At 41.0% G+C, this 515,218-nt stretch overlaps 148 protein-coding genes across 175 annotated transcripts, besides 1 other annotated feature; 72 read left to right on the forward strand and 76 right to left on the reverse strand.

Moving 5' to 3' along the window:
• Positions 1-33,468: 33,468 nt before the first annotated feature.
• On the reverse strand, positions 33,469-39,036 carry BCIN_11g00730 (hypothetical protein). The gene is made up of 4 exons (XM_024695792.1): positions 38,265-39,036; positions 37,306-38,083; positions 36,288-37,116; positions 33,469-36,043 (listed from the first exon to the last, which is right to left on the reverse strand). The coding sequence occupies exon 4, from the start codon at positions 35,934-35,936 to the stop codon at positions 34,176-34,178; it is 1,761 nt and encodes a 586-aa protein (XP_024551586.1). The 5' UTR covers positions 35,937-36,043; positions 36,288-37,116; positions 37,306-38,083; positions 38,265-39,036; the 3' UTR covers positions 33,469-34,175.
• An 879-nt stretch (positions 39,037-39,915) lies between these two features.
• On the forward strand, positions 39,916-41,848 carry Bcsft2. Its single transcript, XM_024695793.1, has 4 exons — positions 39,916-40,791; positions 40,970-41,090; positions 41,345-41,495; positions 41,557-41,848. The coding sequence occupies exons 1-4, from the start codon at positions 40,566-40,568 to the stop codon at positions 41,707-41,709; spliced, it is 651 nt and encodes a 216-aa protein (XP_024551587.1). The 5' UTR covers positions 39,916-40,565; the 3' UTR covers positions 41,710-41,848.
• A 2,918-nt stretch (positions 41,849-44,766) lies between these two features.
• On the forward strand, positions 44,767-49,802 carry BCIN_11g00750 (hypothetical protein). Its single transcript, XM_024695794.1, has 3 exons — positions 44,767-45,052; positions 45,219-48,464; positions 48,529-49,802. The coding sequence occupies exons 2-3, from the start codon at positions 45,736-45,738 to the stop codon at positions 49,070-49,072; spliced, it is 3,273 nt and encodes a 1,090-aa protein (XP_024551588.1). The 5' UTR covers positions 44,767-45,052; positions 45,219-45,735; the 3' UTR covers positions 49,073-49,802.
• A 308-nt stretch (positions 49,803-50,110) lies between these two features.
• Positions 50,111-52,754, forward strand: BCIN_11g00760 (hypothetical protein). 2 transcript variants are annotated; one of them, XM_024695795.1, is made up of 4 exons: positions 50,111-50,887; positions 51,056-51,832; positions 51,945-52,125; positions 52,360-52,754. In XM_024695795.1, the coding sequence occupies exons 1-4, from the start codon at positions 50,615-50,617 to the stop codon at positions 52,611-52,613; spliced, it is 1,485 nt and encodes a 494-aa protein (XP_024551589.1). In that variant the 5' UTR covers positions 50,111-50,614; the 3' UTR covers positions 52,614-52,754. The 2 variants fall into 2 exon arrangements, with proteins under 2 accessions (XP_024551589.1, XP_024551590.1); XM_024695796.1 differs by having other exon boundaries at positions 51,945-52,754.
• Positions 52,755-54,257: 1,503 nt separating this feature from the next.
• On the reverse strand, positions 54,258-55,998 carry BCIN_11g00770 (hypothetical protein). Its single transcript, XM_001546892.2, has 2 exons — positions 55,145-55,998; positions 54,258-55,009 (listed from the first exon to the last, which is right to left on the reverse strand). The coding sequence occupies exons 1-2, from the start codon at positions 55,582-55,584 to the stop codon at positions 54,505-54,507; spliced, it is 945 nt and encodes a 314-aa protein (XP_001546942.1). The 5' UTR covers positions 55,585-55,998; the 3' UTR covers positions 54,258-54,504.
• Positions 55,999-57,179: 1,181 nt separating this feature from the next.
• BCIN_11g00780 (hypothetical protein) lies at positions 57,180-57,547 on the reverse strand. The gene has a single exon (XM_001546890.2). The coding sequence runs from the start codon at positions 57,450-57,452 to the stop codon at positions 57,273-57,275; it is 180 nt and encodes a 59-aa protein (XP_001546940.1). The 5' UTR covers positions 57,453-57,547; the 3' UTR covers positions 57,180-57,272.
• A 3,600-nt stretch (positions 57,548-61,147) lies between these two features.
• Bcckb1 lies at positions 61,148-63,220 on the reverse strand. Its single transcript, XM_001546888.2, has 2 exons — positions 62,552-63,220; positions 61,148-62,493 (listed from the first exon to the last, which is right to left on the reverse strand). The coding sequence occupies exons 1-2, from the start codon at positions 62,708-62,710 to the stop codon at positions 61,615-61,617; spliced, it is 1,038 nt and encodes a 345-aa protein (XP_001546938.1). The 5' UTR covers positions 62,711-63,220; the 3' UTR covers positions 61,148-61,614.
• A 306-nt stretch (positions 63,221-63,526) lies between these two features.
• BCIN_11g00800 (hypothetical protein) lies at positions 63,527-66,704 on the reverse strand. 2 transcript variants are annotated; one of them, XM_024695797.1, is made up of 4 exons: positions 66,374-66,704; positions 66,280-66,302; positions 64,891-66,132; positions 63,527-64,803 (listed from the first exon to the last, which is right to left on the reverse strand). In XM_024695797.1, the coding sequence occupies exons 1-4, from the start codon at positions 66,514-66,516 to the stop codon at positions 63,713-63,715; spliced, it is 2,499 nt and encodes an 832-aa protein (XP_024551592.1). In that variant the 5' UTR covers positions 66,517-66,704; the 3' UTR covers positions 63,527-63,712. The 2 variants fall into 2 exon arrangements, with proteins under 2 accessions (XP_024551592.1, XP_024551591.1); XM_024695798.1 differs by lacking the exon at positions 66,374-66,704 and having other exon boundaries at positions 64,891-66,340.
• A 2,222-nt stretch (positions 66,705-68,926) lies between these two features.
• On the forward strand, positions 68,927-69,755 carry BCIN_11g00810 (hypothetical protein). Its single transcript, XM_001546885.2, has 3 exons — positions 68,927-69,170; positions 69,225-69,307; positions 69,371-69,755. Exons 1-3 carry the CDS (start codon positions 68,992-68,994, stop codon positions 69,658-69,660), a joined length of 552 nt encoding a protein of 183 aa, XP_001546935.1. The 5' UTR covers positions 68,927-68,991; the 3' UTR covers positions 69,661-69,755.
• A 10-nt stretch (positions 69,756-69,765) lies between these two features.
• On the reverse strand, positions 69,766-70,934 carry BCIN_11g00820 (hypothetical protein). Its single transcript, XM_001546884.2, has one exon. The coding sequence runs from the start codon at positions 70,822-70,824 to the stop codon at positions 69,787-69,789; it is 1,038 nt and encodes a 345-aa protein (XP_001546934.2). The 5' UTR covers positions 70,825-70,934; the 3' UTR covers positions 69,766-69,786.
• A 395-nt stretch (positions 70,935-71,329) lies between these two features.
• On the forward strand, positions 71,330-73,679 carry BCIN_11g00830 (hypothetical protein). Of its 2 annotated transcripts, XM_024695799.1 has the most exons (4): positions 71,330-71,544; positions 71,621-71,826; positions 71,891-73,285; positions 73,334-73,679. In XM_024695799.1, the coding sequence occupies exons 1-4, from the start codon at positions 71,509-71,511 to the stop codon at positions 73,596-73,598; spliced, it is 1,902 nt and encodes a 633-aa protein (XP_024551593.1). In that variant the 5' UTR covers positions 71,330-71,508; the 3' UTR covers positions 73,599-73,679. The 2 variants fall into 2 exon arrangements, with proteins under 2 accessions (XP_024551593.1, XP_024551594.1); XM_024695800.1 differs by having other exon boundaries at positions 71,330-71,826.
• A 729-nt stretch (positions 73,680-74,408) lies between these two features.
• On the forward strand, positions 74,409-75,194 carry BCIN_11g00840 (hypothetical protein). Its single transcript, XM_001546882.2, has one exon. It carries the CDS (start codon positions 74,457-74,459, stop codon positions 75,135-75,137), a length of 681 nt encoding a protein of 226 aa, XP_001546932.2. The 5' UTR covers positions 74,409-74,456; the 3' UTR covers positions 75,138-75,194.
• Positions 75,195-76,142: 948 nt separating this feature from the next.
• Positions 76,143-76,944, forward strand: BCIN_11g00850 (hypothetical protein). The gene has a single exon (XM_001546881.2). It carries the CDS (start codon positions 76,254-76,256, stop codon positions 76,848-76,850), a length of 597 nt encoding a protein of 198 aa, XP_001546931.1. The 5' UTR covers positions 76,143-76,253; the 3' UTR covers positions 76,851-76,944.
• Positions 76,945-77,609: 665 nt separating this feature from the next.
• BCIN_11g00860 (hypothetical protein) lies at positions 77,610-80,005 on the forward strand. Its single transcript, XM_001546880.2, has one exon. It carries the CDS (start codon positions 77,662-77,664, stop codon positions 79,885-79,887), a length of 2,226 nt encoding a protein of 741 aa, XP_001546930.1. The 5' UTR covers positions 77,610-77,661; the 3' UTR covers positions 79,888-80,005.
• A 1,348-nt stretch (positions 80,006-81,353) lies between these two features.
• On the forward strand, positions 81,354-82,595 carry BCIN_11g00870 (hypothetical protein). The gene has a single exon (XM_024695801.1). The coding sequence runs from the start codon at positions 81,697-81,699 to the stop codon at positions 82,447-82,449; it is 753 nt and encodes a 250-aa protein (XP_024551595.1). The 5' UTR covers positions 81,354-81,696; the 3' UTR covers positions 82,450-82,595.
• A 556-nt stretch (positions 82,596-83,151) lies between these two features.
• On the forward strand, positions 83,152-84,104 carry BCIN_11g00880 (hypothetical protein). Its single transcript, XM_001546878.2, has one exon. The coding sequence runs from the start codon at positions 83,253-83,255 to the stop codon at positions 83,898-83,900; it is 648 nt and encodes a 215-aa protein (XP_001546928.1). The 5' UTR covers positions 83,152-83,252; the 3' UTR covers positions 83,901-84,104.
• Positions 84,105-85,465: 1,361 nt separating this feature from the next.
• On the forward strand, positions 85,466-86,263 carry BCIN_11g00890 (hypothetical protein). Its single transcript, XM_001546876.2, has one exon. The coding sequence runs from the start codon at positions 85,489-85,491 to the stop codon at positions 86,242-86,244; it is 756 nt and encodes a 251-aa protein (XP_001546926.2). The 5' UTR covers positions 85,466-85,488; the 3' UTR covers positions 86,245-86,263.
• Positions 86,264-87,581: 1,318 nt separating this feature from the next.
• On the forward strand, positions 87,582-88,332 carry BCIN_11g00900 (hypothetical protein). The gene has a single exon (XM_001546875.2). The coding sequence runs from the start codon at positions 87,607-87,609 to the stop codon at positions 88,285-88,287; it is 681 nt and encodes a 226-aa protein (XP_001546925.2). The 5' UTR covers positions 87,582-87,606; the 3' UTR covers positions 88,288-88,332.
• Positions 88,333-89,268: 936 nt separating this feature from the next.
• On the forward strand, positions 89,269-90,357 carry BCIN_11g00910 (hypothetical protein). The gene has a single exon (XM_001546874.2). The coding sequence runs from the start codon at positions 89,283-89,285 to the stop codon at positions 90,327-90,329; it is 1,047 nt and encodes a 348-aa protein (XP_001546924.1). The 5' UTR covers positions 89,269-89,282; the 3' UTR covers positions 90,330-90,357.
• A 1,483-nt stretch (positions 90,358-91,840) lies between these two features.
• Positions 91,841-94,100, forward strand: BCIN_11g00920 (hypothetical protein). Of its 2 annotated transcripts, XM_024695802.1 has the most exons (5): positions 91,841-91,985; positions 92,071-92,283; positions 92,353-92,433; positions 92,540-92,632; positions 92,926-94,100. In XM_024695802.1, the coding sequence occupies exons 2-5, from the start codon at positions 92,220-92,222 to the stop codon at positions 93,990-93,992; spliced, it is 1,305 nt and encodes a 434-aa protein (XP_024551596.1). In that variant the 5' UTR covers positions 91,841-91,985; positions 92,071-92,219; the 3' UTR covers positions 93,993-94,100. The 2 variants fall into 2 exon arrangements, with proteins under 2 accessions (XP_024551596.1, XP_024551597.1); XM_024695803.1 differs by having other exon boundaries at positions 91,841-92,283.
• A 1,217-nt stretch (positions 94,101-95,317) lies between these two features.
• On the reverse strand, positions 95,318-97,515 carry Bccir2. Its single transcript, XM_001546871.2, has 3 exons — positions 97,180-97,515; positions 95,616-97,134; positions 95,318-95,568 (listed from the first exon to the last, which is right to left on the reverse strand). Exons 1-3 carry the CDS (start codon positions 97,448-97,450, stop codon positions 95,469-95,471), a joined length of 1,890 nt encoding a protein of 629 aa, XP_001546921.2. The 5' UTR covers positions 97,451-97,515; the 3' UTR covers positions 95,318-95,468.
• A 1,825-nt stretch (positions 97,516-99,340) lies between these two features.
• BCIN_11g00940 (hypothetical protein) lies at positions 99,341-100,525 on the forward strand. Its single transcript, XM_024695804.1, has 5 exons — positions 99,341-99,384; positions 99,434-99,620; positions 99,669-99,773; positions 99,829-99,941; positions 99,995-100,525. Exons 2-5 carry the CDS (start codon positions 99,506-99,508, stop codon positions 100,445-100,447), a joined length of 786 nt encoding a protein of 261 aa, XP_024551598.1. The 5' UTR covers positions 99,341-99,384; positions 99,434-99,505; the 3' UTR covers positions 100,448-100,525.
• Positions 100,526-108,661: 8,136 nt separating this feature from the next.
• Positions 108,662-109,000, forward strand: BCIN_11g00950 (hypothetical protein; the record flags this gene model as incomplete). The annotated part of the gene is made up of 1 exon (XM_001546865.1): positions 108,662-109,000. The coding sequence occupies one exon, from the start codon at positions 108,662-108,664 to the stop codon at positions 108,998-109,000; it is 339 nt and encodes a 112-aa protein (XP_001546915.1).
• A 95-nt stretch (positions 109,001-109,095) lies between these two features.
• BCIN_11g00960 (hypothetical protein) lies at positions 109,096-109,891 on the forward strand. Its single transcript, XM_001546864.2, has 2 exons — positions 109,096-109,416; positions 109,649-109,891. The coding sequence occupies exons 1-2, from the start codon at positions 109,148-109,150 to the stop codon at positions 109,728-109,730; spliced, it is 351 nt and encodes a 116-aa protein (XP_001546914.1). The 5' UTR covers positions 109,096-109,147; the 3' UTR covers positions 109,731-109,891.
• A 295-nt stretch (positions 109,892-110,186) lies between these two features.
• On the reverse strand, positions 110,187-111,637 carry BCIN_11g00970 (hypothetical protein). The gene is made up of 2 exons (XM_024695805.1): positions 111,326-111,637; positions 110,187-111,275 (listed from the first exon to the last, which is right to left on the reverse strand). The coding sequence occupies exons 1-2, from the start codon at positions 111,546-111,548 to the stop codon at positions 110,263-110,265; spliced, it is 1,236 nt and encodes a 411-aa protein (XP_024551599.1). The 5' UTR covers positions 111,549-111,637; the 3' UTR covers positions 110,187-110,262.
• Positions 111,638-111,888: 251 nt separating this feature from the next.
• Positions 111,889-115,349, forward strand: Bcscy1. The gene is made up of 3 exons (XM_001546862.2): positions 111,889-112,724; positions 112,772-113,609; positions 113,656-115,349. Exons 1-3 carry the CDS (start codon positions 112,125-112,127, stop codon positions 115,131-115,133), a joined length of 2,916 nt encoding a protein of 971 aa, XP_001546912.1. The 5' UTR covers positions 111,889-112,124; the 3' UTR covers positions 115,134-115,349.
• A 93-nt stretch (positions 115,350-115,442) lies between these two features.
• Positions 115,443-116,931, reverse strand: BCIN_11g00990 (hypothetical protein). The gene is made up of 6 exons (XM_024695806.1): positions 116,894-116,931; positions 116,755-116,814; positions 116,605-116,698; positions 116,517-116,546; positions 116,368-116,448; positions 115,443-116,304 (listed from the first exon to the last, which is right to left on the reverse strand). Coding segments are annotated over exons 3-6 (828 nt in total). The 5' UTR covers positions 116,607-116,698; positions 116,755-116,814; positions 116,894-116,931; the 3' UTR covers positions 115,443-115,589.
• A 322-nt stretch (positions 116,932-117,253) lies between these two features.
• On the forward strand, positions 117,254-122,907 carry Bcdna2. Of its 2 annotated transcripts, XM_024695807.1 has the most exons (5): positions 117,254-117,379; positions 117,466-118,905; positions 118,963-119,058; positions 119,106-119,600; positions 119,651-122,907. In XM_024695807.1, exons 1-5 carry the CDS (start codon positions 117,326-117,328, stop codon positions 122,507-122,509), a joined length of 4,944 nt encoding a protein of 1,647 aa, XP_024551601.1. In that variant the 5' UTR covers positions 117,254-117,325; the 3' UTR covers positions 122,510-122,907. The 2 variants fall into 2 exon arrangements, with proteins under 2 accessions (XP_024551601.1, XP_024551602.1); XM_024695808.1 differs by having other exon boundaries at positions 117,466-119,058.
• Positions 122,908-123,382: 475 nt separating this feature from the next.
• BCIN_11g01010 (hypothetical protein) lies at positions 123,383-124,825 on the reverse strand. Of its 2 annotated transcripts, XM_024695809.1 has the most exons (3): positions 124,448-124,825; positions 124,165-124,388; positions 123,383-124,066 (listed from the first exon to the last, which is right to left on the reverse strand). In XM_024695809.1, the coding sequence occupies exons 1-3, from the start codon at positions 124,717-124,719 to the stop codon at positions 123,813-123,815; spliced, it is 750 nt and encodes a 249-aa protein (XP_024551603.1). In that variant the 5' UTR covers positions 124,720-124,825; the 3' UTR covers positions 123,383-123,812. The 2 variants fall into 2 exon arrangements, with proteins under 2 accessions (XP_024551603.1, XP_024551604.1); XM_024695810.1 differs by having other exon boundaries at positions 123,383-124,388.
• A 794-nt stretch (positions 124,826-125,619) lies between these two features.
• BCIN_11g01020 (hypothetical protein) lies at positions 125,620-127,235 on the reverse strand (the record flags this gene model as incomplete). Of its 2 annotated transcripts, XM_024695812.1 has the most annotated exons (3): positions 127,106-127,235; positions 126,539-127,035; positions 125,620-126,477 (listed from the first exon to the last, which is right to left on the reverse strand). In XM_024695812.1, the coding sequence occupies exons 2-3, from the start codon at positions 126,995-126,997 to the stop codon at positions 125,620-125,622; spliced, it is 1,317 nt and encodes a 438-aa protein (XP_024551605.1). In that variant the 5' UTR covers positions 126,998-127,035; positions 127,106-127,235. The 2 variants fall into 2 exon arrangements, with proteins under 2 accessions (XP_024551605.1, XP_024551606.1); XM_024695811.1 differs by having other exon boundaries at positions 126,539-127,235.
• A 337-nt stretch (positions 127,236-127,572) lies between these two features.
• Positions 127,573-132,464, reverse strand: BCIN_11g01030 (hypothetical protein). Its single transcript, XM_024695813.1, has 4 exons — positions 131,874-132,464; positions 130,742-131,633; positions 128,776-129,027; positions 127,573-128,729 (listed from the first exon to the last, which is right to left on the reverse strand). The coding sequence occupies exons 1-4, from the start codon at positions 132,131-132,133 to the stop codon at positions 127,746-127,748; spliced, it is 2,388 nt and encodes a 795-aa protein (XP_024551607.1). The 5' UTR covers positions 132,134-132,464; the 3' UTR covers positions 127,573-127,745.
• An 8,259-nt stretch (positions 132,465-140,723) lies between these two features.
• BCIN_11g01040 (hypothetical protein) lies at positions 140,724-142,337 on the reverse strand. The gene is made up of 4 exons (XM_024695814.1): positions 141,880-142,337; positions 141,715-141,766; positions 141,443-141,632; positions 140,724-141,299 (listed from the first exon to the last, which is right to left on the reverse strand). The coding sequence occupies exons 1-4, from the start codon at positions 142,067-142,069 to the stop codon at positions 141,147-141,149; spliced, it is 585 nt and encodes a 194-aa protein (XP_024551608.1). The 5' UTR covers positions 142,070-142,337; the 3' UTR covers positions 140,724-141,146.
• A 2,979-nt stretch (positions 142,338-145,316) lies between these two features.
• Positions 145,317-146,951, reverse strand: BCIN_11g01050 (hypothetical protein). The gene is made up of 2 exons (XM_024695815.1): positions 146,841-146,951; positions 145,317-146,791 (listed from the first exon to the last, which is right to left on the reverse strand). The coding sequence occupies exons 1-2, from the start codon at positions 146,906-146,908 to the stop codon at positions 145,399-145,401; spliced, it is 1,461 nt and encodes a 486-aa protein (XP_024551609.1). The 5' UTR covers positions 146,909-146,951; the 3' UTR covers positions 145,317-145,398.
• Positions 146,837-146,908: a sequence feature (Short protein (BCIN_11g01050, ATZ54767.1) was converted to a misc_feature.).
• A 546-nt stretch (positions 146,952-147,497) lies between the features above and the next one.
• On the forward strand, positions 147,498-149,603 carry BCIN_11g01060 (hypothetical protein). Its single transcript, XM_024695816.1, has 4 exons — positions 147,498-147,913; positions 147,967-148,600; positions 148,651-148,973; positions 149,027-149,603. Exons 1-4 carry the CDS (start codon positions 147,695-147,697, stop codon positions 149,402-149,404), a joined length of 1,554 nt encoding a protein of 517 aa, XP_024551610.1. The 5' UTR covers positions 147,498-147,694; the 3' UTR covers positions 149,405-149,603.
• Positions 149,604-152,290: 2,687 nt separating this feature from the next.
• Positions 152,291-153,647, reverse strand: BCIN_11g01070 (hypothetical protein). Its single transcript, XM_024695817.1, has 4 exons — positions 153,404-153,647; positions 153,156-153,260; positions 152,864-153,021; positions 152,291-152,666 (listed from the first exon to the last, which is right to left on the reverse strand). Exons 1-4 carry the CDS (start codon positions 153,528-153,530, stop codon positions 152,541-152,543), a joined length of 516 nt encoding a protein of 171 aa, XP_024551611.1. The 5' UTR covers positions 153,531-153,647; the 3' UTR covers positions 152,291-152,540.
• A 547-nt stretch (positions 153,648-154,194) lies between these two features.
• BCIN_11g01080 (hypothetical protein) lies at positions 154,195-157,490 on the reverse strand. Its single transcript, XM_024695818.1, has one exon. The coding sequence runs from the start codon at positions 157,312-157,314 to the stop codon at positions 154,402-154,404; it is 2,913 nt and encodes a 970-aa protein (XP_024551612.1). The 5' UTR covers positions 157,315-157,490; the 3' UTR covers positions 154,195-154,401.
• A 4,991-nt stretch (positions 157,491-162,481) lies between these two features.
• On the reverse strand, positions 162,482-166,069 carry BCIN_11g01090 (hypothetical protein). The gene is made up of 8 exons (XM_001556516.2): positions 165,646-166,069; positions 165,448-165,589; positions 165,214-165,289; positions 164,714-164,849; positions 164,283-164,545; positions 163,984-164,189; positions 163,540-163,918; positions 162,482-163,482 (listed from the first exon to the last, which is right to left on the reverse strand). Exons 1-8 carry the CDS (start codon positions 166,010-166,012, stop codon positions 162,565-162,567), a joined length of 2,487 nt encoding a protein of 828 aa, XP_001556566.1. The 5' UTR covers positions 166,013-166,069; the 3' UTR covers positions 162,482-162,564.
• Positions 166,070-167,352: 1,283 nt separating this feature from the next.
• Positions 167,353-168,825, forward strand: BCIN_11g01100 (hypothetical protein). Of its 4 annotated transcripts, XM_024695819.1 has the most exons (4): positions 167,353-167,759; positions 167,874-167,987; positions 168,038-168,213; positions 168,327-168,825. In XM_024695819.1, exons 1-4 carry the CDS (start codon positions 167,552-167,554, stop codon positions 168,696-168,698), a joined length of 870 nt encoding a protein of 289 aa, XP_024551616.1. In that variant the 5' UTR covers positions 167,353-167,551; the 3' UTR covers positions 168,699-168,825. The 4 variants fall into 4 exon arrangements, with proteins under 4 accessions (XP_024551616.1, XP_024551614.1, XP_024551613.1 ...); XM_024695820.1 differs by having other exon boundaries at positions 167,353-167,987; XM_024695821.1 differs by having other exon boundaries at positions 167,874-168,213.
• An 83-nt stretch (positions 168,826-168,908) lies between these two features.
• Positions 168,909-170,661, forward strand: BCIN_11g01110 (hypothetical protein). Of its 2 annotated transcripts, XM_024695823.1 has the most exons (5): positions 168,909-169,120; positions 169,200-169,290; positions 169,342-169,431; positions 169,489-170,125; positions 170,179-170,661. In XM_024695823.1, coding segments are annotated over exons 1-5 (894 nt in total). In that variant the 5' UTR covers positions 168,909-169,118; the 3' UTR covers positions 170,253-170,661. The 2 variants fall into 2 exon arrangements, with proteins under 2 accessions (XP_024551618.1, XP_024551617.1); XM_024695824.1 differs by having other exon boundaries at positions 169,200-169,431.
• Positions 170,662-173,245: 2,584 nt separating this feature from the next.
• BCIN_11g01120 (hypothetical protein) lies at positions 173,246-174,268 on the reverse strand. Its single transcript, XM_001556522.2, has one exon. It carries the CDS (start codon positions 174,096-174,098, stop codon positions 173,517-173,519), a length of 582 nt encoding a protein of 193 aa, XP_001556572.2. The 5' UTR covers positions 174,099-174,268; the 3' UTR covers positions 173,246-173,516.
• A 1,047-nt stretch (positions 174,269-175,315) lies between these two features.
• On the reverse strand, positions 175,316-175,966 carry BCIN_11g01130 (hypothetical protein; the record flags this gene model as incomplete). Its single annotated transcript, XM_001556523.1, has 1 exon — positions 175,316-175,966. One exon carries the CDS (start codon positions 175,964-175,966, stop codon positions 175,316-175,318), a length of 651 nt encoding a protein of 216 aa, XP_001556573.1.
• Positions 175,967-177,489: 1,523 nt separating this feature from the next.
• BCIN_11g01140 (hypothetical protein) lies at positions 177,490-178,032 on the reverse strand (the record flags this gene model as incomplete). Its single annotated transcript, XM_001556524.2, has 3 exons — positions 177,490-177,623; positions 177,689-177,784; positions 177,849-178,032. The coding sequence occupies 3 exons, from the start codon at positions 178,030-178,032 to the stop codon at positions 177,490-177,492; spliced, it is 414 nt and encodes a 137-aa protein (XP_001556574.2).
• A 1,557-nt stretch (positions 178,033-179,589) lies between these two features.
• Positions 179,590-180,603, reverse strand: BCIN_11g01150 (hypothetical protein; the record flags this gene model as incomplete). Its single annotated transcript, XM_024698306.1, has 1 exon — positions 179,590-180,603. One exon carries the CDS (start codon positions 180,601-180,603, stop codon positions 179,590-179,592), a length of 1,014 nt encoding a protein of 337 aa, XP_024551619.1.
• Positions 180,604-182,734: 2,131 nt separating this feature from the next.
• Positions 182,735-183,692, reverse strand: BCIN_11g01160 (hypothetical protein). The gene has a single exon (XM_001556526.2). It carries the CDS (start codon positions 183,592-183,594, stop codon positions 182,833-182,835), a length of 762 nt encoding a protein of 253 aa, XP_001556576.1. The 5' UTR covers positions 183,595-183,692; the 3' UTR covers positions 182,735-182,832.
• Positions 183,693-184,652: 960 nt separating this feature from the next.
• On the reverse strand, positions 184,653-185,099 carry BCIN_11g01170 (hypothetical protein; the record flags this gene model as incomplete). The annotated part of the gene is made up of 1 exon (XM_024698307.1): positions 184,653-185,099. The coding sequence occupies one exon, from the start codon at positions 185,097-185,099 to the stop codon at positions 184,653-184,655; it is 447 nt and encodes a 148-aa protein (XP_024551620.1).
• An 806-nt stretch (positions 185,100-185,905) lies between these two features.
• BCIN_11g01180 (hypothetical protein) lies at positions 185,906-187,093 on the reverse strand. Its single transcript, XM_001556527.2, has one exon. It carries the CDS (start codon positions 186,700-186,702, stop codon positions 186,283-186,285), a length of 420 nt encoding a protein of 139 aa, XP_001556577.1. The 5' UTR covers positions 186,703-187,093; the 3' UTR covers positions 185,906-186,282.
• A 407-nt stretch (positions 187,094-187,500) lies between these two features.
• On the reverse strand, positions 187,501-189,635 carry BCIN_11g01190 (hypothetical protein). Its single transcript, XM_001556528.2, has 3 exons — positions 188,782-189,635; positions 188,361-188,722; positions 187,501-188,305 (listed from the first exon to the last, which is right to left on the reverse strand). Exons 1-3 carry the CDS (start codon positions 189,415-189,417, stop codon positions 187,669-187,671), a joined length of 1,635 nt encoding a protein of 544 aa, XP_001556578.1. The 5' UTR covers positions 189,418-189,635; the 3' UTR covers positions 187,501-187,668.
• A 749-nt stretch (positions 189,636-190,384) lies between these two features.
• On the reverse strand, positions 190,385-194,344 carry BCIN_11g01200 (hypothetical protein). Its single transcript, XM_001556529.2, has 2 exons — positions 193,277-194,344; positions 190,385-193,220 (listed from the first exon to the last, which is right to left on the reverse strand). The coding sequence occupies exons 1-2, from the start codon at positions 193,735-193,737 to the stop codon at positions 190,460-190,462; spliced, it is 3,222 nt and encodes a 1,073-aa protein (XP_001556579.1). The 5' UTR covers positions 193,738-194,344; the 3' UTR covers positions 190,385-190,459.
• A 1,218-nt stretch (positions 194,345-195,562) lies between these two features.
• Positions 195,563-196,513, reverse strand: BCIN_11g01210 (hypothetical protein; the record flags this gene model as incomplete). The annotated part of the gene is made up of 1 exon (XM_001556530.2): positions 195,563-196,513. The coding sequence occupies one exon, from the start codon at positions 196,511-196,513 to the stop codon at positions 195,563-195,565; it is 951 nt and encodes a 316-aa protein (XP_001556580.2).
• A 2,846-nt stretch (positions 196,514-199,359) lies between these two features.
• Positions 199,360-201,729, reverse strand: BCIN_11g01220 (hypothetical protein). Its single transcript, XM_001556532.2, has one exon. It carries the CDS (start codon positions 201,073-201,075, stop codon positions 199,786-199,788), a length of 1,290 nt encoding a protein of 429 aa, XP_001556582.1. The 5' UTR covers positions 201,076-201,729; the 3' UTR covers positions 199,360-199,785.
• A 1,587-nt stretch (positions 201,730-203,316) lies between these two features.
• On the reverse strand, positions 203,317-204,608 carry BCIN_11g01230 (hypothetical protein). Its single transcript, XM_001556533.2, has 3 exons — positions 204,391-204,608; positions 204,050-204,153; positions 203,317-203,964 (listed from the first exon to the last, which is right to left on the reverse strand). The coding sequence occupies exons 1-3, from the start codon at positions 204,465-204,467 to the stop codon at positions 203,651-203,653; spliced, it is 495 nt and encodes a 164-aa protein (XP_001556583.1). The 5' UTR covers positions 204,468-204,608; the 3' UTR covers positions 203,317-203,650.
• Positions 204,609-207,686: 3,078 nt separating this feature from the next.
• BCIN_11g01240 (hypothetical protein) lies at positions 207,687-208,725 on the forward strand. The gene is made up of 3 exons (XM_024695825.1): positions 207,687-207,791; positions 208,018-208,503; positions 208,568-208,725. Exon 2 carries the CDS (start codon positions 208,139-208,141, stop codon positions 208,499-208,501), a length of 363 nt encoding a protein of 120 aa, XP_024551621.1. The 5' UTR covers positions 207,687-207,791; positions 208,018-208,138; the 3' UTR covers positions 208,502-208,503; positions 208,568-208,725.
• Positions 208,726-209,133: 408 nt separating this feature from the next.
• Positions 209,134-209,676, forward strand: BCIN_11g01250 (hypothetical protein; the record flags this gene model as incomplete). The annotated part of the gene is made up of 1 exon (XM_001556535.1): positions 209,134-209,676. The coding sequence occupies one exon, from the start codon at positions 209,134-209,136 to the stop codon at positions 209,674-209,676; it is 543 nt and encodes a 180-aa protein (XP_001556585.1).
• Positions 209,677-210,962: 1,286 nt separating this feature from the next.
• On the forward strand, positions 210,963-212,260 carry BCIN_11g01260 (hypothetical protein). The gene has a single exon (XM_024695826.1). It carries the CDS (start codon positions 211,151-211,153, stop codon positions 212,066-212,068), a length of 918 nt encoding a protein of 305 aa, XP_024551622.1. The 5' UTR covers positions 210,963-211,150; the 3' UTR covers positions 212,069-212,260.
• A 485-nt stretch (positions 212,261-212,745) lies between these two features.
• On the reverse strand, positions 212,746-214,261 carry BCIN_11g01270 (hypothetical protein). The gene has a single exon (XM_001556537.2). The coding sequence runs from the start codon at positions 214,207-214,209 to the stop codon at positions 213,004-213,006; it is 1,206 nt and encodes a 401-aa protein (XP_001556587.1). The 5' UTR covers positions 214,210-214,261; the 3' UTR covers positions 212,746-213,003.
• Positions 214,262-214,648: 387 nt separating this feature from the next.
• On the reverse strand, positions 214,649-215,684 carry Bccmd1. Its single transcript, XM_001556538.2, has 6 exons — positions 215,572-215,684; positions 215,421-215,471; positions 215,350-215,365; positions 215,158-215,283; positions 214,849-215,061; positions 214,649-214,775 (listed from the first exon to the last, which is right to left on the reverse strand). The coding sequence occupies exons 1-6, from the start codon at positions 215,593-215,595 to the stop codon at positions 214,738-214,740; spliced, it is 468 nt and encodes a 155-aa protein (XP_001556588.1). The 5' UTR covers positions 215,596-215,684; the 3' UTR covers positions 214,649-214,737.
• Positions 215,685-216,479: 795 nt separating this feature from the next.
• Positions 216,480-218,124, forward strand: BCIN_11g01290 (hypothetical protein). Its single transcript, XM_001556539.2, has 2 exons — positions 216,480-216,852; positions 216,909-218,124. The coding sequence occupies exons 1-2, from the start codon at positions 216,623-216,625 to the stop codon at positions 217,927-217,929; spliced, it is 1,251 nt and encodes a 416-aa protein (XP_001556589.1). The 5' UTR covers positions 216,480-216,622; the 3' UTR covers positions 217,930-218,124.
• A 435-nt stretch (positions 218,125-218,559) lies between these two features.
• BCIN_11g01300 (hypothetical protein) lies at positions 218,560-219,644 on the forward strand. Its single transcript, XM_001556540.2, has one exon. The coding sequence runs from the start codon at positions 218,745-218,747 to the stop codon at positions 219,537-219,539; it is 795 nt and encodes a 264-aa protein (XP_001556590.1). The 5' UTR covers positions 218,560-218,744; the 3' UTR covers positions 219,540-219,644.
• Positions 219,645-220,113: 469 nt separating this feature from the next.
• BCIN_11g01310 (hypothetical protein) lies at positions 220,114-221,867 on the forward strand. Its single transcript, XM_001556541.2, has one exon. The coding sequence runs from the start codon at positions 220,121-220,123 to the stop codon at positions 221,819-221,821; it is 1,701 nt and encodes a 566-aa protein (XP_001556591.1). The 5' UTR covers positions 220,114-220,120; the 3' UTR covers positions 221,822-221,867.
• A 692-nt stretch (positions 221,868-222,559) lies between these two features.
• Positions 222,560-223,203, forward strand: BCIN_11g01320 (hypothetical protein; the record flags this gene model as incomplete). Its single annotated transcript, XM_001556542.1, has 2 exons — positions 222,560-222,928; positions 223,021-223,203. 2 exons carry the CDS (start codon positions 222,560-222,562, stop codon positions 223,201-223,203), a joined length of 552 nt encoding a protein of 183 aa, XP_001556592.1.
• A 629-nt stretch (positions 223,204-223,832) lies between these two features.
• Bcrib5 lies at positions 223,833-224,661 on the reverse strand. Its single transcript, XM_024695827.1, has 2 exons — positions 224,603-224,661; positions 223,833-224,554 (listed from the first exon to the last, which is right to left on the reverse strand). Exons 1-2 carry the CDS (start codon positions 224,631-224,633, stop codon positions 223,896-223,898), a joined length of 690 nt encoding a protein of 229 aa, XP_024551623.1. The 5' UTR covers positions 224,634-224,661; the 3' UTR covers positions 223,833-223,895.
• Positions 224,662-226,088: 1,427 nt separating this feature from the next.
• On the forward strand, positions 226,089-226,651 carry BCIN_11g01340 (hypothetical protein). The gene is made up of 2 exons (XM_024695828.1): positions 226,089-226,291; positions 226,345-226,651. The coding sequence occupies exons 1-2, from the start codon at positions 226,177-226,179 to the stop codon at positions 226,488-226,490; spliced, it is 261 nt and encodes an 86-aa protein (XP_024551624.1). The 5' UTR covers positions 226,089-226,176; the 3' UTR covers positions 226,491-226,651.
• Bcbcs1 lies at positions 226,602-228,060 on the reverse strand (the record flags this gene model as incomplete). The annotated part of the gene is made up of 1 exon (XM_024695829.1): positions 226,602-228,060. One exon carries the CDS (start codon positions 228,058-228,060, stop codon positions 226,675-226,677), a length of 1,386 nt encoding a protein of 461 aa, XP_024551625.1. The 3' UTR covers positions 226,602-226,674.
• Positions 228,061-229,858: 1,798 nt separating this feature from the next.
• BCIN_11g01360 (hypothetical protein) lies at positions 229,859-232,367 on the forward strand. Its single transcript, XM_024695830.1, has 3 exons — positions 229,859-230,252; positions 230,301-230,899; positions 230,961-232,367. Exons 1-3 carry the CDS (start codon positions 229,919-229,921, stop codon positions 232,179-232,181), a joined length of 2,154 nt encoding a protein of 717 aa, XP_024551626.1. The 5' UTR covers positions 229,859-229,918; the 3' UTR covers positions 232,182-232,367.
• Positions 232,368-235,157: 2,790 nt separating this feature from the next.
• BCIN_11g01370 (hypothetical protein) lies at positions 235,158-238,135 on the forward strand. The gene is made up of 6 exons (XM_024695831.1): positions 235,158-235,485; positions 235,534-235,986; positions 236,036-237,245; positions 237,296-237,388; positions 237,439-237,632; positions 237,701-238,135. Exons 1-6 carry the CDS (start codon positions 235,185-235,187, stop codon positions 237,898-237,900), a joined length of 2,451 nt encoding a protein of 816 aa, XP_024551627.1. The 5' UTR covers positions 235,158-235,184; the 3' UTR covers positions 237,901-238,135.
• A 552-nt stretch (positions 238,136-238,687) lies between these two features.
• On the reverse strand, positions 238,688-240,282 carry BCIN_11g01380 (hypothetical protein). Of its 2 annotated transcripts, XM_024695832.1 has the most exons (2): positions 239,964-240,282; positions 238,688-239,911 (listed from the first exon to the last, which is right to left on the reverse strand). In XM_024695832.1, the coding sequence occupies exon 2, from the start codon at positions 239,828-239,830 to the stop codon at positions 239,030-239,032; it is 801 nt and encodes a 266-aa protein (XP_024551629.1). In that variant the 5' UTR covers positions 239,831-239,911; positions 239,964-240,282; the 3' UTR covers positions 238,688-239,029. The 2 variants fall into 2 exon arrangements, with proteins under 2 accessions (XP_024551629.1, XP_024551628.1); XM_024695833.1 differs by having other exon boundaries at positions 238,688-240,282.
• A 651-nt stretch (positions 240,283-240,933) lies between these two features.
• BCIN_11g01390 (hypothetical protein) lies at positions 240,934-244,505 on the reverse strand. The gene has a single exon (XM_001556550.2). The coding sequence runs from the start codon at positions 244,295-244,297 to the stop codon at positions 241,076-241,078; it is 3,222 nt and encodes a 1,073-aa protein (XP_001556600.1). The 5' UTR covers positions 244,298-244,505; the 3' UTR covers positions 240,934-241,075.
• An 861-nt stretch (positions 244,506-245,366) lies between these two features.
• BCIN_11g01400 (hypothetical protein) lies at positions 245,367-246,552 on the reverse strand. Its single transcript, XM_001556551.2, has 3 exons — positions 246,342-246,552; positions 246,208-246,284; positions 245,367-246,124 (listed from the first exon to the last, which is right to left on the reverse strand). Exons 1-3 carry the CDS (start codon positions 246,442-246,444, stop codon positions 245,729-245,731), a joined length of 576 nt encoding a protein of 191 aa, XP_001556601.1. The 5' UTR covers positions 246,445-246,552; the 3' UTR covers positions 245,367-245,728.
• A 4,691-nt stretch (positions 246,553-251,243) lies between these two features.
• Positions 251,244-253,939, forward strand: BCIN_11g01410 (hypothetical protein). Of its 4 annotated transcripts, XM_024695834.1 has the most exons (4): positions 251,244-251,911; positions 251,982-252,194; positions 252,285-252,518; positions 252,566-253,939. In XM_024695834.1, exons 1-4 carry the CDS (start codon positions 251,630-251,632, stop codon positions 253,460-253,462), a joined length of 1,626 nt encoding a protein of 541 aa, XP_024551631.1. In that variant the 5' UTR covers positions 251,244-251,629; the 3' UTR covers positions 253,463-253,939. The 4 variants fall into 4 exon arrangements, with proteins under 4 accessions (XP_024551631.1, XP_024551630.1, XP_024551633.1 ...); XM_024695835.1 differs by having other exon boundaries at positions 251,244-252,194; XM_024695836.1 differs by having other exon boundaries at positions 251,982-252,518.
• A 371-nt stretch (positions 253,940-254,310) lies between these two features.
• Positions 254,311-258,454, forward strand: BCIN_11g01420 (hypothetical protein). The gene is made up of 4 exons (XM_001556555.2): positions 254,311-255,282; positions 255,349-255,719; positions 255,773-255,806; positions 255,852-258,454. Exons 1-4 carry the CDS (start codon positions 254,941-254,943, stop codon positions 258,354-258,356), a joined length of 3,252 nt encoding a protein of 1,083 aa, XP_001556605.2. The 5' UTR covers positions 254,311-254,940; the 3' UTR covers positions 258,357-258,454.
• A 116-nt stretch (positions 258,455-258,570) lies between these two features.
• Positions 258,571-260,216, reverse strand: BCIN_11g01430 (hypothetical protein). The gene is made up of 2 exons (XM_001556556.2): positions 259,778-260,216; positions 258,571-259,721 (listed from the first exon to the last, which is right to left on the reverse strand). Exons 1-2 carry the CDS (start codon positions 259,843-259,845, stop codon positions 258,647-258,649), a joined length of 1,143 nt encoding a protein of 380 aa, XP_001556606.2. The 5' UTR covers positions 259,846-260,216; the 3' UTR covers positions 258,571-258,646.
• A 1,310-nt stretch (positions 260,217-261,526) lies between these two features.
• On the forward strand, positions 261,527-263,651 carry BCIN_11g01440 (hypothetical protein). Its single transcript, XM_024695838.1, has one exon. The coding sequence runs from the start codon at positions 262,018-262,020 to the stop codon at positions 263,548-263,550; it is 1,533 nt and encodes a 510-aa protein (XP_024551634.1). The 5' UTR covers positions 261,527-262,017; the 3' UTR covers positions 263,551-263,651.
• Positions 263,652-263,849: 198 nt separating this feature from the next.
• Positions 263,850-264,742, reverse strand: Bhp2. The gene is made up of 3 exons (XM_001556559.2): positions 264,388-264,742; positions 264,249-264,334; positions 263,850-264,197 (listed from the first exon to the last, which is right to left on the reverse strand). The coding sequence occupies exons 1-3, from the start codon at positions 264,554-264,556 to the stop codon at positions 264,156-264,158; spliced, it is 297 nt and encodes a 98-aa protein (XP_001556609.2). The 5' UTR covers positions 264,557-264,742; the 3' UTR covers positions 263,850-264,155.
• Positions 264,743-268,276: 3,534 nt separating this feature from the next.
• On the reverse strand, positions 268,277-269,126 carry BCIN_11g01460 (hypothetical protein). 2 transcript variants are annotated; one of them, XM_024695839.1, is made up of 3 exons: positions 268,902-269,126; positions 268,419-268,834; positions 268,277-268,339 (listed from the first exon to the last, which is right to left on the reverse strand). In XM_024695839.1, the coding sequence occupies exons 1-2, from the start codon at positions 269,016-269,018 to the stop codon at positions 268,460-268,462; spliced, it is 492 nt and encodes a 163-aa protein (XP_024551635.1). In that variant the 5' UTR covers positions 269,019-269,126; the 3' UTR covers positions 268,277-268,339; positions 268,419-268,459. The 2 variants fall into 2 exon arrangements, with proteins under 2 accessions (XP_024551635.1, XP_024551636.1); XM_024695840.1 differs by having other exon boundaries at positions 268,419-269,126.
• Positions 269,127-269,274: 148 nt separating this feature from the next.
• Positions 269,275-269,977, reverse strand: BCIN_11g01470 (hypothetical protein). The gene is made up of 3 exons (XM_024695841.1): positions 269,848-269,977; positions 269,376-269,770; positions 269,275-269,298 (listed from the first exon to the last, which is right to left on the reverse strand). The coding sequence occupies exons 1-2, from the start codon at positions 269,911-269,913 to the stop codon at positions 269,393-269,395; spliced, it is 444 nt and encodes a 147-aa protein (XP_024551637.1). The 5' UTR covers positions 269,914-269,977; the 3' UTR covers positions 269,275-269,298; positions 269,376-269,392.
• Positions 269,978-270,322: 345 nt separating this feature from the next.
• Positions 270,323-271,027, reverse strand: BCIN_11g01480 (hypothetical protein). The gene is made up of 2 exons (XM_024695842.1): positions 270,849-271,027; positions 270,323-270,793 (listed from the first exon to the last, which is right to left on the reverse strand). The coding sequence occupies exons 1-2, from the start codon at positions 270,936-270,938 to the stop codon at positions 270,353-270,355; spliced, it is 531 nt and encodes a 176-aa protein (XP_024551638.1). The 5' UTR covers positions 270,939-271,027; the 3' UTR covers positions 270,323-270,352.
• Positions 271,028-271,167: 140 nt separating this feature from the next.
• On the reverse strand, positions 271,168-271,965 carry BCIN_11g01490 (hypothetical protein). Its single transcript, XM_024695843.1, has 3 exons — positions 271,843-271,965; positions 271,425-271,753; positions 271,168-271,333 (listed from the first exon to the last, which is right to left on the reverse strand). Exons 1-2 carry the CDS (start codon positions 271,894-271,896, stop codon positions 271,427-271,429), a joined length of 381 nt encoding a protein of 126 aa, XP_024551639.1. The 5' UTR covers positions 271,897-271,965; the 3' UTR covers positions 271,168-271,333; positions 271,425-271,426.
• A 132-nt stretch (positions 271,966-272,097) lies between these two features.
• BCIN_11g01500 (hypothetical protein) lies at positions 272,098-272,834 on the reverse strand. Its single transcript, XM_001556564.2, has 2 exons — positions 272,548-272,834; positions 272,098-272,477 (listed from the first exon to the last, which is right to left on the reverse strand). Exons 1-2 carry the CDS (start codon positions 272,599-272,601, stop codon positions 272,148-272,150), a joined length of 384 nt encoding a protein of 127 aa, XP_001556614.1. The 5' UTR covers positions 272,602-272,834; the 3' UTR covers positions 272,098-272,147.
• Positions 272,835-274,557: 1,723 nt separating this feature from the next.
• BCIN_11g01510 (hypothetical protein) lies at positions 274,558-275,399 on the reverse strand. The gene is made up of 3 exons (XM_024695844.1): positions 275,209-275,399; positions 274,835-275,127; positions 274,558-274,769 (listed from the first exon to the last, which is right to left on the reverse strand). The coding sequence occupies exons 1-2, from the start codon at positions 275,254-275,256 to the stop codon at positions 274,933-274,935; spliced, it is 243 nt and encodes an 80-aa protein (XP_024551640.1). The 5' UTR covers positions 275,257-275,399; the 3' UTR covers positions 274,558-274,769; positions 274,835-274,932.
• Positions 275,400-275,600: 201 nt separating this feature from the next.
• Positions 275,601-276,219, reverse strand: BCIN_11g01520 (hypothetical protein). The gene is made up of 3 exons (XM_024695845.1): positions 276,109-276,219; positions 275,775-276,045; positions 275,601-275,682 (listed from the first exon to the last, which is right to left on the reverse strand). Exons 1-3 carry the CDS (start codon positions 276,148-276,150, stop codon positions 275,672-275,674), a joined length of 324 nt encoding a protein of 107 aa, XP_024551641.1. The 5' UTR covers positions 276,151-276,219; the 3' UTR covers positions 275,601-275,671.
• An 882-nt stretch (positions 276,220-277,101) lies between these two features.
• BCIN_11g01530 (hypothetical protein) lies at positions 277,102-278,087 on the reverse strand. 2 transcript variants are annotated; one of them, XM_024695846.1, is made up of 4 exons: positions 277,977-278,087; positions 277,636-277,904; positions 277,463-277,513; positions 277,102-277,353 (listed from the first exon to the last, which is right to left on the reverse strand). In XM_024695846.1, the coding sequence occupies exons 2-4, from the start codon at positions 277,808-277,810 to the stop codon at positions 277,271-277,273; spliced, it is 309 nt and encodes a 102-aa protein (XP_024551642.1). In that variant the 5' UTR covers positions 277,811-277,904; positions 277,977-278,087; the 3' UTR covers positions 277,102-277,270. The 2 variants fall into 2 exon arrangements, with proteins under 2 accessions (XP_024551642.1, XP_024551643.1); XM_024695847.1 differs by having other exon boundaries at positions 277,463-277,904.
• A 105-nt stretch (positions 278,088-278,192) lies between these two features.
• BCIN_11g01540 (hypothetical protein) lies at positions 278,193-279,749 on the reverse strand. Of its 2 annotated transcripts, XM_024695848.1 has the most exons (5): positions 279,579-279,749; positions 279,351-279,462; positions 278,728-279,270; positions 278,501-278,624; positions 278,193-278,439 (listed from the first exon to the last, which is right to left on the reverse strand). In XM_024695848.1, exons 2-4 carry the CDS (start codon positions 279,444-279,446, stop codon positions 278,610-278,612), a joined length of 654 nt encoding a protein of 217 aa, XP_024551644.1. In that variant the 5' UTR covers positions 279,447-279,462; positions 279,579-279,749; the 3' UTR covers positions 278,193-278,439; positions 278,501-278,609. The 2 variants fall into 2 exon arrangements, with proteins under 2 accessions (XP_024551644.1, XP_024551645.1); XM_024695849.1 differs by having other exon boundaries at positions 278,501-279,270.
• A 1,127-nt stretch (positions 279,750-280,876) lies between these two features.
• BCIN_11g01550 (hypothetical protein) lies at positions 280,877-281,963 on the reverse strand. Of its 2 annotated transcripts, XM_001556569.2 has the most exons (3): positions 281,851-281,963; positions 281,448-281,798; positions 280,877-281,336 (listed from the first exon to the last, which is right to left on the reverse strand). In XM_001556569.2, the coding sequence occupies exons 1-3, from the start codon at positions 281,902-281,904 to the stop codon at positions 281,043-281,045; spliced, it is 699 nt and encodes a 232-aa protein (XP_001556619.1). In that variant the 5' UTR covers positions 281,905-281,963; the 3' UTR covers positions 280,877-281,042. The 2 variants fall into 2 exon arrangements, with proteins under 2 accessions (XP_001556619.1, XP_024551646.1); XM_024695850.1 differs by having other exon boundaries at positions 280,877-281,798.
• A 1,041-nt stretch (positions 281,964-283,004) lies between these two features.
• BCIN_11g01560 (hypothetical protein) lies at positions 283,005-284,640 on the forward strand. The gene is made up of 3 exons (XM_024695851.1): positions 283,005-283,274; positions 283,325-283,414; positions 283,477-284,640. The coding sequence occupies exons 1-3, from the start codon at positions 283,028-283,030 to the stop codon at positions 284,475-284,477; spliced, it is 1,338 nt and encodes a 445-aa protein (XP_024551647.1). The 5' UTR covers positions 283,005-283,027; the 3' UTR covers positions 284,478-284,640.
• Positions 284,641-284,954: 314 nt separating this feature from the next.
• Positions 284,955-287,394, reverse strand: Bcpuf6. Its single transcript, XM_001556571.2, has 2 exons — positions 287,039-287,394; positions 284,955-286,985 (listed from the first exon to the last, which is right to left on the reverse strand). The coding sequence occupies exons 1-2, from the start codon at positions 287,340-287,342 to the stop codon at positions 285,139-285,141; spliced, it is 2,151 nt and encodes a 716-aa protein (XP_001556621.1). The 5' UTR covers positions 287,343-287,394; the 3' UTR covers positions 284,955-285,138.
• A 93-nt stretch (positions 287,395-287,487) lies between these two features.
• On the forward strand, positions 287,488-288,497 carry BCIN_11g01580 (hypothetical protein). The gene is made up of 2 exons (XM_024695852.1): positions 287,488-287,607; positions 287,693-288,497. Exons 1-2 carry the CDS (start codon positions 287,541-287,543, stop codon positions 288,322-288,324), a joined length of 699 nt encoding a protein of 232 aa, XP_024551648.1. The 5' UTR covers positions 287,488-287,540; the 3' UTR covers positions 288,325-288,497.
• Positions 288,493-289,898, reverse strand: BCIN_11g01590 (hypothetical protein). The gene has a single exon (XM_001556573.2). The coding sequence runs from the start codon at positions 289,836-289,838 to the stop codon at positions 288,633-288,635; it is 1,206 nt and encodes a 401-aa protein (XP_001556623.1). The 5' UTR covers positions 289,839-289,898; the 3' UTR covers positions 288,493-288,632.
• A 382-nt stretch (positions 289,899-290,280) lies between these two features.
• BCIN_11g01600 (hypothetical protein) lies at positions 290,281-291,745 on the reverse strand. Of its 2 annotated transcripts, XM_001556574.2 has the most exons (4): positions 291,183-291,745; positions 291,078-291,106; positions 290,880-291,026; positions 290,281-290,825 (listed from the first exon to the last, which is right to left on the reverse strand). In XM_001556574.2, the coding sequence occupies exons 1-4, from the start codon at positions 291,358-291,360 to the stop codon at positions 290,472-290,474; spliced, it is 708 nt and encodes a 235-aa protein (XP_001556624.1). In that variant the 5' UTR covers positions 291,361-291,745; the 3' UTR covers positions 290,281-290,471. The 2 variants fall into 2 exon arrangements, with proteins under 2 accessions (XP_001556624.1, XP_024551649.1); XM_024695853.1 differs by having other exon boundaries at positions 291,078-291,745.
• A 2,166-nt stretch (positions 291,746-293,911) lies between these two features.
• BCIN_11g01610 (hypothetical protein) lies at positions 293,912-295,647 on the forward strand. Its single transcript, XM_001556575.2, has 2 exons — positions 293,912-294,087; positions 294,140-295,647. Exons 1-2 carry the CDS (start codon positions 294,037-294,039, stop codon positions 295,361-295,363), a joined length of 1,275 nt encoding a protein of 424 aa, XP_001556625.1. The 5' UTR covers positions 293,912-294,036; the 3' UTR covers positions 295,364-295,647.
• Positions 295,648-296,801: 1,154 nt separating this feature from the next.
• Bcrad51 lies at positions 296,802-298,317 on the forward strand. Its single transcript, XM_001556576.2, has 3 exons — positions 296,802-297,008; positions 297,060-297,207; positions 297,263-298,317. Exons 1-3 carry the CDS (start codon positions 296,919-296,921, stop codon positions 298,072-298,074), a joined length of 1,050 nt encoding a protein of 349 aa, XP_001556626.1. The 5' UTR covers positions 296,802-296,918; the 3' UTR covers positions 298,075-298,317.
• Positions 298,318-298,476: 159 nt separating this feature from the next.
• On the forward strand, positions 298,477-302,485 carry BCIN_11g01630 (hypothetical protein). The gene is made up of 3 exons (XM_001556577.2): positions 298,477-299,164; positions 299,218-301,260; positions 301,320-302,485. Exons 1-3 carry the CDS (start codon positions 298,492-298,494, stop codon positions 302,225-302,227), a joined length of 3,624 nt encoding a protein of 1,207 aa, XP_001556627.2. The 5' UTR covers positions 298,477-298,491; the 3' UTR covers positions 302,228-302,485.
• A 174-nt stretch (positions 302,486-302,659) lies between these two features.
• On the reverse strand, positions 302,660-304,807 carry Bcpep8. Its single transcript, XM_024695854.1, has 3 exons — positions 303,973-304,807; positions 303,288-303,902; positions 302,660-303,231 (listed from the first exon to the last, which is right to left on the reverse strand). The coding sequence occupies exons 1-3, from the start codon at positions 304,184-304,186 to the stop codon at positions 303,086-303,088; spliced, it is 975 nt and encodes a 324-aa protein (XP_024551650.1). The 5' UTR covers positions 304,187-304,807; the 3' UTR covers positions 302,660-303,085.
• A 198-nt stretch (positions 304,808-305,005) lies between these two features.
• BCIN_11g01650 (hypothetical protein) lies at positions 305,006-306,068 on the forward strand. Of its 2 annotated transcripts, XM_001556579.2 has the most exons (3): positions 305,006-305,168; positions 305,299-305,375; positions 305,501-306,068. In XM_001556579.2, the coding sequence occupies exons 1-3, from the start codon at positions 305,144-305,146 to the stop codon at positions 305,693-305,695; spliced, it is 297 nt and encodes a 98-aa protein (XP_001556629.1). In that variant the 5' UTR covers positions 305,006-305,143; the 3' UTR covers positions 305,696-306,068. The 2 variants fall into 2 exon arrangements, with proteins under 2 accessions (XP_001556629.1, XP_024551651.1); XM_024695855.1 differs by having other exon boundaries at positions 305,006-305,375; positions 305,501-306,067.
• BCIN_11g01660 (hypothetical protein) lies at positions 306,054-308,027 on the reverse strand. The gene is made up of 5 exons (XM_024695856.1): positions 307,777-308,027; positions 307,613-307,715; positions 307,384-307,553; positions 307,296-307,330; positions 306,054-307,228 (listed from the first exon to the last, which is right to left on the reverse strand). Exons 1-5 carry the CDS (start codon positions 307,811-307,813, stop codon positions 306,197-306,199), a joined length of 1,377 nt encoding a protein of 458 aa, XP_024551652.1. The 5' UTR covers positions 307,814-308,027; the 3' UTR covers positions 306,054-306,196.
• Positions 308,028-308,533: 506 nt separating this feature from the next.
• Positions 308,534-310,596, forward strand: BCIN_11g01670 (hypothetical protein). Its single transcript, XM_001556581.2, has one exon. The coding sequence runs from the start codon at positions 308,820-308,822 to the stop codon at positions 310,104-310,106; it is 1,287 nt and encodes a 428-aa protein (XP_001556631.1). The 5' UTR covers positions 308,534-308,819; the 3' UTR covers positions 310,107-310,596.
• A 656-nt stretch (positions 310,597-311,252) lies between these two features.
• On the forward strand, positions 311,253-313,487 carry BCIN_11g01680 (hypothetical protein). Its single transcript, XM_024695857.1, has 2 exons — positions 311,253-312,506; positions 312,562-313,487. The coding sequence occupies exons 1-2, from the start codon at positions 311,504-311,506 to the stop codon at positions 313,281-313,283; spliced, it is 1,725 nt and encodes a 574-aa protein (XP_024551653.1). The 5' UTR covers positions 311,253-311,503; the 3' UTR covers positions 313,284-313,487.
• A 69-nt stretch (positions 313,488-313,556) lies between these two features.
• BCIN_11g01690 (hypothetical protein) lies at positions 313,557-315,379 on the reverse strand. Its single transcript, XM_024695858.1, has 2 exons — positions 314,365-315,379; positions 313,557-314,216 (listed from the first exon to the last, which is right to left on the reverse strand). The coding sequence occupies exons 1-2, from the start codon at positions 315,132-315,134 to the stop codon at positions 313,727-313,729; spliced, it is 1,260 nt and encodes a 419-aa protein (XP_024551654.1). The 5' UTR covers positions 315,135-315,379; the 3' UTR covers positions 313,557-313,726.
• A 1,117-nt stretch (positions 315,380-316,496) lies between these two features.
• On the forward strand, positions 316,497-319,710 carry BCIN_11g01700 (hypothetical protein). Its single transcript, XM_024695859.1, has 5 exons — positions 316,497-317,025; positions 317,076-317,722; positions 317,799-317,894; positions 317,944-318,490; positions 318,544-319,710. Exons 1-5 carry the CDS (start codon positions 316,857-316,859, stop codon positions 319,578-319,580), a joined length of 2,496 nt encoding a protein of 831 aa, XP_024551655.1. The 5' UTR covers positions 316,497-316,856; the 3' UTR covers positions 319,581-319,710.
• A 701-nt stretch (positions 319,711-320,411) lies between these two features.
• Positions 320,412-322,778, reverse strand: BCIN_11g01710 (hypothetical protein; the record flags this gene model as incomplete). Its single annotated transcript, XM_024698308.1, has 4 exons — positions 320,412-321,079; positions 321,490-322,159; positions 322,208-322,612; positions 322,683-322,778. The coding sequence occupies 4 exons, from the start codon at positions 322,776-322,778 to the stop codon at positions 320,412-320,414; spliced, it is 1,839 nt and encodes a 612-aa protein (XP_024551656.1).
• A 1,496-nt stretch (positions 322,779-324,274) lies between these two features.
• Positions 324,275-327,007, reverse strand: Bcltf3. The gene has a single exon (XM_001556587.2). It carries the CDS (start codon positions 326,375-326,377, stop codon positions 325,319-325,321), a length of 1,059 nt encoding a protein of 352 aa, XP_001556637.1. The 5' UTR covers positions 326,378-327,007; the 3' UTR covers positions 324,275-325,318.
• A 4,467-nt stretch (positions 327,008-331,474) lies between these two features.
• Positions 331,475-332,587, forward strand: BCIN_11g01730 (hypothetical protein). Its single transcript, XM_024695860.1, has one exon. It carries the CDS (start codon positions 331,933-331,935, stop codon positions 332,308-332,310), a length of 378 nt encoding a protein of 125 aa, XP_024551657.1. The 5' UTR covers positions 331,475-331,932; the 3' UTR covers positions 332,311-332,587.
• Positions 332,588-340,616: 8,029 nt separating this feature from the next.
• Positions 340,617-341,412, forward strand: BCIN_11g01740 (hypothetical protein; the record flags this gene model as incomplete). The annotated part of the gene is made up of 3 exons (XM_001556593.2): positions 340,617-340,633; positions 340,735-340,776; positions 340,908-341,412. 3 exons carry the CDS (start codon positions 340,617-340,619, stop codon positions 341,410-341,412), a joined length of 564 nt encoding a protein of 187 aa, XP_001556643.2.
• Positions 341,413-342,650: 1,238 nt separating this feature from the next.
• Bcprp31 lies at positions 342,651-344,908 on the reverse strand. The gene is made up of 2 exons (XM_001556596.2): positions 344,514-344,908; positions 342,651-344,415 (listed from the first exon to the last, which is right to left on the reverse strand). The coding sequence occupies exons 1-2, from the start codon at positions 344,850-344,852 to the stop codon at positions 342,913-342,915; spliced, it is 1,842 nt and encodes a 613-aa protein (XP_001556646.2). The 5' UTR covers positions 344,853-344,908; the 3' UTR covers positions 342,651-342,912.
• Positions 344,909-344,995: 87 nt separating this feature from the next.
• Bcclf1 lies at positions 344,996-347,293 on the forward strand. Its single transcript, XM_001556597.2, has 2 exons — positions 344,996-346,855; positions 346,910-347,293. The coding sequence occupies exons 1-2, from the start codon at positions 345,059-345,061 to the stop codon at positions 347,159-347,161; spliced, it is 2,049 nt and encodes a 682-aa protein (XP_001556647.1). The 5' UTR covers positions 344,996-345,058; the 3' UTR covers positions 347,162-347,293.
• Positions 347,294-347,805: 512 nt separating this feature from the next.
• BCIN_11g01770 (hypothetical protein) lies at positions 347,806-349,698 on the reverse strand. Its single transcript, XM_001556598.2, has one exon. It carries the CDS (start codon positions 349,350-349,352, stop codon positions 347,871-347,873), a length of 1,482 nt encoding a protein of 493 aa, XP_001556648.1. The 5' UTR covers positions 349,353-349,698; the 3' UTR covers positions 347,806-347,870.
• Positions 349,699-350,250: 552 nt separating this feature from the next.
• On the reverse strand, positions 350,251-352,626 carry BCIN_11g01780 (hypothetical protein). The gene is made up of 3 exons (XM_024698309.1): positions 352,108-352,626; positions 350,707-351,927; positions 350,251-350,611 (listed from the first exon to the last, which is right to left on the reverse strand). Exons 1-3 carry the CDS (start codon positions 352,605-352,607, stop codon positions 350,347-350,349), a joined length of 1,986 nt encoding a protein of 661 aa, XP_024551658.1. The 5' UTR covers positions 352,608-352,626; the 3' UTR covers positions 350,251-350,346.
• Positions 352,627-359,158: 6,532 nt separating this feature from the next.
• Positions 359,159-360,763, reverse strand: BCIN_11g01790 (hypothetical protein). 2 transcript variants are annotated; one of them, XM_001556603.2, is made up of 2 exons: positions 360,542-360,763; positions 359,159-360,486 (listed from the first exon to the last, which is right to left on the reverse strand). In XM_001556603.2, exons 1-2 carry the CDS (start codon positions 360,640-360,642, stop codon positions 359,691-359,693), a joined length of 897 nt encoding a protein of 298 aa, XP_001556653.1. In that variant the 5' UTR covers positions 360,643-360,763; the 3' UTR covers positions 359,159-359,690. The 2 variants fall into 2 exon arrangements, with proteins under 2 accessions (XP_001556653.1, XP_024551659.1); XM_024695861.1 differs by having other exon boundaries at positions 359,159-360,763.
• Positions 360,764-360,840: 77 nt separating this feature from the next.
• On the forward strand, positions 360,841-362,292 carry BCIN_11g01800 (hypothetical protein). Its single transcript, XM_001556604.2, has 3 exons — positions 360,841-361,507; positions 361,563-361,796; positions 361,845-362,292. The coding sequence occupies exons 1-3, from the start codon at positions 360,965-360,967 to the stop codon at positions 362,001-362,003; spliced, it is 936 nt and encodes a 311-aa protein (XP_001556654.1). The 5' UTR covers positions 360,841-360,964; the 3' UTR covers positions 362,004-362,292.
• Positions 362,293-362,464: 172 nt separating this feature from the next.
• BCIN_11g01810 (hypothetical protein) lies at positions 362,465-363,515 on the forward strand. The gene is made up of 2 exons (XM_001556605.2): positions 362,465-362,664; positions 362,729-363,515. The coding sequence occupies exons 1-2, from the start codon at positions 362,499-362,501 to the stop codon at positions 363,427-363,429; spliced, it is 867 nt and encodes a 288-aa protein (XP_001556655.1). The 5' UTR covers positions 362,465-362,498; the 3' UTR covers positions 363,430-363,515.
• An 870-nt stretch (positions 363,516-364,385) lies between these two features.
• Positions 364,386-365,109, reverse strand: BCIN_11g01820 (hypothetical protein; the record flags this gene model as incomplete). The annotated part of the gene is made up of 2 exons (XM_024698310.1): positions 364,386-364,681; positions 364,728-365,109. The coding sequence occupies 2 exons, from the start codon at positions 365,107-365,109 to the stop codon at positions 364,386-364,388; spliced, it is 678 nt and encodes a 225-aa protein (XP_024551660.1).
• A 1,589-nt stretch (positions 365,110-366,698) lies between these two features.
• Positions 366,699-367,761, forward strand: Bcdpm1. Its single transcript, XM_001556607.2, has 2 exons — positions 366,699-366,909; positions 366,980-367,761. The coding sequence occupies exons 1-2, from the start codon at positions 366,800-366,802 to the stop codon at positions 367,608-367,610; spliced, it is 741 nt and encodes a 246-aa protein (XP_001556657.2). The 5' UTR covers positions 366,699-366,799; the 3' UTR covers positions 367,611-367,761.
• A 116-nt stretch (positions 367,762-367,877) lies between these two features.
• BCIN_11g01840 (hypothetical protein) lies at positions 367,878-369,917 on the reverse strand. The gene is made up of 3 exons (XM_001556608.2): positions 369,709-369,917; positions 368,788-369,660; positions 367,878-368,740 (listed from the first exon to the last, which is right to left on the reverse strand). Exons 1-3 carry the CDS (start codon positions 369,833-369,835, stop codon positions 367,905-367,907), a joined length of 1,836 nt encoding a protein of 611 aa, XP_001556658.1. The 5' UTR covers positions 369,836-369,917; the 3' UTR covers positions 367,878-367,904.
• A 1,962-nt stretch (positions 369,918-371,879) lies between these two features.
• BCIN_11g01850 (hypothetical protein) lies at positions 371,880-373,653 on the reverse strand. The gene has a single exon (XM_001556612.2). The coding sequence runs from the start codon at positions 373,395-373,397 to the stop codon at positions 372,378-372,380; it is 1,020 nt and encodes a 339-aa protein (XP_001556662.2). The 5' UTR covers positions 373,398-373,653; the 3' UTR covers positions 371,880-372,377.
• A 2,844-nt stretch (positions 373,654-376,497) lies between these two features.
• BCIN_11g01860 (hypothetical protein) lies at positions 376,498-377,662 on the reverse strand. Its single transcript, XM_024695862.1, has one exon. The coding sequence runs from the start codon at positions 377,276-377,278 to the stop codon at positions 376,694-376,696; it is 585 nt and encodes a 194-aa protein (XP_024551661.1). The 5' UTR covers positions 377,279-377,662; the 3' UTR covers positions 376,498-376,693.
• A 992-nt stretch (positions 377,663-378,654) lies between these two features.
• On the forward strand, positions 378,655-382,094 carry BCIN_11g01870 (hypothetical protein). The gene is made up of 3 exons (XM_001556615.2): positions 378,655-379,701; positions 379,868-380,056; positions 380,210-382,094. Exons 1-3 carry the CDS (start codon positions 379,481-379,483, stop codon positions 381,762-381,764), a joined length of 1,965 nt encoding a protein of 654 aa, XP_001556665.1. The 5' UTR covers positions 378,655-379,480; the 3' UTR covers positions 381,765-382,094.
• A 367-nt stretch (positions 382,095-382,461) lies between these two features.
• Positions 382,462-383,719, forward strand: Bcdap1. The gene is made up of 3 exons (XM_001556616.2): positions 382,462-382,753; positions 382,910-382,937; positions 383,023-383,719. Exons 1-3 carry the CDS (start codon positions 382,723-382,725, stop codon positions 383,504-383,506), a joined length of 543 nt encoding a protein of 180 aa, XP_001556666.1. The 5' UTR covers positions 382,462-382,722; the 3' UTR covers positions 383,507-383,719.
• A 1,330-nt stretch (positions 383,720-385,049) lies between these two features.
• On the reverse strand, positions 385,050-386,161 carry BCIN_11g01890 (hypothetical protein). The gene has a single exon (XM_001556619.2). The coding sequence runs from the start codon at positions 386,108-386,110 to the stop codon at positions 385,145-385,147; it is 966 nt and encodes a 321-aa protein (XP_001556669.2). The 5' UTR covers positions 386,111-386,161; the 3' UTR covers positions 385,050-385,144.
• A 536-nt stretch (positions 386,162-386,697) lies between these two features.
• Positions 386,698-388,442, reverse strand: BCIN_11g01900 (hypothetical protein). Its single transcript, XM_024695863.1, has one exon. It carries the CDS (start codon positions 387,786-387,788, stop codon positions 387,006-387,008), a length of 783 nt encoding a protein of 260 aa, XP_024551662.1. The 5' UTR covers positions 387,789-388,442; the 3' UTR covers positions 386,698-387,005.
• Positions 388,443-388,781: 339 nt separating this feature from the next.
• On the forward strand, positions 388,782-390,473 carry BCIN_11g01910 (hypothetical protein). The gene has a single exon (XM_024695864.1). The coding sequence runs from the start codon at positions 389,139-389,141 to the stop codon at positions 390,093-390,095; it is 957 nt and encodes a 318-aa protein (XP_024551663.1). The 5' UTR covers positions 388,782-389,138; the 3' UTR covers positions 390,096-390,473.
• Positions 390,474-390,782: 309 nt separating this feature from the next.
• Bcvps35 lies at positions 390,783-394,153 on the forward strand. Its single transcript, XM_001556623.2, has 4 exons — positions 390,783-391,064; positions 391,177-393,400; positions 393,453-393,599; positions 393,655-394,153. The coding sequence occupies exons 1-4, from the start codon at positions 390,928-390,930 to the stop codon at positions 393,817-393,819; spliced, it is 2,673 nt and encodes an 890-aa protein (XP_001556673.1). The 5' UTR covers positions 390,783-390,927; the 3' UTR covers positions 393,820-394,153.
• Positions 394,154-394,493: 340 nt separating this feature from the next.
• On the forward strand, positions 394,494-398,060 carry BCIN_11g01930 (hypothetical protein). Its single transcript, XM_001556624.2, has 2 exons — positions 394,494-397,248; positions 397,371-398,060. The coding sequence occupies exons 1-2, from the start codon at positions 394,819-394,821 to the stop codon at positions 397,557-397,559; spliced, it is 2,619 nt and encodes an 872-aa protein (XP_001556674.1). The 5' UTR covers positions 394,494-394,818; the 3' UTR covers positions 397,560-398,060.
• Positions 398,061-398,485: 425 nt separating this feature from the next.
• Positions 398,486-401,644, reverse strand: BCIN_11g01940 (hypothetical protein). Its single transcript, XM_024695865.1, has one exon. The coding sequence runs from the start codon at positions 400,725-400,727 to the stop codon at positions 399,390-399,392; it is 1,338 nt and encodes a 445-aa protein (XP_024551664.1). The 5' UTR covers positions 400,728-401,644; the 3' UTR covers positions 398,486-399,389.
• A 6,493-nt stretch (positions 401,645-408,137) lies between these two features.
• Positions 408,138-411,773, forward strand: BCIN_11g01950 (hypothetical protein). The gene is made up of 9 exons (XM_001556629.2): positions 408,138-409,409; positions 409,458-409,619; positions 409,675-409,744; positions 409,795-409,930; positions 409,980-410,098; positions 410,145-410,228; positions 410,279-410,419; positions 410,469-410,547; positions 410,605-411,773. The coding sequence occupies exons 1-9, from the start codon at positions 408,448-408,450 to the stop codon at positions 411,465-411,467; spliced, it is 2,616 nt and encodes an 871-aa protein (XP_001556679.1). The 5' UTR covers positions 408,138-408,447; the 3' UTR covers positions 411,468-411,773.
• Positions 411,774-411,885: 112 nt separating this feature from the next.
• Positions 411,886-413,676, reverse strand: BCIN_11g01960 (hypothetical protein). Its single transcript, XM_001556630.2, has 2 exons — positions 413,277-413,676; positions 411,886-413,186 (listed from the first exon to the last, which is right to left on the reverse strand). The coding sequence occupies exons 1-2, from the start codon at positions 413,471-413,473 to the stop codon at positions 412,733-412,735; spliced, it is 651 nt and encodes a 216-aa protein (XP_001556680.1). The 5' UTR covers positions 413,474-413,676; the 3' UTR covers positions 411,886-412,732.
• Positions 413,677-413,849: 173 nt separating this feature from the next.
• Positions 413,850-416,001, forward strand: BCIN_11g01970 (hypothetical protein). Its single transcript, XM_001556631.2, has one exon. It carries the CDS (start codon positions 413,890-413,892, stop codon positions 415,684-415,686), a length of 1,797 nt encoding a protein of 598 aa, XP_001556681.2. The 5' UTR covers positions 413,850-413,889; the 3' UTR covers positions 415,687-416,001.
• A 2,121-nt stretch (positions 416,002-418,122) lies between these two features.
• On the forward strand, positions 418,123-428,690 carry BCIN_11g01980 (hypothetical protein). Its single transcript, XM_024695866.1, has 10 exons — positions 418,123-418,506; positions 418,572-420,135; positions 420,216-420,374; positions 420,446-420,543; positions 420,607-422,028; positions 422,081-424,083; positions 424,167-426,539; positions 426,590-427,233; positions 427,411-427,557; positions 427,738-428,690. Exons 1-10 carry the CDS (start codon positions 418,178-418,180, stop codon positions 428,533-428,535), a joined length of 9,537 nt encoding a protein of 3,178 aa, XP_024551665.1. The 5' UTR covers positions 418,123-418,177; the 3' UTR covers positions 428,536-428,690.
• BCIN_11g01990 (hypothetical protein) lies at positions 428,678-430,118 on the reverse strand. The gene is made up of 2 exons (XM_001556634.2): positions 429,588-430,118; positions 428,678-429,451 (listed from the first exon to the last, which is right to left on the reverse strand). The coding sequence occupies exons 1-2, from the start codon at positions 429,763-429,765 to the stop codon at positions 428,859-428,861; spliced, it is 771 nt and encodes a 256-aa protein (XP_001556684.1). The 5' UTR covers positions 429,766-430,118; the 3' UTR covers positions 428,678-428,858.
• A 210-nt stretch (positions 430,119-430,328) lies between these two features.
• BCIN_11g02000 (hypothetical protein) lies at positions 430,329-433,217 on the reverse strand. Its single transcript, XM_024695867.1, has 5 exons — positions 431,978-433,217; positions 431,823-431,927; positions 431,504-431,731; positions 431,311-431,453; positions 430,329-431,256 (listed from the first exon to the last, which is right to left on the reverse strand). The coding sequence occupies exons 1-5, from the start codon at positions 432,251-432,253 to the stop codon at positions 430,494-430,496; spliced, it is 1,515 nt and encodes a 504-aa protein (XP_024551666.1). The 5' UTR covers positions 432,254-433,217; the 3' UTR covers positions 430,329-430,493.
• A 216-nt stretch (positions 433,218-433,433) lies between these two features.
• BCIN_11g02010 (hypothetical protein) lies at positions 433,434-436,244 on the forward strand. Of its 2 annotated transcripts, XM_024695868.1 has the most exons (8): positions 433,434-433,929; positions 433,977-434,093; positions 434,161-434,228; positions 434,280-434,740; positions 434,804-435,153; positions 435,209-435,362; positions 435,760-436,096; positions 436,167-436,244. In XM_024695868.1, the coding sequence occupies exons 1-7, from the start codon at positions 433,792-433,794 to the stop codon at positions 436,056-436,058; spliced, it is 1,587 nt and encodes a 528-aa protein (XP_024551668.1). In that variant the 5' UTR covers positions 433,434-433,791; the 3' UTR covers positions 436,059-436,096; positions 436,167-436,244. The 2 variants fall into 2 exon arrangements, with proteins under 2 accessions (XP_024551668.1, XP_024551667.1); XM_024695869.1 differs by having other exon boundaries at positions 435,760-436,244.
• A 985-nt stretch (positions 436,245-437,229) lies between these two features.
• On the forward strand, positions 437,230-438,248 carry BCIN_11g02020 (hypothetical protein). 3 transcript variants are annotated; one of them, XM_001556638.2, is made up of 3 exons: positions 437,230-437,521; positions 437,644-437,823; positions 437,913-438,248. In XM_001556638.2, the coding sequence occupies exons 1-3, from the start codon at positions 437,245-437,247 to the stop codon at positions 438,203-438,205; spliced, it is 750 nt and encodes a 249-aa protein (XP_001556688.1). In that variant the 5' UTR covers positions 437,230-437,244; the 3' UTR covers positions 438,206-438,248. The 3 variants fall into 3 exon arrangements, with proteins under 3 accessions (XP_001556688.1, XP_024551669.1, XP_024551670.1); XM_024695871.1 differs by having other exon boundaries at positions 437,230-437,823; XM_024695870.1 differs by having other exon boundaries at positions 437,644-438,248.
• Positions 438,249-444,785: 6,537 nt separating this feature from the next.
• On the forward strand, positions 444,786-445,519 carry BCIN_11g02030 (hypothetical protein). The gene is made up of 2 exons (XM_001556640.2): positions 444,786-445,016; positions 445,092-445,519. Exons 1-2 carry the CDS (start codon positions 444,857-444,859, stop codon positions 445,244-445,246), a joined length of 315 nt encoding a protein of 104 aa, XP_001556690.1. The 5' UTR covers positions 444,786-444,856; the 3' UTR covers positions 445,247-445,519.
• A 3,690-nt stretch (positions 445,520-449,209) lies between these two features.
• On the reverse strand, positions 449,210-451,478 carry Bcuga2. Its single transcript, XM_001556641.2, has 9 exons — positions 451,414-451,478; positions 451,251-451,338; positions 450,882-451,180; positions 450,638-450,726; positions 450,364-450,592; positions 450,188-450,311; positions 449,679-450,088; positions 449,519-449,612; positions 449,210-449,447 (listed from the first exon to the last, which is right to left on the reverse strand). The coding sequence occupies exons 1-9, from the start codon at positions 451,438-451,440 to the stop codon at positions 449,311-449,313; spliced, it is 1,497 nt and encodes a 498-aa protein (XP_001556691.1). The 5' UTR covers positions 451,441-451,478; the 3' UTR covers positions 449,210-449,310.
• A 478-nt stretch (positions 451,479-451,956) lies between these two features.
• Positions 451,957-453,584, forward strand: BCIN_11g02050 (hypothetical protein). Its single transcript, XM_001556642.2, has 3 exons — positions 451,957-452,448; positions 452,507-452,900; positions 452,966-453,584. Exons 1-3 carry the CDS (start codon positions 452,082-452,084, stop codon positions 453,270-453,272), a joined length of 1,068 nt encoding a protein of 355 aa, XP_001556692.1. The 5' UTR covers positions 451,957-452,081; the 3' UTR covers positions 453,273-453,584.
• A 3,247-nt stretch (positions 453,585-456,831) lies between these two features.
• On the forward strand, positions 456,832-459,539 carry BCIN_11g02060 (hypothetical protein). Its single transcript, XM_024695872.1, has 2 exons — positions 456,832-458,501; positions 458,588-459,539. The coding sequence occupies exons 1-2, from the start codon at positions 457,339-457,341 to the stop codon at positions 459,009-459,011; spliced, it is 1,587 nt and encodes a 528-aa protein (XP_024551671.1). The 5' UTR covers positions 456,832-457,338; the 3' UTR covers positions 459,012-459,539.
• A 613-nt stretch (positions 459,540-460,152) lies between these two features.
• On the reverse strand, positions 460,153-461,647 carry BCIN_11g02070 (hypothetical protein). Its single transcript, XM_001556645.2, has one exon. It carries the CDS (start codon positions 461,547-461,549, stop codon positions 460,296-460,298), a length of 1,254 nt encoding a protein of 417 aa, XP_001556695.2. The 5' UTR covers positions 461,550-461,647; the 3' UTR covers positions 460,153-460,295.
• Positions 461,648-465,926: 4,279 nt separating this feature from the next.
• On the forward strand, positions 465,927-466,298 carry BCIN_11g02080 (hypothetical protein; the record flags this gene model as incomplete). Its single annotated transcript, XM_001556647.2, has 1 exon — positions 465,927-466,298. The coding sequence occupies one exon, from the start codon at positions 465,927-465,929 to the stop codon at positions 466,296-466,298; it is 372 nt and encodes a 123-aa protein (XP_001556697.2).
• An 855-nt stretch (positions 466,299-467,153) lies between these two features.
• BCIN_11g02090 (hypothetical protein) lies at positions 467,154-468,236 on the reverse strand (the record flags this gene model as incomplete). The annotated part of the gene is made up of 3 exons (XM_024698311.1): positions 467,154-467,412; positions 467,465-467,642; positions 467,693-468,236. The coding sequence occupies 3 exons, from the start codon at positions 468,234-468,236 to the stop codon at positions 467,154-467,156; spliced, it is 981 nt and encodes a 326-aa protein (XP_024551672.1).
• A 958-nt stretch (positions 468,237-469,194) lies between these two features.
• On the forward strand, positions 469,195-471,413 carry Bcmus81. The gene has a single exon (XM_001556649.2). It carries the CDS (start codon positions 469,369-469,371, stop codon positions 471,208-471,210), a length of 1,842 nt encoding a protein of 613 aa, XP_001556699.1. The 5' UTR covers positions 469,195-469,368; the 3' UTR covers positions 471,211-471,413.
• Positions 471,414-471,714: 301 nt separating this feature from the next.
• On the reverse strand, positions 471,715-473,453 carry Bchmt1. Its single transcript, XM_001556650.2, has 6 exons — positions 473,314-473,453; positions 473,235-473,248; positions 473,161-473,180; positions 472,980-473,089; positions 472,594-472,925; positions 471,715-472,515 (listed from the first exon to the last, which is right to left on the reverse strand). Exons 1-6 carry the CDS (start codon positions 473,367-473,369, stop codon positions 472,037-472,039), a joined length of 1,011 nt encoding a protein of 336 aa, XP_001556700.1. The 5' UTR covers positions 473,370-473,453; the 3' UTR covers positions 471,715-472,036.
• Positions 473,454-474,336: 883 nt separating this feature from the next.
• Positions 474,337-477,178, forward strand: Bcbrf1. The gene is made up of 3 exons (XM_001556651.2): positions 474,337-474,978; positions 475,031-475,239; positions 475,290-477,178. The coding sequence occupies exons 1-3, from the start codon at positions 474,612-474,614 to the stop codon at positions 476,892-476,894; spliced, it is 2,181 nt and encodes a 726-aa protein (XP_001556701.1). The 5' UTR covers positions 474,337-474,611; the 3' UTR covers positions 476,895-477,178.
• Positions 477,179-477,514: 336 nt separating this feature from the next.
• Bcpcm1 lies at positions 477,515-479,565 on the forward strand. Its single transcript, XM_024695873.1, has 2 exons — positions 477,515-478,470; positions 478,524-479,565. Exons 1-2 carry the CDS (start codon positions 477,721-477,723, stop codon positions 479,388-479,390), a joined length of 1,617 nt encoding a protein of 538 aa, XP_024551673.1. The 5' UTR covers positions 477,515-477,720; the 3' UTR covers positions 479,391-479,565.
• A 545-nt stretch (positions 479,566-480,110) lies between these two features.
• On the forward strand, positions 480,111-481,340 carry BCIN_11g02140 (hypothetical protein). The gene is made up of 3 exons (XM_024695874.1): positions 480,111-480,523; positions 480,617-480,961; positions 481,037-481,340. The coding sequence occupies exons 1-3, from the start codon at positions 480,275-480,277 to the stop codon at positions 481,109-481,111; spliced, it is 669 nt and encodes a 222-aa protein (XP_024551674.1). The 5' UTR covers positions 480,111-480,274; the 3' UTR covers positions 481,112-481,340.
• Positions 481,341-481,479: 139 nt separating this feature from the next.
• BCIN_11g02150 (hypothetical protein) lies at positions 481,480-482,366 on the reverse strand. Of its 2 annotated transcripts, XM_024695875.1 has the most exons (2): positions 482,171-482,366; positions 481,480-482,053 (listed from the first exon to the last, which is right to left on the reverse strand). In XM_024695875.1, the coding sequence occupies exons 1-2, from the start codon at positions 482,325-482,327 to the stop codon at positions 481,575-481,577; spliced, it is 636 nt and encodes a 211-aa protein (XP_024551675.1). In that variant the 5' UTR covers positions 482,328-482,366; the 3' UTR covers positions 481,480-481,574. The 2 variants fall into 2 exon arrangements, with proteins under 2 accessions (XP_024551675.1, XP_001556704.1); XM_001556654.2 differs by having other exon boundaries at positions 481,480-482,366.
• Positions 482,367-484,154: 1,788 nt separating this feature from the next.
• On the forward strand, positions 484,155-487,570 carry BCIN_11g02160 (hypothetical protein). Its single transcript, XM_001556655.2, has one exon. It carries the CDS (start codon positions 484,203-484,205, stop codon positions 487,491-487,493), a length of 3,291 nt encoding a protein of 1,096 aa, XP_001556705.1. The 5' UTR covers positions 484,155-484,202; the 3' UTR covers positions 487,494-487,570.
• A 2,387-nt stretch (positions 487,571-489,957) lies between these two features.
• On the forward strand, positions 489,958-492,282 carry BCIN_11g02170 (hypothetical protein). The gene is made up of 7 exons (XM_024695876.1): positions 489,958-490,270; positions 490,328-490,713; positions 490,761-490,916; positions 490,996-491,050; positions 491,107-491,164; positions 491,281-491,453; positions 491,504-492,282. The coding sequence occupies exons 1-7, from the start codon at positions 490,006-490,008 to the stop codon at positions 492,163-492,165; spliced, it is 1,755 nt and encodes a 584-aa protein (XP_024551676.1). The 5' UTR covers positions 489,958-490,005; the 3' UTR covers positions 492,166-492,282.
• Positions 492,283-493,250: 968 nt separating this feature from the next.
• On the forward strand, positions 493,251-496,922 carry BCIN_11g02180 (hypothetical protein). Its single transcript, XM_024695877.1, has 5 exons — positions 493,251-493,402; positions 493,462-494,255; positions 494,305-494,413; positions 494,470-496,258; positions 496,378-496,922. Exons 1-5 carry the CDS (start codon positions 493,277-493,279, stop codon positions 496,590-496,592), a joined length of 3,033 nt encoding a protein of 1,010 aa, XP_024551677.1. The 5' UTR covers positions 493,251-493,276; the 3' UTR covers positions 496,593-496,922.
• Positions 496,923-505,439: 8,517 nt separating this feature from the next.
• Positions 505,440-509,162, forward strand: Bchox3. Of its 2 annotated transcripts, XM_024695879.1 has the most exons (3): positions 505,440-505,709; positions 505,817-506,641; positions 506,695-509,162. In XM_024695879.1, exons 2-3 carry the CDS (start codon positions 506,345-506,347, stop codon positions 508,366-508,368), a joined length of 1,971 nt encoding a protein of 656 aa, XP_024551679.1. In that variant the 5' UTR covers positions 505,440-505,709; positions 505,817-506,344; the 3' UTR covers positions 508,369-509,162. The 2 variants fall into 2 exon arrangements, with proteins under 2 accessions (XP_024551679.1, XP_024551678.1); XM_024695878.1 differs by having other exon boundaries at positions 505,440-506,641.
• A 721-nt stretch (positions 509,163-509,883) lies between these two features.
• On the reverse strand, positions 509,884-511,278 carry Bcper1. The gene is made up of 4 exons (XM_024695880.1): positions 511,153-511,278; positions 511,035-511,086; positions 510,206-510,965; positions 509,884-510,135 (listed from the first exon to the last, which is right to left on the reverse strand). The coding sequence occupies exons 1-4, from the start codon at positions 511,264-511,266 to the stop codon at positions 510,081-510,083; spliced, it is 981 nt and encodes a 326-aa protein (XP_024551680.1). The 5' UTR covers positions 511,267-511,278; the 3' UTR covers positions 509,884-510,080.
• Positions 511,279-515,218: the final 3,940 nt, after the last annotated feature.

Genomic DNA, 515,218 nt, shown 5'->3' on the forward strand with positions numbered 1-515,218 from the left:
ACTTTTACTTTACAACGAGTTATCGGGAAATATATTTTTCAGACTATTAAATTGAAACATTGCTTTTTTTGTTGATGACTAAGAATTTCTAAATCGTCTAAGTTCGTAGTTCTCGAATTCTTTATCTCGATAATTAATAATACTATTAATGATGTAGTTTATCACCAAGCGGATTATATCACTAAAAAGATTACTTCAAAATACATCAAAATTAGTTATTTTAAATGTTCATTTTTGAATAATTAATTATTATTTTTGAAAAGCAAAAGAATTTAAGATGATAATGAAAATTTAAATTTTTAAAAATCAAGTTTATATATAATTATCTCTATTATATTAAATTGAAATAGAAAATGTTACGATTTTCATTACCGGTAATACCTTTTATATTAATTCGAATTTTTAATAAATAATTAGAGATTCTTATCATTTATAAAAACAATATATTAATAAATAAATAAAGTGCATAGTTATATACAAACAAATTTTGTATATAAATTGAATGATTCACTTGGTGATATGATCTGCTCAATGATGAACTATGTTATATATAAGATTACAATATAATATAATATATAAAAGCTAATCTCAAAGCCTCTAGGTCTTGCTGTACTCGAATTTAAAATATTAAATTGATAATTTGATAGATTAATAGAATTAGTTTTAATATTTTTTCTCTGTTTTTATTCTTATTTGTATAGTCTGTAGATACAGTGTTATATTTAGAAATTTTTACAAGCAAATTTTAATCTAAAATCAAAACGTCAAAAATTAAGTCTTGTCTTCAATACGATTTTCTGATAATTTAAATCATTCAGAAGTGTTAAATACGGGATACGATTATTAAAAAATCGAACTCGCTTTATTAACTAATTGTGAAGGATTCTTGTAGAAATTTTGAAATTTAAGTTGAATTATATAATTAAATTTAACCTTAAGTTCAATCATTACAATGAATTAAAGAGATATGATCTAATTTGTTAAGTTTATTAGATTTATAATGTTTGCTAAATCTGTTAGATTTATTGAACTTTTTAGATTGATTAAATTTATAAGCTTTATAAACTTGAAGTTTAATAATGTAATATAACTAATATAGTAACTTCAAAGCAAAATAATCTGTTTTTTAATAATAATAACAAGAAGGATTTTTAACGTTTAATAAGCTGACAAAAAATCAATTTTGAAAAACGATTGAGATTCTAAAAAAAATATAAATTTGTAGATTTATTTGATACCACTTAGAGATCCAGATACAAGAATTCTAGAACTTCTTTTTTGACTAAAAATGAATCGATATGAATTTTAAGATTTAGAAGAAATCAAGCATGATTTACTAGAAATGAATAAATATACAAATTATGAGAGAGAATACTTATAAAAAATAATTAAACATTAATATATATATAAATGTAAGTAAAACATTGTTACGTTACATTTTAAATACATCTGAATCTAAAATCTTATAGAATGTTAATAGTCGGCTCTTATAAGCAGCCTTTTAGTTCCTACCTAGGTAGTTGGGGAAAGCGGTTGTTCTTTGAGACTTTTTTATGAGTAACTTCTTCAATTCTTAAAATAGAGCTATAAACTTAATATTATTGAATTGTTATAATTTTACTGAATTTAATAATACAATTTGTTTGCAAATAGTATAATATTTCTTGAATAGGAATAGGTGCTTTTTAGGGATAATCGCTTTCTTTAGTTAGGAACTAGAAGGTTGCTTATAAGAGCCGACTATTAATAATAATAATAAGAGTAATAATGTTTATTAATACAAATCGAGCCAGTATAAAATTAACCCTTACAAATATTCCTAGAGATGGAAAAATATATTGAATGATGAGTTTGTCGAAATACTACAAAGAGCAATTTTATGTATAAAAAGTGAAATAATTCCTTGAATAACTCTTGTACTAATTGAAATGAAAATATTTTATTCAAAGATTTTGAAAAAGTAGATGTAGTTGGTATTTGAAGTATTATTGAAATTCTTTAGAAAAGGATATTTGTGCTATTCATAATGAACTCTATAACGTGGTTTACTAGTATACAGATGACTTATTTTATATACAAAATTCGTCTGTGTATAACCATACACTTTCTTTATTTATCAATAGGATTTTCTGGAAATTCAAAACATGAAACTTGAATATATATAGATCTAAAGAAATCTAATTAGTTTTAAAAGGTTCGAATTAATAAAGTATTTATTATAGAGATACCTAGGTAGTCTTTTTGTAATGAAAATCAGTACGATTTCCATTTTCTTTTTAGAATATAATAGAAATACTCACCTAGGTATATAAAAACTAAATTTCTAGAGAACTAAATTTTTGTTGTTATTTAGAGCTCTTTTATTCATGAAAAGCAATGATTGAGTACTGAAATATAAATAAACTTGGAATTTAAAAAGCTTAATTTAGATGATTTTCAAAATGACTCGTATACTGATAAACTACGTTAGTAGACTTGGTATTTTGGATAGATGTTTAATAAGCTTGTTTTCTATAACTTGAATACGTTTGAATAACTGATAGATTTTAATATCAAAGTTTGATATGTAGGTATTCTAATAAAAATGAAAAGTCCATCAGGAAAAATCTAATGTATTGTTAATATAAATCACAAAAACTATTGGATGAATAAAAGATTTTGACTAAACATTTAAGATTTATGTCATTGCTAGACACTTTTATATGAAAATGCATAATTTTTTGAATGAAATCTATGTTTGTTACTGATTGTGTCTTGTCTTGATATATTATGTTTTTATAATTGACGAAGTTTCATGTATTTTCAAATTATCATGATTGTTCTAATGGTTTAAAATTTTAGATTAAACAAAACTTCAATTGTTATTTTTTATTAATATTGTACAAACAATTCATTTCAAGTTTTAGCGGGGAAAGTTAAATATTACAATATATAGCCAATTTTATAAAGAGAAATTTTTTAAAATATCAAATATTTATTTCAAGATGTTATTTTTCATTAATATTTCCTTTGTAAAAGTTAAATATGTAATATAATAAATATTGATTATTTAAACCATAAACCAAAGTTGAATATTATTGAATATAATCAAGAAAATACTTAAACCCTTTGAATGAATAAATGATAATAGAAATAATCTTTCACACGTAATAAATTTATGATTATAGAGGCAGAAATTTGTCTCAATATTTTAGAACATAAATTTATATCAAGTTAAGCAATGAAATTTTTGTTTATTAAATAGAAATTTTTTATATGTATTTATAGAAAGAAAATGATATCCATGATAATGATCTTACACAATACTAAATTTTAAGACTATTATTATCATAAAATTATGAATTATAAATGTTATTATTTAAATCTTGACTATCTTTTTTTGATCAAATCAATCATTTTATTTTTTTACATTTTATTCGAATATATATTTCATGTTATTTACCAAAAAAAATTGTTTAAATTTAAATACTAAATGTTTTCAGTAGTAATACTAGTTATAATAATAGCATTGATTTATATCTAAAGAAATCTTTCAAAAGAAATTGAGATATACTAAATCAAGGAATTATGATAATATATTATTTAATGAAGGATTTAAAAACTATAAAAGAAAAAAGCAATTTTTTAATAAATGATTCTGAATTACTGATCCTATAGTATTGCAATTCTATTATTTATTTTGGAAAGTATTTTGGATTTAACATGTATGACTTCACAATCACTTATTATGAATAGCTATAATTATTATTTATATATTCCTTTTATTTTATTTAAAATGGAAATATATTAATTTAAATAATAAAAGACTTTAAATACTTTTAATCTTTCTTAAATAAATCTTATATCCCTACTTTAACATTTCTACAAACTATAATTCCGAAAAATCCAAAAGATCCCTTTTTCATATTTAAGAAATTCCTTTCTATTCTTTTTCTGGCATTCCTTTCTTTCTACTATACATTTCCCACTTCTTCCTTAATAAAATCAATTTTATATTATATAAAAATATCAAAAAAACTAACAAAAGAGTAATCGGATCTTTGGAAAATGATAATTCGAAGAAAAAGGATTATACGATTTATAAATTGTTTGAAATATTAATGATTCAATCTAAGTTTCATAGATTCTGATAAAAGAACTATAGATTTATAAAAGGCACCATATATAAATATTGAATTTTCACCTTCCGCCGAATAATTTCATATAAATAGAAATTAATGATATAATTAAAACTAATTATTATATCATACAAAACGAATTATATAAAATATAAAGAAAAAAATGATTCTTAGAAGATTGAATATTTAATCTGATAATGGAATGAATAGAAAGGAATTCTTGACTCAATTTATATGAATTTATTAATGCGATCTTTCTGTAAATTTAAACTAAAATTAAAACCAATTTTATTAGATTATCCTTTTTGATAATCATTGATTTAACAATGTGTTTAACATATTTTAACATATTTTAAATATAATAATTTCCATCTATAAAAATGGTAATTTCAATATCATGAACCAAAGAAATTTTTATGTTTATAATAACTTTTTTAATAGACGTTTTTTGTGTTAAAAATCAGGAACATCTCTAATTAATATAGTTGGAGTTAAGAAAATAAATTATTATTCTCCATAAACTTATTAACCAAGAGAACCTTGGAAATGAGCAAGTTTGATCAATTTTGAAATGTAATTAGGTAAAAGCTGAATTTGTTACCTAGGTATTAAACTTAAGTAATATGATAATCTTAATAAACTTATAAATTTGAATCTTTTTGGGAATGAAATTACATTCAACTTCTTCTAAGAGTTGTGGCCATTGCTAGTAGCACCCTCAGCGAAAATACACCAAAAACTATCATTTATTCAACTTTTCAATCCCCTGGAAATTTGATATAATCTAAAGTAATTTTTGTTAAAACTAATTTAAAATCATTAAAATCATTTAAAAGAATGAATTAAATTTTTTGGAAATTTTTTCAATTGAGATACAAAGTTTTCAGAAAAATTGATTATTTTGTATGATAAAAACATTATATATTAGAATATTCTGAAAATTTCAATTTCGAGGTTTTGTATTTCAATTATCAAAATCATTAAAGAAATTTTATTCATTTTTTCTGAACTATTATTTAGCAAATCAAATTATATTAAAATTTTTAATTTTTAATATAATGATTGAAAAATTTATGTAATATTTAGTTTTGTATAATAAAACACCATTTTTGTAGGAATTTTATTACAAATTGATAAAGGGTATTATAGACTATAACAATAACTTTTATAAGAAAATAATTTATTAAATATTTTTTTATCAAAGTACTATCAAGGATTCATAAAAAAAAAATTAGATTGTAACTTATACTAATTAATAACCTTATAAGACCTTATTTCATTTCTAATCCTATTCATCAAATTCTCAAATAATCGTATTTTATTTGAAATACATTGTGCAGGGGTATAAAAACAAAGAAATGAAAAGTTAGATTATAATTATTATATGAATTCTCACAACTTGTACAATTAATTTTGTTTTCAGAATTTTACAATGACATCGTCTTGATAAAATCAAGTTTTATCTTAAGATAGAAATCACTTCTATTTTTTATCATATGATTTAAAACACGCGTTATAATTGAAAGCTGATTAATCAAAAGTAAATACAGATACCTCATATTATGAATCTATAATTCCCTAGTAGGATTAGAACTGTCAAATTGAGATAGATTGAAAAATGGGTATCGAAATGATAAAAAGAATGTGTGAAATGAAATCAAAATATCTTGAAATATTTATTACAGTGAAAGTCTTTTATTAGTATTTTTCTGTGGTTTTATATGGAATGATTATCTTTTTATTTGTTATTTGTTAAATTTTCGAAAAAGAAAGATAGAATTAAATGATTATTATATTTCTAATTGATTGAAAGACGTTTTAGGCTTAACAATATTATTCAAACTAGAATTGAAAATAAAAGGAAAGCTTTATTATATCACCTACCTATGTAGATTTTGATTAAGATATAGAGTTTAGAAACTCTAATTGTTGTCAATGGTGAATACCTAAGATATTACTTTTGTTATTTCAATCCAAGTAATATGAAAAAGGGGCTACTTTAGTCTCAAATTTCTCTTTTTTAACAAAAGAGAAATTGAACCAATTAATAATTCAAATTTGGAAAATAAAGCTTTTATTTTGATTACTTTGAATGTTGAACTTCTATAGAATTAATAAAATCAATATTTCAAGAAATCCGTAGAGAAATTTAAAGTTCTCAGATTTGTATGAAAAAAAAGGGTTAGATTCAATTATCATTTTTGATAATCTCTTGAATTAAAAAATTAAAAGTGATATTTAAAAAAAAATGCTAATTTTGAGATTTTGAGTGTCTAGGTACTAGAACACAAAAAAGTATTACTTTACAAATTTATCTCAATTTAAATTTTATAGTTTTAAAATTTAAGTGAAGGCTCAAATGAAAGTATCAAATAAGAACATTATTTATATTACAAAAATTTCATAACAACCTTTATCAAAGATTATACTTGAAGCTGGATTAGGATACATATTAGGATTTAAATACTAATATTTGAATGGTTTTAAGTTGAAGGATATTTTCGATGTTATCTTCATTTTAGTCTAATAAATAAAAGATATAAAGTCACATTAATAATTGTATTTATATATTGAAATTTAAATTGAAATTCAGATTCATATTTAGATTATAAAAGAATACAAAAGCTTATACAACTCGAGTTCGAATAAAAAGTGACTGAAAACTTTTTAACCTTTTCATTCTTGAAAATTTTATAAGATATAATAGAAGTATAAATTTAGATTCTGAGGACAGAAAAAATAAATATAAAAATTATTACAGAATTTGTTATTACCTAGGTACTTATGATTGTGAAGATTTAACAAAAATCTTGCATTTTATAATTTGAGTTGATATATAAATCATTTTTAATAATAACATTAATAAATGATAAGTTTGAGAACACTAAATCAATCACATAACTGGCTATATTAATAAAAGTCTTATATCTACTCACAAAACTTACCTAGCTAGGTATATTACTATCATTAAATTGATAAAGAGAATTTAGTTCTCTGTATTTAGTTTTTTATTTCGAAGTTCAATATGTTATACTACATATCAAAATTAACCTAATAGAAATGGAAAATTAAATTAATCTTTGTGTACATAGAAATGTTTTTGTTTCCTAGGTAGTATTAAGTTGATAGATTTCAAAATTGTATCATTGGATTCAACAAATATAGATTTTATGACAGATTACTCTCATACCCCGTAAGAGCAATTTAATTACTCTTATGCTCTTAAAATATTTTATCAATTCTATATAGATTCAAGTCTTTCAAGGCTGTATTCCACATTCTCGCCTCTCCACCCACTCTATAATAGAATCTACCTATTCATTTATATAAAAATGATTTAACAGTATGTCACCTATAAGAGTATATCCTGGATGTTGACTTCTATTCCATTGTAAGAACCAATTAGCTGTGTATCTAGGTACGAAAATTAAACTAATCTTTTGTAAATAAAAATATTTACTACATCATACACTTTCCTATCATAGAATCTGCACATTCCACTATTGATATTATTTAGATCTCATATGAAATCTATGCAAACTTTAGAGAGTGTAAGAGTAAGCTGTTTTTCAATTTCACAGCATAAAAACAATCAAATAATATTTCGGGATATGAGAATAATTTGCTATATTAGATTGATACACCTAAATGAGAGCTTCAGATTTATTAAATTTGTTAAAACAATCAATGTTCAAATGCAAAATAAAGGATTTATCAAGTGAACTATAGAGATTCAAATTGAATATTAAATCTATTCTAATAACATAAAATTAATTATACTTGTTGAAATCTATAACTACGGTTAGATTAAAATCTCTATAATATTTAGATTTAAAATGAAGAATTTAGTTAATTCAAATACTATAATAATGTTATAATCTTAGCGTACTTCCCTTATATTTTTTAAAAGAAACAAAATGATTGAAAAAATGCTTTGTACTTTTAACTAAATAATTTTAATTATATGATTCATTTTTTCTAATTTGATTCTTATGATTTTATAGTTAATTTTCATTCTGTTTTAATAAGAAACATGATTATATTATTGTTTTATTGTAGAGTAGAACGTTTCTTATATTTGATTTTGAGTGGATTATGATAATTCATATATTTGAATGAAATAATGTAATTGATATTAAGAAGTTTATTATACTTTGATTTCTATAATGTGATAAATATAAAATGAAGAGTAAATACCTATCTTTCGTGGAAAAAAATTATTATTATTAAAGAGTATACACTGTTCGATTATTTTCATAAGCGGAACAGTTTTTGTTATTTATTTTGTTAATATAATTATTAATTAGGATTTGTAGATTTGGGCTTTAAAATTATTGTAGATGGATATCAAATTAAATTTAAATTTAAATTTTTTATTGATTTTATTGATATTCTAAATATAGATGATAAGTATTCAAAAAGAACTGTTATAATTGAATTAATCAAATTTGAAATATAACAAATGAAAACTTCGATTTTCATTCTAAATTTTTGAAACTTGTATTGAACGACTTTTTGTGCTTTAATAATTAGGTAATCGTACAGTTTTCCTTTTTTTAAAAAGAAATCCTTGAGATTGTATATTAGATTGAAAGATCGCGTAGTATTATAATTACCAGTTGAGATTGAAGATGGTAATAGTAGTGGTAGTAGTAACAGTATCAATTTTTATTTAGTGAAGACAGATTTAAAATCTACATTCTATAATATCTTAAACAAAAATAAAGATGTATTAAATTAAATGTCTCAAAATTATAATAATTAAATAACCGTTGAAAATGTATCTAATTTATAATTTTATAAAACCATTCAAATAGAACTCTTTCATTTTATTTAAAGTAAGTATATATTGATTCAACGTAATATTGATTTTTGTTACAAAAACGCGATAATCAAAAGACTTACTTTAAAATCATTAATGGATTAAAAAACAATGAAATAATCATTTTTGATTAGAAATATAGATTTTACATGAAATAAGTAAGTCAAAGGAAAAAGTCTATTTAAGTAGTCAGTATATTAGTATAAAAGTTAATGAGAATAAAGAGTTTGATAATTTTAAATGATCTTTTTAATAATGATAAAAAACACTTGGTTTGACTTATAATTATAATTAAGAGATTTTTTTGAATATCTATTATTCAAAACATCTTTAAAATTTAACATAATAAAAAAATATACAAAGAAGCCTTATTTTACTTTTAAAAGTACTCAAAATTAATACTTTAATAACTCAATTCTTATAATATCAGATGAAACCTTTATAAAAGAAATTAATAAACACCATATAAACTCGAATTTAAAAAAAAGGTAGAAAAAGCTCAATTTTGTATTAAAAATTATATTTTTAGTAATTAATTAAAGATTTTAGTTTTTATTTGAATTATTCCATTTGTTAAATTTTATAAGAATACTTTTTAATATTTATTTCATATTATTAATAATAAATCATAAGTCAAATGTAAAATTACATATATTAAATAATATCAAACATTGACTAAAATAATTATAATATATCAGACTATGAAGGTTTTATTCGGATATAATTAGACATATCTTGATTTAATATTTATTGATATTTTGATTATACATGGAAGGATTTATTATATATTAATAATTTTCTTGCTGAAAAATTGAGGAACTATATTAATGAGTTTTGAAGAGTATATCATTTGCTTTTTATTTTAATTTATAATATAATATGTCCAACGTATTACTTTAATTTGTTTATGAAGACTATAATTTTATTATTAAAAAATACCCTTTAAAGTTTTTTGAAATCTTTTGTAATAATTTCTTTATTGAATTCTAGTATAAATTTGATATAATTTTTTTTTTAAATAGAATATAATAATCGAAGTTTGAATTTGAAACTTATAAAAAAGAGATTATTAAATTATTGAATTTTGATTTCAGAGATTTATTAATCTTCTATTTTTTAATTCTTGATAGTAATTAGGGAAGGATATATTTAATTAAAAAATATATAATATTACCTAGGTATTAGTATTAATATAATTTAAGAACTATAACTAAATATCTCTTAAAATAGCCTTCTTCGAAAATTTTTTATAAGAAAAACTGTAATTAGAAGGATCATTCAAGCTGATAGTATTTCTTATATTATGACAATTAAGATTTTATTACCTAATAAATTCAACATATTATTTAATTTTGATATTGATTATTATACTTTTGCTTATGTGGCTTAGTTTAGAAGGTTAAATTCTTCTTATACATTATATTTCAATATTATAAAGTGGAAAAGAAACTATATAAATAATAGTAATCCTACATAGTAATATATTATTAATAATTTTGATAAGGTTTTACATATGGAATGTAATGTTTTACGTTTTTATAGCTTTTTTTGAATAGTATATCTAAGAAAACTATTTTCTCATCAATTTATATTTTAAATCATTATATAATTAGCTATAAGCTAACCTTATTTGCCATAATAGAAAATAAATAACATATTTGAGATTAAAATCATTATATTTCTTGAATAAATAAATCATTTTGAGCTGTTATAATATAAAATACTTTTTTTCTTTCAATTTAACTCATTACTTTTAACTTTCGTAATGAAAGCAATAATATTATTCTCAAACAAACCAAAGGCTCTATTTATAAGAATTATCAATACGATTGAAATATAATTGAGAATCTTCCATCTAGGTATAAAGAGTCTAGTTAAATATCAAGCTACTACTGCTACTACAGTTTGAAAGTCTATAATTAATTAATTGAATATTAATTAATACTCTAGCTTTTTTACAAATTCAACCCTTATTAATTAAACCATGTTAATTACTGAGATTTGTAAAATCTATTAAAATATTAATAATTACATAATTATCTTAAATTTTCAAAAATTTGAGAGAATTTATCTCAAGGACTTGTTTTATTATACCTAGGTATTTATATTCTTTTAAAGAGGGGATGAAAAGATTATAAATAACAACCTTGGAATATGGATAAGATTCATTACTTAGTTTCATATATGATTATTGGATTTGTAAAATTTCAATCATTTAGTAATGTAAATTCTAGAAATTGATTAATTCAAATATATTTATAAAAAGCATTATTTTAATAATTTTCCATATAATTATATATATAATATTCTTAATTTCAATATAGTATAATGTTATCGATAATAATAGCCTTTTTAGAACAAATAACATATAATTCTATATTTTGAGGATTCTCTTAAAATAAGATATAATAAAGTTATCAATAAGTTATATTAAAATTAATCTTACCTAGGTATATTGTAAACATTATTGGTTTTGTATTTATTTTAATTTCAAACTAGTTGATAATGAAGATTTCTTTATTACTAAGGTGAGTATATTTCTATTGATTATACTTTTTATCCACTTATTGTTTTTTAAAGTAGTATTAATTTATTAATGACTAAAGTTTTTAAGACTTTTAAAATTTCATCAATTAAATTTTAAATTTAAGAGAATATCTTAGGATATATTTAATATCACTAATCAATATTATCATAAAAATAATGAAAGTAAAATACTGTAGAGATAAGGAAAGTATTAAGATATTATTAATTAGAGATTTATTATATCGACCCTGAGCGAGATCGCAAATAGCAATTCGTATAACAGATGAGATGTACCTATATAGAATAATAATTTATGAGGTTATTACTGTTAGTTTTTTATTAAAAGAATCGAATATTAATTAGTCATTATTTAACCCAATTAACCCTTTAAACGTTTTGAAATCATCAACAGATTAAATACAAACATCAAAAGAAATAATGATGTACTTATGTATCTATGAGGATATAAACACAATAATAAATATAATACTGATCGCAATGTTGATAAATTCTCTTATAAATTGTACACTGACATTCTTTATACAAGAAGACATGATTAAAAATTTATTAGAATTAGGAAATTTATAATAATAACATACATGTTGTTAGTACTATAATGAAGATAGTCAATATTGGGAAAACTTAATATTTAAATATCTATTGCTTTTTTGATTATATGTTTCTTGTTAGAATGAAAAATTATCGTAATTCTATTGAATACTTGAGCTTTAGACTCCATGATTGTAATGAATATTTCAAAACAGTAAATATATCCCCTAAGATACTAATAGAGGATATCTCACTTATACATGGATCATACTAACCAATCGGATTTTCAGGACATTGGGCCTTCTCATCAATTTAGAGATATATCTCATGACAATTAATAAAATGTTTTCTATTATGATATAAAGAAATATCATATTCTTTATATCCATATAAATCTAGGAACCTACTTATACATTTGAGCCCTTTTTATTAAAGTTTATTTGATATTTCCTTTAAAATTGGGTACTGTTTTTGAATCTAAAGATTGATTTTTATATATAGTAAAATCTCTCTTACAGTCACCTACCTAGGTAATGTATATCAATTAATGATTTATAAAGAAGGTAGAATCCTTAATTGAATCCTTCGCAACTCGTTGTGTATTTTTACAATAGTATTTAAATCCAAATCCAAAATGAATCCCCCATAAACAGATTTTCGAAAATCGCTATATTATCTTTTAAAACAATCTTTTTGTATAATAACTAACAGTTAACTAAAACAACAATGAATGATTATTATTCTATAGCAAAATAGCTTTTATAGTATTACTAATCTGATAGTATAGTATATGATTAATTATTCATATTCATATAATAGTTATAATTATTAATAAAGTCCAAAATAGATAGGTAGTTATTTTTTTTAAATAATTTTCGAATGATCCATTAACTATTTTGACTTTTGAAGGAATAATTCGTAGTTATTCATACATTTTAATGATATTAGTTTTCCTATTATATATTATAGATAGAATCAGAACCAATGAATTATTTTTTTATACTATATAATATATATTATATGAGAGTACTATCATTGGAATGAAATGTTTTTCATAGGATGGTATTACCTTTTTCTTTTTTCAATAAAAAAATAAAAAACACTAAAAGTCAATTTATATATTTCTGCTGTTATATATTCTACCTATATCTTATATGTAATTTAAGAAGATGTTGAAAACAAATAGATTTTAAGAATAAATACGATGTAAAGCTTTAGTTAACTTTCTTATTAAATATAAAACTATAACTAGAGTTTAATTTATAAAATTCTTTTTTTCTATGGAGTCTAAAATAAAGAATATAATTATATTTACAGCTTATTTTTTATTAGTTTTGTATTGCCTAATTTTATTTGACAAAAAAATCCCGATTTATTATCATCTATATTTTAAGTATTATAGATATAGATCTACTTAAATATAAGTAAATTAGTATAGAGAATTTGATTTGATGTCTTGATTTTTTTAAAAAATATTGTTTATTTGGGAAATAATAATGTGGTCTATCAGTATGCAGGTCATATCATCATATAGGCCATCTCGTTTTATACACAAGATTCGTTTGTATATAACCGTGCACTTTCCTCATTTAATAATATAATTTTAAAAAATCTAAAAGTATGAAATTTAATTATATGATTATTATAAAAATCTAATTGTTTATTAGAAATTCGAATCATTAAAGTAGTTATTAAAACAATAATTTTTTTGTAACGAAAATCGTAACAATTTCCACTTTTTTTTACAATATAATAAGAATATTTATATAAAAACTAGATTTTTTAAAAGCTGAATTTTTATTATTATTTAATGCTCTTTTTTTTCGAAAATAATTATTAGTTATTAAAATGATAATATTGAAAAAGGCCTAATTTTGGTGTATTTTCAAATAGCCCACATGCTGATAAACCACATTAGTATAATATCTCATATGAAATTTTTAAAATCTATCCCTTCTTATAAATCATAAAGAAGAATATTTATCTAATTATATTATCCTTATATCTTTAATAGATTTGGATTTTGTATTTAGAATAAATAGATATAAATATAAAACTCTATATATAAATAAATCTTATTTATTATTGTAGAATATTTTAAAAAAATTATCATAAGTTTAATAATTATTTATCTTTTAATGTTTCTATATATAAATTCCTGTATTTTATAATCGATTTTGGTATTTCAATAGAAAAATAAAAGTAGATTAGATTAAATATAATTATTACAACTTTTAATATTAATTGATAAAAGGTTTTTTCGATTAAAATCAATAAATTTTATATTTAGGTAGATATGAAGTATTTGTGTATTTTGAAAGTTGAAGGAGTATTTGGATATAGTATTCTTATATCAATTGAATCAAATTGTATATCGATTGAAGGTATATTGATTGAATTGTTGTATTTAGTGTATTTGTTGTTTTATTGAATAGGTATTAGTATTATAAATTATATTATTTATTGATGATTATGTTTGTATATGGATTATTCAAGGGGTTTTAAGTTAGAGTATTAGGGGATAATTCAAAAATATTATATTGATGGTATTCAAAATGAATAGAAAAGTTTAATATGAAATAGGTAATGATTTTGAAAAATCAGATTCAAAGGTATAAAGATATTTGGAATTGAGAATATTGTATTGATGTGAGTATTTATAAATCGTATTTGAATATAATCAAGTTTTCAATTTAATTTAAATATATTTTTAATTATAGAACAATTTATGGATTTCGAAAGAAATGAATGTTAATTTTATTTGATAATTTTATTCAGTGATTATTATTTTAGGATTATATCAAAATAATGAGAATGATAGTGATAGTATTTATTAATATTTAATAAATCGAAATAAGATTTATTCGAAAGATCTATTTGAAATATAGAAAAATATTAAGGTATAGATTTATTTGAATATTATAAAAGGATCTTGAATATCTATTTGAATAATCTCTTTATATTAATTAATACATTTAGATTTTTAAATTCTTTTTTAAAATATCTATTAGAAAAACAATATATATATATATGTTTTTTTGAATGTATATATATCTAATTTAGATTATATATATAAAAACGATCTTTTTCAAAAGGGATATTTGTTTTGTTTAGATTATATTCTAAAATAGATTTATAATATTTAAGATTAATAGATTTATTAATATTTTTGTTTTCTTCAATTCTGATATAGCTAGAGAATTATTAAACCTGCACATTCAATATCTTTTAAAAGGCAATCAACAACTAATATGCCATTAATTTTATCAGTCCAAAACAAATTATCATTTAACTTCTATTTCAATATGTTACGTATTTAAATTGCATACCGAGGTAACTTCTCATTTATCGATAAACTATTGATCCGGAAAGATAATAATACTAATTTTTCAACTAATGGTATTTATTGAATTCATTATATGTTACAAAACATATATATATAAATATATATCTATGAATCTAATTACACACAAATAGACTCTTTTTCAATATTGAAAGTTTGTTTAAAGATTTAATATTTAAGAATTGTCCTGTCTCCTACAATAAACAGAAATATATATTAATAAATCATAAAATAGGAAGTGCCTTTTCTTTGATTAGATATACTTACGTAGGTAGGTGGATAAGAAAATAGAATTTGGTATTATGAAATATAATGTCTAATAGACTATTTCCGTATTTATTTTTAAGATTAAAATACCTTATTTGATCAATGTTATAGTTTATGATTTCAAGTTTTACTTACTTTGTTACTTAGGGACATAATTTCTTTCGGTGAATGAACGAGTGAATGATATGAATAATAAATGGTACTTCTCTGCAATACTAAAACCAATGAACTATTACTCATTTTCATTAAATCATAAATATTACATATAATAACTAGAATTTCAATAACCTTTCTTATAACACATATATCTTTCAAGAATTAAATATCAATTGTATGACCTAGGTATATACTAAATTTTTTGACGACAAATTATATGTTTTTTGGAATGATAATTATTAAGGAGACAACAAGTTTTCTATTAGTAATACAATGAAAAAAACTATTTATTTTATTCATGTTTCTTAAAGATTAGGAAAATATGATTTTCTACATTACACTTAGGTATGAATAATTTCTATAATCTTTACTGAAATGAAGATATTGAAGTTTAGAGCCAAATAATTTAATTTAAATATAAATTAAGAGTTATTTGTTACAAAATAGATTTTGTTATAAAGAACAAATCTTTTTCTAGTGAATCTTACATATTATCTTAAGATCAAATCTGATCAGGTTTCTTAATCCAAAAATGGGTCATTCGTTTCCAAAAAAAAAACTAGAAGCTAATTTTTTAAAAGAAAACGGTCTTGATAATACTATTTTATAACGGTAGTCAAGTTATTCTCAACATTTATAATAATTACGAAAGTTTGAGATCTCCTAAGAGAAATGCGATAAATAAAACGGTTAATCAAATTGACAGTATTTTAAGATTTTGATTCCATTTTTACACAACTTAAAATATACTCATAAGAACAATTTTAAAAGAGGGACTAGCTAGATTATACTTATGTATAATCGATCGTTAGACAGGAGATCATAATTCTATAATCAACAATATCATTAAATATAACAGTGAGTTAGGTACTGTAATACTCCTAAATATTAAAATGTAAATCTTATACTATTGAAATTGATTTTCTTTTTTCTTATACTGTTCAGATTTTAGTTTCAATAAACTTTGTTCTACAATAATTTCTAACATTCAATTGTAAATTTTTTAATAGGTTTTAAATCTTAGATTCTAAGTTTTATTCTAAATTCTATGTTATTGTATAGGTTTGTAGGGCGAGGGGAAATCCTAGAATCTCATTTAGATTTTAAAATCTCAATAATTGTTTTTTCAAAAGATTCGAATCATAATCTTACAATTGAGATTCTAGATTGTAACTCAATATTATAGATCCTAGTAACTATCAAACAATTTAAGTGATATGAAAAGAATTTAGATCAACTTTAAAGGCAGGTATGAAAGTAATTAGGTTCATTTTTAATGATCTCAGAATAATTTACCATACTTAGCTGTAAGAAATTTCATTCTTATAATAAACAAGAGTATCCATTCTATTTTATTGATTGATTTATTCAAACTAATACAAGGTCATAAATTCAAAACGACTGTATATTTATGATTTTGATTTTGTTATGAAAGATCTTGAGCTTTTATTGAGTTCAGTTATTACTTTCATAATATCATTTAGTAAAAGTAGATCTAAAAGTTATGTATTCAATAGATTTTAATCTCTTTTGAATTTCAAAGAATAGTATTTTTTAATGAAATAGAAATTATATTTAATTCTCTCTAACATTTGAGGATGTTTTGTTTTAGTCATATTGAGAATACTGAAAAAAGGTTTCGATCTGATATACAATCTGAAATAGATTAGGTAATATAATAATCAGAAAAGTAATGGTTATATCAAAATACGGCAAATTACTCTCATACCCCTTAAATGTTATTTAATTATTTTCCTACCCTAAAATTTGAAAAAAAATTAGTTTCATAACCCTTAGATTCTATAATAAAATCTATTATAGAATTTAGCCTAAAATTATAGAATCTAGCCATTTTAGATTAGATTCTAAAAGCGTAGATTTTATAATAGATGATAGAAGGGTAGATTCTATGATTAAAAGTATGGATTCTATAGTAGGCAATAGAACGGTAGATTTCATGATAGGCGACAATAGGGTAGATTCTATAATAAAGTAGTTTATAATTTTTATCTTTTTCAAATATAGAATCTAACCTCAAAAGGTTAGAATCTATTCATTTGATTATAGAATCTATCATAGATTTTATTATAGAATCTAAAGAGCATAATAGTAAAAATTTTTCTGAATTTTAAGGCATGAAAGTAATTAAATGACATTTGAAGGGTATGAGAGTAATTTGCCGATCAAAATAACTAAATGTCGTTTAAATAATGTTAAATATTAATTTTAGTTTTATTTCAATCTGAATCTTTTTTTTTTTCAAAAATAATAGAATCAATTTTTTTGACCATAATATCGATAAATTATAGATGTCTATGTAAAATTCAATTAATAATCTTTATCTTACATTTGAGTATTCAACAGATAATATATTTATGATCTTTGTCAATATTAATATATAATACTAACTTTTGTATATACAACAAATTTCGTAATTTCAAAGTTTATTAAAACAATATTATATATATGTATTCAGAAACTATACAGAATTATCAATACATAAACAAAAAATTACGGAAATCAAATAAATTTTGAATCATAATTTATTCACAAAATCTATTGGTTTTTACATGTAATAGTGATTTATCATTCATTTTAAATGATCATATTAAGTTATATTAATGATAATATTACACTTGACTTATATCATCAATTGAATATAGAGTAAACAATGAATTATGAATTTTTTTAAAAAAGAATTACTTCAATGATAATAATATACCTAGGTGAAGTCCTTACACATTTTAATGCATATAAATAAGAACATAAAATACACTTTTAATTTCGTTTTTTTTTCGATTTAGCTTATTAACATTACTTTCAAAAGTATTACATAGATTTATTTAAATCATTAAACGTATAAATGATTACTGTTGTTAAATGTAATTTGATTTTATTCAAACAAAGTCGTTCTAGAACTTTGAATATAAATTTAAATAAATATTTATAATCAAAAGAAGAAGTAGAAAAATGTTTTTTTCCTTTCTACCTTGGTATTTTCTTTCATAAAGATATGATTGAAACATCAATAGTTAATTTTGTTATGAATATGAATAACTTCATTTTTGTAATTTATAATTATAGTATTTAAGTATAATAGAAAAGTATAAAATATTAAGCCTTAAAATAAAAAATAAAAAATAAAAAATTCTTATATAAATTAAAGTCGTTTTATTATTGAGAAAGACTTTTCATATTTTGATTTATTAAATGAGAATAGAAATGATTGAATCCATATTAAATCGGTTATTAGCATAAAATAAATTTTGATTCAAAACGCTTTTTGTTAATTATTAATAATACTTTGATTAAAAACATTATAAACAAAGCTGAAAAAGACTCCTTAATATGTTTAATATCAATATTAATAGAGAGAAAAATGCCTACAAAAATTGAAATAAATTAAGTAATTTAAAACAATTTAATTTTGTTTCATACAAAACGATCGATTATGTAATATTATTGAATGTTTTAATACCTAGGTACTTTGTTTCTAATTCATTCTACATATTTAAAACTTTCTCGAGATTATTTATTATATCATTCAAGATTAGGTAAGATATAAATTTGATTTACTGTTTATTTTAAAAGTTGATTATATTCATTTATTATATTTTAAGAAGTTTAAGAAAAATCATGACCTGTTATTTAATCTGAATTATATAAGTTAAAATGATTATGACTGCAAAAAAATTCACGAGAGCGAATTTTTGATTTTGTTAAAACTGGTATGCTCTTTGCTTAATAAATATATTCGAATTCAATTCAAAAGAAATTAATCATTCTAAAATTTGCTTTTTGTCTCAAATATCGAAATATAAAATTAATAAGTAACAACTTTATTAATATGTTTGATATTATGATTTTGAAAAGCAATAAGCCATTTATTTAGTATTTTATTTTCAAAAAATCAAAATACCTAGGTAATGAACTTATCGATCAAAAGAGTTAGCTAATGTTGTAAATGTAATTTCTGACTTTAATTTAAAACTCATGATTTAACTCGAATTATAGTAGATTTTAATTGTGACAAAAATAACGGGAAAAAAAGAGATATTGAAAGCCACAGCCCCAGACCAGCAACAAACACAACACAAACAAAAAACAAACAAAAAAGAGGAAAACAATTACAAATACTCAAAATGCCATGAAATTAATTGAAATATTATTTAAATTCTTTATGAATTCTTTATAAATTCTTTACTAAAGATATTTATTCATGTAGCATATTATATTGAGTTTAAATAAATCTATAATAATTACAAAATTACTTATAATGCTATATTGGAAAGCAATAGACTTTTTTTTAACGATACTCAATACAATCAAAATAATTTGAATGCACATTTTCCACATTATTAGAAAGAAAATCAATTATTTTCATACTTTCTAAACTAATCCAAATTTAGTTTTATACTATTTATATTGTAAAATCCATAATTGATTTTTTTAAAAAAATCCTAAATTCAAATTTTCAATTATAGATTCCATAACATATTTTAGATTCTAGCTTTGAAATTTAAAGTCTGATTTAATTATATAATATTTTTCTTTGGAAGATCCAATAACATTTTTTAGAAAAAATATAGAAATGATAACTTTATAATCATAATTCTAAACTATAGTCTTGAGAAACTACAAATTTTAGCTATTATTGAATTTATAGTAATAATATCATATAGTATTATTTCATGTATCAATACCTAGGTATCTTGTTTATCGGTATATAAATTAAAATTCAATTTAAATTAATGTTTGTAATATCGTAGTCTCTCCTTTTTTTTTGTAAAAAAAATGCTGTCACTTGACCCGTTTAAAAATATTCAAATGGAATTTTCAAACGTATAACTTTCAAACGTAGAACTTTTTAAAAAGAATAATTGAAAAAGATTTGAAAAAAATAGTGAGGTTCGAAAAAAGAAAATCTAGAATCTACTCTTTAAAAAGACAATGAGAATCTGAAAAAACTGAAGGACAATTGACCACCATATTAATTCAGATTTTATATCTATTCTTCTTTCCCTAAAACTCAGGAAGTAATATCTAAGAAAAATAAAAACATCTGAACTAAGAAGAAATTCGATATTTAGATAATTTTCAAAAAAAATAAAACTGCTTAGTTAAATATTATTACAATACCTAGATCAGCAAATCACTCTCATACCCTAAGATTTGAAAAAGAATTATTCTCATACCCCTTAAATTTATAATAGAATCTATAATAGATTCTATATTTGAAAAAAATACAAAAATTGCAAATTACTTTACTGTAGAACCTATTCTAAGATTAGAATTACAAAAGAATAGATTTTATAATGAACAATAGAAGGATAGATTGTATAATTAAAAATATAAATTCTATAATTAAAAGTATAGATTTTATAATAAATAATAGAAGAATAGATTCTATAACTAAAAATATAGATTTTATAATAAAGAACAAAAGAATAGATTTTATAGCTAGGTAAAAGTATAGATTCTATAGTAGGCAATAGTAAGATAGATTCTATAATAGAATCTAGAAGGCATGAGAGTAAATTATTTCTGAATTTTAGGGTATAAAAGTAATTAAATGACATTTGAGGGGTATGAGAGTAATTTGCCGTACCTAAATAATATATTCCACATCATATAATTAGTATCAAATAATAAGAGAATCGATTCAAATCATCAACTGAACAAATTGATTCAATTTGTTGACTCAACAAAGAAACCCAAAATCTAGATAAAAAGAATAGGATTCTGTGATAATATAGAGTTTCGTACTCAGAAGCAATCATTGATTCTATATTTAAATTGCACATACTACAAGTGGCTCTGATCATTTCGGATTTCTATTCAAAATTTAATTTCAAGCACCTCAAAAATTTTCTTAACATTTCAATTTCAAACAAGCAAGATCAATATTGAAAGATATTATAAGATTTTGAAGATATGTAGAAACAATTAAATGAAATGAGATTATTGTTACAAAGTATTTCAATTAAAAATCAAGTTAAAATTCAAAAGAATTACTGAAAATTATAATTCAAATAATCCAACTCAAGATTTCACTGAATCTAAATAATTATTCGTCCTGATATTGAGAAAAATTAGAAATGATATAAAAACTAGAAAACCTAAAGGTAAAACTATTACTATATAAGTATAAGAATAGATTATAATACAATTTATGGAGATATAAAAATCTCATGAAACTGAATATTATATTATATATTAATAGACACAATAATTTGAGATAAAGAGAAACCCTCAAAGAGTTATACTTTGATTATTAAGAAATTAAATATTGGCTAATGGAATATTAAAACAAAAAAGAAAAGAAAAGAAATAACCTTTAAAATAAATTCACTCAAAAACAATCTAATATAAATTTTTAATTACGATTTTATATTACGATTTTATATAGTCTTTAAATTACAAGAAACCTTAAAAAGAATACAGATTTCTTATAAATAAATAAGATTTGAAAATACAATTAAAGAATTTACGAATAAGTATTTAATGCAGTAAATATAGAAGAAAGCAAATTTATGATGTTTAATATCTCAACTACTATTGAACTCTATAATATAAAGTTGTTGTTGATTTATTTTCTACTGAAAACATCGATAAAAGACACTTTAAATAAATATCTAAATTAAAGCAAAATATACCTATATTTAAGGTTCAATACATAACTTATCAATCGTTTATTATATGATTAAATAATAATGAAAACAAATACTTTTATTTATTGGAATTATCGAAAAAGACAAAAAGCTTTTGATTCGAAAAACTGTTAAATTATATAATATTATATGTATGATATTTTTTCGAAAAATAAATAGAATAACTCTCATAATTAAATTTCAATTAATATAGTTTATCAACGAGCAGATTATATCATTAAACGGATTACTCAATTTATATACAAAATTCGTTTATATATAATTATATACTTTTTTTATTTATTGATAGAATTTTTTCAAAATTAAATTTATAAAATCGAATTATAAAGTTGTTATGAATCTTTCTTTTTTTATTGAAAATTCGAATTAATATGAGAATTATTATAGAAATGGTTTTTTGTAATGAAAAATACAACATTTTCAATTCTTTATTCAATAGAATAAAAACATTTATATAAAGGCTATATTTCTAAAAATCTAAATTTTTATATTATTTTTAGTCCTTTTTTTCTTCAAAAATAATGATTAATTATTAAATTAAGAATATTTAAAGATAGCTAGTTCTAATATATTTTCAAATGATCCGCTTGCTGATAAACTACGTTACAAAATCTAAAACTTATTAAAATAGAAAAGCAAATAATCACTGTATATATTCTTAATTTAAGGTTAAAAAGTTTGCTTTTGAAAATTTAAAAAAATAAAAGATATAATGAATTATATTTTTGAATTAAAAAAAGAAAAATCTATTGAAAATTTTTGAAGAAATTGATTTGTAAAATATTATAAAAGATTAGAAATATATTTTAATTATGTTCATAATTTTCAAAAAACTTTTTATAAGAATTCTAAATGTATTGAAAAATGATTTTGATCAATTGTAAATATATAGATAAATCCGATATTTTGAATGAAGATTTTTATAATTTTAATAAAACAGATTTCATGATAAGAATGATATATATAATATTAGTTATTATTGATATTAAAAAATATAATAAAATTAAATGATTGAGAATAAACTATAGCAATAATATATAGAATAGAAAAAATGAAATTTTTTTTTCATTGTTAATAATTAAAGAATAGATCCATTTTGTTGATTAATATATCAAGATTAAATATTCTATAAATTAGATTATTGAATCTGTATCTAATAAATAAATAAATAATGAAATGAATTTAAGATAATTGAATTACTTTATTTAATAAGTATATTAAAAGTCAAAAAAAAAGAGAAAATATTAAATATTAACATTCAATCAATATAAAAGCTATAAATTAATAGCGGCTCAAATATATTATAAAGAAAATAATATTATATATTTATATTTATAATTGTATTCAAATTCCTTTATTTAATTATATGGAATTAATTGTTTTAATAATATAATATTTATATAATAATCAAACTAATAAATCTATTAAAATATACGTCAATTATATTTCAAAGATTGCATTCTTTACAATTTTTAAATCTATATATAAAAAATCAATTACCTTTTAGAATATAAAATCAAAATTCCAAAGAATAAATCTATTACTATATTTTTTTATTTGAATTAATAAATCTTTCAACTTTTTTGCAATCTAATTAAAACTCTTTCTTAATAAATATTAATTAAATACCAAGTAAAGTTTTATCAATCAAGCTCCTTTATATCTATGTTTAAAACCATATTAAGTTTAATCAAAATTATAAAACAATTAGTTAAAAGAAACGTACCTAGGTACTTTTGAATAGAAAGATTTATACATTTCAAATAACGAATGAATTATTAAACAGATATTGATATATATAAAAAAACCTAATTATATTGAAAAGAAATTTAGTAGATAAAAGGCTGTTAATATACTATTTTAATAAAAGATCAATATTCAAATTTGATATAATAAATATTAAGAAAAAAGGAAAAGCCAATAGAAAAACGGTTTCTATTTAATATTATAATAAATATGGAGAAATAGGTTATAATACAAAAATCCATCAAAATAATATGATAAATTCTAGATTATTAGATTTTGAATACATCTAATCAATCGATTCAATTATTGTTGAATAATATAGGTTTGAAAGTGTAAATTGTGGTAAAAGTGATATATGCATTGATATGGTGTACGCACTGATAAAGTACGTGATTGCTTTTTATATCAGTGTAAAAGAGTGCTTACAATGAGTAAAATCTTATTATACCTGACTTATAAAACTTGTAGTATTCGTCACGTAAATTATAATCTTGAATTAATTGAATTCTTCAACGCTTACAAATTCTTTTATTTTATAGTACTATCAGTAGAACTTCTTAGTATATCGAGCATTTATCTCAATTAAAAGATCAATATTTCGATAGAGAGTAAAAATTATTTTACAGTCGATTTTTGGGAGACTAAATATCAAAGTCGTAGTATTTTGTAACAAATATTATTAAAAAATCAATCACGTTGAACGTAACAATAAACTTACATGTAATGTAATAAGACGTTTTCATTTTCAATACAAAAAAGAACAACTCATTTGAAACATAAATAAATTCATGATCAAATGTTAGTTTATAGAAAACAATCTCTTGATTTATTTGAAAATGAGAAGTTTCGAATATTGAAAAATCTATTAACTTTGATTCTTTAGCAATCTTCTGCGTCCATTAAAAAATTTTATATCAAGAAACTACACAAGGACTGTTCAAACGAAATTAATTGAAGTAATAGAATTTACTGTAATTCCTTTATGTAGTGTTGCTCCATGTGTTAGTATTTCATTTGTTTTGCAGACTAATATCTTAGATTTTAATTGATAAAATCTAAATGTTTCGAGTATTCATAATAAAAGAACAGTATTACTATGCTTTTTAATAATAGTTTACTTGAGGTTCTTTATAAAATTAAAGGGGGCCGATACAAAATAATCGACAAAATTAATAAAATCATCGAAATAAATATATTACACATCCCTCTGATCATGTTACTCTTTTTGGAATTTATATTTAATATTTTAATTATTATACTTAATATAATCAGTATATTTCATAAAGAAATTAATTTTCTTAGTGTAGTGTTAATTATTTGGGTATTGATCTAGATTTACGTTTAGATTTTCATAATAATATTTCAATTAATCATTCTTTTGAAGTTGTTATAACATTTGTTCTAAACTTAAGTTTTTGATAGATTCTTTATTTCATGTTTCAACATTCATTAATTTAATTAACTTAGTATCTAATATGTTCAAGAAGTTTATTAACATTATTATAATATTACAGATCCTGTACTAAAGTTTACTTCCAATTGATTTAATAAGACAAGTTTTGAATGTATCAAATTAATATTAACAGCAGAAAGTATGTTTGCATAGGCAGGTATATAATGTTTCGTATATATTAATAATTTAGTTTAACTTATAGTAAGGACTTTCTTTAAATGACTTTAAGTAACTCACTTGTATTCAACTTATACTACTGACTACATACAAATAAACCGATAAATTATAAGCTGCAATTTACTTCTCTTTTTTTTGTTAAACTGAAAGAAATTTCAGTATTTGCCTGGGCAATATAAAATATAAAGAGGGTGAGTTTGTTTATTGATTTGATAACAATAGTATAGATCTTATAGATATACTGAGTATTGCCATCTATAGAAATAGATACAATATTATTTTGATTCTTTTAAGTATCTCTTGGTTAATATTACTGCCTAGGTGTTAAGGAGAATATGTCTAACAACAACTTAAATCATACAATACAAGCAATCATTACTTCAAAATAAAACATAACTTTATTACAATCGTAGATCCTATTACGTATTAAATATATCGAGAATAAAAATAAGAGCTATATATTATATGATATCTTTCAACATAAAAGTATTTATTTATACAACTTTTATAAATACTGTACTATACATTAAGTTTACCCGAATGGCCTTTTTACACCAAAACTCATATTGTCTAAAATATAATGAAAAATAAACCTATTGTTTTAATGATGTGAAAACTTCAAAATTAAAAAATATTTATCATAATAACAATAACGTGATTTATCATCGAGCGGATCACTTTGAATATATACAAAATTCGTTTATACACAACTGCGCACTTTCTTTCTTTATTTATATAATTTAATTTTTTTATTAAAAAAAAAGTTATAATTATTTATGTAAATAATAAGAATTTCTAATTAATTCTTAAAAATTTAATTTTAGATGATAGTTATTAAAAAAAAATTTGTAACGAAAATCGTAATAATTTCACTTCTTCTGATATAATAAGAAATATAAGAACAAAAACCACATTGTGAGTATTTAAAATCTTTTCATTATTAATTACATTTTTATTTTCAAGAAATACTTACTGGTCATTAAAATATGAATATTGAAAAAAAAAGGGTATTTTGATATGATTTTGAAGTAACTCATATAATGATATAACTCATATGCTAATAAGTTATGTTATAAAGATTAAATTAATAAAAAGCTAATTTTTCATTGATGTTTAATATTCTTTTTATTTTAAAAAATGATGATTGATTATTAAAATATAAATATTAGCAAAGGCTAATTTTTAGTGTATTTTGAAAGTGATTCACTGGATGATATGGTCCGCTCAATAATAAATCATGTTAAAAAATAAATAGATTATTTTTATGAATTTTTATCTCAATAGAAAAAGACTTTGAAATCAAAAATATCAAAAGTTGCAAAATTCGTTTAATTTTGACATAGATATTGATTTTAAAGAAACATTTTATTTCAATTCTATATATAATATTAACTGGGGAATCTAAAACTATAAGATTATTATATAATTAAATTTAATTGATTTTAATTTTATAAATATAAAACTTATTAAAAAATATTTAATGTAACGTAGTTTATCAGCGAGCGAATTACATCATCGAGCGGATCATTTGAAAATACACCAAAATTAGCCATTTCTAAATATTCTTATTTTAATAATCAGTCATTATTTTCGGAAAATAAAAAGATTGAAAATAATACTAAAATTTAGTTTTTTTAAGAAATTTAATTTTTATATAAACATTTCTATTATTTTGAATAAAAAATTGAAAATGTTACGATTTTCGTTACAAAAAACTATTTCCAAAATCATTCCTATATTAATTTGAATTTTCAATAAAAAATTAGATCTTTAAAATAGCTTTATAATTCAATTTTATAAATTCAATTTTGAAAAAATTCTATCAACAAATAAAGAAAGTGCACAGTTATATATAAACGAATTTTATATATAAATTGAGTGATTCGCTTGGTGATATAATCCGCTTGCTGATAAACTACATTATGAAAATTAGTATTCAATTAAAATCAAAATATTGATTTCTTTATTTCATAACATAACTCATGATAACTTTATTTAAAACTATCTTTTTATTATAAATACATTTTGATTATATAATATAATAAATTATTTGTAGGAATATTAAGCTTTGAAAGAGATATATTGAAATAATAGTTTATAATCATTTATGAAAGTTGTTGAGTTTATTCGAAGAATCAATTTCGCGCGAATTTTATTGAGCTTACTGTATAATATCTTGGATATAACGAAGTTATCATTTATAGTAATTCCCATATTATACGATATGAAGTAATGTATAGTTATCAAAATAGAATTTCAAACAAACTAAGTTCTGTTTTGAAATTAATTTTATTCGATTTCAATCATATGTTAATGTAAATGTTATAAAATAAAGGAATATTCAGTTATTTTATATCAATAATAATCTAATGAACGTTTTTTTTATATGATTAAAGTGAACTAAATATTCTAGGATAATTTTAATTTATTTTCTTCAGAAAAGTGAATATAATATCACTGGGAATGTAAATATTTTATACAAGACAGATCACATAATAATTTAATTCTATAAAGTAAACAAAGTTAAAAAAACATTCTTCTTTTGCCTCGTATAATCAATATTTAATTTCTAGCTTTCTTTTATAAATTCAATACCTCATTAAAACTTTTACGTTATATACAATCAATTAAAAAGAACCCGATATTTATCATCTAAAAATATGTATTATATTATTTGCGCTAAGCTATATTAATTACAAACATTTGAGTTAAATTATATCAATTATAGATATTTGATTCAGAATATTGAAAGAAATATCTTCTCTACAAATACACTACTACAAGCCTAGTAATTTACTTTGTTGATAATACAAAATCTATTTAATTTTATTTTTAAATATTCAAGATTGTCATGATTTTCATAAACACGTAAAACATTCTGTTAATAGAGTTTTTAAAATACATAATTATTTCATAATAATATAATATCTTAATCGAAAATAAAAAATTCAGTTGGATTTTGTTTGAAAGAATTTTTGAGAAAGTATTTATAAGCAATGGTATCAATGCCTAAGATAAATTCAATGGAAACATGTTTCGATTTTCAATCATTTTACTAAATCAAAATTTTAATCTTAATCTAAATTAACAAAAAGCTGAGTTAGAAATTGAGTTTGATCAAAAAATCTAAGTGGATTCTAGATAACGAGAATTTAAAATACAAATTTAAATAATAAGATATATAATAAAAAATCGCAATAAAAAGTGCATAATTGAAAACGTGACACAGTTCTAGCATTCAAACATAAAATTACTTAACTATTCAACTTCTACATTATAAAACTGAGTACAGAGAATTACGACAAAAAGAAAGAAATAATAATTGACACTCAAGCGTAACAAGGATCGTAGGTTTAAAAACTAGCCCTCATAGATTTTATATGAATTGAGTATATTTATGTGTATACTAATAATATCAAAAATTATAGAAAATAGATTTAAAATCTAAAAGTTCAAAGGATCTCAGAATTAATAATAATCAACAATAATGACAACATTCTGCAAATGTGCAAACAGAAAATTATTTTCCCCCGATGGTCAGTATATTTTAGAAATAATAAGTGTCGGAGAAGGTTCAATTAGTGTTCAATGTCGTTAAAATTGATAGATTTGCTTTTTAATAAAAAGTCTGTCCAAACCTAATCTGAATAGAAAATCTTATCATATTTAATCATAAAGCAATATATAAGATTTTCAAAAGCTGTCTTTTTCCCATAATATACTACAGAATCTGGTTTATAAATTTTCAAATTTTATAATCATGATATCGATAATCTATTCGTTCCTATATCGAATTATCAAATCCCTCAACTATAGTTTTCTCAATTTAATAAAAAATACGAAAATAAATGTTAAATAAAACATGCGAAACAAAACTACTTTTATCTTTAAAACCATGAAATTTCTTTATTTAATCAGAAGAATAATTGCATTTTCAAACATATCAGCAATTATGGATTATAAGGTTATTGTTATATTAACCACTAACATCTGAAAGAGCATATAGTTAATCTCAAAATTATTGAATATTCAACTTAATTGATATTTTACCCCTGAGAAATATATTACTATAAAAAATTGTTAAAACTCAAACTATTATATGTTACATTTATGATTGAATCAAAAAGTTAATAGTTCTCCAATAGCATTGCTATATGAAATTATTATCATTCACATTATCCCTTTTTTCAATATAGAAAAACAGTATTATCTTAGTATTTAAATTATAACTTTTTATCAATTTTTATGTAAAGTGTTATTTTGAATTATTTGACAGACCTTCATTTCTGTAATCAATTTTAATTTAGTTGAAAGGAATTGAAATCTTATGATTAATCTTTCGAAAAATTGAAGCTCGAGAGTTAATATTTTGATTTTTTGACTGAAATAACATCAACAAATTAAAATTGAAACCATCCTTACAAATTTGAATTGTAATATCAATGGACTTTATAATTGAATTAAAATTGTAATATTCTAAAGACTAAAATGATTCATATTAATATATATCGCATACTAAGTAGACAAGAAGCTTACCACAAATAATAAAAATACAATTATTCTAAGAAAACTAATCATCACAACATTGATAAAATATTTAACACAAAAATACTGATGTATATAAGTATTCACGTCATGTTTTTATCTGTTGATTATACAAATATTTTACTAATCTTCAGTGGAGATTATAAACATATTAGATATACAAATTCAGAGGTTTTGAATTATGAAAGGTAACTCAAAATTTCAAATTCATTAGTATGAAAATGAAAATCGATTTCTATAAAAACTATTCAGAAAGAAATAGAAAGCGATTGTAATATAGTAAAAATCAAGATTATCAAGTTTTTTCAAAACAGGGATATTACATCGATGTAAAGGTCAAATACTTAATATTACTACTATTGACATGCATATATAGTGTTAAAAATATCGAACTTTTGATAAACTTGAAAATTTTCCAAAAAGCTATTCTAGCGGTGTAATAATCATCGACAAAACTTTGTATAAATCCTTCAAATTATGCAATAAATGTATTATCATTATTAAAAGAAATTCAAAGTATTTCGTCGGATACACAATTTTCCATAGTTGGCTTAAAACTAAAAACAATTATTTAAAGATTATTTGACAAAAATCAATATCTGAAAGTACCGAGAAAGCTTTATTGTTTGAAAAATTCAAAAATCCAAACTATGATCACACATTCATATTGATTTGACAAAAAATTTATTGAAACGATTAGGGGTTCGAATAAAATCATAATTCAGTTATTACAGAGTATTTATATAAAAGTGAAATAAAAAAACTTTATTACATAAATGTAGTTGAAATGAGGTTCAAATTATTGTTCATTTATAGAGTTGTATAAATCAAAAATTAAGATGCAAAATTTTCTCTTCATTACATGACTAAAAAAGTCTCTGAAATAAATTATCTATAAACTAGTATAGAGCTGATTTTGTTTTTCTCAAATCAAGTTCAAAATGTAAAAATGAAATATTCATTAAACTTTTTTATCTTTAATTTTGTCATTATATTTTATCTATTACTAAAAAAAGTCATTTATTATAAAACTTCTTTTTTTCCGTTCAATTATTATTGATTTTGAAACCTTTGGAATTTATAATCTTACAATTCTTTCCCGTGAACAACTAGTATACTCATTGTATATATATATATATTATGTCATTTATATTACATGATATATATAAAAGCCAGCCCTCAAGCTTCCAGCTATCATTGCACTCGATTTAACAATGAATAATTATATATTAGTCTTATATATGTTATCAATCTTTTATTGATTCTTATATATTGTACTTGTTCGTTATAATTTCTTACTCTTGATAGATTTCATAGATTTACTTGTTTTGAATTTAATAATTTTCTTCTATATTTTGGTTCAAACCATATATAATAGACAGACAAGATTATACATTGTGAATATATGACATTTAGAACTAAGTCTTTTAGTTATTAAAAGATTCTCTCATTTATTTAGGTTAATATACAAGCTAATCATCCCCCCCAAGAAATAGATCTTTTAATACTGTTATATTTTTATATTTAAAAGGATACAATTGTATAAATCTTTTGCGAATTCTACTACTTCAAAAATTATATATTACAAAAATAGTTATTGAATGTGAAGAATATTGAATTTATAAACTTTAGTAATGAAAATATCTTCATTTATTTTTTTTTGGTTCTGATATCAGAATCTTAAAAGACCAATTATTCCCCTCTCTCCCCCCAGAAATATTAGACTACAATTTTATAATTTATTTTCTTTTCTTTGAGTATTATAACAGCCTTGGTGTAGTAATCGCGTAAAACTTTTGTTATTCCAATTTACATTTTAATTTAGATTATAGTATATTCAACGAAACTATAATTTATAAAATCGTTCACGATTATATATAACTTACAAATTTCTACTCTCGCTTAAAAACATATCTTTAAATATATTTTAGATGATTATTTCAGTTCAATTGATTAATTTTATCATAGTTATAATATTTCCCCTAAAAGTAATCACGAATGTTTAGGACTCTTAATCACTTCAATTTCGTCATCAATTTTTCGATTGTTTTGCTAATTCATTTAAGATAAGATATCGAATTGAAATGGACTCATTCTTAGGTAAAACAACTTGACTTTCTAGCATCAGTATACTAATTGTAATCTATTAGAAATCTATACAATGGTTTATAATCAATTTAAATCGATTTCATGAACCTATAAGTATAAGAATGACCTAATTAGAAACATATAACTACATAAAATCACAGAAAGAAAAGATATACTTTATAATTGATTTTACTATAAAACTTGTTATTAATCAACAATACAATAAGATAAAGATCAATAGTATTCAAGCTATTTCATCCAAAACTATATTCAAGTCGTTAATTTACTATTATTTGAGAATCACAGGGAGTATCACATCTATCTTATTATAACGTACATTGACTCTACTCCCATTTAATCAACTATTTCTCTCTCTCACCCTAATCTACATCCACTTTCCCTTGCCTTCAAACTTTACCAACACCGACAAAGGAGAAGACTTAGTAAAGCCAATTTGTACGTTTCAATCCCAAGTCATAGAAGCCACCATAGCTCAATCAGCATAAATTCCATATTCCCCATCTAACTTTCACCGGGAACTGAAATCCCATCAAAAGCATGCACAGATTTCACCCCTCCCCCACCAACTGAACTTCCCATACTACCCCAGTAATCCCATTCAATCCCTACCGGCAGTTTTCACATGTACATACCTACATGCATTTAAACCTCGGGCTTGAGATTCTCCACTCATCCACTAACTCATCAACCTTGGGACCATTTGCCTAAATCCGATACCCAATATGAATACAATCCGCCCCCGCTTTCCTGGCTCTCCATTAGAACCCACCCTTGAAAGAGATCTCTTGCATACCATGGGTCCATTCGATAGTTGGAGAGTGGTCTGAAAGTGCATACATACATACACGCTTATCCAACATGCACTTCGCGCATCTCTTAGTACCCCAAATTCAAGAGGTGGGCCCTCGGAAAACTAGGGGTTAAAGAAGTGACGGACAAGAAAGTATGTAATTGCGCACAAAGAATCATGAAGGAACTCCTTGAAGTGGGGTGCATTTCGTGTATTCCATTCGTTGATAAGCAACTTGTGAATGCCTTTTGAAATCCAATCTACCAGAAGGGCAGAACAGATGACAAGTACTAACTAAGCTAGCTAAGGTATTGTGCGGGGGTTAAAAGAAAATAGGTAGCAAATCAAATGCTGGAAAAAGAGCCCCATTCAATCCTGACGATCCAGTCCATTTACTCGTAAACCCGTTTAGTCGTGAATCCATCCAGTCGTCAAGTAACATAGGAAAAACAACAGGCAAACATCGGTATTCCGATGCACAGGTATCATGTGAAGGAGCCCAAACCGCAAAGATAGATGCAAGTAGATAGTGAAAAACCAAAACCGAATAAAAAAAGTGATGCATGCAAGTAAAACCAATATCCATCTCCAACAAATTATAAATTCCAACCCATATCGTCAAAGCCATTATCGTCAAGCCATTAATATCCATATTCCATCCACATGATTGACTCGCCTTCTGCGAGCAATGTTCAAACCGCAAGCAACACCAAGCCAAATCAAGCCCCATAACTACCATTAAATGCAAAGATGAAAAAACACCATTTAATTAAAAACACAAATGCGAAGCGAAAAGTGCATGCAAACTGGTAACCAATGCCTTGTTGCTTTGCCTTAAAAATCGTAAGAAAAATCCCTCACGGGTGAACAACTAATTGCTCATAGAACAACAGTATAGATTCCTCATTGTCCGAGATCCATGTTGTATTCATCCTCTTCCTTGAAACCACCAATAGAGCCAGGACCGCTACCTCCACTATTGTGACCGCTCCAGTATTGTCCTGGGCCACCCATACCAGTTTGACCAACATCTGTACTGCTATGGTTGTCAGGACTTAGAGAGTTGTCAAGTTGAGAAAAGTTGGAGCCACGGTCTGGTTCACCTCTATAGTCGGTGTGTTTGGGTACCCTTAAACCTGTACCTGGACGTCGGGTGTATTCGAAACTAGCCTCGCCATTCTTCGTCATAGCATCCATCAATTCGGTATGCATGCGCTTCTCATCTTCAGTTTTCTCGTATGGCCATGTTCCTCCCAATTCAGCGATGAGATTGGCTAGATCTTCCATTTGTTGAGCCTGATGATGACACATCCACATGAGATCTCGAGTCCAGCTTACAGCTCCATTAAGAATGTCACCCTTATTTGGACCCTTGTCTTTTTCCTCGATTGGAATACCGGTAGTGATATTGCCTGTGGCTCTCCTGGCACCAGGACCGGCAAGACCCGAAGTAGCTTGAGGAGGGCTTATTCCATTTGGTGGTTGTGATACAGCCGTGAGACTTGGAGACAAAGGAGAGTTGTTCATAATGGCTTTGCGTACTTTCTCATCCTCAAGTCGATGCAAGGGAACAAGATGGCTCAATTCTTGAATGCGCTCATTGATGTTGTCTCGCCTTCTTCTTTCAACAAGATTGTGTGACTCCCGTCGGCGTCTTCTCTTCATTTCTTGGGATTGCAAACCAGGTGCATTCGCTGCTCCGTGTCCATTGTTGAGTTTGGTTGGCATCGAAGTACCCTTAAGAATGTCGGAGATTTGAGGGTTTGGATGAACTCCTTGGATAGGAGAACCGAACTCGGAACCTGGGAAGGAACCAAGGCTATTCGGTGGCTGATCCCATTGATTGGACGAAGTTTTTTGGTGTCGGTGGGCATGGTTGGTGCGAATTGGCTGAGTGGGAAAGCTTGAGTGATCCGTTGATCCAATGTTGAGAGATGATATCACCGGAGTTTTCGGTGTCAGTGGGCTTCTAGTGCTCGATTGTCTTCTTCCGGATCCCACTTGACTCAATCTTGGCCGTTGTTGCTTGGTGAAGCTGCTGTCTCCAGCTCCATTGTGCAAGTCCGCACCACTTAATGGCGAGCCTGCGTATGAAGCAGGGGACTGCAGCGACGAGCTAAAGTTGTGTTGGGTTTGCATATGTCTAAATTGCGCATGGTTGAAATTGTGAACAAAGGGACTCTGGATAGGATCGCCATCTGGAGTATTTGAATAGCCATTCATGTTTGGGTCAACAGCCAAGCCATTTCCATTATTGCTTGCATAGATGTTGTGTCCGTTGTTGAAGTCGAATTCCATGCCAAAGTCTTGACCACCGTTTTGCATACCGCCATGGGTATTCAAGGTGTCTAGACTATCTAGCAGTTCGTCATCGCCAAAGGTCGAGATGCCCTTTGAGAAGCTTGCGCTTGGGTTCGATGGCTGAGTCGTGAAGTTGTTTTGGAAGGAGGTACCGTATCCACTGTTTGGAATAGACATGGCATTGCTGGCAACATTCAAATCATTAGGATTGATGCTGCCTCCATGTGAGCCGAATTGATTGAAGTGTGTCTGCGTGAGACCGAAACTTTGTGGGTTCGACATGAACCTTTGGTTGTGAGAGGAGAAGAATTGGTCATCCGGCTCGTCCTTGATAAATGGGCTTAATGCACCCGCGCCAGCCATTTTGTGTATTTTGACGCCTGACTATAAGGTCTTTGAGGAAGTTATATGTCTTGTACGTGGTTGTTGGTTTGTATTTGCACCTCTTTTGAACAAAAGGTGATCGTTATCTATGTGTGTGACAAACGTTAGCCATTGTCAAAGGTTCAGAAAAGCCAATTTCGATTGAGAAACAAGCATGTCCCCGGGATTGCCACGGAATTGACACTATGCATATAATTACCTGACAAGATGGCAAAATATTTGTTCGCATAACCAATGATCATGCTATATGACCACAATGCAGAGCAATATATTTGCCAAGTCGTCATAGGGGGGGGGACATGCATATATGGAAAAAGGATGCGCACTTACATGCGGGCAGACGGCTGTCGAGTTTCGAAGATGTAAGCGGGAATGAAGCTGATGCTGACTCCTGCGTAAATGAATCCTATCGATCGTCTTGCAATCCTTTGAGCTTCGGCGTTGGATAAATAAGGGCCACGACGGTTATGTGGTCTTTGATTCGGCTGATAAGGCAGGCAGGGCGAAGTGATAAATTTATTATCGCGAGGGGGCCTTGTCGGAGAGATGGTCAGTATTCAGTCTTTCTTCTTTCTTTGACGAGTCCGAGCAGAGTAAAAAAAGATGGGAGAAGAATGAAGGAAGAATGATTGAGTTGTCAACCCAAGAGGGGAAGGAAGGTTACCTTTTCTAGAGTGCGCTAGAAAAAGGCGGAGAAGTTATGATTGGGGAGAGGAATTTCCCAAAAATGTGTGCCAAAACAGCCGTTGTGTGGGATAACTCACGATATTTCGTTGAAAGGCGGTGGGGGGGAGGGAGGGATAACCTTTTCTTTTTAACTCTCGGTAGCGATGGCCGAGGGTTGCACCGGGTGATTTCTATTGACTGGCTGATTCGACAAGTGCAGTAAGGTGCAGAACATTTAACTTTTTGGTCTGTGAATGTGAATATTTGTGTGTGATGCCACCACGAACCGACAGGAAAGAAGCTCGTTCTGGTGAGAGGTTCGATGGAGGAAGAGGACGAGGGCGAGGAGGATTGAGTGTGACTGTCCGAGGGATGAGGCTATTTTACTGAGTGAAATCTTTTTAGCGCGACGCAACGCAACGCTGTGTGAGAGAAAAAAGACTACGAGTGAATAATTGTTTAGAGTTTTTTTTCCCTGAAATTTCCCTCAATGCTAAATAAAGTGCAAAGGTTAGAATTGAACAGTGCTCGGTGGAGGTGGAGGTTGCGGCGTAAATGGATTGCGAAATTGGATGTGCAGTGGAGTGCAGTGCAGTTGGAGGCAGGGAGCGACGGAAGGAGGGAGCGAGGGAGCGAGGGTGGGAGGAAGGGGAGGTGACAGGACTGGGGGAATTTTCTTTACCTGGGTATGATGTCGTCTTCGAATCCTTTTCTTTTTCCCTCTTCTGAATGGATGGATTGGCTCGGATTCTGCAATGTCGAGCGAGACGAGATTTTCCTTCCTCTCTTGCCCTGGTGCTGTGGAAATCCGGGGTGGATGGTCGGCCACTTCGGGACTTGGCGCAATGTAATGACGAATGAACCGCGTCTAGCGATGTCAAATATGGAAGTGGAAGAATTGTTCGGTGATTTTATTATCGAGTGAAAAAGGGCATGCACGCTGCCGGGTAGTTATCGGACAACGATCGGATTGGAGTTTGATTCGATCGCCTTGATGTGGCAGTGGGAGCGTTGTATGGATGTATATGTGTGTGTGTGTGTAGACAATGGTGGGAGGGTGGTGTTGCTATAGGTAAGGGTATGGGTATGTGTATATGTTGTAGATGTGACTACACGAGTCAAGCAGGTATTGATAGGTCAAGAGGAAGTTGATCGGGTCGGGTCCCAAGCTTCTTCTTTATAAGATGCCTGGCAGAGCGAATGGAGGGGCGATTGCGGTGGAACGAATTAATGGCATAAAATTCCTAACTCGATGTGGAATAGATGCCAGATGCCAGCCTTATTATTACCTGTCAGATAGCAGCGAAGAAGCGAATACACTCTTCGTCTTTATTCTGTGCTGTGCTGTGCTGTGCGGTGCTGTGCTTCCGTCAACTTTGTGACGATTATCGACGTACCAGAGCGATGGAAGGCTCGCGTGTAGTAATTTGACCGACCGAGAGTGAGAGATGGAGGACAATCTTTCGGTCAATTAGTTTTCTGATTGGGTCAAGACGAGAGACGGTTTCTGTATTAATTCTGGTCCAACGTTGCACGGGTGGGTTTTTGCTTTTGCCAATTCGACGAATGGATAGCTGAGAAGCTCAGGGGCCAAAGAAGGCAAGCAAGCAAGGGGAATGGAATTGGGAGTCAAGGACGTACCGTATTTTCCAAGAACATGGAGCTCTCTGCGAATCAAAATGGCAAAGCAGGAATGCAATTTATTATTATTCCGTCGCCAAAAGGCTTCCCAGGGAGCTTATTTCGAATGGCGGGGTAGATAATTGATAAGGATTAGATAGAGAGATAGATACCCAGTCGAGAGATAGACCGATAAATCAAGAAAGGAATAAAGCAGAGAATCTTCCACAAAACAAGTTCGTAGCGGAAGAAAAAGGTTCGAAGGATCTAGGTAGCAACGGAAGCCAAATCTTGATCGGTAGAAAAAAGGCAGTGTTCGCTCCCTGGCTTCCTTGTTTCCGTGAAAGAGTAGGCGTAAGATCCAGAAAATCCAATAGTCTGATATGTCGCCGACAAGACCGACACGACCGGCAAGACGTGTATTAGAATCGAGTTCAGCCTGTCCGGTGAAACGGGTGCAAGCTTCCACTTTCGAAAACCTTGAGGAATGCGGCCGTTGATACAAGCAAGTAAGATGAGATGGTACAACCGACAGTCTTACACGATTGGGTAAGACGGGATAAAATAGGTAGGTAGTCCAATCCAATATCGAAGAGAGGCGTGAGGTGAAGGCCGATAGTATGTATGTCGCTTGTAGCTTGTAGGACCAAGACCTCGGCTTGACAGGTAGCGAGAGAGGGTTGATATCAAAGTTGAGTTTGAGGTTATTGATCTTGTAGCTGTTTGTGCAAGTGTACACAGATGTTATGCAGTCGGCGTAAAGGACTTCAGGCTGAATACCTAGGTCGTAGACAGGGAGAAGAAGTAGACGGTGGCTCAAACTTCGGTAATTTGGTTGGAAGAAGTTGAGAGGTTCAGGAGGCGAGGATATCCTTTTATGTTCTTCACTCGTGCATACAACCTCAAGTCACTTGACTTTGAAAGAACGGCTTGAAAGTAGTCTCTACCAGGTTTTCCAAGATTTTAATAAAAGGTTGGGGAGGTTTCACTCAATAATCAGAAGTAAATGGTATTGAAGACTCATACTTTCCCATCCCCTCGAACCTAGCGAACCACCATCCACACCTTTTCATGCCTCACACCCTCTCGCTTCTCCATTTGCATCTTTACAACCTTAATCAGATCTATTGATCCATGTCCGGTATTTACTACCTTGCCCCAAAAGACTGCAATGGAGGGTTGAATGTCTCAAAGTTGAACCACACGCTAACACGCACGCTCGATAAGGTATGGGAGGGAGGGAATCATACAAGAATTGCGGGATTCCTAGGCCTCGAAGAGGGATAGGCTGCTATGCATTGCACTGTATGTAGGTAGATATCTACTCTGCGACTGTGCCACAATACTATTTTCGGACACAGGTATTTCGTACTCCTCCTGCGCGTAAACGTATAATACAATGCAGTGGCGTCTTTGCTCTTAGCTCTAGCTCCATGGATTCAGATTTCACGAGATCCGACTACACTACACACTGCATACGACTAGGTGAATTAAATACTGTGTGACCTGACGATAGCAGTTAAATCGTGCTTGTCACTCGTTAACTGGCCTGGCTGGTTCGTCAAGGCGTCTGTGTACCGGTACATTTCCCAACTCCCTACGACTAGCGGCATATTATGTGAGATATTTTAGCGTCAAAGCAACAACTCCCCATCATCATAAGCTTTCCCATGATTGCCTATCAACAATACCACCTACACCCAAACTTGACTCTTCCACCACCACCAGCGATAAAAGGAACCCACCTTAATCATTCGAAAAACAAATCAAAAGCGATTATCGCATACCACTTGAGCCCAAAGCTAAAAGAGCGCTTACTGCTCTTCATTCCGATCAATCCTTAGCAGCGACACCACCACACCCCATTCCTGCTGACTGCGGCAAACTGTCCTCAGATCCCACCTTCACCACACATCCATTATTCGATTTCATCATCAAGAGCCTCTAGGGTGATCACGAGGAGATCTTGCACTGCATACAGATATTCCATTCAGCCAAAACCCTGTCCGTTGAATAGGTCATTGGACACCCCTTTTCAACATTTGCAAAGAAACCAGTCGCATTCTTTCCACGAGGTCGATTAACGCACGACATACCTGCAGCCAAATCATACTGAGTCGGACACCAACGGCCGTATTTTCTTCAGCGAAATCCCCCGAATCGATCGCATCTCTTCGGCCCATATCTAAACTAGGTTCTTGAACTCGGATCAATTGCCTGCCTTATCTTGAACATTCACGGCAGCTGCGAAAGAAATGCCAGGGGCGGGAAAACAATATCAGTACCACGTATAGCTATAACTACCGAAAGATCGCCGCGAACATGGCTTCCTCCTCTTTCAGAGATTCCATGAATTCCTTGGGCTGGTCGCGTCGCGACCCGGACCTACCCGTAAACACTGCTCAGCAGACCGGTGGCCTATTATCCTCGATCAAGTCGCTGAATCCGTTCGGAGATAGTGGCTATGTTCGACTGCCTACCACAGAGGGTGCGGGTGCGCCTCTGCCTGGCCGAAATCGTCGCGAAGAAGAAGAAGGATGGTTTGCCTGTAAGTCAACCTCCCCAACTTCCTCATTTCCCCACACGTTGCACTGTCCCTGCATCCGCCGCCACCAGGTGCGACGTACAGTGGCGTCTTTTGCTAGTGTGGCTTGACTGTCTTTCTGTGTTCCTCCCAAAAATTGCTTATCTGAAGGCTGACTGACTATCGATTTTCTTATATTCAGTGAGTAGGTGGGATCGACTTCTGCTATTTGCTGGGTTTAACATCGGCGCATTGGCTTGTTTTGTTATATGTTTCGTCTTATTCCCGTACCTGATCGTTCTTCCAACCAAGTTTGCGATTCTGTAAGTCTCACTTCCCTTGCCATCTGAAACACATGTCCTGCAAGTTTCGTCAAATACGAGTTGCAGTACTCCAAACCTTGAGCAATATCGCGTCCATGCAACTACGCGTCGGACTTGCGTACGGAGCTTAAAGTTTGTCGATCAGTCATGATGCTACTCAAGGATCAATGAATGGTTTACGACTCTGAAGGATTACGAAGTTCAGATATATACATCTACACCCTCAAAACTAACTTGGAGCGTGTGACATCTAGATGGACCCTAGGTTCAATGTTATTCCTCGCATCATGGGCCGCGATGATGGGCCCGTGGACGTACATGAACCACCTGATATCAGCGCCACGCCTTCCGTTTACCGCGACTTATTTCGGATCCATCGCGTTGACTCTATATTTCAGTCTGGGCGTAAGTGTCTACATCGACAAACCCTTCCCACCATCTTCTAATAATCTAATCTTGTGTGTAGCTTCGAAGCAAGCCGTTGACCTTGATCTCGGCAATTATTCAAATAATCTGCTTGACTTGGTACCTGGTTAGCTATTTCCCAATGGGCTCTAGTGGTCTTCGACTGGCGACAAACTTTGGGGTTAATAGAGCAGCTGCATGGATGTCAGGATGAAGCTGCGGAATCAAATCAGGTAATCCTTTGAAGCGACACTTTTGTAGATCTAGCACATACCCATTTTCATGCCATAGTAATTATCTCGACGTCTCTCTCTAGGAGGTTTGTATCAGTGTATCAATCAATGTACGTATCAAATGACGTGGATATGTCGGAAGTTATCCGTGAACGAGGAGAAGCTTTTGTAACCTTTCACTTGCATGCAGCATCTCACTTGAAGGACGTGACTTAATAAGTTCTCTCGAGTTATGTAGTGGCACCGAGCTTCTCTCTGCGTATATGCAGGAAGAAGAGTGGTTGCAGACGATGGTGACACAAGATCTTCCGAATGCTTGCAAGTGTAATGCGAGTCGACCGAAAGGACATCTATCGCCAGAGCGGAGGTTACATTTGAGGCAAAGCCCTCGTTAACATAGGGATCTCGGATGTCGTCATTTGCAGATTAGATAGTTGGCTTCACGAAAACGGGAATGAGAGATATCGTGAAGAAAGTGTGGGGTTCGGTAACCCGGTGATTGGGATTTGCGCTTCATGAATGAATATCTCGGAGCGGGCTCATTCGTCTGAAGATTTTGCTGAATTGCGGTCTGGATTGTGGTAATGTGATGTTCCTTCATGATAGGTAGGTAGCTAAGGTAAGATAACTTTAAAGTTTGAACCACAAAGCACGGATGGATATAAATATCATCATCGTGGAGATGTTACTTCACATTAAATGGGATGGCTTGACATGTTTGAATCAGAAAGAAATGAGATGGCTTTGGGAGTCTGAATCATAAAGGCCAAATATAAATGTAGTCATCATAGGTGTGCGTACCGTGGCTATCGTATAAGTTCAAGAAAATGCTACAGCCTCAAGGATCGACTCGCAATCCTTTTCCACATAGATCTACCTACATTCACCGCTTGTATCGTGTGCAGCGTATATTTCTTTCCATAGGGCTGCTGAACTCTCTTGGTAAGACCGTCAGATGCAGCGATAGATGATCACAGTTGGACAGCATGAATTTTTCACACTGGTACAAATGGCCAGAATGAGGGCGGCGGGCGTGGGGATGATGATTGCCAGATACGATCAACGATACGGTGGCGATGACCAGGTGGATACGATACCATTATCTAGATAATGGAGGGGTAGTTTTTGGGTGTGGATACACTCACTGACTGACTTCTTGCGCCCACACACACCTTTCTTTCCTCCATCTTGTGGGTGCAAGGTTTCTTTTTTGTTGTAGGCGCGAGATCCCGCGTTGGTGATGACAATATCGTCATGTCGATACCGAATTCCAGGTCCAAATCCTCCGTGCTGTACTGTACTGTACTGTACGTATGTAAGTAAGTAAGTATGGAGCAAGGACGCATGTATGTAAGACTTACCTTGGTTTCAGATTCCTCGGGAAGGGATGTACGGCATGTGTATGTGTTTTTTGTGGGGGAATGAAGAATGAGAGACGGTAAGTGGAAGTTCCTCCGCGTGAGGTGAAGAGAGAAATGGGAAGGTTTGGAGAGTCACCAAACCTCTCCAATGGCGAGGCGGGAAGGCAGATCCACTTTGTATGCGGGCAAGAGAAATAGGAAATCACCTAGGTTGACATTGACAAATTTGAATGAAGATTTTCAACCCCTCATTATTACATCGTGGCTGGATTTGAAAATGGGGATGAGGCGAGGCGAGGCGAGGCGAGGGATAAGAAGGGAAGCTCGGAAGGAGGGATTTACAGTACTGTAGTTATCTTCGGCTGCCGACGCAAGTATTGCCAAAGAAAGAGATGCAGGCGTTTCAAGTGTTTATACTCGTAGTCGTCGTACCGTGATAAACGCATGTCATGTTTGATAGATACCTACGAGTGCTGGGTTTGCAGCCCTGATGACTGCAGTGCCTAGATAGGCACATAGGCTCTGCGGTGGGCATATCGTCGATTAGATAAGGAGGACGAGGGGAGCCGAGATGGACGGGTGTATTGTTTGAAGTCTGCAAGGCTCCCCTCTCTGGGTGCCAGTGATGTTGGGTCTGACGGGTGAAAAGAGGAATGAATCACGTATCGCGAGCAGCATAAAAATAAATGGTTGACGAGCGGTGCCGACCTAGCTCGAGCCTACCTAGGTACAATGCACAACCGGGGATACATATAAGGCACTGTACCTAGGCACTGTACCTAGGTGATGTAATGGATGGAGTGGAATGATATGATATGGTTGATGGCTGATCCATACTTCGCCCAAAGACCGAGGTCTGCATGTGTACCCGGTTATTTGTATATATACAATGTGCCTCGACAATACCCAGATCTGATGGATCGGTACATGGCAGTTATTTCTGGATGAATGCACCGTTGCCCGTTGCTCAATTATCCAGCATGTTGTGGTGCACACTAGACTCGACACTCTGAACGAACAACCGACACACGAAACCCACCAACATCGAGCCTCTCTTCAAAACACTGTTACTTGAAAATTGAATGGTAATTCGCAAAGATGTTATAAGTTGCATGAAACAGAGATGTATGATAGTTAACTGTAAGCTTTCATCTCTGGACTTTCATTTAAAATCCAGGACCCTGATTGCTGCTTCCAAAAAGAATTTTGAAAGTGGTGCTATGCTATTTCGTGGTACGTCGGTTTTCCGTTCAGAGGGCAACTGACATGGAGGAGAATCCGAAATATCTGCAGGAGTCATTGGATTTCAATTCGAGCAGAAATCACAACCATAATAGATGGCATATTTAATTAAATTCATAAACATCCATCCGCCCCTTTGACTCGATATACCAAGCATCTCTTCTCTTGCTTGCAGTACGTATACATATCTGTTGTTCCCCTCCAAAACCCAAAATCACACCAACGGAACTTTCAATCGAGGACCTTCCGTGAAGTCGTCTAGTTCCAGCCTTCATCAATGACTTATTAGCACGTAAAGTTCTCAGCCGAGAAAAGAAAAATCCACTAAATACTGAATCTAACAAAAAAATATTCCCTTCCATTTCAACCCTAAAGATTCTGCCTTCACAAATTTAATCTCCATTTTTTTTTTCTTCCCTCAACCTCTTCCCTCCCGACCCCATTTGGTACTTCTTCCCATAAAAGTGGTGAAAAGAAGAAAACGTCTTTACTCATTTGAATACTTCCTCCTCGATTCCAAAGAGAAAATCTCGACTTTTTGTTTGGAACGACAACCCCCCCCCCAAAGAAGATTCAGAGGCAAAGAAGACAGGAACGGACTGTAATACATTGTCAAACACTGGGTATTTCACACCACTACTGGCTCATTTTCTCTGGATTTGAATAGTAAGAGACCTCTCACACAGGATTGATCTTCTGCTATTTCTATTCTCTTCGAAAGGTGCGTTGGGGAATTTCCATGTTCCATTTATGACATTTACTTTTGTGCGGCTTGACATCTGCGCCATTACAGATCAGACTACTCGAAGAAGCTGCGTCCAATGTCATAGTGATTCACAGAATTGGCCATATCATGTTGGAATCACACAGCTAATGTCCTATAATAGATCATAGTTTCCATTCAGTTGTTCGAGCTTACTTTCGCGTTGCCGCCAGCACCACCTGTGCCATCAAACAAATCTTCCGCTTCGTTCCACGAATTACTCCCTGCAGTTCATAAAACGTCGAAATCACTTAAACCATCGGTCCTTGATTTCCTTCTTACATCTCCAAGTAATTTCTTGGACTTCGATATTTTGCGAAACTTGCGCGACGAAACAAGTCCTCAAATTCCAGCAGTTACCCCTCATATCCACCACAAACAAAGTTCCCGCAGCGATCCCACCAATCTCCATTCTCGCGGGCTGTACTGAGTCGCTTCGATATTTCTTGAGACGCGATATCTGATCAGCGCATCAGGATAGTAGTGCGGAGAGGTCGAGTCAACCTCTCCGGACGTCCATACTGAGGGTGAAATTTTAGTCACCTCTCTGTATCTGCCTCAAGAATTACAGGTACCCATTCGCAAGAATTGGACTTGCTTGATTGAGCGAAAGAGTCATACTTTGTGTGATACAATTCATAATGTCATCGGCAACACCGAAATCCGACGGCACCCCTACCCCGCCTACATTTTCATATGCGATGGCCGCAAAAGGTCGCGTAACTTCAACTGCGAATTCCGCTATGCAATCAAGCCAGGCATCAGCTTCTGGTGTCAGCACACCTGCTAAGGAATCGAATTCCGTATCGAATACACCTTCAGCGTCGGTGAACGGGGCAGCAGGATCTGAAAACGGAGATAGAAATACCAATGGTTCCACCGAAGTTCCAATTAAGAGCGATCCGCTAGGAGTCGGATCAAACACAGATGCAAATCCAACATCACAAGTAAGCGCAGGCTCGATTCCAGAATCACCAAGTGTGGCTGCTACTCCAAATGCAACAATACCAAAGGAGGAGGAGCTCGCTTTGAATGTAGCTGCGGATGATTCCGAGCAAGGATGGGAGAAAGCTGGGCGAAATAGAGAAGAAAAGCCTTCCCCGGAGGCGATTGAGGGAAGAAAATCCAAGAAGTCCAAGAAGCAAAAGAAGGACGACAAGGAGGCGGAAAAGGAGAAGGAGAAAGAGAAAGATAAGGAAGAAGTGAAAGTGCCAGAGATTCCTCTAGTACCAGCTCCGCCCCCGGCTGTAAATTTCTGGGAGCAGCGCAAGGAGGCACAAGCCGCAAAGACAAAGTCGAGCCCATCAATATCTCAAACAGCAAACTCCTCGGGCGAAACCTCAAGTTCCACTCCAACCTCAAAAGGTATCGAATCTAGACGAAAGGGAAAGGCTTCTGTTGAAGATGAAAAGGCATCGCAGACTGGCAAAGATACTGCCTCAAAGCAGGGCCAAAAGAAAGGTCCAGATAGTCTGACCAAGGGAAAGGAGGATTCAACCAAACGACCTGCAAGAGGCAGTAGGAGCACTGAAGACAAAGACAGGAGTTCTACCAGTTCCTTACCCCCTCCAGTCGAGGACTCTTTGGCATGGCCAACACCGGAAACTGCACTGGAAGAGGAGAAGCGGAAGCTCCAAGAGGAAGACAAAGTAAAGAAGGATGAGAAGGATGACAACCCATCCAACAAACCAAGGACGAAGGAGAAGTGGGTCCCAGTACCATACACTCCATCAGTCACATTCAATACCCCGCTACCTGTTCGAGGTGGTCGGGGACGAGGTGGTGCTCGTGTAGGTCGTGAGGGTGGACGTACCAGTCATGTACCAAATGGTGCTGCTGGAGAGAAGTTGCCAGGAAGTGCGACTAAGCCTGCCGAGTCTGGCGAAGAAACCGAAAAACGTGGAGTCAGATCATCATCACTTCCACCAAACTCGTCCAAGAGACTTTCAAGTGAAGACGAAGTCAGTCGTGATGCACGCAAGCATGCACCAAATGCAGACAAACCAAAAGGAGGTGTCAACAAGAATGAACCTGGATCGCCAACTGACACTGGGCGAACTTTAAATTCTACGCAAGCTGATAAGGATAACCAAATCAGTCAGAAAGGACAAGGTGTTGGCGAAGGACAATTCCCAGCAAGATCTGGCTTTGGCGACCGCAGAAATGATGGCTCCGGAAGTTCTGATTTCAAAAATGGAAGCAAGGATCAGAGAGCTGAGGGTAGAGCAGAGCGAGGCCGTGGAGGTTATCGTGGCAGAGGCTCTCACAATACTTTTGCCAATGGCCATGTTTTTGCCAACGGTCACAACACGATTCCTTCTTACCAAGGGCGTCAAAACTCCACACCATACAGTCCCCCACCTCAAGGACCGTTCAGCCACCAATACGCACAAACTTCTTCCCGTGGCCGCGGCAGCTCGAGATCACAATCTATTCCAAATGTTGCCATGTATCCAAGAGGTGGCTATACGAATGGCAATCAACAGATGCCAGCTCTTCAAACCATGTACGACTATGCACCAATGCAAACCATGAGCGCTATGCCATATGGTCCTTTCGACGGCCAGTCCGCTACTGTTTTGTCAATGGTAAAAATGCAATTAGAGTATTATTTCTCGATAGACAATCTTTGCAAAGATGTCTTCTTACGGAAACACATGGACTCTCAAGGATTCGTCTTCCTACACTTTGTGGCTGGGTTCAAGAGAATCCAGTCTCTTACATCGGATATTGATATGTTGAGATACGCTTGTCAACAGTCTACCGAGATTGAGATAGTCAAGGGTGAGGATGGTGTAGATAGAATTAGAAGACGCGATGGTTGGGACCAGTGGGTTATGCCATCTGAGGAGAGAGAAGAGTCAATGAAGCACAATGATGGGCCAACTACACTTATTCGCGATAACCATGGACCACCAAGCCACATGGGTCAAATGATGATGCCAGGTCAAGAGGTAGGCTCGCCAGCCTTCAGCCCCGGTGGAAATGACTTTATGAGATATGGAAATGGAGCTACCCAAGCGCCTTTGGTCAATGGCAACAATAACCACTATCACGAAGAAACACCACTTTCAGCTGCCGTCCCCAACTTTACTCCTGGTCTGTTACCATTAAACGGAGACACCGTCCCTTCGCCCGACCCTTTAGCACCAGAAACCACGTTCACTGATGAACAGATCGAGGATCTTAATTTGGTTTTTGCACAATCTTCCCGCAAGACGAGCGATCAAAAACCCGCCAGACACCCATACCACAACTCATCCTCAAGAACTTTTTCCAATGGGTCAATTGATGGTAGGTCCATTAACGAGGAGTTGTCTGAAGAGCGCCAAGGCCGACCCTTGGTCAATGGGTCAAATCCACAAGAGAGGTAAATAATTACATGCCACCCTGACTTCTACGTTGATTTGTCATACTGACTCGTGTCATTTTAGCTCTTTAGAAGGCAGCTTGAGGGCAATTTCTCCCCATTCAAACTACAGCAATGCCCCAACAGTCATGTGGGTCAAGGATCAAAGACGACAAGCAGCGATCTCCGAATCCAACACCATTGAAAAATATGCCATCTTCCGTGAGAGAGCAACCAGACTCCGAGAAGCCAGCCAGCCTGGTGAAACTCACACTGACATGGAGCTTCTTTACAAATTCTGGGCCCACTTTTTGTGCAGAAATTTCAACCCAGGCATGTACTACGAGTTCCGCAAATTGGCACTTGAGGATAGCCATAACAACGCCTCTACCGGAATGGAACAATTGATTCTTTATTACGATGAAACTCTCAACAACAAAAAGAAAACTATCAATGAGGTTTTAGCCGGACACTATGTTGATGTTGTCAAGGGCGATGATTCTCCAATCCAGCAATCTGCATTTGCAAAACTTCGAACTTCCTTGCGAAACGGTGCTCTCGATTTGAAGAGCCGAAAGAGAATCGACAATCTACTCGATGCTAAGTTGAAAGAACTACTCGAGCAATAAATTCCTTTCCTAATCTTCTCGGTTTCTGTCTCGATACCCCCCGTAGCTTGAAGTCATGCTTGGCCACTGACTTCGAAGTTACACGCGCGGTCTGACATCTATGTTCTACCTATATTACCTTTTACCAATTAGCCCCATTTCTTCTGAATCGCTTTAACGTGGCACGACTGTTCATCGCTCCAATTCTGCAACGTTGGCTTTCGCTCGTATGACATGTAGCGATACAGATATTATGATCTGAACAACTTACGTTGACTGTATTTACGAGTTTTGACATGTGGTTTCTACGGCGTTTAATAGGAGCTATCAGAGGATTGGAGATCTCTGGGCAACTACAACTTGAGCTACGAAGCTTCAACCTTCCTTTTTTTCTCGGCAGAGTATTGGGTGGGTATGACGAATGATATGGCTTTCTCCTTCATTCATGTTTTGCTTTTTACATGTTCATATTCTGGCATAGCCACGGCATACTTTTTAGTTTCATCACCACCAAAAGTCTTCGACAGACACGTTGTCAGTCGGGCGTATTTGCTTTTTACGAGAAAAATTTGGGTTTTTATGCACGCGATTAATGGTTACAGAAAATGGCTTTTACACTTTTGGCATGCGCATTCCGCAAATACAAATGACATGTTGCATCCTCTTCTTTTGAATGATAGGAGTGAGGTAATCAACCCATTGTTTGTTACATAAGATAGAAAAACACAAAATTTGCTGCTACTTTGTACCATAGAAAATTTGACAGTAGCTCTATCTGATTTTTTGATTGAAGTGCTTGTGGTGTGATTTTAGCGTACTAAGGGTTTAAGAATCCAAGGCTTGTATGTTCTTGTGATGTGATGTAATGTGATGTGTTGAACACCCAAAGTGGCAGCAGCAATGGTGCAAGGAGGTTGGTAAGTTGGTAAGTTTGTAAGTTGGTAAGTTGTTAATGTGCCTTCCACATCTGTCAAGTCTTGGAGGGAAAGTTTCTGGGAACTTTGTTTGATCTCTGTGTAATACATCTACTATCGATCTCTCCCCTCCCTCATCAATAACGGCACAAGAACAATCAATTCTTGCAAGTTATCCCTTACTACCTCACTTAAGTCCATAGGTTGACAGCACCATCACGTTGGATGCTCACTACCCTTTCAACAGCAATCTCGAGTGGTGTTTCCTCTCTTTTTACATATTCTCACCAATTCAACTTCATGATACAAAAACCTTATACTTCTGATATGATTCCAGAAGAGAAGAAGACTGTATCCGGATAAAGCCATCCAACTTTCAGTAACGTCCCCCCCTCGAACTTTCACTTTCCTCTCGTTTAATTGGGTTTATTTGGTCAATGAGAAGACAAACCAAAACAAATCAAAACAAACAAGTCTTTGGCATTAAAACAGGAGTACCTTGAGGGCCAGCTTGTTCCCTTGTATAATCCTATTTTCAATTTTCAAACTCATTTTTTATTTTCCAAACGTTAACGCCCTTTCGAATTTCTTATCTCACCAGCGAAAACTAGGCCAATTGTTGATATCTACCAACAACTGCCTTTCAATCATGGACCCTTTGACCAACAATGGCTCTCTCCTTTCAGGTGAGCTTGATAGCTTCATGAACAAATTGGCTACTCTGAAGGACAATGGTAAAAATCTGAACATCGAAGACCTTGCAAGAGAGCTATTCGGTCTTACCCTGGAAGACGCTTCAAGTGATCTGGGCATTCGTGATGGTCCTAATGGAGAAAGACCCACGAAGGCATCACAAATGTTGAAAGTTTATTTGATTTTGTCGGATGAGCATTGCAGGAGAGTTGTGGAGCTCCGCAGCAGGGTAAGATCTATTTCGATATCCCTCTAAAGTTTATTGCTTCACCATTATCTTGTGCCGTGTCAACTACAAACACACGTTGACTCACAGGCCACTGTCTTGAGCCTTTCCGCCATTATTCTACACCTCATTGGATCGAGTTAATGTGCGGCCACTAATTAGCGCATATAGGGATGGCATGACAATAAAGAAGACGGCGATGCGCACTTCAAGCAACAACGAGAACGTGCCGACTCAACCACATCAGAGGGTGAACGTGGCTTTTACAGGATGATGCAACAAATCGGAGAAGAAATGCACAACGCTCACAGTATCTTCAACATACCCTTCGTCCCAGATGGTCAGGTCAACATACTCGATCTCTGCATGGCCCCTGGAGGTTACACTGCAGCAGCTCTCGACCACCGCAATAGCTTCAAAGCATATGCCATCACATTGGCCCATGAATCTGGTGGGCACAATGTTATAATCGATAGGAATCGCCTCCAGGGTCTTAGATTTCATGATATTACAATGTTCAAGGAGTTCTGCCCAAATGGTAAAGACATTCCCGAAGATTTCAAGTCGAAATTCAGTGATATCAAGCCCTTCAAGTACATTAAGTATCATCTTGTTTTTGCCGACGGCAAGACTCTTCGTACTCATGATCGCATCAAGGACACCTACAACGCCAACCTTAATAAGGAAACAGTGCGATTACAAACTTCGCAACTGATTCTTGCCATGAACAGAATGCACAATGGAGGTACTTTGGTGATGTTATTACATAAGATTGATACATGGCATTCAGCATACATGTTGTATACATTCTCGAAATTCGCTAAGGTTGAAGTCTTCAAGCCTGTTAAGAAGCATGCTGCAAGAAGTAGTTTCTACATGATTGCGAAAGATATTAAAGTCAATCATCCAGAGACAATCAAGGCTATTGATGAATGGAAGGAAGATTGGGTAAGTTCATTGACGTCTTGGCTATCATACTATGTTATCTTGCCCATAACTCCTCGAGATAGCTCTTTGTGGAATCTTTATTCTACTAACACGGCTAACTCAATACCCGTAGTATTATGCCACATTCGGAGGTCCAGATAACATGGGTCTAGCCAAGGAGGAGCCAACAAATGAAATAGTTCAAGAATTACTGACTGAATTTGGACCAACGTTGATCAAATTGGGACACGAGGCTTGGATGATCCAGGCGAATGCATTGAGTCATACAAGTTACGCAGGCTCAACGACTGATGGTAAGCTTGAGAGTGTTTCTGGTGAAATTAGTGAGATAAATGAGAAGCTCAAGCCGAAATTGAAGATCGAGGAGATCACCGCGGGCTTTGAGAATTGATGGATACTGAAAGCTCAGAGAGACTTGGGAGATTGGTTGATTGGTTGATTGAACTTAGTCGGTTTAGCAATGCTTTTACGTCGCTTCTTTTTTTATCCCTGGAATATTTACTAAGATTACTTTGCGGTTTCTTTAGGAGTCAAACAAGGGTTAAGAAAGCGAATTTGGTGTGGAATAAAGGATGTTTTTAGGGATCATCATGAGGGATTCAAAATGGAGCGTGGTGTGGGATATGCTCCGATCGGTGGCAGGGGAGCTGGCTGCTGGTCAGTAGCTAGCGATGGCCAAGTTATTTCTGGTGAGCAAGCAAGAATCGATGAAAAGGTTACTACTCGTTGCAAAATCGGTACTAAGGGGGACAGTCGAGCCATTTTTATGATTGGGGCTTAGTGCGTTGCTATAGTTGTGATCGACTGACTTGTTCGTGGGTGGTTGAATATGTTGTCTGAGCGTCAGGATGACTCGGATCATATTAGGAAGGACGCATAGTTGGTAGTAATCTGTTCAAATGGTGTGAACATCAATCTCTCATTTACGCTCGAGCAATACTGTTAACTTATATGAGACTGCCGGATGGTGAAAGCTATGCTATGTTGCTTTGTATACTAGTAAGCCCAACTCAAATGTATGATGTAACTGCACTTCTATCTCAATCACAGTAAGGCATTCATTCTCTGAAATTTCATGATGGCTGGAAACTACACTTTAAAATACACAATAACATCAGAATGTATCACTCATCTCATCCTACAGGAAGGCTATCACTGAGTAATTTCGTCTTTGTAGGACTGAAGAGCATTCAAGCAATCTGTTCTCTGCTAATTCACTTTGATCTGCATGTAATTAGATACCAAAATTGGGCACGAAATTGACATAAGTGTAGCAGATGTTCTGTTCTTTTAGGAATATTCTGGCTTTTGCGAAAAGTACTCGTTAGTTATCATCACTGACTACCGCTACATCAGATTACAGTCATGGCAGGGCGACACCGTACCTTACTTCACATCGGTTGTCCAACAGGGTGGTGATTTTTCCAAGATCCATGAACTTCCTTCTCCCCAATGCTCGTATGTAATGGAATTGCAGGAGAGAGATGTGAAGATGATATGGTCCATTCTCCGACCGGGTTAGTAAGTGCTTATCCTATGAGCTATGCGAATCTTACTTTGAGCGAATACAATCCCTCTCTCAACGACAGCATAGACTTTGCGAAGAAGTATACTTTTACGGCTACGAATAAAGGCAGCGAAGTGGAAATATGCTTGTTCACTAGAGATCTTGGTATTAGCGTCCATGACTTGAAGTCACTATCGATGAGGTGATAGTTTTGATTACCTTTACTCCGTAGATTGACAGCTGGTAAGTACTCTAGCGCTATCATCACACTACCACGCATTTTCTTCTCTCTCTCCTCGAGCGAATCGACGAAGATTTCCTCTCTCTATTACAATATCGCCTGATTTCATCACCATCCATATCCCTATCTCTAGCAGGATCATGAAGATCACCTTTTCCGCCAGCTCGGACGGGGTGGAATCTATCTGCAATATTGTTCCCAGCGTCGCATCTATCGGCCCGCTATACCTATACCTATACCCCTCTGTCAACTTGGGAAATTCAATAAATACCAACTGACATATCCGCATATTTCACGGACCGTAGGGCTGAGAAAGAGGGATGGATAGGTGTTCGAGGGTGGGAAGCGAGAAGTTTGGACTACAGTTCAACGAATTTCTAGATGCGATCAGAACAGAACAGGAAAGAATGATGTGTTGACAGGATTTTATGTCCTTTACTGAATTACAGTGAAAGACATGGTGGTTTGAGCCGTTCTCTCAATTATTGAGAACCATTGAATGGTACACTCGTACAAATTGAATTTCTCGTTCTTGGCAGAGTGGATATGCATATGTCAAGTTAAGCGAAGCGAAAAGGAACAAAAGTCCTTATTCAAGCTGATGGCAAGACTTTCTCATAGGCAAACATCACATGGTCATAATAGATTGTTCAAGATTATCTGATTCAATGTTCCTTTGTGAAATCCCAATGCTATTGGACAGCTATCCTATTTTATGAACAGATACAGAGAGGAATAAAACAACTCGATCGATATTCTCGATGGTGTATTTTCCTTGAACGCCGCCGTCCAAACCCATTTTATTTCCATAATGAATTACCGGACCCATCTCCATTGAACGCCATCATCAATTCATAAATTCGTTCGAGCATATCCCAGTCGCCTATCCATCATTTCAACCGAATCGACAACTCCTTCTAGAATCTACACTCCAGGTTGAAATAATGTCACTAATCCCATCGCAGCAGCCGCCGCTACACCCCCAATGAGAACCATTTCCGCAGCACCCCAACAATTGCCTCCTATACATTTTGCTTGGAACCCTGTTATCATACCCGTCTTGACATATCCAAAGATAAACAGTGTTATCACCATAACCCCGACTGAGATATACAATCCCTCGGCAACCGTGGCTACGAATAGGTAAGGCAATAAAGGTAGGAGACCACCGAGGAAATATCCCATCGAGATTGTAAGAGCAGATGTAAAGGCGCGAGATGTAGCGGGTTCTTCTTCACAATGTTGGAATTGCATTATGTAGTCGGTGAGAAGCTCCGGGTGCATCTGAGCAAGATGAGTCGATTGACCGGTGATGACTTCTTTGGGAAACTCGTATGGTTCGTATTCTTCCATGAGATCGTTTAAGACGCCCTGAAGATCGGTTTCTATTCGTTCCAGGGTCTTTTCTCGTGTAGCATGATATGATGCACTGATGTATTTATTAGTCATTTTGATCTCAAATTCGATGACACTCCGTTGGCCCTCCGGGGGCCACTGCCGTGGAGGCAGACTCAACGATGATAACTTCATTCTTTTGCTGGATGTAATTGCGGGGTAAACTCACAGTTCGCTCTTAGCAGCAAGATATCCACCCAATCCCATAGAAATGGCCCCTGCAATCAACTCGGCCATCCCTCCCCCTATAACGATTTTCGAATCGTTAAAAGCCGATAATCCAGCTGTCAATGCAAATGGTACTGTCAACCCATCACTTAAACCAATTGTTGCATCCGAAATAACTCTCGCATCGATTCTCCATCCCTTCTTCTTTGAAGACTTCTCTGATCGGGAATCTTGAGATTCTAAATCCAAAGTGCTTTCGTCATCATCGTGAGGTTCGTCGACTGATTCCGAGTTGTGGGTTGTGTTGGTATTCGGTGGCAAGAGAGGTTGTCTCGATGCAATGAAATCGATTTTTGGTACTCCTCGTTCTCGATTTGATTTGGGCGATTTGGGAGTGACGGATTGATAGAAAAAGATGTTTTTCAGGACGGCTAAAACCATGGTTTTGGTTGGTGGTGGTGTGTGGCTTTACGTGACGTTGGGTTTCTTCTTAGGAGACGTTGTACTTGACTTGTGATGTCATCCAACGACGATACGTGGTAATTATCTGCTACAATTGTACTTTCAAAGGAAGCGAGGCTGGATGGTTTAGATATCAAGATAGAGAATAGAATTGAGGCTATTCTGATTCTCGACCTTCAACTGTTTTGATAGCTTCGTATCTTGAGTTGAGTACGTGTGTATGCTTTGACTGATTTTCTGGTTAAGTTTTGGCTTATGAGTTAGAGATGAATCGAGAGGACTTCTTGGATCTTTATATGTGTTGGATGGTATGGTGGTAGTTGTGAGCTAGATGTCATTCCCTACCTATGTGGAAACTACTGGACACTTGGGACAAGCTCTCCATTTATATACAAGGATTATCTCTATTGCAGTTGGCTTGATCGAGAGTCTAGTTAACCACGGGCGTGATTCAAAGGTTTCCAAGCTTGTTTGAACATTTTAGAATTTTGCTGACCATTAATTACCTTGATTTTGATTCGTCCAACGTGGGGAATGTCTCGCTCATGATTGGCCGGCGGGGCGATGGACTGTTTGAATATCGACATTCATTTGATGGGGTTAGATTGTTGGTTAGTCTTATTATAAGTTAGTCTCTTCTTCGCACTTGCTTGTTCGTTTCTTTGTGCATGGAGTATTTCCGTCTCGTTGCGCTTGTCCTAAAGGAGATAAGAGATGAGAGCATGCAATCTTCCAAAAGCGGGAAATTCGGCGACGGCGATAGCGATACGGATATTGCACAGTCGGCCTGTACATCAAAAGGTAGATATGGAGGTGGCGTGGAAAGCTTCAATGGGGAATCGTAACACCTCCTGTTTCTCTTTGGGGCGACTGAGAATCGGAACGGGATTTGATATGCTTTTCTGCCCTCCATGCTGATTCAAACCTTTTCCATCACGTATGCAATCGGCCATTTCTATTCAAACTTTTGCTGCGCTGGTTCCTTGACTCCATGGTTCATGGTCTAAGATACTACACCACCAGTGTCCACCATAACACAAACGCTTTGATCAGCCCGGAGCTTCAATTCAAAGTACAAACTTCAGGGTTTTCAGATGTCTCGCAGCTAGCTTCTCTGACACCCCGTCCTGGTTGCTAATGTCCGTGGTTTCATTGGCCGCTGCAACGGCTTTATTACAATATCGGTGACTGGATTGGTTGAGAACATTCACGCATACACCCTCAAGCTTTCTATGTCGTAAATAAGGAGGGGACGGGCTCGAAAAATGGCCGAGAAGGCTGACATATCCGTGCATTCCAGAACATTTTTATTATGAATTGACTTTTCCACATCCTTACCGCTGCAATGCGATGGCAAGACTAGCTACGGTCCCGAGATAGATGCTAGGGGTGTCATTCCGTAACTCCGAAAGGCCGGAGATCATGAGGGTATACAGTCGTTCGGATTTCACTTGCAAGATGACGGAGATGCATAAGAGAGAGAGAGAGAGAGAGGGATGATATCATTAATGCTATATGTATGGTGCATGCAAGATCCTCCTAGACATCTTACTCCTCCAATGTCGTTGCTTGCGTGTCGATAGTTCCCAGGTGCCACTTCATTCCTGATTTGCCACCAGAGAAACGTGGCAGAGAAGTCTCTCCATGTCAATGTCTTGCTATTCATCCTAAGCACCACCTTCTCTCTTAGCATACTCCTCCTCAATTCTTTCCTCGTACAGTCTGTCGGCCTCTAGTTGAGCCTCGGTCTTCTGTACTGTCTCTGTAGATTGATTTGAGGTGTCGGCCGAAGTGGTGTTTGGGGCCGCATTGGCTGTGGTTGAGGGGGTTTCGGTGAAGGATGGCATTTTGTGTGAGGGGTTGTGAATGATTGAGAGTGTTTTTTCTGTCTCTTCTGTCTGGTAACGTTCTCTTGTGATATTAGAGAATAAATGAAGTGGCCGTATGATAGATCACGATCTTGAATTCTTCATGAAGAGCACTTCTTATGTGTTAAGTGTGGCGGTGGCTGTGCACTGTGGCACGGAAATCATTATGTAATAACGAATTATATTTTCATTCCACGTGCTTCTTTTCGAGTGAAATAGACAGTCTCGCCCTCCATGAGTCCCCGATTTCCCCCGCTGAAATCATATGATGGTGCATTAGTTTACTTCATTTGATCTTGTTGCCTATAGCCATCAGATTTATGTTGAATAAAACTCATACACGTACCGATCGCAGGCAAAAGATGAGGAAAGCCATCGTGGTTTATATCCTGCAAGAGGAATTTTTATTATATGTACCCAAGCTTCTACCATGGACAGCCATATAACGCTAAAAACACGATACTATATGTACAAATGGATGTCAATCATCGTGCTATCATTCTTGCTCTCACCCTGATATTAGCCTGAAGTGTTATCTTTGCGTATCTTTCCCTTCCCTCCATTCGATGCTGAGTAGTAACCTCTCCACCATGTACATGATTGACTTGACTCATCCTGCCCAGGCCTGTTTAGTGTTTGCTCGTCGTGCAGTTCTTGTCACCCTGATTTGGAAGTGGCATAGCTGAGGCGTCCCCCATCTCGTGGTAAATCTTCAAGAGCTTCTTGTAGAAGTAACTTCGCCTTGATGTCACTCTCAGGACCAGAGATCAGGCTAAATGTCAGCCGATGCTGTGGAGACAGTGAGTGGTATCTCTTTTTCTGGAGCGTGAGGGTCTCTTCGATATTGTAACCTTTTCGCACAGCCTTCAGTATTGAATTCCCCCTTTTTTTAGTCCACCTAATCGAGCTGATACAATCCGGCTGTCAAAATCGGGATATCCTTTGCCTACAATATAACATAAAAATGTTGAATAATATTGAGATCGATTCCGTACCGTCGAATATACAAGATACCGCCGTCAAACTATGGCGGATCTCTTCGGGTGTGCGAATCCAATACAGAATCCGATACTGTCGATACAAGATGTGAACACAATAAGCTGCAAGCGAGAAATATAGACCTGGAATTGTACTCTTCCTCGCATGATATGGGAAGCCTCAGAAAACACATGTAAAACCGACTCATTACCGCTTGGTTAGACAGTAGAGCGGGGTGGCAGAATCCAGTTTCCTTCCCAATAGGATCTGTGCAGTAGGTTCTCAACAGTGGCAATACGCCTTGGCATGAATATTTCATTATGAGATTCGCTTTCGAGGATTTCACGTCAGCCCATTTCGTGGTCACACTTGGAGAGACTTATCTAATAGTATCTCTTGAGGCGAAGTTATGATGTATTAGGTATTGTGGAAGAAAGAGATTTCTGGTTGATTGTGACGGAACTTGTTGTATTCTGACTTTTCCAGAATTATTAAGTGCGGTTTAATAATGAGCCAAATAGAAAAGAACGAGAGAGAGAGAGAGAGAGAGAGAGAGAGAGAGAGAGAGAGAGAGAGAGAGAGAGAGAGAGAGAGAGAGAGAGAGAGAGAGAGAGAGAGAGAGAGAGAGAGAGAGAGAGAGAGAGAGAGATTTGTAGGCTTATCACAAGTTTGATGAGATTACTCCGGAGTATAGAAAGTGAGGTGATAGCATACCCTCCTATCTACAAAGTTCTAATTCTCTGGTGTAACAGCTCATTATATCGTCTATGCCACTGCAAACAAAGAGCGCTGTGCAACAGCAAGTCTAGAAAATAGTCCTAAACCCTAAATATTGCAGCTAATTGCCAAAAGTAGGAGCCAAATTTTATCTGGGCATGGATTGGTAACTTGATGTAGTCTCCAGATTACTGATATCTAATTTTAGACTTAAAGCCTACGAGGAGCCGACTTACTGATCATTGGCATCGTTGTATCGAGGATGATAAAGGGTATTGGGAAGTCATGACCATGACTGAGATTTATACATTTGGAACCCGATAAAAAGAAAATATTATTCCTTGGCCAGTAGCTTTTCCTGCATATTGAAAAGTGCCTTGCCGTGAGGTTGCATTTCTAAATTCCTCGTCGTTGAGCTTAAGGGCTGCCTTCCGTTCGATTTGTGACGGATGACGTTTGCGTGTTTGTAGCCTGTAGAAAATATCCTAGGTTTCTATGACCTATTTTATTCTAATCGCATGAGGTCTAGCTTTAGTCGTGTAACCCTTTGAACGCATTCTATGTATCGATTTACATGGCCAAAGCTAGGTAGGTGTAGAAATACGAATCAGATCATTCGATCATGAGATCTGAATTTGCTGGTCAGGTAGAGCGCATAGCCACTGAGAGGTGACTAGTGGATGGAAAGGGGCAATGTTACAGCTGGCAGATTGCAATCAACAAAGAGGACCGAGAACCTTCGTAGTTATTGGGTTAGGGAGTTGAGCGTGTCTGAAAATCTCAAAGGTTTACGATATATCGTAGGGAGAAGGTGGTCAAATGAAAACCAGCTATCAGAAACCGTTTTTCTTGAGAGATATACCACGCACTGCATAGATGGCTGGAAAAGAGTCTCATCCCGTCCTTGGTATCCCAGGATGAGAGACCACAAGGATAAATGTATGCATACGAACAGCCCTGATACAACAAGAACTGCCATAACTACAAGCCTTAACCACTCTCTGTTAGTAGAACTGCTAAAGTGTATACTCAATGACTGTTTGCCGACTTGATAATTCTCTGATATCGGGATGGTGTTTATTCCCCAATGGAAATGATAGAGAGACCCACCTATCAGCTAGCTGTTAAATCTCCCCTTTCCATCTCCAGACCAAAAAAAAAAAAGCGCAATATATTCATACCGATTCTGGCATATCACATCCATCAGCCCATATCTGGTATGCATGGTCTTCCTACACCTCCTCAGCATTCTCTATATAATTTTCTTGAAGCATTTTGACTTCTTACTATATTTTCCTGCCAACTCCTCGAATGCCAAACATGTCATAAGAAATTGCCACACTTGAACCTCGCCCAATGACCACACCCTTCACATATTATCAGATCCTGCACTGCACTGCACTGCTCCCCTCAATCATCATATAATCACAATTGATAAAAATATAAGAGACAGACTCGTTCTACCCCAACCGAAGAGCACGCTTTCTATTCGCATCTAGTCTTGACAATACACCAGAACATCACAATAGAAAAGAGCATTTCTAGCCATACTGGCATCACACCCCTCCGAGAAACATACTAAACCCCGACCTTTCTTCAACCAACCGCAAAGAACTGGGAGGAAATCACACTTACAAATTGCAGAGAAATTCGTCCGGTTCTTGACCATCACTTGATATTACCAGCATGGCAAAGATGGCTTCCAACGACGGTTCAGTGACAATCTAAGAACCTGTACTACCATGTCTCTCCCCTGTCTCTTACACTTTGTGACACTACTGTCCGCAGTACCTGTGTCTACTTAAGCTCTCCCAATACGATTGCAATGACCAATGACATAATTGACGAACTACACATTCCCCAGTTTGTACTCATAGTTCACCAACTTCCAAGTGAGCAAAGTGAGCAGGACGAATCACAAGCGAGGCAAGAGATGCAAGAAATCACAACGGCATCCCAAGCACGAGATAAAATCATCATGACTATCAACTATTTATCTGGTCTCATCTTTAGCTTCTTAAACTAGGTACAACCATACCATTTCATTCCTATAGCAAATATACTCTCTCATTCCTTGCAGTTCTTGTATCTGTTCCCTCCACTTCAAACCCCCTCCGAACACCCGACCACAATACTCTCCAGTAGCCACCACCCAAATTATGACTCACAATCAACCATTCCACCAAATCAGAGTAAACCACCCACATGCAAAAGCAAATGCATTCTTCTCACACTCGCTCATCACAAAGGTAATAAACAATTAAGCAAGCAATCGCATGCGCTCGAATCCGCCAATATATGTATGTGAGTTGATTTGCAAACACAAGCCATATGATAATCATAAAAGCCAAACCATCTACTGTATCATCCATCCATGGCCGCGACGATAAAAAGCACCTGAACGCCCCTCCGTCCACCCCTCAGTCTTTTCGTTCAAAGAGTCATGCTACGAAAAAATCTCTCCGTTGGCTTCCACGCTCATAGGGCTACCTCCGTTATTCGCCACCGCTCTTACATTCCTCCTCCGTGGCTTGAGTCTAGCACTCGCACTGGCGCTACCAGGTGCAACATCAATACCCTCATCACTATCCTCGGCATGCTCTAGCGCATATGCGGTCGCTTCATCCAACTCTCTAACCTCTTCTGGTCGTTTTCTCAACCAGCCCATTCGAGGACCACTTCGCGCTCTCTCCGAGACCTTGAAGCCATAAATTTTAGGTTCATAGACTTTGCCCTTGCCGAGACCAGGTGCAAGATTTGATGCATTCATGCCGTTGATCTTTTCCTTTTCTTCATCGTTGGAATGTTGTAAACCTCTGCCTCCATGCCCACTTAATGCTTCTAATCCCTTCTTGCTAATATCGTAATCGGGGAATGTGAGGAGAAAGAGCGCCCCAAAAGTTCGTCCAAAGTAGGCACCATCGACCGTTTGGAACCGAGAATTTGGAGGAACGTATACATCGAGACAGGAGGGACAGAATAATTTGACGGTATCCTCGCCTGGTACATCAGATAATCCTACGGGTAAAGTGCGGACTTGTTCGCAGTGTGTTCGTGGACATACACCAAAATGGGCAAGGTCGTACTTCTCGGACATTTGTTGTATACCAGCTCGAGAACAGATAAATCGCTGATGGATAAGACCATAAAGCGTTTCTGCGGAGGATTCTATAATCGACAGATCGCTTGCCATTCGTTGATGTCTTCTTTCGGCTGCAGCTTTACGTCCTGATCGATCCTCGCCCTCAATAGATGCGTCCTCATCCTCATCCTCATCCTCGTCATCTTCATCCTCATCTTCTTCTGGCTCGACATCTAAAATCATCTAAAAGTAGTTTCACGTTAGCATGTTGTTAAAACACATGAGTCATGTATTGCATTACCTCGAGTGCTTCCTTATACATAGCTACTTGTGTTTGCAAACCTGTCAAATTGAAGTCATCTTCTATGAATTCCTCCGATATCTCTGCAAAGTATTCATGTCCCAATAATGCGCAGAAAGAAGAGATCCAGGATTCTGGAGTGCCAGAGGAGGAAGACATCTTGTGGGGGTAGCTGGGTAACCTCGAATAAGTTAGGTTCAAGTTGCAAACCCAACCTGATGTTGCGTGTTTCTTGATAAACCGTGGCAAATAGTATCAAGATTGACACAGCAGGCTTGCCAGTTGAGTGAAACTGAAAAATATGTGACGCGAAGCCTATGATCGCTCCAATATACCAAAGCTCGAATGCTGCGTTGGAATGGCACTCTCTATACCGCACTCAAATGTATCGCACTTCCTATGTTGATCCAGAGAACAGTCGTGTATACTGACAAAGAGACTATCCAGTAGGAGGTATCAACGTGGAGCTGTGGGTGTATGAGTTGCAGATTACTTGGTACTTTAATTAGATATCCCACTCGAGAGTATTCGCTGTATTGCGCTGGTCCGTCTTTGCGCACGGTATGTTGAACTGGTTTGATAGGGGGTAAATGCTATGTATTCTGATGATAGAATTTCTTCAAATTACTTTCGATCACAATTTGAAGATTCGTTGTTTGATGTGGTTGCGAGGGAAGGTCCTTTCAGCTTGTATCTTCCAAAGTGGAATTTAACTTTCGACCGCTGTTGACCTTTTTATCAAAAGCCTCGTCTTCGAGATTAAACTTCCACTTCAGGCATCAACAACCCCGCTAGGCAATAATTTCTGAGCGTTTCCAAGCCGAGGTCACCCCGATCACGTGATTCGATTTGAACATGATGTGCATCTGAGAACATTCTTTGGAGGGCATTCTCTTCCTTAGGAGCTTTTTGATCTGATTTCAATCACTTCAATAGGTAGCTAATCATTACAAGTTTGGATTATAGTAGTCTGATTGTATCTAGATATAATTTTGCGTATTTGAACGTTAAAAACTATTTTTATATGGAGTCTTCATATTCCCAAACTCCATCCTTTCATGCCACTTTTGCAACGCTAGAACTCCAAGACAATGCTTTAAAGGCTTCGTACTCACAATTTTCAACGATACGGCATTTCAATTAGGGTGTAGTTATTATAGCTCACCAAGCGATAATGGATTCTCTTTCCTCTCTTGTACCATCTTTGCTCTGTAAGGATCTCTTACACTTAACCATAATATAACGATCCGGCATATGAAAATCCACAACTACCAATTGAAAGCGTTTATCCTCTGGTACCATCCAGACTCTTTCTTGTCGAGGCATTGAAAAGTGTTCTCTGATGGGTGGTGTACGAGCTTGGGTGTATGGCGAAGGAATTCGCGGTACTGGACTTTGCCTTTGTGATAAATAGGGTGCAAAGTTTTCCTGGATCAAATCTCTATCCCTAGTTGTTTCGCCATTGATCCAGTACCCTGGCGATAGAACATCCTCGTACAATTGTACTGGTTCCCCACATTGGGAATTCTGGTTGCGGTGGTCTGGCTGTGTGTTGGGAGATTCGAGTATTCCGGACACATCCAATCCATCTTCTTCGCAGCTCATTATCCACCGGCCTATTCTAGCACTTAATACACCATCCCACATTCCCTCCTGCCTTGGACTTCTGAAAAGCAGATCAATTGCTTTTCTTCTGATGTTTGGCTCCCTACATTTGGTGGCTACTACGTGTAAGGGTGGAACAATTCCAATATCAAAGCTGAATCGTGACGAATTGATAGCAGAGGGATTTTCCTCACATATCGTAACGAGCTTTTCCGCAGCTCGGACTATGTATCGAAATTCATTAAGAAAAGAGTCATAAATCATTTCTGAGGTAGACGTCACAGCCGAGAGTGTTATGGCTGTGGCTTTGAGATGTGTGATAAGGACAATAGCAGCTTGATTAAGCACCTTTCCCTCAGGGGATATAGACAAGCTCAATATAGGTTGGAAGGCTTGCTCGAATTCATCTAGTCCGGTGACATAATCTGTATATTGGCGTGCTATTTCGCTAGGGGTGTCACTTTTGGCACTAGCAAATTTCCTGTCGAAAAGCGTTCTTCGATAGTATTGAAGTGTCCGGTCCATTAAAAAGTCCCAACAATGCTGAGCTTCAGAAAAGCTTGTGAACACTTTTGGAATGGGGATGTGATGTGCAGAATGAATGTCCCAAAGTAGAGGAGGAATACCCGGTGTCATACCGAAGAATACTACAATAAAAAGATAGTTAGCATATGACAAAGTACATAAGAGAAACTGAAATCTAGAAAAATATTAGGAAAGCGAAGCACACTTACACCCTTGACCATCCAGGCGGACGAATGCCTGTATGATATTCTCCTCTAGCGTAAAGTCATTGCTTAAAATAGGAGGAGTAGGACTTCTTGATTGAAGAGGTCGCTTTCGAGGATTCATGAGCGCAGGTGGGGACTGCGAAGATCTATAGGTAGTAGGCGGTGGTGTATTGCCCATCGAAGGGGGAGTATGAAGTGACTCTGGAGTACGGATACTGGAAATGGAATGATCGGATGCCGGCCTTCTGCCAGTGATTGCAATTGGCATCGCAATGTTGGGCTTTTGTTGTTCGTTCGGGGATATATATTCACCAGGGGTATGGTACGCACTGGGATAATCTTGAACCGGTGTACCTGATAATGAGCGTTGCTGCTCCAATGTTAGGTTTGACTTGTAATGTGATGGAATGGTCATGGCATCAAGTCGTGGACTATAATCCCTCTGTGGTGGCGTAGGTGTCCTATCTATCGTGGGGGTATGCGCAGATTCAAGTGGCGGCTTTTCAGTTTCCAGATACTCTTCGATATGTGATGAGATAGTTGCTGATTTGGAGGAACTATCCATACCTGGCCGACTGTGAACTTTAGCTATTACTTTATCAGTTTGGAGGTTCGTATTGAACCCCGCTGAGATCCGCCGCGGAATCCAAGGTTTCGATCCAGGCTTTCCAGCATAATAACTCCTCAATAGCTTCAAGCCTCCATAAGTTTGCTGCACCGACGAAGCATAGCTCCCTTGGATGGTTTCAAAGCAAACAAAAAGCAAACATGCCATAAGGGCTGTTCTCAACTGAGGACCATTGGAGCTAGATATGTATTGGTTCAAGGCTTGAATGGCCTTGAGATGTTGTAGGACGGCAAACTCCAGATGTTTTTTGTTTATATCTTGGATGACGTTAACTTTCAAATGTGGTCCAGGTGCTTCTTCAATGGCTTTGTTAAGAGCTGCAATAGCGATTACTGCATGCCGAATTGGAGTGACATTGTGACTCTCTCGAAGGATAATGTGATTCCAAAAGGAGGAATCAAAGAAACCAGGCAATTGATACGCCGTTCGATCACAGAAATATTGGAAGTACCGGCCTTCCTGCTCTGTTGCTGCAAGAGAGATACTAGGGGTATAAATATCTGCTGTTGGAATTCTAGGCTGGATTGGCATCATGTTTCCTCGTGATCGCACCTCGTGAGCGTATCCATCGCATGTTCGTCCGAACTTTTGACATCGAAGACATTGTGGTTTCGTTTCTGTTGATCATTCGGATGGATTAGACGTATACTATGCAAATTGCTAGTAGCTTAGAAGAAGAAAAAAATTAAGATGCTGCTCAATTCTGGTACCTTGGAGGAAATTATGAAAGGTGCATTGCATTTATGAGTTGCGACACAACTTACCGTCACATTTAACACGACGAGCCCTGGAATAATAATGTCAGATATCTGCGAATTTATGGCCAAGAAGTGGAAATGTAGAACAGAAAATACTCACTTGCATGTAATGCAGCCCGACTTGACTTTAGGTTTGCTTGCTCTGGCTCTTTTGGATGGCCGTGATCCGTCATCCCAAGCCAATTGTCGTTCAAAGCCGTCGGGGTTGGTATCCATGAATGAGATATTAGAGTTCCGTTTCATTGAAACCGGCAAAACCGAAGATCTAGAAAGCGCCGTCACAACGCAAAAACCAGTCGGGCGTGATGTGTCTGATGGGATGTCTAATTGGATGTAGGCGAGAAAGTGACATTGGATTTGAGCACTGAACACACATGGAATAATTCTGGATGTTTCTTGTCGTAGCCTCTCTATCTTCCATGACGATATTCATGAATGAATATAAGGAAGAAACGATGTCGATGACGGGCTGTTGGGGTCCTAATTTGATGCATCCGAAGAGTCGCTAGTTCGTCGGGCCCACCGATAATCTAGTGCAGAACTGACCACTGAAGAGCAAGATCGAAAGCCCTGTAATGATCGTTAGCAGACCCGAATTTCAGGCCGAGCATAGACCACAACGTGGAAAATGCAAACAAGCCCCGCGCTCCAGACTGCCGAACGTCACCCTACAGATGCACGATCCGGGCGGAGCAATGCTTTCTGTGGCTGGGCGAAGTAGTTCTCACGCTTTTGCAAGGCTTCTATGGCACAGAGGGAGAGCTCATCATCAGCCCTGTGGGATAGTAATCGTCTTCTGTGGCTTTGAAAGCTACTAAGGCAGTCACAAAGGAGGCACATGTGTAACATTCATGGGGTCTGGAATCACGCAGCTTATCTCGAACGAAGCATCGAAGAACCAACCTGGGACTTGTGCCGGCCATCATAACTGGTTTATGGGTTTCATAACATCGCCAATATTGGGAATGAGCTTCCCCGCTCGACCATACCCTGTTACTAGCAAATAAACGTACTGATATCGAAATCGAGCACGCTCTGATTGGCCCTGTATACGGCATCGCACGATTATTCGTGGAAAAGGGGTGCCCCGGCAATTTAATCACCCTATCATGCTTCGCACCTGCCCTTGTTAGATCCGAAGAATAGTTGCCAAAGTTGAGCCGCAGGGTGATTGTCATGATACTGTAATAACGCTCGATATCATGCTGATGTCTGAGAGTTCGTTTACCTTCCAATCCAAAGCGTCCATACCCGATGGTGATATTTCTGAAAAGTTAAATCGAAACCACTTTTTGCGTAAAGTTGCCAATCATAGCGCTGACATCAGATTTATTGTACATGAATGTGCGGTGATACCTATGCCCGATGCTGTGCAAGCCTCTTGATCGGTATAAATCAGCCACAAGCGGGTGACCACCATCACATATAAGGACTCAAGGCCGAAGTTTCAAAAGCCAGGGATAGCGATTGGTAAGGCTGATGATATCTCGGGGGTGATCGAAAGTTTCGAGAGAGAAAATGGCTCCTATTGGCAGATATGACGGAAACGGCTTCCAGAATTGTGTCAGACCTCCGCGTTTCATCACCACATTTTACCCCAAGGAGAGGTATTGAAATTTGAAAATGGGATGCCTATGAATCCTCCATGCACGTCGTTCTGAAATCCGACATTCATTGCCCAAGAACGAAGAAAACCGGGTAAGCTGTAAGGATATCTTGAATCAAAATAGTATAGTACACCTCTTCAAGAGACATCGAAAACCTTGATTATCATGCGTTTCGACTGAAGGATAGGAACTCCCAACTTTGCAGTGCAATTTCAATTAACAATTGGAACTATCGAAGACCCACGTCAATGCAAATGGCGAATCGGGGACCAGCCAGCACGGGCTCAGCCGTTGTATGGTATGTCCAAGCCCTTGATCATCAATATAGCTATGTGGAGTCGTGGTTCCATTCAAGTCAACAACGAACAGGCCTTGAAATGTCACATTCATTGATAAGGTACCAATGCTTCAGGATTGCAGGAAGACAAAATCGTCCGGCTACAGTTTCCTCAAGGCAACGTTCTCAAACCTTTGGAGAGACGACGAATGCCGGGATCGTTTGCAGATTCATGGCAAGTCTTTCCCCCCCCCAGAAAGATGTTAGATCGAGTAATTGAGGAACACTCTTCTCCTGAATACAGAATGCCAGTAGTATCACGAGGGATACGCGCAAGTAGCAAGGTTAGTTTCAAGGCTTGAGCAGTATATACATCGTCCCGAGAAGGTTCTGACGCAGATGTGACGAAGACAAGTGTCTCGTTCCCGAAAAGCGGAAATGCTTTGTTTAAGAATCTCCGGATATGTAAGCAGAGGTCAATTGATACTTTTGAGAAGCCAAATTGACTTGCAAATTCTAGTGTTGGCAATCTCAGACCATGAATGATGCGAGGGAGCAGAGAGTGAAGAATCTTTCCAATGATTGGTGATTGATTACCTAACTCTTCTACCGGCTGACATATCATAATTGGTCACCAAACTTGCACCATTTTTGTGGGACCACTGCCCCTCCATTAAAGGTATATAATTATAGCCTCATCGTCTGTCTAGTCTGATTTTGAAGAAGTATATCCTCTGCATTTACCAGCAATTCAATAATCTTTTCACACGTTGTCTTTAGAGAACAACAGTTTATCAAATTCTACACTCAAACCGTCACAAAAAGCTCGTAATCATGGCTGACCCCTCTCTCTACACCTATCCTTCACCTCTTCAAGGCTACGAGAACTTAGCTCCTCTTGGAACTGAGGTATCACCTGATGGAAAAAGCCTTCTAAATCCGGAGACTGGAATCAAGAGCAAGAGCTATGAGAAGTTCACAGAGCCTTTGGATAGTGGAATACGGGGTGCGTTGTAGGTTTTCGCTAGTGACCATGCGCATTAGAAACAAAGGCTAAGAGAATCTAGTGATGTACATATCTATCATTTCCAGAAGAATAAAGAGCAAGCCAAGTTTGCTAGAGAATTATGGGAGAGGATTAGAAGAGAATGTAGGATTCCGTTTCTATAGTCAGTCCTATAAATTGTTGCGTTCGTACTGACTGGGGATATAGTTCCGGAGCTTCGCATCTACAGATTCTGGGAAGAACCAATTGGACCTCATCCTGTTGCCATGTTCGAAGTGAACCTCTTCACCCCGGAACAATTTGGCGCTTTCATACCTTGGCTAGTGATTAACAGAGGTCCGTTGAGCGCATTAGTCCATCCCAACACAGTTGATGAGAAAGGAGAGTTATTGGATGAAGAGAGAGACCATACGCAGAGAGCGATTTGGATGGGAGAACAACTTCCACTAGATTTGAGTTTGTTTAAGAGGTTGAAGCAGCAGAAAGCTGCACAATAGAAAAATGTTGTTGATCAGAGGTAATGGATAACGGGGAAACCCTGTGCAAATGAAGGTTAATGTGCAAAAGGGAAATGCAAAAAGCATTAGTGACAGAAAGGAAAATGTATTTGGATATTATGTACTTCACCTGAACCACCAGTTTACCGATGCATTGATTCCACTCTCTGAACTTTTTATGCTATGCCACCATCCTTTTGGTATGAATAACGCATCCCCGGGACCAACCTCGACCTCGAAACCCTGGTCTATAATTTTTTCTCCCCAGACACGATCCTCAAGGAGAGATCTTTCTGGACCTTCCATCATCTCCTCACCTCTCATGCTGGCAATTCCCGATGCACCAATACTTTGTTGTACATGATGATACATCCCTACACCAACAGCTGGTGGAAATAATCGGACCCTTTTCTTGCTCACTAGTTGTATGAAGAGATTCGGATTCGGATCTTTGTGTAACGGTGTATAACTTGTTGATATGCCCATCCATATATTGGCATCGTAAATATCGCCTTTCCCAGTTTCTTTTACCACTTTTGGTGTAGGCAAGTCCCGTTGTAATTCCGCCGGCAGATCTGCTATTTGAGCCTGTGCAATGTAGAGCGGGAGAGAGCATGCCGGATCAGTGGCTGATAGAAAGAGAGAAAATGGTGCGTAGAAATGATAGAAAGACTTTTTGGAATCGTAAGGCTCTAGTGATTGGCGTAGTTGCTCCGAGAACATCGTGTGGCATTGATTGCTGGGCTGCATAAGCCACTCGAGTCGCTTTCTCAAGGCGTCAGAGTCGATTGTCAATTCGTAAGGAAGGATAGTGCCTGCGAAGCTATGGAGATATTGCGATGGTAGAAGAGTGCTAATCTTAGTAGGTGGAAGCGTATTTGCAAATTGTGTTGAAGAAACGTGCTTGAACCATTTTTCGATTACATCTATAGACTTTTCTCTCCCTAAACCCGTCGATGCTTTGTCTTCCACGGATTTCATGAGTATAGGCTTCATAGGAATGAAGGCTTCTTGTCTGAATTCATCGAGGTTGACATGGTCAAAAGAGTAGTTGATGGTTTGAACAGACGGTAGACTGTGGTATTTGCGCGTAGCAATCGATGAAGAGGGTCCTCCCTTGCATTTTGTTGTTTGACATATTGTACTGGCCAGACGCAATCGCATGTTGTGTGTTTGATGGTCTAATTGTTACAATGCAGTTGAAGATTGCCATTTTATCTGCAGGGATGACCTTAGCACGGCACTGCAAGTTTGCAGCAAATGCTCAAGCTAACTGACGGACAGCACAGACCATGTGGTTTAGCATAGCACAATTAGTTAGGTTAGGTTGAGTCAGTAGCAATTAATAAGTCTGCTTCCTATCAAAATATAAATCTCTCTTCCTACCTATGTGATTCGAATCCTGCCATTGTTAGTCATCAGGAAATGAAGTTTTGTACAATACACACACATATATACCAAACGGCTTCTGCTTCGCCGAAGTGACGGTATTGCACACATGGTTTTGAAGTATCACATATGCATGCATGCGGTGTTGACACCTCGGCCCGAACACTAAGCAGAGACAGTGGCTGGCTGAATGATGAAGCTTTCTCGCAGAGCCCGCGTGAGGAGTCTTTCTTTCAGTTTCCTATTTTACCTTTAAATTAAAACGGTTCTTCGTTATTGTGTCAATTTGTACCTTCCACAAGCTCAGTTCCCGCTTCTCAAAATATCAACCAACATCGGGAGACTGCCCAATCTACTTGCGTCATTGGGATCCTCCGTCTAATCTTCATGAAAGCTCTGTAAGAGCCATTCACCAAGCTTTCGGAAGTAAGCCCAATTCACACGGGTATTTAGGTCGAAATGTCTACTCGAACCAAAGGAAACGTTGGCCCCGTCGTAATGACCCTGTCTATTTTCTTTTTGCCAACGTTGAAATAGAATTATAACTAACCTATATTGCATCCATATATAGTATGGGAATATTGTTCGAAAAAATAATGAAGCCTACGAGTATACATATTACCCCATTGCCATCATCGGTGCCGGCGAATCAGGCATTGCTATGGGATGTCGTTTGAAGGAAGTTCTAGGATTTGATCAGTTTCGCATATTTGACAGGCAATCGGGAATTGGGGGGACATGGTGGATCAATCGCTACCCCGGAGTTGCTTGTGATATGTCAGTTGCTCTCTCTCAGTGAGACCATATCTGACAACAGTTTCATGCTTACACTTTATTCTAGACCCTCAATATTCTATTCCTTCTCGTTCTGCCCAAAGTACGATTGGTCATGTTTTCATCCAGGAGGTGCAGAGATGGCCGAATATCTCCAGACTGTTTGCGCAAAGTATGCAATTGTGGATAAAATACAAGTCAATACCGACGCCAAAGAAGCACGCTGGCTTGAGGACGAACAAGTTTGGGAAGTAACATTACAACACTTGATGGTTGGTGCTGGAGATTTGAGTGAAGAAGATCGAGTACTGAAGGTTAAAGAGCAAGGCCACAGCGCCGTTTACACCTATGAGGAGAAGATTCGGTGCAAAATCTTAATAAGTGCTGTTGGAGGTCTCGTTCAACCAAAATCTTGGCCCGAGAATATCCCCGGGAAAGATGATTTCAAAGGGGAAATCTTTCACTCCGCTCGTTGGCGATTTGACGTCAATCTTAAGGACAAGAATGTGGTAGTTGTAGGAACTGGTTGCAGTGCAGCACAGTTCGTACCGAAACTCGTGACTGAGTATGGTGCGAAGTCTGTTACTCAATTAATGCAATCTCCACCATGGGTTGAACCCAAAGTCATTCCGCCACTAGGAGAGAATTGGTGGAATAAATGGTCACCGACGTTGAACACATACATACCTGGCTTCAATAAAGCCATGCGTTATTCATTAGCCACAGTACTTGAATATGACTTTCGATTATTTCGACCCGGCTCTTTCGGCGAGAGGGAACGTAGAAAGGCGGAGGCTGATTGTTTGGCTTACATGAAAAGTAAAGCGCCTGAAAAGTATCACGAGATTCTGACTCCAAACTACGGGATTGGTTGTAAGAGGAGGATTTGGGATCCGAATTGGTACGCGTCTCTGAATGACCCGAAAATTCATCTGACAACGCTTCCACTGAAGAGCCTTGAAGAAGATACTGTGACTTTAGGACCTGGTCGTAACTACCCACCTGAGAACGTAACAAGTTCCACGTCAACTGACAAAATTACCATTCCTGCTGATGTTATCGTTCTTGCAAATGGGTTCCAAACAACGCAATGGTTCCATCCATTTAAAGTCCACGGCAAGGGAGGACAAACATTGCAAGATGTGTTTGAAGAACGGGGTGGACCTCAAATGTACATGGGGACTGCCATGGATGGATTCCCAAACTTCTTCACTTTGACCGGCCCGAATTGCTTCACTGGTCATACATCCGTTATTTATACGACGGAAAGTATGGTAACTCAAACTCTTAAATTTGTCAAGCCTTTGCTCAATGGTGATATTACCAAGATAGAGGTCAAACAAGAGGCTCAAATGAAATGGACTACTCAAATTCAGTCTGCCTTGAGAAAGATGGTGTGGGCAGATACTCGTACGAAGAATTGGTACCTCCGTGATGACGGATGGAATTCGAACACTTACCCGTATGAATCCTCTTTTACTACTCCTACCCATGAACTAATCGGTTACAGTTACACTCAACTCGATTTTCTCTATCGCTGTTCGTTTCCAACTTGGAGACACTGGAACATTGCGTATACGCAGAAAGGTTTCCTCAAGAAATGGACAAAGAGGACATTTGTTCTTCTGGCTTGGACGGTAGCTTTTATAGATATTTACAAGAAAAGAACGTCAGGAGGTGGGTTGGGATTGAATGGCTTACTAAACAGATGGTTCAAGAAAGGCCTCCTGGTGACAGCGTCTACGCTGACAAAATTAGCAAAGAATATACAGTAGTAGGCTGTATTAAATTCTTTCACGCATCGTGGAAGTATTTATTTCAAACGCTTAAAGCATATGTCAAATTAAATTCCACCAAGATGAGCCTAGTCAGTTGATGAACGTGAGATATATATTTACATCGCTACCACCTTAATCCCTATACGTTCTTATTTTTATAACTTCTGACTGATTTGATCCATGGAGCGCGAAACCTTTCTTGTGGAAATAAAATCCACCAGTGCCTATGGTTGTCCCTGAGCATCTAAACTTTTCGTTACTACTTCTTCTCACTGAATGGATCGTAGAGAAATCCTCGATATGATACTCTAGAAAATGGATACGTATAGGCCACCGGATGTGAATCGTCGTTATTATCAAAATATTGAAGAAATTCATCTACATAGATAGCCGCTCAATTTTCCCTCTTCGGGTAAAGGATTACTTCGGCACCTATGTATCTCGAAATGTACTTCTCATCGATAGCTTAATCGTGAACACTCAACGAATGCTTACGCCAGGACGTGAATCGAACCGTAAAAATCATCAGTGAATGATTGATTTGCATCATTTTAAGTCGCAGTTTCAGTTTGCATGGCCTCTACGGCTCAATTTGAACGTTAGGTTTCTTGAAATGCGACAAGTCACGATCATCATGTACCGAACTGTTTATTCTTAATCTTTTAAGTATTTAAAAACTGTCTGAGATTGCTTGTCCTTCATATTTATTTTGAACAATACCTTGATTGAGAATTTCACCTGCAATTTAAGCCACCATCTTTACCGAACTCAAAGATCTAATCGCAAAAAGATATTTCTACACTAGAAGAGGATCTTTCTTCTACTCTCTCGAACATTGAACATTGGCTAGTTAATATGTCAGATATTGAACGCCTCAGTGAGGCCATGCAACGCTTGGATAATCTACGAAGGAGCAACCGACCTAATCAGCGGCGAGTTCATAATTTAAGACAAAATTCTGAAGCTCGCGACGTTACCATATCCTCGCGCGCAACCACCGCTCCCAGAGCTAGAGGATCCTCTCTCACTCCCACCAATGAAAGTCAATGGATCCGCGAAGGTCGAATAGTGCGTGAGGTTGTGTATTATAGAACACAAAAGCTACTCCGCAAAGAATTAGCGACAATGCAACGAGACTTATTAGCCTCAGAAAAGCGACAGCGTCTTACTGGTCAGGTTGAGATGCATGAATCAGATGCCGCTGCAAATGGCGAGCCTGGCTCTCCTCCCGGGGATCGGGAAAGCCTAGGTTCTGATACAGGTCAGGATACTCGTATCAAAAGTTTAGAATGGTATTTTCGCAAAGCTTTCGTCGATGCGTCTCTTCGTCCTACTCAGAAACCTTTAAAGGAAATCGACCCGTGCTTTTGCAGTGATCCATACGCGATTGGAACCGCCGATGGAGAATGCCACGAAGCTGTCAAAATGCCAAGGTGCGCGCATGTCTTTGGGCGCTCTTGTATTGCAATGTGGCTACAGGAGAAGGATACTTGTCCGATGTGTAGGCATAAGATTGTGATAATAAGTTTGGAATGACATCCTTGCAATTGATTGAGCACTGGGTATCAAAAGGGGTCTTGAATCTTGACGTCAGTTGCTCTAAGAGAAGGAAGAACGAATAAAAAATTGAGATTGGGCCTTGTACAGGTTTACATGGAAAATTGGGACTGTAGCATTAAGTCAAATGTCGAGGATTGGATCCTCGAAATCATACTTAACAGTGAGTAGAGCAAGGTGGTCTAATACCTACTGGGGTTTTCATATTGGTGAATGTTTAGATGTTACCAGGTATAGGGAACTAAGAAACATATATCGTTTATTCAGGATGCTATATTCAGGAAATTCTAGATGCTGGCTATCTACTAATCAGCATGGAAATATTAAATGAGAAGATTCATAGAACTCCGAAATTGGCCTGAGAGTGTGAAAATGAATTGACATGAGAGACTAGTGATAATTTACATAATGGGGGAGGCTAAATCCTGATAATCATCAACTACTTCTTCTAATGGAGCCTCATTCACGAACCTGAAAATTTTCCTTCTTGTACGTTTCTTCTTGTGGACTTCTCTTGGTTGTTGGCTACTAAGTTATATAACAAAATGGATCTGATTCCACATTTAATCAAAAAATGGTTGCTATCTGGCTTTCATTGTGAAATCTCTGAGCATTTGAACTAGTGATGAAAGAGTGAAGTTGGATATAAAAGCATCACATCCGTCATTTCTCGTGACACAAATGGTACGGTGATTAAATGGTTATTTTTACGCTTAAAATTTGGTGACTTAAGTTGCGTGGATGATGCCGCACCTCGATCCACCGTATTGCAAAACTGCCGTAGTGGTGAGTGAGGTGCTGATTCGATTCATAGCGTTTATATTATTAATATACATATATATCATTCTCTCGCTCATCATATCCCACTTGATAAGAACGGAACAAACTATTCGAAGGAACTCGACATCATAAACATCACGAATATTTCCATAGTTTTGACAATCCAAAACGCCATCAACATCACCTACGAAGATCTACCATCTCGACCGCAACAGCTTTGTAAAAGTTCAGTGGTGTATTTGTTACTTGCCCGAAACACGAGGTCCAGCACAGAGAAATTCCCAAGACCGAACCCCCCTATATTATCTTGATATAATGCCACCAATGAATGCACATGACGCAACACAAGCGGAAGGCACAGATCCAATCGTCTTCATCGCAGAAACAGAAGAAGGAAATGGAGCAGTCTTTTTGGATCAACATTATCTTCTTGGTGATGATATGCGAATGCAATTGTCAAATACAGGACCGCTGCCATACGACATCTCGAATCCTTCTCTACAAGCAGGCGCAGGTAATACTTTCCTGCAATTCTACCGAGATATCCGCTCCCAGTTTATCACATCCGCCCAGGAGGAGAGAAGACTTGGAGAAACGCTTCTGGAGGAGAAGAAGGAGGCAATTAGAGCACTCCTAAAGCCAGTCCAGAATAGCACGCATGAATTAAGCCCCTGCTTCTGCAACGAACCATACGCAGACACAACAGCGAAGATCGATAATAATTCGCATGAACCAGTCAAGATGCCAGAATGTCAACATGTCTTCGGGAAATGTTGTATCGTGCAATGGTTGGGCGATAACACTCCATCGACTTGCCCAATGTGCAGGAGAGTAGTTCCTTTACCGAGAGATGAACCGGTAACCCAAAATGAAACTGAGGATGGCTATAGTATCATTGACTATCATTACTGAAGAAGCTATGATGGACAGAATTTTAGAGTAGATAGCCAAGGCATGAGCTAGATAGATTGATGAAGTGGCGGATTGTATCAAATTTGAGTCAGCAGGTGAAGGAGGTTTCAATTATTCAATTTTAAATAATCAAAAACATGTCTACCATAATACTTGATAAACTCTAGTGAAGATCTCTCTTATGCTATTATTATGATTACATGATTGCGATCCTTGATACCGTGCAATTTGTGCCATTAGATCTGTTAGGAAACGCGTCTAGATTTCTTGGCATTATTGATGACACTACTCGTTACGCCCCTCACAAATGATAAGCGAGCAACGGCGATAAACAGCTAGCACAGAGACTTTCACAATTTACGCCGGGAAGCAGAACACAATCAAACTATAGGTACGGTCATTATACGTCAAAAGGAAATCATGGATGCGGCTATGATACGCCAAAAGAAAATTTTGCACCGTAGAAATTCCCGACAGCTACGCTGTACGAACAGTACCATGAGCAGTACTGCATTGGAGGATTTTAGAACGACTTTGACGCTAGCACACTAGTACTGGCTGTCATAGAGCTCCATTTAATATATAGGGAACAGAATGTTCCCCCCAAAAACATCCATTCTCTTTCCCTATCTTCTTCTACAGATTAACATCTACAATAAGATCTTGACCACCTCCATTTACCTGGCTTCGACTTATTTAAGAAACTGTTGATCTTTAGATAACTTCAAAACATTACTACTTTAAATTTTTCAATCAAACGACTTTCTACAACCAACATTTACAACCAACTTTCACAAACAACTCGTTCACCATGACTAAATTCTCGAATTTCTTTCGCGAGGTCGGTGGATCCATCACTGGCGCTTTCCACAAGAGAGCCAGACACAACCGCAAGATTCGCCAAGATAATCGCCCAGACACCCCTCCAAGTTACGAAGATCTTTTCGGACAACCAGCACAGCTTACAGCAGGCTTGGATGAAGCTGCAGAGCATGAAGCCTTCTTGATGAGAATGGCCCGTGATCCATCAATCCTTGCCCACAGTTCAACCTCGGATGAAGATGTACAACCAGACACATCTTTGGACGGAACGGCACCTGGCTCATCAACTAGTGCAGGCTCCAACCAAACCACAGACAATGTCCCCGTTGTTTCTGGTATTTATTCAATGTCACCACAGGTGACTATTCCTCTTTCACAAGCCGAGGTAGAGCCACGCGTGGCTACTCGTCCAGGATATCGATATGATAATTTGGACATTCCAGAACCAGAGGATGATACTGCAGAACCATTTCTTCATCTTGTGGAGGAAGCTATCGCAGCTCAATCTCTCCAACCAGGCGCAGTCACTCATGAGCTAGAAGCCACTCATGAGTTAGAAGCCACTCCTGTGCAAGAAGTCACTCCACAGGAAATCACCATTGCCGCCAATTCTGGCCACCAATCAAGGGTAGATACTCACCCTTCATCACAAGGCCGCTCTATGAGATCGAATGTCTCCGAGGATATTCAATTACCTCCAAGAATTGTCAGCAACCCTGAGCCCCGTGCCACAGTATCCAGACTTCCAGCTGCAGCTAGATCCACTTCGTTGGAGGGAAGATCCCCCATTCCTAGTCAGCCCAGCTCGCGACCAGAACTTTCTGGCTCACGCCGAGTTGGAGGCCAATTAGCTGCCCGTGAAAATAACGAGCCATCTCTGGTACAGCCAAGAACTGTCACTGCTCCCCAGCCAGCTGCACAACCATCTACTCCAGTTGCTGTTAGGAGTTCTTCAGCACATCCAAGAAGTACCAGTGGTTATAGAGACATCGTTCAACGCCATGCACGTGTGTCGGATCATCATGCTAGCTTGATGAGACCGACAGAAACTGCAGCACAACTTACAGTGCCTAGACAGCGACGACATCCTGTTGGTGATCAAGATGAGTCGGATGAGTTAACAGGAGAAGAGAACCCTGTTGATATTCAATATTTCCTCGCTCGAAATCGGTTGAACACGAGAAATGAACACAATCAAGGTGCTTCATCCTCAGGAGATATCAATACCCTGAGATCGCAACATGCAACTCGTCGGGACATTTCATCCGGTGCTCAGACAGTTCATAATAGATCTGCACAGAGCAATGAAGCCATCTCAAGAACTCAAGCCGGCAATAGATCGTCAAATAGACGCCAAGATGATCACAATGATGGTTCTGACAGATTACGATCTGGATCTTCTGAGACTTCTGGATCCCTACCTGAACATCGTGATCCTGTTCACCCAGGTATTACATCTCCTCTATTGATCGCAGAACTTCACCATGGTAGAGCTCACGGCGCAACTAGGCCACCAGTCATTGGGCAGCATCTTGCTGAGCGACTTGACGCCGCACGAAGTGAACGTGGTCTACCTAGATCACCACGTATATGGGCTATCCCCACACCAAGCGATGAAGTCAACACTCCCATTCATCCGGCTGACTTCCGCGAAGATGGATATCGTCCAGCTAATAGGGACCCAGGCTCACGCACAGAGCGCCCACCAGCTAGGGCAAACAGAACAGCTCATAGCAACAGCAGCCAATACAATGCGGGACGTCAAGGCGCTGTTGATAGTATGCGTAGTCGAGAAGCATTGGCGCGCGAAGAGGAGCTCCAAGAGATCCGCGAAAACGAGAGACAGAGAGCCATCAGAGAGGTTGATGAGCGACGACGAGAGGAAAGAGTGAGAAGACTCACCGAGAGAGAGAGGAGAGACAGAGAGATAAGAGAGCAAGCGCACAGAGAAAGACAGGGATTGGAGAAGAAGCGAGAAGAGGTTGTCGACAGCATTCTTCAACCAATCCATATCGATCTCTGTTTCTGTCTTCAGGAATTCGGAGATGGTGGTGATCCCCACGAGCGTGTAAAGTTGGCTCATTGTACACACGTCTTTGGGAGAAGTTGCATCAAGAAGTGGCTGATGATGAGTGACACCTGCCCAAAATGCATGGGTGCACATGCTGCTCTGCGTGCTTTATCGCAAAAGGCACGAGAATTGAGAGCCCATTAAGGGGACTCAAAAAGGCCGGACGAGGAACATCCGACGGATGCAGTAGGGGCGGGGTGGATGGCGCTGATGTTTTGAGAAGGTAGCTTGCGATGGTTACCCTTGAATGGTTCTCTGTTGAAGAAGCGCTTGCTAGAAAACTGGGGCTACCAATTTATCCACAATGGGAAAATTGTGATAGGGGAGGATTATGATCCACAGTTAAGCAATGTGGGAATAAGATCGACGAAAGATCTTATTAGAGATATGGGCATTGAGTTCTGTTATTATAGATTGTCGGGATATGGACCACGGAAGTGAAAATCGGGATGGACATTGACACCGATTCATGTGGTTTCACTTGGCCTGCAACAGTTTCTTTCCACTAGTTTCATTTTTACTTAGGATAATATAAAACCAACTATACAAAAACACCTGTATGTATGTGAATTAGACACAGTGACTTCTTAGGAATGCAAAGCCGTGTTTGTGAAATTGTAAATTGTAATTGGTTCCCTGACCTCCCTTGTCGAATCAATAAAGGAAGTGAATACATCCTGTCATAAGGGAGTGCATTATGATGAATTTATAGAGTTAAAAACTTTTAATTAGGGAAACTCATAGTGTAAGGACATGGTAGAAAACAACGTGAAGAAACTGATGTGAATTTGCGCACACCAGATTAGGATTGGCGAGGCAACAATTGGATTGGGGAGTCAGAGACAATAATTCTTATTCAAAGTATACAACATACTCTGGGTACAAATAATTTACATCGGCTGAGAATAATGGAATTATATTGTTGAACGTATTTCGTGAAGTACATAGAAAACTCATCACTCGAACTGCATGACTGATATCTTTCGTATCTGTTCTTTGGGGCGTCGGAACTGAGACCTTCGGTGGTTTATATAGCGTGACCATGCCTTCTTCTTATTCTCATCGTAGGGTACTCAAAATAATGTCGGTTCAATATCATCCGAGCATATTGTGATATTAGAAGTGAGGTCTAGGGCATTATGTGCTTACCCAGGCAGCTACATATATAGTAAAACAATTCCAGAGGTTGTTTCCTCGAGGAGTCAAGTCTGCCATGATAATATTCGGCTCTTCAAGCGGCCGACTAGTTCCTACCCAAGTAGCTTTATAAGTGGTTGATCGGCAACTAGGAGTCTTTGAGATGCTCAATTTTGTACAAATACCTACATGATGATTTCAAGCTTCGAGCAGTAAGTTAAGTCCAGCTTCATATATATTTATGAGCCATTTTCAAATATTTGATCACAGATAACGGGCTGAAAGTGACGGAAGATTCCGATTACTAATACGTGTACAATGATGTACAATAGATAGAGTTGACTATGTAAATCGTTTTGATTACCTAATACAACTAATGCTCTCATTGTGCTTTCTATAATTGATTGTTGATCTCCAAGCTTCCTTCTCAAACGTTGTCCTTCATATATATATTCATTCTATCAACAACAAATGTGAATCCCTCCATATACTTCTTTCAAACATCAAAATCATCCCAGTATACGTATCCCATTACACGGTATCAGAGCTTTAGCAGACGCTGTTCATCCAATTCTTTCTACGACAGTTAAAGATATTTTCTATCTGCGAAGCTCTGAATTTCATTTCCTTTACAAACATCTTTCATAACAACATCATCTCCGACTTCAAGTATTTCAACTACCGACTGAACACCTCAGACTCTGCGAAAAGCCCAGGGAACGTTCAAGATACATTAGCCCCGAAATAAAATCTGAAAACTAAACCTTTTCTTACTTTTCCGCTTTCGACATTCCACACACAGAAAACTCCATCATCATGTCTACTGAAGAGAGAAACATATCGGCCACTGAAGAGCTTCCAGATGTCCTTACCGATGACGAGGATTCATATGCTTCTTCACAAAGTAATGTGGAACAAGATTATAATTCTGAGTACATTCAGTCTATGAATGCTGAGATCCGGTCCAGGAATGCTGAGATCCGGTCCCAATTTGCTCAATATCTTCAAACCAAATTCGCAGAAGACCTCACGGATCGTCAACATGTAACTGAAGCTTGGATGTTCTACATACGATACATGATGAATATAAACGACGAGTGTTCAATTTCGATGAATGAAGCTGGCGATGAAGTCAGCCTCTATTATTCTCCAAGAGCAGCGGATGCATTCAAAGTTTTCTATACGAGCATTGGGCTACGCCGTTCTCAAGCAGAGAGTCACCGAAACCAGGCTATCAACGAGCTTTTGATTCCAGTCCTCAATGAAACGCAGATAAAGTCGGCAAAATGCCCAATCTGCACTGAAAAATATGACTCAAGTACAGATGATGCTGCTTCTCATGGCGCTTGCATGTTGCCGGACTGTAAGCATGTGTTTGGGAGGAAATGTATCAACAAGTGGATTGGGGAGGAGGAAAAGAGCACTTGTCCAGTGTGCCGCAGTCAAATCGACATTCCCGTTGAGTCTCCGGAGATTTACGATGATTTATTTGAATGTGTATTTGAGCCTAAAGATAAAGAACTGCATTGGGATGGACCATCGGAGACGACAGCTCGCTCCCAAAATTGACAAGGATTGTAATCTTAGTGGTCACTTGAAGCATTCTGGCGGGACGGAAGCGAAAGTTATTCCTTCACATACATGATTGAGCGGTTGAGCGAATACTCTTTAAGATAGATAAATGAGTAGACAATAAAAACAAGCGATATGAGACAGACTTGATTTCCAAATGACTTGTCAAATTGCAATTTTGGCGACCTTAAAAAGTTAAATCATTAGATGACCGCTTGCCCGAAAATTTGGCGTCAAACACTTCCATGATATACTAAGAAGGGGTATGAGACCCCATTGTACTAAACAAGTGCATGCCACTAGTAGTCTATATAGTCACCAAGATACGAATAGAGAATCTCCATGGGACTCAAAATTAGAATGAGATCAACATAAATCACTACCTAAATTTATGGTAGAATAAGCATAATACTTTGTATCATTTTGGAACATCACACAAAATGCCGAAAGCCAAAGCAGCTTCCTGATATCGTTTACAATTCAATTGTATAAATTGAGTGTGTTTCATTGAAACGAAAAAATCTATGAGATTTGATCGCTTCCGAACTTCTTTGGGATGAGCATGTACACCCACTAAGCTTTAAGCAGCAAGTAGATTGCCCTAGTGCCAAGTCATTAGCGTAAGCTACACTTGCCATTTTTGTATATAAAAAGATGAAGTACTTTCTAAAACTTCTCACAAAATCAATACAGACCAAAGAACCTCAAAGTATATTCATTACTATTTCTAGTTCAGAAAGAACTCCGCAGAAAATGTAATCGATTCAATCACGAGTATTATTTAACCACATACAACAATTATGCCAGATTATCCATCCCCGGAAACTCAGTCACAGCCGGACGCCCAACAAGACGCATTTTTTGACCAGTCTGAAACAGAGTATCACCTCACACAATTAAATTATGCCGCTGGTAATCCCAGTCCCGTCAACGAAGATGTTACTGGCGTAACTCGAAGACGAACGTTGGGGTCTACAGAGTCGAGAGTATCTCTAGAAGCACGACAGCCATCTGAAAATCACGCGGCAATGGCAGAGGGCTTACAAGTCGATGGTGGAGAAGCCCAACCTCCGGAGCTTGGGGATCTCCCCGTACCTCCACCCTCGACCCACGACGATGACACGATAGCCGAACACAGTTGTTATGTCGATTCAAAACTTGAATGGATTGAGAGTTATCTTATTCCTGTATCGTCCAAAGAATCAGACTGCTGTCCTATTTGCCGGGAGAAATACAACATAACCTTAGACGATCCTGCTGTGGAAAACAAAACAAGATATTGCATGGATTGCGAAAGATACTTTACTATGACGCACAAGATCGACAAATTTCACAAGGCTTGTGTAATACCACAATGCTCGCACGTATTTGGCAGATACTGTATTACTCAGTGGTTGAAGAACAACTCTACCTGCCCCCTGTGTAGGGAATGGATAGAAATAATGTAATAGAGAGATTTTGTCCATGGAGATTTTGGGATATTTGGAATAAGTCAGTTTCATGCAAAGTCGCAGCATCGAGTCGGCGTTTGGCTGGTGCATTTGGCTGGTGCATTTGGTGATGGCTTGTTCAGCGATTACACAGGATATTATCGAAGGATATTTAGTAAATAGTGCAGTAAGGCACGTCTAGATGACAAAGTGAATGCTACAGCACACTACAGTACACTAAAGCACACTACAGCGTCAAAACAACCAAGTCATAGCATCTTATTGGATAGCTTCAACTTTCGTAGAAATAAAAATCAAATTCTTTACATTTTCAATACGCTTTTAGCCCTTTATCTCGTATGTATCAAAATGACATTTCTTACTCTTAAGAGACTCTATAAATATGGCTCGTTTACGGCTGGGGATTGGGTGGCTAATGGTTGTTAACATTATCCGATGTGAGAAGACTCTCGTTCTCGTTCTTGTGCGAGGAAAAATCATAATTACTGGTACAAATATGTTAATGAAACTAAGTACTTCACGAGCTATCAATGAGAACACGCCAAAATAGCAACTAGTAATTTGAGATGTAGGGCTGAATGAATCAATTGTCGTTTGAAACTTTGAAGCCGGAGCTCTCTGGCTCTTGGTATATCTGAAAAACACTCCGATTTCACAAAGACTAAATAAAACCCACGTGACGAAGCGTATATGTAATTCCTCATGATCAGTTTATTAGATGTTCCAGACTGTTAGAGAAATTAATTGATTTCAATTACATAGTTTGTTTATGTTATTTGAGATTTTCAATCAGCCGGACTATCATCCAGCTTGTCTAAATTGTTGAACTTTCATAATATATGTTAAATTCTAATTTTCGGTATTCTCTATTTAACGAGGAATCCCAATCAAAGCTTTTTATTATATGTTAATCTTTAATAGTCTGAAGATTCAGATCATAATACAGACTTTTTGAGATTTCCCTAATAGTTTATGTAGTCCCATAGAATTTCTGTTAATCCGTACGGCTCGCGGTCCGGATGGAGTATTGGCAGATTACTGGTTACAATGCTCGTGATCCGACTTGGTTTCGACGTGAGTGACCCAAAAAGCGGGTATTCGAAAGTAACAGATTTCTCTTGACGACCTCGCCAATTTTCAATCTTACTGCTTCAAAGTGGAAGACGACTTGACCTTGCTTTGTACCAAAATAGGTATTAGAAATCATGTTTTATCTCCTGAGGTTGATGTACAGCATAGTGGATCGTATTTGGGCTTATTATTTGCTACGTTGTAGAGACCGTATTGTTGATAGATACGTGTCAGAACTAGATTCAGATAAACTGCAGTATCATAGTAAAACCGTATGAAAACAATTCTCTGGTTATAAGCAAGTTATGTAACTGAGTTCTCCTTGTTATTCTCTTCCTATTAGTTCATTATAAACAAGTAACATTATTTTTCTACCTCGCAACACTTTCTTGACATTGGATCCTAGAACATCACATTGTAGATCTTTTTTCGAAACAAAAACACTCACCCAATAACAATTTACAAGAAATATACAACGGATATAATCTCCAGCGTCTAACAAACCGGAACCATCATGCCTGATCGAAGCCTTGATTCGCGCCCGCACGTCATCTCACCACATGATCTCGAAGAGTCTGAAAGCTCAAGAAGATCGCAGCCACAGATTACATTTGTCGACCCCATTATATCAACTATGGTTGCAACACATGGAATCACAATCGAAATCATTTCGCCTAATGGCGACATGAGCCGCACAAATCCAGAGTTCGAGAACATTGTAAGAGCCACCGTTGATATTGCAGATAGTCACGAACCGAGGCTATCTACTGGTGACCTTCTCGTTAACGGTCATTTGGATGAACAAACACTATTTACCGCAGCTCTACGCTATGAAGATGGGAGAACGAGATCCCTGATTGTGAAGGCCCGAATCGATTTCAAGTACCGTATTAAGGTTATCAATGGAATGCTTGGGTCGGTGGACGTTGAAACTCTTGATTCTGAGAATTGTGGCATTTGCATTGAGCCATATACCACGGCTGCCACTTTAAGCGAGCTCGAAACAGCGGTAACTACTTCAGAGGAGTCTGGTGCTTTGGACATCACAAACGGTTTCGAAGATTCGATCATTACCTCAAACGGCACCGAGGATTCGATCATTGCTCCAAACATACCACATCACGATGCAGTGGAAATGAAGAGATGTGGGCATGTCTTCGGTAGGGGTTGTATTGTTCAATGGATGAAGGAGAACAGTACATGCCCAATGTGCCGTAGTAAGGTGCCACTACTACCTATCCCATGCCATCTACAGGTCTGGGTAGTTTAGGATTTAAAAATGGCGAGCATGAGAAATATCAGATCAGGGACCGATAAGGATGACTTTTGACAAGTTAAAAATAGCTTATGTACAGAGGATGAAGAGCCCAAATCTCAGCATGGTTAGTAGGGAGCAGAGACTGAATGAATGGAATTGTCTTCTGGAGCATGAGTTACAGATTATTTCAGTTCATTTTGCCAGCTTATGTATGAAGTTGTTATGAATAGCCAAGCTCAGTTAGTTTAGTTAGGGCTTTAATTTTGATTACAATTAATTTCAATATGTATCAATAAACTTGAAGAGGTTTCTTGAGAGTATCGAACGGTGAAAGACTAACGTAGCTACATATCTCAAATGGATAGCTTATAAGAATGATTCGTAGTTATGGCCTGTGAGGATCGATTTTTCAATTTGTTCTCAATATAGGATTCAGGGTACAAATTGAGACTAAATTTAGGAGTCCTAAATAATTTAAAGCTATATTTGTGAATCTAGATTAGTATTATATTATTAAATAATAATTGAAACTTTATATAAATATAGATCTATTATATAGATTTTAAAATTTTTTGTAGCAATATATTGTATTCATTAAATCACTTTTCTTTAATTTTTATTATCAATATACTATTTAAAATTATATTAGTATTCGTTAAATTCTTATTTAGGTCTATTTTAATAACAAATTCAGCTCTACATCGCTTAAAATTTCAATCCGAATGGGCCCTCATAGGCGAGTGAAGACACTTGCGAATGGCCATGGAAACCGATGTTTACATGAATATCAAAGCTTTTATTACAGCTCTTTAACCGGTATCTTCGTCGATGTTCGACGTCCTGAAAATGAATCATAAATCTCCACTTGACATTCAAGGAATCTATATCATAATACTTCAATGTACTATACTAAATTAATGCTAACTCTGACGCTAAGTCTGTACAGAAAATAATACAAATTAGTTTTTAATTTCCGACTCATTCTTACGGTAGGGTTATCGTCGCTTTTCACGAGAGTTAATCGATAAAATCAATGAGAATGATCATAGGAAACCCCAGAGACAACATGAAAGGCCGTAATAGAAAACATATGTTGAAACGTAGCAGCCGTAACATTTCCAAGATCATGTTTTAACGACAGTAATAAAGCTTTGTCATAATGTATTCAAATGTTGCCGTACGAATGATATCTTTGGCTTATAAGGAACATCTGTGCCAGCTAATAATACTATCTATCTTTCTATAGATTCATCACAACAACTACCTTCATCTACTCAGTTCAAGAAGTTGACGGATACCAATTTTCAGAACAGTAACCTACCAAACTCATCAAACTTTCAAAGTAGCACGAGTTATCAACAAAGCCAACTCACTATGTCTTTAATGGGAAGCATGCTTTCACGATTCCGCAACATTCGCTCTTCGATGTCGGAGGAAAACACCTTCTCACAAGAAATATTCAATCATCTCAACGCTACAAGACCACGAAGACACATGGATTGGCTCAATCTTTCTGCACAATACGAGGAGGCGGGTATGACACTCGATATTGTGTATACTAGGAATGTACCATTCACGGGGCAAGATTTTGAAAATCTTGAGAGTTTAGAGAATCTTGATCCGGAGGCAGTTACATTACTATCAACTGAAGAACTTCGAACAAATCCTAATTTGGATGGACAAAAGCGATATGCTGTTCTAGTCGGATCAAATGAAATCACAAAGTTCATTGTTGTTGAAATTAGGAAGTGCTACCGCGATCGAACTAGAGCTATCAAGGATGTACTGCCACCAGTCGACGTTGCGACATTAGACTTTCAACAATGCGGCATCTGTATTGAGCCATACGCTGAGGCTACTATTCCCCTTGAGCCAAATCATGAGCCTTCAAAGATGCCAAAATGTGGACATGTATTTGGTCGAGATTGTATCATTGAATGGCTGAAGAGGCATGATACATGCCCCATGTGTCGGGATGAGTTGAGGCTTCCACTTGCATATAGGCTACGAGTAAAAATGAATCAGAATCGAGAACAGGCTAGAATCAATGCTTGATGTTTCTGAAGCCTATATTTCGAGGAAGAAATGGGCCGCTTTCGATTACTCATGCATCTAGGCGCAAGGACCAAAGAGTTTCAGATCAACGGGGGCACACAGCAACTTGAACTTTCAAGGAGAACCAACTGAGGACATTTTTAGTCCTTTTAGCAAGTTAGTTTTATGAGGCAGTGTAAAGCACAGGATATATCCACTCGTTGCAACTTTCCTAGAAGGAGATCTGAATTGTAGTATGAGAACATAAATAAAGGGGCTAAACGCAGTACCTAGCTATACACAAATAATTTTGCAACATCATCATGACATATCTTTGTGATCCTACCCTGATTAACATATGAAAAGTACCTCTTGAATCCTTTGAAATCGATATGTGAAAATAAGAGATCCATATTTAACCGTAGATTAGATGATAATGTAGCTAGCTCCCCCCTAAGCATGAAAAACGTCTAGTGATATACTCAAGAATACAATTTTAAACTAAGATACAAACAGGAAACAACGCTGCACTCAATTGAGAAGCTTTAGAGATATCGGATATATCTTATTTGGCTATCAACACAAAGACTAATATGCAACTGCAATCCTAGACCCTCCGATTCGACTTCTACAGCATGAATATCTGGCTTCAACGAATTTTCTACACAACACAATAGCCTCCTTGCATAAATTGCTTCATGTCAATATTCATAAATGCAGAATGTTACGGCTTGTATGTTACCATTTACACTGTGCCGTGTAGAAAAAGTTTGCTGCTTACAAATTAGTGTTGACCGTACGCATTGTATCATGTTGACAATGTCCCTTGCTTGAAAACGAGTGCTGATGCGATTAAAAAGCCGTATCATAATTTCTTGTACTATTTAATAGCAAGGGATTATCCTGGAGCTTAATCACTTCCAAAATAAGGAATCTTGCACAAAATCATTGCAGACGCTTTCTCAATAACATCTCCATCAAAAAATTTACCAAAAAATTCAAGAATCACTATCAGTATGCCTTTACTAGATCGTCTTCGAAATAGTCTCAGAACTCGGGTTGGGCATAAGCGTCACGCTCTCAATGAATGTAACATCTTTGAAGACATGGAGGAGCCTTCCACAGAAGGAGTCCAAGAAACATCTCTCACTCTTTTCAAAAACTCTAGACTATTCAAGGCACGCGCATCCGATGATACGTCTACCATCTCCGCCAACTGTAGCGATTTCTCTCGTCACAACCATAGTGGAAACAACAAAACCAAAGAGCAGTGTGAATCTAGTTTCGCCTTAACTTCGACAATGACTGATGGTCAAATAAACAACTTCCGTAAGCTAAACCTCATGGAATATCTTGACCCATATCAATATGAAACATTAAATGATGTCAGAGATGATGTCAACGATGATGTTGACGATGATGGCTGTGGAGCAGAGAATTGTTTTACTGATTCATCACCGGAAAATTCTGTAGCCCATTATTCTTTAAATGTCATACCCCCTGGTTGTTCAACCGCCTTATCCCCTCGTCTGGAATCTCGAAGTCATCGTATTCAACAGGAAACTGCGCTTAGTGACCAATGCTTGAGCGACTCCCAGCAAGGTAATGATCGCATCCGATTAGACAGCGTCGGCAATAGCTCGGCAGAAGACCTAGAAATTTTTGGTTACCCTCTACAAAGAGTTAAAGCTAGAAGCTCTTACTCAAGCTCAGGGTGGGGAATGCAAGATCAGATCAATCACCACATGGGAGAAGATGCCGAGAAGTCCACCCCTGGATCAGGGAATCCACATTCTGAAGATCTCCTTGCTACTAGAGATTTTGCTACACCGAATGATCTAACATCGCTCTTTACATTACAAGAAGGTCAGTTGCCATACCGAAAACAAAAAGATGAGCCTACGATGACAACCCGATTTCGGAATCTTTCATCTGAAAATCCTCATCGTCGAGTCCGTGTCTGTAATGGCATATTCTTCAATCAATTTTCTACCAATCTCAACCTCAAAGACAATGTTCAAGATGGTACAATGAAGGGAAATATAGCGGACGAATATCTTTGAGAGACCCTAGAAATATAGGATCGGATTAAGCGAGCTTTTATTCCACCAGCCGCCACGGACAACACATCAGGTGTTACACACCAAGATCATTGCAGCATGGAAAAATACTGCATCACGAAGTGTCCGATGTTTCGGAATGTTGTTAAGATTGCATTTGTTTAAATGACGTGATCTTGTCACGCTCAGGACAAAAATGCAGGGTTTGGGTAGCTGGATCAGAGGGAAATGATTGGAGCAGACGGGAAGAAATATGTTGTAGAGAAATCCATAAACTTTTGCCAATTAAACTTTCATGACATTGAGAGGATAGTATCGTAAGATAAATAAAGTAAGATCACTAAAGTGAATTGCATGCTGTATATTTGCATGGGGTTTTATTGGCATGTAGATGGTTTCCTAAATATCGGATTTGAAATCTTATTATAATTTAGGGACTCGCTAGTATTTCATACAATGTATAAAGAGCGATATGTTTTAGGAAGACAAGATCGTTTCTGTAATGCACCATCAATTTTATGTCAAACATGCAAGTGATGAAGGCTATTTCTATAAGTGATCTTATAGTAGTCGTAAGCTTTTATTGTGTATCTAGTAACATTGCTCGTGAGCAACCTGGAATTTAATTTGTTACTATTCTCCCCCAAAATATGAAATTATTATCAATTACTTTATGCTTCCTTAACTCCATGGATATTCAAATGAAATCACTATTTTGGAGACCCCATCCTTCAACTTAACATGTTTTTGTACTACAAGTATTGTTCGAAGTAATCATTCTGGTATAGATTCAAAGCGATTCAGAGAGCGAAATATCAGGCTCATCAATAATTGTTGAAAGAGACCGTGAAGGGATGTCAAAATCACGTCAAAAGATAGGATAACACGTAAGTAGCAACTGAAGTGATGCAAAGTGAAAAGAAAGAGTGAGCAGTGCAACAAATCGTTTCTAGAACGTGTTCTGCCGCTTCGTTGGCAGAAAATGATCACTCGAATATTCTCAGCCGTAGCCAGATCGAAAGAAGAAGAATTGCATCTATACAAGGTGACCTGGCATTTAATACGGCTGAGAGAGCTTTCCATGATTAGTAATAAGGTTCGCGTGGTCCGCAGAAGCTCAATTCCCACTAGAGCGTTTGAAAATGCTTAAAATTGAAGCCGTAAACTTTAAATTAAACGAGAAGCGATTGTAGATATTGGTGGCTGTGGATGCAAATATCAAGTTACGGTCATTATAAATTAGAAGATCTATCACCGTATGAGCACTTAAGATATCTGATCATTACATCTTAGAGAGCAGTGAATTGCTTGATACTTATCGAGAATCATGGCGCTAATTTATTATTATATTCTGAATGGTTCTCCTAGAAGTCTGTTCCATGGACTCGGATTGCAAGTCACGTTGTTCGGTTCCGCCTGGATAGACCTTTCCTAATACATACAGATAAACGACCAATATTTCAAGGATGATTTGAACGTAGATATTTTTGGTACGTTACTGGCCCGCCAACAATGAATGTGTCGATACTATCACCCGATCACTAAAATCCAGCAGCGAGTTTCAGTTCAGCAGCGAGATACGGTTCAGTCGTATTGGACGCGTACTGAACAGAAAATCAATCATTCTACCTTAAGCGATGCAGAGAACCACACCACTCAGTAAGTACTTAAGCTATCACCTTTCCAATATCCTCAACTTCCATCTTTCATTTGCAATAACCCTTCCTACAAACTTACTTCAAAGTCAAGATCAAGAAAAACTCAAATCTCGACATTCGAATTCCAACCACAACTGCAACCAAATCAATTCTTAAACCACAAGAACCTCAATCTTCGTTCCTACAACGATCAATCTTCAAACGTCAAAGCTAGTTTTCTTCAACAAACTTAATCATGCCACGAATGCTCGATTTACCAGTTCATTACACTGACGCCCAATGGCGCGCATTGAAATCTAGTAGGTTCAACATACTCCAATTTCTAATTCTCAAGACCCAGTGAAGCAGTTTAACTAACGTGAAGTTAGAAGCCAGAAACAACCATCCATCTATCACACCTAGAAATGCGGAAATTATCAAGGAAACCATTAGAGTCTACGATGCTATTTGTATGTTACTTTGCCAATTCTTTTGTCGCATATCTGTCGCAGCCTCTTTTCGTCGTGGGCAGAAATAAAATTGCCAGCCAGAACTAACTTTTGTGCCAAATTCTAGTGAAAGACAAGGATCCGACACCTCTTCCTGAATTTGCAGATTCTATCACATATGACAAGAGACAAGTCAACAAGTTTATACTCTATGATAGACGTATGTATTTCTTTTCTTTTACTCAATTTCGCCTACAGCTTAACATGATTCCTTGCCCTGTTCTTTCAACCAGTCAGGATATCCAATAGTTTGGATTGGCAGACTGAATACGATTTCTCAGTGTTTAAAAAGAGCACATCATTCGAAAGAATCCAGTGTTTCGAACTTCCAACAATAATATTGGACTGAGAAGCTTTTCATCATCGAACTGTTATCTACACTATCGGAGGTTCTGCCTCTAGCTTAGATTGATCTCGCATTTATTCTCTAGCCTCCTACTAACTTACTAATAGACACAAAACACCGTCATATCACAGTTATGAGCCCTTGCTATCTTCCCAAGCGTCGCCCCGAAGCTCGCGTTGGCAAAGTTCAGAAGCAGGTAGACACGATCATCAAACCAACAAGAGATCCTAGAGGACCCACATATGGCTTCATTAGAGGACCCGAAGTTGCTGCAGTCGAAGACGAAGTTGAAGCAGAGAATTTGACTGTAGTGGAAAATAAAACCGTGGGTGGGAAAAAGGCTTCGACTAAGAAGAACGGCCCGGCCGGGAAGAAGACTCTTGCTGAAAAGAAGAGAAGTGCACGTTCGAAGTCGAAATTGGGCGGCAGCGATGATTTCGTTAGAAGAAGCTCGAGAAGAATCGGTGGCGCTGCCCCAGTGAGTGCTGGTATCTTTATCAATGAGGGTACCCCTGAATCTGATATTATGAATCGGGAATTGAGCAAGCTTGCGGACTATAACTCTCCGGGGTCGAAAGAAGGTTCCCACGAGGCCGATGAGATGGATGTCGACTTCAATTTTCTAAACGGCCCTCCTATCCCATACAACCATACTAATCTCACCTACAAATCTCCATACGCAGATATCCCAGACGCTGATGAAAGCTTTCCAAGTGGCCAAACCACTATCTCAGCCCCAAGTACAGTTATTCCAGACGATGAAGATAATTTTCCCAGTCGTCAAACCACTATCTCAGCTCCACGTACAATCATTGAAGATACGGAAGATAGGTTTCCAAGCCGACAAACCACCCTATCAGCTCCACGCTCAGTCGTTCCAGACGCCGACGATATGTTCCAAAGTCACCGACCCACCATCTCCATCTTAGCTCCACGATCCGTCATCTCAGACGCCGATAACACATTCCAAATCTACCGAGCCACGCTCTCAGCTCCAAGTAGAATCGTTTCAGACATCGATGACATGTTCCTAAGTCATCAACCCACCATCTCAGCTCCACGCACCGTCATCTCAGACGCCGATGACAGTCTTCCAAGTGGCCAAACCACCATCTCGTGTCCCAATAGTGTTAGTTCATATGAATTTAGAATGGCGATGGGAGACCAGTCCTAGATATTTAGGCAGCTGAAGTTTAGAGAAACGATCGGTTCTTCCTAGGTTTGATGAAAGATCAGCCACTTTACATAATTGCCGGATCTCGAGTTCATAAGGTATCCTGCAGAAGCTCGAGTCAAGTCTCAAGTAGATACTATGCCAACTGTTATTAGATAGCTAAGCATCACTAACTAATATATAATTTAAATATCAATTACTAAAATCTTGATTTATCTTGAAGAACTCAAAAATGAACTGCCTCACCTCCCTTCTCTGTTGATCTCCACAATTTGTGATTCGCGTGTTGATTCTTATTTTACCTCTCTATTTAGCGCGACTAAGGGATTGCCCAACACCCTTCTTTAGCAGATTTCCACATTCCACCTGAAGAGAATTTGTTAGGGGAGCAATGGCCAAAAGAAAATAGGACCACCACTTTTCCTAAACAAACGTCTCTAAATTGCTATCAGAAACTCGGAAGGACTCACATTGATATATGTATATTCCTATGTCTGCATAAAATGACAATAACAAAAATATTCGAGAAATAGCGGCCTCGAGATAGTAATGGCTAGGAAAGATGACTCGACAGTTAAAAAAATCAAATCTCTAGCACGAAAAAAATCTATCAAGACTAAGATCTCACGCAAAATACCGTCGAACTTCGCAAGTGAACGAGCACGCAATTCCAGTATTTTCGTGTACTCTAGAACTTAACATTGAGCCTTTATATACCTGCAGTTGAGATATAGTAAGAAAGCGAGATATCTACACAAAAGCCTTGTAACATACATCCAGCCAACCAATATCTGAAGAACGCATGTACCAACCAACCAACCAACCACGTCAAAACAGATACAATACCACGTGTAATTAATCATCTCAAGAATCTCATTCATTTCATTATTTAAACATCCCATGCGGATGGATTACTACACTACACTGTAAACAAAGCCAAAAGTTTTCAAGAGCCACATGTAGGTTCGTACTGCGCCAAATATCCATCTGAAAACTAGCCATGCCTTTCTAGACACATGACTCGATATCTTCTCGAGGGTCGAGGTATTGGGAAATCGAACAATGATAAAGTCATTTTGAAATTCAATATGACAATGAGGAATTTGCTGAAGTGGTGAGCAGACACCTATCGAATCAAGGTATGACGAAAAGAGCACAGCGACAGCGAGAAATGAAGCCAAGCGAGAAAAATTACCGTGGGGCCCTGGCAGACTATTCCTGAAATGTCTAGATGAGACGGATTTAACGCCGGGTAACTGAAAGGGACGTTGAACCATCAGATGTATGCTCGATTGTTTGATTTAGTTCGTAGCTATGGAGGATTCTGAAAGAAATGTGTCGTGTATTTATACGAGAGCTCAAAATCGAGCTATTCGTGGAAAAGCGGTATGTCACCAAGCCGAACTCGGCATCACATCAAAGCCATCTGTATATAGTGTAAATAGGTGTACATATTGTTTTTCATGCACTTGATATCTAAGTCATGTAATATTTTGGTCCCCCTGAACCTTCCGGGACACTCCAATTGATATCCTGATCCGGCACCTTAATATCACATGTTTTACAATGAATGCAACTGAGAGGGATTAGTATCATTGCAACCTGTTGAGGCGAGAAACTTACTTTTGCGAATTGATTTGAAACCTCACTCCAAGATCCTTTGTCGAATCTTCAACATACTCGTACACACCAGCCGGGCAGAATCTGTTTTCAATGCCCTTGTATTTTGGGTATTCCATCTCCGCATGCTTATCCCAATCCTTGACCTGCAAATGAACTGGTTGATCTTCCTCGTGATTTGTGCCGGTACGACTAACACTTGTCAAGATATCAAACGAGATTTTACCATCGGGTTTCTCATATTCAATCTTTGTACACTGGTCGGCAAGCTTGGTAGCTGCAGCATCAGTGGACTTATGCTTCAATGTCCAGGGAACTTTGCCCTTGAGAACATATGCTTCGAGTCCAGAGTACATAATACCACCATATAGCTTTAGCGGTGAATGGAATGAAGGCCGCATATTTCGCACCTCTTTCAACTCTTTCCAGATATACGACTTGCGCAACGAATCCTCATAATCATACAAGAAAACTGAACCCTCGTCGTTTTTCTCCAATGCAGTCCATGTTGCCTCTGCAGCAAGCATTCCAGATTTCATAGCGGTGTGGGTACCCTTGATTTTTGGAACGTTGAGGAAGCCTGCAGTGTCACCAATCAAGGCGCCACCAGGAAATGCGCATTTCGGTATCGATTGGAAACCTCCCTCATTAAGGGCACGAGCTCCATATGATATGCATTTGCCACCTTCCAAAACATCTTTGTAAAGAGGATGGTGCTTCATCTTTTGGAATTCTTGATATGGTGACATCCAAGGATTTGGATAATCGAGTCCTACTACAAGCCCAATACTCACTAGATTGTCGCCAAAATGATACATCCAACCACCACCATAGGTATCTGCTGGGAGGGGATAACCCATAGAGTGAACAACTTGGCCTTTCTTGAACTTTTCAGGCTGGATTTCCCAGACCTCCTTTATACCAAGGCCATAAGTTTGTGGTTGACTATCTCTACGGAGATCAAATTTCTTAATGACCTGCTTTGTAAGACTTCCATGGCAACCTTCCGCAAAAAGAGTTATTCTTGAGTGGAATTCCATCCCCCTCTCAAAATTATCCTTGGGCTTTCCACTTCTCGAAATACCTAGATCATTGGTAGCGACACCTTTGACAGATCCATCCGGCTTGTATAAAACTTCCGCTCCTGCAAACCCAGGATACACTTCAACTCCAACCTCTTCTGCTCGATCTCCAAGCCATTTTGTGAATTGGTTAAGACTGACGATATAATTGCCATGATTGTTCATCTGCGGAGGGGCGGGGATAGGAATCGTGCTACCTTTTGTAAGGAAACGCATCTTGTCACCCGAGACGGGAGTAACATTTTCGAATCTATTCTCATTGTCCTCCGCGAGCCAATCTGGGAATAATTCGTTGATAGCCGTAGGTTCGATGACCGCGCCAGAAAGGATATGTGCCCCAATTTCACCTGCCTTTTCCAACAGTACTACCCTAAAATCTTCATTCCCTGCTTCGTTTGCGAGTTGCTTCAATCGAATCGCAGCACTTAAACCAGAAGGACCTGTAAATGTTAATACAATTCCTTGGCATGTGATAGTATTCTTACCTCCTCCAACTATACATACATCGACCTCGTCCGACTCCCTCTCCACCGATTTTGGATCGAAACCATCTTCGACATCTGCCAATCGTCGAGGAACTGTAAGAGAGAAAGCGCGTCGCTGACCAGCAATTAATGACGAGGCAATGCGGGGTCGCGATGTGGGATGTATGAATGATTGTTGTAAAATTCGCGGACATTGAGTCGCAATCCTGGAAGCATTTTGTCGCGCGACGTTACGCTGCAGACATGCCGTGACAGCCCTTGAAGTAGACATAATTATTGTCACCTCATATCAATTGCCCTTTCTTATTTTAAAGTACAATTCATTTGCCTCTTGACTCACGAATGCGCTCAGAGTTCGAGTTCGGGTTCGGCGAAATTCTTCAAAGCATCTCGTTCTCGGCAATACAGCAAAGCTAGAACCTCGGACCAATCATGTGTCATCCGAATGAAAGCCATTTCAATCGTGTGCAGCCAATTGAAAGCAGTAAATTGACTCACCAACACCGAGATTGTCACGAAAGCGTAGGCGAAAGCGACAACGTTGCCGTCGTTGCAAGAGTCAGGAAAATGGCTATCATTACTATTCGGAGATTGGGTTCACGATACTCTGGTGGATGCGGAAAGAATGGAGTGCTATTTTTGGGAGCAGATGAATATACCGGCGCCTAGGTGTTCTCGGTCTTGTACTGTACTGTGTACTATCTCTGTCCTCTCTCTGTCCTGTATCCTCGGAAGCTGTCCAGCGGGGTCGCAGTCGGATCGGAACGAAACCCCCTCACAACTATGTGCCAGTTCTTCACGAATAGTATCGTCTCCTATGTCAGCATTGTTTACCGGTGGATGAGCTCTCCAAAGATCACCGCTCGATCCATCATGCACGGTTGTGCCAAGACCATAGAACTGTGGGTGTCTTTTGTGATCGTTATATTGTTTGCCCCGCGGTACTGATACATGTCGTGGAGAAGATCGTGACAAACAGAGTCCAAGCAAAGATGTCATCTAAGACTGAATCCTGTAGTCAACCGCCTATCTTTCATTTACCTTACTCAACCATAATACTAATGCTCTGGGAGAACTTGCGATGCGTGGCCAAATGGTCCATCGGCATAATGCCACAGACACGGAGAGATCCGTTTGAAGAACACATCAAGTAAACTTGGTCAATTTACCTTCCACGACTCCAGTGAACTTCTAGATTCTCTCTCGAACTGAACATGTCATGTCTTCTGGCAAGTCTTCTAGCAAGTCTTCTAGCAAGTCTTCTAGCAAGTCTTCTAGCAAGTCTTCTAGCAAGTCTTCCATTAACCTGAGAACTTGGCGAAATCGACCTGCCAAGGGGTGTTTCTCATATACAAGACTTGGGATGAGAGCTTTTCCATTATTCAGATGATACCAAGCAATTGAAGATGATACATACTACAGTTTACATCTCTTAAAATAGGACATTTGATACTGTGCTACCGTTACATTTTCGTTTTTTGGCACGGTATTCCACACATCCGATGATCTTTGCTGGGGCCCACCGTCTCGGAAGTATTTGACACCTCCTTATCGTTTGACGCTGTAGCCGAATTGGTTTAATCGACAGTTTGAAACCCCGGTTTCTACACTACCGAATTCAGAACTACCTCAATTTGGTACAATTGTCCACACTGATTCTCACTTCATTCTTACAAGAGATATTTAGATTTAGCTGCAAAGATACACCCCACTTGAGACGATTGATGCTTAAGAAGCTTATCTTTCGTCTTGAACTATATTCCTGACGAAACTAACACGAATTCTCTTGTAGATCAATCCCCATGGGCGTGGGCACTGGAGAATTGGTTTCTTATAGAATAAACTTTATATCATGCAGCATCTACTAGTTCCCACATTCTAATTATGGTGCCTTTCATGGTTCTTGCGTGAAAACCGATACCATATGGGGTGTTTAACAGCATTTGATCAACGAAATAAACTTTCAAGTAAAGTGAAGATCAGACGGGCTAATGATGAGCTGATCATCTTCCCTTTCTACGCCATCTCATGGTTTCAAGAAGTTCGAGATTCCATGGGAGTCCATATCAGCCATTGTTGTCAAACTGGAAGATAAAAGCCTCGAAAGCCTCATGATTATGTATCTTCATTCTACATCAACACTTCATCTCTTCATCTCTTTGTGTGTCTATTTCATTACCCTTTACATTTAAATTCCATCAAGAGGTAAGTCTTCCCATTTGATAGAGTATTGAACAATAGTAACAAGTTATAGCTGTGCTTTCTTGCTTTATTACTTTTTCCATAGACTCAACAGCTTGACGCTTATTATCATACATCTTTCATCATGAAGGGCTTCGGATCCATCTTAGCATTCATTGCTATCTCTGCCACACTTGTTTCTTCTCGAGCTTTGCCAGAGACCGAGACTGATCTCATTGCTAGAGCACCAGTTCCAAATGGTTAGCCAATAGTACCCCATGGGAAATGAACATAGCTAACAAAAACAGTATTTGAGTTCTATGCTCGATCACCAAAAAACAAGCAAAACAACGGTGACGATGACAATGACAATGATGACGACGATACCGAAGATAACGACGACAACAGTGCTGGTTAGTCAATTGGTTTCATCTTGTATCTTTCGTTTATACTAACTACCACTTCTAGCTAATGCAACAGCCAAAGCTTCCGCAAACAATCAAAAGGCAAAGGGTAGTGCCACTCTCGCTGTGAATGCTGCAGCTTCAACCGGAACTGGAAAGAAAGGCAAGGCAAGCAAGGTTTGTCCTACAACGTTCTTATCCCTCTATATCACAATGCTAACTTATCCCAGGGAAGCGCAAAAGCAACTGGTGGCGTAGCACAACCAAGTGGTGCGGCGAAAGCAAGTGGTGCAGGGAAAGCAAATGGTGCGGCGAAAGCAACTGGTGCAGCAAAGGGAAACGGCGCCGCAAAGGCAACCGGCGCACAAGCAGCATCAGCTACCTCTACCGCTAAGGCAAGCAAAGGTGATGCCGGCGCCGCTGCAGCTGGAGCTGACACTGGCGATCAATCGCTCGCCGGTGAGATCCAAAGCGAGCTCAGCTCAATTGGTCTCCGTGGCCTTCCTATCCTTGAATCAAGGAAAAAGAACAAGAACGGTACCGCTGCTGCCAGTGGGACTACGGGTGGCAAAAAAGCTGCTTCGACCGGCACCGGAGGAAAGAAGGCCAAAGCTTCCAAGGGGGCTGCTAAAGCTACGGGTGCTAATGTAGCTTCCAGTGCTGCTGCGTCTGCGACGAACTAGTGTTTATTTCATACTAGATTTTGGGGTGTTTGGAATGGATTTGGCAGGGTACGGTTGGAAATTAAAAAAATCGGATCAAATGGTTTGATACCAGTCAACTGGGTTGATGTCCACATTTTATACCTTAGACGATATGGAGTTCTGAGCTATAGACTGAATGAAAAGCAATTTTAATTAAAACGTGTTCTGTTTGTTGGGTGAAAAGTTGAAGTCTAGGGTTGTCTATTCTCCTCATCATATTGACCTCGATGTCTGTCCTAGTGGGGTTTAAGTTTGAGCTTAAATGGATTTATTGTGTGGTATCAGAAAATTTTCGTCTGCTTTCTACAGTCATGTCTGTTTCACCTTTTTGTAATGGGATGTACCCTTGTGCATTAATTCGTGTATCACAATTACTCTGTAGTACCGAGCCAATGTCATGATATGTCGGTATCATGAAAATTGGTTCCTCATCCGCCATACAAATCGTCATGGGCCACAAGCCATATTCACGGGGGGATATGAAATGACCCTTTGATCCAATCATCACACTCCCAAAAGATTTATGAATCGTGTACGGGAACTTTGAATTTGGATGGTTAGCTACGAGTTATACACACAGTCACATCGGCCGAATATCGCTCGAAATCCAGCGAGTGGAAAAGAATCGGTATTCACTCCCCAATTCTCTATTAGTCGCCGATGATATATATCATTATTCTCACTGCTAGTGGGATCCACCACTCTCAGCAGTTGCTAATTCTTACCAATTTACCGGGGGAGTATAGCTATTGACGCATATCAGAAATGGCCATACTCAGCGTATAAACCAAGCAATAAAATGTTCTCAATAGCACACCTACTTCTATTATATTCTTGATTAGAACAAGTTGTTGGATTTGTTCCCGAGCAATTTTCGGGAGGTTAGATGCTCATAGTTACTAGCGAGATTTAATCAGTACTCCTCTTAACTTTCCATCGGAGCTATAAGAGAGGTTGAGATTTTTTACTCTGGATATCTAACGTGGCTTCAGATTTCTGGAGAGATTTCATTTTTCTTTTCTTTCGTACAATGAATGAATGGGAGTAAAGCTATAAACCCGCCTCTTGATTATAAGGTTGTTGCATATTGTGACTACTGTCTTCATACTCGCGGCATCGTGCTCAAATAACACAAAATCCGAAAGAATATTTACAGCTTCAAACCGATATATTTTTACTGCCTCGCTATATGAAGTCCTATATCTGCTGCCTCTGATCTTGTCAACTGAACAGTGGCGATTCGTCAAATTGCTGTTTTATGTGGATTGAGTGGAAATAAAATATCTTCCAGTCGTAGATCGTCTGTCTGGTATGTAGTCAGAATCAGGCAGTGGTGGCTTGGTGCACAGCTTTTGTTCCTGTCCATCCACATTAATGTTGTCGTTTGAGTCAAAATTGCTGTCGCTACATTTCTACTTGTGTCTCCAAACTGTGATATCAAATGCCGAAGTTATTTTACATCATCACCACATAAACGCTATACCTGAATCTTCAACAGCAGATTCAAAAGACAACTTCAGAACTGAATTGCAAGTGGAAGCTCTCCGGAAACATGGAGCCGTGTTTGTCAGCTTAAATTTCTTTACTCCCCAAAAGCATGGGATCGTACTGTCTTTAAATAGTTGATACATGCCTAGTTTATTCTCGGCCTGTGGGCTGTTATTCTAGTACTTCATTATTTCCTACTCTGACCACTACCTATTTGTGGCTGGCTTGTTATTCACACTGCGTATTCGCCCAACTGCTTTGATTCAAAGCTCGTGTTATATAAGTTTTTTGACATCCTCATATACCAACCAGCAAGCATCTTCCCAAGTATCAGTCCTATTTAATATGGGCTTTCAGAATAAAACAACCCTATAAGCCATTGGTTGATAATCATGATACCTTGCTTGAAGAATAACGTGTATCGGGCGTGAGATACTGGAGGAAAATACTCGAGGGAAGCTATTGCCATAGGTGTCGAGCATCTTTCACCTATAGCAGGCATTACTGTCATCGGATTGGATGCTTGATTGATTCTCCGTTGCCAATGAATTCTTATCGATTTTAATTCATCACGAAGACTCTTGCCCAGCCGCCTTGCCCACAGTCACGGGTACCAGCTCTTACGTGAAGTAAAGGTAATGCTATGGTATAATATATTACTTTTCAATCAACCCAATTACCCATTTGCCTAGATTTAGCTGATTTGCCTTTCCGCTGTGTGTGCTAAGGAACTATTTGGCCGAGTATCACATACTTAAGTGAAAGAAATCAAAAAATTCATTGGTATCCACTTTATTGAAGAATATTCAATCATTGGCTACAAAATTGCCATGATTTGATCTTCAGCTCGCACGTGAAATTTGCACATTTCCAATTGGCATAGTTCATCTCTCTCAGGACTTCCAGTTGGTCTTTAGCTTTGTATAAAAGGGTCTCCGCGGTCAGTCCATCAACGCCAGAATTACTTGAGCGTAAGCACCGAGCAGATAAAGGTCTAGATGGATCCACTACCATTTGTATTATCTACCAATTCCGGAGAGAATTCTTGTCCAGATACGAAGTTGTTGTGGACTTTTTCTCTTTCATAATTTTTTCAAAACAGTGTATAAGTGGCAATGATCCCCGATTTGACAGTCAATTTCCTGAGAAATAGCTTCTTTCATTGTCATTGGCCGAGCAAGATTATCTCTCATGTAGAGATAGCTACACGATGACTGTATCGAAAGTTGGACCAAGATTGTTAGACTCAGATTGAATGATGGAGTGGAAGCATGCCGAGATGTTTCTCTTGTTGCATGGTAACCTATGGTCTGTAAATGAAGAAGCAAAGATGACTTAAATACGAGAGAGGATAACTTCATAAACTTGTGACGTTGGAAGTTGACCTGAAAGCCTCGTCTATTTCTAGAAATATGTCTGCTCTACTGCTAGGTCAAACCTGAATGAGGATACCATCCTTGCTTCATAATGATCGAATGAATTTCAATTCTTCGTAGAAAGATTCCACCTCCTCCTACAAAAGGACCATGTCTTGAGCCATCAATTCGATACCATAATGCCTCCAACCACTACTCACAACTTGTGCTTGGTTGTTCCACATTCACGTGCACGATATGATCTTTGTTCATCGGAAAATTTCGTCCGATGAAAACTCTCGTTATCGAAACCATCCATCACTGTCATTATAATCAATACAACCCCCGTATTATATCTTTCAACCATATCAGATTAAAATACCTGATACTGATATACAATCAAACAAGCGCTTCAAGATCACTTAAGATTCTCCTGTAACAAGCCTGTACTCTCATTTGTGTAAAACTTAGCTAATAAAACTATGGCCATCTTTGGAGTAGAATAGACCTCTTTATAAGAAACCCAGCTCCTATCGATCCCGCTCAAATATTGAATTATTCGTAACACCTAGCTTATTAGTGCTCACTACTTCCACTCCCGCTAGTCCTTGACGAAAATTTCTGACTTGACTATAAAAGCTCCACGAGGTTGATAAACTGAACCACTTCTCAAGCAAAGGAATACGGACGGCCGCCACTGCTTCACGAGGTAGTTGACCAATCTTCCACGAATCCTTGAGAAGACAATGGGCTCGTATTCATTTGTGTCTCATCAGTAATTTGCTATTTAATACCTTGTAGATCTACATCAATTTATTAAATGTGATCTTCTGGACTGTCGTCGCTGTGCGAAAATATATTGGCGCTGTCGTAAGACAGCATCGAAAAATAGATGAGTAGAAGATTTTAGAAAATACCTAATTGCTGTCAATATTACAACGACATAGTAGTAGATCATTAACAGCCATCTTCGAATCGCAAGATGGATTATACAGACTGGATGTATCCTCTAACATAGAACTGGGATAAATGGCAAGTTCTGACGAATTATTGCGTGTTGAATGGTTGCTTCTCCCCCTGTTCAGCCATCGCTAACTCTTACACATACTTACTGTTACTTGGAAGACCCAAAAGCTCCTTATATAACAAACAATAGAAGAAAGGTACTTGAGTTTTTTAGTAAAATTTTGCAATTCACCATATTCTACAAAAATAGAGGATAATCAAAGTATCCAATAATCCACACATCCACACCACTTAACGGTTTCAAGAAAATGCAATTGATGCACGTCACATCCCGGAATCCTAAATCCTGATATCAACTTCGGATATATAGATTGCTAACTTAAATAATTCTGCGAGATTCAGATAGGCCAAGAAAGCCGGCTGTACCAATCATGCCAAGGGTCATATAGTTTCTCTTGAGAGATTAAGTGCTATCCCAGAAAACCGGTATAAAAATGTTTTGAATAATCAATAATGTGAGCGAATTCCTCGATATACAACAGGGAAATAAGGGGGTTATTTCGCCCGGGATATGAGAATGACTGTTGAATTTCAGTATGGGGATATGGCAGCAATGAGAATGTCGAATTCGAGATAGAATAAGAACGCTATTTTATGGGACTCAGGGCGAATCTATTCTACTGTAAAATACATTGTGGAACTACTTGAATTTTCCTGCTCTACTCAGCGTTGCTGTCGATATTCACTGTCGCTGAAAGACACTTTCATCATCAAGTGCATCTTGATCGCATATTCTGAAACGGCCCCCGAATGCGTGCGTCAATCTTGAACACAAAAAATAGTGATTCTATCAGAGTAAGGTAGAGAAATACGTCCCATATTCCAATAAGATTTGACTCTGCTTTTAGTCGACTGGGTTATATCTAAAATCCCTATTACACCGGATCTGTAATCTTATATACCAGTTGGCTACGTAAAATTCCCGGTTCTTGGCTTTTCGATATCATCACTATGAATGGCCAATCCAGACAAAATAGTATCTTTACCCTTTCTATCTTTAGTGTCCACCACTGGTCTCATTCACATTATACCTCTGACACTATATCACAGATAATGCACTCAATGTTGTTGCACATCTAATACTATCAAAGCTATCCTCTATTCATCAAAAATAAAAATGTATTGCTGGATATTTCTAGCACTGAAGCCTGATAGAGAAAAAACGGGAACTAAGCCCGCCTGGCTTTTAAGCTAGCGAGTGGTAACCAATTGATTGCCCTTTACCCCTTATTATTTTGGGAGCCAAGAGATGTGATCATGAGGTATTCTCGTCGATTGAAGTTTTGTGTTGAAATTTACGTACGATCAAAACTTACATGGGAAACGAAACTTCTTGCTGTGATTACTTTCCCAAGCACCACCATTAAAGAATCGCATCCCACTTCATATATTACACCACACTAGGGAAGATATTTCGCCAAATCACATTCCGCAGATGACGTCGAAAGCTTTCGATAGCGGCACTCCGTTGACAATATCCTCAAAGAATTTTGAGACGATTCATTAAGTGTTCAAAATACGGAACGAGAATACCTGAAACGCATATTTCTATACCCAGTCACCGAGACCTAAACGACCTGCATCATGCAAGTTATTATTCACTCCCTCTTAGATTTACGCAATACACTATGACACTGAAAACTCCATTGAATTAATCTCATTAATTGACTCTCCTCGGTCTACAGGCCAATCAAAGTCACCTAAAGACCGTTGCAACCATATCCATCAATACAAATATTCTTCATTCCTAACCACCTTTTTTCCCTCCAAAGACCTTAGATGAACGTCGAAGTTTCTTGAAGCTCCTAGTCTTTTCAAGTAATCACCAGGAGATTAAAAGACTCGAAAATGTTACAAATTAAGTCATTATCTGATGGAAATATGACGTCCACCAGTTTCTTCAAAAAAATTTCATACTCGCCATCAATACTGATCTTGGTGGTCTTACTGTCCCATTCTCAATTATGACCCAAATTAGGCTTGACTGTCGTTTCTGCTGTAACTTTTATCACTGCCATCTTTGCTATTGTCAATTATCCTCAATGTAAAGCAAACTGGACCACTTCCAAAAAATTGAATCACCAAATGTGGTTAATTAGAAAATGAAAATTAAGGTGAGACGAAGGGACTACCGGTCTCTCACAAGCGACTCCACATTAAATAGTTCTTGAGATACTCATAACATTTAGAGAATATGTACAAAATAGCCACTGTATATGCCCAAATACGGCTAGATGATTCATAGCACAAAACATGACTTAAAATCTAACTGAAAATGTTCGATCAGCGCTGTATGATCCGGAGGTACGATCCTTGAACACAGCTTCGATTCATCGACATTCTATGTCCCAATGCAAGGCTTTACTCACAACGTCTTACATCTTCTAATTCTTTGCCCGTTTACAATATTATTTTATAGATCTTGATTATCTTCATGACTCGATCCATTGCGCCTCAAAATCAAACACGGAGACAATTAAAACACACAATTATTCATCCGCATCAAGAATACAAGCGCCTTGCTTTGCCACTCCGTTTTCCCCCGGATACTGTAAGTATTCCACCTCAGATTTTCTTGTAAGCGATAATTGATATAACCTTACGCAGAGGCTTAAGACCCACTGCATTGAAAGCCGACCAACTTTTAATTATCGGGAAACTATAGTTCTTACTTCCAAGAAAACCCCAACGCTCAAAAGCTAACACACTACCGCCATTCTCAGCTACGAGCACGAGATCATCCTGCCCCAAACAAAAAGGCAGATTCGTGAGACTCAGGTACTATCCAAGTCACCAGGGCAGGGCCAAAGAACAGAGATGCAGGTCATACTTTCTCGAGGGAGCAAAGCGTACCTTGTACTCTGCAGGCAAAATGCCCAGCACGCAGGAAGTCAATGTAACCAGTAACTCTACCTCCAAAAGCTAGAGTTCATGGGCTTGAAAGATAGTAAATCTTGAGTTGCTTCTCCTCAGGAATTCATCGGGAAAGTTGTTTCAACGAGAGATTGTAAACGTGAGGCGCGAGAAAGATGGCAATTCGTTGGAAGTCCAGCGAAGTCAGCCTATGTAATTTATGAGGCGGAAAAATGCAATGATTCTCAGACGCGTCTTTGACAACCTGTTAGGCCTGAATTCCGATACTTCCAGACTCCTTATTATAGTACTGCAGTTAAATGCTGGAACAATCACGATTTTGTCATCTGATTCATTGCCACCAAAAGAAAATTCGGTCACGAAGCGATGCCTTGGTATGAGCCCGAAGAAGGTAGCATTCAAGTGGCTTATGAACCAGATGCCCAAGTCATTTGGTAGGATCAATATGCTTACTAGCATTGATACGGGCTATAAATCGGAGCTTGATAAGGCCTTGAAGCTGGTGCACAGGAGTATCAGTAATGGCGCAAAACAATTAGAAACTCTGTGCAGCATGACTCGGGACATGTTGAATTGGACCAGCAAATCCTAAAAAGTTCTTAACACAAACCCGTTGATGCGCAATATTTTATGCAAATTTCAAACAATGAATGTTGTAGATGGTATAGCACTGGGGCCAATCAAACTACAATGGCACGAAAGCCCGATACCCATATCTTTGCCCATGGGAAGACCCAAAACCACGAGCTGCTAGAAAATCGGGCTGTCAGTGTAGAAATCATTTCAGACATTTTACCAATATCTATCTTGATGTCCACGAGGTAGCAATGCGAGAATTAATGACGAGAAGTAAAGATCTTGCGACTCCTGTAGAGCAACACAGGCCTTTTGTCGTACTCGAGACCAATCTGCAATGCAGAGAACTTCAGAGGAAACACGGGAAAAGTTCTGAAATTACCTGAGAAGACTGGATACCATAGAGGTATGTGTACGCTGAACAGCAGAAACATTGAAGGCGACATTTTGAAGTAGTTATGGTTCACAGAGAACTGAGTGAAACATGCGTTGAAGTATGCGACACATTCACTGAAATGCATCAGTTGCAAATCTAGCATTGTATCCAGCAATATCGTTGAGATAGTGTCTGACTTCAAAGGAAAGATATACTAGCAGAGAGGCCAGCATGGGTTGAAGACTGAAACTAATAAGATCATGGACAGTCGTCCTCGAGATCCATTCCCATATCACAGTCTATGAAAGTGATTCTCTCGGCGCGCCGAGAAGTACTAAGGTTCTCTCCCACAAATAAATTTCCAAATCAATTCCAGAATTGTTGTTCCAAAAACAATCTCAGATCAATAACTCTGAACGAACTCAATTAAACTCTTTTCACAACCACTTTTTGCAAATACCTCCCACCATATCAAAGAAGTCACGTTCACAGACCATCATGAGTGCTCCAAATGAAATCGTTTGGTTGGGCAAACTTTTCTTGTTCAGATTGAACAACAAAGTCGTCGATACCTTTGAATCTTCCAAGAAGAAGTTCTTGAAGTTTGAATCTTCCAAGAATAAGATCTTGAAGAAGTTCAAGAACAAGAAAGCAAAGAAGGTTGAAGTATTTGAAGTAGTTGAGGTGGTTGAGCAGGTTGAGGTTCAGCAGCCCACAAGAATCATTCATGTCAGAATGGAGATTACTAAGACATGTTGTCCAATTTGTGGAGATCGTTATGAAGTTGTGGCTCAATTTCGGGAGCGACTTCAAGCCGCTGGCGGAGCGGATATTTAGCGCCTTGGCTAAATATTACCGACCAACCCTCACTTTACAACCTCATCATCACCACCATCGCATCAACAATTCAACCAGCGCTCTCTCTTTTTCTCGCAAATCGTCACACCGCACTCCGTCTTTCCAATTATCGCGAGTTTTTCGAAAATGTCTTTCACACGCGCCATTCCTCGCGCTACCAGCACCATCGTCCGTACACAATCAGCCGTCCTCAACCAAGCACGAAATTTGTCTATTACCGCAGCCCGAAAGTCAGCAGACCATGGCGACCACTATGAGCCACCGAGCGGATGGTTATTTGGAGTGAAACCTGGAGAGAAGGCCGAGAAGGAGGGATGGGAAAATTTATGGGTGTATGGGTTTTTTGGAACTTGTGCTTTTGGGATTGTGGGATATGCGGTTAAGCCAGATACCTCGTAGGTTTTTTTTATTATTTCTTTGTTTCTGTCGAATTTTGGCATGGGTGAAGAGTTGAAGGTGAGGCGGTGGGTTTTGGGGAATCTCGGGATGGGCTGAACTGTCAGGAATTTTACGAAGAGGGGGTGGAGGGGTTGTGGCAAGAAAGGAGCAAGAAAAATTTGGACGGCGGCTTTCTAGAGCTACAGGATCAGACACAAAATACAAACGGCTGCTAACCTTCATTTACAGGATACAAACATGGGCATTAGAAGAAGCACGCAGAAGGTTAGAAGCCGAGGGGATCTTGAAGGAGCCAGAAAACAAATCATAAACCATTATACTATTGGGCAAACAAGTTACAATGGAGAATCTGGAACTGGATGGAACGCTCAAGGACGAAGACTGATGGAGCAGGGGAGTTGTACATACGAAGGATTGATGATGGAAGGCTATGAACATCTTGCGGCAGAATTCCAAGATGTACGGGTTGCACGGAATATTATGCGTGCTAATAGAGCGAAGGAATATTATTGAGTTTCTTTTCTTTTCTTTCTCAAGGAACTTGGTGCCAACATGAGCTTACTGTGAATTTCGTTCGGTATCTGGTGAATGAAACGTGAAAATTTTGGAACTTGATGTAGGACCCGCGTACCGCTTTTCAGAGCAGAATCGTCATCTGGTCATAATTGGATCTGATCATTCTTCAACTTTGATCGTGTGTCCGTTCATCCATTCGAATTCTGGTGCAAGATAGTATTTCACAAGACGAATTTGAAAGTTCAAAGTATGACTAATATATATCCCATTTTTCGCTTTTCCATTCATCCGGCTGGCTCTATGAATACATACACAAATATATCTCGCTAATTAGGTACAACATAACTCCACTCATGCTCTTCATCACCATATTGTCTAGCCTCGATCCATTCCTTCATCTTCAATGCGATCTCACCGGCTTCTTGATCTGGTCTCAATCCACACTCGACCAAATTGCCCTTCCATGAGATATTCCTCACTGGACTGACGACTGCCGCGGTTCCTGCTCCGAACGCCTCTAATAATCTACCTTCTTTTGATGCATCTGCTAACTCGCTCATAGTGTATTTACGTTCGGAAATGATCCATCCCTCCTTAGTAAGCTTCTCGCGAGCTAAAGATAGAACAGAGTCTCTTGTGACACCTTCCAGAATGGTACCGTCCAATGGAGCGGTAACCAATTCTTTTTGGCCTTCCTTGTTCTTAAGAGCCACAAACATGTTCATGGTTCCAACCTCGGTAACATACTCCTCCTCACCGAACAACCATAAGTTTTGGTGGAATCCCCTCTTGGCGGCCTCTAATTGTGGCAAGATACATGGGGCATAGTTCGCACCCAATTTCTTGTCTCCAACTCCTCCAGGCCATGCTCTTACGGCATAATCTGTAGCTTCTAAGGAGATAGCTTTGAATCCAGTAGGGTAATATGGCCCGACTGGAGAAGCAATAACATATAACAAAGCCGAACCTGGTGGTCCAACACCCAATGTTCTCTGTGTTCCAATCATAGTCGGTCTTAGGTATAATGAATATCCTCTTTCTTCTGGAATGAATCGTTTCTCCATAGCAACGAATTTGGAGATCAATTCAATCATAGCTGGCTGATTGAAAGTCGGCAGAGCAATACGAGCGGAAGATTTGTTCATTCGTTCCATATTCTTGGTAGGTCTAAAGAGCCGTACCTTTCCGCTTTTATCCTTGTATGCCTTCATTCCTTCGAAACACTCAAACGCATAGTGGAAAACGCAGGACGCGGGATCGAGAGAAAGGTTCTGGTAAGGTGTTATGCGTGCGGGTAACCATCCATCTGAGGCTGTCCACTCAATGCTAAGCATATGATCTATAGCCGGTCAGCAATTGACAATGTTGTGAGATCTCCGAGGAGCTTGCCTGTAAACGATCTTCCGAATACCAATTCATTGGGGGGGAGTAGCTCATTAGGAGTAGTGTTTTTCGTTATAGTCAGTTTGGTAGGGTCGATATCTTGTAGCTTTGTTGTGGAAGCAGCTTCTGCTTGTATACTGTATAATCTCGAAGAAGCCTCCCATCGCCTCAACACTCTGGAGCCTGGCTTTGCGAAAGCTGCCCCTCTTGGGAACAATTGACGAAGCATTTTGACTAATCTCAAAGAATCAGAAGTTGGAATGAACTTCAAAGTTTGAATTGGGAAACTTGAGCTTCTTAAATATGTAAGATCCCACCTGTGCTTTGAAATGGTCCTCGGAGTCAGTCATTCAACTCTCAAGGTCCAAAATAAATTTAGATGCTGTGACCACTTCCCGGCTCCGAATTGCGGAGTGTCAAGCATAATCTTGTCCCATCAGATTGCAAGGATTAAAAAGATAACATTTAAGTCTTATGCAGACTTATGTAAGCAGATTGTCCCTGAAATCACAAGCTCAACACTCGTTGTAAGAGGCCAAATTCCAGAGTCTATGTCCCTTTAGTATTTTGACAAGGCTTACAGTTTTTGTACATCCAGAGGGAGGGGACAACTGCGAAATCACAACAAAAACGTTCCATCATCTATGAAAAGTTTAGGGGGAAGCCATCAGCAATCACTTTCATGAGATCACATCCGTCAAAATAAGCTTCCTCACAATATAGTTATCAAGGGTTTAAGGTTTATGCGCCAGAAGTTCGGACAATCCTTTGATACTCGAGTGTTGGTGGGAGGAGAGTTGCGAAGATGTTCAGTTCCGCGTTGAAGTCCTTTACCTCGAATATCAACTCGAACTACTCAGTCTCGTCCACACCCAGTTCGTACTCAGGACCATGGAAGATCTACGATGCGAAGAAGAAGTCGACAGGAAAGACTGCTTCAGTCTTTGTCCTCGATCGCAAAGCCTTAGACGCACATGCAGGATCCTTGGGACGATCGAGTGCTTCGTCGATGAAACGTGCGACCGAGGAGGTAATTGAAAGATTGAAAAAAGAAGCTTCATCTTTGGCAAGGCTGCGGCATCCTAGTATTTTGGAACTGGTAGAGCCGGTAGAAGAACTGAGGGGCGGGGGGCTACAATTTGCGACAGAGACTGTAACGGCTTCGTTATCTGGCCTCCTACTGGAGAAAGACGAACAAGAAAGAGCTGGTGGGATTGGCGGACGCTCAAGTCGCTATGTCACCGAGGATTCAGAAGGTGGCAGAAGGAGAAAAGAGGTTGAAGTGGACGAACTGGAAATACAAAAGGGTCTTCTGCAGATCAGCAAGGCATTGGAGTTTTTACACGATAATGCTGGTCTTGTACATGGGAATCTAACTCCTGATGCTGTGTTCGTGAATGCTAAGGTGAGTTGTTCAAGCATGTTTATATTTACTGTGACTAATTATTGTAGTCTGATTGGAAACTTAGTGGACTCAGCTTTTGCAGTCCGCCAGACAATTCGACTAAAGCATCTTCAGTGCAACCCATTAATCTCTCTGAGGTTCTGAATATCGATCCTCGACTACCCCGTTCTGTTCAAATCAACCTTGACTACTGTTCCCCAGATTTTGTCCTAGACTCGAATCTGAATGTTTCAGCAGATATGTTCTCACTAGGTCTTCTCATTGTCGCTCTCTATAATTCGCCTCATACATCACCACTGGAGTCCAACAACAGCGTATCTGGTTACAAAAGACTATTCACCTCATCTTCCACCATTCCCTCATCTAGCAATAGCTTCTTGTGTAAAAAGCCATTGCCAAGAGATATGACTGGAGAGGTACTACCGCGATTGATTACTAGACGTCCAGCGCAACGTATGACCGCAAAAGAGTTTCAGGACAGCGCCTATTTTAACAACATTTTGATATCTACAATCAGATTCTTGGACTCTTTACCTGCTAAAACTCCTAGTGAGAAGGCTCAATTCATGCGTGGTTTGTCCAGGGTGTTACCATCATTCCCAAAAAGTGTCATGGAAAAAAAGGTTTTACCGGCTTTATTGGAGGAAATGAAGGACCGCGAACTGATATCATTAATTCTACAAAATGTTTTCAAAATCATCGAATTGTTACCCTCCGCAAGAAGGCCTTTTACCGAAAAGATCATGCCTAGGCTCAAGGAGATATTTTTGAATAACCCCAAACCTCCTACCGAGCGTGATGCTGCAAAGGAAGCTGGGTTGATGGTATTGTTGGAGCACATTCAAGTAATATCTGTCAATTGTTCGGGTAAAGAGTTTAAAGACGGTAAGATATTCGCCAAAGACTAGATGTATTGTGCTAATTGCCTTAGATATCTTGCCAATTGTAGCCATATCGATAGATTCACCAACGCATGCACTTGTAGACGCTGCTCTGCGAAGCTTAAATGTAGTTCTTCCTATCCTTGATTTCTCTACTATCAAGAATGAACTCTTCCCAGTCATCTCTTCGGTTTTCACAAAGACCAGTAGTCTAGGAATAAAGGTCCGAGGGTTAGAGGCTTTTGTGGTTCTTTGCGGTGGCTCAAATGATCCAGCCTCTAGCAATGATGGTCTCGATGGCATTGGGGGTGCTAAGAAAAACACATCTACCCCCCTAGACAAATATACCATGCAAGAGAAGATAGTACCTTTGATTAGAGCAATCAAGACGAAGGAACCTGCTGTTGCAGTTGCTGCTCTAAACGTTCTTAGACAAATAGGTAATATAGCTGACGCAGAATTCGTTGCCATGGATATTCTCCCCATATTATGGAACATGAGCTTGGGGCCACTTCTGAATTTACAGCAATTTCAATCTTTTATGGAACTCATTAAAAGCTTATCTGTTCGAGTCGAGTCTGAGCAAACAAAGAAGCTGCAAGAACTATCCGGTACTAATGGAGCAGGTGTGAGGGCAAATGGTACCGATGATTTCATGTCGTTCGGCGCAGCCTCGGCTTTCCCACCCGCCGTGGGATCAGATGATCCCGAAATGGATTTTGAACGACTTGTTAAGGGCGGAATTGGTGCACCTTCATCAAACAACGCCTTAGATGCCAGCTGGGATGCCAATCCCACAAGCCCCCATGCTCAACAACCACAGTCGGCTCAACCAAAACCGTCTTTTGCTTGGTCCACCCCATCGCCAACAGCGCCTACGTATCCTTCTAACTCTATCAATAATGTTCTCCGACCACAACAAGCGACATCACGAACAGTCACTCCAGACCTTTCAAGCTTTGGTGCTCTAACACCATCAGCTACCCAATTCTCGCAACCGCTTCAGCCGCAATCTAACTACTCAAATCCTATACAACCGCAATCTTCATTTTCTCAACCCCAACCCTCTTTCTCACAACCCCAATCCGCGTTTCCTCCACCCAAACCTTCAACCTCGACTCTGAACTGGAACAGTGCAGCTGCATCCTCAACCCCCAATCCATGGAGCTCTACACCTACAACCGCGACCTTATCGCCCATCTCACCACCCCCTTTGAATTCCTCCTTTTCTTCAATGAGCAACTCGATGTCTTCACTTTCTATGAATCAGATGAATCAAGCTAGACCCGCCTTGAACAGTTCGCAGAGCGCTTCGGGCGCGTTCTCAAGTTTTTCGTTACCTCCACCACCCAGTGCGGGGACTGGGGGCACAGGGAACTACAGTGCGTTTGGGAGTACTAGTGGAAGTGGGCTAGGAAGCGGCGGAATGGGAATTGGAATGGGACAACAAAGGCCGGTTGTGCAACAGCAGCAGCAGCAGCAACCACAGAAGAAGAGTGGATTGGATGCATATGAGAGTTTATTGTGAGGTGATGTGAGGTTAGAGCTGGAAATTATGGAGGCATAGGATCAAATAGGGATCTGGAATTAAAAGGCACACGTTGGGCATAGGATGCGACGTGGAATTGATTAATCAAGTGAAAATGGTTGATAGGAACTTTGGAAGCGCCTGGTATTTGGGTGCTGGTGGAGTTATGAGTGTAATAGTGCATATATACCTAGCGGGCAGGAAAATGGATAGACATCGAGCGAGCGTGAAGTTGCTTCGGCGAGGTATAGTCAAATATCTCACCTTTTTGAGTAACGTGGATCTTTGTGATAACTGGTTCGTTTGCATTGAATGATATCTCTTGAATTTTAAATTGTTTCTAATGCCCTCTAAATCTTTCCTGTGCTTCTATTCAAATGACATAGATATACAAGGATGAAATGACCCACTCATTTTTTCATTATCAATCCCACCTTCACAACCGGGTGAACAAATCTATAGTCCCTTCTCTGCGCGCATCTTTCTGAAAAAGTCTGTTACTCCGGTGAATACGACGAGTAAAATACCTCCACCAGGTCCCAATCTGAGGACCTTAGGTAAGAATCCCTTGTATAGTGCTGCGAAACCTTCCTCCTTCATCACTGTACCGAGAGCTGGCCATGCCCAGTTGTATTTTGGTGCTAATCCGGCAACCTTGGGACTATTTTGAATACGCGATTTGACGACATCCATTGGGGTGTTGAGGATTGTACCGGTGGTACCACCGATTGCTCCGGAAATCATGTTGACCATCATTTCTTGCTTCTTGTTTTCGGGCTTGGGCATCAATGCCTTGACTTGAAAGATACATCCAAAGTATCCGGCGTTCCATAAGACATGTCTCCACATTGTACTTTCCAGTCCGTTGTAGAGAGCTAGTGGACCTTCGGCCTTTACAATCTTGCTAACGCAATCAACCATTCCGCTATATTTTCCGGCAGAGGCGCGGTCTTGCAGACGGATCTTGACGAGTTCAAAGGGGACGACTACGAAAGACTCGGTAGCTCCGGCGGTAGCTCCGGTGAGAATGGAGAGGGATTGGTTCATTTTGGCGACACCGAATATATCACGGTAAAACTTTCCCCAAGATTCGTTGGCTGCAAATTTAGTGGCACGTTTAGGAGCTTCCATCAGAATTGGGGCTTCGATTCCGCGGTATAGTCGTGAGACACTTCGAATGGGATATCAGCAGCCTATTGGGATCAAAGGGGTAGAGTTATTGGGGAGTTCATACCCTTCGTTCTTAATGATCTTTCTAAAGCAATCCACCATGCCATTGTAGCCATCTGGCCCCGCAGAGCTGGTTTGCAGTTGTCTATCCTTCCGTCAACATCATGTCTGACATCTGCTCAATGTACTGGCGCAGAGGAACTCAAAACTCACACTCTAGTCTTTACGACATCCAACGGGTACCTGCATGAGTCAGTGTGATGCAGTAGCAAATGCTTGTCTTCAGTTGAGGGGCACTTACATAATAAGAATCTATTGCAATGGCACATAATTTAGCTCTATGGTCCTGGATATACAGCAGAAATAACGTACTTCAGACACACCGGCGATCGCACCTATAATGTCTTTGTGAGTCTCAATTCCATGATATGGGGTGAGGGGTCCAACGTACCAGCAGCGAACTGGTAAACGAAAGGAAGAGGCTTTTCAGTCGACATGATTGCGATTGGGGCTATGAAATGGTTAGATATGAATACAATATCCTCTGTAGAGAGTTGTCTTGAATCTGATGGGTTATTAGTCCAACGCACCTGAGTCTAACTACCTATTGTCTGGGCTGAGCTGTCGCTGTTGAGAAATTATTTTGATCTCGTGTGATCTGTGCGATGACAATCTTATCAACCCCAGGGGTTCTAAGCTCTTCCGCTGCTTCTCCACCTTTAGCCGATAGTCGGAGGATCAGAGATAATGGAATAAAGACAGGGGTAGAATGATTAAACGGTCCAAAACACGCGCTAGGATTAGTAATTTACACATAAAAATGGAGAGCGCGTCTCTAAATCGCGAAATCGCGTATTCTACTCCACAAAGTGCAAGAACTATCTATCAATACATATCCCAGCTGCATTTGTGAGCCCTTTACATATTGCTTTATGATTCAGATCCCTTTTGATATTGCTACATTTCCATAACATAACATCATCTCTCATGTACTTGACCAATTCATATTCTGTGAAGATATAATGCCTCTTCAAAAGTCCTTCTCCGAGACTAATCATTCAGGAAAAGAGAATCATGTATGTATACATTCTACTTATTGTGGAAGTACACGACATAAAAATGATCGTCTTAGGAACTAAACTGGAAACTAATTGCATCACAGTCTCGACAGCCATGGCAGAGGAATAAGAATTACCAGAACCAACAACAAAAGCCCAAAGTTCCCGCGAAACCATTAGCGGAGAAACCGCCGGTACCCGTTTCTACAACTACGAAGAATATCCTTAGCAACTTCCAATATCGAGAACAATCAGGAAAAGGAGACGATTCGAAAGAGATTATAAACTTGGTGTCATCGGAGACGGATAGTAGAATTGCCACGCCTTCGAAGATGCGGCGGCGGGGCTCATCAAAAGATGAGACAAGTTCTGTAGACGAAGATGTCTTTCTTGACGACTCTACTTCCGCAGATGTACCTTCAACGCCATCAATGGGGTTCGATCCCACACAGAACGCCGATTTCAAACGACCATTTAAAGCAGTATCACCTGACGATCGTATAATTTGGGATACAAATAAGGATAGTCAACAACTACCTGAATCAGAGAGCGGCAACCTGGGCAAGAGGAAGAGGGGCGATAATGACATTGGCAGAGCACAGAGTTCTTCACCCATACTAGCCCATTCTTCGCAAGCAGATTCTTTTCCTAGGCCGGGGCCAGAAGTTGAGGTTTGGATGAAATTGGGTCAGACTAAGGACATTAAACTCTCGCGAATTATGGAAAACGCATCTCCGCAATCATCGAAGGACGGGAATACGCCTAGAGGATTGACCAGATCAAGAAGTCTTGGAAATCCATTGAATCTTAAAAGACACCAACCGAGTAGGATAGGAAATAGCAGAAATATCGATACGCCGGGTTTGATGAGGCGATTGCAGGAGGACTACAAGCCAAACGAGGTTTCTAGTGGTCCTTCAAGCTCATCACCTCTCCCTGATAAAGTTCAATTTCAATTTGAAGGACCAAGTTCTCCATTAGGTCGAAAAGGAAGTGAGAAGAGGACATCGCCCTTAAAAAGGAGACTTGAGCCGCCATCTTCACCAAGTACGAATATCGAGTCACATGTTGCTTTACCGAGTCCAAAAAGACCTTCCACTGCCGAGTCGGATTATGGTTCCGATGATGGTCTAGACGAAATTGGTGGAATGATACTCACGGCTATCGAATCACAATCGCAAGTTCCTGCAGCTTCAATGTCACGACCACTACCAAAAATTTATGAGTCGCCAATTAAGCCCAGAGCGTACTCTACACATAAACCACAGAGCTTATCTAAAAGCCCCGACCCTCCGAAAGCATTGGAAGACGATAGTAGCGACGAATTTGGTGAAGGTTTGGACGATGATGATTTTGATGCCGCATTTGCAGGATCAGTTCCGGCAGATGATGTGGAGCTTCCGCCGTCAAGGCCTAGAGGTGCAGCAACTAAAAAGGAGGAGTCCGATGATGAATATGGTGACGATATAGACGATTCAGATTTTGCGGCTGCAGAGATAGCAGCAACGCAGTCACTAAAACAATCAACAAATAGCTTAATGCCTGTACGTCCGAGAAATCCATAGCAATATATTATTAAATCAACGCTAAGAAATGTCTAGTCTATGGAAAAAGCTCGCGCAATTCAAAGATATCTTGTCACCATGATAGATAATAATCAGTATGCAGGTGTTAATGGTAAATTGCAACCAGAAAAGGTAGATTCTCATGAGCTCTTGCCTTGATTTAGCTAACCATTCACGAGATACTCTATCTTCAACCTGAACGCTCAAAAATCAAAAGAATGGTGTATCTTAGAGGCACCTGGATTGATACTCCTGTCACCACAAAGGCTTTTGTTCACATCATTGGCAAGTTTGATGCACAGGGAATTTGTGTCATAGACGATAACTCTGGCTTGATCATTCTTCACCCGGACCATCTTATCTCTGCGCTCGTAGTAGCGGATTCTTTCGGGTGTACTCGTCGTGCAGTTCTTCAAGATAGGGTCAAGGCTACTGGTGAAGCATCTCCAGCTATGCTTTATGGAACGATTCTTCATGAGATATTTCAAGCTGCAATGCTTGTTAATCGCTGGGATAGGATGTTTCTTGGCGAGCTTATTGATAAGCTTGCTCAAAGACATCTTGAAGACTTGTATGTTATCAAGGTTGAAATACCCCAGGCTGTAGAATATCTACATAGTAAAATGGGAGAGTTACAAGCATGGGCCGAATTGTTTGTCTCATCTCAACCAAAGGTATGTGAAAGAATCTATTTTCCGTTTCAAATACTAACCTTTTTTGTTAGCCTGGAGCTCTAGTAAAAGCTGGAAATGGCGATACTGTTGCTATGTGTGTCAGTAATCTTCTCGATGTTGAGGAACACGTTTGGTCTCCAATGTATGGCCTGAAAGGTAACATTGATGCTACGGTACAAATCACAATGAGAGATGAAAAAGGGCAAAGAACTCTCACTGCACCCTTTGAGGTCAAGACCGGCAAGAATCCCAGTGTTGCCAACCGTGCACAAACAGCGCTTTACAATCTTCTGATTTCTGATCGATATGATGTTGAGATTGCTTATGGAATTCTGTACTACATGGAAACCTCTGAGACCATTAGAATTCCTGCCATTCGTCACGAACTTCGCCATATGATCATGCAGCGGAATGAGCTCGCGTGTTATGTCCGAGAGAAAAATGCTCAACTTCCACCCATGCTCAAAAAGGAGAACATGTGTGGAAGATGTTATGCGAAGAATACCTGTTTCATTTATCACAAGCTAGCTGATGATGGAAACGGAGAGACAAGCGGTATGAAGGAGAAGTTTGACGAAGTGGTCAAGCATCTTACTCCAAAGCATAAAGAGTTCTTCCTCAAATGGGATGATCTTCTTACGAAAGAAGAGAAAGACTCTTTGAAGTTTCGTCGAGAACTATGGACCATGTTGAGCTCAGAGCGGGAAAAACTTGGTCGATGTTTCTCGAACGTTATAATCGAGGAAGGATCTGCCTACGAAGATCAGAATAATGAGAAGATCAATCGATATCGATACACCATGATTAAACCGAAAAATACCGCAGCTCCAGGGTTTTCCTTCATGGACTCTCAGATTATAGTAGGAGAACCAATTGTTATCTCAGATGAAAAAGGCCATTTCGCTCTCGCCAAAGGCTATGTCACGAACGTACGCAAGAACAGGATTACAGTCGCTGTTGATCGACGTTTGCATAATGCTCGCATCAGACAACCCGGATTCGATGAAACTAATAACCAGGTCTTTGCTAGTATCATGGAAGTCGCTGCAGAAGGATCTACACCAGCTGACTCTATTGGTAAAATTAGAGAGGATCCCATTCTGTACAGGCTCGATAAAGATGAATTCAGTAACGGTCTTGCGACTGTTCGGAACAATCTCATCCAAATTATGACCGAAGGCCCATTTGGATCACGCGAAATTCGAAGTCTAGTCGTTGATCTTAATCCTCCTCGTTTTAAGCCACATTCCACTCAGTACACACTCAAAGATCGATCTTGTATCAACGTGGATCAACGCCGTGCTATCGAAAAAGTCATGTCCGCACAGGATTATGCTTTAGTACTTGGTATGCCTGGTACTGGAAAGACTACAACTATTGCTCACATTATCCGAGCTCTTGTTTCGCAAGGGAAATCTGTTCTCCTCACCTCTTACACTCATACAGCCGTGGACAATATCCTCCTGAAACTTCGAGATGACTCAATTCCAATCTTACGCCTAGGCACTAAAGCTAAGATCCACCCCGACGTTCAAGAATTTGCCAAACTCGCTGTCGATCCTAAAGAAACCATGGAAGAAATCCGAAGTGTCTGGCATGATACACCAATCATTGCCACTAGTTGCCTCGGTATCAACCATCCCATTTTCAACGAACGTACATTTGACTACTGCATAGTAGACGAAGCTTCTCAAATTACACTACCCGTCTGTGTTGGTCCCATTCGTCTCGCTCGCACATTCATCCTTGTCGGAGATCACAATCAACTTCCCCCCTTAGTCAAAGATGAAGAAGCCCGAAAAGGAGGTCTAGATATCTCTCTCTTCAAATATCTCTCAGACGCCCATCCTCAAAGCGTCGTCTACCTCGAACATCAATATCGCATGAATGCCGACGTAATGGCTCTTTCCAATACACTCATTTACAATGGACGTCTCAAATGCGGTAGCACTTCTGTCGCTAATCGTAAGATCATTATTCCCGATATGGACGCTTTGAAAGCAAATCATCATACACCAAGTAGTGTCCTACACAGTACACAGAAGTCTATTTGTCTGGAACCGAAGAAGGGAAGATGCTGGTTGCGAGATCTCTTGGATCCGGATGTCACCGTAGCATTTGTAGATACTGATAGCCTTGGCGATATGGCACGAGAAAGCGAGAAAGGGAATCGAACTGTAAATGATGTGGAAGCTAGAATCGTAACGCAACTCGTTACCTCTCTCATAGCAGTTGGTGTAGATCCTACGGAAATAGGAGTCATGACACATTACCGCTCCCAATTAGCTTTGCTCAAAGACAGTCTCCATAATGCTAAAGGTGTGGAAATGCATACTGCAGATAGGTTTCAAGGGAGAGATAAGGAAGTTATTGTACTGAGCTTGGTAAGAAGTAATGAGGGTGGAAGTATTGGGGAATTATTGAAGGATTGGAGGAGGATTAATGTGGCGTTCACGAGGGCGAAGACGAAGCTGTTGGTTGTGGGGAGTAGGGGGACACTGAAAGGGAAGGTAGATAACGATGGAGACAGGAAGGAAGAAATGGTAAGTAGATTTGTGAGGTTGATGGAGGAAAAGAAGTGGGTTTATGAGTTGAAGGAGGAACAGTTAATGGGGCATTGGTGGGAAATGGCGGGGACTGCGACTCAGGGGAGTGTTGGATTGTCGCAGTGGGTCAAGGTGGAGAAAGAAGTGGTGAAGAGGAAAAACTCTGATTTGATGGATATCGAAGGAGACGAAGTTGGAGACAAGGAAAACGTGCGAATGACACCCACTAAGCAAGAACCGACGGCTATGAAGAGCGGCAAAGGGAAACATCAACCTAAGAGGATTAAAGGAGGTTTAGCGGCGAATAATGGGAATATAAGGCAAGGAAGCGTTTTGATGGATTTGGTTAACGATATGTCATGATTCATTGCAATTGGGAATAGGAATGTGTAGGATCATTATGATTAGGTGTTTTAAAATGGGGCTGGGCTTACATGTTATTGTTAACGTTTTTGTCTTGGCAATAGCGTTGAGATGGAAAATGAGTTTTAGTATACTTTTTTGTATGGATAGGGATGATGTGTTTAGGTTATGCATTGATGATTGCGCAGGAGATAGTACTGTGGTGTTTGGGTATCTATAGGGTAGAAGAGAGAGCGAATAGTGCCTCTTTCACAGCATGTACGAGATGGCGTTCTTGGTGTTTGGTCAATATGATACCTTTTCTCTTTGCAAATAGAATTGAAAGGAAAGATAGTGACAAATGATCGATATGGAAATCATGTATGAAAATCTAGAAATCAAAACTTCCCGATTGCGAATCGTGAGTAATCCACGCTATTCCACTGCTTGTTACTTCTATTAATTTACGCATTGGATTTGTGGATGTTACATGTGAAGTGCTAGGGAAATGAGATGGAAGTATATTGAGGAAATCGAGCTTTGGGTACACAGCGCTGGACTGTTGCTAGTTGTGGATAACTCGCAGGGTTGAAAAGTTAAAAATCGTCCTTGGATTTTCAATGCGTAGCTTCTTTCTAACTTACTTCTTTACTTTTGGCAGGTATTGGATGACGGATCGAGGGTGTGGATTTGTTTCATGGGGAGAATGTAATAATAATTCGTTGGGTCGAGTGAGGGTTTGTTTTTTGTTTTTTTTTAGTTTATCTTGGATAGAAGAGGATGGGAAGTTTAAAGTCGTGTGCATTGCTTTGGATAGATAACGTGTTTTGCTCAGGGGATGGAAAAGCTGGATGGGATGAGATGGAGTGAATGGGAATCGTGAGGTAGATGAAATGAAGTTCGAGGATATTTATTTCACATGAATGGATTGTGCATTGGAGGATGGCGATCTGGCATTGCTTGCTTTTGTTCTTTCTTTCCAGAAGAATTTTGAGTCTGCGTATTGTAAGATCTGTATCTTGGTGGCTTTTCCTGTAGTGGAGTAGGCACGAGCGAACGTAAGAGAGAGAGAAAGAGAGAGAGAGAGAGAGAAAGAAAGAAAGAAAGAAAGGTAAGACTTGCAATCTACCCACCCATCCAATAAGCGAACCCCTATTCTCCATCAACGCCCTCAATGCCCTTGAATATATCCACACTCTTCTCCTCAACAAGATAGAAACATCTAACACTCAACCCACGCCCCAAACCTTATTTATCATACACGCCTTATCTAAAATGAACACAATCCCACCACCCTCCCCCCTCACCTCATCAAACAACAACCTCAAGATTCCAACCCGATGCATCCGATACAAACAAGCCGGGCTCGCACACAAGTAATCATCATTTCCACTGCCATACCAAGTTCTGCTTCTTCATCACCGTAGATATCGATATCCCCCTCTCTATTTTCCCTCGTATTCGTTTCGAGTTTGTGCTCAGAGGGAAAGGACGAAGTGATAGGTTTAGAATTCATCCCCGGTGCGATTTCTGAATCTGCTGTTGTTGATGCGCTGGGGGTTTTGAGACTTAGTCCGGCTATCATGTACATATATACATGTTAATTTTACTCTCTTCCACAATCGGGAATTGAATGACAGGTATCGAGAAATACAAAGGGATTTCAGAATACGTACCACCCGCAATCAAAGAGTGTCGACGAACGCGAGCGATTCCGCGGTTCCATCTTTCAATTACTCTCGGGAGCGCAATGGAATCTCGTCGTCTCTGGGGTGTGAGATGATGAAGTATCACTGTTGAAATTTTGGGTGTGGTGGGAAGAGGCTTTTCTTTTGGTGAGGAAGTTTCGGGATGTTGTTTGGAGGGATGGCTGGTTGAGTGGGTGGCTCGATGGCTTTTTCTTTGAGGGGGTTAGTTGGTGTATTTGTATTTTCAGAACGAAGGGTATATATAACTTACGACCTCCTGAGATCCACGGGAGATATCGATAGTCTGAAAGACATCTTTGATAGTGAGTAGTTATGCACTGTGCTATCTGTCTCGAGTTTCTCGAGTTTTTGGGTGAAGAGTCGGGGGTAAAAAGAAAAAGAGAGAACAATCGAATACATTAAAATTTGATGAGCGAAGGAAGAAGAAGAAAATCTCAATTCGTTTGGGGTATATGAGGGACGAGTAGTGAATTGTGAAAAGAGATAAGCAGTTGAACGTGTCGGATGAGAGCAATGATACATGAGTAGAATTACATGAATGGTATCTTGAGAGATTGTGAATATATTCCCTTCATCAGTAAATTACTCGTATCAAGTAGACAGTACCGACTAAGCAACACTAAAAACCGAGCATAAAGAAGATTGACAACAAGGAGTTCTTGATTACAGTTGATCATATAGAAAATTTAATCCTCTCGCTGTCAATTCCTACAGGATAACCGTAACCTGCCGGCCAGCGCAATATGAGACGAATCCCCTCCAAACATGTAATCGAATCTGCACATATTCTTACAAATTCGACTCCGAAAACCCAAAATGATAGGTGTAAGCTTCTCTAAGAATCACATCCAAGTAATACCTTCGTCCTTGGTGTAGACATCGTATTCTCTGGTTAAGCTGGCCCGAGAAACCATATTCATAAATCCCCTCATTCTCCCGAGGCTGCACCATCCAAGAGTTTTCTTTATCATTCCGATCTCCTCTCCTTACTCTACAAGTAACAGCAAGCGTTGAGATTTTCTTCCAGTCCAGCCCCGTACAAACTCATAATACTGACCTATATTGTGCTTCTATTGATGTGCCGAACAAGAAGCTGGACCATCTGGATGACGGATATTATCACCACCATACCCCTAATATCATAATTTGTCAAGTCAACACACCTGGCCAATGTAGCGTCACCAGATGATTTAGCCATGTTGACGCGATGAATCACGTCTTCCAAACATACCCCAGCAGCAGCGGACGATAATCAAACATGAGGTAAAGAGAGAAAATAGTCTGAAGTTGGGTGCTGGAAATAATAAGCACGACGGAGGCCGAACCCTTTAGATAAGAGCGTTCCTGTGGTTCAGCAATGTTGATATTGTATTTACTCGACATAACATCCCAATCTCCCAAACCTCACTCCATATACCCTCCCTAATAAACAACCGCACTAATCACCTTCCCCCTACACTCACCAAAACCCACCCTTCCACCCTCTTCTTCGCCACAAGTACCCCTCAGCGTAATCTCGTCACCATCCTTCAAAAACTTCCTCGTCTCCATCCCCACCAACCAAATATCCTTACTTCCACCCCACGTCATCTCCAACAAACTACCCATTTCCTGCTCGCCTTCCCCAGTAATCGTGCCACTCCCCAAAAGATCCCCCGTTCTCATATTACACCCCCCACTACTATGATGCGCAAGCATTTGCTCAAAACTCCATATCAAATTCTTCGCGTTCACTTTCCCAATCGTAGTTGTACTTCCATCTGGAGTCGTCAGGTCAATCTCTAAATTAATATCGAGGCCCGTATTATCTCTCTCTTCTTTCAGATAATCCAATAATTCTCCCGATTTCGAGGCCTCCGTCTCCAATTTAGCGGTTCGGAAAGGCGCAATCGCGTCTTGGAGGACCACCCACGGACTAATAGTCGTAGAGAAATTCTTCCCATTAAAGGGACCCAATGGGACATATTCCCAGTTTTGAATATCTCTTGCAGACCAATCATTCATGAGAACATATCCAAAGATATTTTCTCCCGCCTTATTGACCTTGATAGGTTCTCCGAGTTCATTTCCCGTGCATAGGAAACATCCTAGCTCAAGCTCAATATCGAGCCTTCTAGAAGGTCCAAAAACAGGTTTCTTAGGGCCAGGAGCCTTTGGATCGAGGATTATTTGACCATTAGGACGTGTGACTTGAGTTCCAGAGACGACGACCGAGGAAGCCCGACCATGGTATCCAATTGGAACATGTGTATAATTTGGTTGTAATGCATTTTCCGCTCCCTGGAAATATCTATTAGAATCCCGCATCCAAACTACTCAGATACACCACAGGTAAACTCACTCTAAACATCGTCCCCGCATTCCTAGCATGATTGATTCCCGCAAAAAAATCCGTATAATCTCCGATCCTCATTGGCAGATGATTCTTCCACTCTCCCTCCTTCAGCAAACACTCTTTTTGCACTTCTTCATTATCCTTCAATAATTCCGGGTATGGGGTATCCTCCTTAAAAACCTCTTGTATGTATCTCCTGACTTCCCGATGAACGGGTTGACCCAAAGCTGCGAATGCATTTAGCGTTGGCTCCTCGAAAACCGAGAGATGCTCTTTAAATGAAGGGAGTTTCTGGAATCCGGCAGATCTAGAAAAGGCGAGGAGATCCAAGACATGGTCGCCAATACGAATAGCTGGACGGTGAGTAACCTGCGAATGGCGAGAGGTGATAATACCGAAGGGGATATTGAGAATGGAGAAATCGCTATGAGGGGGGATTCGAAGCCAAGACTTGAGAGGAGGCATTTTGACAGTAGCGAGCGAGGAATATGTATACTGAAGAACTTAATGTGAGGTCAGAAATAAGAAATATCAATGAACGTAAAGAAGGGGGCGGGGAATAGCTGTAATTACGTTCACACTTTCTTCAATTCGAATTCAGCAACATCAACCGAAGCCGATAAATCCACAAGCCGACGTCAAGCTCAAGCTATTTCGAATGGAGGGGTAGTGAGTGCAAAGCTTCCACATTGTGGGGTCATTCATACATGGTCTTCGCGGAACGAACCTTTTGTGGAGCTGAAAGTAGTCACTCTACCGCACGGTATTAATTCCGTCTTGAACCCCTCCACAGAATTTGGAGCATTTCCGCTGTTAGACATTAATGCTGGTCAAACATCATGGCAGCGGTGTATCAGATATGGTTCAATCTGTATCATATGGCGTAATCAATGATTGACGAAATGCAATTCTGGACGTCAACCTCGGAGAAACTGATTTACCTGTCAGTGGGCTTTTGACATCTAGTCCCAGACTATGATTTAAAGGTCACTTTCTTCACAGTGCTTGCACTCTTACTTATAAGCTAGAATAGACTATCGTGTTCGATTACTCACGTAAAGAGGATATGTAACCCTGCGGGTTTTCAGCCCTATGCTCAGCCCTATATTCAGACCAGCTGATATCAACCATCCGTAGAAAATATTTTGTCGCTCCAATATACACAACAATACAGGCTCCTTATATTACAAACACCACCGTGAACTGATCACCCTTAAAACAAATCCCTTAACTGCCTAAACAATTCATCACCTTCTCCAAAAGCCGGACCAACACCTCCCACATCATCTCCCACTCCTGGTGTCCCATCCATTCCATTCCCAACTCCATATCCATTATGCCCACTTCCCATTCCCAACGCCGCCTCGAACAGATGCGTCATCTCATAACTCATTTGATTGCCTGTCATCGGGCTACTTCCCGATCCTGTACTTATTCCTTGTCCATGTCCATTTGTATCGTATCCTCCCCCCATGCCCGTAATTTCATGGCCTGCCAATCCTGCCATTGCAAGTGCCGCACTACTATGTGCATCATCCGCTCCCAATGCACCGTTATGATGATTATTTGAAGTGGGGGATAACCCAAGTTTTGGTGCTACTTGTTTTAGACCTTTAATTGTTTTCCAAAGACGTTTCGATACGAAAGATTTATTCGAAAAACCCTTCACTAAATCGAGTGCCATGTAGAATTCATCGCGACAAATCGAGCTGAAAGTAACTGGAGCATGACAACTTGCTAGAAAAATGACTGCCAATGCTGAAATGAGGAAGTAATTGAAGCAAACTTGTTGTACGCGGTAAATATCCGTGGTTTGATTAAGATGTGTGAGGGCGCGAATTGTATCTTTCGCAAATTCGACAACAGTAGACGCGTGTTGAATATGTTCTTGTATAGACGACGCGGAGTGTAACACAGGGCGATAAATCAGAATACGCATTTGATTGGCACGAAGGTAGAGGAGTATTTGCAATCGATGGGTTGCGCGAGAGGAGGCTTGAGGGGCAGCAGCAGTTGGAAGTTGTAGATGAGGTGGTATCGTTTTTTGCCATTGTGTGATCTGGAAGTCTAGATAACTCAACTCTTCGGTGATTATATTTGTTGAGGGTGTCGGGGAGAAGGAGCAGATTGATTTCCAAACTTTAGAACCTATTCTTGAATATGATATCATAACGTGTAGATAAGGGACGGAATTATCCTGAGAGAATTAGCGGAGTCGTTAGGGAAAGTAGAAAATTACATACTGGTTCTGGTAAAGAAGGATCGATATCTGAATCTTGTATAGCAAAAGGCATTCCCGTACCAAAACTCCATCTTCGATCAAGTACATATATTGACCAGAAAAGTTTGGTAATAGCAATTCGTTCTCGTTCATCAGTCACAACTTTGAAAAAAGAATCGCGTCTATGCAGACCTAACTCAATGGACATTCGTGCGACTTGACCGATTATGCGCCATGCCAATGCTTCTTCGTCACAATGGAAATGGAAAATTGCCTAAGGGTTATGTTAGTTTGTTGCCGAAATGTAAATCTGTCTCAGTTCGCAGAGAACAAAAAAGAAAGGGAACATATTAGAGCTTGAAGGCGGAAACGGGACACGAAATGTTTTGCGAAAGATTGATGAAGAAATTGTTTGAAACCCAGGAATATAACACAGTGTAAACTTTGATGCAGAAAATGAAAAGTGCAATTGTAACCTGAGTAATTGATTTGAGAGAGCTAAGGGACAAAACGTCGAACCACGGCTCTAACGCAAAATATGTACACCAATCAGAGGATTTTCAAGTAGAGACGGAAAGAAACAAGATTTCGAATAAGTCATCTCCACCAACAAAAACAAAAGGGCCTTTGGTGTAATTGGTTAACACACTGTGTAACTTCCCAGTGAAGCATTCCAGAGAAGCGGGATCAAAACCTGCGAGGTCCAAATCATTTTTTGGGAATTTCTTTTGCATTCTTCCTCGCCCATGATGCAAGGCCCGTCTCTTCCTTAAGTTGGAATTCGATTTTGATTCCGTGGACATCCGAACAGATAGCACATCCTTTAATGAGGTGGATTTTTTGTGGTTCTTCGCTTATCCTCGATAGTGAAGAACCACAACCACAAACGTGATGGAATCTATAAGGGATGAGAACTCATGACAGAGTCGCATATCTTGAATCCATAACGGTCGGCATCAAAGCGACTATAGTATGCATAGCATAATACCCAACGATAGGATAAATCAGATAGAGCTTGTGACTCAACGTTGGAGTCGCAACGTTCCAAGTGGAAATGGCATTGTGTGAGCTGATTCCTTCTCAGTAGCAAGCATTATTCTAACGTTGATTACTTGAGCCATGAGGATTTGTCGATTGGGTATCATTAATTATTCCGACCCCTAATCCAACCAAGCACAGCAAGATATCATTGTTGCGGCCCTGTGGATCTGCAATACCAGTAACTGGTCGCATGTCTTTGTAGCCAATGGAAAATGCAAAAGTGGCCCATAAGTGATGGAGGTCTTGCTAGTGAATGATACAACAAAATATCCTCATCGTTCATATGAGATGTAGAGAGATGTAGAAGTAGTTTCAGTCCCTTACGAGGTAAATAATCGTTTTGAGATTTTCTCCTGAGCCGACGTGTAAAGGCCTTACAGTTTATCCCATCCTTCGTGAACTCCTCAACTGAGTGATAGGTAGGTTTTCTGTGCTTCAGCCGTCATATGATCTATAATCGGATTTCTAATATGATAATCGTACTAGAGCAACAATAAATCATATAGGCCTTGTAGTTTAATGGTAAAACATGTTACGCCCTTCATTGAGCGGAAGGAAGAAGGTTGTTCGATTCCTCCCAACGCCAACTCTATTTTTTTCAAAATTTTACTCCTTCAGGATCATTGTGGTGGCCTTCCTCTCCAGATATCCCTTTACAGCTTTATATCTTTTTTATGCCATATAAAGTTGAAGGCGTCCGGAGTTTGCTTTGCATAAGTCCCACTTGGCCAAATGCAACATTGTGAGTTAAGTTTATTTCCACCTACTCAACATAACAGCAACTCATGAGTCTCGAAACGACCACCATCAAACTTGGGGAAACAAGACACACTTGTCTCAGATCCTGACTCACTAGAGATTGTGACTTCCTTTATCCTCCACAATATCAAAGCAGACATAATATAAAAAAGTAAATAAGGGGCAAGAAACAAAATTCCGTAACTCACCACGAGTACCAAGAAAGGTAAGCATTTAACATCCACAAATTCATCATGCAATGCACGATCCGCAGGCTCTCTAACACTTTCAAACAATCGGTAGGCCAAGTCACTCTGTCCACTTCCCTCCACGATCATTGAAATAGCCATGATAGTCTTCAGACTACAAGAATTGATATCATTAATACCTTGAGGATTATTGGATGTGGCAAGGCCATTCCTCACTGCGGCATCAATGAATTCAAAAATGTTAGAACCATGAGTGATTAACTCCTCTATATCCACCACAGGATACATCAGACCCATTTCTTCTTCATATACCCTACACAATCGAGTCATTTCTTCTCGATTTACACTTCTCAATGGATCTGGAGCTCGCACACCGTTCATATTGATGGATGGTAATGCTCTCGGGCGTATTGGTGGTGGCGATGGTACCGGTGTAGGATCCTGAGTCGTGATGCCTTCATCTGCCAATGATTGATATCCCATGTTATGAAGTGTGTTCTTGGCCACATCTAAACCGAAAGCGGAACTGGTCGGTCCACGAAATGAAGGATGCCTGGGTATAGGTTTGTGATGAAAACTCAAGGGAGAAAGGGCTTGTACGGCAGATTGTTGTGATATTGACAATGATCTTTCTGACGATGGGCCATAGGATATGCTACCATCACCACTTCCACTGCCGCCACCATGGCGCATGGCATTTAGACTCGAATTGAGATTATTCACTTGCTCTTGTAATGAAGCAAGTTGTAAATTCATTCGACGAAACTCCTCCGACTCCTTGAAGCCATTGGTACAACAATTCGGAGCATATTGGCATTCGAGGTTGAGATTTCCGCATCTTTGACATGGTGTATTCCCATTACATTTAATTTTCCTCCGTTTGCATTCGTTGCTATATCAAGATATGAATTAGTATCAGTCAAAAGAAATTTCGTCCTCAACGTAGCCAATGTGCAAGATTGTGTGCAGATAGAGTCGGGTTCTGACCCTTCTTCGGAGTTCCTCGGGCGCATTGCCATCAGATCAACCAAAAAGCAATTGAGCATCAACCAGGGTTCCAAGCAGCCACATCAAGACACACATGCACACAAAGAGAAAAAGAAAGAAAGGAAGAGAGGAAGTGTTAACGGACCAAGCAATCGATATATATCTATTTCTCTTTGCCCTTGTATGTGGAGTGCCTTCCTTATTTCCATGCGACGTCGAATCGCCCCCTTCGCCGGAATCATTTTTTCTCTTCTTTCCGCTCTGAGCCCCAGTATCCGCGGGCGATTCCGAAGACTGTGGTTGCGGTTGCTGCTGTTGACCATTCATGGTATCAAAGACCGGGATAGCAATGGGAGACTCTGCGATGTAATTTAGATCATTGACTTGTGATTCCAGTATGTTCATGATCACATTGGAAGTCGGAAGGACGAAGAGATGTCTTTGCGCATCTGGCCGGAGATGTTGGAAGTAGTTTTTGTTAAGTGCAAGTTGAGTCGACGAGGGTTTTTTCTAGAAAGGCTATTTGACTCGAACTTGATAGAATATGGTAATCCGGTCCAGTCGATTTGCACTTTCTGACAAATGAGAGGTGACGGATTGCCCTTGACCGGAATTTTTGATTGTATGCGGGGAAATTTAGTGGGAAGAGGTGTAAGAAGTGCGTGAACCAACAAGACCAAACGGACAAGGATGCTTTTGGGAGCATGAACATGATGAACATGAGGCAGGTAAGGTCGTAAGGAGAGGAAAGAGAAGGGAATCGACCATTATTCGACACGTGATGTGGGAAGATGGTAATCATTGAGGCCTCTTTACATCATACATGTGCCGTCAATCCAATTATGAGCCCATGTCAAATGATATACAAATGATATACATCTAGATGGATGTAGATGTAGATCTAGATCTACACATACATGTATATTTCCACCCCCATCCACAGGTCCATCTCACGGTCAAATATATGCCATGCCAATTGATATCGGCATGGCATTGGCATTAGCATTAGCATTAGCATTAGCATTAGCAACAGCGCCAGCATCAACTCCCTCTCCCTTTCTCCCGTCACAGAGTTGCATCAAAGCTACTACTCACGATCGCGATAGCACAAGACCATAAAAACACACACGGTAGCTCTCAAACAAAGGCAAGATCCGGAGAACGCCTCGTCGCTTTACTTTGTGTGAATACCGAGGCATTTGATATTGTCTAGGCCCGTTGTACAACCACCGATATTTCATCTGCCGGTCCTTCACGTATCCGTACTCATCTACCGGTCCTTCATGCATCTATCTATGCTCCATCTACCACTCCTGCACGTATCCATCTGTACGCATCCCATCCCATCTGCCGATTGATCAATCCAATACTTGACAAGCGACGCTATGTCCGTTCTATCGTTCTATCGAAGGATCGCCCATCATTTGATCCCTCAGACGCCTCAGAAAATACCCATCCGCCGTGATATTATCAGAAGCGGTGAACATTGCGAGTGGGAGTGGGCTGAGAGCAGAGCGTGGGTGGATACTTATCATCGCTACTAATGGTTTATTTTCAGCTCCCCGAGTTTCCTTCACAACCAACCCACAATTAAGATATACACAGGACATTAAAGTTATGATGATCGTTGTACAAGCATTGTCTTAATTAATACTGAATTCCCTACAAGATCTTCTCTAAGCTTTCAATAGCTTCATTGTAGATGTCCAAAAACTCATCGTCTAATTTAACAAGAACGTCAAAGCATTCACACTGATCATATTTACGTACTCATGGCAATTCGGACCACAAGTTATCAACAAAGAACCCAAAATCCAACCAACAATCACCAACCACCAACTCCATTAACCACATCAAAGATAGATGAATATCAAGAAATTCCATCCATCCGGCCATCCTGAACATTCCAAATTCAATAAATCCAATCCCTACCTATACTTCGTGTAATACACTCCTTGCTCATTTCTTCCCTATCACTCTCACTCTCACTCTCACTCTCACTCTCACTCTCACTCTCACTCTCACTCTCACTCTCACTCTCACTCTCACTCTCACTCTCACTCTCACTCTCACTCTCACTCTCACTCTCACTCTCACTCTCACTCTCACCCTCACTCACCCCTTCCAAGTACAGATAGATATCACTCTGTACTATGAATTTCAATAAATAGTAAATATATCCCTCAATCCTCAATCCTCGCAACGAGCACGGAGTGCAGACACACCAGTACACTCGGTCCGTACGTATCATTCATTACAGTGGATTTCCACAAACTGGCCGACAGACCCACCCACTAGTCCGAGAATGAACCCCCTTTATATGGGTTTTATCCGTGTTCTAACTTATCTATTTTTCTAATTCTCCGTTCAGAATTCCAAGTATATATATAATATTCATATGATATAGACTTACTTGTGAGAATAATCACACCTATGCTATGTACCCACTCATATAGATATAGAATTTTTAAGGATCTCATATCATGTATATTCATATAGATATAGATTGAAAGATCTAGAATTCTCCACCTGGTTACTCTTAATAACCTATCTCATGTTTTTGAGCACTCGATGATTAATTGATATAAATACATATTGAGACACGATGAGGATGAGATGAATAGCGAGCGAGTGGGAAAAAGTAATAGGATTTGTTTTCTTTTATATATCATATTATTGTTATTCTGATACGAAATCGCTTTACTGAAATGAGAATGAAGGTAGTATATAAATTCCTTCAACTATTTATTATTTATATATATATATCTCTACAAATCATGATTATGTACCTCTTCATCTCTTACACGATGATAGATAGATATAATAAATGAATTAAAAGAAGAGTATAAGTTCAGTGCCCTACTTTTGAACCACCCCTCTTTTGGGCCACCCTTTTACACCAAAATTAGCCATTTTGATATATTGATATTTTTATTAAAATTAAATATATTTTAATAAAATTTTATATAAATGATCTTTATATAAATATTAATCAATTTTAGAAGTTTTAGATTTTCTATAATTCTTTTAATTGAAATTTAAAATATTGAAATATTGATTTTCGAATTTGTATAGGAATCACATATAAATTTAAAAATTTATTAAAAATAATAATAACTTTTCAACAAAAATAATTAAAAATATATTATAAAATTTTATAATAGATTTCAAATATTTTTAATAATAAGATTTAAAAAAATAATATAAAAATAAATGAATATCGATTTATAAAGAAATCACTGATTTTTAATCCCTATAAATTTTAAATTTTCAAACAAAATCTTAATATAGATTGATAAAATTTTAAAACTTAAATTTCTATATATAATTATATATAATAATATAATTAAATTTTGTAGTTTATTTTTAATAATTTTTATTGAAAAGTTATTAATGTTTTTAATAAAATTTCAAATTTATATATAATTCCCATATAAATTCGAAAATCAATATTTCAATTATTTATATTTTATTACAAAAAATTACTAAAAATCTGAAAATCTCAAAATTAACTTATATTTATATAAATAATTTATGATTTCAATTTCAGTTAATAATATTAATAAATAAAGAAATTAAAAATCATGATTTTCGTTATTTTTGATGTGAAAAATGGCCCAAAAGAGGGGTGGCTCAAAAGTAGGGCACTGAACTTAATTCCCTACTTATATATCTTACTCTATCTTCTTACTTTCTTTCTCTTCTTACACTCCTCCGAGAACGAGAATGAAGATGGGAAAAAATGAAAATGTCAAGGTACGGATAAAGACTTATATTTTACCATAAGGGTAGAAGAGCTATAGAAGAGTGAGGCCCTACTTATAGGAAGTAGGGCACGCTAGTAGTCCGTACCTAAGGCACAAAAGTAACTACAGAACATGTAGTTGGCGCCGTGACAGAAAAAGAGGAGAGGAAACTCGAAAACAAATATATATACCTCCTCATCCCCATCATCATCCTCATCTACTTCTACTTCCTCTCAAAATCTAAAATCTATACATTAGTAAAATCTACAATAGGAAAGTAGTAAAGAGAGCACGCAAAAGCATCTCAAAATTCCACAGTATTAGATATCAAGTCAAAGAAAATATGAGATTTCTATTCAAACTCTATATAATAACATCTCGATCTCTATTAAGATATTATATCACTCTATTTCTTCTCGCTTCTTAATATCCGATCTAAGCTTTGTTTTCTCTCGCTTTTTTCTCTCTCCTCCTCGTGAGTTGGGTTTCAATAGGTGTATAAATGTATGCGTATATATATATATATAAATGTGATTTGATTGAACTAGATTGATATATAAATTTATAAGAAAGCTATTAGTATGAATTTAAATACTAGTAAGATGATATCAAATTGAATACTCAAATCAAATCCAAGAAGAAATCATCAATGTGATATTAAATCAAAGGCTTCTCAAACTTCTAGACATCTAGCTCGCTATCTATTTTCTAATTATAACGACTAGTAATCTAGAATTCAGATTCAGATTCAGATTCCAATTCCAATTCTAACTTTGATTCAAATTCAAACCCTATTAAAAAGAAATACAAGTAATTCTTCTCAAAGTCTATCTATAAAGTAGATAATATAACATCTCAGATCTATATGTTTTCCTACTAACAAAGATCTATCATCAAGATTTCTAGGAATATCTATATCTATATCTATATTTATATTACAGACTTGTACGTGTATTTCACTACGAGTTTCATCCTTTAAATATACTCTATTCTATACAAGAATAAATTAGATAAATATCCAGACTAGAATCTCGAGTCGTCATGTCACTATAATGAAAATATACAAATATGTATAAGTTATCCCATCTTTACAACTTCTCTATCTATTAACATGGTGATGGATTGAGGAAGAAACTTTTAGGGATAGGTGGGCAAGCAAAGCGAGAGATGAGACTTTTTTCTTGTCGTGCTTGATAAGTCTTGATGAAAGGTTATGGGAAAGCTTGAGCGGGGAGGAAAAGTATTGAGGAGAGTGAAGAGGAAGTTTATGAATAGTTTCTTCTCTTGTACATGTTCGTCTTCGCGTAATTAATTACTCACCCCTCGTTCCTCATCTATAACATATAATACTCACTCAAACCCCTCTCACTCTCTGATTTCTTATCTCTCATCCTCTTATGTTCTATCTCTCCCTCTTCCTTATACCTCATAACTCAGATATCTAATTCTCTTCTCTTCCCTTCTCTTCTCTACTCTACTCTGGTTTCGATATCTTTCCACATTAAAATAAATACTAAATATTTTCACTCAAGTTATAACATCTCATCATCTACACGTACAATTTCTCCATTTCCTCAGTATACGTCAACTCTTTCTCGAAAACGAATTTCCCCTTTTTACATAAACAATTACCATCCAACCCTATTTTTATTCTCGCCATCTTTCCTCTGTCTTGTAATCTATTTATACTTCGAGTTCCAATTTCAATCTTTCAATACACTCACCTCTTTCCCCTTCTCCAATCGATCCCTCGCGTAATTACCTATTCATTACTCAGAAGAATAGAGAAGAATAGAGAATATACCTCTCATCTCCGAAACCTAACACAATCGATCCTCTAATCTCCATCCTAGGCTGATTGATATCTATTATCAAAATTATACTATTTGTTTTACTCATTATCGATTCTTTATCTCAATAAGCTTGTAGTTCTTTAATTATCCACTCTCCCCTCTCTATTATTCAAATCCAAATCCAAATCTGCATTTAAATTTCCAAGCCAGCATCTTCTACCTCTCACCACTAGCAATCTCAAATCATTCACCCTTCTCACTCACTCTCTTTTATCTATATCTCCTCTTCCACCTCTTCCTTTCCTTTCTATACCATACCATATACATCCACACCCTTTTCAACTCTCCAACTCTCCAACTCTCCATACCCATCCCCATCCCCAAGCTTTCCATGCACCAAAATCCACTTAATCCATTCCCTCATATCTCACATCCCAATTCAAACCCATTCACCTCCGCCTCCGCCTCCGCCTGCACCTTTCCATCTATTCTTTCTTTCCCTTTTTAATATTCTATTCCATTCTTTCCTCTCCACCCCATCAAAACCCCTACACCAAAACTACACTCACCCCCTTCTCTATTTGACACTCCTCTTCTCTCCCTTCTATCCCTCTCTCTAAACCGTAAACCACAAACCCTCATCCCCAAATCTCATCCACCTCCCCAACTAAAAACCATCACTCTCCCAAGTCCCAGAAATATTTCATTTTTCTTCTACCATATCCACCCTATTCATAATATCTCATTCAATTTCCAAAATCCAATTTAACTCAATCCAACCCTATAGCTCAATTTTATAATCCATATATCAATCCACACATCAATCCATACATAAATCCCATCCCATCCCTCTCCACCTCACCCCTCTATCCGTCATAAAATTCCCCATTAATATCAAATATCAAATACTAGCCGTCGGGGAAAACGAATTTTTCAGACCGTGGATTCGCAGAATTCTTTTCTTTTCTTCTTTTTTTCTTTTTTTCAAGATATATAACATTTTCTTTTTATTTCTTTAATCTTTATGGGGGCCAGCCCCCAAGCCCCCGATCCTCGCTACGCTCGAGATTTAATAATAATAATAATAATAATAATAATAATAATAATAATAATAATAATAATAATAATAATAATAATAATAATAATAATAATAATAATAATAATAATAATAATAATAATAATAATAGTTAATGAACTTTACTAATCTCTTACTTCTAGTTTATATAAAGATATTAGAAATGTAATTAAACTTTAAAATCTTAAAATCATATAATTCCCTTTTCTTTTCTAATTCTCTTCTTTTATTCTCTTCTCTCATTTTCTTCTTTTATTCTCTTTCTAATTCTCTCTTTTATTCTCTTCTTTTATTCTCTTCTTTTATTCTCTTCTTTTATTCTCTTCTTTTATTTTCTTCTTTTATTCTCTTCTTTTATTTTCTTCTTTTATTCTCTTCTTTTATTCTCTTCTTTTATTCTCTTCTTTTATTTTCTTCTTTTATTCTCTTCTTTTATTTTCTTCTTTTATTCTCTTTCTAATTCTCTTCTTTTATTCTCTTTTTAATTCTCTTTTCAATTCTTTTCTCTTATTCTCTTCTTTTATTTTCTTTCTAATTCTCTCTTTTATTCTCTTCTTTTATTCTCTTCTTTTATTCTCTTCTTTTATTTTCTTCTTTTATTCTCTTCTTTTATTCTCTTCTTTTATTCTCTTTCTAATTCTCTTCTTTTATTCTCTTTTTAATTCTCTTTTCAATTCTTTTCTCTTATTCTCTTCTTTTATTTTCTTTCTAATTCTCTTTTTTAAACTTTTCTATAAATTCCAATTCAAATTCTAATATTGAAAAACGTTTAAAACAATTATACCTCAAATATTATATATTTACTTACTAATACATCTTTAAATCCATCTTTATCAATCGATTCTTTCAATTCAATTAATTAATTCTATTACTATTATAAAACTTACCCTAAAACCAATTAAATTATTAAAAAGCTTTTAATGACTTTAATTTCATTACTTCTTTTTCAATCGAATTTTCTTTCCTTTTAAAATTATATACTAGATTGAAATAGTTTCGTGTAATTTTTCCCCCTATTCGGTCAGAAAAACTAAATTTCAATTAATAGAAAGTTTGGTATATTACTTATAATCAATCAAAAAGGATTTTATAATTACACATTATGAAAATGACCTAGTTATAAAGATAATTCTGCCTATTTAATATAATACAAATCGGTCTTTATTAATTCTGCAATCACAATACAAAATACCATTCCCATATATATCCATTTCCTCTTCCCTCTTCCCTCTTCCCCTACTCTTTTATAAAAAATTTCTCATCTACTTTCCTCTTTTTTATATTTCAATTTACACTTAAAGTTCTATTCCCCAATCTCACTTATTTGCTCTCTTCCTTATTCATTTTCTTTTTAAATCCATATCCTCATCTCATTCTATTCATCTACTTCCCTCCTTTCTTTCTTCCTTTCTTTTCTCCTTAAATCCATATTCTCATCCTATCCCATCCCATCCCATCCGTCCCATCCATCCCACCCCTTTCCATTCACACACACACACCCCCCTCATCCTTCTCCACCCCCTCACAAAACTCTTTAAAATCACAAACCAATTCATCACATCACTATACATTATATCTATATAATCAAACTTTCCCTCTAAAATTCCCAAATTCCCAATTCCCAATTCCCCACTCCATATATAAACCAATCAATCTCCTAAATCTGCATTTCCCTCCTACTCCTCTTCCTCTTCCTCCCCTCCACCCCTCTCTTTCCACTCTATTTCCCCAATTCAAGATTCAAAAATCATTTATCAATATCAAATCTGACAATCAATCCCCAATCCCCAATCCCCAATCCTAAAACCTCAAATCCCCAATCTCAATCTCAAATCCGATCTCCATCCCCATCCTCATCTCCATTCCCACCCCTCCATAATCCAACATCCAAAATCCAAAATCCATAATCCATTTTCATCTCTTCCAATTCCCTCAAAACATTATATTTACTTCCCCTACTTCCAAATTTCCCTACTCTCATCCATTCAATTCAATCCAATCCAATCCAAGCAATCTAATCTGATCTGATCTGATCTATCCACTAACTAGTTAACTACTCACCTCATCTCACCTCATAGCCCAGACAAGCTAGTTAGCTAGACATATATATATATCTATATCTAGCTATAAACTTATGACTTACTAACCCCACCAGACCAGACCAGACCAGACCAGACCAAGCGAAAAGTACCCCACCACGACACAACTTCAAGAATCAAAGAGAAGTAAATTTACAGATCCAGATTAATACATATTTTTTCACCTCCCTCGATATGAGGAAAGATTAATTATTGCACATCACACATCACACTATACACCACATACCACACACCAAAAATCAACCGGTTCAAAAAAAAGACACAGCCAAAAAAAAATAGGAGTGAAAAGTATTGATTCCTATCAGAACATCCTCAACTAATGCCTAACTAGTATACATATCTACTAGCCAGTCTACAGCTTCTAGACGACTCTGATGACCTCCGAAAAAATCTCATGATAGCAAAGCGTAGCATGCCAGCTAGCTAGCTCAATAAATATCACGTCATGTGTTGTAAAGCCATGATTGGCGAGAGAGAGAAGATAATCATGGTAACCACCTAGTACCATATCCGAACCCATCCATCCATCCCTCCATCCATATCCCACGCAAAAAAATTCATCAATTCCCTAAGTGATAAAAAGAAGCAAGAAAAGCAAAATCCATCCATAATCACGCACGCCATCAATGCTCTATTCGAACAACAAGTGTAGTCTACGAGTAGTGCAGAAAGGGAGGGGTAAGTGGAAAGTGTAGTGTGGGGAAACTACAATTCTTCTCCTTCTTTACCGGCCTTCTTACTCTTCTTCTTGGGTTGTGGTGCTCCTTCTTTCTTGCAGTGAACGACGAGTCGAGTCCACGATTCATCTTTATCCCATTCGAATCCTGCGAGGACTGGAGTTTCTAATTCATCATCGGCCTGATGGTGAAGATTGTTAGTATGTTGATGAGAGGATGGCATATGAAGAGTATGAGGTGGGGATGAGATGATAGAGGGGGATGAGATGATGGAGAGGTATAAGATGATGGAGGGGGTGTGAAGAATGCAAAGGGGTCACATACCTTCTTACGGAATTGCTTGTAAATAGCATCTACTGCATCTTTAATCGTAACTCCCTTCATATTTCTCGCAGTGACTTCCAATCCCAGTGGGAAATGTAAATCAATCTTCTTGACTGGTGGTGTAGTGAGAGATTTCTTCAGGAAACTCTTTTCCGGATCCTCAAGAGTCATGGGTGACTTATTTATACGCCTACGTGACAACCAGATCATCAGCCATGATTCAGAAAGAAGAATGTAGATATGATTGATGAGGTGGGGCAAAGAGTACATACCAGTTCAGCTTTTGAGTTTCTTTCGCAATCTCTAGTTCCTTTCCCTCCTTCTCTGTTTGGGGTGTCAGCATGTTTACAGTGTATCAAGCAAGACTGTATATCGTATATCACGCAAGGCAGAGTGTGAGATCCATGAACAGAAACATCACCCAAGAGAAGACATACCCAAGTCATTAATATTCCATACTCCAGGAGCACTAGAGCTTGTTCTCCGATGACCAATGGTCTTCTTTTCCTCAGTAGGACTACTTGATAATCCTTGAACCGCAGAATCAACCTTGGTTAAAGGGATTGGGTCAGCATCTTTACCAGCATTTGCTGTATTGATGGGTTGAGTTGCTGTCTCGGCAGACATGATGGGAAGGTGGTTTGTTTGTTTGTTTTACTTGGTGGAGTAAAAGTGTAGCTGATACGATATCTCACGATCTTGATCGAGAGACAAAGACAATGTTGGGATGTTTGGGATCAAATAACTCGGAAAGTTACTTGGAAGTTGGATGTGGTGAAGAGAGACTTTCTTGGATGGATCGCTTGATGATCGAGAAAGATGAAGTGATGGATTCAGGTACGAACAAGTTGATGTAGAGATGGGAATGTGAATGGGTTGAAAGTGTGCGTGAGATCTGATTTTGAATTTGATGGTGAATGAAGAACAAAGGAGGGGGGAGGAAGGGGGAGGTCATTCGATTTTGCAAATGAGGGGAAATAGACAAGATGTCACACCACAGACAGGTGATTGGTTCTGGATATCCGAATCAAAAGAGGTAATAATTATAATTATAATTATAATTATATTTAGAAATTAACTCAAAGAGAATTCCTGGCACCTCGGATATGATTTAGGTATCTTGTTAATTTCTATTTGTCAAGATGGCTCTTGATACTTTTATCACTCCAATCACACTTCAATTGACATTCAATTGACGTTTGAATCATTCTTCCCGTCACACGTAGAATCATACCTCACTCAGATCACACTCAAATCACACTCAAATCATACTCCACAATATACCTCACCTCATACCTCACTCGCATCACACCTCACTTCATCCATCAATCCACACATCCATTCATCCCAAACATCAATTAAATACGCACAATCAATCCTCTGAGGACTCCATTCCATATCAATTCCTCCCCTCAAAATGTCCACACGTCAATCCATGCCCCATGCAGTATCATAAGGTTCCAAATCTCACACCCAAAGAAGTCTAGTCTGCTCAAGTGCTCCCTTGTCCGGCAAAGCGAAGTTCCGACCCTCTACCCTCAAAACCGGGGAAGTGGGTCATACCCCAGGTTTCGCCCATGGCATCTGCTGACTCTTATCACGTCATGTATGTTTTGGCACATCAGTTCATGTCTTGGTCGTGTGGTGGTGATGGACTTTCTCGATCCTGCAGTCGCTCGATGGGAATGGGAAGGAGAAGAAAAGGGCCTCTGTGAGTAGGAATTGAGGATATACGTGATTCAATGGGAAAGAAGAGAACGGCATCGTCGATAGATTAGATTGATTGCAGGACAGGAAAGGACATGAGGCATCCATGGAGTCGAATTGAGTCGAATTGAGTTGAATCCAATCCAATCCAATCCCATCCAATCCAGTCCAGTCCAGTCCAATCCAAGCTCAAACCCAAATACAAATCACAATCACTCCATCAATTACCTTTGGTCAAAAGAGGGGTTGTACAATCATTCGATTGGTCTCTTCCGTGAGGGGTAAAATGACACTAGAGAGGTAGGTACGTAGGTATCATGTCCATCCATCCTTATTAGCCCATCACTCTCACCACAGCACCACACCACATACATACATACATACAACACAACACAACACACCACACCACACCACACCACACCACACCACCCCATCCATCAATTCCACATCTAGAGATCCAACCTCAGGAAAACATTCCACATTCCACATTCCATCCATCCATTCATTCATCCATTCATTCATTCATTCTTCCATTCTTCTCCTCATTCGTATTTAAACTTTCTCTCCATCCCAGCCAGTCCTGCTTCACCAAGTAACCTAGCATGATAAGGTAACACGCGCCCCCGCAGGTAAAACCAGAAGTCGATCTATTCTCGTGCTAATCTAGTTATAGAAATCAACGCAACGCAACGCAACGCAATACAATGCATGGAATGTCAATTGAGGCATTTATTTTGTTTTGTTTCGTTTCTTGTTCATGGGAGATGATGATGATGATGATGATGATGATGATGACGATGAAAGTATAATCACCTCAGGGATTGAGGACAGGAGGGAGAGGAGGTAATGTAGCTAGATATGTGCGATTGACCAAGTATATCGATCGATATCGTGCATATCAATAATGTCCACTTATCTATCCATCTCAGTCTCTCCCTTGATCCTAAACAAAAGCAAAAACATACAACAGATCAAATCAAATCAAATCAAATCATGATAATCCCCTCTCTCCCTCTCTCTCTACTACGAACAACCCAACCACTACCTACACCATCTATTCATTCCCCTTCCCCTCTTCTCCCCCCTCCCTCTCAAACTCACACCTCCTCCCCACCCCAACTTCTCAATTACCAGTACTAGATACTCAAAAATCACAAGATTTTCATTAACTATACTTATATATCCATACTTATATACATACATACATACATATATACATACCCACCTACACACATACACATACACCTATTTATATCAAGTATATACTCAGACAACCTTATTATCTATTAATCGATCGATCAATAGATCAATTGATATCATATCATATTATTACACTATATTACATTATGCTATAATATACAACACTATATTCATCACATACCTATATAGTTATCGAAACAATACATTTAATAAACATTACATAGGTACAGAATAGTTAATTATACATACTCACACACAATTAAATCTCCATCTCCATCTCCATCTCCATCTCCACCCAAACCATCCAAAACCATCCTATAACATAACACAACACAACACAACACAACACAAAATAATTTCAAACCTAAAAATAACTTATAATATAATATAATATAATATATATCCATGCCTATCCCTCCCCCTCCTCAAAACTCCATTTCCGAATCTTCCGATCCGAGCGAGTGATTGGATACAATACAAATACAAAACAATAAAACACAATTATAAATAATAATAAAAAAAAAAAAAAAAAATAATAAAAAAACGAAAAAAATAGTTATCTATTGCAATAGGCAATAGACCACGAATAGGAACAAAAATGATCTATTGAGATTTTATCGATTCAGAATCGGAATCAGTATAGGTACAGGATAGGTATATGAGATGAGGTGAGGTGAGGTGAGGTGACGTAACGTGATGTGAGATGAGATGAGATGATATGAAATGAGGGGATATCAAATGACAGGAATGATAATATATTATTAGATCGGTTTCATATCACGAGATTTAGAGTCTAGGTAGACTGTGTTGGTTCTGTAGAACTGGTGTTGTTATCTAGATGGAATGGGATGGTTTTGAGGATGATTTTGTTTGGCTGAGTGAGGAGTGAGAGAGGGAGTGATGATATGGTATGGATCGTATGATATAATGATATGATATGATGATGATATGATAATAAGTAATAACATGATATTGGTATATTCATAACTCATAACAAAACGCACATAAAAATGTCTTGAAATCCACCAACACCTATTTACCCCTCACGCTTAAGTATAATGTGGCAATGCCCCTTCATTAATTTCCTTCTTTGCTCCCTCACCACCAACACTCTTTCCAATATCAAGAACACCCTCAATCTCCCCCGAAACCAAATGACTAATTCTCTTGACTCCATCTGGAATCTTAAAATGAGCCGGCAATGGAGTCCAGCTCTCTTCATTATAATTTTCCTGAACCTTTCTACATTGTTTCAATCCCCACTCCGTAACCCCCACCATCAAACAACTCTCAAACATAAACGCCATACTTCCCTCTCCAACCTTGGCCGGTTTGAGTGGGGCATTCGACGCTTTATCGTGAGTACCTGCGTCAGGTCCATGAGCTGACATGATATTGTGTAGAGAAGCGCCTGCGGGTTGGAAACCTCCTCCCGTCTTGGCATCATATTCGCCGCCGATGAGACCCATGAATTCGGACATGGTGTTACGATGATACCAAGGGGGTCGGAAAGTATCTTCGCCTACGAGCCAGCGTGGAGGAAAGATGACGAAATCCGCAATCGCGGTACCGACATGATCGGAGGGAGCAGTGAGCACAGTAAAGATACTGGGATCGGGATGATCGAATGATATACTGCCGATGGTGTTGAATCGACCGAGATCATATTTGTAGGGGTAGTAGAGTCCATGCCAAGCTACAACGTCAAATGGTGTGTGTGTTTGAGTAGCTTCGAAGAGATGTCCGTTGAATTTTGACAAGATCTTAAATTCGCCATTGGTGTTTTGTTCAAAATTAGCAACGGGAGCTTGGAAATCCCTCGCATTGGCCAAACAGTTGGAACCAATTGGTCCCAATTCTGGAAGCTGGAAATGCCCCGAATATAATTCCAAGATGTATCCTCGAACAGGCCCTTCTGGAAGTTCAACTCGATATCGAATTCCTCGCGGAATAACGCAAATTTCATTTGGTCGAACGAGTAGATTCCCGAGCTCGGTCTGGATGTCTAGAACTCCATGTTGTGCTACGATCAAGAAGTCTCCATCGGCACTGTAAAATGCTTGGTTCTTGTCCATACTCTTTCCCGCAGCGAAAATAAAGATTCCAATTCCATGTTTCAATGTTGGATCGCCGGCTCCAGCTACTAGTTTTAGACTGTGTACCCAATCCACCGTCTCATCCAAATCGAATGGATCCCACCTCAATTGATTTGGTATCTGATGTAATTTGTTTCCTTCTGGATTTGTGTTGTAGGAAGCGGCTTCGCGAGGAGTGAAAGGTTGATGTGATGCTGCTGGTAGAATTCGGTAGAGCCACGATTGTTGATTTTCGTGTCGTGGTGCTGTGAATGCTGTACCGGACAGCTTTTCGGCATACAGACCATAAGGAGGCTTTTGGGGAGAATTGGCTCCTATGGGAAGAGCACCGGCGACAGCTTCGGATCTGCAAAAGTGTTAAATAAGAAATGAAGGGGCTGTGAACAAAAGCTTACTCGTGATATGAGCCGAAACCATTTTGATATTTATACTTCTCCGGTGTATTAAACTTCGTAACAGGCATTTTGAAATATCGAGTGATGATGTATGGAATTATGTCAACGCACCAAATTGCTTGATAGGGTTGAGAAGACGTGAGAAATATTAAATTTGAAATTGACTTTGCGAAATCCCTCAGGAATATTTATCCATCTCGCACTTCATTCATGGACGGCTATACCGCCCACGACGAAGTTATTTTCCCCGCGTACAACCGGTCGGATATTGGAGATCGGGACCCTTCACCATATCATCTCATTCCGCATGCGGGGGTGGATGTGAACAGACAAGATTAGTCATCGCATCTCATCATTTTCTTCAACGGAATTTATTCCGTCATGAGCAAATGCGCCCAAGTTGCAGGATGAAGTCAATTCAAGATAATTTTCGACTAATTCGATCTTCACTCCATACAAACTTCATGATTCATCATTATGCTTTAAATCCTTTCTTCACTTGTCATTTCATCTCCATATTTTCAGGCACGGAAGGGAACCCGCGCGGAATATTGAAGTCTGGGGCTGTTCGATCGGGTCCCATCTCTCCACACATTCTCACTTGGAACCAATCATCGTCTGTCATTTTCAAACTCGAAGATGCTTTCACGATTTCCCGATGGGCTAATATCTCACATCTCGTACAGAGAAGTCTGGAAAGATGGATGCACTGATGAGACATGGCAGAGAATCTCATCACTTGGAGCTGATTATATATCGGCTCGCTTCCCTTCGATCTTGCCTCCATCCAAATTAACCTTCTTACTTCACTCTTCCTCCTCCTCCTCTTCATCAACATCACCTACATTGTCACAATGACTCCTGAAACCCTGGGCATTGCGATTGTCGCCACGCTCTTCTTCATCGTTCGATATCTAAATCGTACAGATACCCCAAAGATTCAAAATTTACCGGAAATTCCTGGATATCCTCTCTTCGGAAGTCTTTTGGAATTTGGTGTCTCTCATGCATTGGTGGCCAAGAGATTGGCCGAGAAGTATGGTGCTGTCTTCCAAGTAAGATTAGGAAACAGGGTAAGACGCATAGATCACTATCTCCGCGGAAATCCCACGCTAATTGTAAACAGCGGATTGTATTCGTCAACACTTTTGACGCTGTCCGCCATTTCTGGGTCACCAACCAATCGGCTTTGATCTCTCGCCCTACTCTTCATACTTTCCATAGTGTGGTATCTACTTCTCAAGGGTTTACCATTGGTACTTCGCCGTGGGATGAATCTTGCAAACAACGAAGAAAGGCTGCCGCTACTGCTTTGAATCGTCCGGCTGTTCAAACTTATATGCCTATTATCGATCTCGAGTCTAAGGTTTCCATCAGAGAATTACTCAACGATAGTAAGAATGGCCAAGTTGATATCGATCCCATCTCTTACTTTCAAAGATTTGCTCTCAACACTTCTTTGACATTGAACTATGGATCAAGACTTCACGAAGTCAAGGATAGGGATTTACTGCAGGAAATTTGTGATGTGGAAAGAGCTGTTAGCAATTTCAGATCTACGAGCAACAACTGGCAGGATTATATTCCATTACTGAGGCTGTTGCCAAGTTCGAACACTGAGGCTATCCAATACCGAGAAAGAAGAGACAAGTACTTGAATTACTTGTTGAACAAACTTAAGAAACAAATCGACGAAGGAACAGACAATCCTTGCATTACTGGAAACATTATCAAGGATCCTGATGCGAAGTTGAATGAGAGTAAGTTTATTGAGATTCTGTCAATGATATGATATACTAATCCACTTTAGATGAACTCAAATCTATTTGTCTAACAATGGTTTCTGCTGGTCTCGATACCGTTCCTGGTAACTTGATCATGGGTATCGCATATCTTTCCTCTGAACACGGTCAAGAAATCCAAAAACGAGCATATGAAGAAATCATGAAAGTTTACCCCGATGGAGAGGCATGGGAACGTTGTCTCGTTGAAGAAAAGGTTCCATATGTTACTGCTTTTGTCCGCGAAGTACTTCGATTCTTTACTGTTATTCCCATTTGTCTTCCAAGAACCAGTATCAAAGATATTGAATACAACGGGGCTACTGTTCCGGCTGGTACTACTTTTTACATGGTAAGTTCCCTTTTCACTTCAAAGACCTCAGAATCGTGCTAACAATTATCTAGAATGCATGGGCCGCTGATTACGATTCCAACCACTTCAAATCTCCCGATACCTTTTCCGTTGAACGTTACCTGGACAATCTCGAAGGAGGCGGAACACCTCACTACGCTTACGGTGCCGGCTCTCGCATGTGTGCAGGTTCACATCTCGCGAATAGAGAACTCTTCACTGCTTTTATCAGATTGTTCACAGCCTTCCAAATTGTGGCCCCGAAAGATCCAAAGGATAGACCAATCCTAGATGCTTTGGAATGTAATGCGGTTAAAACTAGTTTGACAACAGATCCCTATCCATTCAAGGTCGGTTTCAAGGTTAGGGATCAAGGAAAGCTGGAGAGATGGATGAGTGAAGCAGAGGAGAGAACGAAGGATCTTCATTGAGAAGAAAGATGTGGTAATGGATCTAGGAGAGATAAGGCGAGAGGCAACTCATAATTCACTGGGTTGTGGTGGGAAAATTATATCATGATTCATGACACGGAATGAAGCATCATAGATATTAGCATGGCGTGGTCTTTTGTATTGCGTACTGCATAGCGAGTTTTACTTTTTTTTCCCTGCTACCAATTTTAAAAAATCAAGAGATGAAATAAAAATATGAAATATATTATTGAGCTTTTTCATGCGCAAGTGATATGATGTATATGTCTATACTCATCGGATTATATTTGTCAAAATATGAATTCTTACTACTTGATATGAAAACCGGGGAAATCTTCTATCTTTATACCAAATTCTCCCCTTTGAATTGGAATATCAACTGATATTGATGGGAATGTTTGGGGGATCGTAGAAGTTTGATGATGGGTGGTGGGTGGTCATTGGTGAGAATTGATGGGATGGGATGGGATGGGGTTGGATGTTGAGGGGAAGGAGTAAGGAGTAAGGAGTAGAGAGATAAGAAATTGGGATGATGTATGATATATAATATATAATATGTGATGGGATAGCGGGATTGAGAATATAAAATTATAAGGAATTGCTGGGGTAGATGTTGTGGAATCTAGGTAGAGATAGAAGGAGATTGAGATGGAATTGTGTATTTTGAGAATTTAGATGTAATTTTGTGAGTAGTGTTTTAGTGATGGAATGGAATTTCTTTGTGTATGTGTGTGGAATTATAGAGCATTAAAAGGGATCGAGAGTTAGAAATAAATATGTGGAAGATGATTGTACGGGTAGGTAGATAGGTAGGTAGATAGATAGATAGATGGATTGTATTTTCTAGACGCCTATATATGTATGTATATGTATATGTATATGTATATGAGGTGAAGGATATAACCATACGGGATTAGGAATCACGATCACGAGGTTAGGTGATAGCTTGTTCTTTGAGATATTGTTATTTTGATATTGAGAATGAGTGGTTTGCGCAGGTTGATGTACTCTCGAGTTTGAGTTTGAGTTTGGGGAAGGCTGCGTGGTGATGAGGTGGAGAGGATTGGAGTGGGGTGGGGGAGACGAAGAGGTGAGGTGTGGGGGGGGGGGGGGGGGGCGGGGGCAGGGGGAGTGAAGTGTATTTTGTATCTATTAATGATATTGATGAGACGAGATTTGGCTTTCTCATACGGCTTTTGGGGCTGGTTTGGAGGTTTCCTTTAACAAAATAAAATTAAATAAAATAAATTTGTAGTGGGAATAGCGAGGTCAGGAGTGGGATAATTAATTGTTGATGATTTACTTATTATTTGCTTATCTGTATTTGTGGTGGAAGTATGGATTGGTCCAGTAGATGTAGGATAACCAAGCAGAACTTTTAGCTCACCTCGTCGTCAAATCAAATCATGATTCATGTGGAATTCCTTTCCTATGTGTACTGTAGATGGGTATATATATCCCGGAACTAGCATTCTAGCCCCTTGTATAGAATTTAGCGACCGGGAAGTTGTTAAGCAAGATGGGGATATGTATGTGAGAAGCGAGATGTGGGGAAGCTTATGGTGATGGTGAAAGGAACTGGAAGGCGATGGCGATGGTAATGGTAATGGGACATCTGAGATTGGTCTTGCGAGATATGAGGGCGAAGAATAGAAGGATTTGTTGTGCTGGATGTAAGAAGTATGTGGACTCGACTATTCCTGGATGTCATTTTCTCCGTTGCAAACATGAGAGGCTCCTGGAATCATGAGAGTATATTCGGAATTAGAAATTTAAAACTACTACGTACGTATTAATGCATATCTTTAGTTGGAGTAACTTCTTGTCATGGTCATTTTCAATAGTCGCCGTCGATTATAGCCCATGTCGAATGTCGCTATTGATGGGGAAATCCCATTTCCACTAACTATTCTTATATTTTATCGAGAAGCTTCGGTTCTGTATCTCAGACGATCATATCGTCTTATTGATATTCAATGTATTTTTTTGGTCTTACAAATGAGGTGCTTCAAATCACAAAAAGGCCCTGAGAGGCTGGGTTAACGTCATGGATTTGTGATGGATATAAAAACCTGAGCAAAAAAAAAAAAAAAAAACGATATTTATACCCTTCCGAGGTGATTATATTGGAGAACCGATAGAAAATGAGGGGCTGTAGGACAGACTCACTATTGACTTGGGTATTGGAAATAACTGGTGATCTGTAAGTCACTCTACACGGAAGGTGTGTGGGAAGGAAGTGAAGGTATGGAGACTTAACCGAATAAATAACCAAGTATAAAACTGGATGGACCTCTCAAAACTTCAGAGCTCCCATGGCAGTAAGTAAGGAGACATCGAAAACAATCAAGGAAATTGAGATGGAAGTTTTAGTGATTGGTACGGTAACTACCTCCTGACTAGACTCTCGCGTTAACAATCTGGAATATGGCACATCCAAATACTTTATCAAATTATGCCTTCATTCATACCGAGCTATTAACAGCAAAAATACCACGGCGGTAATTTTTGACGAGTGGCTTTGATGGCGACAGCGAATGTTCACCCTCAAGTATCTTGCATCCTCTTTGACGACAACCATGATCATCATGGTACGCACAGGAAATTATCTCTGGATATCAAATCTCAATCCCCATGACTTCTCGATGTTTGGCTTCCAGTTGAATTTTTTCACATAAAGGTCTCATTCCATTCTTGAAAGTAAAGTATTCTTGTGGCTGGAATGGGATTGGATTTCGATTTATGTAACATAAGTCGAGGTATGCATCTGTGCTAGATGTATTGTGAGTGAATATCCTGGGTAAAGTCTTATATACATGCTTATAGATATTTGAATAACTATATCGTGAATCATACAATGAGTTATTTTTGTTTAGATGAGGAACGTGAGAGCAATATATATTGATTCTATTACCGCCACTACATGGGATGTAAAGAAGTTAGAAATATAAGAAATCTGAATGTGTATGAGAGTTGATTCTCTTGAATCTGCGATTTTCTCTTGATGCTGGTTATTGATAATACCTCAAATTCCCTCGACATCATCTTCAATTTCACCACACGATAGCTACTCCACAATCACAGACCAGAATCCCCAGAATCTACATCTTCAAAACGTACAACTAAAAACATCATTTCAGTTTCGTCTTGGCACGGGAATCGTGGCATAATAAGCCATAGCTGCCAGGTTAATCTCTGGGGTCAGCTCTTTTCCTTCTTCCATCATCTTAGCCAGGAGTTTGAAATAATGGATGTAGAATGCCTGGGATTTTGTTAGCTGAATTTTCCACCCATGTAATTCCCGTCTTTCTCTTCTGTCTCCTCACGAATTCTACATCCGTTTCTTTCTCTCTCTCTTTAACCCTACAATCATTCTCCATCATGCTCTTCCAGTCGAGTCCTTTCGCAGATCGAGAATCGCAGGTGACGATAAATCCAAGTGAAAAATATCAAACATACCGGAGTAAAAGTATTGACAAATTTTGCCTCCTCATCCGTCTCATTGCTAAATGTATGAGGAGCTCTAGTGGGTACAACCACATAATCACCTACCCCTGCATCGATTCTCTTCTCGGACTCGCCTGTTGAGGGATTGGCGGGGACCCAGAAGGATATTACTTAGAAGTGTTAGTAGATTCAAAGTGAAAGCAGTAGATTGTAGAGAGGTGATGATAGGATAAAAAAAGTTGTAGTAAGGAGGGTAGAACAAAAGAAGAAGAACATCAGTGAGCAAGGAAACACAAGACCCTACCGCCTTTCGTGACCAGGAAACATTCATCATGCATCTCGTGCCAGTGAGCAGGTGGCCCTTTCAGACCCGCAGGAAGAGTTCCCTCAACAGTTGAAATCCGATTATCTATCATTTCTGTTATTCTCTTATGATAATAGCATCACTCTATTGATCATTCCCTATCGTCTCCCATACCAGTTCCCTCGAAATCAAATACGAGGAGGAACTTTCAGGGAGTCCAAGAGGGAGGAAAAAGAAGAAATACATACCAGTCCTACTCCCGTCCTCTAAAACTCTCAATTTGACATTTCCTAGTGTGATTACTTCCCCTGTCTCTGCTTTGACATAGTGGACTGGAACATTCGGTTGAGGGGCAATTGGTGCAGGAGGAATCATTTTTGGCAGCGAAAGTGTATTTTGACGGTATTTGAGAGAATAAATGCAGTATCTGTTGATTTGAGTGCGGTTGAGGTGTCCAACCAGTGAGAAGTTCGGATTACTATATAAATGATCAAAGTATGAGTGAGTTATGAAGTGAAGTGCAATGAAAAAAAAAATGCGAATAGACACTGGAACTACATCTTTATATCTTCAAGCTCGACACCGACCTCTTCTAAAGGATTCATCGTCAAATACCACAATCACACAATGATGAACCCTAAATCGGATAACTTCTCTCCAAGTTTGCCGAGCTTCTGAACCTCATAGTTTGATGTGATTGGTTCGCTCGCATCAACGGGAATCAACGAACATCTTTCAAGATTTCGGAGTAAGCAGAGGACCGAAGTGCGGTTAAGGATTCTTTGCTTATTAATGCTGCAGCATGCGGACTCTGACAGTTGTTGAATATGCCGGATACTAAGTCCGTGGTATTGAATGGTTTATTGTGTGACAATTGTGATGTCCTCTTGTACAACGGAGATAATAGATGGGAGTGGATACGGGTGTATGAGCGGGAATATTCGCTGGGAGACATGTAGTATCCTTGAAGTTTTTATAAATCAATGAAATAACATATAAAATCTCACTCAACTAACTATAATCGAAGTTCCCAAATGGTTGTTCAAATTAGATTGATAGGTATCCAATTTCTGGTCAAAATTAATAGCAACGCACTCCACCTCCTTCAAACTCTTTTGTCAATTTAGTTTTCGATCCTTTTGCCCTTCCGAAACCCGCTAGGTAAATTAATCATCATTCAAACATGCAAAGAAATGTCCATTAAATCACTTCCAATCAATTTTCCATCGATCTTCTCATTTCTGCATCAACCCTGCCATTGAACCTTTCCACTTCTTACCAAATTAACCATCCCGGTGGGCAACAAACCCTTATCCACAACAGCCAATCCACCAAATCTCTCTTTCATTTCTTCCCCATAAAGCTTCACAACCCATTTCCAATATCCCATGTCCATTCCCTCAAATGCCGAGGAAATTCCACCTTCGATTGCCTTTGCTAGAATGTTATCATACTCGTCCCAATCCGCGGATTCTTTGCTTGGTTGCTTGAGTAAATTCTCAAAGACCTCAAGTAAAGTTCCTTGCCCAAAACCACGAGTTCTTTCCCTGTATCGGGTGAACTCTTCAAAAGACATAAATTCTTGCAAATCACGAGGATTGGAATTTTCCGATTGCCACCGACGCGCCGCTCGAATATTGTATTGAGAAGCTCTCTTTTCGAAATTATCCTTCGCTACTCTATACGATTCAATCTCTGCCTCAAGTAAATTATCCATCAATGCTTCTGGGTTTTCATACACCCCATCTCGTAATTGCAGAAGTCCAATGAAGGGATTGTGCAACTCAAGACCGCCAAGACTAGTTGGGAAGTAAAGGTATCCATCAGGTACATCTTTGATACCAAATCTCTCTCTCAAAGTATCTTTGAGGTATGAAACCAGGTTTGTATTGGCAAAGATGAGATTTTGAATATGTCGGAAACTTGATAGCATGGCGTCAACATGTGCACGCCCAAAAGAATTTGACGGCTTTCCGAAGTTCGAAGTAAAGAAGCGGCCAGCATAAGTGTTCCACGCTTGGATCCATGAAAAGACACTTTTCTTATCTCGAAGTTGAGATTGAAGTTCTGAGACGTGTTGGTCGACCATAGGTTGATCTATGGTAAAATGACCGGTGGTAGGATCTAGTTTGAGAAAACCCCAGCGAATGTCTCCGGGAGGAAGAGAGGAGTCCATAGGTTGCTTAGATCCACTAGATGTGATGCGTTTAGATCCAGATTTACCTTTGTTAAGCTTAACTCCCATGACTTCTGAGAATTGGAGAATTGAGTTCCATCCTTTGACAACAGATTGATGAGCAGGCGACCAAATCCAAAAGTCATCATGCATTCTGTAGAGTTGAACTCCGTCTGTGCTTTGATTCACGGCGTAATCGAGACAGAAAAGAATGGTTTCTTCGCAAACAGCAGATAAGGCGTGAGCTTCGGGAACACCACGCTTCCGAATGCGAGCTTCTGAGGATATATCATCATCGACAAATTTCAGTGGAACTTCAAGAAACTTTTGAAAGAATCTCGACCATTTTGCTGACAAACCAAAAAACCCAAGAACACAGAAGATAGTGGAATGGGGTAATGATGGACCAAATGACTCAAATTCGGAGCGAGCACAGCTTATCTCGCCATGAAGCTTTGTATTAATGATAATCTCAGTCGACAGTAAATGGAGTATGAATTGCTTGATCTCCATAGGTGTTTTGGGCAACTTATCGGAATACCCTTCATCAGCGTTCAAAAAAGTATCAAAATCAAAATCTTTAAGTGAATCTGCAGCAAAGCGAAGTTCCTGTGCGTGTCCATTTGTCCTTGCCGTATTTAACTTGGGCCGAGGAGGTGGAGCTCGCTGTGGTTGCATGTAGTTACGCTGAGACATAGCTGGTCCCTGACTCAGGGACAACTCCTGTGTTATCTGCTGTCGGGAAAACTCAGGAATAGCATAATTGGCTTCTTCAACTCCGTCCTGATCTGCTTGCCCATCATCTTCCGAATCGGGAAGCTGAGACATGAAGTATATGGACTTGTAAAGTTCCTCCCGCTTCTCCATAACACTTCCCCGATGGTTGTATGATGGTCCTAGATAGAAGTCTATTCTCTCCTGATCAGTTGGGGGAATAGGTTTATTCAGTTTTGACCATGCTCCATCGAAATTGGAGAAATCTCTAAAGGCTTTCTTGAAGAAAACAGACCATTTAACACCAATATATTGAAGGAAAAGTGCCTCTAGGAGATCTTCGTCGATGAACATATGATATGTACCATTGAGGTGTCGTCTTTGCTCAACAGGAATGTCCCTATTCCATTCCCACATATCTATGGATGCAAGACGCATGTTCAAAACATCTGCAACTTCTGTAAGAATGACGGGACTAGCAAGAAAATCCTTCAGCGCCGCACGCTTTTCCTCCGATAGAAGACCGGAAGATATAAGGCCATTGATAGTCCAACGCAAAACAGTAGGATTAAATTGATCTGGTGCAGACAAGGTAATTCCGAATGTCTCAACCTGTTTTCGTAAAGCATTTAAGGCTTTCCTGGCTTGTCCATTCTCCCCATTTATTCCAAACAGGTTAGTCAAGTATGTCGTAATTGCTTTATGATCGGTTTCGAATGGTTGGAAGACCAGATTTTCCCAATTTGTTCGTCCCTCAGTCCTAGCAACACTCTCCTTCTTGACTTTGTGAAACTCTTCATCGATTTCTGAAGTGTCATTGACAACTTCAACGGCTTTCTGTTGTTGCTCTGCTGAAAGCCATTCTGTAACCAACTCACCATACAAAGTTGCATACTGGTGTTTTGATGATTGCACATTAATATGGCGTACCAAATATTTTTCCCATTGCTCTAGAGTCTTATCAGAGATGGATGGATCATATTCAGCTTGTGCGATAAACTTCTCGAGATTCTTGACAAGCAGTTCAAGCGGAGATAACTTTGTGACATTGCCATGACTGCGCTTTTCCGTAATTGGCGTCGTGATTGCAAAGCTTTGCTTCACACCTTCCAATAACAGCTTTAGTCTTTTTCGTTGATCGAGCTCGTTGCTCAGGTTATGAAAGAGAGCATCCTTTTGGCTTTCGAAATGATGACGCTTTTTGGAAATCTCAGTAAGCTTTGTAGTAGTGATGGACTGGAGCGTCTCGGAAAAGACCCCTCCAGACATGATGAAGGTGGGAAGTTATGGAAGACGAGATATTTTATGAAGGGTAGGAGAGTATGGAGGGTCTGAGGGTGCGGCTTGGGAAATTCAAAGTTGGGGAATTTTCTGTAGGATGAATAAAATTGAAGTGAATGATAAATTCCAATATATTGGGGGATCATGCAGTAATATTTATAATCGAGAGGAGAAGGCAAAGAGGCAGTGCAGGCAGCAGTGCAAACCACTCACCCCACGTCACGTGCTTAACGTTACAACGAAAACATAATACGTGCACAAAGAGAACTTCAAATCAACCATACCATGAAACAGTGTAGGAAATCTTGACGGCCGTGACAATCCAATGAGAAAGCAAAAATAGAACCAGAATCGCATCAAGCAAGGTGCGAATAACATGCATCGAATCCAAAGGACATCTTTGCATGTGCCATTTTTATATACATCTGCAAGGAGTTAGTCCAATTGGGATAAGTAGACATCTTATTGGCTACGGAAAGGAAAGTCAGACATAAAAGCATCAAATCAAGCTGCGAAGAATATGTAAGTTAGAAAGGAAAACAAATCTTTGGGAAGAGGCGAAGACCTCACAGGAATGAAAAATTGTACCAGCGAGTTGATAGAGGGCCACTTGGTGCGAAATTGCCTGGTTAAGAAGATTATTTAACTATTTCTAATCCTTTATTAGACAATTGAATGAACTTATTAGGATGGTCTGTAGGACAAGGTACAGGAGAAGTTCAAGCAACCATCATTGTCTTCCGGGCTTACACGCAAAACCCACCCACGTTGTATGGACCTCAAAAGTCAAAGACTAACAATGCGATATAAGCTGTCCATAATCTAGGAGATAATGCTGGAGGTATCAGAAAGGAAAGTCGCACAAAATATCGATGCAAACACCAGCATACATGAAGATATCAAGAGTCTTTATACATCGAATATACTTTGAAGAAAGAAGCTGCAGCTAGAAAAGACCACTACTTAGAAGTCCGACTATTTATATATATAGAAACGATGCTTAAATTGGTAACGGTAGTAAAGTACTCAAAACTACCACAATTCATCACGCTTGCTGATGGCATTTGTACGAAAAGAAACACAGTGACATGAAAAAGTGGTTTTTTCACAGCAGGAATGCTTTTAAATCTTGGAAAATACACAAGAAGTAGCTTGGAGGAGAGTGTATGATATTGGGCTCCTTATGAGTTTTCGGGGAGTGGCCGTGGTACTTGAGCTTAGAAAAATCGATTTGAATATTTTATTTTGTTGTATGTATGTGTGGTCAATCTCCAATGCAGATTCTCCATTAAGGTTGTGCCTTAGTCATCTTAATTCAATCACGAGATACTCGGTATAACTTCGGCAGCGAACAATTCATTTCGCTAAAACCAATCAACAATTAGTGTTTGAAGATTCTCGTGACCTGCTCTTTTGTTGCACATCTTATTTTGGGACACCTCTTGGTGTACAGACTCACGGGACAACGTGATATAGATAGATAGTAAAGCACAATTTCACACTCAAATTTATCAACTTTAAAATTCAATCAAAATTCAAGATTCAATTTAATATCATTCAAGTTGATACATTATATTTTTCGAGTCTTGAAGAATGATATGTATAAGATTTGTTCTATAAAATAAAAAAAATTTAAGCTCAAAAACTTAATAATTTATTTTCTTATCAAATATTGAAATAGAAAATTATATAATTAATTATAAAAGTTTGAATTTTCATTTTTCAGTTACTCTTTATATTGTACAGAACTCCTATATTCATGAATCTTTTATTCTAGTTTAAAAGAAATTGATTAGATTTTCGAATTTTAATTGAATTATCAAAGTCATTGTTTTTGGTGGACAATTGTGCTTTCTTCTTGAGTGTCCCGTGAGTCTGCAACCACTGGTGGGATTGAGGTAAAACTGCCTATTCACAATTGCAAGGCAAGAAGCAAAAGAAGCAACAGAAGCTCAAAGCAGGACTCTTTCGATAGACACGAAACTTTTTAAATGGTAACATTGGATCAAGCCATCTTCCCTGTTGTGGCAGAATCCGCGATTGACGAAGTGGCCGCTTTGTCAGCCCCAGAAAATATTCAATATTTTTATAATATATTGAAAAAAGCGTTTTTAAAGTATTGATTAGGGGGCTTTTTCTTTTGTAAATGATTAGAAATTTTTATTTTAAAGGAATTTAATGAAATTCTTGAATTCTAATTTGAATTTTAGTTTAAGATGATTAATATTTTATTTATATTAAATTTGATTAATAATTGAAGTAAATATGAATATATAGATTAGAGTTAGATAGACAATATATATAAATAGTATATTCTATATAGTATGGTATAGTGGTAAAACTTTTGATTGAAGAATAAATTGAAAGTGAAGTGAGTGATTTATTTTTTATTTTTTTTCTTTTTAAGTTTTCGGTTAATGTTTTTTATTTATATTATAGTTTTTATGTTTGCTTCCCTTTTCTTTTTAGTTTTTATGTTTATTTCCTTTTTATCTATTTTTTTTAGAATTCTAATATTTATCGATTCTGAAATCTTTAAGGCTTTTCAGGGCTTTTATTTTCTTTTTTTTTATTAAAAGTCAATACTAAATGAGTTTCATTTTATACCGATTTTATTTGTTATCAATGAATTGACTATATCGTTATTGATGAATTGAATATATTATAAATGTAATGTATATATAAAAATTTGTATGGGGATTTATATTGAATTTCTTTTCGTCGAAATTATTAACTTTGCTATTATAGGGCTTTGATTACTCAATCTAGTACCCAGAATGCAACAAGACATCCCAAAACTACAATTGAGTTGAAGCAGTATATATTGTATGGTTATTATTGCTGTAGTACTCAAGTCCCCCGAGCCTCTCTCAATTTGCACCTCTGAAAACTGAACCGCAAGCTAAGTCAAGCAATCATACATCGGATAACCTTAACTCATCATTTCGGCGATCCCATTGATGAAGCCTATTACAAATAAAGTACCGAAAAAGGTGCATACCCAAGTCAAAAAAGTCCAAAACCTTCCTGTTATTTTTTCACCTGGTGTAAGACCCCTCGAATATAAGTAGAACAACATTCCTATCTCATCCCCAAACATGCCTTTAAAGGTATCTAAATCAAACTGAAAGAAATCTGATGCCCGGCCATACACCCAGTAAGACGCGATCTCTTTCGCTCTTTCATCACTACACTGATGATTTTGAATAAGGATGCTGGCCAGGTACCAGCGGATCTGTGAAGGTGACATATTCTCGGACCTTCCACGACTAGTCAGTCCATTTTGCTTGCGAAATTTTGTATTTGGAAATGCATACAACAGAAGTGAAACGTTCTAGATAATGGGAACTAACTTTTTGAAATAGCCATCCGGCTTTGGTTGGCCCGGATACTGAAGTAACCCCGGCATGTTGAGGTCTGAGAATTGGTGGACTGTCTTTTACTCTGGATATTTCGGTCGAAGTGTTCCCTTGAATTTGATTCCGGTGGTTTTCTGACTAAATTCAATGATAAATGCTGAAATACTCATATATAAACAAGTTGAGAGGAGTGTCGAGATCGAAGACTTCTATTTCTTTCTCCAATCTTCAAAGAATTCGAGGTTGAAACATTCGCTAAAGTCGCCCGAAACGAACTTGCACCTTTGTCTTTACTTTTTTTCAATCATATATCTGAGCAGAATAAAGGTCTACACTAATTAGATAACTTTTTCAACAAGCAATTATGTCCTTCGAGGTCCGCTTGTCGAATCAGGCCGTGAAATCTTATGAGCAGTACAATTACTCTAAAGACCATCAAAGCCACAAGTTGGAGAATATGAGCATCTAGATATTTATGATTCTCTTTGCTTGAACATGCATTGAGTATTTGTCAAATCCTCACTGCATAGGAGCATCCAAAGTGACTGTCATCGAGTGAAAATACCACACCATTTGAGTGCCGAATGTTATCCGAATTGACTTCATTTTGCCTAATTTGAACTAACTCCATTATTCGGGATTCATTGTCCCCTATTAACCTCGGCGGATATATCTACCAAGACTAGTTCTCTTCCACTCCAAACCAATGAATTTGGATTCTATGAGTTTGTTGCACACCTAAAAATCCAATTTACAGGATTTATCCCGACAAGCGCCCATTAGCCGGAACAGATTACTGCTTTCATAGCTTTAGTACCTAGGACCTCGAAAGATAGAATGTGAATACTTGTTCGCATCACAGTTCTTATTGAATATTAAATAATATATGCTATCCAACGTCTACTTACGCTCGTTCTCAATCTTAGACCTTGAAATTACAGAAATACATACACTTTACGTATCTATCCGAGAAACTCATGAAAGTTCTCTAGTAGCACCTCTTCTTTCCAAGCTCACATGTTGTAAATGTTTCTATAGCGATAAAAAGCATTCAACTTCCTATAATATACCGTTGCTCTTGTAGACCCCCAGAAAAAAAGGTTTGGGATTCTTCCGAACCCCCTAAGCTTAGTAGTAACCAGACCCCGCATCCAATTCGCTAAAGATAGTACAGTACATATCGAATTACCCATTCACATCCAGCGCTTTTCTGTACTTCATTAAATTTCCGCTCTAGGATTATGCGGAGAAGTAGTGGGGCCCTAGATATTCTGGGGTGTATGCATGTATGTACCCAGCAATCCCGCTTTGATTTCTGCGGTTCTGTGTTTCATTGTCCGGTTTTGTCTTGTGATTGTTAGATTGATTTTGTACAATGTTGAGTTTGTTTTTTGAACTGATATTGATTGTTTTTTATACGAGGTTTATGAATTGCGATTATTCATTTTCTAGAATTTTGGTCATCTTCCTCTAATAGTTAACCACCTTCTGAAGGCATGGGCGAGTGCTTATAGGTTATCTCTACTAAGATTGTCTCCTAGTTCTAGATAAATTTTAAGCCGTTTTGTTGTCTGCTTACAATGCAGACGGGGAATAAACTTCGGATTTTTCGATCATATAAATGGTTCAGGAACATGTAGAGCCCCTAATCTACACCATTCATCACCTTAATCATTCCAGGAGTAATCTGATGAGACGCACTCTACAGCAATAAATTAAAAAAAATCATTTCAATAGGCATAACCAAAAATTATCATTAACCCTTTTCGATCTAGAGAATAAAAGTACCTCTAATTTGAATACATAATTTCACCATATCCTTCATTTCATAGCCCTCATAAAATATTACATATGCCATAGTGAGCATCAATCTATAGATTTAGGTCTCGCATGCATCATCATCAGCACCTTCATCGCTAGTGTTCCCTTCAACCGCTCTGTCTACCGCACTTGATTTCCCAGTCTCGATCGTGATGGCAGACTCGGAAGTAGTGCTCACAAAAACAACGCTGTTTGATGTGGAGGTGGCATTGCTCAATGCATAGCTGGCGGAAAGAGTAACCGTTGGCAGAGAATTTCCTGAACTGATACCGGTAGAGATCGTCGCAGTGGATGTTGATGGAATACTTGAGATAGTCTCAGATGCCTCATTGCCAGATGTGCCATTTGAATAAACAGCCGATTCGATAGCAGAAGGAAGAGCCGATCCAGAAGTAACTACACTACTTGTCGTCGTAACAGCTGTTTTTGAAAAGGAAGTAGTTTGGGTGTAATATCCAGTACCATTTGTCGCACTCGTTGGAACCCCACTAACAAACGCACTAGCAGTCGCAGTACTCGCTTTACTGACAATTGTTGAGTATGCGCCGGTCAAATTGAAGAAAGCGGATTTGGTAGGCAAGACATAAGTTGCTGTAGCATTAATCGCGACGGTTGCATTCGTGGTAATATTGCTACTCGTAGCAGGATCCAAGCAGCCGTTGTACAAACTATCACACATACTCACGAGAGATTCGTCTCCGGAACTGCGGCACGTATCGAGAATGACTGCGCAGTCGTTTTTACAGGTTGCATAGTCGGAGTTGCAGACGTTTGGAGCTTCGAGGCCAGCTAGTGAGCAGGCGTAGTATTTGGAAGAGCAATCTTGGCCGGCAGAAGTGGTTTCGTTGGAGGAGAAAGATACGAGACAAGAATCGTAGAGTCGAAGAGCTTGGGATGCAGTAATGGTTGAGTTGTCAGCGGAAGTACCGGTGATATCGTAAACGGAGCTGCACTTGTTTTTGCAACTGGCCATTTCCTATGATTATGTTAGTGACATTCCGTAACGTAGATTTCTCGCGAGACTTATGCTTACCGAAGAACAAGTATTGTCAGCCCCTCCATCATTTCTACATTCAGTAAAAGAAGCTACACAATCCTCTCCAATAGCAGCAGTAGCAGCAGTGAAAGAAACAAGGCAAGACTGATATTGTTTTTGACAACCTGCGGTAAGGGCGGAATCTCCAGAACTTTGACAGATATCGAGAGCCACGGAGCACGTGTTTTTGCAGCTGGCTGCATCGGCAGCGCAGGTGTTTGAAGCATCGTCGCAAAGAAGAAGACTTGAAGCACAATCGGGGGTCGTAGTGGCGGAATTGAAGTTGACAAGGCATGAGTTATATTGCATAAGACATGGCGCTTCGAGGGATTCGTCGCCGGAACTCAGACAGGTTGAGTAGCTTGTGGAGCACGCACTAAGGACCAGAGAGTCAGTAACCAGTGGTTTAAAATAAGATATTAAATAGTGGTTTAGACTTACGATTTGCATTGAGCTGCCTCAGCATTGCGAGCATTGTCCTCTCCGGTAGATGACATATACTTGGAAACACAATCCTGGCCAGTAGTGGTAGTGTTGGTTGTCCAGGTAAAAGTCACAAGACAGGTATTGTATTGTTCCATGCAAGGAGCGTAAAGAGCTGGGTCACCTGAACTGAGACAAGTGGAATATGATGTGGAACAATCGGTCTGCGTTGGGATTTTAGGGTCAGTAATAGCTTCGGTTTAGATTGAAGAATAGAAAGAATTTTCAAAGAGCAAAGGTTAAGGAGCTTTACTGACCTTGCAATCGGCGTTATTGCTTTGACATAAACTGTCTTCATTCCCGTCATTTTCACATTCGGTGAACCTAGAAACACAGTCGGTGTTACTCAACAAGGTGGTAGTGTTGAACTGGACGAGAGCTGAATCGTATTGTTCCAAGCATGCTGATTCATCAGCTTGACCGCTAGAAAGACATGTAGAATAGTTGATGCTGGCGTCGTTCTTGCAAGTTGCTGATTCAGAAGCACATGTATTCGATTCGCCGCCTTCATTTCGGCATGCTGTAAAATTGGGGTTAGCAATTGTCTATGTAAAAGAATTGTCTTGCTAGGGCAGGTGGCAAAAGTGTGCATTTGAAAGTAGAGTGAATATTTACGATATATTATCGATGCAATTCTCGAACCGGGTAATAGGTGAGTGCCATGGAAGTGATAAACGGTTAAGCTTACATGTGAAACTGCTAACACAATCTAGAGCAGTTGAAGCAGTGAAGGAGTCTAAGCAGTTGTTATACTGATTCATGCACAACGAGTCATCGGCGCTTCCACTGCTAAGGCAGATCCCATAAATCGCACTGCACTTGTCCTATACAACCGTGAAGTCAGTCATTGCCCATTAAAAATGAACAAGCAAGGGTGCGGTGGGTGTGGATGGAAAGGGTCATAGAACTGCTAAACTCCGACAGGTGCTCGAGACGAGAATGGAAGGGGCTTGGCTAATAGGACAGAAGGGATGAGGGGCGTGAGTCGGACAACTGATCTCTGCGATAACCAAGACCCTCAACGTCTTCACGTGATGTGACTCTTCAAATAGATTTTTGTACAGCAAAATGAGAGGACGGGAAGAAGATCAAGAATAAGAGTTCCGCAATGTGCGAGGATGCACAAGACTGAGGGAGAAAGGGAGTCCGCGGTGGATATCGCTCACGTGAAAAGAAAATGGTACTCACTTTACACTGTGCTGTGTAAGAATTACATGTGTTATCGGCGGTGCCATTGGCTCTGCAGGCCGAGAATTGAGATACACTATAAGATGAGAAAATTAGTATTTTCTCATTAGAAAAGAGATTTCGAGGAGCCAAGGGGCATGAGTTGCGCTGTAAGGTAGAACATGATCGGAAAGTTTGAAAAGGAAATTGAAGAAGCGAGGAGAATTGTATGACGTTCGATCTGATGACACTTACCAATCGAGATTCGATGAAGATTCTCTAGTAGAGAACACACTGAAAGAATCGAGACAGTTGTTGTATTGCGTGCTGGCTGCCGATGAGTCTGGAGATCCACTAGTGAGGGCCGTGGCATAAATTGTGCTGCATTTGTCCTTGCCTACTTTTGTTAGTCGCTTGTTCTAGCCGCAATCTTATCACATGAAGGCATCCTACATTGAGCTGCATAGCTATTGCAAGTATTATCTGCCTCTCCCGAGTCGTGACAAGCCGAGAAAAGAGATGCACAATCCTTTCCGGCCGAATCTTCTGGTGTGGTGAATATGGTGAAGTCGTCCAAGCAAAGATTATAGGTTTTCATGCATGATGATGTATCTGACGACGACGAAAGGCACGATCCATAGTTATCGGCGCATACATTTTTGCACTTTGCGTTGTCGGATTGGCATGTATTGTCGGCTCCGCCGTTATTCAAACACAGTTGGTAGGAGGAGACGCAAGATGTAGCAACGGAATTCGAGCTTTGAGCGGCAACCAGAGTCAAAAGACCCAGGTTGATAATGGAAGAAACAGAAGTTCTCATTTTGGCAAGAAATGCCTGATTATGTTAACGAAAGTAGTTGTTTTGGTTACAAAATTCGAGTGGAAACGACAGACTAGATAAGTTGGAAAGAGAAAAAGGATATAGACAGAACGATAAGAATGGACATGGGAATGCCAAATAGAAATAAGAAAATTGATAGCCTAACCACTTGGACAGACCATCGTTGACATCGTGTATACTTTGTTTGGTGGAGCTGGTGGATATACGATAAATTCTTAAAGTTATGGAGTAACCATGCAATACGATCATCCATAAATAGATAACCTATATGGCCCACAACAATCCAAACCCTTTCATGTCGCCCTCGATATTGGCTATGGAATTTGATTGAGATTCGAAGGACGATTCTATCACATTATCAGTTACGGTTTGAAAACGTCTTCAGTGCTTCGTCGCTCTTGAAGTTGCGGAGTTGTAAAGTCGTGATTAATGAACGATGTGGGTTCGAAGTTTCAACGGTTCATCCGATCTCTCCGCTCGTATCGTTCAATCTCCTTAATTTCCGACAACCGCCAAGATTCGCGTCCTCTTCGGCTTGGACAACCAATTTCGGAAAACTAAGCATAACAAGGTGCTCCCTGGGGGAAATCTCTAAGGAGAAGTGGATTCAAAATATACGAGGACAGCAAAGAAAACATGTGTTGTTGTGTGCATCAGTCCCGGGCTCGTTGCTGCTCCATTAAAACATGCCAAATATAGTTTTGATAGTGTACCTGCCATGGATTGTCAGTTACCGAACAGCAGTCGAATGACGATGAAAATCGACTTGGCTTCCGAGTCTCCAGGGTGCATGAAAAGCTTGTCAGGAATCTTCTGATAGGCCTAGACTTGGGCAGAGAATTTCTCACAGCCTCACTCACTATAGCATTTCCAATATACAAATTCCAAGAGGTGCGCGAGCTGGACATCTCTTTCCCGTACATATAACACTTGTGTGCGGACTCGAGGACTTTTGATGGAGCTTAGGTATCCAAGAAATCGCCCAAGTGAAGAACTGAGATTCTCGCATACGCTAGGATTTTCATCACATGAATATCACGTGAGACTGCCAATTAATCATTCTCAACACGGAAACTTGCTGGTATTGAAATATCTCTGCAGGGTGGATTTAATCTTTCACTCACACACCCCAATCAGAACTGGCATCTCAATTTTCACTAAGAGTTCGCGACCATTCCTGTCACCAAGGCTTTTGCCTCTGAACCAGACGTGTGTCAAGTAAGACGCTCTTATCATTTCGAGATTGTGATTAAGATTTAGAAATGCACGGGCCAGTTATCAACTGAATTTCTTGAGCTGAAGTATACATACGTCTCTTTGTGCTACGGTGAAATGATATGTGTCGACGATAGATGTCTTGATTTATATAAGATATAAGATATATTCACGCCAACTATCACGCCTTCATTATTCGACACTGTCGTCATTACATCCTGGAGCTCTAAACTTTAACTCAAAAAGCTTCTCATTGATTGACAGACGGGCATATCACTAGCTCACCTCGATATCCCCAACAAAATGTCTCTCTCGAAACTCACTGGCTTCGCATATTCACAATCTCTCATCTGCTTTCTGCTTTTTACTCTCACATTCTCCATTTTCTCTTTTTCGCAACAGTCTATTGTCCTTGGAGGGAGATTACGTCCTAGGTTTCCACTCGAGTCCATAGACTTTAGAGATGAGTTAATGAAGTTGGGGAAGGAAGTTCATCTGTGGAGTGTATTACGTATGCCTGATTAACAATATCTCTTTCTTCCATGATGCAGATTGTATAATATCGCTACAAATATTGCGGATGCAACGCGAAGATCAAAGTGATCGCAGCTAACATTGAATTTAGCTGCCGGAACCCTTCTCCCGCTTCAATTTCTTCCAATAGTGAGGAGGAAGTATTTGAAGTTGCATAGATATCTGGGGCGACTCTTGTTCTTGATGCTGCTTGTTGGCAACACATGTTAATAATACCTTACCCTTCTTTCCTACTTCTGCTAATCACATAAGAAGGTGCTTTGGGGATAGCTCATCATGCCTTCGGAGGGACTCTCGAGACAAGAATCTGGGTATATACTCTTGGGGTCATGGTATTTTTTGCATTGCTTAAATCCTGGATTGCAATTAGACAGAAAAGAATTACAGAGCATCGGGTTTGGGCTATCAGGACTTGGGGATGGACAGGCTGTGTAAGTCATGGCATTTATTCCCCTCTCTCCGCGCTTGTTTGTGTTTATGACCTGAAATTTAACCGGGTTCATATCTTTATCACTCTTATTGTCAGGAACTAAAAGTACTTCAGATTCTCACTATGCGCTTGTTCATGTACTTCCTTACCCGATTTGTTCTTTCGCCACATACCCGCGACTTTTATACCGTCACTACATGTTCTACTCTCTATGAATTATACACCACACATTCGCATCCCCTTTCGCTCATCTCACAAAACTACCCTATATGTGAAAATACATTGCTGGGGCTATCAACACACGAAATACAAATTCCAGTTCAACTCGGATACTATCCGCCAGAACGTATTGCGATGACCATCACTATGGTGTTTGGAACGTCGGGATGGCTAGCAATGGTACTGCATATGATTGGCGTCGAGTGGTGGTTGCACTGGAGTGCCAACGAGAGCAAGAAAGATACCATGAAGGTGAAGAAATTATGAAATGATGCCCAATGGAAGTTCAGTAGATTTGAAGTCTGATATGACCCTACTTTGACAAAACAACTTTCTTATAATTACCACAAATAATCGCCTGTTTGTGTCTGTCTGCTGATAAGTCCTGCCTTCAAAGGGTTGCTCAGTCAATTGTAACCTATGGCTGAAATAAAACGAGGAAGCAACGCTTTAATCGTAATGTTCTTTCTTTCCACAGTCAATAGGATATTACCATATCCAATTTTGTACATGAAAACCTCTTATCATGGATCACATCTCTTTCTCGACACCAATCTTAAGAAATCAACATAGATAAAACATTATTGCATTGTTCCAATTACAGCTACCAATTCATCCGTCAAGGACTAAAAATAGTAGCTCTACCAATCTCAAGACTATAGAATCAGACAAAGTGCTTGAATCAGAATGTAAGTCTTGATCACTTTAGCAGGGGAATATTTTCTGCTTAGCACACGACAGAGTCTGATTTGCTCACAACGTTCCCAGGCCTCATTTCACGTCCGACATTCTAGAGAAAATCCACTCTCAGGAAGGAGTCTCGAAAGCTGTGGTAGGACAGAAATCAGCTATCAAAAAGGTATGTGGACTCGCAACACTCTCAGTCAATATGCCAATACGCAGTTTCTAGAGAAAAAATAGCACGCACCTTGTTTTGGAGGATGAGCTGGATACTTCAATAAAATCCGCAAAGTTGAAAGTAGAAGAGAATGCGCAGAATGTAAGCGACCATTCCTTTATTTCGGAAAAGGACTTTCGACTGATTATTCTGGTACAGAATGAAAACACATCGATCGACTCCCAGCCACCAAAAATTGGCCTAGAATTGAATGAATCAGAATTTGGGCGTGATGGTTTTTCGAGCATAACACAGCAAGTCTCACCTGCCACAAGTCGCCACTCACCTGCAACACATTCTCGCTTTGAGGATCATGCAAACTTTATGGACTATCAGCTTAATGTCCCTCGCTTGCATAAAACGCAGTTCATTGATTTTGAATCAGAAATGGAGTGGCGTAACTCAGTGCTCGATAGTCACAATATGAGGTGGGGCGTAAATGAATTGAAAGTTGGACGAATCCCAGATGACCAGTTACAGGGTCAAGTTGGCATTACGTTTACGAAGAAATTTGAAACATTCAACCATTATGGCACTGTATTCTATTCGAACACATACGAAGAAGAAACGATGGCGGCATGTCTTACATTGATTGAATTGAGCCAACCTAATAAAGAGGAATATTTGAATGGGTCGACAGAAAATGATCGAGATTTGATCTTGTCGACGGAACAAGAGTTGGATGCATGCTTTACATTAATGGGATTAAAAAGGGAGCGCTGCTTCTTTGCATCAAATGGGATCGCAGTCCCATATCGTAGAGAGAGGAAATTGCGGGGACTTCAACGTGGATTTTGTAAGTTTATCTTTAGACGGATTTGTGGAATATAGTGACTTATAATTCCTTAGTCAACCATACATGCGAACAGCATTCTAAGTGTAGTATGCAAGCAAAGGATACCGTCATATCTAACACTCGGTAAATGACAAATGGTCGAGATGTCCGGAAAGAGGGCGAGAGAAAGAAAGGAAATATGGTTTGAGAAAGCAGTGGATCAATATACGCATGACGAACTCGTTTGGAAAACTGGAGCATGAGCTCAAGGGATTGAACGAAGATAAAACAAGCTTTTGGATGAATGGGAATTAGGAAGCTGAGCATGCGTATGACTCGCAGGATACTCAAAGTCCATTGATCATAGGCCAGACAGGAGGTGTTCTGATGACCTACATCTTTGGAAGTCCTGACTTCATTGGAAACATTGGATGTTTTTTTTATTAGAGATAACACGTGCATAACAATTATGATGTTTTTAAACGGCCCCTTGAATTTTACGGGATGTGATAATGATCGAATCTCTGAAAGAATGGATCGGCTTAACTTAAGATCCAATTGTGAATGCGGACAAGTCATAACGCCTTGGGGTTTTGCACGAGGAACACTCGACGATTGAAGAAATGAGTCTATGCTGCTACCCAAAATTCTCTGATAAACATCATATCCAACACAAAGAAATTTATGTTAATTTTGATTCGCCAGTGAAGATGTAGTAATGGTTTATTCATAATATTCCTATATTGATGTACCCTCAAGCGCCCAAATGAAGTATATGGCCGTTATTAACCAGTAGCTAAATGTAACCTAGAGACCGCGTATTCCATATTGACAAAGAAACCAAAATAGACCAGGGGGCCGTTGCTGTAACTCAAGGTGACACGCTGTCGAACGAAATCCCACTGCAAACAACTAGTAGAGTTTTCCACGCCATGTTACTCAACTATAGATCGGTGGCCTTTGACATCACCAAGATTGAGGACGGGTTTGAAAAGTCAGTTGAGAGTCTAGCTCGTGGAGGGTTGTGAGAAACACTTCGCCCTGCGCTCTTGTTCACCTGTTTTCCCTCAGTTGACCTGTTCGTCTCGATAGCTGTTACCATCTTTATCGTCTTCATCAACGTCATCATCAGGAAAGACAAATTCGGGATTGCAACTATCTTCTGCCATTAACAGCGTCTTTGCTAAAAACTTGTATTCTTCGAGAAGCAACGGTCATGAGGAATCTGTGAGGTTGGGCGCTGGAGTTTGGAGATTCGTTGGTGGTGGTATTCTTGGGAATGGTTATTCTTTGATTGGGTGATGTGGTAGGGCTCATTGTAGTTTTTATTTTGACTCTTGTCATTGTAGTGTTGGTTTCTCCTGGGAACTTTGATATTGTTTGCTTGGGGACCTAGATGGATGAGTTCCTTGCAGGATGGAGTTGGGTTGTAGAGCTTACTTTGGTATTCAGGGGTCGCTTAGAGAACCAATTAAAATCGGACTTATCTTAAAATTTTGTCTAGTTGGTTGCTAGCGAGTTGTTTCTAATAAACTTTCTTGTTCAAAAAGTAGCATATAAGCGGGGTATGATTTCGTTGATATGGTAGAAAGCATTCTTTCACGGGGAATAATAGTATATCAACGTCTGGAACTGTTTTTCACGCACCGATCATGTTAAAGATGTTGCTTTGGAACTATTCAATACACCCAGTAGTCGTTGGAAAGGATAGTGTAGCTAAAATCAGAATCATAAGTGAATTGATGGCATAATTCTTTTCACGAACCGAAACTACTCGCAATGCTCTAAGCTAAACGCCATGCCAACCCCCGAAACAACTTGACAACATGACATTGAGCTCTACCCAAATTATTAAACATTTAAGAACAATCTCAGAGTATTTGTAGTAAAATTCACTGCGCGCATGGAAATAGCTAAGTTGCATTGAATCATCCCCTACGAGAACTATGAATCCGCTATCACACACCATATCAGCTTAACATCGATGATTACAAGCAAGGCTTTACCATATTTCTTTTAGGCTGGAAGTTACATTGATGATATAATTGAAAGCTATGTTGTAAATCGACCCGGATCTATAAAACTTAGGTTTATAATCATAATTTACACATTTTTTGACCTCCATATGGAGATACGAGAGCAGAAGACGGAGCCTCAGCAGCACGGAATTCAGTAATGATGGCTTTGCATAGAGCAATGGCATTATTAGACTAACAAAAAGAGCTCTACGAGTGAATTCTTGAATAGTAATACCTTCAGCCACACCTCAGCAGTAATGTTGTCCATCCCGTTCAACTTTGCAATCACGTAAAATAATTGGTTAGCTTTGATCCCTTCAATGATTATCCGTGGCGTGTAAATAAAGCTACAAAATTTTGATGTGAACAATGGCTACTTACAATTGCTGGTCAATTTAAAGCACTTTTCATGATCGCTCAGATGCTTGATATCCTCGGGGTCGCAATTAATAGACGGGAACTTGATGCTGAGCTTATGAAGGTCAGATTTCAGCTCGAAGTCTCTGAAAATAATAGTGTAGAAATTGTTTTGATACGCTTATTGCTGTTTTTGATGTAAATATTCTTAGACATGGGTTTTTCACTCCGGCCTGGGAAGTCATCTTCTTTTTAAGTCCAGGATAAGAGATGCTGCTACTACCTGTGGCTTTTGTCTGCCTTTTTCCTTTATTCTTAGACATGATATTTATGAGTTGATGCTGTTCAGCGATTGACTTATTACTTATATTTCTGTAGATTTGCTGTGTTATTCAACTATTTTGTGGAGTAAGATGGAAAGGAGCTAACAGAAAATAGCTATGTCATTCAGGGGAGCCAAAGAACAACCCAACCGTAGTAATATAAGAAATGTCTCTTATTGGGTGCTAGAAAGAATGAAAAAAATTCTTTTGTTAAGATCAAAACAATCCAGAGAGCTTTTGGGATTCTCACTCCCTAAAATTCAAAAAGCAAAAATCAAAAAGTACCATTGTAGTAGAATGGTTAAGCAGGAGTCTTTCATTGTATTATCACAGAGCTTCTCACCATGAATAACTCTAATCTCTATTTCAAAATCCATCAAAGTCATGAAAATTGACAATTTGAATTTGACTACGAAGAAACATCTAATCTTAATCACCCATTCTGGTCACCTTGGCAAATGATAAATTGGATGGATAGCCCAGGCTGACACATAGTTGACCCATCTTCAAATATAATGCATTTTGTTAAGCAGCTTGCAAAAGCGCAGACCAAAGTCGTAGTGGTTTAGGTTTATTGTGCCAGTTTTGGCTCCGACGGAGTGAGATTGGCAGAAAACCCCATCTAGCAGACACGGTAGCCACTGAGAACGGTCATCTCCATGTCGATGACTTGACCCACCAAGGCTTCTCCAAGACCTTACACCCAGAACCGTTCTAAGCATCGCCCCATAATAGATCAATAAAGTTGATTTTCTTCACACTAGTGGCAGCAGGCGCTGCATTAGTCCCCGCGGTCAAAACAGTGTTTTCCTTTGTTTCAGACCTAGATTTCTCCTCTTTATATTCCTCATCACTCTTACGTAGTGCCTCCCGAATTCCTCGCTGATATTGCGTATTTGCGTGAGCAAAAAATGCGGCATCTTCTGCGTTCTCGTATGGATCAAGAATCCCTCTATACCGCCTCCGAGCTGGCTTGTATCGTTTCTGGAGAGGCTGAGCTGGAGCGTAGCTTTTCACAGGAGCTGTTTCCTGGGGCTCAATTCCAGAAGACGGGCGATAAATCGTAGTTTCGCCGGTGTGAGTCCCATCTGTGTAATAGTCGTCGCACATATATGTGTCTTCACTCTCGATGACATAGCTCCAGTTCTCATCAGACATAATCACATCGTCTTCAGACGAAGTTGTATCCTGTTCATCAAGAATATCTCGAGAACCTGACCCGTTTTTGTGCATTTTTTCTGAAGGTAAATATTTTTGATTGGAAATGCTTCTTGAATCGTGTTTTGGCAACTCCATTGAAGTGAAATAAGGAGCTTTGTAATGGATTGATGGTGAGTCGAAGCTGACTTATTGGGTATTGAAAGGTTCAGATCGAAGAGAAAGGAGGAATATTTGCGATATCTTTGTGAATGGGAAGCTTATTCTTTTCGCATAAGATGAAAAGAATCTTCCTGTGCTTTTGTAGCTGGAGAAGACCTAGATGGTATCAAGAACTTTGATGAAGACCGTACAAATAGAATTTTTCTATTTCTGTTTTAAGTCTATTATTTTTGGAAACCCGCTTTGCCTTTTGTTGAGGTTTGAGTGAATATGGTAAATGAATTTTGTAACTCGAAAGTGACAACGCGCTCTCCATCTGTCGCGTCGAAGCCATCTCACTTTATCATACGATAGACGTGAATTATTGCTTATATTCAATGACGATGACTTCGAAGATGCTCTAGAGACGTTTTCAGGTACACACATTTCTTTCGACATATTCACAACTTTTAGAAGTAGAATATTTATGAGTAGAGACAATCTATAATAGAGGCATTTCTACGCTGCTGATATCACCATTTCCTCAGACAGCTCTAATCGGTGTCATAAAACCTTGCGAGTAATATCTTAGAAGATAAGGTGAGTTGTAGTACTACAAGTTCAGAGGCTCGAACGCATAAGATTCACATTTTCTGAGTAAAAAATTTGATTGAATTTTTAGTGTGGAATATCCACTGCATATGACTGGAGTTCTATAGGTGTACAGAAACGACCATCATTCTACTACGTCAGACCAACAACATTGGGTCTCACTTTACTGATCCCTTGAAGAAAAACACAAAAACCGATCTTCATACTGAAATTCTGTCAATATCATAGAATATAGTAAGATCCCTAGAATTCCGCCCCACCCTACAGCACAATCCCATAAACAAAATCTACATACAAAAGAAACCCAAGCACACCAAAACTTTTATCTCTCACCAGCCTCAACAACCCAAAATGAAATCAGTGTCTTCTTTGATACAACATGCACGCATGCGTTCACAGATCAAAGTTTCGCCATCAAATGAAGTGAACATAATGCTCGGTAATATTGCGATTTCTCTGTTATTCAGTATGGCTGTGGCTGTGCTGTGGCTCCGAGGGGGATATGTCAATTCTCCCCACAAATATTTCTAGATGCTAATTCTCAAGTAAAGAAGATCTATCGTGACAGACTTGTATTGTACCAATTTCTTCACAGTCTTTGATTACTTTGACGACTTCTTAGAGAAGAATCTTTGCTCCATGTCACTGAAAGCCTTGGAAGAGTTTCCGAAATTTCCTGAATCAATTTCTTTGGATTTCTTCTCAGTAGTCTTGTTGCTTGATATTCTAGATGATTTATTCTCAGAAGCTTTCTCCTTATGCTCGGTTTCTGCGAGGGAGAGCATTCTCCGGAATCGCTTATTTATGTCATATGACCCAGAGGACTGTAAGTTATTGTCCATACCAGTACTTTGATAAACGGCGTTGGGTAGTAGAGGTCCTAATAGTGCTTCTCCCGCCGATAGTCTGCCAAACAGATGGTCCCTTGGTGGCGATCGGCTTCGGTATGCACGCCCAAGATCTCTTGGGGGTGACCGGGAACGTGAGTTTCTTCTGTAATTTCTGCGGCTTGGTGTTGAGTTGTGCAGTTCACTATCCAATCTATCGTCAAAGTTGTATTGAGTTCTAAAGGATTTGCTTGTTTGAGGGGTTACTTCTGGTCGAAGAAATCGGCGTTGCCGTGGAGCTCTCGGTGGAGATAGCATGCGTGTATTCGGTGGAGTTGAGGGTGCGCCATTTTGCGACATACTGTTGTTTGGGGCGGTCTTGGGAGAAGACATAGGACTTGGAGTTGAGAGACTTTGTGATTCCATGATTGCTAAATTTGTCTCCAGAAAGTCCCAATACTTTATTACTAATGTGGAGAAGTTCTCAACCTAGAAGCTCGATGTTGTTCAATTGATGAGAGTTTATCGGCGGAGAGATTTACTGATGAAAGTCTTGTGATGAAAATGCATGGGAGAAGAGGAGCTTCTCGTCGTTTAATATCTATCTAACATCTACCAATACGGTCACGGTTATGTGCGCGAGTTTATGAACGAGATCGATGAGAATCAGAACACCGTATTGGGGACTCTGTTATCTCATATCTTGTTGATACTCTACTATTTATATATGTTACGGTTGTTGTCATAAGTAAATTATGTGCTTTGGGAACAGATGGGCAGATAACACAATACGGCTCAAGTCTTGTGGCGAAGAGCAATCTCTGTGACCTCCCTTATTTTTATAACTTATACTTCACTTCTTCATGACGGAATTTCAGGAATTCTTTTGGAAAAAATCTTTAATGATGGTACAAATAGCTGGAAGCAGAAAGTTGACTAACAAGCATCTCCTTGAAATTTTCAATCCTCAGTAATCAGATAACTGGCATTCAAGAGCGTCAAATGTCAATGATGAAAGAAAGTTACACATTTTACAATCCAAACCACAATTCTTGCGGGTTGTTGTCTTACTGGCAAATCTGATCAGAGTCCCCAATTCGAGACTTTTTTTTGCCAAAAATTAAGCTGATCCTTATAATTTTTTTACTGACTTTGTAGAAGTTGTTGCCAATTTTTGAATGCACTGTTTTCATTATTTAGGAACAGCGGGACTTCACTATAGTGTCTTTCTGACTTTCTAATCACAGCCTCAATTTCCGAGAATGTAGAAATAAGCGAGATTATTACTCGCATAGGTAGTTCAACGCATTTCCTTCATTACTACTATTCATTTGACATACGAATGTTATTTTAAGCAAAATTATATATACACAAGATCTCTTAAATACCCGCCTTAAAAATAGTAATTCGCCTAATATTCTGATTCCCAACGAATTTCATTATACAGTGCATTTCAACTTTGTGAAGATTACAGAATTGGCACGATATAGGTCAGATATCAATAAGAGCAGGAATTTGATAATAAATTTCCTTTAGCTCACTATTAATTACATACAAATCATCTGAATGCAACATCAAATTGAGTTAAATGCCACCATTGTCACATGAACCAGGCACTTCACATAAATGACGTATGAACCATAGTAATGTTGATCTGTATTGCAAAGTGCTATAGTTTAGATATCAACTCTGATCTTAGATTTTGGGAACTAGAAGGGAAAAAGACTATCAATAAGTGCTGTATAAAATTCGATACCCACAGATCGTTTGATCTTCCATATGTACCCATCATTGGAATTTTTCTGCAATCGTCACCATGACTAGAAATTCTTTTCCCATTTCGTGCGACATACTTCCAGTATTTGAGTGTGAGCTTTGTCTCCTTACTAGTCTTCGCAACTAATCTTGCAACCAATTTTGCAAAATTGGCCAACAATTGTGGCCGCATTTTATGGAGAAGGGGAAAAGGTCGGTTGGACTTCAGACTCGGGAGGACGCAGCGGCTGGGATCCAGAACCAGATTTACCAAATTCTTCTTCTGAGATTGCATTCCTAAGGCCGTTGGTCTTTCTCATTTCGGTGTCTAAAAGATGGGTCTCTCATCAGTCTTTTTATTTCTCGCGCATTCGGATTTTTCAAGCTTCTTACTTACTCTGTTAAGAGAACGATTGCGACGAGAAGTGGCACGTATAGCCCAAAATCGTGCATTTGGATTCTCTGGTCCATAGATTAGGGCACTTCTGTCTGCATCAATCGTGTTAGACTATACAATATTAAAGAAATCCTCTTTACTCTGAGTATAGCTTACAATGGGCAATATCCTTTTCTAGCTGATCTTTTGCTAGCTTTTCCTTGTCCACAGCGCCAGACTGAGTAGTCTGTGGCGATTTTTGGTCTGCATTAGACGCGTTTGAGCAGCTGTCTGTGTCGGTTTTTACAGCCTGGGAAGCTTTCTGTTCCTCCTTAATATTGAAATCATTGGTGTCTGACATTTTAGATATCTTTGTGACTGAAAGTTTCAGAAGCACTGTAGTTGCTAAGTGGGTTTCGATGGAGAATAAAGTGAAGTAATGAAGATTAACTTTATGAATTGTTTGCGCTGTAACAGTTCTTGTGTAATATCTTGTAAGCTGAAAACCAATCTCATTTATAGCAAATTATCTTTCACTACGGCTACAATTGATACTACAAGATTTCGAGAATCATGAGGGGACCGAATAGGCATTGAAAAGTTCTCCAATCTTCTATTTTCTCTTCTATTTTATGATACCGTACCCAAAATTTAAACGAATGAGAGGCCCAACACTAGACTACTTGTAACCATATGGTGCTTAGTGGTTTAACGCAGTGGCGGGTATGCTACTAAAGCACTGAATGTCTCCATGGGAATTACCATCAAATTTTGGCAATGGGAAATGATCCGATTATTTCCCTGCCATCTGAATATGTTGTGGAAAGGACTCTAAGCCCACTATTTCCGAGTAGCTACCTATCAATGTCTGTCCCTGGAATTATGTGATACAGCCGACTCGGTCTCTGCGACAACTAAAATTTTCAATGTTTCAAAAGACGACTAAGTCAAAGTCTCTGGATACTTTATAAAATGGAAGTTGTCAATGCCAAAAAATAAAGTAATGGTTAATTTGGATCTTTGACAATATTAATTCTTGTGCGAACGCAGTGAATGACTTCAATTCAATGGCTACTGTAGTTAAGCCCTAAGCGAATGCGAAAGAGACTAACTCTTTCTAGTAGACCTTGTATGTAGACCTTATATAAGTTCTACTATCCCCTGTACATATATAGCTCTTTAGATAGAATACAATTAGACAATTAGAACCTACGCAATTCGTGGGTGCTACGTCTTCTGTATCTTTCTCATACAAACAATTCTGCTATAAAAGGAAGTCCTAGATAATATGAATCTGTTTGAGATAATCTAAAGTCAGTTTAATAGTCAGTGAGGTGTAAGTTGACCAGCTGCCAGATGGTACGGCTGGTTAATTCGGCGGTGGCTTTAATGGATCTTCACTTGGCAGAGAACAGAACTACATATCATTTAAAACGACCTTATTTGAATGGAATGATTGAGAGGAATTTATATATTTCGGCTGATGGAGGGTTGTTTCTTTATGAGACGTCAAAATTGCAACTTACTCTTTGCAGACAGTAGACAGTAGGCCGAGTGCTCATGAAGTACCACTGTCACTTCCCATCTGTTAGTTTGATCGATAATTATGTGAGAGTCTTCAGATCCATAGTGAGACCTCATTTTACCTCCCTGCATTAATTTCATTTTCACATTTGTATCATCACCATCAATCAAATTATTTTCTGGATATTCTGTTGCTATTCTTCTGTTTTATCATATGCCAATGAAATTAGACCCAACTCCAAACTAGGGAATCAAATCTATCATTAATTATTTGATGAGCACCAGTGCTTCTATCAAAATGTCTGCTGATTGTCAATACTCAAGGAAGGTGGAGAAGCGGAGTGAAATTGAAAGTAACTTAGCGCCGGGATCTTCTTATCTCATGTCGTAAATCTCAGTTCTCAAACTTCTTCATTAACCCTTTTACTCTCTCGCTGACTTTTCGGTTGACTTTGGGTGTAACTTTTTTCTCGAGAGGGGTAGCTTCTGTGTTTGCCTCAGCTATTGCGAGGATTCTCTCACGGGCTGTTGGTCTTCTTTGAATTTTTAGCGGTGAACTTTCAATCAATTCAAATACCAACGTACCGTCATTGTATTCTTCAAACGGATAAAAAATGTGAATCTTTCCGACTTGTTTCTTGCCCAATGTCTGAGCGTGGTCCGCGCATAATCTTCCAAATGGTCTCCCATTGTCGGTTCCCATCAACATCTTGAACTCAACACTCATCGATGGATCAACCGTGAATCTATGTTTCTGGCCTGCTGCAAGCTCAGGAACTTGCTGGGATGTGAGCACATCGCGGATTGTCCAGAGAGTTCCAAGGTTGACAATGGGACCGCAGACGATGTACTTGAGTTTTGCAAGTTGCGATTCATTCGTATTGCCGCTTGCCAACTGCGCAGCGCATGCATCGCGCCATGCTTGATAAAGGAGTTCGCTGTTATACAAACGCTGTGTATTGACGCCGGGCATATCAATATCAGACTCTGCTACTGAGAGCGTCATGAAGGCAGTTCCAGTTTTCGGAGAAATGAACATCTGTACAACACTATCATAATCTAACAAATCATTTATATCGTCTGCAGCATCAACACTCGCTCTGGAAAAGATCGTGTAAAAAGACCAATGGGCTCCGTCGCTTTCAATCCGCAACTGTGGATCTGAGAAAACTCGGTTGAATCCGTTGAGATCTGGAAGCGCTCGATTGTGAAACTTGTGAACATTTATGTAGCGGATATTCCAATCTGGATACGCAACGTCTCTGACTGGTCGAGTGTCGATTGCTGTTTGAATACCGTTTAGAATTATGGTACCGCGCTCGAGGTATCTTTCTGGGGAGAGAATTGAAATGTATCCAGGTTGGTTGTTTGTCGCTGCGAGGCGATCTGGTCGGTTAATTCTATCCATTCTTTAAGAATGGGAGCAAAAGACTTACTAGTTACAACAGTTTTACTTTAATTGATTGGCTTGGGATAGCGCAGGATCTAGTTAGAGTAAAGAATTGTTTGATGGTTTACTAATGCAAATGCAAGAGGATGAGGAATAAGAGAATTTACAAAAGCTTTGTGGATAGCTGCTTATAGCCGAATGTCTTCCTTGTTTTACCTTTGTTTGCCCACTACTCTGTGGTTATAAGGGATTCAGTCATTGTACTAATGATCTTTTTTAGAAATAACAAAGAAACTTTGGAACAAAATTGTTGGTACTCAAACGGTGGTGATTATGACGTATTTATAATGGGTATGGTTTAATGAATTGCATTTATCTAATATTCTAGGGTGGGAGTTACAAAAACTATATGCAACACGGGCATGCGTAATATATATTTAATTTTCAAGCATGGGAGTCTCGCAGAAAAGAAGAATCTTCATCACTAGTGCGTACATATACATACAAAATCTTGCAGTTTTGTATCAATTTAATGATGTAGAAAGTCAAGAGGTTAATCCAAATAAGGATACGAGCCTTAGTTGGCTGGCCATGGGGGGACTACCAAAAGGGTTTTATACTCACAAACTATCAACTAATATAAGAAAAACAAATTCGTCGACGCTAGCTTCATGACTATCATGTGATGAGTTATTGTTTGGCGACAAAACTTCTCTGAACAGCCTACTTTATTCTCGTAACAGCTATTTCATACAAAGGAAACTATGCCGTCCAGTTCGTAGTTCATTTTCTTGTGTGCTTTCACCCCACTAGTGCCAAGCCTCTTAGTCGCTATGGGATGATATACCTCAGATTTCATCAGCGCCAATCTCATTATGAAGCCAAATTAGTTAGTCCTTGCTGAAAATATCAATTGATTCATTGCCCGGAAGAACAAAAGATTTTGATATCTTGTCTTCTCGGAGGCGTGGCCGGCGTGATACGCCTGATTTGAAGGCTCCAAAAATATTGATTTCACCTGTGTGGTTGATTACGATAGCTATTTTATTTCATCTGATGGTTTGTTCTCAAAATGGTGACTGTTGATGACCGTCTTCGTATTTTATTTTGTAAAGGTTCGCACCAGTATTTGGAGAGAAAAATTGATGATATCGTAATGAGGTGAATAGGTGAATAGTTGGAAAATTTCTTTCACGCTACTACAACCAAATGTGCATGTTAAGCTTCATGGATAATATGTCAATTCTTGTGGTTGATTTGTGTTGCAATTTATGACGTTACTTGCCGCTTGCCATGTGGGATAAAAAGGAAATTATGTCAACATGAGGCCGAGTGGAATTTTTCTATCATTGTCGTGAATGTGTGACAATTTTACGCGTAGCACTCCAGACCTCAACCAAAATTCACATGGGGCATCAGAAACTAGGCTTTCCGTGCTAGTGAAGGTAGGGAATCAAGACGATAAAAGGAATGAAACAAAATTGAAGGGACGATCTGGGCCGTGATTAATCTCATAGATCAGCTCTTATAGAGCTGCAAAAATGATTGCAAGGCTTTCTTCACTTTCGTCATCCATTGATATGTCATCAGACATGATCTATTTGCTAGTCGCTACAAGTCAATATTGTCTCCGATAATCTAGCTTGCTTCGTTCCTTGTCTGGAATAATGAACGATAAGACCCTCAAAGGCTTGTTTGAAATTATGAAAACTTTAGATTAATATCATTGGTAGGTTAATTAAAAACTCAATGCATACATCATTGATCATATGCCACAAATCAATCTATACTTCGTTCGGACGTTTGAGCTGAAAGTTAACAATACACATTATAAGAAATCATATTACTTGAGCTCAAGCCAAGTTTTTCACACATGGAGTCATCATAAACCCGGAAATATGTATTTTATTATCTGAATTATCATTTAAAAGAAGTCAAAACTTGATTTCACAAGACCATCAAAATACCAACTCAATCTCTCTCATATGTAATCAAGCTATTATTTCCTTTCAAGAAATTTGGAGGAGACTATAGCCCGGATATTCCGGGTCTGAAAGCTTAGTTCACTGAAGCGTAAACAATTCTGCTTGTTGGGACAAGCCCAAACCCACAAATTGACGCACTCCCCTTTGAGACCCGTTATCTTCCCTGGTAATAGATTTTTTCAGGCCAAAACAACCTTATCGGACTCTATGCCGGTGCTAGCAGAGAACATAACACATGTACCTGCATTCTAGATTTTATCCCTTAATTTTGAGATTGAAAATGGTTGGCTTCAGTGGGAGACGTTTCATCGTCACTCTTGTAACATGTATCCCATTCCTCATTATCACCCCCGTCAATCCAGATTCTGGTCTCTAGCTGTATCATCCGATCGTAGAGTTGATTCTTGGTATTTTCCTGGTGGATTCTCATGTTACTAGGTGTTAATTTCAAAACGCTGTCTTGGAATTTAACCCGGCGTTGAACATCATGAGGGGCTTCAGCTTGTCCTGCAATGTTGGCCTCCTTCCACATCTTCGATTCCATTGCGACCATACGATGATAACATTCTTCTGTTTTAGACTTGTGCGTAGCCTCAGCGCTCTTACAAGGCGAGGTCTTGAGAGCGTCGTCGAATCTAATACGGTTCTGTGAACCTTGAGGTTCCCCATCCGATAACTCTGTCTCAACATTCGCACCTTGGCCAATTCTTTTTTCGATGGCTACCATGCGATGGTAGTATTCTTCATTTGCATGATGATTCTGATCAGTATCCCTCGTCTCTGGTTTGAATCGAATATGGTGTTGGGTTTCACAACGCTCTTGATCATGATTTGACATCTCCGACTCATTTTCTGACAACATATTCGATTTGATCCACATCTTCTTTTCGGCAAATACCATACGAAGGTAATAATCGTCATTGATAGGATTGCGGATATTATTTGGTCCATTGCAGGGAGACTTGGTGATGCTGGCATCAAAATGGACTCGACGTGAAGCGCAGAGCTGGGGGGAAATAGACATTTTGATGAAGGCTTCGTATGTTTGGAGGATATTATTGAAATCAAAGATTAGTCCTTGCAATGGATATGAGATAGCGTCTCTGACTGTCGATGTTCAAACTGATGGAGGAAGAATGTAGATTTTGAGTGGTAGGTTGAATGAGCTTATGTACAAATTATATGCGCTGCATTTGAGTTTCCATGGAAGTAAATACGGCAAATAGAGTACATTTCAATACTGCGTAGACGTATTGCATTGATAAGAACCGTAATGTTAAATGGTTACTTTGAAAATTAGCAGTCTTGAATGATACTGATGTGTGATCGAACAGTATTGAGATGAAGGTAGCCTGATACGGCAATGTACGACAAAAAAATTCAAATGTATAAATTCAAAACCGTACTATAAGCCTAGAGCTCTGGAGTATTCAACGACGCTTACTTGTTAGCCAAAACCCACACCAGCCAGATACCCGGATACGCAGGTTGAAAAAATAAAAAATGTAAGAAAACAAATACGCTTGTCATAGGTATGCCCAAGACACCATTTCATGCACTTGTGGCTAAATTAAAGAAATAATCGCATATAATGATAAAGTTGACTAAATTGTAGATTCAGTGGCTACCGAGAAACATTGGTAGCTGGCCCCTCAATTTCGATTTTCACATGTAACAAGACCGGGGATTAAAAATTGTACATCTAGAAAAGTACGATGTATCTCAATGATGATGATAAGATTTATATATCTATCCTAAAGTTAGATTACTCAGGTATTCCGACGATCATGGAATAAATGAATAGAAATCCCATCATACTCTCAAATAGTCCCTCCCCAGTTCCAAAAGATCTAGTTCCTTCGCTAAATCTGCTAATCGAAACAACTCTAAGACTCCCTCATAAAGATTTATAGGAGAACCTTTGACCCATTATTCCCGACTCGGTCACCAGATGACACATGATTTGATACATAAACTAAACAGTTTTCCTTCACACTTCCTCTGTACCACTAGCCAGGATGTCTGCTCTCCCGAGGGAGACATCTTCCAACCCTTGGTTTTTCCGTCTGACTGAGCAGATTCTCACTCATCAGGAGTGAGCGATCCAAAACACAAGGCTTTCTTTGCAACTGCAATTCCCTTGGCCACCTTGTCTTCGCTATCTCTCTTGACTGGAGAAATTGGACGTTTAAGGCCTTTATCTTTATTCTCAGATCTCTCTTGAATTGTCGCCTCGTGCCATTCGATATGGATCGAATCGGGGTCATCTTCGGAAGGCCCATCATATGTCTCATTGTTTCTTTTATTGCTCGCCTCCCATTTCAGCTTGTTCCATTGATTAGGATACTTTCGTTGGTATTGTTGAAAAGCACATTCAACCAGTTCGTGGCGTTCAATTTTTTCCATCTTTTGATCATCGTCAAGATTTCTGAAGAACCTGCTTCGACGCTGTGTATGAGGAGTCTTCTCGGTGGAAGAAGTGCTTTTCGAAGTGTTGAAAAGATCTCTGAGTAGATTTTTAGATGTCATTTTGGATGAAAAAGATGTCGTGGAAATATTAGATAGACAAGAAATTCAATTCTTGAAAATGTCTTTTCAGAGATGGATTCGGTTTGGTTCAAGTATTGAAGTCTCTAAGTCTCGATACTCGTGTGCAATTTTGATGAGTTTTTAGGATTGTAGACTGCAGAAAGATTCTCTTTTATGTCCCTGCTACTTCCCATCTTAAACATGAAACTCATGGTTATTAAAGTACTGGCCGTACTGTCAAAGATGCAGCCATAGTTTGTTGATAACTTTATCGACTATAGAAAGATGTCCCTATCGCGAGTGACTAGCAGCCGTACGCCATTATAGCTGGACGAATGTAGAGTCAAAATCTTGATTCTAGCGTTAAGCGTAGCATATCTATGTAAACTTTGAACACTAGACTGTCTGAATAAAGTTTCATAGAGGTAATTGTGTACAAGAGAGCTCTTTTTGGATCATAGTTCACAGTCTGTTACATTCAAAGTGAGAGAGAGGTTCATACCGGATTTCTTAGAGATTGTTTGATAATTAAAACTACACATTAGTAGCAGTATTTGTAAAAATTTGCAGCTTCTGCTCAGGTAGCTAGCACAGTATAGAGGCTTTCAAGTGTAGTAGATATAAGCCCAGACGATGATTAACTAATTTTCGATATGATCAGCCTACATAAATGTTATCTCTAATTGAATACCATCAAAAGTATCCCCGAACTATAATAATGTCATGTGAAATGCCCATAATATCATAAATCCATAATCTACAAGACAGAACCTAGCTCCAAGGCCAACTTGTGTACCCAAATCCCCTGCCCAATATATATTGGAGTATCAACGTGCAGCTCAATAGTGATGGAAATATCGCAATATTCGGCACCAACTCTATGAGTGATTTATATCTCAAATTTGAAGTTGTCAACTTCCAATAGAAATAAGATAATAATTAGGTCAAAATATTTAGTAGTTATCAAGACTAGCTTTGGAGGAGCGTAGTACGGTACCTGACAGAGTTCTCGCTTTTTCCATTTCCTAGTTTCCCGCCATCGGGCAAACCATTTTCCTCATTGAAAATTTCCAGAGAAGTGGAGCTCAATATCGTCTACCATCTTTACCTGCTATCTTAAACATCGGTACTTAATCTGGTTGCAATAGATCAGCAAAGTGGTAATTAACATAAGCAAACCAAATCAAGACCAAAACCTCTTCTCCGCTTCCTTCTCCGCCTCACTTGTCTCAACAAATCCATCATTAGACGCATGCCACTCCGCCGATTCATAGAATATCTGCCTTCTATCTGTAGTCAACTTCATACGTTGATTTTTGGGCTTGGAAGTAGCTGGAAGGACACCGACCAGTGTCTGGCTATCTGCCGAAACTGCAGTTTTTGAGTTTGGTTTCACGTTCAACCTGCTTCCAATCTTCTTTTCAAAGTCTTCCGCGATGAGAGTAATGATACCACCACGATAACGATCGTTGGATTCTCTGATGATTTGTTCCATTTCGAAAGAAGGTCGAATGGCATCTCGAAATTTGTTGGGGCGAGGCGCACTTGGTGGTGAGGGCGATGATCGAGGGGATGAAGAGACTGGAGTCGACGGAGGCGCCATTTTGTGTGAAGCGTATTATTTTTTAAGGTTGCGAAGGTGACAGATATTCTTGGCTGATCACGGAAGATTGTGAAATGAATTCTTGAGATTTTGACCGACTGGCCGCGATAATTCCTGTCTTCTCAATCACTGAATTTAGAGTATCATGTCGACTGAACTCTTGCGATTTCCGAACTCAACGACCCGCCTATATAGATAACTTGAGCGTCTTGATACAACTTCGCACTTGCAAATAAAACTAAGTGCCCATCTTACAGCATCTTCGCCGTACGTGAAAATTTGCAATACGTGATTGTATTCACCACCTTTTCAATACTGTTACGGACCATGATTCTCTGTGGGACATTCAACCATCAGTGCGGACTGTTGTTAAAAAGACAATCTTAACATCGGGAGCGATTGGAATCAAGCGATTGATGCTATGGGTAGTACCACTAGATTAAAAACCTGGAACGATTGAGCTATACTCCGATGTATCTCAGTAGGTATGACCAAGTGTCTCAGATTAGAAGAATAATGCCTGCCATGATCTTATATATCCGTATCGATTGAGCCTTTGTCGGCAGTTTCTATCTAGATGATGAAGTTTCCATCTTATGAAACTATAACATACTTATGTTGACCACCTGACGGAAATGTGAGCTTGTTGCATAAGAGCATGTGACATAGCAAGAAGAAAGAGAGTTGAAATGCAAACCTGAAAAAATATGTCACAATATCACGAGTTGCATGTAACCTAAAATCTCAGCTCATTTTTTCAGAAAATTCAGTATACATATTTCAATTGAGTAAAAAAGGTGTAATACAAAAAGGCCGTCCAAGATCGTCTAAACCAACATTTCCCTTGGGTCTTTCCTGCCCAGTCTATCCCAAAATCCTTCCTAATCCTTACATATCATCAATTCGCCACAAATGGGTATACTAACAGCATATAATCCAAAAACAATCCTCTAGTACCTCCCAAACCTAGGCGTTATTCTGCGTCAAACACTCACTCGAATTTACTTCCGATGAAGAAGCTTTGGTGCTCTTCGACTCGCGTGTGGATGTTGAAGCTACGCTCACACATTCCGAATCCAATTCATCGGCTCTTACAAGTCCCCAGCCTCTTTCTAGAAAGCTTTGTCTTTCTATAATTGATTCCTCGTCGGCGCGATCAAGCTTTCCATCACTGATATGCTGCGGTACCACGTTGGGCGATAATAATCCACCGACATCTCTCGTCTCACCTCTCGCGCCATAATGTTCTTTCTTCCTGCCTTTTGTTCCTTCAACCCACCCCAACGCGTTCTTCAACACTCGTTCTCTACAGTATTCTTTGAACTTGTTGTCTCCAAAGTATACAAGATTCTGAAGGAATGCACTTCTTTGTCGTTCCCGGTGGCGACGTTTGACATTTTCCACGGCAAAAGCTCGAAGGCCTGGTCGAAGCGCCACTGTGCCGACCAGCTTGCGCCTAGATTTATAAATACCCTCTGAAGTGAGCTGGATATTTTCGCCTTGTGATGTTGATGGTGGGGACACTGGAGGTGTAATTGTTTCGGCGAGAGAGACAGCATCAAGAAGAGCACAGTTTGCGCCCTTTCCTAAGGTCGTCATGATGCTTGAATCCAAGATTAGTCACATGTCTCTAATATCTGGAAGTAAAAAGTACTTACTTAAAAACTGCATCCCCAATTAATGTTACACTAGTTGAGTCCCATGGTTTTACAGAATCACACTTCTTTACCATATGCAGATACGCCGTGCTTGTCAGACACATCTCAGCCAATTGTAAGAAGTTTGGGTGTACATTTCGATCGGTTTTAGAACGAGCAATGATCTCCGTCTTCAGTTCCTCGGGAGTAAATTCCTCGGGCCGTTTTGTCTTGTTGATGAAGGCACTCGCGGGGCTGCCATAGCCATACATGATAAACGATTCAGAAGGTTCGATCTCATCCGCTGTATATTCTGTTGCCCAAGGCTTCATTGGATTCTGCCAAGAATGCACCAATATATTCTGATTTCCAGGACAAAAGGCCTGTATTCTAGTTAGTACTTTGTATTAAGGTGTTTTTCAGAGGCTTGGAAAGACTGTACCATTACTCCACTATGCGATCCTGCTAATTTGAATGTTTCCCTTGTCAACGGGATCTTGAAATATATGACTGTGACATCCGTGGGCCGTATCTTAGAGAGGGGAAACATTTGCTTTCTGACTTGAGAATTGATCCCGTCTGCACCAACTAATAAATCGCATTCGTCTATCGACCCATCCGTGAAATGTACTCTTACTACTCCGTTTGGTAACTTCTCATATCTGTCGAACTTCTTCCCGAAACGCGCAAAAGATTCGCTCCAATGCAAAAGTCCTTCTCTAAGGCGCCAGCGCGATACAGAAAATTGATCTTGTATTTCCTCTGGCAGCCACGTGAATATCGGATCGCCATTGCTTTTCACAAAATTCATCTCCTGTCCCCCTCCAGGTTGAATGCCAATACTAGGCGCAATTTCCTGCCACACATCATGCTGCAGTTTTCCTTTGAGATTTCGGAGAACAAACGAAGACAGCATAACACGATATCCAGAGAGCCTGTCGGTCGGGCCTCTGCTACGCTCATAGAGCGTGACTTTGATACTCGGCACATCTGTAAGAAGTTGTCCTAATGTTAAGCCACTCAGTCCACCACCGATGATAATGACTCTCAGTGGCGCGTTGTTTTCGGTTGTGGTCATTGTTGATGATTGAAGTGTAATTTAATCTTGCAAAATATGATTGAAACCAGAAGAAAAGGGAGCTTTAGTAGAGGAACATCTGGGGCAAATACGTAGCATGAATAAATATCAAACCATTGTAAATGCATCAATCACCTACTTCAATATGCACCGGCTCCACTGCCGAATGCCCCCTGTCGAACATCATACTACACACAGATACTTTAATATTGCATCACGGAAAGCTCAACAAAAGTAAAGCACAGCCAAAATAAAGTATGCATATGTAGATTCAGATATTCGAAATCGTATGGCATTCGTTGATTGTAAATTTGACGGAAATAAAAATGAGACGATAAATCACGCGATTTTTAAAACAGACGACCCATTCAGTGGACTGCCAAGATGTAAACGAATCAGACTAACGAAACGCAAAAACATGTGTCAGATTTCAATTCTTTGAACAAAAACTTCCGATAATTAACGGCATTTTTTTTCTTCAAGTCGGTAACGTCAACGTTGGTGATATAAAATTTCCATTCTGCAATGTTCATTCAGTGGACCTAAAATGAAGACTCTATGGGTCGTTTCCGGAGATGCCCGGTCGGCTGAATTGAAAATCCAGATAGTATGATAATGAAATTAAAAAACTTGCTTCATGTTGTCGGGTCCGAGTCCGAATACTTTTCATTTATTACGAGTCAGTAGTGCTAATGTGCGGAATGTCGGGTGGGCTGGAAATGGTTCTGCGTGATTTCCAAAAGACTAGTAGCACTAGCATTACGGGTCAATCATTCTAGAAGATATCATGACACCCATGCATACACCTCGGAATGCTTTGGCTTTTCTAGGTAAAGTCTGGTGGATCTCAAGGACATCCGCTCCTGAGTTTGCTATGCAGGGACCTACGTCAGACCTGTGTCTGTCTTAAATATGGCATGTGATAAAGTTACAGACATCATGTTTCATACCATGGGGAACGCTTTTCTGGGAAAAAGTATGTTATATTTAATTTCCTGCGAACGTTTGCAACATATCAATCCTATCAAAACAAAAATGTATCTTAGTCAGCGGACATTTCATAGAAGATTTGATGTGTACTTTCGGAGGGCAGTCCTGCCTCCGTTGTACTTTGATCAGACGCAAGGTATTGTTGTAGTTTCTGTATCTCCGCTTGCCTCTGTGCAATGAGCGCAGCGACATCTCTGGAAACTGTGAGTGGAGAGTAAGAGTTTTCCAAGGGAACTTGTGGGTTATTAACAAGAGCTTCGAGCTTAGGTGCAGTCGTATTTGCGAATTCGGCCACAAGTGGGGAACCTTGATGTCTGCTTCTTTCGGCATCTCCATCATCTTGGCGTGGAGAGAGAAGTGGGCCTGGCGAAAACTCAGAAGTATTCTGAAGTCGAGTATCGGTTCCACTTAGCTCAATAGGCCTGAGGCCCCTGAATACAGATCCCCCGAGCTCCTGTCGCGGAATCGATGAACTGCTCCTGTACACGGCATTCTTCTCCCCATGGCCGAGCTCTACTGCAGAACTTGATCTGTATTCGTTGCCTTTGCTATTCTCGCGCTCATGATAACGTCTCTCCATCTCATCAAGCAGCTTGCGAACGCGGGTTTTCCGGTCCTCTGATATATCTGTGCTGTCAGAAAATCCAATCGTTGCGGGCATCAATAAGAATCCCCAGCCATGCGAGTCTTCGCCTTCATCATAAAGCTCTGCGCCTGCTTCCATGAGTACCTCTAAAACTTCCGGGTGCCCATAGTAAGCAGCGTATCTTAAAGGTATATAACCGAACTCGTCGCGTTCTTTGACAGATGCACCCTTCTTCATGAGTAGTTTAACAAGATCGAGATGACCAGCTTTGGCAGCAATACACAAAGGCGAATCTTTATTTGGTCGATCTCTGAAACGCATTCTGAGAGGCTCGTTGTACGATAATAACTTCTCCACAATTTGGACATGCCCTTGACGACAAGCAATGCAGAGTGGTCGATCGCCACCAAAGTCCCGCTGATCAATCGCAATTCCTTTGCTATACAAAATTTCTACAATGCGCACTGATCCCTTAGCAGCCGCAATATGAATTGGCCTTCTACTCTCGCCCTCAGTCTCTTCTGCGGCATTTGCCCCAGCACTGAGAAGTAGACTCACAATGTCAGGGCTATCGGACCCGCATGCATAATGCAGCGGCGTTCGGCCTTCTCTGCATCGACGATCCAAGGTTGCTTTCTTTCGAAGTAGTAACTCAACAACGCCAAAATGCTGGCCAATGACAGCAAGATGAAGTGGTGTCAACCCATCAATATCACTTTCATGTATTGACAATTTCCACTCGAGCAGGTAGTTCACGACTTCAACATGGCCATTGCGAGAAGCATAGTGTAGAGAGTTAGCCCTCTTTTCATCAGTGCTCTTCGGATTAACCTTTCTCTTCGAGAGATATTCTACTACTTGTAATTGACCTGTTGCAGATGCGCAAAGAAGTGGGGTTTTAGAATTGTTGCCCAGGACTTCAATATTTGCGCCTTTTTGGAATAAGTAGTCAACCACATTTTGATGCCCATTTTCACAAGCATAATGTAATGCAGTCATGAATTGATTATCTCTGGCTTCCATGTCAGCGCCGTTACGAAGTAGTATTTCAACCATCTGCTTGTCTCCTTTCTTCGCTGCTGCATGCAAAGCCGTGCATTGGTCATTGGATCTTGAGTTGATCTTCGCACCTCTCTTTGCCAATAGCTCGACAGATTTGATATGTCCACCATTTGCAGCTGCCCACAAGGGAGACCATCCATCCTTGTTTCTCGATTCCATGTCAATGTCTTCATTGAGTAGTAATTGTAAAGTTGAGTAGTGATCTCGGGATGCTGCCAGATGTAATGGAGTGTCTAGATTGGCATCTCGAGTGGTCAAATTTGCATTGAATTGAAGAAGAAGATCAACTAATTCAGCATTGCCGCAATGGGAAGCGACTGCAAGAGCAGTTCTTTTAGTCCCATCATGACAGGCTTCTATATCATCTCCATTTGACAACAAAGCCTGGATTTCTACACTAGATCCTGCCTGGGCCGCTCGGACAATAGTAGGCGTTCGAAGTCCATTTGGAGAGCTAAAATCAATGCTTTGTTTGAAGTTCATGTCTTGCCCTCGCTTTAATCGATTAGCAGTAGGGAAACTCGGGCTGGCAGGCTTGACCCGATCGGGGCTTGATAATAAACTCGCAGCACTGAAAGTGTTAATCTTTCCAAGTCGACTAGGCCAGAACTTCTTCCTTCGAGAGCCAGCTAATCTATCTTCTTGCGGTAATGATTCTCCGGAAGAAGAAGATGAGGATAACCATCGTTTGACCATAGGCTCTGACTTGGCAGAATCCGACGCGACGCTGCGACTACGATATATGTTGAAATTATTGAAATCCGGTAAAAGATTTGTTTGACCAAGGTAGGGACGATTGTCCAAGCTGGGGCGATGGTTTGACGATGCTGGAGATCGTGGCTCAGACAGCGTGATTCCTGTTTCATAGCCTTCGTCAGTCGTCGCAGTAATATTTGTTTCTGGAAGCTGATTCTTTGTGTGTGCGACAGCTCGACTTCCCCTCGCCGAATCCGTATTATTGTATGGCCGAGAATCTTGTAGTGTACGATCAAATTCAAAAACGGTTCCACCAATACTACTCCCCAGTATAGATTGACGTGCACTTCTCGAAACCTGTGACCCGGCAGAACTCTCGCGTAGTGATTTTGTATCGTCGGCAACTTTTTGTATCAATCTTTGGTTCTCTTTGAGTGCCAATAGAGACTTTTGAGTTACTGCGTCACGACTATTATCATGACCGTATTAGCTAAAAATAAGAAATTTCGACAATCGGGGTCTTACCATTGTCCTGCCATGAGAAGAAGTTGTAATGCCTGGACTTGGCCATGTAATCTATCTTCATGAGCCTTCATGGTATCCTCGCTCCACAATGCTGCCAGCCTTCCTCTGACTCCAAGTGCAATTGGCATTCCATCATTATTTGAGTCTCTTGTAGCTACTGTAAGATCTTTGACTTCTTCAGAAAGTACATCAATTGCAGCCTGACATCCATCGAGTGCGACATGAAGTCCGTCCATGAACTGCCTTTCCTTTGGGGAATCATGCGAATTGAATTCGGCCCAATCTCTTATCTGAAAAACGGCAGCTTTTATGGTGGAAAGTTTACTGATTATGAGACGAATCGTTATATCTGCATCTTTGAACTTACCCCGCAGAGTGTGGAGGCCTTGAATCGTCGACCCAATGAATTGAGCAACCTGCAGGGCCGATGCCGCGACACCAAGAACAGTAACCGGATCCATTCAGTATAGGATAACTTATCGTGATGGCGAGTTTCAGGGAGAATGAAGACAATCATTGAATACTGCGACAACCAAACTTGTAGAGCATGCAGAGCATTAGGAGAAAGAGTGGTGGAGGTTGCACTGCATGCTTATTCTCTCGACATGCTCAGGAACACTGCAAGAAATACAAGCTGAGCCCCCAAGACCCATAAGATGGAATGGCGACGAGGATCGAACAAAACATATCCAATAACTTGTGAGATGTGTGCTGAAAGACCCTGCAGCTTACATATGAAATCGGCCGTAACCTCAAACTGCGCCCACCCTTGTGGAAAATCACGACAACGATGGCGACTATCTTACGAAGGCACTGAGATCAACAGAAAGAACCTTCATCGGCATCACTTTCCGCGTTGAATCTGTGTCGGTTGATAAACGCTTGGATGGAGGATTCTAACACGCCGGCCAGCTGTGTGGATTTGACATCCATTATCAAGGCAAGTTGTATGCCGTTCGCAATTGCTGTGTGCGGGGTTCCGTCAAGCCCCTTGAAACAATCATGGTTACTTCCCGTGTCGCCACGCCACTTACAATACGATATTTAGGTAAAACATCTCGTACTTCCAAAGAAAAGTAAAGAGCTGTCAGAGTATGAGTTTATGAAATATTTCGGTGACTTCAAAAAGTAAATTTAAACATTGGCGGGCTAGACCGAGCCCGGGCGCTAAAAATTGATAAGCTCACCGATACACCACACATCATCATGTTAGACACAACTCGATATATATAACGTCAAATATCACCGCAACCAGGTCCACCACAGCTTCAATGACGACTTTCAAAACACAACCTATGACATCGGATGAATGCCAGTGATATGCACGAATCGCCGTTGGTGATTGGATACTTTCCCTGCAAGGCAAATTTCAAATGTCTTCCCACCGAGCGGTGGAGGATTAGTATGATGCTCTTCTCATTATCTAGCCAAGCAAGTAATCCAGTTTGCTATCTAGCTCTCCCTCCTAGATGTTGAGCCATGAATTCGAATGAGCTGAGGAGATTTAGTATCTCAGCACTCGGGAGAAAACTGCGGTCGGATGAATATCAGATCGTCTCTACATTTTGACGGATGAACAAGATCGTTGTGGATGGAAATTTTAACTACATGCTTGATCATCTACATTTCAATCCTCAAAAAGAATCATTTCGATCTTCTTCCATGCGAAGGTGCCTCAAAGGCCAAAAGACTGAGAATCTCTTCAGTTCACACAGGGAGTAGTAGTATCTTCCCAGCTCGATCCCCTGTGATTTTCTAAACAAGACCAGACCAGTGCTTGAAGCCAGAACTGATCATTAAATGAGATCGCTATTAAGATTAACAACCGGGTACCTATTTTTCTGATCTACATGTCCTATATATTTCCTTCTGCAACGATTTGGCCCGGTAATGGATGTATAAAGTTATTGAATTGAAAAGAAATGCTTTGTCACTTAATTGTGGATGCGTACATCGTATTCCATTTGTCCTGGCGTGATATTCGACCTGCGATTTAAAGAGACTCCAGTATTTTCACCTGAATTGTTTCAGGGTCCTGTGCTATCTCTTCTCAGTGTAGCATCACGAGTATACATTAATATCGAATTCAATGAAGATACAGGACAACGTTCACCCTTCAGGGGCCATGCAAGTGATATAGACCTTTACAGTATATTACAAAAATCAGATGATCTAGTCAACGTGTTCGAGTCATTTATTTCTCATTCTTGTACGGTCATTTGTAGATAATCCACCGCAGTAAACAGTAATCGTATCCAAGTGTAGCTCCATCATCCTCCAAACTACTCAGCAATAGTATTCGTTTCTTGGTAACTCGACTACCCATTCAGTCTCCATCTCCTCTCTTGCCAAAATTTGCTCTGCCGGCTCTCTTTCAAGCCATTCAATCCCACCACCACAAGTGACTGCAAAATACACAGATTCGCCTAAATGCCCTTTATCCTCGAAAAATTCCTGCATCGCCTTGTTCCAGCAGGCTTTGGTTACACCGCCTGGCATCTCGAATCTTCCTAGGTAAACAATATCTTGACCATATATATTCTTGAAAAGCAAGCTTCCCATAATCTGTTCATAGAGCTTTGCCCAAAAGCCGTCAGTTCCTTCATCATCATCGTATATCCAAGAAAATATAAGAGCAGCAAGCAAATTGCTCACATCTCCAGTCCTTTCGTACATTATGTTGAGACAGCGTTGAATGTAGGGAATGGAGTTCTTGGTGTGTTTATAGTTCGGATTACTGCCAAAGAATTCGGGCCAAAAAACTGGATCCTGGGTAAGATCGAAGCATGGGTCGCGATGCGTCCAGGGTATTTGAAAGTCTAGATAGTATAAATTGTTGAATCTGATGGTGCAAAGGGTCATAGTATAGCTCTTGGGGTCCATCATGTTCTCCGTTTCAGCTGGTTCCTCGATCATGCTGAAATCGGTAGAGGTAGAGCTGAGTGTCGAAAGTGAAGAGGAGGCCGTTGATAGATCAAAAAAGTCAACCCCAGATGTATCATCAGGTGTATCATCAGGTGTATCATTAGGTGTATCATCGGTATATGTGATTATCGAAGAGAAGGCAACGCTCTCCATTGATTCGGGGGGCGGTGTGGGAGTTGGGGTAGGGACTGGCACGGGGGAATTGGGACTTGAGCCAGCATGCGATTTAGATTGTTTGGTCCTTAGAACTGTGAAATCCGCCCCCAACTCGGACCACACATCGTCAGTATCGATGAAGAGCCGTTTAACCATGGCGAGTATATCCCGCAATCTCGATCTTGTGTACATGTTTGTTAGAAAAAATCATCGATAACTTTGTGATGAGAGAATAGAGTGAACACTTACAGTAACAATTGAAAGGAGTGTCTGGAACTTGCTAGAACTGGGTGAATCTTGTTTTGATAGCCCAGATGCGTATTTATATCAGTTATGAGCCAACCAATGATCGAAAAATATATGGAAATGATTGTAAAGTGCGGGTAGCATGCGGAGCGTACTATCAAGCTCGAGAAGGGTGCAGAATTCTCTCTGAGCCCTTTGTGTTGTTGTTGTCGTTGTTGTTGTGAAATTTCGAAAATGGACAAATTATTATTGTGAGTTTTGGCTGGATGTCTTTATGTGCCATTATCCTTGATCTAAAAAATAGTCGTCATTAGTAGCGTATATTTATTAGTCTTTCATTCTAATGATGATAAGCGAGTTTCTAGAAGCAACTAAGATGAACTTTATGCCATACCATAGAATGTGACCACTCAAGAAGTCCGAAGAACTGATGATGCTAGAATTCTCGGTTCTTCTTGGGTCTAGCTTTCGAGCTAGCACTATTAGTTTCCACAGATTCTGTTACAACATCTTTCACGTGATCTTTGTCCTCTTTATTCACCAGCACTGGCTGTAAGCTGCCGTAGACAGATAATATCAGTATATATTATAGAAACCACTATGTGTAAGAGTGAATACAAATGCTTTAGTTCCTCCCATACTCCATAAATTAGATGGTGAATGACCCAGGAAACATTAAGGAGAAAGGTTTGTGTGCTATTACCCTTGATTTTTGCAGTGGACTTCACAAGTCCATGAGCTTTCCTCACTTTCCTTTTTTGTATGTTGACACAAGCATTCACTAGACTTTCAATACTATACCTCATGAGACTTTATTCGACTTAAGAGGGAAGGTCTATAGCACCTTAATACATCATCTGGTATACAAAGAGCTTTTCTTGTTACCTTGAAGATCTTTCATCTCATACTTGATACTAACGTTTTCTATTTCTTTTGTCATGATATCGTTGATCAAATCTATTCACCATTACCATTTTAACTCCTGCCAAAGTATTCAATGATAATAATAAGCTCCACTCCATGTGCTTCACTTAGAACAACAGCAAAAGGTCATTCATACATCACAATAATGACAGTAAAAATTCCTATCTCCTCCCCTCAAGATCTCTCCTCTTCAAGAACTTATTTCTCTACAAGATCAATTTCAGAGTGTGCCCCCAATGTGATGTAATATCTGCAGGGCATTCAATGGCTTCTTGTAGCCTGCCATACCGGTTTGTGTCTCCATAATGCTCATTAATACCGTTTATATACATTCTGCTTGTCGATTCTCTGGTGGGACTCGAGAAAGAATACATAGAGGGAGTAGGTATGCATGTGATGGTGAATATGAATATGGAACATGGAGGCAGTCCGTACTATGTGTAAGGTATGATTCAACAACAAGGTATAGTAACCTGACTTGATTGACTGGCCATCTTATTTTACTCCTCCTCTGTCTGAAAATAGGTCCATAAAATCCATTCACCACTCAACTCAATCTTCAAAAATTTCCACGCAAGAAATGCCCAATCAGAGATTTAACCCCAGAATGGAAAAATTTAGCATTCTTTCTGATACCAAAATAGAACTTTACTAAAGAACAAGTTGAATCCTAAAGACGATTATATGGAACTATCAGCTATCAACTATATTCTACTGTGTAAACAAGTGGTGCTGCTATCACTAGAGTTTTCACCGTCAACAGAAACTTAGTTTATCATCTGGTATGATTGGAAATCATATACCGTAATCTCAGACGACTTCCAGACATGACAGCACTTGACATCTTATCCTAAAGCTCATCTCATTAATTAGAGGCTCAAAGTCTAAATCAAAATCCGTTGTCTCATTCCTAAGTGTTGACAGTGCACTCGAACGTATCCTTTAAATATGCCCTCTGTGATTTACAAACCCTCTCTTCAAGTATTCAAATCCATTCAAATTACTAGTTGTAAGTATGTATCGACTGAGCAAAACACAGCAAGTTCATCCATTCGACTCCATGACGCTCACATTCATCAACCTAAAGTGTTGCGAAACGGAAAGTCCTTAAATCCAAATTACTCCCCCTGGCCTTCTTTGCTTCATCGCCCTCTGAGCATAAAACCACACCAATCAATCCTGTTCCTGCTCTCTATCAAACTGAGAGAACTGGCGCCGATATAACCCAAGGGAATTTTCACCTCTCTTCCTCCAAGACTTAACCCATGTCGAATGAGTAAATTCTGTATATCTAGCCTTGAATGTTGGCTTTTTTCTTGTTACAATTGTCTGAACAATATGTTTTTTCTCTATTCCTTTTCATGTTTCATTAAAAAATTCAGAATGGAGAGTAATAGCACATAAAAATGCCAACACGAACTCCTTCCATGCCCGAATATCTTCCCCGCTCAGCATCAATACAAGTCGTTAAGAATCACCAAATTTGCAAGAGAACAAGTGATTGATGCCAACTACCTACCAACGACAATACTCCGGAAACCCAAGAAAATAAAGATGTGTTCAAACCAAGAAGTTCATAGCGCCGGTAAAGCATCAGTTTTCTTATTTATCTATACGATGTAGCCAAGCCTTTCTATGTAGTGGAGAATGAGGGGGTGGAGAAAAACACATCACTTAATACGAGAAGTGGCTCCTGATCGGAACTCCACTTAGAGTATCAAGGATAACAGACCTGGGACACGAGAATGACGCAAAGCGAAATACTGTGAGCCCCTCCGTCTCATTGTCACAATGGTCTCGGATAATATTCTATTGTTGTTAAGTGGCTCGTTTGAATTTTCTAATATTTCCAATTCTATCCCATCCCTTCCGCTTCCAGCTTCTGCTACTCCCATATATGCAAAAATGCCATTGACTCGCCTCCTCGTATCTATATTGACCAATCCCAGTGATTCCACTCATTAAACTCCATGTCATTACCTAACCCATCCATAAATGTTCAAAGCTTTCTAAGCATGCGCCTGTTCCGTGTAACCAGGAGTACCTGCCTCATCCCTCTCGCCTATTTACTCTTCCCTGACGAGATCCTTCGCCAAAGACCTGTAGTATTTCGTGGTCTACTGACCTCCGAATATATGCGGTTATGTTGTCGGCCAGCAAGTGAAATGATAATTTTCATCCCCATTTGACTCGAAATCAACGCTCCAGATGTGTTGTTTGTCTGTCCCCCAATTTCCTCTTATTACAACTCATGCCATTTATTTGATCACCACTTTTTCGTATCCCGATCTTTCTAATCCTCCAACAGCCTTCTCAACCCTCTCATAAGCACCCCCGAGTTCGGTCACTCTTCCCTCTACAAATCCCACAAATCTCCTTAGACAAAGTCTCTCACTTCGACTTGGCAACCCCATCATTAATCTTTCATCCCCGCAACTCCCTACGATTCCCGCTCTGAGAACTTCATCTAACCTCCTTTGCATTCCAATATCATCTCTAAGAATTTGTAAAGCTTCTCTCATTTTAGCCTGGACTTCTAGTTTCGTTTGGGTCCTTAAAGTTCCGATGATTTCAGGGCTGAGGGCTGGCTCGCTTGTTTCCGGAGGAGTCTCCAAAGTGGTTTCCGAAGGGGTTTCTGAAGGGGTTTCCGCAGTTGGCGTCTCCGTCTCCACACCAGAATCTCGTCTTCGACTTGAGATAATCGCTTCCACAGCCTCTCCCAATACACTCCTACTTCTCCTCACTAATCCCATCTTGTGAACCATCGTTTTCCCAACCAATTCTCTCAACTTAGTCAATGTAATAATGATTAGTTCCTTGGTATCATCACTCAACTTTCTTGTCCGCCATATTGCCATTTCTTTCTTACCAAATAAGAAGGCCAAGTTCGTCGAGAAGCGTGTAGTCAACAATTCTTGATATTCGAGCAAGAGTATAGCTTTATTAATGCGGCGGATGAGATGTAAAGTCGGCGATGGAAGGGCAGGCGATAGAGAGGATGAAGAGACACAGCCTAGAGAAAAGTAACCGGAATCGGAACAATTGAGCTTTGGGTCGGTATTGAGAGATTTTCGAAGAGGCGATGCAAGATCGGGAAAAGGAAAAGGAAGGGAGGAAATCTGAATTCTGGTGTAATCTATTGGTTCATGGATGTCGAGAGGCGGGACGTCAGTTGTGGTTGTGAGAGCGGGTAAATTTGGTGGGGTTTCCACCATAAAGACATGGTGAACTTGCGATGAGTTACGAGATGCAGTTGTAGAGTCTTTAGGAAGTGTCTGAAAAGAGAATCTACGGAAGATCTTTCTTATCGTTTTTCGTCGAGGTCTTTTGGGTGAATGGGGTAGTTGCTCAACGGATACATGACTCGACTCTTTGTTGTTCTCGTTTTCCTCGGCAATCGTACTCGTAATAATGACTTCTTCCGATAAAGAAGGTGGTGAAGAAGTAGGCTTAAGAGAGTCGATGTCAACAGTATGCATATCTTTCCCAGGCAGCGGCAACGAAGGTGATGAGGAAAAGAATTGGGAAAGACGGCGTGTGAAAGGCATCTTCGGGAAGGATTCGGCCTTTCTTTTGACTCTTTAAATCAAATGGTGAGTGGGTATCCCTCCACAAACTTTGACAACAGGTTCGTATGAAAAAAAATGGGTGCCCAAAGGAACTCGTGATGGACAAACGACGAAAATAGAAGGTACGAAGAAGGTATCAATCAGTATAAATCATAAATATAAAAACACAAAAGAAAACAGCGTATAGAAAAACCTTGAAGCGAGAGTATCAAAAAGAGTCAGTGAGCGAGCGCAGCAAGCAAGTAAAAATAGAGAAACGGTCAACGATTGAGATAGATGATGTTCCAACAGTAAGTAAACAATAAGAGGAAAAAGCAACGATTAAGATCAACCCTATCCCGAAAGTAATGTGGCCAAGTCAAAGACTCGGTGAAAAAAGGGAGTGCGGGTCAAGGAGATAATAAAGCCCCTCTTAAAGTTATGTTTTCTTCAAACAACAACAAAGACAGGACAGCCAAACCGTGGAACACGGCAGGTGGGATTGTGGATCGAGGAATTGCCCTAAAACTGGGGACTATGAAGGAAGCACGAAAGAAGTGGTGACGTGAGCGATCGTTGTAAGAGGAAAAGAATGATGGAGAAGACAGGGAATGAATGAATGAATGTTAAGAATAACAACGTCTGCTAACCGCCAGGGTATATTTTGGCTGAAAGGAAGTAAAGATTGTCGTTGGAAAAGATTTTCTGAGGATTTCCTAAGCAAATAAAAAGTGTTTGGTTGGGTAGTGAAAGCACAGGTACATCGACAGATAGATAGAATTGGTGGATGTAGAGTCGTGGGGGGGCTGTTTCGACTAGGATTCGTTCTGACTGTCGATCTATATCTTAATCGTAGGGTTACAAACCCCTGTATCGATTGTGATAAACGAATTGATAGGCTTTTCGAATAGCTCAAGAGAAAGGAAAATAAATGATTGGAGATTCGCTGCGGTAATCATATGATGCGATACGATGTATTATTCCTTGAGCAGGTCGTAAGGAATTTTGATCGATAGATGGAAAAGACGGAAGGAAAAAAGATATACAGGCACCGACCCAAGTGAGGGAGAAACCAAAGCACGGAGTGGGAAAAAAAGAAATGATACCAGATGTATTCAGCCGTCTTGCATAAAAAAACGACGCCATTAGCACCCAGTAGGGACTTTCTCGATTACTAACATGGGGAAATTTGAAACAGATAGTCATCCATGATAGATCTGGTAGTCGCGGATGAAAATCTGTTCCTTTCGCATGCTCTTCTTAATCCAAGAGTGCAAATTGCGGTGGCTATCAGGTGTACGGAGTATCGTGAAGGAGTAATCAAGCTAGGGACTTAAACAGTTACCTCGCAATATAAATAACATAAGAAAAAAGGCACCAAACCATTTCATGCCGTGTCTTTAAAGTTTAGACACGCTTTGCACGCAGGCTACAACCCTATCAAACAGACACAAAACACAGTAGTAAAAGCTAAATTCTCCACTCGGGCGATAGTGGTGCAAATTTCCCATGTGCTTGGACGATGGTAGCGATAAATGAAATTGCTGGGTCGGTTCAAGTATGCATGTCCTGGCTGACCAATGGTGGAGTCTACTAATTATGATGATAACAGATCACTCGGGGAAACAAGAATATAATAAGAAGAGCATCATTAACTGAGATGATGAGATGAAATGAGGTGCAAGTTCAGATTTCGGTTAAGATGAAGGGGCCAAACAGGCTTCATGAAGCAGGGCGGAAACCTCGGGAGATCAAATCCCTCAAATAAAATTGTATATTGAACACATAAACATCTTATCTGTACTGTATGATGATGATACCCATTTCTGATTCGATATGGAATGTGGAAAAGAGAGTGTGTATTTGATGTCTCGGGGTTTCCATCCTGATTGACATAGGTTTCTTTTCTTGGGGCTCAATCATCGCCTGAAATAAATCGAAGAGACATTGTCATTAGATAGTTGACAATGTATGTCAACAATTACAAGTGCGGTCAAAATTAAGATTGCAATTAAGATACCGCTATTTCGAGTGGCTAGAAGTGCGACTTGGCTCCATAACTCTCTGTTCGTACTATCGGCGTTCTACCTAGTTGCGGCGGTAGGAACACGCCAACGATGCGCGGTGCTCGTACTCATTTACTCAAATATCACCGGCGCATGGACTTGACGTCAACGACAAAACATCGTGGTTTTGTGGGTAAGGATCACTGTTGGAAGACTAGAAATTCAACGAGGACATTGTGACGATTGGTGAGATTAAGAAGAGAATATATAGAAGTTCTAAAGAACCAGGTCGGCTTAGAACAAAAGAGCAAAGGAAACAACTACATCCACACAACAATTTTCAATTCACCCCTTTTTGTTCCCTATTACATCTATCCAAACCAGCCAGATTGCCAACTTCCTTTCCGTTGTTGTTCATCGGCTGCCCATAAATTACCGTCCAAGAATCCGTCACTCATCTCATCTCATCCCAACCATTCATTTCTTATTATTTCGCATGCCGCACGGTCTCCAACTCGAGGTGGATACACCGCGCATCGTAAAAATGATATGACGATAAGCAAGCTTATCTACTCATCATCTTCATCATCATCATCACCATCAGCAACCGCTTCTGGAACTTCCTCCAAATTGTCCTCTTCAGGAACAACTCCTCCCTTTATTTCAGCAGCTTTACTGGTGGGTCCAGAGCCGCCAACTGAATCCTCGGCAGCGGAATCTTCTTCTTCTTCCACTCCATCATCAGCTTCGGCTTCGGCTTCGACTTCGGCTTCGGCTTCGTTGTCATCGCTATCTTCGTTGTCGTCGACAGGAACAATCTCATTCTCATCGACAGATACATCGTTGGGGACGACTTTGCGCTTTTTAGATGGCGGTGCTGTTTCTATACAAGTATTCGTTAGTATGTTTGTAGGAGTCAAGGCTATGAAGGGATGAATTTTTGCAATTTATCGCATCGCGTCGCATACCTTGAACTTCCTCTTCATCTAATCCTTCTTCGTCCTCATCACTATCGTCTTCATCGGATGGAGCAGATACTGCTGCTGCGGCTTCGGCGTCGGAGTCTTCATACCTATCAAAATGCGACAATTAGTTGCGATTTCATCAACGAAAGAATGAGCAACCAAGTGTGTCCAGTCAAGCGATGTGATGATCAGTAAATCGATACCAAACGAAAAATGCAATGTCCAGAATATAACTTATGTATAATCCAATCAAATGACATCCAGCTGACATCTAGATATAATGGATAGAGCCCATTGAAATGTATACGGGGGATCAATGAATCAAGGAGAGGTGCAACACTTACTCCTCTTCCTCTTCGCTCTCATCCGAGGGAAGAGCAACGAGCTCCTCGTCTTCAGCCTTTCTCTTTCTTGTAGCCATATTGAAGTTGATATATTTCGATGCTTGTGGCAAAAATACTTTGATGAATATGTGGATGAGTGTACAAAGATATGGTGATTGTTTGATAGGTATATTATTGATAGAGATGAGATGGAAAGCGAATTGAAACCTGTAAGACTCGAACTTGGGGGAGCAGGAGCTTCAGCTGGGGAAAGAGGAGGCGCTTACTGGCTAAGACTACATTTACACTCGCCCCCAGAATTTCATATCACACTTGTTCTCTTGTTCCTGTAAGCAGGAAAGAAGCTTGGACTTGAGCTTCTCAGGACAAGCTTTTTGAGGAAAGTTACTGATTGGATGTTTACTCAAGAAGCCTTGAAACTAGTAGAAATAGGGATTAGATGTATGCACGTATCCATAGTCGGACTAAGATGATGCAAGGAATGCATACATAATTGGAAAGCAGGGGAAGAGGAGTGATTGGTGGAAGGGGAAATCCGATAGCACACATTGTATGTAAGGAAAAGAGTACATATCATCATTAAATCAATTGCGGCTGTTGAGAAATCAAGAAATACCAACATAGGGTTTGCCGTCAGAGAGTTGTGATATCTTACGTAAGCATGTGGAGACTAGACCTGAGTTGACAAGTTTCACTTCATTGTGTTATCAACATAGCTGTCGAACTTGAGATTTTACTAGCTAATGTCAAGAGATAGGAGCTTTTCAGATATTCGATGATCATTCAAAAGAAATTTCGCAACTATCAGCCTACTAACTAGACGTGGAATGACAACCTCCACTATCGTAAAACATTTACAAAACAGAGCAGTAATCGCAATTTCGATCTTTCCATCTTGTTACTGTTAATAGATATCATGTTCCGGTTCATAGGGGTCTTCTTCTTCTTAGTGTGTTTTTGTTGATCCCACAAATTGCATCTTGACTGACATCTACGCACACGACTTTTTTTTAGGAACTGACAGATTCACGAAATCTTCCAGAGAATGATTGTCATGGTAGTAAGAGCAGGCACAACAGCATCACTCCTTCTTTCGTTACATGTTGAAGAACTATTAGCATACCTCCTCGAATTGTTTTACACGCAGATTTCCCCTTCCATATGCATTCTGGAACGAATGTCCGATAGTTCGGGCCAAGATATTAGATGCGTGCTAGCAATTTCTAGAAACATTTCACCACTGTGATTGTTTTCACGAAGTTGAAGGATTTGATAGTTCTAGTGGGTTTCAAGAATGAAATATCCCTCGTTCTCGAACTAGACTATTGGAAATCCTAGTCTGAGACCATTAGCTTTAGATGTATCCTTCCGCGACGGTTCCCGCCTCCTTCATTTCCAATTCACACACGTATGTTATATTGGGATAGAACACAATCAACCATAAAATGAATCTAGCGGTATAGCAATGTTTAATTTTTACCGTGAATACATTTCATACCACATAGACCCTGGATATAGTTTATAGTTAACTATGTTCTGTAATTTACAATGCACTGGGTCGATCTTTTTTTTTTCTTCTATTACATCCCTCTATCTTCTCTCTCAATCGATGCTTACATTCGTTGCTAAGCTGTAACTTACAAACGAAAGTTCATTAGCCTGCAGTATCTCATGAGATAATTACTTAGATGGAATTAACAGTCTAGGGCTGGACTCTATGTTCTCCTCACGATGCAGTATTTGCAATCGTCTGTTTCTGCACGGGACCTATTTAACTACACAACGCAATCGTTAAATTCTTTGCGGATGACTTATTATTAGCTATACAAAGCAGAGCTGGATCAATGACGGCAGATGGTCCGCACTTCAGTGGCGATAAACAGAAATAGTCGACCATTCTACCTCCTTGTCTCGTTGCACTTTGGAATGGGTGCATATCCTTCACTCCTTCTGAGGAAGAATCTTGTCACTACTCATGGGGATACAGAGCCATAGGTAAACTCAATGTCACACACACAGCTAGGTATAGATAAATTGCAAGGAGGAAACAGTAAAATATACATCTTAACCAGAAATGGGGAGTTAGAGAAAGCATATAGATATCAAATCTCGCAGAACTTATGATTTAGAATATCTGTTAACTCTGTATGTTTATCTCTAATTTTAAACCTAAGTAAATTGATTCCCTTGAGATCCAAGGCAGACAACTGTGAAGTTTAATGCTATGACTTTATCTCTTTAGATTATAAATTGGGCACCAATCTCAGCAGAAGGGAATTTCGGGGCTAGCAGTATCTAGAACTTGTACAGGCGGTGGCAGAATTTCTAGACATGCAACATTGGAGTTCCTGAAACTTGCAATACTGAGCTAGGAAGGAAATTTTCGAAACACCCAGAAGCACTTAGAAAATCTGAAAAGATATTCAGTTCTAATGTTAAATTGATGAGGTTCAGGATAAACTAATCAACCTGTCCGGTAGCCCAACCCCAAATTTCAAGGCCACAACTTCAAATTCATTCGATCACTCAACATTTGCTACAGAAACACTTGTAGAAATTTGGCCCCATTTAATCATTAGATAATGTGTAATAACGTAGACAAATGATTCTCGGAGACTTTACGTAATCCGAAAGTAAAATATCGAATTATGCGTGAACAGAACTACTAATGTCCAGTGTCATACGGTTCATTGTATGCGCTAGATCAAAAAGTGATTCACTAGTGATATCATAGGCAGCTCTAGCACATGTTAAATGTACCCACATTACCCCGGATTTTCCCATTCCAGATAGAAAATAGGGGGAAATATGAAGATCAAATGAAGACTCGTTATCATGTAGATAGAACATTCATATTACAAGACCTACTGCCAGATTTTTTGATCTTTGATTGAGATATGAGAGAGCAAGAAAGAGATATAATAACTCGCTACTCGTTGACCACTTTAAGATCCCAATAACTACACCATAACTTTCTATTCATGGCACAAATCAATTGCCAGAAATGGTGGTTGCAGCACAAAGAAGCTAGTTCAAATTCACGTGTCCAGCCCTAAATGACGTTCATGGTATGACTTGGGCGTATAAATCCACACTCTTTTAAGTTAGTCAGTTTTCGAGTACAGCCAAGTGCTGCATTTCAAATCCATGGGACTGGTAAATGGCGTAATATTGGGGATGTAGGAATATTAGATGAAGAAATTAACATATCTAGCGTACCAAGCGTGCAATTGTTTAGCTTTTATGCCAGCTTTAAAGCATATAAAGTCTTCTCTCGCCTACCCCACTTTCTCAATGTTAAGACCAGAAATCTGTTGACCATCCCGATGCCTCGTTACCATTAAATTATCATAACTCAAATTTTCGAACAAGAATACATCAAAAACAATCTACAAGCAAAGGTACGCCACTTTCTAACATTCTACTCACTCAGATGATGTCGAGGTGACTTGAAGTATTTGGGTTGTTCAAAGTATTAGGAGTTTAGTATCAGAAGGTTTCAAATTTCAAGTGTAAGATGTTTTGGATGATTTCAGAGTCTCAGTCTTTTGAATATCATAGAATCTTTCCTTTTTGGACTGCAACCCAGATAGCCAGTAGAACGGATTTTGCTAAATGCTAATACAGACAAGACTGTCTTCACTATGGCTCATCAGCGATCGATCCTCGAGAGGAACAGAAAAGAACCGTTACGAGTGCACAAGTTCGAACCAACGACATTACAAAGACCACAGCAACCAAGCCAAAGATGAATAAAGCCGCAGAAGATTTAGTCAGACCAATGGAAGGATTGGTATTAGAGAAGACCGTCAACTCATCAGCAACAATGGAGACCACAAACACCAAGGCCGAATTAAAGGAGAAAGACATGAATGCAGTCGGCAACGATGTATCCTCCAACCTTCGCGGTCATTTTCAGAAAGCAGATATCGTCAAGCCTGACGTAAAGTCTAATTTTACAACAACTGCTGCTGAGAATGAACTTGCAAAGAAAATCACTGATCAGGATGAGGATGAGGATGCAGCCTACAATATGATCAAAGCTCATTTTCGTTCCATGAGCTCGGGAGGAAAGAAGGGAGGCGCTGGTAAATGGAGCTTCTTAATCTAATGGTATGCTAACATTTATGTATCCCTATTTCAATCCGTTATGGATATTTCTGAAAATAATTTCTAGTCAATAAGCTATGCTTAGAAGAAAATCCTCAAGTGTCACGATGGAAATGTCAATCGAGAAAGAGCACATCTGTAATATGTTTTAGAGGCATGTTACAGAGAAATTAGCAACGAGAGGTTATCACTAGGCATTAGATAAAATTCAAACAGCATTGTTCAATACACATATTTTGCCCAACATGACCAACTTTTCATGAACTGATAATACCCAAGTACCTCTTCCAAGGATTTCATTGAAAGATTTACGTATCTTAATTTACAATGTCAATGCTAAAGTTCTTCACCTTCAGCATAAGCCGCACCTACACTTTGTTCTGGAATCAGATTTTGTTCCGACTTTGTTCACCATTTTGACGAATAATTTTCGAAAAACTGTGCAACTCCTCTGTCAGTACAATATCGGAACAACATGTCTACTGGAAACCTAAATAGCTGAAGACTCTGCCCCCCTTGGAAGATTTCGTTATATTAAAACATCTTCCAGAAGCACTTTCCTACACCAATATCACATTTAGCCAGATAAAAGCTTTGAATACACACTTTGAAGCCTAATCAATCACCGCAAACATGTCAAGGAGATTAGCAAGACCAGCTCTCTGGTGCGATAGCGAAAAGGATTATCTTACCAGTATCACTATGTACACAGTCAACGGGAAAAAGTCGAGGATAGAACCTAGATCAGCAATGCATCTAATGACAATTGAGCAAGCAAAACATCTCCCTGGTGGTGTCGCGTTTGCGCGGGACCCATGGTTTTTCAGAATATACACCATTCCTGCCATCAGACAGCAGTGGATGAGAATTGCAAGAGCAAGTGAAGTAGCTAATCACCCTGTTGTCAAGAAACCCGCTCAGAAACTACAGCCGCAGCACATTCATCGATTTATCGTACCTTCCTTAGACTCAATAAAAGTGAATGATTTTGACACAGAAATCATGCCTGCAGAATGGCGACAAGAAGTCGAAGAAATGATGGCTCCATTGAAACAGAAATGGGCTGAAGAAGACCGCGCTAGGGCCTCCCGATACGATTTACAAGTAACGGCCGCGGACCAAATTCTGGGAGCTGATTTCTGGACTCACTTCCAGGAAGATGTTAACATGGAATGATCATCCTCGGATATGGTAATAGGGGATATGCACACACAGATATCAACATGAACCAGTGAGTAGGTACTAATAAAGTGAGATATAGTTCAAGGCTGACCCTCTCTATCCAAATTGACACGTACCTGCTAAATTACATCATAAATAAACCCCAAAAATAAATTCCCTAATTTTCTTTGTGACACTGTAAAAGACTTTGGGTGAACAGTGCCTTGTAATGACGAACAAAAAGCCCGTCTTTATTTCCCTACGAGAGACCCGAGCGGAGATGACTTTGTATAAAATGTGACAATGCGGACAAAGCATGGTAGACACAAATGACAAATGTCTTGTGAACCATTTCTCTTTTTCTGTCGCTCGTCTAATAACAACCGAACAAAGAGAAATATTTTTGGAGAAGGTTATCTTCAAACAATGTACTCAATGAGCAGCGGGCACGGGAACTGATTTGGATATCGACGTTTATTTTTTTATTTTTATTTTGAATAACTTCATGTCACGAACAATCATCCTGGCCAGTATCCTACTAACTTCCGTCTTAAATGCCATCCTCAACTCACTATCATCTATTAATAGACTAATTAAGAATCCCGCCTACCCATCAGAACCATCGTTTCACACTATCATAAAGCAGGTATCTCAACATCACAATGGATCTTCAATGCGTTTAGTCTCTCAATCAAGGAGGGACCGGAGGAAGAAGCCATCTACAAGAAAAGCAATGACATCAAGAATCATCCCACCTCAAGAACCTATCCGATGGACATAAGACTAGAAAGATAGTACATGCATACTTTCCACACAACTAATCTCTCGAAACTTATAAAGTTTTCATCTAAGCACGACGACTTAAAATCCAACTACCATATCATCTCAATCCCCTCCCCCCTTTTCATATTCCATAAAACACACAACAAATCTTTCAACCATCTACATCACACTCTGTATCCCAATACATCCCATAAAACCCTCTCTAAATCCCAAAGCAACAACCTGACCTCAAAACATCTACACACCCATACATCAAATCAAGTCCCTCCCTCCCCTGCACTTTCCCAAAAACCAAACTTATCAATACCTACCTCCACGCATATCTATTCTTTCCATATATCATCTAACCCTAACATCCAGAGAACCCAAGAAAGAGCCAGCCATCAAGAAAATTCCTATCCGTTCTTTCTACCACAGGATATGTTACATATTATAATCTCAACTCACGGCCATGTAATTTTGAAGTTCTTGAAGTTTGTCGAGAAATGAAGTGTGATGTTTTTGAGGACTTTTTTCTTGCAAATTATTATCATTAGAGTCGCTTTTCTTTCTATTACAACAATTCTCTTAATATTCCTCTGCGTTCGTGGTAATTAACCTCCGTTCAAGCACTGCTAGAGCTACCTCTACGGAACCAGATATTTTTTACTCCCAATTGTTCATAGATACAATTATCTATCTATCCATCCACAATCTCAAGCTCACCATGGGCCATATCCTAACCTACCACACCCACGGCCACACCCACAACTTCACCCTCCCACCCCCCATCTCCGACCCCCCCTTCTCCCCCCCTCCCTCTCCCTCCACTCAATCAAAAGAAACCCAAACCTACGCCGCCTACACAGCCCGCTATACACATATCTACCCAGAAAACAACACGGTGCACCTCGGGATACTCGCACCCAGCTCCCGCATTCCAGCCACTTCCTTCCGGGCCTCTCTCTCCAGTATAATCCTCGCGCAGCGCTCCGCCATCACGCGGTTTAAAACTCTCAAAGCTACGAATCGGGATGAAGATGTGTATTATCTGCCTGTGCATTCGGACGAAGAATTCCGGTCTGAGATTAATGCCGGCGTAGGATTTTATCTGGACATATATTGCGATGACGGGGATGTGGTTTCGCTTATCAATAAATGGCCATTTGATGATGCGACTAAGGGGCTTGTTCCTGATAAACTATTGCCGGATGTGGATTTGATTTTGCGGTTTGATCGGCTGAATGAGAAGTTGCATAAGTTGGGGAAGGAGAGCTTGGGGTATCATGTGAAGTATCATTATATTCCGAAGAGTAAGAATAGAGAGGTGGAATTAGATGTTATTGCAGAGTTGGATAGATATGCTGCTGAGATGAAGGAGCACCCGGATATGATGGTAGAAGACGTTGAGGAGGAGGAAGAGGAAGAGGAAGAGGAAGAGGAAGAGGAAGAATCGGAAGAAACTCCCATACCGAAAATAAGCCCAAGACCAAAAGCAACGCCGACATCGAAATCATCGCAAAACCCAACCCTAACCCCGGACTCAACCCCCGCGCAAAAGCCAATGCCAAAGCTAAAGATAAAGATAAATTTTGGAGGTTCAATTCTTAACCGAAACCCTCCACCAGAGTTTCCCGAATTATAATTATGATTTGCACATTCAAGGCTCCACAGATTCACAACACACTGCTCTCTTACCCATCCTTACTCATCCGCTCACGTTCCGACTCTGTATTCTGATATTTTATATACTCTATTCATACCATACACCCGAAACAAAATAAAGCAGCACAGCAAATTGACAGAAGAATACTTTTTGGGAGAAACTGGAAATACATCTAGAGTTGGACAATTGTGTGCTTCCAACTTTCAGCGTATGAGGGACTGATTTTCAGCTTTATAGAGTTATAGCTAGAGAGCTATCAGCAATTAAGAAAAATGACTACTATGTCTTTGTCGACTGTTCGATTGTGAAGTTGTGAGATATTCTATTCTTGTAAAGTGATCATGTGTCTTGCTTTCATGGCCGATGACCCTATACTGAACGGTGCGGTAACAGACAGAACTTCGAAGTATAGGATTTGGGACCTAGCCCATTATTCGCCAGATGTATTTAATACCATGGGTAAAGTCTACGCATTACATTTGATGTACCAGAAACTCCCCATCTCTATTTACATTTCCACACAGATTTTCTCACATGTCCACAAAACAAGTGTCATTTCACAATTGATTTAAAAATTTACTAAATTATTATATTATTCATTAGACGGTAGCAACGCAATGAACCCATCAACATAATATATATCAATGCGGCTTACCTGTGCTTCGCGGACGAAGCATTTAGAAGTGAAAAAAAAACCTTTGACTTACCTTTGATTCTATCAGGACTTACCCACAGAACTTACTCACTGCAAACCAGCAGTCAAACAGGAAAGAAAAAGGGCGAAGATTCACCTACCAACACCCAATCGTGAGAAATCTCATCAAACAATCAATTTCCCCAATTCTCAGAGTTCCCCCAAATCAGCAGCGCTGAGACGACAAACTTCCTATCGCATCACTCAAACCACCATAATTCTAAGCAGACTCTCCCTCAGAAAACTCAAAATCATCATCAGGAAAATCGCGCGCATGCTGCGCACGTCTCCTTCTCTCTTCCCACTTTTTCCTTTTCTGCGCCGCCACAACACGTTCCACCTGTTCCATACGATCATCTTCTTGTATGCGGTCTTTGAGGCCCTGCGGATCCGATATTAGAGGAGCACCATAATAATACGCCTGATCCGGACAATCTAGCCACATGAGAAAATCGACGGTACTGCAGTCCTCTTCACCAGTTCCAATTGGCTTTTCGACATCGCGTCTGAGGTGCAGGTAAAGTTCGTTTTCGTTCTTGATAAGACATGCTTTCTCGGTTACTTTGATGCAGAAGTGGACCCAATGGAAAATGGCCTCGGGATCTAGAGTTCCTGGATGGAGACGGAATTCGATGGTACGGTTTTCAGTTTCGTACGGGAGTTTCAAGTTGGCCAAATTGAATGCGAGTCGCCCTCCAGGGTTTGTGGTCATATCAGTCCAAAGTTGACCCCAGTTGTCTTGATTTTGGTACGAAAGAATGTGGTTGAGGAATTCGAGACGTGTGATATCTGGGACACTATTGCCAAAATTGCTCCTGGAAAATGGTCGGCAATGTATCTGTGAAGTCTGCACCCGGTCGGCAGAGACCATCAGCCGAATCTGCCGTTCATAAGTATACAAAATTGCAACTAGGTTACGAAATACTGGGAATGAGAATCCATCATACTCGTTGCCAACGTGAACGTGGAAGCCTGCACTATCATTAACTCTAACTAAATAGTTATCTCTTAATGTCCTCAAAACTACCGGAATAAGTTCTCGTGAAGCCTGGTCGTAATAGTAAGGTGGAGATGATATTTCCATACCAAATTCTCTGTAATCTGGGTGGATTCGCACTCTTGGGGCGACACTCGAGTCAGATTTAAGGTGCCATTTAGTTCTTAATTCTTCATCGCTCGGCGATATACTCGCGTTACTCCTCAAAGTGGTAGCTACTGATATCCCGTTAGCTTCAAGTTTTTTGCCTATTTCATAATTAGCTTTTTCGATGGTAGCTAATTTCTTTCCATCTTTCTCACGTGGGTCCTTTGGATGGGGAGCAGGATGAAAGGGATGAACAGTAGCCAGAAGGTATTCGAGCTCGATACCAAATGTGAGCCTAGTTTCAGACTTGACTGCCGTCTCTAGTGTCGAGCTAGGAGACATTTTGGCGAAAGATTAAAAATTGTGATTATGCTAAAGTGCTCGAAATGTGTTCAGGATGATCTGGGAAGGATTTCAGTTGCCCAGAGAATGCGTGAGCGGCATGAGCTAATGAAATACCTATATAAGCGCTACAATGCCATTGTTCCTTGATGATATATGTATGAAAGAATCAATCTTCTCTTTCAGAAGTTCAAAAGGCCTTTGAGCCAGAGCCATTCTTTGTCCTCGAATGAGAGATTGTTGGATTGTTGTCTAGAAAATAGAAACTCTACAAAAACGATACAACAAGTTTGAGAACCAATGCTAGAAGGGAAGATTCAGATAAAATAAATATGGAAATGCTGCGTTCGAGGTGATGCTGGTAACGCTCACTTGATCCATGTATATAGCATGAACGAAACTTTCATTCCCATTAAAAAGGACGGCTAGAACAAAATGGTGTATATTCCTATGGTATTTTATGTAAAGTCATATGAGATCCAAAATTTCTCCCAATTTCATAAATTTCCCCCAATTAGTGCTGATTCCTTATTTGTTGTCGCGAATGAATGAAACGAACTCCTCATCTAGAACGGAATCTCGTTAGTAATTGTGCAAGTCTGGAGAGGTTCGAAGAGAATTTTGAGAGAAGTATCATACAATCTATGCTTCCGTCACCGTTCTTGTCAACCTCCTTCACCATGCTCTTAATCTCCTCCTCTGACAAATTCTCTCCTAAAGATGCCATCAACTTGTAGATTTCTTCTGGGGAAATTGTGCCACTTCCATCAACATCGAATACTTGGAAAGCGCTGCGCATTTCTTGTTCAAAGTCAACACCCTTTGTTTCGGCAGTCATCATCTTGAGGAATTCTGTATTTCGAACATTATATGGTTAGCAGAGTTCGAATGAAAGTGTTGGCGACGTGAAGATGTGGGGTATTCGTGGTATATCGCGGTGTAACAAACCATCAAAATCGACTGTTCCAGACTGATCAACATCAACCTCATTAATCATGTCTTGGATTTCCGCATCAGATGGGTTTTGTCCCAAAGATTTCATGGCTTCTGCGAGCTCGGCGGTGGATATGGTTCCTGATTAAAGGTAGGATTGTTAGAAAAGGATCGCGAAGAGCAAGTGCGGGGTTGAATTGCGCATACCATCACCGTCTTTATCCTGCATTCAAGAGTAAGTATTTTGCGCGAACATTCGAATAAGGGGCTGGGCTCACGAAAATGGAGAAAGCATCTCTGTATGCTTGAATTTCCTCATTGCTGAGACCCTAGAACAGAGGAGTGGTCAGTACTGGTGAGCACGAGGTGCGCATGAAGTATGAGGTATGAAAGCAGTTATGGTGAAGCTTTCCACCTCTTGAAACTTACTGCGGCATTTTTTAACTCGGACATTCTGGTGTAGTATGGCGTGAATGCTTTGGATACTTGGCAGATGTGAATGCTTTGTCGCGGAGAATGAATGTCGAATTCAGATGAACGACTAAAAGGGGTCGAAGGGGATTGAGCGTTCGAGAGGGGTGATTGTGATATAAAGTGGCTCGCGATGTTTTTTCCTAGAAGCGTTTCATAAGGCGAGATCTTTATATTGGAGCCTTCCGCAACGCATCGAACAATTCAAGCCAATTGAGTGATTGAGTGACAGCTCAAAAATGTTCCACAAATGATAATCCCTTCCATTGGTAGAAAAAGAGTTTCGGTAAAAAGGGGCGACCACTGATAAGAGCTCCAGTCCCGTCCCGTTGCCATTCCCATTCCCACACCGGACGAGAAGGTGCAAAGTTTGACAAAGTCGATGCATGCTTCAATATCTTCTGCCAAAAGATTGAAACCAAGGGTCCTGTTTCATGGCCATGTTGATCTATTTTTGGAGCATGAAGGACTTCTCATTATAACTATGCCCAGAAGTTGGGGAACACCTATCTATCATGCATGGAAACCATGCCTTCCGTTGACGATGTCGTGGCTGTGCTGATCATTGAGTGGAACCGTATATTGCCATTCCGCCGCACTGCAATATAAGCAAGGTGAGGAAACAATGGATTGGATCAAGATTGGATCAAGATTGGATCAAGCTGGGCTCTTTTCTCTTTTGGGAAAACGTTACATGGTATGGAGCGTGAGATGCCAAGAACACACAAACACTCCAATTACTCATCATGAGATGAACGAGTTCACACTCCTACACTACCTTGCTAAGGCTAGTACAAGATATTGTGGCTGTGCAAAGCGAGGGTCATCCATAGGCAACAAACGACTTCTCACCTCCCTTCACAGCTGACATTAAGGAATACCGCATCACCTCAAATTCACAGGTTTTGTGCATTGGGGCCATAATCTCGCCGGTGAAATCTCAGAGGCTGAAAGAGATCGTCAATCGACTGCATCCGCGGCTCTATATTGAGCAAACCGAATCTGCATTATGGGGAAAGAAACGCCACAGCCCTACAAGGCTGGTGCCCAGAGAGATACATTCGAAGCTAGCAACGCTGCTTCATCTTCTGCAAGCTTTCTCAATAATATCGATCAAGCATACCCCGAAGAGGATCTTCCAACATATGAAGAAACGTCCTCGTCGGCACCTCTTCTTTCGCGAACCGACGGCCCATCGGCCAACGATTCTCAGCCTACCTCCGGTGCAGGGTGGTATATGTAGGTGTTAATTATCAAATGCGCCGTGAACTTTAAGCTAATTTACTTTGATCTAGCCCTCCCCCCGATCTTCCATTTTCTTCGCACGACTACAGTTCAGCTGATTTCTGGACGAGATTTCCAAATTATTCTACAGATCCTGATGCTCTTCGTCAAATGATCCTCGAACAAGCTCAATATGCTCCAACTTATCATGTGGAACTATCGGGGACCCACCGAGAAACTGAGCGTCGACACAAAAAAGACTCAACGGAAACTATTACGGATTTCCACGTACGTCTGAATTTAACACATCTGCTGACGACTGGAATCAGAGCTGGAGGAAAATTAGAGATCTTGCCAGATAACCAGAAGGGATATCGTGGAGGAATAATCAAGTCTCTCGAGCCCTCCCTTTCGAAATTTGACATTGAATCCGGTTCAACAGGGGATGAATTACAAGCCTGGTGTGAGAAATTCGTTTCCGATCCATCTAGCATGAAATGCTTCATATTTGAACGCAAGATCATAAATCACGACAGAAGTCATCTGGAGTATCTCTTACGACGTATTGTTACATCTACAAACTACCGTGGCCAAGTTCATGTCAACTTTCCCACGTCGCACAAACGAGTAATTGTTTATTCGCCACATGTAGTCAACGAGTGGCGAATGACTACTTGGATCCGTTGGTTCTTTTATCTTACATTCCTGTGGGTAGTTTCCTGGCCAATTCTATTCTTGGTCACTCGTCGCTATGAGGTTGTGAGGTGTATATATCAATATGCCGACAGGCGTGCGGGAGTCGGTGTTTCTCCCCGAAAACCAACTGTGCAAAGCGAGGATGAATTTGTCAATCTCTGGGAAGCTGCCTTGAGATCTGCAATTATGGGACGAATGATTCGACCGGATTCCTGTCTGGATGAGGATTATAGGGTACAGATATTGCAAGGGGAGATTGCCAGAGGCCAAGCCGCTGCACGTGCTCTACATGGTACGGGTAATGCTTTGGCGGATGGCGCTATTGGAGTTATCACAGCAGCGACAAACCTCGTGGGCGAATATAATGAAGCAAGAGGCTGGGGTTATGATTCTTGAAAACAATTTCCATATGGCTGCCAGGATAATACGCGTAGCCTGGAGTTTTGATCAATCTGTATGTTATGTACAGCGAGCCGATATACCAACTTAGCAACAGTGAGCGTTTATTGGGCAAGAATTGCAGCTGTTGCGAACGGAGACTTTTGTCCCTCTTAATCAACTAGTAATGAAAATACCAATTGGAGATTCCCAACTTCATCAAAAAGAGTTTATCGTTTGAGGAATCATGTCCAGGACTAATCATGTTACAGGAGACTAATACCATTTTGTGCCCCGAATTCTTATTTTCTTTCATGCCAGTTCAATTCTTTGAACCTCGAATTCTTTAGGAAATCTTTTTCCGTTTCTCTTCCGATGTCATTTTGCAACTTTATCGCAATGAGGTAGCTAAAAATAAGATTCTAGATACCTGCCTTATTCTGTGCCGCACAAACGTTGTTAGCGAGCTAACTTGATGGCTTCTGTGGTTTCTGGGTGTTTCAAAGCAATGATTGGTTCATACTTACATCACCCTTCGTCGTAATTGAGTCTGATTCTATAACCTTAATCACTTACCTACGTAATTGTCTATTTTGTTTTTGTTATATAATGTCTTCTTACTCCCCCCCTTTTACCTTCACTTTCAACGAACAATTTGCAAGTCGCCTGTGAAAGGAGTTACATACTGATAACCCATTCCATCATATTTTGACGAGAATTTTAACGCCATCCTGAAAGCTTTCTGTGCCCATAAAAGTTTTCAGACTGCTACCAAACTTCAACAGCAGTACTTGCATCATCGATAGCTTTGCTTCTCGAATTTCACGATCACGATGCAGGCAGGAACGGAGTTGAACCAGCGTCCGAAGCTCCATTTCTTTGACCTTGCCATTGAAATCCGACTCAAGATCTACAATGAACTACTCATTGCTTCGGACTCTGGATCTCTGGAAATAAAATCCTCTGAAACCAGTCCATCGCATTTGATCCTAAGCAAAAAATACCGTCTCTGTCCTGCAATTTTACGAATCAACAAACAAATCCACTTGGAAGCTTCTCCAATTCTCTACTCCAGCAACAAATTTGTGTTATGTCGTCTCCAATACTTCTATGTACCAGGTTACAAGATTATCACTGAGTTTCTAGCCCAGATCGGAGAGCGAAATGCTCTTTTTCTTCGTTATCTCGACATCTACTTCCCACTGTTTCCAAATTCGATTTTTGGACCTAGTCATCCCTGGCCCACTGGAAGAGATATTGAAGTTCTTGAATTCGTTATCGAGAAATTCAAAAATCTTGTGACGTTTAAGATATCTCCGTGGGACAATTTACGATTTGGTGGTGGCAGTATAAGACTGGCAGTTGATTCCTCGAGACACTCTGGGAGCCTTGATTCCTTTGAATCTATTGGTATGGGGTTGAACGTATTTGATGAAAGATTCAAAGCCATGCCAGCTTTGAAGGAGACCATGGTAGATTTCCATGTGTCAAATGCGTGGCCAGATGATTTAGTGGATAGATTTTTGAGGAAGAAGATACATGGTAGTAGATGGATGTGTCAAGTTACCAGAGAATACAGTCTGACTGAATCGGATAAAGTTGGCTGTTACTTTGGCTTATTCGCCTAGTCTCGAGTTAAAATCAAGGATTGAAGAATCGAAAAATAATTTCTTGTGAAAAGCTTGCGGGGACACAGCTCACTATGCTCAATTAAGGACAATCAAGAAATTGCAATATTGAATCCGTTCGAAAATTACCAGGAGATGATGTTTCGCGGGGCATGACAATAGAAAAATTCACAATCATATGGGTAAAGGCCGAGAACGAGCATAGATCTGGAGATTGCGATGCTTGAACACAATTGTTGGTCCAAGTCAAAATAAGGTTTCCCAAAAACCTTAAATATTCATACCGGCCACATCGAACCATATTTTACCCCTATGACCCTAGCTACACGAGAAATAGACTTCTTCAGATATTAAATCGAATTATAAATCAACCGCAGCGCATGGAAATCGAACCAAAGTACTGACAATTTTTCTGGATGCAAAGTCCGCATTTTGGCACCCCCTAACAATGGAGAAATTGCCAGGTGCAATTGTCCGATATAAATATTGGACAATGTAATGTATGGGAATCCTCTCGTAAGTAGAAGTTATCACTTTCATTGAACATTTGCTCTCCTACAAACTTCGCTCATTTGATCAGAATGCCTTCCATTAGCAGCATTCTAGTCGCCACTGTCAATTTGTCGGTCCTTGTGAATGGACTGACATGGACCTCATGTGGAACCGGCGTAGAATGCGCAACGCTTGAAGTTCCGCTCGAATATGGCGATGCAACGTCAACGGCAAAAGCCAGTGTTGCGCTTGCTCGTTATCCTGCCACTGTTGCCGCGAGCAAGAAGCTCGGGTCTCTCTTGATAAATCCCGGTGGACCCGGTGCCTCTGGTGTTGGCTTTGTGCAGTCTGGAGCCGGTGCCGCCGTCTCGACACTGAGTGGTGGATTGTACGATATCATCGGATGGGATCCACGTGGAACCGGTGCTTCGGCTCCTATTTTGGAATGTTTTGCAAATGCCAGTGCGGAGTATGATTTTAACAACGCGTTTCCATCTGCTCCGAATCTCTGGCTCGGACAATTTGCGAATGCCAGCGCAAATTCTGCTGTTAGCTCTGCTATCACATCCTTTGACACTTCTGTCGCTGCTCTTGCAAAAGCTTGCGTGGCTCAGAAATCTCCCGCTCTTTACACCTCAACAGCAGCATATGTTGCTCGAGACATGGCAGCGATAGTCGATGCATTGGATGGGACCTCTGCAAAACTTAACTACTGGGGTTTCTCATATGGAACTATTTTCCTAGCTGAGTTTATCCAAACTTTCCCAGGCCGCGTGGGAAGAGTTCTTGCCGATGGTGTTTTCGACGCAAAGGCAAATGCACTCACATACGTTAGCCAACTTCCCAACGATCAACTCAGTGTTCGTGCTTCGTTGAACGATTTTGCAGCTTTCTGCACCACCGCCGGTAGTAAAGGTTGCTCTTTTGCCACCGCCCCTACTGGAACCACAGGTACTGTTGCTACCAGACTGGACAACATAATGAAGGATATGTTCCTCAATCCTATTGTTGCTTCGGGCTTAAGCATCAGCTTAGATATCCTCAGTCCCCTTCTTGCATCTCTTCTTAGAGTTCCAACCACGTGGAAAACGCTTGCATCTGTCTTATCCGGTCTTGAAACTCGTGACGCAACTGCTCTTATTTCACTCCTTGGATCGCTAGCAGCGAGTGCACCAACCGACGGCTCTGCAGCAGGCGTTGGCACTCTTGCTACTTACCCACTTGGTTGTGTTGATAACGCTGCTTCAAATGGAGTTACCTTGGACACTGTCATTTCTCTCACCAAAAGCATCTCAATCTCCGAAGACACCCCAATACTAAATGCTGGACTTATCCCCATAACATTTTGTCGCAACTTCCCTTCCACGCGTCCGCTTGTTCCAAACGTAGGAGCAAGTTTGATGTCGAAGACCGATACTCTTCTCGCAACAGCCAAAACACCAATCCTCATTGTCTCGGCCGAGAATGATCCAACAACCCCTCTCAAGTCTGCAAAAGCACTCCGAAGCCTACTCCCTAGTTCATCCACCCTCGTATACCGCGGAGGAAGCGGACACACCACCATCTCACACGCATCTCTCGGAATGGCAAAAGCGATCTCTAATTTCTTTGTCAGCGGTACCATGCCCAAGGACGGAGCTCGATTTGCAGTGGACCAGAATATTTTCCCAACAGCTGCAGCGAGTGGTTTAGTTACACCAGCTGCTTTCAACGGAACCTATTCTACACAAGATCAAAGTTTCCTAACCGCAACATACAACATTGGCATTGCCTTCTTAGCAATCGCATAAAAAGCTCTCCATATCATAATAGACGATTAGATAATAATAGATCCCAGTCAAAAAAGCTCCCCATAAACCCCCCGTCCCATGAAATCGGGCCGTATGCGTGAATTATTTTTGTCAGTGACACCCAAGGGATCTTCAAGATAAAGCCAAGACCACCACATAATAAATATCATTCTTGCATACATGCATGCATGAGAATGTTTCACGGTCATAAAACCCCAGAATGCACCCCAGGAACCCCTGCACCAGGTCAGCGATCACAAGGCACGCCACGGGAATTTAACCGACTCGTCCCCCCCCCTTTATCCGACACGCATGTGGGTTCCACAAATTTTGTTTTCCGCAGTGATCGACGAACGGAATCTAGACGTCCTATCAGTAATTTTGGAGAGAGTAAGTATTCTTGGGTTCGCGTCCCGAATTCTGCCGTCGTCGCGGAAGAAGGTATGGGAGTGCCAAGATAAGCGACATTTCGTGATGAGTAGGAAGTGGGAAGGAATGATAGTATTCACAGATTAACATATAATTGATCCGAAGGAGTAAAAACGGATGATATGAGAGGTGGGACTGAGCTGGAGTGATGGGAATGAGAATTTAAAACATCGTGAGATCCGCGTGGGCATGTCTTTCTCGAAAGAATTCGCAGTTCAATAAAATGCTGTATTGGAGCATGAATCTTTGATCTACTAGTCGTGGGACTCCCGAAAAGTGATAAATCTCCACTCCAATTAAGACTGCGAAATGTTCAAACATTTTACTATACTCCCCATCTTCCTCGCACCAATCCTGGCGTTTCCAACTCCACTGCCTTTAACAGAAACCACCACATCTACTGATTACGAATCCCAAGGCTATCTCCTAGCCCTCAACGCATCAGCGCCTTATTTTGCAGGAGCCGGTCCTCTCGCCGGCTGCATGACCTCGAGTTTCACCTGGACACTCGACACTACCGCATGTGGTATTTTTGATGGTACTCGCACTGTATATGATAAAACTATTGGGATGTGGATGTATGCATTTGGAAGTGAAAAGGGTCCATGCGGTTTAGTTGAAGGTGGTCGAGTAACATGTTCGGAGACTGGAGTTGAGAACCAGGGAAAGTGGAGTGCGGTATGCTTGTTTTCTGTATGAATCAGATGTAATTCAGACAGAAAGTCGGTGGAAAGGAGAAGGGAAAGAAAGCTAACATGATATGCAAATAGCCCAACTCTACGATAACAGGCGTGCCGTTACACATGATGGGCTGGACAAATTGGCCAGTTCAAAGGTGGCCGAGCAGTGGAGTAGATGTCGATGTTTGGAATACCTTGGCTGATAACCCTGTACCGGGAGTCTACTTAAATGGATTTTCCAGATCCTTCAGTGTAAGATGGCAGGCTGCATGACCTTCTGAATAGTGAATATTTAGGATTGGCGTTGGCATTGACTGATCATGTTGGAGATAGAGCAGTTTGTATCTATACTTCACTTCGAGAAAGCAAAACTAGTCTTTTCTTTGAATGCATGAATTGTTTTTTTGTTCTCGGATACGGTAAAGAAAGAAAAGAAGGACTAGAAAAGGGTGGAGTAAAATGTATTCTTCACTGTATACACCATAGATTCAAGGAGTGCAAAACTTTTCGAAATTTCATAAACAATTCAGTACCAATTTGATTACGGCAAAAATATTGAAACTGACCGCAAGACTGTGTGAGCAAGGAAATCTAGTGAGCAAGGAAATCTAGTGATAGTACAAATCCCTAAACTGAAGGGCTTTTGTATGAAAGAGCAAGGAGAGTTCCTACCGAAATACATTGCCACTGACAGAACATTCACCGCTTGATCCAAGTCCCTGAGGTTCGCGTTGTGCATCTGAGTTGGGGTTATGTTCATTGAATGAAACACTGTAGACTTATCAGACCCTAGAATTCGAAGGTTTGTGCTTGTTCAGCACTTTGAGACCTTGAGTATTAACCGCAGATTAACCACCCACACAACAAGAAAAACTTTTTGAAATTTGAGATTATGTTCCGAGTGGCGAGAAATAGGTATAGCGCTTGTGTTATTTTTGGGTATGATACTGCACAAAGAGAAGACATTAGTTTCCTGGAAGCTTTGCCAGCTTTGCTTCCACAATACGCTCCACCATTTTTTCCAAGATGGCAATATCTCCACCAGTGCCTTGGGCGAAATAACCCTCAACAGCCCTCTCAACGTATTTGCCAATTTGATCCACCTCGACATTGATATATTCCCCCTCTTTCTTGAGAGCTGTGACTATTTTCGTTTGCGTATATGCGATCAACATAATCTCGAACCACTCTTCATCAACCTTGGTAATCGTCAAGCTGGCTCCGTCAAGCGTGACATATCCCTTCTCTACGATATATCTCATCACTTGTTTGTCCCTCGGCTTCAATCTCAAGGTCAAAGCCTCTCCATCCTCTTCTCTCTTGACCAACTCTGCGACAGTATCCACGTGTCCTTGTACGAAATGTCCTCCCATCCGTGTGTTCGCAGAAACGGCGCGTTCGAGATTGACTTCGGAATTGACTTGTAGAGAACCGACATTTGTACGACGAAGAGTTTCTGGTGCGCAACCAACTGTGAAACTGTCCTCCGTGAAGGAAGTGACTGTGAGGCAGATACCGTTTACAGCAATGCTATCGCCGAGTCCGCAGTCTCCGAGAATGGAGGAGGCGTTGCTGATGGTGAGAGTGGCACCATATTGACTGTCGAGTTTGATGTCGGAGACAACTGAAAATATTAGTGAAAAGACATTGATATCGTTGATCAATTACAAACCTCCTTTTATCTCAACAAGACCTGTAAACATCGCGACGGCTTTGAAAAACTTATTAATGCAATTGAAGGTTGAGCTAGGCTGATGGGATTGAATTACCCCGCCATGACCAATGACATCTGATATTGCATTGTGCTAAACTCATTTTGATACCTTACGTAATACACACCGATAAAGACGTTGATAACTTATTGATATCTTTCGAACCTCATCTCCAAACTTTGTATTCGAATTCGGAAAGTAGGAAAATGTGTTCTCCCACTTATAAAATGGCTACTGTTACTCTGGCTGGGTACCCAGCTGGAATAAGACTTCTCCATGATTGAATATCAACTATCTCATACCTCTCTTTCTTCTGCGAAGTATCTGGGGGCGTCCCATTGGGTTTCCAAGTAGTCCAGCGTCATTGCTTGATCGAAACTAATCTCTACGCCGTTAGACACCTCTGCTTTTCCCGTCGATGAGATCTGATCTCTAAAACTGCATGTCCAGCCGCTGGATCTGGAGACGGGAAACCATTAACGGGAGATGGTTCTGATGGACCCTCACAAACTGCCAGTTCGCTCATGTTTAGCATTCGACCCAATGCAATGCGTTACAGTTGAAGGCATGGAGTCATGGGCTGCTGATGCTCTAGTTTGTCTAATTGTTATCAAATCAGATTTCTTGTCACATGCCGGTCTCAATTCTCCAGAGATCATAGAAATGGAATGGCATATAAAATAATGATGGCAAGCTATCACTAAACCATCATGCCCCTATTGGGCGTGAATCTCGATTTTATCATGAGCAATATACCTTCTTTGTACTAGCTCCTTCTTCTATCATTTCAATGATACACTCCATAAAACCCAGAATGTGAATGCAGATAGCAAGACCTTTGCTGGAGTAGAGTGTAAGGTGTTATAAACGTCATGACAAGCAATTATACCTGGATATATCAGTCTAACAGGAGAATTGTTACTGCAAGGCGGTCTTAGCGATGCTCGATGCTAACAACGCCACGCTCTGGGCGGAAAAATCGGCACATCAAAAAACTGTATTGATTTCAAAATTCTTTTTTAAATCAATGATCAGCTTTTTGGGGATTTTGAATTGGACCCCGAGCATCAAAAACTTATAATTCGTGCTATATATTTTTTTTCGGTCAATTTAACATATATTTTCAAATTGTTATTCGATTTTAAAACAGTAGTGTTCTTAAAAAGAGTCTTGATTTTGGCGGATTTGGTATGCCGGTTTTCCGACCAAGGCGTGCGGGGGAAATTCATGATGTATCAATGTTTGAAATGGGGGTTCCAATGCTGGTGATTATTCAAGAGTATGGAAATACCTTGGAAAATACCAATGGTTTAAAAAAAAACTGGGGGGATTTATTACAAGATTATGATATCATCACTTGCTAGTCTCCTTTCTACATTCCGTCACACAGAGCTCATCTATCTCAAGCTATAGCTAAGATGAGTACAAGTAGAGCTTCCTCCCACAGATTACTTCTCAACAAACAAACAAACAAACAAACAAACAAACTCAAATCTCCGCAAAGAACCCAGTCCAGCAAATTACCAAATCCATCATGTCATCCTCAGGAATCCCCCAAGGAAACCCCACAGACAACGATTATGTCTCCCGCCCTGGCCACAAGCACGATCCAATTCAAGTTCAGAGTGACGGAGCTCCTATCGAAGGGGGTAAGTTTTATCCATACTCTTGAAGATTGACTTGAGCTAATAGAAGTGTGTAGAAACTGCCGACAATGTACCTGTCGCCAAAACTAATATTATCGATGATAAAACCAGACATGCTGCTAAGTCTGCTGAGACCTACCGAGAGCCTGGAGATAATGAGGGGTTGCCTCAGAATGATGGGAGGAGTGCCATCGCCCAGTAAATTGGTTGAATGTCATCAGGACAATCTGTGTGAAGGGGCGAATTAGATGTAATTTTGGGGGATCATGACAATGAAACCGATCTTGATGGAACCTTTCGCGGACGGATATATTGTTTGTGTTGACGTTATTCAAATGTATATACAATAATCATGCTGTAACACTACCTGGAATCTCCGTCGAAGCTCAAGCTGCTACCTTGATACCATTTTCGAGAGTGTGAGGTTCATATATTCTCGGTATTAACCCTTCAACCATATCAATGGCTCCTTCCATGCTGTCCTTGTTGAACACAAAGAGTCCTTGTATAGCAGCCATACTTGTATGGAGCTCTGGCTCAACAGTCTTACCTTCTTCATTAGCAACAAGCCCAAGACTTTCTAGCTTCGTCAAAAATCGCATTTTCCCATTTCCATCCTTGTCAATGTCGCCGTAGAATCTGTCCCACATCTCCGCAGCTTGGTGTCTCGTAGCTTCACCAATTCTCTCTATCATATCAACTCGTCCGGGACGTATCAGCGCAGCGTCAAGTCTGTCAATGTGATTTGTAGTGAGGAAAGCAATTCTTTCTTCCCCAGCTGCCACTCCGTCCAGTGCATTCAACAATCCCGAAAATGTTACTGTTGCGCCCGAGTATCCTTCGGAGTCAACCTGTTTCCTATTTACAAACGCAGCATCTGCATCTTCAAGCAGCACTAGGGTTCTCGGAGGCAACTTTGTGAGGAAATGTGCCAGTTTGTCATCTGTCATTCCTCGCTCGCTCAGATTTATCATTGCGACTCCAAAGTTAAGTTCTCCAGCCAAGGCCTGTATAAAAGAGGTTTTACCACTACCAGGCGGACCATATAGAAGATAACCTCTGCGATAAGGTATTCCTCTATCCACATACCATTGTTGCCGACCTAGAAAATCTGTCACATCATCCAGGATTCGTTCCTTAACTCCCTCGTCTAGTATTACAGAACTTAATGGTCTTTTTCGTCGCGCATCCCCGAATTGCCTCCATTCCATTCCAGAACTCTTGTAAACAACTGTTTTTCCTTCCCGCTGTGTCGCAGCCAGTTCATGTGCTTCTGCAAAGATATCTGCAAAGACATGTCGATGAGCGTATAATGTTCGCAGAGTAATTGTCTCGTGCGGTACACCAGTATTCATGTTATGACTACTTTGCTTCTCCCGCTGCACTAGAATAAAAGCATTCTTATGCTGGACAACGTGCCTACCATATCCCGGCTGCGCAAGAAATGTCGCAGATGATGGACCGCCCTCTAATTGTTCGCCCGTCGTCCGCATAGAATAGTCATGAACACGGGTAATTCTGGATGCAATGAATCCTCCTGGCGGCCGAGGAAGACATAGCCATGCTAAGATCCATTGATATGATGGATCCTCCTTACTGATTTCGAGATTCACCAAAAGACGTCTTTTGATGGTTGAAGCTCCCAGTATCATGAAACGTCGTCCGATGGCGGCAGAAGCCCCAAGACCTGCAAGACCGATGCCTCCGGCAAATACGGGATTGTTGAAGAGTGCATCGAGAGTGGTCAGTGATGTTGTTGACGGGTCAGGCATTTTTGGTGGTGGGAGCAATTTTGGGATTATCGAGTCGCCCAAAAAATGTTCAGAAATACCCGATAGTAACCGATGTTTGTGGGGGATAAGCTTATCGAGCTTATATCAACTCGACAAAAAGACTAAGGGAAAAAACATACACATTACTGTTTCGTACAACAAAACACTAACCATCTTATTATATTCTCATTCTAAATTGTCATCAACATATGAGATGCCATTGAGACAAAGAAATCCAGATCGCAATAATGTTGGCTTACAGCTACACAGCAGGTCCTTGATGGCTGGGGTATCTGGAGTGCCCAAATCTAGATTGCACTACAAGACGAAATCCTGATTAAGGAAGGCCTGAATTCTTCGATGCAAAATGATAATCCCTCAGGCAATAGTATTCATCGGGTTCTATCGATTTTGTTCTCCCGTTTATCGCTGTCTTGTTCATGACCTTGATACATGCCAACCGAGCTTCCTCTAATGGGCTAACCTTGCGTCGAGGCAGTCGAGTGAATGATCCACTTTGATTGTTGAGGGGAGGGATCATATCTATTCATTTCAGCTACATAGCCAGGGGAAAGTTGGCGCAGTTGCCGATGTTGTTTACAATATATTGTCAAATTCCTGCATCATTCCTCGCTTTCTACATGCGAGCAATTTTATATTCTCCCCATGATGGCCATGCAAAACTCAAAGTTGAGTATGTTTGTTGTACAGTTTTCCTGAAGTAATGGTAACCACACGTTTCACGAAGTCATCTATCTGCTTAATGGAACGCGACGATGACCCTGTGGGTTGCTTCGTGACATGGGACTATTAGACGGTAGTAACGTTCATTGTCTCTAGTCAGCAAAGCGAGATTTGTATGAGACTACAAAAAAGAAATACAGTGCGCAAATTAGGAGGCATTTAAGACTGGACAATACATACCAGAGTCAAATCTGACGGTCTACTTGGACTAAAAATATCCTTATCCAAAGCTGCATGGAATCTATAAGGCTATTCTTAAATCAGATCACGGATTTCGTTTGTTCACTTGATTGCGTCTGCATGGAATCATAAAACATCGGTAAAACCAGTGAAGCCTCCGTGCGAGTATCTACTGCAGAGGGCATTCCCAGGTTCACACGTGTTTCAATATTCCATGTACGCGTTTTTAGAACATCTGTTACCCCGGACTGAATTGCAAGCCCGTATTTCAATTATCCTCTGCCTGGTCATTTCTGTTTGTGAGGCCTAGTCAAGATGTTGAGGTCGTATCTGCGCCATTAAGCCACGCCAAGTGATGAAAGGCTGCTGCCGAATTCTTATCTTCATATAAGTACAACAGTCTCTATTCATTCTCAAAATTACCTGAACTCTACCAAAATGGCATTTTACAACAGTATTGCGGTTGTTCTGACGATGTATGGGATCTCTCAAATATATCTAAGGTCCTGGTTAAGAACTGCTACGCTCAGACTATTGTGGCCGTTTTTGAAACTCTAGTGCTACTTGGCAGATTTTTTGTTCTATAGTTGTTAAGGCGACCAATCATTTTCATTCAATGATGGTTTTCTTCTCTTACACCTATCTATTCTAGACTCTATCCAAGTTCGGTTGCTTGACCCAGCCATATTCTCCGTCCCGAAAGTCAAATTTTCACCAAATGACAAGATGATAACAAAACCAGCTGTGGATCTTGCCACACAATGCAATAATGTCCGAACCTCCTTGAACAGCTCTAATAAAACCTCATGGATTCCCATCATCATGATGTTATTCATGGTTTTGTTGTAAAAATTTGCGAGGCCGGTCCCCTCATGATTTACTTATTCAATTAAACTAAGCTCACCTTCCGCAGTGACTGCGGGCAGTCTAAACCATGGGAAAGATAGCAACAAAACTACGGGAGATCAAGGAAGGAATCAGAAACGATGAAAACTTAACTCGAGGAAGAAAGGGATTTGTTCGAGGAATAAAAGGGTTACCGTCATCAACAGGGAAATATTTGGTTCGGAAGATTCCTTTCGTACATTGGTTCCCGAACTATGCTCCAAGATGGCTTGTGGACGATATGATTGCTGGGGTAACAGTCGCATTGGTCTTGATTCCCCAGGCTCTGGCATCTGCAGCGCTAGCTGGCATACCATTGCAGCAAGGACTCTTTGCTAGCTGGCTACCATCGGTTATATACTTCTTCATGGGTACATCGAAAGGTAATATTTCTACATAAATTCAAGACTATTTAATGCTAAGAACTGTAGATATTGCTACAGGACCCACAACATCTTTGAGTCTACTTACCAATGCCGTTGTGTTATCGATTACTGCCGAAGGATTTCCAGTACCACCAGCTCTCATTGCCTCCGGTCTCTCTTTCTCGATAGGTACCTTTTCTCTATTATTCGGACTCCTGAACCTTGGATGGATCTTGAACTTCGTCACTGTTCCTATGCTAGTTGGGTTCCAAATGTCAGCCGCGTTGATCATTGTTCAAGGTCAGATTCCATTAATTTTAGGAGAATCGGGCGTGGGCCAAAACTTTACGCTACAAGGGATGCAAATACCCAAAAACATTGCAACTACTCAACCGTTGTCTTTGGCTGTTGGCGTAGCTTCAATAGTGATTATCATTTTATTGAAGCTCATGGGCAAAAAGTGGGGGCACAAGAGTAGCATCATCAGGATCTTATCAAATTTACGGAACGCTTTTGTGATTGCTATTTCCACTACGATATCCTTTATTATCAACAAAGATCTCGTCATTCCACAATTCCCCATTGCTGGGACGGTAGCATTAACCCTACAATCTCCACAACTTCCGACTAAACTTGTTCTACTTGTCGCCAAGAAATCCTTCCCCGTGAGTTAATCTAAGATCAATGCTCAACGAGTCGGATGCTAATCTTCTAATCTTTACTTAGGTTTTTATAGCTGCCATAGCTCAGCATTTGATATTCGCCAAGTCATTTGCTCGTGAGCACAACTATGAAATTGATGAATCGCAAGAACTTGTTTTTTTGGGTACCGCAAATATCGTGAATAGCTTTTTTGGTGGGATGCCAGTATCCGGATCTCTTTCTCTATCGGCAGTAAATTCAACAACTGGAGTGAGATCACCACTTAGTGGACTTTTCTCTGCCGGGTTTGTTTTTCTTGCCATCAATATGTTGACGGAAACATTCCAGTGGATACCAACTGCAGCAACCAGTGCGATTATACTAGTCGCTGTAGGAGAAACATTACCTCCAAACAGTATTCCACTCACATACTGGAAGGGATCATTTGCCGATTTCATAGGCTTTTTTGTTGTCATGAATGTGGCGTTAGTTACAAGTCTAGAGCTTGCTCTTGGACTTGGGATAGTCTACATAGCGCTCTACACTCTCCTACGCACATTGTTCTCCTCAATTAGTCCACTAAAGCCCCATGATATCGAAAACAGATACAGCTTTGAAAGTGTAAACAGAATGAGCATACCTCTTCAGGGAGGGCGCCTAGTACCCCAAGGCACGCAACTCATTACGTTAGAAACTCCCCTCATCTACTTGAACGCCGAGAGAGTTAAGAAAGATATCTTAGAAGCTATTTGGACCTATCATGAGCCAACTCCGTATGGGCCGACGGAACGAAATGGATGGAGCGACTACCGAGTTCGAAGAACTGCCGCTCTCCGTCGCAGGAGTAACATTAATACACCAACTAGATTCCTTCCAAGGCTTGAAGTTATCGTATTCAATTTCACACGAGTCACATTTATCGATACCACCGGACTCACCTATCTTCAAGATCTCAAAGACGAAATTATGGCATATAGTGGTGACGCTGTAGAGTTACGTTTCGTAGGTATGATTGACTCTGTACAGAAGAAATTCAAAAGAGTAGGATGGCCGTTGGGCACTTATCAAGAATCACAAATCGGCCTAGTCGCGGGAATTGATATTATATTCGAAGATCTACACGATGCAGTTGCAGCACCTCGAAGTGTAAGAGCATCTATGAATGGACTGGATTTTGGGTTTGCAAATCCAAGGAATGATATGGAACAATTTGGAGATGAGGAGGCTTTTGAAAAGGGCAGGATGAATGTCATAGTTACGAATGTTGTAACAAAGGATGGGAGGGCATATAAGGAGAAAATGTAAATATACCTTTGGGTGCTTTGGAGTATTTTGGGAGCGATCTTTGCTGTCTTTATTGGGAGAATAAGAATTGTACAAATATATATGCGGAGAATCAATGCGGGAGGATGCTTTCTTGGACTGCATAGTCAAAACGATGAAAGGCGTTGAGACAGTCACCATATCAACTCACAAATTCCAACCGAAACATGATTCTCCATTCTGATTTTCATGTGCTTTCAATGGAGCCAATTCATTCACTCGTATCATTGCCATTTTGGGGGGAAGTTGAGTGCATGGTCCGTGCGTAATCTCGATATCTTTCAATGATGGATTATGGCGAGGACTTTCCCCGCATATGAAGTTTCCAACAAACACAACGACAACTCCATACGAAGCAGCGCAAGACATCCATCTTTGCCCAACTGCCCGGTATGGCCACCTCAAAAATGCACACACATGCGATGGTTTAATCAATTGATCGGGCTGATTGATCGAAAGACTTTGTGCCAATTGTCGTGCCCATCATGACGAGTTTCTCCGCGACACGATTGCATGCTCGAGCAACTGTGCCAAATGACGGTTTCCTCACAAATGTATTAAATATGGCATTGCATGGTATGCAATATCTGCGCAATTATGCATGGACTGTTCGAGGCACAGTGGGGCAGCAATACCTCTACGCATGTTGGTCCTGCGATGTTAGGATGTTGTGATGAGGAAAATTACATCAGAACAACATGTTCCAGCGTTTTTGGCCTTTAAATTTTTGGCTGACGTCGGGCCGTTGATAAGAGACCCTGATTGGAAGTTGAAATCCGGCGATTTGACACATCCATTCAGTGTAGGTAAGTGTAGCCTCTCGGACACAATCCAGAGAATCAAAAGAATCCTTACCAGATTGGAACAATGTTCCTGGTTTCTTTTTGACAGCTTTGCCACTTCGGCACTTTCATCACACGAGCAAGGATTCGAACGGCCGAATTTTCACCACTGTTATTGTTACACTAGATGGTTTTACTGGGAGACTAAGTTGGCTAGATTTTAACGTCATGTCTGACATGCCACATTTCTTAGCTGTTGGTGCCTGGAAAGGGGCAGTACCCCAACTGTGCGCCATGTGAGCAATTACATGGTTCGAGAAAAGATTCAAGGAACATTGAAAGTGGGAGAAGAGCCGTCACTCCGCCAGTTATTTTTCTCGGGTCGTGTTGGACACAAAATGGACTCGCCTCTATGCTCACCTTTCATATCGTTACGTCAATTAGTAACAGAATGACAAGCTGGACATTAAGCGCTGAACCGAGCTTCATCTCATCTCGGCCATTTTGAGCTGAATGAACGGTGCACCACTACCTCATTGGGTTGCTTTGGGATCGGTCTTGACATCCCCGGCTGGGCTATAATTCACTCTGTTCTTACCCGTTCGATTAAAGACGATCTAAAATTTCAATATTCGAAAGGCCCGTCCCTTCGTATTGGGTGGTGTAACCAATTACATAACTTTCTGGATAGAGTACAACGCATGTTCTGTCGAATTGACTGGGAGGCTTTTTATGCAAGTATGAAGCAGCAAATGAAGAGATTCGTTCATCATTGTGCAAATGAACCTTCGGATCGTTTGCTCAGTTTGGGACATTTTCATTGATCTTTCTGGGGGTATTTCCTCCTGGGCTTGTGATAATTTCATTTAGCACGGCCTCGGTCTAAATGGAAGTATGTCTCGGAGCTCCCTTTAACTCTGCATATGCAGATGGTTTCCCACGGAAATTGTTAGATTCTTCGGCTCTTGAGGCTCCGATATACATACATCAATCGATTGTCAGTTTTCCATGTAATTTGGAGCCGAGGCCAAGTCATCAAACAAAAAAAAGGAAGAAAAAATCTTAGGAAGCTGCGCGTGGTGAAATGTGATCTAGCAGAATTCTCACGTTCTACCAAATTTATTTTCCTCAGGGATTGGAAACCAATGATTCTCAAATTCGGCAAAACTTAAATCCTAGTATACTGATGTTCTCAGGCTTCTATGGCTTTCAGGGCAGGCTGGAGAAGATTGGCGACATCTCACGAATCTTGTCAAACCTTGTAGCTGCATCTAGAACACTACTTTGGTTGTAACCCAATTACGGCACAGTTGTCATTTTGTGGTGATCACGAGCTTCCCCACAAGCCACCGTCCCCAACATCCCCAGATTCTTACCCCGCCGTAAAGAGCGTGCAGAATATGCAGAACTTGCAGAGTAAATATGCAGAGTTTACGGAATACATGCGAACTACAAGTTTAGCCAGGCCCGTGGTAATTTGTACGACTATAGGTCGGACCGGAGAACGGCCGTTACCAAATTCAGAAAATCTTTCTATGTGAGAATGTCCTTAAATTTATCTTGCACGTGGTAAATTTAAAATCTCCTTCCGTCTTTGTATGGGTTCGCTCGTGGCTTTTGCTGTCAGAGTTACTTTAGAATTATCTTGTCATGGCAAATCTTAAGATTTGGTTGTTTGAAATTGATTTTCTTCTTGGCTGAATTCTGCTCACAAGGCCATTTTTCGGCAGTGATTCGGAGCAGTTTATCCAGAATACCACGTCACTGGGCCCGCTTGTTGGATTATTCCGGTTCCCAGATTTTCTTAATCCGCATTAAGCACAAGCTAATATCAACTTCATCTCATGTTGAATGATCATGAGGCTGGAAAACCTCACATGTTACTAATGGGGTCCAAAATGGTACAGGATGCTTCCGTCGCACAGAAAGTCTTGTAAGGAAGTTCGTGATAATTTCCTACTGAGAAAGGCCGGGAATTACGAAGGACTGTCTCAATCATAGTCTATCTAATCCAGATTAAACTAAGTTCTTACTATCACAGCGGCATCATCTTCTCCTTTTGGACAAACCACAGAAATGGTGCATTTGGGTGTACGCAAGTACAATGAATGTTTTGTACATAAGTGATAGGCAATTCCCATTGATTGTCCTCTAAATCTTCTCTCCATCTCAATTTGCTTACTACACAATTCAAACCTTCATCATGGTTAACGTGATCAGAAGCGTAGTTTTACTTTCCCTGGTGCTTCACTCATCATGTATGCAATTCAAGATACCTGAGGTTGAGAAGGTAGTGACGAAGGTCATGAACAAGTTCGCGCCATATGTGCACAACAAAGGAAAGCACTCTGACACTGCAGTCATATCGGCAAAGGAAGACATGTCCCAGATCATTCCTCGTGCGACTCCTTATTGGTACGAACAAATTTCGCATCAAGGAAGATCCGCATGGGGTCCTTCAGGATATCAAGTTTATCGCAACGTGAAAGATTATGGAGCAAAAGGCAAGTCCATTCATTTACTGAGGGACCATCCTTGCTAACAATATCTAGGTGATGGTGTTACCGATGATACTGCAGCTATCAATGCGGCTATTAGTGCCGGTGGAAGATGTGGTCAAGGGTGTTCCTCGACGTCAACAACACCCGCAGTTGTCTATTTCCCATCTGGAACCTACTTGATATCGTCCTCAATAATAGACTACTACTTCACTCAAATCATCGGCAACCCAAACAGCTTACCGACTCTTAAAGCCACACCTAATTTTGTTGGTTTCGGTTTGATCGATGCAAATCCATACTACTCCCCTGTCCTTAATTGGGGTTCCACCAACGTATTTTTGAGGCAAATTCGCAACATAATCTTGGATATGACTAGCATTCCAGCTGAAACCACAGCCACAGGTCTGCATTGGCCAACTTCCCAAGCAACAAGTTTACAAAACGTTGTATTTCAAATGAGTTCTGCTCCAGGAACTCAACATACTGGCCTCTTCTGTGAAAGTGGTGAGTACAAACGGACATATAGGGAGTTCCATGCTAATAATAAAATAAGGTTCTGCTGGACTTTTGGTTGATGTTACCTTCAACGGCGGTCTTGTTGGTGCTGCCATTGGGAACCAGCAATTTACCATGCGAAATCTGGTTTTTAATAACTGTGTTACAGCAATTAGCATGTTCTGGGATTGGGGATGGCTGTTCCACGGCATTAGCATCAACAATTGTCAAAAAGGAATTGATATATCGGCAGGAGGTTCGAGTGCTCAAAATGTGGGATCTGTTATCTTGATCGACAGCTCAATCACCAACACTCCGATCGGAATTATAACTGCTTACACATCCAATGCAACACCAGACACAGCTGGTAGTCTGATACTTGAAAATTTGGTACTCAATAACGTTCCCAAGGCCGTTGCTTTGAGTGGTGGGTCGACGATATTGGCTGGTACAAGTGGAAGCACGACCATTGCTGGTTGGGGCCAAGGCCGCCAATATGTTCCTAGTGGTCACTCTGATTTCCAAGGTACCATCACTCCAAACAGTCGGCCTGCTTCTCTACTCAGCGGAAACAAATATTACACTCAATCAAAACCTCAGTACAGTGGCTTGTCAGTTTCATCATTTACGAGCGCAAGAACAAATGGTGCAGTTGGTGATGGTACGACCGATGATACCGTTGCGTTACAACGTGGAATCAACAATGCAGCAAGCGCCGGGAACGTGTTTTTCATAGATGCAGGTACTTACAAAGTAACAAGTACAATAACAATTCCTCCTGGTTCAAGAATTGTAGGCGAATCATATTCAACCATCTTGTCGAGTGGCAATTTCTTCAACAATATCAATAGTCCACAACCAGTCGTACGAGTTGGAACTGCTGGTCAAACGGGACATGTCGAATGGAGTGATTGTTTGGTTTCAACACAAGGTCAACAAGCTGGTGCAACGTTGATCGAATGGAACCTCGCAAATTCCGGTTCAACACCATCTGGAATGTGGGATGTACACACACGAATTGGTGGTTTCACAGGATCGAACCTACAAGTTGCTCAATGCGAGAAAAATCCAGCCACTGCAACGGTTAATACGAACTGCATTGCTGCTTATATGGGAATGCATATTACAGCAGGCGCCAGTGGCTTGTATATGGAAAATTCGTGGATTTGGACTGCTGATCATGATTTTGACGATCAAGCTTTGAGACAACTCGACATCTATGCAGGAAGAGGTCTGTATATCGAGAGTACCGCAGGACAAATCTGGCTGTAAGTTTATCTTTCTTAAATTTTCATGGAATCGTGCTAACATTTGGCAGTTGGGGTACTGGAGTTGAGCATTTCACTTTGTACCAATATCAATTCGCCAACACAAAGAACATATTTGCGGGTTTTCTCCAGACCGAAACACCGTAAGATGCTCAATCTATTTTTCTATATAATCTTGACTAATAATCCTTAGATACTACCAACCACAACCACTTTCCCCTACACCCTTCAGCGTTGTCCCATCTCTCAATGATCCTAACTTTAGTACTTCTTGCGCAGGTTATGCCGGCAACTGTGCTGCAGCTTGGGGGTTGAGAATCATCAATTCTCATGATATTCTTATATATGGAGCGGGACTTTACTCATTTTTTGATAACTATTCTACAAGTATGTCTTTTACTAAATTTTGTCTTCAACCCCCATGAGCCATAGAGATACATACTAAAACATCACAGCCTGTTCCAACGCCGGCGGCCCCGAGAATTGTCAAACCAATATCTTCAGTCTTGAAGGTACAATCTCAAATGTCAACATCTACACATTAGCTACTGTTGGCACCACGAATATGATTACGAGAAATGGACAGAGTCAAGCGGTGTATAGTGACAATATCAATGTTTACCCTACCTTGATTACATTGTATAAGTCTGGTTAAGGTATCTGGCATTTTCAATGAAGATTCTTTACGAGTTTTCAAGCGAAGATACAGATTGTATGGGTGTAGGTGATGGGGATTGGAATTTGAATTAACAGTTTGGGGTGAGTAGATTGCAGTTGGAGTCTGGCAATTGGGTGTGGGTTCGGAGGAAGCGATGTTTTATTCTTGATGCGAACTTTTGTCTATTCTTCTTTTATTGATAACATGAATACATATATTCCTTCCTTGAGCAATCGTTCATGGCTTATATGCATGCCATCGTGAAATTACTGAATGGGTGATTCGAATTCGTGAACAGATAATGCGTTTGTAGGAGTCATCATGAGTGTTTTAGTCAATCGGTCAATTGGCTTTCTCATCCAAATCTACATTCATCCAATGTGACAGTCCATTCAGAAAGAAATAATGTGTTACCCGTTCAAACTCTGGCTCGCGCTTCGTCTGTTGCTAGTCCATCATATGTGATTGAAATAACCTTAAATTCCATCATACGCAGATCCCTACCTTCAATTCAATCCCTGTCTCGCGAGTCTCCGTCATCCCTCATTTTGGAAATTGAACCTAGTCGTCGTGATGCGGGGATGCGGCACAGGCGGGGCTTGTAATCGATATGGATCATGTCGGGATCAGCACAGATAAGATATACGGGGATTGCACCGCCGAAAAGTTAAATGGCTATCTTTTCTTTACAGTTAACTTATGGAAAAAATAGGAAGGAATTTTGATTGGGAGTTACAACTTCTGATTTAAAGGGTAAAGATATATCTTGGGGTTTGGGGAGTAATGCAAGTAGTAAATTTAGATGTCTGCGATAGATATCAAAGTCCATTACTATGGTGCCCTGCTGGATAAACCGCGGGAGGAATGCTCTGGGCTGGATTTATCCCTCTCGTCATTTATCTCGCTCTCCACAGGACTCGAAATCAAGATTGTACAGTATTGAATACTGACCGTCTATCTAAACTTACATCTTGACTCTAAATCACTTCTTCTAGGCTGTTTGCAGAATCAACACGCACGCACACACACACAAAATTTCCGCTTTTGTAAACGGTCAAACTCTGCTCAAATACTGCTACTCATGGCTCTCTTCTCATGCCATCCATCACTTTCCTATAGTCTATGACTAGTCAAATGACCTATACTCAGTGAGACGAGGATCTCTATCATCTGAATCCGGCGTCTCTTCCATTGTAAGCTGAACCTCCCAACCACAATAACACATCATTTTTCTCATCCAATCCTCAAACTCAGCTCTTGACCACCAGTACAAGATACAAAAGTCGACGGCAATCTCTCTCAGCGAAGAAATCTTTTTCAGCTCCGCATCTATCATCTTCAAATCTTGCACGAGGGGGATGTTATCACTAGCCTCATCAAATCCAACTCTCCCGTAAGTTCCATCCAGATCAGGGCTATTCCACACCAGAATTTTCACCGTCGTCAGATCAGTACACTTATTGCGAATAGACTCCAGAGCTTCTTTCTTGATCAGATCGAGATCGGTTGTACATATTGGAAAATAGATACCCAGATGCCGAATCATGCCGGCATTGTAATCACCCACCCGGGTAAGGAATTTCACGATGCCGTGATTAGACGGCATCATGTAAACTCCAAAGTCGCGATGCAAACGTGATAGGTGAAAGCGATTCTTGCGATACAACAAAGGAGTAGCTTCGCGATGGATTTGTTGATTGACTCGCAATAGCTGGGGAGATGGGCAGGTGCTACCTTGTCTGATGATGATTGATTTTGTTCGGTCGCCTGGGCTTGAACTCAATATGAGTGATAGTGGTTCTGGAACGACTAGAAGTTCCTCGTATATTTTGAGCCGTATCTCAATGGAAAGGTCGAGAAAGTTGAGTTTAGAGTTTTGCGATTGGGGGATTGGTGATGAGAATCCGGGCTCATTTGCGATTTCCATCACACAGCTATTGATTGTAGAAGGTGGGAAAGATTCATATCACAACAAGAGACTTTGAGTGAATTTGCTGCGGGAGTAAAGCTTACAGTTTGTCAGTAATAAAATATCGTATGGAAGAGGCTTTTTAACATACAAACTACTTTTTGTGCAGACGAGTTGCTGTGAAATTTGTAGAGGGTGAAAAGGAAAGAATGTCAGACTCGATGGTTGGAGGCTGACTGACCTCATCCTTATTCCTACCCCTCATATCATGCATGATGCATGCTGACATAGAGATACGTTCTACTATCAAAACCATAATGAAGATGCTTAAATGAAAGCAGTCTTCTTCGCTATACTGTACAAGAGTAGAAGGTGGTAGAGGTCACACACGAAAAGCCTTCGCGTATACCATAAGGTTAATCAAGCTGGTAGCTATGCAAAGTGAATGGGGCGAATCACTACATAGCAGCAGTGAGGTGAGGAGACGCACCTGGGGCAAATGCACAAAGCCATAGAGGGTCCAATTATATAATAGAGTAGAAAATCAGTGTCTTCTTTAGTTTACAGGAGGAGGGACTACTGAAATAACAATGCCACGTGATTCTAGGGTCACGTTTTCCGCGCACAATACATACTGAGATCCTCATACCGTCGGTCATGTAGGTCAAGTGTTTTATTGACTTTTTCGACTTTTCAAATTTCCCATTTTGATTTAAAAGATTTGAATTCTAATTATTCAAAGTCAAAAACTTAAACGATTCACATATTAGCCCGGAATCTAGGTCCTTTATAGAATTCTACACATTCCTACCTACTTGAATCCTAATTTCGTCGACACACCTAACAAGCAATAATAAAAAAGCAACAAAGGGAAAAAGGAATAAAGTAATACAAATCACTCGCAAATATCTTGAATAGACTAATAAGTAAACTTAGAAATTTATATTTTGTTTATTAATAGATCATTCTTCACTACATCTGATCTAATACTCTACAAGAGAGCATTATATATACCATACAGCACATAATCATCATAGATACATACATACATACCAAAATTCGCATCTTCATTTACCAGTCATCTTCACGAAACCAAATATGGCAAGTACAAGGAAACAAATTGATTAATAGAAATTATTTATTATTGTGAGGGAATCGAGGGCAAGGAAATTAGATGAACAGATTTCGATGTAAAGAAATTCAAAGTACGGATAAACAGACAGACAGATAGACATAAGAAATAAACATACCTCTCTCACCTACCTAAACCGTCCCAAACCCTCCCTCATCATCCTTTTCCCAACTGTCCTGCGGCTCCGGTGCCACTATAGTCGAATCTTTCTCCTCCTCTTCTTCATCATCCTCCTCCTCTTCTTCATCCCCATTCTCCTCCTCGTCCTCCTCTTCCGTAGCCGCAGCCTCCTCTCTCGCCTTCAAAATCATCGCCATAGCAACTTCCATCCTCCTCTTCATCTCCGCCTCATATTTCTCCATCTCATCCTTCGCAGCCGCCTCCTCCGCCTCCTCCAATTCCCGCGTCGCTCGACATGCATCTTCCTGAACCTTCCTAAAATGATTTCTTTCCTCCGTGCGCGGATTTCGAGGTCCCGCAGGAACAGCAGAAGAAGCAGGAGTAGAATTATCAGGTCCCGGAACAGCAATAGGTGCATCGGCACCAGGACTTATATCCTCTTCGATCTGAGCCTGTGTTCTGGGGCCGCTCGCAAATGGATTCTGCACACCGACAGGTTGGTAGAAATATTGTTCGCCTCGGCGCATGGAGTCGAGTGTTTCGAGTGCATTGAGCGCAGCATTCTCATCGCTATCTGCAGCCTGGCGTTCCAATCTTACTATCTCCGATTCTGCGATTTGGCCGCGCCACCAGCGATCATCCGCCGCTTCGAATTGTGTGACGTTGTGGGCACGTGCGGGGAAAAGTTGATGTATCGAGCGGCCGTGAGAATGATGATTGATGATGAGATCGTTGTATGCTAGGAGGCGGGCTTTGATGGTGGGGGAAACTTCGTAAAGTTGGCGGCCGCGGAGCATGTGTTGGAGGCCGGCGGAACGAGTGCGGAGTCCGTGGTCCCAGATCCATTCTTCGCCGATGGTGCTGTTGAGTGCGTCCTCGAGCATGGTGATCCGACTTTCTTCGATGATGGGGACGGGGCCGGGGTAGGGCATTCGGCGGGGATTCATGCCGCTTCCTGATGGGGCGTGTTCGAGCCAGGGGGTGGAGGGTGCGCGGAATGCGCGGTGGAAGGGACGGCCGAGGAAATTGGAGGTGTTGGGGGCGAGGGCTTCGATTTCAGCGGGAGTAGTACCTTGAAGGAGATGCGAGTGTTGATTTGGGGCGCGATGGGTATATTTGACCGGGCCGGGGAGAGGCCGAAGAGGAGGATGACGAACAGCATGGAGGTAACCAATACCGGGTCTTAGATTGCGGATTCTTTCTTCGAGTTCTGCTTGTTCTTCGGAGAGTCTCTTGGCTTCTGCGAATACTTTCGTCTCTTCGCTTATCGCGTCTGAATCTGCTCCTTTCCATCCTTGAGGCTCCCATACGTCTTCTTCTTCTCTTGCTCCCGTGTCTGTAAACTCGACGGCTGAGGCTGATGCTGCGCTTCTTGTGCTCATGACTCGCTCGCTGCCGAGATCCATGCTGCTCTTCTTTCTATTTTTTTCTGTCTTTTCTTCAACTGCTTTTCCTCTCTTTGCTACCTCTTTCTCCGCCTCGTCTTTCTCTCTCTTCCGTTCTCCATCCCAGAATTTCGCTGCAATCGCGCGAGCCTTCACGGCTTCACGTTCGTAGTGAGATGAAGTGAGGGAAACTGATTTGGTGCTAGAATTGGTAGTTGAAGAGGAAGAAGAAGATGAAGGGACCTTGAATCCGGTACGCGGAGTTGGTTTAGGTTTAGTTTCTGGAGTATCGGGATATGGAACCGCGATATATGGCTTTACTGAGGGCTTGGGAGCACTTACCTTTTTGGTGGGCGAGGAGGAATGATCGGAGAATCCGGTATCGATATCCAAGTTCGTAAGATCAACAGGTGTTGTCTTCTCACCTTCTGGTTCCTCGACCGGGTTCCCAGGTGTGACCGGAATAGGATTAGGATTGAACGGATCGAAAAGACCAGATTCAGAATCCGAAGAAGGTTTTGAGGAAGGTGGTAAAGATTCATCATCATTGCTGGGTTCAGGGTCCTCGTGAATAGGCTGAACAACATACTCACTCGGAGCATGCTTATACCAATGATTGTAAACTCCGTTTTCCAACCACCTACCTTTCCTGCTTTCATAGTAGAGTGCCGGGCCATTGATTTTCAAAACTCTAAGTAAATCAACCAAGCCACACCACTCTTCTCCAAAAACAGGTCTATACATAACCCCACCAGGTTCATATCTTCCCTGACCCGTGACCCTCTGATCCCTCGCCCCCAATTCCCAGCTCTCCTCCCTCGCCCTCAAAAGCAACTCTCCAAAACCCCACGCATTAACGCTCCTCGTATACTCCACAACCCCCACCAAAGTCCTCACCCAATTCCCGACCGCCTCCGCATCCAACGACCCCTCATGCCCGCGAAACTCAATCGTATCCGGCACGTGCTCTGGGCGACGCTTACTCTCCGTACCCATGCGATCGAAATTCCACGCCGTCGTCTCTCCCACAAACGCATACGAACCCGTCGTCGCCTCACTCGCGACACACGTGCGAAAGGCATCTCTACTCTCATACGCCAGCAGCGTCGCGATCGTTTCCAACACGCGCGGAGCGCGTCCATGATCCTGTCGATACTGATACTGGAAATACGTATTCTGGCGGAACGAAACACAATGCGCGTTACGGGAATCGATACGGTGCTCGGGATGGATGGAATCGAATTGCGGCTCGAAGGCCTCGATGATGGCGCCCAGACGACGGAGATGCGGGAGGGTGAACCCCTGTGTTCCGTAGCCGATGTGGACGTGCAGACCGCATGATTCGTTGACGGTGACGAGATAGTTTTTGCGCATGATGGCGCAGAAGTCGGAGATGTCGCGGAGGGCATCTTCATTGTAGTAGTAGGCGGGAGTGCGGATTTCGATAGGCCAATAGGTGTAGGCTTGCCAATCGGCGTAGGCTTTTTTGTTGCGACGAGAAGGGGGTGCGGGGCCCTTGATAGAGCCGTCCGCAGTCACTTCCCACATGGCAAAGTTGGAATTGGCTTTTCTGGGTTCGGTGGGGAGACCGATGGAAGCGAGACTGCGTTTGATGTGTGCGTAGATGGACCATTCGTTGGCCCAGTCTTCTTTTCCGACGGGGATTTGAAAGTAGGATGGTGCGTTATCTTCGGGGGTGGAGGGGAAATAGACGGTTCGTGGATCGGAGGGGTTGGGGTTTTCGATGGAGGGTTTAGCGAGAACCGCGATGAGGAATTCGAATTCGACACCGAATGAGGGAATGTCGGGTGAGACCGGGGTCTTCTTGGGGACATGTTTGATATTCATTTTCGTGCTTTGTTTATATATATCTATATCTTTTTGTGTTGCGATCTAATATGGTTGTGAGTATTTGGACTAGAATGTGTACTTACCAGTATGGATTGTAAAATGTAGAATAGACCAGCTACTTTGATTTTAGTTACAGTGTCTAGATAGTTAATTGAATCGATATAAAGGTATAGTTGAATGACTTGTGTGAAGTGTTCTTGGATTCTTAAGTGAAGGAAGGGGGAGAGTGAGGGTTTAAGTACTTGAATGAAGATGATGAAAGACAATGAATTTGTGGAGAGAATGAAGAGATGAATGAAGGATGAAAGACAATATATTTGTGAAGAAATGGATAAAGAAAAGGATGAAAGAGAGAGGAAACAAGATGAAAGATGAATACCTTCCATTATCAATAAACAAAGATACTTATCAGCACGAAGGAACAATGCCATCCATCCATCACTTCTCCTCCAAAAAAAGGAAAGACGCGAAGAGAGAATCCCTCAGCAATCATTACCCGTCATCTGTCATTCCAATTATCAAACGATGCCACTATTCCAACAAACCCTCAGCTCTCTCCACAAACTCACCCACTCCCCTCACAACCTCACAAACCTCACAACCTCACAACCTCACAATCTTCCCCCAACCCCAAACTCAACCCTAACCCCTCCTCCCTCCAACATCAACCTCATCACACTATGCCATAATGCTATACCCCTAATCATACATCACACATCACACATCATCAATTGTGATTATACATCCCATCCATAAAGCACCCTTCCTTCCTTCCTCCCTTCCCCTTCTATAACAAGACATGAAATACAACAGTCTTAAAAGGATTGCGTGAATTCGATAAAGACAGAGACACCAATAGAAAGCGTATCTTGAAATCCTACTGGGATTTTTGCTGGACACTGCTGAACACTTGCTTATCGTTCTTATCAAAATACCAAACATAATCCCCCCTCCATAAATGAATCAAAACATAACCTCACTCACATCCAAAAGGTAATCAAAAGTTTCTGGCATGCACAATCGCATTATTGTATATACTATGCTATGCTACGCCAGTATATGAATATGGTATGTATTGAATTCGAGCTCCATCAGCTACCATTCTTCACTCTCATCTCAATCATTAATCATCCCCTTGACCGGTATTAAAATATCTGCTTTTATAAACCTAGCAGCACAGCCACTTCAGACATGCCTTCAAAGACATTGAATGGATATAGATCGATGCAGAAACGTGAAAACCACGAGCCATGAACACCAATGCTAATCAGAAAAGAAAAGACACGCGCTAAAAACAAAAACAATGGAGTGAAAGCGTCAAAATTATGCACACAATCATCATCGGATGATTCAAAAAAATCTCATGCTCTTTGTAAGGATACAAAGATCATGGTAATTATCCCCAAATCCATCGTCTGAAATCCCTTCTTAAAGCATCAAACCAAAGACCGCAGCAAAACCTGCGGCGAAGATACCAGTACCAAATTCGTGACCAATGTTCAAAGCTGAAGCGGCGGCAGAAGAGGTAGCAGCAGAGGCAGAAGCGCTAGTGGCGGATGCAGCGGAAGTACTAGTGGCGGTTGCGGAGGCAGTTGAACTTGCGGAAGTGGTAGCAGGAGCGGTGAACTTATCGGGATCCAATTGACCGCAGTTCTTCGCTTCGGTCTCCTTGCAAAGCTTTTGCGCGGCGGCATCGTTCTCACCGGCGGCAATGCAGTTTGCGTAAATGGTTTCGCAGATGTAGGTTGGCATGGTTTGTTTGTAGTATTGGAGACCTGGAGTGGATCCGTTGGAAGAACATGTGCAGGTGTAGTTCAAGGAACTCTGAAAAGAACGTGAAGTCAGTATGTGTATATGATGCAAGCGAATGTCAAGCAAGCACTGGAGTGGGGAAGGATTTTACTTACAGTGTCACAAGTATTGGCATCGATGGCACCGCTACATAAAGTGCCACAAGTGTTGATTTCGGCGGTACACCATTGGGCTGTGATATATCGTCAGCATACTTGATGATCAGTGGGACAGATTAAAGAAAACGTACATCTCATAACGGCGTCAACAGAGTTAGGATCGATGGTGTCGTTGGAGGATTGAGCTGCCACGAGAGCAACGATGCTAAGACCGACAATTGACTTGATAAACATCTTGGTGGAAGGTGGTGGGATTTTGTTGAGAGTAGACACGGTCGCAGAAGAATAGTTCTTGGAAAGGTTGCAGGTCGAGAGTGAAGTTATTCGGAGATCTTGTGATTCGACGGGTGGAAGAGAATATGGATTGATGGGATTTATTAGAAAAAGATGGAGGAGGAGGAGGAAGGGAATCCGGACGGGAAATGGAAATTATTATTTATTAATCAATTAGAGAAGGTGGTTGGGGTGCAGTATTTGAATTTATCGTGAGAAGGTATTGGCACTGGTGGTCTGGCACTGCTGCACTGGGCAAGTCCCAATGGCAAAATGCAAAGGTGAAAAAAAGGTACGAAAGAGGTTACCATCGGAGAATGCGAGGGATAAGATAGGTGGAAAGCGGGAAAGCCACGACCGCATTGGGCTTAGCGTGTGGATCCATGGGCAGGGTGCGAACGAATCAATAGATCTCGCCAGCCGGTCTAACGCAGACGGGGCTAGCTCGCCAATCTATCTGGATTCTCTCCACGGCCATCCTTGCTCGTGTGCTGCATTAGTTTCATTATATGCCTGTTCCGGCTAGCGCGCTCTCTGTGACTTGGATCCGTTTTGTCCCTGGCGCACCAGATATGTTGCCAAGCGTATCTACTGCTCATCTACCAGGTCCGGTCACAGGTTCTTCAACTTCGACCCAATCAGCCAACGGGAGATGAAACTCGGATTGTTGTCATTGTTGTCATTGTCGTTGTCGTTGTTGTCGCCTCTTTCGTCTGCATTTCAAGCTAACGCTCATCGTCGTCACCCCACCACGAATAATTATATCTTCCTCTTCTTTCTCGGTGCCGACCCATACCCATTCGATTATTATCTACCCGCCTACCCATCCACCATCCACCCATCCGCGTGCTAACTTAAATGAGTATTGCCTTCGGAGAAAAATCGTAAAATGGAGTCTTGATATCCGTGACCTGGTCCAAAATGAAATTGCGTTGCAACTTTTTCTTTCCTTTCTTCCGTTCACTTCATCCACCCTCCACCCTCCACGTCCTCTTCCTTTCCCTTCCTTCCCGTTCCTCCTTTCTTATCGGACTTTTATCACTCAAAATTCCCATCACAACCAAATCGTTCCTGATTTGAGACGCTAAAAAGCTTGTTCCCTTCATTAAACAGGGGCTGCATCGACCGACTAGTCCTATCTGGGTATTTAAAGTGGATTGGTTTGAACAAGCACAACGCAAGTCCGTCTAGTTTCTCCCTAATAACCTCAAGTCTTTGTTCCTTTCTTTCCTTTCCTTTCCTTTCTTATCGGAAATGATTAATCGCCCGCCCTAAAGAGCGTTTTGTCTTATCCCTCCCTCGATTGCCGTCGTTGGTGTTTGATGTTTGATGAATGTGAAATGCTAAGAGAATGATGAATCTGATGTATCTGATGTATCTGATGAATCTGATGAATCTGATGACGCTCCGCTGGGCCACTGCCGTGGAGGCTTCTTCGCTTCGCTCCGCTCTGATGATCTGATCTGATAGGATTTGTACTCTGTCCAATGTCCCAGGTGGTACTGTGATTGGCTCAAGTGTGAGTAGTACCTTGGTTGCATTTTCCCTCGACCAACCGGGGAGCTGCTCACGGCAATTATGGCTACTGGAGCTAGTATAGATGTGGTTAGATGGAAAATACCCACAGCTTCGCGACAGTTACACCTTTTGCTCTGCTCTGTTTACATCCGAGATCTCTCCAAGGTACAACAGAACACTCAAGTACGTGCAAAGGCAAAGTCACAAAGGGTTACAACAACAATGCACAAAGGGATGCAATGCCACCAAATATGACCCTTTCTTGTTAACTTAGTCTTTTGGATTACATCTACAGTATCAAATACATCGCATTCATTGTCCTCTACTGTCTTCGCTCTATTTTAAGCTACCCTAGTACCTATCTATACATTATGAATCGTCGCTTCTTGGAATTCCTTCCCTTTGAAGCTCCCGTTGCTCCACCCAAGCTTCACTTCCTCACCAAGATCATGCTTTCCCCCAATTCTAACCAATGCCCGTTTCTCCTTTTCCGTACGCTGTTAACTCAACGCTCACCAAATCTACACCGATCGTCAAACAATCTGCATAACAATCCCATTCATCTCAAACCATCCAAGCTAACCTAAGAAACGTCTTCAAGTTCACGGACTGCGATTTTCCTTTCCTTCGAATCAAGAAGCTCGTCCCAACCAACTAAAATGTTAGCTCAACGGACTATTTCCGTTAAGCTGGGTACCATCTTAGTTTCGTCGGGCCCTGGTGGGCTCTTCCTCAAGACTTGCAGTCACAGACTCACCACTGACCACTCTACTGTGTCTATCTCTATGAAGGAAAAACAATGGTAACGATTGAAAATTAGCGACATTTTGGGGGTTTTTTTTTTCAGGACCGGTAGCTCCGGATGTTCGGCGTAATCTTGGTTCATTCGCCAACGGTGAGTCAATAGTGTTGAACTTCTCGATAGAGGAGACAAACGAGTGCCAAGACCCACATGTGATCTACGAACACATGATTAAGAGGTTTTTGAATTTGAAATTGCATTTGGCGATGAGTGAAGCTTTTGGGTAGCATTTCAATTTTGAAAGTGTTTTGGAATTGGAGACTTTGTTCTTCTTATTCATCTTGACTTTCATTCAATTACACCTCGGGCTCGTGCGGACCTGAGTACGAGGTATTAATTTGAGTGAACTCAATTTCTAGCGAGGCCTCTTTCTTAGACAAGCTCAAGTATCAAGGGGGAGTCTCCTGAATTTCTTCAAATAATCTCATCGACTGACTTGAGGTCGTATATAAATGAGAACACCAAATTGAGAAGTTTCGCCTCGAATGACTCAAGCACAGGTCAGGGTCTCCTTAGTATCCGAAAAGTCATTCATTAGCCAAGGGCAATCAGTGATGAAGCCTCCTCAGAAATTGGTCTAAATAAGTTTATATATTCAGATTGCTTACTTTTACTCCTATTCGTTGCTTTCTCCTATCAGGTCGCATTTTCGGGATGCCTCCTATATTCGCAGTTTCTTGCCACACAGCTACACCCATACCATTCAAATTACAACACGACACCCTCCTGAATTCTGTCCCAACAGTCTCCAGCAAGATGGTGTTCCAAGAGATTCATCCGATTATTGTTAGAGCGACCTCGTCCTTGGCTGAATCATCTTATTTGATTCGCTGAATAATTCGACTTTGTGGTATTGATACCAACTCTTTTATCCACTGCTATACCAGTTTTGCTTTCGATATCATCTTAATGTTCTGTCAAAATCCTTTCTATCGTGCTGCCTGGAGATGGCGGTTGTATGGGTGGGTGTGAGGGTGGTTTTCAAACAATAGGAGATACAAAGAGAAGGTATTCGTAGAGGGATTTGCAAATGGACGATAAGCTGATTTTCGCAAGGGATGCGCGAATAATTGTTTAGATTTGCTCGCATCGACATCTGACGAAAGCTTGATTGAGACCGATGATGTACAGTTCACCTCTTTGATGTGATTGTTGTGGACGAGTGTTTCACTCTGCATCTCAACATCCATTGCCTTTGTGTTCGGAGTGTCTTGCATCTTATTGTCAATCATGGGACGATCATCCTTGATTTGTCGAGAGATGTTAAGATGCTCGATTGTGATATTCATTGAGTTTATCATGATTTGATCCTTCAAATCCGGCATTTCGATTCCTGCCTGGCAGTCCAAACCACAGCCCCTTTCGTCCGCCGCGATATAGTTATTTTCCATTAACACACAACCGTCGCTAGATTCAGATATTGTGTCATCGGTTCCCCTTCTGGCATCTATTCCGCAACTTCAAAGGCATCGTGTTTTTTGTTGGTAATGAAGTCTACCCGCTCGATATCAGATCAGACCAATGTTGCGATTGTTTCATAGTTCATGATGTTTTTCGAAGATGATGAATTGGAATTTTCTCTCAATCTGCGAAAGAAAAGTGCTTCTTGCCTTTTTGTCATAGTCTGGCGATAGGAAATTCATCGAATCAATATTTGTAGGGTAATCCTGCACATCATATATCATTTTTTGTCAATCGCAAATTCTCCACTTGCTTGGAAATTTTGCGATGATTTTCTTCAAGGCATGGAAAGGTTGGTCGGATTAGAATTAAGACCCAAGTTCATGAAAGAAGACTTCCACGTGTGCTATGAATCACAAGTTTATCTATTGTTGAGCCGCTATCTTACACTAGGTGAGGTTCCCCACACACTAACCTTCTTTCCCCAGATTGACATAACTGAAACATGTTTATATCATGCCGTGTGTGTACTAACCTTTTTGTTCTTAATGTATGAATGATCATGTTGTCTAAGGGGTGGTAGACAAGGTTGAGGAGGGGAAGAAGGGAGGGTGAGGAGATAGAGAATGACCAAGAGAAAAGCTCTGATTACAGTTTAACTGCCAAACTTTAAGTAGGTACTAGCAATAGCTATATTCACTTACAAGTTACCCACTTCGAACAAATTGACATTTTGACAGTTAGCCAATGACGATACTGTGGAGCAAACTTGCCATTACTCTCATGCTCTAGCGCGTGATATTTAGAGTATAGTTAGCAGGAGGTGGAGAAAAGGAGACGAAAATAGAAGGAGAGAACGGCGTTGGTGAAGGAGGGGTGTGATGCTTTTCATCAATTTCTCGGAAAAAAATAACTCCCCCCGAAGTTGAAAAAATTTCGAGGTACGTTCACTTCTATATTGCCCCTGCTTCAATAAAATCAACACTTTTGACAACTTCTAGCTGTTCATATGATTTGGCAATTTCTCTTCTGATTCACTGAAAAGTGTCGCTTCTGACCAGGGGGGTTCACAACCCATGATTTTCAAACGCTCAAGTGCATCTCGGAAGCCGACTTCCGCCTTTAATGCCAACCGCCAATGAAGATGTAAAAATTAAAGCTTAATTCATCGATCCATGCTCATCGTAGTTTTGCACCGATAATGCGGACGGACTTTACGATTTCTTCAGTACTCGTATCGAAACTCTACTTCATAACTAGACAGTGTTTCTTACTCTCATGAGCCCCTTCATACAAATGTTTCTACTGATGTCATTCGTCACCATTTCAATTGATAGGTTTTCAATATTATCAACGGGTAGCGCTATGAATATGATATAAATATCTTTTATCCATCGATCTTATCTTCATTTCCAAAAAGAAAACATGTTTCGGACCTCCGATCTCGTCATTGAACGGACCCCGCCATTACCACAAATGAACGATAATGAAAACGTGAAAGATGGGAAAGAAATAGATTGTTCTCAAGAATCCAATTCAATCAATTGCACGATTGATGAAGGAAAGAAACAGAGATTTTCTAAGATAAACGAGAATAGGATAATGAAGTTCTTTTGGGGTATGGTTACTTATACGCCGAAGAGATGTCGATATGATGTAGATGAACCGCCAAAATTCAGCTTGTGGATGAATTTGCTTTTTGCTTTTGTGGGTTTTACTTATTGACTTCTCAATGGGAGGTTCATTGCTGTATAATCTCGCTAATAAATATTTGTAGGCTTGTACTTTCACGGTGGCAAATCTTTATTACAGTCACCCTATTCTTAATATCTTAGCCGCAGAATTCAATGTCACCAATGAACGCGCATCAATTATTCCAACCGTAATGCAAGCAGGTTATGCATCTGGACTGTTGCTTCTATGTCCACTAGGAGATATCTTCAAGCGACGTACATTCGTATTGTCATTGGTATTCTTTACTGCGACTATGGTACGTTTACTTGGAAAGACTTTTATATACTGTTTTCATGATGAAACATTCGCAATGTGCTCTTGTATTGACTCAGGTTCATCTTAATAGTGGCTTGGTTTATGCCTCACAAACTCATTTTCTGTTTTTGTTGGAATATCTTTCATCACGGCACTTACTACGGTTACTCCACAACTCATGCTCCCTTTAGTAGGGGATTTAGCACCGCCAAATCGCAGAGCAACTTGCTTGGCTATTGTTTCCTCCGGTCTACTACTTGGTTTGCTGATCGCTCGTTTGCTTTCTGGTATTCTAACACAATACACTACTTGGCGAACAATCTACGTAGGTTTCTCCCCCCACGTCGCTTGCTGTATTCACTAATTTCTCAGTGGTTTTCCTTCGGTGTCCAATATCTTATCTTCATCCTTCTCTACTTTTTCATGCCCGACTACCCAAGCACCAATCCGGGATCTTTCAATTACTTCTTCCACCTACTCAGTATTATTCGTTTACTCTTCAAACATCCCCTTCTAGTTCAAGCATCTTTAATCGGCTTCTGCACCTCCACAATCTTCACCTCTTACTGGACAACCCTCACATTCCTCCTCTCCTCTCCTCCCTACTCCTTCTCCCCCGTCCCCATTGGTCTCTTCGCCCTCATCGGCATCGTCACCTTCATCCTCGGCCCCATCTACTCCCGTATCATCATCGATAAATTCATCCCCCTCTTCAGCGTCATCCTAGGCCTTCTCTACTGTTTCATCGGCGTCGTCATCGGTACCTATACTGGAGAATTCACCCTTGCGGGTCCAATTCTCCAAGCCATCTTCATGGACCTAGGCATCCAAACCGCGCAGATTGCGAATCGAAGCGCGATTTATGGGATCGATCCAAAAGCGAGGAATAGAGTTAATACGGCGTATATGTTGATGGTTTTTTCGGGGCAGCTCACAGGGACGGCGGTAGGAAATCGATTGTATGCCAGGGGAGGTTGGGTGGTGAGTGGGAGTGCTGGGGTGGGCTTTGTGGGGTTGGGGTTGGGGCTTTGTTTCTTGAGGGGGCCGTGGGAGAAGGGGTGGGTGGGGTGGGGTGGGGGATGGGGGATTAGGAGGAGGGATTTGAGGGTTGGGGGGGTGGTGGAGAAGAGGGGGGTAGGAGAGAGGGGAGGAGAGAATGTTCATGCTGGTGCTGGTGCTGGTAATAGGGTTTTGGAGATGGGGGATGGGGAAAGACATGGAGAAGTTGGAGTTGTACCTTGTCGTGTGAGTTCTATACGGGAATCGTAGATTGAGGGTTTGGGAAACGAGGGGGGTTGGGAAAATCAGATGGAAACTCGGTGTGATATCTTGAATGAGATTCTGCTATCTATGAAGATATTTGAGGGTCTGAAATTGATTATATGGATTATATTTATGATGTGATATGATATGATATTGATGAATGAGATGAAGATGAGGAAGAGGAAGAGGAAGAGGAAGAATGTGTATATTCGTGATATGGAGATATATATATATATTTATAGTTGAATAGCACTATAATCTCTTTCTTCCTATTATTGATGCAGAGAAGTTGGGTTTCTGTATAATCAGAAACGGATATAGATTTTGCTTGTTTTGAAGGATTTTCTGAGGTAGGAGGGAGGAGGGAGAAGGAAAAGATTTATGATTATGAGGATTAGATTGAGTTGAGCTGGGTTGGGTTGGATTGAAGGATTTGATTTGATTTGGGAATCCTTCTTTTGTGTTTGAGTCGTTTTTGTAGCAAAGTACTTTGAGGCTCTTGGGTTGCGCACAGACCTCATACTAACTCACCTCTACGTAAGCGTCATCCGAGGCCGGAATTGAGTACCACTATCTCATAAATTAATTAGAAATATTTGACACTTTGTAGAAATAGTTATACAAAATCTGAAATAATGAAACGAGGTTTCAGCTTTTAGTAGTTCGAAATCTTACATAAGATTATATTTCATATAACAGTTATAAATAATAAATGGATTATGAAAAATTATTGGAAATACTTATAGCTCCGACTCGATTTGTTATTTCGCTTATATAGAGCTAACCTATCATTTCTTCTCGGGACGTTGGAACCAATATCGATGTGAACAACACTTCATCCCTTCTTCATCAACGAATCACCAGCGATCGGTTTCGATAAATGATTTGTTGCGGGTTGAAAGAATGTATCGATGCAAGTCGATACTTGTCGAAGAATACGCCCGCCCACTATTGAGGATTATCGTCACTACGGAAATCTTACGTATACCCCACAACTCAACTTGTTGGTTCTGACAAAACACCTGTTAATCTAGCTCGTTTTGATGTATACCCACGAATAATGGTAATCCACAAATTAATACGTTGGTCGAGCCGGCTGATTTGAGCGGATTCCTGTGGTCGGCATTAAATTTCGTTGGTTGAAGAGTTGTCAGCATGGATACTGGAATTTTGTGCTCCATTCTCCGCGTCAGTCATGTAGGCCAGTGATTGTCTGGGAAATCGAACAATGTCCAGAAATGTCAGAAATTTTCTAACAAGTGTTGGTGATGTTCTTACGCATGTTGGAAATGCACGTTGGAGGCTGAGTAAAATGTGAGCAGTTTCCCCGCACTAGGGTTGGGGAGGTTCATCTGTTGAGATTGTTGTTTCTTCATCTCGTCTTTTGTTTCTTATTTAATTTGTCTCCAAGTCCCCAGACATGCTGGAGTTTGTTTACGTGCAACTATCTGCTGTATCATCTTCTTCATTTTTCAATCTTGTTTATGTATAAATATTCGTTTGAACCGACCATCATGGCAACATTTTTCAAGGGAGCAGAACCTACTACCTCTAGTACGAAAGAACTTTTACCCAATCTTGTCGATGCAATTGCTGCAACGGAACCTGAAGCTATCTTTGCCGAATATCCTGTTAATCCCGTCAGTTACGAAGCTGGCTATCAAAAGTTCTCATATGGATCTCTAGCAAATGCTGCTAATGGTGTAGCTTGGTGGCTTCAAGAAAAGCTAGGCCCTGGGGAAGACTTTCCTGCCTTGGCTTACATTGGTCCTAATGATATCACCGTCAATGCTTTCTTATTGGGAGCTGTCAAAACCGGATACAAGGTGTGTAATTTGATTATTTCAAGGACATGTTTTGAAAAAGCAATTAACACATGCTGACTTATCCAGGCCCTTCTTATATCACCAAGAAACAGTATACGTGCGCAAGAGAATCTACTTATTTTTACCAAATGCAAAACTCTGGTCACAACAAGCCCCCAATCAGCTCAACTACAACCCGTGATAGCTGCTCTTTCTTCAATGGGCGTTCAAATACTCGAACTACCTAACATTTTAAATCTGACCGAAAAATCTCACGAAAAATTCCCATTCAAGAAAACTTTTGAGGCTGCTAAAGATGAGCCTTTTGTGGTTCTACACACTTCTGGAACCACAGAATTACCGAAACCTATCGTGTGGACACATGATTACATAGCTACGGCCACACAGCGGAATGAAACCCCGGCCGGTTATGTTAATCAAATGGAATTATACACCGGGTATGTGATCGATGATAACTGGATTCTATGTTTTCAAGCTAATTTTGAGTTAGAGTTCGTATCTTTAATACATTTCCAAGTTTCCATGTAAGTCACTTTGAATTGATAGTCGATTGATGCTAATCGAGGTAGGCGGCCGGTGTCTTCTTTGGTTTAATCAACGGGATATCCAGACGGAGTGTTTCCATATATCCAATAGCTGGTCTCCCTTCGGCCAGTCTTTTGATTGATGGTCTCAAGCATAATAATGCTGATATCGCGGTTCTCGTACCGCCCTACGTTGTTGATCTTGCACAAAGTAAAGAGAGTCTAGACTTCGTTGCTGCAAATTTGAAACGGATTTTCTACCTAGGAGGTGCTATTCCACCAGCCGCTGGAGATGTTATCTCTTCAAAAATCGAACTTATCGGCCACGTAGGAGCTACAGAGACGGGATTTTATCCTTCCATGAAGCCAGTCAACACGCGATCAAACTTTTGGGGTCACCATCAATTTGATCCCAGTGCAAATATATCCTTCGAGCATCAGGCTGATGATCTTTATGAAGCTGTCTGGAATAGAAACCTTGATCTTGAAAAATTACAACCTATCTTCAAAACATTTCCAAAGCTTCAACAGTGGAGATCAAAAGATCTCTACTCGCCACATCCTACAGAACCAGATCTTTGGCTTTACCGTGGTCGAGGAGATGATATTATTGTCTTCCTCACAGGAGAAAAAACAAATCCCATTTCCATGGAACATCGACTCAATCAACACCAAGATATCCGTCAAGCAATGGTTATTGGTGCATTGAGATTTCAAGCCGCTCTTTTGATCGAGCTTGTCGACCAAAAGCCAATGACTGCGACAGAAAGGGCAGAAGTTATTGAACATATTTGGCCTGCTATAGAAGATGCTAACTTGACATGTCCAGCACATGCCAGAATTGCAAAATCTCACATTCTTTTCACCGAACCAGGACGTCCAATCTTAATGTCAGCGAAAGGAACTATACAGCGAAGTCCCACGTTGAGAGAATATGCTTCCGAGATAGAGAAGTTATATATTGATGCTGATAAAATGTCTGCATACAGCGCAGGTGAGAATGATGAAAATGAAGAGCACGTAGGTATTCATGATATCGAGGCAGTACATAAACTGTTACGTCAAACTGTTCTCAAAGTCACTAAATGGGACGAGGTCAAAGTACAGGATGAAGATAATCTTTTTGTTCAAGGTATGGATTCTCTGCAAGCGTTGCAACTCATTCGACATTTAAGAAAAGCTCTAAACAAGCCTGGTCTCGCTATCTCTATCTTATACACCAATCCTTCCATTGCTCAATTACTCAAATCAATCATCGCTATGTCTAAAGATGAGTCTAGTACAAATACAATGAATACATCGATTCGTCGTCGTCAGATTGAGGAAACTCTCCAACAATACATTCAACTCGTTGATGAAATCTCTAGTGAGCATGAGCTTGTGGAAAATTCTTCCCTGGTCGATGAACATGTAGTTGTCTTGACGGGATCGACTGGTTCTCTTGGATCATATATCCTAAGGAAATTGATGCAAGATAAATCTGTATCACATGTTTACTGTTTAGATCGAACATCCTCTGCTCATTCCCGCCATCTGGAAAAGAACAAGATGAACAACGAATCCACAGATTTCCCAACTTCTAAAGTCACATTCCTCAAGACAGATCTCTCTAAGCCCAACCTCGACCTCGATGACGAAACATACAAACGGATTCAAAATTCTGCAACAGATATCATCCACAGTGCTTGGCCGGTAAGCTTTAACCTCTCTCTCGAAACATTTAAGCCACAACTCGATGGGATAATCAATCTTCTCACTTTCTTCTCCGCAAGTCCAAATCATGTCTCTATTCTATTCGTATCATCCATCAGTTCAATTCTAGGTCTCGAATCAACATCCATACCCGAGAAAATCATTGAAGATACATTGGCACCTCTTCAAATGGGCTACGCAGAGAGTAAATTCATCTCCGAACGTATTCTTGACCACGCTGCTAAGAAATTGTCTGTCGATATAAAGATTGCTCGTGTGGGTCAAATCGCAGGTCCTGCTTACACATCCGGTGTATGGAATAAATCCGAATGGATGCCTAGTCTAGTAGTTACTTCTTTCAATATGGGCTTTGTACCAGAAACCCTTGGTGGCGATGAGATGAAACTCGATTGGGTGCCGATTGATATTCTTTCATCTTCACTAGTTGGCCTCTCATTCAACAGAGATCCTAGAACCTCTGAATTCGGTGCCAGGGTATTTCATCCGTTGAATCAGAGTCCTACAGCGTGGAATGCTCTACTCCCGATTATCTTGGATACGTTAAATTCTTTGAACCCCAACTTAACTATGACGTCAGTCCCATACACCATCTGGCTTAAAAAATTGAAAGATACGACACGAGAAAGTGCGTCTAGTACTACGGAGTTGGAAGGGATATTGGAAAGGTATCCCGCGATTAAATTGCTTGGATTTTTTGAGACGTTGCCCGAGACCAAGTGGTCAGATAAAGATGTGGGGAAGGCGATTGAAGCTAGTGTGCATTTGAAGGGATTGAAGGGGATCGAGGGGGTTTGGATGAAAAAATGGGTTGAGGGTTGGATTTCGGGTTCGTGTTGAGTGATGATAGGTGATGTGCTTTTGGTGGGAGACTTGTGAGGAAGTTAGATGGGTGTTTCGGATGTGATGGGTAGGGAAAAAATATAGGACATTTTACAAAGTTGTTGAGTTCATAAGTATCCCTTCCTCAATGGCCCTGAGGATTTGTTTGGAATATCTTGATTATACGATTACATGATGTAAAACCACCAATATCAAAAATCATTCTTACTTTTGATTTTATACGTTTCATCATTATTTATGAAAAGCCATTACATTAACCCGAGGTCCATTCCGAATAACTATCCCTTCTATTTAAACAATGCAACCGACTTTCTACTATAACCCACGGTAGTAGGCCACGCACTATAGTCTGGCGCGAATAAAATCGCATCATTGCAATCACTTCCCAAACTAGTATTATTCAACCACGCCGGTTCCCAATAGTGCACTCCTCTTCCCAATCCATGAGGTACATTTCTCACCACGCTAATCACATCTTCCGTCCACTCCAACTGTCCGGCAACCGTATACGGAATCTCCGGCTCGCTACTCTCAGGAATCGGATTATATTGGCCGTCGCAAATCGCCGGATAATCCGTCTCAGCCACATGAACGGGCTTGCGATACGTTTCAGCAACCCAATGCAACGTCGTGCGAAGATTCTCCAACGTCGCCGCGGTACCATAGAAAGGGTAGAACGAAAATCCAAAAACGTCCCAAGCGGATAGCGGCACCCCGTTCGCGGTCAATGCGTCGAACCAGCGTTGTTGCAGCGTCACGTTCCAGCCGTCGTCGATGTGGATCATAATCTGCGGTTTTTGCACTCCGGCCGCGAGCGCATCGTCGACGCCTGCGCGTGCGGATTTCCAGAGCGTGGCAAAGGATGTGAAGTTCTGATGCAGCGATTTGGTGGGTTGGATATCCACGTCTACGTAGCCGACGGGCCATAACATGCCATGACGGATTTCGTTTCCTAACGCTACGATATCGAGTTTGATGCCGGCTTTCTTGAAGGATATTAATGTGTCTTTGACATATGCTCTGAGGGTTTTGGAGAGAGCTTTTAATTCTGTGGGCCATGCGGCTGGAGGAGGCTGTTTATTTGGGTCGGCCCAGGAATCCGAAAAGTGGAAATCGAGATAGATTTTGTAGCCTTGTTTTTGCATGCGTTTGGCGAGGTTGAGATTGTATGCGAGTCCGTAGGTGCCGTCGACGGGGTCGACCCATTGACGGAGTCGCACGCTGTTCATGCCGCCGTCGCCGAGAATGGCTTCGGCGGGTCGTGTGGCGTTGTGTTTGAGGGTGTCTTTGAAGATGGAGCCGCCTTGTTCGAGCATGAGGAGAGAGGATAAATCATGTCCCTTGAAAAAATATGAGGAATCTCTGGAGTTTTTGTTAGTATTTAGTTGAGAAACAGAAATGGAGATTCGTATTCGTACCTTGAATGACTTTCTGGTCTTGCCATTGCAAATGGCAAGACTGTAGTTAAAAGACCCCAGAATCTCATGATTTCTGTTATACGTATGTCTTACACACAAATAAAAGATGTAGATACTTCGAACGAACGAATAAATAAAAGACTCACAAACATCGACCGACACTGTTCAATTTATACAAATCCCCATCTCTATCCGGACAAAACCCATCTCTCCAAAACCAGCACAACATCTGCAAACCCAGCCCAGTATAGACATCTCCCCACAAGTTACAGCCCACACCACACGGCACAGCTCCGACACGATCTCAGAACCCAGCCCCCGTTCTCCGAGATCCGAATCCATCTATCTCGGCGAGGGAATTTCCCACCATACACAGCACTGTTTTGCAAAAACACGATGTGGTCATTTCATCCATTTCATCCCATTCTCCATGTTCTCCGAACGAGAGATGAGTTGTGGGGTATGTTTAATCTGCGTTGAATCTGCACCCCTCATTTGGAGTCTAGCGGTCCAATCAGAAGATTGGATGAAATGGGTGGGGATGTCTTTCTGGGGAAGCGAGGACTGCGCCGATGCATGAGCGGAGGAATGGAGGGTTAGGGGCTTGGGTTGTGGGACCGGGGGGGGTTGGCTGGGAGTCACATGGTGTGGGAAAAAAATTAATGGTCTTATTATTGTTATTGTTGTTGCTATTGTTATCGTTCGGAGATTCTGGAAAGGAAGTTGGATGTTGTTTTGGTGTGGTGTAGTGTGGTGTGGTGTGGTGTGGCGGTCAGAGTAAAGTTGGCGGGGGAGGGGAGGGGCCGAATCTTCGGGCTTCTAGTGTGCTGGGTGGATAGTAAAACAAGCGTATTCTACCACCCACTCTTGGTAATCTTCATCATTGATTTCATATTTTTGAGCCGAGGTCATTTTCCAACCAGGATGTTTTCATAGATTTAAACTGTTCTGGAATTGCTTACTTACTTGCATCATTTAATACCGTCGCCTATCATTTTTGAAAATCCATGTTGGTGCTGCGGATACTGCTCATGAAGTATAATCTGGAACTAGGGAGCGAGGTCGCGGCTCCGTTTTCGTAGCCTGTTCTAGACCTCGTCCAGATCTTTGAAAATGTTGAAATATATTTTGTTGTTGATGTTGGTGTTGGTTTCTGCCTTGTGATAAGAGAGATATTACTGGACTTTTTTTTGGGTTCATTGAGACCTTCTAGAGTTTGGTTTGTTCTGATACATTGTTGGGTGTCATTTCATGCTACTCTGGTGGATTACGCTCTTTAGTATATGCTATATACTTACTTCTATTTATGAACACTAGGCTTTATATTGAGAGAAAGTGATTTTCACCGTGGAATTAATTTGGAAATTTGGCATGTTTCAAAGCAAATTTTCTACTATAGCTGGTGAGTTCTTTCAGTCTTGAAGAGGTTCTCGTTGAAGAGCAGTATTATGTACGAAGATATCTTTTACGCAAACGGTTAGAGAAGTTCACATAAGCCAGAGTAAGTGTTTCTTTTGGCAGCTCAAATGTGCTAATGTTTGGGCCTGTGGCGAAGTGCTAACTGATAAGATTTTTATAATTTAGGTAGATTCAAATTCAAATCCATAATGGATTGACAGTTCAAAACCTTCAACTATGGAAACCAGGCCAGGCCTGAACGCAAACGGATGCCTATACCTGTGTCAGGTCGGCGTGCCTGATCTCGAAATTCAATTTCTTGTACAAGTATAGATGCTCTCCTAGCTAATTGATCAATCATACAACAACCATCACATCTGAGAATCGTTGAAATCGCAAGGATACTACCGGATTAAACTGGAGAGAGCGACAACGAGCCGAATCATTGCTTCGTAGCAAACAATCTGTTTCACTAAAAACCTCAAAATTATCGCACAATGTCTCGGTATCAAGGAAAATTTGCTGGCAGTAGCAACCAAAATTCGTCATGGGCACATTGGTCGGATAAGGATATAGGAACCATCAAACGTTTGGTAATAGAACATCCCCAAAAAGATTGGGAGAAACTCCAAAAATTGTTGAGGGATAAACGTTACCAACTCACTGCAAGTTGTGAATTGCCAGAGATCAGGGCCGAAGTGAACACTACATAGCAGAAGATCGCCGATGAGACGGTATTTGACGAACAACAATGGAGAAACTTGTGTATAGAACGGGCTTCTAAAAATCCGACTCGATTTAGATACGATGCCATTTGTACAAAATATTTTCCAGGACTTCCGATGAAAAGTCTTGAGATAAAGTACAATGAATTGGATTATCAGAAAAAAAACAAATATAAGCAAAGAATTGAGGATAGTCAACCGGAAATTAGTTCAAATACGCCACCAGGGGGGTATTCTTTGAATATGATTCCAGAAAAGAATTCTGAATACGTCTATGCTACTTGGCTCGAAGGGAAAGAGAGGAAACTGATGAATGATGATCAATATATATACACATATTTTCTGAAGCACAATTTCAAGAATCTTAGAACAACAACCATAAAGAAATTCGTCACGGTATTGAAGAAAAAAAACGCACCGGTACCTAGTTCTATTCCTGCCCCTCCTACCCTGAAAGATATCTGGTGGAATCAAGAGAATCTCGATTATCTCAGGAATATCGGGGAAAACGAACTTGACAGCGTTTTTCACGGAGACTGGGAGAAGGTGAATCAATATCGCTTCGAAAGCTTGGCATACAATCATACTATGCTCTTACAGAAGTATGCTGCTCTACGGCTTGGTAGAGTCACGGCGAAAGTTGACGCGCCGGTAAATCTTGCAAATCTCGATCAGGGGAATCAGGGGAATCAGGGGAAACAGGGAAAACAGCGGAAACAGCGGAAGCAGGGGAAAGAGGAGAAACAGGGAAAACAGGAGAAACAGGACAAAGTTTTCAAACGGGCCCATGGGCTGAAAAACATTGTGTGGGATACTGCAAATGATAATTTTGCATTAGAATACTATACATATTGTAAGGGAAAGGGATCTAGAAGTGATGAAGGGGTAGACTGCGGCGCGTTTCTGAAAGCCCATGATTTTACAGATACTTTAGCGATGGTGTATGAGCGCGGCAGCAAACTTTACAAAAGCGGAACAAAGCAAAGCGAAGAAGAGATAGACCTAAGAGCCGGACCACCGGGACAATACTTGATGGATTTGGAGGATTGGGAATTTCATAAATTCCTCTGTGATACCTCGGATAATCATCCGGGGGAAATCACAGACCTGATGAAGAATCACATGCCGCGATGTGCGAATGATCCAGCTGAAATATACAATTTACGACTGCATTTTTGGAACACGACTGGACATGAACATGTAGAATTTCCATTGAAGATCCATCAGTCTTCCACAAAACCTGATTCTAAGCTCGAGAAATCTAGTGCGAAAAAGTCATCGGCCAAAAAAACAACCGCATCAGGTAGTGGAACATCAAAGCCATCCAGTGCAAATGCATCTGTAGTAAGTGATTTTGATGAAGGAAGATGGAGACCGCTACATGTTACAGATCAAAATCCCGAGCGGCGAAATCGTTCTCGATCAAGATCCGCAGGGCCAGATCCACGAAGAAGCACATCTCTTGCGCTTCGACAAGGTTCTCAATCTAGTTCAGATGGTCGCAATGGGCGTTCAAGATCTTCAAGTAGAAGGAGAGAGCCTGATCAAAGAGACCGACGAGATGGCCCTTCTAAGAGCACTACTCGTAAATCAGCGGGTAAACGACCTGCTATACCATCTGAAGGTGGAGATGGTAAGCGAAAGAGATAGAATTGACCCGCTAAGGGATTAAAGGAAGATAGGAATTGCATGGGATAACCCTTTTTCATAGCAGTCAAAATACACTCGATTTGTAAATCTAAGATACCGCATGATTTTTGAATTCAAATTGATGAATGAAAAAACAATGCTAGAATTACGCTATAAAGCACATTGAGTGACACTTTAGACTCTTCTTTGCTAAAACCATTGTAATCACTATCATTTGTATGCATTGATCAAATGCTGCTCCGCAAAAGTCACATTATGAGTTGAAAAGCTCGAACAATCTAGACTGCTCGTTCTGCACATGAGAAATAACAAATTGTATTTGCTAGTTGCTAAGCTGGTACTCCTTCCTGTGACACACTGAGTTCGCTCGCGTAATTTAAACACATCGTACATTGTGTGTCCAAAGTGGTCGAAACAAAGTCAAGAATACAGATAAAAGTAAAAATCAACAACCAACAATCCGTCTCCGCAACCCCATCATCTAAACTGTAATACATGAAAATTCAGGAGCAACTTAATCTTAGGATCAAGGATCTTTCAGATCTGTGAGATCCAAAAATCCTCAACATCCAGATTAAGCGCAAGCATAGAATTTCGCGAATCCTCTATGAATTATCTGGAGAACTGCAAATAAGACCTTGGCCCAACTATTCGAGAAATTAGTGTCCAGACCCCGTCAAAATATCAAGACAACTCACGACAGGAAGATCGCAGCACATGTTGATTTTTCCAACATCGGCGCAGACATCACTGAAAGATTTAATATCTGTGTATGCAGCTGGTGCTGTTTGGCATTGAGTTAGTGACTTGCTATGATTATGGGAAGGGAATACATACGAGCCTCGCAGTCTAGATCAGCTACACCAAGGACATCAACGTCGCAGCATTGGGGATTACCGCTGCTGCAGATAGCATCTTGTCGAGATGTAAGGGTTGTAGGCATTGCGAGGGCAGATGCGAATAGGGCAGTCATGCTGACTATGGTGCTAATTCTTGAGAAAAACATGTTGACGAAGGATTTTGTGTAATTATTTTGGTGAAAGAAAAAGTTGTTTTCTTGAAGTTTGTTGTGATGATGAGACTGAGAGTGAATTGATGATGATTCTGAAGAGGAAACTTCTTGCACTTTATAAGTTTTCCTGAACCCTTTCCTCTTACTCCCCTGATGGTCAATATAGCCCAGCTATGTCTCAGGACAGGTACATGATGTCAGCTCATGAATTTTCTTGTTATTCAACGCAATTGTTTAACACGAGGTGATGATAGCACATAGCATGCTATACCCTATTTTTGAGAATGATATCGATAAGCACAGCAAAAGTAATGATATCCAAGGAATTTACGTGGTGATCACTGGAGAACTCGGTTATGAGAAAAGAAATATAGACCTGGATGTGGATTACCAAAGACCAATCCCATGGACTGCCATCGGTTCCTGACATACACTGCCACCAAGTACGAGCCACTTTTCGGAATGCCGAGTTCAGCTTTCCATGGGCAGAGGGCAGGAGGGAAAGGTTTACCACCCGGCGATCAGCGACTTGCAGCATGATTTATTGGTAAATATGGCTCGGGCTGAACAAAATCATCTGCGCACCAAAATGAAATATCTTTTTAAAAATTCAATTTTTAATCAACCAACCAATATTGATATTCCACTATCGAATGGATCATTCCGAAGCTCATGATTGATTGGCTGTTTGAATTTTACGTGATTCCGAACATATCGGTAGCAATTGTGGCGTATATGTTTACATGTGTTTTTCGAAGATTCTCTCGAGATTCTCTATGGTGATGTGCCCCGTGCACAGAAGTTCGTTCAGCTCAAGGACGGGACGTAGCCGTTGTGGAGAATTTATAGTACTATAGCTGCTGATGTTCAGGGGTCCGCCGTCCCCATACCTCAAATCTTGGCGCGATCATCGTGATGCATTGCCGGGATTGAAGTGTCAATCTGTCAATTTTATATTGTTATGCGACGTCTATCTTAACGACGAATGTCGAGACAGCTATAGCCTCGTGGACGATTGGCGAATGATGATGCTCAACGACTCAATTTTGATCGTTCTCGGAATATGATCGTATGATAATGAGCAAGCTTCCTGTATTGGCATAACACATCATACCATAACAAGTATTGAAGGCCTACTAGAGCACCAATGATGTTGTGTGAAGGCTATTTCTGGTATGCAGATAGAGAACCGGTTTTGTCAGAATAGAAACCATGCCTGCTTTCAAGCAAGGAAAAATCCGAAATGAAGACTCAACCGTGTGGCAAACATGCAATAGCATGTTGAACTATGGTAAAGGTCCTCAAAATGCATTTGTTGGTCGATATGTGGCAAAGCTTTTGCTCCGGTATTTTCAATGCAGGCCACATAAGAACCGTAGCGATACCCCCGATTGGTCAATTGGTGCGAATTGAGCATTCAAAAAAGGCAACTCTGCCCGAAAGATCGACATTTTCTCCTTTCTTTCGCTTACCCAGATATAGAATTCTGGAAATGGATAGGATTTGTTGGTCCCAACTAAAATGAGATATATCGTCCGCGTTAATGGTTCGTCATAGATGACAAGGTTGTATGCTGGCAAGAAACATCTTGATAAGTCGAATTTTTTCATTCGACTTACATTTGTGTGGGAAATATGATATTTTAGAACAAGTAACGACGGCAGGTCAAAGATTCGTCGAGAAGCATTTGACGTCGACGCTAGTAGTTTCGCGTGCAGTGGGTAGCTTACTTGAAAAGTCACGCATAAATCACGTGCAATATGTATATTCTTTCCTATCCATGCTAATCACCATCGTAAGATTTTTTAAACTCCAATTATATCCCAAAGAAAACCCTAGATAAACTTGGCAAACTTTGATAGAATGCATACAAAAAATGCTTCGATGCTAATGTCTAGATTTACAGGCGCTTTTATGAACAACCCGGAACGGCTACGCCCTAACGTCACTTCATCCACTCAATATCATAGAGATCGAGGTCGAAAGCAGTATCTATTTCTTCTACCTAAAGCTTTCATCATTATTCAGTACTGTTAGATAAGTAAATCTATCCCAATACCTGCAATGAAATTGACAATGTTTGGCTGAATGAATTATAAACCCGATGACCATCTACATTCAAAAAGTCCAATGTTTGTCCCCCGTTTTTCCTGTCTAATCAATGTTCCACTCTTAGATATCCAATCGCAGAGTGTTTGATATGAGCGTCATATCTATCCCTAGTATTCCTTCGCATCCGACCAAGATATTGATTCTTATTCCCAGCTCTCGTCATCTGGGTAAAGAATGCAGAGATTAGTGATGAAGTTGGAAAGATATGCCAAGGTTTATACATGCATGAGAACCAAGGAAATTTTAAGACACCTACTGTTCGACACCGTGCAGGTACTTTCAGAATTATTCTTCATACAAAACTTTGTGTAGCAACATGTGCTTCGCCATTGTGTCCCTATTTTTCTTCTCATCGGCTTCGTGTTGCTTATTCTTCTTATCAACATCACAAAGCTCGCGCTGGATTTTTCCAACTTTAAAGATTGTTTGTTCCTTCAGCAAGGCTTGCTCCTCTTGCCATAGTGCTGCAATTTGTTGCACGTGTTTCTGAATCTTTATCTGGAAGTCTTCGATTTATTTTTGGTGTTCGCGAATTGTATGTTGAATTTCTGCGAGTGTGTTTTTGGATTGAGTGGGTTGTTGAGTGGCAGCTTTGAGGGCTCTGGAGTCAAACTGCAGAGTGGTATGCTAGTTAAAATCTGGGCTTTTATTGCAAGTGATGAGGAGGAAGAGAGTAAAACGCAAAGGGCGGTTTGCATAGTTGGATTGAGCTCACCACCTGTCCGGCATAGTTGCCTCCCACTTCGTTGTTGTTGAGCTTCATGGTTACTGCTTGAAAGTTCGAGTTGTAGTTGTAATCTAATGTACACGACTTTGAAAGTTACAAGAGACTTAAGATCAGACAAGCTTTTGACGTTGAAGGCGCATAGAACTAATAAGGTCGAGGAAGAATTTAAGGAGAATAGGTAGTAAGGAAGCAGGAAAACATTGAATTCATGATCGGTGAATGCCCCCCGTGTTAAAGATGTGAGTTGTATGTTCAAATTACCTGTTCCTTATTCAAAGTTTTCTTATCTGAATACTTGTTTGGTCTGGGTATCCAGAACCTACGCAGTGAATGATTCCCCAATTTTGCACCCAGCCACTGACCCACATTTTTCAAAATGTTGTTTAAGCGACGACAGTGAATGAAGCATGTATAAAGTGAAGATATACTCCCAAACCAATCACCAACAGACTCCACTCACTCACTCACGCATTCAAAAATTCACAACCACCACCAAAAGATGAATATTCTTCCTTTAAAAAACAAAACAAAAAGGTGGTTGTAACCGCATCATCCCCTGATTAAGAGACTCTTGATGATGAGGTCAGGCGTTCAGACTAATTGACGCTGGCCGAAGAGTGAGAACCATAGGCAGCCCACATCGTTAGAAACGCTTTTGTGAAGGCTCTTCGCGTAGTTGAATTATATATTAGAGTAACTTCACGCCGCTATATTAATGGATAGTGATGCCACAGGAAGGAAGTTGCCGTCACTGCACCAATGTGGGAAGAGATAGAATATTTTACGCAGATGAACTTCATTTAATGCTATCTTTTTCAAGATAAAAGACCATGAGACATTTCCATGACCCGACCAAACTGTACTATCCGTATTGATGGCCACTCCCGTGCTCTAGCATTAGTATCGCACATACTGACTTTTGTATTTGTTTCTGAGATCTGGATATGGGGTACTGTTAGTAGTGCTTGAGTGGAATTGGAGGCGGAAACGGAATAAATCTGATCAGAAGATACATACATCCATAAGCCATGGTCTGAGTTGTTTCCTTTTTGATAACCTCATGGATCTGCCTCGCGCTTTATCTGCAGCAATATATTTTGCTTCAGACACATCTGACTCTCGGTCTCCTGAAGCATAACCTCCATCTTATCCGCGAACTCCTTCTTTGCACTATCTAACAATTCTTTTTCGAGTTCCTCTCCTCGCTTTTTGGTAGCCTTGAGTACTCTGCCTTCTACTTCAGCGTTTCTAACAAATTCTCTCGCTTCTGCATGCTCATCTTCCAAATTGATATTCAGCTTTTTAAGTTCTTCAATTTTGTTTTGATATTCCTCGATCTTCAGCTGATTTCGTAGGATAGATTGTTCTGCTTTTTGAATGGCTTGATGCTTGTGTTTTACTATCTTCTCGTGGACTTCAATGGCATCTTTAATCTGTAATAGAATGATTCTGATTAGCTTGTTTCTGCATTTGTACAGAAGAAGCCTGATGGTAACCTACAAGGTCAAGAGGGTGAGCCTTGGTGTTTGCGGCATCTCCAGACATCTCGAAGAAGTTTCTTTTCGATGGCATAGTTGTAATCTGGGTAATATCGGGGTTTCTTTGGAATCTGATCATGCTGTAGAAATTGTGGGATCCTAAAAAATATCGAAGACTTGATGGAAGTTGGATTACTGAGGAAGATTGGGGAAGATAAACAGGAAGTGGGAAGAACTAGCGAATATCAAGAGAAGGCAAAGAAGACCCAGCCAGCAAAGCAAATTTGACCTTCTAAATTTGAAGTGTTTATTTCCGATTCAGTCAAATCTAGCTGATCAATTTAAAATTCTCCCACGTCCCACGACTTAGTTTCCCACTTCCCACGAATGACTTCTGACACTGCTGTTTATTTGGAGATCTATAAAAGAGATAGTGTCAGTATCTGTTCATGGAGGCAAGATAAATTGCGCATTGAGAAGAGAAATTGTGACTTACACCATCATAAATCGTCTTCAGTCTTCTTGCTTTCGATCTTCATCTTTCTTAGATGCCATTCCTTCCTCTACCCATGCCTCTTTGATACCCTGCTCTAATTCCCACTTTCCAGTCTCCAAAAGTGTCTTCAAAAACTCCGCTCCCCCATTTTGCACCGCTAGAAGAAATTTCTCCTTTTCTTTGAATTCACCAATTTGACCTCTAACTACTTGAGCTTTGTGCTCAGCCAATAGTATTTGTTCTCGTTTTCTCAAGATTCTCTCTTTGATTTGTCGGATTTCCTCCTCGTCTCTCTCAATTTCAGATTTAGTGGTTATGGCGTCCGATTCGAGGGATTTCAAGCTTCTTGTTTTGTTGCCAATAGTAGTTTGAAATTCTATGAGAGTTTGCGTGACCTAAGAAGTAATGCAGTGTCAGTGATGCCTTCAAAATGACTTGCGTATGAAAACGAAAAAACGTTGGCTTTACTGACCTTCTGGAGGGGGGCGTCTAGTCTAGTCTCACAGGCCATCTCAAGATCGTTTCTTTTTATGGGCATTTTGATAGTAGACAGAATACCAAAATTTGGGGTCAGAGTTGAGGATGTTCGAAATTTAAGTTTCTGTGAAGATGAAGGGGTTATGGATGTCGAACGAAGTAGTTTGTGAACAGAACCAGCCGATGAAATAATTTCTGGAGACTCGATTAAAGGCACGACGCTAACATTTATCTCACTATTCAAGATTGAAGTGAATAATGATGAAGTCTTTTATTATCATTGAATAAATCTGATGATATTAAAACTTCACTGCCATATCATTTCACTCTGATAATTGCAACCTTTTCATATATTACGAATCCTAGTCCCGGAGGCACCGATTTCTAATTTAAAGCTGGGCATCTTTTCGTAAAAGTGAATTAGTATTGATAGAAAATAAAACGAGTGATTAACGTAAATTGAAAGACATTGACTCACATTGCAGCGTTCTGTCCCATATCTATTTTTTTTTTATCATCTTCTTCTCCCCATCGGCGGCAACCTTCTCATCCTGAGCTTCCTCGCCCTCTTCCTCTAGCGACAAGCCCTCTTTCTCCAATTTTCCTTCCAAAAACTTCGTCATTTCCTCTTTCACGAATCTTTGCAACTCCTCTTCGCGAGCCTCCCCTTGCTTTTCAATTGCCAGAATCACTTCCTCTTCTTGTTTCAACTCCACAATTTCCTGTCTCTTCTTCTCAATGTCTTCCTTGTACCCTTTAATTGTTTTCTCGAGCTCCTGTATCGACTTCTGAGAGTTTGAGATGTTTTTTCCCCATATTTTGATCCAGTGTTTATGTCGTGCGATATCTAGATCATTGTGTCGGATGAGAATTTCAAATTCTTCAGTTTCTGCATTGCTGAAAGTGACTTTGTCTGCATTTTCTTTGAGCATATATTTTATCTGAACATTGCATAAGTAAACATAACCATGGAGATGTATGAATGTTGGAAAACACGGAATCTAGATTACTCGTTCTCTTGAGGGGACCATCCTCAGCATTGGCAGCGCTCCCCATCATCTTGGAGGCAGTTCTTTTTGGTTCCATGTTGAAATTGGGATATAATGATAAGTTTAGAATTTTGAGTGAGGTAAATCTCCTTACAGAGGTTGAATACTTCGAGGAGTAAGGTCTGCTTGAAGGTTGGAAAAGTTCAAGACTGGGGACTTTCTGAGAAGGAGATGGAGATGGAGAAAGATTGATTTTAAGTGGATGCAACCAGAGGTACGTAAAGGGAAAGAATTTATTTCACTTTTATGATCGAAGACAAACTGGATGGAAGTATTGATCTACATTCGAAGTAATCTAGTCAAGTACGTGGTCCTTGAGCGGCCATGCATAGTTGCTAACTTTAACCTCCCCTTTCTGCACTGCAATGACCATGATTTCCACCCGCAAGCTGAATCATTTGCCCCCACTTAAGATCTTTGGATCTGTCTGTTCTGTTTGAAACGAAGAAGCATTAGTAATTGATGCTAGAATTGAAGACAAATAAACCCAAGACCGAAGAGAAAATCGTTCCACACAACATACCCTCATGCATTTTGTCCCATCTCTCTCTCCAGCAAGCTCTTCAAATGCTTTCTCAACAACTCATCAATAGCAATGCCACGTTTTTCTGCCTTCTCAAGAACCTCTTGACGTTTCTTCAACTCCAGCAAGGCATTTTCGCCGTTTTTCAACAATCTACGGATCTCTGGCTCCATTTTCTGCCTTGATCTATGAGAAGATCGTTCATATCCGTCAACCCACAATCGAAGTTGCTCTTCGATATCGTAAATTAATTTCCTCGCTTTCGTTAAATCACTGGCAATTATATCGCTTTGTGCTTGGAAGGTTGACATTGCTTGACGTGTTTGGGCCTAAGATGCTTAAATTAGTAAGGCATTCTTATTACGCATGAAGAAAGTAGACGACCTAGATGGTAATATCGGCGTCTTTAATTACTCACGAGATCGAATTTTCTGAAATTTGCGACCAGCTCGGCGGGTTTCATTCCATCCATGTTTGTAGATGAAGTTCAAAGATGGAGTTTTGGGTAGAGGATTTGGAAAGTTTGGAGATATTTAAAAGCTTGATGCAAGGATTTATTAAAGCCACCAAATAAAAGATCATTTCGCGAAACATGTCACAAGTCTAATATTCACTAGAGATAAGATAACGTGGGTTGAAGACTTTTAACATCAAATTCACTTTGAAAAGCTACTGACATCCAGAAGACATAGAAATTTATTTCATCTTGCCAGAGAGGTATTTTCAAATATATCTTCCAGTCTCATCATTCGCCATCAACTCCTCAATTCGCTTGATGCATGCCCTCTCTATGCTAATAGACTCTGCAATAAACTCATGCAATTGCTTTTCACCATCCGCACGACAAACAACCAATCTATTGAGCATTTCCACCAAGGAGTCTAAAAGCTGCTTATGTTTTTCTTGTTGTTCTACAGGGAAGCGCTCATACAATGCAATTGTGGAGCGAGCTTCTTCTTCTGATCGGCGACCATATGCTGTAGATTCTAAGAGTGTATCGATGTATACTTGAATCTTTTCTTTTGCTACTGGTAGGAACTGGCGAAGATCGTCCTAAATAGATGGCGTGAATTAGATTTCATATATCCGAGGAAAACGATGAGGACTGCCTGATTCTACTTACCAGGGTGAGTGTTCCAATATCTGCGATCATTTCAGATGTCTCTTGTGATGCCATTTTGTGGTTTGCGAATGTAGATCAGAATCTGGGTGATGTCTTTGCAAAGTTGAAGAAGTCGAAGAAGGACTGATATGGAATGATAACCTCACTTCGGTATGTCGACAGTGTAAGGGTTGAGTCAGTCGTGACATGTCATAATCTCTAATTGCTAGAGAGACTGAAGAATATATAAGAAGGTTAAAACTTCCTACAGCTTGTGGATTATTTCATTTACACGAGTGAACTTGTGCGAGGTATAGTGAATTATGTTGAGAGGGGGTTAAGGTGAGCTACCTAGCTATACATGCTGGTTCTTCAGAGCATTTAATACTGATGCCATATAGTTCTGTTCTGATAGTAGAACATAGTGCAAAAAGTATGATAGATAAAATCACATAATGTTTTGATAATCTCTAGTTTGTGTAAAGATCTTTACAAAACACTTCATACTGTAAACCCCAAAACATGAAGAAATTAAGAATTCACTCAAAGAAATGTGGAGTCCACATACATGTAGATGATCTATCCTATAAAGCTACGTTCATTCAAAAGATAATCTAAACCCATCACTGCAACCTTCATGCCGATCTTGAAACTTCATGAAAAGGGCGTAGAATTAGTCTACCAACATCCTACTTCTTAGATAACTGAATATGCTACAAGTCCAATTGTTTATTTACTGTTTATCTACCTCCTATAGAGGTACATCATCCAAGAAGCCGTGAAGGACTATGAGTGAGCTGTAGTAACTTACAATGCAAAGCAATAGTCTAATAATTCACCTCGCTAGCTCCATCTCCACTAAACGGTGTTCTCCCTACCAGCCAGAGCTCTCTGTATTTCCCATCTCATTACATCCCCTTCAAACTCCCCTTCATATCCCACAAACCATGACTTTATCCAGTACATCACTCCCACTTTGAGGTTCAACAAGCATTCAAGCTAATCTCTATCTACCAGCCCAACATAAGCGAATTCTTGGCGCCCGAAGACCAGCGACTGAGGAGATGATCAGTACTTATCCATGCAGACTTGTCTTTAAGGGAATCTTGAAACACGACAAGGACCAATCCCATCCGTCTTGCAGAAGAATTTGAGAAAACTTGGCGTCAGTCTTGTCATTGGGAAATGGTAGTCTAGAGTGCAAGATGACTCTTTGATAGAGGTGTATGATTTGGCAAGCAAAAAAAGATCTAAAATGCTATTCATAACCTCCAGCGCCTATTGTTGATTCAGTACTTATACATCTACATCCCATGAATCTCTTGCGTGGAAGGCGGGCGGCTGTTCTACCTTGTTCTCTTCATCCGCCTCTTGTTTATTAACCAATTCTTTCTCTTGTGCTCATAATCTACCAAGCTGTTAATGGTTTGTAATTCAATGCAGCAGCTAGTGCGCAATCATGAAGTTTCCTGGATATCTAGAACTACCTACTCAAAATATTTATTAATCCCCACTAGTGTACTTAAGCGGAATAACCTTATCCACATCTAGAAGCAAGAGATCTATTTCCACTCCACCCAAACCGGTTTTAGTTTTTTCAAAGTTCTCAGACAATGATCATGCAACCTTATTCTATACCAGGTGTGCCGATCACTAACGTATTAGTAAAATTCCTCTTAGTCTAATAAATGATAAACATTCGCTCTGTGTGGCACGTGCTGGAAGACTTGACAGGTTTTTGTTGCATATCTGCTACAGACTGTTCGAGCCTGTAGACCCCTAGAACTTCCAGTAGCATGATACATCTGTTTTAGAACTCTTCTTCTTTTTTGCCTTCCATATCAAATTACATTGACAACTCCCGTCTTGCCTGTTATTTGTCATCCTATCCATGCACATACACAAGTGTATTTTCGGAAAGGGAGCTTTTCCTCACGTAAAACTAGAACATGTTAAGAAGAAATTGTTTCAAATGATAAGGACTATCTAGCACCAGTATTTTGAACCTGGCCTAGAGCCCAAGCCATGATTTGTTTCGCAGCCTCAGCAAATTCCCTATCTTCCCTTTCCTTCCAGCACTTCCCTAGTTCCCATCGCATTGCAGGATTGTCTCCTCAACAACACTTCGCAGATTCTCAAAAGCTAAACGTGCTCTCGTGATAGCCCTTCTTTGGCGCCAACGACGGACTGTCTCTTCTCCTTCAGATCCGAAGTTGTTCCCCGTCTTGTTCAAATTCCTCATGCTGTAGAAAGAAGCCAATCATCAGTTCTGAATGAGAAAATGGGAAGAATGCGAATTAAAACTTACTTGTTCTGCTAGCTCGGGCTCTTGCTGAAGGGGCAGCGATCGACCATACAGTAGAGCAATCCGAGCCAATTCACATTCTTCCCATCGATAACATCCCATCATTCCCCAGCTTCTCTGACGAGATTGCGCAAGTTCTCTAGAGCTCCGAATGCCGATATCAAAGCCAGTTCTCTCTCTATTTCTGCGACTCTTAGAACAATATCGCGTGCCATTTCTTCAACCTGTCTCATAAGCTCGATCAATGATTCATCAAGCGTTTCAGATGATCCTTGAAGATCTCTAACAGCTTGACGCTGGAGAGGAACTGTTAGGGTTATTTGTGATGTGGAAAGAGGGGGGGAGGGGGGAGGGGGGAAGATAAGGCTGAAGCTTACAAGTCTCATAAGTTGATCATTCAGTCTAGCAGTGTGGAGATAGGCCATTTTGCTTAGGAATGAGTTTTATTTAATTGAAGGCAGTGTTCGTAAACTTTGGATTGTAGAAGGTTGAGGCTACTTTTAAACATGAATGAGAGTTTGGTGAGATTGTGTGTCTTTCGAGGAATTGTGGGGTATAAACATTATCCATGAGTAGGAAGTTTAAAGTCACGTTCTATGCCAGAGGAAGCAGACAAGGTCATGTGTGTTCACTCTCAAAAATTGAATGTGTTTCCAGAGAACATTTCTAATTTGTATTACTAATCACCTATCATAGATCAGAACAAGCGTGAAGTTCTTCGAATATCAAATCTGTCATCCCAGAGCCAAATGACTGCAAGCTCAACGCATGTTGTGTCCCATTTTCTGTATATCCTTTCCCGCAACAGACGCCTCGAATTGACCTAACTTGCTCTGAAGTTTATATGGGTTCTATTAAAAAGTAGTATTAGTCACATTTATTCAAAATTCGTCTCACGTAGAAATCTGGCGAGCTAAGTCGAACAAGAAATGGAGTATATTACCTTGCATGCAAGCCCAAGCAGCTTGATGAAGCAAGTATGCCTTTCTCTCCGCCTCGATTCTCTCTTCATCACTGAGTCCTTCCGCGCACATGCACCACGATAAGTAATACTTATAAGAAGCCAATAGACTACTCGAAAATTTGATCATCCTTCTGCAAGTTCTGACTGTGAAGTCTTCTTCTTGAGTAATAACACCAGAGGCTAGGATTTGTTCGATTTGCAGTGCATTCTCTTTGATATTGTTTCTGGCAGGGTTGATTCTGAAAAGCAGCTGGGAGATAGGGTCAGAATGGCTTGGTATTGATCAGGGAGAATCTCGTATCGGCCAACTTACATCCATGATTTCGTATTTATTTTCTTCGATTCTGGAAGGCATTTCAAGGTTGTTGTATTAGGTTACGTTGAAAGAGAATTATGTCTTGATCTGAGAGGCTTGGTAAAGACCAAGTTGGGATTTGAGACTGGAGCTGAGAAAGTCAAGTATCTGGAACACTTCGAGACTTGATGAGCAATATAGCTCGCTAATTTAAGAGCTCACTTTATCAAAGGTACGACGAGCATGCAAAACTCTAGGAACAGATCTTAACGGAATATGGGAAGTGCTTGATACTTCTTTTCATTCTTCAGAAGAAGAACTAACGTTAGATCGATTGAAAATTTCTTGCTCGGTGATCTTTGGAGCCTCCTCCCTAGATGCAATTCTCATTGCTGTAATACATGGCATCTACGACCTATGGATAATGCTTAAATGATATTGATAACGACATTAATCTTAGCAAAACCCATTAAGCCTCGTAGGTTCCTGTCATCTCTGCATCTATCTTTTCCAAAACAAGAGCTTTGATATCCAGTCTGTTCTCTCGTAGACCTCGTTGAAAACTAGCGAGAAGTACAGCAAGCTCGTTACGGATCTGAGTATATCCAAAGTGCTGGTTTCTCTATTGGTATCTTATTAGCACAAAGGAAACAAAAAATATCCGAACTCCAACTCAAGACCACTTGAAGGAATGGTGGAGACACCCTTGATGCTTGGTAGCAGTTCAAAGTTCCTTGTGTAGAGGTTGGAAAGGGTTATCAATATTTTTGGGGCTTGGAGTCGAGCGATTTGTGGTTTGCAGATTTATGATTTATGATTTCTTCATAACAGGAAAACCAATAGAGAAAGATCACTGCCAAAGATCGGGCCAATACGTAGGGCAGTTGTATTTCGGTGAGATGATTTATAATTTACTGTTTGTTACCGGAAAGCAGCAACATTTTAGACCGTGTTGAATACCGGAATCGTGTAACAAAATTATGCTTCACGTTTGTGCATCTAAATCATGAATGATAAAGGTCTATCAGCGCTACGTTCAACCTCTTTGTGATTTTTCTCCTTTCTATAATCCCAGCATGATCATTGCCAATGTCTTTAGAATTTGCCTAAGCGCCTTTCGTCCCAAAAGTCCATTTCCACAGAGTTCCCATCAAGTCATATCGGATACGTAGGTCTGCCACTAGTTTCTTTCACTAGTACCTATATCCAGTCCTTGTGTTATATCGAATTTATTCTGTGACCCGACGATACTAAGTTTCATGACTTCGAGAAAGAGATATCAGCATTTGTCTTTACACGCAGCGGATAGTAACACGTGGAAGCAACTAGAAGACCTCTTTCACTGCGGGATTTGAAGACGATATGAACGAACATTTCTGGTTCTTGCGTGCAAGTTTTGTGTTGATTCCTGCGGGACGCCCAACTAGATCTAGGTCAGACCGTATAAGAGGTGAGTATAACGAACAAGAAGTTCGAGTTGAAGGTATCAGGAAGCTCACTCAAATGTGGCAAAACCACCGGTTAAAATTCAACGTGCCTACTTACTGACATCACAGCTCTCCAACCTGCCCATCTTTACTCTTATCTCCATTTCCATCCTCACGACCGGAGTCAGCCAAACCACAACAATCTTTGTGGTCAGCACCTGTCTCTTGTAACTTCTTTTTAATCTTCTCCAGCCGCTCTTGAATCCCCTCCAACTCTGCAATGTGCCCGTCATTCTTTTCCTTATGCCGCTGAAGCTCTTCTTGTGTGGCTTCGATTTGTTTGTTTAATTCGAGTGCGTTCTGGTCGAAAGCCGCGCACGACTTTTTCTTCATTGAAATTTTCAGTAAATTCTCAAGCAAGTGTGAAAGAGATAGAATAGATGTGAAAATTAAACTTACGAAGCCATCTTCAAGCTCTAGAGATTCAGTCATTTTTTCTTGATCCGTAGAATCAAGACTGGTCTGAGTTATGGAACTATCCCTGGGGTAGTTTATGTAAAAAAAAAATTCGAAAGGTTCGTGGGATGGCTTCAGGGTAGTGAGAAAGAGAAGTGAATAATTGATGGATGGCAAGTGTCGTTCATCCATAAAAGCCGTAGAAAAAATACTATTGCTTGGAACATTTAACATTGTAGTGTGGATCTGACAATGATATTCACAAAGAATATCAGAGAAAAAGCAAACTTTGAGGTCTTTAATATACATCTTGAGCTCCTAGTCTTCCAAACTTTTGCAAATCTTCTTCTGGAATATTATAACTACCTACCACCACATGTTTCCATCTATACTCCAAAGCTAAGAGTAGATACTGATCCATTAATGTGAGCTCTTTCTCCTATAAAGAGACAAGACGTTAAGACAACTATATTTTCAGACCACTAATAAGCCTTTTGCACTCTTTTCGGGCGGTCAATGCGGCGTACCTGGTTTCTAACCCTGGTCCAGTAATGTGGCACACGGCATTCGTGATATTTGCTGCATCAAAATCAGTGCGTATGAATACAGGTCCTCATTTGTCGAAATCTAGTCCACTCAAGGTTCCATTTTCTATCAAGACGTCCAAAATTTAGTGTTTGATCATATTCGTCTTGAATATGGATTTTGTGACTTGAATTGGGCCATAAACTCCATGAATATTGGAAGAACATACAATTTGAAGATCAGGCTTGCGGCCAATATCTCCATCAGGTCGAGTCTCTAGACCCAACAATTCAGTCAAAATCATCTGCTTAGCTTTCTGAATTAGGTTTGCCTCATGTAATGCAAGCTCCTCGCGCAGTTCGCGCTTCTGGTTTTCCATCAACATAGATTGATATAAAGCTAACTTGTCGTCCAACTTGCGTTCTTGGTCATTGCTTTTGATCATCTCCGACTTCAAGCTTTCTTTGAAATATTTCAACTGCTTGTGAACTCGATCCTTAAGAAAGTCGCCGTGATGCTTGATTAAAAATTCATGACGCTTGATCGTGACCATATCAGCCTCTCGGAATGTCCTGAGGTCTGCAATCTCCGTCTGAAGAGTTTTAATCTCTATGGCTTGACTATCAAGTTGTTGTTCCCGATTCCACAAGCGGCTTTCCAGACTTTGTATTCTGCTTGTTTGAGATGAAAGCTTCTTTTCTTGCTCCACGCGTCTTGTCTTCGCTCCGACGTTGGCCATTTCGAGATTTTTGATGCGATTGAAAAGTGCGGGCTACACAACAAACAAACAATAGATTAGTCATTTTCGCCGCCAAAATGATAGGCAGACAAGAATCTCAAAAGAAAACATACCGATACCTGTTGCCGATGAATCACAGTCACAGAATTTCCAGGTGCCATGGTAGCACCGAGAATTCCAGCTCTCTCCAGTTCCTGTTGAGCGTTCATTGCAGCGGTGGTAGATCTGGAAGGGGTTAGATATTTGAGTGTAAGATGGTCGATGATTTGGTATATGCTCTCATTTATGTACTTGAGTATATTGGCAGACAAGGAAATCGAGTTGATGCATGAAAGACTTACATTAATCACACAGATTGAAACCCGGAGCATGAGAATTGAAATTGAAAGGTCAGTATAAGATGGAAGTTGTATGTTTTCGTGCAGAGAATGAAGACAAATGAGACGAGATGAAATTATGATAATTGCAGAAGTGATTTGATGCGGGTTACACGAAACCCTTCTTGAAAAACCTTGAAGTGAGGAGAATTCAACCTCAGCTTAAATCGGAAGGATTACACAGAAGTCTCGCTTCTGATCGGCAGCTTCTGTCTATGCTGTTACCATCACGTGTCTAAAGTGATGTCGAAAGGGAAGGAACGATTGTGTCCACCTTACCATCAAGAATGACTTCAAAACTTTTACCAGCTGCTCAAAAAATTCATACTTCACTCCAACCAAGATAACCAATGGCCAGGGAAGCATCAAAATTCCTTTAAACAAAAGAATCAACATCCACGTTAGATTTTCCAAAAATGAACATAATCCTGTCCTATCCCATCTTCTCGCCAACCCACCATTCAGCTCAAGAAAGAATTGTTCTTTTGGTAGATTATCCAAACTGGTGCTTTTCAAGCGGCGAATTAGAGGTATAAACACCGCCTAGTACTGAATTCCTACAAGAACACATTATTAGCTTCTAATGGCTATATTTTCAGAGCAAAGTCATCAAATGATCATTGTATCGCCTTCTTTTATGGAGATTGAAGTTTCAGCGCTCGTAATGCTATAACGGTCAGAATAGCTCTAGAAAAGGTAAATCAACACTCAAAGCGCCAGTCAAGGCACATCCGCTGGTCTCAACTGTAGCGTCGATGATATTTACAAACAAAATCAAGGTTTGAACAGTGATCTCAACCACGGCTATGGCTTACCGGGATCAGATAGAGAGAGAGAGAGAGAGAGAGAGAGAGAGAGAGAGAGAGACAGAGAGAGATCCAAGCAATTACCAGCGACAGAGACACTGCAATGACCAAAATGATTCCACGTACAGCGTCAGTAACATATAGCTTATTTTCGGGAACAAAAAACTTCATGGTCACATTTTCGTAGCTTAGCGAAACGCCGTGGGCGGTGTCTTTGGGTCTTTCGTCCCGGTCCCCCCACCGTTAGAGTCCGCAGGATTCCTTAGCAATGAAACTAGTCTACAACATCCACGTGATAATCAGCATCATTCGTTATTTTTTGGGCTATATGACTCAATCGGCACCATTCTCAGTGTGTTCTTTAGGGGTCCTGTCAATATCAGCTATATCCATCTTGCCACTAGGGTCAGAGACGGGCTTCCACGGCTCAATACTAGCGATCCAAAGATTACCCAATGGATTACGACACCCACCATTAATTGACTTGAGAATCTGATAGACGTTCTAGCTAGCAATAGCCAGCCAAAGGAAAAGAAATAGGTACTCCAGGAATCATCCAACCTCATCCGATTCCGCAAGAATAGTGTTTTCAGTCTTCATAACCTGCTACTCCTATTGAACTTCAAAGACATGAGCCATTTCTGCCGTCGAGTCTTTCGTAAATGTGAATATTCGAACTTCGCAATTGTTGTAACCACAAACTATTGGTTATAAGACGATTTTCCAAGGAGGAAGTAAGAGACATGTGAGAAACCCCTTTCATCGGATCGCTGACTGTCCCATCCTCGGTTAAGTAATGAAGGAAACCTCCGTGTGTTACTAAAACAACGTGTTGTGCTTCAATCCCATAGAGCCATACTCGGAGAGCAGCAGCTCGTGCTTGGATGGCTTCAGGATCAGGCGCATAGAAACCTTTCTGGAAAAAAACACAGTATCAGTCATATCAAACCATTTTGAATTTGTAGAATCCTTCTGATGTCTTCCCAAGATTTTGATTTTCAAATGGTAGCAAGAATATTATGCCAACCTTCGAATTCCATTCATCCTTCACTAAACCAAAACCAATCTTCTCCGTGCCAAAGCTTAATCCCTCTTCCTTGAAAATTTCTGGAATCTCCACAGCCCTTAACACATATATTGAAACCCCTGTATCACAAGGCTTTGCGATAACTTCTTGAGCATTAGGTACTAGAAGATACGGATCCTCAAGTTGAGCGAGTGTATTGCTAAATGCAAAAAGGGTGATTTGAATGGCACGGCGACGGGGCAATGAGAGAATGAGGTCAATCTTGTTATGATGTGGAAATGTTTTGCGGAGATTCCGACATTCTGTATGACCTCTGGGAGTCAAGATTGGATCTGGAATATGGAATCGGTGCTGTCACGGGATCAGTATATGAAGTATCTATGGAGAGAGGAGCAAAACGAACCTTGATATTGTGCTCGGCCTTGGCGTGTCGAGAAATATAAAGAGTTGGTGGCATTTTGCGGATGATGAATCATTGTAGGTCGTGTTAAGATTGTAATTGATGCTGTAAAAAGCAAGTAGGAATGATGGCCAGGAATAGTGTATCATGCACGAAGAAATCTACGCAGAGCGCATTTTTCACTTCACACCTGTCCTTTGATTGACAACAATTAAACCCTACCTACGTTACAAGCTTCAACAGAGGTTTTGTCTGTTACTTAGAAGCTTCGTATGATCGGGGTCTGCTACCAACAACAACTAAGGTTACATATATCCTTGTATACATTTGCCCATTCTGACTGAACCCGAACTTTCGATAACGTTATGCATGATACAGCTTCGCTTGAAGGCGTACCAAAAGTATTTGCTCAGAGATATTTATCCAAAGGGAATCAATCTGGTGATTCATTTGAATACATCGAGTTAAAGGAGTCGGTATGTTCGAGAGAGGTACATGTGACGTGCAGCAAACGATGGTGGAAGATGTGGTGGGCACAGTCCACTTTACTGGTCTTACCACCCAAATCCCTTCTTCCTCATGATAATAATGCCTTTGCCCTTAGCGATGAACGTCTTCCATGAATAAGATGGATAATTATCGAGTACATGTGTATCCCAAGATGTTCCTCTCCTCGATACTGTACGGACACTTGATCCTACATTTTACCAAGGCTATCCTAATCGTCTAGTTCCCACACGCAACACGAGATACGAGATGAAATGACTAGCATGTATGCGAGGCATGCGAGGTATGCATGCCCTATTCCAGGAAACACTTCTTTTATACTATCAAAATGGCCAACCAATCCACCAAGATCTGTATCAGAAAGCTTGTTTCCAGTTGTTTTCATCAATTGAGAAGGACCTGCATAAATTGGACCTCCTCCTTCCCACAAATCTTACCAATTAGTTGGTGGGACCTTTGTGTCCCCTGTCGATATGACGTTATGCACATAGACAACGTTGACACCAAGATTTTACAACCGTGTGAGCTACGTCGGTTGGTTTGGAACGCGTATTGACACGACAGGTAAAAATATATCAGTTAAGTTGAATGCTTCTTATTTGTTGTCACAATTCCCTTATTATCCTTTCCTTTCCCTCACTCTTTTTCCCGATCCAAAAGCATCAGGAGAACTATGGGAAGTTCGGACTCTGCCACCGAGGGAATTCTCCCTGTCTTCCTAGGAGCCCTTCAAGCTTCATTAACAGTCCTCTTAACAATAAGTTATGGAGTTATTGCATCGAGATTCAATTTGTTGAAGGAGTCTTCCGCAAGAGATATTTCGAAAACGGCTGTTAGGTTGTTTCTACCTGCGCTTTTAATCACAAATGTTGGAGAGGAATTGAAATGGGATACTGCATATAGATATATACCAGTATTAAGTGAGTTTTGCCCAACTTTCTGTCTGTGTACAAAGCTGATGATCATGAAGTATGGGCTCTGATATATATTTTATCGTCAATGGCATTGGGGATGCTTCTCAAAAAAGCTTTTAAATTTCCCGCTTGGTGTGTACCAGCCTGTAAGCTACCCTTCCCCCCTCTTTCATTTTCCCTATTTATCAACCCACTAACTATTTACCAGTATGCTTCAATAACACTACCGCGCTTCCCCTGCTCTTGATTCAGGCTCTCGACACAGCTGGTATCTTCACCAACCTAACCATGTCCGACTCCGACACATCCTCCGCAGCCCTCAGCCGCGCAAAATCCTATTTCCTCGTCTCGTCCATGGTAGGAAATAGTCTTACCTTCACCCTCGGTCCCAGAATTCTAGATGACGAAGAAGTACCTGACGAGCCCGACGAAGACTCAAAACCAAGGTATACACACAGTCCAACTGAAAGCGACGAGGAATATGCCCATCCCACCAACTCCGCCGGACGAACCGCACAAGAAGAAGAAGAATACACAAACGAAACATCCACTCTTCTTCCCCGCACTGTTGCCCAAGGCAGAAACACTATCGCCAAAAAATCAAAGCAACAATGGAAGAAAATCCCTCGCAAGATTCGAAATGTGATGTCAACTCTTTATAGTTTCATCAATGCGCCTCTCCTCGGCGCTCTTGTCGGTGCTATCCTAGGCCTCACCCCACCTCTCCACCGCGTATTTTTCGCTCCCCCCTCATCCGGCGGTATCTTCAAAGCCTGGCTCACCACCTCCCTCAAAAACATCGGCGAGCTATTCGCCGCCCTCCAACTCGTCGTCGTAGGCGCCAAACTTTCCTCTTCCCTCATACGCATGAAGAAAGGTGAAGCCAGCGGCAAAGTCCCCTCACTCGTCGTCATCACCATCTGCTTCATCCGATTCATCTTATGGCCCATCATCAGCATCGGAGTTATCTATCTCATTGCTTCCCACACAGGATGGTTGGATAACGATCCCATATTATGGTTTGTGTTGATGTTGATGCCGACAGGACCACCGGCTACAAAACTCACAGCGCTGGCGGATGTGAGTGGTGCGGACGAGGAAGAAAAGATGGCGATTGCAAAGTTTATAACTGTGTCGTATGCGGTCAGTCCGTTGATTTGTTTTGCGGTCGTAGGGAGTTTGAAGGCGTCTTTGGCGATTAAGGGGTGAGAAGCGAGGAGGCACAATGGTGGGTGCTTTTCGTGTTGGATAAGATTAGATAGGGAAGTGATGTACAATACGAGGTGGAGTTAATTCGGATACATCGTCGACGTTGCAAAATATTGGATATACCTTGAGATTTTTTCGATAGATACAGAATTGAAATAAGACAAGTTAAAAGTCTGTTCACACAACAATGACCACCCCCTCACCAACACTTAAACCCAAAGTTCTGGTCCTTTATCCCCTCGCGATTTGCATGCACGATCATTTCATATTAAAGGTGTATGTATATAATATTGGTCCTTACTATTCCCATGCAAGAATTGCGATTTGACGTATTCTCCAATTACAACTCCCATTTGGCATCATTTGTACCGGTAGCTCAAGAAACCCCCGAGCGCTGCTTGAAATTTGCATCCATATTCCAACAACTCTCACATCCCAATTTGAATTCGATGATGAATAAATAAAAGTATTTTGTTATGCAACATTATATTGAGTACATTGGATACTAGTAAAGCATCCAGGTATCTATAGACTATGGATCACTTTTTAACACAACGCCGGGACTCCTACAATGCACTCGTTCTATACATCCGTGCACCTATCTGTCTTCAAATCCCCATTCCCTTCCCCATTTTCATCCACTTATTTCCATCTCGCATGCTCAGATCATGCTCAAAATCAAGCTCGATCCCATATTACCCACCGTCTTCTCCTTTCCGCCCTTTGCCTTCTTTGCAGCACCCTTTCCACTGGCTTTCTTTTCCTTCTCCTTTGCCTCAATCTCTTCCCTCTTACTCTTCTGTTCCGCCGTCTCCTCCTTTGCTGCCTTCTCCAACTTCTTCTTATTCTTAATCAAAACTTTCTTAACTTCGTCTTTCTCTCCAAAAGATTCGGATTCTAATAATGCAACTACGACGAAAGAACTGGATCCGGTTGCCCATTCAACAATGAAATCCTTGATATGGGGATACAAGATATCCGCAAAGTTCAATGCTGGTACGATTGACACAACGGACTTGGTAGCTGGGTCGTAGCGACCGCCTGCAATAAGAGCTTTAATCATCTTTCCTCCATAAGGTGTGCTTGCAATATGGGAAGGTGGTTCTGTACTCATTGCGCCTTCCTCGACAGGAGGTTGAATATATGTTGGGTCTCCGGATACAGCTTCGGCGAGTGCTTCAAGAGCTGCTGATTTATCTCCTTCGGCGCCGAAAAGAACCTCGGTTACGAATTGACAGCCGAAAGATGTGGCGATGAGTTCTCTAGCGGCAGAGGCGATAGCCTTGAGGAGGTAGGGGGAGAGAGACTTGACTAATTCTTGGCGACGAATTTCTGGGTCCTTTTTGGAGGTAGTAGTTTTGATTGTGTCAACTTCAGCGAGGATTTCGAGATCGGAGTTATGACTTGCTGGGAATAGGGATTTTGAGCGACCTTGGAAAAGGTAGAGAAGTGTAGTACGGGCGTTGAGATCATTGGCGGAGAATGCAATGTTCTCGACTTGCTTCTCTTCATCTTTGCTAAGCAATTCCGGGAAAATAGACTTCGCAGTCAAGACGGTATCATCAATGACTTCGTATGCGGTGAGGATGATAATGTGACCATTTGGATCTCCTGCCATGAGTTGTAATGTATCCTTGTACATCTTAAGGATATGTTTACGATCCTTGGCACCTCCATATGCTAAGGCAAGACAAACAACTCTTGCTCCGGACTTAGTGAATGCCAAGTTCTTCATCAAATCACCTTCCTCGTCTCCCTTCAATAACTCGATAAAGTCGGTGATCTCCTCAGTACCTGGCTTAGCATTGAGGAAATATTGCAGCATAGCATCGTGAAGAAGAGTGAAACCGTTAGTCTTCTTCTGTAGGAGATGGTTGATCATTTCTTGTAGGTATCGCATGATAGGTGCTCGCTTTCCAGGTTCAGCAGCCAAGATCTCTGAGAGCTCTCCAGTCAAGAATTTAGAGGTATCTCTCTCCATAACGGCGAATTCAGCGCCGTACCATTCTCGAAGAATAATAGCTCTCTGTTGCTTGGTAGCTACTCCACGATAGATATCATCGAGGATCCATCCAGCTTCAGGGTGCTTGATAAGTCGACGGACGTGTCCATAAAACTCAGGAACAATAAGATCTCTAATTTCATCATCTCCTTGAACCAACAATTTTCCGATCAAGAACTTTGCATATCTACTCTCGGCTAATTGACGATATGTTCCAGCAAGCTCCTTTGCGATCAATCGTTTTTGCTCTGGGTTTGAATATTTGATTGCGGTTTGGACAACTCTTACACTGTCATGTTTAAGAACAAAGTCCTTGATTCTGCCAGTGATGAGCTCGAAAAGCTCCTCGACCAATTGTTTTCTCTCCTCTTTTGGGACATGCGACTTTCGGCGTAAACGTTCCCAAATCTTCTTTGTGCGTGCCAATTGATCTGCTAATGGTTTTGCGGCCTTTCTCTCATTTGCCAATTGCTTTTGTTTCGCGTGTGCTTCTTTCGATGATTGACCTGGAATGTGTAAGTATGAAAACCATCTAATATAAAGCTAGGAGTGAGCTCACTGTTTGCGGCAACAGCCTTGACTCTGTCTGGATGTAGGCCTTCAATGTCTTTCATTTCCGTATCCCCATCCTCGCTATCTGCCGAAGCAGAGTCCAAATCAGCTCCTCCATCATCAGATTCTGAATCCTCTTCACTCTCAGATTCGACCTTCTTCACAGGCTTAGACTTAGATTTTGAGTCTTTTCCCTTTTTCCCCGAATCGATTTTTGCCTTTTTATTTTCCTTCACGTGAACATCTTTCGCAGGTGCCGACTTTCTCTTCATACCTGTCACCATTGTCTTCGATGTTGTTACTGGAGCCATTTTGGTACAATTGTTGATTTTATTTCCACGGATGGGCTGCCTCGTGGTTTACTTGGGGAACTTTTTTTTGTCTGATAAAAGATAAACTTTTTCAAATCGGCGCTAAGCTAATCTTGGGTAGCATAACTTTAACCCACCACCCCACGAAATACATCGAAGGCTTTTGTTGAAAGGGAAATAATAAAGCAATTGTTCAAGATGGGAAGAGAAGACCAAGTTGAGGAGAGGGAGGTTCTCGATAGTATTTTCCCAGAGGAAATTCATGGTATGTTTGTTCTGGCGACAAGTTTCAGCGCCGAGTTCCAAGTTCTGGGCCTCCCCGCCGTCACCTCTCCTAACACTCTTCACAGATATATCAGAGACGGAATATCGAGTGTCGATTCTACTCGACGTGGCAAACCAAGATGGCGACGAATCAGAACCTCCGACGATGCTTTTACAAGTCAAATACCCAGAAGAATATCCCGAAGAACCACCTATCCTAGACCTACTCCCAACTCCTAATGCGCCTATTCATCCATTTTTCAGTGTCGCAAATGATAAACAAATCCTTCTTGATGGGCTGGCCGAGACGATTGAGGAGAATATGGGAATGGCTATGATATTCACATTAGTCTCTACATTGAAAGAAAACGCAGAGCAACTTATTGCGCAAAGGCAGGAAGCAAAGGAAAAAGAACAAGAGCAGAAGTTGTTGGCGGTAGAGGCTGAAGAAAATAAGAAGTTCCATGGTGAGCCCGTCACGAGAGAGTCATTTATGAAGTGGAGAGAGGGGTTCCAAAAGGAGATGGAGGAAATCAAGGTCAAGGAAGAAGCAGAGGAAGAAGCGGCAGAGAAAAAGAAGAATAAGGGGAAGGAAGCTGTCATTGCGCTTACTGGAAGACAACTTTGGGAGAGAGGTATGGTTGGAAAGGTTGAGGAGGATGAGGACTATGATGATGTACCTATTGAAGGTGTGGATAAGTTGAAGGTTGAAGCATGATTATATAGATACATATTATTCCCAGGTATGGAGTTGCATTGCTGGCGTTGGTTTGGGGCAATCTACAAAGAGATTTTGTCCATAAAAGTAAATACAGCACGGAATGAAGTGAGAAGAGGACTAAAACATGTCCAAACTCGCCGTTTGTATTGGATACACAATGATCATTGGCATAAGTCTTTTCATTATCTATCATTCATCGCAGAACAGTTCATTCGTTGCGCGCTCGCCCTATACAAACGCCGTGATATACTTCCATATTCCTTTGGAATCAAACACTTTTCGACCCTTGTACCCAGATATCTATTTTATGATTCGGCCATTTCTTCGTCATCATCACTATCCTCCTCCCAACCCTCTCCATCGTCTCCAAGTTCAACTTTAGCGTTTGTGACCTCCTCTCCCAACTCAGCATTCAAAATTGAAATAAGCTCCTTGGCGTGAGCACCGAGGCGCTCATCTTCATAATCTTGTTGCTCAAAGAGTCGAAGACAATGGTTTAACCACTGTTGACTTGAAATCCAAGAGACCTTCCAACTCTCTCCATCGCCGTTACTCTCTTGTTGTTTGTTCTCTCCGTTCTTTTGTTTCTCTCCCATAATATATAATCCCCAACCGCCCAAATACCAAACCTCGACACTAGTATCATCCTCACCAACCAAGCGTTCTAGTACTTCGATGGCCTCTGTATCCATGTCCGCCTCCATCAACAATCTTGCGAGACTGACTTTCGTAGGGAAATCTGGGACGACATCATTCTCAGGAGGCAAATCTTTCCACAAATCTAAGCTCCTCTTCAATGCTGCTTGTGCATCTTCCATTCTTGTTTGTGATATCCTGACATTTGCCAATGTCTGCCATGGTTCAGGATAATTCGGTGCGACCATAGTAGCTTCTGTGACCAATGCCTCGCATTTCTGTTCCGCATCTTCTTCCCACGATAAATCCGTCATATAAACTTCGACAACACCGCAGAGCGCCACGGCCAGCTTCCTCCTCTTCTCCTCTAAAGTAGCGAGCCCAGCCTCATCCAGCTTATTCTTTTCCGCCTTCTCCAACAAAACTCCAATCTGTGCCTTCAGACTAATAGCTCCCTTTTCATACCATCCAACACTATCCTCTCCACCCTCCTCACTCAACTGTGCCAGCCACAAGAACTTCTCAGCTCCACCTCCAACTTCCTCACTCAATTCTCCATCCTCATCGATTCCAGCTGCTTGCATGAAATATTGTCTCGCCGAATCGACATCTCCCAATTCTACATGAATTTCTCCCAGCAAATTTAAAACTGGCAGTGCTTCAACTGCTTGAACATCCACCAATTCCAAAGCTTTCTTCGCAAAAGGCACAGCACCTTCAATGTCGCCTTCTTGCAAACGATTCGTTGCTTTCAGTATTAAATCCATTGGTTTTGCGGGCGGTGAAGAAGCTTTTGTAGATTTTGCGGAGGTGCGATTGAGGGCTGCTTTTTCGCTTTTGTTGTTTTTCTTATTTCCTGGCTTTGTCTTCGCCATCTGAAGAGTTATGAGACTGTAGAAAAAGGTTCGATGGTTGGAAGGGTGATTGATTGATGCGGAAAAAAAGTTTCTGGGGAATGGGCAGAAAACAACTTTTTTTCTGACGATAAGCTAGTCGATAACGCTAATCCTCGAACCTGCCCCGCCAAATTCCATCATAGGTACCTAGGATTTTCGACATTCTCGACAACCTGAAGATTGTGATTTTGGAGGGTTGGATTTGAAAATCATTCTTGATCTGTTACCATAGTCCAGAGTTTCTCTGTCTATAGTTGAGAAAGCATGAGACGATATAAAGTGATTATTTCATGTGATTCTGTCAATAGTACGTAAACCGATGTCTCCTAAGCAGGCTTGCCTTACCACACTACTAGTAGTGGCCATACTCTCTAGCTTCGATTATCACCAGTACTCTTTAGACGTCACAAAATAAGCCTTGTGCTATTAAAGTTTTACATTATCATTATACCAGCAGCTTTGCGGCATCTGGAATTGATGTACGGCCGTCGCCACGAAATTTCTAAGACCAGACCCAAGCGATTGTAGGTGTGCCGGTGCAGCATATACAAAGATTCATCCAAACGCCTATTAATTTCTCCTTTCCGGAAAATCCACACTCATCATCACGCCCTAGCGAACCTCATCTATCTCGACCTTTGGAGTGGTGTTGCTTGGCTTCGGGATATTCCCAAGCTCTTCTCCTGTACCACTTTGACCACGCTTTCTGCCTGGCATGTGGAATGATGGGAGTGCTTCATCGCCGAATTTCGAAAAAAACCCCTTCTTTTTGACTTGCTTGGCGGGGTCATTGGCCCCATCGTTTAGCCCTACATCTTCGAATCCTTCTTCGGCCGTTGGTGGCTGTCTATTGAATCGTCTATCACCAATTGCAGATCGCTGAATCCGAGGTAGTCTTGCTGAATCAAGACTTTGTCGTCCAGCGTGTCCGTCGATGGGGCTTATGGGCGATCTAGCTGAGATATCCTTGCAGAGATCAGAGACCTACTTGCGTCACGATGATGGGAAGTCTAAACTTACAAATGATCTTCTGTATGAATCAAACGATTCTCTTGAGATTGGGAAAGGATCAATCTCATCATTCGAGGTCGTTCGGGTATTAATTGAGGTTGCAGAAAGATTGCTCTTGCTGCGAGGCCAGAAGCTCTTCTTTTCCGGCGGGGAGGGCTTTGGGAATAGTTAGTTATATTGGCATGTCGTGAGTTTGCCCATACTTACAGGTAGATACACGCCACTATCATTTACAACTACAATTGTCCCGTTAGCCAAGGTTTACCATTGCTTCCGGGCGACCCTGGTTGCATCTAAGCAAAGGCATCATACCACTCATTTTATACTCTGGAGGTTCTTCGCTTTTCACCGTTTTGATACTCATCGATGATGCTCGAGAAGCTTGCGTGGAAACTCGTTCGAAGGAAGGGCGGGGAGAAACATTCTGGTCTTGAGATGGCTGCAACCCAGCATCCTGTTTCCTTGCAAATGGATTTCGAATAATCGGCATGTTTGGGTCTTGTGTAATGAATAACAGAATTGAGCGATTACGAGATATAAATCAATTGTCTTTGGAGCTCAGGCTTGGAAACGAAGTGGGCTGGGGAATCTGAACCATTCGAGGACTGAACTTTAATACTCGAGAGTTTAGCATTGACGTCTTCGTTGCAAGAATTGGTTGATTGGATGTTTATCTGGGAAACGATTTTTCCCTAAGCCACTCGGACGCTCAGTGCTCCGTTTTCTGGGCTGATCACGAGAGAGGGTCGGTCCCCATTGTTTGTATTGATCTCTTGTTGGCCGAACCGAGGTCGATCATTCCAAGGCATTGTCGATAATTTGGAATAATACCCTACCGTATATGACAAAGATTTGGGTGAAGAGAGTTGGGTTTCATTGTAGATAGATGTGGAAAGTTGGAATTATCTAAGGTTTTATCAAGATACCGACGACAGTATGACATTGACTACAAGGCGTATAAATGTATCTACTCGGGCCCTAACCTTCGGGATGAGATCTAAAATTGTATGACGTATCGCTAGCTGCCACCAACGATAATTTCAACGAGATTTCAAAAAGGCGATACAAATGGACATTGTACAACATGAATCGCACTTTTTGCTGCGATTCGCATATCCTCAACAGCTGAAACAGCATTCCATTTCAAATAAACCGGCAGTTATAATCGTGATTCCCCCCTTGCTTCTCGTACCGAGCCATGCAGCGGGAATGTCTTTGATAGATGAGTAGTTGACAGCAAAATTTCCTCGAGCAACTCTGTTGAACATATGACACGTATGGTCAAGGAAGCCGAGGAGCTGAAAGAATTTCAGTGTTTCCAGCACCAAGTCTTGAGTATCGTGACTCTTCTGATTTCTTCCCTCCTAGATCTTTTATGGTACCTGGCAGTCTGGAAACACTGATCTGCTGCGGTTGTCAGATCAAGGGTCCATAATTTCGAACACTTCTCGAAGCTCCCACTAAAATCAAGGACCCATCCTTCCGATTTTTTATTTTGTCAACAATCTTTCCTTCTCTCGCGATGGCACAAACTCCTTTCAATTGATCTGTTAAGAGTACTTGGCAAACGTTTGAGGCGCTCTCGGCATGACAAGCAATAAACAAAATGGAGGTTCAAATACAGACACGAACATCTAAAGTCGAAAGGGAAAAGCTTGTGCTTTAAGCTCAACTTCTCTCCATTTTGCCCGGCCTCCGAGTTGTGTGATGATCACCAACATGGAGATATATTCAACAGATCATGGCACCACTCCTATTGTGCTCCCTGTGTCACTGGACTACAGAAGCAAAAGCTAGCCAAACCTTTTGTCTAGAATAGCCTAATGGGCAAATTCTTTCAACGGCGACTTCTGATTGATGAGCATCAGGCCTGCCTACATGATATGCATCTAGTAGAAAGAAGCAAACAGATATCTCAGCCAACCCCGTCTTGCCGGTGTTATGCGCGTTTTCAATATGCATATCTCCCCCAAAATAAATTTTCTTTTTTGTTAGAGATGCTCCCAGTCACTGAGACCTGCAGGCACAGACAAGGTTTTGAGAAACTCAAAATGTGACGGTATTCATGTGTGCGTTCCATTGAACCTCGTATTTGTATATCAAGTTCCATCCTCATTCCAATTGTTGGAGACTTGTCTTCAAATGTTAGAAAAGTCTTCTGATCTATCCCTGAGAACCAAGGGGTTCCTCTCTCATCACTCGTTTTCGTGAATATTACTCTAAAATAAACACTTGGGTTGCTTTCCAGTTTCTGGAGTTGTACAGCTTTTCGAGGGTCCTTCGGAATAAGTTCTACCATTTCAAAGAGGTGTGTAGGTACGCATGCATGATTGTAGCACCACAAATTTCCGAATATTCAGATTGGATATACCACGTTGTTTCGAAGTCCCAAAGTGTGGTATAACCTGCAGGCTTCCGAAGAGCCAGCACACAAGGAAATCATATGTCAAAAGCTTTCCTGGTGTTCTTCTCACGGGTGAAAGAGTAGAAAACATTCACTTTTTCACCGACCTTCCCAAAGCGACTGCCTTTCTTTCTTGGAGTAACAACCACAACATCAACCACATGCAAAACAAATTACTTTGATCAACGTTGGACACTCACCTAAATCTGAATACTATATTCACTCCCTTTCACCAAACATTTATCCTATCGGTCGCAAGGTTTCCAAGCCTCTCCGTTTGAGTAGCACCAGCCATACTACGTTTGTTTCCATTTCCAACATTGGGAATTTGAAGAGAGGCTTAGCAGCGAGAACGAGAGGTACTGTTAAATTCACAATCGCGGCTAATCGCTTTGAATGATTAAAAGACTTTTGATACGACAATCATTTCGAGAGTACCTCTTGCTGGGAATACATCTCAAACGGTCAAGAACTTCTTGGATGGAAATCATTCTTGCCTAATCAGAGAAAACTTCATGAGATCGTGACTTCCAAATCTGGCGACAGCAAATTCACGGACATACAAAAATTTCTCAGCCGCCTCTTTTCATTTCCTCCAACTCATACTACGATATTCACCTTCCACACAGGCTTTTCAGAGTCGGCAAAAGCTCTCTGCTTGGAGGAAGCATTTGCTTTGGATCAAATTCGACAAGAAGACTTCCAAACGCCATTTGAGATTATTTTACAGAATTCAAATAAACCCAAAAAAACATTTTCAATATGGCAATATCATTCTTCGTTTCCTGGCAGTTGTGGGAAAAGATGACATTTGTAAGCTCTCTCCATCTCACCTGTGTGCGTATAATCCACTAATCTACATTAGGTTTTGGGGTGTGCTATTGTGGCAGTTTTTTGCGCGGGATATATCAAGTTATTATGGACAAACAGAATAGTTGCTAGACAAGAAATTATCGATGAGGAAAAGCGCATGAAGATTCAAGAATTACGACAAAGTGGTCAATTTGTCGAACCCATGAAGGGCGTCGATATCCCCTTTGGAGTTCGTGCCATTCAAAGTGGTATTCAAGTGGATGGAATATGGATATCTGGAGCCAACACTCCTGTGCCTAGCATCAAACTTCAGCGCCATTCATCTTTTGAACTTTCTTCTCCAAATTCAAACTCCAACGCACACGCATCTCCCGATAGTTACAATCATCCCACACCTCCCAAAGCCGGTCAACCAAACTTCCGATATAGCGAATCTGCAGTACTCTCAAGCCACAGAAGTATTAGTGATGATGATACTCTTATCACCGATCCTCGTAGTTCATCTCGCCAACGAGCAACCTACAAGCCAACAAAGTCGTCTCAATTACGTTTTGGGACAGTCGGAGAACATCAATATGATGAAGAAACACTTGGTCATCTCGTAGGAAATTCAGAAAATGGTAGAGTTTATACTCATAAACCTCGAGGAGGTCATCGATCAGATGCATCAATCTCACTATCACTCTCCGATGCTGCCGCCGCTGCTGATAATGAACGCTCATCTGGTACTTCTGATGATTCTGATGAAACTTTTTCTCGTGTTAGACATCCACAACCGAATCGACCTTTCAATTATCCTACCCGAACTCCTTCTCCAGAAGTCTTGACTCCCGCATTTCCATCATTCTCTCACCAACCAACAACTAAAGGCAAGGGTCAATATTCTTCAATTCCTCTTTTCACAGAGGACGATGAAATGGATCCATTTGCATCGCCTCATCTACGTGGTATGGATAGAGGACATGGACCTAACATTCAGCCGGTTGAAGATCAACGCTATACTGATAACACCATCGAGTCTCGGGCCCCGCTTCTTAAGAGTCGCTCTCCATCTTCGCAATTCATACCTGGAGAACTTCATCAGAATAAGACAATTAGGAAGGTCAACTCTGGTTTCGAGATTTTGCCTGCAGGCACCTTCGGTACTCAACCAGTTGTAGATATCAAAGGAAAAGGTGTTAATCGTCATGAGAGTTGGAATGTCAATCACTCTGATTCACTTGCACCACTACACCCAAACAAGCTACAGAAAAAGACAAGATTTTCAGTGGTTTGAATGGTGACCAAAAAAATAGAGTGAAGTAGTTGGAAGAGATGTTGATAAGATTTGACTCAAAGATTTCACGAATGAACGATAAGTAATGGAGTAATGGGCGTGCAGAGCAATTCAAGCATCATTGGCGTTAGATATTACTGGGATGGTGTTATATCAAATTTGGCTGGTGGGGATTAGAATCGCTTTCAACATTTCATAGCTGAAAATCAACGGTGTCTGAAGGGAATGGGGAAAATGGTGCATTTGATTTGTGAGGAGGGAAATTTGGAAAGGAAAATGAATCATATTGCTTAGGTAGTCTAGCTTAATGAGTAACGATGAGATGTATAACGATAGATGGTAACTACATATTCAAATCCTTTTTTCGTTCATGTGGGTTTGCAATTCTTCCCTACCGATCTCGAAATAGGGATTTTAGTGCTTGTATTTTATTCGAACCCTTACCCTCCCTTCTGCACTCCAGGTTCGAACAGGACCAAGCGAGCATAAACACGGTTCTATACAGCATAATCAACAGTCCTGTATTAGCACTCTCAACTTGAACAACTTTCTACCTCGCCAACAATAGCACTCTCTCCAAATCTTTACCCTCACTACACTCCTCGGGTGACGAATCAAAGGACTAGGACAATAACAATGATCTTTTTTCTATTCTTACTCGACTTACAATTGCAACACTGGAGTTTTCATATATGGATACTGCTGCTACGAGGTGTAACACAGATGTGTTGGATGTAGACGCCGAATGTTCGAACAATGATTCTTGGGCAAGTTTTTGTTATTAGAAAGGGGATAGGGTGTGATGTTGTTGAGTGTGTTTAGATTACATTAGATTGAGATGTTGAGATTTGAGAGGGGCTTCTCGTGCATATTTGAAGGGTACGGGGACTCGAAAAATTGAGTGCATAGAGCGCATTTGATGGGGAGTCGTAGGGGTTTGATAATTCGAATCGAGAGCTTGCGTTGAAGAGGGTCAGGATGCTAATTGTATTCAAGAATGTATATATTCAAGTTGCATTTCCGCTGGGGACTTTCATAGATACGAAGGATGCTTATTAGATGCTGAACTACATACTGCTATAGTAGCTGTGGAATAATTTTTCAAAAGTATATCGTCATTAATGTTAGTAATTTTCTTATTAGAGTCGATCTTCAAATTCAGAGATTTGATTCCGTGTTACTATCATGCAAACGGGATTCCTGAATGAAGGATTATATCTATTTTATAGGTAACTTGAGAAGAATTGTAAGGGCGGATCAACCTAGAGAGGCAGTTGGGTATGAGAATAAGGAGAACCTAACTTCAGAAGTTACCGAGAGGAGTCGAAGAGCTCATAACATCCAGAGTTAGCCGATGACTAATACAAATGTAATCATGTGAAATCGTGATTTTGGCTAATCTTCGGGTGCACGTCAACAACGCGTTCATTCCTTCCAAGAGTTAATCTTCACATTTTCAACAACATAAAATCACACTCGATACTTTCATTTCAATCCGTTCATTCTGGGAATTACCAAACTAATTTTATTGTACTTCAAACATCTCGCTCATAAAATGACTTCGGAAGAAATCGAAGCTTCTCAATCTGGGGACGATGGAGGAATGGGAGGTCCTGGTGCACCAACGCCACTCTCTGCCTTGGAGGTAAGCCATTTCTTCCCCTTCAGTTCGCACGTTTCCTAATTACCATGTCAGGGCGTCGCAGGTCTAACTAAGAGAGATATTCAAATGATCGTAGATGGTGGTTACAATACTGTAGAGTCTGTCGCATACACGCCGCGGCGAATTCTAGAACAAATCAAGGGTATCTCTGAGCAGAAGGCCACAAAGATTCTTACGGAAGGTCAGCTATACATGATGACTTGGAATTTCTTGCAGGCTTACTGACATCTCAATAGCATCGAAACTGGTCCCCATGGGTTTCACAACCGCCACTGAAATGCATCAACGAAGAAGCGAATTGATATCTATTACGACTGGTTCCAAGCAATTAGATACACTTCTGGCAGGAGGAGTGGAAACCGGATCTGTTACCGAAATATTTGGAGAGTTCCGTACTGGAAAGAGTCAAATTTGCCATACTCTAGCAGTTACCTGTCAACTGCCATTTGATATGGGTGGCGGAGAAGGCAAATGTCTGTATATCGATACGGAAGGCACGTTTCGTCCTGTGCGTTTACTTGCGGTAGCCAATCGATACGGTCTATCCGGAGAAGAAGTTTTGGACAATGTTGCATATGCAAGAGCCTACAACTCCGATCATCAGTTGCAACTTCTTAATCAAGCAGCACAAATGATGTGCGAAACCCGATTCTCCCTACTAATCGTTGACAGTGCCACTGCACTATACCGCACAGATTTCACAGGTAGAGGTGAATTATCCTCTCGTCAAATGCATCTAGCAAAATTCATGCGCATGCTTCAACGTCTAGCCGATGAATTTGGTATCGCTGTGGTAATCACAAATCAAGTTGTTGCACAAGTTGATGGAGGACCAAGTGCCATGTTCAATCCAGACCCCAAGAAACCTATCGGAGGTAATATTATTGCACATGCAAGTACCACTAGATTAAGTCTCAAGAAGGGTCGTGGAGAAACTAGAATTTGCAAGATCTATGATAGTCCTTGTTTACCAGAGAGCGATTGTCTTTTCGCTATCAATGAAGATGGTATCGGAGATCCAAGTCCAAAAGATCTTGAGAAGGATTAGAGGGGGGTTTTATTGGCGTAGATGCATCATGATTTTATGTGGTTCTCATGGTTATTTGATTTTCTTTGCGCTTTAGCTGGCATGGAGGGCATGGTAGCGGTCATGGGTGACAAATGGAGCTTATAGGGTGAACTTGGGAGGAATCATTTTCATTATTGTGAAACCTTTACAAATGGAATTGTTTGTATTTAGTAATTCAGTAGCACATAGCAATTTCTATAGTATACCTTCCGGGTAATAACATCTACTTTGATACGAAGTTTGCATGAAGTGAAAGCTTACAATAAAATATGTACAATAGCTGGGAAAGCGCGCTAGCGGCCGCCTACCTAAAAAGTGAAGCTCGCCGCGATCTCTGGAAAGAACCGCGTCAAAACAAAGCATGCGCCAACCTCTTAACACGCACCAAAACTCTTCATGAGACTAGCGATTGATGGGGATAAGATGGCTGATAAGGGACATTTCTATTCCTATAAGGAGATACGACTAAACCTCGATTCATCCATTCAAAATTCTACAATTGCGATTCGTTTACCTGCCCATGGCACTCCAGCCTCAAGAATAATACAAAAGCGACCTCATATTACAGAATCACCTATTGCAGAGGATGAAAAAACATTCAAACAAAAATACTTAGCAACTGCTGGATCTATCTACCATCGCACACAAGATGTCTTTCCTCGAAGTTATTTATGGAGAGTGTTGGAGGATGGAAAGGTGCTGTCAGTTCAAGCGGTCGATGTATCGAAACAGCAAAACACGACAGATGCACATCTTACCTTGAGATTACAATTTCCAAGTGCTATTAAGCCCGGGTGCATTGCTTTTGCAGATTGCAAGGAACACGACTATGTCAGCGCATTTGTTTTGACGGAAACACATCACCTTTATACTTTGAGACTTTGGCCAGATTTCTTCCGCAATCCTACGAGCACAGAGAACAATGTTGGAAATTGGTGCAAGTCATATATATCATCGGTATTCAGCTTCAAGAAGCCGCATAGGATGGTTGCGCTTAGTGCGAATGAGTTATTAATCTCTAATTTTGATGGGGGACTTCTAAAGTTAGACAGAAAATCTGGTGGAGATGGTATGTCGAAGCTACTTTCTGGAAATGATGTGGCTAACTGACAGGTAAAATAGGCTCCGAGTGGAAAGAACTACATTACAATCCAGGTGGATGGAGAGATGGGCTAAAGGCCTTGATGCCTTTCCAAGGAAGCAACACTATTCGATACGGAAACAGCAACATTGAATTATCCGCAGTTACTTCCATATCTTCACCATCAGTTAGCATCGATGGGCAATCATACGCTTTCACGGTATCTTTGGACCACAATCTTCGAATTTGGAACTTATCTACTGGACGAATCGCATACGTCGGTGATATTCTCGGCCAGGAAATAGATCCAAAAAACCCTAGAAAATCCGTGATCGACCCTTCATATTCACAATTGGTCAAGGTTTATGGCCATAACAATGAAAGCGCTCTATGCGTTACATACTCTCCAATTGGCGAAGGACAATTCAAATTTTGGCATGTTACTCCGGCCGCGCAAAGTGGAGATCTCGTCGTATCAGATTCTTTCCCCAATAACACCTTGGTCCCTCAAGCGCCTACTTTAGACCTCTGGACTATGGCAGATTTTTCGGTCATTCCGGATAGAACAAGAAACTCCTTGAGTTTGTGGACTTTGTGGAAAAACAATACAACATATCGAGTTCAAAAGCTTTACTTTGGAAGTGGTGGTGAAGAGGAAGTTGAACAATCTTGGGATGAGGGCTGGGAAGCTATGGTGAGCGAAAGTTTGTCTCAAATGCCCATACCTACCATCTACCCCGGCGATGCTTTAGATTCAACCGACAAATGGTTAGCGTACATACTATATCCTGGTAAATTCACCCATGCAACCATCGAGACCGGATTGGCCATCTATGAGAGAGGTCTAGGAGCATCGAGAGATACATCGCGGAGATTTGCACCTTTACCTGAACGTTTATGTTCAAGTATTGCAACTACTGCCACATTAGGTAGAGCATCAGACGGAGGCATCGACTTCGAACAATTTCGCCTTGCCACTGATGCACAATGGAGGCGATTCTATCGACTGCTCGTTGAGTTGGACAAACAAAGAGGTGAAGCCTTATCTTTAACTATTGACCCTATGGGAGAGATGCCTTGGGTTGTATCAGCGGATGGAATATCAGCAGTCCGAGGTTGTAGCGAGTTAGAACGGATATGGCATAACCCTGAACAAAACATTGCGGGAATGGAGTATGTATCCACTCTTCTCACAGCTGGATCTTTATTCGGCGAGGCTGTCCCAGACATTCTTTACCATGGCTTCCGCTCTGCCTTACTGGGTCAACTTTACGAGGAGCCAACTCTTCTCCCATCAGCGAGGATGAAGACTTTATATGATCATTGTGATTACTCGAATCAAATAGGTGATGAAGAGTATCATCAGCTAGTGACAAATTTGGGAGGTACATTCAGAGATGTCAATTCGCACGTGTACGAAGCTCTTCTTGAATCCATGATCACTTCTATTGGAAAGGACTCAAAGCATCCTTTACCTTTAGCCAACGCCGGTAACCGATTGATCGTTAGAGGGGTTCAAGAGACTATTGAGTTACACAAAAGCATTTGTATTGATCAACTTCTCTTGTTAGTACTTATTGAGGTTGAAATTAACCATGGAGAAGAAGGCATCCAATTTGAGACTGGCGCGGTCTTCAATCAACTTTTGATTTTGCTCAAAAGGCTCGAACTTGTTTCTTGGTTGGGCAAAACCAAGATCGATATACCTCTTCCTACTCGCGAAAGCTCGAAATCGTTGGATGACTCAACATCTAGTTTGTCTAGGATTCCAATATCTTATGAGACTGTCACTGTTCTAGAGGGTGTTCATAGACATCTATTCGGATTAGACAGAGCAGTATCGATGCCTACAGCCTTGACAGACTTTATTACTGAACTATGCAAACCTGATAGCAAATACGAATCTTCACCTGCTATCATTCAATGTTTCTTGTTGAAGCATAACCAGTCTGATTTAGCAATTGAATTTTCACATTTCACTGAGCATGATTCGTTCTCTACATATATTCAAGGAAGAGCGTATTTGGCTGCTAATGACCCACGTACAGCAGCATTGCACTTTAAGAAGGCTGCATTTGGGATGGGTAAGCTACAACTTCAGTTAATTATTTTTAGACCTTTCATAACTGACCATGATTTCTAGCATTTCCATTGTACGGCAAGCACGCAACACACAGTGCAGGCCTCCTAGACGAAACAGAAAAGAATCTTCTGAACGCAGGTCTTCCAGAATATTATTCCCATGTCGTTTCTCTATACGACAATCAGAAAATGTATTCTTTCGTTATCGATTTCTCTCGCCTAGCACTTCAATTTATCAAACCCAACCAACATGATCCTCAACTTAGTACCGAAATTCACAGTCGCCTCTTCCACGCTTCTCTACAAACCTCTCGCTACGCACTCGCCTACTCAGTCCTTTCCCTCTTCACCAATACCGCTCTACAGACATCCTCTCTCAGATTGCTCATTACCAAGATGTGTGAATCTTCCCACGCTACTCAACTTATTTCCTTCCCTTTCATAGGTCTCCAAGATCTCGTCGATGAAATTCTTTCGCAAAAATGCGCAAATATCGTAGAAGTCACAAATGGTGTTCCATACCATAAAATCCTTTACGCGTGGCGAATTTCACGTTCTGATTTCCGTGGTGCGGCAGCCATCTCTTTGGAGAGACTATATCGTCTTCAGGCATCTTCAGAAAGTGACAATAAAATAGGAAATGGAGAAGTAGGGGAGGAAGGCGAGACGCTGGTTACGAAACAATATGTCGCAGTTATTAATGCGTTGAGTTGTGTGGATCCGAAGCATGCGTGGATTTTATGTGAAGGTGGAAAGGGAAAAGAGGGGGGGAATGGAGGAAGAGGTGCTGGTAGGGGACTTTTGAAAGGGGCGAAAGAAGATGCCAATGGAGGTGTCAAGAGAAGAGTGGTTACATTGGCAGATGTTAGGAGAGGATACCAGGAAGAGTTGGATCGCGTAGCCGCGATCGAAAACGGGAGATTTAGTCTAGGTGGTGGGGGAGGTGGTGAAGATATGATGGAGATGTAAGATGGAACATGGAACATGACAATGGAGGAGTGAAGATGAGAGAAAGCCGCAATCACGTGGATAACATAAATAAGGAGTAATGTGAGCCTGCCTGGTGACGAATGAGATAAGCAGAACAAAGCGATGGGGCGTAAATTATCGGATTGGTTTTGATTTTGATAGGCATTTCTTTGATGGATCATGAATGAGATTGATCTCTTTCGAAGTATGGCTTTTTGGTATCTTTGAGGCAAATGTTGTAAGGATAGAAAATTTACATGAAATGATAAAAAGTTACCAAAAAGATGTGAAGCTTTTCTTAGCTCTGGCTCTGTAGTCTGATTCTGGTGCTAGTGCTGGTGCAATTATCTTTCGTCTGGCGTGCTTGTCCCAGAACGTGGAAGACGATGAATGACATATAAACGGGCACATAATTCCAAAGCATGAAAGTCATGATCTTAAATGTCTTTATTCATGATACGCAGACGCGATTCCCAATCCCCAGGCATTTTTGATCCTTACTCCCAAGAGGAAAAGTAACAGTATGCATGTGAGTAAAGGAGAACCCCGCCATATCTATCTATCTATCAAAGCCTCCCACCTTGAGACTTTTCTTCTACATCCATGAAAATGCCCCTCCCATAAGAAAGTTTTCTTGTCATCAGATAGGTATCTCCTCATGTCTTAATATGTTCACTGGACTGGCTTTTCCCCGCAAATAATCAGATTCATTGGTCTATCTGTCTTTGCCCATTATGTAAACCTCATGAAATACGCACACATAAAGAAAATAAGAAAAGGAAAGAGGAAAGGAAAACGGGCTGTTGGTATCAACGTAATAAGAAGGAAAAAAATTAGTTGAGAATCGACGTGAGATATCTATTGAGCAGAAAGTCGTTTCTGTGCCGCTGGACTAGGAGCAGAATGTGCACCAGCAATCTTAGTCTGCTGACCAAGTGCTAAAGCATCTTCTGGTTGTTGACGGTAAAGAACGATCTCGGACTGCTTGAAATAACGTCGGGCATCTGTTTAATTATTAGCTTAGTTTTGACAAAGAGTCAAAAAGGGAGAGGAAACCTACCCTCATCGATGAGAACCAAACTTAAATAGTAGCGGGTGGAGTATTTCTTATTGACCTCGCGGAAAGTAGGAGTCAAATCAAAGCCGCCTAAGAAAAGTCTGATAGGAATAGTTTCTCCTCTTGATGGTGAACCGTCCATAATCTCAAATCGTACCAAAGTTTCACTCTCATTATATTGGTTTGGAGGCGTTCCAGTAGTTTCGCGTCGAATGATAGAGAGTTCCATATGCTTAATCTTGAGACGAACGAGCAAAAAGTAGATGCGGCCGACAATAACATCTTTGAGGTGGTATTTCGATTTGGAGTATTCAAATTCGATATGCAAGCAATCCTCGATACCGACATCCATTTTGATAGAACTGTTCATCTCAGGGGGAATTCTGTAAGAAAATACCCAAAGGTCTTTTTCGCGGATCACATCTGCCATTCGCCTAGAAACGGTGACCTTGATAAAATAACGTAACTTGACATTAATGCCATTATAAGATTCGTATTGCTTTTCGACGTTTTTAAAGTTGAAGTCGTAAGCTTGTGGATGTTGTAAATCGCCAGGAGCAGCAAGCTCTTGTCCTAATGACAGAAATTCGTAGTGGTTGCCTCGATCATAAAACATCTCTGTAAGGTTGCGTGTTAGTAAGTTGAAGCGGAGATGTAGACCAAATCTGTCCTGGAAGATGAGACGTACCAATCATTCCAATAAATTGGACTTTAATACCCGTGTGCTCTAACCTTTTTCCATCCTTAGGTCTAATGGTGACAGCTCCTCTAACCGATTCGCCATCTTTGTATAGCGGTACCCTTTCCTTGCTACTCTTATTCTTAACCTCTACTGTCTCCCGGCTATCTCCATCTTCCAGAACGATATCAATATCGACTGGGGCAGAAAATAGGAACGACATATCAATAGATGTTGGATAGAAGGGCGTTGTAATGATCTTCGTCGAGCTGGGACTGGTGAATATCGCACACTTGTTTGAGCCAATTTTCCTCAAGCTCCCAACGATTGCGGCCTTCTTGTAAACAGTCTATGAAGAAATCGTCGGTAAGTTTGTCAATATTGGCTTTTCGAAAAAGACGACCGCTTTCTTCAAAGTTACTATCAAAGCCACGGCAGACCTTAATACCTAAGGAACGTCTTGTCTCTGAGAGACTAGGTGGGAATTGTCCAATTACAACTTGCTTGTCAGAGGCTTGGTAGATATGAGCAGCTTGTAAGGAACCGATGTAGGTGAGGTTATCGTGCTCTGTCTGCTCGTCGTCAAAACTTGTTCTGCTTGCTGCCAATTGATCTCTCTTCGATTTTCGATCGAGCTCATCAACAATCACTCCGTGGAAATTGGATTTGGCTGTTGCGACCGAATTGTAGGATTTAGTGCCTGGTGCGAATTCGGGATGGATGGGTGTGAATGGTGCGATGCGATCTTTTTTGAATTGGAGATTGCCAGAGACAGATCGTTCAGAGGCAGCTGTTTGCTCTGTCAGGTAATATTCGGTGCCGTAAGTTGGAGTATCTCTTGTGCAAGGAGTTCTGGTTGACTTGCCAGAATAGCTCTCGTGGAGCAACTCTGGGGGGTTCCTGACAGTTGATGGAGGACCGTGCTTCGGATCTTTGTTCTCCCGAAATCCGTCAAGCGGAATTCTGTATGCCATCACTTTTTGGTTATTGAGTTGTAAGTGTGGAATTGTTGAAGTTTCCATAACAATAACAACCTTTACCAGTCCAAATTGCAGACGCAGCAACCCTCTAATTCACCTTAACAAAAGTGAGCTGATTACATAAGCCGTAATTAAGCGCACCGTCAAATCTCGTGATATCATTTCTCACAGCAGAGTTGCACCTGCAGCTCCAGCTCAAAATGTCACTCTCTAGCTATGTAAACAGTAAGAGTTTACCCTTTTTCAACCCTCTTTCTACACCTTCCTCTTCGGATCGTTTATTTTATCACTCCTATCATACGCGCAAACTACAGAAACAAGCAAGACTTACAACCGCATCCTAACAGCTCCTTAGAGAAAGTTCTAATCTTAACTGCGGATTCAAGAACACTGGTTGGTACACTTTTGAGTTGTGATCAACAGACCAATTTGGTATTTATTCCTTTCCTATACCGTTTTCCCCAATTCCCCTTTCCCTTCTCCATCTTGCACTTGCTCTATCGGTTCCTCCCTGCTTACCACTTCTCTACCCCTCCAATTACTGACACAAACCACAGGTCCTATCCCAAACCATCGAGCGCATAATCCGTCCTCCAGAAGATATCGAAGCTTCTAGTGAAGTCCCACACGGTCTCTATCTAATCCGTGGTGATAATGTGGTTGTAGTTGGATTGGTGGATGAGGAATTGGATGATAGTATTAATTGGGTGGAGGTTAGGGGAGCTGTCATTGGAGGGACGAAGCATTCTTGATTGAATGTTTATAATCGAGTGCTCGCGATTATAGATCAGTGTCTACGGGCATGGTATTGGATGGATGGAATCGACGACTGGAAATGAAGGAGGTCAATGAGCCGAGGAAAGAAGGAGAATGCGCGGGGAGAGATACCGGAATTTGGCATTTACAAAAGTACGGACGAGCGTAGGTGCGTACAAGATGGGTGGAACGTTATTTATGCTGCATTATTTGGCGTTGAATGGAGTGCCATTAGATGGGTCTTTTTTATATCCATCCTTTTGATTTTGTGTTGGTTATGAAGATGGCTCAAGCGAATTCAGATATCGAGGGAAATCTACCAAAATTCGAGATCATATCATGGGATCAGTGAGATGTAATTAAAAAGCACGTCAAGGCAGTTTTCAGATAGCTCGAATTTCTATTTACCAAATTAAGCTTCTAAGTAGAACACATCTTTATCCAACGTGATGGTATGTACTGTAATCCAAAAGTACCATGTATTCAAACCATAAAGTTTATCCAAAAACTCTTTCCAAAAGGTAAGGTCCAAAAGCTTCCTCTCCAGGAGTACCAACAATTCTGTTGACTCTGTTGCCCTTATGAACACTGAGCCAGCCACCATTATCTCCAGGCTCCTCGGCTGTAACATCAACAGTATCGTTATTAATATGAACGACGGAAGCAATGCTTTCCATTGGATCTCTGATATCAATAGCTCCAGGGCTCTTGACTTGTTCAACTCCTGCCTTCTTTCTCATGCGTCTATCAACGATATGCATACCTCTAGTCCATTGACCAGATGTTTCAACTCGAATATCTTCTGGTCCTCTTGGGAAAGTCATCCAAGTAGGAGATGAACGTGTCAACATATACCAGATGCAAAGTGGATCATGTAACTCAAGGCCTGGGTTTGATGTTGCATTTCTACCAAGAGAGTTCATTTTCTCATAAGTCTTGTGTACAAATACAGAAACCCATTCTGCAAGAGGACTTCCAGCTTTGATGAGGGGTTTCAACTTCTCCTGGAAGTCTAATTTCATTAACTGATGTGGAGTTGTAATATCCAAGGGGAATAATGTTAAGTTAAGTTGCCTGGAGAGGTTCGTAGGATATGGTGGAAGAGTCGACTTATTCAAAGGTACCGGTGGCATGGTAGTAATTGGGTTTGGGCCTGTAAGGGCAAATACTCTGGCAGTTGCGACTGCATCTGCATAGGTATTGAATTCAGCGACAGGGGTAATGTTACCCTCTACATCGATCGCACCACCCATTACTACAACCTCCTTGACTCTTAAAAATGTTTCAGTATCTTCCGCAGCAGCCAAAGCAATGTTGGTCAAAGGTCCAACACAAACAATTGTAATTGTATCTTTAGGATTTTCTCGAAGTAAGCGAAGCATTTCCTTATGAGCAGGCACATGAGAAGCTGTGAACGATGGGGATGGAGAAGCGAGTAGGCGGGCTTCAGCAATTTCTTCAGCGGTAGCATTTTCGGGAGGAGGTTGGAAAAGTGTCTTCCAAGTATCGGCGGGAGATAGATGTGGGTGCTACAAAGAAATACGTTAGGTGGTAGTCCTAAGAAAAGCGAAAAATGAAGGGGCATGTTTCTCTTACACTAGTATGAACACCACCAAGACCATCAATGCCATCTATTGCTAGGATTAGTTGATACTTCATATGGACTTATTGATAAAGCTCTTACGAAAGTAATCTGCCATGAGCATTTCATCCTCAAGTGGGTGATCAGCGCCAACAGCCACGATAGGCTTTGACTTCTTCATTGCATCAAAGCCCTCAAGTTGGCCACGCTCCTTTCGCCATTTCAATTCTTGTTCAAGGACATGGAATAAAGCTACACAATTCTTCAAACAACTTTTCGTTTGGTCAGTAAAGTTAATGCTAACAGCATCGATATGATTTTCTAAACATACCTATCAACTTCAACATTTCCATAAGTTATAGAAATCATCATGACATCTAACTCTTCCGGCTTTGCAGCTAAAGCTAAGAGAATGGCGAGAGCGTCATCGATACCTTTGGGAAATTCCTAATTAGCTTTATGATATTTCAAGTAACAATGAATCAAAGATCTCACCAGGATCGGTATCAATAATGATACGATTAAGAGACATTTTGGTTGGGGTTGTAGTGTATTCTTGTTCTTCCTAAACTCTCTCTGATATTTCCCCTCTTAAGGAGACTTGATGATTGATTGTAGAGGCAGGGAGGAAATGTTAGAACGGAAGTAGAAAGAAAAGAATGATGAAGATAATAATAAGGACAAGGGGGTGATCTGGTAATCTAGATGGTCCAGTTGAGTGATGATTAGCTGGACTGATTGTTAACTAGATGGATTGTTTGTAGGGAGTTGGCATAGGTTCAAAGATATATATATACCTGTATGTATGTGATGTCCCAAAATGTATATGTATCTCTTATCCCTCAGTGGTTTATCACTCTGGTAGTCTAGCAGCCCACACAGTCTAGCAGTCAAGCAACCACCTCCGAAAGTATGTTTATGATTCAGACACCCCACCTTTTGCCATTATGTAATCCACTTGCACAGCTCGGTGGCTCACCAGTGGCTCATTCCAATTCACCACCCGAGCCACCTCAAGACCTCGAAAGCACCAGAGAAACCAATTAGTCATGTCGGTGATTCGGATCTAATTGATCCGATACGGCTCTTACCCAATTAGGTTCCCCTGCATACACTTGAGAATCCACGCTAGAAAACATGGGGAGCTCCAATAATGATTAGGATTTGATCCGAATACTTTTTTAGGGTCGACTTGGTCTGTACTTAATCTTAAAGGCCACATCTCGATACTGTTTCTCCTCAAAACTCATACGGGCGAAATAGGGTTTATAACCTCCCTTCTTGTTTTGCTCTCCTACTTACAAGGACTTCTCTTTTCTCTTTCCAACATCATAAATATTCAATTCCTTCTTCCAAAAATTGTCATCTCGACAATTAATTGAATATCACTTTGATTCAAGCCCACACGAAACAGAAAGCCTCTTCATCAGAACATCTCCTGATGTCCCAATAAGTCGATCGATTCCCCCAATTCGAGAGAGCTCTAGAGCTTGATTACGGCATCACTTTGATATTCTACTATCTGCGGTTCATTCATCATGAGTAGCACAAGTTTACTCACCACCGTTATCGGCTGGACTGTTGTCCTCGGTGCAGCAGGATACTACTACGTCAACAACAAATCCAAGGTCAAGGCTAAAGCTCAAACTGCCGTCAAACAAGCCACAAAGGTTGTTGAAGAGCGCAAGGAGCCAAAGTCCAAGAAGTCAAAGAAGGATGCCTTGAGCAGTGGTGAACAAGATAAAAAGTCATCTGCCAAAGCTGAAAAGAAGAAAACTCCCGCTCCTCAAAAAACCGAACCCAAACAAGAAACTGTTAAGCCTGTCGCCAATGATTCCGATGATGACAACGATGCGGAGAACAACCGTAAATTCGCTCTTCAATTCGCCAAAACTCAAGCTGGTACTCAATTCTCTGGTAACTCCTCTTCATCTACAAGTCGTCAAAAGTCTGTTAAACAATCTCGTGCACAAGAAAAGGAGATTAAGGACTCTGGAAACATGACTGCCGGCGATGCTGATGACGATCGATCTCTCACTGATTCTCCTGAAGTTGGCCCAACCAAGGGTGCTTCTCCTGTCGCAAGTGGTATCGCTGATATGCTTGAACCTGCCGCTCCTGGTCCATCCGTCTTGAAGGTTACTGAGCCTACCAACCCTAAGCCAGCCAAGAAAGAAAAGGCCAAGGCTGCTCCTCAACCTGCCGAAACCAAGAAGCAAAGACAAAACCGCGCCAAGATTGAAGCTGCCAAGGTTGCGAGAGAGCAAGAGGAAAAGGAACGTAAGGTCAAGGAAGAAAAGCAACGTCGTACCGCCAGAGAAGCTGAAGGTAGAGCTGCTAAGGATGGTAGTCAATTCATGGCCTCCCAAGCTGCTAACTCTGCTTGGACTGCCTCCTCTGCCAACACATCAAACGCTCCCGTCAACAAATACGATTTACTCGACACCGCCGAAAACAAGACAGATGAGAAGGTCAAGGTTGTTGTTCCAGCTGAAAACTTTTCCGAGAGCGAGGTTACTGGTACTCAATGGCAAGGATATGGTGACGACGATGAGCGTGTCAAGACCATCATTGAAGATTCTCGTGAATGGGAGCAAGTCTCCAGCAAGAAAAAGAGAGCAAAGAAGGACAAGAAGGAGATTATTGGTGCAGAGGGAGCTGGAACCACTAGTTCAACCGATGAGAAAGAGTACACCATTCCACCAAAGACTGAGAAAAGTCCTCCAGGACAAAAGTGGACATCTGACCTCACTTATGTCGACAGTGATTATAATGTTCATGATGTTCAAAAAGACCTCCAGGATTCTGAATGGGTTGTTTCATAATCATCATGACTTCTCGACATCAGTCTTCATCTCAAGATTAAACTTCTAGTCTTGATTTTTATCTGTCACCACCAAATTCGAATTTCCCATTCTTGTATTCTCATGGCGTTTGAGCCTTCCTTCACATGTACATTGTGATATTCGGGGAGGAAAGGTTACTTTTGACTGCATAGGATCTCAAATGACTTTTCTAAGAGTCTTTGCGTTGGTATCACGGATGGTGGGCATATTGCATAGGATGATGCACACGCTTTGATTGACGTTTTCGAATTCTTTTAATTTGATTGGCGTCTATGGTCAAACTTTATCTGATTCGTATGACAACTGGATGTCAGAACAAAATTTCAATTTGTTTACGTTTGCGGTTTTTTTTTTTAATTTATTTTCAAGATCACGATCATGATTATAAACAATGTACCATCAAATGACATTCATGTATTTGACACGATAGTTTTATGAAGTTAACAATTCATAGACCAAAAAATGATCATGATCTTAAATATTATTCTAATCTCTAATAAGTGATGGTGATGGTGATGTATGTGCAGATGATATGAACTCATGATATTTGTAAATTTAGATGGATGCATTTGTATCTAATCATCGTGCATCTTTGTAGACGACGTGAAAGGAAGGGAAGGGAAGGGAAGGGAAGGGAAGGGAAGGGAAGGGAAGGGAAGGGAAGGGAAGGGAAGGGAAGGGAAGGGAAGGGAAGGGAGGGGAAGGGAAGGATAAGAAATAGACGCATACTTATTATATTTACAAGATTGCTAAGGAAGGTCCCTTGATGTTCTCGTTGTTCATGATGAATTCTGACTAAATATTCGAGTATTAGTTCATAGTATTAGTTCACAGTGTTAGTTCACATTATTAGTTCACAGTATTAGTTCACATCCGTGCTTGCACTCCGCACTCAATGGGTTCGTCTCATCCCTCAAGTCCACTACATACTTCTCATACTTTTATGAACATCAGATGATATGATACTGAACTGGTATCGAAAACTTACACATCTCGAAAAATGATTTGATTTGAACCTCTCCCTTCAAGCTGAAATGCAGCACAGGGTATATTCGTGGCTCAGTGGCTTGGCAAGCAGCAAAACCATTAAGAACCCATGAATCCTTCAGCCTCACCCATTTCCATGCGTGATGCTCAAGGTTGGGGGCGCTCAGGTAAGTTTCGTGCTGCTGTTGATGATGTTGATGTTGTACGATATTAATAGACATTGTGTATATATATCTTGAGATCGCATCGTTTTCTTTCTAATTCTTTTCTGCGTGTTTTTTCAATTTGAGTGATGTTTTGAGCGATTTTGTTTTATATATCTACGAACCTGCCTGCGAATCGAAAGGAAATTTGAGAGAAGGAGAAGACGAGGCTGAGAGCCAAGAAATATGTCGACTTTGGACAACCTCAACCAAAATGTTTTTGGGCTCGTGGCATTGATTGTTGCGGTAATAGCACTTTTGACGACTTGTTTGCAGGTGGCGCAGCAATATTTCTCTAGTGCAGAGGGCTATAGACGATGTGCCGAGTCAGTGATGGGACTTTGGTCCGGGGGAACTCATCGACAGTTGAGGATACGCGAGTTTCGAGTCGAGGTTGTTTTTGAAGTTCCAGTCATATTTGTTGCGCCGCCCAGCAATCAAAGGGGTCCAATCATGAATAGACCAATTCATTATATCGATGGCACTCCCGAATCATACAAGAATACCAAAGTTCGCCAACCGGACGATCAAGAGAAGAAAGATAGAGAAACTATTCAACGGATTCACACGGCGGATGATGAACGGGCATCTTGGGTTACCTTACTATCCAGTCTACAACATGAAGAATCAGAATCACGAAAATGGGACGAGGAAACTCGATCGGAAAGACCACCAAGTGATGGACGTAAATCGATAGACGCTCCAAAGTACGAATTAGCTGTGGGTTTACAGGTCAAAACTCGGTCTTGGGATTTCGTCCCAGCTAGTATGACTAAACCGTATGCTACATCTGCTATATGTCACCTGGTGGAAATGATGGCATTCTTAGGAATGTATTGGAAGGTATTTGACCAAATACAATGGAATCTCAGAGCCGAAGGAAATGGTTTTATTCTTACCTCGACGTCGGTTCATGGTTTAGGTGTTATGGTTGTGTTTACTGTTACAGGGAAATCTACATTTGAGCAAGATCGTGTCATCCCATCAAATGATGTCAAGGCATTATGCTTTGGGACGGTCCCCAATATATTCGAGGAAAAGGAATACTTAGAAAAGGTGGATACGGAATCTCAAAGTTTAGAATTGAAATTTGGAAGTCAAGATGATGTGGACATGACATTGGAGTCACTTGGCTGTAAACCTCTAATACTGGAACGATATAGGAAAGATCACAGGCATATCTTCTCTGGTAAGTTCCACCTTTACTCTTGCAACTGCAAACGGATATCTAATTGTTTGCAAAGTATCTTTTGAAATCATCGGCATGCTCGGGAAGGTTACTCGAATTCGTGGAAGCAATTTCAAAATGATTCCCAACCCAACTCAAGATCCTTGGTTGAAAAAAGCCGGTTCAAAACCCGCTTGGAGAGTCTCCAAACTGATGACCATCTTTCAGAAGAAACTTTGCGACATTGTCGAAAAGGAAAGCAATATCTATGGACCTTCCAGACCTCATCCCTTCACCAAAGTTATCGAACGATGGCAGACTATCCTCCGATCTCTTAATCCGGGAAAAGAAATCGATGAATACAATCTCAGCATTGAAATGCGCGAAATGATCCACAATGCCATAGACGAAGAAACAAAATACCTCCTCCACGGTCTCAGACAAAAGGATGTTCTTCAAGTCGTCGTTGCTCATTTGGATAAAGTGACGGAAATTCTCGCACAGCCTAAATCCTCTTTAAACTCCATCGTTTCTGCCCAAAAGGAAGAACCTTTGCTGAATGAATATTTCGATAAGATTCTACCTGCAGTTTCAGCACCTGTTATTGATGGAGAGGAGCTGAGTCTCTCGGAAAAGGAAAAGGAAACGGAAAAGGAAAAGGAAAAGAGAGCTACCATCTGGGTCTCACTAATGTTCAGAATGTTGTGTTGGCTTTTGTTGCATGATTGGAATAAAGATGATAGATGCGGTGTTCCACCCGATTTGAAGGGAAGTAGAATGCCTGTTTTTATTGGATGATGCTGGGATGGACAATAGGAAGAGATGGATGATTTGGAGACAGGAGGACTGCGATGATGACATTCACAGATTGCTTTATATTCTTGCGAGTGCATGGCTTAGTGGCGCTGGAAACATATCATTATTATGGGGTTCTGGACGTTTATGGCGCTATGCAAAATAGAGGATCATAGTACTCTTGCTGTCTTTATGTAGATATACCCATGGAGCGTAGCGTAGCATGCATGGTATTTTAGTTAGTCTTTTTCTTTCTCAAAAAAATTGATTTTGTTTTGCTATCTACATTTCTTGCTTTCCTTTCTTTGATTGATACATTCATTCATTCATTCATTCTTCTCTGTTGGATATTGTATACCTTCATCACTTCACAATCCACTTTCCAATGTTCGCGGCGCACAACCATTCCACCCCTCTCATCTCCACTCCTCTAATCGCATCGCACCTCATTCCCCAAAAAGTCCCTCATCAACCACACAATGTCTCGCCATCTCAAACTGTTCATCCGTCTTACAAACCAACATGCGATGCTTTGCCCCCTCCTTCCCAATTTCCTGCACCGTCCCCTCAATCTCCCTCGCATTCCTCTCCTCATCAACCTCAAATCCCAAACACCTGATCTCCTCTCCCACCCTCCGTCTCAAAATCTCGCTCTTCTCGCCAATTCCCCCTGCAAAAACTAACGCATCGACATTCCCATGGAGAGAAACATAATAGTGTCCGATGTATGAGAGGATCCGATCGACGAAAATATCGAAAGCGAGTTTCATGGCGGGATCGGAGGAGGAGGAAGTAATGGTGCCGAAATCGGTGGTGCCGGTGAGGGATTTCCAGCCGGATTCTTTGTTGAGGATTTCTTCAGCGCGCGAGATGTGTAGGGAGGAGGTGGAGTTGGGAGAGAGTTTTCCGACGTTGGTGGCGTAGTGGAAGACGAGACTGTAGTTGGGGGAGGGGGTTAGCGAGTGAGCAAAGGGGGGAGGGTATGGGTATCGGTGTGGGTTTTGGTTGTTGGGAAGATGAGAAAAGGGGTTTTAGGGGGGAATATATGGAGGAATAATAGATAGATAGATAGAGAAATACATACCTAGGATCCAAACTCCCACTCCTCGTCGCCCCAGGCAATCCTGCCAACGGCGTCAATCCCATGCTCGTATCCCAACTCTTCCCATTCTTCACCACGCACGCGCTCGCTCCACTCCCCAAATGCAACGCAATAATATTCGTCTCTTCTTCCTTCTTCCCCAAAAACTCCGCTACACTCCTCGTAATAAACGCATAGGAAATCCCATGGAATCCATATTTTCTCAACCCATTCTTCTTCGCAATCTCCTGATCAATCGGATACGTACTGATATGTTCTGGAATCGAAGCGTGGAATTGCGAATCAAAGACGGCGATGTTGCGCGTAGATGGCAAATGGGTAATGCAGTGCTGGATAATGGCCAGTGCGGACGCGTTGTGCAGAGGCGCTAAATCCGTGAGCGTTTCGAGATGGTGGTAGGTTTCGCGGGTGATGAGTTGGCTGGTTTTGTAATCGCCGCCGTGCACGACGCGGTGGCTGGCCAGGGCGATGTCGGAGAGTTGGGAAATCTGGGGGAAGGATTCGTCGTTGATGAGGTGCGTGAGGATGTATTGGAATGCGGCGTTTTGGTCGGAGATCTGGTTGGAGAGGGCTTGGTCGTGGATTGTGGAGGTGTCGGAGCGTGAGTATTTGAAGGTTGGGGGGGGAGAGGTGAGGCCCGAGATTTGAGATGAGGCGAGGAGGGTGGGGGAGGAGTCGCCTTGCGAGGCGGAGAAGATGGAGATTTTGACGGAGGAGGATCCGGCGTTTATGGAGAGGATGATTTTGGTCATGGCGAGTGGTAGGTATTGTGTTGTTGTTGTATGTTGAGGTTTGAAGACCGCCAGTGGATGATTGAGATAGCAGATGAATATCTAGATAATTGTGTGAGTAGGTAGGTATCTACTAGAAATGTACGGGTCAAATCTCCAATCGTCGTCTTTCTTTGAATCTGGCACTGGCGCTGGCACTCAATCTTCGATATTGGTGAATCAGATCAGATGGAAATATCGATTCCAAAATATATCTAGATAGATGCAGATAGAGAGAGACCTAGGTAGTTAAAGCCAGCCCATCAACGCAGCAAAGCTAAAATCATGCCACAATCCAAGCCGTTGCATCTCTCGTCCCATACTCATATAATCGTATCATCATGCCAAAGCAGCAGCCCGCACACGCACAGATGACGTTCCAAGAGTTTCCCCGCCATATCGTGCGTGGATTTCTTATCGCGGCCGAGAATTGACACTTATCGATTGGCTCCCTCGTTGGTGAGTTAGCAGAGCGACAGGGGATCAAAGCATAAGAGCTCTCGAGAAGCTTTTCCGGATTGTCGGGAACGGAATGGCGGGAACTTACAGGGGGAGAAGCTTGGATGTGTAAATGTATTGTTACAGGGGAGGGGAAATCAGAAGCTTGGATTCTTGCTTGGATGGATGGTGGATTCTTCCCTCGTGCCATGAAATGCTGCTGCTGCTGTTGGTGTTGTTGTTGTTGTTGTTGTTGTTGATGGGTTGCTTTGGGTTGGGTTTGGGGGTTATTCGCCGTTTCATCCGGAAAGAGGAAATGGATTAGATGTATTCTTTCTTCCTTCTACCAAGTGACTGTTGCTGTGGTTGAGATGAGAGGATTGAACTGATATCGCCGTCTATAAAGACAGGCGGATCTCAATCCAATTCCAAACGCTGTACCTACTCCGTACTCGTAGGTAGCGAGCGATCTACACTATCCGTTCTCCACCCATTCGAAAGGGGTATGACGTTAACGTTAACACAAACGTCAAGCTTTCTTCCCTACCCGATACGAGACGTTCTAGCAAGTTTCTAGTATAAACTAATTACATCAAACAACATCAAAACTCGTCAAGAGCATAGGAATTTCGGTGTTTCCACAAAGTCCATGCCTTCTAGAACGTTTTAATGTTGGAAATAGACATCTAGTTGGGCCTTGGCTTTGGCTGTGGATGGTGGATGGTCGATGCATTTAAGTCTAGATGTAAGAATCGTATCGGATTTATCGGCATCGTTAGTTTGTTGCCATAGGTGTACCCAGTATGCATGACGGATGACGATGGATGATGATGGATGATGATGATGATGATGATGAATGAATGAATGAATGATAGATAGATGTGACGCAGTTGTCCCTTTGTTAAAGATGGAAGAAGTGGAGAGCTAGAGAGCTTGTTTTTGTCCGTGGAGAAATAGTAGGAGGGGTAATGTTATTTTGTTTATCTTTTCAATTGTTCTCTTCTCTGGATTCTACTCAAGTATATTCTATATTCGAAATAATCAATTATCTCTTCTTCTTCATCTCAATACCCCACTCGTCATTCCTCTATCTATTTGCTGTCGAAAATATCGGGATTGTCTGCTTGGTGTCAAGGTAAACAAACGGCATATATTGACGCAAATAACGAAATCAAAATACCACGACCACGAACACAAACACAACTACAATTACAACCACAATAACCTCACACCACCCCTCAAGACCAACTCACAGCAAACTCAAACATGCCTGGAGAAATCATAGATAGACCAAATCCTCAAGCGTTGAATTCTAATATACCTGGTTCTGCAACGGTCAATGATCTAGCAGTCAAGTTGGAAAAGTTGCAAATCCCCGATGATGATTTAAGAGGACTTGAGGAATTTCGTAGAGCTAGCAATTACATTGCTGCTGGTAGGTAATGCAAAATGAAGATCACCACACCCCGGCTAACATCTTCATAGCTATGATTTTCCTTTCCGATAATGCCTATTTGGAAAGAGATCTCACATTTGATGATATAAAACCAAGACTTTTAGGTCACTGGGGAACATGTCCTGGTCTTACTTTGGTTTATGCTCATTTGAATTATCTCACGAAGAAGAATGATCTTGATATGATATATGTTGTTGGACCTGGTCATGGAGCTCCGGCAATTCTTTCTTCTCTTTGGCTAGAAGGGACTTTGGCCAAATTCTATCCCAAATATTCCAACAATAAGCAAGGTCTTCATAACCTCATTACTGGTTTCAGTACACCATCTGGATTTCCTTCTCACATCAGTGCCGAAGTTCCAGGTTCCATCCATGAAGGTGGAGAACTTGGATATGCTCTTTCGGTAGCTTTTGGGGCTGTGATGGATAATCCAGATTTGGTGGTTGCTTGTGTAGTTGGTGATGGTGAAGCAGAATCGGGTCCAACAGCTACTGCATGGCATGCGGCCAAATATATTGATCCTGCGGAATCAGGTGCGGTTATTCCAATTGTTCATGTAAATGGTTTCAAGATTTCCGAAAGAACTATTTATGGTTGTATGGATGACAAGGAAATGGCATCTTTATTTACTGGATATGGATATCAATGCCGATTTGTTGAGGATTTGGAAGATATCGTAAGTCAATTGCTCGGAAGTTGGGAGAATTATGCTGTGAAGTCGTGTTGAGGAAATTATGCTAACAGTATATCAGGACCGTGATATGGCTACAAGTATGCAATGGGCTCTTGATGAAATCCGTAAGATTCAAAAGGCCGCCAGATCTGGAAAGCCAATTATGAAACCAAGAGTAGTTTCCCCCAATTCATAGATGAGGATCATGTACTAACACCAAATAGTGGCCAGTAATCATCATGAGAACTCCAAAAGGATGGAGTGGTCCTAAGATTGTTGATGGAGAATATGTTGAAGGATCATTCCATGCCCATCAAGTTCCTCTGATGGCCGTAAAATCCAACAAAGATCAACTCGCTGACCTCCAAAAATGGCTTTTATCATATGGCCCAGCTAAATTGTTTACAGAATCCGGTGATGTTGTGGATTCTGTCAAGGCAATCATCCCACCCGAACACAAAAAACTTGGTCAGAGACCAGAAACATACAAAAACCATGAAGTATTAAAAGTGCCAGATTGGAAAAATTATGGTGTTGAGAAAGGAACAGAAGTTTCTTGTATGAAAGCTATTGGCGATCTGATTGATCAAACTTTGGTTGATAACCCAAAATCCCTTCGTCTCTTCTCCCCAGATGAACTTGTCAGTAATAAACTTGACGCAGTATTCAAGAATACAGGGCGTGATTTCCAATGGGATGAATTTTCACATGCTCAAGGTGGAAGGGTTATTGAAATTCTTAGTGAACACACATGTCAAGGTTTCCTTCAAGGTATGAGATATTTCTCTCATCTTGTCTTGTGCATCCTTACTCACTATTTCTAGGATACACTCTCACCGGACGTACTGGAATCTTCCCATCTTATGAATCCTTCCTCGGTATAATTCACACCATGATGGTTCAATATAGTAAATTCAACAAAATGGCTCGAGAAACCCGTTTCAGAGCAGATCTCTCATCTCTCAATTATATCGAAACCAGTACATGGACTCGTCAAGAACATAATGGATTTTCTCATCAAAATCCTTCATTCATCGGTGCAGTGTTGAATCTCAAACCAACAGCCGCAAGAGTTTATCTCCCACCCGATGCAAATACTTTCCTCTCGACAATCTCTCACTGTCTCCAATCAACCAACTACATAAACCTAATGGTTGGATCCAAACAACCTCAGCCCGTCTTCCTCAGTCCCGAAGAAGCAAACAAGCATTGCCAAGCCGGTGCTTCGATTTGGAAATTCTGCAGCACAGACGATGGACTTGACCCCGATGTCGTCCTCGTAGGAATCGGTTCTGAACTCATGTTTGAAGTCGTGGTCGCCGCTGCCTTGCTCCGCAAAAAGTGTCCAGAATTGAGAATCAGAGTGGTCAACGTAACCGATTTGATGATTTTGGAAGCCGAAACTCTGCATCCGCATAGCTTGACACAGGAGGAATTTGATAGTTTGTTCACGCCTGATAAGCCGATTCATTTTAATTATCATGGGTATAGTAATGAGATTAAGGGGTTGCTGTTTGGAAGACCTCATTTGGAGAGAATGAGTATCGCGTGTTATAAGGAGGAGGGATCGACGACCACGCCGTTTGATATGATGTTGAGGAATGGGGTTAGTAGGTATCATGTTATGGAAGCGGCGATTAGGGGAGGGGCGAGGGGGAATAAAAAGGTGGCGTTGGAGATGACGGGGTGGTTGGGGGAGGTTAGAGGGAGTCAGAGTAGGGTGGGGAAATACATTTTGAGGGAGGGGAGGGATCCAGAGGGCACTTTTGATGTGCCGAGGTTTGAGGGGACGGTGTTTGGGAAGGATGTTGGGGGGGATGTGAAGGAGGGGGGGAAGGAGGATGGATTTTTTGTTAATTGAGGGTGGGAGGAATGGGATTTCTTTGGGGGGGGGGGGGCGGTACGGAAATGGTGAGATGGGGATGTGATGAGGATGATGAACGTGTGCTTAACACTGTATGTGATTCCATAATGCGGACATTGAAAATAAGAATTCTAATATCTTTTCTCTCGATCCATCATTTTCTCGTTTGAATATCCCGTCTCGTAATATACACACACTTCATATCAATTTCAATTTCAACTTCAACTTCAATTCCACAATACCATTTCTATCTCTTCAACGAATACAACACACGCGTAAGAACCCCCCCTTCCCGAACAACACCCCGCCACCGAAACGAGGAACTATTACCCACAGACACGAAGAAAGCTCTATGCATCCACCCTACCAGTCTCAAGCTCCCCTCCCCTATCCAGGAAACTAATTTGATTTAATCAAAAGCTGGCATCCCCTTCTCAAACAACCAGAGATCCGAGGAGTGGGGCGCGGGGGGGGGGAGGGAGGGGATTTCTATTTCCCTTCCTCGCTTCCTCCATATCCATTTCTGTCCTCGATCTGTATCAGTACCCCTTTTAGAAGTCCGCTACCTGCCGTTCTTCGGATTTTCGAATTATCAAAGATCGAAGACCCCTACCGAGTATTTAACCATTGGAATTTATTCTCAATCTGAATTTCAACGTATTTTACCTGCAATAGCCCACATCTCTCAATATTCGAACGTCTGTTGATGTGAATCATAATCGCTGAACATGGTTTATTGAAAAAGATTACTCAAGTCGGACCACCTTGATATTTCCCTGCCCGACCAATCTCTCGAAAAGACTCCTCGATAATTGAACACTAAACTCATTATTTCCAAAAAGATCTAACAGCCGGCACCACCAACTTCTGCCTCGAGTCTCCATACAAAATAATATGAGCTTGATCAAAGGTAAGCGGGATAATGCAATCGGGTTCTCTAGCAGAAGATACACCGTCGATCATAACGACTTGAGGTTTGAACCCCATTTCGCGAAGCGCCGCGGAATTGTTGCAAGTCGAAACGATGATTTCGGTACGAGCGTCCCTAACAACATTTTCTATTTCGTCGATTCCTTCTTTGACGAATCTTTCTGCTGGCACGGATTTTCCTTCCCGAAGCATCGCAAGCCAGTTGCGTCCCTTGTTGCGAATAGTGTTGCTCAACTCAGAATCGTTTGCTTTGCGATGAAAAGATTTTATGACGTGGTTCGAGATTCTGTATGCTTCGAGGGGATCATCTTCTTCGCCATCCTTCATCTCGTCGTCTCTCTTCATAAAGTCATCTTCTGTGGAAGCGTTGGCTGAAAGGTGGATAATGCGAAATTTCTCTTTTGATTCCTTGACCTCGGCCACAATCCCGGGCGCTGGATTTACTCCAGTTGTTTCATTATCAACAGCCTCAAATAGTTTCTGAGTTGCCTTGAATATCGATAACAATGCGGTTGCTGTAGCTGCATTAGTAGGTGCGGCATATAGACTTTTATAGCCAAGTTGTGCTATTCCAACACATGTAACAGCACAGTCAAGCTTCTAGCAGTTCTGGATTGGCCTTGAATAATTGTAGCTGGTAGAACATCCTCGATAACTGCATCGTATGCCTCTCGCTGCATAAGTTTAAGGGCACAATTTTCAAGCCACTGGTCGTATACCTTTTGGTTGAGAAGTGGTAGTTGGTTGTATGTGATTGCTTTCAGAGCTAGAAGGTGATCCTCGATATCATCTCTAACATCGGCCATACCTTCACCGAGTATAACTCTCTAGAGAATTCTTCCGTAGGCATCGTCTTTAGCTTTATCTTCCGCAACCATACCAATTGCTTTAAGTTGACGGATTGTATTAAGGTGATTGCTCAAGACCTTCAGTTGAATATTGACTTTTCTTCCTACATGAAATTTCCGTTTCTTACCTTTAGGCATATTAAAAGAAATGACGAATTGCCTGTTTTCCTTGGCTACGAGAACTTGAGCGGTCCATTCTATGTTATTCAAACCGACAATGACAACCTCTTGGGCGGATACCTCATCTTCGTTGGAATCATAGATGGCTTGCTCGCCTTCGTTCTTATCTATCACTTTAGTATCAAGATTTTCTTGGCTACTAGTGATGTTAGTGGCACCTGTAGTGGCTTCGTTCTCTTCTTCCTCTGGGACTATACCATTCTCAATCTTGTCTTCGTCATTCTCTAGCTCGGCATTAGGTTCTTCGGCTATTGTGAATCGCCCACATCCAACGAGAAATCGGGTCCCCCTACTGATTGAAGGGAAGGTCAATCCGCCACGGATATCAAATTCAAGTTGAACATGGTCCCTCTTCACGTACCTTACAATCGCTTCATAGGTTCGCTCCCAATTGTAGTATTGTTCGTTAAATTTGACTGAGGCTACGATATCATGGATAACGGCAGCGCTGAGTACGATTTCCCGCTCTTCCATTGATCCAAAATTGTTTCTTGCGTCGTGTGTAACATACCTTTGAATCTCGTCCTTTTCAGCTGAAGCCTCAGCCATCCAAGGTTCATGGGGAAGACATTTTGTTGGACTCGTGTACCAATCATTGAATCGGCGGCCTAAAGTCTCCTTTACATGGTCATTCTAGATAGCCCCTAATACTTCCTGCGCACATACTGCAACTCTGTGTGTCCAGTATGCAACTATCTCTTCGAGAAAGTTTCCGAATCTGCGTATCAAGGTGAAGTTAAATTGACCTTTTCTCAACATTCTTTGAAACTCCAAAGCACGAGGATCGTTAAAAGATCTGGCGTCAGGATTTATTTTTGGTGGCGAAATGCGGACCTTCACTGTGAAGTTAAGAGCACGGAAACCTCCTTTTTGCTTGGCTGCATCGTCACCTTTTGCTTGTGGGTCTCCTGCAAATGTGAGCAATTCTTCTGCCTGCTTCACAGCAAGTTCAGGTGTGTCCAAGTTATTGGCAAACATGGACAGAATTGCATCCACATTCAAGGCGGCATATCTTTCCCCAAGGTTGCATAGCTTGAAGATGCGATCTTCAATAGGATGAACAACAACATTCTTTAGAAGAAAAACTTTGCATGTTAAGAACAACCACATACCCATCAACTTCTAATCTTAAACTACGAACTTGCGATGCCAATTCAAGAGATGAAGCTAGGTAATCCAACATCTTGATTTCATCTGTACCATCAAATGAATCTTTGACAGGTTTTAATACCACCATGGCACCTTTCGACCTATTCTTTGCTCTTATTTCAGACCCAGATGGTTTATCTCTCCCATTTACTGGCCTAATTACATCATCCTTGCAGAGAGAAAGCTCAAGGAATGCTCTGTTCATGCGAGCTGCATCACTCTTTTTCTTCTTGCTGGCCTGATTGTGACTGCCATCGACCTTTCTCTTACTAGATCCTGGCACTTTAGGATCATGTTTTGATCCAACACTGGATCCAGATGGGGCAGAGCCTCCATTAGGTCTGGGAGCTCAAGGCTTTCCTTCCTTGCTACCCTTCTTAGGGGCCTGATTGTTCTTTAGGGGAACCATCTCAGAAGTGGGTGAGGGGAGGGGAGGTGTAAAATTTTATAGCTATACAGACAACTATAAGGGTGAGAAACTCAACAAAGAGAATCTCGGAAAAAAGAACTCAGTTAAGAGCTTCTCTTTCGAAGGTTTGTGGACTCGAAAGACCACGGCGAGACTACTACCGAAGTAGGTAGTCTCAAAAAAAAAAAAAAAAAAAAAAAAAAGGTATAGGATTTGTATACGTTCGAACGTAATCTCTCCACCGTCCATCATATTGGAGTAATATCTTCTCCCATCCCATCATTTCATTTCCCACAACGTGATATAAAATTGAGTCTCTTTCCAATCTCAACCCCTCCAGTCCCGACTTCCCATTCATCAAGAAACTCCAATCTCCCAACCCTGACACAATCTATCTTTCGCCTTTCCTTAGGTAATCTAAGAATTTGCAAGTTCGAATAGGCGAAGAGCCACCAAACCGCAGGATACCTAGATAGAACCCAAGACCGTAACGTAAATAGGAGCATGAATTTCTACTACACATCGATATAATAAGCCGATACATCATACCCGATGCTCTCTCCCTGAACATATCAGTATCTAATCATCGTGTTTATATGCAATAGCAAACACATAATCTCATCCAACCCTCAGCTTTCAACACCCCCCCCAAAAATCAAGAGGCCAACAGTTATTAGTCCCACGATAGAATACTCGGTCGCAAATGACGAGTGAGTATGCGAGAAGAAATCTCCCACGACAATGTAATGAATATAGTCGTGATGTGCTTTCTCCTTATTACTGCCTCTCCCATGCACCGTTCCACCACTCCAAAACCTCTCATGTAGTTACGTATCCGCCTACAAATAAATAAACCTTCACCTTTTATATAACGTCAATTTCAATCTCAATCTAATTCCTCTACTTTCTCCTCCCCTCTCTTCCATACTTCGAAATTTATAGTTAATTAGATAGTTAGTCAAATCACTTGCAATACACCCACTTCACTCAGTCACTCTCGCCCTCACACACTTCAAATCCAAACCTCACACAATCCAATCACAAAACGTCACAAAGCACCAAAACCCATTTCTTTTTTTATATTCATATTCATATTGATATTTATTTTTGTATTTCATAATCGATGACACCGATAACCGGTATCAACACAACTTCCCCCCCTTCCCTCACACAAGTGTTCATTCCACTCCACTCCACTCCATTCAATCTCCCCTCCCCATCCCAAACAGACAAGCTGATGCTCATGCTCATGTTCATATACATACACAACTTGTTTAACCTGGTATCATTGCCATTTGCCACGAGCGAGCAGGGTACAAAAAGTCCCTCTTTAAACAAAAACACCCCAAGAAACAAATGAAAACTGAATCAAAAAAAAGACCTCAACACCTTTATATCATATTTTTCCCTAATCCCCAGGCCAATCCATTCCATAAAATTTCCCTTTCCCATTCCCAATCCAGATCATCCAGCCTTGGTATAAAAATTTCTCTCTTGATTCTCCTTCCCGCCCACATCAAACAATTCACATAATTACTTCCATTCCGTCAACTCATCATCCAAGATGGATCGATCCAAATCAATCCACCAAATTAGAGTATTCATCTCCATCCCTCCAAGCCATGTAAACCCCCCCAAAAAAAAACAAAAAAAAACATTGTGACCCCGTATCATCATGGTATATACTGAGAGAAAAAAAAAGAACCTTTGTAAAAGAAATCCCTCCCACACACAGCCTCTAAAGAAAAAAGTTATATACTTGAAGGGAAAAAGTCAAGTAACTTTTGCATCACCATTTCATCCATCACCCACCCCGAATTACCCGATGATTATTGCAAGAATCGGAGAGGTATGTAGCCCGAGACCATCCGAAAAAAAAATGGTACCACCCACGGCATACAAATTAACCGACGGGGAAAAAACGCTAAACCGAAAACCAAATGCAGTTTCAACTGCATTCAATGTATATTTGCCGCTTTCTTCCCTTTCATCCAATGACAATAACTTTGAAGTGAAGAACTGCCAAAAGAATCGAGATACGATGAGATGTGGAGAAGCGTGCCATGCAGTATTCCAAAAACGTAATATAACCTGCATATGCGGAAAGGATATATTGGTGCGGGGGAGAAAATCGGTGATCCAAACGCAAAGTTATGGTTCTGTACAACTTTGGTTTGTTCTGAACATTTCATAACTGAAAAGGTATCAAGGATTACCAATTAATACATGTTTCCCGATGCCGCTTGAGCCAATATATCCAGACTACTGGGACTCTTGGGTCTGGTAGGTAGACTTTGGAAATCTGTTTGGGTGGGCGAAGGACCCGAGCCCATTGAAGGGTAAAAGTCTTGTTGGGGTTGGAATTGTTGCTGATCCTTCAAATCGAATGGAGGGATATCGGATGTCAAGATTCGAGATAGCATCTTAGGTCTTGGAGATTGCAAGTTGTTGATTGAAGGCGAAGCTTTCTTTTGTACTCTGGCAGGCATGGTGAGTGTTGACTTGCCATTCATTCTACCGCTCGACGATGCGCTACTCGATGCAGATCTAGGCTTGTCCTTGTAATGAGTATCAAGATGTTGCTTCATGTTGTCCGCTCGGGTAAATTTCTTCATACATCCAGTATATGTGCAGCACACCATTTTTTCGGCGGTATGAATCTTAGCATGCCGAGATGCATGACCGGAGGTGGTGAAGGTTTTGTTGCAGTTGTGGAGTTCCTTGTATCGACACGAGTAACGTTTTCCAGGTCCACGTTCGGCAACTCCTGGGTAAGAATCTTCGTGATAATATTGTTCTTCGGGATATTGTGGTGCGTTTGTTGATTGATAGGATTTTTGAGTGGAATGTGTAGAGTAAGGACGGTATTCGTCCATGGAATTACGCTCGTAAAATGGATTTTCCTTTCCATATTGCTCGGTGAAAGAATGATTTCTCCCATGAGCGTGTGGTGTAAAGGTGGGTGTAATTGGTGATCGGGCTTCATATGAATCGTAAGAATCGGAACGTAATAAACTGGGTACCGATGTAAGACTGGCAATTGATGCATTGGAATTCGTTCGGACCATGTGTGGAGAGCTTGGTGGGTAAGATTTTTGGGAGAATCTTTGCGATCCATACGAATCGTACGAAGGTTGTCTGAATGGCAATTGTGGTAATTGTGACAGTGGTTGTGATACAGGAGAGGGAGACATCTCCGTCGTGGAGGAATTTAATAGGGAAACTTCGCGACCCGAGGAATCTCTGCCCTTCATACTAGGTCTTCTTGACAGAGACATGGTGATTGATGTGGTTGAGTGTGGATTGGATTGGGAATTCGTGTTAGTTATGAGACGAATTACAGAAATTCTACTATTTATTAGAGAAGATCAAAGATTGAAGCTACTTTTATTGAACGCTGATATTCGAACTGGAAGTAGACAATCCCGAGCACATGTGAAAGTGGGAGGTAAGAGGATATCGATGATGGGTGTTCTCAATTACAAGCATGTAATATGATTGATGGATTGATGGGTTGATTGATTGACGAGTAGAGATATAGGATCGAGGAATTATATCTGTTTCGAAAGATGTTGATTGAAGAACTCTCCAATAGTGTGAGGAGAAGAAGTCTTATGAAGGGGTGGATAGATAGATAGATAGATAGATAGAGGGTGAAGTAGCGTAGCGAGGTAGCGACTATCAGCGACAATGGAACGGGAGCGTCGACAAGTACGACCGACAGGAGGTGATGAAAAGTCGAAATAATCTTCTGGCGGTAGATGGGTAGGATAGGTGTTGATCAAAAGTATATCTCTCTGGATCGCACGGAAAGAGGTGAAGAGATCTTTCGACGACTTCTAGTTCTGTGGTGTGAATGTTCGTTGGGACACGAAAGAGATACGTGAATTTCGCAGATATATATTTTCGGAATATAAAGAGGTGAAGGAGGGGGATGATGGTTGGGTCATTGATAAGATGGGATTCTTAAGAAAGATATGGGATTTGGCTTTAGGACGTATTACACATGGGTCCCTTTCCTTAGAGTCAAAGGTGCCTGAGCAGTAAAATATAAATTCTTTTTTATTTTTTTTGGCTTTAGTTGCTTTTGATTTTATTTTAAATTTTAATGTGGGTAGGTGGGAGTGGAAACTGGGATTAAAAGACCACTAGGGATGACTAGGGATGAAGACTGCGAGTGTGTAATGAAGGGTCAAATCAAAAAGGGTTCAAGGAAGGGGAAGGGTTCAAAGACCAAAAATCAGAAAAATGTTGGAAATATTGGTGGGGCGGGCAAATGGGCAAGTGGGAATCTGGTGAATATCCCCAAAGCATACAAGGGGAAAGGGAGGGATTGAGTTTTGGGTAAGTGTGCGTCTGCGTATGTGGTATTGTATGATATTGTATGATATTGTGATCTTGTGTGTTCTGGCATAGTGCGGTATGTGATATACGACGGGAGTTTGCTGAATACCGGCTCGATACCCAATCGATCCCTGGGTCCTCCATAATCCTCACCATATCCAAGTCCAAGTGTCGTGCACACTGTCCCAAGTCCAGTATCGTGTGTGCCGTATATTATCTGGCGACCGGGGTACTGGCAAAAGAAGAGTATACGGTACATATATGCCAATCTTTCCCCAAGCCGGCGGGTGAAGAATGCCAACCCGGCTGCTTTGGGTCTAATCACACATGAGATAGGCAGGTAAGTTCGATGAGTTGGATCTAAGCCCGATAGCCACTGCGATGCATCGGAAACCCTATTGTGGATGGGGGATGGGGGATGTAAGATACAGTATCGACTTTCAACCTGAGCCGTCAAACGAAGCCATCCAAACGCACCATGGTGCATGTTCTCCTGTACGAGTATATGGCGTTGGATGCACCAGAAGGAAGCTGCATGCTTTTCATTTTCCCATGCTACACATCACGATCCATTTACCCAGGCACTCAGTCACTCAGTCACTCAATCAGCCTTTGAGCACCCGGGCAGGCACAGACTGGCAGACTGGCTGGACGGAAGAAGTATATGGCAATCAAGCCGTCTAAATCCCGACCGACGATATTTTAATCCGAGCTACGGAGCTACTGAGCTACTTTGCCATCCATCTAGTCATCGTTGCAAATCATGCTAATCGAACTAGATGCGTTTGACACATCGTAACCACTGCTTTCCTTACACCTTTGCAACTCGATCCTCAACCTAAAACCTCTGCCCTTCTCTTCTCTTCTCCTCTCTTCCCAGTTCCAACTTTTCATCACCCATCCATCCACCCACCCAATCCCCAAACAGCTAAACGCACCACCCACCGAAACGAAAATTTAAATCCCAAGCACTTTTTTTAATCTTTTTGGTTCACAACACACACAATATACCACTCATTCCCTCACTACTTAGGTACACTATAATTCATTGGTCTCGTGCGCTCTCTCATCACAACACATTTAAACTCTCATCTAAGATCTCCCAAGTCAATAGTAGGAAAACTTAACTTTTGAACACAGTAGCCACAATCATAGTCACAATGATAATAAAAATCTTCCTTAGCAATATGCATCTAGTCTCTAGTCCATACAGTCCTCCCCGTTCAGCAAAAAAACAGCAAAAAACCGGGGTCGTATCCCAATTACAATGCCGAAATATCCACCACATCACATCACATCTTCTCCCCGAGATAGAAGGGCAATGTCCCACTCCACTTTGTTCCTCAAACATTGCGTCTGCGTCACACAAAGCACATGGTGCACAGCATCATGTTTTCTTCTTCCCCATCCGCGAAAGCATAATGCTTAGATTCATCGTATCTGAAGATCTGTCGATATATACATTTGATGTTTGGGTCTTCTCACGGCGTTTTGATAATACCTTACTTCGAATACCTAGGCACGCATACACACACGTATATGTCGCGATACTTTCATCACGACGCGCAATGGACGCTCTTCACGAGCGTCAGAAAGGATTAAGAAATAAGCCATAAAGAATGAAGTCATCGTGTTTCAGCGTACTGTCCCCGTCATAGATACATAATCCCATGGATGATGGCAAACCGAGGGATAAAAATAAGATATTTTGGCCTCGGAGAACCGACTAGTTGACTAATGAACTAATTGCCTCCCCACCCATCCATCCCTCCATCCATTCATCGACCAGAACAGATCTCTAGCACCGCCAACTTCTTCCCAAACCAGACCAGACTATCGGAAAGCGAATGATAATCAGAAGAATAAGAAGAATAATAAAAATCAAAAAGTCCATTAAGCAAGCCAACGTATTCGTATTATCTATCCACCAAGCAAGCAACCCAATCACACCACCCAGAACTACCTAGTTCGAACCCCCGCGCGCGCGGCGAGAAACTTTCCCATCTCAAATGCTTCGCTCGTCCATAGGTAATTGGCGGACTGGGGATGCGATATCTAAACTTTCCCACTACACCCCTCGCAGAGCATTTCGCAAAGATCCCACACGCTGACAAGGTCGATCTCCGTATTTCTCTCAGCCAGACCCCTAGATCTACGTCGCCAACCTACCGGTACACCATCCACCCCTAGGGAGACACGGTAGGTAGGTAGGTACCTAAGTAAGTCGGTCGGTGAAAATTTCTTTTCTCGCTCGCTCTCATGTATGTTCCTTCCTTTCTTCCTTTTCACCTGCTTCTACGATATCTTCTGCGCCTTCTGCGCCTTCGACGCCCCACTCCTCTTCCGTCGTCTTGCTGATCCGTGGTCTTTGCTTGCATTTGATTCGACATGCGTCCTCTCTCTCTCGCACCAATATCTCAGAAAGAGTTCTCTCTTCCTCCCTGGCTTCCTGGAACCGGGGACAAATGGTACGGTACGTCCTCACTCCTGTTCCCGATTGTCTATCAGATATCATATTTTTTTTCACTGGTGTCTGTCTCGTTTTCGTACAACCCTACTGCTTCATTCGCCTACATTCGATCTGTATGTACGACCTACGGCTATCTATCCATCTATCTACCCATCTATCTACCCATCTATCTACCCATCTATCCATCAGTCAAGATTATCTTCTCATCTCTTTTCCCGTCCCTTCCCTTTCTTCACTTACCCCTTATCCAAATTCCTCCGTGCGAGCGTACTATTCACGCTCTTAGCCCATTTCCTTTAGAGGGAAAAAAGACGGCAATCTGCATCCGTTTACCTACATATGCATACAGAACTCACCCTCTTTACCGTGGGCGGTCGCCAGCGAGCGGAGATATCTCCTTCGTCGCATCGTATTCAGTGCGACCTGTACTGCACAGGCTGGATGAAACTGTGAGGTTGGAAAATATCGGTTTGTGCAATGCTTTTGTTACACAGTATTTCCTTCTTCTTTTTGCCTCTCGTGACTCCGAGGATGCAGATGCCATGCGATGCTATGCTATGCTATGTTCTGCTTTCATTGCTTAATATTTGAGTGTGATATAGTTGATATCGGGTTGGATTTATCAGCAGCCTCGACTCCTCTTTTGGGGAGGTTTGGTTCTTAGAGATCTAGGCATCATGTGAAGTATGGATTGAATAAACAATTAACGTCGTTTACATCTATGAAAACCCCATATCAGGATCATTTTCTAAGAATCGATATCACCTCGTCGTCGCAAAAAAAAAAACAAAAAAAAAAAAACATCGTGACTTTGTCTTGCTACCTCCCTACGTGCATCTTGCGAATCTTGACGTTGGTGTTGATGTTTCTCACCCGCCTTCAGGTAAAAAAAACTCCGATAGGTAGATAGGAGCGACGGAGTCATCTCCGCCTCTACCCCACGCCCAAGAATCGCAGATTTGGATTCTTTCTGCAACTCGTACGTCGTACCACCACTTTTTTGCCAACTTTTTTTTTGATTTTCTTTAATTTTGGAAGGAAACTCTCTCTCGCCCAGCATATATGCGTTCCACGCTCACCTATGGTCACACAACATCACAGACTCTACCCTACCATCGGCATGTGAAGTTCTCTCCTCTATTTTTGGAGGCAATTTTCTAGGATGTAGATGTGAATGGCGGAGAGAATCCTCCGTGCGATGTGATCTCTCTTCCAAATGAATGTCGAGAAATTTCGTTGACATTGGAATTCGAGTGGTTGCCCCTTCAGCATTAATAAGCTTTCCAACCACTAATCCAATGCCTATAACAGCACAACCGCTACCTATGCCTATGTACCGCGTACACACCACACCTCTCAGAACAGAAACCCCAAATCCCGGTAGAAACCCCCCGAGCGGATAGATACTGACTGGGTTAACTCACAGTGTGACAACCCACTCACATGAGGAAGAGCCCAAGTAGGAAATATTACTCGATCCGGGATAGGAGCACCACGTTTATTCACGAGCGGATGACTGCCTATTCGATCATCCGCAGGTGGAGGACCCGTTGCTCCATCAGCCAGGAACAAGAAGCTTGGACTTTGAACATGGTATGGTATCTGCGGCGTCGATAGATAAACTAAGCCCGATGATGCCGAAACGCGCACGCACTCGTTAGCTTTAGCTTAGGGATGAGATTTCTGGGCAGCGGGACCCTTTATGGTTTTTATTTTTAATGAAAGAAGTGTGTGTGTGTGTGCATGTGTATGTGAGTGTGATGAGATTGTCTGTGTGTGAGCGTGTGAGTGTGTGAGTGAGTCTGTGTATATGTGTGTGTGTGTTGTTGTATGGTTTGTGGGTGTGTCTGTTTGTTAGTTTCTGCTCCCTCGAGTAGGTAGTCTTGAAATTGTATACTTCACACTTGGCTATTGCTATTGCTATTGCTATTCTCCAGGCGCCACCCAAGAACGGTAAATCATAGATCACTAAGTGCCGAAGATCTTGGGGGCTATGTGACGAGAATGATTTGAATCAAGATGAATCAAGATCAGAGTAATTTCCATAGATATTGGGCACGTCGCATGGAGATGAAAGTATCGAAGTTAAAATATTATGTAAGGAATGAAGTTATCCAGAGGACTCGAGAGTCAAGAGTCAAGTGGAAAAAGAGTCGAGACAGCAGAGTCACAATAATGTCTCTCATTATACCATGTCCTCTCCACCCCAAGGTCAAACCCAAGATGGAGGCACTCGTACCTGACCACCACGCCTGCGACCCAGCTTATTCAAACATGGGATTCTCTAATTCCCCTGACGTCACACAGGCAAAAGTCGATCGAGAAAACGGGTGTATCATCGTGGATATGGAGAAGCTTAACACACTCGCATACATACAGAGTACATATGAGGAATGAGCATGCATATGAGGGGTTTCGTTTTGAATCAGGATGCCAGGGTGTGCTCATGTTCCTAGTCGGGGTCCTCTGCGACCAGGGTGGGAAAGGCAAGAAAGGAAAGAAATGGCAACTGGGGCACTACTTATAGCTAGAATCCTGGAAACCCGGGAATCCTAGAGAGATATCCCTAACTTCCCTAGATTCGCTAGATTCCCTCACAAATTCCCTTTGGTTTTTGAAAGCGGATAGAAAGCGGATCATTGAGTGGAGCAGCCCTCCCCCCGGTCGCTCTGCATCCTGTAAATCCTCTAAACGTGATCTTGTGGAAAGCTGTGGAGAATTGGCCCTGGAGCCCCCCTAGTCGAGACATGGTATAGCCGATGTTTAAAGTTCGCATCCTAGTCAGAGTGCGTTCTAGATGATGATGAAGCTGACAGGGCAGAGCACGAGTTAAACCTAATCCAAACCTCATCGTCGATGCAGCTTGAAAATAAGGGTATGATGCACCAAAAGTCATCGAGATTCAGTGGGGTCAATTCAGTCAATATTGGCTTTACAACAAGATCTACCATTGATTTTCTGATCAAAAGAACATCTTTCAGAGGACCCAAGTACCATGTTTCTAACTCTGCTTGATAACGTGGCATAGTTGGAACTCTGAAGGAGATTCGGTGTGGGTTCTGGGTGGAAAAATTCGAGGGGATGAATTATTTTATATAGTGGAAAGATTTTTCTAGAAGCTTGTTTGGAGAAATCGAGATCCCCTATGACGATGATCTGAGTCAAAGTCGATTGAAAGGAAGGACCCGCTCGAGGAGAAAAAAAAATAATTAACAATCATGTAGTGAGCGGAACGGATGTTTCATATGATTTTTTCAATCATCGACGATAAGGAGGAGGACCACCTCCATGGCGTCGATGCGTCGATGTGTCGATGCGTCGATGAGATGGGGTCACATGCCTGATGAATAAGACATGACTAATACACCTTGCCTGACAGAAATCACCTCAGATATCGTATGATGAGTCTGACCAGTCTGACTGAGCCAATACATCTAAGTTCTACTGGATCTAATCAATACGAAGTTCTAACATCCATTAATCTCAACCGACCTGAGAGTATCCATGGCCCCAGTTGAACCGAGTACAATACTGGTACTCAAATATCACACAGATACGATGTCTAAGGTTAAAGTGACCGATCTTACTTATCAATCAAACATGTACGTACTGGATACCAACAACAAGGTATGTTTGTTTCATGCAGTATCGTTCCGTTCACTCTTTTAAAGCATTTTCACACAATCTCCACGGTGTGAGAATGAGATCCATTCTGCTCAACCAATCTACATACGGTTCTCAAACTCAGCGGTCAACAGTCGTATGCATTTCTGTCACATTTCCATCAATTCTTCTAACGTTTCCCATGTGTGACATTACGCTGCGGAAGTATCGTATCTCGGAGGAGATTTGATGAATGTATGGATGTTAAGTTTGGAGTCGCCATAAGCTTTACAGATGGTGTACGTGAGTGCTAGGTGAACAGACCCTTTATGTATGTATATTGGACCCTTGGAGGTTAAATGGGCGGGGTGATATGGGATGGGTGGTTTAATTTTATCAATAGGTCGGTCATTCATAAGTATGAATATCTAGGTTTGCAGATCTATCACCAGTCAAGCTTGCAATGTCTTTCTTATCGATATCACATTCCAAAAGTATCATGAAATCTAAACTCTCTCGAGCCTCTATCTTTCAATGGTTCAATGTCTCGGAAAAGAAAAGTTTCTTTCGCAATTTCCCAGCAGCTCTCTCTCTCTCTCTTCTTCTGTCAATCAAATTAAAAGGAAAAATAAAATTATCAATGAGAATACCAACTAGTGTTGGACAAGTAATACTACTCAATCCAACATAATTACCCCTCATTTATCCTATTACAACATCATCCTCCAAACAATTGGTTACATCACACAATCCTACAAATTTATTACGAAGCTACCATCTCCCGCCAATCTGAAGGGTCTTTTAGAGTGACTTGACTAAAGTTCCTTTCCGATCAAAATCGGTACCGAATCCCAGGGATTGTGATAGAATGTTATGCCGTTCAACATGAATTCACGAACGTGATGTCAAGAAGTTATGTTGCAACGTTGCAACAAGCGGAATGGAAAAATGCTTCCGTCAAAAATTGACATTAGGAGTTATGAACTTATGCGCGGCGATAAAAGGTTGTATGTCAAAGTTCTTGGAAACTTTACTTTTCGGGTTACAACATGAACAGAGTTTATGTGGTTTGAGCATTTTCTGGCTAAATTTTCTTGAAATCATTCAACGGCGTGAGCCGTTAAGTGTTAGAACGGTGGCGTACTTCATGATGTACATGACTTCGGATGTTGAACATCCAATCATTATTTTCTCATTGTAACGCTTGATATGTAGTCGTAAACAAGCCCGCGAAATTATTTTGACGCTGTGTATACACCAATTATCTCCATAAACTTGACCGGTCAACTCCGATTTCCAAGGGACTCGACTAACTAAACTCGAGGTCCCTTTCAATAGTTTGAACTGGTGGCCCGACCCGGGTTCAAGGTAGTTTCATCTATCCTGTTGCTCTTGTTAGGTGTACATTAGTTAATATTGTGCTAGTTGCTTTCATGCCTCAACATCATACTGCATGTTGTCTTGGACTTTGAATGTCTCTGGGCTTTCAATATCGATAAGATGGAGCGTTTAGACGTATGCCGAAAATTTATACGGAAGTTGTACTTTTCTTCAAGCGTTCTTGGCTTGCATTGGTATGCAAATTGAGCTTCGGATTCGGGAGAAAGTTTTGTGAGGGCCATCCATGTTCGCTTATCTTTTCTGGGGGGATGAATAGATATTCATTCTCCATTTGCAGGAGGCCATTAATTGATTGATTATTGCCAATTCAGAACACCTAACAACTAGTGCAAATGCAGATGGATTTCAGCTTTCATTCACCGAAGTTGATTTTGGTTTGCTTGGTTGCTTTTAGTATCACGTCATATTGCGCCGTGCAAAGAGATAGCCAAGGCAAATTTTCCACTCTTGAGAGTTTTGGAGGCATATTTGCTCAGTGTGCGTGCATTTACCAGAGTTTCCTTTCACACTCCCAGACTCCCAGTTATGTTTAAATCTTCGATGTGATTGTCAGGCCTCATTCACAAATTCATCAATGTTATTAAAGTGCCTGAAATAAACTTACACATCAAAGTAAAATGGGTTGATTAATTTGAAGTTCTGGTTCAATTTGTGATCAATGACTTCCCCCACAAAGGTTTGATCTCCAACTCTTGGCTTAAACTCTATTTTGTCCACTCTCCAACCTCCGATCACCAATCATCATCCATTAACCCACGATCCACACTATCAAACTTCAATTTATACTTTTTTTGATGTTTATTGACTTCTTATTTATCTTCATTTTATGTATTTTCGATTCGATGTCCGCACACGCCGTATCTTAGACTCCGATCTCACGGTCCATCCGACCAGTACAATACGTACATGAAACTAAAAAAATTAAGTCGTGTCGGGGCGCCTCTCTCTCTCTGACCTATTAATGGTGCGTGCGGTATGCATAGCATTGCATGAGTGTCACTGGACCAATCGTCTCGAGTCGGAGTCAGCGTCGGAGTTGAAGTCGGAGACTAAGAGATCTTGGCCTTGCAGGAAATTCTTAGCATCGTTAGCGGAGGTAAGTCTAGATGGTGCAGGGGCTGTGGGATTAAGCTTTCGGATATGCACGGATGAGGAGATTTTCGGGTGTTGAACTGGTGGTGGTGGTGGCGCGGAGGATGTCATGATGGGGTTTGGCTTGGAACTTGTGGGTAGGAGTTGCTGGTTTGGGGTTGTTGGGTGCTAGTGTTGGGGGTCTGAGCGGGTTGGGGGATGGGGGATGGGGGATGGGGGTGTGGATGCGTATGTGTATTTGGATGAGGATGGAGAGGGGGATAAATGGAGATGGAGGGGTAAAGATGGAGATTGAGAGTGAGAGGGCAGAAGAAGAAGAAGAAAAAGAAGAGAAAGAATGGGGAGAGGAAAACTTCTGGCAGTCCTCGAGGGTGAGAAGGGGAAGTGCCACATACATGCTACGTTACGGTGCTTAAGTGGAAGATCAACCAACTACCCCCCAACTAATTCTTTGACATTTCAAGTGATAGGTATGTGCTGCTTAGTGATTGATTACAAACTTACCTAAGGGAAGTAAGTACCGCATTTTCTCCACTTTTTTGAGGTGGTTTGCTTCGCGCGCTTTGGGAAATAAAGAAAATGTTTATGTCCGAGTTTTAGTTGGCCTTTTGAATCGTGTTGAGGTGATCGCGTCGTGTTTTGGAGTCATTAGGTTGGGTGTGGGTGAGATTTCGAGCTTTATGTCATTAGGTTGTTTTTTTAATGTTGGTAGGTTGGATTTTGTATTTACGTTTGTCGTATGTCTTACTTGTCTGTGGATGGATGATGGGAATTGGATTAGTGGTGAGTGGTCTGGGGTTGGAAGTTGGAAGTTGGAGGTATAACGAAAGAGGTATATTACTAGAATAGGAAGGTGAGAGATGGGTTGGATAGGATGGGTTGGGATAGGATGGATTCGTGAAGTTAGTTGAGGAAGTTAGCTGGTTAGCGGGCGGGATAGTCGATGATAGTTCATGATAGTTCATGATGGTTTGTAATCTTCATGGATATAATGGGGAATAGTGAGGGGGGAGGCAGATGCCGTGAAGAGGGAGGCGTCTGTGAGCGAGGAGTTGGATGGGGGAGTGGGTAGAATCGGGATAGTTGGGATGCGTGCGCGTTGGAGGTAGGTTGGATTGGGTTGGATAGGATAGGATAGGATAGGATAGGATGTGGGTGAGGTAAGATCTACGGGTTGTGGAGCTACTTTTGAGGAGGGGCGTGGGGGTGAGGAGAAGGAGAAGGAGAAGGGGGAAGGAGGAGAAGGGGGAAGGAGGAGAAGGGGGAAGGAGGAGCAGGTGGCGAGGAGGGGGAGAATGGGGGATGTGGCGAAGAGGAAGAAGATGAGTAGTTGGGGATTGGTGAGCTGAGCTCAGATATTACTTTGTTTAGGAATTGGGATGAAGGAATGTGTATGTATGTTTGTGATGTGTAGAGTGATGTACTCATTTCTGCGATGTTATATCATGTGATGTGATATGATATGATATTATGGTATAGTATGTTATGTTATGGCAAAACCTAGAAGTATCAAGTCTGAGGGAGTCTGAAACGAGTTTATACGCGAAGCTAGTGGCTGCGCAATGGAATATGGAATATGGAATTGCAAATATAAATGTAAATGGGACTGTAGTATCGAAGTAAAGATGGGAAGGAAATTGGTGATTCGTGGCTGCTTTTGAACATTTTAAGGAGTAGGTAGTGAGTGTATTATGTGGTTGTGTTTATTGTGGAGTTGATTGATGCGTGATACATGATGTATATATGATGAGAATGGATAGAGAGAGGATGTTTGCGCAAGAGAAGATGGGAAGACGGGAGATGTGATATGTGAGATAGGATAGTAATGTTGGTGCGGATGAGATCTTTCGAGTTGTTGCTGTTGCTGTTGCTGTTGCTGTTTGGGAAAACATGAAAGGAGGTGTGTGTGTGTGTGTGTGTGATGGAAGTATATGATGATATACTGCATACTGTATGCGTATCTAGTGACTGCGCAACTTATCTTTCTATTCTTGTTCGGAAGAGCCTGGGTGCTGGGCCTATGTATATGGGAGTGAGGTGTTTTGTGAGGTGTACTGAGCTAATTATAGTAGAGAAGTGAGAGGGGTGAGTGAGATGATTTGATTTGATTTTTCTTCCTTTCTTTTTTTTTCTGCGCATGATGCCATTCGAAGCCGCCATGTCTGGTTTCTGCAACAAAATTACATACTCAATAGTACTGCATCATTTTCAATATAGAAGTGAGTGAATGAAAGGTATTTCGAGCCCATCAAATTTCGACCCGCTTGCTACTTCCTCTGTATGGCTAGCTCAAAACAGTATGTAAGGCTTGTTCTTGGATTGATGATTATTGATTTCTTTTTCTAGAGCTCTGTAGTGTTTGTTAGTTTCGTCTTATCCTTCCTTTATCTTAATATTTATTTCGTTTCGTAATTCAGTAATGATATGGTATTATCTCAATTGGTATTAAAGAGTTTTGTTTCTATTTTTAAAAAAAAAACTGGTCACAATACAGAGAGAAGATATGAATAATTCTTAACTCATCACTATCGTCTCAAATATAGAAATAAAAAACGGGAAAGAAATGAACTCTTGTTTTGCTAATGACACGGAGTAATTGATACCTCTTGTTGTGCTCCTGGAGAGTATGATTACTTTAGTCGATCAAATTCAAGTCAAGTATTTATGATGATACCTTGTCTGCAAACTCATCATTTGTTCTTTGGTTTAATACCCACCGAAGAAAAAAAGGTGAATACCTTTGTGGAAAAATAAAAATAATGACATGGTAAACCTATCTGTTGTTGTAGGAAAATATTCAAGTTTGGTGGCAAGAAAAGATGTAGAATTATTCACATAAATGACCTTAAGTCTTACGATTACCATGAATCTAGCGAATTTATACTGTCAAAAATTTCTGCAATGGAGATGAATGATGGGCTATTATTCCCATCTTCATTATATCTTGCAAAGTCTAAGAAAAATTCCTCTCACCTCTACATCACTTATCAATTTTCTTTTTGGGATATGTGAAATGAGTACCCAGTTATAAAGTAGCATGACTTGAGAATAATGATATGTTGTAAGCGTAAGTGAATGACTTCAATATAATGAACACTGTATCATAGCCCTAATCGAATGCGAAAGAGACTAGCTCTTTGAGTAGTCATCGGTGTCCTTTTCATACAAACAGATATCTTCATCATCTGTTCGCTTAATAGGAGTCGATGAGTATGTTCGGCTTCCTAAGGGATACTCGCCTAAATTGCGGGGCTTCTCGAAACCTCTCCCTGTGTGTGTAGTTTTAGCACGAACGGCTTCCGGTTTTCATAGTAGGATCATGCAATTCTATCTTCAGTGAAGACTTTTATTCTAGTTAATTATGAATGATTAGTCTAATACTAATATATTCTTGTAACAGGACCTACAACATGCGAATGTTGATTAGCGAGTAGAATCTAAAATATCAGAAAGTACCCTGAAAGTAATCTAAAAATAAATAATTTTGCATAATATAAGCAAAATACAGACAGATGTCGAGAATTTGAGCCGCATTTAGTTGAAAAATATTATATATTCATAGTAATCATTGATGGTAAGTGAGAATCTCAAGTGTTGTCGTCTGAAGCTTAACATTCGTAGTAGACAGTTATGTCATAGTAGCTTAGTAGATACATTAACAATATCGTCTGAGGATGTAAAGATCTAAAACTAAGATTATTCAGTGGATTATGAATTTTTAGATACATCTTTTAGATCCCAATACAGACGAATAGCATCTTTTGGAATCAACTAAAAGACACCCCCAAGATCTCGGCTCATAAGATACAGCCTCGAGATAAAAGAACTTTTCTAAACTCTCAAAACCTGAAATGTTAAGAGATTATATCCATAGCTGAATGCTAACAGATTAAATTCAAATGTCAGCTTGTTGTAGAAGTTCTAATATCTTTCGTCGAAAGAAATGAAGTAATTCTTTAGCTGTTATGAAGTCATTCAAGACATTATGACTGAATTTTGAGCTATATAGGAGAACCTTTGTTTAGTTTTAAGCATGCCAAAGGCATAATAAGTAGTTTCATAAGATTAGAAGACGAATAGATCCATTGTTTGAGAAATTAGATATATCAATCAAAGCCATTAGATGAATACAACATCAAGTAACAAGATAGTCTAGAGACTTCAAACACAATTAGACAAGTACCATCTCAGACTCTCGAAACTAGATCATTCACAAACATCAAATCCTATTAGTTGTTTCTTAGTCACATGATTGACTCACAATCAACTTTATGTTCCAGCTTGATGTTCCCCCCTCGAATTGCAATTCAACTAAGCGACTAAGCAAAACCTCTTATTGGTGTAATAGTTGAATCAATCCAAAAACGTGCTAGTTCAACTTTCTTATTATCTTATTGCCTTCCTTGACCTCTTTTGAACTCTTTAGCAACCATAAAGATTCAAAAATTCGAGTATTTACTCGAAAAGTCGGCTTTCCTCCACGATATCTTTGGTTCTTGCGTTGCTGCCTCCTTTCTCTGTTTTTAACTTGCGCCTCTGCCATCTTCTTGCTTCTCCATCGCCGCATCACCTTCTTGGTTCTTTCGGTGCTTTGTCCCGCTGCCACAATGGCAGATATTCAATCGTAAGAGCAAATGCTTAATTTATACTATTTATGCAACGCTTTATACTACATTCAGAGTTTGATAATTACCTAGATACTGAACTAATTATTTAATTATCTAGTCAATCGTCTGCCAGTAGTGATGATGGTAGTTCTGATGCAGGGTACGTATTATATTCTACTTCTTCTCCTACAATGCGTGCCGTCTACTTGTCAAGTTCTACAAGCTAGACCTAATCCTTTCATTGATTTCGACCGACTCTACACAATTAAACTGACTAGTATCTCTTAATAGACCCTCCGCACCCCCCGCACCCCCCGCACCCATCGAGCCCACCCCAACCTGTGCGCGTTGCGTTATAAGACTCATCCTCGATCCTACCGAGAGATGTATCCTCCACCAACCCAACCAACGAGCCATTGCCATGGAGGCAGATACGAAGTGCACGTACTGCCAGGTCCAACGGGCAAGATGTTATAAGTGCCCTTCAGCTCTCAAGCCGGAGATTTTAGAGCTCCAACAACGAGCCCGGGACTACAATACCTGGGTAGATGGCCAGAATCTACTTTCGCCTGCTCTTCGTAGCACTTGGGTCTTGCCAACAACCGTCCCGGCTGTAAGCCCCGCCAATGCACCGAATGCCTACAAGGAGCTACTTAGGGCCCATAAGGTAGTTGCAATTGGGATCAACAGAGCCCAGAGGCGTATCTCTGGATGGCGGGGCTTGAGGGAAGTCCAGAGGAACTACCTCTTGAGACTGGATCCTGCGGTTAGGAATGGTGGCAGCCATGGTTACTGATGGTAATTAGGGGTAGATAAGGCTTGGGAACCTGTTTTAAAGTTACCTAAGGGGGTGGATAGAGTAGAGGCTTGGGAACCTGTTTGAAAGTTACCTAAAGGGGCGGGTAAAGAAGAGGCTTGGGAACCTGTAAGTTACCCAAGGGGACGGATGAGTGCAGTGGAGGTGGAATGGCTTGGGAACCATAAGTACCTGTAGGATAGATAGGGAGATGGATGGATGGATGGATATGGGCATCGTATGGATGCGGCGGAGGAGGCCAGCAAAGACGAATCTCTACCTGTACGTGGTGCTGGCTACGAACCTGAGTATGACTTACTTGTACTTACTGACTTTGTCTTCGGACTACTGTTGGTTGTATATACAGGAGGTTATTATTCAGAGCCAAAGAGATAGCATAAGGTAGTGTATATGGGTAAGATGAGACAAAGGAGAGGGATAAGTGATAGCATTTGTAAGGGATAGTGATTGAGTGAGCAGGTACGACGAGAACTTTCCCTGGGCCGATGATGGGCAGGTTGAAATAAGGAAAATATGGGAACACTTCGTCGCCCGAGTGTAATCTTTCCAACCGTAGATACGGATCATCGAGAAATAGTTTGGTATAAGCCGGTCAGGGACGGTACAGGTCACCTTCAAAAGAACAGTACTAAATCTACATCGCAAGACATTCAAGTCAACAAAGAAGAAAAGCAACTGAGTACGCAATGGAAGTCTGATAATATTTGCATTCCGCAGCATTGGCTTTCTATAATATCGTATAAACTCCACTTTTGTAAAAGCACAGCTCGCCTTTTACTCAATCGATATGGTGGCCAGGAGAAAGGTAATAAAGATGTAGATCCTTCAAATTCAGCTATCATTAAGAATGAGTATATGGTCTTTAGAGATCCAATTCGATAAATCCGGATTGGCGCCATGTCGTTGGATCGATCATCGCTGGCAGATGAACCAGATGAGCTTGCTAGCTCGTTGATGCAAGGCAAAACATAGGCATGAGACAAGATCTGTATTCAATGTTCATTTAATGGATAGACAACACTGCATAGGTTCCAGATGTTAAATGAGCCAGTGAAAAAGATCATGTGAGTGAGTTTGGAGATTGATTAGAACTCTTACTTGAAAACGGAATGAATGCTACGATAGAAACCTTTTGAAGAGCATTTCAACGTATTATTAGCAAATAAGCAGTATGAAGCTACATGGGATTGAGTATAGTCGTGGAGCAGACTTGGGATTGCAAGATAAATATTTGACCGAATAAGAAATGTGAACTGCCGTCAACATTTTCATTAGGTGATAAATACAGGATCAATCTATTGGGAAGTATTTGGTGATTTAAAGCAATCTTACATTCTTCAATCCTTGCCCAGACATTGGTTAAGCAAAAACTCTGCTTGTCATGGTATTGTAAAACACCTATCCGCCCTAAAAACGCCATGACGATGCTCCTTCCCCTCAAACTCCCTTTTCCATCTTACAAAACCTGACCCAAACTCTTCACGCTTTCTTCGGCAGAGAAGGTGGACCCATTTTACCAGCACCAGAATCTACCTTCTTGGGAGGAGGTCCCATACTGCTATCACCACCACCATTGCCAACTTGAGTAAAAGTTCCACCTTTGAACCATTTATCTTCTTCTGCTGCCCTCTTTCTCTTCATTTCTGCTACTCTCTTTGGATCTACCAATTCTAATCCTTGAACCGGCGTAAATGCCAAACTACTTGCAGTTCCTGCACTAGCTCCAGTACTGGTACTCAATCCTCCCACACCTGACGCTCTTAAGCCTTTACCCCGTAAATCTATATTGCCAGCTGATTGACCAAATCCTCGAAGTGAGGATGCGGAACCACTCATAGGAGTTGAAGTACCCCATCCTTTGTTCTTTGCGGAAAGTTTGGCCTTTGTACGTTGATCTATTTGAATATTTCGGATACGTCCGTCGTTGCCTTGTCCGATCATACCCATACCCTTAGTTCCATCACCAGTACCATAACCAACTTCTTTCTCTTCCTTTCCAAATGCCATTCTATTTTGTGCTTTTCTCAAATCAGTCATAGCAGTCGCTGCCTTGGCTAATCGAGCACGTCGACCACCACGTTTGCGTGCAGGTTTATCATCTGGAGCTGGCAATGCGCGAGCACCTTTATTTGGAGGGGGCTCAGTAAGTTTTTCGAGCCGGGTGATACATTGTTCTTTCAATTCTTCACCTGTAGATCCATCTGGGCTATTATGAACGCGGTCAACTCTTGCGGCTAGTACGACTTTAGCAGAGACAATACGCATAGCTTGTTTCTTGAGATCATTAGGAATGCCTTGAATGATAGGAGAATGGTAGAGGAACCCTTGTTGGCGAACTCCGACGTTAGTAGCGAAACCTGTTCCAGATGATTTATTGGATCCTAGAGGAGGAAGATTACATGCAGGCGTCTTTGCCAATCCTGTCAAACCCCCAGCGAAATTGAGTAGCTGTGCCGCTGTAAGAGATCCAATAAGGGCTGTAAGGTTGGGAGCGAATAAGTTCATGCGTGATTGAACATAATCAGTTAAAGTTTTTTTCGCTTTGTCCAATGCAATAGTCATATCACAAGCACGTAGTACTCTTTCAAGTTCATGTGGTGACATTTCTCGACCCTTTGTAGTGGTTGCCTCAACCGTAACAATCATAACAGATGGACCATCCAAAACGGATCTTAGTGTGACACCAAGTCGATTATCTTTCGATGTTTGAAGCGTCTTGATGTTTTCTGAGTCCATAGGTCCATTCCCAATAATAGTGACAACTTTGGCATAATCCAATGGATTGGTGACCAATGTTTCCAATTCTGGAAATCGAATTGAATAATGATCTCGTATAAACTTGTGTACTAGAATGATTTCACTATCGATAGATGTCGACAAGGTGTTTGCTTGTGTTAAGAGATGATATTCTGGGTTGTCTTCGACCGAGCCTACGAAGGATGTTTGTTTATCGGGAGGCAATGATTGAAAATGTGCGATTTTCTGTCAAATCGAGGAAAGAGTCAGGGCTAGGACACGAAAGAGTAGATGTAAACCATAGGTCTCCAAGTTGAGAAAGGGAAGAACAAAATACTACTGACCTCTAAGACTGGTTCTAACGTTTTCATCAAACCTGCTACACTGCGCACATCATCTACTCCACCAAGTTGCATCTTTTCAACTTTTGCTTTGGTCGCCTCCTCATCTTCTGTAGCATCGATAGCAGCACTGACCATTCCTGCCATCTCATCATCTTCATCAACTGCTTCTTCATCGCCATCGAGCTCCATTTCGCTTGCGCCTGAAAGTCCTGTTGCGTTACCATTCATGCTTAGGGCGACCTCGTCAGGGTCGGCAAAAAGGTGTGCATTATCCTCGCCTTCACCTTCGGATCCAGAGTCCTCAAAATCTTGCAATAATTCATCTGCGAGAGTCGACATCTTAATATAATGTTATTTGTTGTAGTTGGCGCGTGAAGGTATAGAAAATCGATTACAGAAGAGCTCAGGTCGGAAAAGCGGCCGCTAGCGTAAGCATAGCTTATATTACTAATCGATCTTTTTGACTATCGCGACACCTCCAAGTCTTGAACGCGAACCAGAATTACACCAAGTATTTCGTCAAGAAATTAAAGTCTACCGCCGCCATGGAGTCTGAATATGAGAAAGCTCGAGGGCCCCCAAAGGTCAAAAATAAGGCCGCCAGTGCCATCCAAATCTCAGCAGAACAACTTCTTCGAGAAGCTGTTGACCGTCAAGAACCAGGACTTCAAGCACCAACTCAGCGGTTTGCTGATCTCGAAGAGCTTCATGAATTCCAAGGGAGAAAAAGAAAAGAGTTTGAGGATTATGTGCGGAGGAATAGGATTAATATGAATAATTGGATGAGGTATGCGCAATGGGAATTGGAACAGAAAGAATTCAAACGAGCACGATCCGTTTTTGAACGAGCATTAGATGTCGACTCTACATCTGTCACATTATGGATTCGATATATCGAGGCGGAGATGAAATCGCGGAATATAAACCATGCTAGGAATTTGTTGGATCGCGCCGTCACTATTCTGCCTAGAATTGATAAATTGTGGTACAAGTATTGCTACATGGAGGAAATGCTTGGTAATATTCCGGGTACACGACAAGTTTTCGAAAGATGGATGTCTTGGGAACCTGATGAGGCAGCTTGGAGCAGTTATATTAAATTGGAGAAAAGATATGGCGAGTTTCAAAGAGCTAGGGAAATCTTCCAAAGATTTACTATGGTACATCCCGAACCAAGAAATTGGATCAAATGGGCCAGATTCGAGGAAGAGTATGGAACTAGTGACTTAGTCAGAGAGGTATTTGGCACAGCTGTTGAAGCACTGGGCGAAGACTTCATGGATGAGAGACTTTTCATTGCATATGCGAGATTTGAGGCGAAATTAAAGGAGTACGAACGTGCAAGAGCCATTTACAAATATGCCCTCGACCGCATGGCACGATCAAAGTCTATTTCCCTCCACAAAGCCTATACGACTTTCGAGAAACAATTCGGTGATCGTGAAGGTGTGGAAGATGTAATTATCTCGAAACGTCGAGTTCAATATGAGGAGCAGGTAAAGGAAAATCCCAAAAATTACGATGCGTGGTTCGACTATGCCAGATTAGAGGAAACTTCAGGGGATGTCGATCGAGTTCGAGATGTTTATGAGAGAGCCATTGCTCAAATTCCACCAACACAGGAGAAGAGGCATTGGAGGCGTTATATCTACTTGTGGATTTTCTATGCTATTTGGGAGGAAATGGAGTCAAAAGATGTTGAGCGAGCGAGGCAGATCTACCAAGAGTGTTTGAAGTTGATACCCCACAAAAAATTTACATTTGCCAAGATTTGGCTCATGAAGGCTCAATTCGAGATTCGACAACAGCAATTACAAGCCGCCAGAAAGACTTTAGGTCAAGCCATCGGAATGTGTCCTAAAGATAAGCTTTTCAAAGGTTACGTTGAGCTAGAGATCAAACTTTTCGAATTCGTGAGATGTCGTACCCTTTACGAGAAGCACATTGAATGGAATCCAGCTAATTGTCAAGCTTGGATTAAATTTGCTGAATTGGAAAGAGGTTTGGATGATCTGGAACGGACTCGTGCGATATTTGAGTTAGCAATCAGTCAACAAGTTCTTGATATGCCAGAATTATTATGGAAAGCCTATATTGACTTTGAGGAGGAAGAAGGCGAGTACGATCGCACTAGACACCTATACGAGCGATTGCTGGAGAAGACGGATCATGTAAAGGTCTGGATCAGTTATGCACATTTCGAAATCAATGTTCCAGATGATGATGAGGAAGAGACAGAGGAGGATGAGGAGAAACCAGTTAGTGAGGCTGCGAAAACACGTGCAAGGAAGATCTTCGAACGTGCCCTTAAGAGCATGAAAGACAAGGATCTTAAAGAAGAGGTATGTCACACACTTGATATAAATCTTTTAACACAGTATCTAACAAGTTCACAGCGTGTTTCTCTTCTCAATGCTCATCTTTCCTTTGAACGTACTCATGGTACAGAGGAAGATATCGAGAAAGTACAGAAACAAATGCCAAGAAAGACGAAGAGAAGAAGAAAGCTTGACGATGATAGCTATGAGGAATATGTTGATTACGTTTTCCCTGCCGATGATGAACAAACGAAAAAGTTATCGAATTTCTTGGCAATGGCTCAAAGTTGGAAACAAGCTGGTGGAACGATTGGTGGTGGCGGAGATTAGAATACAGATTAATGACGAGGTTGGAGGAATCGATAAAAATTGTGTATGTATACCTAGGCCGTCATCAAATCAACTGATGAGATTTAATTTATGGTACGTTTGAAAATATCACCCAGAACGGTTTCCGAATCAGTGTATGTTCCCACGGTTTCTGCTTGTTTGGATACTTTTAGTTTGATTTCTTCGAAGTCTTAGCATTATCTGTTTCGGGTTCAAGGTGAGTAAACATTCACGTTGGGTGGGCTGATTCGCATCATATATAACAGTCCTTTCGATATGTTAAAATCGACAGCATCTGGGCGAATTTTCAGAAACGATTCGGGTTTTTCTCTAAAGGTCAAAACGTCATGACTATTTTGATCGAACAGTAATAAGATCATTCAAGATTGCCATTATTGTTCAATAGCTCCCGAGAGCGAGATTCGGGCCATCAAAGAGTCGGTGTCATTTTGTAGGATAGAATTGGAGTATGTAGTGATGATTTTTGAAGGCACACGGAGAGAATGAATGAGTGATATTCGCCCGGATAGCTCAAACAATCTTTCAGTCTTTGTCGGGTTAAAAAGTGCGGTAAGTAATGCAAAAAATGGATCTACAACCTGAACGATTGTAATATATAACTATTTAAGTTCACATCTTGTTCTTGGTCTTGTTATTTCCCACATATCTCCATTTCCATAAAGCGTCGTAATCATTCTTCATTCACTTCTTAATAGCTCGACAAACCCTTCGCTCTTAATCTTGGGCCGTACCACCATATACCCAACGGCGCTGGTATACCAATGGCAATAGCAACAAACGCTAATGTGCTATTTCCCCACCCATGCCCCAACACTTGATACATCTTCGGCGCAAACAAAGGAAACCCAAAAGCAGTTAAGCTGCGCAGAAATTGTGACGCAGCAGATGCTGAACCCGTATGATCTGGATACGAATCGATAACGTATGCTTGCAATGCTTGTCCGCCAATTTGCATACCAAAACATAACACAAAAGCTCCAAGGTCGACAACGATCCAAGGTGCATGCTTTTGAGCTGCCCACCCATAAACTAAAAGTCCAAGTGGTATGAGGACGAATGATGGTATCATGATCGGGACCCGAAATTCCGGCATCTCAACACCATTTGCGCGTTGTTTCATTCTGCGGAAGACGAGATCTAATAATGGCCCTCCAATTTGCGCTCCAACTATTTCACCGAGGCACATGGCAAGATAGTGAAGACCGCTTTTGGAGATAGACTCGTGATATTCTAAAGTCCAGATATCAGAGTAGGTGGAAAGAGTAATATAGGTGATGCCATAATCGAAAGCCGAAAGACAAGCCTGGACCTGAATAATCGGATGGAATAGGAGTAATCGAATGGGTCTAGAGAAACTTCTCATCAATACCCAAGAAATTGATCTTCCTTTTCCAAGTGCCTCGTCCTCGGTGTAATAACGCGAATTCCCGGTACTACGTCTGAGTTCTTTAGCTTTATGCCGAAGAATTGTCGGACCATGTGTTTCTCTAAACAAAGGGATCGATATCACGATCATTATAGCCTGGAAAATTGATGTTGACCAAAACATCCATCTCCAGGTTGTATATTCCGTGATATAACCTCCGATAATAGGACCAGCAGCCGCACCAAACAGTGGTAGTAAAGAATATATCCCTAGCGATCTTCCTCTCTCATCGGATCTCCAAACATCCCCTAGAACTCCACTTCCTAACGCATAAATGGCACTAGCACCAAGACCAGCCATCAATCTTGCAGCAATCAATAATCCCTTTGTGTGTGCAAATCCACATACAATATTCCAAATCAGAAACCATACACTAGTAGTATGTAACACAACGCGTCGCCCATATAATTCGGATAGCGGACCAATAAGTAAGGGACCAAAGGCTGTTGCAAGTAGGTAAACGGACATGGCCATAACAGACTCAAGGGAAGTCATATGGAGCTCAGATGCGACCATGGGAAGTGCAGGTGCCATAATCGTGGATACAGCAATTCGGTTGAAGCCGGTGGATGAGAGGACGAGCGTAGTGCACCATTTCTGGTAGGTCGGCCAGCATTTTGGGTTGGTAGGATCTTGAGGGATGGTGAACGCTACGAGATATTCAGCTTCCGCCTCAGCGTAAGTCGTGGTAATAGGTGTGGAAGTCTTCTCGGAAGCTTTCTCGGGGTCATTCTCAGGGTCCATTGTCGAAAGCCCGTGTTGTGAAAATCGAGGCTATCCGTTGTGGCAAGCTTTAGTATGGCGTTTCTTGGAATTAATTGGATGTCAAGCTGATTGTTGTTCATTCATATAATGGTTCATCTCATGGCATATATGCATCTGACGATACCTTAGGAATAAGCTGCAGGGCCTACCTATTCCGTTATCTTGGATTCATGAGTCTTACGCCGGTCTCTGCAAGGGGATATGACAGCTAAGTTGGAGGAAGAGTTGCATGTTGACTTTTCATATCCTTGGAAAACTGTCTATGATGCACAAACCACCATGTCCATATTACCATAATTCTCATGGGAAAATCATTCATTTTCCCGAAGGAGTTTCCCAGCCAAAAAGCTCTCCTAGGAAACGCCATAAAATTCCATGTTTGGATCATAGATCTTAACGCGTTCAAGATACAAGCTTTAACTTAGGATCCAAATTTCAAGGGCAAATTGCACACCAAAAATTCTAAAAGAAATTTCGTGCTCATGCGTCGCGCTTTTGCTCACACGGAATAAGCGGAATAGCATATACGGAGTACGGAATAACAATCAGGCGCTAGGGTCCACACATGTATCACATCACGAGAAGGTTGCTGAATATGGCAAGCAAGATATCGATCACCGGTATTTAAGAAAAATGATTGGATCGTGATCCTCTGATTGATAAGATATGATTAGATTGTAAAATTATCTGATCTTTTCTTGCACTAACGCTAGGCAAACACGAAATAGCCGAGCCCCAGACTCAAATTTGACTACCAGCAGCCATGGCAACTTGTTTAATTGTGGAAATTTTCGAAAACAGAAAGATAATCATTGTCAAAATCTCATTATTGAAAGATATGTCAGGTTTCAACGTTTTTAGTTGGACTGATCCAAAAGCCGTTGGCCAATCCTGATGCAATGTACATTAGCTAGTGCTATCATAAGACATGTCGACTTGATCGAACTCACTAAAGATCGACTTCAAGCATGCATCATTCCCGGTAAGCTCGGAGTTTTCGGTATCTGATAAACCGCCTTTTCTGGGGCGGCGCGAGTGATGTACTTTCGTCAATCTGACCCTCTTCTCGTTGTCTTTTCAACTCCTCTTCCCGTTGTATTCTTAACTGCTCCTTTTGTTGCTCCTTGGCTTGCTGCTCCTTGGCTTGCTTCTCCCTGGCTAACTTCTCTTTGGCCAACTGGTCTTTGGCTAACTGGTCTTTGGCTAACTGGTCTTTGGCTAACTGGTCTTTGGCTAAGCTAACTGGTCTTTGGCTAACTGGTCTTTGGCTAACTGGTCTTTGGCTAACTGGTCTTTGGCTAACTGGTCTTTGGCTAACTTCTCTTTAGCTAACTGTTCTTTAGTTTTCTTTTCTCCAGATCCTGGAGTACCAGTTGGGTTCGAAGGTTGAACTCCTACTTCTGCTCCTGTGCCACCAACAGGTCCCCCTTCTCCTCCGGAAGGTTCATTGACTATCACATCGTCATCATCATCGTCATCATCATCGTCATCCTCACTTTCTTCAATCTCACTGAGCACAGATCCCCCTTCAATCTGTTCAAGATAGCCTTCGTCAAATTCTATCTGTAACTCCGGTCGTGCCCAAGGTTGCAAACGTCTATATGTCAAACGTATCATTTCTTCGGCTATTGGCTTTATATGTTTTAAGATTTGAGCTGCAGTCATTCTCTTGTTTTCGTCCATTTCTCTTGGCTTTTCAAGCTCTTTAGCCAAAACTTTAGAAAGATGTGGATCGCATATTCCCCATTTTGGCTCATCCTTGATATTTTCTTTTGTAAATCCTCCAGGTCTCAGTGGTCGTCTACCTGAGTGCGACATAACGTGTAATACTGCCCCGACACACCAAACGTCATATTTGGCGCTTAAATAAGGTTCCTCGGCCGCTCTGCACAACGCGTTTCCCGTGTCATGCCAGCGACTATCTCCATACGGCACATAGGTGGCCTCTCCAAAATCCCCAATTTTAACAGTTGGATACGTGTTTGGTTTCCCAGAGTCGTGCAAAAATATGTTATCCAACTTGATATCAAGGCAGATAACTTGATTGCGTTGGTGGAACTCTTGCTTCTTATTAAGTTCGTGATCACCATGAAGGAAACTAAGACCTTCCATTGTCTGCATGTAGACATGCCAAATAAACGCTTCTGGTATTGCTGCGTGCTTGTATATTGCTGGCATATTTTTTGGTTTGTGGCCCCATATAGAATTTTCAGGCTCTCCTGTGCCCCACCGTGGTGTATTATACTGCACCACAATGTGCTCCAAAGTCCCCCAGTCACAATACTCAAAAATATGACAGTGGCCGTTATCAAGTTCATCTTGATCTGGTAGTCGCAAGTCGAAAAAAGCTTCTAAGTTACAGATGGAAGGATGACTAGAACGTATGTATTGCAAATAGCATTTGGTTTCATTGAACCGTTTAGTCATTAAATGTCGTTCTTTCATTGCTTTCTCGGATCTTTTCGAAGCCTCGGAAGAAGGTGTGATGGGAGGAGTCGCGGCTCCCCTCCAAGCTGGGGGTGTCTTCGCCAGCCCATCTTCAACTCTCACAAGCCTGCAGGATTGGGGAGTCAGTGTTGCTTATGAATGCTAGGCTTTGGAGGGAAAACGAGGTATTGGCGTTGGGCAAATCAGTAGAAAAGGTGTACAAGATGAAACATAAATGTGTTATTTGGAATCGAAGAATAGAAGGATATAACAGAACCAAAGGGATTAGTGATTCCGTTAAGCTTACTGAGTCTTCATTGCATATTGACTCTTAGTCTCACCGTTCTCAATAAGGTATACTGCTCCAAAACTGCCTTCACCGATCTTGCCAAGGATTCTGATATTTTGGTTTGTGAACCCTGCGTTTGGCTTTCGCCATTTATTATGACGAAGAGGCATAGTTGTTTGGTGTATGGTACGCAAAATTTCCACTGCAGCGAGGATCATTCCATGATCCAATTTTCTCTGTTCTCTTTCCATCTGCCTTTCCTTCTTTTCGGCATTTTCTGCCTTCGCTTTCGCTTCCGCTCTCGCATCTGCTTCCTCTTCTTCCCTGGCTGCTTCATCCATCAACTGTTGATAGTTGTCTAATTTGTTTTCCGTCTCAATCTGTACATCTTTGTTGACCTCTATAAAAAGTTCCCGTAGTCTTTTTTTAACCGACTCGCTAGCAACACCTTGGCCTCCGATTATCTCCAAGACTTTGTCAGTATAATCGAACTTATTCGTAGAGTCTAGCGCTTGCATTTTGTACGATAGTTTGTTCTCTGCCACATATATAAGGGTTAAAATGGCCAGAACGAATCTTTAAGCAGTCTTCGAAGTGATTATAAATCGGGCACACAAAATAGAATATGCAATATCCGCTTTAGATTCGTTCACTGTAAAATGCCTACTTTGCAAGCCGAAATTTCGAGGAAATCACGTTCGGATTTTGATTCCTTGTTAGACCTTTGGTTGAATCCAGCAAGATAACAGGAATTCAATCTATGATTCAGCAGACATTCACGAAGTGGAACAAAGCCATAAAGGAAGATACATGACCTTCACCCAAAATCTTTAAGGGTCAGCTTCATTGTGCTTTTGTATGGTCTTTGTTATCCAAAAACAATTGATGCACATGGCATAGTGCCGTTGTTGAAGATTAATGTTTTCGCCAGTTTTGCAGTTGCGTGGAAAAACGAAAATGGTAAAGATGTTCAATTCCTAAGCCATAGAAACCAAGATAGTGCCAGTATCCAGAAATCTATGATTACCAAGGACTCATGCCGAATCGGTGCAAGTTTAGAGAGAGCAAGTTCTTGTATCTCCATCTCATTGTAAACCAATCGTTGTTCAATAATATTTATACTAAGCATTCAATCTTTCCAGTCCTCTGTCCTGTCAACAAATCAATCCAGTACCTCGAGATACGGGATACTTCTCAACGAACCTAATGTACTTCGGACCATAATTTGCACCCTACTCATCATTTATTCCCAACCAAACACGAAAACTCTTTCCGCAAATATGTAGGCTTTGTGCATTCTAGCAACCTGTGCGCGAGCTTTTCCACATTATTTGCCTGATCTATGCACATAGGGTCACACCATAGATAAACCTCATCTTGTTCCGATTGTAGTTGCAAGAGAGCTTCTCCAAGATTCTTTTGACTGAACCTTGTGTTGAAAGGTTACACAGCGCCCCAATCTTCCCCAAATCCCTCATTGGGCATGTATTGTATATAAATTTTGTGCACCGCATCCTCATCTTCCATTAGTTGGAACTTCCTTCACTTTCTAGTAGGGCGCTGGTAGATAAGAAGCAAAGAATTTGAGAGTCTCCTTCATCCTGCAGGATTTGTAAAGCTCGAAATTCCTAGTCGTGATTGATATCTTTGTATTCGTGCGCTCCAACTCTCTGTGCTACAATGAAGTCAAAGCCTAAAGCCCCGGATACAAATATTTACAAGTTGACTTCAACTATAGAAAGATTGTGAAATAAGCCAGATGGCCGTGTTCTTCGTCATAATGTATCTACATGATGCAGACCGAGCACATTCTTCCTCCGTCGCCGTGTGTAACGTGAATACTCAGCCTCAACTTCATGATTTTGACACATCAACCCATTCCAACAATGCCGTTCCTCTGCTTTCTTATATTTGCTTTCGTAAGAAGAAACCTCGATAATGCGATACAAGCTGATCATGCCTCCTTTTGACTCCGACACGGGGCGCTTTCCTCATACTTCGAAGGCAACTACAAGGCCAAATTGGGTCGATTTAGACAATGTATAAACGCTGTTCTTTCGTGTATGGAAGTCCCGAAGCAGATTTTGGATCATTTGAAATTAACCAACTGAACATAGAAGCAGATACAGACTCGAAATTCGAGGTGAACAACTTAAACGCAATTCCAAAAGGCAGAAGAGATCAGCACAGAAAGCCCTACTCGAGCGGTTCAATTCGAATAAGAGTTCAAAGGACCCTGATATGTATCAGACTGAGTAGCGAGGGCGCATTGCCATTTGCATCGTGGCAGAAAATTACAGGCGATGCACCATGTTCTCCGATATCAAGCACGCTGCGTGGGTTTTTTCAATAGTTATCTGAACTTAATCTTAGCAATTTCTTTGTCTTACATCCTAACGCTTTAATATATTTATAAGGAACATACTTCAAGCTCTTTACGAACTCGATAAAGCTTTATGTGAAGATTCAGATGCGATCGTGAAATGCGAGAGATAATTCCATGTTCTCACTTGACCGCACCGAGGGTCGAGAACAAATGGTGAGATTCGGCGAAAGTATTAAAACACCGTACATTAGACCATGAGATTGAGAGCCATGAAATCATCCATCAATCGTTTCCCCGAAATACGTTGCTCCATTGATAAAGTGGAAGAAGTGCTGTTAGAGTTAAAGGGAAACTTTGTAGATAATCTCAAGGAGGAAACTATTACTGTAAAGATGTGAGAAGAAGTTAATCAGGCGGTAAATTGGAGATTTGACGCGATTGAAAACACGTTGGAATTTTCTGACGAAGAGACAAAGAGAATAGGTGAGCTTATATTAGCGGCTAATTCGAACCTCGCTCCAAGATGCACATACACTAATAATGTGAAGTGAATTTCAAAGAGAACGTGCAGCATGAGAATGATAATGAAATTTCAGTATCCAAATATAAATTAGTCGCCGAGTCTCCATCCTCGTATATTGTCCAGAAGTCGTCGTGATTCCTTGAGAGATATCGGTAGGTTGGCAATACATCCATACACGAGTTCAGTTAAGATAATTATCGACTCACGTATCTCAGGTGGCGTCTTGATTGCTTTGCTTGCGATTTATTACACGAGGATTTCTAACCAATTCCTTGTCTTACGTTTCTTTTCCTTGTTTTTACCTAGGGTATACTGTATATCGTCTTGATTGGCGAAACGAAGTAAAGGGGTTGGGGGGGGGGGGGATACCACGTTGTCCGACAGGAGGCGTTATGGCATGTCTAACATTTGCAAAAGACAGATATCGGACTATTTTTTGTCTTGTACCTTTGTGTGTGTCTGTGTTCAAAGTCACATTTCTATTGTCTTACAGAATTTAGAATGGGACGCGCTGCCCACTTGTCTAATATATTCTCTTCGCCAATTTGTTTGATTCTGTAACACGACGGTGCCTTGACATCTCACTCGAACCACCCAGACGCGAAGTTTCAAAAAAGCGCTACACCTATTGATAGTCACTGGTGATTGTGTCCCCGTCCCCGTTCCCGCTCCTGCTCCCGGATCTCCATCCCAACACACAAGTGCCCCCGTCCACCGCAACATATCCGTATTTTGCTTGCCACAAATATTATTGATTTAGTACAAGTAGAATCTAGCAGTTCAGGAAGACCCAATTTTGTCTGACAGGTAATGGATTAGCCCTCAGAATTGGTTTCTTTGTTCGTATTCATCCCGCTCTCGTGTCCGCCATGGCGCGCTCGGAGAATGTTCTTCTAGCGCAGTGAAACCGTGTTCTTACTACTATACCAAGAAAGACATCTCACCTCCGTTTGACAAAACTCCCCTCACTTCTTTTTAATTTCTCCTTTTTCACAATTGGCAGCAGTCTCCCGGGTGAACAAAACAATCAGTCATGCGGTCCATCCCGTTCACGACATTCTCCTGGGCTACATTACTCGAGGAGACTACATCCTGGAGTCTCTCATATCCTCTAACGAATTGGCTTCGAATTCATGTCGCATTTTCCTACCCCTAGCTCCAAGACCATATGCAGAAGTGATGCACTTCGAATGAGACTAGTTTCTCAATCACAAGCATTCTCAGGGAATGAAAGAAATTAATCCTTTTCCGCCAACAATACTCATTTGCGATATCCCGATCAGATACCTAGACAAGAAAATACCGTTCATGTAGACCACCGCTGATACTGACACAAGCAAAACTCCGTAAAACGACCAATAAATACATGAAAACATTCGATTCGACTACAACTAGTCCGTCTTATCTACACCCCAGCGAGTCCGAAAATATGGCGTGAACAGGTAGCCATAGGTATAAACACGCTGCAGGTTGCTCATCTATATGTATGATGACCGGAGACAGGTTATACTGAAGATATTTGTATCGAGTGACACTTTGGATGATGGAATCGAGCAAAACAATCGTACACAACTTCCATGCAAACTTTTGCTTCAAAGCTAGGTACAGTTGTTGACGCTCTATGCTTTGATGATAGATGCCTTGTGCTACTCTGAGGGCTTCTTATTCCGCATGGGCATTTATAATGTATCATTCTGCTATAATTAGAACCCACTCATACAATGAAAGAAGGAGAGGGACCTCCGTTTGTGCGTGCCGATGTAAAGTTAGGTTTGAGGGGTACGAAGGTATCAGCCACCCTATCGCCCAAAGTGTTGCGACTCCCAAAAGAGTAATGATCAAAATTCAGACGTGCAACAACACAACAAAAATGCACCCTCAATCTCACTCATCAATCTCGCATACACTCGAATAGGAAATGATTGATTTTCAGAGACGCAACAAAATGGCAGTGTTACCTTAAATTTCGGGCCTAGACCTCCTCAGAATGGGAACACGGAAGGCCCGTGATCAAAATGGGTAATCTCCACAGCCGATCGATTTCAGAAGATCTGCAACAAACTTCAGTCGCAGCCGAGCACAGGCGACCCGTCCCGGAATTGGATTGAATAGAGAAGATCAAGCGATTAGACGTGCAACAAAGTTCAAAGGGTGGAGATTTAAGCAGCAATGATTTGATGGCTGTAAGCGAGCTGTGCAAATAAGGAAACAAACGATTGTGTTAATTGTATGGCCAGGGCGAGCTGTAGTAGCAGAAAGAGAATCTCCGGAGAAATCAAGCGATCAGATTTGCAACAAAGGAAGGAGTATACAAAGCTGAAGTATGCAGCTTGACTGGATTGGGCAACACGGAGAAGATCATGATTTTTTAGATGTGCAACAAAGGATTCGTACTCAATATTCAGACAATTCAGTATTGAAATCTTCGGAGTCAAATCCTGGTTGGCTTTGACCAAAAAGCGTTGCAAAATTGCAATAAAAATAGGCCTCTGTTTTAGACGATGAATCTCCGAGTGTATCTAGATTGGGACATTGGAAAAGACGATCTTAAGATTTCAGATGTGCAACAAAAATTTGCGTAGTATGTTTCTTCTTCGGAGGAGATCTAAATGAGGAGAGGGTTGAGGAATATCGAACCATCAGGTTGGCAACAAAATGATGTGTTGTGGAAACTCATTTCGGACACTGACCAAATCCGGCCATGTTAGAAGATGATCAAGATTTTTCAGACCTGCAACAAAAGCTTGAGAAATATCTTTTTCATACTTCACAGTAGTGATTGAAGAAAATGCCGTGGCGATCAACTTCAGACGTGCAACAAACATTCCAATTATTTGATTTCGGAGCTGGCTGTCGCGAGACTGTAAGAATTTTCTCCCTAAAAGGGAATTCAGGATAGACGATCGTACATTTCAGACATGCAACAAATGGGAATTTGTTGCTCTAGATTAGTAAACACCCTTTATACCAAGAAGTAATATAAACCAGAAAGAGAGATGAGTATCGTTGATCTTTCCGTAAGATGTGCAACAATGTCAAATTTGTGTTCCCTTCTTCTCTCGAGACGAAGGGTCTTTCCACTGCCGATCTCCACCCGAAGCCTACAGACATTGCACCCCCAGAGTTTTCCCATCCAAATAGGAAATAAATCATAGTTGATCACTTCATGAGATATGCAACATTAGTATTTTCTTGCTCGCCTGGCTTGAGATTTGTCCAAAATGGGAGTTTTCAATTAAAGCGTGGTTCCAATGATCTGCCAATGTGGCCTGATTTCTTGGACGAATGGGGAATACGAATTTCATGATTTAGACGAGTCTAGATCTCTCGCTAGCTCTTGCTTATTTTGTACATGAGGCGTCTGATCCCTTCTTTCGGATTCGTTTAAAAGTGGCTTGGTGCTGCACGTTCCTATGCCGTCGGGTTAACACCAATCAAACGTTGTGATTCTTGACCGAAAGCTGGTTTTCTAGTTCAATTATTAATTCTTGCCGATATGCAACAAATGTCATGCCCACTACCAAGAATGTCGAAACCCCATGCTTTAGGTCATTTGGAAGCTTTCATTCTTCTAGTGTGCACGTGTCAAGTTGTTTGATTTAAGCGCCTTTGACAACTGTACGGGTTGACCCATGGCCCACCGGCTGCGGCTCGTTTGAAACTAATATAGTCGCATTCACAATATTTGGAATTTGAAAGTATAAATCTAACTTCAATTAATCCGAAATTTCGAGTTGCTGATCACAACTTCCCTTGATTTCCTTCCCTCCGAGCCCTCCTTCATCGTGCGTTGCGCGCGTTGATCATTTGCCTCTTCATCACACCCGTGTTTGCCGAAGGATGTGCATTTTACAAAAAGAAAATTGATTGATCGGCGGAGACCCCGCCAAAGGATGTCAACTTCCGGATAATCGGATTAGAAGCACAGCCCTTTGCACGAGTGTGGCTAATTTGCATAACAGCCAATTAAATATAATATATTAGACATCAAACCCTCCAGCAAGGGTAGCTTTAGATGGAGCAATCATTCAGCCAGTTAGAGTGGATTAGACGTTGAAATTAGCATACGATGATGCTTTGTGACTACAGTGTCGGAATAGGACAGCTAAACGACTAATGATGGGATAAATTCATGTTGTCAATGTTCAACGACGATTTAGTACTATCTTTTGAAGGTTTGACATTCTTAGAATCAATATCAAAATTTCATTATCTAGTAGTGATAAGCCTCTCGCAAGTATTTATCGATCCCTCAAGGTTGATGTGATACTTCAGGTTAATTTCCTTCATCTTTCGGATGAGATGATCGAAAGGTTTCCTTCATAAAATCTCATGAAATAAGAACGCGATATATTCAACATACACGTCGTACCAGAATCGTGGATTCGTAGCCTACGATTAAAGGATAACTGACGAACACACGCATGTTGTTGTGGCGCCCGATTACGTTCATGTCGTACCGATTAGATTTCTGTGTTGCAACCACAAAAAGGTAATGGCAGTGTTCAAATCCAGTATGGTCTCTCTTGCGTACACCACGCGGAGATTCTAGAATCTCAAGTTCATGCTGATAATGACCATACATCATCAATAGTCATGATCGTGAACAAGATCAACTCTATGACCTGATGTGAATTGTCAGAGGTTGACCTATCGACGATGATCATTGCTAATCAACATACCTATAACATATAACCTCGTGTATTCCAGAAATCGAATGAAAGTAATGGCATCATAGGGATTTATATACTTTCAACGCGGCTTTGGTTTTCGAATTACAACCTTTGTCCCTTCTAATTGCCATCCCACGCTATATGCCTCAGTCAAAACGCTCCAACTAGAATCGGTAAGTTGCTCCAAAGAATCTAGATCGATACTGAGGTACGTTTTCCCAATCGACTTTAAAGCATGCAGCTTCATCTCCTCTCCCGCGAATTCCATGATCTTTGCCTTATAACCATCAACCTCCCTCTTTACCTTCCAAAATAGAAAGTAATTATCGTGAGCAATCGCTTTCAAAACTTCGTCGACTTTGGAGTCTCGCAACCCGAGTGCGAGTCTGATAGAGTATGCCTTTGCCAGATCCGATTGCCTACAAGCCAAATCTAGCACTTGGTATGCTGCAAATTCCTGAAGTTCGGTACTTGAAAGTGGATGTTTTGGGTGCATTACTTGAAGTAGATGGCGCATCGCTGGATGATACGATTCCCAATGTTTCAGCAATATTGACAGGCGTATGCAAAATATATATGCCTGGATGGAGAAATCATCTATTCTTTTCGATGCCACGATTCCTTCCCGAAGCTTTCTCATTCCCATTGTTATAGCGTCGAGTTCGTTTGTGTCGGGTTTGCCATCGATAAGGTCTGCGGGGTTTGGCACTGTTTGTGTTGTTGGAGCTGCATCGCGATTCGCATTGTCTTGTGCAATATTTAGACGTGTAAGTTTTCGGTTTAATTCGTCTCCTCTGCGAGCATCGGCTGCAAATATCAAGTACCGTTCGACTATCTTGTTGTAGAAACGTTCCTGGGTTTTGTAGTCAAGAAGCCTGGCGGGGCAGTAAGTAAATAAAGGCGGAAGATGAGATTGGCTCAAGGACGTACTGTCTATCTCCCTTGGATCTCAAGCCCATCTCCTCGAAAATATCCTGCTTGACGGGCTTTAGCCGACTCCATGATTGGTTACGCCCTCCTCTGGTCGACATCGAGGTGGAGAGCAAATATCGACAATGATGCTTCTTTGATGTGAGGTCTGTATCTCACATGCATGCACGAAAATGAGCACTCTCGGGTTTCGCTTCAATGCCCCTCGTCATCAATTGCTGCTTTAAGAAGGAACTCCCAACATTATTTTGGATGAATCTGATAAGAATTTCAGCAGTTATCATCCCATATTCATTCATGGAAACGATGTATTTATTCTGTCAGATTACTTGTTTGCTTCTTCAATTGTGAATTTACTTATAGGAATTGATCCAATTTCGTTCCAAGGTAATCGCAAGCACAAGCTCCCTCCCTGACATCAAGATGTCGGCCCGTCAACGAAGACCATCGACGACATCGACTACAGAACTTCTTTTCGAAACAGCCAAAAATATTGAAAGGAGAGTCGAAAGCTCTCTTACGGTACTTTGGGATGATCTTCCCTCATGGCAGCAAGACAATCATTACATCAAATCTGGTTATCGACCTGCAACAGCATCTTTCCAAAAGTCCTTCGCATCCCTGGGTTACATTCACAACGAATCAGTCAATATCTATTCCCACTTGGTTGGAGCCGTAGTATTTACACTTTCGGGATTCCTCTTATATGCAATCATCAAGCCTAGATATGCATCCGCTGAAATCGCTGATGTTCTAGCGTTTAGTTGCTTTTTTGCAGGAGCTGCATTATGTCTTGGGATGTCGGGGACTTATCATACCATCTCTAATCATTCTCCTACTGTTGCTAAGTTTGGCAATAAGTTAGATTACTTGGGGATCGTTTCTCTTATCACTGGGAGTGTTATACCTGGGATCTATTATGGTTTATATTGTCATCCACATCTATTCGAATTTTACTCTACAATTGTAAGTCGTTTCTACAAGATGCATTCGATTTTCGATTGGCTCATGATACATCTAGACGGGTGCACTTGGAGGTATATGTGCAGTTGTAGTCATGCTTGAAAGGTTCAGAACCCCTGCTTGGAGACCTTATCGAGCTGGTATTTTTGTAGCTCTGGCGCTTTGCGGGGCCGTTATTCCAATACTAAACGGGATACAACTTTATGGATTCCATGCAATGCGTGAGCGAGCGGGCTTGACATGGTTGTTACTCGAAGGATTTTTCTACATTCTTGGTGCTTCATTATATGCGGTAAGTATCCAAAGGTGTTTGAGGGAATGATTAACTGATGGCAACTAGGCTCGATGGCCTGAACGGACCTCGCCAGGCTCTTACGATATTTGGGGAAGTTCTCATCAGATATTTCATATGCTCGTTCTTGCGGCAGCTGCTTCACATTTGTACGGCTTGACTATAGGTTTCGATTATTATCACAACGGTCTTGGACTGAAATGCTGAATCTCGAAACATTGGTTGCGAGGTCTATGTGTTGGATGTTACGGACTATTTCATTCACCTGTCCAATGAACCCTTCTCCAAGTTGAACGTGTGGTAGGGATTTAGACGCGACAAAGGGTGTGAATGAGAGCTTCGGCATGTACAGAAAACGATTTAGCGCGATACCTTATATGGCCAAGAATTTAGCCGCATTGATAGAAGCAGATATTTATGTAGAATGGGACTAGAGAATTATACAACGCAAGATATCAAGATATTATAATCAAGTAGTTGAAATTGAAGACGGGCATTTCGAACGTTTGTGAGGACAAAACAGTTCAATGTCCAAAAATAGAAATTCATATGTGTAGCATACCTCGGTCCGGCAATCAAAAATCCGGGGAAGCTGTTGTTCCCCGCCTTGATCCATACCCTAGGAAATCTCACAAATACAAATGAATTCCACCCTTCTTGCTACCTCTGACTCCAATTTCCAATCAATCAGAGAACTGTAAAATGGCGTCTCGTATTGCTCAAATTGCTGGTCATCTCAATTATCCTAAGGGATTACTTGCAGGTCAAGTAGCTATAATCACCGGGTCTGGCCAAGGTATTGGTGCGGAAACTGCAAAACTCTTCGCAAATGAAGGAGCCAAAGTGATTATATCTGATATCGATAGCGGTTGGTACCTCTGAATTCGCCATTCATCTCAATGCCACCCATACTGACCCAATATCCCTCTTAGCCAAAGCCAAATCCGTCGCCGACGAAATCAATTCCACAGAAAGCGGCCGCGCAATCGCCGTGCCAGGCGACATGCTTGATGCCGAATATCTCAAGACACTTGTGAAGAAATCTGCAGAATTTGGCAACGGAAAAATCCATATAATAGTAAACAATGCGGGATATACATGGGATGGCGTGATCCACAAAATGACCGACAAACAATGGGAAAATATCTTGGCTCTTCACAACACCGCCCCTTTTAAACTCATTCGCGAAGCCGCGCCCTATTTTCGCGTCACAGATGGCGAACCCCGGTCTATAGTAAATATATCTTCTACATCCGGTGTTCATGGCAATGCCGGACAGGCCAATTACGGGGTTGCAAAATCGGGAATCAATGGGCTTACGAAAGTGATTGCGAAGGAATGGGGTCCAAAGTTTGGAGTAAGATGCAATAGTATAGCATTTGGACATATATTGACGAGATTGACTGCCGCGAAGGAAGAAGGGGCTTTTGTGACGACGCCGGATGGAGAGAAAATTGCGCTGGGGATACCGAAGGGTCAGGGGAGTCAGGGGAAAGATGCGAATTTGGATATTCCGTTGAGAAGAGCTGGTACGGCGGGGGAAGCGGCGAGGAGTATCTTGGCGGTCGCGAGTCCGTTGTTTGGATATGTGACGGGGCAGGTTATTATGGTTACTGGAGGGAGGAATATGTAGGTGTATTTATATATTGTAGACAACAGATTGTTTTGCTCCGGGGTATGGTTGCGTTGTTTACGTTTTTGTTAATGCTTGAGTGAACACACCTTTCAAAATTAGGTCATCATTTTTCGAATATTTCAAAGACCTTCCTATTAATTCCCACGAGTTTTCGATTTGATATTTTCCTTGATAGCTTTGAGAATTTCGAATGGAATCACGCACATCGGCAACTATCCATAGATTAACTTACGCGTTCTTCTTTGTGGTCAGATATATATTCTATGTGAGAGCTCAACTAAAAGCAGAGGATGTAAACAAAAGCTCTTGCATCATTCCCTAAAGAATTTCGTTGCACATTTGACACGGTAAAATTTGACGAAAGAGACTGCACACAAATCATGAAACAAAGCTATTGATATCCTATTCAACACTAAAGCACTACTACAAAACCATATTATTAGTATGACCCTGCGACCTCAAGTCCCATTCTCGCCAAACGTTCCATTACTCGAAAAGTTCAACATCAAATGTTCTTGATTGACCTCTGAAGATACCCCTTTATTAGTAAACAGTTTTCCTCGTCCTTCCATCCAGGTATTCATCTTTAGCTTTAGCGATTAAGGTCTAGCTACCGAGTGGTCCAGTAGTCGTTCCAGACCTCTGCAAACGGTTTTCTAATAAACTGTATATGTATTAGCTAATCTGGTAGCTTTTGGGTGAAGATTCGACTGCAATAGTATACCTCCGACTATTGATTAGAACCTGCCGTCGGACTGGAATGTGAATGTACGAGATCACCTTGGAGGAGAATACAGAGAACGATATCGTTTCTTAAATTCATCTAAATAGGCCTTGTTCAAGTTCCATGACAAGTAATACAGTGATCTATGTTCTATATTCATCAACTTGAGTCCTCCTCGAGGCACCAAAATACAACAAAGGTTGGGAAAAGGCAAAGCAAAGCGCAGAACTTAAGCTTGTTCGATTTGCGAGATATCCATAAGAACGTAAGAAACCCCAAGCCAATATTGAATCCTATATTTCAGTTCTCCGAGTTCAAAGAGAAAATACGCTTTTAAGTCTCGGATTAGGGGAAACAACCAGTCTATTGGACTTGATTCAATAAATTTAGTGTCCAGGTCAGTGAAATCGTTCCAGTTGGCGATAAGAGACTGTGTAACTGTATCTGTACTTTTTTGAATGGCTTCTTCTCGCAAGTTTATGATTGGGTCATACTCGCCCATCCACACGCGATGATATACGACCACTAAATATGTAAGAATCATGAAGTAGCATTCTCCAGATATACTGACCAGTTTTAAAATTCCCAGAGTCATTAATTATCCAGCGTAGGTCAGGTCTGGGCCTAGTAGACCGACTGCGACCAAAATCAAAACCGAGTTGTGATGCTCCCGGAGCCATGGTGCCAGACACTGAAGAACTCAAACCAAATTTGATATTGGTGTTGTATCTGGTTTCTAAAAGTTCGTTTGTCGTTGTGTGGACATCTGAGCTGAGGGTTGCTAACTCAAGAAGCCTATCCGATGCTCTGATTTTGGGACCTGAGCGGCGGGGCGCTGTCTTAACAGATCTATCCAATGCTCTAGTCCTTATAGGAGGAAGTATGAGACATAAAGCCCTAGTGCTGGTTTCGGATGGTATTATAGCTAGTTGCTCATTAAATAAAGAGGGCATTGGAACAAATTTAACTGAATCAGGGTAATCAACACAGCTCGGGTTAGAGTCTTGAGGCTGCCAATTGAATTTTTGGTAGGAGATAGATTTGGCCTTCGATCCTTGTACTAAGCTAATGTCGGCAATAAGAGTAACCAAGGGAATTTCACCGCTCTCCATGGATTATTCGAGTTCGGAAAGATGTCTCGTCTTGGTAAAATGGATGACCTGGAGGAAAAAGTTGTCCTGCTTTGTTTGACGTGAGATAAAAACGAAGGGGGGAGCTTTCTAATCTAGAATTCTTAGCACGGAGTGACATTATAAGTTTCCAACATATATCTGCAGATACTTCAGTAGATGTATGGAGTGTTTTGCGCGCTTAATGAATATCAATGTTCCACATAGAAATCCCTACGTGATCTGAATACCTAGCCGTCAGTTTGTTAGCTATGAAGCAATACAAGCCAACCGTTGATCATATTTTCATATTGTTTCACATCATTCGATCGATGAAGACGTGCATTTCTGAACGAGGTAAGCACGAAAGACTAACTCACGTCAGCTACAACGATGCCCGCATGGTATTAGTCGCCCAGTGAGGGGCGACGGCTGTAAACCAATAAAACCAATGTTATACTCTGGATTTGAATTTGACTTACTGGCCTTTCGATATGCCCTTGATTGTCTTTTGGTTTTCCAATGCGGACGCGACCTGAACAATTGTTCTTTAGAAGTTTCTATCAAATAGACAAGCGCTTAATGACCATTTTATCATGTCACTTTTACGATTTTGTCTACCACCTCCACTCAATTCGGCTACAAGAATCAAGAGTTGCCTCATTCATCAAGTATGTTTACCTGAGGTCTACTACGCCATGAGAATCAACAGTCTCGATATCATTTGTCCAAAAATAGACCTCCAATGCGCTACACTGTGTTATGAACAACATTTCACGGATGTAGTCCATAGTTAGGATAATAACCCCAACTTCAGTATTGCCGCAATATGAACCATCGTGAATAGTCAAGGGAAAATGCACGCGACTAAAGAGCAACTTTCGAGGATTTGCTTTACAACTAGAGAGCAAGTTGTACCCGTAACTTTAACAAATCAAAATCAGCATATTGACTTCCTGCGCCAGTACGGTCAAATGCAGACATTCCCTTAGGGAGAAAATCAAGATACTGGAGTAAACAAATGGCACTTGCCAAAAACTAGCCTTTCTCATTGTTTGAGACCTTATGAGCTTCAAAGAACAGAGACGTCCAGAATCAGCTGATATGGTTGACTCTATTGAGACCATCTCGAGGGAATGTCGTCGTTCCGATTTTGCTAACACGAAACCAGGAAAAGTCACAACCTCTTAAATCCAGTGCCTTAATCCTGTTGATCTCAGATAAAAAGTATTGTTCATTCACAAGATTGTAACCGTTAGGATTTGCAAAGGCTTGGGATAGATGCAATTGATAGCATGACCAACTTCCATCCATATGCATCAACTTGATGGCGACACGAGAACAACGCGGCCGGTGCGCTTACTAAGCGAGCCATGTCGGATTGTCAATTTTGTGGACACGGTGCACCTGAACCCCATCAAGCTTCACCAAAAGTCAACAACCACACTCCTTTAACACCTTACGCTTTTAATTGAATAGTCCCGATTGATTCTCGACATTTACCTTCCTTTACCTACAATAATAATCACTCAAAATGGCGCCAAAAGCAACCAAAGACAAATACTCCGTGATCCTTCCTACTTACAATGAACGTCGCAACCTTCCCATCATTACATGGCTTCTTAATCGCACATTCACCGAGCAGTAAGTTTGCGCCAATTACTCGCACTTTGCGCGCATTAATATTCTCAGACGGCAGCTAATTGAATTATAGAGGACTCGATTGGGAGCTCATCATCGTTGACGACGGTTCCCCAGATGGAACCCAAGTCGTAGCCAATCAACTTGCCAAAGCTTACTCCCCTCATGTTCTCCTCAAAGCTCGCGCCGGCAAGCTTGGTCTCGGAACGGCATATGTTCACGGTCTTCAGTTCGTCACCGGAAACTACGTTATTATCATGGACGCGGATTTCTCTCACCACCCCAAATTCATCTCTCAAATGATCGCGAAACAAAAGACGCTTTCTACAAACGGTGGATATGATATTGTTACTGGCACAAGATATGCCGGTGATGGAGGTGTATTTGGATGGGACTTGAAGAGAAAATTGGTTTCCAGGGGTGCCAATTTATTCGCCGATACCGTTTTGAGACCTGGGGTTAGCGATTTGACTGGAAGTTTCAGATTATACAAGAAAGCGGTTTTACAAAAGGTTATTGAAAGTACGGAAAGTAAGGGATATACTTTCCAGATGGAAATGATGGTTAGAGCTAAGGCTATGGGATGCACGGTGGCAGAAGTACCAATCAGTTTCGTGGACCGTGTTTATGGCGAGAGTAAATTGGGTGGTGATGAGATTGTGGAATATGCAAAGGGTGTCTTGAATTTGTGGATGAAGGTTTAGGTTAAAGGTGTACGTGGATATATTGTATGCATGCTGGAGTTGGTGGTTTTATTGGGATCTATAATGGTCGGATTCTAGTACTGGGAATTCGATGATGTATACTATCATATGGTTGGACTGGTGCAATTTTGACAATGAAACTTCCTTTTCACTCAGCAGTCGAGTGGTTGCATCTAATCCAAGTTTTGGAGTGACATTTCACTATTTTTGTCATCATTCATGAGTCTCCCCCGACCCCTTTCATTGCTAGTTTAGTATTGAACTGAATGGTAACATTGCGATAACCAAAATGAACTATTTCCAAGTCATTATGTCATCCGCAATTTTCTCGCCAATCATATAAACAGAAGCTTGGGGATGTCCAGGGAGCGCAAAAGGAAAGATTGAAGCATCGACGACTCTTAGACCCTCTACTCCAAATACCCTTCCCCTCGAATCTACAACCGCATTCACATCTCCAGGTTTACCCATTGCGCACGTAGCACTAGCATGCCACATTGGAGCTGAATTCTCTTGAATATACTTCAAAATTTCTTCATCTGTTTGTACCGCCACTCCTGGGAGAATCTCAGATCCTATCTTAATAGATTTAGCTGGGTCGCTGTCCCAGATTTGTCGAATACGTTTGAATATTGCTACTGCGACTTCGGAATCTGCAGGGTCACTAAACCAAGCAAGATCGATTACTGGCGGGTCTAACATGCTAGAGCTATTGATAGTGACATTGCCCCGAGAAAGAGGAGCTGTGAGTACTCCGCCAAAAACACCAATTGTAGAGAAATTGTCACCTCCAAAACCTGCTCCTACATATTCTGCTTCTGGCCAGTCAAATGGGAAGTATTTTAGTGATGATGTTGTTTGTTGCGAAAAATTCTCTCGTAATTCTTTCGGGATTCTTTCGAAAGATAGGTAACCGGCTGCCGAGCTGTACGGCCCATCAGCATTGTCGTAATATTGTTGCAATATCTCGGCAGACTTGTTCGGGTTTGCAACAATACTTCCAGCACTAGGTGTGTCTACTTGGTTGAGTACAGTGAATGAGACTTGATCCCATAGATTCTGCCCTACTCCTGGAAGCTCTGAAATCAATGGGACGTTTTGTTTCTCGAGTACGGGGCGCGGACCGATTCCTTCTCAAATTAGCACGTTGTTCTTGATTCTAAGGGTAGCCTCTTACCAGATACCATAAGTAGTTGTGGCGAATGGAAAACTCCTGCAGATATGATAACTTCTTTCTTTGCATGAATCGTGTACTGAAACCCCGATGTCGACACTTGAACCGCATTTGCTCTTTTCGGTGAACCAGAAGCGAAAAGGATCTTTAAGGCTTGAGTATAGGTATGCACCATGATATTCGTATTCTCAATAGCTTCTTCTAAGAAACTTGACTGCGAAGATGATCGTATAGCATTCTCGGGCTCGATGGTTGAAGGTACCCAAGCTCCCTGACCTGATAAAGAACCACTACTGAAGCCAGTTGAACTCACTGGAAGGCCAATGGACTGTACAGCTTTCGCAAGTGCATTTATCGTGGGGTCAACCCAATTATTCCAGGAAACTTGTAGCGGTCCTCCAAAAGAGTTATCAAAAGCTGTGGTGTCATACACTACAGTTGCAGATGTCGAGTTCCTTTTTACAACATCAGGCGGAGTCAAATGACAAGACTTCTTGTAATACGGAAGAAGATTCTCAAAAGTAAAACTCTCGTCTCCTGCAAGTTCAGCCCATTTCTGATACGTTCCAGAAGTAGCACGGTGGTATGATAACGCATTCAGTGCTGAAGATCCTCCCAGCGTTTTCCCTCGAGCATAGTGTATTCGCCGGTTCCCAGCATTCACCTGTGGTACAGAGAATAAATCCCAGTCAATAAGAGGTTGCTTAGGATAATCTTCAGATGAGTATACTAGGGGCATTTGCAGGCTTCCATATGGGACGGTGCTATAGTTTCCATTGTCTTGTTCGTAAAAACCACCTGCTTCAACCACGCCGACAGATGCTATTTTTGCGAGCCTTGATGCAATAACCAATCCTGCTGTTCCACCTCCAACCACTAAATCTGTTAGCTTGATTTCTTTAGGTACTCAATGATCTCACATACCAACATAATCATAAGTGGCATTTCCAGGAACAGCAAAAGCACTCGAGCGAAGCCGTTGTCGAGTTTGTGCAATACCAGCTACAGATTCTATGAGCGCAAGCAATATCGATATCCAAGCACAAAACATTGATTTTATTTGTCGTATTTGGAATGGTTTATCGGGTGTCCATCGCGAAATCCATGAGTTTATATGTTCATTTTGCTGTCTCAGGGGACACTTTGAACCAGGCAAATTCCCCACTGCCAAGTGTCAGCAGTACATCCGGATAATATCCTAGGACGAATCACGTCACCGATGAATTCTATAATACCACAGTGCTAAGATTATCTGAAGTATTAAGAACGGAGCTGCTCCACAGTTTATACTGTACACACGCGGCTTGCACGCCGTCCGCGATACATCAAATGTACCAATCATAATGTCAACCAACGAAACCTCACAAGATGACAAAATTCTTCTCACTGAATTCTTCTCTGGCCGCTAGCTCAATCACTTCTCTCTTCATGATATCATGGATACACGCATCACCTACGTATGATTAATGGTTTCCGCCTGTGCTTGGCCGTAGCACGAGCGGGATGTCAGATTGAAAACCAACAGCCATGATATCTCTTCGTCGAGCATTTTTGGCAGCGAAGTCTATGCACCCTCGGTCTGTGGTTATTAACCTTCGTTCAAAAGATACTACCATGGCTCGCATGAAAAGTCTTCAGGATGAGCCAAGTTTAAGTCGATCCAGTCTCCGTTAGGAAGACCGGTAGGCTCAACTATATCGTTTCCTTCCTGGCACTTTCGACAAGCATCAATCTCCACTAAAAGCTTGTAGTAAATTCATACTTTCATTATTCAATCTGTAATGAATCATCATAAGAAAATCTCAAAGTATCTAAACTGATATTTCAAGAGATATCGTCATGCCAATTTTCGTAGTGACCGTGCGCCCAATGATGGCCACTAGTGTATTTATCCTTAACCCCTTCTTTGGCCTCGACGTCCTTGAAGCTCGACATGATCATCCACTTCAAATCACATTCACAATCTACACTTTTTCAGTCTCTCGTTTTGAATATATGGTCATTCCAAGACAGATAGAACTTTCACTGTGGCTATACCAGGCTCGGATGAAATATCATATGGCATGTTCGCAAGTCAAGACATACATAAAGATGATATCATTATAGAGCGCAGCCCAGTCTTATCCATCTGTGGCTTACAACTAAGGAAGCATTTGGATTTGATAGATTCATTGTTCGGAGAAGCGAAGACTAATTCGAAATCTTGTACAAGCGACTGCTTCAATTATTATGAGCTCTTGAACAAATTTGGGCCAAAGCATAGCTTTCTCTTCTGTTCCCATCTCTACTTTTGTAGTAGAGACTGCAAGCATCTTGCAAAACAGTATTGTCACGACGCCTTATGTGGCGTTAATATACTGCCCATCTATTCTTTCTTGAATAACAAGAAGTGTTATGTACGTGGGCCAGAAATTTCTGGAATGGTATGGTTGCGGCTCTCAGCGATATACAAACAAGGGGGTGGACACCCACTTCAATATCCTCTTGTAGCCAATCTAACCAGTCAAGAAGCAGCTGCTGAAGACCCCGGGTCATTCAGCATCTAAGCACTCTGGAGATACTCGGTATAGATTTTTTCGCTAATCAATGGTGTGATACTTGAGTATTAGAAGCATTGTGGTACGTCCATGCTTTTCTCAGAATATCATTCAAACAATAATAACTGATGACACCTGCACAGGCAAACATTCAGAGTCAACTCGGCTAGAGGGTATAATGATGAGGACGAGTACGGGTGCCGGATCGGTAGCTTATACGAAATGTCTAACCATAGTGGTGAAAATCTGCAAATACTGGGTACGCATATCGTTGACACTGATCAGGAGGGCTCGAAACTTCAATACTGTGCTAAGAGAGAAATTAAAAAGGGGGAAAAGGTGTGTGTCACTTACATTGAAGTACTATCCCGATCAAAGATGGAAAGATGTCTCGCCCTTGCCAGATGACTCTCCGGTGATTGTAGGTGCAAGAGATGTTTGGCTGAATAGCATGTAATAGCCTTGTGGCTACCTAGACTTATCTTTCACAGCACTGAAACATTCGAAAAAACTCAAATCATGTCTTAATGATTTGAGCCTTGATATCTATGTCTTGTGTGTATTGCGAATAATTATCAAAATTAAAGCTATCAGTCGTTTCTACCACGAAGGCTCAAAAAAAGACACTTACTTCCTCCTCCTCCATATAAACTTCCAAACGGAAAGAGACAAAACCTCAATTTCTCTAGAGAAATAGAATAACAAGCTAGGAATCCGGCTTGAGAGTTCAAGACAATCCCTCTGATCAGCTCAATGGAGGCAAAGAGAGCCCAAAACCCCAGAGCTCGCACACCACCCGCATTAAACTAAAGGGGGAATATGCGTTTCTTTTTTCTCCGTGTTCAAGTAATCATCACCCCTCTAAACTCTTCCAGACCTTAAAACAAAAATTCTTTTCCCCTCAGAAGAACCGTATTTTGTCGCATGTGTCATCTTACGAATATGTTGAGTTTCCAAGTTTGCTGAATCGAGCATCAAAATGCTCACTAGATCCATGTGATACTACAGATCAGCGAGTCCACTTCATTACCCACTGACCAAACACTAAAGAGTGGATCATTTTTTAATCGATTCTCCAAATTCGATTAATGCCGTTCGGACATTGTCACACACTTCTCTGATTATTGGCTTTGCATCGAATTCCAAGTAATGTGTTACCGGAGTTGCGATTTCCATTTTATCGAATTCTTTGTTCCGTGGCAATTTCACCAGACTTTCAACGTATGTCGAGAGTGACTTCTGAAGTGTCTGGCGATGAAGAAACTCGTGTTGATTCCTAAATCGCGAGCTTTGAAGAACTATAAGATTGATTTGACCATTGGATATGTGTTCCTGATCGGGAAATATGCAAGCTGAATATGCCTCAGACCAAAACTTCTGGATTTGGATCGCAAGCCATACCCTAAATCTTCGTTCCAATGTATCAAATTTATATTCAAATGACTTGAGACCCCGGAAAGCAAATAACTCGCCAGTGACCTTGATTGGGATTCTGCAACGATAAGGCTCAGGAGAGTCCCCGGTAGGCTTTTCAGGCTTCCCAAAGAAACTCTCCGAGGACAGTAGCCGAAGATGCTCTAAGTTTGGACACTCTGCTCGAATTTGACGTAAGTACCTCTCCTCAGTCTCATCTCCCAGGCTATCAATCCATCGGAATGTTATAGATGCAATACCGGCTGTGTTGTATTTTCCAATGCGAGAAAAAAAGTCGACATCGCGCACATCAAAATGATTCGATTTGAAGACTAGTCTATTGCCAGCAACTATTCGATGGGTTTTTCGGCAAACCAGTGATAGACTTGTGAATGTAATCAACTCTGGGAGAGATTGGCACATGTCATATCTGTAGAAGTATAAATGATCAAGGCGGAGCAATAGGTTAATCTCGGTAACAAATCTTGTAGAAGTTTCATGCTTCTTGGCTACAATCAGAGGCTCGCTTCTGGTGATGCTAAACCTGTAGATCGACGATTGAATCTCTTCGGGTAAATCTAGAAGGAAGATTTGTGTCTTGGTATTGAAGGATTGAGATGGAATCTTTGACAGTGAAGTTTCTTCACATGACTGTGTAGGCATCTTGAGTGTCAATGTTGCGTACTATTGGAAATAGTCTTTGAGTTGCCAAGCGCTTTTGAATGTCCGCAGGTGATTCGATGATATGCATTAATTGAAGATATTAATTAGTTAGGAAAGATATACATGTAATGAATCTATAGACCAAGAGCCATCGGGTACTGGAATATCAGACGGAATTTCGTCAATTGTGTGATTGACCAAAATCAAAGTATTGGGTGAACGTTTAATGAAATATTGATGGTCTTTGATAAGACTCAGAAGGTGATGCTCTCTCTTTGGGCGAAGAAAAGTTGCTCTTTCAACTAACAAAACTCAATTAAATCGAATTGTTGACATGGGAAATGATCAACTCAAATTTCAGGCTTCATAGGCACCTTGATTCATTACTTTAGTATTGCTGGTTGTGAACCCAGAAAGAGGTACTGCACTAGTGGAAACAGAATACAGAAAGTCCGCACCCTACAGTGCAGAATTGGCCATAGGTTCTTTCCTGAAGAACAGCGAAAATGGTAGACACTTCCTCAGCGACTACTCTCGTGTGTTGATATATCTGCCCTTTAAGTGGCCAGATTGTTTTGGACATCTGCTCCTGAAAGAATGGACCCGATGAAGTTCAAAACTAGCGAGTCATCCATATGTAGTAAGAGACAATGGCGATGAGCATTGATTATTTTTCCGGCCGAGAAACACAATTAAACACTTGTCAGGGGGGGGGAATGCAACTGGAAAATAATTTTTAGATGAGATAAAGTTGATTGCTCGGCTGTAGATTGAGATTTGAAGATAATGCGTGGCCCTGACAGTTTTCAGGTTAGTTCCGTAACTCAACACTTATAGCCAGTATCAAACTGTCAGTACCATTATGACATAACGTAATTCTTGAATCTTCCATAACTATCCAAGTTGTCAATGACTCGAACTCTCGGGGTGCCGTCTAGAATAAGAAATGGTGCAGGAACAAACTCGATAGAGAATTTAAAGAAGTCACATCTGGTGTCCAACTCAAACGGTTTAGAGTGGGCATATACATTTCCCCTCATTTAACAGACATCTGCTACGAATTCAATATTCAAAAAAAAAACTCCTAGGGTAATTTCCCCTGACATTCCGTAGATCAGAAATAACAAATCTTGACCAAATCCGCCTCTCCAAACCAAGCCGCTTCCCAAAATCGCAGAACTAGCAAGAGAGATGAGACCCAGACAGTTCAGACTTCAAAGATAGAGGAGTATCCTCAATCCGCATATCAACCAAGCGAACACTCTCCTCTCCTTTTCCGAACAAACCTCCAATCCCCCTTCCAAATCTCGCAGAACAAGCGAGTCGAAGTCGTCAAATGATATATACACCAGCACATCCCCAACAGACAACATCAAAAAGCGCTTAGCAAATGGAAGATTCCCCAACCAACCGTATTTTTCTGTATCTTTCAAATAAGAAGATGAAGGAGAAGTGCGAAAGTTATATCCACGAAGAGGATACGAGAAGAACAACTTGCGTGTGGAGTTTCGGCGAAGAAGATTATTGACAGCAAGGCTCCAATCCAACACTATCAAGACCCCATAACAACTCAGCAACCATCCCTTATTCCAAACACACCAACACAAATCAAGATATCTCTCCTTCAAGCCGAATAATATCATCATATCAATAACGATACACAAGCTAACGCTTTGATGTCTTTAAGCACTGTATTGCGCTTATGAATTCACATTTGCATGTGCTCATTATTATCTACGATTTACAGATATACATAACTCGCATTAATTTCACACATACATCAAGTAATCAGAGCAATTTTTTGAATTTTTGTAACGGGAGTTTTCCTCATAAATAACCAAAGAATATCTTATATAGTAAAGACTGTAATACTGTGAAATGTCCCTAGGGGGTTAGGTGAATTCGCTTTCATAGCTTCTTTTCTCTTGACTCGGCAAGGAAAGAAGCGTCAGAACCATCAATATTCTCTTTCTTCATTTATTATCCTGGCTCTCGCTTTTATACTTCTCTCATATTCCATTCAAAACATATCGTCAGATATTCAAACAGCAAGCCGGACACTAATACCAATCACCTTGATCTTGAAGACCCATCGAGTAATGGTGCTGTCCCTATAATTCTTAGTTACATTACCTCACACAACACATCTAGGGGGTTTTCATCCGCATAATACTTCGCATACACTCTAAGAAATGATATACACAACCTCAACAATCGAGTCATAGAGTTCTCTACCAAGAGAAAGTACCAAAGCAATCATCAAGACCCCGCCACGAACCTTCGGGCTCAAAAGATAAAGTGAGTAATCATGTCCACTTTCCACGAAGACTACCTAGTGGCACCTATACTACTAGGTATACGCTACTCACGCTGCTTCAAACCAAGATATCCAAGTGCCGATTCAGTACCGATTCAGTACCGAAAGCTATTCTTGAGGCTGGTACCATGTGGCTGAAAATCAGACGTGCAACAAATTAGAATATAGAGCGCATCGATTCCGTTCGATTCCATTTGATGGAAGCGATAATTCTTCTAGAACGTTAAGCTTGTATTTAGAATACATGAGATTGTCCCTCTTCTCTAGCATGAATAAGTAATATTCAAAGCATTTGATAGTCGTGAGGATGGGAATTGAACCATTATCCCAACGCATGTATTGATATGTCTTCAATGCTTCCAACGCTTTGAATGACACGACATATTTCCGCGTGGAAAAGGGGTTGAGGAAATCCTTCGCGTGGTGTGCCCTCTGTCACTCCTTTCAACAGAAATAATCAACAAATAATGCCTTCTTGTGCTCAACGCAAGATGATCTGTTCCTCCACACTTGTGAAGAGAAGATTTTACTTTCAGAGAAACAAGGCAAGAATATGAAGTGGAGGTATTAAGTGAGTTTGTCAGAGAAAAATGACACAAATATCTAGAAAAATGATAAAACGACAACTCCACAGCTCGTCAACTTAGCAAAGCAAAACATGTTGAACATCAGACGGGCATGAACGTAGAGAACAAGAGGCATAAACGTAAAGACAATAGTTGTTTTTTCTTACAAACAGACAGAGAAATACATCCTTCGGCCAATAGAGCACAAAGTAGTAAGTGCGGCTAGTTATTCTATACAAAATCTCTCATCGCAACCATCGAACACTACCCTGTTCCCGACTTGTCCAAATGCTGCATACCATTCATACTTACTCCGTATCAAATGTCGTATACCTCTAGACCTGATGAATGTTGAATCCTCGAATCACCAGTATGGAGTCGAATTGTAGCTGGTGACGTGAAGACAGAAACGTTCACAGCTTTTCTCTCAGCTTTGTCCTATCCATTGTAATAAACAAAGCTTCCCCAATAGCCAGCACCAATCCATTCCCATCCTCGATCGTGGCTTTCCCAAATATCTTCCTTCCCGTTTGCTTGTCCACCCAACTTCTCCCCAACACAACCCCTGGTGTCGGGATTGGGTTTTTATACGTAATGTGTAAATACGCCGTCATGATAGTTTTATCCCTTGGCTTGGCGATTAACGCTGCACAACCTATCATATCATCTAAGATCACCCCCGTGAATCCGCCGTGCGCAGTATCAATATGGCCATTGACATGCGTACCCAAACTCAACAATGCCAGAACCTCGCCAAACGAACGCGAGGAGTCGGATGGAGAGTAGAAGAATTGAGAATGCGAGATAGTGTCTGGTGTCTGAAGGGTAATGGCCGTCAACGTATCACAATTATGCTCCTTGAGGAGTCGCGACGAGGGTAGAAAGGGGTGCAGAGAGTGGTCTTCGAGAATTGGTTTACACCATGGTGTCAAGGAGAAATGTTCGGCGGTTTTCTTTGGGATGGATGTCGATGGAAACAGACCCTCGGGAGAAGTCATGGTGGAAAATGAATGAGTGTGTCCATTGTGAGATGCAATTGAAGTTGTTGATGGCAGTACATGCGGTGTTGAACCTCAGACACATGTTAATCGGTGTGGATCTGATAAGTTGTTCTACTTTGGATGTGTGGTTAGGTTTGATAAGATAAGTGGATTCGGACTTCGGAACGGTGAGACTAAAGCGCTTGAAACATGAAACTAAAGAGGAAGAGGTGGAAGAGCTACTCGCAAGCTATTGGAGCTGTGACATGGGACCTTCGGAAGCTAGGTAGTTCAAGGGAAAGATGCAGGACTAGCCAGTTCACTGCCAGCAAAAAAATAGTAATACCGTCTGATGTTTGAGGAAGCTCTTAACGGTGTCTGAACATTAGACTTTTCGCGAGTGCACACATTCAGGAGACTCACGGAATCAAGGTTGATGATGGGATTGGGTTGTCGAATAGGGGAAAGGAGGAAGGGGGAAGGCGAAGGCTAAATGAAGCTTGGGAGGATTATTATTGATATTGATATTGATGTTGTATTGGTGATTGACACCGGAGGACTTGTTTGCGTCTATTCCAAAATTATTCACCCTGCTCACCCTTTATATATGAGCCATTCTTCATATGCATAAGTTAGATATCTATCCAGGTGGGTAGACATTTGGTATGTAGACATTTGATATGCCACCGCTGTAGAATATGCTCGTAGAATATGCTCGTAACATAAAATCACCGCAAGATCACAATCCACAATGCGGCAAGGTTAGATGAATGGACCGTCTCCTGGCTAAAAATAAGGCTGGTCAGTTCTAATTGCCTTGGCTGAGCATGCGAGCTTGCTTGTCTGCCCTCCCTCCTGCCCTCCTCCCTCCTCCCTCCTCCCTAGGTCACTGTGATGGTGAGATGCCGCTTGAACCCTTTGGCCCCCCATTGTCACAATCAATCTGGCACTTCTCTAATTACGACTCTGCATGCTTACCTAGTGCCGATTGATATGCTTGGAGTGGGAGGCCGGCCCTGCTGTGAAGTTGTGGTGCTTGTGCCTTTCGAATTATGAAACGAAACTTTGCTGATAACGTCGAATGCCCCCTCCACCCCCCTGAACACTGCAATTTTACCAAGATGACAATTGACCACTCACGACGAGAATGCCCGAGAGAGGTTTCTTTTGTGTACGAAGTAGCATCCAATGGAACGCTGTCTTTCATTAGCATTGGTCGATATTCCGAACGGTTTGTGGGCACGGGAGTAACACAATAACACAAGAATACAATAATACAAGAATACACAGGCCCGATTCTGGTCAAAACGCGCCCAGAATCATTTTTTATATATGCTCTGGACCTCTGCAACGAACGTGCGATCGGATCTCTGGTGTCGGTTCGATTTCTTCTCGTCCAAGTATTCCATTCCATTCCTTCCACCATCTCCTCGCTCTTTTCACGCTTCCCTTCATATTCGTCGTTGGGCTGGCCCTTCATTGGTTGTTGCAGCCGGTCGTCGATGTTGGGTCATGGATAGGTAGCCACTCACTCACCACACTCATCATCACACTGATCATCATCACGCTCACGCCTCGCTCACGCCTCACACTCCCTGCCAGTCCATTCAGTTCGTTCTGTCCGTTGCCAGTCGTTTGAAACTTCATGCGTTTGTTTGCGTCAACCACGAAATTCATTCCTTGAATCGCCCTTCACAGACCACCCATCGGTTTCTTCTATTCCATTGGTACCATTTCCCCAGAGTCACTCATAGCAGTACCATTCAGAGCGCCATCCACTCAGAGCGCCATCCATTCGCAGCACAACTATCTTGATGCGCCGTACCCATCTCCTCATTCTCGCGCCTCTTGTATTTACTTGTATAACAGCACAGTACACCCTTCCACTTCTTACACTTTGTCAATTAAACTCAACGACAATTAATAGATCCACCAACTTTGCACAGCCTTCGCCATCCTGTGACGATCCTTCCAATTATTTACGAGAACACGAGATACATATCAAAAAACTCGTGTGTGTGCAAGACACATGAAATTCTCCAGCTACAAAAGTCTAGAACCTTTCAAATAAGATAAAAAGTACAAAACGTTTGGATCTACACATTCAAAGGGTTCCCCTCCTGATCGTTTGACAGCTTGCGTCAAAGATCCTCCGAGAGCACCTTCGTACCCCACGATCCCTAGCGAAGATCATACAGGACTGGCACACAAGTGTACATCATGTGGAAACGTCTCAATGCCCCAAGGAGTAGTGGCACTACAGCTCGTCAATCATCGATCAGTGAACCTGTCCTTGTCGAGACAACTATTTTTGAGAAATCTTACGGAGCGGCTGGTGGTATAAATGTTGATATAAATATGCCATCTTCCGATAGAAATGCTCCTCGTCCGTCAAGACCGACGCGAGATACTATTCCAAAAGGATTACCACTTCTACCATTGTAGGTCACAATGTTTATCTGTTTACTCTGAGGGTGGGGGCGTGGACGTCCGAGGGAAATGATCACGAGGGATAATGGATGTTGGGCTTATGTTTCAGCTTAATGATATCGCTGTCAAATCTACATTCTCATGCAATCATCAAACATCTGCTAATGTTTATATTAGTGAAGCAGTTCCTCCCATGCATTCTCGCCAGAATTCCGATAATTTCAGACCTGTTTCTTCTGTCTATTCACAGCCTTCTCCAGGTCCTATGAGTGATCAATTTCCATATAATACATATGCGAAACCAATGACTCCAAGTTCAGCAGAGGTATCACCTCCAAGCTCTCCGGAGTTCGATGGAACGCGGCGGTAGGTCGAGTATTCTATTAGTTTTTGAATAGTTCTCTTTGGGCTGGTTCGATTTATAAAACTGGCAACGATCTGTGAATGTTTGGGAATGCTTAATGCTTCATTATTTATTGGCGCAACTATATCGATAGAAACTAATGAAAGTTCAAACAGAAACCCAAGTCAATATCAAGATCATGAAGTCTCTCCAATCGATGAAGTGCCCGATATTTCACAACTTGGTTTCGGGAAGTCGAAGGAAAGGACGGACTCCAGGTTGAAGCCACCATCGAGTAACATTCCTGTTATGCGACGAGAAAAGAGGCGAAATCAAGTCGCAGCAGCAGCAGCAAATTTACTAAATCGCAAAGATGTCGATGGACCAAAGGGTAGAAAAACGGCAGATGTCAAATGGGATCCATATTCTGGCGAACAAACTACAAGCGAAAAGGGGAAATCGCAATTCGTTAAACCAGGAGAATACTCACCACCTCAATCGCAAAATTTCAGACAAATGGGGAACACATCAATTATTAGCGCCGGTCCGCCGAAACCTCAAAATCAGATATCTTTTGGAGAGCGTGTTCGCAAATTGAAGAATAATGCGCCGGTAGAGAAACCAGAATGGAAAGGGGCAACAGGACGTTCAAAAATTGTACCCGCGCCGTCCGATAATTATAGCATACCTCCACTTAATATTCCAATTCCAGCGAGGAGCGAAAAACGCATTACATCAGGCACAAGCACCCCTGTATCTTCCATCCGAAGTGCAAATAGTGAAACGGCGGCGGCACCAAGCTTCATGGATCTACCCGACCCAGTATCTATCAACGCAGGACAATTGTTCAGCAGCCAAAACAGTCCACAAACCTATAACGAACCCTTAATTCAAAACCTCGAACCCATTCATGCGACTCACCTTACAAATTTCACCAATGATATCACTACAGAATCCCCTTCTGTATATTATCCTTCCCATTCTAAGAACGATTCCACAGGAACGATTGAACGAAATTTTCGAGAAGCTCTTAAGAATTCTTTTCCTTCCATCGATTCAAGCGAGCCATACGTCCAACCACCTTCGCGCTTCAGTGTCAGTACAAAAGCCACTTCAGAAGCTACCCAATCTACTAGAGCACCCTCACTTGATTTACAAAACGAGATGCATCCTCCACTCCCAATCCAATCCTATACCATGACAACTCAAGGACCTACTTCAATACTATCTCGAAAGCGCCCAAAGGTCATCGCTGATGATAGCGCATCTATTTATTCTGCGAAGAGCATTACTCGCAAAGCTATCAACTCAAACAGTCCAATAACAATCTCCATGACTTCTTCTCTGCCTCGCGAACATAATCCCCCACCGCGCTCTTCATCCACTGTCACGAAATCTCTCCCCAGTACTCCTGCCGAAAGTGCATCCTCAGATCCTATATCTACTCTGGAGGCACGTCTCGAAGCTCTTAAACATCGTAGACAGAATATTGAAAAATCAATCAAACAGATGACGGAGCTTATGCCAGCGGACCGAATGATTGTTACGGAAAAAGTGAGGAGGAAGAGGGAGGTGGAGAAGAAACAGATTGAGGTATTGAGAGAGGAGGAAGCGGAGATTAGGAAAGAGGAACATGAGTGTGGATTGAAATTACACAGGGCGTGGAAGAGGAAGGATAAGCAAGCGGGGTATGAGGAGACAGGATTATGGGTTAGGAGGGTTACTGGTTAGCATGTGGAGTTTTACTCAGCAGACAGATGGAAAATAGGATAAAGTGTTTTCACGGCGTAGAGAATACGCAATGGTAAAGCTGGTAAAGCAAGGCGGTTAGGAGTTCAGTAGGCGCATACGGAAGGAATTCTTTGAGGGGATGGATTGATTGGTTTGGAGTTAAGGAAAATTCCGCCCATTGCATTGGATTTACATGTCCAATAGGTTACATCATGTTTCAATTTATTTCATAATCGGATTTGGAGATGTAGATCTATTCAGCTGCTCGTTGATCTCGAGCTCTTGAGGGTCATCCATCTCGGAGTCTCGAATTTGTATTATAGAAGACCAAGTGATTTGGTTTATTCAAACTATCAATGAATTTTAATCTTTATGAAATCGAAATGCATATTCATTAATTTCCTGTCCTTTGCAATCGAAGAGGCTGTGTACTCTCTCTGTACATGGATTTGTATCAAGAAACACATCATTGCGTTCTTGGCACAGATCACTTACTCACACTGTCACAGAGTTACAGTTGCCCACTCGCCGCTAAACTACCGGTGAGCTTCCGCGGAGCTAGCTAGAGATTGCGTTTGCGTCTGATCTCTCACGTGATACACGGACGACCACCCATCGTGTTCCCCGCGGTTCCCGAGCTAAAGTACCGTACAGTACCGTAGTAAGCTCGAAGCTTCGACTTGCCAACATCCGATTTGAAATCATTATCTGAATTATCAACGTCGACATTCTGTTTTGTTGGTTTCACTCTTATCTTTGATCTTTGGTCTTTGACTTGATATTTCGAGGACGTTTTCTACTGAGTGCGAAATTTACAATTTGCTTTTTACGAGGATTTATTGCATTGCATTGGATTGTATTGCATTGCGGTGAGAGTGTGGAGATATACATATACGGCATAAAAGAATATCACGATTGCTGGTTTTTGAAGAGAGTAATAGGTTGTTAGAAGGTCATTATGGATTATGTTGAGAAGAGAATGGCTGCTGGTATGTACTTTATAGAGTTTATTTTGTCTGCTGTGCTGGGGAGAGGGGGAGTATGGGATGTCCCTTCATTGTTTGAGATTGGGTCGTATGATTAAAATGGATTGAATCATTTCATATCAGTATGGAATCAGGACGCTAATGATCATGTCAATCTAGAAGCCCAAAGACCTGCCGGTGCAGAAGTGTATGTTACTCCCCCCTCCTCTTAATTCCACCCCATCGAATCAACACTCCAAACCAAGCTCAAACCTTCACTAACACACCCCCAGCGCCAGCCTAGCCACGCCAATCAACCTCCTCCTCCTCAGTCTCCTCGCCCTCCTCACCTACACGACCTTCCGGCCCAAGAAAGTCGACCCCATCCCCAGCGCGCCCGCCCCTATCGTCTTCCGCACCTTCACACCCCCCGAGCTCGAGCCCTTCTCCGGCCGCAACAACACACCTGTATATCTCTCTGTGCGCGGCCGCGTCTTCGATGTTAGCAATGGAAGGAATTTCTACGGACCCGGCGGACCGTATGAGAATTTTGCAGGGAGAGATGCGAGTCGTGGGTTGGCGAAGGGTAGTTTTGATGCGGAGATGTTGACGGAGGATTTGCAGGCTGAGCTGGATGATTTGAAGGATTTGGATGCGGATGAGTTGGAGGCGTTGAAGGGCTGGGAGGAGAGGTTTGAGGAGAAGTATTTGGTGGTTGGGAGGTTGGTTAGTTGTAAGGAGAAGGAGAGGGAGGAGAAGGAGAAGGGGAAGGCTTAGGTTTGGGGTATGGGTGAGGAGTGGATATATGTGTTGAGGTTTGTGGTGGGAATGTGAAACGTGGATGTTTCTACAGAATGAATCTTCATGAAAGACTTCACTGGTCAACTGAACAATGTTGATCAAATGGTGGTTATGGATATCATTCATTCATTCAATACATACATGCCGGCGGGCGGTACACCTACCCATCGAAGCGAGAATGACAAGCCAGATTTTTATATTATGATTACTACATCTATTCATTCTTCTATCCATCTATCCATCTATTCATTTGTGATAGTGTATTATCCCTACATAGAGTATTTCAAACTCGATTATTCGTAGCTTGATCACTATATCACAACACGCAACACACAATCATCCAACCACACAACTAAGTGTATATCTCAACTGTCGACTCGTCAAATATCTAAGTACTAACTCGTCATCACCTCGTCTCACCAGTAGAATACAGTTTGTGATTTCTTATTTCTTTGCTTGCTTGTGGTTGTGGTTATAATTGGATTCGAGCTATAGCAGTAAATTTGAGCAGGGGGGTTTAAGTTTTATGGTATTATGTATGGGTGTTTTTTTTTTTTTTTTTTTTTGTTATATATGTAGGAGTTGGAGTGGGAGTTGGAAGAGGGGGGTTGTGAATGGGGAGAGAGGGGTAAATTGGAAGACGGGAAGATAGAGAAACGACACCACGAGTCAGTTAGTTAATTAGTCAGTCACTTACTCTCGAATCTGTGAACGATCTTTTTGGAAAAAGCGAGAGCTGGTCTTATTTTTATTTTTATTTTATTATTATTATTATTATTTTTTTTTTTTTTTTTTTTTTTTTTTTTATCTCGTCTTCTTGGTTTTGATTTTTGATTTTTGATTTTTGATTTTTGGTCTGATAAAGAAGGAAAGTGATAGACGGAGGGAGGGAGAGAGGAAGGAGCTTGGGTAGTCGGCGAGGGGAGTGAGTCGTTTTTTATTTGGGGTTGGGGTTGGATGTTGGGGTGGGATGTTGGATGAGTGAAAAGTGAAGAGTTTGTGAGGAGTGGAATGGGGGGAGGGAGGGGAAGGGAAGGGAAGGGAAGGGAAGGGAAGGGAAGGGAAGGGAAGGGAAGGGAAGGGAAGGGAAGGGAAGGGAAGGGAAGGGAAGGAGGGACGGACTTGTGAGATATACCTAACTTATAAGGAGGATTTGATTATGTGATTTTTTTAGTTCATGGAGAGTAAGTGAGGATTGAGGTTGGGATTGAACTTGGATTTGGATTTGGTATTGGAATTCGAGATATTATTGTGTTGGGCTTTTGTCTTTTGATGTCGTTTGGGTGGTTGGGTATCTGGGTGTTAATTTCTAATGTATTTGAAGTATTATCCACATGATATTGTGATAAATCTCGTTGGGAACTTCAGGTGATGATGATGGGGGTTTCCTAATCTTCGAGTACCTAGGTAGCTTTAGATATATATGTGGATAGGTATGAATATGAAAATCTAGAATGAGCTAGAAATGTTTCCAAAGAGAAATGAATCTCGAAAGATATGTAGCATGTAGCATGTAGTATGTGATACGATATTACATTATGTAGGACGATCTAATTACCTCAATCTTAAGCGAGACCTCAAACTTCACAATTCTCTACTCCTCACCTAACCACATCAAATCCCACCCCCATTCCAAACCACCACATCCTGAACCACCTCCCCCTCCCTAACCATCTCCTCCGTCAACGACCGACTCTCCAACATCCACTTCGCCCACGAACTCTTAACCCCCTCTCTAAACCCCCAACACGTCACCGTTGCACTCCTCAACCCTTCATGCGAGAGTAATTCCTTCGTATACTCCCAATCGCGCAACGTCCATGTATCCAAACCCCTCGATTCTAATAACGATTTCGATGCTTCTGGGACATCACCCCCATCTACCGACATCACATCTACCATGTCGACCGATTCGGAACTATCGCGTGATTCTTCTGCTTGGGAGTTTCCCCAAACCGTTAAATCCATATTTTTCAACCCTAACAATTCGCGGGTGATGAATCCACAGAAAAGTTCCCACGTCACATCAATATCAATACAAGCACCCATCAATGACTCTGGAACCTCCCTCGCAATCTTCAAATTTCGAGCCCATGCCCGAGCACCCTGGCTTCTATCCGTCCAAAACGGTTGTACAGCTTCGATATTCATACCGAAATCCCAGATACTATTTCCATTTCCATAAAGCACTTCTTCGGCTTCTTCTTTGGTCTGTTTGCATACACTTAGAATGCGCGTGTGGATGCTCGGATTGGGATGGTCGGTATGGAAATTAGCCGAGAGGACTTTGTAGGTGGTGAGTTTTTCGGGGGTGTCTGGGGATATGGGGTAGAATGATTGGGCTGCGCAAAGAGGTAGGCATTTGGGTGGGAAGTAGTATCCATTGTGGGGGATTTGTGTTGTAATTTTATGGTGGCGAGGTGGAAGGAGGAGGAGATAGATTTTTAGACGGATTTCTGTAGGTAAAGAAAGAAAGGGGAATGATTGATTGGCCATCGATTTGAGATTGTTGATTGGCGAGGAAAAATCATGTGACGAATACTCAGATAGAGCTAGAGCATCCACAGGGCTGAACGACATGGATTCTCTCGATTCTTTATCCCTGGTTGACTGTTTCGAAGAATTACAATCGAAAGGATATGAAGTAGGATAAAGAATATCAACATTAATATTTCGGCAATTACTTTGGCATTGCTTTATATCTTTCTTCTTTTGAACGTAAAAAATGTTCATGGATAAGGTGGATAACTCCGGATACCTTGATGGGTTCTCGAGAAAAAAGGACTTGGATGTCATTTTCGGGTAATGCAGGGGCGGAATACCGGTGTAGTTGAAAAGGGGGATGATGTCCGGACTGTCGGGTTTTGGAATTTCGAGTGTTTTGCGTTATCGGTGTATCTAAAATGGAATTAAAGTTGTATTGAAGCGTTGATTTCGAAAATTTGTGATACGTTCAGTGTTTCACTACCACTGATAACAGCCTCGAGCATATGTGGATTTCGAATCTATGTATTAAAAAAAAGTTAAACTAATATTGCAGTGGTGTTGATGAAGATGCGCGTAATTTAGTGGTAAATAGAGGCGCCAATTTGACGTCCTAAAATGTCATCTCTTATGTGTTGAGACAAAGAATATAGATTATATGAATAGAAGTAAAGTAACAAAAGTGAGGAATATCCCATATTAATGAAAATCCAATTGTCTATAAAGAAGCACAGCAGAGCCTGGGCAATACGTAAGGGTTATACATTTCTCTAATGTACAACACGAAGAGACGAATAAGAAACCAACAGTCTGTTTATACCTCGAGACGGAAGTATGACCAGTACATCCGGAATGGTATCTTACAGCATGCGGCTGAGGATGACACTGCATGACTGGTGCCAAAGTACCCAGAGATCAACGTCAAAATCTGACTTCCCTCGTACAATAACTCTTACACCGCAAAATATTTCCAGGAATATACACGTTGTAATTATACACCAATGAGTTCTCGTCGTAAGTACTCGGCAAATCCATTCATGATTGAAGCAGAGAACGCGACAAAAAGGGCCATGGATGAAGAATGATTCGACGAGGGCATAGACTGCATCTCAGAAGTGATATCCAATTTCTGAATACCTTTGATTTCCAACAATTGGGAAACCCATACCAAGTGTTCGTTTGAATGAGTTGTTAAAGTCTTAAACTCCGACGATGTGTACTGTTTCGTTTCTCTTTCGCCTCTTGGTTGTCCTCCCTCAACGATCAATTTCAATCCCTTTAACTGCATGTGATCTTTCAAAAATTTACAAAGATTGTTCCAGTCGCATCGATTCGATTCGAGAGAAAAGATGAAACCTTGCTTGAAAAGAGATATCTCTTGTACTAAAGGTCGCGTACTAGGATTTAGATCGGAAAAGAAGGGGACGATGGCCTCGATATCCTTATGAAAACTGAATGTTCGATTGGAGTATAACATTGGTAAGGTTTCTTCATATATCTTGCGATTCACTCTCATTATAGAGGTATGTATGTCGACGGCAGTGCATAGTTTATATGTCGTCTGAAGTTGTTGTCGCAGAGGAGAAAAATCGACACTGTAGGAGGAACGTAGGGAACGACAAGGCCCATCAGGACGTTGGCCATGGGCGTATGGTTTTTGGTTGCGGATTTCGAAAATTTTGTTGTTGTAATCGTTGAAAAGGTATTCATATATCATAAGCCTGATTTCTGATGGGATACTTATGAGCGCCGAGAAAGATTCGATATCTGCCATGGCTAAAGCAATACGTATCTGTGAAGCTAGAGAGAATGCCGATTTATTTTGGTGAATCGAGGACTGTTGTTTGCATATCCTGAACAAAAAATTGTTTTCCCAGTTAAAGATTAGAGTGGTTGTTAGACAAACTAGGAATATCCATCAAGGTTCTTCTTCTTTTTATTCAACGGCAGAATCTGGAAACACTCATTAACATGATCAATATGGCTGTGCTGGGTGTTAATAGGTTTAACAGATAATGTGCTTCGAAACGAAATACTGAATCGTGTTTGCAATGGCTCTTTATAAGCATAGTAATCTGTAGGTAGACCCGAGTCGAATCATACCACATCGCCGAAAAAGAAACTAGATTTGGGAGACAAATCTGTCACCTAGCATGATACTATGATGGCGATTCATGCTGCTAAGAACTTGGGCAGTTCTTCGGCGAAATCATGAACGGATCGATGAACTGGTTTGGATTGTTATGGCCCTGGTGCAGTAGACTGTGACTACTAGGTAGTCCTCGAGTCCCCTTTGTAGGGGTGGCAGTTGCGATAACATACCGCTCACGCTTTGAACACACCTTTACAAATAATCAGTGTGTATGGAACTCCTTGTAAAGAGTTTTCGTGTGTTCAAACTTCAGTGCAGAGAGTAGTTGAAAATTTCGGATGGAAAAATCGCATGCGTCTATCGGAAAATCGTCGGGTCTTTTCTCATGAGTCGGTGTCGGTTAGTGATTGAAAAATATCCATCATTTCAGGGGACTCATGGTCGATAGATGATTAGTAAACATCTTTCCAAAGGCACCAGAGTTCTTCTACATCGCAATTGCAATCGATGAATGCTGCATTGCTTTTATCTTGTCACTTTGCTAAAGACACTGTTGCATCTCTTGATCATCACTAATAGTTCATCCAAATCTAAGACGATTTCGTTTACCACGTCGATTACTAATCTACCCCTCCATAAATGAAAAATGCCACTTCAATTTTCAATATCAACCTCGAAGGCCAAGGCCACTGTCCGCAATTGCACAGTATCCATATATACTAGAATCAGATCTTATCTACTCTTTTCAACGACTTCTCTATTAGAAGACAACCATGCTCACATGCGTGCTGTTTACTTTTAGCGATGTTACTTCCCAGCCACTTGAATTATCAATTGTCACGGGAACAAAGCAAAGCAATCCCAGCCTTCACCACGCGTAAATGAAAAGATTCCTTCCCAGCCTCCATAAACAAATTGCATGAGGTATGTATAATATGATGCATCTCATTATTCCATGTAAGCCCTTCTAATCTCAGACAATAAACAATTGTTCTCGAGTTCATTCCTATATATTTACAAATTGATGCAACCATGCGTCTGAATACTTCCACTTCCAATATTTTTGCGTTGTCCACGCTCTTTTTGCTATCATCAGGGCTCCCAGTGATTCAAAAAGATGTTATTTCGGTGGAACATGTAAAGAGGGCTACGTACTCGGTTGTCAATGTTCAGGGAGATTCTTCAACCTCCATAAGTAGTGGAAATGGGAAAGCAACTACTGTCATAGAAACAGTCACCAAAACCGAGGAGCCGACAACAAAAACTGTGATCGAGACCGGGTTGACTACAACTACAAATCACGTTTTCTCAACTCAGACTGTGAAAGGTTCTGATACAACCGAGACTACTTCAGTTACTGTTACACCATCTCCGACCACAGTCATTAGCGTCAGTTATTCAGTTGTGGATATTTCTGCAGCGACTACTTCCAAATCTTCATCAAAAGAAGTCTCTACCTCTGCAAGCTCCTCTGCAAGCTCCACTCCTTCGGTATCCTTATCTAGTTCATCAAGAACAGCAACGACTAGTTCGGCAATTATCACATCTAGTGCGTCAGGATCATCAAAACCATCTGAGTCATTGACACAATCGACTTCATCCACAACAGCCACGACGTCAACTTCAACCACACAGTTGACCGCATCGCCTTTGACTTCTTTCAGTGCTTCCGAATCATCCACTGCAGTCGAATCTTCCTCGACGCTATCTTCAGTGATCCCCAGCGTCACCAGCTTGATTACTTCCCAAGAATCTAGTCCGACTCCAACTCTCGAATCACAGTCAAGCACATGCACCGACGAGACCTCATCCGTTTCATTCCCCACCACTACTCCATCGTCTCCGTGGGTGCCTTCTTACACTGGAATATTGTCGAGTTGGCCTGCTATTACAGCCCTCCCTTCAGCCACTACTACCTCCTACGATAGTGGAAACTCGTTCACTAGCTATCCTCTGTGGAATTCCACGACTACTATACCTACAAAGTGAGCAAGTTTTGACTCATTACTCTGAATGCTCGACCACCCCTTAGTTTTTGAGGGATGTTACACCGCAAGGGGAATTCTTGTGACAGAAGGTTCATGTTGAAACCACGTTGCCTCCCTGGCATTCGGCGAGTGATGAAATGAGATTAGGCCGAAAACCAAGTTTGTGATCCAATCTAACAGCTCGGAAAATGTGCTTGGTTTTGTATTTATGTATACATCTTGGGATGGCAAGATTTATTTGGAGTTAAGGAATTATATGGCGCCAAGAGCTGGCAAGCCTTTTATATTAATGATCACACGAGGGATACGAAGAGATACAGTAGTGCTATATAAGATGTCGAGATCCAAGGTACTCAATAATGAAGATAATTAAGATTCAGATAACGTTATTCACATGTTCAAGCTGCTTTCGATTATTCTCTGCGTGTAATAGAATCACTTGATTGAGAACAACATGTTAATCCCACTGCAAACAAAGTGGTATATGTAGCTTTGAACTTCAACTCTCCATTATCCTATTCCATTCCAAAATACACTGCTTCACTTCATCAAATTTCGAATTCCGCACAAGACTGGTGACGCTTTTCGGATTTCGGATAAACCACCCACCCGTTAATACATGATTGGACAAAAGCAATCCTTGTCAATCAATTGTACATTGGGAGGCTTATTAGCGTTCCTTCCCCCGGAAACTGGTCGTCACCAGTCAATCTTGGAATCACATACGAATATCTGATATCTACACTAATCGCTCAACCATTCTCGAATTATTATTTGCTTGGGCTACGAATAATCTCTGCTGCGCAAGCAACTGTACCTGAAAGTCTGCCATAATGGCTTCTCCACCTCAAGTCGTGGAGGATCAGGCACGACTCCTTGAAGATGCCTTGAATGTTGTCCGTCAACAAACACAACTTATGCGACGATGTTTAGAAAGCCCCGGGAAGCTTATGGATGCTCTGAAGTGCAGGTATGTCAATGGACTTGGGATGTTCGAAGCGGATCTATGCGGTTGCAATGATTATAATACATGCGCCAGATGAGAATGATCTTGTACTGATTTGTTCCTCTCAAAAATACAGTTCAACACTTGTCTCCGAGCTTCGAACGAGCAGTTTAGGACCCAAACAGTACTATGAGTTATACATGGCAGTATTTGATGCTTTGCGACACCTATCATCTCACCTCAAAGATTCCCATCCCACTCATCATCTCGCCGATCTTTACGAGCTTGTTCAATATGCTGGAAACATTGTTCCTCGGCTTTACTTGATGGTAACAGTCGGCACAGTCTATATGGGTGTTCCAGAAGCCCCAGTAAAGGAAATCATGAAGGATATGATGGAAATGAGTCGTGGAGTACAACACCCCACTAGAGGATTATTCCTCAGATATTACCTATCAGGACAAGCTCGAGAACATTTACCTCAAGGCGATGGCGATGGACCCGAAGGGAATCTGACGGATTCGATAAGTTTTGTTCTTACAAACTTTGTGGAAATGAACAAGCTATGGGTACGACTACAACACCAAGGTCATTCCCGAGAAAGAGAGATGAGGACACAAGAGAGGAAAGAACTTCAATTACTGGTCGGAAGTAATCTAGTTCGATTAAGTCAATTGGTAGATCTGGACGTCTACAAGAATACGATTCTTCAGCCACTGCTTGAACAAGTAGTGCAATGTCGCGATGTTCTAGCCCAGGAATATTTGCTAGAAGTAATCACACAGGTCTTCCCTGATGAATATCACCTTCACACCTTGGATCAGTTCTTAGCGGCTGTATCGAGATTGAATCCTCATGTAAACATGAAAGTCATCGTCATAGCTATGATGGATAGACTTTCTGCATATGCTGCACGAGAATCAGAATCGACTTCTGGAGCAGACCGTGAGAAGTTAGAGCAGGAGGCTGTTACTAAGTTGCTCGAAACAATTCGGCTGAATAAGGAGAGCAAAGCTGTTGAGCCGAAGCCAGACTCAGCTCCAGCACCGGAATCCTCAGAGTCAAACGGTGATCGCCCGTCGACTGAGACAAATGGAGACAACACAGACTCGAAACCCACTGAAGAAACTGATGATAGTCTCAGCGTGGCTCCAACTGAAGTTGATACTCAGTCTGTCGCTGAGACAACCGTTAATGATGGTGCCAATGACAAGCAAAATGTCGTCCCTGACAATATCAAGCTGTATGAAATCTTCTTTGACCAAGTAATGCATCTTGTTGCTTCTCAGCGCTTGTCCGTACAAGATACCTTAGCATTGTTAGTGTCTTTAGTCAACTTAGCCCTAAAAGTTCATCCGGATCGTCTAGACTACGTCGATCAGGTCCTGAATTATGCCTCAGAGAGGGTTAGAGCATATGCCAATACCCCTGAGTTACATTCTCCCGAGGCACAGAAAAATATACTAAACTTGCTCCTAACACCAATCAACTCCTACGCTTCTATTTTCACAGCCTTATCTCTTCCGACTTATATCCCACTACTACAACTCCAAACATATCCAACACGTCGAGCTGTTGCTGGCGAAGTCGCTCGCACCTTACAAGGCAATTCAACCAAAATTTCTACTGTCGCCTCGCTAGAGGGAGTTCTCGAAGTTCTTAAGGTTCTGATCAAGGAAGGAGCTCAACCTCCAGCCAGTTACGCTGGCGTACAGCGCAAATCTGTTGAGACTGATGAAACGATAGAAGAGCAGGGGTGGTTGGCTAGAATCGTTCATCTGATTCATAGCGATGACAACGATACACAGTTTAAGCTTCTGCAAACTACCAAGGCTGCTTATTCCGAAGGGAATGAGCGTGTGAAATTTACAACTCCGGCTCTCATAACGTCAGCCATGAAGCTCGCGAGACGTTTCAAGGCCAGAGAACACTATGATGATAACTGGGAGTCGCAAATATCGGCCCTCTTCAAGTTCATGCATTCAACTCTTTCAACTATGTATACCCGAGTGTCTGGGTCTGCTGAACTTTGTTTGAGGCTTTTTGTGGCTTGTGGACAAATTGCTGATCAGACCAATTTTGAAGAGGTTAGCTACGAGTTCTTTGCCCAAGCATTCACTATCTACGAAGAAAGTATCAGCGACTCTAGGGCTCAATTCCAAGCAGTTTGCGTTATTGCGTCTGCTTTGCATGAAACACGAAATTTTAGCAAGGAGAACTATGATACCCTCATTACCAAATGCGCTCTACACGGTAGTAAGCTATTGAAGAAGCCTGATCAATGTCGTGCTGTATTCTTAGCAAGTCACCTTTGGTGGGCCGTGCCTATCGCAGCAAAGGGGGAAACGGATGAGAAGAATGTAAGTATTTATAATCATTATTATATTTGGGATCGTGGCTAACGTATTGTAGCTCTATCGTGATGGAAAGCGTGTGCTTGAGTGTCTGCAGCGCGCACTCCGCGTTGCGGATGCATGTATGGATACCGCTGTCTCGGTGGAACTTTTCGTTGAAATTCTCAATCGTTATGTGTATTATTTCGAGCAAGAGAATGAAGCTGTAAGTATCCCGTCCATACATAGTTACGAAAACACACATCTAACACAATCGATAGGTTACAACCAAATATTTAAATGGCCTTATTGAATTGATCCATTCAAACCTTCAAGGCAATCAAGATTCTGCCACAATTAACGAACCAAGAAAGCATTTCCAACGTACTTTGGATAATATTACTTCTCGAAACTATGAAGGTGTAGTAACAGCAGCTGCACCTTAAACCCCAAGCAAATACCATCTTCTTTCTTTATTAATAACTTTCGAAGAGCATGAAACGGATCATACTCTATGTAAATTTACGTGAGATGGCTTGGGGTTATTTGCTTTGATGGAGACAAGAGGGTAAGAGAGAGACCCTGGGTATGATTTTTTTTTTTGGAAGCCAGCACTTATGTTTACGAAGACCAAAATAATGCAGCGAATGTACTTAGATTTTACTTGGCTCGTTTTTAAGCAAAAAAGTGATGGGTTTGATTTAATTGGCAAACATCAACATAGCTGTAGACTATGTATGTAAGAAGAGATGATAATCGACGTTCCTCTGAGTATGTGCATCGTATACTTCTGAAGACCATTGAAAATTGGAGTTGTGATATACCTGGCTAAACAGAACAATAACAAAATGTACTCACAATTTATGGTATAGAGACCGGCTCTTCAACATCCAGATCATAAATCTTGAATTGTGATGCTTCATTAGTCTTTGTGCATAAGTTAGATATATTGCTGAGTTCTTGTCATAAACCGTTTCATAATCTTACACATTCCTTTCTCCGTATTCTTGCATATCAAAATCACTGGTGGATTTATCGACAGGGGAAGGTTACCGAAGACGCGAATCCCTTGATAATGGAGTCTGTGATTGTCTGTGTCGCAGATAACCCATTGACTTTCGAACATGCTTCAACTTTTAAGCCACCAAAGCAATTCACAATACTTTGAAACTTCGAGATCATACAATAAGTATGAAATAACAGCTGGCCTGACATTTTAAAGGACTACTAGACGGATTCATAATCCTTTTAGATAACTTCAGGAATCAAGGAGTTTGAAAGCACATTAATATTTAGAGATCGATCAAAACGTCCATTATCGGCCGCCCTTCGTATTCGCAACCTTACAACTCGACAACTTTATCAGTCGCTAGCACACAAACTCAACCACCAAGAGAAGTGGTATCTTCCTCTTCCATATCTAGCAAATTGGCACAACTCTCACAATGCCGGACGAAAAGCACATCTACGAATCTCTCCCCATACCCACCTACTCCGAAGCTATCGGCGAATCCTCTCAGAGCTCAACACCCATAACCCCCCGTTCCAATTCCTCCAATGAAACTGCACATCCTGCCGAGAGAGAAGGTCTTTTGGGCCATGATATCGGCGCCAGAATTCCAGTTCCTACCCGCAGAGCCGGTTATCGTCCTCCTCCCACTGAAGATGGCATTTCGAATCGAGGCAGTACGGAACAAGATACGTTTCTAAATCAAAATGGAGAACGCGAAAGTGAGGATGATGATGAGGTGCGTAGAGAGATGGAAGAAATGGAAATGCAGGATCCGCAAACCGAACAATCGACGTGGGGGAAACGAATGTCGAGTCTTTCTGCATCGTTATCGTCGCGAATACCTTGGATACGGAGGATTGGTTGGCCAAAAATCGATGCGAATTTCTGTATAGTGATTGGAAGGATTTTTGCAATACTACTTGTTATGGCAGTGGTTTATCTGTTGTTTATGAGTGATCTGTTCTCGAATGCGGCGAATAGAATTGGAGGACAGATGTTCCCAGCGGAAAGTGTGAGGATATTCGTGCAGGAAAGTGTTTCGGAAGAGAGAATCGTGAGATGGATGAATAGGATTACGGAGACGGATCATTTGGCGGGTACGGAGGGAGATTATATTTTGGCAGAGATTGTAGAGGAACTCATGGTGAAGAATGGATTGGAGGACGTAAAGATGGATGAATATGGAGTGTACCTCAATTATCCAAAGGAGGGAGGAAGGAAAATCGAATTACTTGGGGAAGATGGGAATCCGATTTGGCAGGCAAAGATTGATGAGCCGCAACTTTATACAAATCCACCGAGACAACAAACACCGGTTTTCCATGGCCATTCGAAAGCGGGAGATGTTACAGGCCCATTGCTATACTGCAATTATGGTTCGCAAGCCGATTACAAAACATTTTACGATGGTGGAATTGATACAAGAGGGGCAATTGCTTTGGTCAGATATTATGGTACGCAAGGAGACAGAGCTTTGAAGGTCAAGGCCGCGGAACCTTGGGGTTTCAAAGCTGTGATAATGTACAGTGACCCTGCAGATGATGGATTTACTTTGGGTGATACTGCCCCCAATGGTAGATACATGCCCAAAGACGGAGTTCAACGAGGCGCAGTCAGCTTGATGAGCTGGGTAGTTGGAGATGTTCTTACACCTGGATGGGCAAGCGTAAAAGGAGCGAAACGCGTATCGAAAGAGAACAATCCAGGATTGACTAGTATTCCTAGTATTCCAATCTCGTGGGGAGATGCACAAAGGCTTTTACAATCTATTCAGGGATTTGGAATTGAATGTCCTCCAGAATGGAAGGGAGCAGTTCCTGATGTTAAATATTGGTCTGGAAACCTTTCAACCCCCAAGGTCCATCTTGTTAATGAACAGGATGAAGTTGAGGAACAACCTATTTGGAATGTTTTGGGGAAAATTACCGGTGTTGAACAAAAAGAGAAATCCGTCATTGTTGGTAATCATCGTGATGCTTGGGTTTTTGGTGCAACAGATCCTGGTTCAGGCACAGCGGTATTCCTTGAAGTTATGCATATCTTTGGTGATCTTGTTTCACGAGGTTGGCGCCCACAACGTACTATCGAATTTGCATCTTGGGATGGTGAGGAATACAATCTCATCGGATCTACGGAACATGTTGAAAAGAACATGGAGAAACTACGCAAAGATGCATTTGTTTACTTGAACGTCGATGTAGCAGTTGGTGGCGATACATTCCGAGCAGCTGGAAGTCCGGTTTTCAAAAAAGCACTACTTAGAGTTCTAGATCGTACAACTGATCCTTATAAGAATGCAACCTTGAGACAACTTTGGGATGAAAGGAAAGCTCAATTAGATGGTTTGGGTGCTGGAAGTGATTATGTTGCGTTTCAAGATATGGCAGGAACTTCTTCTTTGGATTTCGGATTCGAGGGGCCGGTTTATCCATATCATTCTGCGTATGATAATTTTGAATGGATGGCCAGTCAAGGAGATCCTGGTTTTCGATACCATAAACTTTTAGCTCAAGTATGGGCCCTTCTTATTCTTGAGTTTTGCGATAGAGCAGTTCTGCCATTTGATATTAGAGCATATTCCGCATCAGTTACTAAATGGGTAATGGAATTGGAAAATTGGGCAGAATCAAAAGGACCAAATCAAGCTGGTAATGTACCTTGGTCAACAGAACCGTTGAGGGAAGCGGCATTACAGTTTGCGCAAGATGCGAGACGATTTGAAAAATTTGAATTGGAATGGGATGGATTGGTATTGGGAAGTGGAGGATTTGAAAGCCCGGGATTAGCAAGTCATAGGAAGAGTCATAATACTCGAATGGCAAATTTCGAAACGCATCTTTTGGATTTGGAGGAGGGTGGTGGGGTATGTTCTCATTTTTCTTGCTTTGGGTTTCCCGTTTTCCCCCTCTTCTCTCACCTCATGTCCCCCATATTTCTTATAACTCTCGTTTTTCATCGATCTCATATACTAACATCTCAAAATAGATTCCCAACAGAACACAATTTAAACATGTAATCTTTGGCCCACAACTCTGGTCTGGATATGATGAGGCATTTTTCCCTGCTATCCGCGATGCAGTTGAAGTAGGAGATTGGGGACTAGCGAAGAAATTGGTGGAGAAGACAGCAAACATTATCAAAAAGGCTAGTAGGAAGATGGCGGATGGAAAATAGGGGGTTAGGTGGGAAAAGGCTGGAAGGGGTTGAGTGGGAGATACAAATATTATATCCATGTTTGGATTGAGAATCAGGAAAATGATGATTCGAGATTCAAGATTTCAGGATTCGGAATGGAAAACTTTGTGTATGGTATTTTCCCATACAACGAGCGTTGGGGCGTTATTTTGTGTTGTTTTTTGCCTTTGCTTTTTTTTGGTATTGAATCGTTTGCCATCGTTGGATGGGATTGGATTGGATTGGCAAAGTATAGGTGGAAGTAGAGGCGGAACAATAAGCAGAGAATTGGAAATGTGAAAGGGCGTGGGCGTGTACATTGCACAAGACAGGATAGCGTCAGTTATTTGTATAGATACCTACCTATCTGTTGACTGGGTTGGGTGTTGTGATGTGAATCCGCTTGAATAGGGTTGGAAATCAAATGAAGAATAGGAATAAGAATAAGAATAAGAATAAGAGTTGTGGATTGTAGTAGAGAATAACAATGATGAATATTCATTCAGTTTTTGAGATGATCGAGAGTCTTGGATTTTGATGTAGGCGTCGTTGTGGAAATTGAGATGTGTTTTGCTTGGATGTCTGAATTATCTATCTATTACATATTGTTATTGTAATCTCATATTTTTGAAAAAGAGCTTTATTCTATTCTATTCTATTCTGTTCTGTTTCATTTTCTTCTACTCTATTCTGCTCTGCTTTATATTTTCCTGCGTTTTTTGTTTTTTTTTTGTTGTTAAAATAAAGGGTTTAGAGAATCAGAATCGGTAGATAGGTAAATAAAGAAGTTGATAAATAAATATAATACTAATACAATTCCGTACTATTTCCTATAATTTCACTAGATTTTCATCGAATCTTAGAATCAAACCTGACTTGGTATTAAAAATTTGAGTTTACATATACATGCATGATATAATATGATGTGATTTGTATTGTATTGAATTTGTTTTCATTTGTTTTGATTTCCTCGATTTGATGTAATCTGATTTGCTTTGACTTCCTTCGGTTCTCCTATTCTGCCTTTCCTTCATCTTCTTCCTTCCCTTTTTCCAATTTTTTTTTCCATATCTTTCATTCTCTCGGCTTCCTCCTTATCCTTCAACTCAACTCAACTCAACTCAAACAAATTTATCATTCCCCTTCCTATCTTTCGCCCCCCCTCCCATTCATATCCCCCATCCAATAGCCCAAATCTCCCTCCAAAACACATCTCACAAATCATGACCACATCACAATGCATATATACACATCCCTCCACCCCTTCACCGCACCCCCCAAATCTCTCCAAACTTCATGAAAAACACCAATATCATTCATCCATAAACTCCCAAACCCCTTTTGAGCGCCCTTCCCACTCCAACCCAGACAAACCAAGTCCGCATGCCCCCCAAAATGCTAAACACCATCCTACCCCCAAGAAAGAGAAAAGAATAGGAAAAGAAAAGAAAAAAGAAACGTAATCCCCTTCCCAAACACAAATATAAACACAGAAGTGAAACGAACAAGTAAAAATATCTTCAATCCCGAAACACCTATACACCATTCTTTTCGCCGCCAAGCTCAGAACGTATGCATTCCCTGGCCGAAAATTTTATAACGCCTGCTCCGTTGTCCAATACCAATCAAGACCAATGATTTGGATATGCTAAACCCAACAATTTTGAAATCAGACAAAAACGGACAAAAATTGGCTTGGAAAGATGGAAACACTGTCTCCAAGTAGAGAAACAAAAGAAAGGAAAAAGAGAACATAAGAAATGAACGCTGTGGTAAAGCGACAATCATAATCGTGGATGGGTCCTCCTTCATTCCCCCAACAAGTGACATTTATGTCTGTAAGTCACCATGTGTAGGACATGCCTCGACATGTTCTGGCTTTGACAATTTTCCCTCACTCATTGTCACACTCACTTCTCTCTTCGTATCTGGAAGCGATTCACTAGCAGCCGCAGCTCTATATTCCTTTGCATTCATCCACGAGTTAGAACTTCCATTTCCATTTCCAGTTCCAGTAGTCGATCCCGATAATTCTCTCAATGGTAAATCCGTACTTTGACTCTTATGTAACTGTGGAGTCACATTTGACGAGCTAACAATGGTCGCGAGAAGAGGTCTTCCATTGCCATTCGTCTCCCGCATTTCTGTCGCCACTTCCGAGTCTCGTATAGGGATGTGCTCTGCTTTCCCACGGGGTTTACTCGTTCCAGCTTTGGGAACTGTGATTGGAGATGGTTTTCTGGATCGCCTTGTTGTGTATCCATCTGAAGAGCTGCACGAATCGGTCGATGAACTTCTGTTCCGATCGTGTTGTTGACCTCTGTTTGTGAAAGAACGGATTTCTAACTTGGAAGGGGTTTCTCCACGTTGGACTTTGGCATCGATGAGTTTTTCCGTGACGATTCGTCCTAACGGTTGACTTTCTGTGCCTCTCCGACTACTTCCATGACTGCCAGCTCGATTCCTACTAGTACTGACTACTCTCTCCTTACCCTCCATTACTTTCGCCGAAGGAGGTGGTTGTATCATCCATCTTGTCTCTTCTTTGCTCCTCGGTGCCGTACTAACAATTGGTGGATGTAAATCGTTCACTGGTGGATTTCTCGCAATATAATACGTTTCTGGGTTTCCGTCCGATCCATGTTTACTACTAGGTCTCCCATCCATATTGAACATTCTCCCTGCGGATTCCGAAGCCCTTGTGATTGCATCCATAATTCTATGACCCGGTCCATACGTTTCCCTGCCCCAAAGTTGTTCGTCTTCTCGTTGATATCGTTTCCTATTCCACCCCTCTCCCGATATTCGAGACCCCTCTTCAACAATCGTAGGACTACTACCTGTATCCGTACTCATCCCCGCACTACTCGCATAACTGCTTCCTTGTCCTGCTGTATTTAACCCTCTCTGACTTCCATTCTTGTCCTTCTTATTTCCTTTTTTATTCGGCGGACCGGGGCCCATCATGATTTCTTCTGTCCAATATGGATTTGTCGAGAACGGTGAAGGATGCCTATACAGGCCCGGCTGTTCGGTTTCCAATGCATGTTTTTCGACTCGTTCTCGTTTGGCCTGCTCTTTGGCTTTCCTCCTATGGCTAATCTTGGCGCACGTCGAGCAGGATAATATGTAGAATGCAACGGATTGTAGAGCAACATCTATAGACATGATTTCTCGATTCTTTGATATGGAGAAAGGAGAAGAGACGTCTATAGGATTGCAAAATGAGGAGACGATGGAGGAAAAGTTTAACGCATAAAGGTGACGTTGCGCAGTTCACTCATTCTGTGGTTGCGGCTTGTTTCGAAGTCGGGAATGGGACCTTCAACCGGGAAAATGCTGGTTTGAGATATGCGGGCAGGATGGGATGGATCCTTTTCGATACGATCTTGAAGTATTGCTTAAGGTGAGTTTTTGTATCAATTATCCGAGTAAATATTGAGTTTGAGGGAGGTAGGAATCCCAAGAAATGGAGTCTCGCATGAAAGGTAGAGACGTATGAACGGGATGATTGGTGGCTTTCGTGGCTGGTAGGTTGATGAAGTAGCCAATCTTAATCCACAGTCATCAATTGAATTTTTGCAGGCCCAATTGAGTGGAAACCTTTGTAACAAATATAGAATGGGAAGAAGTTAGAATGTGAAGGATCGACAATGACAATGATGGTGTAACAAATGATTAGACTGGCTAATTATAAGTAGTTTGAACGCTTTCGTCGTACTCCGTAATTTCTATTTTGATATTGCTTCGAGTCCAAGCGGAAGGGATGTGGAGGGATATGGAGGGATATGGAGAGAAAGGATGAGATGGGATGGGATGGGATGGAATGATGGCAATGGTAATGGTAATGGTATGGCGATGGTCTCTATTCCAGATAGTCTCCACGTTTGAGTTTGAATATGGTGAGACTCTGGTGGTGTGTGTCTTTTTGGAATTGGCTGTGTGGAATTGAAGGGAAGGGAAGAATGCGCGAGGAAACCGAAGGAGAATAGTGTTGAATCGTATTTGAAGTGATGTCAGAGAATCAATTGACAAGACCACGTTCGTATTTTGCATGCATGCACTTGTTCAGTCAGAATTGAGGCTTGGATGAAAGGTCGAGATATTATATTATGGCACGAGAGGACGGTCTGGAAGAGGATTCCCGCATCTTCTTCTTATTAGTCACACATACTCCCGTGGGTGCACAATACGAACAGACGAATAGATGAATAGATGAATGAATGAATGATTGCTTGCTTGCTTGCTTGCTTGCTTGCTTGCTTGCTTGCTTGCAATCATAATATGATTGAATTGATGCATCCCTTTATCGATAACCAGGGGGTGGATTAAACGGCCAAGCGATTGAGATCTAGCTGAGTCGTATGTACGGAGAAACGAGATGCAATCTAGTTGATAGTTGATAGTCGATAGTCGATAGTCGATAGTTGATAGTAATGTTTCTCAACACATGTTATTGCTCTGATGATCACTCGTGAAATGTAGGTATTCATTTATTACTTGTGAGAATCACAATCAAATCATATCAAATCACATCAAATCACGTCAAATCCATCCCTCCTGAGAATGAAGGATGGGGAAGCCACAACATAACACACATATACAAACACCACCGACGGGAAATTGGGTTCGACGCTCCAATCCGATCAGGTACGGGACATACTTGGGACTCCATACAAAGGGATCAGCGGGGGTATGAGAATTGACATCCCCCTTGCTGCCCCCCTTGCTGCCACCCTTGCTGCCCCATATAATGTTGCCATCGCCACGAGGGAGGGGTCTGTTGTGTTTTTATGAATGGGAAGAGATATCCGAGGTTGAATTTGAAGCGTTGTGGTGTTGCGTTGTGTCGTGTGTCAAGAGATGAAATGAGACTTATAATGTTCAATTCTTTTACATCAATACCGACTCATCTCCTGGCACACATCTTGATCAATCCCCCATCCTTCACCATCCGATCCCCATTCTAATACTCTCCATTCCAAGAATCCAACTCTCAGACATCCAAAACGCAATCCCCCACCTACCAGCCCGATACCCATCCATCCATCTCTCTACTGACCGAGTAATCCAAAACCATCCCCCGATCCATCCACCCATTGATCCCCACAGAATCCCTTCCCTTCCCTTCCCGTCCATCCACCTCCCTCGCCCCCTCGATATTTGCAAGGAAAACATATCACCAGCCAGCCTACCCAGCCTACCCAGCCCACGCAATGCATACTCCGTAGTCCGTCCGTACGCACCCTTTCTCTTCCTCGACTGCACGCTCCAGCGTCCAAACTCCAAGTATCAGTAATCAGCAATCAGCAATCAGCAATCAGAGAATCAATGAAAATACGCAAATGTGAAAATGTGAAGTGGACCCGGAGACCCTGAGTATTTCGCAGGCAGTGAGCAATCTTTCCACATCTGTACACGTTTTTGAAACACGAAACACAAAACGCGAAACGTGAAACTGAACATCGGTAGGTAAGTGATGATCATGGGATGGGTTTGGGTTCATCTTTACTAGGAGGTATGGTTTGAGAATGGATACCTGTTAGATGTCGGTGAAGTGAAGAGGAGGCGGAGGAGGAGGAGGAGGAGGTGTACTCAGATATCTCACCTATCCACTATTCATCACCTTACCTTCCTATCTCCATCTACCTTCCTACATCTCGATCTATCCATCTACCCACCCATCTATCGCCTCATAGTCACTTTTACAGCCATAGTATAATACCCAACTACCAACAGCCAACAGCCAATTCTCATTCTAATTCTAATTCTCATTCTCATTCTCATTCTCATTCTAAATCACACTCTCTCCTCCACGACCTTTCCCATTCCCATTCCCATTCCAATCCCTATACCTACCACGCTGCCGACCTACCCAAAACAACCACCGCATCCACATGTCGTGTAACCACACACAATCCGGAGTTCTGGTTTCGAGCCGTTGCATTTCGATCGGCTGACTTGGTTTGGTGTGCATGTACATATGTATGTATTAACGTAGTTTATCAGTGGGTCGGCCATATCAGTGGATCGGCCACTGTTATTTCGAATTATTATTCTATATTCAATAACGTAGTTTAACAGTGGCTCGGCTATATCAGTGGGTCGACCACTTCAAAATACATATAAAATCAACCTTTTTCAATATTCATATTTTAATTATTAATCATTATTTTTGAAAAAGAAAAGAATATTAAATAATAATAAAAAATCAGTTATTCAAAAATATAATTTTTTTTTTAAATAATCCTTTTCGATTTAAAAAAAAAAATCAAAATTGTCACGATTTTCGTTACAAAAAAGCTTTTTTTTATAATAATTATTTTAAAAATATTAATTTATTAAAACTAATTAGATTTTTATAATCTATATATAATCAAATATTTAATATTAGATTTTTAGAGAATTATATCAATAAATAAAGAAAGTGTACAATTATACACAAATATATTTTATATATAAAAATAATAATTAACTTATTAATATAATCAAATTATTATTAAATTATATTATATATTTTCTTTATAATTAATTATGAAAATTTATTTTAAAAAAGTATATATAATTTTAATTATTTAAATTATTAAATTAAACAAAAAATTATCAATTCGAAAAACAATTTAATATTATTATATATCTCGAATTATATTGAATAATAAATTCAAAATAAATCTAATATAATTAAAAATCAATTAAAAAATTATAATTTAATTAAATTAAAAGAAAAGATATTTATTCAATATATTTTTAATATAAATTTAAAAGATTTTCTATTTAAATTCAAAAATATAAAAAGTATAACAAATTATATTTTCCAATCGAAAAATACAAAATGTATCAAAAAACTTTAAATATATTGATTTGTAAAATATTAAATTAAATTAAAAATATGTTTTAATTGTATTTATAATTTTTAAAAAGCTTTTTATAAAAATTTCAAATTTATTAAAGAATAATTTTAATCAATTACAAATATATAAACAAAATATAATATTTTGAATAGATATTCTTAAAATTTCGATAAAATAGGTTTTATAATAGAAATTATATATATAATAATAATTATTATTAATATTAAAAAATATAATAGAAATAAATTCATATAATTAAATAATCCAAAATAGATTATAGTAATAATATATAAAAATAAAAAGAACAAAATTATTTTCTTATTTCTAATAATTTAGAAATAGATTTATTTTTTCAATTAATACATCAAAATCAATCTTTCTATAGAATAGATTATTAAACTTATATTTAATAAATAAATAAATAATAAAATAGGTTTAGAATAATTAAAATATTTCGATAAATATATTAAGAGTCGAAAAAAGAGTAAATATCGAATATTAATATTAAATAAATATAAAAGTTATAAATCAATAGTTTTTCAAATATATTATAAAAAGAATAATATTATATATTTATATTTACTATTATATTCTAATTATTTAATTCAATTATTTAATATTAATTGTTTTAATAATCTAAAACATTTATATAATAATCAAATTGATAGATTTATTAAGGTATATATTAATTATATTTTGAAAATTGAATTCTTTATAGCTTTTAAAATTATATATAAAGAATCAATTATTTCTCAAAATATAAAATCAGAATTTCAAAAAACAAATTTAATTCTATTTAATTCTGAAATTATATTTTCGAAATTAAATATTCGAATTCGTATATTTATTTTTCCTTTTTTTGATTTAGATTAATAGATTTCTCAAACTTTTTATAATCCAATTAAAGCTTTTTTTTAATTAATATTTATTAAATTTCAAATAATTCATTATCAAACAAACTCTCTTATATCTATATTTGAAACTATATTCATTTTAATTAAAAGTATAAAAAGATTAATTTATAAAAATACATTTTTAGATATAAAGAATTATATATTTCAAATAGTAAATAAAATATTAAACAAATATCAATATACAAAAAAAACTCAATTATATTAAAAAGAAATACTCACTAAACAAAAAACTTTTAATATATTATTTCAATAAAAAATTGATATTCAAATTCAATATAATGAATATCAAAAAGAAGGAAATTCTAATAAAAAAGTATTTTTTAATCGATATTATAATAAATACAAAAAGATAGATTATAATACAAAAATCTATCAAAATAATATAATAGATTTTAAATTATTAGATTCTTAATAATTTTAATTAATTGATTCAATTATTATTGAATAATATAGCTTTGAAATAACAATTCGAGGTAAAAGTAGTCAATCCACTGATATGACCGACCCACTGATAAACTATGTTATGTATTATGTATGTATGTATGTATATATGTATGTGTGTGCGTATTTGATTCTGGCTTAGTTTAGTTTAGTTTAGTTTGAGTTGGATTGTTAATTTCTTTTCCTGGGTATATATATGCTAGACTAGATAGGTAGGTGCTTAGGGTTGAGTAGTTGATTACAGATAGAGAGATAGTTGTTGAATTTATTTACTTATTTACTTATTTATTTACTTACTACTATAATGCTCACTTTCTTAATATCTATCAACTATATACATCGTGTAACTTATACCTACGATAAAACATTGAATGAATGAATGAATGAATGAAGGATTTCAACATATATATATATATATATATTTCTTTGATTATTACTATGAGTATAAGTTACTATGATATAAAATGAAATAAAACAATACAATGTAATATAATTATTCCATTACCTGTTTCTTCTGTATTTCAAGATCTCATTCGATCACAGTCTATTCTAGATATCACTTGTGCAAGTTGTATGTTTAAGTTATATATATATACAAGTGTGCAGATGTATATAGATAATTACATCATACTCAAACTTGCTGAAATCACAGAATAAAAATACGAGAAAGTCAAGGGAGAGATAGGATTGGGATTGTAAGTACATGAGACTGACTGTTGATTGATTTGTAAACTTGTGACGAAAGTTCGTATGGGATCAGAGTGTGACTGTGGAAGGAAGGGATGTAATGATATGAATGTAATGTTGTGTGCTAGAACATAACAATAATAAGCATCTTCGTTTTTATTATTTGGGCGTCTGGCGGTATGTATAATAAACATCGCAATGAGGCAATGTCGAGAAAGTCGGAGTAGTCGTTTACTTATCATTGATCGATGCCCCCAAGATATGCTCTCATTTGAATCTTCTGTTTACATTTGAAAATTCGTCTTCAGATTAGAAAGTCGTGGATATGTATATGTGTTGTGGAGTACGCCCATAGAAGTATCTCCGATATCATCACCAAAGTGTATCACCAGATGAATAAATGAGTGATCTAGAGACATAATCATAGCTACCTCTTACCAAAAACAAACCTCCAGTCAATCAAACTCACAATCTACCTTCTATCCATTCTCTCCATCCTGCCCAAAAGGCGGTATCAAATACCAGATGCGGAATCGCGGTGCAGGCAGGACCGACGGCCACGGAAGCACAAAGATTTCTAATACGCGGGCTGGCTAATCCGCGGGTTGATTTTGGAGATGCACAATTGATTGCAGTATGGCATGTGCGAACATCGAACCGACAGTCAGTGATGAGTGAGGTACGAACAAGCACTGACAAGCTCCCAATGCCCAGAAACGATATCCGTGATCAAGCATTGCGATTTCTCAATCATTCTTCAAATCCCCCTCAGGACATACATACATGCATACATACATACACAGGTACAAATCCGAATACGGTATTGTGTAGTTCAAGTGCCCAATTCGTTCTCTCCATAAGGCTACTTTCATCCGTGCCAAGCAGACTCCCTCGTCGACTGCGTAAGCTAATCGATCGTTGACCTGAAACTAGTGAGCGACATGTGAGGGCAGGGTGTACGCTATTTTGCGGCTTGCTATTAGATCTTTGGAGATGGCTGGTGGGATGGCTGTGTGGTGGCTGGTGCGGAGGGATTGGTATGGGCTCTGGCCTGTGTATGGACGAGGTGGTGGGTCGGGCTGTGATGTGACATGGAGAGCTGTGGTTAATGAGTGGCTTGGTGGTTTAAGAAGGTCATCGTCGGGTAGGTGGGCGCGAGGTGGGTTTGCGGTAGTGGGCAAAGACTCTGGCGCGTGTGTGTAGGGGAGGGAGGTGGTGTCTATCTATATTAGATCCCGAGCATGGCATCCAATCTAGGAACGTACGGATTGATTCGATTCGAATGGATGTAGCCGCTTGAAGGGAAGTAAGTACACACCAGCAAACTCTAAACAATCAAGCATCTCCAATTGGCCAACAGAGCAAACGCAGCGTCGACCTTCATCACATTCGTCCTCACACATTACTTCATACATGAATGATCGCCCGTTCCCTGCTGGTCCGTGATCCTGATACATACCTAGGTAGTATAGTAGAGAACCTTAAGCCCCACCAGATGCGATAGGTACACCATATAATTTCTTTGTATTTGATTACATTCTTGGCGTTCACGAAGCCAAGAGCAATTGGGGAAAGTGAGAATTTAACTTGTTTTTGATAGAAATGCACGATGATTGATTGTTATTGTTATTGCTGTTGGGCTTTTTCGCTTTTGTTGTCATTGCCACGGTGACATTCGCTTTCCAGCAAGGACAAATCTCGGTCTTGTTTTGGATCCTATGTCCTGCGCGCGAGTGAATTGTCATTTCTATACGCACCTAATTGCGAGCAGAGCAGCGACTCGGTGAGTGATCCGGGGTTGCACAAAGCATTATATTACGCATTTGAGTCAACTGGTGGAAACGCCGACGGGCCGTACCATTTACTTCAAGAAAGGATCAACAAGCCAATCTTCCTTCGACATTGTACTTCTTCCTCGCGCACATCGCCGACAGAAAACACGCATAGCCATACACACACACAATCCACAGCGCTTGAACTTCCCAGCCATCAACAATGGCAGCTCACTATCGTGACGACATTCTTCACGGAAAAGAGCATGTCGATACCCACGCATCCTCAAATCGTTGGCGTCACCAAGAATCCACCGCATTTTCCAACCATGCAAACATCGCAGCTCGAGAAGCAGGTGGCAGAAATGAAAAAGAGGATTTGACGAGTTTCCTAAACAAATCGCGAGTCCAAGGAAAAGGTTCACCGAGTCCCCATCGACCACTCGTAGTAGATGAAAATGCGCAGTCCGAGGAACTTGAAGCTGCGAGGAGAGAACAAGAGGAATTGGAACACAAGGATGCCGTGAATGGGGTGCAGAGGAGTGGCGCGGGGGCAACGGTTAAGTGCGGTCCGTTGCTTAACTATAGACGGATGGAAAATGATGTTTGGTTTGGGAGTGTGTTGATTGTGGTTGATTCGCATACGGTCAGGGAAGATGCGGTACCGGAGTTGAGATTGCGAGTTCGAGAGAGGAGACAGGCCACGCAAAATGGTAATGGGACGGGTACTGCTACTGGAAATGAACATTTGAATGGTCATGATCAAGCGCCTGGAATGATTAACGGAGTAGATTACTCTGAGAATGTAAACCCGACACAAGCATCAAACGGCAATATTCCACAACAAAATGGAGTTTCCAATACTTCCAGCGATTTGGAAGAAATCAAAATCAGAGGAATTAAGCTTTATGCAGATGTTGCGAATACTTTCTGGAGATTTCATGTCCAAGTCCCTATGCAAATAGAAGAACTTCAATGCGAATACACAATTCCCGGTCTCACGTTTGCTGAAGGAGGAAAGACGGATAGACAAACCTTTTTCGTACCAGCCGTTACCGAGAGTATGAGAATAATGTTTCATTCTTGCAATGGATTCAGTGTGGGAACAGATGAGGATGCTTATAGTGGTGCTTGTCTTTGGAATGATGTCGCACGACAGCATGAGGAAGCTCCTTTCCATGTTATGTAGGAATATCCTCGATTTTTCAATTGACACGGGCTGACATTCGATAGGCTTGGCGGTGGAGACCAGATCTACAATGATGGAATTAGAGTCAATGGTCCTCTGAGACCTTGGACTGATATTGGTAATCCTATCAAGAGAAGGGAATTTCCCTTTCCTGAACAATTGAGGAGAGATTGTGATGATTATTATGTCAAGAATTATATTCGTTGGTAAGTTAATGACTGCAGTAGAGGATTTAGGCTACGGAAATTGACGAGGAAATAGGTATTCCACAGAACCTTTTGCTGCGATGAATGGAAAGATTCCTCAAGTTAATCTTTGGGATGATCATGATGTAGGTGTCTTTTGTCTCATGAAAGGTTCAGCTACTAATAAATTCTATAGATCATTGATGGATTTGGTTCATACGTTGATGAATTCATGCGTTGTCCCGTTTTCCGTGGTATTGGCGGTGTTGCCCATAAATACTATTTACTCTTCCAGCATCACATTGCACCTCCAGCATCTACATTCACAACTGGTGCGTTGTTCTCCAGATCATTGTTTTGTCATATACTAACAATTCTCAGATGCACCGCAGACCATGTCCCTGGACGGAGGCGGAATTGATCCACGTCAAATAGAAAACACATATGTGTTGGAGAATGACGTCCCTGACCCAAGTTATATTATTGGTGATACCCCTGGTGTAAGTGCTTTCCCGTTGTCTCATGGATTAAGCTAAACATTTGCAGCCATATGTAGCAGAACGCTCCCGCAGCATTTATGCAAGATTGGGCGCAAGAGTTGCTTTCTTTGGTATTGATGCTAGAACAGAGGTAAGTGGTCATCATTCTATACTGAGTTATTATATTGACCAGTAATCTAGCGTACACGTCATCAAGTGAACTATCCAGAAACATACAAGAAGATTTTCGACCGTCTTAGAGAAGAACTCACAATTGCAAAAGATTCTCCAAATTCTATTCAACATCTTATTATTTTACTCGGCATCCCTATCGCCTACCCAGTAAGTCTGATGTTACAATTTGAACATGATCCAGTGCTAATATTTGTAGCGTTTGACATGGTTAGAGAATATTTTCTCAAGCCCCTTAATGGGCCCACTCAAATTTATGAATAAGCGATTTGGATTTGGTTAGCGATATTTTCATACATCTACTATCTATATCATCTACTAACTCTCATCGCTAGGCGGAAGTTTCTTTAATCATTTTGATGGCAGCGTAGATCTTCTAGATGATCTCGATGATCATTACACAGCACATACTCATAAGAAAGAACGTCACTACATTATCAAACAGCTTCAATCCCTCGCATCCGAATTCTCAGTCCGTATCACCATTCTTGGTGGCGACGTACATCTCGCCGCCGTTGGCCGATTCTACTCAAACCCTGATTTGAAAATTCCAGTTTCAACAGATTACAAGTATATGGCAAACATTATTTCTTCGGCAATTGTTAATAAGCCTCCTCCGCAAGCGGTTGCGAATTTATTGGCGAAGAGAAATAAAATTCATCATCTAGATAAAGAGACTGATGAGACACTGTTGAGTTTCTTCGATAGAGATCCAGGAGATGAAAAGAAGAGTAGTAAGAGTAATACTGTTACGATGCCAAGTCGAAATTGGGCGGTTCTCACGGAGAATTCACCGTCATCTTCCATTCCGCCCCCTAATGGAGAAACACCAACAGATTCATCTTCAGGACCTTATGATCTCCCTCTCTCTGAAATACCAAAAGATGGACACTCTCCTCTGCACAAGGGAGAACAGGGAGCAGGAAGCGCATATAAAGCAGCGGATCCGCAGTATCATGGAAAAAGCGGAGATGGAAGTCTTGATGTGATGGTGCGAGTGGAGATTGATCAGCATGATGCGCGGGGCACAACGAGGGCGTATGGAATGAGCGTACCGGTTCTGAGATATAAGGGAGAGAGGTTGGTTGTGGACGAGGGGAGGAAGAGTTGGGCGGGGGCAAGGAGAAGTTTGAAGGAGAAGAAGAGTAGGACTTCGGTTGTGGGGAGAGGGGGGAGTGCGGGGAGAGAGGACGTTTAGGGGCTTTTTGAGTTGGGGGTTGGGAGAGGAGAGGGGAGGTGTGACGATTAATGTCGAGGATGTGGGAGAGAGCATGTGTTGAGTAGGCAGGTAAGGGATAGGATGGGATGGTCGGATATGATGTGTTTTCAGAAACACTGATACGTTGATAATAATAAGAGTATATCCATGTTAATGTTATTAGTTAGTGGACCGGGCATAGGAACGGGTTGGGGATTCTTCGATACCAGGATTGCAATTTCTTTCCTCTCTTCTCCTTCTTCTTCTCTTAATTGTATTTGTAATTATTAATTTCCTGTTTGTTACATCGTTTCTTTTTTTTCTGCTTTGTGATTCGTGATATGTGATATGTGTTCAATTGTTTGCTAGATGCGAATTCTTTTTCACGTTTCTACATTTCTACATCTTTATATCTTTATGTTTCCTACGCAACCTAAATTTTTATTTGAAGAGATTTTTATGGAGCTAGGGAGCGAGGTAACTAGCTAAGTAGGTTTTTATTGCCATTGTATTTTGATTCTTCTTTAGGGCTACCATATGAATAAACACGAGAGAGAGAGAAAAGAAATGGTATCTACAACGCCGCTGATGCAAAAAACCAATAAAAAAAACTAAAACTAGAGCAATGACTTTTTTGAGATTGAGGTTCGGTTTTTTTTGGAGTGTGGGCTGGTATTGCCTCCAGCGCTGGTGTTGTGCCGGCAGGGTGGAGGAGTGGTTATAAAACAAGGTTGAGGAGAGCATTGTTGCGAGACGTCCCTGGATTGAGGAGTTCGGAGATCAAGATCGCTAGGGCTCGTATGGATTTGTAGCAGATCGGGTTTCCATGGTGAGATTATCTCGCTGCTTGTCGGGAAAGAGCCAAATGCCATGGATGGGGATTCCGTCTTAGATACTACAAGTGGCTTCTCTGGAGGGCGGCAATTCCTTCGTCTTTTGTTTATTCTTTTATTGGGGATTTTGGCTTTCGGTTTGAGGACTATATCTCATGAAGGAGTTTGATTGTTGATTCTGGGGTCGTTATGGGTGTGTTGGCTTGAATTATAGCTAGTTGTTAGGTAAATAGGTGTTCCGGTCATTGAGACTTTCTGGCTAATCTTGTAGCATGGAAAAGGGCTGAGATACGCTGAAATGAGTAGAGGATAATTGGCAGGGGCTTCGAGATTTCTTCTAAGAGCTTCTCTCGTAGCCGGCGATTTTGAAGCCCTTCTCGAAAAGCTATGTCCGCAAGAATACCAAAGAAGACCAGTTGTGATTGTACTTTCTCACAAATGCATACCTTCTTCCTCATCTGCACCAGCATCTTCGCGCATCCGTAATTCCATTGCTCGACGTAACGCTTCATCGTCCAATCTTCCTCCTGTGTTTGTCGTTGCCGTGGTTCCATTTGTTGTGACTCCATTCGCCGTTGATACCCCATTCACTGTTGTAGATGTAGCTGTAGCTGCAGGTGTTGGATCCATCACAACTTCACCTCCTACAATCCGTCCTGTAGTAAATGTTCCATCGGCCCAAGGGTTACTCCTACTTTCTTCATTTGCAGTGGTTGTTCCGTTTGTTGCAGTAGTGGGAGATGATACATCTGCTTCTGGCTTGGGTTCGGCGCCGGCTTCATATTCACCCCATACTCCGCCTCGAGCTTCAATTTCTGTGCGGAGAAGTGAAATACGGGTCTCCATGCGAGCTATTACAATTTCATTTTCGCGAATGGCGTCAATACTATCAGAGCCAATTAGTAGCTATTTTCAAAAGGATCGCATTCTCCTTTTTGTAGAGTATCGGGAAAGAAATTAAAGGGAAACAACATACCAATCTTCATCCGCCTTCCCATCTACACATTCGGGAGCTCTCCCTTCAGCGAAAGGTTTCAATTCTTCGTTAGAATAATCGAGATGTGCGATGGAATTACGTAATTCGGCGGCTTTGAGGTGAAGAGTAGACATGGGCAGATCTTTGAGAGCTTCCGCGAAGGCGGCAGGGGAAATTGGGAGGGCGTCGGCGGACATGTTGATATTTGGGTAGATTTGAGAATTATTTGTCAAGTTTGCGGATGGTGTTGGAGGGGTTGTCTGTAGCTCTTGCGGCTGTACTCCAAATTTGAAGTCGTGAAAGCTGATATCCTTTGGCAAGAGACAAGAGAGGTTTTGGCTCTTCAGATTCTTGAGGTTTACAGTAAATATTCGAGATGTCGTGAATTGATGATTGTATCTGAGAGATTGTAAAAAGTGATAGGAATGGAGGGGTTGAAGTTGAGGCAACAGCTGCCCGCGCGGAATTATCGCATATTGGTCCGTGCTCATATATTTTCTATGATCTCTAAATCTAATCTTGAGGAAATTCGATGGCGAATAAGAACACTATAGCGGGGTTCTTTCCTCCAATGATTCAAAGCAAGGTATGACACTATAGGAAGAAGTGGAAGATGAATAGTCTTTGGCCTGCAGCACGCAGTTCGTGCTTACAGACTTGGGTCACTCTGCAAACATGTAGCACAATTGATGGTTTAGCCTCGAGGCTTGCTCATGGAGCTATACGACCGTATTCGATATCCTCGGCGCCTTTCCGAAGGAGGGGACCAGGCGCAGGGAAACTAGAAATCGAAAACTGTGGCTGGCCAGGAGCCTTAGGGTTGCGATGCTCGAAGAGGTTTTATGCATCGAAACGACGGACTTCAAGGATTCCAAAGAATTCGACATTGCCTAGGGAATTGCCTCCCAAGAAATCATCTCCAAAGGCTACGCTTGGAAAGACAATATATACAAAATACGAGCAACTACCAGCAGACTATGAAGATCAAATGGGTCTTGATTATCGAGAGGATCCAATCACAGAGGAGGAAATCCAGGCGATTTTTGGACGTGTAATGGATATAGATTCGGCAGAACGGTTTTTAAAAGTTATACATGGACGAAGAGTAGCGGGAACGCTACCAGATCCGGACGAGCCTAGTTCCTTAGCATACTGGGAGGAAGTTGCACAGAAAAACGCATTAGCATGGCTGAGGAAGAATGTTCCAGTTGATGAGGATGAAAACGCAACATTACGAGCCGAACAAGAACTAGCCGAGATTGAGGGAGATATCGTTACAGATTCTAAAAGAATTGGTACATATGTGCCTAATGTTGGAGGCGGTGTGACGAGAGGGGGAAGAATCAATCTCAATATGTACAAGCCAAATGACCTAAAGGTGCCAGCAGAAGAGAAAACAAGTGTATATGGTGATAGTGGATTAGATGCCATTAGGAAAGCCAACCAAGCAAAAGCTGCCGCTCTAGAGAAAAAGAAGAAGGAAGAAGAGTCAAACCAAGCAGATAAGATGCGATATAACACTGGCACATTAGATCACGTCAAACCAAGATCACGAGTAGAACTTCGTCGAAAAGGTGAACATCCTTGGCTCAAACATTTTGAGAAAAAAGCTCAAGAAACTGTCCCTGAGGTCATTCCCGAATTCTCTGCTTTCACTCGTCTTTGGCCTTCGGCTCTAGTTGTTCTCTTAACAGTTGGTGTCTCGTGTACATTGGCACATTTCTACATACCTCCTCTCCGAGCCTCTCGCATGTTTCCAGATATTCCACCCGCAGTTGTCACAGTCTCTGCACTCATCCTGGCTAACACTATGGTACTCTTCCTTTGGCGCGTGCCGCCTTGTTGGACAATGCTCAACAAATACTTTATGATTATCCCTGCCTATCCTCGAGCATTGTCAATGATCGGAGGTGTCTTTTCACATCAAGCCTTCACTCATTTTCTCCCAAATATGGTCTTTCTTGCCATCTTTGGAGTTGATCTCCATGATGAAGTTGGTCGCGCTAATTTCCTCTCTCTATATTTCTCGATAGGCGCTGCATGTTCTTTTGCTTCAATGGCAGGGTGGGTATGGAAAAGTGCTTTTATTTCATCAGGTCTCGGTGCTTCAGGCGCGGTATGTGGTGTTATGGCGGCAGATTTATGGTATAAAAGAGATAAGGGTATTAGCTTTTTTGAGCTTACTCCATCGATTCCCGCATGGGTAGTACTGGGAATGCTGTTTGGGTCGGAAGTTTTCGCCTGGAGGAGAGCGAGCAGTGCTGCGATGAAACAAACCTTGGATTATCAATCGCATATCACGGGATATATCGGGGGCATGGCTGGTGCAGAGGTGATTAGATGGAGAGATAGGATTAGGAAGAGACAGGCTGAGGAGAGAAAGATGCAGATTGAAGGGGTGATGAAGTGATGATTGAGAGAGTGGGGGGTACAATGTAAGATGTTGAAATGTAATTTCATTCGAAAACCGGCTTGAGATGGTTCTTCGAAAATATTTGGAAGAGAAGCAAACCTCATAAAGTATAGATTGGGTAATAGAGGAATGTATATATGATCGCAAAACAGAATCCGCAACTCTACCCTCTCAATACTTCATTGTCAAGGGTAACTGAGCTGAGATACGATGTAGTGAGAACGAAGTCAGGTTCTGCGTATGCATATTCACATCCGCAGCACAATCCCCCCGAGAGCTTTGGGTTCTGAATCTTGTTCATAGACTAAAACATACATTTTCCCAAATCCTCCTCCGGAAATTCGTCGTGAGATCTATTTGGAGAAAATCAATTTTCGGTTTTCGAATCACAGATTTTATAGGTGATTTTATCCTCAGAATGCCCCTAAGCATGGTTACAAACTTGGTGAACTAGGTGTCCGCTGGTCCAGAAACTCCGTTTCCACATAATATTGATATTCGTGGCAAGAGAAACAAACCTCTCAATAGCTCGCCGTAGCTCCTAGTAAAATGCTACCGTCCTTTTAAAATCGAGATGAAAGTACAAGTCTGCTGCTACTCTAACAGTACAAAATAATGTCAAGATAATACTGTGAATGCAGTTCTCCAAGAATAAATGGTTTCCGAGGCAAACAAGTTTTAAGAGAACCGAATATGTATAAACTTGCCCCATCAATGAATCAAAAAATCGGAATGACAAATGGAAACTGATTCTGCGTAAAAACAAGGTGAAGAGAGTCACAAAAATTCTTGATTTATTTTCATGAAGCTTTCAATGCAGTATGGCTGCAAATGTAAGAAGCCAGACGAAGCGGCTGACGAGATTTTACGTGTGGTCTTCAGGGTCACATTGATGGTGACGTTGTGATTGTGCTAGGCCTAAAGGAGTAGGTGGGCTAGGTTGATGACTAAGATTTTCTTTCACGTTTGATGTCTAGAAAGGAAGGGACGAGGAAAGGGCAACAGAAGAGGCGGGAATAGGAAAGGAGTAAAGAGACAAGAATAGATGGATGGTATGATATGATGATTCCTGACATATTTCCCAAGTCGGCAACTGTGTATTGGATCTTTCGTAGGGTTAAGGGAAAACATGATCTCGGGACAGAGGGGAAAGAAAGAAGGTGTGTCCTAAAGATTGGGCTCGTAATATATATTGTAAGATGTGGAAACCTCATCTGGTGAGTCTGATAAACCTTTCATATGGAGATACTGCACTGGTGTGGATGATGAGGCTTGCGTTCGGAAGGTGAATGCCATGAGGTCTTCATTGGTAAGTTTGATAGACACTTTTATCACAATGTTGGTTTTAGCGAGGAGTGCTTCGTTTGTAATTTGGATGAACGAATGAGAAGTTACTTGGTGATGGATGTCTGCATCAGCCACCAATGCATTCGAATGGCTCAGTTAAGCTCGGTGTCGTATTGCAGGCAGGCTGCATATGGCGAGGCTGTTTGTTTGTTGTTCGTTTCGGGTTGGTAGGGAGAGTTCCAGTAAATACATGGATCTGATAATTCGATGATCCTATGTTGGGTTTCTTGGTTTTATCTTTTTCCTTTGTTGGAATGAGATGCTGCAGTTGGTGTCGCGGCCATCATACCGAGTGAGGCATCCACTGGTTCTTCTTTGTATTAGAGTTGGATGTCGAATATGATAATCAAGTGGTTTATCATATAGAAGGAATGAAGCTGTCTCGAGGAGTGTGTCTTTGAATCTTGACTAAAAAAATAGCTTGTCAGATTTGCCGGGCTACTGTTGAGCCCAAGCTTGTGAATGATAAGACACAGCTTCCTTTTGCTCAATAACCTCTGCTTCTTAGAAAGCTTTAGCTGATTGAACTCGAAGAGAAAGTAGGAGAGGTGAGCGGCTACAGACAGAAGTATGTCAGATAGAGATTAAAATCGACTCGTACACTCGCATCCAGGTGAGTATGCTATGATTGGCGCGAGGATGCATAAAATGATTCGAATAATTGAGTATGTATGATACCGTACTCGAATGGACACCCACCCAAGCAGGAAACTTACCGGGTGGGTAGTAAGCTCTTCAAAGTTGAGAGGCGTGATGGACGAAATAAGTCAGTAAAGCGCGAAACAAAGCTTCCTAAACAAGCCTCATTTATTGATAGGTATTGGGTACTTAGATACCCAAACCACCGTTTGATTATCGAATTCTCATTGGAAGATCGAAAAGGGATATGGGTACTTGTGCCGTGCAATGCAGATTTTGTTGTTATTTTGGTTTCGCGCTAGTGGGGCGGGGGATGTTGAGACTTCCCCTCCATCTTCCAATGATTCTTTTCACTTCAACTTTCAATTTCTATAAAAATCGATTTTGTCTTCAGATTCTTTTGATTGAACTTGTGTAGTAACTTCTTCACACTTTCTTCTACCGTTGGAATAATTACTTCTCTACATTGTTCCAGCTTCTATACTACATCCTATCAGTCGCCATGGCGACAACGAATTCCATTATGGAATCGTTGGTCAGCCATATCGTTCTCCCTCCCCGGCTCCCAGGGAAGGATGATAGAAACGAAGGATTGGAAAGTGCTATTGTTGACCATTTCATCGTGGCCTCCAGGGCGATGAGAAGCATCACGAGGGACAAAATGTCTGAGAATTGGGATTGGATCCGTCGATCACTGGAAACGGCGAAATTGTTGAATGCTAGAGGAAGACTGTCAAGAGATACGCTCTTGTCTGAATTTCAATCTCTCCAGAAAAATGTCTGTTTGATTCTCAATATTGCGGAGCAGAACGCAGGTCTACTCATTTATCGGTATGTCTCAAGCTCTCACAATAACAATCTTCGTCAAAACTCTACTTACTAAATCGATCTGAAAGTTGTGAGGAGCGCATAGTCTTCGAGTCTTTCGAGACATCGGCATCCGCACAGGATGTTATGGCTGCCGAGAATGCCTTAGAATGGAGTTTCCCTGGGTATACAGTCGATATCCCTTTGTCAACATTCAGCGAACCAACCTTTTTGAAAGAGCTGGCAATTTTCTTAGAGCAATCCAGCACTGAATCAATCAAACGATTTGCTGCAAGAACATCTAAGGCTGGTTCTCTCGTCATCGAGGAACGCGACACGGCTTCGTGCGCCCTTATATCTCAAATGCTCATGACGCTATTGGAAGGGAATGGGCGTAGAATATATCCTAAAATTCTGAAGAAGCGCATTCGAGACGATGTACTATGGTTCAATGCTGCGAAGCCATGGAGACGAAATCCCCTTTACCTCGTATTGCGAGTTGCCATACAAAGACAACTATACTCAATGTCAGATTCTGGCCGGACACAGTACAAATTCATGAGGTGTCTAGCTATGGCACAGCTTCTTGAATTTCATATGTACAATATTAGCCTCGAATCGCTATCATACTTGAAAGTCAAACTATGTCGACGCCTTGCCAAGCTTGAAAATGATGATGTCAGATCATCAAGTTCTCTGGGAGCTGTGTACGAACACACCTTCAAGGCTTTGCGACCCAGTTTCCAAAAAGCAATTCAGCGGGCCTCAGAACGAATTGAATCAGAGTGGCTAGCATTCAAGCGGTCTAATCAACGACCAATCATGACACTTCCAAAACGCGCTGCGGATCGTGATTTGTACTTAACACTCCCCAAGAGTGGCGGTTATCTACAGCGCATCATGAACGAGGCTCTTCGTCCACCTCAACAGTCTTACAACTCCGTAAAGAAAGTTGATGTATCTGCAGCTGCTACCAGGAAGATTGGGAATTTTGGAGATCGATATATTACTCTTTGCGACATGGAAATTGGCATTGAGTTGAAACATTATTTTCCATCTGCCACCAATCTCGAAAATCAATCACAATGCAGGGAGATCTCACGAGAAATACATAGATACCTCAAGAAATCCGAAGACGCTTATTCTATTAATTCCGAAGAACGTTCCATAATGTTGTTGAGCATTATGGAGCTTTGGATGTCTATGGATATCTTTGTATGTGTTCTCTTTCCATTGCTTAAGAATTTTCATCCTTTCTTCAAGCCCGAGATGATGGATGTTTTGCAACTATCTCTGTATAAAGACATGTGTAGACTACAAAAAGTTCAGATGTATATACAAGATCGCTGCAGAGCTGCGATCGGTAACGGACATAGAACCATATTCGAGGATCCAACACAAGGATGCTTTGCCGACCGCTACTTTAACGAGTCTGATGAAGCTTCAAAGCTGCAAGAGCTTCTTGAAGCTATAGAGCTTGACGCTGAGCAATCGCGCCAGGAAAAAGTAGCAGATTGGTTGAATCTGAGTCAAAAGTATGACAATCTTATCAAAATGATCAACGAGAGCACCTGCATATACACAATCGATGGTCACAGCCCAAATTGTCCAAAATGCTTGATGGAGGAGCGGGCCAAGTTCTTTAAGATCCAGGTGAGAAGAATCCCGACTGCGATATGTTTCGTCTTTGGATTTAGTAATCCATAGGAGGCTGATTATTAATCAAACCATAGGTATACGAGCACCCTTTACCTTCAGACCCCATTCAAAAAAGGGCAGTAATCTTCGAGCTGTCTTGCCCATTGGCATTTTCGAATTATCGAGATACAACCTGGAAAGTCTTGATCGCGTTGGCTTTTCCATCAAATCAAGCTGTTTTCCCGGAACCTAGGGTAAGCTCTATCCACAAAGTCTCCAATCAAATGCGTCATATCGTGGGTGAACAACACTAATTGTGCTCCAGGTTCTTTTGAAAAATTATCCAGGACTTTCGAGATACATGAAGAACACAGAGAGTGGGATCTCATTAGGATCGACTAGAAAAATATTTCACAATACTCAGTTAGTTAGCTCTTCAGCAGCACACAAAAACTCGGACCGTAATCACTAACCGATAAATCTTAGTTATCGCACCGTTATATTCCCTGTTGGCATTGATGATGTGTGTCCCTCCAATACCCTGAGATTATCCTACTACGATTTTCGTTCTCAGCGATGGCCAAGCCGAGATTTTCAAAATCAAAAACCGTCATTTTCGCATCATTTCAAATTCATTTTGCCCCAAACGTCGCCGTTCTCGATGCTTATGCAAAATCTTTCTGTTAGTACGGATGGTATTTCGTCATACGAAGTCATTGCCAGTCAATCAAAATGTCCTAGAGGCCTCAATGTTCACGAGTTTATGGCCTACCAAGCACTGATCTCGGGCAAGACACGCCGCCTTACACAATTGTTGATAGAGCTTGGTTCTCAGAATTTAAACTTCAGTACCGAATCAATGGCTGTCTTGGTTTCGCGTTTGATACTCGAAGTTGGGCCTAACAACGATGGTGACTCTTTGCGTGTCATTCATAAATCATTTCGAGATAACAATTTCTGTTCTAGGATGTTGGAGCAATTGGACCGGAGACTGAAAAATATCAGGACAAACTATCGCGAAAATTATTCCATGCAGACGATATTGACCATATTATTACGCATCAAGCAGCTGGCGGCACCCATCATCGTCAAACTAGCCTCCGAGGTACTCGAAACCGCTCGGTCAATTACTTCATCTTGGGTGAAGATTCTTAGAGAAGAAATCAGGCAAGCAGGTGATTCTGATGCTGCTTCCAGATGCCAATCATACTGTTTGTGGGCTGCTCTTCTCTGCCGACGAACACTTTTCGATTACGACAACAAAATATTACAACCTGCTGCACTTCGTTGCTTTATTGAATGCTCAATTACGCTACAAGACAACCTTTCCAATGACCCTGCGCTGGCCCCACCAGGGCTCAAGAATGCTATCATTCAAGACCTGAAAGCTGTTTATCGCATGAGACATGTTTTACGTGAATCTCTAATTGCTAGTCCTGAATCCTTACTACAAGCAGTAGGTATTGTATGGCCATTACCAGAAGGAAGCCAGCCGCGTGTATCATCATCTTTGGCTTTCGATTGTCCTGAAAAGTGGTGGGTCTATGCGAAAGTTAGTGGCTCGTCTATCATGAAAGAACAGACATTGAGTTTCCATCTATTCTATGGCTACCTCTTGATAGACGGCCAACCGCTTGGGATGCTCCCTTCCGAGTATAGAGCTTCCGCTATTCTTCGAGACCTCTTTGGTGATATCAACCTTCTCACCTTTCCTTCTTCATTGCCCGGCTCTCAGTTCCAATTAACAAATGATCAATTCGGCCATACAGTCCATCTTGGTTCCCGTGACGGAAAAGTGGTTGTGCGAGCCTGTTCGGGAAAAACCATTCTGGAACTCGTACCCAGCAGTGTATTTTACACCGATAACAATTTTGATTTACCAATACCCCTAGTGCTTGATTGTATTCAGTAAGTTACTTGACGTTACAAGCGAGAATTTACTAAAACTAACACAAATAAGTTGGCTCGACTTAACTACAGGGATTATCGAAATTCGGCAGAAGCCGCATGTTTGGAAGTTCAAAGATGCCAACTGGCGCCTGAATGTTCGAACTCGCAAAGCTTGGCGTCGTTCTTCCTGTTTAGTTGATCCATTTAGCACAACATTCAAACGTGTTCACAGGATCCTTGAATATTTTGAGCAGCCGGGCCACTTGACCGTTTACCAGCCGGCGAGAAACAATCTCACCGTTGAGCTCAAACGTCTTTCCTTATCTTTTACGGTTAATCACAAAAAGTATCTTGCATCGTCACAGCTACATGCAGAAATAGACGCGGATCAGGATTGTGGAACTTGGTATGGACTACGAAGTAAGATTGTACTGCGCGATACTATCAATCCACGAGTGCGTAGTATTCTCGTACCAATGCCTGGTAATGATCCCAACAGTATAAAATCTCGATGCCATGGAATACATGTTCAAGTACACATCGAAAACATTGGAGAATATGGTCGTTTCTTTGTCAATGATACCTTGGGGCGCATCGATTGTTCAGCCGAGCCTTGGCAGCTTTACACCAAAGCTTTACTGCATAGCATGACATCTTTCCTTCTACCAGATATCCTGACCAAGCGTACAGGGACAGAGGAGGCTGTTGCGTGTTTAACATCCGGTCTTTACCAGCCTTGGATACCTCTCAACCTAACATCGCGCTTGTGTCTTTTGAAAATTGCGAGGCTTAGCCCAGACAGGGGGTACTACCCGGAAGATGGGAAATCTATGCAGAAAGTAGGATGGAATGATAAGTGGACAACCACCATTCAATACGACGGCTACGAGTCGATAGTTCAAGAAATAATTGACAAAAGTGACGATTTAGAAAGATTTTCCCATGAAAAATCACAAGAAATTTTAGAGCCGAAGAGAATTCGACAACAACACCTTGTTAATCGAAGTTATACCCGCTTGAGACTTTTCAAGCGCCACGATGGATTTCTTGAGAATCAAATAATCGCTCAAGATCTTGTGTATGATTCAAGAGACAAGTACTGTGCTAGTCAAAGGCGCAAGAATGTCTTAGAATGTGTTGATCAAATCATACAATGGCCTCAAAAAACACATGCCTTAGCAGATTTGGCCGGGATGCTGCAGAGATACCCTAATATAAATGGCTTCCACGCAGAACCCGAGAAAGTTCTCTTGTCGGATCGTTTAGATGTTGATTTTGGTGCATCATTCGGCCCATTATATCAGTTCTGTCGAAAAGCTTCTGTCAACGACAAGTTTCGACTCCAATTCCAATTTTCTTTGATGTCATTTCGAGACGATATCGAAATGGATTTGGTTAGGGTATTGCTGGCGTGCTCTGTATTGAAAGACTTGAAAAAGTTGAATCCACCAGACTATCTCAATTATGCTCACTTCCGTCCAAATCAAACTCCGCATCTTGCATACATCATACAATTGCTAAAGCCGTGCCGTATAGCCTACCCGCAAGACTTCCGTGATACTTTTGAAGGATTCAAATTGCACGCAAAACAGCGCAAGAATCTAGAACGTCAAAAATATCAGTACGAAACCCAGACAGATACTGATTGCGAGCTATTTGCGAAGTTTTTACTTGCTCAATGGCCGTGCCCAGAACCTTCCATTGTCAATTTTTCGACTCCTGTACATATAGATATCGCCAAAGCTATGAGAATTATCCGCCCGGATTGGGAAAGAATCTTCCAGAATATAGAGCTCTCCAAGTATCTCGAGCAAGTTCAAAAATTACTTTTTCGAGCTTACAGTGGAACCAATTTTCAGCTGCCTAATATGGAGATTCAAAAACAATTAGTGTATGCATCAAGAGTCCGTGGCAGTGAATTTCCTATGACGCCGAAAGATTTAATGCGAATGCCATGCAAGGTCATGATAGCATCGACGATAGTAGCTCCGTCTAATATACCGGCCGAGACATCGAGTCACAATGGTCACATAATCTCTCAAGAAGCGTCTCTTCTCGAGCGCATCGTTTTAAGTAAGTCAAAATGGAAATTGAAGTTTCTCTTAGTCAATATCCATGATAAACACATGGACTGGTACTGATTTTAGTCACCTTAGAACTCATGAGCAATGAATCCTCGTTGGTACGCCAAAAATATGGACAGGGACTGCTGCAAAGCCTGTCATCATTCAAATTATTTGAGCAAATTCAGAAAAGCAGTGGAAAGAATGTCGACCGTCTAAAGCTTTCCAGTGATATAGAAAAGACTAGAAGCGCGATAAGAGAAATCTTCAAGGAGATTTGTCGATCATTTGACAGCCCGAGTGCTGCATGGTTACGACCAGGAGGCTTGTACCCATGCGTTTCAACCATTACACTGCTTGAAAATCTACGTTCTATCTCAAGCAAAGAAGTTAAGTTTGGGAGTGGCATGAGAGAGACTTTGATCAATTATGCTTTACATATTACAGAACTTCAAAGATTCCTGAGAATTGAAGAAGCATTTTTAAAAGGTGATCAACAACGCTTGATTGAAGAACAGAATAATCCAGGCCATTCAAATTGGCAGCCAATCGAAGAGCCTGATTGGCTTTTAATCGAGGTGGAAGCGAATGTTCTTATTCGTCCTGATCAAGTTGACGTAGCCAGAGCTACGATTTCTCCAAAATCTAACTCAAATTCTGTTTTACAGATGAACATGGGACAAGGAAAGACGTCGATTATTGTACCTATGGTGGCGTGTAAGCTAGCCAATGCCGAGCGCCTCGTGCGAATCATTGTGCCGAAACCATTATTGATGCCAACGGCGCAATTGTTACAAGCACGTCTCGGATCTCTTTTAGGTAGAAGCGTCCTCCACGTACCATTTTCAAGAAAGACTCCTACAGATACAGTGAAGAGGTATTTCAATTTGCACAAGGTGGCCCTTGAAAACTCAGGCATCGCTATTGCTTTGCCGGAACATATCCTTTCATTCCGATTATCTGGGCTTCAACGTCTTTCTGATGGTCATATAAATGAGGGAAAATCGATGGTAAAGGTACAGCAATGGTTAAATAATCGTTGCCGAGATGTGATGGATGAAAGCGATCAGATTCTTTCATTACGCACACAGCTGATATATCCGAGTGGTGCTCAGAACTCGGTTGACAATTATCCTCACCGTTGGGAGACGGCCCAAGCTTTGCTGGCTCTTGTAGAAGGGCATCTATACAATCTCGAGAAAGATTATCCTCATAGTATCGAAGTTGTTCGAAGAGATTGTGGGGGCTACCCTATGCCATTTTTCCTCCGAAAGGATGTCGAGGAGGAGCTGCTAAATCGACTTGTTGCTGATATATGTACTGGGCGAACTTCAATTCTGGATATGTCCCGTTGCTCAAAATTGGATCGTATAGCCATTAGGGATTTTATAACAAAGCCCAAGGTTAGCACAGGTGTATCCAAGGTTGTGAAAGGTATATTTTCGGATAAACCCGCAATGAAACGCAATCTCTTAAACGTTCGCGGTCTCTTAGTACACCGAATATTGTTGTTAGCTCTGAAAAAGAGGTGGCACGTACAGTATGGTCTTCACCCCGATAGAGACCCTATTGCCGTTCCGTTCCATGGCAAAGGTGTACCCTCAGATCAAGCTGAATGGGGTCATCCAGACGTCGCAATACTTCTTACTTGTTTAGCATTTTACTACGATGGATTAAATAACAAGCAATTGCACCAAGCCCTCGAGCATGTTCTCAAATCAGACGATCCGGCCTCGATATATGATCAGTGGTCTATGAGCTGTTCTGTGCTGCCTGATACGTTGCGGGATTGGAACAGCATTAATCTTGAAGATGAACAACAAATGCTTGAGCTATGGACCCATTTCAATCAATCTCCAGTAATCATCGACTACTACTGTAACAATTTCGTATTTCCGGCACATGCCAAATCCTTCAGTCTCAAACTACAAGCTAGCGGCTGGGAGATTCCTCTATCGTCAGCGGACAATCTAAATTCCATTACGACAGGATTTAGTGGCACAAATGATAATAGAAACTTACTACCGCTCAATCTTAAGCAGCAGGACTTAGAGGGACTTGCCCACACCAACTCTGAGGTACTTACCTACTTGCTTCAGCACAGAAACCGGCGATATGTAGTTGCGGCTGACGAACGAGGCCGCCATCTCTCTGAGATTGACTTATTGCGTAAGATCTCAAAATTGGGCATCCGAGTGCTTATAGATGCTGGAGCCCAGATCCTTGAGTTGAGTAATGAGTTGCTTGCAAGATCATGGCTTGAGATCGACACACAAGCACAAGCTGCTGTTTACTTTGACGAAGCAGGAAAGCCGATGGTGGTCTATAGAAAGTACAGACCGGTGCCGTTGTCAGCTTCACCATATTCCGATGACTTAAGAGAGGTTGTTGTTTATCTTGATGAAGCCCATTGTCGTGGAATTGACTTAAAAATGCCTGCTAATGCCTGTGGAGCGCTAACCTTAAGTGAGTTTATAGTTTTAGCAGGTAATGGCGATGATGCTAATTTTTAACAGGTCTCGGACAAAGCAAAGATCATACTGTACAGGCAGCAATGAGACTGAGACAACTCGCAACTACTCAATCTGTTATATTCTTCGCACCACCTGAGGTCAATCAGAGTATATTGGACTGTGTTAAAAAGATCCATGGTAATTACCTGGACTCGTACGACGTCATTTGTTGGCTTCTGGAGCAGACATGCGTAGGCATAGAGCTCATGCAGCCACTTTATTATTCTCAAGGCATTGATTATTGCCGTAGAGTTCAAGCTGCTGCTGATAATGTAGATTTTCTCACTAACGCGGACCAGCGAGAGCAGTATCTAGACACCCTCAGGCAAAAGGAGCAGCTTTCTTTACATCAACTTTACGGAATTAAAACCAAAACTAAGACTGTAATTGGTGCTAGCGAATTGAAGTCCCAGACAGCTAGTTTTGTCAAAGAGCTCAACGCAATGCGGAGAAGCTTTCGAGATACTGGCGATGCTGTTCATCATACTGCTCTACAAGAAGTCGAACAAGAGAGAGAAGTTGCCTACGAAGTCGAAACTGTGCGTGAGGCTCAGAAACCTATCCATTATGCCGCTTGGTCATTCCCTGGTCTGGAAAAGGACATTGTAACCTTTGTCAGAACTGGCCGAATTCCAGCAGGTTCCGCAGTAAGTTCAATTGAATCACCAATTCTTTTCCTGCTATCTCCACCTGTTCCCAAATCTTAGCATTCCACTTTTGTATTCCATTCCATGTACCCATTTTGATGTAGCATTGACATGTTGTTTTCTCATTCTCTTCTTAAAACGTTCTTGATAAACATGGCTGACTCACCGGCCCCATAGTGTTGCGAACATGCTTTTACAGCTCTGAGAAAAACCGAAATTGGTAGGAAATTTGGAATCAATGCTGAAGCTCTCAACTCTCAACTATTTGTGTCTAAAGAATTCATGCGCTCTGTTAAAGTGATTCAACCGCATGATAATTTTCTGGTAAGTTGACTCTATTTTTGTAACAGTTTGGTTGGACAATATTTTCTTGGACATAATTTGTTTTGAGCATCAGATGCACCTAAGGGTGTCAATGGATATGGAAAACTTTTTACAATTCGAAAATTGATTGCTTTCAAGAACTGTTTTATCTTTACGCATTTGCTAATATTTTTTGTTTAGCGACAAGTAAGTTGGGTTCTGTGGAGTCCTGTGAGCGAAACCGCGCTGGTTGTGATACCTGAAGAAACGGAGCTCCTCATTCCAATTCTTTGTAACTGTCTAGCTCCTGCGTGTTTCCTCTTGACGTATGCAGCTCCTACGACCCGAAAAATGCTTGTTAACTTCAATGATCTCCGATATTATTCTATACCCGCACTTTCAAAGGACTGGGTTGCGCCAACATGGTTATCAGTACAGTTGGGTATTTTTTCGGGAGCTCTTTACTTTGAATACTCTCAATATGACTATCTTCGTGGATTCTTGGGATCTGGAAAAGCGAAGACTATGGAAGAGATACAAGAAGACTGCTTGGAAGAAGATTGCCATGTCGTCGATGGGAATGTTAATGAAAATGGCAATGGAAAAGATCATATCTCCGTCGGTTTCACGTCCAAACCTCTAACATTTCTGCAAGAATGGTTGAGTATTAGGCGCAAAGGGCAAGACTTTTCCCATACCCCCATGGGATACATTTGTCAAGGCAAAGTACTTACTGAAACTCATCCATTCTTCAGTAAGAACGAATTGAGCACCACTGCAAAGCTCACTCAGTCTAACCGCAGAGGAATACTCGGTTCAAAGGGAGTTTCAGCGAGGACTACGTATGATGATGACCTTAATGATGACTGGGCAGATATGAATGCCGATGAGAATGGAGTAATAGTGGGCGATGACAGTGATTCTGAGGACTATGATCAGTATGAGAATGAGGAGACTAGTAGTGGAAGTGTGTTCACTGATTTAGAGGATGAATTTTAAGACGTCGAGAACTTTGTGGTTCACTTTTCATCGAAATATCGAGCGTTAGTGGGTCTAGAATATTGTATTTACTTACAAATATTGCTTTAGTGTCTTAGAAACATAAATATTACTTTGATAATGTGGATAGAAGTGACTTGAATGTACTCGAAGCATTCCAAATGATGCAAAGCTTCTTCACAATGTTGCTCACTCAAATGGAAAGCTAGTGAAATTCTTCCGAGCATGTAAGATTACTTCGCATGGGAAAACCAAAACCGTAATTGATGGCAGATTCTTTTCCCCATTCTATCCCTCTATCATCCACTCCACCATTCACCTCCTCACATCATAACACAGCTCTTCTGATCCTTCGCCAAAAATTCCCCAAAACTCGTAAACATCCAATTTCTTTCCTCCCATCCAAACACCCCCATATTCTCCCAATCAATCTGCTCTGCAAGACTTTCTTTCTCCCTTCCAACTCCCCCGATCTTTGCATCATCATGACCTACATGATACCTTTCCTTCGCCGCTACCCACGTAAGCCAAATACTCCAAACCCTGCATTTTTGACCCTCATATTGCATTTCTGATGAGAATACTGGAGATGAAAGAGATGAAGTCGGCGTAACTATTTCACCCTGTCGCATCCCACTTATTTTATCCTTCCGCTCAAGTTGAATTGATCTTACATCGAATATCGTCTTGAGTTGTTGGATTTTTGTTTCGCCACCATCTTCATTCCCATTCCCATTAGCATTAGCACTATCATCAGATTCCGAATCCAACGGTACGTAAATCAAAAGTTGCTGCACGGGATACCCAGCGGGATCGTAAACTCCTTTCTCAGACGTCCGAGTAATTTTTGGCGCGATGGGGAAGTGAGGGAGGTGGGGCTCTAGGATCTTGGTGAGGGTTGCTAGCGTGTGAGAATCTGTGTTTGTGAGTATCGTTATCATGATTCAATTCGAGTATCTATTCTCTTATCACAAAATTACTCTCTCTCGAATCAATGAAGAAAATTACATAAATTCAGAAAGAGCGTGAAATGTAAGGAGAGAATTACTTACGGATAACGATGATTCCACTCTCCACGGGATCATGTGTAAGGCCTACGGAATCAGGTTCTGATAATTCGGAAAGGGTGTTGGAATCGCTGAGAGTGGTAGAGAGAGTTTTGATGACTTGGGTAAAGTGTTCGAAGGTGTTTTTGGCGGAGAGATCTATTTCAAGGAGGTAGGTTGGCATGCTGGGTGGCGGGGCTGTGGAGTAGGGAGTAGTGAGAGCTGGATATAATAGAGGAGGAGAGGTTTATCGCTTTCTTGCTTGTCTTTTAGAATGAATAGTTTGGCTTCTGGAGTGGTATTTGGGGGTTTTTTTTTGGTTTTGTGAGAGAGATTCTTTTATATCAATACCGTGGTGATTTTTGGGAGTGCTGCGGGTAGGTGGATGAAATGAGGCTGGTGCTTATGTAGTGGGGGATTGGGATGAAGGATTATGTACAGTCAGCAGGTACGCAACTGTTAGGATTTATGAAGGACAGATATACTATTGGCATTAACGGACTTTTGAATGCAAAACATAAGTGAATCAAGATGTTCTTGAAGGGAGTGGGTTTGTTTCTTGGTGGGGCATGGTGTTTACGGGTGCAGCATCGCTAATCAAGCGCTAAAGCGCCAAAACTCCGAAAGGGGTATTGTTTTTACAACTAAGAAATCTTTATATCTTGCATGTTTAAACATAGTTGTAATTTTTTACGCCCCCCCCCCCCCCCCTCCAAAAAAGAATTATAGGCAGTGAATTATATCCCATCTAGTAGGCTCAATTAACCCTTTCACCCGCTGTCCATGAACACCAACCGTTGATTCGCCTTCCCTAACCTTGCGGTATATCCTATGTTTAGTCTGTTGCAAACCCACGTCCATACTCCATTCAGAATGAATCTTATTTTCAATTCAGATGTTGAGCGCCACCATCTACCCAGCATAATGTGTACCCCTCTCGCCCCAAGCTTTATCCACCCCCCTATCCATACTAGCCTTGTGTATCTCATAGTCCTCTTCAACTCTACCTTTATCTCCAAGATTAGCCCTTCTTCCCCTAACGCTCTCGAAATCTTCTCGCACATCCCATTCAGTGGTACGCCTAATGATCATCTTGTCACTGCCAATCGTACTCCTTTCCGCGGCATCATCTGGTGTAGAGCGTCTAATATGCGCAAAGGTCATTGCTCCGTCAGGTCTCAGCGTGCCAAGTTCCTCGCCTTCATGACTCAGCTTCCCAATCGCATTTGTATTGTTGAAACGAATGTTAAAGATAGGTGATGACCTCTTGAGATTAGAATTCGGAGATGTGGTAGTTGGAGTAGAGACTTCGTCATCTTCATCGTAGTCTTGGAACGTTGAAATAGTGCGAAGCTCTTGTGGTGGTCTAGAAGAATTCTTCCTGGAGGCTTTCCAACCAGATATAGAAGAGATGAAATTGCTCGATTTTGAATTGAAGGGAGATTGCTTGTTACTGTAGGATGAATCCATTGGATTTACAGATGCGGCAAGACCACCGGACGACATTGATTCCATAAATGGCTTGAGAAATGATAAGCACGCGAAGAAGATGGCAGAGTTTAGTTGAACAGAGGTCCACAGGTAATTGCGATATGAAACGAGTGTTTGATTTGAAAGTGTAGGAGATCCCGAAGAAGAAATCACAACGAGTCGCACTATTGATAAGGGTAAAATGCTGCCAAATCATTAGATTATCTATTTATTTTGAGGATACCAAATCTTCACTTACAACATTCTAGTCCCAAATGCTATGAAAACAAGGACCTTACGTCTTAATTGCATCTGAAGCCCCCAAACGAGAAATATCGGCAACAATATGATGCCACAATCAGTTGCTATGTCGAGGACCCCAGTAGCTTTCCAGAATGCGCCCTTTTGTTGTTAGCTATTTGCTCCAAGGTAGACCCAGCAGCTCAGCTTACGATATTGAAACATTTGCCGGTAGAAAGAACGGCCCAAGGGTTCGGCATATTGCACTGGAACAAGATAGAAAACTCGGCGCTTAAAGCCCATAAAATCACACATATCTCGGTAAGTCGGTTGAATATTGCGTAATTGGAGTCTGGCGTTAAAGCTCGTAGATAGAACAACGTACTTAGTTTCGCAAAGCAGAGAGTCGGAATATAAACCAATTGAGATGCGTAAGCATACTGCCTCAAAGTCAGACTACGTGGATCTTCGGGTAAAGAATGGAGTTTCCGATATTCTACAATGTTGGGTATGCTGATTAAGAGAACAAACCTTTTGGTAGTTTTCCAGCTCCATCCTGTTGAGAGTATCTTGATCCCGACCAAGTCCATTGCTAACCATCATTGAAAGAAAAACACTATGGCAGATCCCAAATAACTAGGTCATTAGTGCTGTTCCCCAAATATGACGTGCTATTGTGTACTAACCATCGCAACTATGATCAAAGTATCGTCTGTACTCCATCGCCTGACAACCAGAAATTTGCTCCCAAGTCTTGCTCCAACACTTAGTATCATTGTACTTAACCCTATCCACGATACAAGATTGACCGCAGGGCCTTCATTATGGCTTGATATAATTATTTGTCGTGATAATATGGATTTCGATGTCATTGTAAGAATAATCCAGAGATGGTAAAGAATATGAATGAATGACAATGAAATGAAATGAAATATACATCTCTCCAATGTCAACACTTGCATATATCTGTCAATTGAAAAAGAACTTTCAAGTTACTGATTCATGGAGTTGAAAAAAGCACTTTGCTGGGACGATGCAAGGGAATGCAGCTTCATGGTACACAAGCATGGCCCTTAGAAAAAGCAATTCTGTAATCCCGAGTTTTTGGAACTTACTCCTGCTCATTTCCAACTGTCGAAACTAGGATTCTGCCAATAGCAGTGACATTCATGATGAATCTGTTGATAAAAATGATAACGAACAACACTTCAATCACTGGATCAAATTTTTCCCTTCAATTCAATTCCGAAATTTGGTAACAGCTGTTCGGAACTCCGTAGAGCCCAAGTTTTGAAAGCTCCTGAGGCGTCGCAACTGCAATAAGATCTCCATGGATACTTCCTCGCTCCTTGATCCCAGAAATCAACACCACATTTCATTCAAGCTGTGCCATGATATGGCGATCATGCACGACAGAGTTGGGATTCCAAACAAACTTCTCTTTCATGTCAATCTATTACCTTGGATGAAACGACTCAGGGTCCTCAACAGCGCCATACGCACTGATCAGGTTACACAGGAGTGTTAGCTTGGTATTAATGGGATTTAAATTGTGATGTTGAGTAACAGTAAGTCTGGATGCTGGACCTAATTTATCGTACGACTCTGCTACACAAAATCTGCCATGTGATAATCAACTAAAGATTTGGAGCACAGTCCTGTACTTGGAATATCGAATATCGAAGTGTGTTTTCCCAGTTTGTGATCGGACAAGCCGGCAAGGAGACAAGATAATTTCCAGACAGCCAGGAATTTTGTGTTGAGATTTGAGAGACGATTTACTAATCAGTTCGTTAATTCGAGTGATAACAGTGGAGGGTCAGATTTAGCATTGTGCCAAGCTCAAGAACATTCCAGTATCAGATTTAGAAGTTCGCCTGAATGGCTTTATGCTCGTTGTTGTAATAAGGTGAAATAGTAAATGTCGGACAGTTCGAATGGGGGTATTATGGCGGCGATGAGGCGTCTATCAAATTAATTCTCCGCATGAACGATGTAACTAGCATTTACCGAACGCACGTGAAACGCTAACTTTGATAGGAAAGGCTTCCCCGCTCAGCCCGTTACTATTATAACTACCTAGTATAGTAGAAAGCCGAGAAAGCTAACATTGCTCCAGATTCTCCAATTTGTTGCCTTCAAGATGGAGCGGAGTATGATCAAAATGCATGTCTGTATATCCCTTGCACCAGTAAACCAATCATAATATGCAGGCCCTCTGATGCATCGGGTATTGACCAGAATGGTTGCAATGAGACAGTTTATCCTATGAGTTGTGCATTGGTGTCAAGGATTTCTTTTCTTCTATCTGCCACTCGGTGATCCATGCAAGTGTTCAAATCTGCAGACTGCAGTGCATCTTGAAGATGGGCAAATAACTCTCAATCCCCGTTATGATTTTCTTTTGCTTTATTTTTCTTTATTTCCATTACTATTGTTTGCTGTCCAAGAGCGAGCTCGGCGATTGGGTTTTTCATGATAGAATTATTTGATCTTAACCATGGAAGGCAAACATGTAGAATTGGGTGTAATGGCTAGGTCGACATCTTCTGATGATACACCTCGTGCCCGTTCGAAAGGCAACACCAGTAGAGATGATCGGGAAATGGCGTATTTTGGAAAACGTCAACAGTTAAAGGTATGCTCTAAAGACAAATACCGTGATCAAAAACTGATATGATTTAGCGTAATTTTGGCTTCCTGTCGATCGCAGGATTTGTCTGTAGTCTGCTTTCAACATGGGAAGGAATGTTCGCCGTCTTCCTGTACGGGTTTCAAAATGGAGGACCGGCAGGCTTAGTTGTAAGTTTCCTTATTAGTCTCACTTCGACTCAAGCTTTGGTAGCATATACTAATATTATATGTCCAGTACGGCTATATCTTTTGCTTCTTTGGTACATTGTGTACCGTCGCAAGTTTGGCAGAGATGTCTTCCATGTGCGTATAGACTTCCCATCGCGAGTTAACAAATCTGACAGACGGGCTCAGGATGCCATTGAGTGGCGGTCAATATCACTGGGTTTCGATTCTTGCACCCAAATCACACGCAAAATTCCTCTCATACATGACAGGCTGGCTTACAGTCATTGGCTGGCAAGCAGGTCAAGCAAGTGTTGCTTTCCTCTGCGCAACATTAATCCAGGCTTTAGTGATATTGAACCATCCAACTTACGTTCCTGAAAGATGGCAAGCAACTTTAATATTCTACGCTGTCCTAGCTTTTATTCTGTTCATCAATACGTTTCTGGCCCGTTGGTTGCCAAAGATCGAAGGATTTGTTCTTTGCATCCATATTCTTGGATTTTTCGGTATTCTTATTCCTCTAGTTTACCTTGCTCCCCATGGAAAGCCAAGTGATGTTTTTGCTACATTTATCAACGGCGGGGGTTGGTCTTCGAATGGAACGTCTTTCTTCATTGGTTTGATTACTTCCGTTTTCTCGTTCCTTGGTAAGATCACCTTCATTTATCTCTACCATTTTTGCTGTCAGAACAGAGCTAATATTGTATTAGGAGCCGATTCTGCTTGTCATATGAGCGAGGAAGTTCATAATGCCTCTACAGTCATACCCTGGGCAATGATCAGTAGTATTGTCTTGAATGGCGTTCTGGGTTTCGCATTGCTTATAGCTCTCCTCTTCTGTCTTGGGAATATCGATGATGCTCTGAGCTCTGCTACTGGCTTTCCATTTATCGAGATATTTAGGGGAGCTACTAACAGCAAAGCTGCTGCAACTGGCATGACGTTAATTATCTTGTTTATCCTCCTCGCCGCGGCAGTTGGTATCATGGCGACTGCTTCTCGTTTATTATGGTCTTTTGCAAGAGACAATGGTGTGCCAGGTAGCGCATACATATCTCGCGTAAGTATAAGTATCCAAACCATTTTGTCACTTTTATCTAACTTTTTGATTACAGGTTCATGAACCAACAGCATTGCCCATATACTCTATCCTTGTCAGTGCGGTAATCTCTCTCCTGTTGGCACTTATCAATATTGGAAGTACTGCAGCATTCAACTCGATTGTCTCTGTTAATGTAGCCGCATTTTTTACCAGTTATATGATCCCAAGTGAGTGAATCATCCACTAATGTTTTTTCTTCTACTACATACTTCTAGCCCCGACTCTACTCACCGCTATTATGTTTCATCCCATGTATTCTTTCTGCCTCGAGACTTTATCGTTCGAGACTGGCAGGCTGGATAGAATTTCTCAAGGTTCAAGAGGAGTTCGATATTGAAATGAATCCAGTGATTCGAAACATCTGAAAATCCGAATTGAATTCAACATTTCAAAGCATTTGAATACTCTGATCAAGCTCTGGGGTTCGGAGTCTCCCATTGTAGAACCACAGCCCGAGCTATTGGGAAACTCCTTTTGCTCCTCATGCAATATCAGTTCCTGGTCTTCTTTATGTTCCTCCAAAATCCTTCCCCGATAGGCAATATTAACATTCTGGTCTTACAGTCATCTTGATTCTCAAGAAGCGCCTTCGAAAAGACCCAACCAAAGACAAAATACATTGGGGACCATGGAAACTGGGGCCAATTCTTGGTCCAATTGCCAATATCGCTGGACTCATTTATTCGACGATTACCATGTTTTTCAGCTTCTGGCCTAATACTCAAGTCGTTACTCCGGTCACCATGAATTGGTCTTGTGTTATTTTTATTGCTGCTATTTTTTACAGCGTAGTCTTTTACATGATTTGGGGTAAACACGCTTACAAATGGCCAATTGTTGATCCTATCAGAAGACAGCAGTAGGTCTCCTAATGGCGGATTCTTAGCAATCTAAAAAAACTGTCAGTATATAGTATATCGCATTGTTTTATTTGACAGATTTATCGATCATTTCTTGACTATTAGCATTAGATTTTAGATCTTGTAACTCTCATTAGACAATGGAAAAGTTCGGCCAACTCGCAGACCAGCATTTTGTATCTATCATAATTCACATTTTTCGTCGTTTATGCAATTTTTCATGCAAGCCAGCTCTCACAACAAGCCACATCATTCGAATACTCGAAAGAATTTCATACATCGCAGCGCATCGAATCAAGAACACCAGAATGGTGTAGTATTACAGTTTATAAAGTCAGGTTCCCATTTGAGTCAACATTTATATTATCGCAATCTGCCGATTGGGTTCCAAACCGTCGGGAACAATTCAATCACCTTTTCAAAAGAGCCCTTCATGTGACCAGAGCTTTCTGGGGCCTGAATAACTCGTTTTGCTTGGAAATTCACATAATCCAATCAGCTAATATCATCACATTCTCAGCCACGCGTTCGATAGATAGTTGTCCTGGAACCATTACATCCATACACGGCCCACATTAATTTATTTCCCCTCTTTCAGAAGCATATTTCACAGGGGTCATGATCTCCCTAGCCTGGTCCTAGTTCAACGGCTTATCCGTGTCAACAGGCTTATTGATCCTTCCGCTTAGAATTATGCTTGCCCCAATTTTGCCTATTCTTTTCCACCTTGGTTTCCTCGCTGCTTTGTCGCTCTGCGTGTATCAACTGATTTAAGCATATCTTCCATCGATTTGTCAAACTCGAAAATCAAAAACAGGGGTTCAGAATTTCAAGATTCTTTCCCCGGTGTGAGAGCTAAGCCTAGCCTGTAAGAACCACGGGATCTATCACAGTAGTATTCTATAAGTCGATTTGTGGGTTTCGAACGGGTGGCGTCTGGGTGTGAGTGTATGTGCATATTTCGAGATTGGGTTTTGATATACCTTTATTGGTGATTCATTCCATGCTTAATTTGCATTTCAGGATCTGCGGCTCGTCCCGTAACATTAAAATTACAAATGTATTGATGATGCGTTCGAAGGACGATCGTACATTTCCTAATACTACATCATCGTTGTTAGCATCAAAGGCATGGCTTTTCCTTTTTTCTCTCATATTCACTCCCATAATCCCCGATACAACCACCAAAATGGCATCCCACTCAACTTCCAACCCCTCTACTAGCATTTCTCTTCCTATTCCTATTCCTACCTCGAAATCCAACCTCCACCTTCTTCCCTGTGATCCACTGGTGGACAGTCCAGCTATCCTGGCTCAACAGATTGCTGCTTTCAGTAACCCCCACGAACCATTCTTTTTTGTTTTATTTCCTGAAACCGAAGAGAAGGAAAAGGCGGTTAAAAGGTTGGTTGATAATTGGGTGGGAGATGAGAAGGCGAAGTATGTGAAGGTTGTTGATGGGGATGGTATGTTTTGATTTCACCTCACTTCCTTGTTGTGCTTTTAAGTTGGGGCGTGGATCAAAGTCCGAGGCTTAGAGAGGTTAAGAATATACAGAGCTGAAGAAGTACACTGATAATTTACCAAGGAACTCTCATAAGCGCAGCTAAATGGCTCATAAATAACGAATCATTGAGTGAGGAACAAAAGAAAGAACGAATTACAGTTGATTGGCACGCTGATCAAGATTCGAATGAATGGGCTGAGTATCTAATGAATTGGGTTCATCAACATCAAATCAGTCGAACGAAAGGCAAGCCTTGCGTTAGTAAGTCTTATATTCTCTCTTAAGCCCCCTATAATCCCAATCTCTGATCACTTCCATAATTCATGTCCTACGTTACTAACAACTTATAGTCCTTGACATATTGACCACGCATCCCTCCCACCAGCGTCTCGGTGCTGGTACCCTTTTAATGCAATATGGTACCACTATAGCCGACTCTCTCGATCTACCAGCGTATATAGAGGGGACAATCATTGCAAAACACTTATACGAAGGCCATGGGTTTAAAGCGGTGCCAGATAGATATATTGAGGTTGATGTACCCGAGAAGTGGAGGGGAAGGGAGGAGAGGCCTAAGATCGAGTTCTTCTTTTATGAGAGACTAAGGAGTGGGGAGAATCGTGATAAAAGTATTCGTGGGTAGGTTCAGTGGGTAGTGGTTAATAAGATGCGGATCTAAGAAGTCAATTTATATCAACATGTGGATATTGTGAAGATTATGAATCACGGTTTTGATGATTTCTCTTAGGAAGAGTCGATCTATAGTTTATCGAATTTTAATTAGTTCATACTCAGCTTCTTATTGGTTGTTGAGCTTGTTAGTGCAATGATGAATTTGCTAGTTATTCACAGTACTAGCAGATATTTCAAACAACACATGCCATTCACGTAACTTTCAAGAAAATCATTCACCCGTCTCTTCATATTGTTTCCAATGCTGGCGTTTGCTGTGAACAAACTTTTACTAGCTAGATATTTAAAAGAAGTAACTCGACGAATCCTAGCACTCTCAGCCATGCAACCTTGACAGGATCAACTGGCAAATCACGGGGTTCCAACTCATCCTCTAATGTGATACTTTTTCCTATCAAACCTCCTCCATATCTCTATCAAACTTAAAGCTAGACCGTTGTTTAAGTAAGTCTTGGTAACCTCTCAAGGTATGGGATGTTCAGATGTAAGATATGTCTGCCATTGGAATACCCACCACTTTGTGCACTCTCTGATCCGAAATTACTCGTTAGGGAAATGATACAGTCTGATATTTCCATAAGAATTAGAATAGCAAAAGTTCGGCAACAACGATAATGAAGAGTTTTACACGTGTGAATCTAGAACGTGGATGATTGTGCAGGTATAGTCTAGGAGATGTTGGGTGAGTAATTAGATGTTGGATACTGGTGCGAATGGAAGGTAGCAGAGGAGCCATACTACAGCCCTGCTTTTTTGCTGTAATTCTCTTTAATGGGAATTGCTTGTTACTGTTAGGAATTTATACATAGAGGTCCTCGGGCTAGGAAAATGATTGCTAGTGAGTCACATGTCACGATAGACGTGATTTACTTACCTAGATACCTACCTAGGTACCTGCCCAAAGTAAGTAGAAACCAGCCCCACATCTATGAAGTATACATGTATGATCTGCTATTCACTAGAATCGAGTAATTTAACTCTATTACTGAAAAGTTGTCAAAAGAGCTGGTTTAAATAGGATTGAACGGACAGACTATCCTGAGATATACCATGAGATGATGGCTAAGAGAGAAAAACTTAAGCGGTATGTCTGTAGGTCTGACTGGTTTACTTTTTAAGGCGGAATTCTGCTACAAGTTCTGTTGTTCTAAACATGTATTCTCAAGTACAAAAAAAAATAACTGCTAAGGCCTACCATCTCATGACTATCTAGTTTCGCTATACAATCAATAGCGAAAAGAACTTGTTTAACAACAGTGACAAGAAATCACTCGATAATCTCACATAATATGATTCCAAACCCTCTGGTATGACAGAACTCGTAGCTCTGAAGTATCAACCGACCATAGTATCTCTCTCCTCGCTATTGCAAAATCTTGACGATTTCAAATTGAGAATGAATTGGGCTTTAAAGCTATATCTGAAAGTTTCGAAAAGGGATTTGCTTAAGTGAATGGCTCTTCTTTGGTTATACGCTCGCATATGAGTGTCCACCAAATACCCCTTTCATCCCTTTAGATACCCCTCTTTGTATATCCATTGTTCCTCTTATTATTAAAACAAGTCCACACATTTATTTCTTCGATCTTCTCTCTCTACCAGTTGCTCTATAAATATAACCACTCTCAACATCAAAATTCAAGAAAGCAATATTGCAGAACATCTCATTGCTTGCACTCATGTTGCTCTTTCTGATTAGATTTCTTTAAGACCTGCATCTTACGCTCGAATCGATATCAAGGAGGATTGATAAATTTCCTTCCTTTGTGATATTTCCACAACGGCGAGGCATGTTAACCCAATCTCTTCGCAATCTTCAGAATAAACTCATCTCATGTTTTGAGATTTTGTGGGAGAGTGACAGTGATGGTCGTGGGAATGATAATACGATTTCAGAGATCGGATTATACTACAAAATGACCAGAAATCGGTCATTTCTAGTCATCTGCGGTTGTAAGTGTAGAAAGGGCTATTGGCCATGTGATTAAAATTCCCTTATATTCGACTTGAGGACAAGTGCGGAAGAGATGGCATTACACAGAATTCAAATTCTTCACCAAAACCTTGAAGCTTGAGGCATGGTGTCTGATGGTTAATATGTATATTTATATATATATAGATACCTACCGTAATACTGAATACTAGATCCAAATTTAAATTTAAATATGAGCAACAGTATTCCCTATATATAATTCATCATCAGCTCCATTCTCTCTATATGCCCATCTACTCATTATTCACTTAGTCGAAAAAGTTACCTATGACCCCAAACACCCTCAAAGATGAGCAGTAGATAATCAAGACGCCTCAATGAAGAGAAAGTAGTCGAAGGAGAAGTAGTAACTGTGTAGTCATACAAACACAGAAGGCTCGGAATCGATTGAATCACAATCGTGGAAACTGACACATATTAATCACTTTTTTTTTTAAGATGGGAGATACAAAGCAAGGAAACGTACGGTGATAATAATCTCAAGGGATGAGATCGTGCGAGAAACAACAGCAAGTTCTAAGTTCTCAACGGTAAAAAGGCAAATAATACAACCAGCAGGCAGATCATTTAGAAACAACGTCTGAGAATTACAGTCTAATAACAAATCGCACATGCTGCGCCTGATTTTCTAAGAGGTGTTACTGTCTTTTCGAGTCACAATACGTTGCGCAGAGTACCAAAGGAGTAGAGTTCTTCTATCTCCACATGATCCGATGAGCTCTTAGTGAATTGCACATGAATCATGGGTAATCTTTTAATAAGCTTGAACTAGACATCGAAAAACATGTATATGTGACGATATGGGATGGAGGAGCTGAAACAACTGTCAAAGAATCAACCAGTTTCTCGGATATACATAGCTTAATGGCGAGATTCCTGGACCATCTGACTGTCTGAGGTAGAACTACAACTCTTTAAAATAACATATTTGCAGAATATCCCACATTGCGAAATTGCTTAGAGAGTATTACCTTAGGCAATCCTCTTGAAAGAATCGGAAAGATGACAGAAACTCTAAAGACTAGACTAGACGTAAGTCAACCTACTGCGGTAGAAATTTCGCTTCTATACCTTGCCGTCTATCTATAAATATAAATACAATCTATGTTAACCCTTCGAGTTTAGTCGCCTTCCTTACCAAAAAATGTTGATGTGGAGAAATATAACTTCGCATTCGAGTATTTAACTTTGATGTTTCGTTTTTCAAGAGATCTGGTAAAAGCTTAGAGAGGATCGTGAGTTATCAACTTGGACTCTACTGTATTCACCATGTTTCTCTGCTTTTCTTGTTCCAAGAAGGAGAAGATCCTGTCAAGTCGAGACTACCTAGGTCATTTATTCGAGCTTGAAGAATGGTTACGAGCTTGGTCTTTCCAAGACAACGATTTGAGAAAATGCTAAGCCCAATTTCGTTGCTATATGACCTCATGAAATGCCTCAATAATCTGAAGCTCGTTCAACATCTCCGTGATATAAGGGACTTCACCTCACCTTGGCAGGATGAAATGTCTCTTCAGAGAAAGAAAAAAAAAACAATAGAAGAACAACACACATGAGGATAGAAAACATTATGAAGAATCAATCTCACTACTACCAGCAAATCAACCATAAAATCGATAAAAAAAAAAGTGACGGTGGTATCATCGCAAGTACATATGACAAGGAATCCCTCCCCAAGCACAGCAAGCCCTTCAAGCCCACGAAATCGATCCAAAAACTCAAATAAGTATATTCACAACCACAATTCATCTAACACTCACCCAAGATCACAACACTTCCAAGTACAAGGGAAGATTGAGTACGCTGACTTCTTCACAAGAAATGAATGTGAATCTGACCTTGAATGAGTCTAATCAAGCGATTCTATATTTTCCAAAACACATAGTTCTAGCTTCAATAAGCTTCGAACATTCTTTCCTGCAGACAAATTAAACGTATCAAAACTTCTTGCGAGATCTAGCATAGCAGAAATCCCGCAAAGTCATGAGATCCCCAGATTTATGTGTGTATATATATAATAACCCCATTGGAGACCAAAGACTATGTGAAGCTTCAAGAAGACCAAAAAGTAAATCTCAACGAAATGATCTAGACAAGTAACTAACTACACACAACACCACCACCACCACCACCAATACCATCTCCATCTCGATAGCTCCATCTCCATCCCAAAACACCACCCCGGAAACAACACCCGAAAAATCTCTAATTCCCCGACGATGAAAAATACCAAAAAGTTTGTAGTCAAAAGAGCGCTACTGTGAAAATTAAAAATATTTGCCCAAAATTGAGATATGCAACAAGACTTTCAGGGGGTTTCAAGATGTGATGTTGTTGGTTGGAGTGAAGAGTGAGTGGATTTGTGGATGAAGGCGGTGAGGGGTTGGGGGATTTATTGTTGGAGTGGTTTGGTAGGGGGTGAGAGGGATGAGGAGGAGGAGGAGCAGGATGCGTGGAGTGGAGTGGGGTTTGTGAGAGGAGGAGAAGGAGGAGTAAATGTGGGTTTGGATGGATTTGATTGATGTTGAGGTTTTGGTGGTTGATATTGTTTCTTCAATTTCTAGAGCGCGAAGGCGCTCTAATTTGGGCAATTGAGAGATCTATAACTTCTGATGTCGTCTTTTCACTGCTTGGAAATTGGTAAAGTAGATTATACTGAAGTTCGAGTCAATAAAAGTTTCAGCCCAGGTCACGCCGCGTTTACATCAACCGGAAAGGAGTTGAAAGAGGAGTGAGATCCGGTGGGTTGCGAGTAAACAAGTTCGTATTGTCGTCGCACTTTGTTATCGCTGGAGAATAAATCCAGTGAATGAGTATAAATGACGGGAAATCTCATTGCTACTGGCGATTCTCTGTCTCATCTTGTTTTGTCTTTTGATCAACCAATGTTTGTCTGTAGGCGCGTAAAGTGATGACTTTCGCAAGAGGTACTTCACTTTGAGCTGTAAGCCATATCTTTTGACATGCTTTTGCCTGGGGTCTTTGATTATAGCACTTCTAGTTGAGCGAGGTGTTTTTATACTCCAAACCTGAAAATTAAAGAAGGAAGATATGAGAAAGTGCGTACAGCACCGCGTTATGTTCCATTTTGACTCGTTGATACTTATTCTCTGCATACCTAGATAGTGTGCAACGTATCTGTAGAACAGATCATTCACGTTCTGACCCTGGACACGATATATAAAAGCTCGCAGTTGAGCTGAATATCGGATTCCAGTATCGCTGACTGAAGAAGAGTTTACAGAACCAGGTTTGTGCAAGTGGAAGTGGAAGTGGAAGTGTCTAGATTGGTCTCCTCTTTCTTTGCATTCCTTCATCAACGAGTTCGGAAAATATGAGAGAGCGCATAGTTTTGTAGTTGAAATGGTAGACAACAAAGGTATATTCAACAATCACACATGCCTTGTGACAGTAAAGACTTTATTTCCGACAGACGACAACAACTTGCCAATATATTGATACCTCGAATGCATCTCAGATATCCCCTTCACAAGCATCCACTCTCATCATATGAAGGGTATCTCGAAGGAGAGACATCACACAAGACCTTCTGTCGATCGTCTAAAGTTCCAAAAATCGTAATGAGAAGTCAAGTCTGAAAGACTCATATATATATAGACAGATCCCCGAGGCTCTGAAGCTTAGTTCGACAAAATGCAGGAACTCTTAGTTTCGACAGTGTTGAGAAAGTTGCTATCTCTTTTTAGATATAAAAGTATGTTACCTATCAATCGTCTCTACAACATTACTTTGAAAATCCGAGACTCTTCAGATTACATAGAGTTTGAAAGTACGCCCTTTGCTGCTCGCATCTTCCAGGACAAGTACGAACACTCCATGTCAGGTGAGCAAGAATCTTAGTGCGATTTGCTTCACTAGGGCTGAGGTTAGCAGCATTTAGAGGTTGGACGATCTGCAATAGTCGGCAAGACCTATCAATGCTAAGCGCAATGGCAATCGATGTTTAGTCTTAGAAACGGCAATTACTTCAAATGACGGTGAGTGCTCCAAGGGGTTTGGCGTGAAAAGCTTCATTCCCAAGGTCTCAAGTTCGTGTTGTTGCTATGAGCATAACTTCGACAGGACGCGGAAAGGTCTTGGATGAACCTATTCATTGCTTGGGGCCATGGGAGCGTGTGCTGCTAGCTTATCCAAAAGTAATTGAGGGCTTGAAATGGCCAATTGTTGGTCAATCAACACCACAGCCTCGAACAGTCTACAGTCAAACTGTCGTGTTTCGCATACAACGATTCACGACGTACTTTATTGGGTAAGCAACGAATGCGACCATCTCATTGGCCGTACGCGCGTCCCACCCAAGAAAACTCACCAATCAGAAACATCGTCAGCTGACCCTCCCCCGCATAAGCACACTTCCTTGGTCGGAACGAATAGAAACTCAAATATGACGTCAAGAAAGGGCGCTATTCCCGAACCATTACCTCCGTGCGCTCCTTCTCCTTCCTGCAAACAAATCCGTCGAGAGAAGTTATAATCTCACCACAGCCACTTTCTCCCTGCTACTTTCATCAACTTGGAAAGACATCTCAAGACTACACATCACGCGTAACAGAATCGAAATACGATAACTACATCAAATCAGCAAATATGTTCCAGAATACCCTCGCTCTCTTCCTGCAATTCTTCTTCTTTGCTTTGGCTTTTGCTCAACCGATTGAGACTGCTGGACATGGCAATGCGTGGAAATACGGTTCTGGCGGTGGAGTGATTGGGTTTATTGTATTAATTCTCGATATTATTGTCTTCAGTATGTCCCCCCTTTCGCTTCTCTCCCTTTCCGTTCTATTTCTTCATCTGAATCAATCTAACCATCTATCTCCAGTCGAGGTCCTCAAATCCAACCGTCCTCCTTCCCACAAACTCCTTTGGTGTTTAGTCGTCTTCCTCTTCCCTATCCTCGGTTTGGTCATCTATTGGCTGTTCTCCAACAGAGAAGCACACAACTCTGGCAGCGGCTCGTACGAAGCTATTCCATAAAGAGACGACGTTGTGTAATACCGCGGTGATGCTATCGGGTGATGGTACAACAAACACAGATAAGACGAGAATGATGGAGTTCTGGTGATGATGATCATAGCATGGATGGATGGATTGTTTTCTGCGGCGTATACGACTAAGCGGATTTGGGTTTTAGGAATTGAAATATATGATTTTGAGGGTATTGTGAATGGAGTACGGGAATATGCTAGCATACTATAATGAATGAACTTCAGAATAATCGAAAGTGTAGTAGTTCGGATCGATTACTCAGAATGGTTTTCCGCAGGCAATTTGTGACTTTATTATCGTCTCCTGGGTCATCAATTTCCATCGAAATTTAGCAGATCGGATAACTACTCATAACGAACATATGAATATACATAACAATGTCTACAAGTGAACTCTTCAAATGAAGTCTCCAGTGATATTCGAGATAAATCGATCCATATCGATAAACAAACTAGAACCAGCTTCGCACTCAGCATCATCACCAACATGCTTTCAATTCTCTTACCTTACAAGTTCACTTCACCGTCACCACAACCCCCAATCAGTCGACGCCGCTCTAACCATTAGATTTAGTCCTGCCAAAGCGGCGCTGCTTTCCCCGTCGTAATCACAAATATAGCTGACTCAGCATTGCATCGTAGTAAATAGCGTGACAGTCCTGTTTGTCTTCTATTTGGAGGATATGAGTGGGTTTTTTTGAGAGTGGGTAGTATGGAGATATTTTGATAATTTGGGGTTTTGGGAGGTTTGGGAGCTTTGGATAGGATGGTTATGCTGTGTGGTTAGGTTAGGTTAGGTTAGGTGGGACTTGTCGATTTTGGAGGTTGGAGGTTGGAGGTTGGGTGTAGTGAGAGAGGATGTAGAGATTGGATGGGTAGGAGAAGATGGGGAGGTTGTATGTATATGAATGTGGTTTAGATGAATATTAGATTTGAGATTTTTGAGATTTTTAATTGGGCATGGGTATGGGTATGAGATATGAAATTGGAGGGGATGGGATCGAGAATCATGAGTTGTGATTAGGGGTGAGATTCTGATGGTGGGTAGATATGAAATTGGGAATATTGATGGATAGATGGTATGGTATGGATGGTATGGATGCTTGTTGTTAGGGGCGAGGATGGGGATGGGTATGGGAATGGAATTGTGGGTAGGGATGGATGTACATTTAGTTGGCTTTTTTGTATTTGTAATAATACAATCATCTTCTTTTGACCAATTGATAGATGGGTTGAGTGAGGATGTTTATATCATAAGGAGGGGGAATACTATCACTAGAACGGAAGTACGAGGGTTATACGTGATCAAAACTCACAACGGAAGACGAACCGAGATTGTGTTTCTTGCATGACTTTGGAAACAATCTTTCTTGCAGGGTAGGAAATCTTCCTCTAGATACTTCAGATCATCATCTTGATTAGTTTGAGTATTGATATCGAATATAAAGATGTTGGAAAATTCCGGACCTTTCGTTGACTTCTTAATTAGCCGATTTTGTGGTATTGGCTTTCTTATATAATCGACATGAAGCTTTTCGCTTGTTACAAATAATGTAAAAGTTCCGGGGAGGATGCTACATGTTTTAGAATTTTCCAGAGCGAGCAAAGAACAAGGTACACGGTCAAATTTGCTACTGCAAGATAACGTCACTTCGAGGCCTGGCCGATAATAAATTTGCATATGGTTTGAAGTTGCTACGTCAAAGAAAAGGTCATATAGCCATCTAGTTCTCGCTTGCCACTTGGGATTCGACGCTTATCGAATAAGTTCACTGTTTCATTTTTCGCGAGCAAAAGTGAGCACAGAGGGATTCTCGGTCACTTCTCGATTATACATCTGCGTAGACTCGAAGCTTTTGATTCACTAACCAGGCCTATTTGTTCCGCATCTTCATTACTTCATTAATATAGAAAGTGTCCTAGAATTGCAACAGCAGAATCATTGCTACCTTATGAAAGCTGCGGCTGAAAAACGTATGGTAGATATGGCAACGAAAACTCCATCTTATTTCAAATGACATCCATGGCTAAAGTGCCCGTCCTCCGATATCGATATTGTCGATTGCTCAAAGGAAAAAAGTGAGATTTTACCCGTTGTCAATTACTCGAATCTTGTTTGTCTTTACTCAAAGATATACATCATACGAAATCTTAATAACCTTGACAAAATTTACCGCTCTCTCCATCTAAAAGATCTACTTTTCTTTAAAGCTCTATCAGAAGCAGATCGTTTCCACTCAAAAATCACAGCACCGCCTTTCCACGCTTGCTTTTTGTATTTGCAACAAGATACTCAGGATTGTGCAAGAAAAAGAGAAGCTTTAAATAGACCAATAGCCTAATAATACTTCTTCCGTCGCCTCCAATATTCACTCTTTTCGCCCCAACCTATATTTTCTACAATAATCGTGATTCACTGTCACTACATACCAACTAACTCACCATCAATTCATCTCGGAATCAATATAACTACACCTCCATTTCATCAGTATATGAAAACATGCAAATCACTACGCTTCAGTCAAGCCGGGCGAATAGGAACAACATGGCGAGAATGATAATAGGCTATACTATACCTTCGAGTGAAGGATTGCATAAATGTGAAACCCGAAATAGTCATCCTCTCTGCGATTCATATGTGGAAAGATCATGTAAAAATGCGTCACTATTGTTTGATACTTTCTTCCCGTCATTTCATAAACACCAGAGGCAAAAAAAAAAGGAAAATGAGAAAATTATCTTGTTCCCTGTAATAACACATATATGAGAACGGTAATAATAACTACCAAATCTCACAAACACTGGAACCATAGATGAGAAAGACAAAGTCAACTTGCCTCTTGAATAAACATCTCCTTTTTCCAGAAAAAGGAAAAACCCAATGCTCTCCCACGTGTAAAAAATCCCCTTGAAATATTCTAGATATCAACATCCCCAAACCCGTTGCTATTCCCTCTTCTCCCCATCTATCCCCAGCCCACCTCCACACCCCCTTTCACCATTCTTGAAGACCAATCATAAAACACCCTCTCTTTCATCACAAGCTCTGGACCTTCCAACATCATGATTAAAAGAGATAAAATAATAACTCACTATGAATATCAAGCCATACCTTCCGAGTTCAGAACTTGCCAGATACTCCAACAAAGACGTTTCGAGCGAGCTACTGTATCTACCTATCTACATCTTCCTCAAGAGACACAGAAGAAAAAAACAAAAAAGAATATGCGAAATCGGGAAAGCATAGATTACTTGATTTGATGCTATATACCACGACGAGGTATTTCCCCTCGCTCTGCACCAACAAATATGTACAGAGATTGAACGCGCAAAGGAGAAGAAACCATAAAATACCTCCTTATCATTATCATCTCAAAAATAACCAGATGCATGGTTTCTTCCCATGGTGATTTTACTACTTGCTCAATTGTTATACTCTAATTTATTTCAACCTCATTATATGCAAGCAAGAGCCACCGCATCTTTCCTGTTCCATCTACTTCTCCTCCTCTTCTCTCGCTCGGCGTAGCAAATAAGCTAGAAAAGTAGAAATTTATATATACACATATACCCAGTCATTTCTTTTTGAAAACCTAATAATTCATCATCCTTGACATAGAAAGAAAAAATGTGTTCCTGTTCGTTTCGTGGCTCCATTAGCGAATGTAAATCTAATACGGGGAATGAACAGAAATTATGTATCAATGCTTACGTCCTTTACTACATCATGATGGTGGGAAAAAAAACGAGATGAGATAATATTGGACTGGATTGGATTTGAATTCACTATTGTTTATTTGTATTTATCGTCATTCCATAACTAGGGAAATGATTGGATGCTAGTCTGACTACCACGCGAATAAAAACAAAGAATACAAGGGTTTGGCTGAAGACCAAGCAGACATCATTCATTGGAAGCTTCCCATATACTTCCTCAGGAAATATGCAATTATGTTCATTCATCTTAGCGCTATCATAAACATGTTCTCGTAAATACATAATTTCGTCCGGTACAACCCAGGATGTTCATCACGGAAACTCGACCACTCAGAACTAATAATGTCCATCAATGGTCATTGTACCTGTTTTCGTGATAAGGTATTCATTAACCGCCACATCTTTCCCGGATTCCTTTCCATATCCCGATTCTTTGATTCCACCAAATGGCGATTCGGCTGCTGATGAATTACCTATAGTTGAATATTTAGCACAAAGTTTCTGATATAGAGAACTGAAAAATTGAGGAGCTGAAACTACGTACCAGTATTCATACCAATCATACCGGCCTCTAGGTTTTCGAGAAGTCGCCAAGTGCGATCAATGTTCTTGGTGAAGAAGTAAGATGCTAGACCCATCTATAGTAGTTTTGTCAGTGCCTCATCTATCATATCATTAACGAGAACATGGGAACAAAAACTTACACTAGTATTGTTTGCCGCATCCACAGCCTCGTCCTCCGTATCAAAAGAATACAATGCCAATACTGGCGCAAAAGTTTCCTCTTCTGTGATCAACATCTCCTTCTTTGCACCCAAGATGATCGTCGGTTCAAAGAAATACCCGGTAGTGTCTTTTACTTTACTTCCTCCGAGTACGACTTTTCCACCATGCTTCTTGGCATCTTCGACTTGGTTTTCTGCTTTGTCAATACTTCGGGGGGTGGTAAGAGGGCCGATGGTAGTTCCTTCTTTAGCTCCGTGGCCGATCTTAAGTTTGGAAGTTTTTTCTTTGATGAGAGAAGCAAAGGAATCGTAAACGCCAGATTGTACGTAGACCCGGTTGGCAGTTATGCAAGCTTGACCGGCGTGACGCCATTTTAGGGCCATAAGAGCTGAGTATGTCAATAAAGCATTCAAGACCACATTTAGAAGTATATCGGTCACCAGAAACACAGGTTCTAGCTCCCTCTAATATAGAATGGGTCACGTACCATCAGCAGCTTGGTTTAAATCTGCATCATCGAATATCAAGAAAGGGCAATTGCCTCCAAGTTCCAAGGTAACTTTCTTTAATCCGTCGGAACACAACTTTGCCACAAGTTTACCAACTCGTGTCTTGATATTCATTAGTATTTGGCCAATCTGAAATATGGCAGGGAAAGCTTACGGAACCTGTGAACGTAACCTTCTTAATTAATGGATGACGGCACAATGCCTCACTTAATGGAGGTGTGTTATCCAAACTCGTGGTCAAAACACTAAATACACCTTTTGGAAATCCTGCTTGCTCGGCAAGCAAAGCCAAAGATAACACCGAAAGTGGTGTTTCTGGTGATGGTTTTGCTACCATACAGCAACCTGCCGCAAATGCGGCTCCAGCCTTTCGCAGGATCATTCTACAGATCGTTAGGCAGTTCTTTACTCTGGATGGAATTACTTACGCAATCGGGAAGTTCCATGGGACCAGTGCGGCGGCTACACCGACTGGTTGCTTGACAGTGAAGACTCTCCTACCCGGTGCTGCGGGTGTCTGATTGAAAGGGCAAGTTAGCAGTTTACAAACACGAAAACAGACGTCGTGGAATATCAAAGATCATAAAAGAAGACGAGTCAAGTATCATATGCCTAAAAGAACATTTCGAAGCAGCAATCAAAATATATCAGAAGGCATGAAAAGGCACGCACCTGAATCGTCCCTGAGATTCTCTCCGCCTCCCCAGCAAACCACCACGTGAAACCCAACGCATAATCAATCTCTCCCAAGCTCTCCGCAATCGGTTTTCCCGTCTCATAAGTAACAATCTTCGCCAAATCTTCCTTATTCTCTCTAATCAAAGAATCCCATTTCAAAAGCCACTGAGCACGGGTCCTGGGATTGACTTTCTTGAAAGATTGAAAGGCTGTGTGGGCGGCTTGAACGGCTGCATCTACATCGGATGCATCGTTATCGGGTGCTGTGGCCCATACTTCACCAGTTCCGGGATCTAATGAAGACTCAGGAGTTAGACATGAAGAGATGAAGGAGGAAATGTAATTTGGTAGGAGGATAAGAACCTAAGACATCGAAGCGTTTGCCAGATTTAGCTTCTACCCATTCTCCATTGACATAAGATTTGTCGTGGAAAAGTGATGTGTTTTTAAGCTAGAATGAGAGAAGTTAGTAACGATTCGAGCTAGTTAAGAGATCTGGTAGCTGTCCTGGAAACTTCAACCTTACATCAAATGGAAGTTTGTTTGAACTCATGTTGAATTTCCGTTGAATCTAATTTGGTGGATTTTGTCGATACTGGAAGTGAAGAAAGAATAATTGTCAAGATATCAAAAGACAATCTGCTTCGTTGTCCGAGTAATGTCTGTCTTCGGATATAATAAAGCGATGTGGTTAAAGCCTAAGATGGGTAGTACAAGGCGGGGTTATATCCTCTGGCGAGCGGGGTAGCTGGAAAGAGGAAGAGTGCATCGGCAAGTGTTCACGTGACGAGCAGAGATCACATGATATTTGTGCTTGCAAGCTCACTCAACTTGAAAATTCCTGGTGCGGTGAGATGAACTAGTGCTTGCCACGTCAAACATGCGGCATCAAGAGTTTTTTCCCCATACCGATGAATTTACTAAGTGTATATTTGGTATATGATCTACTGTAAGTCCCCGCCGGATATTCAAGCGCATCCCGATTGTCCGCACGCTCCACGTTCTTAAACACATGTCTCTCCCATTCAGTAAACCTCGGTAGCTTCCTCAATTTGTCAATATCCAGTTCGACTACTTTCGAGTCACTTCGGTAGAAACTTGGAGCCACTGTAATTGTGATTTGTATTAAGTTTATATTAGAATTCCTTACTCTTTCATCACTACTGTCTATATTGAGAATCGCAGGAACCCAAAATGTCAGCAATTCTAGAGGCCCCTTTTGATCCCAAACTCTCAGGTGCTTTGCTTACGGCATTTCTGTACTATCCAGATAAGTTGAGATCTATTGTACCAACCAAGATTCAACCATACATTGGTTCTCCCGCCTTGATTCGAGCATTGAAGGTCCTACTCGTTTTGGGTATTGTACGCGGTGTCAATAATAAGCTATCTCGGCTCGTGTTGAATAATTGGAAAAGAAATGCGAAGTTTATCAAGAGCCAGGAGGTTGTCTTGATTACGGGTGGCTCGAGTGGGATTGGAGAATCAATGGCAAGAGAGTTCTCATCTAAAGGGGTTAAGGTTGTGGTTATGGATGTGAGCCCTCCAAAGACTCCATTCCGTGAGTCTTTCTACCTTCGGAAACACATCATATACAACGGTGACTAACAATATCAAAGCCTCGAATGTTTCCTATTATCGAGTTGATATAACATCACCATCGCAAATTGCCTCTGCAGCTGCCGAAATAAGGAAAAGCCATGGAGATCCTACCGTGCTCATTAACAACGCCGGAATTGGTACTCTCCTGCCCATCTTAGAAGGCAGTGAAGAACAAACCCGAAAAACGTTCGAGGTTAATACGGTATCCCATTTCTTTTTGGCCAGAGAATTCCTTCCAGCGATGATCAAGAAGAACCATGGTCACGTGGTGACAATTGCCTCTTTAGCAAGCTACCTGGTGCACGCTGTCAATGTAGATTATTCCTGTTCGAAAGCCAGTGCTCTCGCCTTTCATGAAGGACTTGCATCAGAATTGAAGTCTCTATACAACGCACCTAATATCCGAACCACGTAAGTCCTCAAGTGTCCATCCACCTGACATTACCACCAGTATTCCGCACTCACAAAGGAAATAGTGTTGTCAATCCAGGATGGGTTCGCACGCCATTGGCTGAGGATGTTATATCGCAAGCCGGCTTCAAAGATACATATCTCCAACCCGAAACCGTTTCAAATGCTGTTGTTGATCAAGTGTTGGCGGGTAGAAGTGGCCATATTATCTTACCTAAGAATATGAGCATCATGGGCACAATTAGGGGATGGCCATGGTGGCTCCAAACCTCGCTGCGAAACAAGGTAGCTCTAGACTTAAGCTTTGGAAGCCAAACGCAGCCTCATCCAGCAGTACAAACCGGAAACGTGGCTCCGGCGGCATCCACGTAAATGTCCGCCTTGTTATCAACTTCCAGGAGTATTTTGTTTGTGTAAGGGAAGATTGACTTGGCGGGATGTTTTAGATGTTGTTCTATGTTACTCAGCGTTATCATCGTGGTTATCGTGACGACGTTAACCATGTTCGGGATCTATAAGACTTGTTTATTGGCACAAGACGCTGTCGGCGAATTCTGTACTCCGTAGATTGTAAACACATATATCATACTCCACTCCACCTCGTTGTTGTGTGTGGTAAGCCAGTATGCATTTTATGCCCGGAAGAGCTCGAGGAGCCAATACCGGTTTAACCGTTAAATGACACATGCAACTATCCACAAACGCACACTAAACGTTACAAACGCGAGTTTTGATTCTAAAACAGGAGTATAGATTAGTAAATGCTCATCTTTACAACACCATACCCACCACCGGAGCGCACCCAGAACCTCACCCCCTCCACCCCTCACCCTCTCACCCCCCCAAATTCAATACAACAACCAAGATCTAGATTCCCTCGTACCCTCCCCTTGAGGTCAAACGTCACTAATTCTTATTCCCCCATAAGCCACATACCGGGATATCCATCTAGAACCTGTGCAACTATCGAACCATATATCCACCCGTTTGCATTCCATGATTCCATTGCAAGCATATTCACGCATCACCGCACCCTATACTTGATTCGCACCAGCATCATGACAAGATTCAACCAACCGGCATTGCTACCCATCAACCATGAAATTTCTTGCATGAAACCGCATTGACTTTTATGCACCTCTGTCTGCCGGGGCTGTCTGCCAGGTATCCCAGGCGTCTCCATTTGGCTGCCTGTGGAGAATCGAGGTGTGCACACGATAAACGGAGTACCGTATACAGTAAATTTGTCTGCGAAGGAAGCATGCTTACAGGATTACGCGATGTGCAGGCCCGAGGTAGTAATTGCAGCAGTTGCAATGGGCGATATGTACGACCATGACATGTCCGCAACCCAAAATAGGACAACGCGAACAAGGGATCCCCCTCCCTCAATGCCCCACCCTTGGAAAACGAAACGATTTCCTGGGCCCGGATCAGCGTACCGTGGATTTTGTCATGCAGATATATAGCTATTGCCATTGTGCCAGTGTGCCAGTGTGCCAGTGATGCCAGTGATGCCGAGGAGGCATGTACGGTAGTGTCTCACACAGCCGTGGTGCAATGATTCATTAATGGAAAAAGTCTGGAGGGCACACCTCCACCAAAAAGCCAATACAGCCAGCATCGCCAAGTCCATTTGGTTATGGAAAGTTGTACCGGTACCTCACGCCAAATGCGCCACGGCCAGTGTGTGGAATTTTGGCAGTCCGCGCGATATCCGTTTACAGATTAGAGTTGGGGTGGAAAGGTTAGGTTGGAAGCGATAGCTTTTAGAATGGAAAGAAGGTTGGAATTGCTCAGCCGCAGAAGTTGTCCAGGTTTCATGATTTTCCGCTGTTGCCGCGAGGAATATTCTGAGGGAACCATATTTTCGGTGTTGAAATTGATAGACATTTTGTTTTTTTTTTGTTTTTTTTTGGGCTATGTGTACAATGTGATACGAGTGACGAGAAGGCTTTGAAAAACGTTTTTCCATTTTGTTTCTTTTTTGTTTCACTGCACGTAGACGTTGTAGGCTTGTTAATGGCTTTGAGTCAAACGGGACTTCTTTACTCGATTCATGGAGGATTTTCGTATGGTAGGTAAGCTGTCGATGGCTGCATATTGTGGATTCATAGATAGAGATAACCTTTTGGAATCTAGATACTAGATACGTGAATGCATCTCCAGTCTCTCTGACATCTAGATTCTTGCATCTCGCCCATGCCAGTTCAATGCCGAATACTTTAGATCCTTTAGATACTTGGAATAAGCAATGAGGTCTCTCGTATATTCAGTTGATATCACATCGTGCCTAGTACTTACATTAACGTGATGTACACGAATGGAGTCCCTGTTGCGAGATCAGAAGCTCGTCGTATCACATTTGCGAATCTTCTCTCTCATACATGATGGATGGCTCACCGGTTCACAGAGCAGAGTCATGAATCCAACCACCACCCAACGAACAGAGTTTTGCCTCAAGCTCACCCACTCATGATGGAGCGTTGGTCGTTGTCATTGACGCAAGTTTAATCTATCCATCACCCAGGGAGATGTAGATCCATTATTCATCATCCGCCACGATGCAATTCAATTGGTTCCTCTCAGCATTTATTCCCCCGCGGTCTTCGCGGTCAACTCCAAAAAATAGATCCTGGTATGGCTTGGTGGTAAAACTCAGCCCCAACTTCCAATAGTGTCCAACATCCAAGAAAGATGCTCGAGATCTGTCCGATTTCCGATGCTGTGTGAACCAATCACCGTGTCCATTGTACCTTGAATATATTAAATTTCATCACGTACCTTACCTTACTTTCTGTACGAAATCCTCACTAATGAGCTAATGGATTAGCCCTCGATATCAACTTTTCAATGTGGTGACGAGATGTGACAGCCACCCGTATCATATCGTACACAAATCCAAACACACGCGACACCAGATGTTCTCAATTCCAACTTGTGTGACTTGCGTGGATGGTATGATTCGTATTCCAACCTTGAAGCGTCCAACTTTGCAGCTCCACGATTGCCAATCTCGACAGCACGGAGTAGGTGCTGTGCACACGGTCGAATCTACAGAGTGCTGCTGAGGATACATGGCACCTGGGCAAGCTTAACATGTAGTTTCCCCATATTTTTCAATACCTGCGAGTCTGCCACGGTCCTGGCCCTGGCCCTGTTCTGCTGTGAATGAAAGTATCCACTCGGAAACCACAAGCTACATATTCCGATACAAATCCATCAAGTCGCCCACACCATCCACCCACCATCCACACCTCCCACCTTACCGGCTTTCGTTCCATGATCCATGACAATCTGAATGATCACCAAGATCACAAATGACTGGATGCTGTGACTCCATCCGTCTTATCTTGCTTGTGTTGACGTTTCTCTCTGCCATCCCGTACATACGAGCCATCGCTCGCACTTACCTGACTCTAGATGCTCTATCCGTCCGACTCCGATAAACTTTCCACCCATTTCCCATTTCGGCCCAGGTGTTAGTTCTCGGATGACCTTCCCCCCCTTTCAACTTACGTTACACGGCTACCGCGTGTTGTCCTGTAAGCCGAGTTGCCACAATATCAAAATATGTGTCAAGGTCATACCTGTCTTGAATTAATAAAGATCTACTTAGATCATTTTCATGTCAAACTTTTTGCCCATCATTCCTAGTCTTTTCCACACATCTAATCAAGGGATTCCGGTTTGACGATTCCCCATGTCCACTCTCGTAATTCTAATACCATATACGCAATAGCTATGACCCGGACCGAGTGGACCATGAGTAAACCGGTCTATCAAGAATCAAGAGGCAATTAACCACAGCCATGGCCATGCATCTAGGTTGTAGCTTCTTATTCTCATTACCCAAGAAGATGAGGTGGTGAACAATCATGGCTGAGCTTGAGGGCTTGAGCTCAGGCAAATTCTAACTCTCTGTTTTTCTGATAGTCCATAATGCCATAATTGATATGACATGACCGGATTGGTTCCATGATATTAAAGACCTTCCCAACCCGTGTAGCTGGGACTGATTTCTACCCCTTATCACATCTGTACTTATATTTTCATTTCTCTTTTTGCTTGAATCTACCTGTCGTCCTACTTTTGTTGCAGATTTTGCAGCCTGAAGTCACACCAGTCCATACAAACATCTACACGACTTTCACAACGTCTTTGTCTCAATATTATCCATCACCCAGCTTCCAATTCTCTCGCTCACTTACATACGTCCACACATACGCTCACATATACGTAGCAATACGACCTACGCCTTATCACACAAACCAATCCCTCCACTAGGTAGCAAGGAAGAGTTTTTATTCATCTTTTAATCTATTCGACCAAGTTTTTTGATATATTTCTGCCTGCCCTCCTTCCCTGCTGCTGTATACTTCCTTTTCCCTATCCCAAAAAACAAAAGACTTTTGCTTTTTCGGTGTCTACAGTACATATGCAACGGCTCGGAATCGGCATCTTGTCAAATCTATCAATCAAATATTCTCCGGATATGCAGGTGCAAACGCCACAGGCGCATGGATTATCGGGAATGCCTGCTCGGACTTCGATGAGTCGGTCTGGACCATCGTTGGGAAATTCTGGAATCTCTTTGGTGGATGGAAAGATGGAGGGTGATGCTGTGGGGGATATAAATAAATACTTCCCAATGGATTCGGAGGGAGCACAGTCTCATACTTCCTCTCTCAATTCATCCTCAGCTTCATCATCAAGAGACAGTATACCATACCCGGACTTCAAATCTTTATCATCCATAGCCTTCGGAAAACAGAACGGAAGCAATATGTTGGTCGCGGAGTCTCTCATCTTCTTTGCTACGGCATGCATCCTATATGTTCTCAGCTCTCAACGAAAGACTCATACACGACGTCCTCAGAATGGAAGTCATAAGAGGACTTCTTCTACAAACTCGCCATCAAACATTACAAAGTTCCTCCACAACCCTCTCGCCCAAATTTCCCACCTACTATCATGTAGCTCATCCACATCATCATCATCATCATCATCTATCTCTCTCCCCACTCCACCCCATCAACCACCCAAAACCCAACCCGGTCCTCAGAAACCCGCCTATGCTCTCCCACCACTCAAGCCCACCTCTCCACATCCAACCTCAATGGGTCTCAAACGTCTCGACAAGTCCAATTGGCTCACCATCGACTCTACCTATCTCCCCGAGCATGAACTTCGCGCTTCACTTCTTGAAACACATGGACCATGCGTTTTGCAAGTCTTGCCCCCAGCCGTTCCAGCTACATACGAACTCCTCGAAATGGTCATTGAGTTTCTCCTAGATCGGTATCCGGATGATTTCTCCCTCGTGGATGAAAACACAATCCTCAACAAGTTGACTGGGGAGACATCTATCATTGGATCAAAATGTGAAAACCCACTTGAGACAGCAACTCGTCTCTGTATGGAAGACTTTAATATCCTATTACAAGATCCGTCAGAAGAAGATGGAGAATGGAACTTGATGGCTTCCGCCACCCTCTTTCCAGCAGGGTGGAAGTTGCAGGAGAGAATTGGTAGCAGTATGGCTGTACTACATAGGCCTGTGCCAGGGTGGAAAGAAAAGTTGGGAAAGAGTGTCAACCGGTAAGACTTACATGTTCCTTTTCCCCATCCCACATTTTTCAAGCTCCTTGAAATATGCAAACCCCCACATACTAATCACCTCCCAGATACTTCACCCACCTCACACCCCGCACCTGCATGGAGCGCTCCAACATCTTCATTCAAACCACCCCCATCCTCTTCCAAGACATTCCAGAAGCACCCCCCTCACCCTCTTCCCCACTTGCCCCCTCGGACATCTACGTACGTCGCGAACGCCAAACCTTTACCCGACTGCCTAAATCCAACGCGGTGCTTTTTACAGTGCGCACGTATATGGAAAAACTGGTAGATCAAAACATCGCGGATATGGAAGCGATGGCGAAACAGATCAGAGGATGGGATGGAGATTTGGCGAAGTATAAGGGGGTGGATATTTGGGGGGATGTGACATTAGCGTATTGTGATGGGAAGGTGGAGGAGAAGCTGAGGGGGTTGAGGAGAGATTCTGGGATTGATATGGGGTGTGAGGATGAAGTGGCCAAGTCTTAATGGATAATAGGATGGATATACGTTCTGGAGTAATAATATTTGGGGTTTACATTTTTCAGGCTGGATGGATGGATGGAGGGGTAGAGGGTGGTTCTTTTTTTTTTTCTTTTTCTTCTCAAAATGGCAATCGGAAAGGAAGAAGAAACGATGGAATAATGAGTCAACACGATCACACGGTAACTTGGTAACGGGAGGACATCTGCTTTTACAAAAATTTACAAAATTTCGTGCGATACAGGAGCGATAGGGAAGGGATTAATTACAGGAAAAGAACAGAACTGTTTTATGAGGTACTTTTTTGCGTGCATTTTAATGCGTGGGCTTTAATATAGGGGACGAGGGAGAGAGAGAGAGAGGTTAGATAGAGGAGAGGAGAGGAGGAGAGGAGAGGAGAGGAGAGGAGAGGAGATGAGGAATAAGAAGATCAAAAATTGGAGAAGATTAATAAGACACTTGTCTACCTACCTTGTACTTGATTCAAACATGTATACATATATCAAAATAAAAAGATCGATAGAAGAATCCTCAAAGCTGGGAGGGGAGGGGAGGAGAGTAGTGTAATGTAATTTGATATGATATCATAAGACATTATATTATGTATTGATCTCTCATCTTGTCGTATCTCTCAACATCTCATGTTATGTTTACAGAATAGACATCTCAATATCCATATCATATCATATCATATCATATCATATCATATCATACATATCATATTATGATACAACCCCACCACATGAAATAACAATATTAAAATACATAGCATTGCATGCGCGCTCACGATGTATACCTATCTGTGTACTCGTAGCAGTGAGATATTGATGATAGGTCCTCGAAGATAGTATATACTGCACTTGACCGGGTACGTGGTAATGTACCTACCATGTGATTGCAGAAGTGATACATCATTTACACAGGTGATGTGATGTGATGTGATGTGATGCGACGTGAATAGAATAGGTAGGAATGAATGCTGTTTCTCTATTTATCACATTTTCTACAGGGAGAGAAGAGAGGATAGGATTAAAGATCTCGCGTAGTGCGTGGTAGGGTATAGAAATACATGTACGAGATACATATCGAACGATGCACCATCTTCATGTTATTCCATTTCATCTCACTAGTTTCTTAAATCTTGCTTTGACGAGTAAATCCATGAAGTTAATTATTTCTTGATTTTGATTTTGATTTTGATTTTGATTACAATTCCATTTCATGCATCCTAAACGCTTATACGATACCGATGATTCCACCCAAATGCTAATAATACAATTCCTCAAACCCTTACCATCTCTTTTGATCTCCACCACTACTGAAATCTCCTCCCCTCCTTTCCTTTTCAACCCTAGCGTCGAATTCTTTCTGTGCTTCTACTTGGGCTAGATTTCTCTCCTCTTCTGTCTTGGAAAATGCAAAGCTATCTGCACTCGAGGTGCCATCACTCGATGCTTTAGGTGTCTTGTTTTGTACTGTTGCCCATCCAGATCTTGGTGGCTGTGATGAGGTGGTAGTGGAATTGGAAGTTGGTTTTTCGCCACGGCGAATGCGATCCCATGCTGAACCTGTTTGTCTAGAAGATTGGGGTGTTGTTGGTTCGGTGTCCATTCCTTGGCCATTGGTGGGTGAAGCATCATCGAACAAATCGAATGGCTTCTCTTCTTCTTGTGCTGGGGCTTGTGCAGGAACTGGTTTTCTCTGTGGCCAACTTTTCGTTTGTGGGATTGCTTGAGGGGTTGTCTGTGCAGATCCAGGGGCATTATCTTCTTCAGACCACTGCGCATCGCCAGTCGGGCTAGCATCATCATATCCTTGTGTATTTCGAGTCTGTGGCTGCGGTTGTCCTTGTCCTGGCTTCATAGGGGGTCTGGGAATCCCTGCAGGACTGGGGAGATTCTTCTGTTGTCTGGCAACTTCTTCTGATGTAGCCTTTACGACATCCTTCAATCGCGTATCGCCCATCTGTCCCATGGCCCCAACACTAGCTGCATACCCCCCGAAAAGTAACTTTGATACAGTCGTTCCTATATAGGCATAACATAAACCTCTGAATGCATGCCAAGCAATTAGGGCTGGGGGTCCTTTGATATAGGGCATTTTCGCATGGGGAAAGACGCTTGAATTGAAAACCTCGAGGTTTGGTTGGTAGAATGGAAACCGAAAAGTAGGAGCCGTTTGGACTGCTCTGTATATGCCCGCGGATAAACCGGCAACAGGTGCAAATGAATTGATCCTAAGTATCTTCGCAGTATGAAACGCAAGGGCATCGATTTCTTCTTGTCTGAGTGGACGTTGGGTGATTTTACTCGTATTCTGAATTCGGGCATTGATGATCTTGGTTAAAAAGGCATCATTGAACCCGAATAGAGGACCGAATAGTGGCAATGGTCGAGGTAGCTTACTGCCATCAATTCTGTATGTTTGAATACCGGCAGCTTGGCCTTGGCCGCGTTCCGAAGATGCATAAGGATCGCTGTCGGAGGTAGGAACGGAGTCGAACGATCCGTTTGCCTCCTTGGATGAGGAGTTTTCAAGAACCATATTAGCGAGGAAATCAATACTTTGAGGTAGGTAAAGGATTTAAGAAATCGGTGAGGGTAGTTGCAGACGTGTTGCCTCGTTCGTTGTGACACAAGCTCACAAAGGTGTTACCACGAATAATCTCACAGCAGCTCTTGGAAGAGCTCAAAATGAAGCTTGGATGTTGTGACGTCTTTCAATTTGCGGGCAAGATTTCGGTGGGTGTGGCTTTATCAATTTGTGGCGCGCGGGGTTGAATAAGGTTCTAGTTCTAGTGAAGTTTAGCCGTATTTCTATTTCCCTCCTGGCCTCATGCATTTCCAAGGTTCCCCCGATGTTATTCCAAATACTTTGATATCAATGATACCTTCCCTATATTCCTCGAATGCTCTAGCTATTGCACGAATAACTCACTTGTACTCGTACGCTCTCCAGTGAAAAGTCTTCCTGAAGTACTCTTCAACAGCATTGATGTATCTATCACATTGTCAAGTAATCAACCAAGAAGTGTGGTATAATCTTGGTTCCGGGTACCCAGGACGAAGCAAACGCATGAATTCTCAAGCGTGGTTTGCACAACAAGGGTGATAAGTATCCTTCAAGACTCCATGGAACCCGTTCTTGTGAGTTTTGATCTCGATCTTGGGGTTGCACGAACTTCCTGCTATCGTGATTCGTAGCCCTTCAAAGCTTCCCGCAGCTTAAGCTGGCAGCTATCCATCAAACCGCAGTAGTACCATCTGGCAATCGTCCGAGTGGACCACATATCACCACAATATCGAATTGCCTCATATTCGTACCTTGATTGCATGACTGCAGAGCTATTCTTCATTGGGCTCGATCAGGATGGGTTCATAGCCTCTCAAATAAGCCACCATGCACACATCATCGTGTATTCGTTGAAGTTCTGTCCAATGGAGTAAAAAGTGGGCGAAGTAACTACTTTATCTTTAGACATTTTTTGGTCTTCGATGTTATGCAAACAAGCCTCGAGAATGCAATGGTCGATTGATTGCATGACTTTTGATGAGACAACATCTCTCCAAGTATCTGACACTTTCAAAGTTGAGAGGCCTGATGATCAATAGATGATTGGTCAATCAATTTCAGATTACTGATCATCTGATTGTGCAGTAAGAACTTTGATTATATGGTCTTCATTGGGTCTTGATATACCCCCAGTATGTAATACATGATATTAAGATACTTAATTATTAGGTGGACAATACTTGAAATAGCTTCGCTCATACCCTTGTGTGGCCAACAATACCCGCATGAAATATACATAAGTGGAATGTATCAACATATTTTCTCATCAAAACCAAAAATATACAAGGATATTGATTGCGAATTCATCAATTTGACATCTTCTGCAAACCTTTCGGCTGCTCAATCAACAGCTGCGGGCCGAGTTTGTCCCCTCCGTCTTCTCTTATCCAACATGATCTACGCAGAAGATGGAAGATAAAAATGCCGTTCTCTACGCAGAGTGTAATCTTGGCATACGATCCCCTTTTGCTTGTTGGCTATCATCAACTCATTACTTATCATTGTTGCGTTGTTGGGATTGGCCTGATATAAGATTATAATGTTGGTTCAGAGAGTAGTTCTTGAGATGATAAGATCAGATTTGGAAGTGAAACCTTATGTAGAAATAAAGGGTGAAGTACACACGAATGGTGGAACTTTTCTTGAGTATTGGGATGAGATGAACTCTGAGGCGAAGTAGTAGGACTTTCTTCCTCGGCGAAATGGACGAATTTTTCTCTCTCGAGCGTATTTATGTTTTCCTTGACGTAAATCGGGCTATGATATGCAAGCGGCCATACTCCATCCCTCATTTTCGAACCATATTCGATACGTCGGTTCTCATGAGTGACCATTTGGCGCATTAACTTTAGACGAGCTTTCTCTACATGAACGAAATGACCGTAATGACCAAGACGCGAACGCAATCAACATATGTCGATCTAAATTTGCCTTTCTCAGTGTGTTGATATTAAGTGGCGGAATTGTGTACGGACTGAGAAAATGAGTGGCTCTTTTCTAGGGATGGTGTTTTACGGCTGATCATAGGCAGAACAGGATATAGTATAGGGGATCCAAGGGCCCGGTTGTTTGTTGAACCCCATTTGCGTGCAGTGCTTCTTCTCTCACTTAGTGTACGATACACCGGGGAATGTTACCGTCAATTAATGTGATATTTGTTAAAACATCGGCGAACTTAGCGCTCTTATTTCTTCATGAGTATGCGAGTGCCGAATTGATCTATGCTAGTGTGTAATGAGATTATGCGCTGGAGTCGCCTGATATTGGACTCTCGCCTCCTTGTTTTACAATTTTATGCCCTCGAAGTAAGAATAGCCTATTGCTCCCATTTTCTGCACAAGTGTTGTCCTTTTCGTTTATTAATAGTCCTTGTGAGATCTGCAAGATACTATGTCTCTATACCCTCCAGGAACTCGGGTAGGAATGGCAGCGTCGCGAGCTACGAAACCAATTCAGCCTAATATATACAGGAATACGTGGTTGTACCGCAGTAATAATTTCTGAGTAGATTGATTGTGAACTTTAAATATGGGAGCGCGAGACGAGATTCGAGAGGTATCTGTACAAGGCAATATGTAAGGACAATAATGATTCAAGGTCCTAGATTCAGGAACTATGATGACCGGTTACTATATTTTCTGGGTTTATGACGAATATGTATTATCCACTTGAGTTCCTCGAACTTGTATGAAAGGACCTGTGATCAAGTAATTCAGTTATGGACCGCCACTGTCTCAAAGTCTACTGTGTGAGTTCCAAATCATGATTGGTTCTATACTTGCCATCATTAGATCAGAGACCGTTTCGCTGTTTATCTGTTCCAGATTAGGTTCTTTTGGTGATTTGTAGGTTACAAAGTTTTTTTTTTCACGCAGAGTTGAGCAAATAGTATAGTATGCCTGAGGTAAATCGGGGTAAAACTTGCCAATATACCACCCTGCTATACCTTTAAAGGGCAGAGTAACTATTTCATAATATGCTTTAGGTATTATGATGTTCATAGGTATAATTATGTAGTATAATTTAAGAATAAAAGAAGCTTATTAATAAGCATAGAATTATTCTATGATTCCTGTTTATGAGTGTTGTGGTATTCATTAATACTACCAGGTAATCACTTCATCGAGTTCTTATAGGTTAGGATAGCCGTTCAAAGAGATCAAATACCCTGGATAGGGTACGGGTGCCCATTCCTGTTTGTACGCTTAATGGGGCTGGCCTTGTAACATTCAGGCTCACATGTGCAACAAAATTCCTTCGAGAAGTGTGATTGAAGGATTCGTAAGAATTTACTCCACTGTTACTGATGTTCATAGAGTGATATAGGGTGCTTAATGAAAATCAGAGGATCAATGTTATTGCTTTAGTTCTGATTTAAGGGCTTCGCATCATAATAATTCTTGTAATCATTAAGCTCGAGCTAAAATGATAAGCAGCGCTTGTCTTGTGCCAAGACTTATAGCTTGGAAGCGAATCGCTATATTACATTTCCACTTGCTGGGACTATCCTTTTGTATATAGTTTTTAGCCCTGCAACAAAATCGCTTTGAAAAATATGATCAATTCACCGGAGTTTTAGTTTGATTTCTCTCAAAACCATTAGATTCTAAAATAATAGTGTTTTTCACTACTCTTAACTATAAGAGCAATACTCCTATTAGATATTTGTAGGTATTTTGGAGAGAGTTTCTCCTTTGGAGATAATAAGAAGAGAATCACTTTTAGAAGTAATCATTTAATGTAGGATATACCAATCTGAAATAAAATTGCCGCCATCAAACTACCACTGCGAATTAGACTTTTTACTCGAGCATCAAATCACGACATACTAGCGTAGGTTTACTTGAATTCTAATTGAACTGATCAGAAATCAGAGTATCACACTGCTGATATTCTTGTGGGGATACCCCCTGTAAGCTGGAGCTTTAGATGTGCAACAGGAGTGATTTTAATGATTGTAACTGGATGACGTTGAAAATTGCATGGTCTTATTTGTGGTGCTAAAGAAAATGCGCGGATTGGCGTGTGGCGCCGGGATTAATGAGATAGATTCTAACTTTTTTACATGCTGGGTACTATCTAAACCACTAGCCAGGATGAGACCTTGAACTTGACGTCTTCAGATATGCAATTCGAGATATTCCTGCAGCAACGGACAATGACTTTAGTATCGATCTGTTTGCTGAATTCGACCGCCTTATGCCACCCACTGCGGTACATACACCAGCTCCTAAATCAGAGCTAGACGGATATCTCAAAATGGCTCACATTTCAAGAGTTGAAAGCTCTCTTGAAGATGCAACTAAATAATGGATCAAGTATCAACATAGCTTCCCAATTCTTTTCCAAATGTGGAAAGATTATTCAGCAATACCCATCTCCACCACCCCTTCCCAGCGTGTTTCTAGCGCTGCAGGATTGTTAGTCACTAAGCATACAGCTAAGCTTCCTTGTGATACAATTCGATATGTGCTTTGCTTACGCGCTTGGGGTGTGCTTCCTGAGGAGGAAGCTGAGGAAGATATCAAGTTTGTTGATATTGATCCGAGCGATGATGATAATAACAGTGACGTCGAGATTGAAAGAGTTGTTTTAATCCCAGGCCCAACTCTCCAGGAGCGCCGCATTGAAGAGGCTAGAATTAAGGAACAAAGAGACAACAGGAGCTATTCATCAGATTCAGGGAAATATGGTAATGGAAGACTGGAATGCAGCAAATGAAAGGAGATTAAACCGTCGATTTGAGGCTTTGAATTAGGTTTAAAAAGAGCATCAAAACCGCGGTGCAGAATAAGTAAATAGGAAATAGCAAACTTTTACTTCAAACAAAATCTATCTTCCTATGCATATGTGAGCTTCGTGAGCTGTGTGGGCAAGATAAGGCTCATTAAAGGCCAATAAAGACTTCAAAAGCGTAGAATCTTGTAAATGGTCCTGACCTAGAGACCTTCTACTAGGAGACTTAGAGGGCGCTTGCCAGGATGAGGCCTGTGCATTGTATTTCTAGATGTGCAACATATTCATATAGTTCCCTTTCATTGGGTCTAATTGGAAGACGATGGGATGAGCTAACCATAGCTTTAAACCTCTGAAATCCTGTTTCCCCCCTAGTGACCAGTTTACAGGGCAGGAAGGTTCTTATAGATATAAAGCTTGATTTTCAGATTTGACAATTCTTAGGATATGTAATAACAGAATTAGAGTTCTCTTCCGAAACCTTTGAGTGGATGATAATAAACGTATTGGAATGATAACCAGTGTGTCCAATTTTCCAGGAAGTTCTCATGCAGTTTTTCAGGCAAATTTTGAAGATTGTACACTCCCAATATTTTGGACTGGTGGGCTCAAAATGTCACAAGTTTTTCGAAAAGAAAATTTATTTAAAATCTTTTTTTTTTTTCTAAAAAAAATGATATTATGAAGCTTTTGCTGTAACATCCAGAACGTATGCAGTCCAAACATCTTGAAAATCCAGACTATATGCCCAAACGTCTTAAACAAGCTGGATTATTGAACACATTGATCACGATATTTTCCAGATTTTTTTCCCATCATCCCAACCATTTTCTTTGAGGACTACTTGATTTCTTTGTAATCTGTTGTCGGTGGTTTCGCATTGAGTTTCACGCCTATTTTATTTGGTCCAAAAGTTAAAATTTGGAATCTAAATCCTCGAAAGTAAATCCTCGAAAGTAAATCCTCCAATTGTGTGGCAACGAACTGAGGATTATCTTTCTGGATAAAATGACCACAACCTGGAGCAATAAGAACTTCATTTACTGAGCGGTCAGCACCGGTGAGATTCAACAGCCCTTCATTATATTTTTGCCATGTACTGCAAATTTGTCAATCCATTGTACCATCCTTAAAAAAATGGGAGAACTTACGGTTGAGTATACTTCCTATTAATACTCCTGGGAATCTTTAACATCCTCCACATCTCTTCTGCGAAACGGTCAGGGTCATGCCCAACAATCTTCAACCATGGCCCTTTGCCATTCAACCCCTGGAGTTTTGGAGAGGAAGGGTTGGGTAGAAGTTTCAAGACGTTTCTTCTATCCAATCCTTCGGGACTCTTAACATCAGCGTTGAAGGTCCGCACTAATCTAGCGTACGCTTCAATGTATTGCTCCAGCGTACAGTCATCTCCCAAACATCGCTCTCTATAAAATCAGGAGTATGAGGATTTGGCCAGAGATCCGTAGCTTCGGCATTGCCGATGTTTGAATCAAGGAACAAGAGACCTTCCACAGTGGCTGGATATTTATGAGCGTAGGTTCGAGCGATATGAACACCGATACTAGCTGCAACGAGTAAAAGCTTGGGGTTTGTCGGGACGGTGATTTGAATTAGCTCGTGGAGATCGTTAACTGCGTCGTTCAAATCATGACCATATCCAGGGTCTTTTCCTGGTATGTTGTCGGCTGGATCTTGAGAGGTCGTGGCACCTTGACCGTAGCGATCGTATGTCAAAATGTTTGGCTTTACGGAACTAGTGGACTGTTGAAGAAGAGCAATTGTGGGATTCCATGATAGAGAGGGTAGCACAAGACCATTAATGAATACGATGAGTGGAGAATCCGGATTGTTATTTTGGTTCTCAACAAGCTTGTAAGCAATTGGAGCCTGTGGCTTGGAAGGGAGGATCGCGAAAGACATTTTAAATTATTTGTGTCTTTCAAAAGGACGAACGGATGATCTTTGTGTTATTTTATACATATAGGTCAAAATCGCTCTGCATATTCAGCTCCAAGAAAAGAAGAGGTGAGAAGTGGGGCTCTTCAAGACCTGAGCTTGTCAGAACAGGTCATCATGTGAGATGACCATAAGATATCATTATTGGGATGCAAGACTTGTTATATTTACATAAATAACAGGGATTTCTGATATCCAACAGTTGGATTGTCAGATACCAGTGCTTAGAGACACATTTTCTCTGTAGAAAATCGAGTACGATATATTCTTGGATGTGGAATTTCTGGCCTCAAGAAAGTCATTTGAACCATTGACTACCAACTCGGTAGTAGAATTTTGTGAGAAATTCGCAAGCAGGCCTCGACAACTAATATCGGTGAATACTTTACAGACCAGATGATGCTTATCCTAAGAGTTTGACACTGGTCGGCCTAGTCCCACTGACATTATTTGACAAGGTAAGTCATATTTGGACCACTTTGCATTCTGAAGTTTGTCAATTTCCCTTGCTTTAGAGAATCAATGAGGAAGTTCAGATTCGAAGAAGGACAATAAAACTGCCCGCAACGATGGCCACAAATAGATCTCCTGTTCTGCGGAAAATGCGACATTGATGAAATCTCTGAAGCGTCCGCCTGGAGATGTTAAATGATCCACTTGGATTACACTGCCATTTGACGAGTCTGCAAGTTGATATGAAGTGGCGGCTTTGCCAAATATGGTACAAAGGTATGTTTGAGTAGAATGGGAATGTGCGCAACAGAAGGATCTGATGGAGGACGGATGGCATGTCAATAAGCACGTGACTGCGCGCAATCGGCCGCGATTATTTCCGTTGTCGCGTCGGCTGAATATCTTCAATTTTGTTTGTAAGTCTTCCTCTCACTTGTCATTGACTGTCGCTACCCTATCATCTATTCAAGATAATAACTAGAAATTCACGGGCTGCCATCGCAAAGCTTGATTTCTTGCATGAGAATTTGAATTTCCCTAATTGAGCAATCGCCACAAAATTGTTCCTACAACTTGTTTTTCGCCTTCACATTCCCAGTTTTGCCTTGTACCTCCAATTGTAATCATCAATCAGACATACAAAATGCCTCCTTCAGTTGAATGCGGGAATCCGTTACTGCTCAAGTGGCTTGAAGAATGGGTCGTCGAAGCACAAGAACGGGGATACAAGTCTCTTCCGACCGTCAAAAAAGCTCGCGATTCAATGAAAGCCTGTCCTATGCGATTTGATCACCCTAGTGAAGCAGTATGCTTGAATGGACTCGGAGAGGGTCTTGCGAAGAGATTGACCGATAGTCTTGAGAAATATTGCGATGAGATGGGTATTGCTATGCCTAAGAAGCCGAGGGGCAAAGAAAGAAAATCGGTCGCTGTTGATGACGGTGGAGAATCTGTGACGCCTTCGCCTTCACCGAAGAAAGCGAGGAAGTCTAAGCCCTATGTTCCGAAATTGAGATCGGGCGCTTATGCTATCATGTTGGCTTTGGGAACACAACCACGAAATAGCAGAATAGGAATTACTAAGGAGGAGATTATCGCTTTAGCAGAACCTTTTTGCGATACTTCTTTTACACAGACAAGACCTAGCGAATTTTTCACGGCATGGAATTCTATGAAGACATTGATCAATAAGGATTTTGTGTACACGAAGAAGAATCCAGCAAGCAGGTATTATCTCACGGATGAGGGATGGGATCTTGCCGATACCATCAAAGCTAGCGGTGACCCTACATTGGGAAGAGCACATGATTTCCAACCTGTCGCAGCAGGTCCATCCAATACAGCCACAAGAAACCGAGACAATGACTCCGATTCTGAACTCGAAGAAATCAACTCTCCATCCCGTCCATCATCTCAATCAAATCCCAACATTCCAGACATACCCAATGGAGAAACTACGAGCATCCCAACTTTTGAACCCATCATCTTACGCCCCGGTACCTTCACCGTCGAACTCATCCTCGACAACCGCGAAGTAGCCAGCAAGAAAGACCGCGATGGAATCCCCAATCAGCTAGCCAGCATGGGCGTTCCCCATTCCGTCCGCGCTCTCCCCCTCGGCGATTTCCTCTGGGTAGCACGTGTCCGCGAAGACAAGGCCAAATGGCTCAATCTTGGAGCTTCTAACCTCATCATGCTAGACTACATTATGGAGCGCAAAAGACTCGATGATCTCATTGGATCTATAAAAGACGGTCGATACGAAGAGCAAAAATTCCGTCTCAAACGATCCAGTATCACCAACGTCAAATACCTAGTCGAACAAAAGAAGATCGACGCCGACATAATGGACAAGTGGGGCGATGGAATCACAACCTCCATTGCCAAAATGATGGTTCAAGATGGGATCCACGTGAAGCAAACTCTCGATCTGGGTGAAAGTCTCAACTACATCGAGCGCATGACGAAACTTCTCAAGAAGCAATACGAAGAAAACCCCCTCTACGTCATCCCTACAAAAGTACTATCCGTCAAAAATTACACTCCCTTGATGCAACATCTTCGGAAAACACAACCCAATCGAGAATACAACATCACATTCGACGCCTTCGACGCTCTATCCAGCAAATCGCAAAACCTAACTCTCAAAGACATCTTTCTCAAAATGCTCATGCGAACCAGGGGCGTCACAGCCAGCAAGGCCATCGAGATCCAGAAGCGATGGGCTACCCCTCGAGCATTCCTAGAAGCGTTTGAAAATCTCGACACCGACGAAGGAGCTGAAATCCACGCCAGCGACGCCGCAAAACCCAAACCCAAATCGAAAGGAAAAGGCCCTGCGCTTCTCCTCCTCGACCCCGAAGAAGCGGGAAAGAAAAGAAGGAGAGAAATGGTTTCAAATGAGATCGGTGCCCTGGTGGGTAACAAGAAGGTACAGGGTGCGTTGAGCGCGCGCATTGCGGAGGTTTGGGGGGGTGTTGTTTGAGTTGTGTTGAGGTGGGGTGGGAGAGGATCCCCCGGGTATACTTTCCACGCTATGATGGACAGGGAGATAGTGACAGAGAATAGAGACAAATGATTAAAGGAAAATATGGGAAACGAAAATGGTGCGGAGGCTCAGGATCGTGCTTGGAGTTAGCTTATCCGTCGCGGCGCGTTAAGAATAATTGGAATAGGGGAAGAAAGACATGACTAGATGAACTGGGGGAGGGGTGATTGAAGAAAAGAAACTTCACTTACCTGCCCATTTATCTCACACCTTTCTGAAAAGCTAGGCTTGAGTGTTTTTGCTTTTGTTTTTGGTTATTCGGACTCTATACCGGGATAAGTGGTGTAACCCTTTGAAGTAGATCGCTTATAGATATCCTTCATTTTCTAGAACATGCTATGTCTGAAAACAGGAATAGAATAAAAGCTCTTCATTAGGCCATTGCATAAAGTGTATAATACCATCATTACATTCATATCACGTACATCGAGGAAAAGGTTTTGTCTTTCATGGCTTTTATTTGCATTTAGATATCATCAACTACGTAGCTCGCTTGCTATTTTGCGCTACAATGCAATGCTATGATTCTTAAGATCTTGAGCCCATATCTAAGATCTCGTTATTCCCATCCAACCAACCATTTATTCATCTTGAATGGGTCCATCTTTGACGCCAAAGGAAATACCCAGTTCAGTTCAGTCATAGAACTATCAAATCATCTCTTGATTGACAAATGAGAGAATTAAATTCCCTCAAAGAGACTGCGCTCTCAGCCGCGAAAGTCTCTTACCTCCTTCATTACTTAGGAATTTGGAAGAGCTCTCTAGCACATCTTATATTCAGCACCTCCTTCAGCTTGTCTTAATGGATCTGTAGTCTCCAATTTGTATTGAATCTTAACATCCAAATCTCTTGGGTTCTTTTCATTTGGCTTGTTGTCCAATCGTCCAACAATTTGCTCTCCTTGCTCAACAGTCAAGACCTCTCTCAAATAGAAAACAGTTTGTTTCCAGTGAGTATATTTAGTGTGAGGACCAGTGCTGAATCTGATAGGTTTATGGCAGGCAGTGAAATCGATATCGAACCATGCAATAAGAGCGTGGACGAAATCGTTACGACGAACATCAAGCTTGAATGGAGAGGAGAAAGCGAGATCTTCCTTGGTGCATGTGTAGAGATCGAGGGTAAGAACTGCGGTAGGGTCGGTAACGACAGCCTTAATCTCGACGGTGTCGACGAGAGGTTCGGTGAGAGCGGTAGCCTTGAGAGGAGAATAATCGAAGCCATAAACGTTGTCCCAGACTTTTACACGTTAGTATGCGTACATTCAAGAAAATGTTCGCCATGTGAAAATCTTCCCCCCCAAGAAAAGCAACTTACATCCAATCTTCTCATCCTTATATTCTCCATCCTCAATACCAGCCATGAAGATAGTAGCCTTATCTGGGAAAATCAGACCATTTGGCGCAAGGTACTTGTCTCTAGCGTAGAGAACGGTATCCAACATGGATTCATAGAGCAAGAAGTAACCCATCCATTCAGAGATGATGATGTCAACTTTTGGGAATGGAAGTACAACCTCCTCCATCTTTCCCTGAAGCAATGTAATCTTGTCGGACATGCCGTTGACTTCGACAATCTCACGGGCCTTTTCGATGATGGTGGACATATCAACACCGATAACGTGTTTGGCGCCGGCCTTGACGGCGAACCTTTCATTCTATCAGTTTCTGGAAATTTGAGATGCTGGAAAGGAAAATACACACATGCTGAGAATGGAGGTACCGCATCCTACATCAAGAACAATCTTGTCCTTGAAAAGATGCTTGTTTTGCACAATAGCATTCATGTATGATCGAGTGCGGACTTCATCTTTCTATTTACATGGTTAGCAAGCGGGGTAAAGTTTGAGAGAAGCAGCTTTTTTCCTGCTTGTAAGTCACATACCAACATCTCTTCATGGATACCTTTGAATATTGATTAGCATTTTCCTTTGGTATCGTATTGAGTGTTTTGCATACCATGATGGTTGTAACTATGTCGCAGATTAGTATAAAGCGTTCTTATCGGCAAAGATTGGATTGAAGAGTATATATTCACCTGTTGAAGTAATGAGCCTCGGAATGCTCCAATCCCTTCATTGGATCGTCAGCCATGATTATGTTTGTATTGTGCTTGGAAGGAGCACAAAAGATGATAGAGAAAGAAGAAGAAGAAAGTGTAAAGGTGATGGGAGGGTGTAGAGAAAAGAGAAAAAGGATAAAATGTTTGTATTTATTCAAGAGATTTCAAGGTTGATAAAACAACCAAAATGTCTCAATATGCAGGGATTTTTTTCTCACCAAGCGGCCGATATTTTGCCACCGCCTTCCTCTTTGAGACATCGGAGATTATTTTTAGGTAGGGCAGAACAACATTTTGAGGAAAAGTTATTGGGGAAAAACACAAGGAATCCAGAATTCTCCCTAGTGATTTTTCATCGCACAGATTCGCAGGTCTACGATGTATATATATATGTATATGTATATATATATATCATGATCATCACACTCCTTAGCTGCCCAAGTATATATAGATAGACAGGCATAGGCGGTGGCAGAGATGATAGCAGCGACGGCTTCATCATCGTTGCTTTGGATGAATGCAACATTAAGATTTTGACATCGCTATAGCAATCATCTCACATGTCGAGCAGTCGTCTCGTCCACCTCCGAAGCAATAGCTCGAAGACTACGAACAGTTCTGGCTCGGGTTACACTAACTGAGAGGAGGGCAACGGAAAGTCGGAGCTTAACCTTGTTCTCAATGCTTTCTTCTCTTCCTTCCTCCTTTCCCTTCCCTCGCTCCAACTTATCCTGGGTATAAAAGATCTCGTAAATCACCAAGACTTCGCGTGATCTCAAATCTAAACGGATGCATCGATCAAGATATGAATCCTTAACCGCTCAGAATTTTCTACATATTTTTACACCCAACCGTTCTGTAGTTGTGAATATTTCTGTTCGTCAAATCGACGAAAGCGGCTTAGCTTGTTCCGTACCCCACCATCGAATGGTGAAAAAAAGGGCGAGTTCATTTAGCAAACCACTACGCCAAAACAACACAAATCCATTCTCTCTTTTTGAAAAACCTTCGCAACCTTCCACGCAGCAACACCCAACTCAACTCTTCCTTTCCACGTCGCCATCAAAACAAATATTCCAACCAATCCTTTCCATCGAGCACATACTACTATCACGTGTAGCAATTGATGCTTGACCATTTGCTTTGCGACGACGAGAATTGATTCGGTCTAATTAGGGGGTAGGAGAGGAATATCGCGGGGTAGAGGGGTAAATTTACACTTGGTCGCCTTTATCAATTTTTAATTCTTCAATTCTTCAAAATTCCCCGTCCCAATGCCTCCACGACCAAAAGTACCGTTGGCGCGGCCCAATCCTTTGAGGAACATGAAGCCAATCAAAGCACCTACTGCACTCTCTCGAAAAGCTGCTGTGGGTGCTGCAAGAGGCAAACCAAGACCGGCGTGTCCAAATCCACAATGTACTAAACCTCAAATCGAAGATGGTGTATGTCACAACTGTGGTACTGTGGTTGACGATTCAAATATTGTTTCGGAAATTCAATTCGGAGAAAGCAGCAGTGGTGCTGCAATTGTTCAAGGAAGTCATGTTGGCGCGGATCAAGGTGGTGCCCAAACCATGGGACCTGCCTTTAGAAGAGCTGGCGGTGGTGAAAGTAATAAGGAGAATACTCTTCGCGAAGGTCAGTGCTGACGAGACCCCTATTTCCTTTGCTTGAAGCTAATATCACGCAGGAAAACGTATCATGCAAGCTTTAGCAAATCAACTAGGAATCTCAGACCAAGTTATCGGTGTTGGTCACCAAATTTTCAAACTTGCATCAATGAACAATTTTATTCAAGGTCGAAGAACGGATCTCGTGGCAGCAGTTTGCTTGTATAGTGCCTGTAGAAAGGAACAGCCATGCAGAGTTATGCTTATTGATTTTGCCGACAAGTCTCAGGTATGTTCGGATTCTTCTCATATCATTCGACATTTTATTGACAATCACAGGTTAATGTATTCACACTCGGTAAATATTTCAAAGCTCTCCACAAACAGATTTCATTAGCCACGGATGGCATTTTACCAGTTCTTCCCGAGGATCTGATTTGGAAATTCGCTTCCAAACTCGAGTTCTACGAACAAACCGAAAAGGTCGCCGATGATGCAATTCGTATGGTTCGAAGAATGAGTCTGGATTGGATGGTAATGGGAAGAAGACCTTCTGGTGTCTGTGGTGCTTGTTTAATCCTAGCGGCGCGAATGAATAACTTTCGTCGAACAGTCACCGAAGTGGTCTATGTCGTCAAAGTCACAACAGCCACTATTCAGAAGCGTTTGGAGGAATTCAAGAGAACACCAAGTAGTGCTCTTACGGTCGAAGAATTTCTCAACAACGAGTTCTTAGAGTCTGCACACGACCCTCCTTCCTTCTACCAAAAGTCTGAAGCCTACCTCAAAGAAATGGAAGAGACGAAGAAAAAACGCAAGCGAAAGGGCAAGGGCAAATCCACCGAAGCCGAAGAAGACAATGCGGATGATTCTGAAGAGGAGAACGACGGAATCAATAAGAGACAAAAGTCTACATCTGGAGCTCCTGTACCACCAGCAGAAGTCAGACGCGATGCCGATGGCTTTGTTGTTCCTGCAATCCCTACCTCCCTAGAGGAAAATATCGATCCACAACTTTTGGACGATGCCATTGAAGATGAATCAGGTACCTCGTTCAACAAACTTGTTGCTGAGTTTGGTGACGTTGAGCCTGCTGATGCAGAAGCTGCAAAGGAGCTCGAAGAACACGCCGGTGCACCCACTAGAGGCCCCGGTCGTCCACGAAATGATGAACCTGCCATCGAAATGCCACAGGAATGGCTCGCGGTAGAAGACGAACTCGAGCAACAAATTACAGAAATGGTTTCTGACCCACATACTCAGGAGCATGCAATCAGTTTCGCTATAGCCCAAAAGAAAGCACATATCCACCTTCTCTACGCGGAAGCCAACCACCCTCAAAAATATGTCAGCATGGATACTCACATCGGAGAAGATGAATTTGCTGATGACGAAGAAGTCATGAATTGCGTATTACCTGATGCTGAAGTTGCTAAGAAGGAACAAATTTGGCTCAATGCGAATAAAGATTGGCTTCGCAAACAACAACAAAAGGATTTCGAAAAGAGAAAGGCTGCTATGGGACCACCAAAGGTTACTAGAGCGAGAAAGAAGAAGCCAAGAATTGGAGAAGGGCAAACCAGTGTAGCTAGTACACCAGCAGAAGCAGCTGTCAACGCAATGAAGGAAAGAAGTTGGAGTAAGAAGATCAACTATGAAGCTATCAGAGATATTTTCAAGACTGTGGGCACTAGATCTGGACCTGGCAGTGTCGCTACGGGAAGCAAAGTTACAAGTAGAGATGCATCCACGGCTCCTGGCTCAGTTGCAGGTAGTATTGTTGATGGTGAGGAGGAAATCGTAGAAGAGGTTGATGAGACAAATGAGCCGACTGGTGACGATTGGAGAGGTGAAGTGAATGGTAATGGTTATGATGAAGACGACTACGATGAAGACGACGCAATGGGTATGGGTGACATTGATGAGGATGAGTTGTATGGTTAAGTGTTCACTGTAACACAGGCCTTCGATCTCATTCGGGGAAGTGGGGTGGAGGTGATAATTCTTGTGGGATGGACAATTATAAAAGGGGCATCTTTTGCACATATTCATGCATCGACGGAGTAACTGGGCGTTCACTGCATATGGTAGAGGAGTTTCACAGGATATTGCGCAACTGAGCAATGGTGCATAATCTGGACGGCGAGACAGATATTTTCCGAATATTTTACCTGTAGAATACAATAGCTTCAAGACAAACAAGAGAAATAATTACACACATAAACTCAATCCAACTCTGATGCCAAATAATGACGGGGCTTTCGAATGGCAAAGTACCATCGTTACCTGTCAGATATCCAGCCAAGTCGCCCTATGAGGTCAGAGTTGTTAGGATCGCACCTATTAGTCGCTCATATAACGTGGGAACTTGCTTACTAACACGCATCGCAGCATAAACTTCATAACAGCTGAAGGTCACCACCTTGCGCGATTTTATGCGCAAATTATGCAGCTCCAAACAGAATCGGTGAATCTTTAAATAGAACATAAATTAATAAATACCTCCACTGGTGTACCTACCTACCTAATAATGTCAGCCCCTCAAATTTTATGTCCAACGCATAGAAACGCATAGACAAATCTCAACAACAGTACGTTGAATACTTATAAGGTAATAGGAAAAGGAGAACCAGGAATAAACGCACGCATTCTGGAGCGCCCCATACTGGATAGTTATATCGGGATCTTACAGTCCTCGTATAATCTTCCTCTCTCCCCCAGTCTTTCATTCAATTACAGGTCCTTATTCTTCCTCATCAAGTCAGACAATATGGATGCCAAAATTCTCGAAGCTTCAAACAAGCACCCCAAACCTGCCGATCGGGTTTTCCAATATGGAACCGCGGGGTTTCGTATGAAGGCCAATCTTCTTGATTCGGTCGTCTTTCGCGTTGGTCTCGTCGCTGCTCTTCGATCGCGCAAACTGGGCGGTCAAACCATCGGAGTTATGATTACGGCGTCGCACAACCCACCTGAGGATAACGGTGTAAAGTTGGTTGATCCGATGGGCGAAATGTTGGAGAACAGTTGGGAGGCATACAGTACACAGTTGGCCAATGCGAAGAATGAGGATGTGGTAAACGTCTATCGCAAGTTGGAGAAGGATTTGAAAATAAACCCGGAAACTCCTGCGAGAGTTATTTATGCCAGAGATACTAGACCTTCGGGACCAAAATTGGTAGCGGCTCTTATCGATGCTCTTGAGGCGACGGGAACAGATTACACGGATTACAAGTTGCTTACCACACCTCAATTGCATTATTTGACTAGATGCACGAACACTGAGGGTACACCACAAGCTTATGGAGATGTTAGTGAGGTTGGATACTATGAGAAGTTGGCAAAGGCTTTCGAGAGAGCTATGAAGGGAAAGAAGGCTACTGGTTCAGTCACTGTCGATTGTGCCAATGGCGTTGGAGGTCCTAAATTGGCTGAGTTGATCAAGTATCTACCAAAGGGAATTCTCGACATCAAAGTACTTAATGATGATGTTCTGAAGGCAGAGAGCTTAAACCACGAGGTCAGTAAAATCCATGGTGCTTGATTTCAGTCACTAATTTTTATATTTCACAGTGCGGTGCCGATTTCGTCAAGACCAAACAACGAGCTCCTCCTTCATCGAAAGCTGGAAACAATGATCGATGCTGCTCATTAGATGGAGATGCTGACAGAATCATTTATTATTTCAATGATGCCGATCATGGTTTCCGTCTATTGGATGGCGATAGAATTGCTACACTTGCAGCTTCATTCATTGGCGATCTTGCTAGAGAAGCTGGATTGGCAGATGAATTGAGAATCGGTGTCGTACAGACTGCTTACGCCAATGGTGCTAGTACAAAGTATGTTGAGAAAACCTTGAAGCTTCCTGTCGTTTGTACTCCTACTGGTGTCAAATGGCTCCATCACGCGGCTACAAAATTCGACGTTGGTGTTTACTTCGAAGCAAATGGCCACGGCACTGTGGTCTTCTCACAACAGGCTTTGAAAGTATTTGCTAGCACGACCCCAGAATCTCCTGCTCAGGCCAACGCCTTGGAGACTCTCCGTGCCCTCACTGATTTGATCAACCAAACTGTTGGAGATGCACTCTCTGATATGTTACTGGTTGAGACAATCCTCGCCCACAAGTCTTGGACACCTAAAGAATGGGACTCTACCTACATTGACCTGCCCAATCGTCTTGTCCGAGTTGAAGTTGCCGATAGAAACGTATTCAAGACAACTGATGCTGAGAGAAAACTCGTCGAACCACAAGGTACACAACAACAAATCGATGCACTTGTCGCCAAATTCAAGGATGGTAGAAGTTTCGCAAGAGCAAGTGGTACGGAAGATGCTTTGAGAGTATATGCCGAAGCTGCCACAAGAAGTGAAGCTGATGATCTTGCAAGCAAGGTAGCTTCCTTGTGCAAGCTTGAGGGAAGCATCAAAGGCTAAGCTCTTATGGTCACTAAGGGAGGACAATTGCGAGTGGAAGGATATTATGAATCACGAATATGCAACGCATACGAATACCAAAAATGGAGTTGAGACGATATGATAATACATGGGGAAAATACCCATGATTGATAGAGTTGATAGCAAGCATAACATTATTACAATTGATTTTTCATACTGAAAGGCTGTTTGTTTTGTTATCTTTTTCTATTTTCCATCTTCCACGTTCCGTCTTCCATCTCCCATCTTCCATTCTTCTTCCTGCTGTGTAGCCATTGTGATACCCAAGTACTTACTAGGTAATATCTGGGAAAGGTCCGTAATCTGATATCACGGCGGTTAATGTTTGATCGGACTAATGATGGGAGCTTTGGGGAGTTCGTGTGGGGTAAAACACGCACCATACCCCTTCCGGAGTTAAACATCAATGATGTCAAGACTCGTATCGATTTACGAGCATCTAGATGTAGATGGATAGGTGGATAGTCAATTGCCCCTCAATACACCTTTCTTGCCTTACATCATCATTTGGGGCTGTAAATACTAGGCAGGCACGAGTAGTACGTGATTTATAAATATATAATAAATAGAAAAGGCAGGTAGGTATAGCCATTCCACGTCTCTTTCTCAATCCCATACTATCTATCCCCTCATCAACGTTCCTACCCAAATCATCATCACACTCAAGCACGTAGTACTTAATGCGTTCCTCGCTGGCAAGATCTCTACAAAAGACATCTTCTGCTTCTACTTCTACATCTTCATCTGCGAGAAAGATTACTTTTGGAAGTAAAGTTACTACACCAATTTCGTACTTTGCTACACCTTCTTTCGATACATCAACACCAAGATCAATCTCATACACCAAGCACACAATCTTCAGCATGTCGTCAGGAATCCCCAGTGCCGATACCGTCCGTAGAGGCTCCAAGGATTCAGGCCGCAGGGGCTCGAAAGATTCGGGCATGGGAAGTAGATTGTATAGCACGACTTCGGGCTCTGCGCATGCAAATTCGGGAAGTGTGGGCAAAGAGGGATTTGCTGAGTTGGGGATTCAGAATACGAATATTCAGACGGCACCGGGGGTGGAGTTGAATCGGAAACAGAAGGTCATTGTGGGGAGTGTTTTAGATGTATGGTTTTCTTTCTTTCCCTTTCTTTCCCTTGCCTTACCTGCTCTTCTTTCCAGTCTTCGTGCTCATTCTAAGAAACTAACGTCTCCCAAGCTCTTCGCAGGTCTTCCCTCCCTCGAAAAACTATCCCTTTGGTCTGACACTGCCGTCTTCGCCGATCAAATCACTAATGCTGAAGGACGCAAACAATATTCTGCTCAATGGTTCGGACTCAAAGCCGTTTGTAACAATATAGAACGTCTCGGACATGAGGTAACGAGTGCTGGAAATCCAATCGAGATGGATTTAAAGACAAAATATGTTTTAAAGGGGGGTATGTCACAGACTATTGAGAGTAAGGTGAGTATTTGGACGGAGGAACCGGGTGGAGAGGGAAAGATTACAAAGGTCCAGGATGCGTGGAATGGAAATGTGCCCAGTGATGGATTTTTTGTCAAGGTGAGTTTATCTTATCTTTCTGGTGGATGCCTTGGTGAGGGTAAAGTGAATTTTGCTAATGGTGGCGATGCGTAGGCACTTCGAAATCTTAATAGTGTGGTTGTCCCCGTTGTCGTTAGTGTGCCAAAGAATGATGGAGAGAATGCTTAGAAGGGCAATCAATGAATGAAGGGAAGGTTGCCCGATAGTGAGAGATAGGTATGGGACAGTGTGCACGAACGAGTGTATAAGTTTATTGGTGTATGAGGGTATTATTAGTTTCTTGTTATGTTATGGGGTTATGGAGTTACGAGATTACGAGATTATGAGATTGAGGGGCAGCACTATACCTGAGTATAAATTATAAAATGATTTTGGTACAAATACTTCTCTTAAAACAGTGTGACAAACCTGCAGACCACTCAATATCGAGTTCCCCATGATCGAGGGAGAAGTTGGCTCGGATCAAATTGTCAGAGCAGTCAAGTGTCTCCAAAGATAATGTTCATGTATCTCGTCTTCATCTACAACAGGGGCTATGCATTAGATAGGAAATTATCATCTGAGAATGGAATACTTTCACCTATCCACCCTATATCCCCCACACCCCACACTCCACTCCCTTATCATCACATCACGCACTACTCACAAACCAATTCGCCGCCACCGGCTCCCCCACGCTCTCCACCACCGCCTTTAGCGAGAAATTAAATCTTGCCTCCGTCGTCTCTTCATAATACGTTCCATTCGCCGCTTCCTCTCCCACGAAATAATTCGCCGGCTGCGCAAACATGTAGAATGCATAAGTGTGGTTTGTACTGTCGCGTGGTCGCGGCGCCGTGTATGCTGCTATGCTGTTGGTGGAGTTGAGGAAAAGGGGGTTGAGGGATGAGGAGGAGGATGAGGGTGCGAGAGTGTAGTTTCCTTGCCACCAGTGGAGGCGGGTGGTTGTGTTGGGAGCGAGTCCGGGAGTGAGAGTCGAGTATAGGGAGGCTGTGGTTACGTCGGAGGAGGGGATTGAGAGGTCGAGCATCAATAGCATGTAGCTGGCGTTGGGGTTGGGGTTGGGGTTGAGGGGGGTGGTGAGGTAGATCGTGGGTTGGCTGGTTACGTCTAGGAGGTGTGAGAGGGAGTTGGGGTTTGGGGATTGGAGGGGTTTATTTTGTTTTATTTGGGGGGGGAGGGGTGGAATGGGATGAGATGAGATGAGATGAGATGCAGGGAGCGTACCAGAAGGACTTATCCATTTTCCAGGCGTGACAGTTATATTTTGAAATGCAGACCCGATGTTACGCGATGTACTTGGCCAGCTATCAGCTGGTGTCTGGGCGCATGTGAGAGCTGCGCAAACTGTCGCTATCCCAAGAGGAAGAGTCGAGAGGCGCATTTTGTTTGACAGTTTTGTTTTTTTTTTGTTTTGTTTTTCTTCTTCTCGGATTTGGTTCGTTTCTTCGTCGTGCTGCTTCGAGATAATATGTATGGTTCTCGGTTCTCGTGGGAAATAGAGCAGGATGGCGATGTTTTACTGGGGGAATTTGGGACGGGAGGTAATGAAATTCGAATGGGAAAACTTATCCATCTACCTACTCGAGCAGGGAAATACTTATTTACTTATGTAGGTATGTATGTATGTATGTAAGAGTGCCGGGTCCTCAATTTTGCGCTGATTGCTATATACCGAAAAAGCTGACGCAATTTCATCGAACAACTACCATTGATTCACCGCAACTCCACGGTCTGGATCCTTTTCTATCCCAAGATGTTATTGAATTCGACCTATCTATGTTGTTCTCCTTACGCATAGCAAATTCCTGTCGGGACCGAAGGGTCAAGCTAAGCCTGGCTAGCACTTTATATTATTAATTGCACGCTGACGCGGCCATTTCTCCGCATGGACTTGGACATCTAGTATCTCCGATGTGGAGCCGAGATTTCACGATATATGTAGTTACGTATATCATCACTTTCGCAATATGGACCTGTTTATGAGAAGATTTCACCAGCGTCGTGAGAGTGTTTTTATCGGTGTTGTTTGTTTTTGTTTTGAGATGAGATGGAGAGTATATCTCACATCTGCTACCGAGATACCTGCTTCATATGGATAATCTATGGCCTTGGATTATATTTTTGCGCGCGTTTTAATTCGTGGTTTCCTTTTTTTTTATAGTTGGGGGAAGGAAGTTTGAGGGAGGAAGGTAAGGGGGGATTTTCGCTACGGAATCATAGATACGGTTGCTGGACGTGCTGGCGAGGTGGTCACTTATGGTTTGTTGATCGAGGTACATGTATACATACAGACATACATATATCGTTACGGTAATGGGAAAAGTTGAAAATCGAAAATCAGAGAGAAAGGCTTGGAAGAGTTGGAAAAATTAAGGTGTGTTTCTTTGTCGTGGGGTGAGGTTGCTGTGGTGTGTCTTTCCGGTTGTGCATATGGTCGGGAAAAGAGTGAACACGGGCTGCAGAACTATATGGGTATGTAAGAAGGTACTGTTTTTTGTATGCTAGATTGATGGATAGAGGTTTCTTGTTGTGATTATAGAGTTTTTGATTTTTATCACTGATGTAAGAAAATGATATCTTGGTATCTATTTGGACTTTTCATCAGATGCTAATATTGTTATGTTACTCAAAAGTATTTTGGGTTTCTGCACTGCATTGTCGAGTGATTCTTGTCTGCGAGTACGTTTTCTCCACAGAAGAAGCTTCGGACTATCATCCTTCTTGCTTGGACTTTTGTGTTGAGCCTCTGAAATGCTTGGTGGTAAGCGAAGCACAGAGTGTGATATATATCGCAAAACTCATGGCTTATTGGTGAACACGATTATTCGCAGATAGGTGACGGTTACAAAACAAGTATCAAAGATGTGTACTTGGCGAGAGGATTGCAGGTGATTGCTCTTGTAGACTGCCAATTCCCAATGCCATTAATTTTGGAGGTACATCCTCTAAATCAGCAATTTACTCTTCATACCTGGCAGAAACGCAGCTTTTCCTTGGCATATGAAAAGAAATACTCGATATTTTCTTTCGTGTCAGTTGCTTGTCTACTCAGACAAAGAATATAGCAACCATCTCATCCCAATCCATCACGATTCTTTCGAATTGCATTCAATAAAGAATCTCTATACCTGTTCCGGCAATACTCGTTAAAACCAAAAAGAAAATAATTCATAAAGAGCTCCGAATAATAAAATGTTATCCCTTGTCTGAAATCCATCGCCAAAGCATGTCGATTCTACCCATCAATATCATATAGATGCCAATTGAACTCGACGTTCTACGAGGAATCCGAACTCTCGCTGTTGTCATCGGAACTAGTGCAATATTACTATTTATCCTCATCCTCATCATCAATATCATCAATATCATCACCATGTTTCCCAAAAGAGTCAATCCTGACAAGCGCAAAACGCGCCCTTGGGATCCTACCGCCGCTGTTAGGATAGATGATTTGCCAGAAGAAGGACAAGAGATAGTCAATCAAGGTAGACCCAAAAGAGTTAAGAGATATGAAACCAATCAAGCCAATGAGGGATTCGTGCTAGATTATAATCGTAATCGTGAAACAGCACAAAAATACAAGGGAAAGGGAAAAGCTTTTACTGGTGATGAGGAGATTGCGAGGAGGCAATTGGAGCCTCTTTCTAGATTGAGACCAACACCTCTTGCGTTGTGGTCAGACAATCAGAAGCCGCCTCAGCACCCGCCACTAGGAGGCCCGTCAGGAGGTCCGCCAGGAGGTCCATCGGGACCTCCAGGACCCCCAGGACCAGATACTGGAAGAGGAAGAATGGGGAGAGCATTCAGACCTCCAAGAGGTCCAACAGGTTCTTCAGGACGAGGTACAGGAAGAGGGGTAACGCCCGCAGCGCCAGGAGCAGGCACAGGCATAGGCACAGGAAGAGGAACAACAAGTGCAGCGCCAAGACCAGTCACAGGCACAAGAGGGGGAACAAAGCCTGCAGCACCAGGAGCAGGTACAGGAAGAGGAATAAAACCTACATCTGCGCCATCCGGGCCTGGTACAGGCACAGGAAGAGGTACAATACCTGCAGCGCCAGGACGGGGAACAAGCATAGGAAGAGGTACATCACCTGCAGCGCCAGGATGGGGAAGAGGAACTACACCTGCACCACCAGGATGGGGAAGAGGAACTACACCTGCAGCACCAGGTCCAGTTACAGGCACAGGAAGAGGAGAGATGCTTCCGCCATCAGGGCGGGGAAGAGGAACTACACCTGCACCACCAGGATGGGGAAGAGGAACTACACCTGCAGTACCAGGACCAGTCACAGGCATAGGAAGAGGAGAGATGCTTCCGCCATCAGGACGGGGAAGAGGAACAACACCTGCAGCGCCAGGATGGGGAAGAGGAACTACACCTGCAGCACCAGGTCCAGTCACAGGCACAGGAAGAGGAGAGATGCTTCCGCCATCAGGACGGGGAAGAGGAACAACACCTGCAGCGCCAGGATGGGGAAGAGGAACTACACCTGCAGCACCAGGTCCAGTCACAGGCACAGGATTCACGTCGCCTCTGACTTCAGGTGTAACTTCCTCAGCATCGACAAAACCAGACCCAAGCAAAATATTTCCGGCCTATAGGCCCGCTAGTATCGACTTTTCGTTACTAAATACAATGGGGAACACTGAATGGGCAATGGCAATTGCCCGTCAAAGGCAACTCGATGTTGATATCAATGCTTATGAGGTGGTGGCCACATTACATGTACTAAATCTTCCTATTATCTTTGAGAAGTTTTCCAATCAATTCATGAGGAATCCGGATTTTAAAGACTATCGGTCTGGAGATACTGGGTGTCCTCACTGGTTCCTAGAAAACCTCAGGAGGGCACATCACGGCGAGCCAATTTTACCTTATGTAAGGCCCCCCCAAGAGGAATTCGATAGAGTCAAAATAGAAAGGACTACCGAGAAAGGACGAGAGGCTATAATGGAAAGGGCCCGCGAATCAATGAAAAACGACGAGAAGCTCTGGCAAGGATTACAACCGTCTGCATCTAATACAAGTTTGTCTATCCCACCGGTTGTAACTACCTCAGTCCCGGTAGCACCTCTACCCAGCACTACAGCATCGACTTCGGGCATAGGAGCCAAAACTACTCTAGCTACAGATAATGCAAGTATAGCAGCGGCACTCCATGGCTCATTTGGTCCAGCGCCTACAACAGCAGCTGCAAATATACCTGGAAACACTGCGATAGGAAGAAATCCAATTCAAGATCGACAAGCAGTTGCTGATTATATCACAAGTTTGAAAACAGGGTTGATCACAGGTTCATTAGGTCAAGCGGGTGTTAAAAATCCGACAACAGGATTGATCCCGGGTTCATCGAGTCAACCAGATCTTAAAAATCCGACAACAGGATTGATCCCGAGTTCATCGAGTCAACCAGATGTCAAAACTACAACTGCACCGGCCGCCATCAATCCCTTCATTGCCGCCCCTAGACCTTCTACGACAACTAATCCAATCGCATCTATTCCAGCGACCCCAACTACCCCAGGTTTGGGGCTAGTCGGAGCGACGGGAAATAAATTAGGAGAATTATTACATGGTCTTATCAGTCCCTTAAGTAATACCAATGCTGCTGCCGAGGTACAGAAAGCTTTCGGTCCACCAAATGACCTCATCGTTCTTCCCCCCACAGTCAAGCAAAATATTCCGTTTCACTACGTTTCAGATTTACATCTCGAGCAGACGAACTATGACAATTTTGACTTTAAGCCACGTGCTCCGTATTTGATCCTCGCCGGTGACATAGGTAATACTGATCCAGCAAGTGAGACTAAATATCGGGGATTTCTAGCTAGAATGTGTGCCAAACCAGAACTCAAACGAATTTTTCTCGTAGCAGGAAATAGAGATTTCTGGCCATCCAATAGGACTACAGTGAACGGGACATTGAAAATGCTTAGAGGCTTTACAAAACATCCAGATACATTGGGAAAACTGGTGTTCATGGAGAACGACGGCTTTGTCATTCAGGAGAATGGAGGCAAGGTTGTAATACTGGGCTGTACGTTGTGGACTGAAAGGCGGGGAGCTGGAGGTCATGAGCCTAGTGATCAAAACAATCTGCAAAGAACTGCGAGGCATCACGCATCTTGTGAATGGATCAGGAATGAAACGAAAAGAATTAGAGACGATCCAAAGGAAGTTGAAACACGTATACTTATTATAACGCACATGCCACCTTCTAAGAGCGGAACTTCGCCTCCTGAGCAGACTTCAGAGAAGCTTCGTGACTTCAATAGCGGACAAAGCCATGGCACTGATGTTATTGATGGCTGCAAGGGGCATGGCTATGATCATAGTTCAATTACAACTACAATGCCTCTCTTGGACTGGAGAGACGTTTGGATTTGGGGCCACACACATTGGAATGAGCCGCGTTACGGGAAAACTAGGCATGGCGGAATGAGATTCGAATCTAACCAGAGGGGAAATGCTCGTGGGAACCCCAAAATTTATACCCCAAAACCACCCGGTGGCTTCAAACCAGAAAAAATTATTCTGGTTTAATTCCAGAAAGGAGTTTTCGTTCTAGATACTGTATTTTGCAAGAGCTTTAAGCAGTACTTTGTGTATAATGTTTTACAAATGTATGGATTATTTTCTGAACTGTTAATGCGTATTCTTCAATCATGACGGAGACGTACTTATCATCTTGTCATTTCAACGTTGATCGCTGAGAAGATCATAATCACTCGCATTATGAATCAACAATTATTGCATTGTTTTTTTTTTCAAAGATCACCAGCCTTAACAACTTCAACTAAAGATCGTTATATCCCTTGCTTGACCTTGTGAGTGATTTAACGACAATATATTTCAAGACGTAGATTTCGCTGCTGACTTGCATTCGCTTTGAGTGAATGAAGACCTATTGCAAGATCGATACTCATTATCTTGCTACTTGAAGACGATGTTTGATAAAAGGTAAAATAAAAAAAACAGTCTCTTATTCAAGACAGTCAATGTGGCCATAACTACAACAGCCTCAAACCAAGTACCCACAGCTTAGCATGATTGCTTTGCATACACTGCGAACGGGGTCATTATGCATAGGTGGTGTGTTGTGTCGTTGGTGGTGGTGCACAACATCGAGACATGCTTGCTTGATGCTTCATGCATACCTGAATCCTAGATAGGTGCACGACATGATGTTTCTATGATCTATTGATTAGATGCGTATCGTATCCGTAAGGTATGCTACGCAGAAGAGAACATACGTCTGACGGATTGCTAGTAGGATCCTAGTTTAATAGGTGTGGTTCAATCGACTCCCAAATCATCTTCCCTGGATGTTTCTGTCTTGTTCTGGATATCACATCAACCGTTTCTTGATCCGTCACTCTAATGCCGAACGATTTCAGACTTCTTCACCAAAGTTAGCGATTCAACCACAAGATTTGAAATGCCATAAAAGATCTTCAAGGTCCATACGATGACAGCAACTAATGAGTATCAGATCCAGTACTAATTCGATCTGGATATGTCAAAAATCACAAACCCCTTTATCCTCAGCCAGAAGAAACACGGCAGGATACTCTGTAAGTCTTCATTTGATCGACGAACTGTATGTAAATCAAATCTTGTACCAGGTGTGTTTGATGAAGAGGAAGAGGAAGTTTAGAGACTTGGGAGTTTAGATAATTGATCGTTCATTCGAGGTGTCAATATTGGATGAAGGAAGTGGAGGTTGGGTGTTCAGCAACATCGGAGTATTTCAAAATTTCTCCGATCAACGCCAAGGAACGAGTTTCGGATGTGACATTCGATTAGTCTTACAATATCTGAGAATGAGCATAGGAAAGATAATTCATGACAACTATTTCCTGCTTTTCGCTGTGTTACGATCGTTTGCCTCAACATTTTGGGGCGGTATGACATGAAAAATGGTCATCTGGAGAAGAGAAAAATCGTATCCCGTTGATACGAAAGTTGATGTAGGATTCACATACTTGATGCCCAGACTTCTCGGTCTGTGTTCCGGTAGTATGGGGGCGTAGTCTTACCCGATTGAATTTCTTTTTCTACAGGAACCAAGAGGATGGATGCATGCATGACATCCAATTTGTCAAAAAAACGTTTATACGGGATGGTTTTGTTTTCCCTAAACCTCGGCACTCTTACTTGATGAGCCATTTCATTGCATTGGGAAACGTTCCATTTCGGATATGTTCCGGAATTCCTTGTTCTTGATCATGGTGAATCCTTCAAGTTGCAGGTCGAGTATGCATATGTTCGAATGCCTATACATATTCAGCTCAGAAGATGCTAGAAATGGGATGAACCTGCGAAGATACCAATGAGGAGACGGCTCGTCTACCACATTTTGACAGCGTTCCTGACATCAGCTGTGCCAAGATACTATTAGTTAGTTCACTGGTCTACCATACGCCAATCAATATATTTGAACGTTTACTGCAACCTCGGTTTTGTGAACGTATAAGCTAGGGCGCTGAAGCCACATGGTTGCCAGGTTTGTGGAAGACAATCATTACAAGAATAGTTTCTCGTGTGCTGTAAAACTGCACTTGAAAACATGATTCATATAGAGCTTGCCCAAAAATACCTCAAATATCAGAGTTAGTGCATGAAAGTGGTTCTAGGCCAAGGAGCCGCCATTCCATGCGTTCATTGCGTTGATATTACGTTCAAGCCTGTTCTCCTTGATGGCATTAGTTGATCCTCGTCTTTTGTCGAGGCTATTACATATAGGTCTTACCTCTATACGAGGCTGAGTCTATGGCGAGAAGCGTTTATGGAGGCACAGAAAAGGCGCTGCGAGGATCTTTTGTATACAACAGGAGATGATTGACAATTATTTGGTGTTTTTTGCTTCAACAATAGTTCGCTTATTGATCCATCCATTAATAATATATAAAGGTATCTTGAGCCCATGATTATCTTCCAAATCAACTCCTCTCTGCATTTGTTTCAATTACCAGGCCACTTCTTTAGACTTAAGCATATTGTTGGGGACTACAATCTTTAGTAGCACAATATACACATTCTTCAAAGTTTCAATATGGCACCAAGTCTCATCAGAAGGCTCGGGGCCTTGTCATTATTGCTCAGCTCTGTCGTAGCCTCCCCACTATCGATACCCGAGTTTTTAGAATCTCGAGCAGATACACTTGCTATCACAGGTGTTCAAGATGGAGGTCTACAGCCCCGTCTTGAGATTCGAACGCTCGCCGCAGATTCTACTCAATGGAACTTATTTTTGTTGGCTATGATAGCATATCAAGGTAGCGATCAGAATGAGTTGTCGTCGTTCTACCAAATTGCAGGTAAGTCATTATAAACTACTCTAGTGATGAATCATCCTCCAGACTAATAAATGTCAGGTATTCACGGTTACCCCTTAAAACCTTGGGACGGCGTTCAAGCTGTAGGAGCTGGAACCAGTGGGTATTGTACTCATGGATCCAATCTTTTTGGTCCTTGGCATAGACCCTACCTTGCATTGCACGAGCAACAAGTACATACCTGGGGTGTCAAAATTGCGCGACAGTTTAACGGCAGCAACTCAGAAGCTTATCGTCAGGCATCTTTGACTCTCAGAATGCCATATTGGGATTGGGCTGCCAACCCTGCCAACAATGGACCTATTCTCCCCAATGTCTTGAGCAATCCAAACGCTTTTATCACATATCCCAATGGTAGTACGGCAACAGTTCCCAATCCATTGTATTCCTATCACTTTCACCCCTTGAATCCAAGCGACTTTCGAGTAAGTAAAGTCCAGCTCATACAATGGTACTTTATTGACTCAGACAGAATTCTGCTCCATTCAACATATGGGAAAACACGCTTCGTTGGCCAACATCAAAAAATGCCAACGCCATAAGTCAAAACAACCTCGCGGAAGAGCAATTTGAAGCCAACTTGCCGAATTTCAGAACACAAATCATGACTCTTTTCGCAAATTGGCAAGTAAGTTCGCCCGAAATTCACATTGTGAAGCCATGAATCTGTTTGCATCCAGTTGATCAATGCTGATAATTCACTGTAGCCATATAACCGATTCAGCAACAAGGGATCCGGTGGCTCAGGCCTAGGCAACATTGGTAAGTTCAATGTATGGTGAAATTTTATATGGGATTGGTTACTAATTAGTTGATAGAATCGATTCACGATACAGTTCACACGTTGACCGGAGGCTTTACCTTTAATGGTCACATGTTAGTTTCTCCCCAGAACACCTCATCTCTTCGCCATCTTATGATCTTTCCTCTCTCCATATGGCACTTTGGGAAAAATGATTTTCAGGGGTAATACTAACAGAAATGTATCACAGGTCTATTGTTCCAGTCGCCGCATTCGATCCAATCTTCTGGTTTCACCATGCCAATATTGACAGATTAATCGCCCTTTGGCAAGCTGTATATCCCGATACATATGTCGAACCAACACAGCAGAGAGCAAGCACATTCACCATTCAGATGGGTTCTATCCAAGATCAAGATTCTCGTAAGTCCCCTAGTATAATTTCACAGTATTCGCATGCTAATACAACAAAGCTTTGACTCCATTTCATCGAGATACGAGTGGTAACTTCTTCTCCTCCGCCGATGTGCGCAACGTCGAAAATCTTGGCTACTCCTATCCTGAGATAGTCAATCATCCCGACAACGCCACTCTCCAACAAAACATTGCTACGCTGTATAGCAGTCCCCCAACCAGCTTCAAGAAACGACAAGCAGCCACCACAAACTCACTTCCACGCGACTACCTTGTGAAGATCGATTTGCCATGGACAGCTCTCAATGGTACATACAGTGTCGCAGTATTCCTCGGCAAGAGCTCTGCCAAACCCGAGGAGTGGGCGAAAGATCCCGCATACGTTGGCATGCATGCTACGCTTGGTACACAAAGCATGGTGCCCAATGATGTTATTGCTTCAAGCAATGTGCATCTTACCGATGCTCTTCTTAAAAAACATATTGAAGGCGTTCTGCAAGATTTAAATGAGGATACTATTATTAACTATTTAACTGCTAATCTACAGTGGAAGGCCCAACAGGGCGGCATTGAGATTGATATTAGTACCCTTGCTGGTGCGGTTGTGACAACGGAGTCAATCGAGGTTGCTGCCCCTGATGCTTTGGGCACTTTCTCAAATTATAAGTGGGTAGGAGATTTCAAGATCTACCCAGGTGTGTTTGATACCCTTGGGCTTTGATGAGTTAATTCAGGAAATGATGGCGGGTTATTTTGCTTTTGCCGATGTTTTAGGGGGTTATAGGGGTTCATGTCACTTAACGGGAGGTCTGTCTTGCCTTTAAAATTACTGCTGCCATGTCAAAAAAGCAAAAAAATCCTTGACATGTGTCAAAACTGAATAAAAATAGACAAATGCGACTTCTTGAATTAACTTGACTAAGTTTGGAACGCGTCCATTTAGAACATGCTACTGTTAGTCTTATGCTAGTTGTCAGTTCCCGAGTTACCTTTCTTTCCGTACCCACTGCTCTACCTCCTGTTTGTCGTATCTCCCCTCTATGAAAAAACAAAAATGACAAAAGAAAGGGCAAAACGAAATTTTAGACTGGGCGTTGCCCGGGATTGAACCGGGGACCTCTTACATGGAGAATCAATCAATGGAGATTGATATATCCCTAAGCAAGAATTATACCACTAAACCACAACACCAAACTATGCGTTTTGTTACAGCAGCGCCACGTAAACTAAATCATAGCTTTTTTGTATTTTTCGCCCATCTTACTCAATCCTTTGTGTCAATGTTTTCTTCGCGGTGGAGTTGTAGTGGAGCCAGCTTAAAATCTCATACGAAATAATCCCATTGGCGCATGTTAATTTATGCTTGTCCTTTCCGGCATATATTCGGGAAAACAATGGTTGGCTGTAAGCTCCCTCCGGAACCTCATATCATAGATTTTGCAATACCACATTTCGAAAATATCTACAACTACCACCATATGCGAACTACTAGAGTTCGCGGAATGTATTCTTGTCTTTATTACTGGAGCGCAAGAATGTGTTAACCGTTATGCTTCATAAATTCTGCAGATCATACGTGAATACCATTGCCGGTGCGGAGTATGCATTCAGGCTATACATTCGTCCCACTCTACACTCTTTCTCCAAAGTTGGAAGAATACATCCATCATGAATTGGGTAATTAAGCGGAATTACGTCTTCAACGGACAAGTAATGCGAACTCAATAAGATAAGTATAAGGATACAATGGTGCTACTTGGTGGGAACGTTTCACTGCTTGCATGTATGTTTGTTGTGTGGTAGTTAGATGTACAGATCACCAATATTTCATTATGTTGATATACTTCAATTTATTGCTCATTTCTGCGTGGTGGATACAGGGTTTATTTGCTTTAAAAGTTGGGAGTATTCAAAATGCACGTATCAAGGTGCACAAAAGAGAAGTTTTACAAGATTTGGTCAGTAATTTGCACCGGAATTTTCAAAGCAGAGATTTTAATCTGTTAATTGCTCATAGGTGTCTTGGGATGAACATTCAATTATCGTTCGTGGTGAACGTATCATGATCTATTCCGGTGAGGTCCATCCATTCCGTATTCCATCTCCAGGACTATGGCTCGACATCTTTCAAAAAATCAAAGCTATGGGTTTCACTGGCGTATCTTTCTATACATACTGGGGATTAAATGAAGGCAACCCTGGGCAAGTAATCACAGATGGAGTTTTCAGCCTTGATGAGTTTTTCGATGCTGCCACGCAAGCCGGAATTTACTTGATTGCTCGTCCTGGTCCATACATCAATGCAGAAACAGCAGCTGGGGGAATTCCGGGCTGGGTGCTGAGGATCAAAGGAGTCATCAGATCCACTGATCAGGATTACCTTGATTCCACTCAAAACTATGCTTCTACGATTGGCAAAATTATAGCTAAAGCACAAATCACAAACGGCGGCCCTGTGATTATGGTTCAACCTGAGAATGAATACGCGTCATGGCCGGGTGTTACTAACTTTCCAAGTCAAATGAATAAAGATTATATGGCGTTTGTGGAACAACAGCTCCTGGATGCTGGTGTTGTGGTTCCATTTGTTGTGAATGATAATTTGAATATTGGGAACTTTGCACCGGGAAGTGGGCTCGGAGAGGTAGATCTTTATGGAATTGATGCTTATCCTATGCGTTATGATTGTGGTGATCCATACATTTGGCCAACTTATAGATTTCCGAAGACTTGGGAGGTTAGTCATGCAAATTATAGTCCATCGACACCGTTTACAATCGGTGAATTCCAGGGTGGAGGCGGAGATGGATGGTAGGTTCTGCAAAATATTCAACATATTGACTGCTAATTTATGGTTTAGGGGTGGTGTAGGAGAAGATAGATGTGCAATTCTCACCAATAATGATGCGATTAAGGTTCAATTCAAGAACACTTACAGCTTTCGGGTTGCAATATTCAATGTCTATATGGTAAGATCCATAGCTTTCTATTGAGCCCTCTACTTTGATTAACCAAATTTTTTAAGATATACGGCGGTACCAACTGGGGAAATCTTGGGTACCATGGGGGATACACATCTTATGATTATGGAGCATCAATCACCGAAGATCGTCAGGTCTGGCGAGAAAAGTACAGTGAAATGAAACTGGAAGCAAACTTCCTGAAAGCATCCGCTGCTTACTTGACAGCTACGGCTGGACATGGTGAAAATGGTACTTTTGGAGTTCCTGCTGAAATTGCTGTAACTCCATTATTTGGCGCTATCAATAAGGGAACCAATGGTACTAGAACCAATTTTTACGTGGTTCGACATGCAGATTTCACGTCCCTCGCGAGAACATCGTATAAATTCACAATTAATACATCTCATGGCAACATCACAATACCTCAGCTTGGTGGATCGTTGGTAATGAATGGCCGAGACTCCAAGATACACGTCACAGATTATGATATAGGGGGAATCAACATGATCTATTCTTCAGCCGAGGTTTTCTCATGGGCCAAGAATCACAATAATGAACGAGTTTTGATTCTTTATGGTGGGGATAGAGATAACAACGAAGCCGCTTTTCCAGTTTCTCTTGGTTTGCCTAACGTTATAGAAGGACATGGAGTTGATATTCGAAGAATTGGTGAGGCCTGGGTACTTCAATGGACTGTGAATCAAGAGAGACGAATTGTCCAAATCGGAAAGTTGAGAGTTTATCTATTGTGGCGAAATGAAGCATACAATTATTGGTCTTTGGAACTGGAAGCACCGGCACCGATCGGTAACCATACATCTCCATCGAAGCCATCAATTATCGTCAATGGTGGCTATCTCTTACGAACAGCTAGTATTGAAGGCAAACAACTTAAACTTACGGGGGACATCAATGCAACGACTAACTTTGAAGTCATCTCCACACCTACTGAAGTAACTTCACTTCTTCTCAATGACAAGCTACTCCATACCGAAAAGTCAAGGAATGGAAATATCCAAGCTCATATATCATATTCTCCTCCATCCATTGATCTTCCCAATTTCACAACCCAACAATGGCACTACATTGATTCCCTCCCCGAACTTCATCCTCACTACGATGATTCTCTCTGGACACCATTAGACCACATAACTACGAACAACACCCTAAATCTCACAACCCCCACCTCGATGTATGCCAGCGACTACGGTTATCACACCGGTTCCCTTATCTATCGCGGTCATTTTCTCTCGACCGGCAATGAAACTACTTTTTTTGCCAACACAACGGGTGGCGCCGGGTTTGGTCATTCCATCTGGCTCAATTCTACATTTCTAGGGTCTTGGGTTGGCAGTGGTGGAAATCAGACATATGCTCAAACATTCTCACTTCCTTCCCTGAAGTCTGGAAGTCCGTATGTCTTTACAGTATTAATAGATCACATGGGTCAAGATGAAGAAGCCCCGGGAACCGACGCTATAAAGTTTCCACGTGGCTTCCTGGATTACTCTCTCTCTTCGCACCCTCAAGCCGACGTTATCTGGAAAATGACTGGAAACCTGGGTGGAGAACAGTTCATAGATAGAAAACGAGGGCCTCGAAACGAAGGAGCAATGTTCGCAGAGAGACAAGGATACCATCTACCAAATCCGCCAAGTGACGCGTGGGAAATAAGGAATCCTGTCAGCGACGGAATCGACAACGCTGGAGTGGGTTTCTTTACCACGAGGTTTAATTTGAGTATTCCAGAAGGATGGGATGTACCGCTTGGATTCGTTTTCAATGGAACAGGAACGGCTGGTAATTATAGAACTCAGCTTTTTGTTAACGGGTGGCAGTTTGGGAAATATGGTACGCATTTTTCTGATACTTCTCTGTTTGCCCTCTAATTTATCTTCTCCCACTTTTCGCTTTCGCGTCTCAGTCCTCACCCCCGCCTTTCATGTCATCATTCTAACCCCCACCTATAGTAAATAACCTGGGCCCGCAAACTCGCTTCCCGATTCCTGAAGGAATCCTCAATCACCAGGGCACAAACACGGTAGCATTAACTCTCTGGTCTTTGGATAGTGAAGGAGCGAATATTGGTGGCTTTGAGTTGGCTCCTAATGCAACTATTTGGAGTGGATATCGGAAACCGACTTTAGTCGAGGGGAGTGGTTGGAGTAGGAGGGAGGGGTATTAGAGGGGAGATGGGAAGAATTGAGAGGGTTGATTGTGTCGAGACTATGGTGGAAATCGGAACTTTGAATTCTGATATCAAGGTTGATGAATCGAGTCAATTGCGGACATTTGACGTTCATTGTATAGATGAATTGTACGACATTGAATGACACTTGATCAATCACTCGCTACAGTGAGAGTACTTAATTCTTCCTATTCAATAGAATCTACTCAATTGCAATCACGCATGACTCAACAAGGACTAAACTCATCCGAGTCATGCAAACCTATATTGAAACAAGAAAAGAAAATAGGCAATATAATTCTATAATCTAAAGATTAACGGCCTACATCGCACCCACATTATATCTCTTCAATACTCCAAAATCATAACCACTCTCTCTTTCGATTGTGAAATAACTTGAGATTCAATCTGGATGATAGAAGACTGGAACATCAGTAGGTACCAATGTGATATTTCTATATCTTGTCCCGCCGTTCCGGGAAACGTGCATTCATTCGAGTGTCAGCAGCGACGAGGGTGAATGGTACAATATTGCAGGGAAGCAGAAAAGAATTGAGTAGATAGATACATTGGTGTGTAGAATGTGCTTTGCACGCCATACGCATGTACATTTCAACATGAATTTGGAGTATTTTTGCTACTGTGACGTTAAAACTGAGCTTCATGTATATTCGTATTCAGACTCTAAAGTTTGAGTATGCTACATGTAGGTTTGAATTTGGTTGTTAGGAGAATGTTTAATGCTTTGGTGGATGAGGATATTGATGCTCAGTGAATAATGATAAACAGTATAGATGGAAGAAAGCTTAGGTGGTTGTAGTGATGGAGTTATATGGTGACATTTAATCTGTGCTTTATTCATGATGATCCATGATTGCCCGCAATGCCATTTGAGCATTGATACAATCATCCGTTGGCAAAATGACAACACAGTCTACCACCAATCTCTATCTGTTCCTAAATCTGACCGTTGAATCGTTTTCAAATTTTTCATCCTCGCAAATGACCTCGAGAAATCAATTCTCCCTTGCCCTCCAAACGTAAGGTTTCTGCCCATCCCTACACTCGCAAATCGCGCGTACGCGAATGATCCAGGGGCTCATAACTTGGCATTTTAATGACACGCACGGGATAATGAATCAGTGCCTACGAGAAGAATTCGATAGTAAGGAGATTTACTGGTCCTAAGATGCCCTTGATATCCCATCTCCGACCGAATTTGTGCTGCTGACCGAACATTATATCAATGGCCCGGAAAATAGATGGGATGATAGGCTTTTGTGAATTCCAAGCAAGCCACGGTAAGCTCCGTATATAATGATACACCGTTCGTTATATTTCGACAACATGCGACACGGAAACATTAATGAGACACCGGTACCCACCCACGGTAAGAGAAAAATTACGACCGGATGTCCATAGAGAAGATCCTTCAACACCAAAATAATGGTCACTGGAAAACGCCTTATGTATCCATTTACCATTCCGTCGGCATCAATTTATATATGTGTACCACTTGAACTCGTATCGCCATGCAAAGAAAGGAAAATTTTTGAGGAATTATCAAGGGCGAACAGGTAGCGTGGTTCCACAGCACTTGTCCGTCTAACATATACTTATGCCAAAAGGAAATGAAGTTGCGAAAAAAAGTGGGAAAGTGGAATGAAAAGGGTAGGCCGTTATGCAACAATAGCATTGAAGCAGGTGCGAAGATTTCCAGGGCTACGGAACTGGGTCGCGGGTTCGTACTGCTGTATTACTGAATTGGAGAAGGTATCTGGTGCACAGAATATGCAGGTTGCCGCATCCATTCGTTCAGTCGGAGGAGGGATCAGAATAGTCACGGAAGTGCCTCCGTTTTTTCTTAGCCAAAATTGATGACCTCTAACAATTATGAAATTGAGAATCAGAATCCAACTTGAATCCCGACAGTGAGAATACTTCTCCAGACGGGGAACATGAGTATGAATACCGCTACATGTTTATGATATTGGGCCCGCAGATGACAATCATCTGAAGATCTCACTTTATTGTGATAGGGATCATCCATCACAACTATCGGTAAGTGCTGAAGAATTATAATCTGTCTGGGGAAAGAACAAACAACGTGTGACTGATTGGAATATGTATCAGCCCGAAGGATTTTCACAGCGTTCAAGCACTGGGCTCGTCATGTGAGACTATTTTCATCTCCATTATTCAGGATAACAAGGATAGTAAGCAATCTTCAAGCCCCAAATGCATTCTTGTTTAATTTCGAAATATGGTCTGAATCACGATCATCGGCCAAGAAGGCCGCCTTAAGCAATCCCTAGATGTGAATCATCAACTGCTTGTGGCTTGTGGACTAAGCGTGTACCTGGAAGTTTCTGAGGCTCTATCCACCTGGATCTAATGGGATTTTTGACCTGTCATTTTTGAACCTAGTATACCTTGCTTGCATCGACTTTGTGCAGAGAAGAACGGATTGTTTATTTATCCCACGAACCGATGATGTATATTTGGAAACGCAACCTTGAAAAGCGTGAGCTGTATCGTAGGCAGCAGAATAGAAAGAGGATGATATCAGAATGGGAACGATGAGAAGGAAGAAGAACATGCACAAGATACGGACCGCTCTTTGGGAAGCAGAAGAAAAACTAGGATGTCTGGATTTCTTGGACTTTGTGCAACGTCGCTAATGTAGGTCAGAGTTGCCGACAGGATGAGATTGCTAGCTCCATGACTTGGCTGTGGCTCCTCTTCTTCCTTTCGCTGGTATCTTCAGCATACAATGAAAGTATCGTAATAGTCAATAATACGGTGATATCATGCAGGTAAGCAGTCCGAAGTAAAGATCATCGTGAATAGCTTGCTGATAAGTTGTAACATCCCTCGAGCATGCCCATCAAAACCTAGAAGGTAAATCCCAATCCCGGGCGCTCACCGTAGTGGCCCTGTTGATCTTGTGTTAATCATGATCTTCCAGATCGTGCTCTAGTAATCATCACAATTCATCGCGAAAATTGATTGATGTGCATGAAAGACCCATGGAGACTTCATGGGTCTGTATGTCCGGTCTTTTCGGTAGATGCTGTTCCATTTTCTCTTCTCAGAATTGGGGAATGGAGATCAAAGTCTGGTGAACACAACATAATGCAGGTACGAGCATAATGAGCGACCTGCAGATACTGAAGGTAAAATAATGAGGCCGAGCGACCGTATCAGTCAACAATAAACAAATCAGAGCATTTTGACGACAGCCATGAACGAAGCACGTTTGAATACAGTAATCAATCTCACAAAAACTCACCTAGAAACCAAGGACAAACTTGGTATAGCCGTGCCGCTCGTGGTGATATTCACGACTCGGCTTCCAATCAGCTCGAGCGTTAATTTTTCCATCCATCGGATCCTGCCCATTCCCTCCTACTAATATCAACTCCCGAATTTTCGGCGATGAACCAAAGGTACGCGCGATGATAGTCATCAGGATCTTCTGATAGGTTGTATATCACCATACCTTTGCAGACACATCGGTACAGACGATATGTTCGCACACACTTATAATGGCGAGATGGAAAGGCGCAGGTAGCATTACCGTATGATAACCTACTCACCTGTTCCCTTGGGTACGAACGACTCTTGTACCTGCATGTCCCCCAACACAAGGTCCCCCAACTCCTTCCCCCCTTTCTCCCTGCATTTTTCCACTGCCAATAATGGCCCCCGACCTTCCACGTGGCCGCTCAGACTCCTTTGTGTGAAGGCTTTCGAGGCTTTTCCTGTGCCCTTTCCCAGCTTCATAATTAAGTTGATATGACTTCCTCGGCTTGTGTTTTGCATCTCGTACAATTTATGGAGAAGGACGTAAGTACATGGGATTAATCATTAGATGGACCCCACCAGCATTCTTATTACATCGCTTTGGCCTCCACGCTTAACTTTGGGGAGATTACAGATGATCAGACGCGCAACAGGATGATGATGAAGTTACAGAGTAGTTTAATCTCATTACCGACCATGGGGGAAATATTGATTTGCCATCGCCGTCGCCATCGGTTTTGATGTTAATGGGATTGCAGAAGAGAGTGTCGTAACCTGCTTGCAAGAGTAGGTCTAGAGCCTACGAAAGATACGTAGGGGTTAGAGCGTTTAGCATAATTTTGAAACAAGTTATGCTCCTCTGCGTTGGTTGTTTTTGGTCCCTTGGTCCCTTGGATTAAAATGTGTCTCAGAAAAGACTACGGATGAACGGAATTATCCTTTCTTCCTTTCCCCAGTTCAAGAAACCCCTGAACCACGAGGTTTGGTCGGCGAACATACCTGTTGATTCAATCCTGGGTTTGCATTTTGTGGCCCAATTAGGCACCCTAAGAATATATCCTCCCAGCTTTCATCCATATTCGAATCAGAGAATGAATCTACGAACCCATAGACAGCTGGGGACACCTCCGTCGCCCCATTGTGAGCCGTGTTCAAGAGGCCGCCTACGTAGAAATCTGCAACAATACCGAGAAGTTCCTTTTGTTTTCGCAATCCGTAATCCCCGCTGCCACGGTGATTCTCCATCACAATCTACGTCTTGCAGGGTTGACTGATAAATCGAATACCTCAAGATTGATTTACGACGAGGGATATGCGGGAATCAAGGATCAAGCATCATTAGAGACATTCAAGAACACGACCCTCGAAGAGGAACCTTTCAAAGCATTCTTGCCCAGCGGCAACACTCAACTTCAGATAAAACAGATGCAATGTTTTTTTGCAGTAGTACATTTGGAATACCAAACCTAGAGACCACGGCAACTACGGATTAGATAGCGGACCGAAGTTCTACTTCTCTGCACCCCAGTCGTACATACACCAATTAAACTCGTTAAGGTATCGGGTGTCACAAGTTACAACTCCTCGCAAAGTCGCTTCCCCCTCTTGGGGATTTCACTATTCCTTATTCAGGGACACGACCGTATGATGACCCTTGTACATTATTTTCATCTTCGCACATACTTGCATAACAAGCCCATCGCGCGCGCCAGCACGAGGTCAACTCCGAGCCAGTCCGACAGTCGAAAAAAATGATTGTGTGTGAAGCGTGATGAAAAGAGCCAGCGAGTAATGAACAAGAAAGGAGATTAAAGAACAAGCCTACGTGCGGCAGCAACGTTGATGTCCCAAGTCAGACTCGGACACCAACCAACTGTTATTTTGAAAGACAAGTACTCTTCCGTACCCGCCTCTGCACTGCAATGCGAAGAGAAAGCGTTATGCCTGCTTGAAATTGTCCGAAGGTTGATGGCATACTAACACGCCGAGTTTGTCGTTTAAATGTCGGTCGCGACACAGAAAAGGCAAAGGGAAAGCGATTCTAAGAAAGAGAGACTAGAAGCGCCCATCACAGAAAGACAGCGTACGGAACCAACGCTAAGTAAATCAGTGTGGTAACAAAGGTCAAAGGTATATCTCCACGTTACGATCATGACAACTGACTTTGCTACCCCATTTCCAAATCCGGCTTTTCTACGCGACTTTTGGGGTCCAGCTGAAGTACATATTTCTGGGAAAAGTGCGTGGTGTTAACACGATACCTCCAATCAAAATTTCCCAAATGCGTCCATTGTTCTGATGTAATATGTTTCTCATACGATAGCTGATTTTAATTCTTTTACATATAACATCTCGCATTGTTTTTTTAATCATGAGAATCATGAGGTAAGTGTAGACGTATATCCTAATTTCGGCTTCTCCCACATAGAAAGCCACATGACGATCACCTGGAAATCATAGAGGCTGGAACAACTGTAGTCTGTGGCCCCCTTAAAGGAAGACACAGGGCCTTTTTAGAGCTCCTGTGGACACCCTGCTACTTTGGCGCTGACGCTGGCACTGGACACTCGTGGCATTCGAGGATGTTCAGAATAGTTCCCGTTGAAAATGCGGCGAAGGGGAAGCGCAAGATTTCTTAATTGCACATCTTATTAAGGGTAGAAGTATCCAAATTAAGTTCGCGATTTGCGTGCTCAGGGAGAGTTTTCTGGGAACACGTCCTATTGGTTGTGTCTTATCAGGGCAATGCAAAGGAAAATGTCTGCCGTGATTTTTGTCATCTTCTTTGGGCTCGGGTTATAGAAGAATATTTTGATTGCTCGTGCTTCTGTCCCGCGAAGGAGGGGGTTGGGTTCAATGTGGTGGTTCGCTGAGTATCGCACTTCCCCGTACGAATTGGAATTGATACAACGGCTTTCATGTCCAGTTGTTAAAAAGCTTACAGGTAAACTACTGCACATACTAGTAGTTCTGACAAATCGCCTTTCAACAAACATATTTCAGCCAAAACTTGAACTATGATCCGTTAACAGCGTAGAATTTAAAGAGGAAGATTCTCAGAATGCTACGCCCAGACAGCACACAATCTCCAGGTTATCCTGCGAGCCTGCACATTTCAGCAGTGTGGTAGACTTTTTTGTCTGTTGGCTTGCATATGCACAACCAAGCATAGTGGAGACTGAAAATAGCTCTTGTTGTGCAACCTTGTAACTTTTTATGCTATCTTCAAGGGTAATTATGACTGCTCCGTGATGGCAGTGCAAATCAAAAAGTTTCATGCTGCTTTTATTTCTATGTGTTAAGCTCAGGAACCGTCTTTTAGCTACGGAAGCACCTTTGGCAGTGGTAAGCTGGCACCAATTTCTGGGGATCTTGGATAGAAAGATTGGATGAACGAATACGATAGCTGACGGATGATGATCAGCACAATATTTTGACGGCATGATATCATATTCGCCAATTAATCAAGATCGGATTCCCATCTCATCTCATCTCTTCGCCAGAGAGAAGAATAGATCTTCTAGTCATTGTCGCAACTGTACGTGGGGAAGAAATGGGGAAATAAAATTGAGTTGGGCTTTTAGTATTTCTAGGAAACCCTCATCTGATAATGACGGCCAATCATCAAGGGTACCTCTCAAGGCTTCACACATGCTTATTTTCCTTAGTACTTAAATTCGGCTCTAGGAACTCGGCCTGCTCTCCGAGATGCTGGGTCAAGCTATTTCGAGCCTGTTGGACCAGGTTAAAAGCTCGAGTAGGAAATTGACTGACAATTTTGGAAGTGGCAAAAGGTATGATCTGTTTTTTTAACCCCCCATTTGGTCGAGATTGGGCGAAAAAGGTCATCTGAATTGCTTCTTCTAGGTGCGAAGAGCTGTATCCTGAGAAATTAGAACGTGTGTTGATTGCGCTGCACTGTTACCCAGAACATGGGTGCTAAAAGAGGGTGGGTAAGCTTTGCTTGCTGTGCGAATGATTGCTTACTATGGCCTAGTTGAGGATCATAAAAGACTAGTAAGGTAGGTGCTTAAGTGCTTCTAGAGCTAGGAACCTTGCTCGTACCTGAGTTGGTGTGATCCGCCCGGCTTTCTGCAGGTGCGAAGGAGAAGAAGCGAGTGGACTTAGCCACTAAGGAAGAGATCGCAGAGAACAAAAGGAACAACAAGTTCTGGTCACAATTCAAAATGATAATATCCAAGTAATAAATGCTGACGACGATATCACACAATTATGAAAATGGGACGGAGACCCTCATACGTGGATCATACGGTAGGATTAATTCTATGATTGATAAACTCGATCACTTCCGAGTCTGAAATCGACGTTACTTGTAGAAGCCCATACCCGAAGCTTAAATTCTGATTCTTTCCGGAATACAGTACACTCGTTTACTTGAAAATCAACCCACTTTGTATCAGAGCGCAGCCGATATCATTAAAGGTGTCTGTTTCGCCTCGAATACAGTGCTCTCTTTCGCTCTCGGTCTCTCTATGGATCATATCTGATGTTATTTTTCACGCACGGTGCAGTTGGGGGTATCCGAACAACATGGATAAGCTATGGAAACTTTGGAAAGGGACAAAACTACGGTGGATAAGTATGGAATAGATTTGTTTTCACTGTCAAACAATCAATCTCATACCTATAGAAATGACGGAGGTAGAAGGTTTGATATGTGAAGTAAATACGAAACTTCAAAGTGAGCCCATTATCATCACAAAGGTCATTTATTCGGAATCCCCCCCAAGATCCAAGGAACGAATCAATATGGATGAAGTTGATTCAGGGTAAAGTGAGGGTCAAGCAGTAGAATTACCAAGGAAGTCAACATGTAATGTAAAGTAAAGTAAAATAGAAACCAAATATTCCATAGGGAGATTGCCCTTATCCTACATAGGCAAATCATTAACCGAGGTGATGAAGGGGTCCATACCACGCGCTGAATCTCAGGCCCCCAAGGAACTTCATCCCAGGATTGGTGCAGAGTAGATATCGCAAGAGGATAAAAAGAAGGTGGGAGAGAATGTCCCGGGCAGTAAACCCTTGCCAAGCCACACCAGTGATTGTGGTCATGTAGGTCAAGTCAAGGAGTTCCGGGTCAAGGTCAACAAAGTGATGCAAAACCAGCGAGGGATTGCAATTGTGCCCCTGTTGTTTTTCTCACGAAAAAAAGCACAGGCTTTTTGTAGGCCTGTAGGCTTGTAAGCTTCCTGTACCAACAAGATTATAGATCGCTCATCAAGACAAACTCCCCCCCCCCCCGTATGTACATACAGATACACCACCGAACAACCACCCAAAAAGACGAGCAGTACCCAGTGAGCTTGCAGTGGTGAGCAACACATCCCATACCCACTCACACCACACCAGGAAACCCACAATTTATTTACAATCCATACATCTGGGCTATAGTAGTACACTAGCAACCTAAAGCACCTACCTACCTACACATCCATACCCACCCTTCAATCCATATCTTACTTTTACTACCACCTACTTCAGATCAACGACTACCACACCTCTCTTTCCTTCCTTGAATTGCGCGCGCTGGCCCTTCTTCCACCCTTACCACCCCTCACTCTTCCATTACACTCCACTTGCTTGTCTGCATTGTGATATATATATATATATATTCATTGTCTTTTCCGCAACTGTATAATATTATCCTATCCGTTGTGTCAGAGGAACAAAAGAGAGAAGTTCGATTAATTTTTGGCATGAACGCCCAGGTACCAGTCAAATACAGCCACAGATCCGATCTGCAGCCAACTGCTAAAGTCACCTTAGTCACAATTCACCCACCCCGTTAGTTCTTCCCCCTTCACACACCAACTCCTCCAATCTGTTTTCATTTCGACCAACATTTTTCTTTCTCCTTCGTTCCAGTTGACTGACCATAACCATAATTACAGACAACTGACCACTTTCGTTCCTTGCATCAACTTTCTTGATTCACGATATCGAAATTCCGGAATTCCTCGCCTGCCCACAAGTAGTAAACTTACGATACATTCTACCACACACCTATAATATATACGCGCCCTCATCATTCCATCACTGAAACCGAAATCGAAACGAGCGGCTGCGATACTCCTTCAATTATTTTCGACAATTTCCATCTTCCAATATATACTAATTTTACCGCTGTTTGAATCAATCCGGATTCCATTCATTTGTCTGTAGAAGTGGCTTACTGTCGTTTCTCATCTCATCCCACCCACCGCATCATACATATACATATACACTTACTCAAGAGATCGTTGAACGACACATCCAAATCGTACGGGTAGCACATACATGAATTTCGGTTTCTCGTCAACACTATTCGATTCCGACATCATTTCCGCATTTGCCTTTCGATTCAACCTGTGATCCCTCTTCTATTTTCCACAAAACTACGCTGTGGGGGTTCAACTTTCGAACCAACACTTAACTAAAAAATGGACTACGTTCAACCCTATCAGCACTTTTCGCATCACCCTAATCATGACCAATTAATTTCTCAAATGACATCAGGCGGGGTTTACAACGACCATCAATACGGATATACCTTATCACAACATCAACCCAACATGATGAATATGGCTAATGGACAAAAAACCAACGAGACGAAGCCTCGTCTAGGGAAGGATGAAGTCGACGTCTTGGAGTTTGAATTCAACAAGAACCCAAAGCCTACCACTCAAACCAAGCGTGGTTATGCGGATAGTATGGGTGTCGAGTTGTCAAGAATTAATGTAAGAACAACAATTGAAGTCAGCTCTGAAGTCTTGATACTGATATGTAGTAGAACTGGTTCCAGAATCGTCGAGCCAAACGCAAGCAAGAGAAGAAAACCGAAGCATATGAGGCTGGTCAAGCGCGGGAAGCATTGGGATACTCGGTCTCCGCGCCTTCATCTCCGGAATTTCCTCAAAGCAATTACAATATCGACTATCCAATGGTACCCCAACAATCTTCTTCGATGTCATTTCCTACATCCGGTCCTCCACCAGCCACCGCACCTTATAATCCCCAATATCAAAACCCCACCACCGCGAGTCTCGAGTCTCTTCAACGTACCATGGCTGCTGCTCAAGCCGGCAATCCAAATGGAGAGTTTTCGGGTAACTTCAATGTACATCACAACGATCCTCTTCAGCTGGCAGGTATGCTAGGTATGGGAGAGACATCTGATCTTGATCGTGCTCAATTCCCAACTGCCAATGCCTTCAACTATGACGATTCATTCAATTTCCAGCCTACATTCAATCAAAATATCTTCGATGAACCAGAGCAACTAGAGCCATTTGGCACTGGCGAATCTGGTCATACACCAACAGCATTTAACACTTTCCCTGACGAAAGCAATGCGAGATCGCTCTCCACAGCTTCCGCTTCATCTCAACCTTTCACGGGTGTTGTTACATATAGACCAGCGAAAGTTCCATCTGTAGATGACACCACTGACGAAGCAACACATCAATTTTCATCTCCCCCACCCTCCTCGAGATCGTTCAAGTCTCCACGTCCTCCAACAGATCTATTCGCCAGGCGGAAGAAGGTTCAAGTTAAACCAGCCGCCTTGGGAACCGATACAATGAGAAGTAGACCAGCAATGGGACCACGGACTGTATCAAATGTAGATGGATTCCGTCGCCAAGTTGCCAGTCCTCTACCTTCACCAATGCGCAGGATTGTCTCAGCTGGAGGAAACGTTCTTACTGGACGTATTCAGAAGCCTGGAATAGAGTCTGCGCAGCGGTCACCTATAAATATACACGGATTCGAAAATGCTGGTTCCTTCATGGAACAACATTACCACTTGATTCGCCAACCTAGCTTGACAGCCGGTTCATCTCTCACAAGTAGCTTGGCACCACCAACTCCTATGTCGCCTAGAGAGAGGCATATGACACTGAAAAGAGAGAATTCATCGTCTCACGAAGATGACTTAAATTTCATGTTCGATTTGCCTGGCGGCCATGATGGTCTTCCCACTTTGATAGACCCTAACCAGACCACCGACCAAACGCCTCCAGAGACACCCCAAGCCTCATTAGGACTCCAACAAACAAACATATCCGGATGGCCAAATAACACTGAGCACAACAATACAGAGCAGCACTGGAATTACGACATCCCAGATGACCCTCTCTACACACCCAGCCACGATCACTTCGCGACCGAGTTATCAATGCCTCAGCCTTCATATGCTAGCCAACCAGTAACCCCTGCTTTTGGTAGTTTCAACCAAGGAGGTCTCCTTCTAGGCAACGGTCATGATTCTCCACAGTTCAACAATAACGCCAGCCCTTTGTACACATTGTCGAATCATGGCGGGTCTGCTGAATACGCCTTTCCACATGATGCCCTCACACCATTCTCGAACATTGGCTTGGTGGGCAGCTCTCCAACCATGACAACGAAGCAGAAACAATATCAATTCTCCAATGTCACTCCCGCTGACTATTCGGAGAAATAAAGAGTCAAGAAAAGTCCATTTCTGCAGTGGGGTTCTCGGGTTTGACGAATGAGAACCGCGTTCCTAGAATATTCAGCAGCGTGATTGTTTTCGGAGTTTTGATTTATTTGACATTGGCAGCCGTCCTTTATTGACGAAGCATTGATATCCCACAAATCGTAGACCAGTTCGATTTTAAAATAATAATTGGCATTGTATATTAGCAACAATTACCCGCGGGTGTTGGCATCCAAGCGTTTCATTTTGTACCTCCACAGTTTTTTGTTTTTTGTTTTGAATTTTTCCATTTGCAATCGTTCTCACCTGGTTGGTGACACGATTCCACTCACTTAATTAATAATTTCTGGAGGACATGGGTATCGTGTCGTTTTTGTTAATGTTCATGATATATAGGGGGAGAGGCAGGAGAAGGAATGTGGATTCGAAGAGGCGGAGAGGAATGGAATGGGATGGGGAAATGAGGGAAGGATTAGGAAGGAAGATATACCCCCAAAAGCAGGCTACATTTTGGCAAAGTCTTTTCGATGAGTCTCAGCAGAGGATTTTCTTTTTCTCAGAGAAAAATTCATTGTTTTCTTCGTTTACTTGGTGTTGGGGATGTGATGGCGTTTCTGGGGAGGCAGCAATGGCGTCGACTACTGGGAAAGGGGGGATTGGATATGGATGGATGGATAGGCATGGACTGATTGATAGGGAAAGGGGTCTTTACTTTCTGTCTGTCTGTCTGTTTGTCTTGTCTGCTCGTCTATGTGATGTTTGTATAGTGCTTCACTGAAATAGAAGACTCATTTACAACATACTGTTGACTGTATTGTATATTTGAATGTATGCGTGAGCCTTCAACTATTATCGAAGTTGTGATTTATTTGCGATCCTCATGCATTGTTTGGAGAGTGAAAAGATGAAAAGGTATCCATCGTATTATCCTTCCTGCTGTGTTCAAGGAAGTTGGCTTTATCTCTTCACATAAAGCTTTCCACTTGTTATCTGCGTCTCTCCCGGCCGGCTCACCCCAATAACACTGATAACATGACATTCTCTAGATATCTCTGATTTGTATGTAAGATCCTCACTCCGGTATGGATTTCAGGAATGCACACCTACTTGTTGGACACGCGACGCAAAGTTGGGGATTAGACATCTAAACACCAAGTCCCATTGTCCCATTCAATTTTAAGTTTTGAGGCATCAACATTCCATAAAAAATCGAAGATCAAGGCTTTCAATGCCCACTTCGTTTTGAACATTCACCCTTCATTTTCCAGAAAGTCTTGAACGTTAAGATTCCGGTTTGCCGTTCAGCCTGAGACATCAAGTTTCGATCTTCAACTCAATCTTCAACGTTGAACCCCTATTGCTCCACCCAACTTTGGGCGATCATTTTTGGATTACCGCTCTGAACATTCACATTTTGGCATCTCAATGAACCCAATTCTATGCTACCTTTTGCGAACAAGCTAACATGATTCAGGATGTCTTTCATGCAGAACAAAACGGAGATTTGAAGATTCGCGATGTTACTACCATAACCTCACCGCCACACGGGTAACGACTCACCGACGTCTATTGTTCTTCTTCTAGCGCCATCTTGGATCCCGCGTCTGTAGGGATAAGATCTCAGATATGTTCCAGTATAATGATTTTGACATTAAACCTCTTTCTTCAACCCCTCCCAGCCATTCCAAGATTGCCCACCTTAACTCATGTATAGTCTAAGCCTTTAATCTTTGTCCAGCTATATCGTCTTGAGCATCCTTGATCAAAAAACTATACCTAGATTAGCATAATTCTCTGACCGCACCATATCGCAGCGGAGAAGAATTCATGAAGAACATACCTGTAGAAAATCATAGTTGGAGCCACCGTCCCCAAATGCCACAAACTATGTGCGTCCAAACATCCCAACCAAGGTGGGAAATCCACCAACTCCAAACTCATTGCCATGAAAATCCACGCAACTACTAATCCTGGCCATGTTGCCCATGCCCTCTTACTCTTCCGGTATTTTTCAAATGAGAACCAACTCCATAAAGAATTTTGTATTACCCCAACCACGACATTTGCAGCCATGTTATAAGTATAATCCCAATCCCACCACTTCAAATAAACAACATGTGCGATATAGCAGACGATGCATAGAAGAGTCCAGGCACGTAGTATAGACTTTGTGCGTTTTCCGCCACGATCCATACGAAAGATTCGAATGGGAGTATAGTACATGCCGTACAAAACACTTCCTCCTGCCGCGAAATAATCCATTTGTTCCGTGAAAGCGAAGTCCCTCGTATGAAACACCATGCTGGCCACCCAACTCATCATTCCCGCATATGATAGCATGACATAGTATTTTCGCATACTATAATCCTCGGGAATCTGAGTAGTTACTCTTGCAAGTCCGTTGTGATGCGCCATGAAGTTGAAGAGCGAAAAGAGGACAGAGAAAGGCTCTTGCATGCCGAGGAAACGATAGAATGGCCATTTTCCATGGAATTGAACAATGGGCTGTGAGGATTTAACGCGCAAGTCGGTAATTATATGTTGGCAGGTATAATCGCATTCGGCGGGGCAAGTCCAGAAGAGAAGTCGATGATGGAGTGCTGTGTCTTGTTAGTTTTTCATGCACGAGAAGAAAGAATAAGAACTGCAGTAAGAGACATTTGACATACGAATCTTCGTGCCACCTCCAACTTGGTTGTCGCAATTCTCACGTTGACAGACCTGAATGTTTATTAGTATTTGACAGCAAGTAAACAAACCCAATACAAGCTCCAAGGAAATTCACACCTCAACACATTGTTTAAATTCTGGCAATCGATCACCAGTACTCGCATCTGCGACACTCAAGAGCCCAAGCACCGCGATGCAGAGCAAAATGGTCAGTCTATGCCTGATAATCATTATGATATCGTCAATGTGGTTAATGTTGAGATGAAATTGGAATCTGACATGTCGATATAATATTAAATGATGCAGGTGCCGGTTAAGCTACGGTACGGGATGTGCGGAATCTAGCACACTGAGGCTCTGACAGTCTCTTATCAGCACGTGGTTATTATCTACTTAGGAAAAGGTGACGAGGAATCAATTAGTCAGGGGCCGTAACTCAGTGGTAGAGTGCCTCGTTTGCATTGTCAAGATTCTATCCGAAGCTCTTGGTGGTATATATTTCGATGAAGTCCAGAGTTCGATCCTCTGCCGCTCCATAGCCAATCTAATTGATTTTTGAATTTTTTTTGGAGGATATCTAGAAGTGTTCAAAGATTTCCACATAGTTTTGTTGGCGAGAAATTGAGTTTTGTGGGGTAAGCGAGGGGGGTAAACCTTATAATTCATTGCAGTTCAATATACCTATATTGAAGGCCAGTTGTCTTTTAGTAGGAAGGCGTTGGATTAAATACTCATATAAGGTTCCTGAGAGCGTCTCCAAGCTTGAGAAAACAATGGTCAGTAATACATACTTGATTAACATAGGTAGCTTTAGACTTCTCGTTTTGCCCCTCTTTTTTCACTTTAGGCTCCACGCAGTCTACTCAGAATCAACGTACACCACAACCCGTGACTCGTATTCTCATTTTTCTACGTCCAAAACCAAAATGGTGCTCAATCATTTAGATATCACCCTTCATAACATCATTCCCCTTACCTAGTGCGTCATACGTGTTGATAGCCAGTGTATCTCATCCCAAAATACCTACCTTCTTATGTGTTACTTGCGATTTCTTCAAGACTAGGGCAAAACCTCGTGGTAGTCCTCGAGTTTTAGATGCCAGCCCAGGATGGCCAAGATTAAACAGGAAGTATTCGAGGTCAGTAGCATGTAGCCAAAAGAAAGTCTCACCATCTTTTCTATCGAAAGATCCATCCGCGCTCGACAGATTTCTTGGACAAAAAATATATGTACATATATATCATTGATCCGCCGATCCGTTGAGCAACGCCAGAGATTGCTTTTCATTTATCACTCTCATGCGTCAGCTTCTTCTGTGAATAACATTCAATCAACTTACCCCAGCATGCCATATTTCTTTGGAATCGGGAACTGTGGTCAAGCTCAAGGGCCCTTGCTGTCAAGATAATCAATGACTGAGTGATATTGAATACAGTTTTAAAACTCTCTTTAAACCTTACTACGCCGATACTTGTTGGCAAGGCTCCGCTATCAAATTTAACTAAATTTGATGATGACGCTTTTGATGATTCGAGATGTTTTGTCTACTCTTTTCAACTCTTCCCTTTCAGAATGAAAATTGAGAATCAATCACTGGAGAATCTAGAGAATCTAGGTGGTAGCATTCCTACAATTACGAGGTTATATATTCCATGACGTAGATTCTCGCACAACATCACAGTGACATTTTGTTCAGCGTTTCGAGACTCATCGTCCTATCTATCCTTAGTTCAAGAACAGAATAAAATGAGAGATTTGAAACGCACTACCTTGAATAATAACTATAATTTCAACGAGCTTTCGATATCTGGTTCAAGGATCATTCTTTTTCGATGCAAGTGTAAAATGGGGGTTTTTACTGCTTACGAAGAACATGAATGAAGGATTGTTTAAAGACCCCCTTGACTGAAAGTATTAGACTCTCAAACTACGACGCTTGAGTAAATAATCAGAGGAACATAGCTAAATTTGAGTTGAAAGATAATGAATGGTAAAAGTATACATATTTCTACTCTGAAGTGTTTGAAGTGTACATTACATAAGAAGAAGAAAAGGAAAATCCATTTGGAATAAGAATACACAAAGAAAACAAGATTTTAGTAAAATAAAGATTGATAATAACGTGTTTAAGAACCTATTTGGGAATATTGTTTTGTGAGATGTAATGAATAGAATTCAAAATGAGGTAAGTTATACAAAAAGAGAATCGTTAACAAAGAATGACCAAGAGTTTTGTGGTTCCTTGAAAGTGATTACTCGAAGAGTTTGTTCTATAGGAATTATACTATGATCGAGATTGTAGAGATAAATCAGTTGTTTGGGTATGTTATGAAAGTCATGGTTGTTTGGTGAGGTATTGGTGGTGGCGGTTACCAGGTGGTTGTAGTTATTGGGTGGTTGTGCGGAATCGGTTATTAGTTGGCGGGGTGGCGATGGCATGGTGTAATTATATGGTTGCGGAGAGAGTGCAGTTGGGAAATGCGTAAAATATGGGGGTATGGTAGGAAAATGGAAAAGGTAAGGAAGGGTAATCCCTCAAGATGAGATAGAATTCTCAACCGAAGATAGATCTTGTTCAATTCGCTAACTTATTACAAGATAATTCAGCAGAAGGAAATCTAAATGGAGTGTAGTTGATTATTCCAGCCAGATATCTAAAAACACGGTCGCAGTGTCTTATATGAGTTGGGGAAGGAATTGTGATATCACTAATCGATATCAGTGTTGGTGTCAACTTAGTTGGTAAGTGTCAAAGTACTTTAATTCATTATGATTGTATTCGTTACTGGCCATTATTATTTATGAGCAGATATGTACTTATACAGGGAAGCAGTTGTGTGTAAAACTGTGCCTTGAGAATATTGACACCTTCTGCAACGAAGATATTCTGAAGGGTCCCGCCCGGGGGAGCGAAGCTATGTAATTAGTTCCGCGGTGGACAACATAATACCGGTGCTACCTTTAACGAGAATAGTAGGATAGCGAAATTCTCAATTGACCGGAAGGACAACAAGCCGTTCAGGCGTTGAATTGTCCAAAACGTCGATGTCGAAATACTTCATTCAGCTTGTGGCTAAAATCTCCCCGAATGAATACTTTTCTGACTGTATTCTAAAGAGCTGTGTCCAGCAAATTCAAGTTAGATATCAAGACAGAAAGATCTGGAATTAGATAAATCACTTTAACATTGTGCCTTGAGTATATCCATACCTTCTGCAATAGAGATATTGTAAGCGATCGACCAGTGGGTATACTGACTGAAACAGAGTATCTGATAGTCTAGACTGCAGTCCAACAATGAAAATCATCAAATATCCAAACCAATTAGAACATTCAAACTATTTGAGATATTGAATTTGACTAGGATATTGAATCATTTTCAGATTTCTGATTGCTTTTAGATATTCAAACCCTTATATTATTAGACCACAGTCCGAATCATTAAACACCCTAGGTTATTAAAGGGATACTATCAAGATTGATTTAGTAATATCATTTGAAACATCGATTCCTATGATTTGGAAATCATGGTGATGATTCAAAAGCAGTTGGTCAATCAAAATATCAATTCTAATATCAAAGAACTGAACAAACAATTTGTTAAAAACTTCGAAAGCTGAGAAGTATCCTGACACTCATTAATGGTCTTGCTCGGCGGAGTGAGGAGTACGTACTGTGCGATGTATAATCAACGTTCAGGTTTCGTTAATTTTCCTTAATAAAGACGTGCAAAAAAAAGGAAATAATCCTGATGCTAGAATTTATTTAATAAAGATGTAATTATCTTACCAAAAAAAACTCGATACTAACGAACTTCTTTAGTCTTGGGAAAGATGTGGGTTTTGCGTCAATGGTGAATTGATGAGTGAGTTAGAAATTAAGTTTTTATTTAGCATTATTGCCTTGGTATAGTATCGATGTTGAGTAGTGCGATAGTTTGGTAGGACTAGGTGAAAGGTGAGCCAGATATGTGTGCAATCTAGTAAGAAAGATTGGCAAATTCGGATTGGAAATCGACGTTACGTTTCTGCCATTGTATACTGCGTGACTTCGGCAGTGAATCAAATATCTGAGTCGATTCCTATCTCAACGACCAGTTATATGCAATTACTTAAGTTATTACCCTCTGCGGCCTAGTCATGCTAGTCGTTTCTGGTTTGCCCCGCTCGCGTACTCGCTCAT

Source organism: Botrytis cinerea, chromosome 11 (genome assembly GCF_000143535.2).
Source record: "Botrytis cinerea B05.10 chromosome 11, complete sequence".
Lineage (NCBI taxonomy): Eukaryota > Fungi > Ascomycota > Leotiomycetes > Helotiales > Sclerotiniaceae > Botrytis > Botrytis cinerea.

What these genes read in the sequence shown, in the direction of transcription:
- BCIN_11g00730 (XM_024695792.1), bottom strand. Translation starts at nt 35,936, where the DNA reads ATGGCTGGCGCGGGTGCATTAAGCCCATTTATCAAGGACGAGCCGGAT.
- Bcsft2 (XM_024695793.1), top strand. Translation starts at nt 40,566, where the DNA reads ATGGCTTCCTCCTCTTTCAGAGATTCCATGAATTCCTTGGGCTGGTCG. An exon ending in AGAAGAAGGATGGTTTGCCT is followed by an intron (nt 40,792 to 40,969) that starts GTAAGTCAACCT and finishes TCTTATATTCAG; the next exon opens with TGAGTAGGTGGGATCGACTT. An exon ending in CTCTATATTTCAGTCTGGGC is followed by an intron (nt 41,496 to 41,556) that starts GTAAGTGTCTAC and finishes TCTTGTGTGTAG; the next exon opens with CTTCGAAGCAAGCCGTTGAC.
- BCIN_11g00750 (XM_024695794.1), top strand. Translation starts at nt 45,736, where the DNA reads ATGTCATCGGCAACACCGAAATCCGACGGCACCCCTACCCCGCCTACA. An exon ending in GGGTCAAATCCACAAGAGAG is followed by an intron (nt 48,465 to 48,528) that starts GTAAATAATTAC and finishes GTGTCATTTTAG; the next exon opens with CTCTTTAGAAGGCAGCTTGA.
- BCIN_11g00760 (XM_024695795.1), top strand. Translation starts at nt 50,615, where the DNA reads ATGGACCCTTTGACCAACAATGGCTCTCTCCTTTCAGGTGAGCTTGAT. An exon ending in TTGTGGAGCTCCGCAGCAGG is followed by an intron (nt 50,888 to 51,055) that starts GTAAGATCTATT and finishes TAGCGCATATAG; the next exon opens with GGATGGCATGACAATAAAGA. An exon ending in ATGAATGGAAGGAAGATTGG is followed by an intron (nt 51,833 to 51,944) that starts GTAAGTTCATTG and finishes CAATACCCGTAG; the next exon opens with TATTATGCCACATTCGGAGG.
- BCIN_11g00770 (XM_001546892.2), bottom strand. Translation starts at nt 55,584, where the DNA reads ATGGTTTTAGCCGTCCTGAAAAACATCTTTTTCTATCAATCCGTCACT. An exon ending in CTTGCTGCTAAGAGCGAACT is followed by an intron (nt 55,010 to 55,144) that starts GTGAGTTTACCC and finishes TAAATACATCAG; the next exon opens with TGCATCATATCATGCTACAC.
- BCIN_11g00780 (XM_001546890.2), bottom strand. Translation starts at nt 57,452, where the DNA reads ATGCCATCCTTCACCGAAACCCCCTCAACCACAGCCAATGCGGCCCCA.
- Bcckb1 (XM_001546888.2), bottom strand. Translation starts at nt 62,710, where the DNA reads ATGTCTTCCTCCTCTGGCACTCCAGAATCCTGGATCTCTTCTTTCTGC. An exon ending in TGTATAAGGAAGCACTCGAG is followed by an intron (nt 62,494 to 62,551) that starts GTAATGCAATAC and finishes AACTACTTTTAG; the next exon opens with ATGATTTTAGATGTCGAGCC.
- BCIN_11g00800 (XM_024695797.1), bottom strand. Translation starts at nt 66,516, where the DNA reads ATGAAACGGAACTCTAATATCTCATTCATGGATACCAACCCCGACGGC. An exon ending in TCGGGCTGCATTACATGCAA is followed by an intron (nt 66,303 to 66,373) that starts GTGAGTATTTTC and finishes TTATTATTCCAG; the next exon opens with GGCTCGTCGTGTTAAATGTG. An exon ending in CCGCCTGGATGGTCAAGGGT is followed by an intron (nt 64,804 to 64,890) that starts GTAAGTGTGCTT and finishes TTTTTATTGTAG; the next exon opens with TATTCTTCGGTATGACACCG.
- BCIN_11g00810 (XM_001546885.2), top strand. Translation starts at nt 68,992, where the DNA reads ATGGCTGACCCCTCTCTCTACACCTATCCTTCACCTCTTCAAGGCTAC. An exon ending in AGTGGAATACGGGGTGCGTT is followed by an intron (nt 69,171 to 69,224) that starts GTAGGTTTTCGC and finishes AAGAGAATCTAG; the next exon opens with TGATGTACATATCTATCATT. An exon ending in GGAGAGGATTAGAAGAGAAT is followed by an intron (nt 69,308 to 69,370) that starts GTAGGATTCCGT and finishes CTGGGGATATAG; the next exon opens with TTCCGGAGCTTCGCATCTAC.
- BCIN_11g00820 (XM_001546884.2), bottom strand. Translation starts at nt 70,824, where the DNA reads ATGCGATTGCGTCTGGCCAGTACAATATGTCAAACAACAAAATGCAAG.
- BCIN_11g00830 (XM_024695799.1), top strand. Translation starts at nt 71,509, where the DNA reads ATGTCTACTCGAACCAAAGGAAACGTTGGCCCCGTC. An exon ending in AAGGAAACGTTGGCCCCGTC is followed by an intron (nt 71,545 to 71,620) that starts GTAATGACCCTG and finishes ATCCATATATAG; the next exon opens with TATGGGAATATTGTTCGAAA. An exon ending in CCCGGAGTTGCTTGTGATAT is followed by an intron (nt 71,827 to 71,890) that starts GTCAGTTGCTCT and finishes ACTTTATTCTAG; the next exon opens with ACCCTCAATATTCTATTCCT.
- BCIN_11g00840 (XM_001546882.2), top strand. Translation starts at nt 74,457, where the DNA reads ATGTCAGATATTGAACGCCTCAGTGAGGCCATGCAACGCTTGGATAAT.
- BCIN_11g00850 (XM_001546881.2), top strand. Translation starts at nt 76,254, where the DNA reads ATGCCACCAATGAATGCACATGACGCAACACAAGCGGAAGGCACAGAT.
- BCIN_11g00860 (XM_001546880.2), top strand. Translation starts at nt 77,662, where the DNA reads ATGACTAAATTCTCGAATTTCTTTCGCGAGGTCGGTGGATCCATCACT.
- BCIN_11g00870 (XM_024695801.1), top strand. Translation starts at nt 81,697, where the DNA reads ATGTCTACTGAAGAGAGAAACATATCGGCCACTGAAGAGCTTCCAGAT.
- BCIN_11g00880 (XM_001546878.2), top strand. Translation starts at nt 83,253, where the DNA reads ATGCCAGATTATCCATCCCCGGAAACTCAGTCACAGCCGGACGCCCAA.
- BCIN_11g00890 (XM_001546876.2), top strand. Translation starts at nt 85,489, where the DNA reads ATGCCTGATCGAAGCCTTGATTCGCGCCCGCACGTCATCTCACCACAT.
- BCIN_11g00900 (XM_001546875.2), top strand. Translation starts at nt 87,607, where the DNA reads ATGTCTTTAATGGGAAGCATGCTTTCACGATTCCGCAACATTCGCTCT.
- BCIN_11g00910 (XM_001546874.2), top strand. Translation starts at nt 89,283, where the DNA reads ATGCCTTTACTAGATCGTCTTCGAAATAGTCTCAGAACTCGGGTTGGG.
- BCIN_11g00920 (XM_024695803.1), top strand. Translation starts at nt 92,220, where the DNA reads ATGCCACGAATGCTCGATTTACCAGTTCATTACACTGACGCCCAATGG. An exon ending in TAGAGTCTACGATGCTATTT is followed by an intron (nt 92,434 to 92,539) that starts GTATGTTACTTT and finishes GCCAAATTCTAG; the next exon opens with TGAAAGACAAGGATCCGACA. An exon ending in GTTTATACTCTATGATAGAC is followed by an intron (nt 92,633 to 92,925) that starts GTATGTATTTCT and finishes ACTTACTAATAG; the next exon opens with ACACAAAACACCGTCATATC.
- Bccir2 (XM_001546871.2), bottom strand. Translation starts at nt 97,450, where the DNA reads ATGTCTACTTCAAGGGCTGTCACGGCATGTCTGCAGCGTAACGTCGCG. An exon ending in TGTATGTATAGTTGGAGGAG is followed by an intron (nt 97,135 to 97,179) that starts GTAAGAATACTA and finishes TAACATTTACAG; the next exon opens with GTCCTTCTGGTTTAAGTGCT. An exon ending in TTTCAAATCAATTCGCAAAA is followed by an intron (nt 95,569 to 95,615) that starts GTAAGTTTCTCG and finishes AATCCCTCTCAG; the next exon opens with TTGCATTCATTGTAAAACAT.
- BCIN_11g00940 (XM_024695804.1), top strand. Translation starts at nt 99,506, where the DNA reads ATGAAGGGCTTCGGATCCATCTTAGCATTCATTGCTATCTCTGCCACA. An exon ending in TAGAGCACCAGTTCCAAATG is followed by an intron (nt 99,621 to 99,668) that starts GTTAGCCAATAG and finishes TAACAAAAACAG; the next exon opens with TATTTGAGTTCTATGCTCGA. An exon ending in TAACGACGACAACAGTGCTG is followed by an intron (nt 99,774 to 99,828) that starts GTTAGTCAATTG and finishes TACCACTTCTAG; the next exon opens with CTAATGCAACAGCCAAAGCT.
- BCIN_11g00960 (XM_001546864.2), top strand. Translation starts at nt 109,148, where the DNA reads ATGTCTTTCACACGCGCCATTCCTCGCGCTACCAGCACCATCGTCCGT. An exon ending in GCGGTTAAGCCAGATACCTC is followed by an intron (nt 109,417 to 109,648) that starts GTAGGTTTTTTT and finishes CTTCATTTACAG; the next exon opens with GATACAAACATGGGCATTAG.
- BCIN_11g00970 (XM_024695805.1), bottom strand. Translation starts at nt 111,548, where the DNA reads ATGCTTCGTCAATTGTTCCCAAGAGGGGCAGCTTTCGCAAAGCCAGGC. An exon ending in ATTCGGAAGATCGTTTACAG is followed by an intron (nt 111,276 to 111,325) that starts GCAAGCTCCTCG and finishes GACCGGCTATAG; the next exon opens with ATCATATGCTTAGCATTGAG.
- Bcscy1 (XM_001546862.2), top strand. Translation starts at nt 112,125, where the DNA reads ATGTTCAGTTCCGCGTTGAAGTCCTTTACCTCGAATATCAACTCGAAC. An exon ending in CTGTGTTCGTGAATGCTAAG is followed by an intron (nt 112,725 to 112,771) that starts GTGAGTTGTTCA and finishes TAATTATTGTAG; the next exon opens with TCTGATTGGAAACTTAGTGG. An exon ending in GGGTAAAGAGTTTAAAGACG is followed by an intron (nt 113,610 to 113,655) that starts GTAAGATATTCG and finishes TAATTGCCTTAG; the next exon opens with ATATCTTGCCAATTGTAGCC.
- BCIN_11g00990 (XM_024695806.1), bottom strand. An exon ending in GATGTCGTAAAGACTAGAGT is followed by an intron (nt 116,449 to 116,516) that starts GTGAGTTTTGAG and finishes ACGGAAGGATAG; the next exon opens with ACAACTGCAAACCAGCTCTG. An exon ending in AAGATCATTAAGAACGAAGG is followed by an intron (nt 116,305 to 116,367) that starts GTATGAACTCCC and finishes TCCCATTCGAAG; the next exon opens with TGTCTCACGACTATACCGCG.
- Bcdna2 (XM_024695807.1), top strand. Translation starts at nt 117,326, where the DNA reads ATGCCTCTTCAAAAGTCCTTCTCCGAGACTAATCATTCAGGAAAAGAG. An exon ending in GTAAATTGCAACCAGAAAAG is followed by an intron (nt 119,059 to 119,105) that starts GTAGATTCTCAT and finishes ACCATTCACGAG; the next exon opens with ATACTCTATCTTCAACCTGA. An exon ending in TTGTCTCATCTCAACCAAAG is followed by an intron (nt 119,601 to 119,650) that starts GTATGTGAAAGA and finishes CTTTTTTGTTAG; the next exon opens with CCTGGAGCTCTAGTAAAAGC.
- BCIN_11g01010 (XM_024695809.1), bottom strand. Translation starts at nt 124,719, where the DNA reads ATGTATCATTGCTCTCATCCGACACGTTCAACTGCTTATCTCTTTTCA. An exon ending in CCCGTGGATCTCAGGAGGTC is followed by an intron (nt 124,389 to 124,447) that starts GTAAGTTATATA and finishes ACCCCCTCAAAG; the next exon opens with AAAAAGCCATCGAGCCACCC. An exon ending in ACACTCTTTGATTGCGGGTG is followed by an intron (nt 124,067 to 124,164) that starts GTACGTATTCTG and finishes TGTACATGATAG; the next exon opens with CCGGACTAAGTCTCAAAACC.
- BCIN_11g01030 (XM_024695813.1), bottom strand. Translation starts at nt 132,133, where the DNA reads ATGAACATACTGGAATCACAAGTCAATGATCTAAATTACATCGCAGAG. An exon ending in TACCTTTCTTGGTACTCGTG is followed by an intron (nt 129,028 to 130,741) that starts GTGAGTTACGGA and finishes CATAACCCTTAG; the next exon opens with GCAATTTTCCATTTCCATTG. An exon ending in ATCCTTCTTTACCAGAACCA is followed by an intron (nt 128,730 to 128,775) that starts GTATGTAATTTT and finishes TAATTCTCTCAG; the next exon opens with GATAATTCCGTCCCTTATCT.
- BCIN_11g01040 (XM_024695814.1), bottom strand. Translation starts at nt 142,069, where the DNA reads ATGTCTGCCGAGACAGCAACTCAACCCATCAATACAGCAAATGCTGGT. An exon ending in GAAACTCAAAAGCTGAACTG is followed by an intron (nt 141,633 to 141,714) that starts GTATGTACTCTT and finishes GTTGTCACGTAG; the next exon opens with GCGTATAAATAAGTCACCCA. An exon ending in ACAAGCAATTCCGTAAGAAG is followed by an intron (nt 141,300 to 141,442) that starts GTATGTGACCCC and finishes CTTCACCATCAG; the next exon opens with GCCGATGATGAATTAGAAAC.
- BCIN_11g01050 (XM_024695815.1), bottom strand. Translation starts at nt 146,908, where the DNA reads ATGCCTGTTACGAAGTTTAATACACCGGAGAAGTATAAATATCAAAAT. An exon ending in GGTTTCGGCTCATATCACGA is followed by an intron (nt 146,792 to 146,840) that starts GTAAGCTTTTGT and finishes ACACTTTTGCAG; the next exon opens with ATCCGAAGCTGTCGCCGGTG.
- BCIN_11g01060 (XM_024695816.1), top strand. Translation starts at nt 147,695, where the DNA reads ATGACTCCTGAAACCCTGGGCATTGCGATTGTCGCCACGCTCTTCTTC. An exon ending in AAGTAAGATTAGGAAACAGG is followed by an intron (nt 147,914 to 147,966) that starts GTAAGACGCATA and finishes AATTGTAAACAG; the next exon opens with CGGATTGTATTCGTCAACAC. An exon ending in CTGGTACTACTTTTTACATG is followed by an intron (nt 148,974 to 149,026) that starts GTAAGTTCCCTT and finishes ACAATTATCTAG; the next exon opens with AATGCATGGGCCGCTGATTA.
- BCIN_11g01070 (XM_024695817.1), bottom strand. Translation starts at nt 153,530, where the DNA reads ATGATTCCTCCTGCACCAATTGCCCCTCAACCGAATGTTCCAGTCCAC. An exon ending in AGAGGACGGGAGTAGGACTG is followed by an intron (nt 153,261 to 153,403) that starts GTATGTATTTCT and finishes CAGAAATGATAG; the next exon opens with ATAATCGGATTTCAACTGTT. An exon ending in TTGTCAATACTTTTACTCCG is followed by an intron (nt 152,667 to 152,863) that starts GTATGTTTGATA and finishes ACAAAATCCCAG; the next exon opens with GCATTCTACATCCATTATTT.
- BCIN_11g01080 (XM_024695818.1), bottom strand. Translation starts at nt 157,314, where the DNA reads ATGTCTGGAGGGGTCTTTTCCGAGACGCTCCAGTCCATCACTACTACA.
- BCIN_11g01090 (XM_001556516.2), bottom strand. Translation starts at nt 166,012, where the DNA reads ATGAGAACTTCTGTTTCTTCCATTATCAACCTGGGTCTTTTGACTCTG. An exon ending in GCAATAACGCCGATTGCAAG is followed by an intron (nt 164,190 to 164,282) that starts GTCAGTAAAGCT and finishes ATCCCAACGCAG; the next exon opens with ACCGATTGTTCCACATCATA. An exon ending in CTGACAATACTTGTTCTTCG is followed by an intron (nt 163,483 to 163,539) that starts GTAAGCATAAGT and finishes ACATAATCATAG; the next exon opens with GAAATGGCCAGTTGCAAAAA.
- BCIN_11g01100 (XM_024695819.1), top strand. Translation starts at nt 167,552, where the DNA reads ATGTCTCTCTCGAAACTCACTGGCTTCGCATATTCACAATCTCTCATC. An exon ending in GCTGCTTGTTGGCAACACAT is followed by an intron (nt 167,988 to 168,037) that starts GTTAATAATACC and finishes TCACATAAGAAG; the next exon opens with GTGCTTTGGGGATAGCTCAT. An exon ending in CTTGGGGATGGACAGGCTGT is followed by an intron (nt 168,214 to 168,326) that starts GTAAGTCATGGC and finishes AAAGTACTTCAG; the next exon opens with ATTCTCACTATGCGCTTGTT.
- BCIN_11g01110 (XM_024695823.1), top strand. An exon ending in TAGAAGAGAATGCGCAGAAT is followed by an intron (nt 169,432 to 169,488) that starts GTAAGCGACCAT and finishes ATTCTGGTACAG; the next exon opens with AATGAAAACACATCGATCGA. An exon ending in GGGACTTCAACGTGGATTTT is followed by an intron (nt 170,126 to 170,178) that starts GTAAGTTTATCT and finishes ATAATTCCTTAG; the next exon opens with TCAACCATACATGCGAACAG.
- BCIN_11g01120 (XM_001556522.2), bottom strand. Translation starts at nt 174,098, where the DNA reads ATGGAGTTGCCAAAACACGATTCAAGAAGCATTTCCAATCAAAAATAT.
- BCIN_11g01160 (XM_001556526.2), bottom strand. Translation starts at nt 183,594, where the DNA reads ATGTCTATTTCCCCCCAGCTCTGCGCTTCACGTCGAGTCCATTTTGAT.
- BCIN_11g01180 (XM_001556527.2), bottom strand. Translation starts at nt 186,702, where the DNA reads ATGGCGCCTCCGTCGACTCCAGTCTCTTCATCCCCTCGATCATCGCCC.
- BCIN_11g01190 (XM_001556528.2), bottom strand. Translation starts at nt 189,417, where the DNA reads ATGACCACAACCGAAAACAACGCGCCACTGAGAGTCATTATCATCGGT. An exon ending in GATCGCATAGTGGAGTAATG is followed by an intron (nt 188,723 to 188,781) that starts GTACAGTCTTTC and finishes ACTAGAATACAG; the next exon opens with GCCTTTTGTCCTGGAAATCA. An exon ending in ATTGGGGATGCAGTTTTTAA is followed by an intron (nt 188,306 to 188,360) that starts GTAAGTACTTTT and finishes CTTGGATTCAAG; the next exon opens with CATCATGACGACCTTAGGAA.
- BCIN_11g01200 (XM_001556529.2), bottom strand. Translation starts at nt 193,737, where the DNA reads ATGGATCCGGTTACTGTTCTTGGTGTCGCGGCATCGGCCCTGCAGGTT. An exon ending in CTTCTCATGGCAGGACAATG is followed by an intron (nt 193,221 to 193,276) that starts GTAAGACCCCGA and finishes TCATGATAATAG; the next exon opens with TCGTGACGCAGTAACTCAAA.
- BCIN_11g01220 (XM_001556532.2), bottom strand. Translation starts at nt 201,075, where the DNA reads ATGCCTTTCACACGCCGTCTTTCCCAATTCTTTTCCTCATCACCTTCG.
- BCIN_11g01230 (XM_001556533.2), bottom strand. Translation starts at nt 204,467, where the DNA reads ATGGCTACAAGAAAGAGAAAGGCTGAAGACGAGGAGCTCGTTGCTCTT. An exon ending in GAGAGCGAAGAGGAAGAGGA is followed by an intron (nt 204,154 to 204,390) that starts GTAAGTGTTGCA and finishes GCATTTTGATAG; the next exon opens with GTATGAAGACTCCGACGCCG. An exon ending in AGATGAAGAGGAAGTTCAAG is followed by an intron (nt 203,965 to 204,049) that starts GTATGCGACGCG and finishes ATACTTGTATAG; the next exon opens with AAACAGCACCGCCATCTAAA.
- BCIN_11g01240 (XM_024695825.1), top strand. Translation starts at nt 208,139, where the DNA reads ATGAATAAAGCCGCAGAAGATTTAGTCAGACCAATGGAAGGATTGGTA.
- BCIN_11g01260 (XM_024695826.1), top strand. Translation starts at nt 211,151, where the DNA reads ATGGGCCATATCCTAACCTACCACACCCACGGCCACACCCACAACTTC.
- BCIN_11g01270 (XM_001556537.2), bottom strand. Translation starts at nt 214,209, where the DNA reads ATGTCTCCTAGCTCGACACTAGAGACGGCAGTCAAGTCTGAAACTAGG.
- Bccmd1 (XM_001556538.2), bottom strand. Translation starts at nt 215,595, where the DNA reads ATGTCCGAGTTAAAAAATGCCGCA. An exon ending in CCGAGTTAAAAAATGCCGCA is followed by an intron (nt 215,472 to 215,571) that starts GTAAGTTTCAAG and finishes CCTCTGTTCTAG; the next exon opens with GGTCTCAGCAATGAGGAAAT. An exon ending in CGGTGACGGAAGCATAGATT is followed by an intron (nt 214,776 to 214,848) that starts GTATGATACTTC and finishes ATTCCGTTCTAG; the next exon opens with ATGAGGAGTTCGTTTCATTC.
- BCIN_11g01290 (XM_001556539.2), top strand. Translation starts at nt 216,623, where the DNA reads ATGGGGAAAGAAACGCCACAGCCCTACAAGGCTGGTGCCCAGAGAGAT. An exon ending in TCCGGTGCAGGGTGGTATAT is followed by an intron (nt 216,853 to 216,908) that starts GTAGGTGTTAAT and finishes ACTTTGATCTAG; the next exon opens with CCCTCCCCCCGATCTTCCAT.
- BCIN_11g01300 (XM_001556540.2), top strand. Translation starts at nt 218,745, where the DNA reads ATGCAGGCAGGAACGGAGTTGAACCAGCGTCCGAAGCTCCATTTCTTT.
- BCIN_11g01310 (XM_001556541.2), top strand. Translation starts at nt 220,121, where the DNA reads ATGCCTTCCATTAGCAGCATTCTAGTCGCCACTGTCAATTTGTCGGTC.
- Bcrib5 (XM_024695827.1), bottom strand. Translation starts at nt 224,633, where the DNA reads ATGTTTACAGGTCTTGTTGAGATAAAAGGAG. An exon ending in TCTTGTTGAGATAAAAGGAG is followed by an intron (nt 224,555 to 224,602) that starts GTTTGTAATTGA and finishes TAATATTTTCAG; the next exon opens with TTGTCTCCGACATCAAACTC.
- BCIN_11g01340 (XM_024695828.1), top strand. Translation starts at nt 226,177, where the DNA reads ATGTCATCCTCAGGAATCCCCCAAGGAAACCCCACAGACAACGATTAT. An exon ending in CGGAGCTCCTATCGAAGGGG is followed by an intron (nt 226,292 to 226,344) that starts GTAAGTTTTATC and finishes AGAAGTGTGTAG; the next exon opens with AAACTGCCGACAATGTACCT.
- BCIN_11g01360 (XM_024695830.1), top strand. Translation starts at nt 229,919, where the DNA reads ATGGGAAAGATAGCAACAAAACTACGGGAGATCAAGGAAGGAATCAGA. An exon ending in CTTCATGGGTACATCGAAAG is followed by an intron (nt 230,253 to 230,300) that starts GTAATATTTCTA and finishes TAAGAACTGTAG; the next exon opens with ATATTGCTACAGGACCCACA. An exon ending in TCGCCAAGAAATCCTTCCCC is followed by an intron (nt 230,900 to 230,960) that starts GTGAGTTAATCT and finishes ATCTTTACTTAG; the next exon opens with GTTTTTATAGCTGCCATAGC.
- BCIN_11g01370 (XM_024695831.1), top strand. Translation starts at nt 235,185, where the DNA reads ATGGTTAACGTGATCAGAAGCGTAGTTTTACTTTCCCTGGTGCTTCAC. An exon ending in TGGCCTCTTCTGTGAAAGTG is followed by an intron (nt 235,987 to 236,035) that starts GTGAGTACAAAC and finishes TAATAAAATAAG; the next exon opens with GTTCTGCTGGACTTTTGGTT. An exon ending in ACCGCAGGACAAATCTGGCT is followed by an intron (nt 237,246 to 237,295) that starts GTAAGTTTATCT and finishes AACATTTGGCAG; the next exon opens with TTGGGGTACTGGAGTTGAGC.
- BCIN_11g01380 (XM_024695832.1), bottom strand. Translation starts at nt 239,830, where the DNA reads ATGGAAATCGCAAATGAGCCCGGATTCTCATCACCAATCCCCCAATCG.
- BCIN_11g01390 (XM_001556550.2), bottom strand. Translation starts at nt 244,297, where the DNA reads ATGAATATCAAACATGTCCCCAAGAAGACCCCGGTCTCACCCGACATT.
- BCIN_11g01400 (XM_001556551.2), bottom strand. Translation starts at nt 246,444, where the DNA reads ATGTTTATCAAGTCAATTGTCGGTCTTAGCATCGTTGCTCTCGTGGCA. An exon ending in TGTTGACGCCGTTATGAGAT is followed by an intron (nt 246,285 to 246,341) that starts GTACGTTTTCTT and finishes GATATATCACAG; the next exon opens with CCCAATGGTGTACCGCCGAA. An exon ending in ATGCCAATACTTGTGACACT is followed by an intron (nt 246,125 to 246,207) that starts GTAAGTAAAATC and finishes CGTTCTTTTCAG; the next exon opens with AGTTCCTTGAACTACACCTG.
- BCIN_11g01410 (XM_024695834.1), top strand. Translation starts at nt 251,630, where the DNA reads ATGTTTCGGACCTCCGATCTCGTCATTGAACGGACCCCGCCATTACCA. An exon ending in TGAATTTGCTTTTTGCTTTT is followed by an intron (nt 251,912 to 251,981) that starts GTGGGTTTTACT and finishes AAATATTTGTAG; the next exon opens with GCTTGTACTTTCACGGTGGC. An exon ending in CTACTTGGCGAACAATCTAC is followed by an intron (nt 252,519 to 252,565) that starts GTAGGTTTCTCC and finishes CTAATTTCTCAG; the next exon opens with TGGTTTTCCTTCGGTGTCCA.
- BCIN_11g01420 (XM_001556555.2), top strand. Translation starts at nt 254,941, where the DNA reads ATGTATAAATATTCGTTTGAACCGACCATCATGGCAACATTTTTCAAG. An exon ending in CTGTCAAAACCGGATACAAG is followed by an intron (nt 255,283 to 255,348) that starts GTGTGTAATTTG and finishes TGACTTATCCAG; the next exon opens with GCCCTTCTTATATCACCAAG. An exon ending in ATACATTTCCAAGTTTCCAT is followed by an intron (nt 255,807 to 255,851) that starts GTAAGTCACTTT and finishes TAATCGAGGTAG; the next exon opens with GCGGCCGGTGTCTTCTTTGG.
- BCIN_11g01430 (XM_001556556.2), bottom strand. Translation starts at nt 259,845, where the DNA reads ATGAGATTCTGGGGTCTTTTAACTACAGTCTTGCCATTTGCAATGGCA. An exon ending in AGACCAGAAAGTCATTCAAG is followed by an intron (nt 259,722 to 259,777) that starts GTACGAATACGA and finishes CAAAAACTCCAG; the next exon opens with AGATTCCTCATATTTTTTCA.
- BCIN_11g01440 (XM_024695838.1), top strand. Translation starts at nt 262,018, where the DNA reads ATGAAAAGTCTTGAGATAAAGTACAATGAATTGGATTATCAGAAAAAA.
- Bhp2 (XM_001556559.2), bottom strand. Translation starts at nt 264,556, where the DNA reads ATGTTTTTCTCAAGAATTAGCACCATAGTCAGCATGACTGCCCTATTC. An exon ending in TGATCTAGACTGCGAGGCTC is followed by an intron (nt 264,335 to 264,387) that starts GTATGTATTCCC and finishes AATGCCAAACAG; the next exon opens with CACCAGCTGCATACACAGAT. An exon ending in TGTGCTGCGATCTTCCTGTC is followed by an intron (nt 264,198 to 264,248) that starts GTGAGTTGTCTT and finishes TTTCTCGAATAG; the next exon opens with TTGGGCCAAGGTCTTATTTG.
- BCIN_11g01460 (XM_024695839.1), bottom strand. Translation starts at nt 269,018, where the DNA reads ATGATCAGATTCCAAAGAAACCCCGATATTACCCAGATTACAACTATG. An exon ending in AGGCTCACCCTCTTGACCTT is followed by an intron (nt 268,835 to 268,901) that starts GTAGGTTACCAT and finishes ATTCTATTACAG; the next exon opens with ATTAAAGATGCCATTGAAGT.
- BCIN_11g01470 (XM_024695841.1), bottom strand. Translation starts at nt 269,913, where the DNA reads ATGCCCATAAAAAGAAACGATCTTGAGATGGCCTGTGAGACTAGACTA. An exon ending in TAGACGCCCCCCTCCAGAAG is followed by an intron (nt 269,771 to 269,847) that starts GTCAGTAAAGCC and finishes ATTACTTCTTAG; the next exon opens with GTCACGCAAACTCTCATAGA.
- BCIN_11g01480 (XM_024695842.1), bottom strand. Translation starts at nt 270,938, where the DNA reads ATGGAACCAAAAAGAACTGCCTCCAAGATGATGGGGAGCGCTGCCAAT. An exon ending in GAACGAGTAATCTAGATTCC is followed by an intron (nt 270,794 to 270,848) that starts GTGTTTTCCAAC and finishes TGCAATGTTCAG; the next exon opens with ATAAAATATATGCTCAAAGA.
- BCIN_11g01490 (XM_024695843.1), bottom strand. Translation starts at nt 271,896, where the DNA reads ATGGATGGAATGAAACCCGCCGAGCTGGTCGCAAATTTCAGAAAATTC. An exon ending in ATTTCAGAAAATTCGATCTC is followed by an intron (nt 271,754 to 271,842) that starts GTGAGTAATTAA and finishes TAAGCATCTTAG; the next exon opens with GCCCAAACACGTCAAGCAAT.
- BCIN_11g01500 (XM_001556564.2), bottom strand. Translation starts at nt 272,601, where the DNA reads ATGGCATCACAAGAGACATCTGAAATGATCGCAGATATTGGAACACTC. An exon ending in ATATTGGAACACTCACCCTG is followed by an intron (nt 272,478 to 272,547) that starts GTAAGTAGAATC and finishes CCATCTATTTAG; the next exon opens with GACGATCTTCGCCAGTTCCT.
- BCIN_11g01510 (XM_024695844.1), bottom strand. Translation starts at nt 275,256, where the DNA reads ATGGCCTATCTCCACACTGCTAGACTGAATGATCAACTTATGAGACTT. An exon ending in ATGATCAACTTATGAGACTT is followed by an intron (nt 275,128 to 275,208) that starts GTAAGCTTCAGC and finishes GTTCCTCTCCAG; the next exon opens with CGTCAAGCTGTTAGAGATCT.
- BCIN_11g01520 (XM_024695845.1), bottom strand. Translation starts at nt 276,150, where the DNA reads ATGCCTTCCAGAATCGAAGAAAATAAATACGAAATCATGGAT. An exon ending in ATAAATACGAAATCATGGAT is followed by an intron (nt 276,046 to 276,108) that starts GTAAGTTGGCCG and finishes CCTATCTCCCAG; the next exon opens with CTGCTTTTCAGAATCAACCC.
- BCIN_11g01530 (XM_024695846.1), bottom strand. Translation starts at nt 277,810, where the DNA reads ATGACGGGCACATTGCAGAGTTGGAGGGGATTCAAGAGCGGCTGGAGA. An exon ending in GTTGGAGAGCTGTGATGTCA is followed by an intron (nt 277,514 to 277,635) that starts GTAAGTAGGCAC and finishes ACCTAGATCTAG; the next exon opens with TTGGGCGTCCCGCAGGAATC. An exon ending in TGCACGCAAGAACCAGAAAT is followed by an intron (nt 277,354 to 277,462) that starts GTTCGTTCATAT and finishes TCTTTCTCGAAG; the next exon opens with TCATGAAACTTAGTATCGTC.
- BCIN_11g01540 (XM_024695849.1), bottom strand. Translation starts at nt 279,446, where the DNA reads ATGAACGCTCAACAGGAACTGGAGAGAGCTGGAATTCTCGGTGCTACC. An exon ending in TTCATCGGCAACAGGTATCG is followed by an intron (nt 279,271 to 279,350) that starts GTATGTTTTCTT and finishes TTTGTTGTGTAG; the next exon opens with CCCGCACTTTTCAATCGCAT.
- BCIN_11g01550 (XM_001556569.2), bottom strand. Translation starts at nt 281,904, where the DNA reads ATGCCACCAACTCTTTATATTTCTCGACACGCCAAGGCCGAGCACAAT. An exon ending in AGGCCGAGCACAATATCAAG is followed by an intron (nt 281,799 to 281,850) that starts GTTCGTTTTGCT and finishes ATCCCGTGACAG; the next exon opens with CACCGATTCCATATTCCAGA. An exon ending in AGGATGAATGGAATTCGAAG is followed by an intron (nt 281,337 to 281,447) that starts GTTGGCATAATA and finishes GTTTTTTTCCAG; the next exon opens with AAAGGTTTCTATGCGCCTGA.
- BCIN_11g01560 (XM_024695851.1), top strand. Translation starts at nt 283,028, where the DNA reads ATGGGAAGTTCGGACTCTGCCACCGAGGGAATTCTCCCTGTCTTCCTA. An exon ending in TAGATATATACCAGTATTAA is followed by an intron (nt 283,275 to 283,324) that starts GTGAGTTTTGCC and finishes ATGATCATGAAG; the next exon opens with TATGGGCTCTGATATATATT. An exon ending in CGCTTGGTGTGTACCAGCCT is followed by an intron (nt 283,415 to 283,476) that starts GTAAGCTACCCT and finishes ACTATTTACCAG; the next exon opens with TATGCTTCAATAACACTACC.
- Bcpuf6 (XM_001556571.2), bottom strand. Translation starts at nt 287,342, where the DNA reads ATGGCTCCAGTAACAACATCGAAGACAATGGTGACAGGTATGAAGAGA. An exon ending in CAAGGCTGTTGCCGCAAACA is followed by an intron (nt 286,986 to 287,038) that starts GTGAGCTCACTC and finishes TACACATTCCAG; the next exon opens with GTCAATCATCGAAAGAAGCA.
- BCIN_11g01580 (XM_024695852.1), top strand. Translation starts at nt 287,541, where the DNA reads ATGGGAAGAGAAGACCAAGTTGAGGAGAGGGAGGTTCTCGATAGTATT. An exon ending in TTTCCCAGAGGAAATTCATG is followed by an intron (nt 287,608 to 287,692) that starts GTATGTTTGTTC and finishes CACTCTTCACAG; the next exon opens with ATATATCAGAGACGGAATAT.
- BCIN_11g01590 (XM_001556573.2), bottom strand. Translation starts at nt 289,838, where the DNA reads ATGGCGAAGACAAAGCCAGGAAATAAGAAAAACAACAAAAGCGAAAAA.
- BCIN_11g01600 (XM_001556574.2), bottom strand. Translation starts at nt 291,360, where the DNA reads ATGCCGATTATTCGAAATCCATTTGCAAGGAAACAGGATGCTGGGTTG. An exon ending in TCCAGAGTATAAAATGAGTG is followed by an intron (nt 291,107 to 291,182) that starts GTATGATGCCTT and finishes GGACAATTGTAG; the next exon opens with TTGTAAATGATAGTGGCGTG. An exon ending in ATTCATACAGAAGATCATTT is followed by an intron (nt 290,826 to 290,879) that starts GTAAGTTTAGAC and finishes GATCTCTGCAAG; the next exon opens with GATATCTCAGCTAGATCGCC.
- BCIN_11g01610 (XM_001556575.2), top strand. Translation starts at nt 294,037, where the DNA reads ATGGCAATATCATTCTTCGTTTCCTGGCAGTTGTGGGAAAAGATGACA. An exon ending in TGTGGGAAAAGATGACATTT is followed by an intron (nt 294,088 to 294,139) that starts GTAAGCTCTCTC and finishes AATCTACATTAG; the next exon opens with GTTTTGGGGTGTGCTATTGT.
- Bcrad51 (XM_001556576.2), top strand. Translation starts at nt 296,919, where the DNA reads ATGACTTCGGAAGAAATCGAAGCTTCTCAATCTGGGGACGATGGAGGA. An exon ending in CGCCACTCTCTGCCTTGGAG is followed by an intron (nt 297,009 to 297,059) that starts GTAAGCCATTTC and finishes TTACCATGTCAG; the next exon opens with GGCGTCGCAGGTCTAACTAA. An exon ending in CACAAAGATTCTTACGGAAG is followed by an intron (nt 297,208 to 297,262) that starts GTCAGCTATACA and finishes ACATCTCAATAG; the next exon opens with CATCGAAACTGGTCCCCATG.
- BCIN_11g01630 (XM_001556577.2), top strand. Translation starts at nt 298,492, where the DNA reads ATGAGACTAGCGATTGATGGGGATAAGATGGCTGATAAGGGACATTTC. An exon ending in CAGAAAATCTGGTGGAGATG is followed by an intron (nt 299,165 to 299,217) that starts GTATGTCGAAGC and finishes CAGGTAAAATAG; the next exon opens with GCTCCGAGTGGAAAGAACTA. An exon ending in GAAGGCTGCATTTGGGATGG is followed by an intron (nt 301,261 to 301,319) that starts GTAAGCTACAAC and finishes CATGATTTCTAG; the next exon opens with CATTTCCATTGTACGGCAAG.
- Bcpep8 (XM_024695854.1), bottom strand. Translation starts at nt 304,186, where the DNA reads ATGTCGTTCCTATTTTCTGCCCCAGTCGATATTGATATCGTTCTGGAA. An exon ending in CCAATTTATTGGAATGATTG is followed by an intron (nt 303,903 to 303,972) that starts GTACGTCTCATC and finishes GCAACCTTACAG; the next exon opens with AGATGTTTTATGATCGAGGC. An exon ending in TTTGGTTCTCATCGATGAGG is followed by an intron (nt 303,232 to 303,287) that starts GTAGGTTTCCTC and finishes ATAATTAAACAG; the next exon opens with ATGCCCGACGTTATTTCAAG.
- BCIN_11g01650 (XM_001556579.2), top strand. Translation starts at nt 305,144, where the DNA reads ATGTCACTCTCTAGCTATGTAAACA. An exon ending in ACTCTCTAGCTATGTAAACA is followed by an intron (nt 305,169 to 305,298) that starts GTAAGAGTTTAC and finishes ACAGCTCCTTAG; the next exon opens with AGAAAGTTCTAATCTTAACT. An exon ending in GTGATCAACAGACCAATTTG is followed by an intron (nt 305,376 to 305,500) that starts GTATTTATTCCT and finishes CACAAACCACAG; the next exon opens with GTCCTATCCCAAACCATCGA.
- BCIN_11g01660 (XM_024695856.1), bottom strand. Translation starts at nt 307,813, where the DNA reads ATGTCTCTTAATCGTATCATTATTGATACCGATCCTG. An exon ending in CATTATTGATACCGATCCTG is followed by an intron (nt 307,716 to 307,776) that starts GTGAGATCTTTG and finishes AATTTCCCAAAG; the next exon opens with GTATCGATGACGCTCTCGCC. An exon ending in GCTCATGGCAGATTACTTTC is followed by an intron (nt 307,331 to 307,383) that starts GTAAGAGCTTTA and finishes TCCTAGCAATAG; the next exon opens with ATGGCATTGATGGTCTTGGT.
- BCIN_11g01670 (XM_001556581.2), top strand. Translation starts at nt 308,820, where the DNA reads ATGAGTAGCACAAGTTTACTCACCACCGTTATCGGCTGGACTGTTGTC.
- BCIN_11g01680 (XM_024695857.1), top strand. Translation starts at nt 311,504, where the DNA reads ATGTCGACTTTGGACAACCTCAACCAAAATGTTTTTGGGCTCGTGGCA. An exon ending in TCACAGGCATATCTTCTCTG is followed by an intron (nt 312,507 to 312,561) that starts GTAAGTTCCACC and finishes TTGTTTGCAAAG; the next exon opens with TATCTTTTGAAATCATCGGC.
- BCIN_11g01690 (XM_024695858.1), bottom strand. Translation starts at nt 315,134, where the DNA reads ATGACCAAAATCATCCTCTCCATAAACGCCGGATCCTCCTCCGTCAAA. An exon ending in AGTGGGAGTTTGGATCCTAG is followed by an intron (nt 314,217 to 314,364) that starts GTATGTATTTCT and finishes CCCCAACTACAG; the next exon opens with TCTCGTCTTCCACTACGCCA.
- BCIN_11g01700 (XM_024695859.1), top strand. Translation starts at nt 316,857, where the DNA reads ATGCCTGGAGAAATCATAGATAGACCAAATCCTCAAGCGTTGAATTCT. An exon ending in TAGCAATTACATTGCTGCTG is followed by an intron (nt 317,026 to 317,075) that starts GTAGGTAATGCA and finishes ACATCTTCATAG; the next exon opens with CTATGATTTTCCTTTCCGAT. An exon ending in AGCCAATTATGAAACCAAGA is followed by an intron (nt 317,895 to 317,943) that starts GTAGTTTCCCCC and finishes AACACCAAATAG; the next exon opens with TGGCCAGTAATCATCATGAG.
- Bcltf3 (XM_001556587.2), bottom strand. Translation starts at nt 326,377, where the DNA reads ATGTCTCTGTCAAGAAGACCTAGTATGAAGGGCAGAGATTCCTCGGGT.
- BCIN_11g01730 (XM_024695860.1), top strand. Translation starts at nt 331,933, where the DNA reads ATGAATCAAGATCAGAGTAATTTCCATAGATATTGGGCACGTCGCATG.
- Bcprp31 (XM_001556596.2), bottom strand. Translation starts at nt 344,852, where the DNA reads ATGTCGACTCTCGCAGATGAATTATTGCAAGATTTTGAGGACTCTGGA. An exon ending in CGTTAGAACCAGTCTTAGAG is followed by an intron (nt 344,416 to 344,513) that starts GTCAGTAGTATT and finishes TCGATTTGACAG; the next exon opens with AAAATCGCACATTTTCAATC.
- Bcclf1 (XM_001556597.2), top strand. Translation starts at nt 345,059, where the DNA reads ATGGAGTCTGAATATGAGAAAGCTCGAGGGCCCCCAAAGGTCAAAAAT. An exon ending in ACAAGGATCTTAAAGAAGAG is followed by an intron (nt 346,856 to 346,909) that starts GTATGTCACACA and finishes ACAAGTTCACAG; the next exon opens with CGTGTTTCTCTTCTCAATGC.
- BCIN_11g01770 (XM_001556598.2), bottom strand. Translation starts at nt 349,352, where the DNA reads ATGGACCCTGAGAATGACCCCGAGAAAGCTTCCGAGAAGACTTCCACA.
- BCIN_11g01780 (XM_024698309.1), bottom strand. Translation starts at nt 352,607, where the DNA reads ATGCAAGCGCTAGACTCTACGAATAAGTTCGATTATACTGACAAAGTC. An exon ending in CAATATGCAATGAAGACTCA is followed by an intron (nt 351,928 to 352,107) that starts GTAAGCTTAACG and finishes CCAATCCTGCAG; the next exon opens with GCTTGTGAGAGTTGAAGATG. An exon ending in GAAAAGAAAACTAAAGAACA is followed by an intron (nt 350,612 to 350,706) that starts GTTAGCTAAAGA and finishes AAGACCAGTTAG; the next exon opens with CTTAGCCAAAGACCAGTTAG.
- BCIN_11g01790 (XM_001556603.2), bottom strand. Translation starts at nt 360,642, where the DNA reads ATGTCGACCAGAGGAGGGCGTAACCAATCATGGAGTCGGCTAAAGCCC. An exon ending in AGATCCAAGGGAGATAGACA is followed by an intron (nt 360,487 to 360,541) that starts GTACGTCCTTGA and finishes CTGCCCCGCCAG; the next exon opens with GCTTCTTGACTACAAAACCC.
- BCIN_11g01800 (XM_001556604.2), top strand. Translation starts at nt 360,965, where the DNA reads ATGTCGGCCCGTCAACGAAGACCATCGACGACATCGACTACAGAACTT. An exon ending in TCGAATTTTACTCTACAATT is followed by an intron (nt 361,508 to 361,562) that starts GTAAGTCGTTTC and finishes TGATACATCTAG; the next exon opens with ACGGGTGCACTTGGAGGTAT. An exon ending in TTGGTGCTTCATTATATGCG is followed by an intron (nt 361,797 to 361,844) that starts GTAAGTATCCAA and finishes GATGGCAACTAG; the next exon opens with GCTCGATGGCCTGAACGGAC.
- BCIN_11g01810 (XM_001556605.2), top strand. Translation starts at nt 362,499, where the DNA reads ATGGCGTCTCGTATTGCTCAAATTGCTGGTCATCTCAATTATCCTAAG. An exon ending in TATATCTGATATCGATAGCG is followed by an intron (nt 362,665 to 362,728) that starts GTTGGTACCTCT and finishes TATCCCTCTTAG; the next exon opens with CCAAAGCCAAATCCGTCGCC.
- Bcdpm1 (XM_001556607.2), top strand. Translation starts at nt 366,800, where the DNA reads ATGGCGCCAAAAGCAACCAAAGACAAATACTCCGTGATCCTTCCTACT. An exon ending in AATCGCACATTCACCGAGCA is followed by an intron (nt 366,910 to 366,979) that starts GTAAGTTTGCGC and finishes ATTGAATTATAG; the next exon opens with AGGACTCGATTGGGAGCTCA.
- BCIN_11g01840 (XM_001556608.2), bottom strand. Translation starts at nt 369,835, where the DNA reads ATGTTTTGTGCTTGGATATCGATATTGCTTGCGCTCATAGAATCTGTA. An exon ending in TGCCACTTATGATTATGTTG is followed by an intron (nt 369,661 to 369,708) that starts GTATGTGAGATC and finishes TAACAGATTTAG; the next exon opens with TGGTTGGAGGTGGAACAGCA. An exon ending in ACAACTACTTATGGTATCTG is followed by an intron (nt 368,741 to 368,787) that starts GTAAGAGGCTAC and finishes TAATTTGAGAAG; the next exon opens with GAATCGGTCCGCGCCCCGTA.
- BCIN_11g01850 (XM_001556612.2), bottom strand. Translation starts at nt 373,397, where the DNA reads ATGCCTACACAGTCATGTGAAGAAACTTCACTGTCAAAGATTCCATCT.
- BCIN_11g01860 (XM_024695862.1), bottom strand. Translation starts at nt 377,278, where the DNA reads ATGACTTCTCCCGAGGGTCTGTTTCCATCGACATCCATCCCAAAGAAA.
- BCIN_11g01870 (XM_001556615.2), top strand. Translation starts at nt 379,481, where the DNA reads ATGTGGAAACGTCTCAATGCCCCAAGGAGTAGTGGCACTACAGCTCGT. An exon ending in GGATTACCACTTCTACCATT is followed by an intron (nt 379,702 to 379,867) that starts GTAGGTCACAAT and finishes TGTTTATATTAG; the next exon opens with TGAAGCAGTTCCTCCCATGC. An exon ending in GAGTTCGATGGAACGCGGCG is followed by an intron (nt 380,057 to 380,209) that starts GTAGGTCGAGTA and finishes AAGTTCAAACAG; the next exon opens with AAACCCAAGTCAATATCAAG.
- Bcdap1 (XM_001556616.2), top strand. Translation starts at nt 382,723, where the DNA reads ATGGATTATGTTGAGAAGAGAATGGCTGCTG. An exon ending in TGAGAAGAGAATGGCTGCTG is followed by an intron (nt 382,754 to 382,909) that starts GTATGTACTTTA and finishes ATGTCAATCTAG; the next exon opens with AAGCCCAAAGACCTGCCGGT. An exon ending in AGACCTGCCGGTGCAGAAGT is followed by an intron (nt 382,938 to 383,022) that starts GTATGTTACTCC and finishes ACACACCCCCAG; the next exon opens with CGCCAGCCTAGCCACGCCAA.
- BCIN_11g01890 (XM_001556619.2), bottom strand. Translation starts at nt 386,110, where the DNA reads ATGTCGTTCAGCCCTGTGGATGCTCTAGCTCTATCTGAGTATTCGTCA.
- BCIN_11g01900 (XM_024695863.1), bottom strand. Translation starts at nt 387,788, where the DNA reads ATGGCAGATATCGAATCTTTCTCGGCGCTCATAAGTATCCCATCAGAA.
- BCIN_11g01910 (XM_024695864.1), top strand. Translation starts at nt 389,139, where the DNA reads ATGCGTCTGAATACTTCCACTTCCAATATTTTTGCGTTGTCCACGCTC.
- Bcvps35 (XM_001556623.2), top strand. Translation starts at nt 390,928, where the DNA reads ATGGCTTCTCCACCTCAAGTCGTGGAGGATCAGGCACGACTCCTTGAA. An exon ending in ATGGATGCTCTGAAGTGCAG is followed by an intron (nt 391,065 to 391,176) that starts GTATGTCAATGG and finishes TCAAAAATACAG; the next exon opens with TTCAACACTTGTCTCCGAGC. An exon ending in GGGAAACGGATGAGAAGAAT is followed by an intron (nt 393,401 to 393,452) that starts GTAAGTATTTAT and finishes AACGTATTGTAG; the next exon opens with CTCTATCGTGATGGAAAGCG.
- BCIN_11g01930 (XM_001556624.2), top strand. Translation starts at nt 394,819, where the DNA reads ATGCCGGACGAAAAGCACATCTACGAATCTCTCCCCATACCCACCTAC. An exon ending in ATTTGGAGGAGGGTGGTGGG is followed by an intron (nt 397,249 to 397,370) that starts GTATGTTCTCAT and finishes ATCTCAAAATAG; the next exon opens with ATTCCCAACAGAACACAATT.
- BCIN_11g01940 (XM_024695865.1), bottom strand. Translation starts at nt 400,727, where the DNA reads ATGTCTATAGATGTTGCTCTACAATCCGTTGCATTCTACATATTATCC.
- BCIN_11g01950 (XM_001556629.2), top strand. Translation starts at nt 408,448, where the DNA reads ATGGCAGCTCACTATCGTGACGACATTCTTCACGGAAAAGAGCATGTC. An exon ending in GAAGCTCCTTTCCATGTTAT is followed by an intron (nt 409,410 to 409,457) that starts GTAGGAATATCC and finishes GACATTCGATAG; the next exon opens with GCTTGGCGGTGGAGACCAGA. An exon ending in GCATCCCTATCGCCTACCCA is followed by an intron (nt 410,420 to 410,468) that starts GTAAGTCTGATG and finishes TAATATTTGTAG; the next exon opens with CGTTTGACATGGTTAGAGAA.
- BCIN_11g01960 (XM_001556630.2), bottom strand. Translation starts at nt 413,473, where the DNA reads ATGTCCGCCGACGCCCTCCCAATTTCCCCTGCCGCCTTCGCGGAAGCT. An exon ending in GGGAAGGCGGATGAAGATTG is followed by an intron (nt 413,187 to 413,276) that starts GTATGTTGTTTC and finishes TGGCTCTGATAG; the next exon opens with TATTGACGCCATTCGCGAAA.
- BCIN_11g01970 (XM_001556631.2), top strand. Translation starts at nt 413,890, where the DNA reads ATGAATAGTCTTTGGCCTGCAGCACGCAGTTCGTGCTTACAGACTTGG.
- BCIN_11g01980 (XM_024695866.1), top strand. Translation starts at nt 418,178, where the DNA reads ATGGCGACAACGAATTCCATTATGGAATCGTTGGTCAGCCATATCGTT. An exon ending in GCAGGTCTACTCATTTATCG is followed by an intron (nt 418,507 to 418,571) that starts GTATGTCTCAAG and finishes TCGATCTGAAAG; the next exon opens with TTGTGAGGAGCGCATAGTCT. An exon ending in CTAGTGCTTGATTGTATTCA is followed by an intron (nt 422,029 to 422,080) that starts GTAAGTTACTTG and finishes AACACAAATAAG; the next exon opens with TTGGCTCGACTTAACTACAG.
- BCIN_11g01990 (XM_001556634.2), bottom strand. Translation starts at nt 429,765, where the DNA reads ATGCCAACCTACCTCCTTGAAATAGATCTCTCCGCCAAAAACACCTTC. An exon ending in GAGTGGAATCATCGTTATCC is followed by an intron (nt 429,452 to 429,587) that starts GTAAGTAATTCT and finishes TCACAAACACAG; the next exon opens with ATTCTCACACGCTAGCAACC.
- BCIN_11g02000 (XM_024695867.1), bottom strand. Translation starts at nt 432,253, where the DNA reads ATGCAAGTGTTGACATTGGAGAGATGTATATTTCATTTCATTTCATTG. An exon ending in CTTTGATCATAGTTGCGATG is followed by an intron (nt 431,928 to 431,977) that starts GTTAGTACACAA and finishes CTAATGACCTAG; the next exon opens with TTATTTGGGATCTGCCATAG. An exon ending in CCGGCAAATGTTTCAATATC is followed by an intron (nt 431,454 to 431,503) that starts GTAAGCTGAGCT and finishes TAACAACAAAAG; the next exon opens with GGCGCATTCTGGAAAGCTAC.
- BCIN_11g02010 (XM_024695869.1), top strand. Translation starts at nt 433,792, where the DNA reads ATGGAAGGCAAACATGTAGAATTGGGTGTAATGGCTAGGTCGACATCT. An exon ending in TTGGCAGAGATGTCTTCCAT is followed by an intron (nt 434,229 to 434,279) that starts GTGCGTATAGAC and finishes AGACGGGCTCAG; the next exon opens with GATGCCATTGAGTGGCGGTC. An exon ending in TTCCGTTTTCTCGTTCCTTG is followed by an intron (nt 434,741 to 434,803) that starts GTAAGATCACCT and finishes ATATTGTATTAG; the next exon opens with GAGCCGATTCTGCTTGTCAT.
- BCIN_11g02020 (XM_001556638.2), top strand. Translation starts at nt 437,245, where the DNA reads ATGGCATCCCACTCAACTTCCAACCCCTCTACTAGCATTTCTCTTCCT. An exon ending in GAAGGTTGTTGATGGGGATG is followed by an intron (nt 437,522 to 437,643) that starts GTATGTTTTGAT and finishes TAATTTACCAAG; the next exon opens with GAACTCTCATAAGCGCAGCT. An exon ending in GAAAGGCAAGCCTTGCGTTA is followed by an intron (nt 437,824 to 437,912) that starts GTAAGTCTTATA and finishes AACAACTTATAG; the next exon opens with TCCTTGACATATTGACCACG.
- BCIN_11g02030 (XM_001556640.2), top strand. Translation starts at nt 444,857, where the DNA reads ATGTTCCAGAATACCCTCGCTCTCTTCCTGCAATTCTTCTTCTTTGCT. An exon ending in TCTCGATATTATTGTCTTCA is followed by an intron (nt 445,017 to 445,091) that starts GTATGTCCCCCC and finishes ATCTATCTCCAG; the next exon opens with TCGAGGTCCTCAAATCCAAC.
- Bcuga2 (XM_001556641.2), bottom strand. Translation starts at nt 451,440, where the DNA reads ATGAGTTCAAACAAACTTCCATTTGAT. An exon ending in CAAACGCTTCGATGTCTTAG is followed by an intron (nt 451,181 to 451,250) that starts GTTCTTATCCTC and finishes AGTCTTCATTAG; the next exon opens with ATCCCGGAACTGGTGAAGTA. An exon ending in CCATGGAACTTCCCGATTGC is followed by an intron (nt 450,593 to 450,637) that starts GTAAGTAATTCC and finishes AACGATCTGTAG; the next exon opens with AATGATCCTGCGAAAGGCTG.
- BCIN_11g02050 (XM_001556642.2), top strand. Translation starts at nt 452,082, where the DNA reads ATGTCAGCAATTCTAGAGGCCCCTTTTGATCCCAAACTCTCAGGTGCT. An exon ending in CCCTCCAAAGACTCCATTCC is followed by an intron (nt 452,449 to 452,506) that starts GTGAGTCTTTCT and finishes ACAATATCAAAG; the next exon opens with CCTCGAATGTTTCCTATTAT. An exon ending in GCACCTAATATCCGAACCAC is followed by an intron (nt 452,901 to 452,965) that starts GTAAGTCCTCAA and finishes CAAAGGAAATAG; the next exon opens with TGTTGTCAATCCAGGATGGG.
- BCIN_11g02060 (XM_024695872.1), top strand. Translation starts at nt 457,339, where the DNA reads ATGCAACGGCTCGGAATCGGCATCTTGTCAAATCTATCAATCAAATAT. An exon ending in TTGGGAAAGAGTGTCAACCG is followed by an intron (nt 458,502 to 458,587) that starts GTAAGACTTACA and finishes ATCACCTCCCAG; the next exon opens with ATACTTCACCCACCTCACAC.
- BCIN_11g02070 (XM_001556645.2), bottom strand. Translation starts at nt 461,549, where the DNA reads ATGGTTCTTGAAAACTCCTCATCCAAGGAGGCAAACGGATCGTTCGAC.
- Bcmus81 (XM_001556649.2), top strand. Translation starts at nt 469,369, where the DNA reads ATGCCTCCTTCAGTTGAATGCGGGAATCCGTTACTGCTCAAGTGGCTT.
- Bchmt1 (XM_001556650.2), bottom strand. Translation starts at nt 473,369, where the DNA reads ATGGCTGACGATCCAATGAAGGGATTGGAGCATTCCGAGGCTCATTAC. An exon ending in GTATCCATGAAGAGATGTTG is followed by an intron (nt 473,090 to 473,160) that starts GTATGTGACTTA and finishes CCATGTAAATAG; the next exon opens with AAAGATGAAGTCCGCACTCG. An exon ending in TAAGGATGAGAAGATTGGAT is followed by an intron (nt 472,516 to 472,593) that starts GTAAGTTGCTTT and finishes AACGTGTAAAAG; the next exon opens with TCTGGGACAACGTTTATGGC.
- Bcbrf1 (XM_001556651.2), top strand. Translation starts at nt 474,612, where the DNA reads ATGCCTCCACGACCAAAAGTACCGTTGGCGCGGCCCAATCCTTTGAGG. An exon ending in GGAGAATACTCTTCGCGAAG is followed by an intron (nt 474,979 to 475,030) that starts GTCAGTGCTGAC and finishes AATATCACGCAG; the next exon opens with GAAAACGTATCATGCAAGCT. An exon ending in ATTTTGCCGACAAGTCTCAG is followed by an intron (nt 475,240 to 475,289) that starts GTATGTTCGGAT and finishes TGACAATCACAG; the next exon opens with GTTAATGTATTCACACTCGG.
- Bcpcm1 (XM_024695873.1), top strand. Translation starts at nt 477,721, where the DNA reads ATGGATGCCAAAATTCTCGAAGCTTCAAACAAGCACCCCAAACCTGCC. An exon ending in CAGAGAGCTTAAACCACGAG is followed by an intron (nt 478,471 to 478,523) that starts GTCAGTAAAATC and finishes TATATTTCACAG; the next exon opens with TGCGGTGCCGATTTCGTCAA.
- BCIN_11g02140 (XM_024695874.1), top strand. Translation starts at nt 480,275, where the DNA reads ATGTCGTCAGGAATCCCCAGTGCCGATACCGTCCGTAGAGGCTCCAAG. An exon ending in TTGTGGGGAGTGTTTTAGAT is followed by an intron (nt 480,524 to 480,616) that starts GTATGGTTTTCT and finishes ACGTCTCCCAAG; the next exon opens with CTCTTCGCAGGTCTTCCCTC. An exon ending in GTGATGGATTTTTTGTCAAG is followed by an intron (nt 480,962 to 481,036) that starts GTGAGTTTATCT and finishes GGCGATGCGTAG; the next exon opens with GCACTTCGAAATCTTAATAG.
- BCIN_11g02150 (XM_001556654.2), bottom strand. Translation starts at nt 482,327, where the DNA reads ATGCGCCTCTCGACTCTTCCTCTTGGGATAGCGACAGTTTGCGCAGCT.
- BCIN_11g02160 (XM_001556655.2), top strand. Translation starts at nt 484,203, where the DNA reads ATGCCAATTGAACTCGACGTTCTACGAGGAATCCGAACTCTCGCTGTT.
- BCIN_11g02170 (XM_024695876.1), top strand. Translation starts at nt 490,006, where the DNA reads ATGGCACCAAGTCTCATCAGAAGGCTCGGGGCCTTGTCATTATTGCTC. An exon ending in TGAATCCAAGCGACTTTCGA is followed by an intron (nt 490,714 to 490,760) that starts GTAAGTAAAGTC and finishes TGACTCAGACAG; the next exon opens with AATTCTGCTCCATTCAACAT. An exon ending in CTCTTTTCGCAAATTGGCAA is followed by an intron (nt 490,917 to 490,995) that starts GTAAGTTCGCCC and finishes AATTCACTGTAG; the next exon opens with CCATATAACCGATTCAGCAA.
- BCIN_11g02180 (XM_024695877.1), top strand. Translation starts at nt 493,277, where the DNA reads ATGTTGATATACTTCAATTTATTGCTCATTTCTGCGTGGTGGATACAG. An exon ending in CAATATTCAATGTCTATATG is followed by an intron (nt 494,414 to 494,469) that starts GTAAGATCCATA and finishes AAATTTTTTAAG; the next exon opens with ATATACGGCGGTACCAACTG. An exon ending in GTGGCAGTTTGGGAAATATG is followed by an intron (nt 496,259 to 496,377) that starts GTACGCATTTTT and finishes CCCCACCTATAG; the next exon opens with TAAATAACCTGGGCCCGCAA.
- Bchox3 (XM_024695878.1), top strand. Translation starts at nt 506,345, where the DNA reads ATGGACTACGTTCAACCCTATCAGCACTTTTCGCATCACCCTAATCAT. An exon ending in TCGAGTTGTCAAGAATTAAT is followed by an intron (nt 506,642 to 506,694) that starts GTAAGAACAACA and finishes GATATGTAGTAG; the next exon opens with AACTGGTTCCAGAATCGTCG.
- Bcper1 (XM_024695880.1), bottom strand. Translation starts at nt 511,266, where the DNA reads ATGATTATCAGGCATAGACTGACCATTTTGCTCTGCATCGCGGTGCTT. An exon ending in TGGAGGTGGCACGAAGATTC is followed by an intron (nt 510,966 to 511,034) that starts GTATGTCAAATG and finishes AACAAGACACAG; the next exon opens with CACTCCATCATCGACTTCTC. An exon ending in CCAACTATGATTTTCTACAG is followed by an intron (nt 510,136 to 510,205) that starts GTATGTTCTTCA and finishes ATCTAGGTATAG; the next exon opens with TTTTTTGATCAAGGATGCTC.